The sequence below is a fragment of the Felis catus genome, chromosome C1, assembly GCF_018350175.1.
Source record: "Felis catus isolate Fca126 chromosome C1, F.catus_Fca126_mat1.0, whole genome shotgun sequence".
NCBI lineage: Eukaryota > Metazoa > Chordata > Mammalia > Carnivora > Felidae > Felis > Felis catus.
In genome coordinates, this window is record NC_058375.1 from 209,838,245 (window position 1) to 210,379,310 (window position 541,066).

At 42.4% G+C, this 541,066-nt stretch overlaps 7 protein-coding genes, 6 long non-coding RNA genes, 1 other non-coding gene and 1 pseudogene across 64 annotated transcripts; 7 read left to right on the forward strand and 8 right to left on the reverse strand.

Moving 5' to 3' along the window:
* Nucleotides 1-3,680: 3,680 nt before the first annotated feature.
* COL4A4 (collagen type IV alpha 4 chain) lies at nt 3,681-138,868 on the reverse strand. Of its 11 annotated transcripts, XM_045034565.1 has the most exons (51): nt 138,343-138,589; nt 136,466-136,628; nt 124,982-125,045; nt 124,569-124,877; nt 120,471-120,629; nt 117,239-117,281; nt 113,013-113,090; nt 92,663-92,797; nt 91,831-91,875; nt 91,071-91,187; nt 87,665-87,733; nt 84,775-84,810; nt 82,641-82,703; nt 82,204-82,239; nt 81,938-81,979; nt 79,162-79,242; nt 78,047-78,100; nt 77,720-77,779; nt 76,813-76,857; nt 76,438-76,491; nt 75,678-75,747; nt 74,807-74,911; nt 71,370-71,534; nt 68,275-68,364; nt 67,146-67,309; nt 62,355-62,427; nt 61,077-61,183; nt 58,561-58,744; nt 57,090-57,158; nt 55,764-55,871; nt 55,034-55,252; nt 52,494-52,655; nt 51,367-51,537; nt 50,750-50,893; nt 47,799-47,906; nt 46,534-46,715; nt 45,380-45,443; nt 40,882-40,956; nt 36,705-36,812; nt 35,997-36,104; nt 29,854-29,925; nt 28,334-28,462; nt 28,129-28,242; nt 26,744-26,899; nt 23,232-23,339; nt 22,117-22,125; nt 18,225-18,350; nt 12,651-12,767; nt 10,940-11,128; nt 8,933-9,219; nt 3,681-8,504 (listed from the first exon to the last, which is right to left on the reverse strand). In XM_045034565.1, exons 5-51 carry the CDS (start codon nt 120,524-120,526, stop codon nt 8,241-8,243), a joined length of 5,061 nt encoding a protein of 1,686 aa, XP_044890500.1. In that variant the 5' UTR covers nt 120,527-120,629; nt 124,569-124,877; nt 124,982-125,045; nt 136,466-136,628; nt 138,343-138,589; the 3' UTR covers nt 3,681-8,240. The 11 variants fall into 11 exon arrangements, with proteins under 11 accessions (XP_044890500.1, XP_044890496.1, XP_044890495.1 ...); XM_045034561.1 differs by lacking the exon at nt 124,982-125,045; XM_045034560.1 differs by lacking the exons at nt 124,569-124,877; nt 124,982-125,045; nt 138,343-138,589 and adding an exon at nt 138,729-138,868.
* TRNAR-CCU lies at nt 42,932-43,004 on the reverse strand. The gene has a single exon. It is a non-coding gene; the product is annotated as a tRNA-Arg (tRNA).
* Nucleotides 138,869-138,906: 38 nt separating the features above from the next.
* On the forward strand, nt 138,907-273,626 carry COL4A3 (collagen type IV alpha 3 chain). 3 transcript variants are annotated; one of them, XM_019838774.3, is made up of 52 exons: nt 138,907-139,145; nt 204,502-204,558; nt 206,655-206,744; nt 209,464-209,508; nt 210,091-210,135; nt 211,480-211,542; nt 212,218-212,271; nt 213,065-213,091; nt 213,849-213,923; nt 216,066-216,128; nt 216,260-216,295; nt 217,105-217,146; nt 217,371-217,448; nt 219,148-219,213; nt 220,134-220,193; nt 221,611-221,655; nt 221,933-221,986; nt 222,848-222,889; nt 225,453-225,537; nt 226,734-226,769; nt 228,475-228,639; nt 232,720-232,812; nt 233,563-233,658; nt 236,850-236,920; nt 237,710-237,892; nt 239,752-239,920; nt 241,865-241,957; nt 242,634-242,735; nt 244,842-244,939; nt 245,713-245,863; nt 246,203-246,316; nt 247,289-247,456; nt 249,339-249,428; nt 249,760-249,894; nt 252,322-252,420; nt 253,471-253,560; nt 253,860-253,999; nt 254,456-254,582; nt 255,879-255,959; nt 256,342-256,440; nt 256,675-256,722; nt 259,506-259,691; nt 260,858-260,988; nt 263,819-263,891; nt 266,199-266,270; nt 266,359-266,484; nt 267,274-267,372; nt 270,385-270,597; nt 271,231-271,408; nt 271,538-271,652; nt 272,665-272,837; nt 273,434-273,626. In XM_019838774.3, exons 1-52 carry the CDS (start codon nt 139,059-139,061, stop codon nt 273,516-273,518), a joined length of 5,013 nt encoding a protein of 1,670 aa, XP_019694333.1. In that variant the 5' UTR covers nt 138,907-139,058; the 3' UTR covers nt 273,519-273,626. The 3 variants fall into 3 exon arrangements, with proteins under 3 accessions (XP_019694333.1, XP_019694334.1, XP_044890506.1); XM_019838775.3 differs by having other exon boundaries at nt 219,151-219,213; XM_045034571.1 differs by lacking the exons at nt 138,907-139,145; nt 204,502-204,558; nt 206,655-206,744; nt 209,464-209,508 and adding an exon at nt 209,588-209,635.
* On the forward strand, nt 140,556-155,629 carry LOC109502904. Of its 2 annotated transcripts, none has more exons than XR_002161806.2 (4): nt 140,556-142,971; nt 147,406-147,655; nt 149,981-150,101; nt 155,124-155,629. It is a non-coding gene; the product is annotated as an uncharacterized LOC109502904 (long non-coding RNA). The 2 variants fall into 2 exon arrangements; XR_002161807.2 differs by having other exon boundaries at nt 155,163-155,629.
* LOC109502903 lies at nt 165,549-174,838 on the reverse strand. 2 transcript variants are annotated; one of them, XR_002161803.3, is made up of 3 exons: nt 174,335-174,836; nt 168,881-169,056; nt 165,549-165,712 (listed from the first exon to the last, which is right to left on the reverse strand). It is a non-coding gene; the product is annotated as an uncharacterized LOC109502903 (long non-coding RNA). The 2 variants fall into 2 exon arrangements; XR_002161804.3 differs by lacking the exon at nt 165,549-165,712 and adding an exon at nt 166,888-167,482 and having other exon boundaries at nt 174,335-174,838.
* Nucleotides 226,320-274,863, reverse strand: LOC109502905. 7 transcript variants are annotated; one of them, XR_006583585.1, is made up of 4 exons: nt 274,724-274,863; nt 272,657-272,721; nt 268,836-268,897; nt 265,689-267,473 (listed from the first exon to the last, which is right to left on the reverse strand). It is a non-coding gene; the product is annotated as an uncharacterized LOC109502905 (long non-coding RNA). The 7 variants fall into 7 exon arrangements; XR_006583584.1 differs by adding an exon at nt 272,917-272,996 and having other exon boundaries at nt 265,689-268,897; nt 274,724-274,856; XR_006583586.1 differs by lacking the exons at nt 265,689-267,473; nt 268,836-268,897 and adding an exon at nt 226,320-226,601.
* Nucleotides 258,237-259,623, reverse strand: LOC123379298. Its single transcript, XR_006583589.1, has 2 exons — nt 259,487-259,623; nt 258,237-258,379 (listed from the first exon to the last, which is right to left on the reverse strand). It is a non-coding gene; the product is annotated as an uncharacterized LOC123379298 (long non-coding RNA).
* Nucleotides 274,864-284,041: 9,178 nt separating the features above from the next.
* MFF (mitochondrial fission factor) lies at nt 284,042-315,750 on the forward strand. 15 transcript variants are annotated; one of them, XM_019838776.2, is made up of 12 exons: nt 284,042-284,157; nt 284,977-285,067; nt 285,915-286,051; nt 286,141-286,361; nt 287,197-287,366; nt 295,772-295,860; nt 299,172-299,246; nt 303,923-304,081; nt 307,461-307,493; nt 309,025-309,084; nt 312,085-312,169; nt 314,887-315,750. In XM_019838776.2, exons 3-12 carry the CDS (start codon nt 286,002-286,004, stop codon nt 315,016-315,018), a joined length of 1,074 nt encoding a protein of 357 aa, XP_019694335.1. In that variant the 5' UTR covers nt 284,042-284,157; nt 284,977-285,067; nt 285,915-286,001; the 3' UTR covers nt 315,019-315,750. The 15 variants fall into 15 exon arrangements, with proteins under 15 accessions (XP_019694335.1, XP_019694339.1, XP_019694340.1 ...); XM_019838780.2 differs by lacking the exon at nt 285,915-286,051 and having other exon boundaries at nt 284,977-285,154; XM_019838781.2 differs by lacking the exon at nt 307,461-307,493.
* LOC109502906 lies at nt 284,080-295,063 on the reverse strand. The gene is made up of 2 exons (XR_002161809.2): nt 294,304-295,063; nt 284,080-284,235 (listed from the first exon to the last, which is right to left on the reverse strand). It is a non-coding gene; the product is annotated as an uncharacterized LOC109502906 (long non-coding RNA).
* An 896-nt stretch (nt 315,751-316,646) lies between the features above and the next one.
* Nucleotides 316,647-321,768, forward strand: LOC123379299. The gene is made up of 2 exons (XR_006583591.1): nt 316,647-319,406; nt 321,227-321,768. It is a non-coding gene; the product is annotated as an uncharacterized LOC123379299 (long non-coding RNA).
* TM4SF20 (transmembrane 4 L six family member 20) lies at nt 321,360-333,603 on the reverse strand. The gene is made up of 4 exons (XM_003991222.6): nt 333,401-333,603; nt 327,426-327,491; nt 323,821-323,972; nt 321,360-321,648 (listed from the first exon to the last, which is right to left on the reverse strand). The coding sequence occupies exons 1-4, from the start codon at nt 333,581-333,583 to the stop codon at nt 321,360-321,362; spliced, it is 690 nt and encodes a 229-aa protein (XP_003991271.2). The 5' UTR covers nt 333,584-333,603.
* A 537-nt stretch (nt 333,604-334,140) lies between these two features.
* On the reverse strand, nt 334,141-334,576 carry LOC101088262 (annotated as a pseudogene).
* A 79,429-nt stretch (nt 334,577-414,005) lies between these two features.
* AGFG1 (ArfGAP with FG repeats 1) lies at nt 414,006-489,783 on the forward strand. 11 transcript variants are annotated; one of them, XM_045034573.1, is made up of 16 exons: nt 415,670-416,411; nt 432,149-432,227; nt 432,462-432,555; nt 458,146-458,261; nt 461,513-461,675; nt 462,677-462,830; nt 470,345-470,464; nt 471,142-471,213; nt 472,706-472,915; nt 474,468-474,648; nt 477,673-477,752; nt 477,962-478,054; nt 483,045-483,092; nt 484,931-485,089; nt 486,040-486,131; nt 486,712-489,783. In XM_045034573.1, the coding sequence occupies exons 2-16, from the start codon at nt 432,217-432,219 to the stop codon at nt 486,769-486,771; spliced, it is 1,653 nt and encodes a 550-aa protein (XP_044890508.1). In that variant the 5' UTR covers nt 415,670-416,411; nt 432,149-432,216; the 3' UTR covers nt 486,772-489,783. The 11 variants fall into 11 exon arrangements, with proteins under 11 accessions (XP_023115524.2, XP_023115528.2, XP_023115523.2 ...); XM_023259756.2 differs by lacking the exons at nt 415,670-416,411; nt 432,149-432,227 and adding an exon at nt 414,006-414,454 and having other exon boundaries at nt 486,046-486,131; XM_023259760.2 differs by lacking the exons at nt 415,670-416,411; nt 432,149-432,227 and adding an exon at nt 414,006-414,454 and having other exon boundaries at nt 474,531-474,648.
* Nucleotides 489,784-502,914: 13,131 nt separating this feature from the next.
* Nucleotides 502,915-537,687, forward strand: LOC109502907 (small cysteine and glycine repeat-containing protein 7-like). Of its 7 annotated transcripts, XR_006583594.1 has the most exons (5): nt 522,597-522,933; nt 528,540-528,607; nt 528,698-528,806; nt 532,764-533,056; nt 533,263-533,967. XR_006583594.1 is itself a non-coding variant. In XM_045034574.1 (4 exons), exons 1-4 carry the CDS (start codon nt 522,892-522,894, stop codon nt 532,917-532,919), a joined length of 375 nt encoding a protein of 124 aa, XP_044890509.1. In that variant the 5' UTR covers nt 522,598-522,891; the 3' UTR covers nt 532,920-533,209. The 7 variants fall into 7 exon arrangements, 5 of the variants coding, with proteins under 5 accessions (XP_044890512.1, XP_044890509.1, XP_044890511.1 ...); XM_045034574.1 differs by lacking the exon at nt 533,263-533,967 and having other exon boundaries at nt 522,598-522,933; nt 532,764-533,209; XR_002161810.3 differs by lacking the exons at nt 528,540-528,607; nt 528,698-528,806; nt 533,263-533,967 and adding exons at nt 536,233-536,273; nt 536,372-537,687 and having other exon boundaries at nt 522,609-522,933.
* On the forward strand, nt 519,529-519,864 carry LOC111561915 (small cysteine and glycine repeat-containing protein 7-like). Its single transcript, XM_045033698.1, has one exon. The coding sequence runs from the start codon at nt 519,529-519,531 to the stop codon at nt 519,862-519,864; it is 336 nt and encodes a 111-aa protein (XP_044889633.1).
* Nucleotides 537,688-541,066: the final 3,379 nt, after the last annotated feature.

The window sequence follows — 541,066 nt, forward strand, 5'->3', positions numbered from 1 at the left end:
GAAGCTCATTTATACTGTCACCGGCAGCACATTAAAAAAGATGGGGGTGTTGCTAACTGATATTGTTGTGGTTTCTTGAATCACATTAAGGGAGGAATAACGCGAAGGAAAGGATTTGCCCACGGGAAGAGTTTCAGACCTTTCCCAAGCTTCAAAAGATAGCATGCGTACTGATCAGAAGTGGGGAGGGATCGCCACCCCCGTGCATCAGTCTGAAGACACACACTTTGTCACTGCACAAAATTCGAGATCCCAGTATGTCCAAAAGATATCACTGAGGGCTGCCCGTGTAGACCACCAGATCTGGCCGTTGTACTCTTGAAGGCATGCTTTTGATGTGTCCGTGCGAACCTTTTCTCCCCCCTTCTGGGGCAGGGGGGAGTCATCTTGGCGTCTTGTTCAGACGACAGAAACGAGCTGGCAGATTTGAACATAGGATTTACGTTTTATCAAGGGAAACTGGAACAATGCTAGTAGAAGTCATTGAATTTGGTGGCGATACGTGTTGATGCTTGGGAAGAGAATGAGGTGATAAAAATTAATGGTATCGTGTGGCTTAAAGAGACTCTTGGAATCTGGGGCCCACACGAGCAAAACCTGAGAAGCAGCACTCTGCCACGTGGCTCTCCGTAAACAGAAGCCGATGCGGGTCCCTTTTCTAAGCATTGACACCAGCTGCTCACCCACCAGCCAGGCTTCCTGCCAGGAAGTTGTATCTCTCACTTTATTTCCTTTTAAATACCGTGCGTAGTGTCTGGAGGGAAGTGTTAAAAACAAGAACAAGTCAAAGAAAAGCATGTGACTTCGTAGACTCTGGGCTTTTGTTTGAGGTCCTCCAAAGTTAACTCATTTTAGCCTTGTGATGTTGTCTCTTTATAAGGTCCCTCCGCCAACAGTTGAAAATACCCTGCACATCCTTAGCAGCAGATAAGCATGAAAACCATTGAACAGGGTCTTCAGGATCTCATGAAAGGACAGCAGCCAGGGCCAACTTTCCTGCTACTCAAAGAGTGCGGGCCCTGGGCCAGCACGGCCAGCAGCAGCCAGGAGTTGCTAGAAGTTCTGACTCCTGCCCCCAGACAAAATGAATCATAATCTGCATTGTAACAGGTCCCGAGTGTGCACGAATGGCCAAATAAGATGGGACATATATACGTATATACAATGAGATACTATTCAGCCACGAGGGAGGAGGAAATCTTGCCATTTGTGACCACGTGGGTGGGCCTTGAAGACATTCTGCTAAGTGGAATAAGGACAAATACCGTAAGGTCTCATTTCTGTGTGGAGTCCTAAAAATAACAATAACAATACTAATAATCCACAGAAACAGTAGAACGGTGGTTACCAGGGGGTGGGGAGGATGGGGAGATGTTGGCCAAAGGGTACCAGCTTCCAGTTATAAGACGAATAACTCTGGGCACCTAACATAGCTCATGGTGACTCGAGTTAGTAACACTGTGTTGTATACTGAAATTTGCTAAGACACTGGATCTTAATGGCTCCTGCCACTAGGGAAACATAAAGAAGAATACGGAGGTGGAAGAGGGAAAAAAATAAAACTGGCCTCAAGTAGTTTATAGGCACCGGAATCCTGCTCAGATTCCAGTGGGCACAAATGCATTTAAGATGATCATCGGTTATCCGCCGGGATTCTGACAACCGTCCTGCCAGGGAACCAGGCCCCCCGTTTTCAGTTTGGATCCTGAGGCTCAGAGAGGTGAAGCGAGGGACACGGGGATCAGCAAGCCAGCGCCCGACAGCGCCGGCCGCCGTGACTGTCTCTTGCGGAGCAGGAAAGAGAGAGGCTGACCTCGGCAGAAAGAAGTTTGAGGAAAAGAACTCACCTGCGGCCACGGCCACGGCCACGCACCGCTTCCCTCCCGCTAACAAGGTGCCCGTCCCGAGTGCTTGTGAGTGGCAGCTGGGGGGTGGTGGGGGGGGGGGGCAGAGAAGGACCGGCCCCCGATCGCAGAATGTGGAAGGCGTCAGTTACCCTCCGTTTGTCGTGAGAGCAGAAGGGTGGGCAGATCCGCCCCGCGCACGCCGTCACGGCTGGTCATCCCCGTTTCTTGTGCGTCTTGTAAGCAGACTGCTTTGCGACCAGAAGCACCTTTCACTCCTCGTTTTAAAATGTTCTTACTTTTTTCCAAATAAATGGAAATGGGGGCGCCTGGGTGGCGCAGTCGGTTAAGCGTCCGACTTCAGCCAGGTCACGATCTCGCGGTGCGTGAGTTCAAGCCCCGCGTCGGACTCTGGGCTGATGGCTCGGAGCCTGGAGCCTGTTTCTGATTCTGTGTCTCCCTCTCTCTCTGCCCCTCCCCCGTTCATGCTCTGTCTCTCTCTGTCCCAAAAATAAATAAACGTTGAAAAAAAAATTCAAATAAATGGAAATGATTACCGGTTGAGAATGTCATATAAAATTGTACGTTTATACAATAAGCACTAGGTATTTTACCATTGGAGATGCGGGCCGCTCGCCACATTGACGCGTGACAGGAAGTGCCTTTGCTGGCAAATGGGACAACAGCGAGGTTGGCCAGTGCCCCGGTGACCGAGCCTCCGGGTAAGGGCGTCCTGATACTTCCTTGTCCGACTCAGAGCACTTCTCCTGAATGGCTGACCTTGAGCCGACATCAAGGCGCTCCAGAGACCTAGCTGATCTTCATTCAGTTGACCCTGAGATGTTTGCTCTCTGGGCTCCCCCCGCCACCCACTCTGTCCTCATGGGTTCCTGCCTTCATCTCTCCGAGAACAGTTTAAGACAGTCTCCAAATCGAGCTGGGTGGGCTGTCTGAGGACGCGTGGCCTGTGGCTTTGCAGTGACAGCAGTTCTGGGCCTCAGGGTGACATCTATATGGGACCCTCTATTATCTAGCCAACCCACAAATGGGGATGATGGTGTAACAGGTAAAAGCACAATCTTTAGTGACAGACCAGGGTCCAAGTTCCACTGGGTGCTGACCAGGACACTGAACAAGTTACTCTCCCCAAACTTCAGTCTCATCTGTAAAATAGGATAGCTCAGAGGCTGAGCGGGAACGCATCTAACAGGGTAAATACAGTTCCTGTCACTTAGTAGGTGCTCCAGAAATGCTAAATATTGTTATTTCTCTATCGGGTGAAAGGTTGGGCCAAATACTCCTACTGGAAAGGAGGAACCCCACGGAAAGTTATTGACTATCGATGCCTAACCCCTAACTTCCAGTTACCATGGTTTATCAGTAACAGTACCATTTTTTTTTTTTTTTTTTTTACCTCTTGGTAGTTGCATCTCTAATTTTTAAGCCTCAGGACAACACCGTGAAGCAGGCGGTCTCACTCTCCTTCAACTAATAGGACAACCGAGGCCCAACGGGTCTGAGCCCCATGCCTACTGCCCCTGCAACTCCTGGCCCGGCTCCATCCAACTCCATCACCTACCCCATCACCGGATGCAGGCAGTGCTTCCCCGAGCCTCAGAATCCCACCCTTTCCCTCAAAGGGGGCACCTTCCACACTCTGCCCATGTTCTTCCCACCTACAGTCCGCACCTCGACCATGCAACCCGTTCTCCCCACTAAGCTAGCTCCAAAGCGGGTCACAGTAGCAGCGAGGTGCATCAAAACAAAACAAAACAAAACAAAACCCCAACTTACTTTGACTTGAAAGAGAATAAATTCACCCGGATAAGACACAGCTGTGTTTGGAGGTCATCACAGAATTTTATATATAATGCACAATATTATGACTGGTAATACAACAAAGATTCAGGAGTCAGTAGCAGACCAGGCACCTTGCAAATGTTCCGTGTTGCAAGTCTTTAACTTTACAACCGTAGGTTAGAGAAAGGGATGCAATTTATGGGACACATCTCACATTTTGTCCTATGAATCATTAAATATTTAAGCACCATAAAATTCAAGCATTTCACGTGGATGTGGCAGCCAGCCTTCGTGGTTTAAAACGCATTATGCAGAGTCTTTGGCAGATAATAACAGTGACAATTGCAGAGTACTGATTTTTAATGTCAATTGTTTTGTTCCCTGCAGAACTTCCTGATAATGTCCCTGTAGGAAATTGTGGTTTTGAGTGTGTCTGTGTGGGGTGGGGGTGGGGGGACAGTAACTTTGAGAACTGAAATAAAATAACATTCCCAAAGACACAAAGAATTGGTCAGATACAAGTGATTCTAATCAGTAATTAATGTACCCTGTAAAAATCATAATATAATTCTATGGAAAAAAAACCCCAAGAAATGTTGTGGTTTTTTTGTATTGAATTGTGTTAAGTAGATGTGACCAGAATAAATGCACAATGATTGCTATGCACTAGACATATACTCGAACTTCATTTCCAATGCAAGAATAGGTGTTATGTCCCATTTTATAAATGAGGAAAATGGGGCACAGAGAGTAGGTGTAACTCGCCCAGGGTGACACAGTGGCAAAGTGACAGAGTCAGATTCAAACCAACTCCCAAGTCCACATTTTCCCCCTATTCTTGCAGCCAGCCCAAATAAAAGTAAAAATTATCAGAGTCATTCGGTGAGCTGACAGAAACACAAATCTAATGTAATTTCCTGGAACACACAGAATGGTTTGCTCTATTACAATCCATAAGAGGCTCAAAATAAAATCTGATAAAATCCAGTTTTAGTGGACCACTCCATTGACTATTTTCCTAAGCACCAAAAACATGTACCCAAACTTCACAGATGTGATCTTGTACTAGGAAGGTCTTGTATGATGAGGGAATACAGTTTACAGCACGAGTTGAGTCTTGTCGCATTTCAACGAAGAGCCTTCTCTCGGCCAAATCCCACGAATCTTGCCATTCCTGCCATTTCAGTTTGGAAACGTGAGCTGTATTTCAGGAGGGGATAGTGGTCAAAGGTTATCAGTTGGCTTTTCTGTCACTAACTGTGAAGAGGAGATTGTGGGTGTGCAGATATGCTGCCAAATTCAAATTTTCTGAAATAAGACATGGCTTATGCTTGTCACCATTTTGTCCAGGAGAAGTCTACGCGCGTGGGTCTAACCCCAAATGATACTGAACTGTCGCTGAAAACAGAATGATCAGTAGCGTACCCTGCTGTGTATAGGCACTGGGCAAAGTTGAGGGAAGCATGGTCCTGCCCTCGAGGGGCTTGCACTTTAGCAAGAGCATGGAGGAAGAGTGAGGAGACCTTACGGGAGTGAGGAGGGAACATGAGAGTGGCCAGGCCCATTAGTTGTACCGGGAGCAGCGGAAGGGAGCCCAAGTCTCCCTGGGGAAATGCACACACGCCCCTCCCCTCCGGCTAATTCAGTCTTTAAGGAAGCAGTTGTGTGCCAGGTAAACTCACCTGCGTGGGGATGCCACTGGGAGAAAGAGCAGGAGCAAGGTTACAGAGCTAGGCACACGCCTCTGTGATTGGGGTCCAGGTGAGCCACGGGCAGCTCCTGAGGCCTTTCACCCCATCGGAAGGCATTTGAATTTCAGAGGCACGGGAGTCATTGAATGAGTTTTGAGCCAAAGAACAACAAAATCAAGTCTGCGTCTCGAGAAAGGACTGGAATTTGACACCAGTGGCATCAGTTGTGACACGTTTACCATCAAAAGCAGGGGTGGAGGACAATGGCTGTGTTAAGGCTCCCTGAGGCTGGAGGGGAAGGTAGCGATCCACACAGGAAGTAGTGACGGAGTTTAGGTCTGGGCAATATGGGTGAAGGGATGAGCCACCGCTCAATGGCATGGAGGCCTGGGTCCCTGGACACCCGCGTGGATGGGGCTCCATTCACTGAGAATAAGAACCCAGAAGGAAACATCCCGTCCTCCTCTGCGTGACCCAGAGCCGTTCCCATTGGACCATCTAGATGCATTCCAACCCAGGTGAGGGAGGGAGGCTCCTGGGAAGGAAATGTTGATAAGGATAACCACCAGTCATGGATTAGGACCACCATAAAGCTTTGTTCATCCTTCACAGAGAAAGGATATTTCAAAGTACACTGATATATAACCAGGTGAAAAAAGCACAGTCTTCTAATCCAAGGAGTTATTTTTTCCATCGTTTTGCCCTTTAGACCAGTTAAAATAACTTTTCAAAATTGGAAGGCAGAAATGGGATGCATTTAGAAAGGGGCCCTTGCAATATCGATATTGTGAATAAGTCTCAAACACAATCCCAGGCTCACAGTGCAAGTAAATTGCCCACTGAATTCAGCCTGTTTTTTAAAGATTTACTTGGCCAGCTTATTAAGATAATATCCTAACATGTTTAAAATACTTCAGCAAGCAAGGTACGTTTCTTACATTCTTACACCCTTATCTGTTCCCAGAAAATGTTTTCAGACCAAATGCATAAAGTAGATGAAATTTTAGAAGCCCTGATGTTTGGGGACATATAATAAAACTTTGGAAACGGGAAAGGGTAATTATCAATGAGATTGAAAAGGTTGAAATTGCCTTAAATTTCAGATGCTCACAACATATTGAACACGCCGTAGCATGATTAAAAACAATCAATAAATGGGACAAAACTTTTTTTTTTTCCTTTCTACCGGAAACTATTAAATCGCCATCCTGGGAGTAGCCCGTGGCAAGACTCATTTGAAATATGTTCTACATATACGAGCTCATTGCTAATCAGTGTTTGGCAAGGAAAGCATCTCTTCTAAACAAAATCTTAATTGAGTTTTTCTTCTCTCAATTATTTTAAGTGCGTTGAAGCTAAGCACGAAAATGGGCATCCCTTTCTCATGAGAAATTTCTTCAGTTTCTTTTCTCACGTGACATGTTTTTAAATGAGGAAGGCAGATTTCCTATCATTTATTTCCCACAAGCTTTTTGATTTTTCGGATTGGACCACTGAATCCCTACAGAATAGGAAATGTATCCCTTGCTAGTCAGAAAACTACTCGTTAAAAACAGACATATCTGCTAAACTTTTACAGAAAGCATTAATGTCAAATGTCAAACTGCTGCGTTGGTATATAATACTGACATAAGATAGAAGAGTGTTTTCAAAACTGGAAAAACAGGGTGCTTCTGCAAACACCAACAACAGGAACGTGAAACGCCAATTGTAGGTTGCTTTTCGTTTCTTTCCATGTCTTCCTGGCGGGGCGACCTGTGACTTCAATGAATCTTCTCACCTAAGTTTAATTAACCCGGCCCTTCATTTTCTCCCAAGTGCATAATGAGGGCTCTGTCACTTCCCCGTGTGAAATGCCATTATGTTTGGGAGGAAAAGCGTCCATCGCGGGCTCCGCAGGTGCTCCTGGGGAGAGAGCAGGATGCTTTGTGTGAGCTGCGTGTGCCTGAGTGAGCCCCATGTGGCTTCGGTCCCATTAGTGCGCACACGCCAAAGACAAGCCGGACCCCGACTGGGGAAAATGCCCTCTGTTGGAAGTTCACGGCAATGGGGAGTCCATTTTTGTGAATCACTGCCTTAATATTCATTAATAGCTTTTAGGCTCCTCGTCCCTTATTGAATATATTTTTTTCCCATAAATGCTACTTTTCAAAAGGGCTGCCGAAGTAGGCATTTCCATTCTCTGAAAAATGCAGAGGAGAACATGTTTTATGTTCCTCTGTGATGTGTTTATGCTAATGTAGCATCTCCAGAATACAGCAACTGTGGTCCTTCCTGGCGTAATGATTCATTCCGCTTTGAAACGAACTGTTAACGCTGGCTGTGTGGATTTTTTTTTTTTTTAAACATCTCCTTGGGTCACGGTTTTACAATTATTTAAAGCACATGGGAAAACAGATTACAGAGGAAATCATTTTGAAATGTTGGAAATCTCTGCTTTCTAGTCTCATTTGTTGGCCTATTTATTTTTTTCCTACAAAATCCATCCCGAAGCCCACTGTATTACAGAGTAATTGACTTCAATTGTTGGAGGTGCTATTAACCAGTGAATGAAGTTTTCAGTAATGTCATTTGTAATCTGGTTTTTATCATCTCTTTGCCTTCCTGTGAATTAGCATAATTTTAAACAAAGCCAGCTCTTCCGTCATCCTCAAACACACAAGAATATACGGGTTTCATCTAGATTGGTAGGTCCGAACAAGTCCGTAGGGGTAGCGTTTGCTTAATCTGTCCCGAACAGAGGAGAGAATGACAGGACGGTGGGAATAACCACATCGAAACAGAAGGAACAGCTGAAGCTGGAGTCTGAAATGAGCACCATTCATCTCTTAGCACAGCCTGGGCCCCCACCCCCGGGCCCACGAGGAAGTTTCTCTTGGCGACACGGTGGCGAGTTACGGGTTCTCTAGCTGTATTTCATGCAGACCTGACATCTGCTGATTCTCTGCCGCTGGGCCTGGCTTTCTTTGAAGGTGTCTGGTGATGGCACCGAGGAAAACTGCAGGTCAGGCCTCACTGTTGTCAGCCAGAAGCTATACTCGTTTGCAAAAAAGTGGCAAGTTCCCTGGCGGCCTTGGCATTCGAGGAACGGCGCTGCTCGAAAATCTTCCAGGCAGCTGCCCGGGGACATGAGGGCCTGCCCTCCTCCTTGGTCCCCAGCCCCTGTGTGCTAGCAGGACAACAAAGACAGAGTTAAGGCTCGGACACGTGCAGACCACCCCAGACCCGGCCGGCCACACACGGAGGCCTGGACCTAACTTTACATTCTTCCCGAAATCGTCCCAAGAAGAGCACACTAAGATCTACTGGGGAAAGGAGAAGTAGAGGACGCGTTGACGTGCACACAAAATTAAACCACCCTCCTCGGAGGGCTGAAGCCAATCCAACTACCGAACCCTAGCAAAATCATAAAACACTCAGCGATAAGAAATGAAGAATGACCTCGCATCTCCACCGGCTGTGGTTTGCGGCGGGCGTCGTGACCACAAGTGCTGTTGCTGTCTGTCTGCCCGACAGAGTCCAGGGAACCACTGCCCGGTCCAGATGGAAGGGGCCGGCAAGGGGTGCCGCAAGGCGGCGGGCGTGCGAGAGACTCACCATCAGGAACGAGTACCCGATCCAGAGGCTCCTCCAGGTCCGTGGACACGGGGGGATGGACTGGTCCTGGCTGTGCAGAGCCACCACCTGAGCCGGGGCCTCGCACACGGCACAGCGGCTGATGTACGGGCGGATCTCTTCTTCCGAGAGCGGCATCATGGGCAGGGGCACGGCGCTGGCCAGCCAGTACGATCGGTCGTTTCTCCGGGCGTAGTGGCAGACTTGGTGGATGTTACAGTAGGCAAAGGGCAGTGTGCTAAACATGGGAAGGCAAGACCCCGGCAGACCTTGGGAAGGAGGACAAGGCAATGTGGTGTGTGAGCAGCCGGGCCCGGTGTGCCCGTGACCTCTCCCGCGTGTGTCATTTGCTGACGCGTGTTCTATTACACAGATGTGGTGGGTTTCTGGCACCTCCCTGGTCCTGGGGCCAGCCCTCACTCCCTCATTCACTCCTCAGTCACTCACGAGCCAAGCAATGGGCCAGCTGCTGGAGGGGTGCGGTCCCCACGTCTCTGTCCCCACAAAGATGCCCCGGCTGGGCTGATGCCCCGGCTGGGAAGATACAGCATGGCCAGCCCTACGAGTGAGAAGCACAGAGTGCAGGGACTTGCGGCGAGGATAACTGGAAGAATGCCTTTCTGCTAGGACCTGAAGTATGAAAAGGATTTGGCCAGGTCTGAAGATGGTGAGTATTCAAAGGAGAAGATACAGCAGTGGACAGGGCCAGGGGTGAGGAAGCGTGGAGCCCAAAGAACTGAAAGGAATTCCGTTGGTGAGGGGGGAAGAGACGTCTGGGTGTCTGTCTGTCTCCGGGTGTCCAGAGATAAGTCAGACCAGAGGCTGTGGGCTTTGTCTATCTTGTAGGGAGCTCAGATTTTATCCCAGGGCTTTGAAGAGCTTTGTGAGTAGGCTCTGGCTAGACCAGGGTTGGGGGGAAGCTGGTGGAACAGAAAACAGGCAGGAAGAAAAGGCTGACGGCCGAAGGGCAAGCGGGAGAGAAGTAAACAGGCCGAGATATTACCCATTACTTCTTCCTCCCCCTCCCCCACCAGGCCTTCTAATGGGAATGGCCATGGCTAAGCCCAATGGAGAATGGTCTGGAAGTAGCTGCCATTGCTAAGCCTGGTCTCCTTGCCTGCCCTTGCTGACAGCAGGGGTCATAGCCCGGGGGGGGGGGGCAGTGACAGGGCTCCCCTCTCCAGCCGCTGTCCCTGTTGTTATATCGCCCCTGCACCCATCACTCAACCAGCATGATCTGGGAAGCTTACAGATCTACTGTGGGAAATGGACAGGGGCACCCGGGTAAGCGTCCGACTTCTCAGGTCATGATCTCATGGTTTGTGGGTTCAAGCCCCGCGTCAGGCTCTGTGCTGACAGCTCAGCGCCTGGAGCCTGCTTCGGATTCCGTGTCTCCCTCGCTCTCTGCCCCTCCTCCACTCGCACTCTGTGTCTCTCTCTCAAAAATACATAAACATTTTTAAAAGAAAAAAAAAGAAAAGAAAATGGACAAGTAGCACCAAGCGATGACTCCCCAAATAAAGTTCTATCACTTAAAAACCAACTTGAGGCGGGTGAGGGACTGGTACCGGCTGATGCCACATCATATAAGCACCCAGCTGCTGTCGATGCACCATCTCACAGGTAAACACAGCAACTGACCGTGTCCTGATTAAATAACTTACCTTTGGAAATAAAAACCACATTTCACATATGAGTCAAGTTGAACTTACTCTTACACTAAAATATTCTTAGGAAGAATTATTTTAAAAAAAAATGAGTTACGTAGCCAGATGATAAGCTCTCACCGGAGAGAGCTTCTTCCCCCCCGCCCCTCATAGGACTCACACACGTTTAATAAAATCCGCTGAGAATTAGCATGGTAGTTTAAAAAGAAAAAAATCCCACAGGAGATGAGCCATCACTTAGGATGTTGATGAATCTGTAAAATTGCCCCAAAAGTTGTCCCCCTAAGCGATGGACGTGGGTGACCATGTGCTACACACATACCCAGGTCTTGGTTGTGAGCCTTCTCCTGTCCTTCCAGGTACAACAGACTGTAGCCCGTCCACAGCCTGGGCATGCCCGCTGGGCAGGTGGGTTCTCCATCTGTCTGACTGTGGAGAACCAGGAGGAAGCCACTGAGGTATCCAGGCCCAAACCCTTTGGGCCCGGGATCCCCAATGGGCCCAGGAGGGCCTGGAGGAATAAAGAAAAAATGAAGGCAGTTTAGGGGAGAAGCCTGCCGTGGCCCATGCCCAGGAAGGTGCCCGACACAATCCCAATATATACAAAACGACCCAGTCAGCAAGTATTTATCCCAAGCATCTTCCAGGTGGTCGGACCAAGTTAGCAGAAAAACAGCAAGCAGACAAAAATCCCTGCCCTCCCAGAGCTTACATTCTACTTGAACAAGAGAAATGACAAACAGTGAAAGCTGAAATGCTGAGAAGACAAAGATGGGGTGGCGTCTCCCCCCGTGTGACCTCCCAGACTGAACTAGGAGCCTAGAACTAGATACTAGATACCTTCTCAGACTGAACTAGAAGCCTGCTCATCGGAAAAGGCAATTCTCAAAGCTGGCCTTCCTTACACCTCCCGGACCCTCTCATGGCTCTGGCATATGGAGGAAAGGCAAGGGGTTGGAACCCACATGCACAACCCGGACCTTCTTTTATGAGGGAGGGAGGAGGAAGGCAGGCCTGGTGGTGGCATTCTCGCTGGCAGACGGGAAGCAGGGTCTGTCTCCTTTGGCATCTCTAAGGGGCCGACCCACTGAAGGAGGCCAATGGCTACTTCTAATTGCCAAGAGCAAAGGTGAAATTAAACGTTGTTTATTTTTTTAAAAACTCTTTCTGGAAGACTGGCGGGCTCTCCTCATTCATCCTGGAAACCAGAGGACTTGTGGACCGAATTAGGCCTGCCCACGTGTTGTGTTTGACCTGTCAAGACTGTCTGGATGGGGACCTTGAATTTGGAGAGCACAGTGTGGGTACCACTGAGCCCTCTCCCCCACCTGCAGCAATTGGCTGAAGCTGACTGCAGGCTCCATTTCGTTACAGACTTCACCGGCCCCCTTCACCCCTTCTCATTACTGGTAGATCCTCCCCGAAGATGAGACTTACCTGGGAGTCTTTGGGTCCCCAGTGCCCAACCTATCGCCTGGCGCGTTATATTTCAAATGGCTATTCTGTAATGTCTTCTCTCTCCCCTCACTCAACGCCTACTCCCCATTTTTTTGTCTTAAGAGCCTCATAGTCTATATAAATGTTTCGACACTCGTACAGTAAGAGGAAGTGAACTCAGAAAACAGAGGCCAAATGATCCAGCCAGTCGTGGAGGGTGAGAACACCCCCATCTGCAGCACGGCCTTTCAGTGGTGTTGACATGCAATGCCAGGCTTGCCTTGGCAAAGCAACCAGCTAGAAGAGCTGAGTATTATTTTATGATCATGTACAGCGGTTCGGGAAGATGCCAAACGGGGGATAGCGCCTTGCCTCATCTTTACGATGGCTGAGGATCAGCTAGACCCTCAGTGGGGGATACATCCTTGTTCTGCTCTTGCTGCTTCTGCCTCGCCCAATACCTGGTGAGTCCACATCTAAGGCAAATGCTTTTAACAAGAGCAGTTTGGAAAGCCGCGTGAGGAGCCACGGATCTTGTGCCGAGAGTCCTCAGGTCTACGGGGTCAAAGGAAAGAAGAGACGCTGAAAATGTTTACCTGGTGCTCCGGGACAGCCCGCTTCTCCCGTGTCCCCTTTGCTTCCAGGAGGCCCAGGAGACCCTGGGAGGCCATCCTCGCCCCTCCTGCCATCCGGCCCCGACTCTCCTTTGCACCCTGCGCAAGAGTTCACGATGGCCGTGGTGAAAACAGTGTGACGCCTGGTGGCCAGGTGCTGGCCCCGGGCTCCCCATTTGGACGGTTCTGCATTAGCTCATTCTGTCTTCTCAGATACATGAAGGTGGGAAGTGTTACCTCCACTTGGCAGCGGGGTAAATGAGGCTCTCAAAGGTCAAGCAACTTACATAATAAGCCAGTAGAGCTGGGATTGGAAGCCATACCAGAGAGATGTTGAGAGAGAGGTCTTCATGTGTCTTGTATATTTGACTTTTTTTTTTTACACTGAACATATATGACTTTCATAATTAAATATCATCCTTAATAACGATTTTTTTAAGAAAGATGAGAGGAAATACTGAGAACTGAGGGTTGATGGGAGGGTGGGGGAGAGGGGAAAGTGGGTGAAGGGCACTGAGGAGGGCACCTGTTGGGATGAGCGCTGGGTGTGGTATGGAAACCAATTGGACAATAAATTATATTTAATATAAAAAAAGGAATAAATAAAATTTAATAGGATTCAACTGAGAGCCAAGTTAAATTTGGAGCAAGATAAAAGCAGCAGTTATTTAAAATAATAATTGAGGGTTTACAAGGTGCAAGATACCACCCTTGACGTGGGAAACCAATTCGCTCTTCTCACCAGCCATAGGACCAGGTGAGATCTCATATGCCAGCCTCCCAGTGGGGAGGCTGAGGCTCAGGAAGGTGACACAGCTGATCATATGGGGTGGGGAACCTCACTCAGACAGGCAGGCTGAGTGAGGGCCAAGGCACAGCCGTCAGCGCCCCCCGCCCCCCACGACCAGCTGTGGGGCTCAGCTGCGCCCCCTGGAGGACGTGGCTGCATTTACACTGATACTTGAGGCGTTCTTTTAAGCCATTGCTTTTGGCCAAGGCATCAATTCATGAGCCACAATCTCCTTTCGTGGGTAGCAAATATGGTCCTTGCCTGGAGGAGTTTATTGCCATTGTCCTGAATTCCCTGAATCACCAGCCCTCCCACGGGTTCTGGTCTCTACCTATGCTTTTCTCTCCCTCTCTCCCTTTCTCACTCTCTCTGCCACACATTAGCCTAAAACCAACCATTAAGTCAGAGAGAGCTCACTTAAGCAGCTGTCGCTCTTTTTTCACTCTAGGACTTGTTCTTCAAGGGAGTGGGGAAGCCACCTGAGGGTTGAGAGCAGGGGACTGCCGTACTGGGGTGAACAGGGGGATGTCCCACTCAATTTCCTGTCTCACACAGGCCCCCCTCTTAGCACTGAGACGCATACCCTTCCAGACCTCACTGCCTTTGAAATTCTGTTCTGACCTTGCCTGCCTCAGAGTGTCCCGTACAAATGTCCTCCTTCTGTCCCTGCAGCCAGCCAGCCCCTCCCCCCACACTCCATGCTGGCAGAGCTCCTGTGGGTACCCCCCCCCCCGGCATTCCTGGCCTCCGGGGTGCTAGCATTTCACTTTCTGCTTCCTCGGGTATTAAACAAATTCTCCTGGCTGGTCACACGGTTCCTGGACTGTGTGCGGTACGTGGTCATCATTCCATAAGCGAGAAAGGAAGCCCCTCCCTCTCCCTCTCGCCATCTGGGTGAGAGATGACCTCTCCTTTCCAGTAATGGGGCAGAAACCTCTCTATGCCTGGGGCTGCTGCATGCTGGCTGGCACATCCCTTTCCACCCGCTTCAAAGAGAACATCAGCTACTTTGGAAGGAACACAGGGCCCTGATGGTGAGCTCAGAGCTTTCCTTCATCTTTCCCACCCGAGGAGAGGATCGCAACGTGTGGCCACTGCGCTGTATGCTGGAAAGGGCTGCCCAGGTGCTGACAAGCCAGCAAACGGGCTGATCACTGAAAAGGCAGCAGGTGTCTTCCCGAAATAGGGACATGCGGCGAGATCACTGTCGATTTGGGGACAGGAGTCCCCCCCCACCAGATGTTATGATATAGGCTCTTTGCTCCCTTTGGAGAAATCATCAGGCAATTTTCCAGAGATGGGGAGGAAAGCTTGTGTTAACCCGAGCTGAGTGCCCAGAGCTTTCACCGTGTGGACTTGTTCTCTACTTGGAACTTGTTTTAAGAACTAGAGGTACATCTAAAAGCTCTCCAGTATTTGATGGATTACCTCCTCTGAGCACATCACATGTTGACTTGAAGATTAAACACACTCTAACAGGATGTGGGGATGTGTCCATTAGGCAGTAAGAGTTCAAACCGATATGGAAACCACCTCTGTGTTCATCCCAGGAAGCTCCAGCCTTTGAGCCTCTCCCCATCCCCCCTCCACCGGGAAGGAAAAGTTGTAGATCAAAGAGACATGTGAGCAGAAAAACATTAGGCCTTCCATGGTGGAGGACTCTTAGCAGACATTAATTATATTTAGTGTAGCTGTTACCTACTCATACCGGGCAGGAAAGAGCCAGAACTTTGTTTGCTTCTGTATAGATCTCGGCTGTGGCACCTGGTTACAGAACCAGCTCGGCAATGGAAGAGGTTTGGAAGGAAAAACAAGAGGAAACCAACGATGCCATTTTAAGTGGACGTGGTGCTTCCTGGTCTCAGCTGAGCCTTCACAACCAACCCTGGGGGTGGTGTAGACAGCCCTCAACACTGTGCTAAAAGAAATGCATTCAGAAAGTAGAGAGGTGGCGGTGTAGACAGCCCCCAACACCGTGCTGAAAGAAATGCCTTCAGAAAATAGGCGATGATCAACATGTCCTGCACATGACCCAAGTCAGACAGGGTTAGGGTGCTTTAGACCCTCAGAAGAGACTTGTCACGTTTTAGTAACGGGACAGTGTAGCCATGTATCCAGGTGGCCAGCAGGGAGAGCTAGGGGGCAAAGACTATAGTGTAGGCAAAGAGGGATCCTTCATAACAGGATCTGGAGGCCCATGTCAGAAAAGAGGGACCCGGAAGGGGATACTGGCTTGAGAGTGGGGACACAGGAGGGTAGAAAGGAGCTCCAGGGAAGCTGAACCATGGAGCAGCACAGCCCCGCTCTGAAACCATGGAGAACAGGAAGTGCTTTGCGGGAAGGGCTGGGCATTTTTTTTTTAACATAACAGTCACATTTTGTGATACAACGGTGGCCTCAGGTGTCCCCACTGCCAGCTAGCAGGGTCAGTGACATCAATAAGGAGAGGGCACAGAAAGCCAGAGTAGACCTTTCTGAGGCCACCTGCAACCTGATGAGCCCATCTGACCCCAAGTCAGCCAGAACGAGAGATGACAGGTGATCACACCTGGGCCCATGTAGACTGTCCGCCTTCTTTCAGAAGCTCACAGTCTATGGAGAGAGAATCTTGTATGTGCCCAAGATTACTATTTGCCCATTTGATTTTTTTCTTCTCAATAACTTTCTTCGGTTCTTTGCCCAAGCTACCACAATGGGTGAGCCCAGCCACCCAACCTGTCTCCACTGGTGTTGGGGTAAGGCGCTGGGTCTCAACCCTGGCTGTCCGCTAGAGTCACCATGGGAGCTTTTTCCAAACACTGGTACTTGGGCCCTGCCTCCCTCTGCATTCCCTTGGTCTTGGGAGGGGGCCCAGGCCTCACGGTTGTTTCCTGCCCCTCCAGATGACTTTGATCTACAGCTAGGATTGAGTCACTAGGGATTGTGTGACTCTTAGCTGACTCTTTTAAGGACAGCACTCATCTAACATGGTTAGGGTTGCTCAAACTTGAAGGGATCCACAGATATTCTGGGGATCTTGTTAACATGCAGATTCTAACTTGGTAGGTCTATGGCCTGAGTGGCTACTGGTCCTCGGACCACACTTAGAGCAGCAAGGATGTGGCTGACTTAGTCACCAGGCTCTCAAGGTAAACCAACCCCTGCCGTGCCCCTGTCATCTCCCTGCTGGACAATTCTAGTTCCTCAAAGCCCAATCTTTCCATAAAGGCTCTGCTCACAGGCCAGCCCTTGCCTGAGTCTCAGCAGCCCTGCAGGCTTCCACGATAAAGTTCACCTCTCCCTGTCCCATTGTCTTCACGCCTTTGCCAGAATCTCCTTCAAAGCACAAATGATCATCTCCCATTATTTAAGAGTTACTCGTGTTCTGCCAGCTATTCCTGCCTTGAGATTGTGAGGCACTGGTGGGAGAAAAACGCATCATACCTACATCTGTACTGCCCACGATACCCAGGACCACACTATCTAAACAGTGTGGGGGATCTGGAAGTGTTTCCTGAAATATATTTGCAGAACTCCATTACCGGCCATATCTTCTACTGGAGAGTTAATTTTTTTAAAGGGGTGTGTGTGTGGTGGGCGGGGGGAGAAGTATCCCAGCCATCAATATTGCACAACATATACAACAAGGCGGTTGGTTTTAAAAATAGGTTGAGTGAGGAGTTGTTCTGACTGACTGCAAGCTCTACCCATGTAGTGAGTGCCTAAGGACTACGCTCACTTCCTAGTGCTCGTGCACTGTTAATGGAAGTTGCTCCAATGGACGCACAATTAACACGCAATTGCATAGATGCAATGCAGCAAATACAAACATGAAAACCCCCATACTAACATGAGGGAGGCTCCAGGGCTGTTCCGGACACTACCCAAGAACTATTCAGACTCCAGCCCTTAGCTGTTTGGCTTTGGGGACACACACACACACACACACACACACACACACACACACACCAGGGGGTGCAAAATTCAAGTTCTACTTCCAATTCCTTTGGACCTGAACCCAAGAAAGCCAAAGCCACACCTGGGAGAACAGGTGGGAAAACAGAAAAGAAAATGGCCTCATGTCTCCTAGGGTAATTTGCACACAGGCAGTCTAGAATCATGGGCACTGCCGATTGGTCTGAAGAGATCGGCGACCACTAGAGGACCATCCCGGACTCCCTAATCTCTTCATAAATTACCAGTGTGGTAGGGATCTGGGAAGAGAAAGTAACACATTTGGAGGATACTTTTTAAAGGGATGGTTTCCTTTAAGTACTTACATAAGGATCCTACTACCCTGAGAATGACTGAGCGATGGTCACATTAATTAAATGAACACTCCAGTTATGGCCATAATTTAGAGCGACACTTTCCCTTTCCCCTCTCCCTCCTCCAAGCAATACCTTTCCTTCCCTCCTTTCCACTGAGCCCCAGTTCAAGTGTTTGTAATGCAAAATCAAGTCAATAGCTAGTAATGACGATTAATAGAGCATCTACTCAGTTGTGTAAGAAGCTTCAAAACCTTGTGCCCCAAAGCTGCCTAAGTATGCAACATGAAAGATTCAAGTAGGAGTTCAGCAGAAAAATAGGAGGCATGTGTCACTCCAGTTAGGACACGATCAAAGCTTCGGATAAATGTAGAGAAATGCACAAGAGGAAGGGGACTGCCTTGCTGCCTCCTCACAAATTATTCAGGCTGCATGCTAAAAACTACACAGCAAGACACTTAGATTCTCATTCCAGCAGCACAGGACGCAGATAATGAACAGTCAGCGTGAGGCTCATACCTGCTCCTGGGGGGCCTCTCATTCCGGGGGGGCCCATGCCTCCTTCTGGTCCTCTTGGGCCTGGCACCCCAGGAAGCCCGGGGATTCGGGGGCAGGAATCCACGTCTGCAGGTGGCCCCGGTTCACCTGAAATGGGAACCCCCACTTGTGTGACGGACTCAAATCTTACACACAAGCTCCTTCCGTGTTCTCAAGTTAGTCAGGCTTTGGTCTCTACACTGAAGAACCAAAGAATGTTCAACCACCCAATATAGGCTCTGTGAAGGCAGGACTGCTGTTCACTGTGGGCTGCGTGAAGAATTTCCAGAGCATTTTGTTAAATAAACTAATGACGGGCTGACTGAATGAATGGCATCTCAGAGGAAGCAAAAAAAGTATGGAATGGAGAAAGTTGATTGGGGCAGCAACAGTTTGGGAAATCCCCTGGATTTCTAATCTTTGGGCAACTTTTTACAAAATGGCAGCCACACTTAGCAGTGGGAGAGCTACCGTGGGTTCCTGTGCTCAACTGAACGCGTCTCTAATCCATTCGTTGTACGGTTCGGCCACGCGGGCTTCCATATAGTCCATGACTCAGATAGAATTTCAAGGTCGCCAGGGGCACCACAGCAGCAACTTTCAACCTTGAGTGCGTGTTGGTTGCAATTTTCCAGGGAACTATACACGACTCTGCTGATGCTGGGGTCCCACTCCAGAAACACTGATTTAACTGTAGAGCACGTGGCCTGGGCAGTGCCCTCAAGCTTGATCGTATAATAAACCCAGCCTGGGAGCTTTTCAAAAGTACCAGTGCTGGGACCCCACCTAGACTTATCAAGTAGGAATTTCCGGGGGTGGGAGCTAGGCATCAGCAGTTTTTTAAACTCCCCAGATGACTCCGATGCCGGCCGAGGCTTCAGCACAGTTTAGCACTAAGGAGTTGTAGTGCTGATGTTTGCACATCAGAATCATCTGGCCACTTAGCCAAAGCCCAGAGTTTCTGAGCACGTAGGTCTGGAATAGACCCCAACGTCTGCACATCTAACATGTTTCCAGGTGAGGCTAATGGGGCCGATATGGGGATCTCACTTGGAAAACCACTGCTCTGAAGGCGTGAATGTTTTTCCTCCTTGGTGATGTTCACATCTTTTAAGATATTTTTTTTCTTTTTTCCCTTTTCTTTTCTTTTTTTCTTAAGTTTATTTTTGAGGGGCACCTGGGTGGCTCAGTGGGTTAAGCGACCGACCTCAGCTAAGGTCATGATCTCATGGGTTTTGAGCCCTGCGTAGGGCTCTGTGCTGATGGCTCCGAGCCTTGAGTCTGCTTTGGATTCTGTGTCTCCCTCTCTGTCTCTGTCCTACTCCCCTACTCGCTTTCTGTCCCTCTCTGTTGAAAACAAATAACATTAAAAAAAATTAAAGTTTATTTTTGAGAGGGAGAGAGCAAACAGGAGAGGGGCAGAGAGAGGTTGGGGGGGACAGAGGATCCGAAGTGGTGCTCGAACTTATGAACTAGGAGATCATGACTTGAGCCAAAGTCAGCCACTTAACCCACTGAGCCACCCGGGTGTCCCAAGATATTTTTTTCTAAAGTTTCATTCAGTCACCCTACAAATAATCCACAGGGGGAGAGAAATAATCATAACACTAACCAATAATAATAACAGCTAATATGAACTGCTTGTCATGCACTGGGCTCTGTGCTAATTGCTTTGTGATTAAAGGCTCCAAACAAGCCCGTGTGTGTGTGTGCTGCTATTACTAGAACATTACAGGTGAGAAAACCCAGGTTCAGGTATGTAAGTGACATATCTAAGGTCACACAGCTTACACATGGCAGAGTTTAGATCAAAATCCAAGATGGCCTGGCTCCAAACCTGTGCTCTTAACCACAACACCATACTGCCTACAGAACTCTTCACATTAGCGTGATAAATTCCAAGAAATACAACATATTTTACTTCTAATTTTTTTTTATTTTGTCAATGTTTATTTATTTTTGAGAGACAGAGAGACAGAGTGTGAGTGGGGAGGGGCAGAGAGAGAGAGAGGGAGACACAGAATCCGAAGCAGGCTCCCGACGCAGGGCTTGAACTCACGAACCATGAGATCATGACCTGAGCCGAAGCTGGACGCTTAACCGACTGAGCCATTCAGGCACCCCGAAATACACTGTATTTGAAAACCCACTGCTCACCAGTTATGGGTTTCTTAAAATTCATACAAATGTGCAAAAAAAATTTAAGAATATCAGTGACTAGGGGCGCCGGGGTGGCTCAGTCGGTTAATTAAGCATTTGACGCTGGCTTAGGCCAATTCATAGGTTTGAGCCCCACGTCGGGCTCTGTGCTGACAGCTCAGAGCCTGGAGCCTACTTCAGATTCTGTGTCTCCCTCTCTCTCTGCCCCTCCCCCGCTCATGCTCTGTCTCTCAAATATAAATAAACATTTTTTAAAAATAGCAGTAATTAGGCAGCAAGAAAATTGTAGAAAATGTGGCCATAGTGACATCATAGGCTGCATTTTAGTTAATATGTCTGTGCAAAATGTACTTGAACCCTGTAAGCTGTTTGGAATTTAATCTCTCCTAAAATATTGTATGAAACCACAACCAACACTGAGTTGCATGTATATTTACAGTACATACAGTTTAATGTAAAACATAGCTTTTCCATTCTGGGTGACTTGAGAGAGATGTATATGAATAATTTCTATTTTCCCTGGATAACCTTGCGAATTCTGACGGAGTGAAGGAAGCAAGTAAGGGAACAGGGGGTACGTATTTGGCTCGTGCTTCATATTTAGGATTCTGATGTTATCTTCAAATGAGTTTATACATACAGACCCAGAGAGACACTAAAAGGATGGATGGAGGTGGAAACATTAAATATGAAATTACAAATTTTAATTTTTTTAAGTTTACTTATTTTATTTTGAGAGAGAGAGCACACAAGCGGGGGGAGGGGCAGAGGGGGTGGGTAGAGAATCCCAAGTAGGCTCCACACTGTCAGCGCAGAGCCTGACGTGGGGCTCAAACCCACGGACAGGGAGATCATGACCTGAGTGGAAATCAAGAGTCGGATGCTTAACCGACTGAACGACCCTGACACCCCAAAAGTGAAACTTTTAAATATAAACATTTAAAATAGCAGCCTTTTTAAAAAAAAATCTGATTTTGCTTTTCTTTACTTTGTAATAAACCAGAAGCTGAGTGGGAGGGGCCAGAGCGTCTCTTGTGTAGGGACCCCGCATTCCGGACCAATTTTCATTGGGGTTAATAACAAAGGCCTGGAAAAGAGCAAATGCATGCACTCACTGTGTTTCTTTGCTTTTTTTGAGAAACTCTTTTTAGTCTGTTTGAAGACCCCAGACACGAAATAATATGCTGCTTCTGCCTCTGGAGGGGTAAGTGAACATTTAGTTGAAAAGAATCATGGCATTTTTATTGTAACGCACAAGGAAATTTGCTCCTTGAAAATGGGCCTCGATGTTATGGAAAAACCTTGCCACAGCCCCTTACTGGGTATGAAGGATCCGTCTTTTCATATTGTTGTTGCTACTTATTTTAGGGATGTTCTATGTGTTTATATGGTAGAATTCATAAAGAAACTTGCATTGGTATGTACTAGCCCTTGACAGACAAAGCTCACACTCTGGGCCTGAGTTGAAATTCTGTAAGCTGAGCGTCTTCCCTGCTTTGACAACCTTATAATGAGACTTGGCTTTAGGATGCTCTAATATGGGGTTACTGTATCCGTAATGAGGAAGTGAACACACTGAAACCTCATATAATTACAGCACCCCATCTACAAAAATGTAACAAAGTTTAACTCACAAATAGAGTAGAAAAGGCAAGTACAGAAATAAACAGAAGCCAGATTTAGAGGAAATGACTAATTTTATAGCAATGCTTACCTCTGGCACCTGGAGAGATCCAAAGCCAAAAATCCAAGCGCCACGTAATGATTTTCATGTGGGAGAAAGAGATTTTAAACGTGTGAATTAGGAAAAAAGTGAAATAGGTTATTCGAGGATACACATAATAATTTGAGGATGGCATCAGTAATGAGCAGAATGATAGCATCTTATTTACATGACAAGTCTACATCGATGTTACTGACAAGAACGGCTATGATTTCATAATGGGATGTTCGTATCTAGAAAAAACTGAAATAGAGCTCTCTTGCACAATATAAAATTCGAGCTGATTTCATATGGCGAATATGCTCCAATCTAACATATACAGAATTCCGTTCACGGGCAGGCTTCTGAAAATTTCATATTATTTATGTGCTTTAGCTCAGTGTTACAGGTTATGCACAGAAATGGAACATGAGAGGAATCCAAGTATAAGCTCTAGTCGTGTTGCTCTATGATCCATCAGAAAGCAGTGCGGTTTATATTTATTCTCTGGACTGCAGTGCTAATTGAGGACACTGCAAACTATTCTGAACTGACACCACATTATCGTCATATTGATTAAGGATCTCCAAAGATATTACTTCTGCCAATCTCAAGTATGCATGTCTGTTTGCCCTTCCAACTCTTCCTTGGCTGGTTTTGACCCGAAGTTGGAAACGTGTGGGCTACTGAGCTTAAACTGAGTAGCCTTTTCACCTTCACAGGAACTAGTATACTTTACAGAAAAAGTTAAATAAAGCATCTAAGAAAATCAATGGGAATTCGGGGACAGAAATGAATAGACAGTCCTCACATACAATAATCAAATCAGTCTTTGCCTCTTGTGTGAGGGAACACGGATTTAGCTACCTTAGAGATGCTGCACATAAAATCAACTCCTAATTTGCAAACTTACTCATTCTAATGATAAACATTGGTTTACCAAGCATAAGACTCTGTAGTGAGGCCTGAAATAAATATAATCTTTATATCGGAAACAGACTAACCCAGAAGAAACTGTGGGCAATTTCAGAATAATTACTTTCTGAAAGTGGACCATCACAATTAATACTTTTAAAAAGGCTGCATGTAGGCTTGGTGGGTGAGATAATTAGGCACTAGGGGCTTACCTGGAGGCCCAGGGGGCCCTTGTCTGCCTGGAAAGCCAGGTAAACCCTTCTCCCCAGGAGATCCCGGAAGTCCAGGTGGCCCCTGCAGTCCCGGGAATCCAATCGGTCCTACAAAGAACATAAAAATAGGGGCCTGGAACAGAGCAATATCAAGACAATGCAGGTCTGATGGGCCGAACTCAGAGATTCACTTCAGCAAAATTCAGGGCCGATTCGGTCTTAGAATCCAGGCGAGTTTCTCACTTTTTTCTGTAAAGCTGAGAAGAGCTGCCTCCGTCTGAAGGAAACACAACAGTCTATCAAAGGACTAAGGAAAATGGTTTCACGATTAAGACAAAACTAAAGCAGAAGGAAAAAGCCTGTAATCCTGAACTTTCTCGGCAGACAGTGGATGGGAAGGGAAAACAAGGAAGGGCGCTTGGCCATCTGGGAAAACGTGTCCCCTGGCCTGAGCTCCCACCTCTCTTCCTCACAATCTTCCTTTCAGCCCCACCGGCCATCCAGTGCCTCGCATATGCGGTTCCTTCTCTTCCGTGCCCACCGAGGTCTCATTCTGTACAGTGCTCAGCAAGTCTCACTTCCTCAGGAAAGCCATCTCCAGAGCCCCAGCCCAAGTCCCTAGAATTGTGTTTCCTTTACTCAGAGCGCCTGCCTCCATTTACATGGATGACCCTTTAATGTGAATGTTTATCTTCCCCCATGAAACTCTATGCTGAATAAGAACGGGGACTCTGTTTAAACTTGTTCACTGTTATGTTCCTGTAGGTACCTAATAAATGTTTGTGGGAAAGATCAAATACAACAAAACCTTGGATTGTGAATAACTTGTTCTGCGAGTGTTCCACAAGATGAGCAAACATCTCGAATAAATTTTAACTTGATAAACGAGCGATGTCTTGTAATACCAGTGGTAAGTGACACCGAGCGTCACATGATCCCAGCTGAGCCAATGGTTCTTCTTTCTCTTGCTCACTGCGGGATTGTGGGTAATAGTCTCCCATGCTCAGATGCTCGATCTCAGGCCACAGAAATTAGTGATTTTTCAGAACTCTGGAAGGTGCCCACAATTGACAATAGTGTATTTTTTGTCACTTCAAAGCACCTCTGGACAGTCCTTTGCTTTTCCAGACAAGAGTGAGCTTAGGGATGTTTTGCTTCATTCTAGGTCAGGCTGCCTGCAGAGAGAGACCCCTTCCTCTGCCGCCGTATTGCCAGTTACATTAAATACAGTATAGGATGAGTTTATTAATACTGTACTGTAGTCAATATCTGTGTGAGTGTATACAGTGGACCCCATGCAGAAAAAGGTCCCGTTGAGCCAACAGCAGTGATTCTGTTGGTGATAGTGAAAGTCATCCTGCACAATAACCCTCCTATCTCCTGTACCCCTCACACCAGCCACAAAGGTTTTCAAAAGTAAAGTGCAGGTTAATTTGTTTACTTTTCTTTTTACTTTGTATTTTCTTTATTATTTTTTGTTATATTACAGTACTGTGATCCCTTTTATATGAATATTTTGCGTTATGGAACGAATCATCTGAGTTTCCATTATTTCTTATGGGGAAATTCACTTTGATATACAAGTGCTTTGGATTACAAGCATGTTTCCAGAATGAATTATGCTCACAAACCAAGGTTTTACTGTATTTCCCAATAAGTTTGAAAACATAAATTGAAGAAACTCCCTCCTCTCTTCCACAGTTAAACACTCTTTGGGCCATGTGCCTGCTGGGATGGGAGTTAAGAAGCATGTTTGGGGGGGTGGGGGTGCCTGGGTGGCTCAGTCAATTGGGCGTCCGACTTCGGCCCAGGTCATGATCTTGCGATTTCTGAGTTCAAGCCCCACATATCGGGCTCTGTGCTGACAGCTCGGAGCCTGGAGCCTGCTTTGGATTCTGTGTCTCCCCCTCTCTCTGTAACCTCCCCTGCTTATGCTCTCTCTCTGTCTCTCAATAATAAATAAACGTTAAAAAAAATTTTAAGAAGCACACTTAGGGGTCTCATCAATATTTCTAACTCTTTGTATGTCCTTTGCTTACCTCTACTGCATGCTATTTCCCCAATCCTGAAGAATATTTCCAGGTGGAGGTTCATTCTCCAGAGCAGCAAATGGGAAGGAGGAGGGTCTTATTTGGGAAAGGGACAAGGTTGTATAGCTAACCTCCTCCTCCCTTTGGTGACTTGGCTTGTAGCATGTTTGTCCAATTCTGGGGTTCAATAACTGGAAGCCCACATACCTGCAGATATAAGCCACATTCTCCAAAATTGATTTTACTGCCAGTAAAGTTGAAGATGCTTGTTGTGTATTGTTGTGCAGGTTGTGCACTGCACCATTACAGGGATGCTATTTGCACTGTAGTCATGTCATTTTGATCCCCTTTTTTCCCTAAACTTTGGCTTTATTTTGCGCTTGGCTCAGACGTTAGGCAGGTTGCCAATTATTGGGAAGACTTTGACAGTTACTTACCTACGACATTAAGGGAGCTCAAATGAGTAACCATTATTGGTCCCTTTCAACAAAAAAGTTCTATGAACTGAATAGTCCTCTGAAATCCTGGTGACCAAAAACTAATATCCTCAAATACTAGCAGTTAGGTAAAAATGAATTAAAACAAATATTTTAGCTTTAAATGGTGGGGGAATTCAGTAATGGAGACTCTTTCAGGACTATAAAAAAGCCAGGTCAGCAGCCTCAAACCAAACTGTCCAGTATAGAAGCCACTAACCACATGTAGCTACTGAGCCCTTGAAATGGACACATCCAAACTGGGCTGTGCTGTAAGTTTAAAACACACACCAGACTTCAAAGGTGAGGGGGAGTGTCTCATCTGGAGAGGAACTAGGTTTGTACATATGGCCCTAGTGGCCGCATGGATGATACCAATGATGATATGCTAAGGTAACATTTGACTATATTAGGTTAAAGAAAATATGAAAGTTCATTTCACTTGTTTCTTTTTACTTCTTAAAATGTGGCTACTACATCTTTTAATTACATGTGTAACTTGCATTATATTTCTTTAAATATATATATATATATATATATATATATATATATATATATATATACACACACATATTTTGAGAGAGGGAGAGAAAGAGAGGCAGAGAATTCCAAGAAGGTTCTACACTGTCAGTGCAGAGCCCAACGTGGGGCTTCAACTCACAAACGGCGAGCTCATGACCTGAGCCGGAATCCAGAGATGGACACTTAACTGACTGAGCCACCCAGGCGCCTGTCCCCTGTTTTATTTCTATTGCTCAGTTCTGGTCTAGGATATTATCAAGTACGTTGTTAGGGGCTGAAGGTGAACTTGTGTTTCTTCTTCTTACTTACCCAAATGTCACCCAAACGTTAAGACTCTTTGGGAAAGTCAGGGCATTTTTGAAAATGCAGTCACTATTTGCATAGGAAATGAGAATTACCTCACCGTGGTGCAGAACCCCAGACCCTGAAGGGCAAGATCACAAAAGTCTTCACGCACTACTTCAGAAATAACTTGCATTCCTACCTTTCTGGCCATCTTTTCCATCACATCCTGGGAAGCCTTTGCGTCCTGGAGGGCCTGGGGGGCCCGGGGGGCCCGGGGGACCCGGCAGACCCCGGTCTCCTGGTTCCCCTTTCGGAAGGTCAACACTCCCAGGGGGGCCCGGGGGCCCGGGTGCTCCTGACCACAAGGAAGAAACAAAAAGCATCCTTCAGTCAAAGACAAATACGAGTGCTGGCTGCCTGAGAGCTTCTTAAGGAAAGTAACTGAATACAAGCAAAAGATGGGGGGAGGGGGGACCAGAAGAAGAAAAAAAAATGAACAATATCAGAAGTGAAACAGTGAGTGTCCCCTGGAGGTGAAGCTGGGAGATGGTGTAAGTGGCCCGTCAGCAGCCGTTAGACAAATGGACCTACGGAAAGCCTTCCTTCCCTTCCAAGCCATTCCTTCTGGAAGCATGGTTTTATGGCTTTTCTTTGCATGCCATCCCACTGCTTTGATATGACAGGTAGAAGGACAGATGGATGGACAGAAGGACAGATGGGCGAACAGAGAGATGGATGACAGGCTTTTGAGAAAACCTGGCTGATGAAAAAGAAATATTCACTCAACTACATGTACAATTCTATCTGAAAACAGGTGTCGACGCACAGGAAGTGAGCCCAAATCCTATTCTCCTTAGCTACCTAGAATATTTTGGAGCGTTTTCACTTTTCTCAGGGTAAAATAGAATCACATAATATTTTATCCTGCCCCGACTAAAATCCCAAAGATTTAAAGGCAGTGGGTTGGGTCTCTCTGAAAGAGCTCCGTGAGCTATTAGGAACAGGACTGTGTGCACTTTGCAAAACCCCACGGCACCACGCTGTCTCCCCCACGCCCCAGCCGGCTCCGGTCAGCCCCTACTCTGAAATACTGCCTTGCTGGGCTTTGTCCCCGCCAAGGGCTGAGAGGAACAATGTGTTCTGTTAGCAGCACTTGAACAGACTGCTTCTGTGTGTGCCAGGCCTGGGCGTGGTCGTGCTGGCCCATGGCGGTGCACGTGGCAGGTGCTAGAAACCAACAGGCAGAGTGAGATCCCCCCCCCACACACACACACCCCCGCCAGCCACTTCCGACCCCTTGTGCTCAGCATCCCCCTGGCGCTGGCGATGAGAAAGGTCTGCTGGGAGTCAGTGTCCCCAGACGGAGATGCTTGGTAGAGCTGGACAGAAGACTGAGCTCTGAGCTCTGGCTCTGGGGGTGGTCCTGGCAGCCGGGCACTGCCCACACTCCACCTCTCCCCTCCGCCAAACTGTCGGGGCTGCTGAGGGCCTGCGACTCCGCCATTCCCTGGTCCTATAATCCTCCGGAGCTGGCAGCATCTAAGGAAAGGAGTGCCAACATCCTCTGCCAGGATTTTATCATACCTCTTGGACCATCGGGGCCGGGAGGTCCCTGATCGCCGGGGGGACCTGGGTCAGGAATGTCACCTTCAGGAGCTCTTCCTGTGGCACCTGCGGGACCAGGTGATCCAGGTCTCCCTGAGGAGGGACGTGTTCGGAGATCAGCCTTATCACATTTGGAAGGTTTTGACTGAGTTATTGACAGAGGAAAAAGCATGCTGCTTCTTACCTGGGGGCCCGGGGGGACCTTTTTCTCCAGGAAGGCCTGGGGGAGAAATTCCTGGGCTCCCGGGGTCTCCTGTCTCCCCTTTCGGCCCAGGTATGCCCACTGGGCCAGGTGGGCCCACTTCATGCAAACCTTAACGAGGGAAACAGCATTAGTTCTCCCTGTTTGTTCCTCTTGTGGCTCCTGGAAAAGAACCGCTTCCAAAGGGGGTGACAGGGACACAGCGGGTTGCGCTGAGAACAACCGCCTGCCCAGTGGTGACCCGAAAGGCTGCGGACGCCCCCTGGGTCGCCATGTACCCTCTTGCGCCCTATCACACGGTCAGGCACAGGTTGGGTTTATTTTATGGTTATTTCCCAGACTAAAAACAACAACAACAACACAACAGCTGATCAACGCTCCAATGAGATCCAGCAATAAGTCACTATGAACAAACTGGTTTGAAATTTAAGGTGGAAATTCACATATAAACGGAAGCATCATGGAACTTCCCACGGAAAAGGGGGAAGGAACATCACTGGTTTCTTGGGGGAGGCACACATATAATCAGACTATTTGGAAGAGCCCCTAAAATGAATCCTACGTGACCTACATTAATTCTTGACCTTCTGAACTGTACAAAGATTCTGTCTGTCTTCAGCAACGGGGCCCGACCTAGGAGCACAACAACCCAACTCTCCACTGGAGACCCTCAGACCTCCGTGTCTGATTCCAGCTGCCTTGTCTGATTACGAGCTTAGTTTCCTGAGACACTAAAGCAGCAAACGGGCCCTATACTCAAACGCCAGAACAAATCTCAAATGCAGCTGTTAATGATGAGCCTATTCGTGATAACAAAAATACCAGCAATTTGCTCAGGTAATTTGTTTTAGCAGCAGCCTGTGGAGGGGTGCTAAAACTAGTAATTAGGCCCACGGGGTCGTACTTGGCATCACAACACTTAAAACAAGACCACAACAAGACCTCCCAACCATTTCTTTGTTATTTGTCACATTTTGAAATCTGGCCCCACCTAAAGCAATTACTCTGGGGCGCCTGGGTGGCTCAGTCGGTTAGGCCTCAGACTTCGGCTCAGGTCACAATCTCTCGGTCTGTTAGTTGGAGCCCCGCGTCGGGCTCTGTGCTAACTGCTCAGAGCCTGGAGCCTATTTCGGATTCTGTGTCTCCCTCTCTCTCTGACCCTCCCCCGTTCATGCTCTGTCTCTCTCTGTCTCAAAAATAAATAAACGTTAAAAAAAATAAATAAATAAAGCAATTACTCAGAGTATTTTTAGCAGGGAGAAAGCCCCAAGTAACATCAACAGAAGTCACTGTTAACCAGCCACTCCTTCTTAAATTGGGTTTTCTCAAAGGTCCTTCTTACGTAAGTCCATCTTCAGTGCGAGAAATAGTTCAATAGTGTGCCTCTAAACTAAGCCAGTTTCTTAGTTTCTCGCCCCAAGTTGTGTGCAGTAAAGGCACGCCAGCGGTATCTCACGGTCTCCTGACTGCAGTTTAATCGCTCACAAAGGGTTTTCTCTTACCTGAAGCGCCTTTGGCTCCTTTCTGACCCTTTAAACCATGTAAGCCGTTCAGACCGGGCAACCCGGAGGGACCTGAAACACATCACGGGCCTGTGATCCACCGGGGAAGACCGGATGTTGAAGTCCACCGGTCACCCAGCACAGGCACCACCCAAGGGAGATGATTCACTGACGGCAGCCCGACAGCTTCTCCAGGAGGGAGCCATGAGATCCTACCCTCTAGATGTCATTATCAAGGCTAAGTCTGTGCCAGTGGTTATTACTTAACACATTCATCTGATGGATACTTTCTGCAAGGCAGCTTAATGCATTTCTTTGGTTTTAACACACTGCTCTTGGTCTCTGACCATATCATGGATGTCTCTCTCTATCCAGATATAGTCTAGAATTACTGACTGTTAGTGCAGCAAGGGACCTTAGATTCTATGACAATGAGCTCATCCTAGAAAAGAGAAAAGAGATTGGAATGGAGCAAACCGAGACCTCCTTCCTCCCAGGCTCAGGATCTGTCCACTCCATCACAGTGTGTGGATACTAATTTTTTTGGGATGTAGTCAGGTAAAGATAGTAAGACAGTAAGGACAGGTGGGGCCTGTGGCATACTGGGGAATACATGACACATTTAACTTTTCTTTAAGCACCGTACTACTCAGAAAGAAGAGGCCTACAGGTCAAGTTTGTTGATGCTATTTCTTTGCAACTACTTCTTTCAAAAAGAACCACTCTGATGCCTCTTTACTGAAACTAAATTTATTTCATAACGATCAATGAAAACTCCAGTCTCCATAATTAGGTATGATCTCATCGATGTCTGCATCTCTAGAACCTTCTGCCAGGCATCAGTATAGTCCTCTAAGGAGACATCTACCAACCTGACTTTACTTAAGTTGTCACTGAACACTGAACACCTATAAATCTAAAAATTTACAAATATATCACTATTTAAAATATGTATTTACAAATATACAACTATTTAAAATACATATAATACATTTATATAATATATAGTATACTTGTACTTATACAGTACAAGTATACAGATTTATAGGGACGGAGTAGAGAAAGAAAACAAGGGACGGACGGAGGGAAGGAGGGAGAGAGGAAGGGGAAAAAGGCAGACAACTGATACGTACAGAATGTTTCTCCGGGAGCTGAGCCCTCCACCACATGATTCATACATGTCTTGTCTTACTGACTGATTTGGAGGAAAGAATCTTCTCCTCAGCCCCTGTCCAAACCTTGTGACCTTCCAAATTCATTGGTGGATCTTCATCCAAGGCTGAGAGCCAGCCAGCCATTCCTTGTTTAGGGCCACATCCCTCTCATTTACAATAGTAACACCCTAGCACACAGAAGGTGCCCTCGCCTACCCCACGACACCTACACAGAGCTCTCTTGATGCCCGTGTCCTGGTGCCTGCCCCACGCTGTGCAACAAGCGTGTCTTTGGGTGAGTGGGTTACTTTGGGTAAACTAAGTACAAGATCGGGTCTTCTTAGTCTTCCCAAGCCCCCACTTGGCACGTCTCCTGACACGCAGTTGGTGTTCAGCAGGTGTTTGTTGAATGAGTGAGTGGATGCATGAATGAATGAGTGAATGAGAAATTGTGCAATAGGGAGGTCCAGCGAATGGGTGGAAAGAAAGCTTCAGGAAGGAGGGAGTCCAACTTCTCTTTGCATGTTACACGTTCTTTGATAGATTTATGGGAGGAATAAGAGTTGGTGAAGTTACAGGCATCCATTTGTGTATAAATAATTTATGTGCTAATTATTATCTCTTCATTAATATGCAAGTCCTCTGTGGGCTTCTTATTTAAAGATGGAACACTTAGCTGGTTCCATTCGATTTATTATCTGTACTTGAAATGGACACTTAGTCTATTTTTAAACTCTAAACTTCAGATCAGTGCAAATGAGCCGTATTCTCTGACACCAAAAAAAAAGGGGGGGGGACGCACCCTTATTTTTCCTAAAGCTCTTATTTCCTAACCACTTTTAACAGCTCTGGCTGAGTTTATTTTTCAATCCTTTTTCCTATTAATGAGCCAACGTTTCAAGTTTGCACCAAAAGAACACACAGACCTTCATCTGCCAGATCTGGATATTTATTGCCATCTATCTGAAATGATAATAGATTTTTTGAGAACACTTTGCTATTTCAATGTGTTTTGATCTCCAGCGTAAGCCACCAAGATTGATGGCTTGGGGGACTTCGCTGGGGTGGAATGTCTCAGCTTCTGCCAACTCTGCATTGTCCCATCAACGCGTCCAGATCCCGGGCTGTCACAGGCCCAGCCCCTCACCATTGTTGAACTGGCCGACCCTTATCTGACCCAATGTTATCTTTCTAAATTGAATGCAGCTACATCTGGGTAGGATTTTAAGGACAATTTTTCCTTTTTACTGAAAGCTTTTTATCAATCCCATCTCTAAATCAGAAAGTTGTTCATGCATAAAATATATACAGCGCAGATGAGAGGCAATTAGGCTAACAAAGCACATTCCTTGGTAATGAGGATTTTTTTATTCACCTCTCTGGCCATCCTCTGGCTTACCAACCATCATTTAAGGCTGCATCTCGCTGCACTCACGGGCCGGGGCACTCTACCCCCACTCAGAGAATCGAACCTTCTGCTCCAGCCCTCATGGGAATCACAGCCTCCATCCGGGTTAGCCAGCCCACTCTGAGACTGGTTTTCCACTGGGGTTTTCTTTTGTTCTAAAGCCTGAAAATGCTACTCTATCCCCAGTAGCCTTTATACAGGTTTATACTTTTAATGGGATGACTGCCTCATCCCTGTTTGTGAGGGATTTTCCCGAGGCACCCGGTTTCCCAGGCAAACCGGGACAGCTGGTCACCCAAAGGTGAAAGCCGATGGGAAAGAGACCTACGTAACTACAGGTTAATGGCCGAACGAAGTTGAAAGCTTATCAAAACAGATTCTGAATTTATTTGTAATCCAGAAAATACGGGAGTGCTTACTAAGGACAAGCCGGAGCATAAAGACATGGTCTCCTAACCCCTGGAGCTTCAGTCCCCAAATGTACTTAGTGACAGCTGCTGACAAGACAACGCAGAGCAAGAGAGAAACAATCCCTGACCCCATAGAACAAATAGGCAATTACATCGAGAGTGATAAGAGCTGTGTGGGGGCAGGGCCGGAAGGGACGCTCCCTTCGGTGTAGAAGCAGGAGAACATTTCCATGACTTTCTCCGCTGTGAGAGGCATGGCATTTCTTTCTGGCTACAAGACATTTCGAGGTGCCTTTTCTCTGACGTGACAGCGTGCTTGCCACCAGCCAAAATAACCCACGGCACCCCTTTACACTTGTCATGGTGCAAACAGCTGTCTTTAGGTTTTCGTTATCGCGATCTCAGAACGCCCAACAAGGAGCTGAGTGTCTTCCTTTCAGAAGAGGGCAAATGGTATCCAGCCATTTTTAGCAGATGTTTAAGTTCAAGTTTAAATCTGACTGAACTCAAGCAGGACTGGGAATCCATGTGGCCAGTTCCAGCAGGGCAAACAACTTTGAGTTCAACAGCTGGTTTGTTCAAACAAGATAATCAGTCCCCTTGACTTATTTAGAACATACTTCAAATATTTAGTTTCTCAGATCAAAGTGTTTCTGCTGGAGCGCGGTTCATTTTTATATCAGCAGGATAAACGGCAACAATGGATTTATGTTGTGGCCGTTTTAATTTTTAGGAATGTAGCGCACGGTTTTGTTTTGTTGTTTTAAAGCCCGGTCGTTTGTTGGGCTGTTTGCAGCGAAACAGTGTCACTGCATGGTCAGGAAGCACCATTGCAACATCCGTCTGTATCGTTCCGATGGGTACTCGGGCTGACATGTTCATTTTCTCCCCTTCTCCCAACAAACTCATTATTTCATACCACGGAACTATGATGTCAGGGGAGACTGAATTTTCGAGTAATTCTGTTCCTCAGTCAACGTCATTAGCTACTGGTATTTTAATAACCTACCATAGTGAAATGATGTGATAAACGCAAACTAAACCGAGAGACAGACAAACCCACAATAGTGACATGAGCCTGGTCACTTCAGTCAAACTGAGTGTATATTGTTTTCAAACCAAGAGGTTTGAAAATCCTTGCTATTTTTATTAAACTAGGAGGGTGAGAAGAAAGGGAAATGCAGAAGTGGTTAATAATGGAAATAAATGAAAAAAATATTTTTTTAACCGATTTCATCTTCCAACACTCAAAACAGTGTCCAAGAACACCCCACCAGGGTAACAGGGATTTCCAGTGGCAGCAAGTGGCCACAATCACTAGATAAACTTTTAACATAAAAAATGATCACTTGGCAGGGGTGCCTGGGTGGCTCAGTCAGTTAAGCATCCAACTCTTCACTTTGGCTCAGGCCATGAGCTCACAGTTTGTGAGCTCAAGCCCTGCGTTGAGCTCTGCATTGACAGTATGGGGCATGCTCGGGATCCTCTCTGTCCTTCTTTCTCTGCCCCTCCCACACATGCTCTTTCTCCATTTCTCAAAATAAAGAGAAACTTTGAAAGAAGTGATCATTTTGCCTGAGACCCTAAATTTATCACAAATCACCGCACTTCACATTCAGTGCCAGTGAAGAGGGAGAAGAACGATGCAAAGACATCTTGTTCGGTGATGGGAAGCAGAAGCCAAATATTTGGCCGCATGGAAATACCTAAGTGTACCAACTCTCCAAAATAAAGGGTTCCCTTCTCTGCAGAGTTGTTCCAAGTACTTGCTGGAAAACAGGAATTATCTGAAAACTACTCGATGAGGGAAGAGATGAAAGTGTGGAAAGTTTTCATTTGGATTTTCAAAACAACAAGGCAACTAAGAACCCAAAGGAGGGGTTTCCAGCTCTTCTGAGAGGAAGTAATTTTCATTTGACCGGAGTTTAGTACATGGATGAGTCACCTAGCAGAAGGAAACTGAGAAGAAAGGGGAGGGGAGCTTGATTACAGGAATCCACCAACCAGGGCTTGAGCTTTCATCTGCTTATTCAAGTGAAGACCCTCATCTTCATCACTACTAGCTCAGTTGTTCATTCTCGATTTGTCCATGCCTCTATTTCTTAATTTACTCACAAATTTAAAAAATATAGGGGCACCTGGGTGGCTCCGTCGGTTAAGCGTCTGACTTCGGCTCAGGTCATGATCTCGCGGTCCGTGAGTTCGAGCCCCGCGTCGGGCTCTGGGCTGATGGCTCAGAGCCTGGAGCCTGCCTCGGATTCTGTGTCTCCCTCTCTCTCTGCCCCTCCCCCGCTCGCACTCTGTCTCCCTCTCAAAAATAAACATCAAAAAATTGAAAAAAATATTTACAGTAGCCCTCCAAAAGACTTACTGGGTATCCACTGGATGCCAAGGATATAAAATCACCTTCTACTTGGTAAGAAAGACTTCTCAACAATATACAATATAGGTGCTGTGCTAGAAGTATACACAAAGTGGCCATGAAAAGCTTTTTTTCTCTAAAATGGAAGAAATGGATGAGAGAAGAATAAGTAGTACCATGGAGGGATGGAGGGGCATGAAGATTTGTTAATAACAAATAAACATGGCAGGTGATATGATATATGATATTACCGTAACCACACTTATAGCCGGTGCACCATTACCCATAAAGACCAAAAATGCAACCAGGAAAAAAATGTTTCTTTATCTAACAAAGTTCACGAATACGAGTAACTTTCTCCATGGCATTTTATTCTTTTCCTTCCACTTAACACAATCGGTAAATATATATTTATTTACGTATATGTTTTTAATAGGTCTCCCTTGCTACATCCACTGTGAGCTCCATGAAGTCAGTAACCATGTCTATTTTCCTCAAAATTGTGTGCCTAGCGTCTAACGCACAATCTAGAACGTAACAGACACCTCACTATCTAAGGGAAGAACAAATGAAGAGGCCTGAACTCTACAGGAAACACTGGGGGGAATGCCCAGAAAAAATGGCAGCACCACCATTTTGGTAGAAGGCAGGTCAAGAGACTAGATGCACGGCTTGAAGCTGTGAGGGAGGGAGAAGAAGATGCTAACAGGCATCCGTGGGAAAGGGGAAGGAGCCATGAGCAAGATCAGTGTCACTCAGGGCAGGAAAAGCACCACAATTTGCCCTCATGGGGGGGGCTTCCTTTTTACCTTTTATTCCAGGAAGACCTGGTGTCCCCGGGTCCCCCATCATGCCTCTTGGCCCAGGATCCCCCATGTCTCCTGGATGTCCCTTCAGCCCAGGTACTCCTGGATCACCTGAGGATAAGAAGGAGGTTCTGCAGACACCCAGTTGATATATGAGTTACCTTAATGGGGAAGGTAGGTCATCTGTATTCTTAATACCTGGGAACATTGTCTTTTTTTTTTAATTTTTTTAAATTTTTTTGTCCTAGACCTCCTAACTCTAGAGAGAAAAAAATATACTTAGCCTCAGATGGAGCAAATACACTTTGGAGTGATTAAAGTTGCCAACTGCAATTTCAACCTTTCATTATATTCTGAATGTGTGACATTTGCCTTAAGTCTAAAGGAGAAAAGAAAACCAGCATCTGAATGGCAGGTCGATTAAGGAAGGATGGAAAGGGGCTTTTATCTGTCAGCCCATCACTTCGTACCTGGATCCTTGCCAGGCTCTTAACAGGTGTTGTCTTCGTTTACTTCCAGACCACCCCAATGAGACTGGACTAGCTCAAACTTACAAGACAAGAATGGGTAAGTTCAGTCATCTGTCCAAAGTCACAGGTCTGGGAAATGGCAGAGTCACATCTGAAACTAGGTCTAAGTGAAAGCTGGCCTCTTCCGTTACACCAGAAGATAGATGAGTGCCTGGAAGTTTCCAGGCTCCTTTCAAGGTACCTGGACAGCCTGGTGGTCCGGAGGAGCCAGGTAGTCCTGGCCTTCCAGGTGGTCCTCTGGGCCCTTGAACACCCGGCAAGCCCCGCTCTCCAGGTGCTCCAAGATGTCCTACAGAAAGAAAGATCAGGGGCGCCTGGGTGGCGCAGTCGGTTAGGCGTCCGACTTCAGCCAGGTCACGATCTCGCGGTCCGTGAGTTCGAGCCCCGCGTCGGGCTCTGGGCTGATGGCTCAGAGCCTGGAGCCTGTTTCTGATTCTGTGTCTCCCTCTCTCTCTGCCCTTCCCCCGTTCATGCTCTGTCTCTCTCTGTCCCAAAAATAAATAAACGTTGAAAAAAAAAAAAAAAAAAGAAAGATCAAACACCTGAATAATTGGACACTGGTCTTTGAGGTGGTGAATCTATAATTATCTCCAACTACAGCCCCTGCCATCCTTTTCTATTATTACTTGTTTATATTTATAATTTCTCTATTGAAAAGATAACATTAAGGAAAAAATGAAAACAAAACACTTCGAATCCTCCCACCTTAATACAATTTTTCATATGTGTAACAATGTGCAAACAAGACCCACCATGTTATATTTTGATGTTTTAAATTAGCATCGTATTATAAGCAATGGCCAAGTTTGCCATTATTTTTCTAATTACTGTTTTTAAATGACTAGCTGATAGCTTAGGGAGTTAACCTTAATTAATCTAATTTTCTCTTACTATTGGCCACTCACGGTATTTCTCTTTGCTGTTATGCATAATGATCTTTATACATTTTTAATCAATTTTTGTCGTATCAAATCATTTCCTTAGGAAAAATTCCTAGGAGTAGAACATTTCTAGGTAACATTATGTGATATTTTGGGGTTTTAAAAATGCATTAAAATGCTGAACTATTTCAAAGTAAATGACAGACATCAAGGAATTCCATTCCTAAATACTTTAAGAGGCATGCCTGAAAAAAAAAAACACCATTCTCCTACATGGCCAAAATAACATCATCACAGCCAAGAAGCTTCAGAACAACCGTTAACATCATCTAGTACTCCTTCCATACTTGAATTGCCCCAAGTGTGCCCTTAATTGTCCTTTACAGCTCGTGTGTCATCACTGGGTCCCATTCCAGAAGCACACGTTGCTTCTGGTGGCTCCTTCCCTTAAGTTAAAGAAAAAAATCTACTAGAGTCTCTTTCTCGGGACAGAGACTTGCTGAAGAGAACATTTCATGTTGCCTTTTTGGTCTTTTAGAAGAGACCATTCTGTTCTTGACAGAGGCTGTTAAATGGTTTATTTAACAGTTCAGGGCCGCACCTCTCACACCACCCCGTGTAGCCCCCCGAGATCTCGTGTGCTCCCTGAGGACCTGATGGTTTGTTGGCTCCTTTTCCTGCTAATTCAGTCAAAGGAAATAATATCTCACATTTATTTTAATTATATTTATTTGATTACTAGGGAAGATGACTATTTCTGCACGTGTTTATGTATATTGTATCACTTTAATACAATTTAGACGTCTAGGATACGCCGATAGTCTGTGCTGAAATCAGCCAGTTGAATCAGCAAATAGGTGTAGAGTTCTGTGTTTACAAACCCATGGTGGGGCATAGTCCTTATTTATTACAACACACATGAAACAAGCCTGTGTTAATCGATACCTGTTCCCTGATCAAATTTAAGATCTATGGGCCTCACTGTGTGTTATTTTGTTTACCCTGAAAACATTCTTGCAGGAAAGGGAAGGTGGTATTATTCTCCTCTCCAAATGAAAAAAATGAAGGGTTGCCTCTCTAGTCACACCTGTATTAAGAACAGGCCTCCTGAGTTAATTTATGCTGTGTTTTCTCTCTGAATGGAAAGGGGGAGGTGAAACTGAAGCCAGTACGCTCAGGTAAAATCCCCTGAGACAGATGTGAGCTCTATGCCTTCTCACTGGACTCGATCAAATTCAACCCATGCAGCCTTTCTCCAGTCAATGGAAATTGTGTATTTAGGTAAACTCTGTGCCAGTGAATAAACATATGATGTAATTTAGAAATTTTAGGCTAAAGTTACGGTGTATGAGAAAAAGAACAATTTAAATGGTGAACACCACAGGACACCAGGGAAATTACACTAAGGCAAATTTTCTTTAAAAGGTCAGCTTGGGGTGCCTGGGCGGCTCAGTCGGTAAGTGTCCCGCTCTTGACGGCTCAGGTCACAATCTCACGGTTTGCTGAGTTTGAGCCCCACATCGGGCTCTGCACCGGCAGCATGGAGCCTGCTCGGGATTCTCTTTCTCCCTCTCTCTGCACCTCCCCTGCTCATGCTCTCATTCTCTCTCTCTCTCTCTCAAAAGAAATAAATTTAAAAAAATTTAAAAAAAAGCTAGCCTCAGTGTAAAATAACTCAGATTGATAATTTTTAACTTAAAATATTAGGTAATATTAAAGGCCTCCAGTTGGAGACCAGTTGCAGCTTATAAAATCTTACTATCTTCATGGTTTACATGAAAATACCAGTAAATGTGGAATTTTCAGTTAACAAACTGCTATCAAGGAATCTTATTTGATCCTCAAAACAATCCTATAATTATGCCAGTTTATAAGTAAGAAACTGAGCTCACAAATGATGAGCAACTTATTCAAGATCCCACGGACAGTAATGATGGAGGCTGACTTTGAACCACTGGCTTTCTTTCTTACGGCTTCTCCTTCTGGTATTTATTAGGAACCTCCATGATGTTAAGCTCCCCTCAAATGTACATTTACGCTGTACATTTTGGTTAAACTATTATGTTATCTAAATCTATTTGACCAGGTCAGAGGTAAAAGACGGATATGAAAGACAATGGAGGGGCGCCTGGGTGGCGCAGTCGGTTAAGCGTCCGACTTCAGCCAGGTCACGATCTCGCGGTCCGGGAGTTCGAGCCCCGCATCAGGCTCTGGGCTGATGGCTCAGAGCCTGGAGCCTGTTTCCGATTCTGTGTCTCCCTCTCTCTCTGCCCCTCCCCCGTTCATGCTCTGTCTCTCTCTGTCCCAAAGGTAAATAAACGTTGAAAGAAAAAAATTAATTAAAAAAAAAAAAAAAAGAAAGACAGTGGAAAGTTCTTGCCATTATAATAGCTTGCTTTTCTGTGAACTCCATTTTAGCAATCTTGTGGTATAAAAACAAAACAAAACGAAATTCTGATAAAACTTCTGCTCAGATATTCCTTCTGATGTAGGTAATGAAACATGACTATTGTCAAAGAGAATTTTAAGATAAAACACAAAACTAGTGATATGAGATATTTTAATTTACAAGGGGCCCATCTAAAAACAAACCTATTTCTAACCTGCCCATTACTGGCTGAATGGGATTCTGCACACTTCTTTAACCAATCGTTTGTGGATGACATTTGCTCCTTCCATGCAATGCATGCCTCTGTGCGTGCATCTTTGTACACTTGTCTGATAATCGAATTCAGATAAATTCCTACAAGTAAAATCACTAAGTTAAAAGGCATGTATATTTCATCAACGGTGGGTCACGTACTGAAGCAAGCCTAAGCCTCAAGTGGAGGGCAAGAACTCACAAGTACATCCCAATCCATTCTGAGGGACTACATGTCAATTGTCAAAATACTATTTTGAACAATTTAGATTCATTGTTGGTGATGAAGTTTAATTTTTTTTTTTTTTTTGGTTTGGTTCTTAGCAAATGACATACTCGGTAAACGAGATATTCGATGAGATCTCAACAATGGCACTCCCCGCTGCCATTCACATATGATTTTCTGAGTAAGAAAGAAAGGGCTGGAATGACAACCTGAAGCTGGGGTCAGTGGGAGTGGTTATTGCTAATGTATCATTTATACTTCTAGAGATTGGGACATGGTCTGGCTTTTAATTGCTTGCAATAATCACTTTTGACCAAAATGTCAAAATCTGGGCATGCCAAGGGGAGTGGATTGTTATGTCAACCTCATAGGTCATGGGGGCCATGGTGGAAAAAGACTGAGAACCCCTGGTGTATAATCTGATGTCCTTCTAGGCCAACGATGCGGTGGCAGTGTTGAGACATAATCCTTCTGAGATATATCTTAACGGGCAAAGGGGGAAGAAAATACTGATATAATCATTGCTGGGTAGGAGTATAAAGTAATTGTTCAATTTCTCAAACCAAATTTTTTTTTTGTTGTTTTAATAAGAAAAAATACGTAGCTATACCTGGACATCCAGGGCTACCTGGTTCTCCCTCGGGACCAGGTGGGCCAAACTGACTAGCAGGGTCCCCTTTGTTTCCTGTAAGTGATAAAATGCACATAATATTACTTATGAGAATTTAATTTTGTTTCATACAAGTGACTTAATAATGGTCATATTTATCTTTAGAGTTTATCTTCAAATGTTCCAGAGGAATTTTTGGAAAAATAGGGGGTTTTCCTATATAAGAACAATTGGAAACACAGTTGCAAGATGTGATTTACACACACACGCACACACACACACGCACACACACACACACACATTTCTATAGTTCATAACAATCATAAGAAACTATAGATATTAATGTTTGAATTTTTAAATTCCCTAAAATAGTTTCAAATTTAGGTATCTAAGAAATTACTTGGCATTGAGTGACTATATTTTTGTATTGTGCTTTAGAAACAAAAAGCAGAAACTGCCCTTGTTTTTACTGATGCAATCACATGTCAAGCTCATAAGGAAGCTCAACTCGACGTCCTTGTGAAAACAAAATTACAGGGGTGCCTGGGAGGCTCAGCTGGTTAAGCACCTGACTCTTGGTTTCGGCTCAGGTCATGATCTCATGGCTCGTGGGTTTGAGACCCACATCAGGCCCTGCGCTGACGGCATGGAGCTAGCTTAGGATTCTCTCTCTTCCTCTCCCCCTGCCCCTCCCCCACTCATGTTCTACCTTTCTCTCTCTCTCTAAAAGTAAACTTAAAAAAAAATTACAAAGGCACATTTTATTGATAACTTCACAAGAGACCACACATTCAAAGGCCACTCTAGGCAATGGCTCCCACTGTACCACGGAGCTGTCCCACATCATTGCTGAATCCTTCCCAATACAGGACTTACAGCTGGGAGCTGGTTACAAATGGGGACTCAAAATAGTTGGGATCGGGAAGGGCAAGACAATAGATGCAGTTATAAGAGAGAATAAGAGAGTTAATCAGGCATGATTTATAGTTCCCACTCACACCCCTTTCTAAGGGGTACCAACCACATCTTGTGGAAATTTCTCTTCCATCTGACCTTACTTCTAATTGTGGCTGATCGTTTGAGGGGTAGGAATCTGTTCTATCCCAGGTCAGTCAGTCTTTCCTTGAGAAGCTGGAGTACAAACTGAGAATTTGAGGTCCTTGGTTACTGAGGCAGCAACCAAAAGGATTATCATGATGTAGTTATCATGATGCTTTGATGTACAGAGTGAGTGTTTGCAATCCAAACATATCCAGAAAGGTCCAAGTATCTTGAATAGAGAATGATGAAACCACTTGGCAGATAAGTAAGAACCAGCCGAGGGGTGCATGGGTGACTCAGTCGGGTAAGCGTCTGACTCTTGATTTCAGCTCAGGTCATGATCTCATGGTTCGTGAGATTGAGCCCCTCATCAGGCTCTGTGCTGACAGTGCAGAGCCTGCTTGAGATTCTTTCTTTCTCTCTGCCTCTCCTCTACTTGCGCTCTCTGTCTCAAAAATAAATAAACATTTATAAAAAAAGAAAGATAGAAAAAGAAACAGCCCATAAAGAAAAGCGCAAAAGTCTCAAAAGAGAAACCATGGGTTGCCTAAAGTATGGGCTTCATTCATTACCTTTATATGGGCTTCATGAGAGACCTTTGACTCCAGGTACCATGCATGCATTTCGGTTCCTTGCAAACATGGCCAAAAGCAAGTATGAAGAAAATAACAAGTAGGTTTGTATTTTGAGAGAGGTGAGGGGACTATAATAAATGCATAGGTAAGCAGAAGAAGAGTGAGTTTTAAACCATGAAGCTATAAAGTGTCAACTCAAATATGAAAACTTCTCTACTTGTAACTATTTCTGAAGAAGATATCTACGTTATTCCTTCTGGATAAATAAGTGTGCACACTTCTTTTTTTCCTATAGCAATTATCCTATTATTTACGGAGTCTCTCAACATGCACAACATGTCTCATGGGTGGTAAGGGAGGTTTTTTAGTGGTTTATTATGCTTTAATATTTTACTTTACTTTTTTAAAGATTATATTTTTCAGTAATCTGTCAACACCCAACATGGGGCTTGAACTCACAACCCCGAGATCAGGAGTCACATGCTCTTCCGACTGAGCCAGCCAGGTGTGCCCACTCTTTTATATTTTAAAGTTATTCATTTTAATCTGTGATAAAGTAACATATAACTGCTTACCAAACGTGTGAATTCACAGATAGTGAAGTTAAGGTTAAGGTTAAGAAGGTAAATCATAATTAAGAGTCAGGGGCGCCTGGGTGGCGCAGTCGGTTAAGCGTCCGACTTCAGCCAGGTCACGATCTCGCGGTCCGTGAGTTCGAGCCCCGCGTCAGGCTCTGGGCTGATGGCTCAGAGCCTGGAGCCTGTTTCCAATTCTGTGTCTCCCTCTCTCTCTGCCCCTCCCCCATTCATGCTCTGTCTCTCTCTGTCCCAAAAATAAATAAACATTGAAGAGTCAAAGAAAAATATTAACCCAATGGTATGCAAGGATGGTTACAATGTTAAAGATTTTACGCAAATATCGCAATTTAAGATACCCTGATTTTTGTTTGCTTGTGTGTCTGAATAAAGGGTTAATGAAATCTTTCTTTCTCTAAGAACATTAAAAGAAAATTTTTTTTTATGTTTACTTATTTTGGAGAGAGAGAGAGAGAGACAGAACAAGCAGGGGAGGGGCAGAGAGAGATGGAAACAGAATCTGAAGCAGGCCCCAGGCTCTGAGCTGTCAGCACTTGCAGGGCTTGAACTCAACAACCACGAGATCATGACCTGAGCTGAAATTGGACACTTAACTGACTGAGCCACCCAGGCACCCCTCTCTAAGAACATTTTTAACCACAGGTAACTTTGTTTCTGTTTCCCTGGAAATCTGATTAAGGTAGAATGTCAGTTGTGTTATGAGACAACATGGCTATGGTACAAGTTAAACCAAGGCCTATGGGGCCAAATCTAACCTGTGGCTTGTTGTAAATACATTTTTACTGGAACACAGCCACACCTCTTGTTTGCATATTGTCTGGCTGTTTTCATGCTATAGGTGTTCTCATGCACAGCTGACTAGTTTTAACAGGGAACATATCGCTGAAAATATCTGTGGTCTGACCCCTTGAAAAAGCACACTTGCTGACCCCTGGCTTACGGTAAACATGACCCAACTATGAGTTATATGCCGCCCAGAAATTCTTAAGTGAAATATTAACACCTGGTAGGAAGTCATGGCCTTGGCCTTCTCTGTGCACTGTGACTCGTCTCAGTACCCTAAAAGTCGTATCTATGGAGTCCTTAGAAGAGATATTGGGTCTTATGGTACAGAAGGCTTATAAGCCAAGGTGGACCCTGCCCACCAACGTGGATCTGGTCTTCATGCACCTGAGCTGTCATTTACGCAGCTGCAATCACTACAAAGACCACTGAACGACCCCCACTGAAGAGAAAGACCGGTGTGCTCTACAGGCATACTGTTCTCTCTCCGGTACCCTTGGATCCGAATGACAAATGTGGATGATTTGTGTTTCGAGTGCTTGACTATCTAGCAGTCTAAAAAGAACCGCTGGGTTAGTGTCTAAAATTTATAAAGAACTTATATAACCCAAAACTCCCCAAAATGAAAAATCCAATTAAAAAATGGGCAGAAGACATGAATAGACCTTGTTCCAAAGAAGACCTCCAGAGGGCCAACAGATACATGAAAAGATGCTCAACATCACTTATCACCAGGGAAATGAAATTCAAAACTTCAATGAGCTATCACCTCACTCCTGTCAGAATGGCTACCATTAACAACACAAGAAACAACAGGTGTTGGAGAGTATGCAGAGAAAGGGGAAGTCTCTTGCACTGTTGGTGGGAAGGCAAACTGTTGCAGCCACTGTGGAAAACAGTATGGAGGTTCCTCGAAAAGTTAAAAATTGAACTACCCTACGACTCAGTAATCATACTACTAGGTATTTACCCAAAGAATACAAAAATACCAATTCGAAAGGATACGTGCACCCCAATATTTATAGCAGCATTATCCACAATAACCAAATTATGGAAACAGTCCAAGCATTCATCATTTGATGTATGGATAAAGAAGATGTGGGGTGTGTGTGTTGTGTATATACATATAAATATACATATACTTATATTTATATTTATGAAATGGTATATTATATTACTCAGCCATCAGAAAGAATGAAATATTGCCATCTGCAACAATATGGATGGAGCTCGAGAACATTATGCTAAGAGAAATAAGTCAGAGAAAGATAAGTACCATATGATTTCATGCATATGTGGAATTTAAGAAACAAATGAGCAAAAGGGCAAAAAAGAGCTGGAATTTAAATAATAATTTAAAAAAATAATCAAAAGAAGCCCTTGGATATTGCAGTTTGTTTGATGGATTTAACTTTTCATTTGTGCCAAATGTGCGTGCCCATGGTGTTACGAACACCCGGGACCATAAGCCTGGTGGACGGCTGCTGTATTTCCGAAGCATACCTTTAGGGCCTCTCAGTCCATCGCTTCCTGAAATTCCAGGGGACCCTGGAGAACCTGGTTCACCCTGAGAGTTTAAAACAAAAGACCTTGTTTGGTTTCACATACAAATGGCATATTCACAACATGATCCCGTTATAATCTTCCATAACCATTGTCCATATATTTGCAATGGTAAAGAAAATTGGAAATGCATTACAGGCAATGCTACTCCATGTGCCTAGCTTTTAAAAGTTGCTAAAAGCCCAGAATTGGAGGTACCAACGGGTAGCGTCCAATTCTCTATTCCTGACTGCATAACAGTAATTGCATCACGTGACTTGTATTTTAAGTTTTGAATGAGCAAACTGATACCAAATAAAACATTGTCAGAAGATATTTTTTTTCTTTTACCAAAAACTTTTAAAAAATCTATCTGATTCCAAATGATGGGTAGCAAATTATATACATCTTCTGGAAGTTATGATGTAGGCTCCTACATGTTAGGTACCTCCTGGCTTCCCAAGGGAGTATTTCACTCATGGTTATGAAGACCAAATGTATCTACAGAAAAATCTGTGATATCTGCAACTCGATAGGAAGGCTTAGAAACCAGAATTTGGGTTATATTTCAGATGATTCTTGACTCCGATAAACCATCAGTCATGAGATAAATTTCGGTAGAGCTGTTTAAACTAGGCTGGGGGGGGGGGGGCGCCTGGGTGGCACAGTCGGTTAAGCGTCTGACTTCAGCCAGGTCACGATCTCGCGGTCCGGGAGTTCGAGCCCCGCGTCGGGCTCTGGGCTGATGGCTCAGAGCCTGGAGCCTGCTTCCGATTCTGTGTCTCCCTCTCTCTCTGCCCCTCCCCCATTCATGCTCTGTCTCTCTCTGTCCCAAAAATAACGTTGAAAAAAAAAAATTTAAACTAGGCTGGGGGTACAGTACGTGGAGTAAGTGACCGGGTCATCTGTTACGAGAAACAGGCATGAACACTGGCCAAAAACTATAATTACCTCATAGCCTGCCAGAAGGCTCCATCCTTCCTTTGGCATATCCCTTCTATTCCACAACCCGGTAAAACGACAATGATATATACTGGCAAATTATGACTCCTTATCGGCATCCCGAGAGCAAAAGGGTTTTATTATTTCTTTCCTCCCCAACAGCAGCCACTTACCTGGTCACCTGGAAATCCTGGAAAACCAATAATGCCTCTCAGCCCGGGTGAGCCTGGAGGGCCTGGGGCTCCAGGGAGCCCCGGGTGCCCGGTTCTACCAGGCTCCCCTCTGTGAAATCCAGGTGGTCCGTATCTTCCCGGCTCTCCTCTCCTCCCCTGCATCCCCGGATTGCCTTTATCACCTGATGGGGTTGGAAGTGTTAACAAACCTCTTTGAGGAAATCCCGGGCTGGGCAATAGTTAGGCTTGAGGGTGTGGGTCCTACATTTAGGAGATGAAGCCAAGGGTTTTGGAAATCCGAATTCCTGCCCTCAGCCACATCGTGATGGTTTTTGGCTTCAGTGGAAGAAGCGTCCGCGAAGAGAGCTGGGGACACCCGAGGTAGGAATGGGCAGGCAGGGTGGTTCGCTTTCACACCCTCATTTTACAAATGAGGAAGAACCTCGGACCAGTTAAAAGACATTCGCCCCCTAACAACTAGCTCAGGAGAGAGCCAAGACAAGAGCCGGGCTTCGTGCAGACTAAATCTGAACTTGGGAAAGAGAACACAAATGTGGTGGTCAAAATCCTTGCCACACAGTGTTTCTGAGGGGCAGCAGCACGGCCATCGGGGTGATTGTTAGAAAGGCAGAGTTGGGCTGCCCCAGATCCGCTGACTGAGGATCTGCGTTTTCACAAGAGCCCCCGGGGTTCATCTGCCCACTGAAGACTGAGAAGAACGGTCAAATGACCTAGACAATCAATTTTAATAATTAAAATTATTCGGGGCGCCCAGTGGCTCAGGTGGTTAAGCATCCAACCCTTGAATTCGACTTGGGTCACGATCTCATGGTTGGTGAGTTTGAGCCCCTCATCAGGCTCTGCACTGACAGCACGGAGCCTGCTTGGGATTTGCTCTCTCCTTCTCTCTCTGCCTCTCCCCTACTATATAAATAAATAAACTTTAAAAAAATTATTCATTTTAATACCAGTCACCAAAAACAGGGGTACTTTAAACCTGGAACTGGTACTATAGGTATAATCTTAGGATTGGTCTTAGTTTGGAATGTTCAAACCTATACATACCTACGAATTTGAAGTTCTGGCACGGAAAAGCAAAAGAAAAATATAGCACGAGGTTAATCTGGGTATAGTTATATCTTAAAAAGATGACCTTTCCTAATCTCAGCATTATTAGGAAAGCTGTCTGATACGCACGCTTGTTTGAACGATCCAAAAAGAAGTCTACTCATTTGATTCAGTCTTAAAAAAATCTAAGTGCTTACCTTCTGCCCCTGGGAATCCACTATCTCCAGGAGGTCCAGGTTCCCCGGTTTTCCCCTTTAGGGAAATTACAGCCATCTCTCCTTCATCTCCTGGGGGTCCCCTTGCTCCTTGAGATATTAATGATGCAAGAGAAGACAAACAGAAGGACCACACATGTGATTCTTCTGTTACAGCATTTTACGTCCGGTTTGCAAATCCACATTTCAGTTACTAAACCGCACTTATGTTTACAGCTTGCACGATGTCCATACCATCAACTTATTTTTCTAAAGGAAGGGCCGTGCCTTTTACATTTCTCTCCCCACTTGTCCGGCAACAGGGTCTGGTGTACAGGGAGTGATCAGTGAATGTGTGCTAAATACAACCAAATGGGTCTCGGAGGTTTAAGTGTCAAAAGACAGGCTTGAAAAGTCCTAGATCTAAAATATGTCTGTTTATCCTGTTAAATGTGAATTGCCCATTGCATATGTTTCAGTTCCCCGTCCTCTCCTTCCTGGCCACACTCTATTATTTTCCTTACACTAAAAGAACACTTATTTCAACTTGCTGCTCCACACAGAGAATTCTGAAAGGTAGGAAAAATGTATGATGTTTCCATCTGATTTTTGTAAACACTGTCCAGTTGGAGAAGTGTGTTCAAGTGGGCTCATCCCAGCAAGGTGAAAGCCAATTATTAACAATACAAGAATTTTGTAAGCCAGTTGTTAAACCGTTGGCAGCTTTAAAAAAAAAAAAAAAAAAAAAAAGAGCCATGGTGGGAATATTTACACCATGGGAGCAAACACAAATCAGGGCATTTAAAAAGTTTACTTATTTATTTAAATTCCAGTTAGTTAAAACACAGTGTAATATTACTTTCTTAATTTTTGTTTTTTATTTTGGAGACCATAGTAGCATAGCAAATATCACTCAGTCTACGCTAGCAAAGAGTGACTGTGATTCCTTGATTCTATGTAATAAATTTACAGGCTAGTAAAACAAAAACATAATAGTAGAATCAATCAACTAAGAAGTAAAAGTAATTAGAAGGTGGCATCTGGGTGGTTCAGTCGGTTAAGCGTCTGAGTCTTGATTTTGGCTCAGGTCATGATCTCACCGTTTGTGGGATCGAGCCCCTCGTCAGGCTCCATACTGATAGTGCAGAGCCTCCTTGAAATGTTCTCTCTCCCTCTCTTTTTCTCTCTGCCCCTCCCCCTCTTGTTCTCTCTCTCTCTCCCTCTCTCTCTCTGTCTGTGTCTCTCAAAATAAATAAATAAACTTAAAAAAAAAAAAGAAGTAAAAGCTATTTGAACTTTATAGGAGGCTATTTACCCCAAAAGCTTTAAGGACAAAAAACTTGTTTCTCAAAATTGTCAAGCATTCATTCTCAACCCTGGAAATGAAAAGTTACCTTCACTCACTGCAGCCTCATGGCTAATTGGTAAAAGTAAATATTTAATAGGGACGGACACAGAAGATTTAAACCAGTGGTCTTGCAATTTTTATTTTTTAATAGCAATGACAACTCCTTCTTTAAATGAAGCTTGGGGGAGGCATAACTCATGGCTCAGATGAAAATGGACTTCTTACAGTTCAGAGGTCTGCAAATTACAACTGGAGAGCCAAATCTCACTTGCAGCCTGTTTATGTATAATCTGTGAGCTATGAATGATTTTTACGCTTCTAAACTGTTAGGGGGAAAACTCAAAACGAGAATAATATTTTATGACATGTGACAATTAAATGAAGTTCAAATTCAGTGTCCATGAACAAAATTTGATTGGAACATAGCTATGTTAGTGTGTTTCACTGCTGTCTCTGGATGCTTTCATGCTGCCAAAGCTGACCTGAATGGTTTCAACAGAGAACATACAGCCTGCAACGCCTAAAATCTTTACTATCTGGCTCTTTATTAAAAAAAAAAAAAATTATGTTTAAGTTCGAAAGAAAGAAAGAAAGAGGGGTGCCTGGGTGGCTCAGTCGGTTGAGCATCCGACTTCGGCTCAGGTCATGATCTTGTGGTTCATGAGTTTGAGCCCCGCGTCGGGCTCTGTGCTGACAGCTCAGAGCCTGAAGCCTGCTTCAGATTCTGTGTCCCCCTCTCTCTCCGCCCCACCCCTGCTTGTCTCTGTCTCTCTCTCTGTCTTTCAAAAATGAATAAACATAAAAAAATTTGTTTTTTAAAAATAAAGAAAGAGAAAGAAAAAGAGAAAGAAAGAAAGAAAGAAAGAAAGAAAGAAAGAAAGAAAAAGAAAGAAAGAAAAAAGAAAGGAAGGAAGGAAGAGAAAGAAAGAAAAAGAAAGAAAGAAAGAAAGAAAAGAAAAGAAAAGAAAAGAAAAGAAAAGAAAAGAAAAGAAAAGAAAAGAAAAGAAAAGAGAAAAGAAGGAAGGAAGAAAGAAAGAAATTGAAAGAGGTTGGGGGCCAGGGGCCCTACCTGTACTCCCTTCCCAATAGGTGAGAAGGTCCTCTCAAACTCAAAGCTATAAATCAAAGCATCTGTTATTCTTTTTTTCCTATTAATAGAGCAATTCATTTATCAGCTATATGCGCGACATGATAGAGAGGTAAGGAAAATGAAGTGGTTTAAAATTCTAAAACAAACACCTGCAATCTAAAAGGAAGAGGAATCCAAGCTTCAGGATAGTCCCGTTTCTTTTTCCTTTTTTTTAAATTGTTTTAAATGTTTACTTATTTTGAGAGAGAAAACGAGAGAGAGAGCACACGTGTGGTGGGGGGTGGGGTGGCAAGAGAGAGGGAGAGACAGAATGCCAAGCAGGTTCCTTGTCATCAGCATAGAGCCCGACTCAAGGCTTGAACTCATGAACTGAAATCAAGAGTCAGACACTCAACCAACTGGGCCACCCAGGCATCCCAAGTCCCATTTATTTTTCAAAGACCATATTTACCCATTCTGATCAAACACCAGACACAAGACATGTTGCATCATCATCGTGCTGTTAACCGCATTTACCTTTGGCGCCTTTCACCCCCTTGTCTCCGAGGAAGCCAGGCCGACCCCTCTCTCCTGGTTCCCCTTTATGGCCAGGGTGCCCCTCCAGGCCAGGCTTTCCTCTCTCCCCTGGGAAACCTGGGAAGCCAGGCAGCCCCTGGGATCCTGATGAAATGAGAACATGAATTTTTAGAAAAGCCATTTTAAAAGCTACTTTGCTTCCTAGATTCGTGGGGCTTGCTGTCAGCGTGGAGGTGTGCCCGCCCGCGTACCTCAGCTTGTCCTGAAGGTGAACCACCGCCGTCAGCCTCACGGCGTGTGATGGCCGTGCTCGCCTACTCAGCTCTCCGCCCCACAGAGCTGAAGTGAAGCCTTTATGTCTTCTGAGCCCTGACCCCACAATGCTTTAAGGGGACCAGGAGCCAGGGACACGGGGCTGGAGGGTGGGGGCTCATCCAAAACAGAAGTACATTGGCTCTGACCCTACACCTTATCGGCTCTACCCTGTCGAGCAGAAGTGTTTACGGGTTCTGTGGACCTAACACCCCCACCCACCTTCTCCCATCTACCTACCTCTTTACTTAGCAGTGGACTTGAGGTTTATAAAAAGGGAGAAATAATGGAAAAGCACTACCCACCCTTTGGGCCTGGAAGACCAGGCAGTCCATCATCGCCTATGGGGCCTGGGAGCCCTGGGGGTCCGGGGGGTCCATCTACCCCTGGCCGTCCTGGGACTCCAGGGAGACCCTTCATTCCAGCCGGACCAGGAGGCCCCACATCCCCTCGCTGTCCTTTCCAACCTGGGGCGCCTGAGACAAACCACAATGACAATAACATATGAAGACTGAAGACTGGCTTCACACACAGGGCAGGAAAGAAAAGAATTCATGATAACTTAAATTGTGTCTCTGTGCCTATGAAACACTGGTTATCGGCTCAAATCACAATGGCAAGCCTCCATCAGCCTAAGAACCTATTTCTCTGGCTGCTAGAAAAAGAAAGGCAGGTGTCTTGAAAAACTACCTTCCAGTAGAGAGACACGAGTACTATGAAGGGCATTTGAAAAATGGAAAATGGATACGGATGAAGAACGAAATTATTATTATTAGCATTTACTCTTGAGACGAATAGAAGAAAACTTTCCAGGTGTTTCCTGAAGCTATGGCCGAGTGAACTTTGGTCGTGTTCACCACAGAGGATTATAGAAGTCACAGCAATGTCATCTAGGAGTATGGGTACCAGGAAGAAAGCCGTGGTGGCAGGGATGGCCCCAACCTCGCTTTGATGCACTGAGAGGGCAGATCCCTCCATCTGGATGCATCTTACAGGATTTGCACAACAGGTGACAAAGCACATGGTGAAGTGGAGATCACACTGGAAATAGCCCTCCAGCACCTTGTGTTGAAAGATGCCTCTTCCTGGGTCTCCCCAGCCCCTACAACAGTGCTGGCTGTTCTGCAGGCTGCTAGAAAGCACCAGTTCCCCAGGCACAGCGCTCCTCTCAGATGCTGCACCCCACTGCATGTGTAACACCCATCTAACCCCGCTTCTGTTGCCCCCATGGCACTAGGGGGACAAGGGGAAATGACACGAGCCACCAGGAAGCTCATGCTACTTGCCGTTCTGTGAATAGTACAGTCCTTGGTCTCTGCCCCAAGAGTCTTGGTTCTGTCCTTCGGTAAAAAAGCAGCAGGCGATCCTATTCCTTGGTGAGAAGAGTCAAGCTGCAGACCCTACAGAGGTCTTGACATGTGCCGACACTTACCTGGACTGCCCGGAGCCCCGGGGAGTCCGGGTTGCCCTGGTGTTCCTGGGGCGCCTCTTTCACAGGAATGGCCAGGTGGACCTGGGATCCCTGGAAACCCAGCACTTCCCTCTCTGCCTCTGGGGCCTTTGAGACCTGGGAATCCGGGCAAACCAGCCGGCCCTGAAATGATACAACGCACTCCTGACACTCCGGGCACAAAACTGTATAGAGTCAGCCTGCAACAAAAGGTTCACACATATCGATCCCAGAAATAAAGGTTTTGATCCTGGCTCAGTGCTCACAGGAGTTAAGTCTCGCACAGGATTTTCTTATCACAGATGGTAGCGAGCTCCAAATGAATGGGAAAAACCACGCATTACTCAGAGAGTTCCTTGATAAGGTTGTGTAGACAACAAAAAAGCTGCTTATGCAAATTTAAAAACTACACAGTTCTTCCTGATTCTAATTAACCTCTAACATGGTGGCGGGCTTCACACCAAATCGCCACAGCGCTCGCCCACCCAGTTTACACTGTATGGACGTGCTTTTTGTAAGCTATTTCGTCACTTGAACTCTTAAATTTCTACTGACTGGAGAGGCAGTGTCATAATTTTCAGAAAAAAAAAAATCCCCCATCATTCCAAGCCCTAACCTAAATTTTGCTTTATTTTTCCCAGTTTTCATCATACTTTTGTTCATATGTTTATATTTTTAAGGCAGTGATCACAGTACACACTCGATTGTTGGATTATTTCACATTGCATATGAATCTGCAAATTTCTTCTATTTTGTTGTAATCTTTATAAATATAATTTTAATTGCTAATAGCTGAATAGTGTTCCTTTGAGAGACTGAGAGAGTGTGTGTGTGTGTGTGTGTATTACTTAACTCTATTGTTCCCATCCTCTCATCCTCTAATGTGGATGATATAAGAGTACTTTTTTTAATGTTTATGTATTTATTTTGAGAGAGAGGGAGAGAGACAGCATGTTCAGGAGCTGGGGAGGGGCAGAGAGAGAGGAAGAGAGAGGAAGAGAGAGGGAGAGAGTGTATGTATTACTTAACTCTATTGTTCCCATCCTCTAATGTGGATGATATAAGAGTATTTTTTTTATGTTTATGTATTTATTTTGAGAGAGAGAGAGAGAGAGAGCATGGTGCATGAGCTAGGAAGGGGCAGAGAGAGAGGGAGACAGAGGGAAAGAGAGGGAGACAGCATGTTCAGGAGCTGGGGAGGGGCAGAGAGAGGGAGACAGAGAGAGACAGAGGGAGAGAGGGAGAGAGCATGTTCAGGAGCTGGGGAGGGGCAGAAAGAGAGAGGGAGAGAGAGAATCCCAAGCAGGCTCCAGGCCACCAGCACATCCTGACTCAGGGCCACATGAACCGTGAGATCATGACCTGAGCCAAAATCAAGAGTCAGATGGTCAACTGACTCAGCTACCCAGGTGCCCCCAAGAGTATTTTCATAATAACCTTCATCTTCTGCTGAACATTTCCCTTAGATACATCTTCACAAGTGAAATAGCAAATTACTAAGTCAAAATTATTTTTACTGACTCAGGTAATACATTATCTTGTTACTTTCCAACTAATTGGGGTTTTGCATATGAATATTTTGACTTACAAACTACAGAACAAGTAAGCTCCCTGGTGACACAGAATGTGGCTTAGTCTCTTGTCCTCCACATGTCCTGTACTATGATACTACTGTGGACACCTAATAAATGCTGGCCCATCCACTGTCAGAAAAGACCCAGAACAGTGTTTGTAAAACTCTAGTCTGGGGTCCACTCTTGGTCCCCATCACCCAAAAGGCTAAGTAAGTTCAGATGGAATTTCTGGCCCCCATCCAATTTTGATGTAATGAATCAAAATTTCTGAGATTGGGGCCCAGAAGATGATTTTCATGGCCCTGACCCAGGCTTATTTTTAAGCACATTAAATCTAAAGACCTCTGCTGAGGATCCTGAAGAATCCTTGGTGAATTTGGAAATGGATGAAAATCAGTGCCAGGGCCATCCTCCCACCTTCCCTGCCTGCTGCCCCTGCTGGGACGAAAGTCTCTCCACCCTGTCACCTGTTCAAATGACACAGCTTGTGTGCCAGGGCCCAGCCCACCCTCAGCTCCTCCATGGGGCTTCCCTAAACAGCATCTCACCCTGTTCCGCCTCCCTGAGCTGCCCCTCCTCTTACAGGTGGTCCTTCAACCTGGCTTTGGCAGTGGGCATGTTCCCCGGGCCCTGCTCCTTGGGCGTTTACAGAGCTAACATACTGTCCTGAGTCCGAAGCAGGCAGATGTCCAGTAGCTGCTGAATCAAACTGAACTGACGGAGTCACAGTGAGCTGCCCTGGATTCGAAAGGAACCAGTAAAATGCAAAGGCAACACTAAGGACTCAGGTTACTTGAAATGTGACCAGTGCTCATTTATGAGGGAAGACGCCTGGGGGGACATTTTGCATTCTAGACTTCTAAGGCTAGATAGTCTAAATAGTCTTCAGTGACCTGTTGCAGACCTGAGCCAGCTTTATGGACCACAGGGACAGGACAGCCCTCATACCTGCAAAGCCTGGAGGTCCTGGATCACCTCTGTGTCCTTTTGACCCCGGCACCCCTGCAAGACCTCTCTCTCCCGGGGGACCTGGGTGGCCGTAGGCAGTGTCTCCCATGATTCCTTTCTGCCCATTTGCTCCACGAGAACCGGGAGAGCCTGGGGGCCCGGGAAGGGAGGACCCCTTTGCACCTCCAAAACCTGGATCTCCTACGTCACCACGAAAACCTATCGAAAAATATTGTTTCAATTGTTAAAGGTACAAATATAGAACCAATACAAATGTAACACTACTACTTTGATAAAAACACATTAAAAAAAAAAAAACACAGGGATACGTAACTAAAATTCAGAGTAACTTAATAGGCAACGTTGCTTTGCCACCTTTCACAGGAAAATACGTTGTGAGTTTGTGTTTTCTAGAAGCCAACAATGTTTCCCTAATCGCTTTCATCATGGCAGTCTGTCTGTACTGAGCAGTTTCTACCAAATAACAGACCAACAGTAGTCTATAACTCATGCTTTCAGGTGGAAGAAGCCCTGAGCATTTACAAAATTACCAGAACCTAAAAATTATCAAAACATAGCTAAGAGCTTAGTGTTTCAAGAAAAAACATCCCCCACGATCTAGGGATCCGTGGGCCATTTGCTTACTAATGAGTTACTTAGTAATGACTTACTAAGGAGTCATCGAGTTTCGAGGTCTCTACACATTCTTAACTGAAAACCACTTACTTACCAGGTGGACCAGGTATTTCTGATATTCCTGGTTTGCCACGCTGACCCTTTGGCCCATCTAAACACCTCAACCCTGGAGCGCCCGGAGGGCCCGGAAGTCCCTTTGGTCCTAAACAATAACAACCAAACCCAGACTCAGTAAAACACAAATGAAATGAGAACAAACTAAGGTGATTTAAAAAAAAAAAAAAACCAAAGAACCTCTATGCGGTCTTTTTCAGAGGACTTCTACTTTATGGAAGATGTTGCCTCGCCTGGTTTACATAATCATTTTATGAATCATGTGCTCCAAATAAGTGTTTCAAAGAATAATTTGTTCATGTACTTCATTTTTTTTTAAGAAATTAATGTTTATTTATTTTTGAGAGAGAGAGAGAGAGAGAGAGAGAGAGAGAGAGAGAGAGAGAGAGAGACTGTGAGCGGGGGAGGGGCAGAGAGAGAGGGAGACACAGAATCTGAAGCAGGTTCCAGGCTCTGAGCTGTCAGCACAGAGCCCGACGTGGGGCTCGAACTCACGAACCATAAGATCATGACCTGAGCTGAAGCCAGACAGTTAACTGACTGAGACATCCAGGTGCCCCTTGTTAGTATACTTTAAGTCATACATAAAGGATTCTTCCTGAAAGCCTTTGAGACATACACCAGCACTCAGATGAACCTTTTGGTTCCTCTGCTCTGTGTCAACACAAATATTAGAGCATAGCCCCTTCTGTAGGAAGAAAGATATGTGGCCTGCTGGGTGAAGGCCAAAATCTATTTCCCTGCACCTTACTGAATTTGCCCTCAAATGAAGTATAGGCAAAAAGCACCTGCAAAAGGAACTGAGATTTAAAAAAAAAAATTTTTTAGTTAAAGATAAAAACCATTCTGACATTTCCTACTGTAAGTGATCTCAGCTAAAATAACTTTAAAGGAGGTGCACCTGCCAACTTCGAGTGTTCATGTCCCTTGAGATTTGGAAAACAGAAGCGAGTAAAATGTAATCAGTAAGCAAATTATCATTATTCACTCTTGGGGCATAGGAAATACAGTTTTTAAATTCTCAAAGAGCAGACATTTTTACTGATTTGTGATCAAATCAAGGTAAATTTTGTTACACAGAGATCTAAAAAAAATTAAAAACCCACCTAGAGGGTGCCCAAACCAGTAGACTAGAGTCCCAATGAGAATTACCACTCATACTGGCTTCCCATAGTCCCTCAAAACCCGGCAAGAGTTTTAGAAATATCCTCATTAGTTGCCTGATGATGAACTATTGGTTCATCTGTCTTACTAGTTCTTTTACTCTGTGGTATGTGTAAAACAGTTAACTTCTCATTGATCATACCTGGAGCTCCATCAAAACCTGGAGGTCCTGGCCTCCCAGGGTAGGTTACGTTACAAGAAATTGTATCGCCTGGAATGAAAAAAAAAAAAAAAAAAAAGTGGCATTCACACAACTGATAGCCCCATGTAACATGAATCCCAAAGACAACTCAATCAAGATATTCTTTTCATGTAGTATATGTGGCATCCAAGGAATAAGAGGACCCCAAGTATCGTTAGATCACTTAAACTACCTTTGTTCTGAATTTCTAGAAGCTGGGTCCTGAAATCTGAACTTCAACGGTCAGACAGCTATAAACATAGGGGGAATAGGAAAAATTCCAAGAAGTATCAGTTTTACTAGCCTAGAAGAAAACAATGCATTTATAGGCTCAATGATATCCAATACAATGGAATCAGAAGATTTGGTAAAGCAGGAAATCACAGCAACATCTGACACTGAGTTCAGAAGATCTGACTCCCAGGTTGGCTGTGGGAGTGTGTAGATGACGGGGGGCGGGGGCGCTGAGATATTAATACCAGCTGCCATTCAGGGAGGGGCTACCATGAGTCAGTGGCCTCAAATGTATTGTCTCTTGAATTTTTTTAATGACTCCGCAACGTGATGGTTGTCACCCGCCATTTTCATGGTCAAGACAGTAAGACTCCGAAGCTTGTGCCTCTCAGTTTCCTTCCCCTTTAAAATAGAACATTTCTCTTTTCTCAAAGAAATAATTATAATGTATTACTTCATATGCTCTCAAATCAAAAATGTACCAAATGAATAAAAATACTGTTGTATTTTGATGGGTCCAGAACCATAATCTTAAACCTTATTGAGGGCCAAAATAGTGCCTTTCTATGTTGTCAAAGCAAGAACCAAAGATATTATTTCATTCTAAAACTTTGCAGTTAATAACGTAGTCCAAGCTATATGTACATATTGCAAAAGAAAAAAATCTAAATTCTTTCTCCAGCCTTTTCAAAAGTTTTCAGCTATAATACTGCAAGTCATTTATTGTTTAAATTCAAATAACTGTCAAATATATTTGAAATCCCTTTCTTTTTTCTTTCTTTCTAGAATGCCTACAAATGGGTTTTCAAGGACAGTGATGTATTTTTTAAATGAAGTACTGGTGTTTTTTATTAAGATACACTGCATTGTCTCAAAAGACTATAAACAAATAGATATTTTGAATATATATGTAAATTTAATGCAGATTGCATAAGTTGGGATTGAGAAATGAATGAAGACAATTTCGGCATGCTAGACAAACAATGCAACAAAGACATTTTAGTATTTTAAGAATGTGTTGTAAATATTGATTGTGCTGTAATGCTTTTATTTGTCTGGCAATATTCAAGGTTTGAACAGCAGCCTGAAGGAATTTTATTTAGTGATTCTGCTACAATAGTTTAGCTCCAAAGAGGGGATCGCTTTAGCTTCCACTATTTTCCCCCGACATTCTGTAACACAAAACCTTCAAAATTACCTTTCTGACCCTTCAAGCCCTCAAGGCCCCTCTCGCCGGGACGGCCTGGAGCTCCTGGTGGCCCTCTTTCTCCTGGTGGCCCGGGAAATCCTAGTCCTGGTTGTCCCTTAGGTCCTGTTCTTCCCGGGGGCCCCGGCAATCCAGGAGACCCTTTTGCACCTGGGGCTGCGTCTTCATGATCCCCCTGGAAATATTTGCATCGTGAGTCAACTATCAATCTTTGCAAGTCCATAAACCCAAAGCAGCCATTGTCATAGTCTATAGAAGCATGTGGAAAAACTTCATATTTCCAGTAGACAGTTCCTCAATAGCAAACTATGAAATCACCAATAGATGAGTAACTTAGTTTCTTCTTCATTCTTTACATAAAAATTTACAAACATATGATACTATGGCTGGGGGGTCCACCTCAAATACAGAAAGCCGTGTTATGTATTCAATACAAAATTTAGAAATTTTTTGTTAGAACAACTCTCTAATACCAAATATAACGAAATACAGAAATACGTCAATTGAGGGAGGTAAGAAAGAAGGCTTACAAGCTGAATAAATAAATTCTTAGGTCCTTGAAACTGTTTTCCTGCATTCTTATGAGAAGACACAGGATAGACTCAATCACCCTCCACGCCTGCAAGGAGAGGGCGGACCAACACTTCCTTCTCCTGCTTTAAGAATTTGATCTTTGGTTAACCGTCTAGTTCTGTTCCTCTGGAAACTTCCTAAAAATTGGATGTCAAATATATTATAAGGCAACATTGCTTATGGTAACGTCAATCCCTGGCGGCAAAACTTGCATCTGGTCTGGAAAACTATGAAGACCTGTGCGGAGTCCTTGCCGGGGCTCCCTTGAGCGGTGGTTCCCTGTGGGGTCTCCACAGGCCGTGTCCCTGTGGGGCAGGAGGCTCTCAGTCAACGCTGCTGGCACATGTGCTGCGTGTGGATCTCGTTTCACTCTCTCCCGCCGAATGAACAGCTACCAGGGGTCTTGCATACGAGCGACGCACGTCTGATGCTACCCTGCTGGCAAGCTGAGGGCTGTGTCTTCTGTCTTCCCGAGTAGCCTGGTCTCACATGTGGGTGATGACAGTCTTGTGAATCTGGATTGGTTCAACGAATCTAGGAGGACCGCTCTAGACCATTATAGAAACCCCTCACCTAATGCGACCTAGGGTACGTTTTGGTTTTTCACAATTAGATCGGAACCCGAGGACCATTGCCACTCAGTGACGTTGGCTTCTAGATAGTTCCTGAAGCGGGAGAGTAAACAAAACAGGGATTGCCAAATCTAAGGCAGACTTCGTTCATGATTATCGTGATACTTGATATCAGCTGAAAGACGAGAGAGACTTCTGACCATCTACCCTGGTTTGACTTCCAGGCTTCTCTTACTCACATACCATCTGTCTGAAGGAGCGCCTATAAATCAGAAGTTAGTCCTTCTCTATTACGACACTGTTGATGGCAGGCAGCACAGGCTGGTGAAAGCAGCACATGCTTTGGCATAAGACAGACTGGGGTTCTCCCTGCGGTGTAGTCTACTTGACAGATAGGTGACCTTGAGTAACACACCCTCGGCCTCCATCTCCTAGGATAAAATGTGAAAGTGGATCGCTCTTCGGAAAATTGACGATGTGGGGGCGCCTGGGTGGCTCATCCGGTTAAGTGTCTGACTCTTGGCTTCGGCTCAGGTCATGATCTCATGGTTCGTGGGTTTGAGCCCTGCATCGGGCTCCGCAGCTGGTAGCATGGAGCCTGCTTAGGATTCTCTCTCTCTCCTCCCTCTCTCTCTGCCCCTCCCCAGCTCTCTCTGTCTCTGCCTCTATCAGAATAAATAAACTTAAAAAAAAAAAAAAGAAAATTAATGATGTGAATAAAACATAATGTAGGCATCCAAACATGCCTCATGTACCCGTGATACTTTAAGTTCCTAAGCCCAGGATCATGTCTCATTGTCTTCTCTTATGACCTCCATTACCTCCACATGGTCTCCACCCAAATCATGTTTGAAAAATGCAAAACATATCATTTGTCGGTGGGGTTTTCCATCAACTAACATGTCAGTTCAGATTTGCACAAATTCACCCTCTCTTGTTTGCCACTTCCCCTCACGTGCTTCTTCACCTGGGGACAGAACTGAAGGTCATCATCAGGACCTGTGTTCTATGCTCCTCCCTACAGAGTTAACTGAACAGGCCTGCAGCCACTGGGGGCTTTGTAGCTAGATACAAGGGCCCCAGAAATAGATAAACACCATGATAATGATACAAAGACCAAAGACGGGACAGAAAGTCATGCCGTGACTCAACTGTCACTCAGGATTTCAGACCATCTGCAACTATGCCACACCTTTTGTAACAGTCATCTTTTTCTGGCAGTCAGTGGAAGGTGACTCTGATTCACAGCACATGACAATGACACTTTACTGAAATACAGTTTTAAATTGAGAAGGGGAAAACAGATGCTTTGTGACCATATAAGGAAATGAAACTCTACAGCCAAAGAAGAATTATACGTACCGGGGGTCCCGGATCCCCCCTTTCTCCAGGAAGTCCATCCCGGCCATGTTGTCCCTGTTGCCCTGGAAATCCTGGGAGCCCATCAGGACCCCTTTCTCCTTTCTGCCCTGGGAATAAAGGCCAAAAGATATTCAAGCCCTTCTGAGCAGCTGGGTGAAGTAGAAGGAAACAAAGGACAAAAGGTAAAAGCAAAGACCTTGCCTCCAGGTGGGCCGGTAGAGACTCCCCTGAGTGTCTCCATTGACTAAAGTCACATAAAGACAACCACACAAAAGTCATAGGGAGGAAAGACAACTGCCAAACCCACGGGATCTCTTATCTGGGGAGCACTCTGCCGAGGAGGTTGTGTAAGGAGGCACCAATCACATGGCCGCTGTGTGTGTGGTGCCCAACATGGTACTCCATCCCCTAGCAGTGGTGAATGGGGAGTAGTCCATGGCTGCACGCTTGCCCCAGTCTGGGCCAATCTTTCCAGAATTGTTTTGTTTTTCAAACTGGAGCTGAGAAGGTAGAGCTAGTTCTCTTCCTTTTTGTAAGAACTTAGAGCTTCTGCTAGGAAGGGCAGTCTACCCACACAGCCCAGGGAAAGCTAGTCTCGGGGAGAAAGGCAGATGGTGCAGTCCCCTGGACGCAGCTGTCCTGGGAGACTACGTCTAACATTTCAAATTTTGTTTGGCTGAGTCAATAATGTTTTCTAAAACTACTTCAAGCTGGGTTTCTGTCATGACCAAAATAGTCTTGATGAACACAGGATGCCATAACGCACTGAAAAACTGGTAGGCATGTCAAAGGAGGTCTTGTGTCAAATCCAAGTTCACAGTAATGAAAATTTAAATAGGTGGCTAAAGAAGCATCTATATTTTCAAATCAGAGATAGAGGATTTGAGGTTCCACATTCTCACCACTCTGTGAAGGTCAAGGAATATTATTTTTTTATTTTAGAGAGAGACAGAGAGCATGAGAGTACACAAGTGGGGTAGAGGGGCACAGGGAGAGAGAGACAGAGAATCTTAAGCAGGTTCCACGCTCAGTGCGGAGCCTGACATGAGGCTCGATCCCATGATCCTGGGATCGTGACCTGAGCCAAAATCAAGAGTTAGTCACTCAACCAACTGAGCCACCCAGGAGCCCCGGGCCAGGAATATTTTTTTAAGCAATCTGAACAATCCTGTGTCTTGTTATAGAATTGATCTGTGGTCACAGGGAAATGAATACAAGATGAAAGTTCATCTATCATTCATAAAAATGGCAGGGAGCTAAGTGATTGACTAGACTCACCTTTCACTCTTGACACAACCATGTCTCCCTTTTCTCCTTTACTGCCAAGTGGTCCTGCAGCACCGGGTTTTCCCTTGGTGAGAAATAAGAGGAATGAATCAGTTTAATTATGATGGGTCAAAAGTCATTTACCTACATCTAATCTCTCTCTTCTTTCCTTCTAAATCAACTGTTCCAGATTCTGGTGTGGTACCCTTGGTATCACTCTCTTCCTTACCTTCTAAGGTGGGTCCCACCTTACAAAACTGAAGGTCTTGACCTGCATTTAGAAGCTTGTGGAATCTGGATAAGGTCTGTACCAGATTCAACAGAAGCATCTATCATTATCAATTTCCTGGTTTTGGCAACGTACTATGGTTATGTATGCTATCATCGGGGATGCCGGGCGAAGGGTCCATGGGAACTCTCTGCGTGATTGTGTAACTTCTTTGAGTCATAACATAAAATTTATCTCAACATAAAAATTTATAATCAAATTTTTAAATTATTTTTTAACGTTTATTTATTTTTGAGACAGAGACAGAGCATGAATGGGGGAGGGTCAGAGAGAGAGGGAGACACAGAATCCGAAACAGGCTCCAGGCTCTGAGCGGTCAGCACAGAGCCCGACGCGGGGCTTGAACTCATGGACCGCGAGATCACGACCTGAGCTGAAGTTGGACCTGAGCTTAACCGACTGAGCCACCCAGGCGCCCCCTATAATCAAAGTTTTTAACTATCTTGAGCATTTTAATAGAATGAGGAGTAAAGAAGAAGGTGGGTTAACCACAAGAGCTGCCACTAAAGCCGAAGGCAGAGGTTTAGGGATAAGCTTGTGATATTGAGGGAAACTGATGGGCAAGAGGAGGGGAAAATAAGAACCACGGTTACACGGTTGATATATTTCCTCTATATAGCAAGTAAACAGCTGATTTTCACTGATGGGCTCATCATCTTTTGACCTTAACATTGCTCTGAGACTCACTGTTTGGGTCACGGTTTTATAAGTGTTACATATTACTGAATATTAAGCCATGTCAACAATCTGGAAACCTACCATCAGCATATTAGAGTGGCCAAGCATCGTAGTAAATACAGCTACAGAAACACCATACATAACTTAAGGTTACTTATCAGATGACCTTGAAAGTCAAGAAACACAGATAAGAATTTAGACGGAGGTAAAAATGACTGAGAAGACCGTTTACTTTTCCCACACAGATGCCACCTTGCCTTATTTTCATACAATCTAACAAGTTCATGCAAACTTAACCTGCTTAACTGGCACTTTATAAGCAGTTAACTACTAAGAGGAGAAGAAGGTAACAGTGGAGATCAGTATGATGGCAGCATTAAGTAGTAAGAATGAAGAGGAAGCCAAAACCGTACGCAACAGGCATAAAAACCCAAATGGCAAAAATGCTTGGGAGCCATCTGATGTAGAAAAAAACAGTTCCACACACCCACTCAACTACCCCCCCACACCCCCACCAGAGGTGTCACTGTAGTACAGCATCCCAGGTAATGATGTCTATGTGATATCAAAAAGGCAGGTGGAACAAATTTTTCAGTAGGAAGAGCTGGAATAGACAGAAAAGGAACTTTAGAAATCACAAAGTGCTAATATGAGTTGAGTGTTGCTTAAATGCTTATTTTTCCTGTATAGACTAAGTCATAAGTGACAACACGACAGGTCCAAAGTATATGAGACACAGTGTTCAGCCCAAGAGGCAGATAATGAAAACGTCCTTCTGATGGATAAACTATCAACACATAAAACCATTCATTTAGCACATGAACCAGTTTCTCTCCAGAAGGAGAATGCCAGTGGAATGCTTAATAAATGAGACCTTGGTGTCCCGGGAGTCTGAGCCGCTCCTTAGTTAGCCATTGAAGACTTAGAATGTACTGTAAATTTCTCTAATGCTGCGCAGATATAGAATATTCAGCACTAGAGTCAGATCTCGGACTTATTTGAGCTAGTGAGAAAAAAAAAAATAGATAACCAGCACTGGTTTTGGATTTCACTAGAGAGACATTCACTGACAATCTACAAAGGGCCAGGGAGTACTGAGAGTAGCAAGGACACAACAGTTAACAGCAGACCGTCTTGCCTTCATGGCACTTAGACTTAGATTCTTAGTGAAACAAATGTTGAATCCAAGAGATTCTTGGGGCAAAGGTTCCCAGCAGCTTTGGGATCAAGGCGGCTTGTCATTATTCCAAGACCTGAGATCATTAAATACATGTGTTAATACAACAACAAAGTCTCAACAGCAACAAAACAAATTCCTCTCTGCCAGCCGTGTAACAGTTGTTTAAAACATGGTCTAGATCAGGGATTTGAGCCACAGATGCCCACAGGGGCCGTGCCTAGCAAGGGAAGCAGATGGATGGACAGCGCGGAGCCAGGAGCACCCAGCCCTTCTACATGCATGGTCACCTCTCAGCTCCTGGCAACTGTGGGAATGCACTGACCCTGTGTTAATGAACTTCCAATTTCTCAAGGGCCGCCATAAATCTTATTAATAATACAAAATAAAACACCATGAAGACAAAACCAAACAAGCCAGTAGGTCAGATTTAGCCCATGTCAAGTCCATGACCTTTGGTTTGCTCTACAACTCATCAGGGGCAGTGACCGTGCTTGATCACTGGTGTATCCCTTACAGCCGTCAGAACATGTTGCTGAACTGAATTCTTACCCGGTTGTTATGTCCATTTTATAAATGAGGCACTGAGGCTCAGGAAGACCGTAGAGCTTGCCAGTGTCAGAGCTGGGATTTGAAAGTGGATCCACGTGCCTCCCAGTCCCCATGCTTAACATGACAGCATCTTGGTAGGAAACCCCCAACCTCAGACTATGGCAATAAATACAAAGCTTTGTTCTAACCATAAAAAAAAAAAAATGTAAAGAACCTAAACGCACTTTTCTGTTTTCTATTTGCCTACCAATCTGTGGCTTCTGAGGCCAGGGACCAGCTGCTGAGAGAGGACATGTCCGATGAAGTGAGAGCACCCACAGTGATCGTCTGTGGTTCCTCTGTGCTCTCTCTTTGTATCCATTCTTTTCCCCCAAACACTTTCCTTTCACGGTGCCTCGTGGTATAAGGATCTAGCCCCCAGCTGTAACCACACTGTGATGAACTTAATGCAGAGAAGTCATATGGACAGGATCATGTACAGAAAAAAAGACATCAGAAACATTACCTGTCCTAAGGGTAAGCTGTACAGCAGCCGAATGACATAAAGCTCAGCCAGGACAACCCTGGGCAAACTAGCAATTCACACTCAAAGAGGCTAGCCCTGAGAAGCAACTCAAGAGAAAGCCATAAAAATATTTTAGAACCAGTGTCATCTTCTTAATGAAGGTACCACTATAAAAAATGACTGTGCTCAAATGCCGAATGGAAAAAGCAGACTATAAAATGCAAAGTGCTTAACAGCTGCGGCCGTGTTCATTCAACATACACGTATTAAGGAGTTAGCTTCTTGTCAAGCAGACTTTGTGAGTGTGTTTTGCAAGCGTATTGAGGGTGGTACCGAGAGAGGGCCTAATTGTCACCCTCACTTAAGGCTCTCAGACTGGAACCTTATTGTCATGGCATGTCCCAGGGAAAATGGAAAAGAGGACATTCAAGCTGATGGGTAGGCTCCAGGTCACCCCAGGATTAAGGCTCTTTGATAAAGAGGGGACAGGCAGGCTGTGTCCAGCCTCCAGAGTAATGCCCTTAGGGCCAGTGAGTTTCTTCTGAGGAGTCAAGTTGCTGAAAGGCTGTGCCTCAACTCGAGTCACTCGTAATGGTCAGCAGATGAGAACCATTTCAAAATAGATCTACTCTGTGGCACGAAATATCACATAAACGCTGACAAAGCCAATGTCTGTATCTCCACCTTGGACCTTGCATCAGAATCTCTTACTTGAATACCATCTCACTACCCTTCAACACCTCGACCTGCTTGTCTGATTGGCACCTCAAATTTAAGATGGCCCCAGTGATACTTCCTTTCCCCACTCCACACCTACTCCTCACATTGGCTTCCCCATTTGGGTCTTATCCTTAACTTTGCTCCTTCTCATATCCCATGTCCAGCCCAACAGCCAATCTATTAGCACCGATCTCAAAACATATCGAGAATCTGATCATTTCTCGTCACACCCAGCACCAACATGCTAATTTGTCCACCATCATGTTTCACCAGGACTATGCAGCAGTCCTCCAGCCCATCTCCCTCCTTCCCTCGCCCCCTGTTATCTGTTCTTACCAGAACTACCATAGTGAGCCATTCGAAGCTAATGTCAGCCATAGAGCATTATGTCTGTCTCTTCTTAAAACTTTCCACCGGCTGTTCCCTGTCATCCAGAATAAAAGCCCAAACCCAACGCACCCACCAAGCCCCGTGCTCCGCAACCCCACATAACCTCCAGTCACTTCTCTGTCTTCATTTCCTCCAGCTTTTCCCCTTAAGCTACATTAGATGGTGATGGCCTTTATCATCATCAGCCATACGTACTCATCTATTTGCTACACAGCATGCGTCCCTCCCAACCCCAGGAGTCCCCAGGAGGGTACAGACTGTGCTCTGCTCCCTACTGCACCCCCAGCACCTAGAATGACACATGGAACATAGCAGGTGCTCAATAAATATTAGTTGAATGAATGAATGAACATAGATGATTTTTTTGGGTCATTAATATTTGTATAGGTTCAAAACATAAAATATATATCATACTATAAGTCAGAAAGAGCTACAGTTGAATTTTATCTCTGTCTCTTTTAACTAGAAAGATTATTGGTAAGAGCTACTCACTGGTGGTCCTGGAGATCCTTCAGCACCCGGAGGGCCTGGATGACCTTTCTCTCCAAGCCACCCAGGGAGCCCCAAGTCTCCCTTACTACCCTGCCTCCCAGGAAGTCCCGGAGGGCCTGGTGGGCCCATGGGACCAGGCTCACAGGCACAGAGCCCCGCGTTTCCTAGACAGAGGATAAAAGGCAGCTTTGTCAGATTTCCTGCGCAAAATCCCAAAAAGCCTTTACTAAACAAAACCAAGAATGAAAATAAGAACAAAAAGGGTGTGACGTACATGGTTCTTATCTCCCATAACTGATAACATGTGACGTAGCAGGGGAGGGGCACTGTGTAGGGGTACCTAGGCATGGTCTACGTGGGGCAGGTGTATCATTTCTGGACAAATGGGGTCTCTTGGGTCTTTAAATAAACTCATTCTGATAAACTGATACCCAATTTTACTGAAGGAACTTTAAAATAAGAAATCATATTTTTAAAAGTTTGAAAGTCTTTTATCTGGTTCCTGCTGAAGAAACAACAAAAAAAATTGGGTTAGAGCATAAACTCTAAACAAATAAAGAAACAAAATAATATGTGAAAAAGGATTACTGACTGCATTGCCTATTACAACTGATAATTCACTACAATGCCTTTTCTAATCATCAGGACTTTTAGTCGAAAAAAAAGCCTTTCGGATGGTCAAACTCAGCTGTGTTTATGCTCTCATATCCACCTGTTCCAGATGGTCAAAAAGGCACCAAACAATTTACAGTGGAGAAACACTGAGACACAAACACTTGATGACACGGGGAAGTATGGACCCACAGAGAGAAAGTGAAATAAAAGATCAGTACTTTCTCATCTCTGCTTCTTTCAAGGAACAAAAAGCACCTCATGAAAAAAGTCACCACTCTGAGGCAAATTTCACAGCAGGCAAGGGTCTTCTTTAGACTCTCAGATACAAAGACTTGACTTTGGCTAAGTTCTAACCACATCATAAGCACATGATGAAAAGGGGCACTCAAGGGGGTAACTAAGGTGCGTATCGCATCGAAGTGAAATGTTCCATTGCCCACTTCATAAATGCCTCCAACCCCCCCCCCCCATAAGCTATTGTCTTCAGGAAATCCTACCTTTGCTGCATACTTGCCTTTTTCTCCTTTCGAGCCTCTTCTTCCTGGAGGACCTGCTTTGCCTTTTATTCCTTGTGGTCCAGGGTGCCCGACACTACAATATATAACTTTACAGTGGGAAAGGGGGATGGGGCATAAGAGAAGCACTCAGTTTTTGTGAATGTCTTCCAAAGAACAAGTGCAAATGTCTCTTGCACTCTTATTTTCCCCTGAAGCCCACTTTCTTCCATTCCTTTTCCAAATTTCTTTCTCTCTAATATAAGAATATATAAACAAATAGACCATACAATTGTCACAGCATGCTTCTGCTCCCACAACCATTGATAAAGCCATCCTAATCTCAACCCCAACTTAGTGGGTTGTAGAGAAAGGTGGACAAAAAAACAAAGACAATGAATAAACAACAAACAAACAAAAATAACTGTGCAGCAAACATCCTTTTCCCCTTCCATTATGAACAATTACCAAATTAAGAAAGCTCATAAAAGCAAAAATTCAGAGATATTCGATTAAGTGTGACAGATAAAACAAACAATAAGTTCTTTATTCTCCCTGAATCCCAGTAAAACAGCAAACAGTAAAATAATATTATAAAAAGGTATAAGCTCACAAGACAAAAAAGCGGGGGGGGGAGGTAAGGAAACAAAGCAAAAAGTGTAAAAGAACCTAGCAGACCCTGAAAAGCTGAATTCTAAGCAGGCAGTGGGGAAAGGGAACAAAGAACACAATTTACATGAGAAATCTCTCCCAAAGTTCAGGAATTGGTACCTTGAAGTAGAATGACAATGCCCCAGACAGGAGGACTGGTTAAAGAAACAATTTAATCATAAGATCCCCTTCTCAAGAATTACAGCAGCAACTATGGCCCCTCAGAATTGGAGGAAAGAGACAACGTAGCAAGAAGAAAACTTTGAAATAAAGCATATGATTTAAAAAGTAGATGAAGGAAAGCATTTCACCTCTAAAACATGAACAGACTGCTAGAAAAGAAAACATTGAGGGGCTTCCCGGGTGGCTCCGTTGGTTAAGCATCCAGCTCTTGGTTTCTTCTGCTCAGGTCATGGTCTCATGAGTTCATCAGTTTGAGCCCCACACCAGGCTCTGTGCTGACAGCATGCAGCCTACTTGGGATTCTGTCTCCCTCTCTCTCTCTGCCCTCCCCTACTCACTCTGTCTCTTTCTCAAAATAAATAAACCTAGAAAACTTTTTAAAAAACATTAAAACAGAACAATAGCAACAACAAAATCCTTAGAAACGAAAGGAAAACTACCATGAAAGTAGAAATTGAAAAATTCTGGAGCAGAGATGTAAAGTGGAGTTGAGGGAGTCTACGAGAAAGTGTTACAGAAAAATAAGAAGGTGAAAAGTAATAAAGAAACATATATGGTGGATTCACTAATAGGCAAATATGTAGAATTCAGAAGGAGAAAACAGGGGGGAAATGGAGGAGAAAGTATCTTCAGGGAAGCACTTCAAGAAATTTTTCCAGAAATGGAGGATCTGTGTTGGCTAGAACTTGCTCACTGAGCGCCTACGAATAAATGCAGATGTGCCCACACAGAGGCAAGTCGTTGTGAAATTGAAGGTCATTGGAGAAAAAAGAAAAATTCTGTAAGATTTCAGAGCAGAAAACAGATTTCAAACAAAGGATCAAGAATCTAAATGTCATTGGACTTCTTCAACTCTAGAAAACAATGGACAATGCCTAGAAAAATGTATTTCCAATCTAGAATTTTATATTCAGCCAAATTATCAACCAAATTCCACAGCAGAATAAAGGCATTTTCAGACAGATAAAGTATACTTTTTTCAGGACGTATGATGATGGATATATGAGATAGAAGTATGATAGAAATATGTGAGTTGTAGGTAACAAGGGGACCCAGAGAGAGGGAGAAACAGAGACAGAGGGAAACATAAAGAGACACAGACAAAGAGAAAAAGAATTCCTGGTAAAGGAAGATTTCGAGACAGTGTCTGAGATGGCTTAAAATTGCAACCTGACCTAATTTGAACAGGTTAAAAAGCTCCAGGAGAGATTTATTCAAAGAGATAATACTGATAAAATATTTCATGAGTTAGAATGGAAATTTATACAATTCTAGATGGTTTGAGGTTAAATTCACAGTAGGCATATTGAAAAGCAAGCAAACACACACAAAAAACCAAGACTACTCTTAACAAAATGGTACACTAGAAAAGTAATGACATACATTATTGGATGGCAGACCTGGTGAACAGCATTTATGTAACCATTCAGTGTAAATACTGAATATTTTTATGTAGTCAAAACTAAGAGAATAACTACATTGAATAGGCTTTGGGAGTAGAAAATGTGCATATGTGCGGTGGGAAGGGACTGAACGAGAGCTAATTTCATCCTCTATGGAAGGAAGTGAAAAGATAAGTCTCAAAGTCAAGAATCAAGAAATTGCAATACAAGGTGGTGCCTGGGTGGTTCAGCCAGTTAAGCCTCCACTATGGCTCCGGTCACGATCCGCCCTTGGGCTCTGTACTGATGGGTGGAAGCCTGGAGCCTGATTCAGATTCTGTGTCTCCCTCTCTCTTTGCCCCTCATCTCCCCAAAAAAATAAACAGAAAGAAAGAAAGAAAGAAAGAAAGAAAGAAAGAAAGAAAGAAAGAAAGAAAGAAAGAAAGAAAGAAAGAAAGAAAGACAAGCACATTGAAGGGCACTAGAAAGGCAAATAAAAAAAGATTCCAATGACTTGTGCGAAGATAATTGCCCCTGGGGAGGAAGGAACAGAAGAAGGGGTTGGCTAGGATGGCAATTCTTCACAACAGGCTTCATAGAACTGTCTCTTACACCACCTCTATTTATATAACTCTGATAAAAATTAAAACGACATTGAAAAAATAGAAACTGTAGTAATTTACAAAACTCTATCATTCACACTTAAATCCTCAACCGTATGCTCTAGCTGATGTGATCTCCAACATCAGTCTACTCTTTTGTATTATTAATAATACTAACTTGGCTCATGACATAATGGATAATGTTAAAAAATATTTAGAAAGTCACATTTTCTGAATGACACTGCAGATATCACGTGCAACATAAATGCCAGTGAACGTGAATGAGGAGCACTTTACCATCTGATCCTGGAGGGCCCTGCAGTCCTGGAGCTCCAGGCAACCCAGGTGGTCCCGGGCTCCCTGGTTTCCCTGGAGTGGAATCAGCTCTCCCGGGGATACCGGCTGCCCCTGGAAATCCCGGATGACCAGGAAACCCTCCTGGCCCAGGGGGTCCCATAATGCCTCCAAGAGAAATTGAGAATGAAAACCACATGTATCTCTCAGAGTAAACAAACTTTTTTTTTTTTAAGAAGAAATCAAAATCCGTTCATTCTTCCTTAGACTGTAAAAATTTTTAAAGGAAAAAAAGACGTATTTCAAAATTAACTTGATTTCCCAGCCATAAGAATACCTCACCTTCTTTGAAATAAGCCCACAAGCGGAAATTTTGAGGAATCGGATTTTCTTACTTTTTCCCTATTATTTAGGGTTATTGGAGAAAAAAACACATATTATTTAATTAAAATTATTATTTTTTCAATCTTTCCACTTTGATATTGGTTAAAAATAATCTGGATGAACATATTAGCACATGTAGCAAATAAAAATATGGACTCACATATCATCTCCGTAAGATACAGAATACCATAACTTTCATAGCAAGGTAGGTTGGGGAGAGGCATAGAGGTGCTGTATTAGAACCCTATCTCTCTCTCTCCAGCCACACGTAATTACACACGCTCCATGAATGTTGAAATGTTCGGTGTGTTCAGGGGTCAAAGTGAGTAAAAGCTAAATCCTGCTTTCTTGTGACATCTGACCCTCTTACTGGGGGCTTTGGCTAAAGACAGCAGGAAGCCTTCCTGTGAGAAGCATCTTCTTTCTGAGCATGAATCTCTCTGTGGAAGATTATAGTTTCCAATGATGGCTGCCATGGTAGCTCTCATCCCTCACACTCTTGTTCCCCTCTCCTTGAATGTGATGGGATTTTGTGATTATTTGGACTAACAAAGTACAGCAGGAGTGATGCCATGTACAAAGACGATGGCTACGTCATTAAAGATGATTCAGCTTCTGCCTTGTGAGCTGAAATGCTTGGGATATGGAGCCACCATAGAAGCAATATCACTGCTCTGAAGCCACCATGCTCTACGGAAGCCTAAATAAGTACAGAGCCAGACAGAGAGGCCATGAGACTAAACAAAAGAAAGAGGACAGAGATGCCCAGCCAGTCCTCATGTGTCTGTTGCAGCCACATAATGGTGATGAACATCCCAATCTAGAATTGCTCAGCTTAGCCCTTCCTGAATTCTTGAACCACAGCGAGGGGTAATATGATGATTGTTGTTTTAAGCCACTAGGTTTTGGGTAATTCATTCAGTAATAGACAACAGAAACCCTGTCAGTAATCAGTAAGTAGCATGCTAACTAAATTAATGGCATTCATTACAGTGCGCATATATGCTGGGGCTTTGCATATATTTTCAAACATTAGCCTTACTCTTGAAACAATCTTGCAAAGTTTGTACCTTATAGATAAGGCACAGAAATTTAGACCAATAATAAATAACATGGCTAACGGCATTCTAAGAACTGTTTACATATTGCTTCCTTCAACCCTAACAAGAACTGCACTCTAAAGAGGAGAAAACTGAGGCACAGAGAGGTTTCGTAAATGCTTAAGACCACACCACTTGTATGTGGTAAAACCTGGAATGTTTTTAGTCCGTAGTGTAGACACGTAACTAGTTCAGCATACTACACTGAGTGGCACGGCTGGGATTCAGTCACAGGTATCTGACTCCAAAACCCTACTTATCTCATGGTAAATATTTTAGATGATTGTAAAATAAGCATAGCAAAGGCTATGAATATTGGTGCACTTAAATGAAAGGTGTTCCTGTTGACTTGGCTGTCACCTTGTCTTCATGTCATTCCTAAGACTTGTCTCCAAACCTCCACAGTCACTGGATGCACCTGGATGCTACCTGGTGTCTTGCCCCAGTCTATGGAAAATGCTCGACCACTTTCCAACAGGGAAAATGGGCTATGGTGTATGGAATATAGCACCTTGAGCACCCATGAAATCAATTCAGTTGTGGCCAGCATTAAAAATTTTTTTTCAAAACAAAAGAGTGGCATAGAAAATAGAATACATCGTACCCCAAAAGGTATTCTTTTATGAAATTTGTGTTTCAATCATATGTATATGTGGATACATATATGTGTGCAATGTAATGCAAATGCAATGTAATACTAAATATATTTTTTATAATAGATTGTAGTCAAGACTTGAAAGCCATTGGGTTAATTCTTAAAAAAAAAATCTTGTGGAATTAAGAGGCTTTCTGTTATATTCAGCTTTCAATCTGCTAGAGATATGTGTTGCTTACTCCCACTGGGTTTTGATTTCAATCTGCTAGAGCCACTATTTTATTATAAATATGCCCAAAAGAAGAAATCTAATACCAGAGGCTAATGATTCCTGACCAACTGAGTACTGTCTACACAACTTAGATAGCCCTGGGTCAATGAAGCCAAGGCTACGGTATCTACAGATTAAATAAACTAAACTTTGCCACCTTTGTGGTCAGTTATCAGATCCTACAAAGCAGAAGCTAGATTCATAGAAAATTAAAGAACTTTGTAGTTAACAGATGAATGTCAGGAAATTTTTCACTCCTCAGTAAATAGAACAAGAGACACGGACTGGATAAAATTACGTCTATTCAAGACTTTCTCCTCGTACATTTAATGAGTTCTCCTGAGTTCCCAGAATGCAAATCTCCTCTACACTTCTATTCCTAATCTTACTTGGGAATATTAACCAGCACAGCACTTGAAGGAATTCAAAGTCCTATATCAATAGGATTCTTTCCCAGGCACTTCTGCAACTTGATTACCATGAGCTATAAGGTTTTGTTTTCTTTTGTTTTGTTTTGGAGGGGGTACTGATTTTGGGGGGAGGTGAGGACTGTTGTTTTGGTTTTGTTTTTTAAATGAAGGCTGAATCACAGTTTTATCTTTTAATTCATAATTTGTGTTTCCACCTTTCACGAAGAGGAACTCAATTTTCACGAATAGATGTCAACAGGGAGAGCCTTTCCAAGAGGATGGAAAGACCTGAAAAAACACTCTGAGCCTGGCACCAGTTTCCAAATCTTATCTGCCTCTGACAACTTGCCTCTTATACCCACAGATTCCTCACCACACCCCCAAGATGCTGACTCAGTATTTCCGAGGTACAGCTGAGGGATCTGGATTTCTTCCAAGTAAGCCATTAATTGGCTTGAGTTCAGTGGTTCTTAAACCGTGCTGTACACATAGAAGTAAGAGGCACTTTGGTAGCAGCAGATGTCTAGGTCCATGCTCCAGAATGCCCAACATTCTTGATCTGGGTGGGGTCAGCCACCAGTTGAAACGCTCCTAGTTGACATCAGTATCAGCTAGAGTTGAGAACCTCCAGGGAGGAGGAAGATGTAGGAAATCTGGCATAGAGGCCAGTGGATTTCTACCTGCACAGGTTTCCCCTGGTGGTCCTGGGGGACCAGGGGGACCAGGCGGTCCAACAGACCCCGTTTCTCCATAGCGGCCAGGGCGCCCCGGATCCCCTGGAGGGCCTGCCCAAAACAACAACCCGTGTCAGTGTAATAAATGTATACATACATCTTAAAATTCACACACAATTACTTCTTGTGAGGCTTGGTTGAGTACAACTAAGAGATCGTTCTTGCAGTTTCTCGCCACAGTTAGAAATGCAGGATCTTAAGGGGCGCTTGAGGGGCTCAGTCGGTTGAGCATCCGACTCTTGATTTTGGTTCAGGTCATGATCTCACCATTCATGAGATCGAGCCCTGCTTTGGGCTCCATGCTGATCGTGTCAGCCTGCTTGGGATTCTCTCCCTCCATCTCTCTCTGCCCCTCCCCCACTCGCGCTTGTGCCCAAGCTCTCTCTGTCTCTCAAAATAAATAAATAAACTTTTTTAAAAAATGCAGGATCTTAGATCCCTTCTCTGCAGACACATGAACCTTGAGCGGCACTGTCTTTCACACTGACTTGGGTCACTTTCTTGGAGGCAGCATCTTGGTAGGTCTTAGATGGTTTGGAAACATTTTTTAGCAATTAAAATTAGAAGGGTGACATAACAAAAATCTCTGCATACAGCTTACATGCTAAAAAAAAATAATATTTGGAGTCTTATGCCAACAGAGATGGTCCAGATGCACTTATCGACCTGCACTTGTAAATTATATATTCTTGCTAAAATCAATGTATTTAGCATGCCAAGCATGCAAAATACACAAATACTGGGCCAGACTCTTCCGTCAGGGCCACCCAAGTCCCATTTCCTAATAATTTATGGCGGAACCAAGCTAGACACAAACCTTTGAGCGGAAGAGATGGAGTTACCAAAACACCCGGTGGTCCTGGGTACCCGCGATCTCCAGGGTCCCCCTGAAATCATTCATTCAGATACTTTTCTTAGAAATATTAATATTTTTCTCATGTTGCCTGTAATTAAATATTAGAAGGACCAAGGGTGCATTCATTTGAGAAATAAACATTATAGGCTGACCAGAAAAAAGAATGGTTCATAGAGATCTGGGAATAACAAAAGCATCCGACCTCCACCTACAAGCAGAAGTAAAGGATCACCTGGCAAAATTCTCACGAAAGAAAAAAAAAAAACTTCAAAAAGTTTTTTCATGCCCATAAACTAGATACTTCTGAAACCAGGAAGTTTCTTAGAAATACTATGAGCATTCACGTTGAACTTGGCAGTCCGGTATAAATAGTCTATTCACCTACAAAATCTGAATCTACACCTTATTTTAGGTGGCCTTATTTAGGTGGCCCCACAGAGAGCTCTCCACAACTTCCTCTGATTTTAATTGGGATACTAGCTGATCCCCATGGAATTTTTGAAGCTTTCATTATTATTCACGTTCAAAAGGTTGATTTCTCAAATGTAAAATATAAACATTTACAACACGCATTGAGATAATATGTACAAAATTAACTCTGTTGCTTTCCAAACTTCTGTTTCTCAAGGATTCTTTCAAATATTTTTAAAAATAAATTAGTTAACATAAGGGATATAGAATTTTATCAGGCTATACTCAAATAAGCCTTTTATTTTTTTACCTTTGGGCCAAGAAATCCAAACGATCCAGGATCTCCAAACAGTCCTGGTTCCCCCTACAAAGAAACACGAACATTCCTTTTTAAAAAAAAAAATGTGACTGGGTGACAAACTGTCTCACTCTTGTTTAATTTGAACGACACATGCTCACTGAGATTCTGTGCAAAGTCTTAACACTATTTTTGGATTGCTTCAGACAGTTTTGTGTGTTAGTTTTTTTGCACTTACAGCTAGATCATGCAATTCGTAAAATAAACGTGTCTCCTTTTCCACTCACTGTGTGCATACTTGCATGCCCTAGTACGACTTCTGAATGACACTGAATTGTACTTATGAATGAAAATATACTTATCATCTTTATAATCGTGTACATTTACCTTTAATCCTGGAAAGCCTGGCAACCCATAGGAACCAGGATCACCCTAATAAATTCACAAAAATCAACATAAGCAGAATTAAATCAAAGTGCTCGAACCAGTTCAATGCATCATTTTTCACCTTAGGAAACTGCCTTCTGGATATTGAATCTTGGCTCTAAAGGCAGCTGAATAAAAGGAAATATGTATAAAACGGACTGCTTCTTTATAACATCGGCTATTTTAACTGATTTTTTAGTTTACTTTAAAAATGCATGTCCTTGCCAGTGTTTTAAATTAAGAACATACTTTTGTTGTGTTGTTCTTGTGTTTTCACTCACTTAGTCTAATGATTGCACTGGGCTAAATATTTTTGGAATCGTTGCAATATAATTTGTCTGGAGATTAATAGGTCCTCTGTGCATTATCAGCAATAAAAATTATCATGGAAGCCAACGTTGCCCCTTAACTATGGAATCTGGAGCCAGATAAACTCAATGCCCCTGCCCATAGGGGGTCTGGCCTCTATAGTGACTCTATCAGTGATGATCCATCCCATTGGTGGCATGTTTGAGGCCTGATGCTGTATTTTTTTGTAGCTACTGCCCATAGATCAGTACCCTCTTTTGTCAAATAGGCTTAAATGAACGATTCCAAGCTGCTGACCCACGCAGGAAATGTCACAATCCTGTTCCTACCCACCAATTCTACCTTCTGCTCGCCTGGTTTATCCAAATGATGCCAACAGAAGGGACGTTTTGTTGAACATGTCGCTATTACATCATTTGTATCCAAAATATATTGCTCCTGTTTGAGAAAACCTCCACTTTGAGTTCTTAGAAATGCTGGTCTAGTTTTGTAAAAATAGGAGAGAGAAAGCCAACTCGCTGACGTTAGGGGCAGCAGGGATGGCATGAACCAGCCTTACCCGCGGTCCTGAGAACCCAGGAACACCCTTCTCTCCTTTGGCCCCAAATCCAGGTTTTCCCTTAAAGAGATGACAACATTCAGAGGCATTGGAGCAGCAATATCTCAGCAACATGGCATTCAGAAACAAAATGAGATTTAAAAATTACTGCCGGCAGCTTAAAGGAAACAAGTACTTTAGATGCCCCATGGGATTATGATAAAATAGTGAAAACTTCTATTAACATACATTAGCATTTAAAGCAATGATAAAGATCCATGCAAAACATTGTTTTTCATGAATATAGCATACCATACAAATAAAAAAAAAGGTATTTCAATAAATTACCTTGGGTCCTGGTGGTCCTGGAGGTCCAGTTACACCAGGCATTCCTTTTATGCCCTAAAAATCACAATGAATATTTATCTGGTTTACTCTTATTATTTAACATACTGAATTCCATCTTTTTCAGAACTTACCCCTTTCAACAATCATTTTACTAATTTTCAAAATAAAGGATTATTCTTCAACTGTTGCTCAATAGCAATTAAGGTCCAGGAGCGTTCCTAAACCCGACACTATTCAGACCAGCTCTGTGTGAGAGGTGTCATGTCGTGGGGCACAGGGGACGTGACCACCATGGAACCAGAGCAGCAGGTGCAAGCTGGGAGTGGAGCCATTGAGAGGAGTGGCTCATTTTGAGCAAGTTAGTGAAAGTTAACCCAGTAATTGAAAACTGACAACAGAATCTGGGTGTGGCGAGTGTAACATCAGTAAGTATCGCAGGCTGACAGGGGAAGTGATGTTTGCCAAACTTCTATTACGTGTCCACTTCTACATACCTGTTACCTTCTCAATGATCAAAACGTCAAGCCCTGGGGCGCCTGGGTGGCGCAGTCGGTTAAGTGTCCGACTTCAGCCAGGTCACGATCTCCCGGTCCGGGAGTTCGAGCCCCGCATCAGGCTCTGGGCTGATGGCTCAGAGCCTGGAGCCTGTTTCCGATTCTGTGTCTCCCTCTCTCTGCCCCTCCCCCGTTCAAGCTCTGTCTCTCTCTGTCCCAAAAATAAATAAACGTTGAAAAAAAAAATTAAAAAAAAAAAAAAAAACGTCAAGCCCATATGTAACATCTCAAGCACAACTGGACTTCCAGTGGCCCCTTCGGCCCATATACCAAAGACAGCATCAATGGGGCACTATATTCTGGAGGACATGTCACAATTTAGCAGCCCACACTAGGTCTGTGATGCAGCAATTGAATAAACTTGAGAACATGGGTAACTTTCCCAAGCCTCATTTTCCAAGTCTGTACAATGGGGCTAATGACAGTACTCATCTGCTAAGGTTGCTCTGGGATTGATGCCCTGATTCCTGGAGGCACTCAGCACTTTGTTGGCACAGGTATATGTTCAGAAAATGCTGGCTGTGACTACTTTATCAAGGCAACATATGGATTGGGAATTACCTTTTCTCCTTTATACAGACAAGAATCAGGTGGCTGTACCAATAAGGTGGGTCCAGGAGAACCTTGTTGGCCAACTTCACCCTTTAAAAGAAAAGGAAGATAATAGGAATTTCATATTAACTTTATTTTGAAATATAATTTGAAACAAAGAAGAATTTCACCCATGTATTGTCATCTAATGCATACAGTCCTGTGTGTCATGAGTTTAAAACAAAAATCATGGCAAATACATCATGCAACTTAAAGTATTTATTGTTTTTCACCAGTAATAATACTGATCGTTAGAAATAAAATTAAAAAACAGAAACAAAAACAAAAACAAACTAGGGGCACCTGGGGGGCTCAGTCAACTGAGCGTCCAACTCTTGATCTCAGCCCAGGTCTTGATCTCAGGTTCGTGAGTTCAAGCCCTACATTGGGCTCCATGCTAGGCATGGAACCTACTTAAAATAAAAAGAAAACTTAGAATTAAAATTAAAATTAAAAAAATTAAATTTAAAAATATAAGCGATTCATAATCCTATCATCAGAGATCTCTATGAAAACTTTGGTATAGTTCTTTGTGGTGTGTGTGCTTATGAGTCTGTATCTGTACACATACCTTGGATAATGTACCTATGTACCCACATGTAGGTGATCAAATGATGTGTTAAATACAATTTAAAAGATAATCAGAATACTATACAGAATATATAAACATAATTTAAAATACACACAATGGTTTATATTTTTATATTTTGTTACAGTTTCAAGTTTTAAAAGAGTTTTGTATTTTTCTCTTATAATAATATTTTTTGCACATTTTCCAATTATACTACAAATTCTTCAAAAACCTGATTTTTAGTGCATACACAATAATCTACCATAAGACTATACTATCATTTATTAAGCCATCCTACTCTAGTTAGATTTAGGTTATTTCTAATTTGTTTTCGATATGTTTAAGCTCTCTGTATAGAATAGTTAACCAAAAGTTGTCATTTATGTCATTAGAAATGTTATTCTCTTGGGAATAAAATGTCCCCTGAACTGGGTTTGCCATGATACAACCAAAAATTCTCACCCTTAATTAGCAGATAATTGGTTTTTTTTTTTTTACTTATCTGAATATTTCTACTCATTCTGCACTTAGATATAGTTAAGACCAGATGATAGAGCTGGTCACCTGTGTTTGCAAACTAGGCCCATACTGACTGTCATTTTGGACAAGTTCCTTAAAAATCTCTCCTAGCTAGCCTTTGTTTCCTTGATTCCTCTGAATCTCACCTTCCTTCTCTGTGAACTGAGGGTTAGTTATAACACTGTCTACTTCAAAGTATTATTACTTTATTAAACAGACAATGCACATAAAATGCTTAGTACTTACTACACCGAGTGGAACAAAGATTCTCAAATATATAATTTTTGAGCCATTAATGTTTTTGTTAAGTGGGATTTGGGGAAGAAGAATACTATTTCCAATTTAAATGAAATAATAGAGCCAATAATTCAATCCCTACCTATAACTGGAAACTACAGAAGAACCAGGTTAGGGACCTAGGCTTATTTTTTTTTGATGTACCCTAACATTTGATGGTGTTGTTACAGCCGCTGCTCTGAAGCATTTATGTTATGTGCATAAATGATTAAACGAATGCAAAAATGATACATAAGCAAGGGAGTAACATGTTTTGGTAAATATAACCATGCTTATTCTTGCAATGTTTATTTATTTTTGAGACAGAGAGAGAGAGAGAAAGACACAGAGTGTGAGTCCAGGAGGGGCAGAGAGAGAGGGAGACAAAGAATCCGAAGCAGTTTCCAGGCTCCGAACTGTCAGCACAGAGCCCGACGCGGGGCTGGAACCCACGATCTGTGAGATCATGACTTGAGCCAAAGTCGGACGCTTGACTGAGCCACCCAGGTGCCCCTGTTGTGTTGTTTTAATTGACCTTATACTTTAGTAACCTGTACTTTCTGATCCACATTATGTCATAGGCATGTCTGCACATCATGAAGTCTTCCAGTGTATTTTGGGCAATAGAGTCGTTTTGCTAAATGCCTGCACCATTACTTACCCAACACACTGGGACTCCATGAGAGTGGGGATCAAGTCGGTCTTGCTAAAAATCCCCATATCCATCACTGATCTTAGCCTGGCAGAGTAGACGCTCAATATCTACTTGCCCACAGTTGTGGCACGAGCCACTTACCAACTGTTAGACATTCAGATTGTTTCCAGATGAGCTGCCGTCTTAAAATACCTTTCTAAAGCTTATCTTTGCTGAGTTTCATGCTTCAGGAGAAAGGACTGTGGATGTGAGGGAGGCAGGGGTGAGGGACAGTGAGCATAGGTGTGAGGCAGGAGAGAGTGGGAGACTGTGTCGCTAAATGCTTTTGGTTCCAGGTGTTTATGTTTTTATTTATGTGTAGAGTTTAGGATTCTGAGGAAATTTGTGAAATTAAGCCAAGCAATACAGTAATTAAACAAACCATTACGCTGGATATACTAAATTATCAGAAATGTTCAATCTCTTTTTGCTGGGGTAAAATGTGTCATATACATTAACTTGAATTTAGTGGTAAATTTTCCCAGGACTGTCATTTTACAGTCAAGGGTAACAGTGCCATAATAACTCAGCAAAAACAGCATCTCAGCCATAAAACTGGGCAGTGAACACGATAACCGGATAATGAACACGATGTAAGTGACAATCAGAAAAGCCTCCCCCGCCCCGCCGCCCCGGCAGCACATACATTTTAACGTCTGCTCCTCCGCGCAAAAGGGGATTCTTACCGGTTCTCCCATTTGCCCCTTCACTCCCACGCCAGGATTACCCTGGGAAAGAAAAGGGGGAAAAAAAAAAAAAAGGTAATTGCTTTTGAATATTTAAAAGGTAATTACAAGCAAGTAAGATTTCTGGTTAAGCAATTAAGTGAAGTTTATTAAATATTTGGGGAAGTCTAATAAGGGAAAGACATAATTCTGACAAATCTCGCGGTCACTAATCTCGTTATACACGGACAGTCTCCATTTGTAGCATCTTACTCATGACCACCCACCTTCAAGCCTGGTCTCCCAGGATGGCCCGGAGCACCCTAAATCAAGGGCAAAAAGGCACAAATCAAGTATCAGTCACAGAAATCACAACGGGTCCGCGTTGGGTTGTCTCAAGATCCTCTTGAGGAAACCCTGAACTTTAAAACATGCTGCTGGTCTCCCCCTCCTGGCTGTTTCCTCCCATGGCTTGTTTCCCTGGAGGACCCTTGCTTCAAGGCTTCAAGACAAACTCACACTTGGTGGGCTTTGGGGGGGGGGGGGCAGCGTATGCAGATTAATCAAGTGGTAACTTCTCAAACAAACAACCCACCTGTGCCTACCCACCCACCCCGAGGTTTCAATTTGCTTCTTTTTTTTTTTTTTTTTTTTTTGGCTTTTGCTTAATTTAAACATACTGGCTGGGTTTTCGAAGGGCCAGAATGAGCAATGCTGTACTTACTGGTAACCCAGGCTCTCCTGGATGTCCCACTGGGCCCGCTGGTCCTCTTGCACCCCTAGATCCCTAAACACGAGAACAATCAGTGCATTAGTTACTCAAATTCAAAATCATGGGTCACAGCAAGAGCTGCATGTAATCCAAGGTGGATTAAAAACCTCCAAAGAAATCACAGTCCCGGACACATCTGCCCTATAGCAGGAGCATCTTCACAGCAGCTGACATGCCATTAAAAGGGCGCAGAGTGGGGCGCCTGGGGGGCTCAGTCGGTTAAGTGTCGGACTTTGGCTCAGGTCATGATCTCGTGGCTTGTGAGCTCAAGCCCCGCATCAGGCTCTGTGCTGACAGCTCGGAGCCTGGAGCCTGGAGCCTGCTTCGGATTCTGTGTCTCCCTCTATCTCTGCCCCTCCCCTGCTCACGCTCTGTCTCTATCTCTGTCTCTGTCTCTCCCTCTATCCCAAAAAGAAATAAACGTTAAAAAAAAAAAAAAGGGCACAGAGCTACATGACAGCAATAGTCTGGCAGGTGTGACCAACTCTTACATTTAGGATTAAATTAAGACCCAGAGATCAATCTACTTGTTTATAAATAAATCTTGCAATAGCAAAAGTAAAGAAGAAAACTTATTACCAGCTACTCCTAAATTCTATATATGTTATAAAACTGATATATGTCAAGATGCTTTTTAAAACATTCATATTGGGGCGCCTGGGTGGCGCAGTCGGTTAAGCGTCCGACTTCAGCCAGGTCACGATCTCTCGGTCTGTGAGTTCGAGCCCCGTGTCAGGCTCTGGGCTGATGGCTCGGAGCCTGGAGCCTGTTTCCGATTCTGTGTCTCCCTCTCTCTCTGCCCCTCCCCCGTTCATGCTCTGTCTCTCTCTGTCCCAAAAATAAATAAAAAATGTTGAAAAAAAATTAAAAAAAAAACATTCATATTAGCTAATAACAATGAATATTACACTATGACTGTATTTATACTCTTTAATATATTTTTAAGACATACCCTATCAGATCAATGTGAATAGAAATGCCCCTGATTCAAGATTAAGGTGATTCAGTCACAATTTTCTGCACCATGTACGTGATAGCATAATTCCACACAAATTCACAAGGAAGGGTTACAGCTGTGCATTCCTAGAAGTGTGGGGAGAGGTTCTATTCTCCCACCAACTCTGCCCATGTCAAATTATTTGCGAGCATTCAAGAAATCCCTGTCTCCAGGAGGATGAACTGGTATTTATGTTAACGGCAACATGAAGGTATCTCATTGATTACCTCGAACTGAGCCTGAAGGGTTATGAGGAAAGTAATGTGGGAAAGCAAGCCCGCCTACAGCCGAAAGTTGCCAAACAAAATAAGAGGTTAATCCTTCAGAGGCATAATTGCTGTCAATCTTAATCTTGTGAACACTGATTGATTAACTGCAAAAAACTAATACAATCATTGATTTACAACTTCAGGAAGATAGGGGCGCCTGGGTGGCTCGGTTAAGCGTCTGACTTCAGCTTAGGTCATGATCTTACGATCTGTGAGTTCAAGCCCCACATCGGGCTATGTGCCGACAGCTCGGAGCCTGGAGCCCGTTTCGGATTCTGTGTCTCCTTCTCTCTCTGCCCCTCCCCTGCTCATGCTCTGTCTCTCTCTGTCTCAAAAATAAATAAAAACATTTTGAAAAATTAAAAAAAAAAACAACTTCAGGAAGATAAAGATGGGGCAAAAAATTAAATGCAATACACAGTTACTGATTCAGCAGGCAGAATGGTATAAAGCAAAGTCGTTTCCACCAACATGTATTATTTGGGTAGTCTAGAGGGACATGTACCTTCCCAAATATTAAGTGAGTGTATGCACCTGAGTAAGGCCAAATGACCACTAAAAAACAGAAGACGAAGGTAAGCAGCAGCTTGTGGAGACTCCAGGACCGTTAGTTCACGGGCCTGGGACCTGCATGGTCACACAGGGGCACATGCCTGATATAACACTCTGCTGTCACCACCATGAAATTCTTAATAATTTTTGAACAGGGGATCAAAGCTCTCATTTTGCCCGGTGGGTTCTGCAAATTTTGCAGCCGGTCCTGCTAGGATACAAACAGTGTGGAAGCAATAGAAGCAAACGGCCTGCTAGGGAGACTTACCGGCAAGCCAGGAGGTCCTGGGTCCCCTCTGTCACCCTGCAATAGTAACGATGCATTGCTTTAGAAGAGAGGCACCATTTTCCCCAAACACATGTGATGCAAAGGGAGGAGAACACACAGGAATTATTTGGACTTTCTGTGCAGCCTGTTCAATTTTTCAGCGTGGACAAGACAACCGTGGAGGGCTCCACCCAGGGAACTTTCTGTGTCCATTCCTAGGCCTGGAATCGTGCTTCGATTCAGCCAAAACCAGACAAAGACTGCTGGAGTCATTATGACACAGAGTCAAATGAGATTTTCATCTTTCCATTTACAATCTTAATTCTCAACTCAATGGTCCCATTTCATCACAGTTTAACAGTCTCTGGTCTAACTGCCAGAACTTGCCTCTTATAATGGACACCCTGCTCCTTTTTATCACCCTATAGGGATGGAAAGGGAATTCATGTGGAAATTCTCTCACACCTGCCTCTTGGTGGATCAACAGCTTAGTGGCTCTGCCCTGAGACTACACACTTTAAAAATGCAAAGAGTATATTTTATTGAATATAGCTTTTTTAATGCAAAATATATTATAAAGTATACATAAGATAACAGTTAACATTTTGGCCAATTTTAAGGGTACAGTTCTGTGCCATTAAGTATATTCACACTGTTGTGTAATCGTCTCTAGAACTTTTCATCTTGCCCGATGGAAACTATAGCTGTTCAATATATTCCCCTCCCCCGGCTCCTGGCAGGCACCATTCATTCTACCCTTGGTCTCTGTGAATCTGACTACTCTAGGAACCTCATCATAAGTGGAACCATACATTGTTTGTCCTTTTATGACTGGCTTTTTCACTTAGCCTAATGACCTCAGGGTTCATTCCCCCTTGTAGCATGTGTCAGAATTCCTGTCCTTTTTAAGGCTGAATAATACTGCATTGTATGTAGAGATCACATTCCGTTTATCCATTCATCCAACGATGGGCCATTGGATTGCTTCCACCTTTTGGCTGTCATGAGTAATGCTGCTAGGGTGGGTGTGCAAGTATCTGCTTGAGTCCCTGCTTTCATTTCGTTTGGGTATATACCTGGAAATGCAATTGCTGGATCATAAGGTAATTCTACATTTCAATTTTTTGAGGAGCCCTCGTACTATTTTCCAGAGCAGCTACACATTTTCCATTCCCACCAGCCATACAGAAGAGTTCCACTTCTCCCCATAATCGTCAACACTTAAGATTTTCTGGGTTTTTTTAATGTTTTATTTATTTTCAAGAGTGAGAGAAGGACGGGGGGAAGGGGGGGGACAGAGGATCCAAAGCAGCTCTGCGTTGACAGCAGAGAGCCCGATGTGGGGCTTGAACTCATGAACCATAAGCTCATGACCAAAGCCGAGGTTGGATGCTTCATCAACTGAGCCACCCAGGCACTTCAGGGTTTCTTTTTGTTTTTGTTCTTATTTTTTAAACAACCATCCAAATGGCTGTGAAGTGGCTATGGGCTCTTAAAAGTATTGTTTTGGGGCGCCTGGGAGGCTCAGTCGGTTAAGAGTCCGACTTCGGCTTGGGTCATGATCTCACAGTTCGTGGGTTCCAGCCCCGCGTCGGGGTGTGTGCTGACAGCGCAGAGCCTGGAGCCTGCTTTGGATTCTGTGTCTCCCTCTGTCTCTCTCTGCCCTTCCCCTGCTCTCTCTCTCTCTCTGTTAATAAATAAACATTAATGTTTATAAATAAACATTAAAAATGTTTATAAATTTATAAACATTGCATTATAATGTTTATAAATTATAATTAAAAATTTTTTTAATTATTACAATAGATCATCAGTGCTGAGAAGACAGCAGGGCAGACAGTAATTTCATTTACCTTCACAAAGAAAAAGAAAATGAGGCTCAGAGAGTTTGAGGGGTTGCTCAAGATCACAGTGGTAGGAAAGGAAAAGTTTATTCCTTCCTGGTGCCTAGAGTGACCCTCCTCTTGCTGCTAAGTTTCTTAACATATCATTTAAGCTATAAACAAAAGCATAGTTGTTGCCATGTATAGGCTCAGAGGCTACAAATGAATAATGTGACCTCACTAAAGGAATCAGCATTCAGGTGTTGCCCATCCTGGGTGGCATGAAACTCAGGGTCTAACAGAAGAAATTTAAGTTTTACCTAAATGTCGTAGAATATTCTGAAGAGAAATGACCATGTCTTGGAAATGAACTATATTTTCCTTCTTGACTTATATCTACTGATCTGCTTAACTCATGCATGGTACTCATATTAGAGATATAGATGGTCATTCAAGAGTTTATTTCTGAAAGTTTGTATATCATTGTGTATGGAAACACAAAAGCATTTAATTTACCAAGGATAGTGATGTAAAGTTTCCATAATTTTCAAGTTCAAGAGCAGTGATTCCTTTTATACCAGATAGCAGGTATTAACATTACAATATTTTCACTACAAATAAATCAGTGCTTCTCAACTAGGGTGACCTTTCCTCCCAGGGCACACTTGGTAATATCTGGAGATATTATTTAGTTGGAGGGATGCTACTGGCATCTAATGGGTAGAGGCCAGAGATGCCGTTCAGCATCTTAGAATGCACGCAGTCAACACCCACAAGGAATGGTTATGTGGCCCCAGATGCCAGCAGTGCTAAGATTGAGAAACCCGGAAATAAGTGTCTCTGCTGCACTTTGCAAGAACGATTGGGAGGTACTGGAATTTTATAGCCTGAGCAATTAAAGCTAAGTGTCTTCACACAAGAAGTATGATGCCATCTACAGAGTCAGGGTAATGATTAAAAACAGTGTGCTTGGGCACATTTCAAAAGAGATATGTCCATGTGTTTCCTGGATGGGTTTACTTAGCGGAAAAATAATATTTTAAACTCACTATGATCATAAAACTTACCGGAATTCCTTTAATGGCACCTAAAATGAACACAGAATTTCCTTTTTCTCCATTTTCCCCAGGAAGGCCCTGAAAATAAAATATTCACTTAGGAGGGGGAAAAATCATATTACCGTTGTAGTATTTTCTTTTGTTATGAAATATTACTCACCAGTAAAATACCATTATGGTCATGTTTCACTAGAGGACATTTCTTCATTATTGCTATCATCCTAAGGTTCTCATACATATTTATTCAAAATTCAGTTAAGATCTATTAAAGAATCTCCAAAGAGAGTATCTATTAATATATTTATATTATACATATATCTTATAAATATATAATATATATAGGCTACGTATTATATAATAATATACATAGCCATTTACTAATTATTCAGCAGGAAAATTTCATTTTCCCTCAGACATAATAATGCAAATATATACTTCTTACAAGTAAACAATTTTGCAATTGTCAGTTAATAATTTAGGCCTTAGAAATAGTTTCTTAACAACTGATTTTATCCATTTTAGTTGTTATATTCAAAATAGGGCCTCTGTAACTTTGTAAGATTAACTTTTAAAAACAGAACATCTTCCTTTTAGAAGGTTTCTGTAGGTAGCTGCAAGTTTATGTAGAGTAGTTTTAAAAAGTGAATGAAAAAATTCAATGTATTCTCTTTTCCCAAAGTTTTCCTACTGAATATCTTGATATATCTTAATTTGGTAAACACATAAGAATTATATCATTTATCAAGCTCCTACAAAGGACATGCAGATTTCAAAGTTAATCCCTCCTAGAAAAGTCCTGACCTCGCTTCCAGTGGGAGAAACTTCAGGCTTTTGGGGTAAGTTACAGCAACCGTCTTCCCTGAGCATCCGATTGGCCTATACAGACAGTCCCTGCTTCACACAGTTTCAACAGGCACGAATTTTAGCTCCACAGTTAAGTGCAACAGCACCAGTCCTCCAATGAAAGGGTTCAAATTTCAGTTACCACCTCATATTGACTGACTAACTGCATGTTGACCGAGTAGCAGCAAATTGCAGCTACCTCATTGGTCCACAAATAGCTATAAGTAACAGGTGCGAATCATGATCCCTGGTCCCATCGTCCCTTTCAGTCTGTCAGTGATTGGTCACTGTACACGTGTTAGCATGCACGGGCATGTGCTCTTGTGCACACACGCGCACACACACACACACACACACACACACACACACACCAGCCAAGTGTGTATTTGTGATGCCTCCCTATCTTCCAGTGATGAACCCAAATGACATTTCATGAAAACAGACCGTTGGAAGAGGCCATTGGCCATCAAAGATGAAAGTGAAGTGAGCAAATGAAAAATGATAAAGCTACAGAGAAATTCCAACAGAACATAAGTGGAGTTAGAGAAGAAACAACTGAACGATCGTGGGAATGTGGACACTCTTGAGCCAGAGGGACTCCATGAAGACACAGGGATCAACACTAAAAAGGGAAATGGCTGAGACCAAAAGGTTGAAGATTTCCCGAGGAAATGGCACAGGCAGAAGACCCTGGTGGTGACAGGACTCTTCAATACAGTTCACAGCATCAGAAGCTGATCCAAATGCAGGAGAGAGTAGGACAACTCACCAAAGCACAGAAAATGTATTCACTTTATATCATAGGTTACATAAGGAGAGGAAGGCCCCGTTCAAAATACTCTTGGTAGTTTTTACAAAGAACCGAAACACTTCCATTTCCAATGTGTACATTTTAAATGACAATATACTAAATCAGTATTTGTTTTTTAAAATTTTCCTTGTGTACTCGTAACTAACATTAAGAGAGTTTTTAGTATCTTAACAAGACATACTGAAAGCCAGAGAACAACTGTCATTTTTCCCCCTTGGATGTTAAGGTTGCTTTATGTGGTGTCAGCGTGCACAGCCATTCTTAACATCTCACACCACTGGGCCAAGTGAGGACGGACTACAAATGAAATGGGTCAAAGGTAAGAAAGTTGCTTTGCAAAACCACTATTATGACATGCTTCTGTACTGTGGTCACTACACATGCTCTGTGAAAGCCAAAATCAAAAATTCCTTTTCTGAACGTTCATGGACACTCAACAAAATGGGGTTTGACCCATCTGAAGATCTTAAACATGCATTCACAAGATTGAACTTACACCTTTGAAAACAAAGGGTGATTGAGAAGCGTAACTATGGAAGACGGTTGTTGTTCCCACTTGGCACAACACAAAGAAGGATGTGAATATGGAAATTGGTTATGAGTTCTGTATTCTACTCAGTTCCCCTAGAATTGGGAGGAAATGGAAAACTCATGAACAGAAAGCAGGATGACTACAGTGGTGATAAGAAAACTTTTAAGAAGGAATCTTGGGAAATGGTATTTATAGGGAAGTGGAAATGCTGAAAAAGTCACAGAAAAATCAGTTTTGAAAGGCCAAATCATCTCCTATCTTTATGTGAGAAGAAGGAAAAGAGAGAGAAAGAGAATATCAGGGGGATAAGAGGAAAGAGCAGTGCTTGCTAAAGTTATGTTTAAATAAAAGTCCAAATTTTAAAAATAAAAAAAGAATACCTAAAAGCAGTAAAGTTCTCTCAAGTGCTGGATATTGTCAACTGTTTCTGAACATCCATTCCAAACACCTTCCATTTATCTTATCGCATTATGGGGATGAGAAAGCTAAAACTACATTTCCCAGACTGCTTTGCAGCTGGGATGTGACTTAGGGTCCATCCAGGCAATGTACTTATGAGATATGAAAGGCAGAAGTGAAGAAGACATCCTCTTCCTGGTACTGTTGTTACTGCCAAGCAGGAAAGGTTAGACGCTTGAGTGTTTGTTTGCTGGTGTCTCGACATGGGGTGGGAGGCAGTGGTTATGTCCAGGAGCAGCCTCCTGTCTCGTGGATCTCAGCTACGTGTGAGCCTTTGAAATCATAGTCTTGCAGTGGCCCCTGCGTTCCACTCCTCCAGTCTTTCCAATACATGCCAAATTCCCTATATTGAATTCCTTCCTGTTGGAAACACCTAGAGGGTTTATGAACCGGCAGTGGACCCTGAAGGATAAACAATACAAGTTTTGCTAACTGACCTCCCTGCTCCTTCCCTTACTATCCATTCTCTGTCCAGCAGCCTGCAGCATCTTAGCGGAACATCAATCAGCTCATACTGCTTCCTTCCTTATAATCCTCCAGTGCCTTCCCATGGCATGGAAAAGAAAATCCAGCCTCCCCTCGCAGTCCTCTAGGCCCAAGAGCTCTACGTCCTGCACACCTTTCCGTGCTCATCCTCCATTAACCCCCATCTGTTCGCCATGCTCCGGGCACACTTGTACTAATTCTGTTTCTTGAGCACATCAAGCATGTGCCCACTGTAGAGCCCTTCACTTAAGATTCCCTTTAGGATGAGCTGTGGGAAGTCTTACTGGGGGGCCTCTTGGGCCAGGAACTCCTCTTTCTCCTGGAAGCCCTGGATCACCTCTTGAGCCATTGTACCCATGCACGCCAGGCTTGCCTCTGGATCCAGGAGGCCCCGGGTGCCCCTGTAAAAAAACAAGATTGTAAGTGAAGTGTTTCTGCAAGAATACTGCAACACAAAGTTTACACAATGTGGGTACCCAAATTAAGGCATTTGTGACTCACGTGTTATTTAATTTGTAAAAACTTCCTTCCCACCCACAAGTACTGTGTAGCAGAGTAAAAATATATAGATACATTTTAATACAGCCCAGTTGAAATTAATTTAGTTTAGAATATTCTAAGAAATTTAGGAGAGCACCTTCCTTAAAATCTTTGCAAATACTCTCTAATGGATTATAAAGCTTCTGAAATAACTTCCTTCTTTCATTTCATTTCCATATTAGAAATGAAAGTTTTAAGCCCACTTCTACTGTCAAAACTAACCAGCAAGTAAAAACTCGCATTGTGAGTATACATTTATTTCCAGAATATGGCAGGTATATATAGCTTATATCGTGGAATGTTTTTCTCGAATCTGTTTGAAAACCTTACTTTTCAAGTAAAGTCTTTTAGTCCCAAAGTTATTACACAAAACTGGAATGCAAGCGCCTTTCCTTGTACTATCAAAAGAAAATAAAGAAGAGTTTGCCATATAAATATATGTGATTTTAAGGGTTTTGATAAGCTCTTTTTTTAAAAAAATGGAGAAAATTTAGGGATACGTACAGGTATGCCATCCAAACCTGGAAATCCAGGAACACCAGTTGGACCCTAAAATCCCAGAAAACAAAACAAAGCTATAAGAGGTATCAAAGCATTAGATTAACATATGGATTTACTTGAAAACATAAATAATGACATAATTTTTTAAAAGACTCTTAGCAGTCATTGTCACTTATTTTTTTGCATTAATGAATTTAAATGCCAACAATTAAAAAACCAACCTTTTGTACTTTTCTTTTTGTACTTAGGAAGCCAACTTAGCACCATCAATTCAAAGAAAATGTTCAATACCCTATAAGCCGGAAATTCAACTTCCCGGAGTCTGTCTATCCTAGAGAAATAAACTATTAAATGCAAGTGCAGGCGATTTACAGGATTGTTTCTGCACGCTAGCATGACATAAAGTTGGGACAGGACCTCAAATTTACATCAACCGGGAATAAACCATAGTTTTATCTATATTAAGACATACTGTGCAGTATTTTTAAGAAAATAAGTTTGATCTACACAAATTGATAAGGAATGACCTGTAAGCCATATGGCTGAGTACAAAAAAGAAAATCTTAGCACAACAAATATGTCATTTACGTTTTTAAAAAGCCATGGAAGAATACAACCCTTCATTGGGTGCACTCGGGTATTTAAGTGCATAGAGAAGCCTAGAAAGGCATGCTCCTCTGGAAAGGAGTCAGGGAATGAGGGCTGATTATGGAAGAGGAGTTCAAACTTAATTTATTATTAGGTGCTAGTAGGCAGTACTTTTGATTATAAAAAACCTGGCACAGTAGTGCTAGTAAGTGGTTAGTAAGAGTCCCTCACTTAAGAGAAGGCTTACCTTATCACCTTTGTCACCGGCTGCTCCAGGAGGGCCGCTGTCACCTCTCATCCCTTTCTCTCCTGGAATTCCAATGGGTCCTGGCAGTCCCAGGGGTCCAATAGGACCCTGTGGCCCTGGGAGTCCTGGTTGACCCTAAGAAGGAAGGTTTAAAAGGCAGAGGGATGGTTGATTTTTAAGTAGCATTTTCCAACACAAACACATGTTCACGTGAGCTAACAGAAGACTGGAATATTAGAGTTTGAGCAAATTCTACAATAAAAGCACAAATGATTGATTAATTACAAAAATAAGAAAGAGGAACATTGCCTTTTTCTATCTGAATTTAAGCCATACAATACATTTTAATTATTCCATGTGTACACACACACACACACACACACACACACACAAACTAATCATAGTTCTTGTACTATTTTTATTCTGTCAGTGACAGTTATAAAACCTGAGCTTTTTAGCAAAGCAAGCAACTTGCAAAACAAAGCAAGAAAAGAAATCAAAGTCTCATTACCATTGTGTTAGTGGCACAAATTAAGAGTGGAGAAATCTGCCAGATCTTTTAAAAAATTTCATATGGTGAATGATTGTTTTGCCCCTTTAGTGAAAAACCTTTCTTCTTTTAGCCTCTTTTACCTAATATCTATTCTTAATTTGGAAGGAGGCTGTCCATGTCAACTTATATTTATGCAATCTGACTTTCCATGAATGAAAAGGTCGCCTCTTATTTTAGGTGAAGATGTTTCGTGATCTCAGCTCTTCCCCCTGAACCCACAGTGGGAACATTTCCAGTACAAAGATGAGAAACCTTCTCCCTTGTTGCCTGTTCCCCCATTGCATTTAGATGACCTGATGCACTGAATGGACATTGAGTCACCGCCGACTAGAAGCAGTTGTGAGGCTCACAGCTCTTTGATCTGGAGTAGGAAGACTGACCTTGGAGGACCGCATGCGCTGCCCCCCACCCCCATGATATTGCTCCCTTCTCTGTCCCAGGCCCCCTTGTCTCTCTCCATAGTCCCTACACCCATGGTTCTCCCTAGGACTGAAATTGTAAATATCATGGGTTCGAATAGCCCCACTTATATGTCTCAGCACAGACTTTTCTAACTTTAACTTCCAGATGGACGAGCATATCCAGATGCCTCCTTGTCACCTTCTTGGATATAATGGTACCTCCGGCTTAAAAGAACAAAAAAAATCTGAAATGGAATTCTTGCCTTTCCCCCAAAATGCAATCCTCTTTCCACCTTCCCCAACTACCTTATTAAATCCCAGCCAGAATCCTGGAGTCATCCTTGACAGTCTTATTTCTGTCACACCTACACTGAATCGATGATTAACGGTTATCATTTCACTTCCAAAACAGATCTGGAACTCACTTCTTCACCGTCCCGCTGTCTGCCACCAGAGAGCTCCTAAATTGCTCTCTTGCTTCCTCTTCCCTTGCCCCATGCCTCTCTCCACAGCACAACCAGAGTGACACGGAAACAGAAATCAGACCGTGGCACTGCCCCACTTTTTACAAACCTTCCTTGCCTTCCCACTGCCTGTAAAGTAAACCTTGGACTCCCTCCAGACTTTCTAGGGTATGGCCCTACTTACCTGACACCCCACACTCATGACTTCCCAGCCAGCCCTGCAGCTCTTCCTTGGCTTGGCTTTCCCTCTGGACTGCTCCTTCTCCACATTTCCACAGGACTTGGATCTCCCCTAAACTACCACCTCCTTAGCAGCCTTCCTTGACCCCCTAGCCCTCCCCCCCCCAACCTAGCCCAGTCGAGGAGGATCTCCAGTCCACTGCCGCCCTCATTAGCCTGTCCATTTCATTCTTGGCCTCTTAGCATTTCATATTTTTCAACTCTTTGCCCCTCCATTTATTGTTCACCTTTCCAGTTAGACATTAACGCTATGAGGGCAGGGATATTTGCTCACCAGTTAAATCTCCCATCCACCATCTACCACAGCCTTTGGCTTAGGAAATCCCTTCACCAAGCTCCCAGCCTGACCACCCAGCCGCTTTGGACACATTCTACCTGGGCCCTGTACGGTTAGGAAAGTGACCTTTGGACTCTGAAAAAGGCAATTCTATCAACTACATCTTTATGACATATAAAATGATTTTCTATATGCAAACTTATTTACTTTTTATAAAATAGCCAATGTACAAGAACAGTGAGGCTATTTGAACTTGAGAATCTGAAATCAGAATTTCTAAGTGACACTTCTAGCCTCATCATTCAATCTCTGTCTATAATTTGATGTGGGCAGAGAATATCTTAGATTCATATTTTTTTAATTTTTATTATTTATTTTGAGAGAGAGAGAGTGCAAGCAGGGGAGGGACAGAGAGGGGGGTGGGGGGAGAGAGAATCCCAAGCAGGCTCCTCACTGTCAGTGCAGAGCCCGACATGGGGCTTGAACTCATCAAACTCATGAACCATGAGCTCACGACCTGAGCCAAAGTCAGACACTTAATCGACTGAGCCACCCAGGCACTGCATTTTTTTTTTATTGGTGCAGAAAGGTGATTTTATTAAAGCACGGGGACAGAACCCGTGACAGGAAGAGCGGCCCATGTGGTTTTTTAAAAAACTGACTTTACAATCTGAAGACAATACCCTTACATTAGGTAAAAAGAAGCTTTATAATGAGAAGTTTACAACAAGGTTTTCACTGATGCAAGATGATCTGCCTGTACAACACCACGCACTGTGGTGTCCAAGGCGTTCAGCCATGTTGTCTAACATTTTAGAGCCCATGCTGTATTTTGTTAGTTTGGAAACACTCTCAGTATTCACTTGAAGTCAGGATTTTCACCTGCAATTTCTTGTGCTTCTTAAAATTTTTCCACAGGTTTAAGGAAAATCATGTTGTGGCCCCTTGCCCCACCAAACATGCTCATGCTTTCAATGAGCAAGAAAGTCTTGATATGCAGAGAGAAAAGCTGAATGGATTTCAGGAGATATCTGCTCAGATCAGATCTCAAACCTCTGGACAATTCTGAATTATTGCTGCTGAACTCCAAGCGTGAGTAGGGCCACATACAAGAATATAGGACTTCCCCTCGGATGTGTGGGGACCAGGAGAAAATATATTTTAGAGAGCCTCATCTATTTAAAAATTGAGTCACCTGAAATCTGTGTCAGCACTATTCTGCTGACCCTGCGATCCCATGAACGGAATCCCACAAGCTGGCAAGGCTGGACCAGGGTCCAGCCATGTGGTCCCAGACCAGCCCATAAGCATGAACCCCTGAGCTCCTCATGAGGTAAGCCCCACAGGGGATAAAGGATCCAAGCGCACCCTGTTGGAACAACTTTCGAGGCCCAAGATGGGGCCCCTCCCCCTGCCCGGGTTCCACGTCAGCAAAAGGAAGCAGATAACTTTTGGGTCCCTGTAAATGCTCATGTGGACCAGACACCCACTACCTCAGTCAGCCAATCCCCACACCCCAAGCCAACTCCAGGGTCTCTACTTATTTCCCTGCTTTCTATTCTTTTTCCATTGTTCTTCCTTTTCCTTATTCTTTATCCCATAAAAGCTTCCTGTCTTCTGCCCCATTTTGCAGTTCTCTGGATCCTTGGGAGGGAAGACTGCCCGCTTCATGAAGTGTTAAATAAAGTTTGTTTCTATCACCTAAACTGGCTTCTTTAATCATTTTTAACAACCTCAAAGGGAGAAACACACTGTGGGACCCAGCCAGTCCTGGTCTACACGTGGGGTACCACCTTGGACGATGCTGCTGGCCTTGGCCCGGCCCAGACACAGGACCGATGGGTGAGGTCTTGGAGGCAGGAGCCCCGTGTGCCCTGATCTAAAGACAATAATGCCAGAATATTCACAACAATATTATTTACAATAGTAAGAAAAACTGGAAGTCCTATAAAAATCCGCCCATCTGAGATCGATAGAATAGACTTTGGTACCTTCAAAAAAGGAACATTATGCAGCCTGTCTTGGCCTGGGTGCTTCAGAATCAAAGCATAGGGCAAGAAGTCAATGCAAACCGTTTGTTTGAGATTTGAAGGAGATAGGGTAAGGAAGCAGGGACGTGACACAGAGAAGGGAAGACGGGAAGACAGGGTGTGGAATCAAGCCAGTCATTGAGACAGTTAGGGACCATCGGAACAAGTCCCAGGTGAAAACCATGCACCTGGGGCACTTTCTGTTAGTTGTTATTTATTTATTTATTTATTTATTTATTTATTTATTTATAGTTTTTATTTATTTATTTATAGTTTTTATTTATTTTTTAAGTTTTTACTTATTTATTTAATTTATTTAAGAAAGCACCAGTCGGTGAGGGGCAGAGAGAAAAACCCGTGCAGAGCCCAATACAGGGCTCGAACTCACAAGCCCTGAGATCATGACCTGAGCGGAAGTAGGAAGCTTAACCGACTGAGCCATCCCGGTGCTCCAATTAGCAGTTACTGGTAAACCACTTCTCTTACCGAGCAGAACCAGGACGCAGCCCTGCACCCAACCTGGATTTACCACAGAGACTCCGCGAACCTGAAGACTCTGCTCCAAAAGCACTGAGCGGCCTGAGTTGCCTGCCAATAGCGACCAATCAGGATGAGCTCCTTCCAACCAATCAGAATGAAGCCCTTCCAACCAATCAGGGCGAGGCACCCCCCCCCCCCCGCGCTCCCTCATTAGCATCCTGGAGTGGGAACCCAAGCCAGAACTTTCTCCCTGCAGGCAGGGTCTTCTCTTTGCTCGCAGAGGCCGGCCCAGCCAGTCTCTGTTGGTGCTTTGTGTCCCTTTCACTCAAGCTGCAGCCCCAAGAGAGCTTTGGCTGTGCCTTTGGTTTTGGGGTCCAGCCTCGCTTCTACTGTTGGGCCCAACAACCCGACTCCGGTAACATGACCAGTGGGTCACGAGCTCTCCCCAGAGCGGGCACTCCCGGAGTCAGGGTAGAGCTCACACCTCAGAGCGACCCCACTCAAGAGCGAGGAAGCAGCGGTGTTCACCTCCTCGCTGGGGGACCACGGTGCCGGGTGCCTGCTGCCAGGCGGGTACCTGGGGCTCTCCCAGAGCCCGCAACGAGTGCAGAGACCGGCGGCTGGAACAGGCCCGCGGGGAACGTGTAAGGCCTGCACATTAAAGACAGCGAGCAGGGCTTTGTGAGCGGACACAGATCACCCTCATGATGCTCCTGAGGAAGGCACAGTGACTGAACATCCAAGCTCTGCAGTCAGCCTCCTGTGTTGTAAGCCCAGGCCCACACTAGCTGTGTGACCTAGGGCACATTTCTTAGCCTCTCTGTTCCTCAGCTTCTTTATCCGTCAATGGCCAGTGGACATAAAAAGAATACTGCACGGCAAGTGTTTATAGCATTTGCCTGGAACCATAATGCAAACTACTGTGATTACTCTGATTATACATAGTTCATTGTTCAAAGGGGGAAAAACAAGCTGTATGTCATAAGATCCCACCTGTAGAGAAACAAATGGGCATTTTCTCGAAATATATGTTTATAAAGGAACATTTCTTGAAGGATATACAAAATAGCATTCTGTCATGTCTCAGCAGGGAAAATGCAAGCCAGGGCAATATGTTCTTTACCAACAGCGAATGTGACCTTTATAATAAAGATGAGTTACCATTTCTCTTTCATCATTAAGTCACGGACTCAACAAACATTATCAACAACCTTTACCATCTGCCTAACCTTAACAAATCAAAATCCTACTTCATTTGAACTTTCCCTTCTCTTCATGCTTTTTCATCATCATAACAACTATTTATTGAGTATCCGTAAAAATACTAATAAAGCTTAGGATTTTCAAGGAAGCTTGAATGTATAAATCTGTGTTATTAAAAAGACAACAATAAAATATAAAATGTAATTATATAGGCACAAATCATTTGGGGGTATTTTGTGGGCATATCAATTTAAATATTGCACAAATTGTAAACAACAATCTAAAAGATAAACAATGACTTCAGCTACCTCTTTCCCTTTCCTTTTCTTTCTTTCTTTCTTTTTTCTTTCTTTTCTTTCACCTGTGTTAATTACTTTTACTTGGCAAGATTTCCTAAATATAAGACTCAGAAATTAACTGCCTTTTCATGAAGTTTGGGAATTATCTTTTCATCTGATAGGTAATTTACAGAAAACCTGCTAAATTATCTTTTGTGAATGCTGTACTTTACCATAATGTAACGTTTAGAAACAAAAAAAAAAAAAAGGTATGTTTAAACATTAACTGAGAAGGAGACAGCCAATTAACTGCCTATAAATCTCTTTAATGTGCTTCATTCTGGACACGCAAGGCCAGATCCAGTGAGTTAATGGAACTTTGCGGAGAAAAAAAAAAAAAAAAAGAAAGAGTAGAAGTGTTTCACATGGCCGTAAGAATGATAAAACTCCATTCAGTACAGAAATGGGTCCTGATGTGAGAAGGTGTCATCCCAAATGCTTTTAAAATAAAACAAGGAATGGTTATTTACATTATTAAAACTCTGGACCCCGTGCCCCCCCTCCACCCTCACCCATCTGTTACACTGATTTCCTCACCATTTCTGAATAAGCTCTGTTCTTTCACAGACTTGGTATCCTGTCTCAGAACCGTCCCTCCCACTCCCAAGGTCATCTTTTAGTGCTCTCGTGGAAGGACTTCCCAACCTCCTGCCCTCCCCCAACCCGCCCTTCAGAACTAGATGCCTCTCGAGATGCTCCTATAATAGCATCCCTCCCCTGCTATAGTGACCATCTCTTTATCCCCCTAACCCCGTATCTGCTAGACCATGAGCTTCTGGGGGGCACAGTCTATGTGCCCAAGACTATGATGGTAGGAAAGGCAATAAATAATAAACTAATTTGAACAGTGATACAGTCAATGTTTCCACACTGAGGTGAGCAAAACACAACCCCACACCGTGAGCAATGGCCCTAAACACAGCGATGTTCACATCTTCTTGTTGAGATAGAACACGGGTTTTGCTGTGCCTTCATTTCAACGGCAAAATAACCTCTACTTTGCAGGTGGAAAAGCTAGCATAAAATATTAAATGCCTACTTATTTACAGATGCTGGGGAAAGCTGTGGTTTGTTTTTATATGGAGTGCTGTGTTTTTTGTTCTCATATTAACAGGTAATTCCTTACAGGATAAATTTTTTAAAGAAATACACCAAACCTTGTATCACAGTATTAAACCTATCAGAAAGCTACTCATGAAATTTTTCCAAACCCCAATCTCTGAAATAGTCATTGCTAGTTCATCCAATTTGAGTAAATTATTTATCCACAGCAACATAGAGAATAACTCCAATATCCTTAAACTGTTTCATATAAAAGAAGGGGTCAGTTAAAAAAAAACTATGTTTACAAGTAAATATTTGGGCTTACTTATTTATAAGGCTATAACGGAATTAACTTCAGGATCAACAGACTTAAATAACAAACCCATAAGAGACACTTCTATAACAAGAGATTCATTAAATAATCAAAAGAATTTGGCATCTTTAAAAAAAATTTTTAAAGAAATATTTTCTTCCTAACTATGCACCCTCCAACCATGAACAATAACATGATATACAGTGGATTCAGGGTAGTAAAAAAAAAAAAAAAAAAAAAAAAAAAAAAAAAAAAAAAAAAAACCCAGTGGAATGAATGCCTTATTTTCAGATGTAGTTTTCTCTGATCTATCTACTGATCTTTCTTTCTTTCTTTCTTTCTTTCTTTCTTTCTTTCTTTCTTTCTCTTTCTTTCTTTCTTTCTTTCTTTCTTTCTTTCTTTCTTTTTTTCTTTCCTCTTTTCTCTTCCCTTTCCTTTCCTATCCCTTTCTTTCTTCCTTCCTTCCTACCTTCCTTCCTTCCCTCCTTCCTTCCTCCCCCCTTCCTTCCTTCCTTCCTTCCTTCCTTCCTTCCTTCCCTCCTTCCTTCCTCCCTACCTTCCTTCCTTCCCTCCTTCCTTCCTCCCCCCTTCCTTCCTTCCTTCCTTCCTTCCTACCTTCCTTCCTTCCCTCCTTCCTTCCTCCCCCTTCCTTCCTTCCTTCCTTCCTTCCTTCCTTCCTTCCTTCCCTCCTTCCTTCCTCCCCCCTTCCTTCCTTCCTTCCTTCCTTCCTTCCTACCTTCCTTCCTTCCCTCCTTCCTTCCTCCCCCTTCCTTCCCTCCTTCCTTCCTCCTTCCTTCCTTCCTTCCTCCTTCCTTCCTTCTTTCCTTCCTTCCTTCCTTCCTTCCTCCCTCCCTCCCTTCCTTCCTTCCTTCCTTCCTTCCCTCCTTCCTTCCTTCCCTCCTTCCTTCCTCCCCCCTTCCTTCCTTCCTTCCTTCCTCCCTCCCTCCCTCCCTCCCTCCCTTCCTTCCTTTCTTCTACGTACACAGAACTGCCTCTGTGTTTCACAACTTTCAGCCAGAGACCGTGAAATCAGAAAAGATGCACCAAATCCAGAAATGACAATCATCTTGCCAGCTGAGGAAACTCTGGCACGCTGTGTGATGCCACAAGCCATCCCCTTCTTCCTCCTCAAAGCCCAGGCTGACACCGTGTCATCAGACGTGCTATGCGTGCTCCGACTGAGGCCACAGAACAGTAGGCTCCCGGGCCAGCTGTACAAATAGAGGATGAAGGTGATCACAGTGGACAGTCACCCCACCCTCTGGAGCTGGGGCATTCCTTCAGCATTCTGTCACTTGTTAATCATCTGTATCAGGCACGGCTCTTGAGCAGGGCTCAGATCAAATTACTTTTATTTCACAACTTGGTAGAACCGCACCAACAGACGGGAGAATATGTACACGGCCAATACCAAGATCTTCAACTCAGCCTTTTGGGCTGCCCCGGATGTGTTCGCTGCCAGGGACCAGACCCTTTAGGGAATGACAAAAAGCTAAGAAACCCTCTGTCATGTTAGCAGTATGAGAATTGGGAGAAGTAAGTTCAGAGAGATGACTGCAAATACATATCCTGTCACATTTTCCCTGCGACAGCTTCCTGCTCCTGCCTAACCAGAAGTTCAATCAGTGCAAAGAAGTATAAATAAATGTTTGTTCCTTTCCTCCTTCATTAATGAATAAATGAATATGAAAGGTGCTTTTATTATACTAATGACACATACATTTCCAAATCACCCTTGGTCTCTAAGACCGTGAAGGTGATCATCAAAGTGCCCAGTGACCATCATGTGATCATTGTGTGCCCACCACTCTCCATACCTTGCTTCATTTAATCCAGCCACCAACACTGAGAAACGTGAATTATTATCCCCCGTATAGATGAGAAAAGCCTATTCAGGGGTATAACTTGCTCAGACTCACATACCTAGTGAGCTTGCATTCAAACCTGCATCAGTCAGGGGCTCTCCCAAACCTCTCCTCTTCCCACTGCCTCAGCCTGGCAGAGTGGAGGACCCATGCGCTAAACCATCCCCACACCGTGCCTGCTGCGACACGTCCATTGCTTCAGGCCTTGTCTTGTTTTTAAACTTCATATCTTAATGTATTCTGTGATCTTTTATAAAGTTTCTTCAGGAAATAATAGTATTCATCAAATTAAGTAAAGACCTCTATTTCTGTCGTTCTCAAGTCCAATTTTCTAGTCCTACCCTATACGCCCAACCATTTTCTAGACACCTTCTTGAACCTTCCTCCTCTGCTAATTCGCACTCATCATGTCAGAACTCAGCTCATCATTCCCATCATTTCCCCGCGCTCCACTCCTGTCCCCAGACCCATCAGGTGGCAACTTTGTTCCTTCATGTGAGCTCACCATGCGGCTCTCCACGTCCACCCCTGGCCAAGGCTGTCATACCTCCCTTAACTTGAATCTCACGTGTCTGTCTTACTGTCATCTCCCTGCAGAGGAATCCGTCCGCTGTCGTGGTCTTGTCATCTCATGTGGGTCACCCAAGCACCAGCCTCCCTCTCTTCCTTCATTCCAGGCTTCTACCCACATCCACATACAACTGTCAACTCCCCTGCGATCTTCTCTTGCCTGTGTCACTGCTTTCATCACCCTCTGCAATGCGGACAGTCAGCCTTCCTCTACCCCAGCCAACCCTACTCCCTGTAATTTCCACACCTCCTCCTTCTGCTCCAATCACACGTGTGCCTCCTATTTGCCTGAAGCAATGGCAGCCTTTCTCCATCGGTAGTTCCTATTCTACCTTCTCAAAACCATGATGGTGGTGATGGTACCAATGGCGGCAGCTACCATTCCCTGAGCAGTTGTTCTAGGCACTGACTCCTGGGATCCTTACATCCATAAGGTCACCCGTGGGGGGCGCCTGGGTGACTCAGTTGGTGAAGCATCCATCCGACTCAGTTTCAGCTCAGGTCATGATCTCGCGGTTTCGTGGGTTCAAGCCCCGCGTGGGGCTCTGTGCTGACAGTGCAGAACCTGCTTGGGATTCACGGTCTCCCTCTCTCTGCCCCTCCCCTCACAAGCACGGTCTCTGTGTCTCTCTAAATAAACTAAAAACAAATTTTTTTAAAGAAAAAAAAGTAACCCTGTTTCTACTTTTCTGTTTCCCAAACAAGGAAGCTGAGGCTCAGAGAGATGAAGCCAGTGACCAGAGGCCACTGACTATCACCTGGGGAAACAGAGATTCGAACCCAGGTCCCCTGACTTCAATTGCTGCTTCTCTTTTACCCCAGTCCTGATCAATCTCACTGTCGGAAGAATTCTCCTGTCCACCCTAAAATACCACCTAAATAGACTCTTCACCTATTTTTCATTATTGTTTCACGCATGTTACTTTAATTAATATCTGCTTGGGGTGATGTCTTCTGGTAAGCTTTTTGGGGTCAGGGATCCGTGCACACTTTATTACTACCCAGGACCTTGGCTACCGCCTTGTGTGGTATATATTCTAAACATGAACTCGGAGAGTACTGAATGGATTAAGACTTTTATAATTAAAATGAACAGTTCAGCGTCGCCCTTCCTGCCTTTTTAACGCTTGGCTGTAATTCAAAGATTCATCCACTAGGCGACACCATAACATTACTTAAACCCTCCAAGAGGACTACGCAGGTAGCATAAAATCCTTTAACTGAGTGCCTCCAAGGTCTTTCCCTACCTATAACGGGAAAAACTAATGGATAACATGAAGGGTTATTAAAATAAATAACAAAAAAGTGTTACTCAAGGAGTAGAAAGTCCAAGGAGACCAGACCGTTGGTATTTTCTTGTACCTTAAGATCACCTCACCTGTCAATGAGAGCACCCGCTGGCCCATGTAGCCTGGAGTGACACTGACTCTGGATTTGCAGCTGTGTTCCCAAGAGGCTGCATGGCACAGTGGAAAGAACACAGCTCTGAGAACCGGAAGATAGGGCTTTGCCTTTGAGCAATAAATAAAGCCACGTCTTGAACCTGGTCATCACAGAGTGGTTTTCCCATTTAAAAAAAAAAAAAAAAATTTTTTTTAATGTTTATTTATTTTTGAGACAGAGAGAGACAGAGCATGAATGGGGGAGGGGCAGAGAGAGAGGGAGACACAGAATCGGAAGCAGGCTCCAGGCTCTGAGCCATCAGCCCAGAGCCTGACGCGGGGCTTGAACTCACGAACCGTGAGATCACGACCTGAGCTGAAGTCGGACGCTCAACCGACTGAGCCACCCAGGCGCCCCGGTTTTGCCATTTTTAAAAATGGTGTAAGAGCAGCCCAACATCACACATCTGCCGTGGGAACTGAACGAGGCAGCGTGGAGAGGTCTGGGTAGGCTCCCGGTGGAGCCAAAACCAGCTGGACCTTGCTTCCTCTTCCTGGCTCTGTTCTCCTGGTGTCCCTGCCCCTTGCCCTCTCTGTGTCTTTCTCCTGTGTCTTCCGTGCCGGCCCCCTTCCTCCTGGTTGGGGAGGGGGGGGGCGATTCCCCACAGGGTTGCCCTGGCCCTCTTCTCACTTTCTCTTGGGCAAACTTGACCTTTTCCATGGAGTTAATGGCATCCAACGCTGAACAACCAACCCCTCCACTTTCCTCCCTAGCCCAGACTTCTCTTTGGAGCCCTGACCATATTCAGTTGACCTGTGGCTCTACAAACTCAAAATGGGACTCGTAGACACACGATCATCCCCCCCGTGTGCTCCTCGGCCTGAGACCACTGCCCACACAGCTGTACACACTATGCCCGCCTTCCTCCACTGTCACCCTCGCTCCTATCAACCCTGCCTCCCAAACATTCCCCCACCTCTTCACGCACCTGCTTCCCCCCACCTCTTCACGTACCCCTCCCCCACCACGAAGCAATCTCACCTCCCACCTGAGCGACTGCAGCAGCCCCGACGGGTTTTCCCTACCACTGCCCCCGAACGTACACACACCATGTTCTCCAAACAGCAGCCAGAATGATCTTTTTATACCATAAATCCAACCTGCTTCCACCCTTCTTAAGATCCTTCAGAGCCTTCCTTCTTAGACTGAAGGACCTGTGTCTGATTTTCCAACTGCACCTCATGTCACCTGCCCCCTCACCTACTCCAACCAAATCTTTCTGGCCACGTTCCAGTCCCTCAGACACGCCACCTGCCTCCTTCTCACTTCAGGGTCCGAATGGAGGCTCTCCTCCCAGGGTCTGCATGGAGGCTGTTCTCTCTGCCCAGACATTTGCAGTAGGTCGAATGGTGGCCACAAAAAGACGTGTCCCCATCCTAACCCCTGGGATTCATGGACATTGCCTGAGATGGCAAAAGAGGTGCTAAAGTTAAGGCCCTTGAGAGGAGAGGGTTATCTCGGGTTATCGGCATGGGCCCTAAATGCCATTACATGTACCCTTGTGAGAGGGACGCAGAGGAAGATGTGACACAGAGGAGAAGGCGGTGCAAAGACAGAGGCGGGGACTGGAGTGACAGGGCCGTCAGTCAAGGAAAGCTGGTGGCCACCAAAAGCTGGGAGAGGCAGAGAAGGAGCCTCTGCTGGAGCAGAAGTACAGTAAAAGTGACACCTTGCTTGTGCATTTCTGGCTCTAGAACGTGCAAGAAAAATATTTTCTGTGGTTTTAAGCCACTGAGCACATGGCACTTCATTATGGCAGCCGAGGCACTGACACAACAGGCTTTCAGGCCATCACTAGGTGGCCTCTGATTCCACTGCTGTCTCTGCCCTGCCCCCCACCCCCAGGCTCCCATATGAAACCGAGTTAGGGGACCACATTATCCCTGGGACAGAGCAAGGACGCAAGCTCCTAACAGTGCCCGGCACTCCTCAGGCACCCAGAAATAATGACCAGAAGGTGAATCTCCTGCTGGACACTGAGCTCCAGGCCACAAGGACTTCATTCTGGATCACCGGGGCCTCACAATGCCAGGCACATGGCAAATGCTCAATGGCCATTTGCTGAATGGAGGGAATGAATGAAGGGGCATTTGCTGAAAGAACTGCAGATAAGCTTATATGACAGAGGAGTGAAAAACTTAGCACCTCTGAGACCTGGTTGTTCCCTGTGGATTTCGTGGCAACTTATTGAACATGGTGTTTGAAAGAAAAAAAATCTACTTTGACTTTCTTTGTAAATCAGCATTTTAATTAATGTAGTCTGTCAGGTGTTGACCTTGCACTAGAGAGGTTTTCTAGAGCTATGAATACTGTTTCCCATTTTCCTGTGGGCCATAGGCCCTGCTTCGGGATGCACCTGCATTGCTAGCCCTGAGTTCTCACCAACAACAAGACTGTCTCCCCTTTGGTAATGACCTTGATCCACTCAAGTTCAGCGTAGTCCCACATTTGCTGAGCTCTGCGGCCGCCTGGCCTCAGTTCATGCTGGGTCGCAGAGTTCAGCAATCGTCGTTGCCATGGAGTTGAACTCCACGTGAGGAGGCCAAAGGCTGTGCTGCAAATCACTGGCAATTTAATGAGATGACTGATCAGGGCAGATACCCCAAAACCTACCAGACCCAAACTGTCACCAGGATTCCCTGGTGAGGCTCGGGACACCTGGCCTGGTTGCAAAAACAACACGTTCTACAACACAGTAGGCAAATAGAGCTTGTTTTCCCTCCTTCCTTCCGAAGCACAAATGCTAGGTTTAGAGCGAGAGCTCTGTCAGCCTACTGAAAGCCCTGTTAGCGGCTGGAGTCATCCTTCCATACCAATACGAGCTACCACTGGTTAGTTCTACGACTATGATTATTAATAGGCCAGATAGTAGAGAGTGATAGGCACGTCCAGGTTTCCCACACCCTGTTTGGAACTACTTCCTCAAGCACCTACCATGGAAGATCCATTCTTTTAACGTGTGCAAGTTTTTCATTCTTCAGAACCCGAGGTTAATATTCCTGACCGGGGAACGCTTTAACAAGCAAAGCCCAAGTTGGAAACCGGCAGCTGGTGGGCTAAATTCTACTGGGAGATTTGTCGGTAGGCACTGTGTTTTCTCCAACTCTGGATTCGGATGCCTTTGCATGACAAATGCCCTGTCCAGCTCCCCACAGTCCCCAAGGTGGACGTCCCGTCCCAGGGCCCCTCGCTGGGGTGTCCTTGGAAAGCACCTGAGTCTCAGGCAGGGCTTCATTACTCAGAGAACTCTCCAGCAGAGACAAAATGAGCTGGGGAGTTTGTTTTTAGAGGAGAAAGATGTGGGAGAAAAATAAAGCAGAACCAAAACTCTAAGGGGGTGGATGACAGATCAAATTTGTCACTTGTCATTGGACTCTGCTTCTACCAAAATACAACATCATTGACTTATGTGTGCTTTGGGACCTCAGAAGAATTGCTCTGTACCATTTATCAGTTATAGACTCTTTCACAGTTATAGACTATACTAGAATACAGCTGTGTGAGGGATAAAGAGATCGGGTTCTGGAACTTTGTGTGCAAATAATTTAATGGTTAAAAATGTTAATAATTAAAATCTCCCAAGTAAATTCCATTTTTATCATGGAACACAGGCTCTTAGGAGCATGAGGGACAAATGAATGAGATTGTGGGGGAAAATACTTGTGCATTTTTTTTAGTGACTTAAACTTCCCCAAGGAAACACTGATTTGCTAATGTGTGATTTCAGCTTTCAAACCAGGAAGAAAAAAAAAACAAACAAACAGGTCTTGAGTTTTACACTATTTGGCTTCTTTGCATAAAAGTCAAATTATACAGTTCTTAATAGAACAGTTAACAGTTTAATAGTTGGTAGACTCCATTCAATGAAAAATATGGACATTTTCTATTTGATTCTGGAAAATGCTACAGAACGTGTCTTTATCATCATGCTAGTTACTACAATGGAGCTTGTAAAAAGTCCTATCTAGTCTATAAAGACACATAATTCTCCCTGCAAGGAGACAACCATCAAAAACCTGAAGATTCCTTCACTGAAACTGGCAAAGAAAATCTTAAAATCTCAGCCAGTGCCAACCTCATTCATATCCTCAAAGAGGGACTATTAGGAGGTTAGGGGAAATGTCAGGGCATAGCTGCAAAATATTTTGGAAGGCAACTGAATAGCTGCTGTATGCAAACGGCCATGCCTACCTCACAGAACCGGAGGCTGTTAGAGCCTGGAGGAACAGAACCAGCCAGATAGGATAAACCCTTATTTCTCACCTGAGGCTCTCAACCAGAAAGAAGGCACAGGGGTTCCAGTCTCCCACCCTGGACTGGAGCTCTTTCGAGGATGCTCGTGGACTGTTTAATGGCACTGTTCAAAATACTTCTCTCTGGCCCTACTTGAAACCACATGGGAATTTGAGCTTATGTGAGATTGCACATTTAATAACAGGTTTCAACAATGCGTGTGCGGGTGAGGGTGGGGAGGACTGAGGTGGGAGACTCCCTAACCCTGCTCCCCGCTTCTCTTAGATGTGGCAGGTATCCCCGGAAGGACACTACAGGCCAGCGTGGCCACCCACTCAGGCTCCCAGTCCTGCCCAGGCTGGAGACTTAGTTTTCACGTATTGATTTATGTGCACTAACCGCCTGCTATGTTTCCACTGCGGACCAGGAGCCAGCAGAAGCATTTTCCAGGTGTCCACGTGATGACCTTGAAGGGTGTGTGCTCGTAATCTCATGAAGAGGGTCATGTGCACCGACGCTCACACCCAAACAGAGACACAGGCCGGGGTGCAAGCAGTAAAGGGAAGGGGCCGAGGGTCCTGCCAGGGGCCTCAGCACTGGCTGGGAGGAGCTGCGGCAGGGAGGGGAATGCTTTGGGAGAGCTGGAGTCTCCACCGAGCTCCTTGGGGAGGGCAGGAGAAACAGAGGCAGAGCGGAAGTGGGAAGACAGCCCGGAAAAGGGGAGGCAAGCGAGAATATTCGGATTACGCTCCAGGGAGAGCCGATGGCCCACGTGATGCAGCAGGAGAGGCGCAAAGGGGAAGCGTGTTGATCGCCGGTGGAAACACATGGTTCGGCCAGACTGCAGGCCTCCGGGGTGCACTGATGAGGCTGAACTTCACTCCGTCAGAAGTGAAGGACCCCCCCCTTGGCTCCCTGCCTCAGACGCACCCCAGCTGTACCTCAGGCTCCAGCCTGAGTCTAGAGTTCCAAGCCCAACCCCATCGTTCCACTGCACGGGGCCAGCGTCGATCCAGAGACAGCAGTTTTGATTTGGGGCTTAAACGACTCACTCAGGCATGAACCCCTAAAGGGGGAATCGTTTCCTTCTTAGGAATGCCTGGCTGGGCCACTAGCAGGCTGCACCGTCTCAGGCAGATCCTCGACCCTCCGAGACTGCGTGGATTCCTGTCTCTCTAGACCCCCTCGAGCTGTCACTGCAGCTCCCGAGATGGTATGTGAGTTGGCTGCTTGCTGAGTACTTGGGAGCACCCACCTCCCACGCCACCTGGCAGTTATGCGCAAGCCAAGCTCCCAAACTCCCAGCCGGATGTCGCTGCCAGCAACTTGCAGCCTTCATGTGGGAGCCATCTGTCTCGGAAAGGGCAAGGGTTGACCAGTGCTCTGCGTTCTGTTCTGCCCAGCCACCCAGCAACAGGGACCCAGACCGCAGAGTGCAGTCTATCCCCTGAGCCCTCGTCACCCCCGGCACTGGAGACTGTGTTAGGGTGCATTGCTCGTGATTGCGGAACACCTGAGGAAACAGAAGAGAAAGCACTCGTGGTGTAAATACCAGGAAACGAATGCTTGGGCAGCTCGAAGCACCCGCCCGAGTTCACAAGGTTATGACGACGGTCTGGTGTTTGAATGTGAGTGTGCAGATACCGATGTTCTTGATCACGGGCCAAATGCTAAAACTGAAGTCAGACACCGGGGTGGGGCTTCCACCTCTTCCACATACGAGTGAGTTATTAAAACTCGTGGAAATCCAGGCTCCTTGTATTGAAAGATGAAAATATTAACCCCATCAGCCTCACAGAGCTGTTGTGGGAGGAGAGCAGGGTTTGTCCACTCAGCACAGGTAAGTTTTTGGTATGGGGGGCTGTTCTGTGCATTGGGGGTGCCGAACCGCATCCCTGGCCCGTACCCATGAGATACTGTAGCACCCCTCCCCCATCCAGTTGTGACAACCAACAGATGTCTCTAGACCTCGCCAGATGTCCCGACCAAAACAATTCTCGGGCTTATTTACATCAGAGCCTTATCCAAGCAACTGTTCCCATTTGTTTTGTGATGCCCCCATTAGCATCCTCTCAAGAAGCTGATCCATTTTTCTTGGGTCTCAAACTCAAAGGGTCTTAAAATTTAGATGCACTGATTTCTTTCTCATTTATACAATCTTGGTATGTTTATATTAAAAATCACAGGAGGGGCACCTGAGCGGCTCAGTCAGTTAAGCATCTGACTTTGGCTCAAGTCATGATCTCACGGTTTGTGGGTTCGACCCCGTCTGGTTCTGTGCTGATAGCTCAGAGCCTGGAGCCTGTTTCAGATTCTGCATCTCCCTCTCTCTCTGCCCCTCCCCTGCTCATGTTCTGTCTGTCTGTCCTCTCTCTCAAAAATAAATAAACATTAAAATAAATTTTTTTAAATCACAGGAAAGCCAGGCTTTCCCCCCCACCCCCAAATAAGGCATACACATACGTAAAAAAGGCACTTCTTAGATTGCTAGCTTCCAGTGTCTTTACTTTTTAAAAGAATTTTTATTGAGATGTAACTGACATACAAACGTAATATTAGTTTCATAATTTGATATGTGTATAGATTGCAAAGTGATCACCACGATAAGTTTAGTTAGCATCTGTCCTCACACAGTAACTTTCTTTCCCCCTTGTGATGATAACTCTTAAGATCTACTCACAATAACCTTCAAATAGACCAGATAGTATTATGTACTATATTCATCATGCTGTAGAGTATATTCCCGGGACTTATTTATTTTATAACTAGAAGTTTGCATCTCTTTTTTTGAATCATGTCATGAAAGCAGCTTGACAAATCTCAAGATAGGGGCGCCTGGGTGCCTCAGTTGGTTAAGCGTCTGCCTTTGGCTCAGGTCATGATCTCAAGGTTCGTGAATCTGAGCCCCGCATCAGGCTCTGTCCTGATCGTGCAGAGCCTGCTTGGGATCCTTATTCTCCTCTCTCTCTTTCCTCAGCCTCTGCCCTGCTTGCACTCTCTCTCTCAAAATAAGTAAACTTAAAAAGCAGTTTAAAAAAAATTTTTTAAAGGAAAAGAAAAACCTTAAGATAAATTCTGAGCTCCAAAGTTTTTGAAGTATTAAAGAAACAATGCAGTTTAAGCAGGAGTGGATTTGCCATAATTCATGCTCTGAAAGTTAGCTGGTTTCAGGAAGAGAGCTCAACACAGGAGCCCCTTACATACTGCACACGTATCATGCAGAGAGAAAGCAAAGCTATGGGAGAAATATATGGCCCCTTCCCTCAGGAGAGGTCTCGCCTCCTTGTAGACTGGTCATCCCTGAACTGTGCTTTTTGAGCGTTACTCCCTATAGAATCGATGGGAACATGTTGCAACTGATTCACTGATCTGACTCAAAAACTGTCCAAAGTTTCTAAAGCAAGTTTCTCTTCTTGTAAGATGGCGGGAGTATTTTTAATCCAAAGAATTGTTTGATCTACTACGCCAGCACAAATGAGCGGGTGGGCCGCCAGCTGCTGCTATCAGAATATAAGGGAGACAGAGGTCCATAAATGTTCAAGTGACCCGCCTACAGTAGCCAAGAGGGCTCTTGTGCCTTGCGGGGACAGAGAACGTAGTGTAGTCACCCAGAGCCCCGTCCTGGGTGGACTTGAGTAACAGGCTACACCTCTCTGAGCTTTGATCTTCTGCCTTGCAAAGTCGGCACGCTGAGATAGTAAGAGAGTAGTCATGAGGAGTCAGGGACCTAAAGCGTTTGGAGAACACAGATGGTGTGCGGCACATAAGAAGCACACAAGAAATGCAGCCATGCACAATAGATGCATACAGAACACTATGCCCATGTGACTTCAACAGGTGCTATCCAAAAAAGAGTCTTGTAGTCCAATGTCTGGATATACCACTTTAGATAAGTTTAAACCAGGTTTCCCCCGCCTCACTACACTACTTCTCAGAGCCTTTAAAATGCTTATATGTTGGGGCACCTGACTCATGACTTTGGCTCAGGTCATGATTTCACGGTTTGTGGGTTCAAGCCCTGTGTTGGGCTCTGTGCTGACAGCTCACAGCCTGAAGCCTTCTTAGGATTCCCTCTCTCTCTCTCTCTGTCCCTTCCCTGCTTCACTCTGTGTCTTGCTCTCTCTCAAAAATAAATAAACATTAAAAAACAATGCTGATATGCAACCTGAGTTTCAAGATGGCGACCTAGCACGTACCATTTGGCACAGGACCCTTTTTGCATAAGGCAGTTCACAAGATTAGTGTGGTATGAAACATTGGGTAAATCACAGCTTGCACTTCTAAGCTTGATGCCTAGTGTAATAAAACTGGGATGGCTTATCAGAATGTACAGAACTTTGACTGTAAAACAGAAACATTGACAATTATCAGAACATGCTAAGAATCTGGGACTACTTAACGTTAAGTATTCACAATGGCTCAAATTTCAACATGCTGCCCATGTTGACTTTTTTCCTAACATTTTACTGTGGTAAGGACACTTAATATGAGATCTGCTCTCCCAACCAATTTTTTAAAATATGTTTTAATATTTGTTTTTGAGAGAGAGAGAGAGAGAGAGAGAGAGCGCGGGTGAGGGGCAGAGAGAGAGGGGGACACAGAATCCGAAGCAGGCTCCAGACTCTGAGCTGTCAGCACAGAGCCAGACACGGGGCTTGAACTCATGAACTGTGAGATCATGACCTGACCGAAGTTGGGTGCTTAACCGACTGAGCCACCCAGGTGCCCCTGCTCCCAACCAATGTTTCAGTGAACATGACATTATTGTTGACTCTAGGTAGACATCCTACAGCAGATCTCTAGAGCTAACCCATCTTGCATAACCAAAACTTTATGCCCATTGATGAGTAACTCCCCATTTCTTCCTCCCATTGCCCATACTTTTACATCACTTACCCGAGACCCTTTTTCAGGAAAGCACTGGCAAACTGAGCAATCTCTTCCTCCGCAAGGCCCAATAAACTTCTTTCCACTCTGGAAAGTGAAGCATCTGGTTTAGTAAACTGGTATTCCTTGCTTAGCTGGGTACATGATATTTAACTTATAACAAGCATCTCGGTTTACCTAACTGATGGGAATTCCACAGTATACCTTTACCTTGGAAACCTCGAAAAGAAAACACTCAGGTGGATACATAAAAAGGCAAAGAACTTCCATTGTGGCTCGATAAGAGTGTGAGAAAAATAAAAGTTTACGTGAGCTGGCATTGAAAAAAGCTCCCTTCTGAGGCCACTTTTTTTTTTTTTTAGCAAGAATCTTCTGTGATGTCCTTCTCCTGGCAAGACCTCATTTACTAAGTTGTGAACGATCTTAGAGTGTAAACTATATGATTAGGAAAACTGTAAGGACACAATGGTGTCTCACTTCAATTATAAACTTGGCTGCTTTTCAGGACGCTCTTGCTTCCCCTCCAGCACCATCAAGTCCTTCCTGGTCACTGCTCCCGTCACAGCCTTGGATTTTCACACGAAAACTGTTTCCTGCAAACTGCTAAAACTCCAAGATGGTTCCTCTAATGTGTCTCTCAACCAGAAAGCTCCTGAACTTGAATAAGGTGAGCCCTTCCCCACTTCTCGCTAACCTCTCTCCAACATTCTCTTTAGAGAGTTTCTCCACACTCACATGTTTTCTTAACTTTCATGCTTCTTCCAAACACACACACACACACACACACACACACACACACACACACACACATGCACACACACACACGCTCTTTAGGAAGAATCAGGCCCTTGTTCTCACAAATCCTCATTGTCTATATCCAGAGTCATCTGTCACATCAATACAAAAGCATAATCCCAGAATAACTGTTTCCATAAGTAGATCCCTTAACAACAAAACAGCCACCATGATGCACCTGCAGTGACAATGACAATGAACACTGACCATTCCTTCAGAGCCTGGGGCGGTGGGTTGGGAAGAACTAGTGGCAAAAACAGCTCTAGATGCTACGAGCTGAGAGTGTGGACAGGAATATCAGAAAGGCACCAGGGATATACTTCGCCTAGTTCATGATCTCGCCTGGCCCAGCCCTCACTGTAACACTTATATATTACCCACACATTTCTATGACTGATAGATCTTTTACATTCAAGGCTATAAACATGAGTCTTCGCACCAAAGCATAATGGGGAAACATGTAACATTTGAACCAACACTCACAGTTCAGTTGGAAAACAAATATGTATACCTACACACCAATGTACATAAGTATGCATGGAAGGACATACAAGCAGGTGTACTTATGAATACACACATGTGTAATCATACACATATATATGAGTATGTGTATGGGAGGAAAAAGGATCTATCCCGAATGTATTTATTTTTCAGTCACACAACTTAGACCTCTTTTTTCTAGAAAAAAAAAATATGCTCAGACACATCCCAAAAGAAAAATCTTTAAATTAAGCATTAATAAAAAAAGACATTTTTATAAACAAAATTCTTTAGAGTCATTGAAAGTATATAAGAATGTGAACCTTTACAAGAGTTAAGTTAAAAAAAAAAACTGTATTTGAAGTTTCCAAAATAGATGCCTCTTGAGTTTTGAGTCACATTGTTATCTATGAATGCAGAACCATCAAGTTCAAAACTCCGATAAGGTGAAGAAAAAAAAAAAAAAAAAGGTTAAATGCCCAGGTCCAGGACATCATGAAAACACTTTAAAGCAACTGGTCTGAATACTTGGGTTCATTTAAGGCTGGGACTCATTACTATGTGTTCAGTGAAATATCAAAACAACCAGAGAAAGAAGGTCAGTTGATTAGCTGGCTTGATAATAGAGACAAGTTTGTTCTTTTATTGTTTTTTTTTTCTTAATTGTGCCAACCATCACAGAGATGTTTGTAGCATCTGAAAATTACATTTCAGGAAAGAATTGGTGTAAAATAAATTAACAGATTCTAGTTAAAAAAAAAACAGAAATAGTCACATATAAAGCTTTGGTACTGATAAAAGAAAAAAGCAAGAGGTAATTTTAGGCTCTAAGAAGTTTTTGTACGTTAGACATAGCCCAATAAATACCACTTTAGGGGAGGCATTCATGGAAAATATGTGCCACAAAAACAGACTGTATGAACCCATTTGAAAAAGATAAATACTATGGCTCACACCAAGGCAACATTCAACGTATAAACCATATTCACCGGAATACACTGACGTTCTCCAAAACTAATGTCATTCTTCAAAGAGGAAAAAAAAGAAAAGTTCCTGTTTTAGCCCAGATATTTTTTAAACAAACGTATGTTGAATAAAATGTTTATGAGGTACGTTATTAATTTCTAGATTAATAACTGGTCCTACATTCATACCTCTATTTTCTTTTTTGAAAAACAACATTTGCATATGATAAAAAATTCAAACAGGGCAAAAGAGTATAATGGGGAAAGAAATTTTCTTTTCCAGCCCAGGCCCTCCCATTCCCTCACCTAGAGGCAATCACTCTCCTCAATCTGTTTCTGGGTAGTTATGAGCACTTTCACACCAGGAACACATATGCACACACTCACATACACACACGCGCACGCACACCCACACACACACACACACACACTTTTGGTGATTTGAATCTTGTTTTATTTTTACCCAAATGGTATATTTCTCTGTACCTTGCTGCCTTCACTTAGATGCCTTCAAAGTCATTCCAAGTTAATAGAATCGCTCTTCCTCACATGAAGTACTTGTTTAATCTGTCCTTCTTGATGGGCCGTTAGCTACCTCCCTTCGTTACTAAACACTACAATATTTTTGTGCGTTTTCTTTATGCGCAAGTCAGTATAAACATATATAATAAATTCCCAAAAGGAAACTTCCTGGGTCAACAGGATTACGCACTTGAAATTCTGAAGGATAATGCCAAATTGCCTCCCATAACTTTTGCACCAACTTATATCACTATCTTTAAAAGACAACTATAGTTCACTATCTTTAAAAGGCAACTATAGTATCACAACTTTGGTGTGAAATCTCTAATATCTCCGCACAGCACAACCTGATAGGAGGGTCCAGGCTAGACGAGTCTTTGGTTCAAGAATTTTTTTTCCCATGTATGGAACATAAGAAACAAAGGAAGTGAAATTTAAGACTCTGTAGGCTCTTCTAATGAGGCGGGGGGGTGGGGGGGGAGAATATAATACAAAAATAAACTTAGACAAATCAAGTAAAAAGAAATCCAGACACATATATCTCAGTGTGTTTCCATTCTTACTTCAGATGATGCTCTCAAATGCATGGGACTAAGTGGTACACAGAGTATCATCCTACTTGGGGAGAGCTTCTGATTCCTCTCTGGTCCTGACCAGTAGGAAAAGGAGAACAGAAAGCAACTTTCTATTTTGATTTGCCTTGAAAAGACCCATGTTAACTGAAATCACAGAAACCGGATTGGGTAAATCCAAGCCAGAGAGGATGGCAGATGGGGACGTGCTCACTAGGGTGACTTAACCCGTTCAGTTATCTCAAGATCTGAGTTACTGGCAGTCCATAGTGTGATTTCCCAGAAATGTCTGGGGTTGGGTTTAATAACTCAGATTCCTCAGTGGGAAGCAGAAGAAAGAGATCTTATTACAGAATATTCTAGGTTTATCCTTCTCCAGAGTTAAAATGTTCACATGTAGGGGCGCCTGGGTGGCGCAGTCGGTTAAGCGTCCGACTTCAGCCAGGTCACGATCTCGCGGTCCGTGAGTTCGAGCCCCGCGTCAGGCTCTGGGCTGATGGCTCAGAGCCTGGAGCCTGTTTCCGATTCTGTGTCTCCCTCTCTCTCTGCCCCTCCCCCGTTCATGCTCTGTCTCTCTCTGTCTCAAAAATGAATAAACGTTGAAAAAAAAAATTAAAAAAAAAATGTTCACATGTAATCTTGTATTTCTTGATTTAATCTTGAAGTAGGCCAACCGCTTCCAGCCCCCCTTCAAAAAAAGATTTTAACACAGGGTAATGTTATAAAATGAAGAAATCCCCAATACCTGGGCAATTTGGTAAGCAGTTTTGAGTGTGGAAAAGAAACCTTAGAGTTCACCTAGTCCAGCCTTTCATTTTACAGATGAGAAAACTGAGTCCCACGGACAAAAAGGCTTATAACAAGAATAATGCATGCAATCAGAGCTAATTAATGTACTTACCGCATATACGTGTCGTACAGAAAACAGGATAAGTATAAGCAACCTACGAAACAGCAAAAATGCAGATTAACATAAACTGTTCATTTTCATGCAAAACAAACTAAAAAGAGAAAGAACAAAAGAAGAAATTCCAGAAGGCTTTTTTTCTAATAGGCCACTGTCATCAGTGACAAGATAAATGTTACTCTCTCTCTGCTTGTCATCATTATCTTCCCTCTTGCTATTCAGTCAAGAAGTACTCACACCCCTTTAGTGGGGTCCTCACTGGGCTGGGTACCCTGGGGACACTCTGAAGGTGAGACTGGATGGGTAGATGAGGGAATGGAGACGACTCTCTGAATGAAATGTAGACGAGTGAAGGAAGGAGGCAGCTCAGTGCATCCTGGATGCCATTAAGTGGAACCAACTGGAAGGAGGGAGGAGGGAAGAAAATCTAATGGACTGGGGAGATGATTTGGAAAGGAAGGAAAATAATATGAATCAGCTAGGGAAGGGTTAAGTGGTTCAGGGTCTTGTAAGCGAGGCAGAAATCCACTGGGGATAACATCATAAGTATAAACAAATTTTAACAGAGAAGAGATACAACCATAAAAGACCATTGTTATGGACCAAATGTTTGTAGCATCTCTCTGCCCCCCACTGCCCACAAATTTATGAGTTGAAATCCTCACCCTTTATAATGGTACTAGAAGGTAATGCCTTTGGGAGGTGATTAGGTCACAAGAGTGGAGTCCTTATGAATGGGATTAGTGCCCTTTATACAGGGACCCCAGAGAGCGCTCTCTCCCCCTCTTTCCACCATGTGAGGACAAACCAAGATGTCGGCAGTCTGCAACCTGGAAGACACTCTCACCAGAACCCACTGCACTGGCACCCTGATCTCAGACTTCCAGCCTCCAGAACTGGGAGAAATAAATTTCTGTTCTTTGTAAACCCCCTGGTATGGTATTATTCCAGAAACCCAGTCTGACTGTGACAACCACTAAATATTCACATACATCTGCCTTGGGCTTATATTGGTCAAAGAGCTTTCATATTCATCATGTCATTTAATTCTTAAACAGCTCTGATGGATTTGGGGACTCAGGTCACATCATTCCCAGGGATGAGAGGAGAGCTGCGGTCCAGCCAGACTCAGGCTGTGATTTCCCTGCCAGCTCTGTCCTTTTTTCTAAGTAGAGTCTTCTGTCTGAAACCCACGTCCTAAGTGAGCCTTCTTTCTCCACACTGTCCCCCTCTCATGCTGAAATGCTGAGAAACATTATAGAAAGCTGCAGAGTCGTGCCTCTGGACGAGACCCAGACTAGGAGATTGGGGACTGGGGCAGGCCGAGCCCATGCTTACTGGCTACCCCACTGAGGTCTTCCTTCTCCCCAACCCTGCTGTTGGAGTTCATGACAATGCCAACAAAGGTAAGTTTGGCATTTCAGTGAAGCATCTAAGTAATTAAGAGAATAAAAAGTTGGAAGATGTGTTAAACATGGGATAAAATGTTTTAAGTCAAGTATTTATAACTACCGTTTGCTAATTGGGCCCTTATCACTTTGGACATTTGTAAATAAGTACATGTTACATCCCATACTGGTTTTGGCCATCCCCATATATATAGTCTCATTAAAACTGTAGTTAGGGATGGGGATGCCTGGGTGGCTCAGTTGGTTAAGCATCCGACTTCGGCTCAGGTCATGATCTCACAGTTCATGGGTTTGAGGCCCACATCAAGCTCTGTGCTGACAGCTCAGAGCCTGGAGCCTGCTTCGGATTCTGTGTTTCCCTCTCTCTACTCCTCCCCCCACCCCTCAAAAATAAATACACTTAAAAAAAAAAAAACTAGGGGCGCCTGGGTGGCTCAGTCGGTTAAGCGTCCGACTTCGGCCCAGGTCATGATCTCACAGTTCGTGAGTTTGAGCCCCGCGTTGGCCTTTGTGCTGACAGTTTAGAGCCTGGAGCCTGCTTCGGATTCTCTGTCTCCCTCTCTCTCTCTGCCCCTCCCCAACTCATGCTCACACTCTGTCTCTGTCAAAAATAAAGAAACTTAAAAAAAAACTGTAGTCGGGGCATGTTTTTTCCACATTTTGCACAAAAGCAAACTGACCCAGAAATGTTGGGCAATGTCCTCAAAAGCTTGCTGGAAGGGGGCAAGGACGGATGCCGTTCGGGTCAGTGCTCAACCTCTCTTATCCTTCCTTCGCCCTGTCCTCTGATAGTTCCTCCTGCTGCTGTGTGTATTGAAAAAAAGGCAATTCTTTTTTTCTTTTAAAAAACCATTAAAATTAAGACTATTTTGCAGTTTCCTCCCCATCCACTCCAAATAAGTTAGATTCTCCTGTAGTCCTGAAACAAATCCATTCTTCCTACCACTCTCTCATGCATACATATTCATCGGCCTCAAAATTTTTCTTATTTTTCACTATTTAAGACGTTGCTGTCTTAACTCCCACCATCTTTTTTGGTCCCTTCTGACAACAGCATGTTAGTTTCCATGCTATTCCATGCTATACCAGCCCCATAACACATTACCAAGAACTTGGTGGCTTAAAACCAACAGGAATTTGCTATGTCATGATTCTCCAACATGGGTCTCACTGTTGAAAATCAAAGTGGGGGCAGGGCTGTGTTCCTTCTGGAGGCTCTGGGGGAGATTCAGTGTCCTTGTGTTTTCCAGATTCTGGAGGCTGCCTGCATTCCTTGGCCCCTGGTCTCCTTTCCGTCTTCAGAGCCAGCAATGGCTGGTCACGTCCGTCCCATCCCTGTGACCTGTTTCCATTGTCACATCTCCTTTGCCCCTCACCCTCCTGCTTCCCTCTTTCACTTCTAAGGACCCTTGTGATTACACTGGACCCACCCAGATAATCCAGAATAAGCTCCCTAAGGTCAGCTGATTAGCAAATTTAATGTTATCTACAAACATAAATCCCCATCACCTGTAACAGACCGTATTATCAGGATCCAGGGATTAGGATGTGGATACCTAAAACCTAGTAAGAGGACAAGAATCTGCAGCCTTTAGATGAATGTCTTTCCCATTGGCGATGATGTGGGTGTAATTCAGGGAGAGTAGAGAGAACTGGTGTTTAATAAAAATGAATCACAAAATAGCAGGCATAATGGATAGGTTTCTGGAACACTTTGGCCTCTTGACACATGAAACATTCAGACAATTCATAACTGTAAAACCAAATTTAGGAGAAATTATTAAATATAAGCAAGTTATCACACAGAAGACACTCACCAGGGATCTGTGGCCAATGGCTTGATCCACCTGAATGAGCACCTTATTGACGCCATGTGCCTGGATTACTTCACAGTCAAGTCTTGGTACTTAAAAAAAATTCTGTCAGGTTTCTCTTCTCTTCCAGAAGACTCTCACTTGTAAGTGGGGTGCTATGTCCTAGGTTTAAAGTTTGTATATGTTAAATATAGATACATCTCTTAAAACACAATATGCTTTATAATGTTGAAAATAATTACTTTCATTATTCACAGCAATGGAAATATTTTCTAAGGGGGGAGTTCAACTTTTTTTGACAAAACAATCTTAGTGGTAATAAAACTGAATAAATACCAATTTTTATTCTTAGAAATAAAAACACTCTCCAGTTATTTGTGTCATAAATATATTTTTGAGAAATGAAATATAGATGTATATAATGCTTGTATAAAAATTATTGCTTCATTTTGTTAAGTGGCATTTTCTCCTATTTAACATTTGCCCTTGAAAATCCAAGTTAAAATTCACTTAAGTGCATTTTTTTTTTTACTTTTTGAAACTAGGAAGGGGACCCTTTAGTATAGAAACATATACTTTTCACGCACACAGCAAACACATATGAAAATATTTTTATGTCAAATGGTTTCCACAGTTGTGGAAAACACTTTGATGGTTCCTCAAAAAGTTAAATGCAGAATTACCATAAGACCTAGCAATTCCACTCCCAGTTATAACCAAGAGAATTGACACTATATTCATGCACAAACTTGTACATAAATATTCATAATAGCCAAAAAGTGCAAACAAGCAAAATGCCCATCAACTGATGAATGGATAAGCAAAATGTGCTACTTCCACACAAGAGATTTGGCCGTAAAAAGGAATGAAGGACTGATACATAAATGAACCTTGAAAACATCATGTTACGGGAAAGACACATATGGTATGATTTCATGTCTATGAAATAACCAGAATAGGCAACTCCACAGAGACAAAAGTAGAGTAGTAATTGTCAGGGGTTGGAGAAGAGAATTGGGAAGTTTCTTCTTGAGACTATGGAATGTTCTGGAATTAGATAGTGGTGCTGGTTGCACATGAATATACTAAAAAACACTGAATTATGAACTTTAAAATAATTCAGTGACTTTATTTTGTGAATTTTATCTCAAAAAAAAGAGAAAACATATGATTCAAAAAATTCTATATCTTTGATTTAAAAAGGTATAGATATTATATAAAAAGACCTGGCCTAAAGGAATGTCTTGATATTGAAATGTCTTCAAATGGAAATTTTTTGATTTCTGGATAAAATCTGGATAAACTAATTCAATGCTGTGTTTATGGAATACTAGTTCCCCATGTAAGTGGTAGAACAACATTCCTTGATACAGTTTGAAAGTCAGGTAGAAAAAGAATCACTTTGAGAGACCGGATCATTTCCCATCCTCAAATCCACCATTCAAAACAATGGTTTTTTTTTATTTTTTTTGTTTATTTATTTTTGAAAGTGAGAGAGACAGAGCATGAGTTGGGGAGGGACAGAGAGAGAGACACACAGAATCTGAAATAGGCTCCAGGCTCCAAGCTGTCAGCACAGAGCCCGACACAAGCCTTGAACTCACAGACCTCGAGATCATGATCTGAACTGAAATAAGATGCTTAACCAACTGAGTCACCCAGGCACCCCTCCACATTCATCATTTTAAATGTGTTTTTTTAGCTGCATACTGGAAGAAAATCTCAATAAAACAAATTATTGATTTAGAAGGAATACACAAATTGGTTGGAATCATTCAAAAGGTACTCAATTGGGGCACCTGGGTGGCTCAGTTGGTCAAGCATCTGACTTTGGCTCAGGTCATGAACTCACGGTTCATGAGTGGGAGTCCCGCATCAGGCTCTGTGCTGACAGCTCCAAGCCTGGAGCCTGCTTCAGATTCTGTGTCTCCCTCTCTCTGCCCCTCCCCCGCCCATGCTCGCTCGCTCGCTCTCTCTCTCTCTCTCTCTCAAAAATGAATAAACATTAAAAAAAAAAAAGGTACACATTATTTTAAACAGGTAAGAAATAGTCAAAAAATTAAAGAAAACCAGGGATATTTACATTTAACCACAAAATAGATACATCATGCATTAATCTCTACGCATATTGTGATAAAGGGCGTACAAACAGGGATTTTATTAAAATAGAGTGTTTTTGCAGTCACTTTCAGACAAGAATGCCTGATCATGGTCCTAACACTCAGGAGTTTCTCAATACATTTTGTAACTGAATGACCAGATGGCTGGCTGGTTGGCTGGATGGACAGATGGGCCAATCCGCAGAAATCCAACTGGTCTCCCACTAGTGAAAGGACATCGCTAATTGGGAGCAGCCAATGCACCCTCATCACCATGCACTTAGTAAGCTCTGTGACAATAGGGATTTTGTCTCTTAATTCACAGTTATCCCCAGGGCCATAATCGTGCCTGGAATAGAGTTGGCGCTTAATATATATTCATTGGATGAATGAATTTACAGAATGTACTTTGGCTAATCAAATGTATTTAACAGAGAATGTAAGATAAGGCCAACTTTGAATACACATGAGGTGATGGAGAAAGGAAGAAAGAGGGCCATGGAAAGAGGGATCGTTACAGCCTTGGGAAAAGTGGAGAGGCATGGACACTAATTACACCTTGGACCTTCTGCTAAGAGTGCTGGGCACATCAAATCACTTCCTTCACCACAATTCAGTAAGGAAAGTATTAGTTCAGTTGTGAAGGAAAACCAGCTTGGGTCAGTTTAAGTAACTGGTGCAAATTCACAGGGCTAATAAATGGTAGACCTGGGGGGTTTTGACTCCAGTACGGATCCCTTCTGCCATTTGACACCTAAGCATAGCAGTCTGCAGATGTCTGCTCTGACACTCCCCCTAAGAATGTTTTTTAAGTTACACACACCCCCTTTCCATTTTTTACGAGTTAATATCTAAACACTTTCATCTTCTCTTTAAAGGTGCTAAGAGTATAATTTGGAACATTGTACGTGGTGACTCATAAAACAAAACGAGTTACAGCCCTACTCTGACATAGCCAATGGACCATCGTAATCATTCTAAGGATGGTTCTTGCCACCATCAGCTTAAAATATGTGCACAACAAGTTCTCAACCAGCTAGAAATTCTACCTCATTTTCATTCTTGAACTAATATTTCCATTTCATCCCCCACGTATATCATAGTGCAGCATATTTTTATACTTGGAAATTCTTATATAGGTTACCTTACTATGCTTCTCTGTGACAAAAATATGTATATAAATTATTTTTTTTATTCCCTATGATCACAAATCTCTAAGTCGTAAATGTTTTTGCCTCAATGTGTTTATCATTATGATGATAAGTGGTATATAATCCACCAAAACCAAATAAATTAAAATTTTGATAAACAATTATTGAACACGTTACAGATGAAATTTTACTGGAAATGTACTCGGCAATGAATGAATTGGGGATTTCGGTTTCTCAAATAGTTTATTTAACCCAGATCAACAAATGGGATCTGGTCAAGAAATGAGGTGGCTCAAGCAACAGTACTCCTTCCATTATAATTTCTAAAAACTGTAAATTCTAATAAATCTATTCACAGAAACAAGACTTTGTGAATGGAAGGAATTTCTTCTATAAATGTCATGCAGTTCTTTGAACTTCTCCTAAATTGTGTGCCAAAAGCAATATAGAATTTATCATCAAGAATCATTTTGAGTGACCTACCACATGATAAGTCTTACTAGAAACCACCTGGCCCAGGGATGTGGAACCCAAAAGGTGGAATGTTCTCTGTTCTCAGCACCTGCATTTACGCTGCCCAGCGTCTGCCTCACAAACAGATCTTGCCTTCGGGGGGGGCAAAGCAGGATGGGTGGGGGCAGAGAGGTATGCTTCTCTGGTGAAAACCAGCAAAAGGAAAAATTGTAAAAGGCGGTGGTGAGAACATGAAGCAAAGACCCATCTTCAGACAGGACAATTCTAAGAAAGAATATGATAGCAGTTGAGAATCTGCAAGTTGATTCCTTGACTTCATCTTCCAAGCTGACTGCACAACTCTTAGGAATCATTCTGTCTCCCAAGGGCGTATGTACCTCAGCTTGAAGACCTCTGCTCTCCAGGAGCTGCCAGTGGTAAAAAACTGCCTTGTTCACTGTTTGACCTGGAGCAAGCCTTGGATGAGCACGTGCTGAATCCCACACGTCTGTCGAGCCCAAAACTAACCATGAACAAGTCGTGGAGAATTTATAACTGTTCTCCTAACTAAGTCGCCACAACAGCTGAGCACGTGATGCTCAGGGCCCATGTGACGATCAGCTTGCGCCGTGAGCATCGGTGTTCTCAAAACGCAGTCACACAGGTAATCCACAGCAATCCGAGAGGAGTTTCTTCGTTGCGACTGCCTGTGTTAAGAGCATAAAAACTTTTGTCTCAACCGAGCTTCTGACTGCACCAGACAACAAAACAAAAATACTCTCTCGCTCAGAACAGTGTCCTTCTAACTTACCTTCTCAAAAATACATGGCTGTCATCACATAGGACTGGCCAAGGCAGGGAGTTTCCAATGGAGTCTATCATTATTAAAAAAAAAAAAAAAAAAAAAAAAAAAAAAAAAAAAAAAAAAAAAAAGCTTTGCAACCCAAAGCGCTACGCCTATGTCACCAAGACATATGCAAACAATGCAAACAGCTGCTTTGGGAGATTGCCTACCTAGGAAACTTCTGCCAAGGTTCTGCACCTTTCAAAGGACATGCTTTAGTTTGTCAACTGTTATTCTCAGGAAGGGAGCATTCTCCAGGGGCTGCTGTGTCAGGGCCCACTCACAGGGCCTTCGGCCCAGCTAAGTGAGGGTGTGGCCAGATTTCCAGATTTTCATCAGCCAGCCACGTGGTGGAGGAAGATAACCACCTGACCTAGAGGCAGCCTAACCCAGAGCTTGACCTAGAGCTCTGGCTCAGGGCCGGGGGATACTGCAAACTGGATGGCTCCTCTCAGAGACAGGACTTAGGAAAGAGAAGAAAGGGACTGGGGGAGGAAGACACCCCGAAGGAGAGTCAGACATTCGAAGGCTGAAACAGGTCTAGGAGAAGCACAAGCCTGAATTTAGAGGAAACAGATATCCTCAGTAATCATAAAAAAAATTGGGTTTTTAAGAAAGGAAAATGTGAAAAGAGAAAGACTGATGGTCCATCAGAGAATGAAAGACTAGCTCATTCCCAAGAGCTGCCCCATTTCTGATGCAGGCTTATAGTCTATTCCCTTTATCTGAGCAAACTGACCTGTCCAGCCAAGTCTGATGAAAAGCATTGCTCTGCACCCATAGCTGGTCCCAAGGCTGGACACCCCAACAGGAAGCTCTCTTGGAGATTCCCCCAGAGGATCCCCCAGAAGATCTCCCCCAAAGATCCTGGATCTCTGAACATCAGCCTCGTTCAACAACCAAAGTAAGGTCCACAGGCTCTTTCCCAGCCTGTATTTATTTCAGTAAGCTCTAGCTTATACAGCAAATATCATTAGCTTCTCTTTTTCCAACTCCCTGGGCTGATTTTTTTTTTTTTCACTCCTTTATGAACGTTCCTGGACTCCAATTCCCCTGGGACTCCTCATGAGTCTTTGCTCGATGTTTTCCAAATGCTATGTCTGGGAACAAGATCTGAGACCTTCTAAATCATTATTTCTACTACGGGGAATTTGTTTTCTCTGCAACCCAATCTTGAAAAGAAATACACCCTGCTTGGGTTCTCATCAACCGGGGGATGGGAGCAGGGAATGGTCAAGATTACAGGACCGGATAGCAGGAGACTGAGTATCAGAATCTTCCAGTCGCAAAAAGGTAATATAAGTATGATGTCTTTTCTTTTCCAAAGTAACATTAAGTCTTTGAGCTTTTTAAAATAATAATATTTTTGTTCTTTCAGTGAAATGAATTCCTATTAACTTAATATCTACACGTTCTTTCTTTTGACCTTCTGACACTGAACTATCTGAAGACTCTCCAAGGTGAAATTTTTCTGATAGTCTGAACACCTATTTGTATATACCTTTATCTTTCCAAAATAGAATTCCTAAAGGCTCATCTTTGCAAACAAGTAAGAAAAAGGCCTCGAAGGATAGAAAAGTGCTCCCAGAAAAAGAATGACAATGTTGTGTCCACCTCAGTGGCCGGACATCTCCTTTCGAGGCTTACACTTCCCATGTTAAGAGATGACTCAACCTTTCCCCAACATATAAACTGCTTATTTGGTTTTGGTATTTAGAAAATCCCATATTCTTGGGTTGACTCTACCTGCAGATGTTGAAAGAGTTCAGGTTGGTTTGAGCTTTTTAGCAAAAACAATCCATCTCAACAAGTAAGTATCACAAGGCTTATAAAGCAGGTCATGAATCTGTGTGGTCCATGAACCACTGGAATGTGGTTGGAGCTTCATGTTCTCTGAGAAGCAACACGGAAAAACTTTGAGAACTACTCAAGTAAATTCTTGAGAATGACTCTGAGTTCCAACCTGACCAGCATGCTGCTGGATTACGGCCAATCCCGCCCCCACCTTGCCTTCCCTGCAGGTTCAGTTGAATTGTTTAAGAGTGCTATGGAGTCCTCAGTTGACCTTGGAGTTGAATTTGCTAGTCCAAAGCCAACTGGAATACATCTCAGCTAACCTACTATTCTGCCAACATAGGTTTTTATTATCATTTTCTCCTTGAGGACTCCTCCCAATATCAACAGAAAAGTTGACAACAACCATAATAATGTCACTGCTTGGGAACCACATGGAGGTGATATATGCTCTAAAAATACACAATGGATTTTCAAAACCAGATGGGCCCTTCACCTCCAAGCTAAGAATGACATTCTTGATTCAAAATGCTGTATGTCTCTTGTCAAAAACACTAATCTCCCAGGTTTCTCTAGGTCTGTGATTTTCCCCTCTGGGCAGGGCCGGGTGACTCTATCTGGTTTCTCTGGACCTTTCAGACCTCTGGGAACTGCCTTTGTGTTGAGCTCTGGCAGTAACACCCCATAATCCCAACAGGCAGGGCCCACCCATACTGTGAGGCTGACGTGTGCCTTTGGTGACTTCTCCCCTCCTCCACAGAGACAATCTGCCTTCTTCTCCTGGTCCATGCATCTCACGGTTAGGGATAACAGCAGGTTCTGGAGTTAGAAAGCCTTGTGCTCAGATCTTGACCACTTAGCCTTGTAACCCTGAGCAAGTACATAACTCCTCTGAGCTTCTGACTTCTCAGCATGTGAAATTAATCCCTGAGAGAATTACATGAGTCTACACTAGTGCCTATCACAGTGCCTGACATGTGGTAGTGGCTCAAAAAATGTTTGTTTCCTTCCTTCCTAATACCCTGTAGGAGCAAAAGAGCTCCCATGCACAACATATTAGAGAAGGGTTAGAAAATTGGGAACTGGAAGCCCGGGCAAAACTCAGGAAGAGGCCAAGATTGGTCTGGAGAGGCAAGAAGATCTGGGGGAAAGAAAAGAGGAATAAGCTATGACAGTCCCTCCCAAAGTACCTATTAAACATAAGGACAGGGGCGCCTGGGTGGCTCAGTTGGTTGAGTGTCCGACTCTAGATCTCGGCTCAGGTCACGATCTCACGGCTCGTGAGCTTGAGCCCCACATCTGGCTCTGCGCTGATGGCGTGACAGAGGGATCCTGCCTCCCTCTCTCTCTGCCCTTCCCCCACTCTCTTGCTGTCATTCTCTCTCTCTCAAAATAAATAAATAAAAATTTAAAAAAAAACATGGAGAGAGAAATTATGGAGGGAGATGAAGAATCTTCAGTTAGTGGAGAATCACAGAGTTAACATAAGTTGGAGAAGACCTTAGGAAAAGGCTGGCATTGGGGTTTATCAACCAGAAAGACAGGTCCTTCTGCTATCACTGTTGCTGCAGTTCCCTCTAACCCCTGCCCCACTACACACACACACACACACACACACACACACACACACACGCACACACACACTTCTTAGCCCTCCTTCTCCTCTTCTGCTTTCCTTTCTCCTCCTCTTCTCCATCACCACAATAGTCACCAACACCACGACCATAAGAAAGTATAGGGGCACTTGGGTGGCTCCATCAGTTGAGCATCTGACTTCGGCTCAGGTCATAATCTCACAGTTCATGGGTTCAAGCCCTGCATCAGGCTCCGTGCTGACATCTCAGAGCCTGGAGCCTGCTTCGGATTCTGTGTCTCCCTCTCTCTCTGCCCCTCCCCAGTCTGCACTCTTCTCTCTCTCTCTCTCAAAAATAAATAACCATAATTTTTTTTTTTTTAGAAATTATAATGAGCAGCATTGCCAGAGGACCACCTATATGCTAAGCACTGCTAAGGGCTTAACACAGAGCTGCAACCTTCACAGTAACCCTGAGTTAAATATTATGATTACTTCTTTTACAAGTAAGTCACACACGCAGTAAGTGGCATACCCAGGATTCAAACTCCAAAGACCTCCTTACTAGCCATGACACGACACAGCTTCAAAATTCATGAAAATTCATGGATGAGTTTCAGGAATTCATCTCTAAGAACAACTTTAGCCTTCAATAATAGCAGCAGCAGGGAGAGTCATTTCTGAATGTAATGGGAACACTATGATACAAAGACATTCAGCTTCCCATGAAACACCAAAACTTGAATTTTTCTTGTGTGAAGGTCTGTATGTTTGGGATCGCAAATCTAGAAACTTCTATAGGACAGTTGGAAATCTTAAAGGGCATCGTTTCTCACTAAAACGTAGGAAAGTTGAATATTCAAACATTTAAGGTAGCTATGTAGGCGAAAGAAAGAAAGAAAGAAAGAAAGAAAGAAAGAAAGAAAGAAAGAAAGAAAGAAAGAAAGAAAGAAAGAAAGAAAGGTTTCACAAAATGTGTCCAAATGAACTTTAAAGGTAAACAAAGTAGGGTGAGTGTGCAGTTGGTTCCAAGACAGGAGGAAAGCTTTGTCTTGGTGAGAAGGAGCACAGTAGTCATGTGAGTCTTGTACCTTTTCTGAGGAGAGCTTAACTATCTCCTTTTCCTCTGGCTGCATTTCTGTCTTCTACCCAGTGTCCATCTGTCTTGTGTCTGGCAGGAGCTGGCTCCTAGAAACTCAGAATCTCCTGCTGGGTCTCTCCTTTGGGGAAAGACCTGGAACTAGACTCCTCTTGGGATGCTTCTGACCTCTGGAACCTAATAAACGTTTCAAGGGCATCCCTCAAACCTGGGCTTCAAAGCTAGTCCATCCCACAGGCTGCTGCAGACCATAAAACACATTCAGTGTTTCTGTGTGGACATTATGCACCAGTAAATAACTGCTCAAAGCCAAGACAGCACGCTAGGTATGGGAAGAGGATGTCATGTGGGCAGAGTGGCCGAGATGACTAACAGCTGGAAGTTTCACAAAAACATAAAGAATTCTATTATTAAAGTAACATTGTCTCCGTGTTCTAAAATTGGAAAGTGAGATTTTTTTTTCCAAACTTCAGAAATTAAGGATGAGAAGAGGTCTATATTAATTTTTTACAACAAAAGTATTAAGCATGTGTAAAAAATAAAATAATACACAGAATTTTGACTATACATGAAAATTATAAGATTTGTAAATTCAAGTCAACTAAAAATGTAATAATGTTTAAAATTTGAAGTGAATTTCAGTTAACTTGCCTGGCATTCGCCTGAAAGTTTTTTTCTGAAATCAACTCCATATACTTTTGGTACAACGTAAATAAATACCTATGATTTTGTTCATTCAAGAAATATCTATCCATCTACCATTTTGTATCAAATACCATGCTAGGCCCTGTAGATACTAAAATGAATTTTCTTTACCTGAAGTAATCAATATTACTTTTAAGTAGATCGGGGAAAGTTAAAGATGTGTATTGTAATCACTAAAGTAACCACTAAAAACAATTCAGAAAGATATAAGTAGAAGCCAATGAAAAATTAAAATGGAATACTAAAAAAATTGAATAACATAAAAGAATCCCCAAAAAAGGAACTGAGACAGAAAATAAATGGAGAAATGGCAGACCTAACTATAATCCTATCAACTAGTTTATATGAAAATATACTAAAAATTCCTACTAAAAGGCAAAGACTGCCATACTTGATTTAAAAAAGAAAAAGCCAACTATATGCCATAAAATACACACTTTAAATAAAAAGACACAAATATATTGAAAGCAAAGGCCAGGAAAACATCTCCCACACAAATAGTACATACAAGAAAGGCAGACTGGCTATGCCAATGGCACATAAGAGATTTGAAAATAGGAAGCAACACGATATGGATCAGAAAGTTAATATACCAGAAAGCAACACATATCATAAATATAGGGACTTAGTAGCAGAACTTCAAAATACGGGAAGCAAAAATTGAAAAACTAAAAAAAGAAATAGATAATTTTTCAAACATACTTGGGACACTAACTCTTCTCTTGGTATTTGATAGAACAAGGTAGAAAGTATCAGTCAAGACACAGAAGATCTGAACAACACCGTCAACCACCCTGCCCTAATTTATATATATAAAAGACTACACCCAACAACTACTGAATATATATTCTTTCCGCCACGTGGATGTAGTGTGTTTACCAAGATAGACCATACACTGGAACATGAAACAATCTCAATAGATTCCAAAAGATTGAAATCTTGTGGAGAATTGAATTCAGACTCAAATTCATAAACCACCTAGGAAATTTCCAAATATTTGGAAATTAACACACTCCAAATAACCCATGAGTCAAAGAAAATATTTTGAACTGAGTGATAATGAAAACAACACATCAAAATTTATGGGATATAACTTACCCAACACAGGCAAAGAAAATATACCTATAAATGTTCATATTAGGAAAGAAGAAAAGTCTAAATCAATTATCTAAGCTCCTATTCTGGAAAATGAGGAAAAGAAGAACAAATTAATCGAAGCTAAGAAATAATAAAGGTAGAACAGGAACTCAACAGAAGAAAAAGCACTCAAGCAATAGAGAACAATGAATGAAACTCTAACCTTGGCTCTTCAGTTTTTAAAAAGGTAAATAAAATTGATCAACTTGATAAATTACCATTGTCAAAAATGACAAAGGGGAAAACATGACAGATCTACAGGTATTAAAAAGATCAGGGGGGCCTGGGTGGCTCAAGTTGGTTAAGAGTCCGACTTCAGCTTAGGTCATGATTTCACAGTCCATGGGTTCAAGCCCTGTGACAGGCTCTGTGCTGACAGCTCAGAGCCTGGAGCCTGTTTCTGATTCTATGTTTCCCTCACTCTCTGCCCCTCCCCCGCTTGTGTGTGTGTGTGTTCTCTCTCTCTCTTTCTCAAAAATAAACATTAAAAATTTTTTTAAAAAGATCAGAATCTTCTGAACAATTATATACTAATACATTTGATAATGTATAAAAAATGAACACATTCCAAGAAAGATGAAAATTATCAAAACTGACACAGGAAGCAATAGAAAATCTGCATAGCCCTATAGCAATTAAATTCACGATAATTAAATGAAATTCAAAACCTTCTGCAAAGAAAACTCCAGGGTCAGCTGGCTTCACCGGTGAATTCTATCAAATATTTAAGGAAGAAATGACATCAATTCTTCAAATACTCTTACAGAAAATAGAAGATAGAATGCTAGGCAACTCATTTTATGAGGTAAGTATTACTCAGATACCAACTAGATGAGGGTATTACAAGAAAACTACAGATCAATATCCCTCATGAATGTAGACACCACTGTCCTTAACACAATGTGAGCTGATCAAATACACATATATGTAAGTTCAAATTATCTAGGACAGCATAAGCTATTTTTTAAAAAACCAACAACAAAGTTGGAGAACTTGCATACCCTGATTTCAAGAACCTGCTCGAAAGCTATAGTACTAAGGAAATGTAACATTGGTGAAAGAAGAGACAGGTATATGAGAGGAACAAATAAAAGACCCAAATATAGACAATTAATTGATTTTCTATTAAAATCAAGACAATTCAGTGGGGAAAGAGAAGTCTTTTCAACAAATGGTGCTGGGACAGCTGGATATCCGTATAAGAAAAGCAAATTTAAAACAGATCCTGGGGCGCCTGGGTGGCTCAGTCGGTTAAGCATCCAACTTCGGCTCAGGTCATGATCTCTTGGCTCATGGGCTCGAGCCCTGCGTTGGGCTCAGTGCTGACAGCTCAGACCCTGGAGCCTGCTTCAGATTTTGTCTCTCTCTCTCTCTCTCTCTCTCTCTCTCTCTCTCTCTGCTCCTCCCCTGTTTGCGCTCTGTCTCTGTCTCTCAAAAATGAGCAAACATTGAAAAAAAAATTGTTTTAATAATAAAATTATATATATATATATAAACAACTAATATAACTCAACAGTAAGAAGAGGAACATTTTTTTTTATTTTTTATTCTTAAGCTTGTTTATTTACTTAAGAGAGAGCTCAAGCTCGAGAGAGAGTTCGAGAGAGAGCAGGGGAGGAACAGAGAGAGAGGGAGAGAGAAATCCAAGCAGGCTCCACAGTGTCAGTGCAGAGCCCAACACAGGGGCTCGATCTCATGAACCATGAGATCATGACCTGAGCCGAAATCAAGAGATGGACACTTAACCGACTGAGCCACCCAGGCACCCCAAACAATCAATGTTTTTAAAATGGGGAATAGATTTGAACAGACACCTCACAAAAGAAGTTCTACGAATGGTTAAGAAGTACATGAAAAGAGGTTGAGCATCATGAGTTATCAGGCAAATGAAAAAAAAAAAACACATTGACACACCACTGTATAACCATCAGAATAAAACTAAGAAGACAGGGGCGCCTGGGTGACTCAGTCGGTTGAGCGTCCAGACTCTTGATTCCAGCTGAGGTCATGATCTCACAGTCATGGGATCCAGCCTCACATCGGGCTCCGTGCTGACAGCATGGAGCCTGCTTAGGATTCTCTCTCTCCCTTTCTCTCTGCCCTTCCTCTGCTCATGCTCTCTCTCTCTCAAAATAAAGTTAAAAAAAAAAAAAGAATAAAATTAAAAAGATTGAGGATACCAAAAGAATGTGTCAGAAATATATGCGGGAGCTAGAGCTCTCACACGTTGCAGAGGAGAACAGAGAATGTGGGGGAGAACACGGAATGCGGGTGAGAACACAGAATCCAGGTGAGAACACAGAATGATACAACTACTTTGGAAAACAGCTTCTTTTGTAATTAAACATACACCTACCCTGTGGTCTAGCCATGTCACTTCTAGGCATTTATTCAAGAGCACCGGAAGCACACGGGCACACAAGCCTTGCGCACAAGTATCCACAGCCGCTTTATTTGTAACAGCCCCCTAACTGGAGACAAATCAAATGTCCAACCGCTGGTAAACGGCGTTTGAAAAGCTGATACGCATCCGGTGGAAGCAACAGGAACAAACTGCTGTTACACACGGCACGGAGGGATCTCACCAGCATTCCGCTGAGTCAAAGAAGCCAGACACAAAGGGGACGCACTGTTTGATTCCATTTGTATAAAATTCCAGAAAATGCCAAGCAATCTACAGTGACAGAAAGCAGATCGATGTTTGCCTGGGGACGGGAGTGGCGAGAGATGGGCTGCAAAGGGGCAGCAAGCGAGAGAAAAGCTCTGCGTCGTGACTGTGGTGTGGGTGGCACGGGATGAATGCACCTGTGAAGCTCCTCGCGTTGTGTACTTTAGATAGGTACTGACTGTTTCTTGTACAAAAATCACAACTCAGTAAATTAATTTTGCATCTGTTATGTTAAAAAAAACATCACCTTCTGTACCCGCCCTCAAAGGCCTTGTAATCCAGAAAAGTAAAATGCAGTACAACAAGTTGATTTTAGACCACCCTGTTCTATTCTAAGAAGCGTGGAATCAGCTGCAAAGCAGACAAAGAAGGGTTTCTGGAGGCTTTAAAGTAAGCAAGTGCTACGATGTAGATGATGGGCATTACTAACATTCACCAAATATTTCCAGCCCTCTTTGCAGGCGTGTGGTAGTCTTTCCCCATCCCTTACAAAATGAAGTGTGGTCAAGTGACCACTTTGGCCAATGAAACGCCAGTTTAGTATAATGAGTATGAGCCACATCCCCGTGGAAGCTTTCAGAGCAGTTTCTTCCTTGACACATCCTCTCCCCCTTCTGAGATGAGAGAACATGTTGCATGGGAATTTCCAGGAGGTTCCTGAGTGGCTATCATAAGCAAAGCATCCTCCCCTCTCTCGCCTCCCCACACTCTGGGGTGAATATGTAATGTAAACAGAGAGGGAAAATCTTGTTACTGGAAGCCTCTGAAATCTGGGGACTGTTTCTAACTGCTCCAAAAGCGATCGGTCTTTTCCCATACGACGTGCAATTTTAAGTGGAACTCCGACAGTGTCTTAGAAGATGGGTTTCAGAGGGAACTTGCAAGGCACTGGCTAGAAGGCTACCGTAATCCATAGATGGTAAGTGCAGGAACTGGGCAGGAGTTTAGAAAAGCAGTGAAGGAATCCAGAGATTTAAAATGGAAAAGAGCTGACAGGAGTTGATAATGACTCTGAGACTCGAAAACAACCTAAACGTCTGTTTTCGAGGTGCTGCAAAGAGAAGGTTTTTGAAAGAAAAGGGATGGCTAAATGGGGAGATGAAGCAAAAAAAAAAAAAAGATTAAGGAAAGGAGGAGCTACGGCCACCTCGTCGAAAGCAGAGGCACATCCCTGTACAATAAAGGCTATAGAAAGATCAGGAACTTTGGAAGAAAACAGACCTGGGTGTGAATCCTGAAACAACTGGTTACATCACTTAAGTCGTTCATTTACCAACAGTAAAGAACGCCAAAAGGACCCCTACCCTCATGGGGCTTACACTCAAAGGGAAGGAAGCGACCACTATATATTTAAGTACCGTGTAGAAAACCCACATGATGTTGTCATTATGGAAAAGGGGCAAAATAATAAATATAAGGCTTGTCAAAGGCAACGACCACTTCATTTTGTTCAAAACCCTCATCTGCCGTCAACATCAAAAGTAGAGATCTCTGTGTCCTTTGTACTCACATAAAGAGCCATCCCCCCCTTTCCTTCTACTTTACCACATTTTAAGAACCAACGGTGAAAAATCAAGTCTCTTCACCCCAAGAATTCTGGTTTACTGACACTACCTAGTGAGTGTACCAAACATTTTGTGTGTCTATGTGTGTCTGGGTGTGACTTTTTTTTTTAATTGAAGTATAGTTGACACAGAATATTACATTAGTTTCAGGTATACAACACTGTACCAAAGGAGAGTGTATGTATGTGGTGGGGAGGTGAGGGATGGGTGGTGAAATCTGGCTTTTAGACAAGCCACTTCTCAAAGTTTAATGTGAGGAGGAATCAGTGGGAGACCTTGGTGAATGCAGGCTCTGATTCAATGGGTCTGGGGTAGGGCCTAGGATTCTGCATTTTTTTTTTTTTTTTTTTGAGTAGGGTCCATGCCCAACACGGGGCTCGAACTCCCAACGCTGAGATCTAGAGTCACGTGTTCTGCTGACTGAGCCAGCCAGGTGCCCTAAGACTCTGCATTTGTAACCAGCTCTCCAGAATGCCGAAGCTACTGCTCTCAGGATGCCAAGTAACATTGTTCTAGATGTCTTAGTAGTGGGTTGACCTCAAGGGAGCTAGTGGGGCGTGTTTGACCCTTGCCCTTTCCTACTGAGGAACTCCTACTCCTACTGAGTTGAGAAGAGCATCTCTATCTTGTGCCGCCATTTCTAATCGCGTTCACCCTACTTTCCTTTATGCACCTGGAGAATCAGATCCCGAAATGTGTTTGTTTGGGGAAGACCCTGGACAAAGAGCTTCTAATGCCTTGCTGCACTGGATTCCTACAGCTCCTTGAGGTGGGGACCATGATTACGCCCATTTTACAGAAGAGAAGACGCCATCCTAGATAGTTTAGCTCACACTAGCAGGTATGGAAAGGACTCAAAATCCAGAGTCTACCCCAGAGACCAAGCTCTTAACAACTGCTTCCTCCTCACCGTGTTTACATCACAGGTTTCTTTCCTGCTCTGTTGCAGCATCAGAAGCGACTTGCAGTTGATGGCTGCCTCCCATTTCAAAGTCGACAAAGCCAAGTCTGATCTTCTTGCAAAATGACTTGGTTTCAGGAAAAGGAATTGAAATCCAAAATGGAGAAATCTTCTGGAATTAAAAGAGAGGGGATTCAGCACTAGCATTGAGGGTTTTTTGTTTTGTTTTGATTTTTTTTTTTTTTTTTTTTTGTCTACGAAGTAATGTGAGTTCATAGAATATTATCATACATCTTTTGGAATTCTTGGACACTCATATTTCATCAACTGAGCACCTGATGTCCTACCTAACAAGGGTGCCGGGAGAAGGTTCCTTAAGAGCCTTCCCTGTCAATAGGGAGAAGCTACTCTGTACCACAATGCAACATTATGTGTGCTAAAGAGTTTAATATATGTCCTTTTGATTTTTCTACAAAGAAGAGACCCTAATTCAATTCAGCTAACCAAAGTTTGCATGTAATACGGTAGCTCTCAAACACAGTTGCACACGGGAATTTCCAGGGAATTTTACAGCACACCTGAGTCCTACCCCTGAAAGGTCTGGTGTGACTGGTTTGGGATGCACTGGGTAACAGGATTTTTAGAACTTCTTAGGAGCTTCTAATGCGCAGCCACAGTTGACAATCGCCGGCATGAAAAACAGAGGGAAGACGATAAAATTCGCTCTCCAGCCAAAAAAAAAAAAAAAAAAGGGTGGGGGGAGAGGAGATGTCTTCATCCATCCGCTGTTAGGGTTTTGCCTACATACATGGCTACATAGGTCTAACACAATAATCAACCCTATTCTAAGTGCCAGCAAGTGGTTCCCCACAATCACTGACCAAACCACACATTTCACACTTGGCGTTTGATGGCCACCTACTGCAGATGTCAGCAACACTGCCCCAAAGCAGGGGCGCTTAACATGGAGACGGAATTCAGGTGGCCTGTGAACGTATGGCAACAAAAAGCCCATGTCCCTTTTCTCTAACCTTTCCTGGAAGTTCCCCGTTTCCGGCAGTGATGAATACAGGCTACAAAGCACAATAGCATGGGCACTTCTTGGGAGTTTGCATCCGCTAATACTTTCACATCTTAGTTTTGCCGTCACCACTACTGGAGATTACAGTTGTTGAACGGATCTGCCGTTAGACAGAGGGGTCTTCGGTGCAACGATAAGGTTGCACCTCTGCGGCTGTATCACCACTTTGATGCTCTGATTTGTACTCCAGTAGAAGTGATTCTGATTTAATTGTATTTTTCTGTATGTAATGACATGATTCCCAGAAGGGATCTAAATGCACCCCCCCCCCACCCCCACCCCGGAACCAACGTGGTGAGTGGCACGTCGGTTCACTGATCTGAAGACAGGGCCCGAAGAAGCAAGACCCTGCGCGTTTGTATCCGCGTTCACGAAAGGCCCTCTCAGGAGCTCGACACCCAGGACGAAGTTGGCTCTTGGTTTTCCCCTGCGTTTCCGCAGATAAGATTTACCCTGAAAAGCCAGTTCAACGTAGCAGAGAATAGGATGGGCTTTCTCTTTCCCCTCAGCTGCCTCCTGCTCTTGGCATTCCCGAGTGCCCAGACTGCCAGGCTGGTAACTCGAGCCTCCAAATTAATCAACACACAGCGCCCAGTTCAAGCCCAGGCAGACAAGCCCGGGAGCCAGACAAGCTCTCCTCTGGTGACCCCGGGGCCCCAACCCCGCAGCCGCTCCCGCCACCCTCACAGGCCACGCTTCCTCCACTGCCCGCCCCCGCCCCGCACTCCCCAGGGCAGGTGCCCGGGGCCTGGTGGGGGGTGGGGGGCGGGCTGCGGTGGCCCCGACTGGGCGGTGGGCGTCTTACCTCGCGGGGGGACGCTCGCCGCGCCGGAAGCCGCCCGGTCGCAGCCCGCGCGGCGCGCACGTCCCGGTTCCGCCGCGTCCGAACCCACGCGCGACCCGGCGGCCTGGTCCCTGCGCTTTCACCGCCCGGCGCGGCGGCTGCACGTTGGCGGCGGGTGGAGAAGCGGCGAGAGGGCACCGCCGCGGGAGCCGAGAGCAGGCAGGGCCGCCCGAGTGCCGACGCCCGGCGCGCCTCCCGCTTAATCTGGGCACGGCCGCTGGCCACTCCCCCCACCCCGCTCCGCCGCCTCCCCAGCGCACACCCCCAAATTCCCCACCTCCGACCCGCGCCCCCCAGGCCCCGCCCCGGCCCCAGGACCTCGGGAGCATCCTCTCCGAACCCCTTACCCTGGATCCGCGCCCACCTGCCCCGCAGCGCGCGGCCTCCGCTGCGCTCCCGGGCACGGTGCCCGGCTCGGAGGGACATTGCCTGGTGAGTGGAAGGGGAGGGGGGACGAGGGCGGGACCTGCGCCACTTCTTCCCTCCCTTGGAGCCGCAGTCAAAAGCCTCAGTGGGGAGGGACGGACGGCGCGGCTGAGCCCTGCAAAACCCGCCCCGGGCGGGCTGGCGAGGCGAGCTTCACAGCCGGGCTCCCCAACCCGCGCCGCGCGAGGGACGCGGTGGCCGCAGAGCCTGCGGGTCACTGGACACGCCGGGGCTCTGAGCCGGCGTCCACCATGCGCCCCGGGACGGCGCAGAGGCCGCCCGCGCTGCTGCTGCAGCTCCTGCTGGTGCTCCTGGCGGCGGCGCCCACGACAGGCAAGGTGAGTGCGGGGCGGCGCGACCCCCCAGCCCCGCGTTCCGGGGACGCGCGGGCCCCAGCCGCGGGGCGCAGTCTTGGGAGTCCCTGCCCGGTGCGCGCGTGCCTGGGCGGGCAGCGTGGGGATGCGAGCGAGCCGGGATGCCGGGGGAAACAGGTGGAATACGCTGGAAGAAGGCTGGTTGGGAAAGGCGGGGAGCAAGCTGGTCTGGTTCCCTAGGAGCCAGGGATACTGGGGAAAGTCTCCAGAGGTAGATGATAGATAGGTAGGTAGGTAGGTAGGTAGGTAGGTAGGTAGATAGATAGATAGATAGATAGATAGATAGATAGATAGATAGATAGACAGACGTGGGTAGATAATGGCCAGGGATGAGAACACCGGATATAGAGACATGCGATGTCACACTGGTGAATCACAGCAGGCAGCATGGCCTGGCAGAGAGCACAGAGGGCCCCAGCCCTGACATTTCTTAGTTGTCACCTCACACTGAACTCTGACCTCTCTGGGGCTCGGTTTCCCCCTCGTTCGAACTCCCACTCCAGTGTTCTGTCAGCACTGTTGGGAAAAGCTAATGCCATCACTGAAAAGTTAGTAGCATCTTAGAAATAAAACTCATGTTAGGATGAATTAAGCAGTCTGTCACTTTGATTTTGACTCATAACTTGAGAGATCCCAGATTCACTTAAAAGCACTCCATACTTCTTATTCTTTGCAATTAAAGATGAACTGGGTGTCCTCCAAAGTGTTTTGATTCCTAGTTTGACTTGATTTGAACTCGGTGGAAGTGAAATTTAACTTCTCAGATGACTTCTGTTATTTTTACACGTAAAAAGTTAATTTGGGTGTTAAGGCAGCGTCAGTGTCATTCCCAAGGATGAGCTGTTTTACAATTTCATGATTGAGATTGTAATTGGAGGTCAGTAGTCACATAAATAAATGTTACCTATAAAGATCATTAGAGTCTATGACCACATGTTACCTATTTTTTCTTTTAAATTAAGACACGAGAGATGAAGCTAAAACTCTCTTAGGCATCTTCATACCTCTTTCCCTCCCTGTCCAAACAAAGGTCATCCACTGACCACTTCGTGTTTCTTTGTGGACATTTTCTGTGCATTTACATACTAAACAGACTCACAAACAACATGTAATTTTATTGGTGGTTTTTAACATAACTGATACCATGCTATATGTATCCTTTTGCAACCTACAGATCTGTCCATGTTAGTATTTAGTTAATTTATTTGTTTATTTTAAGTTTATTTTGTGTGAGAGAGAGAGAGCATGAGAGGGGAAAGGGAGAGGGGTGCAGAGAGGGAGAGATAGAATCTCAAGCAGGCTCCATGCTGCCAGCACAGAGCCTGACAGGGGCTCGATCTCACTAACTATGAGATCATGATCTGAGCTGAAATCAAGAGTTGGGAGCTTAACCAACTGAGCCACCCAGGCGCCCCTGTCCATGTTAGTATTTAAGATAGATTTACTTCTTTTTCTTTTTGCCCTGTTGCATGCCTTTCCACGATATATGAATAGGCCAAAGTTAATTGAATCATCCCCCTATTAATTTACACTTAGGTGACTTAGTGTTTTACATTCTAAAGGATTTTGTGAGCCATGTAATCTCTTCATGTAGCTGGTTCTAACAAAAATGCACTTTGCATAGACTAGGAATGCCCAACCCAATACTTCAGAGCATGCTATAGTAATCTCATTTAAGTCAATGTAGATTGTCTACCAACTTTAATCCAGGAGCAAATAAGTCCAACAAGCAAGAAACCTAAAGGGAGTATATGTTGTGGGAAGTGTATGTTGAGGCAGAGGTCCAGAGCAGGGTTTGCACATCCTTCCAGACTCCAAAGAAGAGGTGAGGTTGGGGAAGGATGGAGAAAGAGGGGTATGTAACAGTCAGCCTGAAAAAGTGATGCTCTATGATCATGCAACCTCTAATTATACCAATTTCTAATTATGTTGTCATATTCCCTTATTCTTTTTTTTACATGTAAAATTTCTGTCTTGAATTTGGCCAAATCTCGGTGATTTTCTTGCTGATACTACAATTAATTCATTTGTATTATTTTTATCATCACTTGAAGCAAGTCTTTGTTACTATTTATAAGAATTATCCTTTCCATTGCACTTGCTGAATTACATAAAAAGTGTCATTAGAAACCATGAAATGTCTGTAGAGAAAAGGAATCATAAGTTAACCAGTAACTTGTCCAAAGAGTGCCAGCCAGCAAGGCTCCCTCCACAGGGTAACTCTGGCATTGGGCAGGGCACTTGACCTCTCTGAACCTCAGTTTTCTCATCTGTAAAATGAGGCTAAAACCCCTGGTGAGGCCAGCAGGTGAGATAATGAGTCAGGCCATGGAGTAGGGGCCAGTCTTCAGGGCCAACCATTTGTGGGCATTCTAGACTCCAAGATCAATAATGCCAGAATCCCTGCTTTTCTCAGCGGAGAAGCAGGGGCAGTTGGGGGGGGGGGCGTGGTAGTGTCCAATTTCCATTAGAAATCTCTCAAAGTCTAGATGTTAGCAAATAAGACAAAACTTTACAAAACACACCATATTTTTTGTAAAGGGCTAAATAAACTTGGGGCCAAATAATGTGTAAGTTCCGGCTAAATTGAGCCTTTGGGCCACGGTATTTATCATCTTGGTGCTGCACTAGTTACAAACATCATTTTGCTCTAAATTTCTGCAATTTGATTTTAGCAGTTTCTCAAAACAGGGAGAGAGTAGCGATGTTGAGCCCACATTCTGAGTTCAGACTGGGTGGAACTGTCCACCCACACAGTTTGTTCTGAAGTGCCCTGAGTGAAAACCAGTCCCTGGCCTGTCTGTTCAGCTCATCCTCTGGTTCTACCGCCATGGCCAGGCCCAGCTCAGCAACTTGAACCTGGGAGGTACATTGCTGTTGCCTCAGGCAATAAATAGATTTAGGAGATGGGCTGGAGACAGCTCCTCCTTTGATATCTGCGGAAGGTGAGGTTCATGGTTTGAGGTATGGTTTATCGTTCTTTTTGCCTTAAAGTTCCAGACAGAGCAGAAATACAGCCAGCAAATATCAGGAGCTGAATACCAGCTGCATTTAGGGAAGATGCTTTCTCAACTGGTTTCATGTTTAAATTTTAAGAATGAAGTTGAAACAAACGGAAAGTGTAACAGACACCAATTTATTCGTCCCTGAGATTAGGCAAGTATTAATAGGCTTTGACCCGTTTGTTCTCAGGTCTCTCCCTTTAGGGAAAACAACATGTATATATATAAAAAGTCATCCACATGTTCTTTGCCCCCTCTTTTGTGCACAGTTCTGTATTTATCCATTTTGTGTGTGTGTGTGTGTGTGTGTGTGTGTGTGTGTGTGTGTGTGTTAGTCACTATGAAAAATAAATGTTTTCGTTTTGTGGTCCTTCAAATGCAATAAATGGTTTCACATTCATAAGCTTGCTCCCCTCACTCCATATTATGGTTTTGGATTTTATCCATGTTGATACATATAGATGTGATTCATGTATACACATATGGATGTGATGGTTGATGCATAGTATACAGTTATACAAATAAAGCACAGTCTATTTTTCCATTCCCCCCGAGCACAGGAAGTTGGTTTCCATGGTTTTGTTTTACAAAGTCGCGACAACATAACTGCTCCATGTAGGTACCATTGTGACAACTAGATTTGGAATTCCTAGGTAGAATTCAAAGGGAAAGCATACTTTAAGTTGCATGAGGAATTGCCAAACAGACTCCAAAATGGTGGAGCCAATAATGTGCCAGAGTATCTGCTTCCCTACATCCTCAGCAAAACTTGATGTGTTTCGATGTTAGTGAGTATGAATAGGATCTTGTTTTGACCAGGGAGCTCGTGTATCTTTTCATGTTTTCATTGGTGGTTTTTATGTACCTCGGGGTGAACTGCATGGACAGCTCTTTGCCTACTGATCTGTTGTGGCCTTGCGCTTTTTCCTCGCTAATAACTAGGAGTCATTTCTATATTTTGGATGCCACACTTTTGCCATTTAAATGTGCAGCAAGTATGTTATTCCAGTGTCTGATTTATCTTAAATTTAGCTACTGGTGGCTGAACATAGAACTTTTTTTTTTCCTCTACAGTCTCGAACTTCCCATTTTTCCTTGATGTTTTGTGTTTTGCGTCTCATTAAAGTAATCCTTTTCTTCCCTGGGATTATTAAAATGTTCTCTTATGTCAAGAAAAAGTTTTGTAATGTAACTCCTTTGTATTTAGGACTCTTAATCCTGGAATTGTTTTTCTACTTGAGGAACATGATTTTATCTTTTTCCATATATATGATAAATTGTGCCAACATTATTTATTGAACAGTCCGTTCTTCCCCCCCCCCCCCACCCCTGCTTTGCAGTGTTACATCTGCAAACGTGTACCAAGCACTCATTCATATAGGAGTCTGTTTATATTCATTCATTGGTCTGTTTTTTCAGGGCTTTAACTTCTCACTATGTTTTCAAGTTTTCTGTTTCTATAATTTCTAAGTATTTGATATTTTTAGTGCTATTGTCAATGTGTTTTTCCCCAAAATTTAATAGCCTAACTATCAAAGATACAGCAAACATGGTTGAATTTTTATTTTGACTTTATTTTTATTTTTTTTTAACATTTATTTATTACTGAGAGACAGAGAGACACAGAGCATGAGCAGGGGAGGGGCCAAGAGATGGAGAGACACAGAATCTGAAGCAGGCTTAAGGCTCTGAGCAGTCAGCACAGAGCCCAGTACGGGGCTCGAACTCACAAACTGCGAGATCATGACCCGAGCCAAAGTCGGACACTCAACTGACTGAGCCACCCAGCTGCCCCTGTATTTTGACTTTAATCAAGCAACTCTGAATAGTCCAAATGCATTTAAGGCTAATGACCTTCCCCCCAAATACTGCTTTTACTGCATCACACACATTTTAGTAAGTGGTATTTCAATATAACTAAATTCAGAATCCTTTCTAATTGATTTATTTGTCCTATGGGTTATTTAAATCCTTATTTCTTAATTTCTAAACAGAGGGAGATTTTCTAGTTAATCTTATTTTTTAATTAAATTGTGATGGAAATGATATTCTGACTTAAAGATATATATATATATATACACACACACACACACACACACACACACACACACACACATATATTTACCAATTAGGTCAAGATTTTTTAGTCATGTTATTAAACTTGTATGTGCACATTTGTTTCTTATGTATCCTACTCAGTGCATATTTAATCTGAGAGTCTATAGTTTTCATCAAATCTCAGATATTCCTGGTTTACATTTCTCCTTCCCCACTCTCTCTATTCCTGGCATTCGTAGGATGCATCCTGGACCTTCTCATCTTTTTTCCATTCTTCCTAACTCCTTATAAGACATACCTTTCATATGCCACTTGGGTCCTCTGGGTCCCACCTTGCTCCTGGTCTGTGGGCACTGACTTTCCCCAGTTGCCAGCTTGGCCACAGACTTTGTACCTGGAACAGCCTAATGGTTCCTCTAGACTCTACTCATGGCTCCCTGTTGGACCTTAGAGGTATAGGGTATTAACACCTGTGGGCAAATCTTTGACCAGTGGGTGATGGGAGCCATTGGATAAATTCTCTTCCCCACCCCACCCCCCCACAGAAGAACTGTTCTGAACTGCGGAGGTTACCCCAGACTGTCCACGAGACCAGTCATCAGCTGGACTTGAGACTAACTTGGAACATTCTCAGCTTCTGCCTCAGGGGCTTCGTCCCCTGCGCTGCCCCCTGTGAACCCTCCCCACACCTCTTTCAATTTTTAATTCTCTCTTCTGCTGTTTGGAAATTTCAGTAGATTGATTTTTCAATCTATTGTAATTTTCAGTGATGAAAAAAAAAAAAACAACCTCTGGATGGAACCGTTTGACATGGTTTATAACCCCAGATCTATTAATTATCAGCTTTTAAATTTTTGTCTCAACTTCTTTATTTTAAAATGGAAGTAAGAGACTCACTTCAGGATTTTATGAGGATTCAGTGATTTAATACTCATGATACATACTTCACTATATCTGTCACATAGTAATCGTTCAATAAACGTTAACCATGACTATGTTCATTCGTTAAATTTTAATTTCAGTGATGGTTCCAGAAGTCCTTTCTGAAGTCTAAATCTATTTGGGCTTTGGGATTTTTTTTTGTCTTTTCTTGTAGATTTTCCCCCATTTTTATGCCTTCATTCATTTTACACATACTCATTTCATACTCAATACTTTCTGATTCTTTTTCAATGATTTCATTGAAATCAGGTCTGGGCCTGTCCTGTTTCTTCTGTGTCTATCGGTGATCACCCATGGGGAGACAATGTGAATGAGAAGTTTGGGGGAAATAAAAGCTTCCTCTGTCATCATTCAGCCCACACCACCCCCTCCATTTCACCTCATTGCTCACAGATTGGAGCTGTTCTGTCCTGGGATTAAAAAAACAACAAAGTAGTTCTGTGGCTCCCAGCAGAATTGTTTCCCATTAGAATAGACTTATTTAGTAATGGTTTGGGAGGATGGGGGCACCAAACATGTTTCCTTTCGTGTTCTCAGGGCCACCCTCCTCTAGGCCCTCCCACTGCCTGCTTCCTCCATACATTCTGACTTCCACTAGATGAGTGGGGGTCAAGGCCAACAACAGCAAAGCCACCAGCTTCCTCTCTCAGCTGCCTCTCCCTCTCTGAGGAGAGTTTTCCTTCTTGAGCTTTTCTCTGGGGTTGTAGTAGCTAGTTTCTTTTCAGGCATGATCCCTAGTAAAACTGTGAATTAAATGAAATCTGTCTTTGCCTTTCCCTTATAATTTCTGCCCTGTTACGGAGAGCACAGTAATAACTGCCTTGTGTTAACTCTGAGCAAAGTTAACCTTGTTAAATATTGCAATTGATGAAAAAACCCTCAAACCTCTCAGTGTACGATTCCAACAGGGCCGTCTGGTTTGCAAATGCCCTGTGGTCCTTCATCATGTGCATTTAACCATGGAGTAAAAGAGTTTTTCCAAGATCAGTAAAAACACATGGTGCTCAGAGCATTTTTGTTCTACAAAGTTTGTATCTGGTCTCAGCCTAAACTTTTTAATCATAACAGCCTTGCACTATAGATTATTTGTTTCACCGCCATTTTCAGTTTCCAAAAATAAGAAAACTGAGATCATATCAGCTTTTTAACAGAGTAGACATCTTCCCTATCAGCCCAACCACCATGGCCTTGGCCAGTTGCTTAATCCCTCTGAGTTATCTTCATCTCTAAAAATCAGATGAGAAAGACTCTTACTCCAAGTTCTGTGTTTATCTCACAAGATCCCATTGCTGGCTCTTCTTGAAACTCCCATGGCCGTCTTTCCATCCCTCTTGGGGTTCCTTCTTCAACTGCCAGTTAAGGCCTCTGGCTTCGGAAGTATTTTCTAGCAAAGAGTGAATTAAAGTATATTGGCTGTATAGTTGTCCACTTTACATGCTTTCCTAAGCTCAGATAAGTAAGCATCAGTGTCCGTATCATGCAATAGAAATGTGACGTGAGCCACAGCTATGAGCCACATACGTTATTTTAAGTTTTTTAGTAGCCACATTAAAAAAGTAAGAAGAAACAGATTAAATTAATTTCAGTATATTTCACATCTCCCCATGCATTCATAATTTTATAATTTCAACATGTAATCACTGTTAGAAACACTAGTACATGTTTTACGGTCTTTTTTTTCATATTAAGTTTTCAAAACCTAGTGTCTGTTTTGCATTTCTAGAACATCTTAATTCAGAGTATCTATGTTACATTTCAAATGTCCATAGCCACATGCGGCCACCATCTTCGACAGCACAGATCCACATACGTGGTGTCCAGATACGAGAGGGAGAGCCAGTCCATAAGGTCATATCTCTGAATGGAGCACATTTTGTATGCTTGTTTGCCATAAGAAATAAGCACACGGCAAGGGGTGCTTGGGTGGCTCAGATGGTTGAGCATCCAACTCTTGATTTCGGCTCAGGTCATGATCTTCTGGTTCGTGAGTTCAAGCCCGTGGCAGGCTCTGCAGTGACAGCATGGAGCCTGCTTGCAATTCTCACTCTCCCTCTCTTTCTCTGCCCCTAGCCCACTTGTGCTCGCCCTCTCTCTCTCTCTCTCAGATTAAATAAATAAACTTAAAAAAAAAGAAGCCAACACACATTAAAATGACAAACTTCAATTAAAGACAGTAGGTCAGCATGGATTGTACCTAACTATCTGTACAACTTTTTCTCCAGAAAATCAAGGTAGTCGACCTTGGCTGTCACGCTTAAAGCTGCACAAATTACCACTTGTACATATTTGATGATATTGTGCCATTATCAAAATATGAGTAAGGTGTGTACATGAAGAGTTGAAAACACATCAAAAAACAGTGAACATTTGGCAACAGGAAAGGAGAAAAGGAGACATACATTGGAAACCAACATGCCACACCTTGCCTATCAGCTTAAGCTCTAAACTAACTTGCCGCTACAACTTAGCCAAGTAAGAGGTTTAGTGTTCCCTTAAACCAGTCACTTCCAAAAGGATCTCTGTTTTTCTTATCTAAAAATGGTGGTACTATATCTCTTGCAAATAAAGTATTCAACACGATGCCCAGCTTTTATAGTCTAGCTACGATTATATTATTATTATTATTATTATTATTATTATTATTATTATTATTATTAAAATCAGGAACAAGATAATAGGACAGAGACATAGGCATGTGACCCAGGTCCTGGCAACTCAATGATAAACAAATTGCATTCCTGGCCACGGTGGGATAGAGTGTCCAGGGGAACAGGGGAGAGAGACAACAGGCCTATAAACAAACATATAGCTCTAGATTGTGGTACCTGCTAGGAGAGAATAGGATGTGGTGATGGAGAAGGAGAGCATTTACCTTAGCTAGGGGTCAATGGGGAAAACCTTTCCAGCTCACGTAACCCATGAGCCTTCCATGGGGACTTGGGAATGTGGGAAGTGCTGGGGAATGTGGTCCAGGCCAGGGCTCTCAACAGTGGAGAGAGGCGAGATGCTTCTAATTGTATGGCTCCTGGGCTGTCAAAGAATAAAACCAAGACTAAAGGAACTTCTACTAAAAGAAGAAGAAAATCCCTGAGTTAATTTACTCACCATGATGGAATACAGATGCTGGGTATTTTGCTAGAGATGAGGCAAGGGATGGGAAACAGGGAGTTAGAGGGGCAGGGGCAGGATGGTTGTGCTAATTAAGGATGGGAGATTGCTCCCTAGATAAGGTGGAATAAGTCCACAGGACTATAATTTTAATGTTTGCACTTAACCAATATAATTATAATAATAATTATAATAACATTATTATTATTTTATAATAATTATTATATAATATAATTATATTATAATATATTATATTATATTATAATATGATTATATTATAATTATATTATAATATAATCATATTATAATATAATATATTATATTATAATATTATATTATATTATTATATATAATTATAATAATATATAATAATTATAATAATAATGTTTGCACTTAACCAATTCATATGTTAACAAAGAGGCCATGTAGTATGTTTATGCTATTCACAAGACAGTCGTTGCATTAGTAATGGATGAGTAATGAATTCACACTGCAACTTGGTGATGGGCCCACGTGTAAAGTGAGGTGCTGAAAATGTTCTTTCATTCCTGTTGACGTGTCTGTGTCATCCTCTCTCCTCTGCCTCCCTGGGACACGTTTGAATTTGCCAAATGTGGCTGTGAGGCCCAGGGCGAGAAGGTAAAGCTAGGCCAAAGAGCCCTTGTCCCAGCTGACATAGGTTCGGGCCAGAGAGGGCTCTAGCCAGGGAAGAATGAAACCCAGGTTAAGGACCTGCCAGCCTGAGGTGAAGACCCCCAGGTCACTCACAGGACCCACAGCACCAGCTTCCCCCCCTGGTGGCTAGAAAGGCAGAAGGTCATGTCGGCCCCTCCCCCACCCACCCCAACTGAAATCTGCATATTAATCAGCTCCACAAGGGATTCCTGGGTCCGGTATTGTCTGGGAACTGTGCCAGCCTTGGTAAGGACCCTGGATGGTCCCTCAAGATGCGATGGGATGGTACTGGAGAGTTTCAAAAGAACTGTGACACGATCTCTATTTTAAAGACTTGTATGACTGTCATATGGAAGAGGTTGACTGTTCTCTTGGGAACCTAGCCTACATAAAGAAGAGGTGACAAAGCAGGAAGCAAGTCTTGTTGTTGGTACTTTTTCTCTGGATTCTGGTACCTTGGCAGTCAGAAAGAGACTGGAGAACCAGTCTAGATCGACAGAGCAGTTGTTTAATCCATCCCTGTTAATTGATTCAGTGCAAGTAATTTGATACTCATTTATGTGCACAGAGAGGAAGGTTAAAAATCCAGTCTGATGTCCTGTACATACAATATCAGGCTATCAAAACAATATTTCCACATATCATTGTAGGTAGCATATATGTGTGTGTGCATACGCACATATAAAGTATACATTTAAAGAGTATTTGACATTCTCAGTGTTTTGGTATTATTGCAATGAGATTACAGTTTTTAAAAAGTATAAGCCTCAGACCTATTTAAAAATGTAGTGGTATAAAGATCTGTTATTTTTCTGACAGTAGTTTTGGGGTAAGTTAGGAATTTTCCATTTTTAATCTTTAAGATTGATGTTGGTTAATTAGATTGTATCTCCAAATTCGTTTCTTAGAGAAGTGATCCCAGTGTTTAAAAATGAGTTCAAGTGTATTGAGAAAACTTGGGAAGATTTGTCATTATGTAGACAAAACAGGTCACTGGATTTTTTTTCCCGCCAGGATATTTTGTTGTTACATGAACTTCTCAAGGAAAATTTCTACAAGCGGAAGTTGAGAAATTTGCAGTATTTTCCCTCAAATCAAATGTCAAAGCATATCTGGAGAGACCCAAAACAACAAGGTTAATATTAATTCTCTTTGTTTAACCAGATGATAGGATAATTTTATTGTTTATTTGTGTATAATATCAGGAAAGCTGAAGCATTCACATGCTGGCTTTTAAAAAATTTTATGTGTTGTTCAAAATTTGGCCAGTGTTTAAAAGTACCAAAAGAAATGTAAAAATGAAAATTACCCATAATCATATTAGCCACAGATGATTACTGATAACATTTTGGTCTTTCTCTACCAGATTATTTTTTTATTCTACTCTTTTCACCCAACAACGGGCTGGTGAAAATTTTATGAGTTATTAATTATTACAAGTATCATCTCTAGATGTCTACAGAGCACTTCATTGTAGGTTGGCACCAATAACTTACTTAGGTAATATCTTTCTATTGAATTTTTGTGATTATTTCCAGTTGTTTAGACATAAAGCTGCCATGGAAACTCCTTGAAGACAAACATTTTCTAAGATCATACTTTAAATAATTTTCTGTGTAGATACTTTCTTATCAAAGTTCTGGTTTTGTGCATTTCTGAGTAAGATGGAAGGGTAGTATCATTCATGATTTACAGGTAAGGGTCTGACCCAAGAGAACTCATCAAATGAATGAAGGAAGTAGGTTTAGACTTGGGACCAGTCAGTTAAGCGTCCAACTCTTGATCTAGGCTCAGGTCACGATCTCACGGTTTGTGCGTTTGAGTCCGGCATCAGGCTCTGCACTGACAGCATGGAGCCGGCTTAGGATTCTCTGTCTCCTGTCTCCCTCTCTGTCTCTGCCCCCACCCCATTTGTGGCATCTCTCTCTCTCTCTCTCTCTCTCTCTCTCTCTCTCTCTCTCTCTCTGTTTCTCAAAAATAAATAAATCAACTTGGAAAAAATATAGCTTTAGAATTGGGAGTTCTGGTTATTTGGGTTCTTTAGTAGGACTCTTTCTTGCCCAAAGCGTCTCAGATGATTGAAAAGGAGTGTCAGATGTCACTTTATTCATTATTTAAATGACAAAGCACTATTTGCGATAAGATGATTTTTAAAATGCTTCAGTTATTCGGAAAGAACTGAATTCAGAAACTATACCCTTTTACAATCAAAACATCAATGAAATACTTTTACTTACTGAGATATTCTTCATCTCTGCAATCTGGAAAGAGCTCTACCTATTTCCATGTTGCTTCCCCTACTGATCTCCTGGAAGACATGTGTTATGTCTTATTTATAACACAGACAGCCCCAACTCTTGGCAGGACCTTTGGTATAAGTAGTCCCCAGTGAATGTTTTTGGAACGGGGCCAACATTGTATTTTAAACACTAAAACTAAAAAGGCAATAAAGAATTAGTAGATTCTTAAATCCTTTGACACAAGAATAAAAACAAAGCATTTATTTTCCAGGTGAAATGTTGAATGCACCATTCATTAATTCAGCTGGATGCTGGGACCAAAGGTAGATAAAACCCACATGGTCCCTCCTGCCCTCATGGAGTATGCCACCAAATGAGGGCTTTAGATAAGGACACAGACGATAACAAGAAAATTAGATATGCTCTCACAGGGCAAATACGGAAAAGCAAAATTTGAGTGGAGTTGAGAGGAAGAATAAAGATCAGTTAAATGTACGAAAAAGTGAACACGTGGGCTTTATGGTGTAACAGCAATAAATTGTGGAACGACAATGGGGCCAGGAAGTGGTAAGTTTCCAGTGGCTTGAAAACACAGCTTATCTTCAAAGTAAAGTACTTATGGAGCGCCTGGGTGGCTCAGTTGGTTAAGCGACCAACTTCAGCTCAGGTCATGATCTCACAGTTTGTGAGTTCAAGCCCCTCATTGGGCTCTGTGCTGATGACAGCTCAGAGCCTGGAGCCTGTTTCCGATTCTGTGTCTCCCTCTCTCTCTGCCCCTCCTCCGCTCACGCCCTTGTCTCTCTGTCTCAAAAATAAATAAAACATTTTTAAAAACAACAACAACAACAACAAAAACAAAGTAAAGTACTTAAAACTGTTGGGAGTGCGGAAAGCAGCACGTATAGTTACTGATAATACTTCAGTCAGCTTCCAGCCTCCACCCCTTCTGGAGCCCACATCAGCATTTAGATAGTGGTGCTCCATACGATACACACATGAACAGGATTTCTCTTCTTTTGCCATGTTCGGCAAAAGCATTCCTGCAAACCCTTTCCAGTTGTGAAAAAAAAAAACCCTAAGAACAGTCCTGTATCTGAAATCTCATCAGGTAAGTTTCCTACTGATTGCAAGCCAACATACAGGCCCATGCAGGCGTCAACACTCTCTAAGGTCGCACATACGCTGGAGAAGACCAACGGGTAGATTTATCGAGCTCTGCGGGTGCCTGTGCTGTGCCCATGGACCTTCAGAGCTTCTACCCGCTGTGACCTGTTCAGGCCTTTCAGAGACAGAGCGTTCAGAGCCCACGTGACCTGAAGGAGCAGCATCCCCAGCCCCCAGGAGAGCAGTCATAGAGGCAAGGACATCTTGGGACACCCTGCCATCCTAGAGAGATCGCGCAAGACAGCAGTATGCCCTTCCCCCCATCCTGTGTCGGAAAAAAGTCACTGTTGCGACAGTTTGGGGCAAGCCACTTGCATTCCAAGACTCTCCATTTCCTCAATCATAAAATGTGGTAGATAAAACCTATCCCTCCTCTCTCCAGAAATAATATAATTGAACACATTTTGCATTGTACAAGTGCCAAGTAGTATTGAGACAGGAATGAGCTTCAATATCAGCAAAGCAATAGTCCAAATGTTTCTGATACTCATTTAATTCTCCTGTTATTTTGTGACTCAGTATCAACTTCCTGGAATGTATTAAGGAGTTTCTTCTTTTCAAAAATATTATTCAGTGCATTCTTTGCTGCTGGTATTTTCTAATAACATTATTTGGAAACATCAGCAGAAATGGCATCCTCCCTCAGCACTGTCCCCATTAAAAAATGAACAGTTTGTTTCCCTTACGCCGCCCCATGTAAATACTGATGCAAAACTCATCCAATGATTTCATCGCTTTTACGGTCACCTGCCAAATACCTCACCTAAAATACCTGTTAATTAGAGAGAGAGTTCTGGGCAACACTTAATAGTAATCATTTGGTCCTTTCTTTTCTTTCAAATATAGGCTTTTTGGCATGTGTTTTTAAGAGAAGCCATGAGCCAGCTCTGGCACACAGATTCCTCCCTCAGATTCCACTAATGTGTAATCGGCAGCAACAGGGTCGGAAGTGCAAATTCGCTTGGTGCACATTCACTGAGCACCTACCTTAAGGACAGTACACTATGCGGAAGATACTCTCGGAATATCCTTTATTTTTTGTATTTAAAAAAAAAATTTGTTTTAATGTTCATGTATTTTTGAGAGAGAGAGAGACAGTGCAAACAGGGAGGGGGCAGAGAGAGAGAGGGAGATACAGAATCTGAAGTAGGCTCCAGGCTCTGAGCTGTCAGCACAGAGCCAGACGCAGGGCCCGAACCCACGAGCCAGGAGGTCGTGACCTGAACCAAAGTTGGATGCTTAACCACTGAGCCACCCGGGCGCCCTTCCAAATTTCCTTTAAACAGGAAGGCTCCTTGGGAAGTTTATGATAATGAAGCCACTGGAACTAATGATTGGACTACGTGAACAAAAATATTTTTTCTACGCTCATCTTTTTTTCCTAACAATAAAAGTAATACATGCTCATTTGTGAACATTCAAGATATATAGAAAAGTATATATATATATTTTTTTAATGTTTATTTTTGACAGAGAGAGCGCGCGCGCGCGCGCATGAGCAGGGAAGGGGCACAGAGAGAGGGAGACACAGAATCCAAAGCAGGCTCCAGGCTCTGAGCTGTCACCACAGAGCCTGACGCGGGGCTTGAACTCACAGACCGCAAGATCATGACCTGAGCTGAAGTCGGACGCCCAACCGACTGAGCCACCCAGGCGCCCCTAGAGAAGTATGTTTTTAAAAAGCACTCGTAGTAAAAGAACCTAAGGGGACCCAGTGTTAATATTGTGTCATATTTGTGTACAAATGAGATCATATGGTACAAGGCATTTTGTATCTTGCTTTTTTGACATTATATTATTTCATTTAACATCTTTTGAAAACAATTACATACTGTTACATCATGTTTATATACCAAGTTTAGGTTTATTTAACCTAAATTTTTGATATAATAAACAAAGCTATGATGAATTCTTGCCCTCATATCTTTTTGTAATAGACTTATATAGTAAAATTATTAATTAGCTCAGCTGGTATTTTTTTCTTTTCTTTTCTTTTCTTTTCTTTTCTTTTCTTTTCTTTTCTTTTCTTTTTTTTTACCACAGATTCTACTTGTCAAATGACAGACACGGTTTTAATACCAGTAAGCAAAAAGAAAGCAAAATCATGCCAAATCCTATCATGGAAATATAACTAGAGATAAAATTTCAATATATATTCTATTGTCTTTTTTTTTTTTTTACTTAATCCAGAATATGATTTGATGTATGATATGAGCCAAGGAGCTAATTTTTTTTTAATTTCTCGAATTAGTTAATTTTGCCAACATTATGTTTATGATAATCTACCCATTCCCACATTGACTTCTAGTGATCTCACCTCTGGTCAAAAATGAACCAAAAGAGTATCTTGGCTAGAGCCAGGGGTTTCTTGGGACACAGAGCTGAAGATGGGATGCATGGCTCCTGGCCACAAATAAAATATGGGTTTTGCCAGTTATTTTTTTTGTTATAGACCTAGAGTCAGTCTTGCATTAGATAGATTTAAAGACTCTTGCCTCAACCCGCTCACCATTTCACAGTGCCCCTTCATCCCTCACCCTTAGCTCTAAATCTGGAAGGAGATAGGCTCAAAGACCCCCGCTAGTCATTACCATAGGGCATCCCATTGGTTTTAGACGATTCCAGGCATTTGGAGAAAACGAGCCATTTCCAATCCATTGGCCAAAGAGCCAGATTCTCTCTCTCTCCAAATACCACTCCTTCTACCTCATCTCCTCTTGCTTCCCTCACCCATTTTTATGACCTTCCCACAGGTGACAGTTGGGCTTAGGATCTCTTGGACTTTTCTCTAGGTTTCTTGAAGGCCAATCTGCCTTGAACCACGCATCGGAATGAAACTAAATTGATTTCCTTATATCAAGTTGACCAGTAGCTTGGTAAGCACGATAGTACAACCTCAGTAGATTGTATAATGACTGCATTCTAATCTCAGAAGCAAATACAGTTGCAAGGGAAAAAATCAAATGGAGATAAAGAAAAGACCTTAAGACTCCACGATTTTGTAAAGGAGGAAAATGCTGGAGATTTTGACCTACACCCGTTGAAACAAAATATCACCTGGACCTGTTTTGAACCTCATCATACATATGACTCCTAAACTTTTTATGTAATCAGGTTAGCACGAATGCAAAGCGTTTAACATGTTCCGATGCAAAACCAGAAGACGAATTCCAATTATTCTTAACATCCGCCCACTAACATGCCGTAAATGATTTACTTGGGAATCTATTGCAATAAAGTTCACCTTCAGAAAGTGGCAGTCAGAAAAGCTTCACGAAAACCAGGCTTGTTTTCACGTCGAAACTGCTGTGCTTTTTCATTTGGAGAAATCACTGACTTGCTCTAAATAGAGTGGGCTCTTTGTTGTTGTTATTATAAGCTTTCCTTGGCCTAGAATTTTCCTGTTTATTCACGATGAGGAAGAGCGTGCTTGGTGTTTCTAACATTGGAGTGGTGGTTCCTAACTCTGTAGGCGTATTGAAGGTAGTGATGTTCATCATAATCACCACAATGAGCTGTGACCCCCGAAGAGGTGATCTCCAGTGGTCTGTATCTGGGGCTTTCCGGAGAAGTACAACTGGGCACAGCTGTGCATTAGAATAAATTAAGGGCTTCTTAATTACATTCATATTTTCTCCCTGAACTCTTAAGTCCATCATTTCTCACCATTTTTGCCATGAGGACCCTTTGCCCCTGCAAAACTTTTTAACAGAGACAAACATATTTGAGAGGATAGTTAGAAAGTCAGTCTTTACGTAACTCATGCCACCCACAGCCAGCTGCGTGGCCCTGGCTGAGTTGTGAACTTTGTTTCCCTTATTTGTAAAAGGGGGACAACAGGATAGACCTCTAGGTTTATATATATGATAATGATTACGTACAATGGTGTCTCTAAATGCTTAGCAGTGTGCCTAGCACGTTAGGCGCTCAGTAGGTATTCGTGGTGGTGAAGGGTGATATTTGGCAGCCGTTTGACCAAACCTTCATCTGGCTCCTACCTACCGGAACCCACCAGTCAAAAGTCTTTACCCTTTGCTTTACAGTCTCTTGCTGTACAACTGAGAGATCAGTCGGGCTATTCATTTTTTAATATGAGACTCTGATGATATCACAAAGTCTTTGCTTTAATTTTTTATTCCAGTTTAACAACAGGAACAAACATAAATGACATTGTATTCGCAGACATTGGATTTTTGAAAGATTTGACTTTTGAACGTACGTGAAGTAATTTCTGTGTAAATAGATTCTTGAGTGTTATGCATTTTCCGAAGGAAATAGAGTGGTTCTGTTTGTTTGCTTACTTGCTTTGCCATTTTTTAAAAAGATTTGGAAGTACATATATAAACATCTTGAATTGTGCTGCTTAAAATAAGCATTTGGGGCCAAAGAGCCCGGGATAACAGTGACCAGCCTAAGAACAGGGTGAATCTGGGGAATTTCTGAGAACCTGGTGGCCCAGGAACATCTGAATGTTCCAAGCAGAGACCAGACCAAAGTAGTGGGTGGGAACGAGGGCAACACAGATCAGAAGGCTCATTGGAATTCATCTGACTTCAGAGTTTAGGTCAAGCCAGGTAGAGGATTGACTCGAACTTGGTGGTTATCAGACTTGGCCAGAAGAACCTAAACAAAGAGGAGACAGTATGTCTAAGGTCAGTGGGGGGGGGGGGGGGGGGGGGGCAGATGGAAACCAGGTGACACGAGAAATCAGAGTGTAGTGACATCTGCTCTTTTTTCCTGACCTCTCTCCTGTCCCCCTCTGGTGGTGGCATGTCGATTTTACTTGAGGGAGCTATCATCCCCTCATTGCCAAGGGCGTGGGCACATGACCTCAGCTGAGCCAGTAAGTGCCCTCCCCCAGGAATTCGGATCTTCAACTGAAAACGCAAGGAGCTTATTCATCCTGACAGCAGTGCCCTGAAAAACTTTCTGTTCGTTTTTGTACCTTGATCCCCACAACGGCCCTGAGGCTGGTCTTTTCTGAGGCCTGTTTATTTAACTTTTCTTCAACTTCTGTGTGCTGCCCCATGTCATTCCAACAAATTCCTCTTTTATCATTGAGTTAGCCTAAATAATTTCTGTTGCTTGCCACCAAAGAACCCTGGCAAGGGTTCAGGAATCCAGACAACAGTCTGGCCAGCAGAACTGGTGGGTCAGCAACCTTCTCCCCTGGCCAAGAAGCCTCTTATATTAACATGTGAGGAGAGAGTTACCCTCAGGAGCAACAAATGCAGGCCAGCAAGTGCACACGGGTGAACTCTTGCTAGGAAACTGATCTGGCAGTTGCCCAAGATGGACGGGGGGAATGTGAGAACTGAGTTACTGGTTAATCATTGCTTATCACCAAATTATGAGGCACTTTCTGTTTTGAATGCATCTAGTATGAGTGCCAGCCCAGGTAAAATCAATGTTGACTCAATCAATCTATTAAAAAAAGTGGAAACTATTGAAATGTCTCTTCCCAGAAGATGTCACTTGGAATAACACCTTGACTTAGACCCTCATCAAAGTAACCTTCCTTGCCAGCTTGGTTTCAGCCCTCTGCCTTGCTGATCCAGGCCCCTTGAGCAGTTATGGTCCTTGCCTTTTGTACCAAGAAGGATCCGGTCAAAATTTTTGCTGCACGCTGTCCTTTGGTATTCATTTCTAAGTCTATTGTCATGAAATATGTCTTTGCACTTTGCAAGGCATGCCTTTTCTTCCCCAGCGAATTATTTTCTTTAGCTGCTTCAAATAATTTAATCTGAACACGTTTGGAGGTCATACACAGAACCAAACAAACCAAATAAAGCGTTTGAAGTATATGAAAAAAACCTAACCCCGTTTTTTTCATCACGCACATTTTGGAAAAATTCTCTACACATGGGCGTACACATTCTTGACCCTTAAGCCGCCTGGCTGTTCCATTGGACTTTTGACATTAGGTTGAATTTGTTTTTTAGAAGTGGATTCGGCCAACCAAATTGTAAAAAAAAAAAAAAAATCAAAAGCTTCTGGCCAAGTGCAAGGTTTAGTTGATTACTGATTGAATGGAGAATGGGTAGCTCGAGGTGAATTGCCCCAGGGCTCTCAGCGATTAGCCCAGGTGGTTAGCACTTGGTACTACTAGTCAGTGTACAAAGATCACGTAACATCTCCATATGGCCTGGTTGACCTCTGGCTGTCTGAGAAAAAGTGGTGTTTGCTCTTGTGCGTATGGCGAAACGGTCACTGCTGCTCGGGGAGGAATATAACTGTAACTCGAAGATGGTGTGTTCACCTTCGAACATAAAAAGGATGTATTGTATTTCATTCGTCGGACGGTGCACCCGTTTTCCCCCATTCCCATCATCATATTACTGTCTTTACCTTTTATGCGTATTTGGCCCTCTTGAGACCAGAGGGTGAGGCCCTGCTCCATGGGTACTTACAGTCCCCACAGAAGAGGCTGAATATTCCCCATCACTAGCCAGGGAAGAAGTACAAAGAAAAGTGAAATTCAGAAAGAAAGCCTTAGGCCAGTTCTCATCATTTAGTCTGTGCAATAGTCCTCTGTGGCGCTTATTTTAAAGGGCAGGTTTCCTGGCAGAATCCTCATGCTGTGGCCTGGGAATCTGCACTCGTCACATCTCAGATGATTCCTGGTTTTATTAGGGAGCAAGCAGGTTCCCCGATTTGTAGATTTTAATATAATTGATATACCATGCGGGGAGTGTAGACCATCCATTTTTGAGAGGTATTCTTTGAGATAAAATGTCCTCGCTTCAAGACACAAATGAACAACCATAAAGCTTCCCTTCCTAATTGTTTGTCCTACCTCAACTTTGAGAATCATATTAATATTTGCCTTACAGATTCACTTTGCCACACACTCATGTTAATTATTCAGTTATGTTTTGGACAATGTGAAATATACGTGAATCTATGTAACAAGTTGTGTAATAATTAGACTTAATTGTGTGAAGGTTGAATAAAAATACAATTAATTTCATTGGAAATAAAAGCTAGTGTTTGGTCATCAGTATAATTCACTATAGGAAACATGCATCTTAGAAAAGGCCCTAGGCAAGCATTTTTTCAAAAATCAAACTGTAGGTAACTTACATCTTCAAAGAAATTTTGAACCCATCAAGAAATAAGCGTTTAAGAATCAGCCCTAGGGGCGCCTGGGTGGCGCAGTCGGTTAAGCGTCCGACTTCAGCCAGGTCACGATCTCGCGGTCCGTGAGTTCGAGCCCCGCGTCGGGCTCTGGGCTGATGATGGCTCAGAGCCTGGAGCCTGTTTCCGATTCTGTGTCTCCCTCTCTCTCTGCCCCTCCCCCGTTCATGCTCTGTCTCTCTCTGTCCCAAAAATAAATAAACGTTGAAAAAAAAAATTAAAAAAAAAAAAAAAAGAATCAGCCCTATATTTAGTACTTACTGTAAACACACTTGGCAGGAAAATTAAATAATAGTACATCGGTACTATCAATGCAGAGCCAAAATGTAGAGAGAATGAAGAAAATTAATTTTTTGTGGTTGTCGATAGGACAGACAATTCCACCTGGAACTGCTAGTTAGAAACTACTTGGAACAGCTGCCCTCATTGAAGGTCTTCTCACTTTTTAGATAGACACTTTCCAGATATTTTCAGTACACATGGTGAAACTGCAGGTACCTCACCGTGCATCTCCCCCATCCTGTAATCGTGACGGTGCATTGTCTTTAAAAGTTCGGTACACCGGGGCGCCTGGGTGGCGCAGTCGGTTAAGCGTCCGACTTCAGCCAGGTCACGATCTCGCGGTCCGGGAGTTCGAGCCCCGCGTCGGGCTCTGGGCTGATGATGGCTCAGAGCCTGGAGCCTGTTTCCGATTCTGTGTCTCCCTCTCTCTGCTGCCCCTCCCCTGTTCATGCTCTGTCTCTCTCTGTCCCAAAAATAAATAAACGTTGAAAAAAAAAATTTTTTTTTAAATAAAAAAATAAAAAAAAAAAAGTTCGGTACACCATCCTCAGGATAACAGTGATTCCCCAGCTTCTTCATGCGGCGGGGATCCCAACAACTGTTCAGATATCGAGCCACCAAGATGCCAAATGGGTTCTTCCGCCAACTCGGAGGAGGGATGGGAGTGAGGACGGAGAATGATGGAGGTCACCCTGCTCTAACTGGATGAGACTGGTGAATCTGGCAGTGCTTTCACAAAACTGGGCTTCGAATGGTGTGGCCATGCCAAGGGGGAAGTATGGCAGTGGGGAGTTGCGGTACAAGCCACGTGAGTCTGTGTGCCGTTTTGGATATACACATCTGGATGAGGCTTTTTTTTTTTTTAACGTTTATTTATTATTGAGAGACAGAGAGTGAGCAGGGGAGGGGCAGAGGAAGAGGGAGACACAGAATCTGAAGCAGGTTCCAGGCTCTTAGCTGTCAGCACAGAGCCCGACACAGGGCTCGAACGCACAAACTGCGAGATCATGACCTGAGCCGAAGTCGGACGCTTAACCGACTGAGCCACCCAGGCGCCCCTGGGTGAGGCTTTTTTTGATGGGGAACAGAGATTCTCCTGCTATCTCAAGAAACAGGGGTGTGTTTTTTTGTAGATATACATTCTAATCAATAAGAGAAATGGGAATCTAAAGTGTGAGGCAGGTCTCGTGGATGACGGAAGTTACTTTAAGAATATGCAGGTTTAAGGGCACCTGGGTGGCTCAGTCGGTTAAGCGGCCAACTTCAGCTCGGGTCATGATCTCACAGTCCGTGAGTTCGAGCCCCGCGTCGGGCTCTGTGCTGACAACTCAGAGCCTGGAGCCGGTTTCAGATTCTGTGTCTCCCTCTCTCTGACCCTCCGCTGTTCATGCTGTCTCTCCCTGTCTCAAAAATAAATAAAACATTAAAAAAAATTTTTTAAGAATATGCAGGTTTAGTGACCATGTTACCTCATGGCCCCATCAACAGCAGGAATTGCAGAATCTCGGTAGAAGTTTCTGTTGCTGTCATTCCTGCCCCAGCTAACCAACCACATCATCCTCTACCTTGCATGTGTCCTCTCTTGTGGTTTCTGCTCATTCACATCATCTGCCAGGGCGGCTCCCTTCTGCCTTCTCTCTGTTGGTCTGGGCCTCTCTCACTCCCAAGCACCTAATTCCCCACTGCAAAGAGAACCTGATTCGTCCAGCTAATCATTCTATCTTTGCCTGAATATAGCTTTTGCGTTAGGGCATATCATAAACTCCTTAACCATGACCCTATACAATGGAGTCCTACCCACCCCTGGACCACTGTGGTCCAATCAGCTGTGCCCAAGGATTCAGTCCATAATAAACTCTCAAACAACAAATCCCTACCATTTTGCTTTTATGGAATCTTAATGAGAACAATGTCCCCAAATTACATCTTTTTTTAAAACTAAAATAAATATTTAATCATGCCAGATACTATCAGATTGTTCTGCTCTAATAGAAAAGTATTTTAAGCCCAAATCTAACAACATTTCTTTATAAGAATCCTGGCTTCTTTCTCACTAGGTTGTTAAGGGACCTTGTTATTTTTTTAAAATCACTTTCAAAAAAAAAATCACTTTCAGTACTAACATTGGAATTTTTTGAGTACCTGCAGTTAAAAAGTGATAACTATTTGGACATTGTACCCTTTCTCTAGGAGATTTTCAGTCCGATTCTGTTTATAAGCAGATATTTAACACTGAAAAAAGGATCCCAAACAGCCTTTTCAAAGCTCAGTGATCCATTGTGAGACATTGGCTTAACACAAAATACTTTTACATAACCCAAGCCACCAAGAGGGATATCCGGTCAGCTATTTTTAAAGCCTTCTCCCCCACATCATCTCACGTAACAGAGTTACAGCAGTTTGCTTAGAAAATTGGCACAGGTTCTGTGATTCATGAAATGAAAACCCAAATGAAATGTTTTTAACTTCTTTAAAACTGGAACCATTTTCACTTAATGTGTTACAATACCAAAATAATAGTAATAACTTCCAGGATCACATACACATATATGGATGCACAATATAGTTTTTTGCGTTGATATATATATTTATGGTATTGCGTATTGGGTTTATCAGATGAATAATTTTCTAATTAACTCATTCAACAAGTGCTTACAGAGCTTTTATGGTGTGCCAAGAGCTGTGCTACAGGTGGGGCCTGAGGGAGAGGAAAGTAGACCTGACCTCACGGAGCTTCCAGTCTAGTAATAGCTGGGCAACTGCAATATCATACACTAGGCCTGTGATGTGATGGGAGAGAATGCTTGCCAAAAAGGGAAACGGAGAAGCATGGAGAAGGCTTCCCAAAGAAAGTGATATCCACACTGAGACCTGAAAGATGAGGAAAGGCCAACCAGGAAGGATGGGCGGGAAGAATCTTCCAGTAGAGGGAACAGTCCACGCTGGACTGGGGCTTCTTATTTGAGGGCCAGAGGGAGAGGGCCAACGTGCCTAGATGTGGAGAGATGGGAGGAAGGAGAAGGGAGGTTGGAGAGGTGGGTAGGACCCCATTGTACAGGGTCATGGTTAAGGAGTTGGAACTTGATGCTAAGATGGGAAACACAAGAAGGTCTTGAACAGGACAGAGAGATGATCAGATTTATCCTTTGGAAACAGCAAGAATGGGCAATAGATTGGAGGCAGGGAGAAACTGAGGCATGGTGGTGATCCAGGTGCAAGACAGAGGTGGTCTGAAAGAGGGTAAGAGTCAAGAGGGTGGAAAGAAGCAAGTAGACTTGTGAGGTTGTTTAGGTCTAATCAATATAACTTGATGACTGTAAATGGATGGCTGTGCATCTACCCAAACTTAGCATCAAAGTACTGCCCTCAACTAAAGACATTCATTTTATAAGCATTCCTTTTATCAAGTAAGAATTAAATAACACACAGCTCCAATTAGCAGCCTTGTGATTGTAAGTAACCTAAAACTCTATTCCCAATGGCCCAGACAGAGGCTCCTGGCTGGCTCGGTCAGAGAGCATGTGACCCTTGATCTTGGAGTGGTGAGTTTGAGCCCCACATTGGATATAGAGATTACTAAACACAGACACACACACACGCGCACGCGCGCGCGTGCGAACGGTCTATGTTTTAAAAGAGGGCGTAAACAATAAAAATATTTTTTGTTCTCATGACTTAAAAATCCAGTGGTCAGGAGGGTTTCAGGTGAGGCTAGATCCACTGTTTCACTGACATCATCAAAGACCTGGTTTCTTTTGCCTTTGCTGTTCTTGTGTCTGGTTCATCCTAAGGTTGCCTTCCTTCATGGACTCAACGGTATACTTCCGCGTTTGTGTCGTGACAACCACGAGGAAAAACCACCTCCTCCGGTTATTCCCTCCCAAAACAACGAGTTTCATTTCTCAAAAATACTTAGGAAAATATTTTTGAGTCCCACTGTGAAGCAATCACAGTGGCCAGAGAAACGATGTGCTCTAACCAAGAAGAAGAAGAATGTCAAATGGAGGGGGAAGGAAAGCAAACATCTACTACATTCAGCTAATTTCTCTTAGCATCTTAACTGAAGTTCACCGTTGAAAATGAGTTGAAATGTTCACCCAACAAGGGTATTTTTGAAATAATTTTTCATCTTTCGGCGCAAGGCGTGCATGTCCCCGCAGAGCTGGAGGCGTACTCAAAAGAGCAGTGTTCCCCCCTCACTGCTGCTCTGGCTGGCCTGCTGCGACTCTCTTACTTTCTCTGCTGGTTCGACAGACACACCTTGAATCTCATCTTTTGCAAATCCTGATGCTCTTTTAAAACTTGGACATAAAATGATGCTCATCTTAGAAGTCTGTATCCATTCCTGAATAACTAAAATTGAAATACTGTTGGAGTCTCAACCAAACACACAAGTATTTACATGTATTTTATGTATCATCTAGAAACATACATAATTTTATTATTTCAGATCCAAGTATGTAACGGATGAGGGACTTTCTGTAATCTCTGTAATAAGGCTAAGGTATACAGTGATTAGTTAAAAAGAAAATGTGCAGTGATTTTCAATGATGAAAGTGATGTGTGCTTAATGAAAGAAAATGTGCAAAATTCTGAAAATTTGAACGGAAAATGTCAGTCATAGTTTCAGTACTTAATGACAAGATCATTAATGTTTTTCTTATTTTCCACTAGTGTGTTTATTATGTGTAGGATACTTAAAAATAGAGATGTAAAGATACTGGGTTTACAATTCTACAGTCGTTTTTCTTATAAAAATAGACTCTGTAAATAATATTTATGTGGCCTTGGAAACATTTTTTAACATTCAGTCTTTCTTGGCTACTTCTCTCTTAGTGGATCCTAAGGATAGTACAAATCTTTCATTACTGTAAATAATAGTGCTGTAATCACATTTGTATATGGCACTCTGCTTCGGATTGGATTCTATTCTCCGTATAAATTCGAGAAATGGAATTGCTATGTCAAAGGGTGTAAACGTGTAAGATTCTTGATACATACAAAAGACTCATTTTTTGAATTTGAATGTCATGGGGAAAAAAAGTGAGGAAGCAGGAGATGCAATCAGCTTTATGAAAGTGTTTTGAAAAATAGTCCACGGGCACGCCTGGGTGGCTCAGTTGGTTAAGTGTTTGACTTCGGCTCAGGTCATGATCTCGCGGTTTGTGAGTTCGAGCCCCGCATTGGGCTCTGTGAAGACAGCTTGGAGCCTGGAACCTGCTTCAGATTCTGTGTCTCCCTCTCTGTTCCTCCCCTGCTCACACTCTGTCTCTCTCAAAAATAAATAAACATTAAAAAAAATTTTTTTAAAGAAAGAAAAACAGTCACAAAATCACTCTGCCTCAGCAGTCTAAAAAGTGTCGAATGGCTCCATCCAAGAAGCGTTTACGGAGCGCCCGTGGTGGCCAGGCCCCATATCAAGGATTCAAAGCAAAATGTGCCAATGGGCCACAATAGATTACAGTGACTCAGCAAAACAGAGTTATCATATTTCAAAGTCAGCCTAATAACTCATCTTGGAGACAGATGTGGCTAAAACTTTACACCGTTGGCTTCAACTTCAAGAAATTTCAGTGTAATTCTAATAGAAACCCACTGTGAAATCTCACATAACTTTTCATGGAAACCACTTTCTTATTTTAGTAATTGCAAAAGGCTAAAAATAAAGATTTTTTCCCCGTAATTCATTTGTGAAACACTAATAACAGTAAGAACTTAAAATAATGCTAATGTTCTCACAAAGCACAAAGTCGCTGGAATGAGTTTGATGATTTCTTCAAGGGCAGCGCCCTTATCCAAAACAGACTAATGAGAGTCGTGGAGCTTGAGTTTCTCTAACGGTGACTGCATAATTTCTTCAATTTCCGAAGCACACCCTTTAGAAGAAAGTAGTTTGCTCTAAATTCCAGTACTCAATTTTTCCCTGGTTACAGGATAGAAAGCGAGACATGCTTTTAGAACAGAGTATAAGTACCATTCAGATGCAAAATGTATCTGAAAAAGAGACGGTTCATTAATTCCCGTATTCCGGGTGCTGACCACCTAGTTCATCTCGAACAGCTTCTCCAAGCCTGGCTACAGGACTGGAAAGCAGGCTAGGTTGGCGTTCGGCTATCATTTTGTGGAATTTCTTCATGTGCGTATAACGTTGTGAAATGTTGAAGTGGTGTGGCATATGCTGCCACATTCAACTTGGTCGTTTCGTTTTCCCCACAACCTCACAGGGGAGAGATGAAGTCAGAAGCCCAGGACGAACACCCATCCCAGGCTCGAGTTTTCTGATCTCCTCAACTTTTTGTGGGGATGAACTGATGTAGCAGATATGAGTGTGTCCCTCTTGTCCTGGGGTTGACGTTGGGACTGTGAAGCCCTCAAAAGTAGCGGCACCTGTCATTGGAGAGAGACTGAGTGACGGCCCTCTTCTGTGACCCAAACCCTCAGTCTTTGAAAGCGCCCCTTTTTCCGGGACTTTCTCTGTATGTGTGGTGGAGGAAGGGATGGGGAGAAGTGGATACAGATGTGTCCTCTGTGTGGGCGAGAGTGAAGAGTGCGTAAAAGATCTTTGATAAATCAAATTGGCCAAAATAAGAGTTTGGAGCAACGTTTCTCAAACTTCCTGCCGTGAAGGGACCGTTTGGCTTTGTGGTTTACTTTCCATTTTATCTTGGACCATTAGTGTTGTAAAATGTGATGAAAATGACTTGTAAGAAAGTAGAATAAGAAAGATATAAAATATAAGCCCAAATCTCTTGTTTTAGATTCAGCCAGCATTGTTAGCTCTGTCAAATCGCTCTCCCCTTTCCAAATCCTTACGGTCAAGCTCTATATTTATTTAATCATGGACAGGTTAAGAAACGAAGACCCATGCTTTGAATGGCACTGGGGCCTGAATAGCGCAATTGACAATTGACCTGATATGTCAGACAATCTCCTGAATATAGAAATCCTTCTTTTCCAGTGCCCCTAAAATATTTATAAAAACTGGCCATAATTTATCACAAAGAAATGCTGATGGCATCCCAAGAATTCCACAAATAAAGCAAGAATCAAAACCTGCTCACCATGCAATAAAATTACAAATAGAAACAAACATGAACAAAAAAAGCCTACCTATACATTTTGAATCTTCCTCCTAAATAACTCTTAGCTTAAAGAAGTCAAGATCACAATGGCATGATAGTTAAATAAATATTGCGAATGAGAAGATGAGGAATAAAATCCTGTGGGATGTATTGAAACGTCCTCTGAGGAAAATACATAGCTGTGGTGTCAGTCAGTGTCCCAACAAGACACACGTGGCACGTTCACGATCAGATGATTTGAGCAGAGTTTATTTATGGATACGCTGTTTACAAAGGTGAGGCCCAGGGAAACCATTAGAATAGCAGAGAAGCCTGACTAGTTCCACCTCTCCTTCCTTTCCTGGGAGCCGGGAATACAGTGGTACTGAGTTGGCCATCCAACTGGGGGGTGCAGAGAACACAGACAGAGGGGCCCAGGAGTTCAAGGCCCTGAGGCAGGGAGGGAGTCAGGATGATGAAGATCCTGACCCCTCTCCCCCTCCCTCCATCTCTGTCTGGAAGTCTGACATCTCAGAAGTCCCTTGAAATGGAGCCCCAGTTGAGGACGTCACAGTGAGCCTCCCAGGACAGGAAGCAGGCCTGGAGAGAGGTCCGGGGGTTACCTGCCAGTGCTGTAAATCACATTCTTAACAAAATAACGAAGACAAATATAGTAAGCAATCTACTCAAAAGGTTTCTTTAAAAATTCACATATAGAAAATGAAATCGGAAGGGGAAAAATCAAGTGAGTGTCAGTGAAAATAGAAAACTATAAAATACAATAGCTAGGTCTTTGGCAAATAGTTGGAAGTAAGACAACACAGGCTCAGCTAATTAAAAAGAAAAAAGAAAGAAAGAGAAAGAAAGAAAGAAAGAAAGAGAAAGAAAGAAAGAAAGAAAGAAAGAAAGAAAGAAAGAAAGAAAGGAAAAAAGAAAGATCGCTGAGACACAAAATGAAAATGTGGAAATAATGACATGTACCCGTGTAAGTAAAAATAGTTTGCATGCTCTATGCTAATAAATTTGAAACATAGATGAATTGCAATGATTTTAAATTAGAATATATATTATCAAAGCTAAGAGAACTATTAAGAGAATAAGAAAAAGAATTAATAGAATAAGCCAATAATCTTGGGAGAAATAATAAAGTTCTCTAATAATTGCCCCTTAAGGAAGCTCTTATCCCAGAGTTGTCACCAGTGAAGTTTTCTCCATTTCAGGAAAGCTTAATATTTAATAACCCGCAACTTAACTCCTAGTACATAAACTAAAATTATAGGTGTCCTAATTTTTTGTTTCCGTGTTATTTTACAAGTCACTATAAACCACCTCCAGACTGGAGCGAGATATTGCAGAAAAACTGCCATCTTGTAAGTGTCCTGATGAAAAAGACCTGAATAAAACATTGGCAGAATAAAATGAAGGAATAAAATAAAAACACAGGATAGTATATTTTAAAAAAATAATAAAACACCATAAAGTTATAGCTCTAGAGAGATGCAATACTGTTTAATACTTTTATTTATAAATTGAATCAAAAAGGTAAAAAAAAGAAAACATAACCTTTTCCCTAGAGATGCTAGAAAGCATTTGAAAATCTTCTAGTCATTTCTCACAACACACACACACACACACACACACACACGCACGCACGCACACAACTTGGAAGAGTAGATATAAGTGGATGATTACAATAGCTAATACTTGCTGAGCCCGCCTACTGTGTGCCAGGCATGGTGGTAAACATTCCATATGTGGTAATTAGAATCCCCTGTACTCCCATGAGGTAGGTTACAATTTTTCTATTTTACTGATGAGGAAATGGCAGAGGGAGGTGAAGTGAAGTAAGTCGTAAGAGTGGTGAGTAGTAAAGCTGGCATGTTAGCCTGGCGGTCTGACTCTAGAGCTCTGGGTGTGACCACTCCATGCCTCTTCCATGCCCTTTGTAAATAGGGAAATCATTTTTAAGCCCAGGCGAAGAGCAGTCAAACTGCCAAATGTCTTGGAAATAGCCCCTGTTTCACTCTTACCTGTGTATTAGTGAGGCTCAGCTTGTTGGCTTGTCTTTCTAAGGATTGTTGCATTTTTCCCTTGGTCAGAATAGATTTGATTCAGTTCTTAGCCATCTATGTGGGTCATCTTCTGTAAGCGATAGCGGGGACGGCCATCTTCGTTTGCTAACCCCTCATGGCATTGAAACCCAAGCCTGGAACGGAGATGGGTATTTCCGGAATCAGGGTTTAATGAAGCAAACTTGGATTTGTGAATGGCCATCAGAGTCTGATTAGAAGTAGGTTCTTAACCTCAAATGTTGATTTTTTAAAAAATTATCACAATGCTTGTTTAAAAATTTAACTGTAATCTATCACTGGACCTAGAGGGTATTATGCTCAGTGAAGTAAGTCAAACATAAGACAAATTCCGTATGATTTCACTTACGTGTGGAATCTAAAACACAAAACACACAGAAATAGACATAAATACAGAGAATTGGTGATTGCCAGTTGGGGGGGGGCGGGGGAAGTTGCAGGATGGGTGAAATAGGTGAAAGGGATTAAGAGGTAAAATTTTCCAGTTTAGAGGGGCACCTGCGTGGCTCAGTCTGTTAAGCATCCAGTTTTGGCTCAGGTCATGATCTCTCGGTTCATGAGTTTGAGCCTCTTGTGTCAGGCTCTGTGCTGACAATATCCTCTGCCTGTCCCTTCTCTCTCTCTCTCTCTCTCTCTCTCTCTCTCTCTCTCTCTCTCGTTCCCTCTCTGCCCCTCCCTCCCTCGCGCCGTCTCTGTCTCTCTCAAAGTAAATAAATACACTTAAAAGCAATTTTCCAGTTAGAAAATAAATAACTCATGGGAATGAAAACTACAGCATCAGGAACACAGTCGATAATATTGTAATAGCCTTGTAAGGTGATGATGGTAACTACACTTACCATGGTGGGCATTTCGTCCCTTATGTAAATGTCGAATCACTATGTTGTACACCTGAAACTAATATTATATGTCAACTATACTTCAATTAAAAATTGTTTAAATAAATAAAAAGTAGTCTATGAAAACAGAAAAATATTTATATAATGTATCACTTAGGAAGAACACGTACTGTGATGTCAATTAAATACTAAACTCTTTCAGATGAGCTGAGTAAAAGTGAATATTATTATAAATATATTATTTGTTATGACTTTCAATGAAGCACATGAGATATATACATCAGTTGTTGAGACAAATCATTCGTTCATTCTTTAAAAAATATATTTATTTGACAAAAACTCCAGGCCATGTGCCAGTGCTGGGGATATGAGCAGGGATGAACTCAAGGAATTCCCATCCCAGTGGTAGAGTAGAAAAGTTTCCAAACTGCTTGTAAAACTGCTCTGGCGAGGTAAGCATCAAAAGTTAGGAAGGAGGAGTTCTGGCAACCTGGTGGAAGGTCAGGGTTCTTACTGGGAGGTGGGGGGAGAGAAAGAAAAGGTGGGGAGCAGGAGGGGGAGAAACATTCCATATTTATGAAAGCCCCCCCTCAGTTTTTTCCATTTTAGAAGCATTTCAATTTTATATTGAAGGCAGTGTAAGGTGTTTAACAGGGAATCAACCCATCTACATTCTAGAGACAGTATAAAGGGTGGCTGGGGAGGGGGTGCCTGGGTGGCTCAGTCGGTAGAACATCCAGTTTGGCTCAGGTCATGATCTCATGATTCACGAGATTGAGCCCCGCGTCGGGCTCTGTGCTGTCAGCTCAGAGCCTGGAGCCTGCCTCAGATTTTGTCTCCGTCTCTCTCTGCTTCTCCCCTGCTTGCACTCTGTCTCTCTCTCTCAAAAAAAACCGAATAAATGTTAAAAAAAAATTTTTTTTTTTTAAAGGAGGCTGGAAAGAAAATTGACTGAAAATCATCAGAATTGGGGTGGTCCTACTGAACCCAAGGAATCAAAGCGAGGGCCTGAGACATTAGACCCCACCCTGTCCTATACCATCATTGCACGCAGCCTGGCCCACAGCGGGGCTGTGACTTTGGACCAATGACTTCCCTCTCTGAAAATGTAAGCATGTTCAGTGAAGACCCAAATTAGCACTCACCACACTTGACAATAAGATGAGTAAACCGAGGGACTGTTTTAATATTTTCCTTATATATAGAAGTGTTTCTGTTTATTGGTTTGTTTCACAGTGGAGAGTACCAGTCGTTTTTACTCTTAGCTAAGGAACATGAGTGAAGGAGTAACAAATTCAGGCCGGGCACGGAGAAGCACAGTACCAGTAAGTGAAGACCCTTCAGCATGGCAATAGGGCATCTCAAAATAAGTATCTTGAGACGGTTATCACAAGAAAAAGTCCATGTTCCTCTGGAGGGTTTACCTTGGTCACTGCAAACTCAGTAGTTGCGTAGCAGAGTCAGTTGCTAATTTCTTTGTCTGTCCTCTCCCCGCTGCCCCCTTTTGTATTGTTTCGATCACTGACACAACTTGGAAAACTTTGGCCTGTGGATTTAACTATAACCAGATAATCAGTGCCCTGTTGTAGTTCATTTTGGTTCAGCCTGTAACCACGACTGGATCAAAACAGATCTAAGGGGTTTATCTCTAATCTGAAACATTCCAAAGAGATTGATTTGAAACTTCCCTAAAGTCTCTGAAAGTACTCAGCTGGAGAAATGGCTCAGGGTCAGGCTTAATCCCCTGCTTCAGTGTTCCTGAATTGTTGCCCACAACCCAGGACAACAATCCACAAACCAGGGCATCAGAATCACCTGGGGGAACTTAAATATGCAAATCCCTGGGCCCAGCCCAGACTCCCTGAATCAGAACCAGGACTGGTTGTCAGGGAGCAGAAGTTCAGAAGGGCTTGCACTTCAGCCGTGTTCCCTGGGTAATTCTTCTGCACATAAAAAATGTTAAAAAGAAAACGAAGGATGAAAGATGGGTCATGCCTTCAATGATTTGTAGGATAGAAAATTTGAAGCAAGGGCTTATCTTTACATATTGTATGTAAATTAATGAGTTACATTGCATGTTTATGCATAGCCTTGAAGGCACCCCATTCGGTAGGCAGAGCAGAGCTTGACCTTGTCCTAGAAGTAGGTGCTTGTACAGGTGGCCTCGACCAGTCTAAGGAAGCTGAGGCTCAGGAGAGAAGCCTTTTCCAGGTGCACACGGCTGAATGCTGGGAGAGACCCCAACTGTGGGCTAAATCCTATCACCCTACCATCTAAAGGTATTTCTTGGTGTGCCTGGGTGGCTCGGTGGCTCGGTCGGTTGAGCGTCTGACTTCAGCTCAGGTCATGATCTCATGGTTTGTGGGTCCGAGCCCCCCATTAGGCTCTGTGCTGACAGCTCAGAGCCTGGAGCCTGCTTGGGATTCTGTGTCTCCCTCTCTCTCTGCCCCTCCCCCGCTCACACTCTGTCTCTGTCTCTCAAAAATGAATAAATGTTAAATAAATAAATAAAAAGAATATTGGATTCAAGCATCATGAAGTCCTTCCCGGGTGCCAGCAGCCACCCCAGGCACCTTGCTTTTCTCCATCGTCTCAAATAACCCTGGGTCCACATGGGGTTTCCACTGTTGCTTGTTCTCTCATCGGTTGTCTTTTCTGTTCTGCATCCTTGGTTCTTTTGAGGCTGGCCCGCGTGGCATTTTTTTCAAGGTTCCAAACACAGCTATGGCACACCGCAGGTGCTTAAAGAACGCGTGTAGATTTAATCGTTGCCCGTTATGTTTCCACTGCACACGGGTGCTAGGACTTATACAACTGCTCAGACTCACAAAACCGTTTGTAGCAGGCCCTTTGGCAGTGTAGGGGAGGAAAATCTTTTCCTCTACTCTTTTAGGTTCTATGCCAGAGGCTTGTGAATTAAACTGACAGAAGATAGGCTAACAGAAGAATAGCATACAACTTTTATTTGACGTCAATATTTTTACAGGCACAGGGACCTCACAGAAAAGAAGTGAAAAACTCAAAGAAGTGGTGAGACTTGGGGCTTACGTAGTATTTTAACAGGAGGCAACAAATTATAGAGAAGTGACTGCCAGAGAAAAGGAGGTTTGGGCTTCTAAGAGTGGTAAATAGGTTGCAGAAGCTAATGGTAGATAAGACTTCTTTATTAAGGTTTATTTACGCAGATTCATCCTCTGTACTGTCTCTGTCTCTGGTGCAAAGGGTTGTTCTAGACTCCCCGATATGGGAGAGGGGAGAACACTCTCACAGGGGTGCACGTGCCTTGCTCTGAGGCCAACTGGGGGAGGGTAGAGTGCCCATCCTGTATCCTGTATCCCTTTGGTTCTCAGTTGCCTTCACCTGCAACTGAGCATCATACCAAAGTGGCATATTTTGAGGTGGCATATTCTGTTCCCCTCCAGGAACACGAATAGAGCTGAAATGTTTATGGTCTGGACTGTTAATTCTAGAAACCTGTGCACACCCCAAAAGCAGGGTTCTCTAAGAACTAAGAGAACACCTTAGGTCTCTGTGCTTTGCACTTGTAAGTTTGTCTCTTTAATCAACTTCGTGATGTTAATTCCCAATGCCGGTTCTGACTTCAGTTTTCAACCGCAAAGGTAAAACCTCTGCTTGTTTTTTACTTGGTTTTGTTTTGCATTTTTTTCCCAAAAATGTTATTATGGAAATTTTCCACCTTGCAGGAAATTGGAAAGGATTTTTCCTTTAAGTTTACTTAAACTTAGGTTAGAAATGGTATTTTTCACATTTAATTTTAATGAGTAAAACATGAGGTGTCTTGATTGTTTTTAAAAATAGTTTACTTGCCCACCCGCCACCCCCCCCCGCCCCCCCTCCCCGGGTGACTCAGTTGGTTAAGCATCCAACTGTTGATTTTGGCTCAGGTCATGATCTCATGGATTGTGAGATCGAGCCCAGTGTTGGGCTCAGTGCTGACAGCCAGAACCTGCTTGGGATTCTCTCTCCCTCTCTCTCTCTGCCCCTCCCCCACTCATGTACGTGTGCTCTATCGCTCTGTCAAAATAAACATTAAACAAATAAGTAAATAAATAAATGAATAAAAATAGTTTTGTTTGAACAATTGAACAAATACATTTTTTTAAAGTTAGATCAAGTTGCTACCTCGATGAGTCTGTATTCTAGAGCCAATCAGCTCCCCAAAGAAAGAACAAAGAGAGTAAAAGTAAAGTCAAACAAATTTGACTTAGCATCCTTGTAAAGACCGAGGGAATATTTTCTGTGGAAAAAAAATCTTCCTATTTATAAGTTCATGAATAGTTTTAAGACATGAAATGTTTCCACTGAGAAGCAATAAAAAATTTTCCTTGTTGGTAAAATGTTAACAGTAGTCTAATAGTTAAGCAAGATAGTTAAGTAGGATCAAAAAGCAAAATAGAAAATGAGAGAAAAGAAAGGAAAGGAGGAATAAAGGAAAGTAAAGGAAAAGGAAAGAAAAAGAGAAAGAGAAAGGAAGGAAGAAAGAAATCCCAACATATTTTGGCTTGGAAAGCAAATCGTCACATCCCAGACTTACATGGTATTTGAGGCTATCCTCTCTCAGTGGTTTCGGTTGAAGTCTGAAGGCACAAAATGAATGGAAGCAGAGTATTAGTTTCCAGTTGACCTTGATTTCAATAGACTGTGAAATCCAAGGTGTGGGGTCCTGTGTTTAAAGAAACAAATAGTTCATTCTAAAAACTGAGAAATACCTGATGTTACTACAGGCAACAGTGAGAAACACCAGTAAAATAGAAACAATTCTAAATGGAACAAGAGATTTAAAAACATCTATGAGACTCAAGCATTCCAGTTCTATAGATCTCTCCTAAGGAAATTAATGACTCCTGTCTATTGGAAACGGATAACCAGATTCATTTTGTCCAAGGCAGCCTCGAGTCCAAATGAAGCATTGGTCTAGTTTGCCATTATTTGTTTTGACAGATTCTTCAGAACCCATGGGATGATGTATTATTAACTAAAAGAAACTGCAGTATACTTTAAATACCAACCCTTAACCATTAACCTGAACACTGGTATAAAAAAAAAAAAAAAAAAAAAAAAAAGACTTCAAGATTTGCCAGTGCACTAAGCCCTATTTAGCAGTTTGATTTCAAGGTTGGTTAGCAGCATGAAAGTCCCCAGGTGCAGAATTCCTTTCCAGAATTATTGTATTACCATGTACTATTAAACAAAGGTTCGTTGGAACTTGATGTTTCGAATTTAGTGTAACATTGTAGGGTGTCAATATCAGAACATACACATTCTAGCGAGCCTGCACTATGTAGTTCACCTAGATTCAGACAACTGTGTAGTTTGTATTTTCTTTGTGGCTGTTCCCATGTTTTTGCACGTTTCATTGTCCTATCTGTCCAATGCTACAACGTTTGCTATATGTATTTTATGTTTTTTGCTATATGGCTTTTTTGTTTGTTGGTGTTGGTTTTGGTTTTTTGTTTTGTTTGCTTGTTCTTGTTTGTTTGTTTGGCACCGGAAGCTTGCTGTCTGTATTGACTGATGATGTTGGTTTGTTGGTATTAAAAGAAAAAAAGAAAAGAAAAAGAACCCCATATGACAGGAGCAAAGTCTGCTTTTATCTCCTAGTTCATTTTATTTTCAGGATAATCCTGCACACATATTTTCCATATATCAAGTACTTTCCCCTAGAATATAAGCTTCTTGAGTGTGTGTGGAATGTTCGCTGCTGGATCTCCAGCACTTAGACCAGTTCCACAGTAGGGACTAAACAAATATTCACTAACTCACATCCACTCTCAAATGGTACTGAGGACGCAGTACTGAAAAAATAAGATCCTCGGCAGCATGGAGCTTGCCTTTTTCCTGACGGCAGCAATTTACAGCACAAATATCATCGGGTGTCATCTTGATAGCATACAGTAAATCTAGACTACCTGAATTCAAACGCACATTCTATTATTTACTAGCTCGGTGACCTTTGGAAAATTAATCTCTCGGGGCCTCAGTTTTCTTTTATCTGAAATGTGTTGTAAACATTAAATGAGATTATAGAAATAGCACACTTAGAGCAATGCCCGTCCACGTGAATGTTCAGTAAATCTAAGGTGTTATTTTTAGATCCTGCCTTCATTGCTCTCTTTTCTTCTCTCCCTTCCATTTCTCCATCTTTCCTCCTACCTCACTTTTTTTTTCTTCCTCCTTTATTCCCCCTGCCCCCTTCTCCTTCACTAGAATCCTGCTAGAGACTCTCACAAACATTACTGAATTCACTATATATATGGGGCCTATGCAAATGATGGCTCAAGAATACAGAATTTTTTAGTTTCTAGAGGCAGGCTAACAGAATTCCTCATTTGTATTTTCCTTATGAATGCCTCTTTCTTAGCTTAATCCAGTTACCCAACAATTGCCCAGCTGGACACAGGACCAAGAATCAGGGATTTTCCAGTTTCATCCCAGACTTGCCTCCACCACACATTATCTCTTACGTTATGCGTAGCTTCCCTGTTTAATCAGAGAAATGTTTAGGGGCGCCTGGGTGGCTCAGTCGGTTAAGCGTCCGACTTCAGCTCAGGTCATGATCTGACAGTCTGTGAGTTCGAGCCCCGTGTCGGGCTCTGTGTTGACAGCTCAGAGCCTGGAGGCTGCTTTGGATTCTGTGTCTCCCTCTCTCTCTGCCCCTCTCCTGCTCACACTCTGTCTCAAAAATAAATGAAAACATTAAAAAAAAATTTTTTTTAATCAGGGAAATGTTTAATGAAGGAACCTAAGATGTTCCCTCTCTACGTCTGGATCCTCAGAACAAAAAGGAACATTCACTGGACACATGTAGTGTCCCGTGTGTTTGTGAATGTGTGTTCACACGTGAACACAAATCTTAAAAATCAAGACCGTTTTTAATCTTTCTGGTATACTTGGCTAGTCACGGGTTGCATACACAGGCACACAGCGCATGAAGTGTGTCGTGTACAACAGCAGTGAGGAACAATAGGATTCACATGTCCTTTTGGTTCACCTTTAAAATGCGTAAATGAAAATTATGGAAAGATTCAATTATATCCCAAATCGGAAACAAAAGTTTCTTCTGGCAGAAATGTAGATTCAGCTATTTTACTGAATTTACATTTACAGCTATATTTACATTTACAATATGACAATATGGATATTGTATAAAACTTCACGTGTATTTTGAAATATTTTTAAATTTTTTGGATGTTTATTTATTTTTGAAAGAGAGAGAGACAGCACGCGAGCAGGGTCGGGGCAGAGAGAGGGAGACACAGAATCCAAAGCAGGCTCCAGTCTCCGAGCTGTCAGCACAGAGCCCAACGCAGGGCTCCAACTCACAAACCGTGAGATCATGACCTGACTCAAAGTCAGAAGCTTTCTGACTGAGCCACCTAGGCGCCCCTGTGTCTTGAAATTTAAAGGTTCGATGTATTTTCTTTTATTTCACAATTTTAAACAATCAAATCCATATATTAAAGCTAACGCTTCACAACAAAATTCTGTTGTTCTATATTAGCAATCTCTGCACTAGCACAAACATTTTGAGATTCCTTATAACAGAGAATTTATTTTCAGTGTCTCAGGTCCTACAATACTTTCATCATACTCTATAATTACAGAATTGATATTTTATATTGGAAATGATTTTGTTGTTGTAAATAATCCCAGAGATGTGCACATTTTTTGAGAATATTAACGGATACCTGAGATTGTCTTCAACTGAAATCAAAAATAACATGGGAGGGGCGCCTGGATGGCTCGGTCGGTTGAGCGTCCGACTTCGGCTCAGGTCATGATCTCACGGTCCATGAGTTCGAGCCCCGCGTCGGGCTCTGTGCTGACCGCTCAGAGCCTGGAGCCTGTTTCAGATTCTGTGTCTCCCTCTCTCTCTGCCCCTCCCCTGTTCATGCTCTGTCTCTCTCTGTCTCAAAAATAAATAAACGTTAAAAAAAATTTTTAAAAAAAAGATAACATGGGAGCGAGGTGCCTGGGTGGCTATCAGTTAGGCGTCTCACTTCGGCTCAGGTCATGATCTCACAGTTCATGGGTTTGGAGCCCCACATTGGGCTCTGTGCTGACAGCTCAGAGCCTGGAGCCTGCTTCAGATTCTGTGTCTCCCTCTCTCTCTCTGTCCCTCTCCCGCCCTGCCCTGCTTGTGCTCTCAGTCTCTCTCTCAAAAATAAACACTGAAATTTTTTTAATTAAAAAAATAACTTGGGAGCAAGGATATTACTCTAAAAATATTTATCAATGATAGCACCATCGTCCATTTCATACAATCAAAACTCATGCTAGTTAGTATACAACTCAATACAAGAAATATATTTTGAAATCTCATTCAAAATGTTCTCTTGTGATTTTCATGAGTTTTCAATATTACTAGGACACATCTCGATTTTCAGGAAACTTTCATTTGATTAAGTAGCATAGGACAAGAACCTTTGTAATGAAATAAAACAGCAAGATGCCAAATGTTCTAAGAGAGGTGTCCTGGTGAGTCACCCCATCGTATGTGGATGGCCTGTTGCTCAGTCGAGGCCCTTGGGCAGAAGTTCTCTCCTTGGCTTCCAATGGAAATCATCGGGCAGCTTTACAAAATATGACAACTGAGTACAGCCTTCAGAAATCCTGAATCAGTTGGTCTGGAGTGTAGTCTGGGATTTCACAGGTTTTTAAGAGCTCCCCAAGCAATTCTAGTGTGCAACCAATTAGATTTTTAGGTTTGAAGAATGGTAGGGTTTTGATAGATTGGGATGGGGACCAGGCACAGGGCAAGAAGAATGAGAGAATTTGAGAGAGCAGAAAAAAAGGGAACTAGGAAGGCAGAAAAAGGGAGTTGCTGTGGGAACAATAGGAGTAGAAAGAATCGTCTGGTTCCTTCTGCTTACCTCGTGAGTTTCACCTGGGAACTTGCCAGAAATGCACACTCTCAGGCCCCACCCCACCCTTACTAAACCAAAATCTGCGTTTTAACATCCCTCCCCCCCCCCCGCCATGATTTGTATGCACAAATCAAGGTCAAGTTAGATCACGGGGTGATAATATTCATGAGAACCACTGACAAGCACTGGCGGTCAATGTTACGGGTTCTCATCTCCACTATGCTTCCTAACAACCCACGGGGAAGTGTTCTTTACCCAGTTTTGCAAATGAAGAAACGGAAAGCTCAGAAAGTTTTGGTGCTTTGTTCAGCTAGAAAGCAGTGGAGCAGGGATTCAAACGCTAGACTCCTAACTCAGTGTAAAGAGTACAAAATACTCTCTGGTGTGTGCATGCCTTAAGTTGGAGGACGTTATCAGTGCCTTTGATACCCGCGTGATCTACCACAGCTGTGTTCCCTTCCCACAGTCTCCTAGCCACCAAAGGTGGTTTGGAATTCCATGCTACTTTTTAATTTTTCTTTACAGTTTAACCATATGTATATATGGTGAATATATATATATATGGTCATATAGTTATGTATTTATTTGTTTAGGAATACGTATATGTTTATATATACTGCATATTCCATGAATATATTTCCATATCCTTGAAGCATGTGTGGAGACTTTCCATTTTTACTGTTACAAACAATACTGTGCTGAACTTGCTTGTACATCTGTCCTGGTGCACTTGTGTCAGAGCTTCTCTAGTGAATATACTAGAAGGCTAGAATATACTAGAAGGCCCATATGTGTCTCCATTAGAAAATGCTACGTTCAGGGTGGAACACAGTTTACAGTGTCTCCTGCAGGATATGAGAGTTTCAGTTTCTCTTCATCTTCAGTTGGTGCCATAGGACCTAATTTTTGCCATTCTGGAACCCACTTCTAATTTTTGCGAAAATGGTTTGCATGAAGTCATAACCTGAGTTTGAGTTAAGCATGCAGTTTTTCTGATCACTAAAGGTGTTGAGCATGTGTGTGTGTATTTACGGTCTGTTTGTGTTCCCCCTTCTGCAAAATGACTGGTCGTATCTGTTGTCCGTTGGTTTGCTTCGCTTATTGATTCCTAAGAGACTAAGTCTTTGTTGGTCATATGTGTTGCACATATCCTGTCACGGTTTATGACTTACCTCTTCATTCTCTTTATGTGATCTTTAGAAAAACAAAAGTTTTTCTGCTTTAATATGCATCAACTTTTTCATTGATGGCCTGTGCTTTTGCGTCATGTTTAAGACACCCTTCCCTCCCCTGAGGTCGTAAAGAAATACTCTTAAATTTTCTTCAAAAGGTTTAAAAATTTTATCTTTTCCATTTCAGTCCTTAGTCCATTTGGCATTGACCCTTTGTAAAGTATGAGTTGGAAAAACTTTGCGTTGTTTTCCAGATGGATGACCAATCGACTGAGCACCATTTATTACACCTCTATCCTTTGCCCAGGGATCGGCTTCACTGGCTCAGTCATATGTAAAGTTTCAATATATGGCAGGCCTATTTCTAGGTTCTCTGTGTTGTTCCATCTGTACACCAACACCATAGTGTCTTCATTACCAAAGCTTTGTAAAACAAGTCTTGAAATCTAGAACGGCATACACCCTCCCTGGTTCTTTTATTAAGTTATGTTTGGATATTATGGGCCCACTGTGCTTCCAAATACATTTTGGAATGGTGTTTCCAACTTTTTGTGGTTCTCAGTCATCCCCAATGCATATGGCTCCCATCATTATGCTAGAACATTCTCAGTTCTCACTGAAGGGTGTCAGATGTCAGGCCACAGCATGAGGGAACATCCATGATTTGTAAGGTCTTGGTGAAAGTAGTTGAGAGGTTTCAGAGACAAGACGCAACATTGCCCTTATTGTCTGCTTGGAGACTAGAAGCCTTATAACCTATAAACATTTAAAGTAAAACCTAAGACCCTTGCCCTAGAGATGGTTCTTGACCCAATCAGAATAGGGACAGTCATTCATAAACCAATCGGTTCTGGTCAAACTTTGGGGTTTGACCTTTAGAAAGTTGTAAACACCATAATGACTTCCTTTCATCCTGACCCAGATTGGCTTCTTCCAAACCAAACCAAGGTCACAGTGCTATTCTCTGAAAGCTGTGCAAATTAAATTAGGTTTGTTAGGATTTCTCAAACAGCTACAGGGTAGCCTGAAACACAAACTAGGATTCAATGTCAAAGAGACCGTATGTATAAGAGTGTGGAGACCCAGAGAGGGTCCTCATCCGGCCTGAGGTCATACAGTCTGAAAAATAACTCAAGTATTTTTGCTTTCTGTCCAGTTCCAAATCTTTCTCCTCTATATCAGGGGTCAGCACACTTTTTCTGGAGAGTCAGATAGTAAATATTTAGGCTTGTGGGCCAAGAGGCAATGTCCTTGGCATTCTGAGCAACTGTTCTCCTAGAAAGGCGAATGATAGTGTTTTCACATCTCAAGATGTAAAACCATTCTTAGCTTGGGGTCCAAACAAAAATAGGCAGTGAACCAGATGTGCTCGGTGGGCTTTCTTTCCACCCCTGCTCTAATCCGTACCTAAGAGATGTAAATTCTTGTCTCTGCCCTTTCAGTGACAAGAAGCACCTGAAAACAAAGTCAAAGCCGCCATGTAACAAAGATTCTGACTGTTAGAAGCAACCACAGGTGGAACTCTGTTCCCAGACAGAAACTTAATTCTCTACTGTATGTATTTGAGCATCCCTTCTCAAGATGGTTTAAGTCACTTGGACTCTGGTTCATCCTATCTTCCACATATCGAGAAGGCTGTGTGCCTCCGGAACTCTTTGGTACCAAACCACGAAATTAGGAATGGAAATTGATGTGAGAATTCTTGATAAGCTGGTAAAATACCATTCATGTGTATTATAATCCCTTAACTAGACACCCCGGGGAAACAAGATTATTAATATGTATCATACTTTTCTTCGGTTTAAAGATTAAAAGGTTGTATTGAATTATTCTTAGAGCTTCTTCAAACCCAAGTATATTATAACTAGGAGCATATAGACATGCCAATAATATCTCTAGTGTTCTATTACAGAAGTCTTCCTTGAGCGGGATTTTGTTGTTTGTATTTTCTCTGGCTTAAACAAAAGTTGTTTGTCTCTCACACGTTTTAAAGGAACTTGGGTTTTCCCAACAGCTTAGCAACAGAACCTTTTCTCTGTTTCTTGCTGTAAATCCAGCTCCCTGTAGAATGTGTCCTAGGTTCTGTCTTTTTTCATTTTTTATTCCTTAAGCCAGAATCTATAAAAACACTTCACAATCCTATCTCTAGGCATACAACTGGCTTTCCATTCTTCAAATACCTGTTCCTTATTGTAGGCACTAGTGTGTAAAGTGAAAACATTTCAGAGATGTGTGTGTGGAGAACTGGAGACTCACAGCCCAGTCCTTTGAAATATGGTTGCCGGGTATGTTCACTTTCTTCCCTTTTATTCATATTCTGAAGAGGCTTTTTGTAAACTCATAGGGCTCTGTAGTCTGGGCGTCTGCTTTAAGAACGTTCTTATCACATCATTACCTACAAAGGGCGCTATTTATCAACTCCGCAAAAATGAAAAGGGTACCTGAAAACATTTTTCAGACAGACTCATTCTTGAATGTCTGAAACTTATAATGGGTTTTTGTTTGTTTGTTTCTTTAATTGGCTTAGAATGTAGGATGGAAAGGAGAAAGTAACATAAACTAAACCTAAAATAGACTTGTCTTAGCAAAGCATTTTTGTTTTTCATTTTTGTGGATAGGTCAATGGCCTTCCATTCCCTCATTATTATTATTTCCTTTTTTTAAAAAACATGAAAATGTTATTGTTTTTAATTCCTGATTGCGAAGTAATGGAGATGCCAAAGTTGTAAAACCATTCAAGAAAGTAAAAAGTCAAATTTGAAAGATACCTTAGTCCCACCACCGAAAGTAACCATTTTTAACTATTCTATGTACATACTTCCAGACCTACTGCTATGCATATACGTATGTGTGTCATACAAAAATATGATCACGCTGTTTAGCTGTGTATTTTCTTTACCTAATGTCGTATCTTCTCTCCAAGGTAAAGCATCTGGATCTGCCTCACCTTTTTGTAAATCTCCATAATATTCCACAGAACTGATAGGCCATAATGTATGCAACTGAGTCCTTGGAGATCTTGTCTATCTCGTGGGCACATTTACACTCTTTTCCTAGCATCACATGTGTAGGTATGCATCTCATGACTGTGGCTTTCAATCACAGATGTCTTGGTATTAAAAATTTAATTCTGATAAAACAAACAAGAGGGTGTTTACATGCTGCATCATGAATGAGCCTGGAGGGTGTTATACTAAATGAAATACGCAAAAGGACAAATAATGCATGATTCCACTTCTATGGGGTACCTAGAGCAGTCATATTCATAGAGATAGACCGGTGGTTGTTACGGGATGGTGGGGAAAGGAAAATGGGGAGCTGTTTAATGGGACCAGAATATCAGTTTTGCAAAATGAAAAGAATCCTGGAGATCAGTGGCACAACAGTGTGGATGTACTTACCAATACTGAACTGTACACTCAAAAATGGTTAAGATGGGGGCGCCTGGGTGGCTCAGTCGGTTGAACGTCCGACTTCGGCTCAGGTCACAATCTCTCAGTCCGTGAGTTCGAGCCCCGCGTCAGGCTCTGTGCTGACAGCTCGGAGCCTGGAGCCTATTTCGGATTCTGTGTCTCCCTCTCTCTGACCTTCCCCCATTCATGCTCTGTCTGTCTCTGTCTCAAAAATAAATAAGCATTAAAAAAATTTTTTTTAAAAATGGTTAAGATGAGGGGTGCCAAGGTGGCTCAGTCGGTTAAGCGTCCAACTCTTGATTTCTTAGTTATGGTTCATGAGATCAAGCCCCGCTGATAGAGTAGAGCCTGCTTGGGATCCTCTCTGTCTCTCTCTTTCTGCCCCTCTCCTGCTCACGTGCACACACGCGTGCACTCTCTCTCTGTCTCTCCTTGTCTCTCCAAATAAATAACTACACATTTTTTAATGTGAAAAAAATGGTTAAGATGATAAACATTATGTTATATATATTTACCACAAAAAAAGTTTTTTAAATAAGTTGTTTAAATGACTGTCTATATTTTATTGTACTATTTGCTCATTCAGTATATAATCACATTCTTCCTAGTGATTTCAATTATCTAGAAGGTAGTAAAAAAAAAAAAAGCAGAATAATTCTGCAAAGTTTCTGAACTTTGTTTATAGTTGAGGCCCTCAAAACTTACCCAGGGTCTCTTTGTTCTGAATTTGTAAGCAATTCTACCAAGCTTTAGTTACCTGATTTCTTAAATAATAGCATGTATGAAACAGTAAGAAATGTGGGGAGAGGTACAGACAGGTACAGGCAGGAAGTCACCAGTAGAAAGAAGGTAAAGCAGAATGCCTAATCCCATGAAAAGAGCTTCCCTCAAAAGAAAAAAACAAAGCATATTTAGCAATTGAAACCACATACCATCCTGCAATCAAATGATATAGATGCAAATATCTCAATACGTGCAATAGCATCACTCAAAAAATATTTCTTCGTCATCAGTTGTGTGCCAAGAATCCACTGGGGCACAAATGTGTTGACAGTGACAGCAATCGTGTTTAGAAAGGGAGGATTATGTCACTTACAGTCTATTTACAAAGGCAAAAGACCATGTAACACAATGACCGTTGATCAAAGATTGGTACTTGTAGGGGTGAACTTTAGTTATCTAGAAATTGTACTTCTTAAAATGTTTCATGTTTCCCAGCAACCCTGGTTCCAAATGAGGTTCTTGTTTAGCAATCATATATAGATTAGTGACTTTATCTGTTTTCACAGACTTCAATCAAGTTTTGTAAACTTGCATGGAATACACCAAGCAACAGGCATGCAGATTATGAAGGCACATTTGCTGGTTTTAAACATTTGCAATAACTTGATTTTAGCCACCATATTTTCTTGGCTATAGCTCTGTGGTATTTGGGCATTTGTGCCCATAGCCACAGTTCAGAGATGTGGGCTATTGAAAAAGCTGACGCAGTACAGAAAAAATAATGCTTAGTATACCATCGCTACACGATGGTTAATTTGGAGTTCTTCCTCCTCTTTCCTGGGGAAGTTGTAAATTGTGGAAATTATCTGTATGCCATCTAGGAGTTTATTTACCGCATGAAGAATCAGAAATGAAATGTATGGTTTCAGCGACTGAATTCAGTAGCAGAGATAATTGCTCAAGAAGAATGTGCATACAGAATCCTTGGTTGCCATAGTCTCTGTGGTGGGACCTAAGTATTTTTCTTTGGAGATAAAGTATTAAAATTTGGAAGCTCGCAGCAATTTGGTACTTGACACATCCCAAAGGCAAGGGAATTAAAAGCAAAAATGAACTATTGGGACCTCATGAAGATAACAAGATTCTGCCCTGCAAAGGAAACAAGCAACAAAACTAAAGGTAACCAACAGAATGGGAAAAGATTTTTGCAAATGACATATCAGACAAAGGGTATCCAAAATCTATAAAGAGCTCACCAAACTCCACACCCGAAAAACAAATAATCCAGTGAAGAAATGGGCAGAAAACATGAATAGACACTTCTCTAAAGAAGACATCCAGGTGGCCAACATGCACATGAAAAGATGCTCAATGTCGCTCCTCATCAGGGAAATACAAATCAAAACCACACTCAGATACCACCTCACGCCAGTCAGAGTGGCTAAAATGAACACATGAGGAGACCATAGATGCTGGCAAGGATGTGGAGAAACGAGAACCCTCTTGCACTGTTGGTGGGAATGCAAACTGGTGCAACTGCTCTGGAAAACAGTATGGAGGTTCCTCAAAAAATTAAAAATAGATCTACCCTATGACCCAGCAAAAGCACTGCTAGGAATTTACCCAAGGGATACAGGAGTGCTGATGCATTGGGGCACTTGTACCCCAATGTCTATAGAAGCACTTTCAACAATAGCCAAATTACAGAAAGAGCCTAAATGTCCATCAACTGATGAATGGATAAAGAAATTGTGGATTATATACTACTATTATATATAATACTAGTATTATATATATATAATAAGCTATATATAATATATAGTACTAATATACTAGTATTATATATAATACTACGTGGCAATGAGAAAGAATGAAATAATGGCCTTTTGTAGCAACGTGGATGGAACTGGAGAGTGTTATGCTAAGTGAAGTAAGTCATACAGAGAAAGACAAATACCATATGTTTTCACTCTTATGTGAATCCTGAGAAACTTAACAGAAGACCATGGGGGAGGGGAAGGAAAAAAAAAAGAGGTTAGAGAGGGAGGGAGCCAAAATATAAGAGACTCTTAAAAACTGAGAACAAACTGAGGGTTGATGGGGGGTGGGAGGAAGAGGAAGGTGGGTGATGGGCATCCAGGAGGGCACCTGTTGGAATGAGCACTGGCTATTATATGGAAACCAGTTTGACAATAAATTTCATATGTAAAAAAATAAATAAATAAATAAATAAAATTTGGAAGCTTGACAGTTACACATTATTTGGGACATTACTGGCTTTGTTCCACGGAGCAGGATGTTTCTGCAAACAAGATCATGCTTGCTGGAGGGCAGATGATATTTTCAGCACTGCTGTGATAATTCATATTCATCCATTAAAACACACATTCAAATTCCCAGAGTTAATGACTTTTGAAATACCTGAATGTGACTGACTACCGACATTGTATAAAGACTACACGCTGCACACATCACTGCTGCTACCATGAGCCTTAGCTACCAAAGTCGTCTTATAGGGCAACGGCACCATCGTATAGGTGTGTGTATGCCCTTGTGCATGTGTGCGTGTGTGTGTGTGTGTGTAATTCTTTTGAATTTGCCAGAATAGCTATGCCTTTTTTTTTTTAGGGTTTTCTAAATGCAATTGCACAGTTGGAAAGATGTCATCCAAAGCAAAAACACTGCATTGTTAAAAATCAGGATATGATACCGATGACATGTGTGTCTTAAGAAAACTAATTTAAATAAGCTTTTGCTGTTCTTTCTGTAGTCTTCTTTCCAAAACTCACAGTGAAGCAAGCTATCTAGATGCCTGCTCTGTCGGCCCAAGTTGAACAATCAAAGTCTATTTTAGCAAAACAAACAATATTTTAATTTTTTTCATGTTTTATTTTATTTTTGAGAGATAGAGACAGAGAGACAAAGTGCGAATGGGGGAGGGGCAGAGAGAGAGGAAGACACAGAATCTGAAGCAGGCTCCAGGCTCTGAGCTGTCAGCACAGAGCCCGACGAGGGGCTCGAACTCACAAACCGTGAGATCATCACCTGAACTGAAGTTGGTGCTTAACCGACTGAGCCACCTAGGCTCCCTACAGTATTTTTAATATCCAGAGCAAAGCGAAGCAAATATTAGGCAAGTGTGAAAATACAATCATGTCAGAGAGCTCCAAAAGATATCTGATGCTTAACATTTAAAAATTTAGTGACCTGGGGGTACCTGGGTGGCTCAGTTGGTTGAGCATCCAACTTTGGCTCAGGTCATGATCTCACGCTCATGAGTTCAAAATAAAATAAATGAACCTTAAAAAAAATTTAATAAATAAATAAAAGAGATATAGTGACTTGGATTTCAATTGCTTCAAATTCTGAATTGTCATTTTGCCCACTTTTCCTTTTTATTCTAAAGCACGGAATTAATAAAAACTCAGTTTTCATGTACTTTTGTATTCCCCCCAAAGGGATGTCACCATGGTGCAGAATTTCCCTCCTTCCGATCTAAAATAAGAAAGCATGGAATGAAATCTCTGTCCACTGACCCATCATTTCTTTTTTCTTCTTCTTCTTTTTTTTTTTTTAAATTTTAGTTGGTCAACATACAGTGCAGTATTGGTTTCAGTAGCATTCAGTGACCCATCATTCCTACCTCATCTTTGTCTTTCCCACTCACTGTGCTTTCCAGCTGGTGCATTTACCTTCTCTTAGTCCCTCCCATTTGTAATACTCTACTATGCCAACTAGTCCATTTCTTTTTCCCGGTGCCCATCCTAAGGACTCTGGTTAATTCTCCCCTGGCTTTTTCATCTACCTGCTCCCTATGATTTTTATTTACTTGGCATTAGTCATCTGGAAGAGACGAAGAAAATCAGCCATCAAAATGTCTAAAATATCCAAATGTTTGTTTTTCCAGAGACGCAGCTTACACTCTCTTATTTATTTTTGTATGATGTCTCGCTCCAGCTGTCATCACCATATTTATAGGTTTCTCTCTCCATAGTCTGTTTCCAGGGCCGTGAAGCACTGTGTTACTCTTGACATGTGCCCAGTTTCATCTTTAACCTTCTTTTGTCGCTTTAACAATACATACGTATCTTATATGGTTATATAAATTATGCCTACCAACTTTATGTATCTAGTGCCCTATCATCTACCTTCCCATATAGTCCCTATTTATTGAACATCTACTACTTACAGTTGTAGCCCCGTGCTATCTAGGAGTGGCCTGTCCTTTGAGATTTAAAACTACTTGGAATTCTTGGAATAGCATCTCAAATCCACGGGAAATCCAAATTCTGCCCAAGATTTCTGCAAACTCCCTGGGGCCCACATTGTCTCTAGCTTCTTCTGATCTCCTGTACTTGCTGAAGACAGAGTCTCAGGAGCATGTCAGCTTCCACAATTATTCTTCCATTCATGGACCAGAGCAGGAGAGAGTGCTGCCTGTTCACTTTTCCCAGGATAAGGCAGTTTTATAGAACAAACTTGATTGTAGAGACAACACAGGGCACTTCACCCATATTTGTAATGTGCTATTTCATACGCTGGGTGGTAGGTGAAGGGGTATTTGTTACACGTCTCTTTATACCTTTCCATATATATGGACACCCACCCTCCCCCCCGAGGTATGTCTTGAGGGCCTCGTTGTATAATCAAATAAGCCCAGATGTCATGTTCTCCCCCCTCCCCTGGGAGAATAACTCCTTTCTACCCCTGCCCTGTAAACTGTGCCCTCTACTAGGAACACAGAGATGAGTAAAATGTGACTTCCTAAGAGAAGCTTTGTTAGGTGGTGGAGAAACAAACAATTACAATGCAATTAGATATGTGTTATAAGAGCAGTTATGCACAAAACAGATGAGAGAGCAAGTAACTACCTAGAGGATTTAGGGAGGTAGTCTTCCGGAAGAGGTAACCTTTGAACTGCTCCAGAATGAGCACGACTTAGCCAAGCAGAGTAAGGGGTATTGAGAAGTGGGCATTCAGGCCAAAGAAGGACCATGTGGAAAATCACAGGAATGCAAAAGAGAGCTCGGGGTGACCAATGGCCTCCGAGGCTGGGGAAATAGGGGGAACCAGAATACAAAGAGCCTCGTACGTCATGCTGATGAGTTTGGACTCAGCACTGCCGGCCGTGAGGAATGAACAAACAATTCTAATCAAGGAAGTGACATAATACAATTGGGAAATTTATTTATGGTGGATAATTAATCCTCACCTCTATTTTTAAAACTAAATACTGTTTTATTCCATAAATACCACAGAAATCAGTGTAATAGTTTTCCAGATGAGTGTCAGTTTCTTTTTTTTTTTTGACAATATTATTATTGTCAAGTTGGCTAACATACAGTGTATACAGTGTGCCATTGGCTTTGGGAGTAGATCCCCATGATTCATTGCTTACATACAACCCCCAGTGCTCATCCCAACAAGTGCCCTCCTCAATGCCCACCCCCCATTTGCCCCTCTCCCCCATCCATCCCCATCAACCCTCAGTTTGTTCTCTGTATTTAAGAGTCTCTTATGGTTTACCCCCATCTCTCCTTGAAACTATTTTTTTCCTCTTCCCTTCCCCCACGGTCTTCTGTTAAGTTTCTCAAATTCCACATATGAGTGAAAACATGTGCTGTTTAAGGCTCAAGATGTAAAGGAGATTCTCAAAGTGTGGTCTGGGGAACCCCTGCAAACCAATCTCCTGGGCTGTTTGTTTTAAATGCAGATTCCAGGCACTCAGAACTATTCTCTAGGCTTGGGATTCTGGAAAAATCCAGACTGCTAAGGGATCCAGGTAATTTATGTACACTAAAAGTTGAGAACCACAATCCTAACTTTCCATTGGAATACCATGAAACTAAACAGAGAGGTTTTTTTTTTTATCACAATTTGATTTGAACTGGTGCTATCAAAGAAACACATTAATCACAACAAATGCAACAAAAACATTCCAAACATTTCTATAGTTTATTTTGAAAAGCAAATTCAGGATACCAGATTCTCTCCTTATCCTTTATAGAGAGTTCTATATGTGATTTGTTGGCTTATGTCCTGCCCCAGTCAAAGGGTTAACTGGAGAGCCTTCACTGCCCTCCACTTTTAGGAAGAAAATATTTTCACAAAAGTGGCCAATGCGAGCCAGGAATCGAGCCCAGCCCAATTCAGCCATGATGAGTTAGTCTTCTCTAAGGGGACCACACCTGAAACAAAACCCCACCTCTCCAATCCAGCCCCAGCCATGGGCAAGTGAACTAGCAAGTATGATGGCCCCTATGCTTTAAGTCTCCCCCAAATGGAGTCAGCTCCTCTGCCCAAGTGAAAAGGAGAAATTCTGGGCTCCAAATAAAATCTGGACCAACCTTGAACTCAGTGTTGGACAGATGGCCTCTTGCGGTCTTCATAGTCTATGATTTAGAATAACAGAGAGCATCTGTCCCCCTCCCCCACCACTAGCACAGGGGAGGTCAGACAACCTCCAGGATTGACCTTCATAGGCAGAGAATTGTCAGCCAAAGTTTTCTTCATCAAATATCTGAATCTTTTTTCTTTAAAATTTTCCTATGTTTATTCTTACTGTATTTTTTTCTACCAGGAAGTCAGAGCTAGATTGGTGATTTTCCAAATTGGAGAAAAAACATCACTTAAGATGAACTTAGAATGCCTTTTAGGTTGAGAAGACAATAAATTTAAATGTAAAGTTAACAGGAAATTTTTCTGGTTTTGAGATGAACTTTCTTTTCTATTGTTAATTTTTAGTAAAGTAAAAAAAAATACAGATAGTAGATGATAATAATAAAAAAAAATTGTAATATTCAAGACTTGGAACAAAAACAAAATCCCCCTCCAGCCTACCTTCTCCCAAGTTCTCCTCCAAAGAGGCAACTACTTTAAAAAATTTTTAATGTTTATTTATTTTTGAGGAAGAGTGGGGGGAGGGGCAGAGAGCGAGGGAGACACAGAATCTGAAGCAGGATCCAGGCTCTGAGTCTCAGCACAGAGCCCAATGTGGGGCTCGAACCCCAGACTGCAAGATCATGACCTGAGCCCAAGTGAGACGCTTAACTGACTGAGCCACCCAGGCGCCCCAGGGCAACTACTTTTGAACCCTCCAGCTATTTCTTCCACTTATTTATCTCCATAATTCTGAAAAACCGGCTTCTAGAGTTATTTTAACACTGTCTATTGACTTGCAGCTCAGTAGGTGAGGACCTATCTGTGACCTACAACCCTCCTTCGTCAAATCTTCCCAATATGCTTATGTCAAAACTTCTGGCTAAATCAGTAGTGTAGGATTTCAGAAACTGTTTTCATTGCGAAGCCACTGCTTTTCATGTTTGTAAACTTTCTTGGACAAACTTTTGTTTTTCCTGAAGTTTTTAAATGTTCTACTGTCACACTTGTCAGACAGTTTTCTTGGTGTCCCCCCAAGGGCTGCCACCCTCTGGCTCCAATTTATTTATTTATACCATGGTCATCCTGAGACAATCAATCCAAGTTTGATCCTCTCTCGTAGATCCCAGGTCTCTCCCTTTCTTGACCTAATTCCTTTGCTTTTGTGACTGTTGCTTCTTCTTGTTTCCTTTTAGAATCTCATTGTCCCCAGTGTTCTGGAATGTTTTGATAATGTGCCTCAGATGGGTGTGTTTGTCAGAAGGGGACATTTAGTGGGCCTTATCAATCTAAATATTTATTTTCTTCACTTAAAAAGTTGTTTCTTACATTATTTCTGTGATAATTTCCTCCAACGTTCTCTCTTTGGTCTTTTTGAAACTGCCATCTGGTAAGATACTGGACATCCTGGATTGACCCTCAAAACTTGTGAGCTTGTTTTCTTCTTGTTCACTTTTCCTTTTGTCCTATTTTTTGGGAAAATTTCTGAGTTTCTCTTTTATCATTTCCATCAAACTTTTCAGTTGGACTCCTGTATTATTTATTACTGCCTAACATATTATCCCCTAATGATTCACTTTAAAATAGCAAGCATTTGTCACCTCATATGTTTTTTTGAAGGTCAGGAGTCTGGGAGCAGCTTAGTTGGGTGGTGCTGTCTCAAGGTCCCTCACTGGGTTCAGAAGCTGTAGGCTGGGGCAATAGTCATCTAAGTCTTGACAGAGTTGGAAGACTGGCTTGCAAGAAAGCTCATTCACAGGATTGTTGCCAGAGACCTCAGTTCCTCAATACATGGGCCTCTTCATAAGACTCCTTGACTTGACATGGCAGCTGGCTCCCCTCAAAGCAATTAACCCAAGACAGAGCAGATGTCACAATGTCATCTTATGACTTAGTCTCAGAAGTGACGTGCATCACGCTTGTCCTATTCTCTTGGTCGTACAGACCAACTCTGGTTCAATATGGGAGGAGACTACGAAAGAGCCTGAATGCCAGGAGGAGAGATCACTGGGGGCCATCTTGGAAACTGGCTGCCACAGCTCTCTATTCCAATTTTCGTCTTTTCTTTTTTCTTTCTCCTCTGTGTGTGCCCACCCTTTTGGAATGGCCCCTTTTGGGACTCCTTCATGACCCCAATCCAAATCATGTTAAGATGGTGTTTCTTGGCTAATGTTCCCTGCTATGCATAGGAGCCAAACCCCAAAGCACCACAGTTGGCTTCTAGACTCAGTCCAGCCTCTAACGCATCAGTCCGTCCCACTGCTTTGTGTTTCCATTGCGTTTTGATCACCAGAAACATTTATCTTGTTTTTGAGTTTGTCTTTTTTATTTTCTGCTTTTGTGTCTTACCTTTTATGGGAACAGAGGATATGTGCCAGCGTATTTACAAATGTACTGGTCCAGTTGACTCAAAGCTTTCCCGGGCTATCCAGCTTCCAACAATTGACAATTTCATCGGTTTTGGTCTTTTCACCTGTTTTTCTTATCTGGTGGGTTGTTACTATTTTTTGTTCTTTATCCATCATCTTATTCTGGTTTTTCACACACACATACACAAGAAGACACATATGAAAGTATTTAAACAACTATCTTCCTGGATTAACTTTTACATACACAAGTGAGCCTGTTTTTCTCCTTATTATTCAGAATAATATTGCTACCCAAGTAGTGTCCGTACTTTCAGATAGTGTCACATCACAGTCTTACTGAGAATCCAAAGAAGGCTTCCACTTGGAAAACTGGCCTAGTCTTATGGGTGGGTGACTTTCAGCTTGTTATGTTCCTTTTAGGTGCCTTTCAGGTTTCGCAGATAGAAAGCGAATATTTCCTTGAAATGTCTGGTATTTATGCGATTAAGTGCAAAGTGTCTAAAAACTTCTCATTGGGGCACGTGGGTAGCTTAGTTGGTTAAGTGTCGGACTCTTGATTTCGGCTCAGGTTGCCATCACATGGTTTATGATAAGTTCAAGTCCCAGATCAGGCTCCACGCTGACAATGTGAAGCCTGGTTGGGATTCTCTCTCTCCTCTCTCTCTGCCTCTCCCCCATGCTCTCTCTCTCCCTCTCTCTCTCAAAAATAAATACCCTTAAAAAAAAAAAAAACCAAAACTTCTAGCAACTCTCCCAGAACCCAAAGCTGAAAAACGCAAAACTTTTAAATTCACTTTAGATTTGCTATCAACAGTTGGTATAATGAGCCAGGTGACAGCTTGTGGGAGTACTGAAAGGCACATGATCATCCTCCACACAGACAAGAGCTAAGGGCGGCTTCTCCAGGGAGACTGTCTCCCCTCACAGGTAGCATCCCTGGAGAGATGAGCGAGAACTCAGACCTGCCGTGTTCGACTGTGCCTTTTCCCCGATTGTCAAACAAAAAAGGAGGAGACGAGTTGCATGCGCAAGCTACTCTTTTAAACCAATAATAGCATCAAAGATACCTTCTGGAAGATGTGGGCCTACATGGCAAACCAGGCATGCGCACTGAGGGGCCCCATCTGCCCCAACATGTGTCTCACCTCTCGGTCTGGAGTTTGAATTTTCTACCAGTTGTGGCATTTATGGGAGGGATGTGTGTGTGTGTGTGCGTGTGTGTGTGTGTGTGTGTGTGTGTGTGTGTGAAGAGGCATTTATTGGTAAAAAAAAATGTGTTAGTTACAAGGCATATAAAAAATTAATTAGCATGCAGTACACTGTGTGAGATTAGCTTGCTGATGCCCTCAGAGAGACACCCAGGCAGCGGTGGGTCTCTGAGCAGATAGTGGCTGACCAGAAGACAGGTGGGTGAAAGAGAGGAGACAGCTGTGACGAGGCTAGGGCTTCCAAAGTCGTGCCTGTGTTGGACAGTGTAGACTTTCACCAGACCGAGTAAATGAGAAACATAAGAAGAGTGTGGATACTGTTTATGAAGTAAACGTCACTTACTTTGACTTTAAAGGAGCACCTCGTGGGGCGCCTCTGGGTGGCTCAGTGGGTTAAGCGTCCCACTTCGGCTCAGGTCATGAGCTCGCGGTTTGTGAGTTCGAGCCCCGCGTCGGGCTCTGTGCTGACAGCTCAGAGCCTGGAGCCTGCTTCGGATTCTGTGTCTCCTTCTCTCTCTCTGCCCCTCCCCTGATCATGCTCTTTCTCTGTCTCTCTCTCAAGAATAAATAAGCATTAGGGGCGCCTGGGTGGCTCAGTCGGTTCAGCGGCCGACTTCGGCTCAGGTCATGATCTCTCGGTCCGTGAGTTCGAGCCCCGTGTCGGGTGCTGACGGCTCAGAGCCTGGAGCCCGCTTCTGTTTCTGTGTCTCCCTCTCTCTCTGCCCCTCCCCCGTTCTCACTCTGTCTCTCTCTGCCTTTCAAAAATGAATAAATGTTAAAAAAAATTTTTTTTAAAAAGAAAAAATAAACATTAAAAAATAAAGGAGCATCTTGTATTCTGTGAGCATTTACTTGCCTCCTTTACAGCATTTTAATTTGTTGTTTTCTAACGGAATGATGGGAGTAGATGACCGATTTACTGTTGGCTCAGGCACAGCTACCGAAGGTAGTTGTCATGCTTACATAGCAAATTATGAATAAGACAATCTGATGTTGGTCTCCATTAATTTTTTTTTCCTGCTCTGTGAAGTCCAAATATAAGGAACTTCTGGATTAGATGATCTTCTGGATTCTTCCAACCCCCAAATTGCATTACTTATGCTCTCCTGCCCTACAACCAACCCTTGGACCAAAGTGTGGTGGCAGGAAGGGGAAGCAAAGAAGGGAGGGAAGGGGGAAGAGACTCCTGTCTGCTGTTCTTACGTGCCAGACCCTGTCTCTCAATGGAGCTCAGAACTCATCTCTTCTTCCGTTTCTATTTTTTTACTAAAAAAAAAAAATGTTTATTTATTTTTGAGAGAGAGAGACACACACAGCATGAATGGGGAGGAGCAGAGAGAGAGGGAGACACAGAATCCAAAGCAGGCTCCAGGCTCCGAGCCGTCAGCACAGAGCCCTACGTGGGGCTCGAACTCACGAACCACGAGATCATGACAAAAGCTGAAGTTGAATTCTTAACCGACTGAGCCACCCAGGGGTCCCTTCTTCCATTTCATTCTTAATTTTTTACTCTAACTTTTATATGGTCACAGAAAAAAATGTAGTTAAGATAAATTACACCAGGGTTTAACAAGCTTTCTCTGTAAAGGGTCAGTTAGCAACTATTTTAGGCTTTGTGGGCTAAGAGGCAACATTAAGGATACTATGCAGATGCCTGTAGAACAAGGGAGAAAACACATACAAGTATGTTTATTTTTTTTATTAAAAAAAATTTTTTTAATGTTTATGTATTTTTGAGAGACAGAGAGACAGAGTGCAAGTGGGGGAGGGGCAGAGAGAGAAGGAGACACAGAATCCGAAGCGGGCTCCAGGCTCTGAGCTGTCAGCACAGAGCCCGATATGGGGCTCGAACTCACGAACTGCGAGATCATGACCTGAGCCGAAGTCAGACACTTAACCGACTGAGCCACCCAGGCGCCCCAAACACATACAAGAGTTTTTATTAACAAAATATAAAACTTTGTTTATAGATACTGAAATTTGAAGTTCATATAATTTTCACGTTACAAAAGATTATTTTTCATTTTTTTTAACTATTTGAAAATTTAAAAAAATATATATAAAAACCATTCTTAGCTCAGAAGCAGTATAGAAACAGATGGCTGGCTGGATTTGGCCTGTGGAGTGCAGTGTGCCAATTCCTGATTTATACTGCAAATGTCATGAACTACCATGTTATGTTTGTCATTGTTATTTTACATCCCATCGTTGGGGGCACAGCGGCAGGGTGAGGGGAAGAACTACATCTGAGTCCCTCCGCCAACGCCTCAGTGGCCCGAAAAGCCAGCTGATCATTAAATATAGCATAATGGTTGAGAATATGGCTCTGGGTCAGACCTGGATGCAGATCCCCCCAGCTCCATTCGTAACTACCTGTCGCTTCTGACAGCCCAGTTTTCTTCGCTACAAGGGGGAGGCGGCTAATACTAGGACCCACCTCACAGAATTGTTCCCAGATGTAAATGAGGTCATGCACGAAGCAGAGAGCCTGAGCAGTGCCATCTGCTCAAAACACTGCTCAAAACACGTTAACTACTGAAATCATTATAGGACCGATCAAAGTTCATTTCCTCTCCAGCATCCTTATCATGGGACCCTTCGGAGTCCATCAATCTCCCGTCAATGGCGAAGGCCTCTGGGTCCTACTGGATTCGACACCTTTTAGGGCAAGCAAAAAGAAAAATACCTAGAGTTAATGACGAGAGGTGGGAATCCCACTCACTGCCTTACACGAGGTGGACGCAACTTTCTTACTGGACTCGTTCCCCAGTGTACCAGAGACCTCTGACTGCCACTTTCTTTGTCAGAGCCAGCAATCTGCCTGCCCGCTGCCGTCCAGAAAATCAGAAACGGGTGGCTGATTTAGATGTCTAGACTAGCGATGTGTCTCCGGACAGGGGTTGAAAGATAGCAAGTGGCAGCTCCAGTGAGATTTCTGTGACACCCAAGTGTGGTGGCAGCGGCTCCTGGGTGGGGAGAAGGGGCCACCGAGAGAGCGGGGCACGGGCGTCTTTCTCCTTCACTGGAGGGCACACTGCCAAGGCTCATGGTCCGTTGCTTGAGGCAGACGCGGGACGGAGGGGCCCTGCAAAGCCCAGCTCATGGAGCCTGTCTGGCCCAGTCAGCCACACTTGGTCAGCTCTTTTCACGCACAAAAACGTTCGCCTCAGGCCATTGGCTGGGCAAAGGATCAATAATCATAATGCAGAATCAACAGACCTGCTCAGTAGAGTGTTAACCAGCTTTGACCGTTGCCAACTTCCCCTTACACTAAACCGGGCTAGGCTGGGCGTGGGGGAGGCGAGGCTGGGGGCGGGGGTTGGGGGGCAGGCAGGGAAGGCCACTTGTGTTCCACGGGAATGCACGTACGATGGGCATACGGGGTTTTAAGGGTAGAGAGAGGCAACACCCGAGATTATTTGGAAAGTATCTCCCGGCCTGTTAATGACTAATACAAATGCATGTGCAGAGTTACCGTCTTTATTTGTTTTAAGAGTAAAAGGAGTTCATAAATGTCTGCCGCCTGCCAGCGCTGGGGAGACAGAAGGAATTGTGACACATCGTTTCTACTTGCAGTCTGGAAAACATAGTAAGCCCTCAACGCATGGGCATTTAAGTAGCGGTATTAAATTAATACTAATTGCCCACACTGTTGATAGCCCAAGTAAGAGCTGTAGGGGAGGAAAAAGTTCTCCTTGACCCTCTTTTATTTTTTTAATTTTTTTTTAATGTTTATTTTTGAGTGAGACAGAGACAGAGTGCGAGCAGAAGAGGGGCAGAGAGAGACAGACACAGAATCCGAGCTGTCGGCACAGAGTCCGATGTGGGGCTCAAACTCACAAGCGGTGAGATCATGGCTTGAGCCAAAGTCGGACGCCTAACCAACTGAGCCCCTCAGGCACCCCTCTCCTTGACCCTCTTAGGGCCCCTGGCTGGGTCTAAAAACTAAACTGACAAAGACAGGTTAACAGGAGAAAATCACACACATTTCATTAAAATTTTACATGTGCATGGGAGCCCTCACAAGGGAGTGAGGAACCAAAGAGGTGAACAGAGCAGGAAGCTTTTATACCTTTTAGACAAAGAAGTAATAAATTTGTGAAGAATTAACAAGACAAAGGGGTTTTGGGGAGAGCTAGTAAATGGTGCAGGAGTAACTAGGAGGATAAGGTTTATTTTCAGATTCCTCTGATGCTGCCTCTGGACCGGTAAGAATTCATCTCCAGTCAAATGAGAGTTTATTTCTTGCCTTTGCACAGAAAAGGGGGAGCCTTCTCTGCACTCACTGCTTGTTAATTGCTTACAATTCAAAGTAATTTTTTATGTCATAGAGGCATATTTGGGCTGACACATTCTGGTTTCCTTCACAGCCTTCAGTAAGCATGCCACATACTCATCCAGGTGCTTTACCGATATTCACCCATTTGACCCCATTTTACAGATGTGGAAACTGAGGCACTAGAGATCACCTAAAACTATACGAGTGACTTGGCAGAGCTGGGATGTAGACTCAGGAAGTGTGTCCTCGAACCAGTGCCCTTAATCCTTCTGCCACAATGCCAGGAAGAGAAGGCAATGTGCGGGCGATCCATGGGTGATCCAAGGGCAGACAGGAGCTGAGACAAAAAGAGGAGTGTGAGAGCAGCTGAGATCAGCCTTCCAGGAAGTGCCTGCTGCCTTTGTATAATACACTTGACTTGGCACCTGTCATGTAGAAGCATCAAGTGTCATTGGGGTTTCCAACCAATATTTTACTAAACGAGTAAAATAAATTATATCTGCGCTCATGGACAAATGATGTCAACTAATATATTCGGTATACTCTGAGAGTACTAGTAACAAATACTACTTAATTCATTTGCAGCTTAACAACAGTTGGCTTTTCAATCTCTCTTACTCTTGCTGTCGGAATCGGGACCAATTCTTTGGCATTGGACAAACAACTTCGGGAGGAAATGTCAGACAAGATGGCGGCTAGACGGGATGATGGTAGGAAGGATTAGACAATAGCGTGTGTGTCGTTTGGCCTAGAGTATTGCAGCAAGAAAGGAGAAGGAGAAAGAGGGGGGTCCGCCTTTGACTGAGTCTTTTACTGAATACAGGGCATTCTGCAAGCTCTGTATTGACAGCATCTCAAATCGTCCTCACAAAAACACTGCAGGATAGATGTTAATGTCTTCCATCTTCAAAGAGGTAACTTGGAAGGATTAAGTAATTTTTCCAAAGCTCCAGTTCATAGCTGGCAAATCGAGGAATAGATCCTATGTAGATCTGGCCTAAGAACTGTGATTTCTGGACTTCTAAACCTTTTAAGATTCTCTACTATCGAAGTTTATTTTGCCTTTTAAGTGAGGTTGTAAAAAGTGCATGTGACCTTTATATGAATTATTCTCACAAGTTTAACTATTTAATAGGCAAAAGCGCTGAGCCGTCATGTAATCTTGGATCACTTCCTGATGTGTTAATGGTTAGCAGGGTGAGAAAACCCATAAAATACTTATTAAGAGCTTTCCACTCATGAGAAATGATTTCTTACTTGATTAAGGTATATGGAAACTAAGAGGTACTTGACTATTGGAAGAGGAAAAATCATAAAGATGTTACTTAAGAAATATCCATCAGTTACGCTTTCTTAATGGTTAGTAGCATTTGGCCACTCTTGCTTTTAAGTGCTATAGCATTTGAATAGAAAGTAATGGGTCATATTCTATTCTACCATAGAACAACATTCCATGGTGTTTCAAAGGTGAGTCCAAAAAAGTGGATCAAACTCAATGAAAATGAAAATATAGCCCCTCTATCTTTTAGCTAAATAATCTATTTGAATTATTCAAATACATTTGCAAATTTAAAAATTAATTGAGGAAAAACAGTTTAATTGAGAGAAATGACTCTCTTGGGGCTCCTGGGTGGCTCGGTCAGTTAAGCATCTGACTTCGGCTCGGGTCATGATCTCACAGTTTGAGAGTTCAAGCCCTGCATTGGGCTCTGTGCTGACAGCTCAGAGCCTGGAGCCTGCTTCAGATTCCCTCTCTCTCTCTCTCTCTCTCTCTCTCTCTCAATCTCTGTTCCTCCCCCACTCATGCTCTGTCTCTGTCTCTCTCTGAAAAATAAATAAACATTAAAAAAAAAAGATTCTGAAAAAGAGAAATGACTCTCTTGAGTCTGGGGTTACTGTCATTGTCCTCCAGAAAGCGAAGTGCCTAATTTCCATGGCCCTGTCCAGGGCTCTCCACTGTATCACACGGGCAGTACTTGCTTCTAAAGCAGCAGTTGAACAGCTGCCAGAGAGTGGCCCTGACTACAATTTTGAGCTTATTTAATCAGGTGGAGCATCCACATGTCAGCATAATTGTCACATTCTCTGAAGTCCTAGTCAGTCCAATTTTGCAGATATATAGGCAGGCCATGCCTTGCCACTTTAACTGCAAATTAAAGCTGGAACAGTTTGGGAACATCTCTGCTAACCCAGGCATAGAAATAGCCCTGGACCTGGCTCTGGAGTCTTGGCAACAGTAATGACCACCTGCATGTGGGTGACATGACGGATGAATAGAGAGTATAGTAGATCCTCTCTCAATGACTCTGCTTTTGAGTGACTCCTGGACTGACCAGAACTCTCCATGCCTGCTCCATAACAGACCAGTCGATGCCCACTGGCACTGCCCACCTGAGACCCATCCCTTAGGCTTCTCCCTCACACTAGCATATGCTTATATGCTATTCCATATGCTTATTCCATTGGTGGAGTTTTATGATTGCCAAGAGTTAGTGGTTTCTGCCAGTTGTACATATTATTATAACAAAGGAATTTCATGAAATATTAAATGCCAAATTGGTTAAATACAAATGCATAACACTTGGATTGCTGTGACAACTAGGTTGAAAGGTTTAATCAGATGATAGAAAAACTGCTATCCAATTAAGTGTGGCTGAGAAAACATTTAAGAAGTTAGAGAAGAACCTCGTTTGATATCTAGAAGAACTCTACTCAGATTGCTCCATAAGCATCTTTCAGCAATTGGTCTGTTTCAAAGAAAGCAAAAGTTGACATTGTCAGTGGTGCATTATGGGTGTGACTTAGCAAGAATGACGTCACAGAATTCCAACAGCGGACCCATTCCCAAGGAAAAGACCTAGACCGTCTTTCATAAGACTGAAGAATTGGTGTAGACATATATGTTGTAAGTTATAAAATGTCTAACATGTTCATGGACCTGTTTGTTCATTTGTTTCTGCTTTCTCGCTTTAACGAACTTTTTCAGTTAACCAGATGTTTTTGAACCATCAAACAGGGCTTTTACCCTAATGTAAAGACAATGAAACCAAATGCAAACAAAAGCTAAATATGTTGCCCCCAATGTTTCAAGATCCAAACTGAAGGATAATCATGTAAAAACTCAGGAACTGTGGTTTTGATGATCAGAAAAGGGGAGCAGAGTCACTATGGGTGATGATAAGAAGCCAGACCCCAGGCAAGAGGGAACTCAAAGGAACAGAATGGTCAGACACAGAGAGCTCCACACCCAACCCCTGAATAATACCACCCGTGTGAGTCCTAAGGATTCTTCCTTAGAACTGTGACAGTCACTGGTTGGGATACGACTTCATGTATTGGTTATAGGTAAAAGTATTGATCGAGACCAAATCTATGGTATGAAATGAAAGATTTGCTACAATTAAACAGCTTCCCATTTTCTAATGGTCATCAAGAATCGTGTATAAGGTCTAACTTTAAAACTAGTAGCCTGAAGTTACTGCATTAGTCTTGATTTTGTAGGTTCAGGAATGATGTTTCAACTGGATAAGAACATACTCTTGTTTGGGGGAGTTGCACGCAGAAACATTAGTGGCGAAGTACCATGGTGTCTGTAGTCTACTTTTGAATGGTTTGGCAAAAAGAGCATGTGTGCATGTGAGTGTGTGAGGGAGAGAGAGAGAGAGAGAGAGAGAGAGAGAGAGAGATGGTAACAGTTGCCACACCTAGATGAGAAGATACATAAGGGTTCATTGCACTATTTTTTGATTCTTCCCAGGGTTTTAAATTTTTAAAAAATATTTTTAAGTGCAAGCAACTGACAACTAATTAGCCTTTGTTAATTTTAACATGTAGTAAAATAGCCAAACCTTCTATTTCATTTTTTGCCACTTCAACCATAGTTTTGCCTAATTCATGCGCAGAGAAAATGTCTTAGTCATGGCAGCGTGACAATAGTCATATGATTCAAATACCTTGAAATTCCAGGTCCAGATAGGATACAAACAAATTACCAGTTTTCCATCAACCCATTGACCCATTCAATTAGTCCACAAGCGTTTATCCAGGATTTATTAAACACCACGGCTACTAGTGTGAAGAAGACTCTAATTCCTTCCCTTTTAGGGCCTAGGAGCATTAGGGGAGATGTACATTAAACATATAACTACAAGTGGTCCATGGGAGCAAACAAGAAGGAGGACCTGATTGCATTTGAGGGAGTTCGGCAAACACTTCTTTGTTCAAACTGACATTGACAGATTTCCAGTAATGTATGGCAAATATGGCTTTTACTTTGAGAAATAAAATTAATTTGGCCTATCTCATGGCTTCCATGCACCTTCTCAGAGGTTAGAGGATTACCTGTGGTTCAGAGATTCTCAGAACGTGCTGTGTTGTGTCTGGGAGGCGGAAGAATCAGAGATGCTCAATGTCCATTGGAAAACAGTGGCCTGCCATCACCATGTGAAATAGAGCATTGGGTCCTTGGGAGGGTTGAGCTTTCTTGCCCAATGCCTGGTGCTCTCCCTGGATGTGGGACTCAGAGTCCTTATTGAGGCCCTGCTGCCCCCTCCAGAGGCTGTGTGGGAGCTGCTTGCGTGACCCTCCACTCTTGGGACCAACTGTCAGCAGGTATTTAAAACAGAAACAAAAGCCAGAAGGACTCTTGTCTTCAGGAAGCTTTTGCTTTCACCCAAGTGACAAAAGCATCCCTGAAGTAAGGGACACAAAGTCCTGACTACTTGCTTGGAATGACAGGAAGAAAGACATGGCAAACAAAAAAAACAGATGTGCAAATTCGTGTCTCACATGATCTAGTGTTCAGAAACAGAGAATGAGCTCTAGCTTGCAGACTCAGATTTTAGATGCTAATTTAGAGCTGTGGTATCAGAATCGAGAGTTTATTAAAACAGAATAGTGAGACGCACCCCCAGGGTTTCTGATTCAGCGGGTCTGGGGTGGGGCCAATAATTTGCATTTCTGACAAGTTCACAGGTGATGCGGATGCTGCTGGTCTGGGGATCCACACTTTGAAACTATTGCTTTCATAGAGTGTGCTTAAGTATGTGACTGAAATGAGCCTAAAAGCTTAAAACTCCAGAAAGACAAGATTGAACAATTCAGTCAGGGTATGACTTGACCCCAAACATCTGGGAAGAAAGAAAAATGCAGCCTTCTAAAAAATACCAAATATCCAACCCTTGGGGAGAATATAGATTTTCCTTTTCAATCAGTCACTCTCCATTCATATAAATTGTGAGGTATATAAATGTGGCATCTGAAAATTACTATACACTTCCTTTCCTTGAAGGGCACCATAGCCTACTGCCCTAGTCTCAGGAAATATATTTAACTGAGGATGTTTTCGCTTGTGTATCTTATTTTAATTGCGTAAATAGGATCTTCCACTTTGGAAATATCTGAGGCGATCTCTCTTTTATTTTTCCTACCAACCAGCCAGCACATGCCCTAGACTTGCCCTGCCTTTTGCTGTCGATTAATATCCTTTTCCTGTGGAAAGCAAACTAGTTCTCAGTTAATATTAACCCGAAGGAAAAAAAAACTGAAAAAGATAAATATATAAACATAGAACATGTATCAAAACACATTGCAAATCCAGTATTCTAAACTACTTTTTTGTCCCTCTGCTGGCAGAGCAATTTTTAAAAATTGACCTTTATTAGAGTTGGCAGGTGCATAGGTTTTAAACTGTGTCCCAATGACCGCTTAGACAGGATAAGCGGTCCCAAGCTCCCAGCTAAATTTTTGGTTTTGTTTTAAAGTAAGAACATTTTGATACCAACATTAGTGAGTTAGATTTTTCCCCTTAAAGACACATGGTGGATACTGATCAACTTTTCTCAGTGTTAAACATCATTTCAGGAAAAGAAACCATTCGAGTCACCTATGGAAGATATGACCAGTTCATATACGCATATGCATATATGTACATTATGTTAAACCTAAGAAATTTGCCAACATTAGACCACTTTCTGCTTACAATTATGTCAATTTCATGTGGTTCAATGATACATTATCCTGAAAAAAAGGATAGATGACTTTTGTATTTTGCATAGCTTAAAATTCCTACATTTGATAAAAATGGTGTACACTCACCCAAGAGTTCTCCTACATGCAACATCTCACTTTTCGACTCTATTTCTGTTGATAATGTTGCCCCAGTATCACATGGCTCCTAACGAATAGTGTTTAATGCTCAAAGAACAGAAAAATATGTTTGCTTTTGCCCTGTCAGTCAGGATTTATTAAGTTGTTGTTAAACAAAACTCATTCTTTTTTCCCTTTTTCCTAGGGCTGTGTCTGTAAAGACAAAGGCCAGTGCTTCTGTGATGGGATCAAAGGAGAGAAGGTAAAAACAAAATCTTAAATATTGCTTTTTTTCCTCTGCAGAGCTCATCCAAGAATTCACTCTTCTTTGCCTAATAGCAGAAAGACCCACAATGTGTTATTCCATTCCCCAAATCAAATTTTAAAGAAATCATATATAAACATTAACAGAAAGAAAGAAAGAAAGAAAAGAAAAGAGGAAAGGAAAGGAAAGGAAAGGAAAAAGGAAAGGAAAAAGGAAAGGAAAAAGAAAAAAGGAAAAAGGAAAAAAAGAAAAGAAAGCCTTCTAGAAAGTTTCAGACAACTGGTGTGAATACCGTCAGTTAAACTCTAACTCTTTTGGTCTGTTAGCAAAAAAGAAAGATTTATAAGAATGCATCTATATGTATAACCCTATTTACAATGTTGATAAACACGAAAGAACAACTGGAAACAGCTCCGTTCACTCACTTTGATCCAGACATTGACATCCGCAGACTTCGAGCCCTGCAGCACTGGTGCAGGCGCGCCCCCTAGTGAACGAATCCTGCAGCAGCACTATGGTTGAGGCCAAAATTCAGCACGAGGAAGTACAGGTGCCCCCCGCTTTCTGAAAGCTCGCCTGGCGCCAATTCGTTTTTTAGGAAAGACCGACCTTGACCTTTGTTTCTGCCAAGCAAGAGATCTCCAAAGAGGATTTTTGCCTCTGTGAAAAAAAATTACCATACTAATGTAAGTTTTTCACAAAAGCGAAATGGTGTAATTCGAACTTTTAGAAAGCGGGGATACTCTTTGTACCATTTCAGTTTGAGAAAAGTTTCGTAGGAACTCTGTGCTTTCGGATAGCGGGGGGGAAACCTGTAGCTCCATTGCAGACTTCAAGAAAAAAAAGAATGCCATGAAATCTCATTAATTCGCTCCATTAACTTGCAATTTGTGATAATTAAGACAGAGGCAGAACTAAAGTTTTTTCTTTGTTTACAAAACCCTTTCCTCCGGGATGCTAATGAATTGCTTAACAATAGTGAAGGGTGACTAAAAATATTTTAGAACATGCTTCTAGCTCTTTAGATAAAATGATTTACATATAATTTATATACTAACTATAATAATTATTACATTTATTTCCAGTTATTCTATAATTGATGTGTAGTTTGAGTTAGGTTTTTCCCTGCAGCTATGAATGTATATACTCAGATCCGTGTTGGAGAGCTGGGATTTATTCTTGCATTCAAGAATTTATTGAGTCCCTGCTCTGTGCAAGCTGCTACTCTAGAATGTGTGTGGGTAACTGGGTTTGGGGAGGGGTGTAGCAAATTCTTTTGTTTCTTTTTATGGGATGTGGCTGTGTACACACAACAATATGCAATAGCCAACTTGATCTCTCTTTTTTTTTTTTTAATTTAATTTGCCAGTGGTGTAATTAAATTGACTGAATCAGCCAGCGACCTTTACTATTAGAGTGAAATCCCAGGATCCACGTCGGGAAAATTATTTGTTGGTAGAACCACGTGATGCACTGGGCCTAAATTATTTTCGCTAGTTACTAAGGGCTTTGTCATAATAGCATCTAACTCTTTCTAAAAAAAACTATTCCGCTCACCCTTTTGGTTATGCCACTCTTGATATCTCCTGCATCTCCTACACAAATAGATTGGATTACTAATTCCTGTGTAATCAAGAAAGGACTAAAACTGATAGCCTGCACATTGTTCTTTTCAAGCTACCACAGCAATTATGCACACTCCCCAAACACATTCTTGAGCCTTAGCCTCACTCTCTCGCCATCTCCCAGCAAACGCACTGCGCTAATCTCAGCTTTCTATTTGGGCTTCCCACCCCCGGTTCCCGATTCCCTTTCTCTTAATCTCTGCTCTGGGTAGCCCCACCTTTTGGGGAAAAGTAGTTCCTACCAGACCAAAGGCAATCGCTTGCAAGACTGCAGACAAATGCTAACAGCTGGTAGCCTTCCACTTACGGTTACGCTGACTGCTGAGTGCGAATTTTATTGAGCCAAGGAAAAAATACGTGTCCAATGTTATCATTAAGTTGTAAAGAAAAGAAAGCAACGGTTGTAGGTGTGTTTGTTGCTGGGCGGTGCTATTCTGTGTGTTTCTTATCTTGTTCTGGTTTTCACAGGGGGAGAAAGGCTTTCCTGGACCCGCTGGTTCTCCTGGCCAGAAGGGGTTCCCAGGTCCCGAAGGCTTGCCTGGGCCGCAGGGACCCAAGGTATGTCAGTTTATAAGCTCTCTTGGCCATCCCTTTCTTTTTGATGTTAGCTTTTCTCTTTCAGTCCTTAGGCATGCAGATGTTCCCCATACAAATATGAAATTTCCCCTAGATCTTTCAAGTCCTGTAAGCAAAGGATTGCCATCCCTCCCCCTGTCTTTCCTTTCTCTGTCAGGATTTAAAAAAACAAACTAACCCCACTTACTATTCACTCTCCAGCCGGCAATAATTTGCCTCTGGTCCTCCTGCCCTGAAAACATTCCTGCAGAAATCACCCATGACTTTTGTGTCCTTATCTGACCCGCACCCTTCTGCTTTGTTTCACACCCTGCCGATCTCTCTCTTCTTGAAACACTTGTCTTTCCCTGTTTCTGGAATTCTCCTTCCTCGGATACTCTTCTTTTTGCCACACCCTTCTCTTTTTTCATGGGTCCCTCTTTCTCAACTCATCACACATTTTTATCCTAAAGTCTGTGATACAACAAAGGGCTTTGTTTAAATAAATACCCTAGAGGATTTGCTAAATAACTACATAACCACTAGATTTGCTGATGGCTCTTTCCTGCTGTGGACATTAGCTAAACTTAAGCCTGGGCTCTCCTGCACTCACGTGGTTGTTCCCCTGACTGCTGGCCTCCAGCAAGCTATGCACTAACTAATAAGCTCTGAAAGATAATTGTCACTGATCCCTGCAGAGTCTTTTTAAATTTCCCAAATGTGTGGTATACTTAAGTGGTAATCACAGGCAACATTTACTGCGACTCTATTCCATGTGAAGCATTGGGACGTTTACTCTGCCCTGTATCTCGTTTACTCTTCACATCGGTCCCAGAAATCCTGACTATGGTGACTCATATTCTCATCTCCATTCTAGGGATGAGGAAACTGACACTCGGAGCCCATAATTAACTCATCCTGGACTCCACAGTGAAAGGTGGCAAGATCAGAGTTCAAATCTGGTTTTATATGATGCCAGAATCAAATTCCTGTAACCAAAGAAACTAAACCCACATCTGTATGTTCGAAGAAACATGCAAAATTTTGTGGTTTTTCCGTGAATTCTTCCGCTTCATGTCTCTCCAATTCATTTATGTGCTTTTTCTCCATTTCTCTTTCTTCTGACCCTAATTTTGAAAAAAGTCATCCAGATGCTGGACATTTAGTGTCTGAATTCAGACCCATTCGGTCTCTGACCATCCCTCTGCCTTCCTCCAGGGTGTGGCCTAGTATATTCATCCATTTCACTAATAAAATGAATTTGCTTCAATTCTGGACTTGGGTCAACCCCAAGCCAACTCTTTCCTTTTTGTTTTGTTCTCTGCACCCACTCTGCTTGTTACCTTGGCGTTTCTTTAGAGAAGCCTGCAATCAGTTAAAATAATAACTGTAGGGGCTCCTGGGTGACTCCGTTGGTTAAGCATCCGACTTTGGTTCAGGTCACGATCTCACGGTTCTTGAGATCAAACCCTGCATCTGGCTCCGTGCTGACGGCCTGCTTCAGATCCTCTGTCTCTCTCTCTCTCTCTCTCTCTCTCTCTCTCTGCCCCTCCCCCTCCTCCACTCTCTCAAAAATAAATAAAACATATAAAAAAGAAAAGAAAAGAAAAGAATATCTGTGTATCATGTTGTCATGGAGTTCGTATAGGACGACAGTGTGCTTTATCAATGTAGCCACACAAAAGATCATTTGATCCAAGGCAAACAATTAGAGCCTATTAAACCTGACCAAATGGAGTTTTCAGGTTAAAAAATTTCCACTCTTAATTTTAAGTATTTTATGCATGAAGAACATTTCTAATGGGGACACAAAACCTAGTCACTCTTGAGTCTTCTGCATCATAACACAGAGCATCCAGCAGGGGAGGCGAACATAGACAAGCAAAATTCCACCTCCTCGGTGAAGGCCCACTTTAGCCTTGACCATCCAATCTCAGAAGGCTCTGTAACAACCCCTTTCTCAAAATAAAAAATAAAAAAAATACCAAAACGTACTGAAACTCCCAGGAATGATCAAAACAGCTTTTGGACAATGGAACTTTCCCACCAAGTGGCCTGGTTCAGACAGTCTCCATTTAAGGTAATTCCCTAAGAAACAAGGCCTCTAAACTGTATTTATTAGATGCCCGAAGCTAGTTTATCTCTGGTTCAGGCAGTTCTTGCTTTGCTATTTATTTATTTGTGCGTGCCAGGCACATTTTGCTAATAAAGTGTTTTTCATGCACAGAAATATTGGCTGCCGTTCTCATCCCCCATTGTAACTGTATCATTATCCTTATCAGACTTCAGCAGCTGTCTGGCTAACGTGGGGCTTTCACAGCAGCTCTTCATAGGCGTCAGTGCGAACACGAATCATTTTCTAACCTTGTGAAAATGTAGATTCTGAGTCAACCCGTCTGAGAGGTGGGGGAGACCTGAGAGCCTGCTTTGCTAACAAGCTTCCAGGTGATGCTAATGCTACGGGCCCCCCTGACCGCCCCCCCCCCCACATGGAGTAGCAGGGGTTTGTCTGAATTTTTGTTTGTCCTTTCCGGTAAATATTTTAGCTCCAATTAAACAAACAAGCAATTTACTGTGTTGACACTGAAATAATCACAAGAGCAAAACAGGCTGGTGTATGAATAAAACGGCGACTTTTAATTTATGGGTTTCTTAGTGCCACATGATTTCCAGTGTTTGCCTTTTGGGTTTGTTTTTGTTTTTTTTTTTATGTTGGTTCTAGGGCTCACCAGGACTTCCAGGACTCACCGGTCCCAAAGGTGGAAGGGTTAGTAGTCCAACCGGTCCGTCTTCTTCTTTATAAAAAATAAGAACTCTGCACTGTAAAAGTTATACAGATGTCACAAAGGAGTACATTCTGTATGCTACACTCTATAGTTGAAGGTCAAGAACAGGTAAAAGTGATCTGGAGTGGCAGAAAACAGTGGTCACTATGTTGGGGGTGGGTACTGATGGACTGGGAAAAGTGTGAGAGAACCGGCTGGAGGGGGTAGGGATGTTCACTGTCTGGATGGGGTGGCGGCAATAACAATATGTACGTGCAGACATCTGTAAACGTTCCTCAAGCTGTTTGCAGAAGCTTAGGGCACTCTACTGTATGCAAGTTATGCCTTAAAAATCTATCCAAAAAGGCAAAAAAAAGATCTTAATCATCTCTTTTAAAAAGTTTTATAAATGTAAGATTTAGAAAAGTTTGTCAAAACTTGCTTGTTTGTTTTTCAAATAGATTTTAGCCGTTCCTGATTACAGTTGCAGGATGGGGTTATTAGAATGCAAATAAGTTTCTGTTTTCAGGTTGAACGTTTTAAAAGTGTTTTTCTTGCCACCTTCCCCTTTTCTATGTCTTTAGGGAATAACTGGATTGCCAGGATTCTCAGGTCCTCCTGGACTTCCAGTAAGTAGTGGGGAAAATATGTAAAGTTAAAAAATAAAAAGAAAGCTCATTTTAATAAAGAGGTTAAAGCAATAGTGCATGGAAATGGGTACTGAGACATATGCTACCTGATGAAAATGTCACAGTAGAATCACATAATATATTACAGTGTGAATTTGTAGGACATACAAGCCAAACTGTATTTCCTGAAATCCAAGCAGAATAGAATGGTACAAAGTGGAACAAGACAGGATGGGGCTTGACAGTATGAGATGGTATAGCGTGGAGTGAGTTGGGATGGTATGGGATGGGTTAGAATGGAATGGGATGGGATGCAGTGGAATAGGATGGGATGGGATAGAATGGAATGAGATGGGATGGGATGGGATGGGATGGGATGGGATGGGATGGGATGGGATGGGACGGGACGGGACGGGATGGGATGGGATGGAATGGGATGGGATGGGATGAGATAGAATGGGATGGGATGGGAAGGAATGAGACAGAATGGGATAGAATGGGATGGGATAGGATGGAATGAGATGAGATAGAATGGAATGGGATGGGATAGGATGGGATGGGATGGAATGGGATGGGATGGGATGGGATGGAATGGGACAGAATGGGATGGGATGGGATGAGATAGAATGGGATGGGATGGGAAGGAATGAGACAGAATGGGATGGGATGGGATAGGATGGGATGGAATGAGATGAGATAGAATGGAATGGGATGGGATGGGATGAGATAGAATGGGATGGGATGAGATAGAATGGGATGGGATAGAATGGACTAGAATAGATGAGATAGGATAGGATAGGATAGGATAGGATAGGATAGGATAGGATAGGATAGATGGAATAAAATGGAATGGAGTGTAGTGTGGAATAGAGTGGAATACAACAGGATAGGATAGGATAGGATAGGATAGGATAGGATAGGATAGATCAGAATAGAGTAGAATAGAATAGATGGAATAAGATAGATTATCTCTGTTGAATAGTGTAGAATAGTAAAATAATAGTTACTTCATGCACATATCCCTCTTCTTTTTCCTTTCTTTTCTTCCAGCTTAAAACAGCACGTTAAGGGACTTCATTTTGTATAGAAAGGTCTCTTGTTATATCTAAAATATCTGTATCTCACTTGGTAATTTTTGGTTTTGTTAGCCCATTTTATTTGCTATATTTTTATTTAAGTGATCTAAAATAACTGTATATACTACTTAACTATTAATAGCCATTTGTATTTAAATAACTCTCTAAATTAGCCCATCTTTTTCCTCACCTTGGGTTCCTCACTCTTGTCGCTTGTTCCCGGGGTCTGGTGCTCATGTCTCCTTTCTGAGACTTGCTGTGTTTCCAGGGCACCCCGGGCCATCCTGGACCATATGGACCTGCTGGTGTACCAGGGTGCAATGGTTCTAAGGTATGTGCTCCTCACACAGGAGCTGGTCGGGAAACATTCTGCCAAATGAGTCAATCAAGGTGAAGGAGGAATGAGACGGCACAGGCTTTCCTTGAAAGATCCTTTTAGCCAAAACCAATAGTGTGCATACAGAAACGTAACGGTTTTCTTTCCTCCTCTGGTTTGATTTCTGACTGTCTTTTGGGGACGTTCTGTCATGTTCTCCCACAGAAGGATGGGGGGACCTCACCTGGTTACTTTCGCCTGAGGTTGTGAGTGTATGCAAATCAGAAACCAAAAGCATGGAATGCAAAATTGGTCTTTGGCAAGGAACGACTGAACTTTGCAGTGTTCACTCATCCTCTTTGTTTCCTGACCGCACTCTCCTTTTCCCAGAATGGTGGCCATGAAAGAACTAATTAGTAAAGTTTCAAGGAAACAGCAATTAAAAAGTTCTTGGCACAATTAGACTTTTGCCATTTATGCACAATTTGAGAAATAGTAGATTCTAATCCTGTTTTCAATTAAGATAATGGTTTTCTGGCCTTCAGCCTCATGACCCAGCAGCCATAAGGAATTTGGGTTACTTTGTCTAGATTTACCACTGCAGGGTTGGAAGACAGAAACAGGGAAAAGATCTCAATAGGCTGTTCTAGAACAACTAAGAAAGAATGACAAGCTTTGTATGTCTTCCAGGGTGAGCAAGGGTTTCCAGGCCTTCCGGGGATACCAGGCTACCCGGGGATCCCGGTAGGTGTCCATTTCTAACTCTGTATAAAGTGTAAACACAAGCCATTTACTCCAGAATGGCCGTATGCTGAAATCCGTCAAGACTGTGGGAAAGTCTAGAGCAGCTGAGAGGAGACATTCAACTAATGGGTGGCGAATGAATGAATAAATGCGTTGAGTTCAGGTTTGCACTTTGAGGCTTCATTTTGCATTTGAGACATCTAAGCGGAGATGGCTGATAGGCAGCTAGATCTGCTCAGAGAGGCCCTGGATGGTGGTGACTCAAGGAGCAAGAATAAGGAGAAAAGAGCCTTGGACATGACTTAGAAAGCTCTAGCAAGGGATGTCCGGGTCAAGGAGGATAAGCCCGTAAAGAGGAGGGGCCCCTGGTGGTAGAAAACCAGAAGGAGTAGATGATGGGAGCCTAGGAAAGATGTATTTCCGTAGAGGGGAGTGGCAGACAGCTGCCCAATGCTGCCGAGAAGTCCACGAAGATCTGACAACTTGTCATTGACTTTAACAACATCACCATCATTGCAGGACTTAGCAAAGGATACTTTGATCATGGATGGGGCATGAGGCAGGTGTGGGACTGAGGAGTGAATGGGATCTGAACAGAATGGGAAGGTTGCAGATGACATGAAGAAGAGATCCGGGCAGTACTGGCTGGGGGAGATTAAGGGGAGGTTTTGTTTCTTTAAATGAAAGAAAGTTGAACATATTTAAAAGCCAGCGGGAAGTATACAGCGAGAGAGGGGTTGAATAGCAGTGAGGACAAAGCAATGATTCTGTGTATTTGGTTTCCTTTTCTTAGGGTGCTGTTGGCTTGAAAGGAGAAAAGGTAAGTCATGTGCGGCATATTAGTATTGAAAATCTCCGAGGCGCCTGCATGGCTCAGTGAGTTAAATGTCCAACTTGACTTCCATTCAGGTCTTGATCTCAAGACGGTTTGTGAGTTGGAGCCCCACATGGGCTCTGCGCTGACAGCGTGGAGGCTGCTTGAGATTCTCCCTCTTTCTCTGCCCCTCCCCTGCTCATGCTTTCTCTGTCTCTCAAAATAAACAGATAAAAAAAAAGAAGAAGAAGAAAGAAAGGAAATCTCTAATGGTACATCTGAAAGGGGTTCCATTAAATGATGAGATATAAGTGATTCCAAATCAGGTTTCATAATTAATTCAGAAACCAGTTAATAATTGGACCATGATATTTGTTCCTATCGGACAACTTCTTTTAGCTCTTTCTGTATTTCTGAAGAAATACAAGTTTTGGAAAATCCTTGAAGGAAATAGAGTCTAGGAGGAAAGAACTGACGTCAGGCTCAGGGTCCCAACTTCCAGATCAGGAGCTGCCACTAATTCTGGAATCTTGAGAAATGCTCTGTCATTCTTATGTCTTTCTTGCTTGCCCAGGAAATTGTCTATCTTAGGATATATGAAAATCTAGATCTCTTCCCAACTGAGTACTCTTAAATCTTTTCTCTACGTGTATGCCCTGAAAAGCACTTTTATCCTTGAAGCAGTAGAAGTTTGAATAAGCAATTTAAAGGAGCTTTGCAAATATAACATTGGTTACAGTTGATGAAGTTCTTTATTTTCAAGGGAGCTCCTGCTGCAGAAGGTATAGAACTTGATGGAAGAGGTGACCCCGGGTTGCCAGGAGCCCCAGGATTACAGGTATAGCACTTCAGGGATGGTCTTCTCATTCTCATTTCTCTGGTTCTGGCTCTCTTTCTCTGTCTCTGTCTGTCCATCTCTCCCTCTTTCTCCCTTCTCTGTGTCTCTGCATCTCTGTCTTTGTCTCTGCCCCTCCTCTCTCTCTCTTCCCCTAGATCTTTTCCTCCCCCTCTTAGGAACATTTTAATTGTTTGTTTTCCATTTTCTTCTTTGTTTTATTTTCTTTTTTCATGGAGATACTATTGACATATGACATATTCGGTGTAGAGGGTAGTGATCAGAGATTTGTACATATTGTGAAATGATCCCACAATAAGTCTAGTTAACATCCATCACCACCGTGACAAATATTTTTTTTTCTTATGATGAGAACTTTACTCTCTTAGCAGCTTTCAAATCTGGAATACGACGTTATTGACTATAGTCACTATGCTGTACCTTACATCCCCAAGACTCATTTATTTATAACTGGACATTTGTACATTCCACCTATGCTCCACCCCCACCTCTGACAACTGCAAGAACATTTGCAGTAGACATTCACATGTCTTCTGTTTACATATCGGCTTCATTTCACTCTAGAATATTCACTTTATGAGAAACTCCATGAAACTAACATAAAGGGATGATTTTGTTCATAAGTCTTTTAATCTCTTCTTAAATCTCAATTACCCAGGCTTTTCTACACCTAAGAAGGAATGTTCAAGGAATAATTATGTTCCACTTACTCTGTATTTGTTGAAATCAAGCATAGGTTTGTATCATACATTGAATATCATTTAAAACTATAATGTTAAGTAATAGCCCTATCACAAAATTTGCAGGAGTAAGTGGGTCTTATTTAAATGTGCCTTTTTCCTGTAGAGTGGTTTACTTTCTTATCCATATGTATGTAGATCTGAGTGTGATCCCAGATGGATACAAAGAGACACAGCCATTTGGGGGACTGTGTATGCTTTACTTTGTGATCCAAAAGGATTTTTTGGTAGACCTCAGGCACAGGTACTAACTTCCAGGTTAAAACCAGAAATATTTTAACTTAGTTCAGAAGTATATGTGGAAATTTCTGGAAATTTGTCTAAGTGAATCCAAGAGTTTGAGTTTAGGTTGTTGAGCTCCTGGATGATGACCCCTGCCAACCAATGGTGAGCCACAAAATGGCAGAATGACATGCTTAGGAGGCTTTACCGACCTTTGAGGAAAGATACAGAACATGATGCCTCTTGATTTTTCTTGTTTAAGAAACATTTAAGGGGCTTGATGCTGAAAGAAAGGGATCCAGTAAGAAGAGATCGCAGCCATCTGGGACGTTGATGTGTCCTTTAAGTGTGCATTGAGTGTCGGCTAGGTACTACAGGGTTCTACTGATGAAGATCTAACAGTGGGACATTCATGTATACAAGAAACATGAATTACATGCCAGTTATATGCCAGGAGCTATTCTAGGCTGTAGAGATACCACAGTGCACAAATCAGCACCCCCCCCCCCCAAAAAAAAAAATTCTTGCCATCATGGAGCTTACATTCTAGTAGGGGAAAATAGAAAAAAAAAAGTAAATTAATAAGTGTTGGTTAGATAGTAAAAAATGCCAAGGAGGGAAAGACTGCAGGGCCAGGGGATAAAGGAGTGTCCAGGTTGGAAGGAGGGTTGTGGCTTTACATTGGGCGGGCTGGGAAAGGATGACATTTGAGTGAAAATAAGAAAAGGGAAAGGAAGTCGGTCCTCTAGATGTCTGGGGGAAGAGGATTCTAGACAGAAGGAGAGCAGATGGAAAGCCCTATGGGAGGAGTATGCCTGGCTGAGAGACAGGCAGACAGAGAGACAGACACACAGACAAAAGCAAAATTTCAAAGATTTAAAAACCCTTCTAAAGTAAAGCAACGGCTCTGGTCATGCTCCTGGAAATGTTACCATCCAGGTATCCCTGGCAACCTGTCCTACATGGCAACGCGCTTTTAGGCACCTTTTTTTTTTCCTTTCCCCACCCCCCCCCCTTTTTTTTTGTAATTAACTGCAGCCATAAACGAGAGCCATCATGCTCCTCAACTTTCATTAAAATATGTTAATAGATTTAATTAATGGACATCGTTCTTAGGTAAGAAGTAAACTTAAACTTACCCTCCTCTTCTCTTAATTTACAGGGCTTACCAGGCCTTCCAGGTTTTCCTGGACCCGTTGGTCCACCTGGCCCTCCAGGGCTCTTTGTGAGTATGAAGCCATCACAGCTATAGACACTGTAAACTAATAAATTCATTATAGCTAAAAGCTTTACACAGAGTTTTCGGCTTGGTACACATTTCCTGCTGTAATTTTCACTTCTTCTGGATTTTTCTAGGGCTTTCCAGGAACCATGGGACCTCCGGGACCTAAGGTAGATTATAGTTCGTGTGTCACAACAGCCAGAACCCCTAAGCAAGCTAAAAGCCAAACCTGGCCTGATTGGACATGTGGTCACTGCCCAGACCCTCTCTGGAAGCCACAGGATTATTCCCTGGAATAATCCATGGAAAGGAATGGGGCAGACAGCTCTGCACCCCTCACTCCCTTCTCCCTGCACTTAGTAACTTGATCCCTGATAATTCAGTTATAAGGAGCTCCGTATCAGGAAAGGGCGAGTCCGTAGGTTTCCCATTTCTGATAATCCTACTGATCACCCAATACTTTATCCTATAAACTTTTGCAGCGGACTGTTCCCCAAACCAACCTGATCTTAAGCCAGTACATGAAGGGCCCTGCATGTCTTTCTCTTCTCTCACGTCACTAAATTACTACTGAAGACTGAATTGCATTCTTAGCCTCTCTAGGAATTTCAGGATCCCGAAGTTCAGCTACCCTTGCTGCTTCTTTTTAAGATGAGAAAACCAGGGCATCAGTAAGTTAGGTAACCAGCTAGTGGCTCAGCCAGATAAATGTCCTCTGAGCTGGTTTCCTTTCCCCATGCCACATCATGCCTTCATTTGCCCTATTAAGTATATCCCGTAAGCTTTCTGCATTCCACGATCTCTACTTTTGAAAGAAACATAGTGCCTCTCTCCTCCAAGAAATAGCTAAAATAATTTTGACAATACTAACATTATAACTAAAATGTAAATGGTCAGTTACAAACATTGGCACTTCAGTGGGTTTAGACCATTCATAGTCATTTTTTTTTAAATAATTTTGTTTTGTCTTTTCTTACAGGGTCACATGGGCGATAATGTGATAGGACAAAAAGGAGAGCGGGTAATTCAAATACTGGGGTTTATTTGTGGGCAAGACATTGTAAGTCTCAGAGCAACCAACCTATACATCTCAGTCACTGAGTGACCCTGAAATAAACATGTGTGTTTGCTCTATCATTGGCTCTATCTTCTCACCGAAGAACCAACAGGGAAGGAGCATCTGTCTTTCAAAAAAGCAAAGGTGATGTTGTTCAGCTTTGCATTCCTGAGTGTATTTGTGTTTAGGGTGTGAAAGGATTGACAGGACCCCCTGGACCACCAGGAACGGTTATTGTGACGCTAACCGGCCCAGATAACAGAACGGTAACTCTTCCACTTTATTACTAGGGTTGTGTCTTCTCACTTCTGGGGGGAGGTCCTTGCGATCTTTTTTACCTCTTTTATAAGTTCCGTCTAAGCCCAGTTCAGCCCTGCCTGAACCTCTGGATTATATTTTATCCCCATCTTTTACTGGAGAACCAGAAAGCAATGAGACAGGGATGTGAGGCAAGATCAGAGGCAAGCAGCTTCCAAGATTCTAGAAGGTGGAGCCTGGATCTAATTTTGCTCACCTCTTATCCCTATCCCTTCTCACTGTTCCCAACTCAGATGGGGATTCAGTGAGTATGTTTGAATAAATGATAACAAAATGGTTATATGGCTCTGATCCAACTGGATAGTAATGACCTAAAGATATGGGTGGACTGGTATTGTAACCAACTGAGACATTTTTATCTGCCATTATAACCCCAGGGGCCATTTGGCCCTAATTTCTCTCCCAGGACACTGTGACCCTGTTTTTTGACATTAACATTTGCATTTTGTTCCTACCATGGGGTAGCTGGAAAGACCAGGATCTAGAACTGAATTGAATGCTCACAAAAAGTGAATCACAATATAATACCCCAAACCTAGACACTAGGTTGATCCTGGAATGCCTGGGATGGGGGGAGGGAAGTGAGGGGTTAACTAACAATTTTCTTGTGGAAGAAATAAACACAAATCATCCTTCTTTTTAAGACTTGTGATTATTTTCAATAATAGCTTGATTGAAATATAATTCACATATCATAATTCACACATCCATTTTAAAGAATAAAATTCATGGGTTTTAGTTATAATTAATTTTAACAACATTATTGAAATATAATTTACATACCATGAAATTTGCTCTCTAATGTACAATTCAGTGGCTTTCAGTGCATTCATGTGGTTTACAAGTATTACCACCTGCAATTTTAGAACACTTTCATCACCTCAAAAATAAACTAAAAATAAAATAATTATTAGCGATAGAAATTATCAAAACAAAACTGAAAAGAGTTAAAGCAAAACACGGCAAAATTTGGTATAATCAAAATAATAACTCTCATAGAAGATTGGAGAAAAATTTACCTGAGGAAAATAACCACTTTTAAGAGGTAATTGACAAAAATAAAATTAATAAAGTCTAAAATTGTATTGGCTAGAAATTGACAGGAAAAAAAATCTGATTTTGACAAAATCTAGATCTGGAAGATTTGATCAAGGGGGAAAAAATCAAGTTTGAAAAAAACCAAAAAAACTGATGCCCCAAGAGATGATTCACAAGAGGGAAAATACAATCAATAAAATGCAATCAGGGGGCAAACAAACCTGATTAATGGAAATCAAATTCTCATCATAACATATACTCAGAAGATGATCCCAATGAAAGTAATTTCTGTATATTAAAATGAAAATAAGATACATTAAAAATGATTTGAATGTGCTTATTGAAAACTGATGCAGGAATTAAATTGGTTGAACACAGTTTGATCCAAAAGATAACTTTCTTTAAAAAAAAGAAAAAAAAAAGTCTGTGTTTAGTTTCAGTGGGTTCACAAGTATAACATTTGAAATGTGAAAAACAATAATGTGTCGTGTTAACAAGAGGTACATAAGTACTTTGTAAAAATCCAGTACGTTGAACAGACAGAGAAATCTGTAAAAGCAGTAAAATCTTATTTGATCTGTGCGTAATGACCTGAAATTGTTTTTGTAGCAGGACCTCAAGGGAGAGAAAGGGGACAAGGGAGCCATGGGCAAATCCGGACCTCCTGGACCCTCAGTAGGTCATTTACACTCATGCTGTTCCCTTGAAACATAAAGTAGAGCCTTAGTGCCTATTTTGATATACGATCTACTTTTACATCTTAATATTTGCTAAAGCATGATAGTATTTTACTGCAGAGGTCATGAGTATACTAGAACTATTTTACACCTACTTCTAGCTGAAATCCCTACGCTGTGGTATATGTGCCCAATGTCACCCATCTTACGATTCATCTTCAACATCTGTTTTTTTTTTTTATTATTATTATATAATTTATTGTCAAGTTAGCTAACATACAGTGTGCTCTTTGCTTCAGGGGTAGATTCCCATGATACATCACTTACATACAACACCCAGTGCTCATCCCAACTAGTGCCTTCCTCAATGCCCACCACCCATTTTCCCCACCCCCTTCCCTCCCACCCACATCAACCCTCAGTTGGGTCTCTGTATTTGAGAGTCTCTTATGGTTTGCCTCTCTCTCTGTTTGTAACTATTTTTTTTCCCTTCCCTTCCCCTGTGGTCTTCTGTTAAGTTTCTCAAATTCCACATATGAGTAAAAACATGATATCTGTCTTTGACTGACTTATTTTACTTAGCATAGTACCCTCCAGTTCCAGCCATGTTGTTGCAAATGGCAAGATTTCATTCTTTTTTCATTGCCAAGTAGTATTCCATTATGCCTATATATGCCACAGCTTCTTTATCCATCCATCAGTTGATGGGCATTTGGGCTCTTTCCATATAGCAACTTGTATTTTAGCATTTATTTTTAAACGAATACTTATAAATAAGATTTCCCTCTTAGATGAACCATGATTTTAACATTTTTAAAATATAACAGAATAATCAGAAGGAAAAAGTTAATGGCAATCAAGATAAGTAAAAAAAAAATCAATAATATGTACAATTTGATATAACTCTCATTAATACAGGGACCGCCTGGGGAATCTTATGGAGCTGAAAAAGGTGCTCCTGGAGAACCTGGCCCGCAGGTAAATTGGGAAATTCAGCGTCATGTGCAGCCTGTATTAGTAAATACTCAGGACTATTTAGGAAGCAAGTGTAAGATACCCATCTCAAACTAGCTTAGATTTTTATAAGTTTTTTAAAGATTTAGGAAATATGGGGTGCCTGGGTGGTTTAGTCGGTTAAGCGTCTGACTCTGGCTCAGGTCATGATTTTGTAGTTTGTGAGTTTGAGCCCTGGGTCCAGCTCTATGCTGACAGCTTGAAGCCTGGAGCCTGCTTCCTATCTGTGTCTTCCTCTCTCTCCACCTCTCTCCTGCTCATCATGCTCTGTCTCTTTCTCTCAAAAATAAGTAAATATTTTAAAAAATTTAAGAAATGAGACTTATTTGTTCAAGTAGCTGAGAAGTTTAAGGCTGAAACAGCCTTCAAGGACTTCAGAGCCTGAAACAATATGGTGGGAGACAGGGCCCTCCATACCATTTCTCCCCCTCTGTGTGCATTGATTGGCCTCATGCTCTCCTTTGACAATGACCTTCTTCCTTGTAGGTGGCAATAGAGAGAAAAGGTGAGAAGTTCAGATTAATGGCATCCAAGGAGATGGTGTGTTTCCCTGTGGCCATTAATAAAACCCCAGAGAATCTCTCTAATTGACCCAACTTGGTTCTATGCCTCCCTCTGGAAAGCGAACTGTGGCCAGGAAGAAGTTTCCAGGGTTGGCCAGACCAGCGGGGTCAGGGTTATTGTGACTGAGAACCCCATCAGAATTACACAGAGTGAGGGAACGGCCGCTCCCCAAAGAAAATGGGACGTGCTGTGACATGGGTAGTGGGGACACTGAAGTCGCCAGGGCCCACTCACCCGGCCAGCTCTATTTTTAGAAGTATTTAACCACATATATTGTGTTTAAATTCTAAAAATTTTACATTGAGAAAAGTGTATATTTTTCTAAGAAAAAATAGTATGGTTTTTATTCTGTCATGGAGAGTAGACTTCATAATAGGTCATCCAAAAGCCCTGTCTGTTTAGAACACTGCACCATATTTTTATAAGTATGTTCAAATACAGGCATACCTGCAGTTCGGGGAATTGCCAACATTTCGAATAGTTTGTGAACACCTCCGTCTTTCTAAGCTTTTTTGTCCACTCCTCTGCTTTTTCAAGTTTTCTTCCAAGCTTGGGTGGATAGTATTAGATCTCACTGAAGCTTAGCTCTTAATTTCCAATCTTCCTTCCACTGACCACCCCTGATTTCCCCTTCTGACTGGCTCTGCCTTTCCCACCAAGAGAAGGTCATACGTGTTCCATGATTAGTAGTGTTTTTTTTTTTTCTTCTAACAAATAGGTGGGGAGTCTCAGTCAGGCTCTCTTGCCCAAGGTCGAGAGAAGACGATCGTATCATTTAGGTTTTCCATATTTATTAAATGATGTGTTTTTGTTTTAGGGAAAACCTGGAAAAGATGGAACCCCTGGTTTCCCTGGCACTGAGGTAAAGACATGATTTGGCCCATCGATGTTATTGAAATGTCAGTTCCATTCGGTGAAGAAGCACTCTAGGGAGTCATCAGTAGTTACTAATCTAGAAAAAGCATGTGGCCTTTTAAACCTACATTTGAGAATCAGAGTGCAACACCCTCACTGTGAAGAGAGACCATCTGAGCCATCCTAATTTTTCTTTGCAAAAAGGAGTTCCAACTGCTCTTGCTTCCCACGGAAGAAATTGACCCGTGGGCCTTCTGACCCATTCTCTCTGCCCTTTTCCACAGGGAGCCAAAGGCAACAGGGGCTTCCCTGGGTTACCAGGTGAAGACGGCATTAAGGTAATGCCCTCTCTAACATCCTCTTCTCCAGGCTCTTTTAACTGGTTGGCTTTTGCCCGCCCTTTCCCCACCATGCGCTGGAAATAGGTACAAGGAATTGCGACCAGTGTTCATTAAAATACCTTAGTTATATTTGTTAAGAGGAAGTGAGGGATGTGAAGTTTGCATGGACACCTGAAGGGCAGTTTTGTGGGAAAGATATAAAACTCGCTCTGTGTGGCAGAAGCTGGCTGACACAGTGACCAGTGAGATTTAGTTTCCTCATGAGGAAGGAGCTGGAGAAGTCCTGCAGGCGAGGGTTTCAGGTCATCGGAGGGCAAGTGTAGGCTGAACCCCGTGAGTCTCAGCCTGAGTCATGACATGCTGAAAGGTCACGATTAATGAATTGTGCGCTGTAGTCCGTTTCATGCGTTGCCGACAACATGTTACAGACATTTTCAAATAATTGTTATGTGTAAGGATATGTGCAGATTCAAGATGTACCCTATAATAAATAATATCACTTCCTGTCCAATTCTGAAATTGCCCTCTTGAGTAGGTAAGGAAGGGGGTGGGTTACAGGTGAGTTGGGACAGTGGGAACTGCATATAACTCACAGCCTCGTTTTGCCGTGCCTGAGATCTGGGCGAGAACGTGGGAATGTGTGATGCATAGAAACACCCTCTGAAGGTACTGGCACGGAGGGAATCTGGAAATCACTAGAACCACAGCTGCTTCTCAGGACCTTATTGACAGGATTCTTGCCCCAGATGTGGCCCTCCAGGGAAATAACCCAAAGTCAGTTTATTACTTAGCTGTGCATTACTTGTATAGATATTTTGGATTAATGTACTCACAATTTGTAACTGTCTTTCAACACAGGGGTGGAAAGGGGACATTGGCCCTCCAGGATTCCGTGGTCCAGTAAGTGTAACTGAAGACAATGTCCGGTTGTCATGGGTGATCAAGTCCTCCAAAGCATCAAGGAAATTTTGAATCAGCGTCTCTCATTAACTGTTAAGAGATGATAGTATTTACTTTTTTATCAAACCAAGGAGGAAAATAGCTGTTGTCATTATTTGTCCATTTGACAATGGATAAATATTTCTATTTGGTCCTATGTGGTCTCTGGAAGGCACTAGCAATGCCCACCCTCGGCGGTGGGAAAGAAGAAAACCTTTGTTCAATCACACATGGCCCCAGGTGACCTGTGGCCTTGAGCAGAGCAGGAGGGGTGCCGTGGAGGTCAGCTGGGGTACCCAGGGCAGAGGGAGCGAGCCCCACGCACTCCGTCTGGGCATGGGTATATGACATCCTGCACTTCTGGGCAGCACGAGCCCAACCAGGGCCAGCAGAAGCCACCGACCCCAAGCCCAAGCTCCGTCTCAGCAGGCTGTCTCCTCTCTGCAGTGTGGATGTGGATTGCACTGATGTCTGTCAGCTCCTGACTGCAGAGATAGAGCACATTCTCTATTTTGTGACCCTGTCGCTTAAGGAGATGAGTAAAAGAGATCTGGGCTCTGACTTCCAGTATCCCTTCGTCTCCTGCCTTAAAGGACAGTGGTTCTCACGTTCGATGCGCCGAGTGGAGCTGCCATTCAGAAAGGACGGTGGTAGGGGCGCCTGGGTGGCTCAGTCGGTTAAGCGTCCGACTTCAGCCAGGTCACGATCTCACGGTCCGTGAGTTCGAGCCCCGCATCAGGCTCTGGGCTGACAGCTCAGAGCCTGGAGCCCATTTCAGATTCTGTGTCTCCCTCTCTCTCTGCCCCTCCCCTGTTCATGCTCTGTCTCTCTCTGTCTCAAAAATAAATAAACGTTAAAAAATTTAAAAAAAAAAAAAAAAGAAAAAAGAAAGGACGGTGGTAGTAGGAGAGTCAGGGGGTGGGGGGGAGGGGGGTTCCATTCCTAACACCGTTCTCAGACCCCTTAGCCTAAGTAATTTAAGTAAATTTAACTAAGTAATTTAACTAAGTAAAGTAACTGGAGGAAGGTCCTGGAAATTCTCACCTTCACACAACAAGTAAGTGATTCAGATGCAAATAGCCCCAAAATACTTTTATGGAGTTGCTGGGAAGAATAATTGGGCCTTAGGGTGAAAGCACTTAGCCAACCCTTGGCAGGTGCACATGTGCCATTATGGATTTTTTTTTTAATTTTTTTTTTCAACATTTATTTATTTTTGGGACAGAGAGAGACAGAGCATGAACGGGGGAGGGGCAGAGAGAGAGGGAGACACAGAATCGGAAACAGGCTCCAGGCTCTGAGCCATCAGCCCAGAGCCTGACACGGGGCTCGAACTCACAGACCGAGAGATCGTGACCTGGCTGAAGTCGGACGCTTAACCGACTGCGCCATCCAGGCGCCCCAAGATGGAGATTATTATATTATCATTACTGTTATTATTGTGAGTTATTTTTTGTGACTGTGTACATAGTGTTTAACCACAATACTCTTGTTACCTCTTTTTTAAACAAGCCAGCAAAGTCATGGGCCCCGTGCAGCATACAGGAAAACAAAACAAAAAAACAAACCTTTTCTTTTCCCCTCTTCTTTCATTTAAGATAAATGTACCAAGTTCTAAATGAAATCTCCTTGCCAGTTGCGCTGGAGAGGAATTAGCATTCCCAGTTTGCTGTGTGTATGTGTTTTAATTCCGGTTTCTATTATCGTCCTTGGAAATTCTGCTTACGAAGTAGATGGTTAAAGACCAACAGTAGGTCCACTGAGCATGTCAGAAACAAGAGTCCTCAATTATTGCAAGTCATTGGTATCCTGAAATTTAAAGAAACAATCAGAGTATTTTTTGATGTGTGGGTCCCAACAGACTCTGAAATAAAGTTAGCCCATGAGGACAAGTGTTTTTAAAAAGTGAAATAGAATAGGGCCACCTGGGTGGCTCAGTCAGTTGAGCGTCCGACTTCAGCTCAGGTCATGATCCTACGATTCGATTTGTGGGTTTGAGCCCCGCATCGGGCTCTGTGCTGTCAGCCCAAGAGCCTGGAGCCTACTCCTGATTCTGTGTCTCCCACTCTGTCTGCTCCTCCTCTCTCTCTCTCTCAAAAATAAATAGACATTAAAAAAAATTAAGTGAGATAGAATATACTGAAAAATCAGCATTGATCAAATGTCAAAATGGTAAGTCACTGTGAAACTTCAATTTCTGCATACATATTCACACATATCTAGATATGTATGTATGTATATTTATAACTATGAGTATGTGAGCTGGGTCACATCATAAAATGTATTTCTAGTTGAAAGCCCATGAAGTATATGATACCATGATACCAGAAACATCAACTTTTATCTTTACATGTATCCATTATGTATATATGACTACCGTATTTCTGCTAACACATAAACCTATGAATTCAGGAAGATAAGGAAAATATCATTTGGGCCAAATAAAAGACATTGGAATATGGCATTTGGTGAGCTCTCCATAAATAGCTATCTTTTCTCTTTATTTGTTCCTTTTTCCTTTAAGACAGAATATTATGATGCATACCAGGAAAAGGGGGATGTAGGAATTCCAGGCCCACCAGGCCCCAAAGGAGCTCGTGGCCCACAGGGTGAGGATAAATTTCTTCCTAAAGCGTTTGCTGCCTATTTCCATGTGTTTCTCTCCAGGCAACATGTAACATATGCTTATAGACCTAGAATTTGCAGGGAGCAGGGGGGAGGGGGGGTGGTGGGGAAGGGGGAAGAGAGGTCTCCCAATTTTCATGGCCTCCTAATTCTCATACTTTTATATGAATATTCCATAAGTGCTATACCACAGAAGGTAGTTAAATTCTTTGTGTGTGCAAGCATGAAGTTCAAGTCGGACAAGAAAACACTAATAATGGCCAGAGGGCAGGAGGAGGGAACGTAAAGAATCAGCAATCTTAGTGGGATACAAAAGAAAAAATGGAGACCCTGAAAAACTGTAATTTGAGCAAATCCATATAATAGTGACAAGAAGGGACTGAAACCTGGGGTTTCCCAACTCCTGGCACCATGAAGCAGAGTCACATTTATTAGATTCTGTCCCTTTGGGTAGATACATTGGAAAGGTCTAGGCCAAGAGCTCTCCTCTCTGGTTACACATCAGAATCCCTGGGAACTTCTAAAAACACGCCAAGTCCCATCCCTGTGATTCTGATGCAACTGTCTGGAGGTGAGGGCGGGGAGAGGGGGAAGGCTGAGCACTGGTAGATTGCAAAAGCTCTCCAGATTATTCTAGTATGTAGCCGGGATCGAGAACCACTGATCTGAGGCAAATTATTGATACACATAAGATTTCAAAGGAGAATTTCGCTCAAAAGAGTAAAAATACCTAGCATTCTTAAATAAACGGACAGAGAAGTATAGCTACAGACACAGATTTTTTTTAATCTGATATATGGTCACTACAAATCCCTTCCATGTGTCCAAGAATTAGAACCCCGTGCGATGTTATTGGAGATGGAACACCATCTTCTAGCACCTGAACCGTTCCAACAAAGTGTCACATACACAGCAGGCTTCTCGTAGATCTCTGCGGAATTGTTTGAAGGTGCAGAGGTGGCATGATTCACTTTTGAATGTTAGGCATCTAAGACTAGTTCCTTCTCTGCGGTTTGTCTCAATCAGCGAAGTTTTCCTTTATCTCTCTCTGTGGGAGTAGAGAAAAAGTATGAAAATATTTATTATTGATTATTATGATATTGTCACCCAAGATTTCAAAAATGGGGGAGGGGAGTGTTTATATCCTTGCCAGCGATTAATTACTGTTACGGATTTATAGGTCCCAGTGGTCCTCCTGGAGTTCCTGGAAGTGCTGGTAGGTACCTGCGTCTCAGGGCATCAACAGAAATGCTCTTAAAAGGAAAATCACCTTTGCACTGCTTGCATAGGACAGATGTTTCACTAACGGGGCCAAAGTGTTTCCAGCTTCCTAATTGTTAACTTTGTGATTTACAGCCGAAATGGGGGTGGGGGGAGTGAAAATGGACACAAAGTAACTTACAAATGCTTTTTTTTTTTTTTTTTTTTTTTTTTTTTTTTTTTTTTTTTTTTTTTTTACTTCTCGGCGGTTGTAACTAAGTGTAAGACAATAACTGAAGCCTCCAAGCTCAGAGGAGGCACAGAGGTAGAAAACAGTAATTTGCAGTCATTAGGCTGGCTAAAAAAAGAGAGTTTTCATAGTGTATCCCATGTTGCATAAGATGCATAGATTATACTATGTATATATATGTATATACATAGATATACATATATACATAGAATATATATATATTCATGTGAAGTTTTAAATTTCACAGTACATTATTTACAGACATGCAGACAATTCCATAAAGTATAAAAACATCCATGAGTCACTGGAGTGGTTGCCTCTTGAGAGAGGAAGACGAGGATCAAGGGCGTTTAATCAAGGATTAACCTCAGTGGCTTTAATTATAACTGTAATGCCATCACGTGTCACTTTGTAGAGGAAACGAAACCATGAAAAAAGCAGCAAAGATTTGATAAGCCCTGCTGTCGATTATAATTTTCTCTACACCATGTTGTGTATTAAACTATTACGTAATTTTGAAAATGAATTAAAATTAAGCAGATTGCAGAACTATATGTATCTTATAATCCCATTGTTAAAAAACATAGATAAGCGGATGAATATTATGTGTATTTGCATGTGCATGGAAAAATACACCAAGTTGGAATACAAAAGGATGTATCAGAGGTCTGGCCAAAGATTAGGGAGGACTTTTTTCTCCACTCCCGACCCCCCAAGTAATGAATCAGCCCCTTTAGGAAGCAGCAAGTAAAAGTTACAAAGCTCTAAAACGGATATCAAACAGATGGGTTTGCTTTTATGGCAAAATCTTTATGGTCAGTAATCAGAAATAATCAGTCATTATCCCCTGCTGGTTTCATAGCCCTTTGGTGGTGAGGTCTCTCTTCTTCACAGTTAAACTGCTTGCAAGGCAGAGATTCGAGACTTATCCCCTCTTCATGTCCTTGTCACGTTATGAGGGACAGATGAGCTTTGTGTCACCTGGCTTGGCTTCTCTCCCAGGAGATGCCTGCCTCCCCCCATCACGCCCTTTTATAACTAAGACAATGGCTGTGGGAATAAGGTCCAGTGACAGTGGTCTCTCTTTCTCATTTGGGACACTGAAAGATTGGTATCTTCTAGTCTTCAATGAAAAAACATCCACAAAACCACATATACTGAAGAATTTATCATGAGGTTCTTTTAAAGAAAAAGACGACAGTGCACCCCTAACTCGGTCCCAGTCCCTTGTAATACATTATATAAATTACCTCATGGAACTGGAGCATTCTGAGCTTTGCTGACCTGTGATCATTTAGCAAAGCCACAAATGAAGGAAGGAAGATATTCTCTCTTTGTTTTATATGTTTTATATACCTCTTGATGGGGCAACTTTTATTAATAAGGACATATTATATTTTGCAATTGAAAGATAACATGGGTGAATCGGGGAAAAAATTTAAAATATGCTAAAATGATTCTTTTCTCCAAGGGTCGTCGAGGCCTGGCCTCAGAGGAGCCCCTGGATTCCCAGGCGTGAAAGGAAGGAAAGGGGAACGAGGACCCCCGGGAAAGAATGCAGTGGGGCCTCCTGGGTCCCCGGGTTGTCCTGGGGCACCAGGCCCCATAGGGTCGCCGGGATACCCAGGACCACCAGGTAGGTACCTAACGGGGCCCCTTTTGTGGCCATGGCCCAAGCGACAGATGTGTGCAGATCAGTGGCGATGGAGAAGCTTACTTGCAGCTCGGCCATCCGTCCGTGTGGGTCTTAAGAGCCATCTTCCTGCGGGTGTTTCGTCGCATTAACTGTGAAAACAGCTCTGGTGGAATGGTGGCTTTGCAGGTGCAGCAAAGCTTTAGGCTGAGTTCCCACGGAGGGCACAGTGGGAGGCAGGAGCAAGGGGGAGCGAAGCAGAGAAGGGGGTGACCAAGTTTGCCACCGCTTGTTCAGTCCCTGGAGAATATCCTCCAAGAAGCTGTGTTAACTTTGTTTCAGGACAGTCTGTCCCAGAGGAAACAGAGGCAAGAATTTATCCACCTGTTCCTATTAATCATGGGTCAAGAATATATCCCACGGGACCAGACTAACCAACCCCCCTCCCGCGCACACACACACACTTCCAGGCTGTGTTGGCATGGCTCCCAGGGCATCCTATGCCCTGGCATCAGCGTGTGGGCTGGAGGTGTGCAGCAAGGGCACGAGGCAAGATCCTGCCAGGTCAAGTTGGGGCAGAGACCACAGAGCTGCCGCCTGGAGGATGTGAAGTTCTGGAAGTTCTGATGCCCGGGGGTGTCCTCTCCTCTGCATCAACCTGTAAAGGCACCTAGCACTCTGTGTTGGCCGGTAGGCACACACAACCTCGGAACATGTGGGTCACTCTTTGTGTCCCAAACACCTCTCTGGAAGCTGCCTTGTAGGTCTTGTGTTTTGTACTCAACCCTCCTAATAGCCTTAAGAATTTTCTACCTGTCAAGGATTTTCTTTTGTTTGTTTGTTTGTTTGTTTACCCATTTTGAGAGAGAGGGGGAGAGGCTGCATGAGTGAGGGAGGGGCAGAGAGAGAGGGAGAGAGACAGCCCCAAGCAGGTTGTGCACAGTCAGCAATGGAGCCCACTCAGGGCTCGATCTCACGAACCAACTGTGAGACCATGACCTGAGCCAAAATCGAGTCGGATTGCTTAACCGACTGAGCCACCCAGGGGCTCCAGGAATTTTGTTTTTAAGAAAGGAAGGATGTATTATTTACAGATAGTACGATTATAAACTTGGAAAATCCAAAAGAATAATCCGGAAAACTCTTAGTGTTAATAAGACAATTCAGGTAAATGTCTGGCTATCTGAGCAATATTTGAGAAAGAACAGAAGCTTCCCTTTGGGCCAATAGCTATTTAAGAAACTATCCCATTAATAAAAAGATACAATATCCAAGAACAAAAGCTGTTAAGCTATGGCGTGAACCAACGTGGAAAACAAAGCAAAACTAAACTGAAACGTTTCACCGTGTTGAGGATTTGAACAATTTCTAGTCCTCGGAGTCTTTTTCAGGATGTGGGTTTGGATGCTCATGTTGCGGAAGATGAACCTGATGAACCTGTTCTTGGATATTGTATCTTTTTATTAATGGGATAATTTCTTACATAGCTATTGGCCTAAAGGGAAGCTTCTATTCTTTCTCAAATATTGCTCAAATAGCCAGACATTTACCTGAATTAACACTAACATCTTGTAGCTAATGAGTGCCACAGTCGGGGTGTTGTGGTAATACAGCCCCTTCCCTGGCACACCATGCATCCTCTCCCCTCCAAGACAACGCTGGCTTCCTATCTTTTGCCAAACAACACCCATCTGCCCTTCGAGTGGCACCTTCAAGTTCAAGCCCAACAGGGAGTGTTCACTGAGCCCACATCCTGTAACACCCGAGCTTATCCAGTAGGAGAGTTTTTCACGTTACTTGTCATTGTCAGTTTCCCCTACAAGACTCAAAGCTCTTGGAGGTCAGAGACAGTGTCTAGTTTGCTGTTTTAAGCCGAGAACGTAGCACAGGGGGCTGGAACGTTGTAAGTACTCAAGTATTTGTTGAAATGAGTATGACAGGAGTATGAAAATGTTTAAGTAAATACAAATGTATCAATGTGTAAATACACATATGACTACATTAAGTATAAAACTGCCGTTAGATTTTATTGTTTAAAGAGAACTATCCAGTCATTCTAAAGACATAGAAAACTGGATCACAAAACGAACCTTCCTTTCCAAGTCAAACAGACATTACATGGACCACATTCCATCTCAGTTAAATGTTTCCACTGGTACCTTGTTGCTCTGAAATTTGGGGCAGCTATACGTACCATTTTCAAATATTTAGTTTCATCAGTATTGCCTTGTGCCTACATTTGAAATGGCAAGACCAAAAATTTGCTCATAGAACAGAAAAGCCGAAGAGAATGAGCTGTTTGTTGTCGCATTATAGTAGCATCTGCTTGTGGAAGGACTGGAAAGAGCCTTCTTGAAGACCCACATTAGGAATGAAAGGCTCAGGGGCACCTGGGTGGCTCAGTCAGTGAAGTGTCTGACCCTTGATTTTTTTTTTAACTTGTTTTACTTTTTATTTTTTTAAATTTACATCCAAATTAGTTAGCATATAATGCAACAATGATTTCAGGAGTAGATTCTTTAGTGCCCTTCCCCCATTTAGCCCATCCCTCCTCCCACGACCCCTCCAGTAACCCTCAGTTTGTTCTCCATATTTATGAGCCTCTTCTGTTTTGCCCCCTCCCTGTTTTTATATTATTTTTGTTTCCCTTCCCTTATGTTCATCTGTTTTGTCTCTTAAAGCCCTCATAGGAGTGAAGTCATATGATTTTTGTCTTTCTCTGACTAATTTCACTTAGCATAATACCCTCCAGTTCCATCCACGTAGTCGCCAATGGCAAGATTTCATTCTTTTTGAGTGCTGAGTAATACTCCATTGTGTATCTCTACCACATCTTCTTTATCCATTCATCCATCGATGGCCATTTGGGCTCTTTCCATACTTTGGCTGTTGTTGATAGTGCTGCTATAAACATGAGGGTGCATGTGTCCCTTCGAAACAGGACACCTGTATGCCTTGGATAAATGACTCTTGATTTCTTCGGCTCAGGTCATAATCTCACAGTTCGTGAGACTGAGTCTCAAGTAGGGCTCTGTGCTGACAGCGTGGAGCCTGCTTGGGATTATCTCTCTCTCTCTCTCTCTCTCTCTCTCTCTCTCTCTCTCTCTCTTTCTCTCTCTCTCAGAACGAATAAATAAACTTTTTTAAAAAATGATGAACTTGGGGCGCCTGGGTGGCTCTGTTGGTTAAGCGTCCAACTTCAGCTCAGGTCACGATCTCGTGGTCCGTGAGTTCAAGCCCTGCGTCGGGCTCTGGGCTGATGGCTCAGAGCCTGGAGCCTGCTTCCAATTCTGTGTCTCCCTCTCTCTCTGACCCTCCCCCGTTCATGCTCTGTCTCTCTCTGTCTCAAAAATAAATTTAAAAAAGTTAAAAAAAAAAAGTTAAAAAAAAATGACGAACTTGATAGATGTGAATAAGCAATACAGAGAAAACAGATGATATTCTGTCAGAACTTTTTCACTCAGTCTGTATGAGGCATCTACTACGTATCAGGAAGATTCAAGGTATCCAAGATATATAGAAAAATGAGATTTGACCCTTTGCCTAAAAATGTTAAAAGAATAGTCTGGAAATAATTAGAAGTAACTGAATAAAATAACACGAGTTGATTATATGATGAGAAATAACCATATAACGAGCTTTCAAAGAATCACTGCACCAGTATTAAAAAATATCACTTGTGTGGGCCCCTGGGTAGCTCAGTCTTAAGCATCCAGCTCAGGTAATGATCTCACAGTTGTGAGATCAAGCCCTGCATCCGGCCCCATACTGAGCATTGGGATTCTCTCTCTCTCCCTCTCTCTCTCTGCCCCTCCCCTACTCACACACACGCACACACGCACACACACACATGCTCTCTCTCTCTCTCAAAATAAATAAACTTAAAAAAATCACATGTGTAATGAGAAAGGAAAAGCTGGTCAACATGCTTCAGTCTTCAGTGTAGACGAACCTTCAAAAGACTCAGCTTCTAAAACAAATATGGGGGAGTGCGTATAAAATAATGCATAGTGCAGAAACGTGCTAATTGAACAAAAACACATAAAGAGATAAAAATCAAGTTCTGGTGTTGTCTTTTTGCAGGTGACATCATTTTTCGTAAAGGTCCACCTGGAGATAGTGGACTTCCAGGCCCTATAGGGTTTCCAGGAATCCCAGGAGTCGATGGGCCCAAAGGTTGGTTCAATCAATGGTTGTTCTATTCATGTAAGCCATGCTTGTCATCATAACTGTCCCCATTTGATTCCTCCCCCACCAAAACAACAATGATCCCAAACTGCAGACAGTCAAGGCTGGCCTCTTTTCCAGAAGAATTACCTCAGAGTTTTCATTTATCTATAAATCAATCATTTATTTAGCACCCATGCAATAAATTGTTGGATGTTCCTGGAAAATGAGTATTATCCTGCACTGAAGGAGAGAGGTGGCTGTAATACAGGATGTTTTATGCTTGACTCAGGATTTCCTCTGAGAACATTAAGAAGGTCAGATGGATAAACTAAGCAGTTCTGATAGATGAATGACTTTTTATTAATATGTACAATGTCTGGGGCCCTTGGGTGGCTCATTTGGTTAAGCACCCGACTCTTAATTTCGGCTCTGTCATCATCTCATGTTTTGTGAGATCAAGCCCCCGAGTCGGGCACCATGCTGGCAGCGAGGAGCCTGCTTGGGATTCTCTCTCTCTTCTCTCTGCCTCTCCCCACCCTCAAAAATAAATAAACTTAAATATATATATATAATAAAATAAAAATCAACAACATAAAAAAATGCAGTGTCCTAGATGATTTTCACTACACACACACACACGCACACACACACACACACACAAATCTTAATGTAATAAATGATTGTGTGGTTAGGAAGTATCTGTCCTTTCTGAGGACTAGATGTGGGTTTATGAGTAACAAGCTGCTATCATTGCAGGGGAACCAGGCCTCCTGTGCATCCAGTGTCCTTGTGTCCCAGGGCCTCCGGGCCTCCCAGGATTGCCGGGGTTAGACGGCGTGAAAGGAATCCCAGGTACAAAAGGGTCAGCTCCCTGGGTGGTTAAAAAAGAAGGTATCAGACTTCTGAATGTCAGTGATGGGGTTTCCCTGAATTTGGAGATTTTCAAACGTATACTCAGTTAACATAAAGTAAGCTGAAATAACACAGAAACTGGCCTTTTCCCCTTTTCCGTTTTAGTTGCCGAATTCTAGCAAACCATGGTATTCCCCAGGAATTGTAGACTGGGGTTCCTACAGGGATCCAGCAGGTAACTTGGAGGAGTGAGGCAGCCATACCAAACACACACCACTTTTTTCTTCCATAAAGAAATAAGCTCTCTCTCTCTCTCTCTCTCTCTCTCTCTCTCTCTCTCTCTCTTTTTTTCTTAAAAGACACAATTCTCTTCAGTCTGTTTAGGGTTTTTTTGTTTGTTTGTTTGTTTTAAATCCCCGCTTTTGGTAGAGTCATGGTCATAGGCACTGTTTCATTCAGGACACAAGTACAAGGGCGCCTGGGTGGCTCAGTCGGTTGAGGGTCTGGCTCTTGATTTTGGCTCAGGTCTTGATCTCATGGTTCTTGAGATCTATCCCTACATCGGGCTCCACGCTGACATCGCAGAACCTGCTTGGGATTCTCTCCCTGTCTCTCTGCCCCACCCCGCTCACACTCTCTCTCAAAATAAATAAATAAGCTTAAAAAAAAAAGGATACAAATGCAATAAAAAAAAAAGCACACCAGTGGGGCACAGTAGGGAGTGGAGAGGACTGTGGTAAACTGGAAGGCACATTGGAAGGGGCCATCGTGCACCAGCTCCGGTCTGTTGTTACTGGCAGCACTTTAGGCCCGTGTTGATAAATCTTCCAATTTTTCATGAGAAGAAAGAAACTCGGGTTTTTAGCTGAAATCTCATTTTTTTTTTTCAAAATTTGCTAACTCCATTTTTGAAAGAAAAAGACCATCCGCTAGGCCAATATTCTGCGAGCTAAACAGAGCCTGTGTTGCTTCTCTTCTGGACGTCCGTGCCAGACCAGGACTCCCCACCCCACAGGGTTGCTTCAGATTGTCCACTGTCTCTGCTGTCCCACCTTCCCTTTCTCGGTCACAGAACTGGCCATGGACAAAAATCTCGAGGTAGAGAAAGTCTCTACTCATTAGTTGGGTTCCTGTGCCGCTGGTACCTCTCCCCTGGCTACTCAGGGCCTCTGTCACACGGTTTCACGTGCAGTCCTGGTTTTGCCATGACCACCTTGGTCTGCTAGGTGTCGTATGGACCTCCATGCCTATTCCTCACCTCAGTCCTACAGGTAAGTGCTGTCATTGACCCCATTTGACAGATGAGGAAGCTGAGGCATAAGGTGGCATAGCTCATAAGTGGTAAAGCCTGGACTGAAATCCACTCTCCTCCTGAGCCATGCTCCTGCTCTCTACGCTGGCATCCTTCAATCGCTGTGCCAGGGGCTTCCCTTTGAAGCAAGTGAATCCAAAGGTCTACCTGGCAACATCGATCAGGGAATATTTGTATGTTACCCCCATCGGGTAGACATTTGCATTGGCACAGGGGCTTCGGGAAGTGGGGTCACCGTCCAAAGAAGAAATGCTAATGGTGGCAGATGCAGGCACTGTGGCCAGCTGAGGGAGGACACGCATTCAGCCAGGGTCCTTTGCCACGCTCACATCATTCCTGTTCCTTTATAAATGCCTTCGTTACTTTGCCATCTCTGCCCCCTGACTCTCTGAGACAGGCTTGAGAGGGGAGAAGCGGGGGAGGCAAAGAGGGGGTGAAGGGTGGGTATAACGGGCCCTCTGTCCCTCATGCTGTTCCTATTCGGTGCCTAAGACTCTAGGTGAAATGTTCTATTAAAATAAAAACTGGGGGCGCCTGGGTGGCGCAGTCGGTTAAGTGTCCGACTTCAGCCAGGTCACGATCTCGCGGTCCGTGAGTTCGAGCCCCACGTCGGGCTCTGGGCTGATGGCTCAGAGCCTGGAGCCTGTTTCCGATTCTGTGTCTCCCTCTCTCTCTGCCCCTCCCCTGTTCATGCTCTGTCTCTCTCTCTCCCAAAAATAAATAAACGTTGAAAAAAAAATAAAAATAAAATAAAATAAAAACTGACAGAAAGGGAAGGAGCAAGGGAGACAGGGAGGGAAAGAATGGAAGGAAAGCAATGATTATTTTTCTACATTCCCCTTGAGTGACCCAAGGGTAGAATGTGGGTGGGCAGCTCGCTGCTGTTGACCCAGTAGTTGTGTTGTATTTTCCTTGATTTCTCTATACTTGACATACTACAGGTACAGCTCAAAGAAGATACATAAACAGTGAAAGCATCTGGATTACTATCAAAAAACATACCCTGACTCGAATCTTGCAAAACATAAAATCGGAATATCCATTTATTAATACATTGGCTTGAGATCCGCCCAAAAGACCCTCTAAAGGGTTAGGGTTAGGGTTAGGGTCTTTATAGTATATCCTTACGGATACACTTACATGCATATAGGAAGCGTAAAATTGTACAGCAAAATGCAATTTGGCAACGGATGCCTAGAGCCTCAGAAAAGTTTGTGTCCATTTTGTCTTGTGCTTACGCTTTTAGAAATGTATTTAAATTATTAGAAAAATCTGGAGCACTAACTATCTAGAGATATTTACTATGACATTGTTTACTACAATGTTGAAAAGTTGAAAAATGATCCAAATTCTAAAATAGCAGCTGGCTGAATAAATGTTGGTTGATCCACACATTAGGCTACTCTGCGGCCATTTAAAGCAAAGCTATAAATCTGTATTTATTGACATATGTATAGATTCCAAAATGCCATGTATACATTCAGCACGTTATGGATATAAAATTTAAGAGTGCCATACATCAAAATGTTAGCAAATATTGTCCTCTGGTGGTAGATCTATAAGTGATTTTTATTCTCTTCTTTCTGAATCTGTTTTTCACAAGGAGCATATATTGCTTTTTTGATCAAAAAATAAACCTGTCTCCTTAAAACTATAAAGACAAGAATTTTAGGGAGGCAAGCATTTTTTAAATGCTTTTTTTTTACATCATCTCTTATTCCAGTTATTTACTCTCATCCTCTCCCTGCCCTCTGTGTTTTCAGATAGAAATTGTCTTTCTTTCCTCAGAAGAAAGCAGCCTATTTCCTGCAACTCCTGCATTACCTGGGCTACTCAGAGTTGGTATTCAACAAATATTTAATAATTCACTGCTTTGCAGGCGGACAAGGGCCAGCTGGCAGTAAAGGAAGCCCAGGGTCCCCAGGAAGTGCGGGTCTTCCCGGATATCCAGTAAGATTTCATGCTTTGGGAGCTTTCGTTTCAATTTGGATAACAGCATGTTCTGGAAGTACAGTAGCACCACACATAAGTTATCAGTTTGGTGCCTGGCAAAGAGTACTTAATATTAGAGCATTTAATAGAGACTTGGTTAAATGAATAACTGCATGATGTGTGAATAAGTGAATGAATTAATGAACTTTGAATCATTTAAAATGGATCAGAACTAGAAGCAGATCTCTGGTTGCCTGGGCTGCGGTTGGGACAGGGCATGACTACAAATGGATCTGAAGGAATCCGAGGGAGTACCGGAAATGTTTTAACACTGCATTATGGCGATCGTAGCATAAATGTACAAATGTACTAAAAATCATTGAACTGTATTCGTATAAAGATATATCTTATGATATGTAAATTACACCTTGATAAACTATTAGAAATTAAAGTTTTGACTATGACGGTGAGTCAGAGAGTTATACAGAGATATATATATTTCAATTAAATTATCCACAGATGCATGTTAAAATTTCCAATATTCTAATGGAATCTAAGTTACGATGATATCTGTGTCATATTGACCAATATTATTGTGTTGCATTGAATTGTGCTAACTGAATTCCAGTTTTGAAAGCAAATAGAGAGGGGAAAAAAGCTTGAAATTATACTTGTAGGCTAAAGAAAGTGTCTGAAAAATATCCATGTTCACTACACTTGAAAAATTCTGGTTGACTTTTTTTTTAAGATTGGCACAAGAACAGCTGTACCCAATTGCAATGCAGACTCGTTTCTGTACCGCCCTAGGGGTTCCCGGGTGCTCAGGGGGATCCAGGACTTAAAGGAGAAAAAGGGGAAGCACCTCAACCTGATGGACAAGTGGGTGCCCCAGGGGACCCTGGGCTCAGAGGGCATCCTGGAAGAAGAGGCTTGGATGGGATTCCTGGAACCCCCGGGGTAAAAGGATCACCAGGACCTAAAGGGGAACCGGTTGGTATCTAGCAACTTTTTTCGAATTACCCTCCCTACAACTGATATGCTCTGAAGTTACCACATTGGGTACTTTCCATTCATAAAATCCTTGGCCATTCAGCACAGTGCGTCCCTCTAACCGCACAATGAGGCATCTTCAAATGAGCAGTACTAACCCCAACACATGTGTGTAGTATTTTGACACATAGGTAGCACTCAATGGTGCTTTTAGCCCAAATAAAATTCTACATCGATAATGACCTTGTCTCCTACGCAAGTTACAATTCCACATTTATCTCCAATGAGTTTATAGACAAGTTTAGAAAATGATAAACAAGGGAACGTTTTGATCAATATCTTGAAGGCAATATTCATTCTTTGAAGTAAAAATAAATGAATAAAGCACAATTTTAGGAGGAGGTTAGTCAAATAAACAGATCAGATGTTTTGTCCTTTAAAATAGTTAAGCTTAGGTAAGTTCTCTCTTTTCATGGGATAGGGATAGAATGTCTCACATGTGCACTTGAGAGATTCCTACGGGGATCTATTTGAAGATGTCAGGGGGCAGAGGCTGAGCACCTCCCCCGGTATATCTGGGAGAAGTTTGCCAGCCATGCTTCCCAGCCTGCCCCAGGAAATACCAGTGTCTCCCAGAGTTCATCGGTGTTATCCAATTAAAAGAGTCCCACCTCGGACAGGAAAACTTGGCAAATAAATTTAAACATTTGTTTACAGACCCATTAATATCAGAATAAAGTGTGGCTCCCCAAGATCTAGATGTGGCCTATAATCTTCGTTATACCTTTTTGACTACAAAATACTTTTGGGCTGAGAGCAGCTGGCAGGGCCAGTGCTTCTCAGACTCTGGGAAACAGCCAGGCTGTCCCCCCACCCCGGGTGGTAGTGATGCTTATAGAGGGACAGAGTCTAGAATTCTTTTGGTTTAGCACTAGTACAGTTCACATGATGCTTCCATTTGCATCTTGCTAATTCTTTATTAAGTTCCAGTAAAAGTAATGTAAGAAAAAACTCAAGGAGGTAATGTGTTGAGTCTTATGCCCTGTCATTATGGAAGAAGGAAAAACGAACAAACAAAAAAAACATAAAAACACCGAGTCACCCAATGATCCTGAACAATGAAAAATCCAGTCAAATCTATTATTTGAGGCCATATTGGGATGGAAGAAGAACTCAATTATTATGTCATATTTAACTTGTTTAAAATACGCAAATCATCTCCAGAGTTACGGCCCTATGCAATTACAAAAAGATATTTTTTTACAATTATATTATTTTATTCAATTTAAGCTATATAATCATGGAAAGTCAGTATTTTTACAGTTGGTATAAAACATACCTCTTATATATGTATGCTTTCACCATTATCATTAAATCTTAAGACATAATCTAGCAAAAGACATTTCATAAGGAAAAAAAATGAATACAGTCTATCTGGACCTGAATCTCCTTTGTAATGAAAACACCCGGTAAAAAACAAACAAATAAAAAGTTTGCTGTGCTGGTTCTAGTTGAGAAATACGCTATTCACACGAATGTTAGCTCTAAAGCTATTTGAACTGTTGGCTGATTTGAACAGAGTCTTAGGGGCTGTTCTACATATGACATCCCACCAGAAGACACAAGTGTGTGTCTCGAGAGACTTCTGAGTGAATGAAATGTTGCTGAAATCAAAGAGCACAGAACAGCAGAAACCATAAAGCGGTCTCATTTTAGTAACAATTCCCTTCAAATACCTGCTTTTTGATTTAAAATTTTCTCATTGGCTGCTTATCTGGTACTCATATTCATGGTAAGATTAACCCGTGGAAGGAGATACTGGAATGAAGCACCATCCAAACATATTCCTGTTGTCACAGGCCCTGACTGGTGAGAAGGGGGACCAGGGTCCTCCAGGGGATCCCGGCACCCCTGGGCCCCCGGGACCTGCAGGACCACCTGGACCACCAGACTATGGACCGCAGGGAGAGCCTGGTCCAAAGGGTACCCAAGGAATTCCTGGAGCCCCCGGACCACCTGGAGAAGCCGGTTGGTTAGTTTTCTTTCCAGTCCTGTTTTCCTATGGAGTGGGTCTATGGTTCCTAGAGCAACTAAAGCTCCCTCAAGACTAAAATGATGTATAGAAATTTACTTCTAATAAGTAGAATATGTCAACTCATAGACACTCAGAAAGAATATGTAGGATATGTCAGAGAAAACATATTTTCTCTGTTACTGAGAAGTTCAGTTGAAATTTCCTAAGATAGTCTATCTCCATATGCTAAACAGAAATAGATGGAATGAGTGGCAATCAGTTATGATAAACAAAGGGGGGGGGCGGAAATCTATGAAATTGATCCTGAGAAGCCCCTTCTGAGTCTCAAGGGTCCACTAATGTTGTTGCAAATTTATTCTTTTGACCCATAATCCAATAGACTGTTTACAAATAAAACTTCAAAATATCTAAGATAAACGAAGAATAGTTTTCTGACAATAGTCCTAAAGCCTCAGTAACTTTTGGGATCCACGTGTACTGAACATAGTTCGTGGATTCAGGAGAGATCTGATCCCGAATGTTTGTCCGTGGCAGAGAACATGGCGGAAGATAAGAATTGCACATTGCTGACAGTTTTCAACAAATAATGCCACCATGTCATTTCTTACTTCGAATACCACTTTAAAGGGTGAGACTCAATAAACTAATGGCCTCCAAATTGTTTTATAGTATCCCTTATCAGTAAAAAAATGTGTAAGTGCCTCTCCCCAAGCATTTCTGTATATTTTTTACATTGTATGCGTGCATTTCTGTCCACACATGTGCGTAAAGCTTTTTTTTGTGGCTATATATATATATATATACACATATATATGTATGTATATATGTATATACATATGTATATGTGTATATATATATATATATATATGTGTGTGTGTTTCTTCGGCACCTTACTTTTGAGGCTGCTATTCTAATCCAGGGATTGGCAAACCATGGCAGCCCATAGTCTAAATCCAGCCTACCGCATATTTATGTATGATCCACAAGCTAAAAGTGGTTTTTATATTTTCAAATGATTAGGGAAAAAAAATCTTTTGAATAATACTTTGTGGTACATGAAAATTATATGAAATTCAAGTTTTAGTGTCCATAAATAACGTTTTCCTAGCACGTAGCCACCCTCATTCATATCCATATTGTTCCTGGCTGTTCTCATGCTGCGATGGCAGCGTTGAGTTATGGTATAGAGACCATTTGGACCACAAAGCCCAGATTATTTACTATCTGGCTCGTTGCAGAAAAAGTTTTCCTGATCTCTCTTCTAATCCATCTTCAAATCTTCTGTTCTTTCTACATGTGAATTTCTAGTGAAGGACTCCATTGTCGTAAAATACATATCATGAAGTTTTTCCCATCAAACTACTATAAACTTATTTTTTCCATAAATATACGGATAATTCAAATCACTAACATGTTTTTAATGTTGGCCAGCATAGCCACATTATCTCGAATTTTTGTGGACTGGGTAGGCATTATTTCCCCAATGACACATGAAGAAATTACCACAGAGGTTAAGATATGTGCCCAAGCCACACTTGATCTTTTGTTCAGCATGCCATACTTTCTTCCTGTGAAAACTAGTCACCCAATAAATAAAGAACCTACCAAATAAATATTCACTAACATTTACGCTGAATTCCATATCATTGATTTTTTTTTTTTTTAGAATAGCTTCCCTTTCAATAGAACGGCATTGAGTTGGGCTATAATTGAAGCTTAGACAATAGTAAATGCTTATAAATATTCATCAATTGAATAAGAAAGTTTCAATGGGTTGGTCATCTTTAAGCCAGTTTTAAAGCCTATGGAAACAGAAACTATTTTTTATATTCCTTGGGATATGTTTATAAACCCCTTATAATTACATTTGCTCCCCCTGAACCAAAAAAAAAAGCTTCAAAATGCACACCAGTCTTATGATCACAAACTTTCTTAAGGTCCTAAGGGAGAATTCAGTGTTTCGACACCAGTCCCAGGGCCCCCAGGACCTCCAGGGCTCCCTGGCCGTGCTGGCCCCCAAGGTCCGCCTGGTGAGTATCCCCTTTGTCACGTCTGGTGCACGACATCAAATGGCATCCTGATTGTCCTAGAAAAATATTGTCCCCTTTGTAAGGAAAAAATATATTTATTGGCTCTAAAAGAATGTAGAGGCCGGAGTCTGGTCAGATAACAAGCCAACAGACGGGGGACTTGTTGTTGTTCTTTGAGATTAGCCAAATTATTCCCCATTGGTACTTCTGATTTAAAAAAAAAAAAAAAAAAAAAAAAAAAAAAAAAAAAAAGGACTTGATATAATTACTTAAAAGGAACCCAAGAGCAGAACAGTCTTCATGGGTTTTTGGTGGGGGAATAAGTGACGTTTGCCAGTGGCTAATCAGGATAGTCCCCATTGCTTCTTCATTTGAAAATGTAACTGCTTTGCCAATTTGATCTAAAACTTAATTTTGCATGCATGGAGGGAGACGTATGTAGTCCAAGATAGTTAGAATATTTCTTTTTAGGAATTAAGCTCTATCTTAAACATTATCTGTAGCTCCTAATGGAGCTACACTGGATAAGAATGGAGAGGAAGAGCATATAGTTGGGGTTATATTAAAATTATTTCTTAATTTCCAGAAAGGCCTAGGATGACACAGAAACTTAGACTTTTTGTCTCAAGGCAAGATGAAGGAAAGTACCTTATGTGGATGTGTGTGTGTTTTTAAGGTATCCCTGGATCCATAGGAAAATGTTATCCGGGTCTTCCTGGGCCTGATGGTGAACCAGGGATTCCAGGAATTGGCTTCCCTGGGCCCCCAGGACCTAAGGGTAGGTTTACAAATTTTAAAACATAGGGATCATTGTGGATGTTTGGAAAATATAAATGCAAGGGTGCCTGGGTTGCTCAGTCAGTTAAGCCTCCGACTCTTGATTTCAGCTCAGGTATTGATCTCACGGTTTGTGAGTTTGAGCCCTGTGTCCAGCTCTGTGCTGATGGTGCAGCGTCTGCTTGGGATTCTCTGTCTCTCCTTCCCTCTCTCTGTCTCTCTCTCTGCCCTGCACGCTCCCTCTTTCTCTCAAAATAAATAAACTTAACAAAAAGAAAATATAAATACGTATCATGAATAACATGGAAAAGATCCATAATGTGGTATTTAAAATAATGTTTTTCATCCATCTTAAATGAGAAAAAAAAATCTTACTATGATGTTAGGCAAAGAGGCAGAATTCATACAGATTTATACATCTCATCTCAATTAAAAATATTTAAATATGTAGAAAATATCTGGAAAGCAATTTACAAAAATGGTAAAAGTGATTCTTCTTGAGTGTGGAACTGTGAGGATTTTTTTCCTTACTTCTTAATAAATGTACTTTCTTTACATTTATGCATGTTTTAACTTTATACGTTTCTTTTATAATTAAAAAAAGAACTATTAAATCACAAGTAACTGGTTGTCCTATACACTCCCATATAAACTACAGAAATTATTTTCCTTTGGGAACAAATGCTGTTTCCCATCAAAGGGAAAACACTCCAAAGAAATCCAGATACAGAGAAGACAGTCACCTAATAAATACATCAGAGTCTTGCCCAGGATGGCGTATGAGTTCTCATGGTCCCTGGGTTGTGGCATAGATTTTCAGATTTTATAATCACTTTATGTTTGTTTCAATATTATTTAAAGTGTCAACATATAATCCATTTTTGGTTCTTGTTCTCTTTGAGATGTCATCAGTGTCTGGAGTGCATTAGTTCTGCCCAAATGTGGAAATATTGATCTCAGTTTATGAATATTTGAAATGGAAGATGTAATAGTTTCAAGGATGTCCTAGACTCCAATTTCTTGGATGTCTTCCCAATGATCTTTGAAGTAACGCAGCCTGGCCCATATTTTGCCTAGTTCTTTTTGGACCCTGCATTGAGAAATTGCATCCTAGTTTGTAACCCCATGGATTTACCCTCTGGAAGGAGACTCAACCATGGGGATGGGGACAAGAAATAGCCTAAGAAAATCCTTTAAAGTACAGATTCAAAATTCAAAATTGAACCTAATGCATGAACTAATGACGAATTAAAAATTGGTCATATTAGGGGCACAAAAGAACTCTCTGACCGCAGCCTTGCCCCACCAGGGTTTCCTCTTCTGAACCACAGAACAGAGAAAATGATCTGTGTGACTCCTTCCTCAGTTCTCCTATTAGAAATATATAAGAAAAAAGTTAATTCATTACATTCATGGCATTAGGAAGTAATTCTCTTGAACCACCCATGTTGAGACAGGCTACCCAGGGCGCTGGAAAGCCTTTCTACCTTGATCTGGGTCATGCTTCAAGGATATCTACACCTGCAAAAATTCATTTGGCTGTACGCTTTATGTAAAATACAACTTGAAAAGATAAAGTCTGCCAAATTGACAACCAGTATCAGTGGTTTAAAGAACTACCAAATCAAAATTGTAGCCATCCTAAACAACAAAATGGAGAAAGTCATTTTTTAAATTGAGGATCTGATTTGAAACAGAAATTTTTTAACTGCTAATTTAGCAGTTGACTTTTTCTTTTTTAAGTTTATTTATTTATTTATTTATTTATTTATTTGTTTATTTATTTCAAGACAGTGTGAGTGGGGGAGGGGCAGAGGAAAGGTAGAGAGAGAGAATATCCCAAGCAGGCTCCACACTGTCAGCACAAAGCCCAATGCAGGGCTTGAATTCATGAACTGTGAGATCATGACCCAAGCCAAAATCAAGTAACAGACTGAGCCACCTGGGGCCCCCCAGCAGTTGGCTTTTTCATCATTCAAACTTTCATAAAAACATTTCTAGCAACTTGCCCCATAAAAACATCAGATAAAATCAGATAAAACAGAGACACTGCTCAGAATCTTTTCCTAAGCCTAATCCTACAACCTTTATTGTTTTTTCTCTGTAGGAGACCAAGGTTTTCCAGGAGCAAAAGGATCACCAGGTTGTCCAGGAGAAATGGGAAAGCCTGGGTCACCTGGAGAACCAGGTCTCCCCGGAGCCAAGGTTCTTCAAGAATTAAAACTCAGACTGATGGTGGTGGGGGGCAGGGGGGCATGATGAGGGAGGTGGGCAATTACAATCAGCCAGGTAGGATGCTCTGGGTGTAGAAATTATCTATATATTTGTAGATGGTAAAGGAATTAAATACTTTTTAATGTTCTTCTGAACCATCCCTCCCTTTTAGAAAGGAAAATAGAAGGGGTTAGAAGATAAGTTTGCCTCTCTATTTCTTCCTTAATCTTCAGAAGCATTCAGAGTATTTAAAATGGAAGGACTCTAAGAGGAAGTGTGGATAACTAGGAGAAAAGCGATCAAAAGGACAGACATCTAGACTGTTTCCAGACAATTTCACCCTTCTAAAAGAGTTATATAGCCTCAAGAATACTTAAGCATAATTGAATAGAAAACTCAGCAACTAGAGTTGAAATAGGAGAGTTGATAGCATGGTGGTGACTGTGCAGAATGGATTTTTTTTTCTTTTTTTAATGTTTATTTATTTTGAGAAAGAGAGCGTGCATGCACATGAGTGGGGGGGGGGCAGAGAGAGAGGGGGACAGAGGATCCAAAGGAGGCTCTGCACAGACAGCCCAATGTGAGGCTCGAACTCACGAACCGTGAGATCATAACCTGAGCTGAAGTTGGACGCTCAACTGACTGAGCCAGCCAGGTGCCCCAGAACAGATTATTTTCCATTTAATAGCCCTAAAGACCAGTCGGTAGTCAAGAAGGATTTGGAAGCATTATATAGTAAAATTAACACGACTTCTATGGAACAGGGAGAGCCGGGACTAGCCTTGCCTGGAGAACCAGGAACACCAGGTTTTCCGGGAGAAAGAGGCAATTCTGGGAAAAATGGAGAAATTGGACTCCCTGGACATCCAGGTCTCCCAGGAATTCCAGGAACCAGAGGGCTTGATGGACCACAAGGTACAGTGGCGCGTGTGATTATTTTTCTCCACTGTGATCTCTGCTAAAAGGCAGCAAATTGAAAGTGTGCTAGGATGAAGAGTTCTTCTCAAACTTCTAGTTCAACAGACAGAATCTGCGGGTCCTAATTATTTTTCCATTCAACATCACTGCCCTACCTTTATTTTTTTCTTTCCTTCCTCCTTCCTTCCTTCTGTCCTTTATAGTGAGTTTCCTCTGTAAAAAGGCATATCCACTGTATTAAATATAGGTTCAATTTGGGGGGGAAAGTTACAAGAGAATGATTTTACTAGGACCTTGGGTTTTGGCATCTGAATATATTCTGGGACCGTTTTGTAGGGGATCCAGGGAAGGCTGGACCACCTGGAGAAAAAGGACCCCCAGGAAGGTGCATGGAGGGTCCGAGGGGAGCCCAGGGACTTCCAGGATTAAATGGATTGAAAGGTCAACAAGGTAAGAGGAGGGCCTTGAAACTAGTCATTAGGCAGATAGGTGACTTGAGACTCCAGCTCTGCGCTTTGCTGCTTAACATGGGAACTGTCCAGCAGCAAGTGCTGACCACTGTTCAGCGGGGAATGTTACTTTAGCCATCTAAACCTTGTCATGGATTTGTTGCAGTGAGTACCATCTATAGAGTAAGAGACCTCAGGTTAGTATAGTAAAATTGGTTTCTGCCTTGTACACATGACTGAGTATATATACATATTGAGGATATATACATATATATGTATATTTACATGTATATTTATGTGCATATAAACTCTCAGAAAAAAGTTTTATCATTACCTTCATTAGTATATAAAGTGGTAAATTTTGATATGTAGTTAATTGCTTCCCAAGCAACATAAAATAAGCTTATGAAATAAATCTAAATTATGCAGGCTAGATGGCCCAGATTGTGTGAAACTTATTCTATTTTGTTGGCTCTTCTCAATCAGATCTGTGAACTGAGAAAAATCGTTTAGAGCTCAGCTAATGCCTATGAGCTATCATCCTGCTTTTATGTTCACAATCCAACGTTGGGCTAAGAGATTAATGGTTGTCGTAGTGCTGTTGTTGTTTCCACAAGTATCTGGTGGCTCGCCTCCACGTGGGTGGCTCTGTATGTATTATTCTGCAGGTTAAAGACTGAGCTACAGTCATAAAGTGCAGTCCCAGGATATGTCTGCAGGACTAGAAAATAGATCTAAACTCTATACTTTTATTACTGCATGAATCACTGAAACAGAATGTTAAAGGTAGAAGTGATCTTAGAAATTTTACAGAAGGGGATGAAATCAGCCAGTCAATCAAATGAGTGTGTGGTTTGCCCATAATCACACAGCTAAATATTTATAGTCATAAAAAACATTTCTGGAGTTGGTAGGGAAAGCAGTTTTGCGTTCATTTGTTCATTCATTCATTCATTCATTCATTCATATCTAGGCAGAAGAGGTGAAACGGGGCCAAAGGGAGACCCAGGTATTCCAGGCTTGGATAGGTCAGGCTTTCCTGGAGAACCCGGACCACCAGGGATGCCAGGTCATCGAGGTGAGGTGGGACCACCTGGTCAAAAAGGATATCCAGGAAATCCAGGATTTTTAGGACCACCAGGTATCCTTTTTTATGCTTTTATTTTTCTTCTGTCTTCTTCCTTTTAAGGTGGCTGTAAAAATTGGACATAGACCTAGGCTTTTGACTCTACACTTCTCTTTGAGTTAGTATAAGTGTTTCCTACTGAATTATTTGTAAGGGGTCAGTGTTGGTGGTGGGATGGTCACGTTTCACAATTACCCAGAGTATGACAACTTTGGCTGTGCAATCCTTTCTATATGCCACTGCTAAAATACATTTGATAGTATTTTCTTAAGAATTTTTGCATCTATATGTATAATGGATATTAGTCATTTTCTTTTCTTGTGATATCTTTGTCTGGTTTTGGTGTCTGTGTAACACTGGCCTCCTAGAACAAGATGGAAAGTATTCCCTCCTTTTGTATTTTCTGGAAGAGTTAGTGAAGAATTGATATTCCTTAAACGTTTGGTTGAATTCACCAGTGAAGTCATCTGAGTCTGGGCTTTCTTTTTTGGGAAGTTTTTACATTACCAAATCAATTCCTTGTTATAGGTCTACTCGGATTTTCTATTTCTTCTTGAGTCAGTTTCAGTAATCTGTGCCTCAGTAGGAATTTGTGCGAATGCCCCCAAGTTACCTGATTTGCTGACATAGAGTTGTTTCTAGTATTCCCTTATCATTCTTTTTATTTCATCACTGTTTTTATAGTTTGTATGTTTGGGAAGAATATTCTAATAGTCACAGCATAAGGACCTCATTCATCTCATTCCTCCAGAGAAGAACCCAGAAAAACAACTTAATCTACAAATCATTCTTTCATTTATATTATTAAGCTTCTCCCACATGCCAGCACTAGAAACATGTCAGTGGACAAGATTCCACCTCTGACAATGGGAGAGACAATAACAAATCCATTTAAAAGCTAAGTTCAGGGTGCCCGGGTGGCTCAGTTAGTTAACCGTCTGACTCTTCATTTCAGCTCAGGTCATGATTCCAGCATCATAGGAATGAGTCCCACATTGGGCTCTGTGCTGAGCATGGAGCCTGATTAAGATTCTCTCTCTCTCTCTCTCTCTCTCTCTCTCTCTCTCTCTCTCTCTCCCCCCCCCAAAATAAATAAAAATAAAAATAAATAACTAAAAAATAAAAACTAAGTTCAATAGTCAACAGCTGCTGTGAGGAAAATAAAATAAGGGAACACAATAGAAAGCCACACGGGGTTTGGGAGGAGGGAGCACTCCATCACTTCACCATGTTCTACTTTCTTTTTTTTTTTTTTAATGTTTTTATTTATTTTTGAGACAGAGAGAGACCAAACATGAGCAGGGGAGGAGCAGGGAGAGGGGGAAATACAGAATCTGAAGGGGGCTCCAGGCTCTGAGCTGTCAGCACAGAGCCCGACGCGGGGCTCGAACTCATGGAGTGTGAGATCATGACCTGAGCTGAAGTCGGACGCTCAACCGACTGAGCCACCCAGGCGCCCCCCCATTTTCTACTTTCATCTGCAAATGTGATTTGCTACCCATGACCGCCACAACCCTAATAAAGAATGTTTACTGGTCAATCACCTAGATAAATATGGTTATTTTTCTGTTTACAGAAATCATTTCTTCAACTCTCTTTAGAATTATAACTTATTTTAGGGGCACGTGGTTGGCTCAGTTAGTTAAGCGTGTGACTTCATCTCAGGTCATGATCTCACGGTTTGCGAGTTCGAGCCCCCAATAGGGCTCTCTGTTGTCAGCATGGAGCCCACTCCGGGCCCCTCCGTGCCCCTTTCTCTCTGGCCCTCCCCTGCTTGTGCCTCTCTCTCTCAAAAGTAAATAACATTAAAAAAAAGTGTAACATTTTATTTTATGGAATTTTTCACTTCTGCCATTCTGCACAATCTGAGCTATCTTGAGTTAACATGTTTCCACAGGTGAAAAAGGAACGATTGGCATGATGGGCTATCCAGGACACATTGGTCCTCCGGGGCCTCCCGGAAACCCAGGAACCCCAGGACAGAGGGGTAAGTGATGGAGTATCTTCCCAAGAACAGGACGAAGGAGCAATGTTCACTTACATAACAGAAAAATAAATTATGTTTTACCCTTTGAGGGCAATATAATTCTGAGAGAACCACGTATTCGATTTTGCTATTCTTTGTATTCCTTTTTCCATTTGAATGGAGTCGAATTTTCTCCTTGCAATCTTATGCCACTGCTTTTAAATGACTGCCTGTTTTGGTTTATCTGTCTTGTTTTGTTTTGTTTTGTTTTATGGTAAGCACTGTTAACTTTCGAATCCTTACAAACAAGTTCAAGAAGTAAGGAACTGACATTGTTACTCCTGTTTTTTAGGTGACTTTGGAATCCCAGGAGCAAAGGGTGAGAAAGGGCCCCCAGGAGCCCAGGGTGAAGAAGGAGACAAAGGACCCCAGGGGCCTTCTGGAATATCCCACCTACTGGGAGACAAAGGAGAACCAGGCCTCAAAGGTACAGCCTTCCTTTTGTGTAGAACCAGAACATCACAGCTGGTTCTGAGACTAAGAATGATCCAAGAAAATTCCTGTAGTTGACAAATGAAGACCGTGAGAACCATTCCTCAACATCCTGCTCAGTCACAAAGCCAGTTGGTGGCCCAATCCTGGATTAGAACTGGGTCTTGGGACGTGTTGTCTCCTTAATGTGTGACTTTTCACTTCTTTTTAAAAACTTTTTTAATGTTTATTTTTGAGAGAGACAGAGACAGAGTGGGAGTGGGAGAGGGGCAGAGAGGAAGGGAGACACAGAATCCGAAACAGGCTCCAGGCTGTGAGCTGTCAGCACAGAGCCTGATGCCGGGCTCAAACTCACGGACCATGAGATCATGACCCGAACCAAAGTCAGACGCTTAACCAACTGAGCCACCCAGGCGCCCATGACTTTTTATTTCTAAGTTAATTCTGCATTTGGGTCTGCTGTATTTAAACTGCCCCTAGTCAATTTTAAATCATAAGCCTCAAAACCACCTTTTTGCCAAGAATGGTAAAAAGTAATCTTAGATTGGCATACAAAGTTTCTTTATCACTTGCCCTTTGCGTACTTCACCAGCCACATAACAGATAATTTTTCTTTTTTTTTTTTTTTAATTTTTTTTAATGTTTTATTTATTTTTGAGACAGGGAGAGACAGAGCATGAATAGGGGAGGGTCAGAGAGAGGGAGACACAGAATCTGAAACAGGCTCCAGGCTCCAAGCTGTCAGCACAGAGCCCGACGTGGGGCTCGAACTCACGGACTGGACCGCGAGATCATGACCTGAGCCGAAGTCGGCCGCTTAACCGACTGAGCCACCCAGGCGCCCCAACAGATAATTTTTTAACAATTATTTTTTAGGACCTTTTGACTAGGTATTTTATTATGTCCTAAAGACATAGAGGTGAGCAAAGCAAAGGTAGTGTCCTGATCATGAGGAAACTTACAGTTCAGTGGGGGAAAAGGGGGGGAAGAGACATCAATGGATCTGTAGACAGTTTATGTATAGGGCCAGGCAGTAAACATCTCAGGGGTTCTGGCCCCAGATATGGTCCCTGTTGCATAGTCATTTTTAGAGTTTAGTGTAAAAATGTAAAAAAAAACATTTTTAGCCCTCCAGCCATACCACACCAAACCAGATTTGGCCTGCTAACCCCCTGCAAGCCCAAAGCAGGAACATGCTAAATAATATATTTTTTTAGATTGTAATAAATGACATCGATAGAAAAAAAATGTTACAAAAGAAAATAATCTAACCCCCTGCTCCTCGTCATTCCTTTGTATGTGCTATTTTCTTGCCTGGGCATCTTGTCCTGTTTCATGGTTTTTCCACCCAACTGGCGCCTCTTCAGTCTTTAACACACACACACACACACACACACACACACACACACACACACACACACAGTCCCCTCTTACAGAAATTCTTCCCTGTAGCATATTGTACCCAGCTCTGTTACAGAACTTATCACACTGGGTGGTAATTGTGTATTTACCTGGCTGACTCCCCAATTAAACACTAAAAACTTGGGAAAAGGGAACATGATTTATGTTTCCAGTGCTTGGCACAACACCTGTCTATTAACTAGATACTCAGCGCTTATGTGAATGAATAAGGATATGGGCAGGAAAACTGCCCAAGGAAGGGAATCTTGAGAAAGGGCACAAAGCCGGGCCACAGACATGTCAGAAAGTGCTTCGGATACCATGGAAGGAGTTTGTAATTTGCCCCGCATCAAAGGTATCACAGATTCAAGGACCATTTTGAGCCAGAAAGTAAAGCGATCAAAGCCATGTGTTATGGAAAGTAGGACAGTTTTGTGGGAAATTTGCAAGCATCGCAGACTGCACAGCTGGGTTCAGATCCCAGCATGATCACTCATTGATTGTGACTCTAGATTAGTCCGTTGACTTCACAGAGGCTCAGTTTGGTCGTCTCTACACCCATTCTAGAAAGGCTCAAAGACAGACTGACATTGCCTGCAGATTAAATAAGATAAATAAAGAAAATGATGTCTGTCATGTACTAATTAATAAATGGTCACTGTAATCAATGGATTTGAGAAAGGGATGCTCTGGACAAGAATTGTGTAATAAATGGTCCTCTGTCGTTACTAAAAGAAAAAAAAATTTTAAGAAGCTATATTTAGGCCACTCATTCTTAAAATGAAGCGTAAATATCATCATTGCTAGTGTCACTGAAGAACTAACTCATGCCAAGCACAATGCTAATACTTTACGTATATTATCTCATTTAATCCTCTTTGAAAAGAGCCCACATCTGCCTGTGCTCTTAATAAAAATGCTATGGATGTATTACAATAATGTCTCATCAATTTTAGCCAGGATTGAACTAAGTCTGATAAAATTCTAACCTGTGTTTTTAATCCATGGTTTTTAACTTTAGGATTTGCAGGGAAGCCGGGTGAGAAAGGAAACCGTGGTGTTCCAGGGTTACCAGGTTTAAAAGGACTCCAAGGGCCACCTGGACCACCAGGACCACCAGGTAGAGCAGATTCTCTGATAGAAATATCAGGAGTTAAGTTTCCCTACGTCTGAACATAACAAAAATGTATTTCTTGACTTACTGGGTTGAATATGAATTTTTCTCCCATAGTGTTCCAGCAGAAATTTGCTTCACAATTAAATCAGAATGAAGCTGTTTATAGTCAGCCTATATTAACTAAAAAATATTAACTTACACAGAGTTCCATTTTTGAACATTTGTTTTTAGAGAGAGAGAGTACAAGTGGGGGTGAGGGGCAGGGGGAAAGAGAGAAAGAAAGACAGAGAGAGAGAGTACAAGTGGGGGATAGGGGCAGAGAGAGGGAGGGACAGAGAGAGAGAAAGAGAGGGAGAGAGAGAAAGAGAGAGGGAATCTCAAGCAGGCTTTATGCTCAGTGTGGAGACCGACGCAGGGCTCGATCCCACAACTCTGGGAACATGACCTGAGCCGAAATCAAGAGTCAGATGCTCAATGGACTGAGCCACCCAGGCACCCCCAACGTTCCATATTTGCACCAAAAATGTTATTTTGACATTGCTGATATGTATTATAAACTATAATTTATCACAGTATCATATATTATAGAAGAAAATCACGTAATGATTTAGAGGTTTCCGGATTTGCCTTTCTTTTTTTTTAAACATTCTATTGAGTTTGCAAAGTAAAATTTTAAACAATTACAGTAGCCCCCTATTCTCTATGACATCAGTGACAAAATATGTTACATGGCAGTAAAACTTCAGTATTGCATTTGGAAATTTATTGCGATATGGTGGCAGGAACCCCCTCTTTTCTGCTGGCATTGGTCCTAGAATGGTTTTGATGTTTGAACTCCAGGCCTGCTGACAAGAATCTAAAGTTCTCTAATTTTACCTTTTCTGGGTACTCAGTCCCCTCCTCATCTGAAGGCAGAAAGGTAGCTACACAAGGACATAACCTAGCTGATCTGGCTGCTTAGAATTCATTTATTCATACAAGCAACAAATATTTACTGACACCTACTATGTCCAGGAACTGTGCAGGACATGTGACTATTTATTTCTTCTCCAGGCCCCAGAGGAGATCCAGGCAACATTGGGAATCCCGGGGCACCAGGACCACGTGGCGTGCCAGGAAGCATGGGGATCATGGGGGTGCCAGGTAAGGTATAAGTTCCTGTCCGTGAGCCGAAAGCCCAATTCTATTCTAGATTTTCTGTATGGTTTGTTGTTTCGGTTTCCCATTTGGTAGAAAGTTGGTGTAAAACTAGATTTACTTTTAGACAAACATACTGTGTGCAATTAGAACACAGAAGAGAACTAAACAAATATTCATATTGTGTAAAGATCACCCATGATAACTAGTCAACATATCAGTGATTCTAAAAAGCCAGAAAGGTGGTTTATACAAAAGTGAGAAGCAGAATGTTTCATTTTCCCTGACCTCTTTCCTAATTGCAGGTCCTAAAGGACACAGGGGAGCTTTGGGACTACCAGGTTTAACTGGAAGGCCAGGCCTCCCAGGTGTTCACGGTCTCCAAGGAGAGAAGGGAGAGCCGGGTTATTCAGCAGGTGCAAGGCCAGGATCACCGGGACCAAAGGTATACCGGCCACTGAAGTCGTTATGCTTTAGCGAGGGGGCTGAGTCTCTAAGTATCAGCAAGTGTCTAGATTCAGTGTGGGCAAAAAGCATTGAAAATACAGCTGTGTTTTCAGGTGATGATTTGGGTTTTTTTAATCCTGTTTCCACAGCTCAGAATGCCTATCACACAGCTATTGGCTTATGAGTTTATCCCTCCAATTTCAATACCCAAGGAATTGCTTATCCCTGTTCCTGCCATTTAAGCGTCCTGCCTTTGCATTTTGCACTGGTTCCAGCAAATCCCATAGCCGTCCTGTCCCCGGCCCCTGTCACAGTGCCTGCATCAGCAGACATTTAATAGGAATCGTTAACTCAGTAACTAAATCACTAACTAAATGCTAGCAGAGTCGATACTCAATTCTGATCACATATCTTGCTTATATGAGAATTCTAAAGGTGTTTGGCTGACTTTAAGGGAGATCCAGGATTTCCAGGTGACATGGGAAGGAAAGGAGAAAGAGGGGTACCTGGAGCACCTGGACATTCGGGGCCTGCTGGACCTGAGGGAGCCCCTGGAAACCCCGGAAGTCCTGGTCACCCAGGTGAGCGTTGGCTTTACAATTCAGAAAGCCGGAAGCGGGACACTCAGCATAGCCCTCACCTCCTAGAATCAGCTGCGTAAATTGAAAGCTATTTAGGTGTTTGTACTATGATTGCTTTTATTCAACTTTGATCATCAAATTCTTAGACTCTGAGGAACGGGAAATCAATCAGGAGGAGCCCCAATCAGCCAGTTGGATGGACTGACATCTAAAAACCTGATCCTGTCCATAAAACTTAAGTTCTGTCTCAAAGAATTCAGCCTAGAGACACAAAATGTTAGTTCATTGGGACGCATGGGTGGCTTAGTAGTTTAAGCGTCCCCCTTTGGCTCAAGTCGTGATCTCGTCGTTTGTGGGTCCGAGCCCCGCGTCCTGCTCTGCGCTGACAGCTCAGAGCCTGGAGCCTGCTTCGGATTCTGTGTCTCCCTCTCTCTCTGTCCCTCCCCCACTCTCTCTCTCATAAATAAACTTGAAAAAAATTTTTTTAAATGTTAGTTCATTGCCCAACTGCATATTCGTATTACTTTTCTAGGGCTTCCATAACAAAACACATACAGGGCACTTAAACAGCAGAAATGTATTTTTTCACAGTCCTGGAGTCTGGAGTCTGAGCTCAGGATGTCAGCACGGATGGTTTTTTCTTCTGAGGCCTCTCTCCTGAGTTGGGCAACTTCCTGCCGTGTCTTCACATGATCTTCCTTCCCTGCGTGTCTGTGTCCTAATCAATGCCTCTTGTGAGGACACCGGTCATATTGGATCAGGCCCCACCCTAGTGACCTTGTTTTAACTTAATAGCTTTTTTTAAAGACCCAGTCTCCAAATACAGTGATCTCCGGAGGTTCTGGGGTTAAGGACTTCAACGTGAATTTGGGGGCAAACACTGTTGTGATTTTTTTTTTCTGGCATGGTTTCAGGTTGAGCATTGGCTTTCTTTCTCATTTGCCTATAAATTTGAGTTTAAGTTTGTTTTATTTTATTAAAAACAACCACCAGGCTACTGGGTTGCAGCTTACTGAAAGATAACATTTAAACCGTCTTTTCAAATACGGAAAGGTTCAGTGGATTTGCTGTTAACTCCCAGTTAAAGTCATAAATCAGATGCTGAGTGGCCCGTGTGGCTGGTGCACAAACACGTTTGAAAGTGATTCGACACATCTCTGCTCTGCTTCTCTGGCGAAGGGCCTGAAGGCCAGTGTGAGGCACTGGTGACTATAAAAAAGGACCATTTCTGCCATTGTTGTAACCATTTACCTTGTGCTATTCTTTTTTTCCCTTCTCTTCTCTCTTTATTTATAGGAAAGCCGGGCCCTGATGGTGATTTGGGGTTAAAAGGCATGAAAGGCTTCCCCGGTCCTCCAGGAGTGAAAGGCCCTCCAGGTTCCATTTTTGTACTTTGTCTATTTCCCCTTCAGGATGGAGGCATATTTTCTCCTCAGGCTGGAATCTTTGCATACCTATCTGCTGCTCCTTAGAAATCAGCTCCCAGTTACTCAGTCCCCAGACCAAAAAAAAAAAAAAAATGAGGTTAGGTATTGATACCTATCTAATTCAAAGATCTGCCAGCCTCCACCTTCTGAAGTGATGATCTTCATGGTAGTATAAATCTGTCATAGTTTTCACTGTGAAGGGAGCATCACATAACTACAGTTCTGGGGGCGGGGGGAAGGAGCACCTTTAATAGAATTCTACATATCCAGTGTTCACATCAGGCCATTGCCAGGAAGTATGCCCTCTCTTCGAATGGCATTTCTTTTCTCAGGACCTCCAGGATTTCCAGGACCTCCCGGACCAATGGGGATGAGAGGCAACCAGGGACGTGATGGAATCCCTGGCCCAGCAGGAGAAAAGGGAGAAACAGGTACACGTTGCTCATGAGCTTGGGTCCACTGGTTTCATTGTGCATTGAATGGTCAGTGCCATTGTAATCCTTTGCTGCTCTAGAGATACTTCTCCAATGGAATCGATGATCTTTAATGTGTTCTGGGTGTGTGGTGATTAAACTTCCTTCTGTTGCCACAGTGAAACTGACCAAGCAGAATATATGAAATTAACCACATATAAAACACTCAGGTACCAAACTCCTCTCTTTCAGGTTTGCTGAAAGCAGTTCCAGGCCCCAGAGGGAGCCCTGGAGTTCCAGGTAAGAAGTGCTTCACCCACCCCCCACCCCCTGACCCTGGTGATCTAGATTTCAAGGACAGAATCTAATCAAAATCACCTGGTATATAAAATAAACTTAACATAGTGAATTAAAGAAGTCCCAGTGGTAATATAAGATGTTTACATTCTTAGTATTCAAGATGCTTAAAAATTATGACCACCATTGCAAAGTGAACGAATCAGCAACTGTGATCCAACTTTGGAATTTCTTTCCATCGAAAGTCTTTAAAAAATCACAAGACTTCCTATGCAGTCCTTGGTTGTGGCTGTTGGCATGGTTTAAATGTATCACCTCCTAAAAGGGTGTAGGGGGAATTGCTGGCTTGTCCATGAGCACCCCTGTCTCTGTGAGCACCCCCTCTCTGTGAGCACCCCTCTCTGCAGGGGCGGCGGGGTGGGAATAACATGCAGTGATGACACGAATTCTTTCCCACCTTGTTACCTTCATGGGTCTGACTCCCACCCCCAGGGCCAGCTTGTGGTTCAGACTATTTTTTATGAAGGGCTGGCTACCAGTAACTCTCTCAATGCCAAACATGGCAGTTTGCAGAACATGTCATTCAAAGTATATACAAGATTTTAGGTTGACAGACTCTGAGTCCGGATTTCTCATGGCAGTGTTTTACAAGATTAGCAGCTTCTTCAAACTTCTTCCATTTTGTGGAGAAATTTGCCAGAAGAAATATTAGATCATTTGCATCTTCTATGGACCCTTCACAGATGTGGGTCCTGCGGACAGGAGTATTTTATTAGCAAAAAGCATTCTTCCTATTGAGGACCCCTGGGTAGCGATGATGCTCGCAGGAACCAGCAGGGAGTAGCTGGGTCCTACTGAGAAGCTCAGAGGGGCAGGAACTGCCTCTCCACCTGTGAGCTCAACTGTGAAAGTCTACAAGAGCTGCACTTTTCCATTTGTTTCTTGGTGGTGTCACGGTCTCTTTGGTTGAGCTCAGTGTCCTCACACTTCCTGGACCCCACCTTCCTCCACGAGCAGGGAGGCTTCTCCAGGTCTCGTTCACAGATCAGGTTTTAGAATTATGGCCAAAGGGAGAGTTTCCGTTCATTTTCCTAGGCTAAGCTCAAAGTTTAACCATTTGGAGTGAGAATACTTTGGCATGTGTTTGGAAATAAAATTTAATATAAAATAATCATACCTTAAGTCAAAAAGCCTTAAAAAAATAACAACTAGCCCAATTATGTAAGTAGATGATTATGTGCCTCAGTCCCTCTAGGATAAGTAAATATGGAGAAGACTTCATTGAGACTCCCAAATGCTAAAATGAAATCATACTGTGAAACAAGGAAGCATCTTTATGGGCATGGACCATACAACCTAAGACCACATCTTGGGGTCTCTGACCACTGCCAGACTCTGTTGTACAAATACCCAGCATTTCAGAGCTTCAAGTGAGCTGAAGCCATCTAACCGCTTTCTTTGAAAAACGTAAATTACAAGTATAAAACAAAAAGCTAAAGAACATGATAGACAAAGGCTAGATATTCAATATTTTAATATTCATCCATTTTATTTTCATCATCACTCTGCCTTCCTGCACGATAACGTCCCAAGCCCTTCCCTGTGCTAGCAGCCTCATCCTTCTTCTTCCTGTCCCCTACTTGTGTGCCATTCACTATTTCTGGAATAACACAGAGAGAAAAAATAGGAGGGAGTGATTATTTGCAGTTCATACATTTCCCATTCATGAACGTCAAAGCCCAGTTTTCTTGAAGGTTCTCCAAGGTGAAGAATATTAGTAATTAAGTGGTGACTTTTTGGGAATCCTCATTGGGAATTCCAAACCCCCAGCCACCGCCTTCCCTTCCAGACTAGTGTTTGTTTGTGTTATGGGGGAGAAGAAAGGAGAGAAGAGGGATTGCAACTTTGTTGTTCCTTTGTCTGGGTTTAGCTGTGTGACTCTTCAGATGCACACATCAATGCCAGGAAGTTTAGCTCTAAACGTTCTCTCTATTCAATGTCATTGTAATTAAAGTTCATCAGATAATATTAATTGAAGCAGATAGTGACACAAAACTTCAGAGTTACACTACACTTTTCCATCTGTATATTATCTCACTTGATCTTTAAAGACTGAGCTACATTAGGTGTTTAAAGTAAGAAAAACTGGGGCACCTGGGTGGCTCAGTCAGTTAGGTCTCTGACTCTTGATTTTGGCTCAGGTCATGATCCCCAGGTCACGAGATCGAGCTCCACATCAGTCTCCTTGCTGGGCATGGAGACAGCTTAAAATTCTTTCCCTCTCTCTCTCAAAAAAAAGAACAAAAGTGGGGCGCCTGGGTGGCGCAGTCGATTAGGCGTCTGACTTCAGCCAGGTCACGATCTCGCGGTCCGTGAGTTCGAGCCCCGCGTCGGGCTCTGGGCTGATGGCTCAGAGCCTGGAGCCTGTTTCCGATTCTGTGTCTCCCTCTCTCTCTGCCCCTCCCCCATTCATACTCTGTCTCTCTCTGTCCCAAAAATAAATAAATGTTAAAAAAAAAAAAATTTAAAAAAAAAAGAACAAAAGAGAAACTGACACATATAATAGTGAGGTGACTTTGACAAAATCAAAAGACTGAACTAAGGCAGAAATTAGTCCCGACTCAGTTTCTTATAGACCTGTATTTCTTTTACCAGCCTCTCTCAAAAACTATATTGCGAATCTTAACGCCTTTTAAGTACAGCATCTGCGTTACTAGAGGTAACCCCAAACTGCAACTCCAAGTAGAAGGCCATTATGGAAACTTACCAAACCTTTTTCTTTGCAGGAGCCAAAGGAGACAGGGGAGCCCCAGGCTTACCCGGCCTCCCCGGCAGGAAAGGGATAGTGGGAGATGCCGGGCCGTGGGGACCCACTGGCATGACAGGACTCCCAGGACCACCGGGTTTTCCTGGCGCAGTCATTCCTGGCCAGAAAGGAAATCGAGGCCCACCAGGCTTCAGAGGAAACCCAGGTAGAGGGTCTACTTTTAAATAAGATAGAAGAATGAAAATAACGTTTGACAACAGCAGCTTTCAACCTTCCCCTGGTGTGACCTCTTTGCTTCTTTTTCCCTCTGGTCTTTACCTGCTTGCTCTAGCGGAGTGCAGCAAAGCTGCTGGAGTTTTTCTTTCTTTCTTTTTTTTTTTTTTAACTTTTTATTTAAATTCCAGTTAGCTAGGGTGCCTGACTTTGGCTCAGGTCATGATCTCACGGTTCATGATTTGAGCCCCGCATCAGGCTCTCTGCTATCAGCTTGGAACCTGCTTCAGATCCTCTGTCCTCCTCTCTCTCTGCCCCTCCTCTGCTTGCACAGGCTCTCTCTTTCTCTAAAAAACAAATAAACATTAAAAAAAATTCCAGTTAGTGAACATACAGTGTAATCTTAGTTTCAAGGGTACAATATAGTGAGTCAACGCTCTCGTACATCACCTGGTGCTCACCATGGCTATTGGTGTGATGGGGACAGAGGGGATCTGTTTGAAAATTAGTAATTACCAAATAAATAAGCCCATTTTTAGTATACGTGCTGCTGAAGCGAGCACACCAAATTAATAAGCCTGAAAGAGAGAGAGATGCATCCCATCACCAAGATTTACTGAGTTGTTCTTATGGATCGAGTACCAGGCTAGGCACAGACCCTGTCTGGCAGACCTTCACCAAGGACAAACAGCCCCTGCCTTCGGCCAGCACTTCCCTGGCCTTATCTCATTCTGTCTTAACCACAAGCCCATCAACACCCCACAACAGAAAGCATGTGCAGGGTCACACTGGGTGCAGGCTGTGCCCGTCGTCCAAAAACCTGCCAACAGCGGGGCGCCTGGGTGGCCCAGTCGGTTAGGCTTCCGACTTCCACTCAGGTCATGATCTCACGGTTCGTGAGTTCGAGCCCCGCATCAAGTTCTGTGCTGACAGCTTGGAGTCTGGAGCCTGCTTCGGATTCTATGTCTCCCTCTCTCTCTGCCCCTCCCCTGCTCACACTCTGTCTCTCTCTCTGTCTCTCTCTCTGTCTCTTTCTCTCTCTCTCAAAAATAAATAAACATCAAAAAAAATTTTTTTTAATTAAAAAAAAAAAACCTGCCGACAGAACCTGCCAGGTGCCCCCACTGCCCAATACTGACCAGCTCTCTGTAAATGCAGGTGACCCTGGTCCTCCGGGACCTCCAGGGAGTCACGTGAAAGGCTTGAAAGGAGACAAGGGGCTTCTGGGCAAGCCTGGCCCTAGAGGTCCACCTGGAACTGTAGGAGATGAGGGGCCACCGGGTCAGCCGGTAAGTGTGGGAAATTATTTTGACTTCTTATATTCTTCTACATTAATTGCCAGGATCAGATGTCCCCAGAGGCAATAAAAAAAATGCCCATGTGTGATGCTTCTGAGCACCCAAGGGCAGAGTCCAGGAGGTTCAAAGAATCCTAAGAGTTGGACAGATTTTGCCTCTAGAAGTTTGGTTTGTAGGGGACCCTTTTCCATGTCATTCCTGACCTTTTCTTGTTTAGACTCTGAACAATTTCAGTAACGGACTCTTAAAACACCTAACAGTTTGGGATCACTCTAGAGGACAATATCATTTTTCTCTATTAATATACTTTGAAAGTTATCAGTGCTATCCCCTGAATGTCTATTTACTTTTTCCCCTTGATGGAACTTCCAGGGTTTCTAAATAGCTGCCATTTCCTTCTCAGTATTTTCTCCCCTGATAAATACCTGCGTTTTGCAAATTCAGTTTAACCCTTTGTCAACCCTGCCTCTATTCTGAATATATCACAGTTGGTCAACATCTCCCTTAAAAACACAGCCCCTGAGGGGCACCTGGGTGGCTTAGTTGGTTAAGCATCCAACCTCAGCTCAGGTCACGAGCTCACCGCTTATGAGTTCGAGCCCCGCGTCACAGCCTGGAGCCTGCTTTGGATTCTGTGTCCTCCTCTCTGCCCCTCCCCCGGTCATTCTCTCCCTCTCTCTCTGTCTCTGTCTCAAAAATAAATAAGGATTAAAAAAATTTTTTTAGAACACAGCCCCTGAGACAAACACCCACTGGGAGTAAGAACTAAGACTCTCACCATCTGGAACACCACCATTTTATAATCCAACCTTGGGCTATCTGGCTGCTACATCACCACATTGTCACTGCACCGTCAGCTTCTGGTCAACCAGAGCGTGTGTGTGTGTGTGTGTGTGTGTGTATGCACACGCTTTTCCTTATGAAGGACTTCCAAGTTTTCTCCATTACTTCCAGCTCTTGTCTGTTTGTGACTTAAATGCAGAACTTTCAAATTTCTTTTTCATAACTGTCATTGTGTTCATCTAGGCTCATGCTCCCAGACTATGAAGTTCTCTAAATTCAGTCTCTCACCCAACACCTGGGCCATCTTCCCTCACTTTCTTCTTGGCAGCATATTCGAGAAACCTGTCTTCCCCCTGTTTACGTCAAATTCTTGGAGATTGATGAGGAATTCAGAGTTATGTCATAGCTGCTCTGTGTTTTCATCAGTGATGGGCAATGAGGTACTTTATTTAGCATGATGGCATGTGAGGAATCATGGGAAGTTCTCTTAAGTTCTCTTGGTATTCGGTTTCCAGCGTCTACCTTTTTAAAACTTTTTTTTTGAAAAAAATGAGATTGGCTCGGAGCGTGGAGCCTACTTAAGGTTCTCTCTCTCCCTCTCTCTCTCTCTGTCTCCCACCCTGCCCCTCTGCTCCTCTCCCCTGCTTACACAAGTACTCTCTAAAATAAAATTTAAAAAAAAAAAAACTAAAAAAAAGAAAGAAAGATAATTCTTCTCGATGGCTGCCTAAACTGGCTCTGTGCCCTTAACAATCCTCTCCTTGCATGGAGCTGCACCCTCCTCACCCAAGGGCGGGGCCTGGCATCTGCCCCTCCTCCCCGATTACCTCTGCTTCTGGACAACAGGCCAGACCTCAGGAGCCTGAGAGTCCTTGACCAGGTGGTTCCATTTTCTCTCCCGCCTTTTTGCACCTGACACCACCCGATCCAAGGTACAGGATTTTTCCTTCTTTGGTCTTCTTGCTCTAAAGACATTTGGTTTAGAGGCCAGTTTTGTTATTCTTGGCATTTTTAATGACCTTCAGTTCCTTGTTTTCAAGTAATAGTATTGTTTCCATTCATGTGGACAGTGTAATAGTAGATTTCACTTACGTTCTGACATGTAGCTCCTTTCTGAAGCTCTGATCCCTTGCCCCTTCTCCTGTGGCCTTGCTTGAGCATTCCATGGCTACAAGGGCAAGTATGAGCCCAAGGAGGGAGCGTCTCCTGGTCAGATCACTTGCATCCTTGCCAAAAGTGCATGTCAAAGTGCCCCGAATAACCCTTTCATGTTCCCAATCCCTGGACACCTTACTTCCACCACCACTCGGGCCGGGAGTAATTTATAACTCTGCCAACTTAGTTTCAATGATGGTGGGTGCTACAATTCAATATGGGCTCTGTTGTCTTTGCACAAATTACAAACAAAAATTATAATTTTCATTCTGGCAATCCAGTGCCTGCTCTTCCCGGAAGGTCTCCAGATACTGGTCAGGTCCATGTAGGATACAGAATATTAAGTTGTATTCCACACTCCTACAACAGACATTAACACCCAGAAGTTGTGTTTGCTCTTGACCGTGAGGGCAGTTTTTGCTTCTGTGTTATTGAAAATGATAGTCCCGGGGCGCCTGGGTGACTCAGTCGGTTAAGCGTCCAACTCGGTTTTGGCTCAGGTCATGATGTCATGGTTCATGAGATTAAGCCCCACACTGAACTGACAGTGCAGAGCCTGCTTGGGATTCTCTCTGTCTCTGTCTCTGTCTCTCTCTCCCCCTCCCCAACTTGTGTGCATGCTCTCCCCCTCTCTCAAATAAATAATAAACTTAAAAATTAAAAAAAAAAAAAAAAGAAAATGATAGTCCTCAGGAGAGATCTATGTGGCAGAGGAACTATAGGAGGATTGGATTGGAAGGTAAAAATGGTATCTGTGGACCTCAGTTCATTCTGACCCAACGTATTATATCCTGTTTGCTTAAAAAGAAAAAAAGGACTACAGTGACAATTGTGATTTTTAAAATTTTGTCTTTGGTACTGCTCCCTTTTATCTGAACTATAGGGAGCACCAGGTGCCCCAGGTCTGCCAGGGCTCAGAGGTGATCCGGGATTCCATGGATTTCCAGGTGTAAAAGGTACTGTTTTTGTGCACTACTCTTTGGATACAAAGACGATGATTGTGATTTATATTTTAGGGCACACAAATGTTTACGGAACTCCTCCAGTCATCACAGACAGGGTGCAAATAGGACCTTGGTTATGAGTAAAGAAGGAAGACCACCAGAACCCAGCCCCAGGGGTCTTAAACACTAAATTCAGGCCTTAAGGATGGAAACTGTAGAAAAACTAAAAAATAAACAGTTTCAAGTGGTGACCGCTGAAATACTGATGTATGTTGGGGAGAATATGTGTGTTGGGTTGGGGATGGGGAACTACATCAATATCAACACTATTGCTTTGAAGTTGCTTATTTTCACTTGTGTGTGTGTTATAATGTTAAAAAGCTGAAAATCTAAGCAAATATTTACCAAACTGTTAATGGGGGAGGGTAAGTAAAGTTTTCTGCATGAGATTTAAGTATTTGGTTTTTTGGCACATGTATTATAATCAGAAGAGAAATATAATTCGGGGGGTCGTAAGTGTAAAATTTTCATGCACAAAAATCTAAATGTCAGGTTTCAGAAAATATTTCTCAAATCTTCCATAAGGATGCTATGACCTTAAATAAGGCTTTGAGGGGCGCCTGGGTGGCGCAGTCGGTTAAGCGTCTGACTTCAGCCAGGTCACGATCTCGCGGTCCGTGAGTTCGAGCCCCGCGTCGGGCTCTGGGCTGATGGCTCGGAGCCTGGAGCCTGTTTCCGATTCTGTGTCTCCCTCTCTCTCTGCCCCTCCCCCATTCATGCTCTGTCTCTCTCTGTCCCAAAAATAAATAAACGTTGAAAAAAAATTTTAAATAAGGCTTTGAATATTAAATTTGTTATCTTCACTGATTAAATCCTTTGTCACTGCTTCTGTACAGTAGGGAATCTATTATCACAGACTATACAGTGTTAAGTAGTGAGTGTAGCCAAAAGGAACAAAGCCACACTTTCACAAAGGTAAACCCTTTCCGGGTCCAAGAGAGGACAAGGTGGAGTTCAAAGAGAGCCTAGCCTGTTCGGTACTTTCAACCACTGACTCTCCAAGGAGCAAATTCGTTAAGAATAAATCAAAGCAGATGATTCCAAGGAGTCCCAGTAGACATGGTGGGGGAGGGTGAACACAGGGGAGGGGGGGGACGAACAGGGCAGCCTGGGCACCATGTGTCCCACCTGTCACTCCCCACCTCCCAGAACAGGAATATCTAAGATTGGAAAAATTATACAAGGGCCCCACTAAAGAAAGAAACATCCTGGTGAAATATTTAGAGCTATTTAGAGGGGAGAGTCAAAAAACCCGTTCTTTTGAAATGTGTTCCATGAAACATATTCCATTTTTCTCTTAGATTTCGGAACATGAAAATTTTTAATCCTCAAAAGGAAAAACAGTTAGGCTTCTTCTTCTGATGTGTATAAATAAATATGGACATCTTCCTGAAGTTCTGATACCAAGTGGATAATTTAGAGTGTAGTTTCCAGTTAACTTTTGATAATATATTTGATTGTATTGCTTCCATAAGTACCATATTTAGTATTAAAGTCTAAGAAATCAGATGTAACGCCTATATTATTTCAAGATTTTTAAGAGTATTTCCCCAGGAGCACCAAGCATCCGACTTCGGCTCAGGTCATGATCTCACGGTTCATGGGTTCGAGCCCCGCCTCAGGCTCTGTGCTGACAGCTCGGAGCCTGGAGCCTGTGTCTCCCCCTCTCTCTGCTCCTCCCCTGCTTGCACTCTGTCTGTCTCTCAAAAATAAATAAAGATTAAAAAAAAAGAGTATTTCTCCAAATCGGTGATTCTTGGTAAACTTTTATTCATGTCAAAGACTGGGAGAGAAATCATACCATTTTGATGGTTTACATGAAAGCAAATATTCCGTATGTGTTCATGAGAATCCCTAATATAACTAATGGGCTCTTAATAAAGCTAGAGAAATAAGCTAAGAAAGTAGGTAACTATGACAACTGATGTAAGCACTAAAATAGGTTTAATGTCACTTCATACTTTACCTTAAATATTAAATTCGTTTCTGAATGGAAACAGTGAACTTTATGAACTCTTCCTCTTCAATACTAAAATACAAAATCTTAATGCCTACTTCTAGAATATATTTTTAGATAAACATTAAGCATGATTGATTGGGTCCAAATGAAATGCCAGAAGTTGTAGCCATTGTCACAGAGCCCCATCACCTCCAGTCCTAACTCCCAGTGTCTGTCCTTACAGTTGATCATAAACCTCAAGAGCTGGGAAACCCACTGTTCTACATGGAATCACATTGCTTTTTTTTTTTTTTTATAAGGGGAGAAGGGTAATCCAGGATTTCTGGGACCAGTCGGACCTCCAGGGCAAATTGGGCCAAAAGGACCACCCGGTAAATATTATTCTCCTTAGTATTGCTCTTCATGAAGAAAGGGTAGCCCATCAGTGAACCCATCGTTTTCCTCTGCTCATGTCAATAGGTATACGTGGAGACCCTGGCACAGTTAAGATCATCTCCCTCCCAGGAAGCCCAGGGCCACCTGGACCTGTTGGAGAACCAGGGATGCAAGGAGAGCCTGGGCCACCGGGGCCACCAGGAATCCTAGGTGTGGAACTGACTGTATTGACGTGGATTACAAGCAAGTGGTTGAACCAAAATACCTACAAAGTGCTTTGGAAGCAACCACTATAGAGTCTATTGAAAATATTGACTCTATTGAAACCTGTTGTGCAGTGTATAAGCTTGAGCAAATACACTTTAGGCACTTACGGTTGTTTTTTTTTTTTTTTTTTCATTAAGATCAAGTATTAATTCTATCTTCTGTGACAACCATTGGTTTTAGAGCTCTTATTTGAAAACAATTACCTGAATAAACCTGAGTTCTATGTGTGTGTAGTTTTCTCACACTTTGGAGAGCACTTGGAAGAGTAGTAAATGCAAATATATGCTTAATCTTATGAAATCTTATCAAAGTACTGGTGTATGGAAATTGAACTAACCCCTCTGTATAGGGTAAGCATACTGTAATAGACTTCTGAATGGAATTGTTGTGTTCTAAGTTTGCCTGAATTGCTTCTGTGATATAAAAGAGCCATGACTTATTATGTTGTTCAATACAAGGGCATAGCAAATTCTGGAAGAGGGTGAAGCAAAATGGCAGCACAATTTTAAACCATTGTTGTCTCATATGTTTCTAGTCCATTCTTGAGGGTTCTTTTTCCCCTGGAGAAGTAGGATGTAACAAGTTGGATGACCCACTGTCCGAGTTTGTCCGTGGCTCAGTTTGTAAGACTTTCGTTGCCGAAACTGGAGAAGTCCCACATATCTGGGATGACTGGCCACCCCTGTTTTCTCCTGTATGAACCATTCAACACAGTGTTGGTTTTTTGCCTAGGACCCTGTGGGCCAAGAGGTAAACCAGGCAAGGATGGAAGGCCGGGAACTCCTGGGCCAGTTGGAGAAAAAGGCAACAAAGGCTGTAAAGGAGAGCAAGGTAAACGAACGGCTGGCTTCTTCTATTCCCTTCTCTTCACTGACTGTTTCAATATCCAGAGAAGTCGCCTTTAAATATGTGACTGTAAGAGTCATCCACGTCTTTCAGTTTTGTCGTTTGCATTAAAAGCCAGGGACAAAACGTTCATTTGGAAGAAGATGAAAAACCAAGAATTATTGGAATACACCATCCTTCCTATCTCTCAACTGGGCAAATGTCCACCAAATTTTTAGTCTGAGGACAAACAGACCTCATAAAGCACTAATTCTATTTTTGGAAAGGCCAATACTGTTTTTAATTATTTATAGGAGTACTATTTAATAGTATCTAGAGAAGTAGCATATAAGTACATAGTTAGAAAAAATACTATCTTGATATGAATAGAAGAGCAACTTAGTATCTTTATCTAGGAAAGCCATCTTTCTTTTTTTTAATTTTTTTAATGTTTATTTATTTTTGAGAGAGAGAGTATGTGTGTGAGCAGGGGAGGGGCAGAGAGAGAGGGAGACACAGAATCCGAAGCAGGCTCCAGGCTCCGAGCTGTCAGCACAGAGCCCGACGCGGGGCTCAAACTCCCGAACCATGAGATGATGACCTGAGCCAAAGTCAGAAGCCTACCTGACTGAGCCACCCAGGCGCCCCTACGAAAAGTCATCTTTAAACTATACCATTCTTGAATACCACATGGCTGAACAATTCATGTGTATCCTGAAGAAGGCCCTCTCCAATTAGTCTAGTGGAGGTGAAGGAAGGTCCTGCTGCTGAACTTAAAGGGCAAATAAGTGGGGCCTGCTGGTAACAGGACTCCGAAAATGACAAATAGGTCTGGAAGGCTGTGGTCCAAGGCCATTTTTGCTGGCTGTAAGCAGGGTCTCTGGAACCAGAGGGAGCACACGGTTCTTAAAATTGAAGGTGTTTATGCTGGAGACGCGACTGAATGCTATCAGGGCAAGAGACGTGCTTATGTGCACAAAGCAAAGCACAGTGACTCCTGGTGGCAAACCCAATAAAACCAGAGGCATCCTGGAAACAGTGGCATGGCTTATGCCAAATTCCAAAGCAACCTTCCTGCTAAAGCCACTGGCCACAGAACCTGTGTGATGCTATACCCCTCAAGGATTTAAACTTGCTGACAAGTAAGGGCATCTGGGTGGCTCAGTCAGTTAAGTGTCTGACTCTTGATTTCAGCTCAGGTCATGATCTCACATTTGAGTTCAAGACTCACGCCGGGCTCTGCACTTACAGTGCAGGGCCTGCTTGAGATTCTCTCTCTCTCTGCCCCTTTCCTGTTCATGCTCTCACTCTCACTCTCAAAATAAATAAACATTTAAAAGAAGGATAAGGATCTAAGAGTTAAGTAACACAGGTATAAGTCGAGAGCTCGGCCTCTCGCTCAGAAATGCAGAATATCGTTGATCGTGCATAGTTGTACAGCAGCTCACCTTAATTTCTGTCATACTCACCTAATCAAAATTCCTGTGCAGGGACCTCAAGGCATCGTTTGCTTGTGGCCAATTATAGCTCTCTGGGAATGAGGACAGATGTGGGGAAAAGTAAAGAATGTGTATCTTCTCTATCTGGATATATTAAAAACATATGCTTTTGGACTACTCCAGTAAAACATGAGACATAGACAGATTTAGATATGGCTTGTTTTTAACTTCAAAGAACAAACCAAGGCTCCCGGACAAGACAGGGATGGTGGGGAGACTGGAAAAAAATATAATCTTGGGCTTTAACCAATCCTCATGAGAAGCATGGACTTCCGAGCAGAGACTATACTGGGGTGCTGCCTGGCACCATTGCATGGTTGTTTGTGGGAAACAACAATCCTCCCTTGACTCATGGGCCCCAAATCCAACCCTCTCTGTATTTCTTTAGGACCCAAGGTGGGTTGGATAGAGCTTAGGGTACAGTGGAAATGGATCAGGGGCCAAGGGGGGATGGAAGCAGGTGCCAGTATCATCATTAATAGCTATTTGATGAAGAAAGGGAGAGTAAAGAACACGACGATGGAGAGAAAGGATATTTCTCCGGTACTTATTTAGAAAGTGACAAGTTGGGGCACCTAGCTGGCTCAGTCAGAAGAGCATGCGACTCTTGATCTCGAGGTCCTGAGTTTGATCCCCACAATGGGTGGAGAGATTACCAAAAAAATAATAATAGAAAGTGACAAATGTGCCTTACTCTAAGTGCAGAGGGGAAAAAAAGTATACAAATTACTTACTTTGCCTTAAGCTCATATAAATTTTAAAAACTAACCCTTACCACAGTCTTTTCCATTCTATTTGCCTTACTAATTAAAAACTTCCTTGAAGTTTGCAGCTTTAAAAAGAACTTTCAATATTGTCCCTGAATGTTTAGTGACTTTATCAAAAGTATCTCCTTGAATAGACTTCCAAAATATAGATATTAGATTTAACTTATTTACCCACATTGTAGAATACATTCATTGGTACCAAAAAAAAAAAAAAATGTACCTAAGACCTATCAGATGCAGGCCACCGTGCTGGACACCGCAGAATGCAAAGATAAAAAAGACCTGATCTTGGGACGCCCGGTAGCTCAGTTGGTTGAGCGTCCAACTTTGGCTCAGGTCATGATCTCACGGTTCATGGGTTTGAGCCCTACGTCGGGCTCTGTGCTGACAGCTCAGAGCCTGGAGGCTGCTTGTGATTCTGTGTCTCCCTCTCTCTCTGCCCCTGCTCCACTTGTTCTCTCTCTCTCTGTCTCTCTCTCTCAAAAATAAATGAACATTAAAAAAAATTGGGGGAGGGGGAAAAAAAGACCTGATCTCAAAAACTCATCATGTGATATACACAAATATTTATAAGGCATCGTGTGATAAACTAGTGGACATTTAATACTGTTTGGCCATTTTGTAAGCCCCTCTTTTTTAGGACTCCTTTACAGAGGGGCTTAACAATATACATAAACATTTAAATCAGTACTTCCGGAAAATGAGTTCGAGGTTTTGTTTATATTGCAACATGTATACCATGTTTGTTAAAGGACCCCCTGGTTTGGATGGACTGCCAGGCTTGAAGGGCAAACCTGGAGACATTGGACCACCCACAACTGCAACAGCCATGAGAGGCTTCATCTTCACCAGGCACAGTCAGACCACAGCCATCCCGTCCTGCCCAGAAGGCACACAGCCGCTCTATAGTGGGTTCTCTCTTCTTTTTGTACAAGGAAATGAACAAGCCCACGGACAAGACCTGGGTAATGTCCCAGTCCTTGTTTTCAGTCATTTTCTTCCATATACAGATGGTCAATTTTCATAGCATGGGGTACTTCTCTCTGAAGCTAAGTGTAAACAACCCTGAGTGCCTTCAAGCACTCCTTGAAGACCGTGAATAAGACAACACAGGCCTAACGTCTAATTTTCATTCTGGAAACGTGAAGCCCTGGAAGGAGCCTTGCTTGTGAAATGTTGATCTAGCTCGTCCTGTTGAATGCAAACAATTTTCACTGAAATCACGTTTGCTTCTGAGTCTTACAAGTAGCATCTTTTCTCAAGCTTTGTCTAGTTATTAGCTATTATACGCATAGGAAGAACTGGGAATATTTTGAAGTAAAAGACATTTTTCCAACAGACCTCTACCAGTCCTCAAGTGCTAGGCTCATTAGAAAGGGTCCCAGGAAGTTTTAAGGGTGGGAGACGGAAGATGTGTTTGCTTATTGGATCTTTGATTTCTGTCACTGTTAAAACTCTGCAAATAACACATTCTGCAAGTAACTCTTTTGTGTTGCCTTTCTCATTTTTGCCATAGGTTGTTTTAATCAGCCTCTAGCTAGCAAGGATACTCAAAATGATTTTTACTGACAGTGATACTCAGTCTAATGTTTCATTAGGAACCCTTGGCAGCTGCCTGCAGCGATTTACCACAATGCCATTCTTGTTCTGTAACATCAATGACGTATGCAATTTTGCATCTCGAAATGATTATTCATACTGGCTGTCAACACCAGCTCTGATGCCAATGGACATGGCTCCAATTACTGGCAGGGCCCTGGAGCCTTATATTAGCAGGTAAAAATCTAATCCCTTAGCTTTGTGATGGGACCAGGTCAGTCACTTCATTTGTAACGGAACGTAGGGCAGCAAGTACATCGCAGTGCGCGAGAGCGGGGATGCCACATTCTTCATTTCGTGTTACAGATGCACCGTCTGTGAAGGTCCTGCGATGGCCATAGCTATCCACAGCCAAACCACTGACATTCCCTCCTGTCCTCACGGCTGGATTTCTCTCTGGAAAGGATTCTCTTTTATCATGGTAAGGAGGAAAGAACAGCAAAGTCATAGTAAAGATTGCCCCTAGAATCTTACGTTGGACTGGGTGAAAGGCGGCCACCGGGGAATGAAGCCGCCTGATGTCAATGCACACAGCGTGCCATGGACATTTGCTTGAAAATCTAGAAAGATACTTTTTTTAAAGCAAGTTGGGGTTTTTTTGTAAATAAAGGAGCATTAAAAAAAATGACTTCATCCACAAATTCTAAATAAGACATTTAGGTGAAGAGTAATACCATATTAGTAATGGAATGCCTATATTTTTACCTGGCAGCTGTTTTATATAGTTAGATCTTCTGTAATCCTTATGGAAACCCTAAAGGTAGTTTCTATTATCTGCAGTGGTATGCTAGTAAGTGGTAAAGCTAGGATTTGAACCTCAGTCTGTCTGCTCCAAAATCTTATTGCCTTACACTGTGCCCCTTTGACATTCCTACGAAGACGGGAACTAAGAGAAAAAGACTTTTAAAGAGATTCCCCAGATCTAAGTGCTAAATGAAGAAATCTATGGACTGACCATCAGTGATTGTGCTAGCTGCACCTATGTGGTGGGTGGTTATTCATATTTTGCGTAGCATCATTTAGGATACATTATCCCCCCTTCTTTACTGAAAACATAGTGATAAGTTCAGAGGGTGATCAGTACTATAAGGGAAATAAGGAAAGATAAGGAGAGAGATTGTGAAAGGGACAATGTCAAGGAAAGCCTTCTTCAGATTATATTTAAGCAGATCCCTAAACTCTGAGAACAAGCTAGCTGAGGAAAAGGTGCATTCCAGGCAGAATAAATAGCTTTTGCTTTCTTTTTGATGACTATCCCTCAACTTGGAAGGTAGCTAGAGTATTAGCAAATCTGGGTAACGAAGCATAAGAAGTTTAGTTCATGCTATTTTCTTTTCTTATTGTCTATTACCCGCCCCCCCCACCAAGTGTAGAGCATTGAAAACTTGAATGCCATGCACAGAATTCTTATTCAGAGATTTTTACTTTGACAGTTCACAAGTGCAGGTTCTGAGGGCGCAGGTCAGGCTCTGGCATCCCCCGGGTCCTGTCTGGAAGAATTCCGAGCCAGTCCATTTATAGAATGTCATGGAAGAGGAACGTGCAACTACTATTCAAATTCCTACAGTTTCTGGTTGGCTTCATTAAACCCCAAAAGAATGTTCAGGTAACTATTCAAAGTCAAGTTTAACCTGATGACTCAATCACAGACTTATTCAGAGGTTGCCCTGTTAGCTTTTCGTTACCTGGGTGTTGATGATGAACATCGGAAAGATCTCATGCCAACAAAATCCAGTTTAGCTTGGCACTCGCAGTGACAAGTGTCCTACAGTGAACAAATAGCCATGGCTTTGTACTACTGCACCAATAAAGACCCCCAAAATGTGATTTCTGTCACCACCAAACATATTTAACATTTGTATATAAACTTCTAGCAAGTGACGAACAAAACCACTAACCGATCTGCTACTCTTAATTTACTGCACTGGCAGACTTGTGAGTAATATAGACTATTTAAATGGTAAGCGTGGTTTTTATTACAAAACAGGATTTGTGAGTTTACATCACAGCCTATGTTTCCTTACTGCTGCTGAAACACAACTAAATTATAAAATGTCAACAACATTATAAAATGTTGCAACAATATACCTCCTGTAATAGAATTTGATGAGCTCCAATAGTTACTAACAAACCTCAAAGCCAGCAAATATTCCCTTTTTATCTATATTGATGATTTTTTTTTGTTTTTTGCTTTTATTTCAGAAAACCTATTCCATCAACTATGAAAGCTGGGGAGTTAGAAAAGATAATAAGTCGCTGTCGGGTGTGCATGAAGAGAAGACAATGAAGAAAACAGAACTGTTCTTTTTTGTCCTAAATAACCAAGTAATGGTGCAGAATATGCATTTATTTGGGAAGTTTTCTCTAACCAAACAATATGGTTCTGTGATGACTTACTACAAAGTTTCTATTTGTTTCCCCACACAACAAAGCATTTCTTCTACGTCAGTTCTGCCATCCGGGTATCTAAATATGCGATCTTGCCGAGCTTCCCGTGGCAAGGCAGACTTGGCCAAAAATACCACTGAGATCATCTTCCATTCGTATCCGGGGAGCTAGCTCCATGGCGAGTGTATAAAGTTTGATGCCACAAGTTAACTGGATTTGCCCCCTTCTAGCCCAGTCTTTGAGACTCAGGGAGGCTAAATCGCTTTGAGATTGTGCCACCAACCCCTCCCTAAAACTTTAGCCCCTGGGACAGGAAGGAGATGGGGGCAGGTGGAGTAATAGAGCCTCATGAATTGTACTGTACTTTCAGACCCGTTCAGTAACCGAAGGCCTAAGGAAGCCAGAACCGAACTAAGGTTCGTGGATATTCTAGGGCTCTTTCAAAGGTACCCAAGACTAAGGCCAAAAGGGGGTTTCCCTAAGGCCAAAAGGGGGTTTCATATTTTTTTAAAGCGTTGTTTTTCCATTGAATTCATTTCACCGCAGCAGTACGACCTGCTTGTGTTCCCATGGTTACCCTTACTGAATTAATTTTAATAGGCTGATGTTATACACATACTCTGCGATGTATCTCACTTCCGTTTTACCAGCTCACCCATACAAATAACAAGGACACTACTTCTTCAATGTGCACTTTAACCCCATCCCTATAGATGGTCAGAAAACTTAAGACATTTGTTGGCTAATCGGGCTCCAGGTATTATTCCCTTGCTGTGATCCATTCATATTCCATTTAACCTGGGCATTTCCAGATTAATTCCCTGGCTATTTCTCTAATTCTTTTTTTTTTTTTGTAAAAAAAAAAAATGTGTTTTATATTACATATTCTTACCAACCGTGTGGAAAGAGTTGTGTAAAAATCTTAATGTACAAATTGTATAGTTTGGCAGATATAGGTCTTAAAATTTGCTTTTCAGTGTGTTGATACATTCCCAAGGTTACTTAATTCAACTGAACAAGCATTTCATTCAGCACCAAGCCATGTCCCAGGCATGGTGCTAAATTATAGCTAGTAAGGGGGAGAAAAAGAGACTTGCTTTTGACCTGATAATCCAGAAGAGGTGATGAATTTACTGCTGCCGTTAAGACTCCCACATATCCGAGCTGGCGTTTTTTTTCCCCCTTTTCTTCCTTTGTCACTGTCCTTCACTGTTGTTATATGCCATCAGCATAATTCAGTAGATCTCTGTAAAGGTTTACAAATAAGATCTTTGCCCAGGGAAAGCCCAGGATATCTAGCTTCTCTTAGGCATTGCAGAAGCCAGGTAGGAACAATGTTAAGAAAACAAAGGTCTGCAAAACTCTAGAAACCACTTGTACTTGATGGTGACACTCTCTGATGGATCTGAGGCCAGGTATCCTGAGGCAAAGTTCTGAAGATGCTTCTTGATCCCCCCAGGTGGCCTCGGTGGTGCTGATATTCAAATTCAGGTCACTGCTTCTGTCTCAGTTGCCAAGTGAAGGTGTGACCACACAGGACAGCACACACTGTGACTGTGGTTCCCATCCTTCGCTGCTCACATGACTGCCATCAAGACATTTGTACATTTGAACGTTATAAAGTGCATTTTACTTAGTTTACGTAGACTCACCTCATATTAAGACTTCTTTGCTCTACAAATACCCTACGGTCCCAGTCGTACAATAATGGCATAGACGGCTAACTGACGTCCACAAACCCTCTGTAAGCCAGTAGTTCTCAAAGTGTGGTCCCTGGACCAGCTGCATCAGCAGCATCTGGGAACTTGCTACGAATGCCCATTTTAGGGCATCGCAGACCTACAGAATCAGAAACTCTAGGGGGTAAGGCCCAGAAATGTGAATTTTCACAAGCACTCCAGGCGATTGCCAAAGCACTCCATGTTAGAACAAGTGCTGAAGGCAAACAGCCAAGAGAAGATTCTGTGGGCAGTTACCTGGCACCGCTGGCTGCTATAGCTCCATCAGTCCCTCTCTTTGAAGTCCCAGGTCACAAACGCCCTGAAGGTCAGGTAATTTTACTAATCCGGGAAAGCCCTAGATTGGTGCTACAGCCAAAGGACTGGCCTCCGCTTAGCCAAGCCTCCTCTCCTCTGGCCGCTTATCAGTGTTTAACTTCTGACAAAGACAGGCTGTGCGAAAGCCTTACATTCCAGTGAAGCCATTAACAGCTGCTCTGCCATATGTCACACGTCTGAGACTGACCACTGAAACGCAGCTCCCCTGCCTCGATTTCCAGACGCCTAGGAGTAGCTTATAGTGTTATGCAGACTTACCTTTGTAGATAAAATGTAAATACCTTGTTTCTTTTAAAATTGGGGCTTCAACTTTGGAATTTCACAGTGTGCTAAAATAATGGATTTCTCAGAGGTCTCTCTTTTTGCAAGGTAAACATTATTAACTTATTTATGAAAGTATTACAATAATGCTAAATTTGAATTTCAGTGCTAATTTAACTTACAAAGATTTTTCTATGCAGCAAATGTAACTTACTGCAACTAAACTTAATTTAATGTTTACTCTATAACCAAATGAAATATATTTAAAGTATATTGAATATTTTATATTATTATATCCTGACAACATTACAATGTTGTAATGTACTAATATTTCTGTAATTATAGTTAAAAATTATTTTATTGTATTGTCTAAAAATAAAATTGAAAAAATGACATCTGGTCTTATTTTTTTCAAAATGGAGATAATTTTCTGAGTTGTAAAAATAATATATATTCACTGTTAAAACAACACATGATGCAAACTTAGGAAGAATATAAAAATTGCCATGATCTAACCCGTCACGCTCACCCAAGATAAATAAGGTACATGCCCTTCCAGAGTTTTTCCCTGTAAATATGTTTTTAAACAAACTTGGGATAAAAACATGCTATTTTGTTACCAAATTTTTTTTAACTTAATACTTTATGGACATATTTTCACATCAATAGACAAGAAGTAATCATTATTTACACCAGCCCATTGCATGGGTTTACTACATAAGTCGATGAATCCCCAATTGGTGGACACTTGATTTAGTTTTATTATGAATATATTGTACATATTTCTTTTTTTTCTTTAATTTTTATTTTTTTATTTTTTTTATTTTTTTTTTTATTAAAAAAAAATTTTTTTTAACGTTTATTTATTTTTGAGACAGAGAGAGACAGAGCATGAACGGGGAAGGTCAGAGAGAGGGAGACACAGAATCTGAAACAGGCTCCAGGCTCTGAGCGGTCAGCACAGAGCCCGACACGGGGCTCGAACTCACAGACCGCGAGATCATGACCTGAGCCGAAGTCGGCCGCTTAACCGACTGAGCCACCCAGGCACCCCTTTTCTTTAATTTTTAGAGAGAGAGTGAATGAGAGCACACAAGCAGGGGAGAGGGGCAGAAGGAGGGAGAGGGGGAAAAGGAGAGAGGGAGAGAGACAGAGAGAGAGAATCGCAAGCAGGTTCCATGCTCAGTGTGGAGTCCAACGTGGGGCTCGATCCCATGACCTTGGGATCATGACCTGAGCTGAAATCAAGAGTTGGACACTCAACTGACTGAGCCACCCAGGCACCCCCTATTGTAAGTATTTCATTTCAATTTTACTGTTACTTCCTCAGGATCAATCTCTAGAAGGAAAATTATAGCATCAAAGGACTCCCACAATCTTGGCCTTTGATATACATACAAAATGTTCTCCAGGAAGGTTGTGAGAATTTCAAGCTCTATCAACAATGTAAACACCCATCTCCTTATACTTTTATCAATTCTGGTTATTACTGTTACTTTACAATTCTGCCGATCCCATCTTAATTTATATTCTTCTCACTACCAGTGATTTGTCACATTTAATGAATATTTGCTTTGTTATTAGTATTTTTTACTAGTGCTTGTTTTTGTTTTCCTATGAAGGGCCTGATCATATCTTTGCTCGTTTTCTATTAGGGTGTTTAAAAAATTTTTACAAATCAGTTAAGAAAATGTATAGATTACCGAAATTATGGGTCATACGTTTTGATGTTTCCCATTGATAATACAAAAACTCCTCATTCGAGGAAACATATTCGTAAAATTTTAAATGTAAAGAAGCAGTAAAGAGGAATGCTTTTCACATCCAAAATATGAAATTTTGTAAGTAAGGAACTTTCAGGCTGTGTTAAATGGCAATCAATAATCAAAGGAAGAAGGTGAATGAACAGGAATCCTGAGTAATAGTTCCAAGACAAAGAAAATTCTTGCTCAAATACATATTTTAGAAGTATTCTCTTAACTGGACCCAAAATCTAAATTGAAAACATTTTGAGCCAAAAAAAAAATGTTTATTTAAATGAACTTATTTTTACTGCTGGCAAGTAGAGGATTGAATGACAGTGGCCGTTCTCTCTCTACTTACAAGCCTGTTTGGAAGGAAAATAGTGATCAGTCTCTAACGGATTCTTAGCAACCTACTGACAGGGCACTCGCAGAGTATTAACAGTGCCTAGGTCACCTCACCCTATTCCCAGCTCTGCCTACTGAAAAGTGAGAAACAACCAAACACGGAGTAAAAAGTAAATGATGTTGTATAAGCAGACTAAATCTTAAACATTCACATAAATATGACCTTCTCTCTCGGGGTGTTTGCAGACTCTAAGGTAAAAATGCTGACATTGCTCAAAGACTTTGTAGAACTGTTGCTTTGGGATTATCATGAATTACAGTTTGTCAGCCAAACCAGGAAATGGGTCTTATCACGTTATACCCAAGACCTACACGATGCTCAAGATATTTGGCTCCACAGAAGACATCCAGATGAGTGAGACACAGACCTTGGTCTCAAACACAGAACTTCATCTGTGGTCTCAACACAGAACAAAAAATAAGGCGAATACATAGATTAATTATAATACTGGACAGAATGTGATAAGTGTTACAAGAAACAACAAATAGTGATTCAAAAATTGGAGGCTTCAGGAAATAATTACAAAACAAGGAATATTTTAGGTGGTCCTTTAAGGCTAGTTAAGCTTCCAAGAAGCAAAAGGTCGTCAAAGGCACGATAGCATTCCAGGTGTCAGGAACAGCATGGATAAGGGTAGGCAGTTAGGAAAGCATGGAGCTATCTCAGAGAATAATTCGTGGTCAAGAATACATAGAATATAAGAATATACATGGAATACATAACATATGGAATATATGTATTCTCTGTATATGGAAACATCACATACGCATACATACACAAACAGTGATAAATAAAGTGGAGTAGTAGGAGTTAGGGCCATATTAGGTAGACTTTCAAATACCAGGTTGAACTTGTACTTCATTAGCTGGTATAAGAGCCAGTGAAGATTCTGACAAAAGAAAATGATCATATAAATGGTAACCTAGAAGGTCTAGTGTCTTATATACTGCCCTTGCCAGGCTATTTCATAATTTCAAGTGTTTTTAAAAATTACTGGATTGCTGTTATGGACTCCTGAATTGTAGAGAACTATAAATCATCAATTTCTTTTAAACCTAGGGCTTCAAATTTGGGATGTCACAGTTTGTAAAATGAGGTTCTTTGCCAGCCTCTAGTAAGAATTAGAGGGGAAAAAATGATTGTAGAGATGGGGAGGCCAGTTAAAAGGTCATCAGCCCAGATGATGGGTAATGGTCTAGCAGGGGGAAAAGAATGGACAGAGAAAGTGGACAGTTGGTATTAAGATGAGGGAATCTGAAGTGGGGGGGGGCGGGCGCTTGAGAGACAGTGAAAGATGACTTCAGAGCTTCAGAGTTTTAAAACTTGGTGACTGGAGTGCTCGCTTCGGCAGCACATATACTAAAACTTGGTGACTGGAAAGATAATCTTGCCATGAACTAAAAAAAAAAAAAAAAAAAAAAAAAAATTCAGGAGAAGGTATCTGAACTGGGAAGAGGGAGAAAATTTGAGTTTGAAACTCTGTTGGGATCAAAACTCCAAAAAGGACACTTATGAAGAATTGGCTAGAACTAGTGCGACAGGATGAGACTAAACAGATGTGTTATTTACATTTATATCTATTCTTACGGAAGGATGATTTGCCAGTATTGTGAAGGGGTCCCAAGAACATTAATTCTCAAAGTGCTTTCCAAATTATTTTGAAGAATGGTAACATCTCTGGAATATCTTTAGATTCTACAGTAGTCCCTACTCATGTGTATGTCCTTGTTGGGCTGTTTGTTAAAACACAGGCATATAAAACATTCCGTGATTTGCTGCAGTCCGTACCAATGTCGGTGAGTATGGTACTGAATTTCCCGAAGTTACTAGTTAGGGGTTTAGATCCAGAGAGGGCTCTCCGAAAGCTAAACAAGGCTGCTAACTACTTTGAGTCCTAACTTCTCTTTTAACAGCATTCTCATCTTGAAGGATTGGAGGAGCCACTCGGGGCAGGGGCCACTGTTTTTCAAGAAAGACATCTAACAATTAGAGGGCTCGACTAGAAATCAAAATTGGAGCGTGGATCACCACCAGAATTGGCGAAATATACAGATTATTACGCCTCACACCACAGAGATTTGGGTGCAGATAGTTCTGAAAAGTAGTCATATTAAGTGGCTACCGAAGATTTACCTTGTAAACACGTGGGTCTTGAAGATCACCAACTCCAATAAAGTTTAAGCGTGAAGCCAATTTGCACCGCCCTTGCTTTGTTGCCTGCGGTTGGCGCTCTTTGCCCTCAACAAAGATGTCCCCGTATCGCCGTCGCACTGCCCCCGTTCCTGTGCGTGAGCCTCACGTCCGCCCTTCCCCGTGTCACATGACCACGAAGCTGCCTCAGCTACGGTTCCTGGCAAGGGCCAGCCCCGGCCGTTCTCGCGTCGCTGCCGGCCCGCTGTGGGCCGCTCCGGCCGGTGCTTTGACCGGGCGCCTCCGTGCGCTCGGCCAACGGCCTTTGGGAGCGCCCACCCGAACGCCCCGGGAGCCGGCGGGCGGCGGCCCTCGCCCGAGACACTCCAGCGGGCCCAGGGGTGAGTGTTGATGCCTTCCCGACCCGGGACCCGCGGCCCGAGCCGGCTTCTCGGCCTGGCGCCGCGGCCGTGACCATCTGGCCGGCGGAGGGACCCTCGGTGACCCCGGCCCGTTCATGGTGTCGCCCCGAGTCCCGACTTCCGAGCTCTGGCCTTTCCTCCTCCTCCTCGGGGCCTTGCCGCCTCCTCGGTCCCCGAGGAGCTCAAGGGAGAGCAGCACACTGCTCCCCCTTGAGCTTTTTCGGGCTCCTGCGAGCTTTTTCGGGCTAACCTCTCCCCGCCTTTCTAGCTCGGGGTCTCATTTTGACCACAAATGTGGACTTTCCTGGCTAGAAAATAGTTTGGGGGAGGGCGTTGAGAAACCTTGGGGGCGTCCCGAGAGCTTGAACGCGGAGCTTTGCTGTGGTCTTCCCTTATCCTTCCCGGCCAAGGCCCCCGAGGCATCTTTCGGTATGACCTTGAACCAGCCGCCTACGGACTTGACAGTTTTGGGTTCTGGTTTGTACTTTGTGGAAAATGACGTGTTCGCAAAGGAAGGCCTGGTTGGAAGCTGGTCGGCCGCGGGAGGCCCCTTGGTCGGGTCCGTCTTGTAAGCTGCCTTCTCCCAGGTGTGGATGGTGGGAGTTGCTTCTCGGATTCCCTTCCGGGAGCCGGGAAGCCGGAGGAAAACTCGAGCGCCTGTTCCTCGGAGCCTCTGACCTTGGTCTGCAGGGCGAGGCCCCTTGGATGGTGCAGGAACACCCCGGGCCGCGTCCTGCGTCGTTAGAGCGAGGGGCGCTGTGTAAGGGATGAGGACCCTTTCAAAGTGGTGGCATCTTTTGGTTGCAGCAGATAAGAAAAGCCCCAGGGCCCTTGTTCCCAAATGTACAACCAGTTGTATTCAAGCCTCGCATCCACTGAGAGACTTGATCGGAAGGACCTTAAATGTTTTCTCTGCTTAGATTAAAATTTTTAAAAAAACGAAACAGACAAACAAAATTGTTTCTGTGTCGATTTGACACAGAATGAGATCCCAAAGGAAAAAACCCTCAGGAAAATGGATTTGGAAAGAATTAGAACGATTTGGTGGTACTCAGTAGTCTTTCCCCATATAATTAAATTATGTGTAGGAGCTGCTATCTTTTGGGTTTCAAACGCATGCGAATTGCTTTTTGCTGTTCTTTCCAAAAGGAAATTGTGTGTTCTGTCCCTTCCTGTCTGATAGGGCTGCCCCATTGTAGGATTGCACAGTTTAGCTCTTGCTTTCCTCCCTTCTGGTGTTGAAACTTGTTTTCTGTGGATGCACAGCCTTACTTTAAAATTTGATAATTTATGTTTTTCTTAAGTTTTCAGTGACATTTCTTTAAACACTGCAGTTAATCCTGGATCGCTACACCCTGATTTGCTAATACACCCATTTGTTTAGTTGCTTGAAAAGAGAACTGAAACAGGGTGACCTATATAAAAACCTTAAACTAGGTCCACACAATAAGTGATAAAGAACCAGACACTTTTTTTTTTTAATAATTGGAGCATTTTATAAAGCTTTGCAACCACAATCAATTTGACCCAAGCTGTTTCCGTGACTTCCTGGGCTGTTTCTCTGGGTTCCAGTGTTCTGATACAGAGATTAAAGTCAAGTTTGAATCATTGTGTCCCAAAACTGGGACACTTTCCATGAGTGGGGTCTGACTTGATTCTAGATAGTATATGGATGAGGATTGTTTCAAATAGTTATGTTTTTGTTACATGTGTGTACAGATACATCAGATTCGTGGTTTGAAGGAGTTATGTAAAATTTCCTTTCAAAACACATTTATTCAGTATTTTTTAAAGTTGAGATAAAGGAAGAATGAAGTGTGGATAAGAGAAAAGGTATAGTTTGAATGTGGAAAACAACTATGAAATCGGTAAGTTACTTGTGTTTGTGAAGTACTAGGCTTAGAAATTAGAGGTCTAAGATCATCGATGATTCTAAGAGCGATTTGGTCTCCTTAGTTATACAGTGGAGAATTTTGGACCGGTTGCCTAGTAGATTCTAATTACAGAACCTCAGGAATTAGTGTCTTAGCTCCAAATGAGAAGTTTATTTTATGTATTGCCAAAACATAATACCAAACATGCTATAGTCTAATGAATGAGGTGGGGGGGGGAAATAGATTCTTATCTAATTAGGACAGTGCAGTGTTAAATCTTAGAAAAGCTCCATTTACTTTTTTTTTTTTTTTAATGTTTATTTTTGAGAGAGAGAGAGAGAGAGACAGAGTGTGAGCAGGGGAGGGACAGAGACAGAGGGAGACACAGAAGGGAGCCAAAGACACAGAGGGAGCCAAAGCAGGCTCCAGGCTCCGAGCAGTCAGCACAGAGCCCATCGCGGGGCTTGAAATCATGGACTGTGAGATCATGACCTGAGCTGAAGTCGGAGTGTTAATCCACTGAGCCACCCCGGCACCCCAGACCATTTACTTTTTAAATTTAGGTAGCTCAGATAGGCTGCAGGAGAATGTGGCTTTTTCCAGAAGTTGTCTTTTCAGTGTCTACCTTTATGGTCTAAGTCTGTGATATTTTACAAACTGAGAGATTCTCCTAAGACCAGATGTTGCTATAGAATGAAATGTTGAGGCTCAGTGGGATGTACCAGTGGAAAGCCAGTAAGAAGACTGAAATGCAGTAAACGGAGGGGGGGGGGGTGTGGAATAGCACATTTCAGGGATATAATGTTGTCTGGTGATCTTTGGCCCTTGCATATTATTATAAAACTTCAATTTATAATGTCACAGTACTATAATCCTTTTGAGATACATCTTTTCTGTGTCATAGTTGAAGATAAGCTTTTACTGTGTTTCAGATGCACCCAAGAATTGCAAGAGGTTCTCTTCTAGAAAGATGCACAAAAATTGATAATAGAGGTTGCCCGTGGGGACCTGGGTGGTTATAGGATAGGATCTGGTGGGACACTGTATTTTCTCTGTGTGTTCTTGTGTGTTCTCTACCATGTGCCTGTATTGCTGGTTCAAATTCAAACACTGAAGGAAAGTTGTGAATGAAATTAAATAAATAGGAAATTAAATTACGTATTGAATGAAAATAGCCGAATGAAAACTTAGCCAATACATTTGTTCCTTCTTTGTATGTGTATATGCATTTACACATAATTGTTAAGATTCTTTTATATTTAAATGCTTTTCATCTGCCACATCTTTCTAAATTCAGATCAGAAATGATGACGGTTCTTTATTTTATCTTGCACTAACTGATGAATGGTTGTAGGGCCCTGGCTGTGGGACTAAACTTGGTGGTGAGCTTGTTAATTTTTTCTTTCATTATTGGCTTCTTAATGTAAGGTTGTATATCTTTGGTGACTTATCACTTAGAGGATTTCCAGCAATGCGTCCCTAACGTTGGTATCATGTCGCTTCTCAATTAACTCCTGTTTTTCTCCCTTAGGGACAAAAGTGGCTCTAAATCCAGCATAGGCACCTTGAAGGAAGTTAAAGGATTTAATATGAACCACAGAAGCAGATAGTGCCGAACAGCAAGCAGCCACTGGTACACATTTGTGAGTAAAAATTTTGTCTTTTGCCTCTATTTTCTTAGTCTTTAAGCCATCTGCATGCCAGATCCTCAAAGTTCACACCTTTGGGTAAAGAATAAAGGAAGCAGTTTAGCAGTCGTAATTACTAATTAACAGCTTGTCCCTAAGTAACTTTTTGCTCCCTAAGCAACCTCCAAGAACTGTCCTCAGCATCTCATTGAGTGAGGTTAGTCAAGGGTAGTAACATATCTCTGACACGCAGGTTAGGAGATACCCCAGGTGTGACTGGCCTTTAATTACCCCAGGTATAACGGTCTTTAATTGTTATTGCCCTTGATTTGTATATAATACTTTTTGCTGAAAATTCAGTATAATTTGGCTTTTGAAGTCATTTCCTTTTAAAGAAACCATTACTTCTACATCGGTATTTTAGGCCACGTCAAGTACATTTACTTCTGACCTTTACATTCTCTTCGTGATTTCTTCATTTGTGTTGTGCTTGTCTTAAAAAAGAAAAGGACTTTTATTCCCCTTCAGAATATAACGATTAAAGGAGTTTTATGGCAAGATGTTTGTTTTTAATCTGACTTCACATTCTTCTATATATTTGATTAGCTTTATCCCGTTTGCAAAATCATAAAATAGTGACTGTGCATAAAACCATCTTCATGATTTTTCAGATGTAGAATAACTGTTTAGTAGAAATGTGAAAAGTGGTTTTGCGGATCAGGTCTTAGTAGATCATTTTAAGTGGATATTTACTTTTATTCATGGTTTTTTTTTTTTTTTTTTGTAATAAAATGAATTGTGGAAATACTGATCTTTATTCTTTCTTTTTTACAGCTGGAAAAGCAGTCTTGGTGTTGTTATGTTCACCTCCAAAAAAGTTCAGATCTGTAGGGGAATTGTTGCATAAAGTAAACTGAACCACAGGGTAGCAATATTTTAATAGCTGTTCTAGATGTGTATGTACTGTGTTGCAAATGAGTGAAAGAACAAGCAGTGATACACCAGTAGGAAGGTCAGTGACGCTTTATTCAGTTGAGCTGCTATTATAGGCTTGAGAGATTGTGGCTTGAAAGCTGATCGCCATAGGCTGATCTTTTATACTTTCACCAGCACTTTGTGTATGGGGGGAGCTTTCTTCGGCATTTCCCCGAAGCATGGGTCCTTCTCTAATTTAGAAGGTTATTCCATGCGTCGGTACTGTCTCTCCCCTTAAAGGCATGTTGTGCTTTTTAAAAATATACATGTAAATACAGTATTAACTGCACATAAATGTGAAGCTTCTGATTCCCCCAAAATGAACGCGTCCGTTAAGGATTTATTACTACAGAGTCTATATTTGACGTTCATTGCATCTCGGTCACTATACATCACTGTACAGTGATGTACATCACTATACATTTAGTAAGAGAAGTTTTAGTGTGTATTTTGTGCTTTTTCAGGGGACTACGTTTTTTCAAGTAAATTGAGAATTAGCCTTATTTACTTTATGAATCTGATTTTCATCATTAAAAGGTTTTATTTTTTTCATGCATGACAGCAATTTCTCATTTCATTTTTGGAAAATCCTAGCAGCTTTCCATCAAATGATTGATTAGGAGATTTTAATTTAAACTTTCTTTCAGACATTTTTGAATTATAAGCAGCATGCATATCTGTGCAGAGAGAAAGAGAGGAAGTGTGTGTGTGTGCATGTGTGTGTGTGTGTGTGTGTGTGTGTGCACGCGCATTTGTTTTGTGGTTATACAGTGATTTAAAAACTTGCTCCTAAGCAGTGTCTTCAAGGTGCAAATTCAGCTGATAAAGTGAGAAGGCATTCTGTTGAGGAAACCGTTTTCTTCGCTCTTTTGTTTTTGCTTTGTATGTGTTTGGTACTCGCAAAAGAGAAGGCCCCTTCTGCTCTTCCCACAAGGTACTGTCTTCTAACTTGGCCGTGTTAGGAAGACTGGCATGGTAACATGTGGTCACACACACCCCCCATCTTTAAATTCTTGCCCACAGAGTGAGTGGGGCAGCATTTCCTTCTCCCTGCGCTGCTGAGATGGCGGAAATTAGTCGAATTCAGTATGAAATGGAATACACCGAAGGTATTAGTCAGCAGATGAGGGTCCCGGAAAGATTAAAGGTAGCGCCACCAAATGCTGATCTGGAGCAAGGATTCCAAGAAGGAGCTCCGAATGCTAGCGTCGTTATGCAGGTTCCAGAGAGGATCGTTGTGGCAGGTACCTGACGTTGTGTTTGTAAAGTTGCCGGATAAAGCTTTGTTTTTTGGGTTTTTATGAAAACTTCTGGGTCTTTCAAACTATTGTTTAGGAAAGGGGCTGGGAAATACAACTTGGCAGTATTTGCAAAATTTCTGTCCTAATAGGCTGAAATTTCACACAATATTTTTTAATAATGCAACCAGTTGACATATAATTTACATACATAAAATACGTGTGACTTTTAAGCATACGGCTCGATGAGTTTTGGCCAACGTATATGCTCCTGTAACTGTCCACCACAGTCTAGCTATGGCACATGTTCATTACCCTGAAAGGTACCCTTGTGCCCCATCTCATTTAGTTCCTCCCCCTCAGTTCCAGGCTTTTTGAAACTCTTTCAAGTTCTTGCATGCATCAGTTGTTCATTCCGTTTTACTCCTGGGTAGCATTCCACTATGTGAATACACCCCAGTTTGTTCATCCGGTCACCTACGGATGGAGATTTGGGTTGTTTCCTGTTTGGGACTGTTAGGATTAAAGCTGCTGTGAGTGTTGACATACAAGTCCCTGTGAGGACGTGGGTTTTCGTATTCCTAGGAGTGGAATTGTTAGGTCATATTGTAAATTGTGTTTAACTTTATGGAAAACTGTCATGCTGTTTGTGAAACTGATTGTACCCTGTGATATTCCCATCAGTGATGCATGAAAGTTTTCACTGCTCCACACCCTTGCCAACACTTTGTACCATCAGTCTTCTCATTTTAGACATTCTAGGGGGTCTTTAATAAAGATAGTCTTTAATAAAACCACTCTCTTTTTAAAACCTCCTTCCCTTCTATTTCGTTACTCCTAGGAAATAATGAAGACATTCCATTTTCAAGACCAGCGGATCTTGACCTTATACAGTCAACTCCCTTTAAACCTCTGGCACTGAAAACCCCGCCTCGTGTACTAACACTAAGTGAAAGACCGCTAGATTTTCTGGATTTAGAAAGGCCTCCTGCAACCCCGCAAAATGAAGAAGTAAGTAGAGTTTTAATGTGAACTGAATTTGAAATAATCTAGACAAAAGCAAATGGTAAAGAGGATTAAAGGCTATAAATCCTATCATTAGCAATATGTAATGAAAGCCTTCCACATGGACCATGAAGTAGTATAGATTGTGGTTTATAGACAACCCAAGTAAGACATTATGCTATTTTTTTTAGATTTAAATGTTATGTTTCAGGAGAATGGAAATTTTTTAGAAATCATTAACGTTCATATGGTCTAAAGGAAGAGGGTTTTTTTTTTTTTAGTTTATTTATTTATTTTGAGAGAGAGAAAGAGAGAGAGTGCACAAGCAAGGGAGGGGCAGAGAGAGAATCCCAAGCATGTTCCGTGTTGTCAGCTCAGAGCCCAACCCAGGGCTCGAGCTCACAAACCATGAGATCATGACCTGAACTGAATTCAAGAGTCAGATGCTCGACCCACTGGGCCATCCAGGCGCCTCTAGAAGGAAGAGGTTTTATGGCTAGGTGCTGCACCTTTAGCAATATAGAAAAAGATGAGAAGACTAGCATAGGAAATGAACGTATCGCTTTGTTACAAAAGAAGTCTGGCAAATAGGGAAAGAAAGCTCTTTTTTTCCCTGGCATTACCTGTTCTCCCAGCTTGCTAAGACGTCTCCACTCAGCTGGTGTACCTGTGACAGTAATAGCCCTGCTGACCTGAATATGGCAGGAGGGACTTAATAAGCTGTTAGGAGCAAAGTTTAGATCTTGCCTCTCCCATTGATTCAGGGCCAATCTTGTAAAATTTCTTCTCTGTGATGATATTTATAGTTGTAGCTTTTATATTGTAGCTTCTGAACTTTCGTGTTGTGCATTGCCTATGGTCATTTTTCATATTAGTCCTTTCCAATGAGGGTGAAGTATCCATGTGACCCAGGGGAGGGAGTACAGTTTCCTAGTACTAAGTGTGGCCTTTTCTTAGGTTGGAAATTTCTCCTAAGGTAACTGAGATTATTATACTCATAAGTGCCGGTTTGGACATTCTAGATTTGTGCTTGGTGCAAAGCACTACATTTGAGTGTTCCCACAGTGGAAAGACGTTAAGATACTTGTAGAATTATATGTAACAAACATTCTTTGAGCTTTTGTGTAAGACCCTTTTCAAAGAGATACAGTTCCTGCATAGTGGCATGAGTGCAGGGAAAGACCCCAACGTTCTCAGAAGATACAAAGTTCTTTTTTTTTTTTTTTTAATTTATTCGTTATTGAGAGATGGAGACAGAGTGTGAGTGGGGGAGGGGTAGAGAGAAGAAGGAGACACAGAATCCCAAGCAGGCTCCAGGCTCTGAGCTCTCAGCACAGAGCCCGATGCGGGGGTTGAATTCACGGACCATGAGATCATGACCTGAGCTGAAGTCAGAGGTTTAACCAACTGAGCCACCCAGGCTCCCCAATACAAAGTTCTTAATAGCAAAGAATAATGAAAGGTATGAATATCAAGTGAGACAAAAGATATCAGTTAGAGAGAGGCCCTGCTTCCTGGCCCCCCAAAAGTGCCCAGTGGAAATTACTGCCTGGATAATAGCGTCGTGGAGTGAGGATTCTACCAGGGGGAAACGTTCCCTTTACTACTCTCAAGTTTTGTTTTCCTTTTGATCTTTCTGTTCTCACTATTTTAGATACTTACTGTGCACTTGGTGAGAATAACTGATTGAAAACAAGTCAGGCACTTTCCTGAGTGATTACTCTTTTTTTTTAAGCTTATTTATATACTTTGAGAGAGAGGAAAAGAGCACACACAAGCAGAGGAATGGCAGAGAGAGAGGGAGAGGCAGAGATGGGGAAAGAGAGAAGAATCCCATGCAGGCTCCATGCTGTCATTGCAGGGCCCAGCGTGGGGCTCAAACCCACAAACCGTGAGACCATGACCTGAGCTGAAACCAAGAGTCAGATGCTTAACTGACCGGGTCACCCAGGCACCCCTGAGTGATTGCTTTTATATTGAGTGAGGAAACAAAGTTTACCAGAATTGCCCTCAGTAGACCTAGGTTTTAAGCGTAGGTGATGTTTACTCCTGCAATAATTGTGATATTAAGGAACATGTGATAAGTGTCCAAAGTGTATAGCATTGGAGTGAAAACTTCAGCTGAGAATTAGACCTGATTTTGAAGGCTGACTTTGCTACTTATTAATGACATAACCTTGGATAAATTATTAAACAATCCAAGGCTCATCTCTAAAAGAAAGATCAGAATAATGCCAAGTGCTTAAGATTATGAGAATTGAGCATAATAATGCACGTAGTGTGTTTAGCACATGTTCTAACAACGTTTAAATATTATTGCTGTAAAATTAAAATCGTGTGGCAGGTGCCAAATCCTGAGGTGTGAGAGAGGAGTTTCTGAGACAGTATCAGCTGCCTGTTGAAAGGAGAGCAAAGGTAATGATGTGTACTTTGAGTCCGTAGAAAGGTCAGGCAGCTCTCATGACCGTCAACCTCTTGACCAGAGGGAAAGGAGAAAGGACCAGAGTTCTAGTTACTTCTAGAAGATGGATTGAAAGAGGAGGGCTTTAAAGCCCTGAGTGCTCATCACGTTGATGATTCCTTCGGATGCCAGTCAGAATCTATCAAGTGAGATCCCCTGAATCATTTACTCTGTAGTAGTCATTTTATAGCACGTGCCAAGGTTTCTCAACCTCGGCACTGTTGACGTTTGCACTGGATGATTCTTTGTTGTGATGAAGGCTATCCTCTTGCACTATAGAATGTTACCAGCATTCTTGATCTTTGTCTGCTAGATACCAGTGGAATCCTCCATTAGAGAGCAGTGTATCTGATAGCCAAAAAGGTGGAAACAACCCAAATGTCCATCAAATGATGAATACATACACCAAGTGTATATCCGTATAGTGGAATATTATTCAGCTGTAATAAGGAATGAAATACTTACACATTGTGTAACATGGTTGAACCGTGAAAACATCATGCTTCATCAAAGAAGCCAGACAGCAAAGGCCACATATTTTATGAATTCCACTTTCATGGAATTTTATGAGTCCCCTTATATGAAGTATCCAGGAGAGGCAAATCCACAGAGAGAGCAGATCAGTGGTTGCCAGGGGATTGGGGCGGGGGGGGGGGGGGGGGGGGGGGGGCGGGGAAGGAATTGGGAATGACTGCTTAATCACTGTAGGGTTTCCTTCTGGGAATATGATAAAAATCATAAATGATTTTTATTATGACAGTAAACGATAAAAATATTCTGTGACTGGGTAGAGGTGATGGTTGCACATTGTGAGCCCATTAAATATACTGTCTTGTAGTTTCAAATGGCGAATTTTATGTTATGTGTGCTTTATCACAATAAAAAGAAGGGAAAAATTCTAGTCATTGCCAAATGTCCCCTTGGGGGCAGAATCACCCCCAGTTGAGAACTACTGGCCTATGGCAAGAAAGGAGACTATGAGAAGGTGGCTTATATAGAAGGCTATAGAAATTGTCTAAAATGTATCTGACACGAGGGATAAGTTTGCAGAAAGTAACCACTTGAATTCTTAAACTGGCTTGAAGAATCCAAGGGAACCCATGCAAGAGGGCTTCAAGCGTGAAGCCGATAATCCCCCAGCACAGACAGGGTTTATAAAACCTGGGGGCTTGGCTGATAGAGAGGAAATTGATGAACCCTTTCAATATGCCTGATCGGTCCCAGTACTTAGGAAGCAACTGTGGGACAGACCACTGCTTTGATGATTCTTCCTGTAAGAAACTAATAAAGGAACTGAGCAGTAAACTGATCTGGGTAGCAAACTGCAAAATACCCAAGTCAAGGCAGTCCTCTGTGTTCTTAGCATTGATCAGGCAGTGTGAGTGAGGAGGGAGGGGGCTTTGACCCAACAGCATCCCTCCTCAAAACGGGGTCCAGGGGCGCCTGGGTGGCGCAGTCGGTTAAGCGTCCGACTTCAGCCAGGTCACGATCTCGCAGTCTGTGAGTTTGAGCCCCGCGTCGGGCTCTGGGCTGATGGCTCAGAGCCTGGAGCCTGTTTCCGATTCTGTGTCTCCCTCTCTCTCTGCCCCTCCCCCGTTCATGCTCTGTCTCTCTCTGTCGCAAAAAATAAATAAACGTTGAAAAAAAAAATTAAAAAAAAAAAAAAAACAAAAAAAAAAAAACAGGGTCCAAATGGGAGACAGCGAGAGGAGATCTTCCAGAGAACAAACAGAAAGACATATGAAGAAAAAGCGTTGGAAAATTAAGAAGGCTTGACGCTGCCTTGAAGAGGCGTAACCCCGTCACAGATATGGATTCTGTCAACATATCCTATCAGTCACAACAACATTCTTTGAAAAGATCAACTGTGGGGGCACCTGGGTGGCTCAGTCGGTTAAGAATCTGACGTCAGCTCAGGTCATGATCTCACAGTTGGTGAGTTGGAGCCCATCAGGCTCTGTGCTGTCAGTGCAAAGCCCACTTGGGATCCTGGGTCTCCCTCTGTCTCTGCCCCTCCCCTGTTTGCGCATGTGCATGCGTGTGCGCGCTCTCTGTCTCTCAAAAATAAACATTTTTTTAAAAAAAGAAAAGGTCAAATGTAATAATTGCAAGAGCTTTGTGAGAAGGCCATTGAAGTAGAAAGAGGAAACAGATTGGACTAATGACAAGTAGTAAGAGTTTTTGCCTGAATTGGCAACTCCTACTTCCAGAAAGACAAGTAGAAGAATGCCATCCATTTTTGCAGTAAATCTTTGCAAAAGCACTAAACCCCAACATACCCAAGAAATGTCAAGAGTCAGAGAAGCCCTGTGAGGGGAAAATCAGTTGGCCTGTATAAACTCTGGCCTGGTCTTAGAAAAGAAGAACGAAGACAATGAATGTTTTCAGAAAAGGAACTACGTCCAAGCCGTCATCAGATGGCATCCGCAGGATGCCGCATTTGATAGCAGCCACATACAACGTGTACAGCTGGAGCTCAGGGACTAGGAAAGGCACATCCAGCCAGAACAAACCTCATCCAGGATTACACTTGGAAAGCATCCGCCCAAGAAGCTTTCGTGAGGGTTAACACAAAAGCCCTAGGTCTGTTAAAATCGCAGGTGGCTGTCAGTGCTACATGATGGTCCAGTTCAACTGATAGGACAACCTTGAGGCTGGGAAGTGAAAGAACATAGTTGACCTGAAGTGTACTGAGTAACCCAGTCAAATGGCGCATCCTAAAACAAATGGAGAAGGACTCCTAGGCGCTCAGTGAATACTTAAAAGGGTCCTGTATTAGCTCGGAAGCTGTCGAGTGTGGGACTGATCACCATTCAGTGACGGTTTGCTTAGCTTCCTTTTCTTTTCCCTCCTGTGGAAAGAGGCCTGGGCCTGAGCAGAATGGAGCAAAAGGGAGAGAAGGGGGAAAAAGTGAGAATAACCTAATTGTATACACGTATACATATTCATCCGTGGACAGTTCAGAGATGTGCACTCAGATCCTTTGTGTGGCCACTGTTCTTGGCCCTCTTAGCCCAGGCCTGAGCCGTTCACTGTGGACACATGTTCCACGTTCCCTCCCATGACCTTCAGTCGCCATCTCAGCTCTTCTCTCCAAACCTGGTTATTTTACATTTTGCACAGTGAACATGTTTGGGAGCGAGGGATGTTCAGCCCATCTCACGAAGTATTTGCACCTTCTTCCAGTAAAAATCCCATGACGATTCACAGATTCATGTCTCTGAGCTGTTATTTTAGAACAGAGATCAGTACCAGGGAAAATACTAAGGCCTCTGAGCCGGTTCTTAAAAGGGCAGTCAGCTCTAAATGGACTAAAAGAACCAGCAAACAAAGGCCTAGAGGACATTCATTTATTCATTTGTTCAGAATTTATAAGCACATTAGAGGGGAATTTGAAGCCTTACTACCAGGCACAGAAGATCCTATGACCTAACCTCTCCAGGAAGTTACCTGAAGCTAGGAAACTACTTCTCAGCTCCAGGAGTGAATACAAGTTTTTAAATGGGTAATCCGTGCTGGTTGGTTCTGAATGAGGTTTAAGAGCCCTGAGTTGTCAACTAGATCTCCATAAAGCTGGGGGAAAAAACCCTAAGTTTTAAAAATAAAAGCCTTAGATTGAAGAAACAACCGCCATGACTGAACTAAATGTGGAAATTGTTCAAAGATAGTGTTCCTTATCACCTCAGGCAGTGTCTACGCACTTTGGTTAAAGTTACAGCATACAATTTGGTCACATCCGAAGGCATAACAGATACATGCTTTTGTGAGAAGTTGCTTTTCTTCCCGATATGGCAGTAATATCAAGCTTAGGGTTCCTGTGAAGTTATATTTAAATCATATTTCAAATGGTGAAAATAACAGACTTAGGATCTTCTCGTTTCCAGGCTGTGTTGAAATTATAGACATAATGTTTGTCTTCTGTCGTTTCCTGTCCTGCTTAATCTTAGTTCTTATAGCACAGCAGCAGGAATGATTCTGATTTAGTAGGAAATTCACCTTGATCACTGTAACCTGGAAGGGCTGTTCTCTAGGGAAGGCAGGTGCAACCGTGCCATGGGCAGGAAGGCAGGTTTCAGGGGGATCCTCGCCAATCAACCCGGTACTGCTCTCTGTGAATGAAGTGTGCTTAGTGTACTTGGTTGTGGAGGTGTGTGTGGGAGGGAGATAGAGGTGTACCATGTGTGTATATGATATGTAGCTCTAAAGCAATTCTCATTTTTCAGGGCCCCTGGGTGGCTCAGTTGTTGAGGATCCGACTTCCACTCAGGTCATGATCTTGCTGTTCAGGAGTTCGAGCCCCCCGTCAGGCTCTATGCTGACAGCTTGAAGCCTGCTTTGGATCCTCTGTCCCCCTCTCTCTCTGCTTCTCCCCCTGCTTGCATTTCCTCTCTCTCTCTCTCCCTCTCTCTCCCTCTCTCTCCCTCTCTATCAAAAATGAATAAACATCTTAAAAATATATTTTAAAAATAACATAATACTTACTTTTGGTTCAACTTTCTTATTTTTGGTTCAATTTTCTTCCAGTAGGCTCCACCCTGACCCCTTTTCTGTTGTTAGAAGTGTTTTTTTTTTCCTTTGTTTGAGTGGGTCGATGGTTCATAACAATAACCAGATCTAAACCATTCTCTGAAATTATACACTGCGTATTGTGGTTTTCAGTTTTGTTGGCATGAAATGAGGATTTATTCTCCATTGAAGGTGCTTGTAACCTGATTATCTACTCCCAAGATTTTTTTACAAGCATCACTAGATACTGATTTGTATTTTTTAAAATCTTAACTTTCAAGTCCATTGCTTCACATACCAATTGTCCTTTACAGTAAAGTTTACTTTTTTTTTTTTTAAACCATGAAGTTGCCATAGCTGTTTCTAGTTTTAAAAAAAAAGATCCTAAACAAACAGGAAAGTTAGTGATTACCATTGTTCTATTGCTGTGTAATAAACCACCCTGACTTAAAACAAAACAAAAATTTCATTTTGCTCACAGGTTCTGTGCGTTAAGAAGGTGCAGCAGGCATCGTGGGGAGAGCTTGTTTCTGTTTTACCATATCTGGGTCTAAGCGAGGAAGTCTCAAAGCTAGGGACGACTCCACAGCTGGAGTCTACAGCCCTCTGCCGGCTTACTCACACGTCTGTCCATACAGCCTGTTGTCTGGGACTCAGCCCAGCCAAGGTCACTGACTGGTGCACCTACCCACGGCCTCTCTGTGGGACTCCTGGACCCCTTCACGTCATGGTGCCATGGTTCCAAACTTGAACAGCCTAGAGCAGAAAGTCAGAAGCCTTATTGTTTATGACCTAGTCTCAGAAGCCACATTGCATCATCTCTATAGCAGTCACCAGCCCACCCAATTTAAAGGAAGGGAACATAAATCCTACCCCTTAATGGAAAAGGTCAGTGATACATTTTGTCAGAAGAGTGTGTGGGGTGGGAGACTGTGGAGGTCTCTGGAATGCCAGAACCTTTAAGCTAGTGTTAGCTTTTTTTTCAGTCTAGTTTTTACATATCCAACCAAATCTGAATTTGTTTTAGCCCCAGAAGCCTGGAACATTTGTTTGTAACACAAGTACATCCCATTTCCTATAAAATACGTGCCTTTAAAAACTGTTGTAAAGTGTTCTTAATTAATGGAAGTGTATTATTTAAATTATAATAAATGGACATATAATCTTACCAAGTAATGTGGATACTTAAATAGAAAGCAGAAGTACCTTTTCATGAGGTAAATAAGCATTCCTAAGTTTATCCGCATGATAATAAGTAGGGTTGGGTTTTTTTTAACCTGTTTTCAATACTCCTGTTTAGCAACAATTCTTGGTTCTGTGTTCTTTGTAAATTGTAAGTTTTGTGGATAGCCTTGGACTGAGGTTCTTTGGATGGTAAGTAGCTCTGCTAGGCTGCTGACAGTCTTTTCTGTTCCTTTCCCCGTCTTTGTGCCGAACTGAACAGATCCGTGCGGTTGGCAGGCTAAAAAGAGAGCGCTCCATGAGCGAGAATGCCGTTCGCCCAAACGGACAGCTGCTCAGAGCTGACTCAATGTGAGTACAACACGGGGAAGCGTGTCTCCTGCATAAGTTTTCAACATCCAGTGTCCTGTCATTTTCTACATAAGTTACTTCTTTTTTTCTTAACTCTCAAATAGTTTTTTAAAGAGGAAGAAGTGTGCATTTTGTGCCTAAGAACCTGAGAAAAAAGTAAATAATTTGCTTTTACGTGTTTGAAATCTGTTTGACATTTACATCAGTTTTCCATTTTTTGCAGTTATTTTTAGAGCCTTAAAATACGTCATGGGAGTTTTCCAGTAGCATTCCCCACTTCTACACATATGACAGAATTCTAAAAGTCTGATTTACTTATTTTGGGAATTGCCTATAAAGTATACTTAGGAAAAGTTGATAAATATTAGCGCTCAGTTCTGTGCAGCCTTCGGGAATGTTTACCTAGGGTGTAGATCGGAACAAAAAAAAACAAAAGGAAACACTTGAAGCAAATGTCTTTGTTTTCAAGTTACTCCGTTGGTCATAAGATTGTGAACTAGCCCTTCCAGCTCGGCTACTGAAAAAAAATTTTTTAATGTTTGTTTATTTTTGAGAGAGAGACAGAGCATGAGTGGGGGAGGGGCAGGGAGAGAGGGAGACAGAATCAGAAGCAGGCTCCAGGGTCTGAGCTGTCAGCACAGAGCCTGACACGGGGCTCGAACTCACCAGCCGTGAGATCATGACCTGAGCCCAAGTCAGACGCCCAACCGACTGAGCCCCCCAGGCGCCCCATTCTGCTTCTACTGAGCCATGGTAACCAGTGTAAGCACAGGCAAGCGAATTGCTTTACTTCCCAGGATTATTGTTTAGCTCTCTGCCTACTGAGTCATCGAATTGTTAGATCCATTTCATTTTCCAAAAATACGAGTCTGTTGTTTCAAAGGCCACATAAACTTGTCTTTCTCATTTGGTTATGTTACTGTCTTCTGATCAAAGCTACCCCACTATGAGATGTTTTAGATCAGGCACATGGTTTTTTGTTGTTGTTGTTTCATTAAAATTAGTGGGTTTTTACACATACAATATCCCCTTACAATCTGGTCAGAATTTTAAGTCTCACATCCATTGGTGATTGTGGCATTTTTAAATAGATGATTTAGGTTGCTTGTGTAAATTAAGGTATCTTCTTCTTTACATTTTCAGTCAGTTTTCATGAACTCCTTGTTCACAAACCACATCTGATGCCAGGCATCATGTTAGCCTCTCCGGGAACTGCAACAGGATCAGGAGATGGGGCGTCTCTCTCGGAGTTTGCCAATCTGGACAAAAGCAAAGCACTTAAACGTGTATTTAAGAGCACTAGAGCTCAGTACCGTACTGGAGTACTCAATACTGTGAACTGGAGCACAGTATGATATCCATTGGTGTCAGACCACATCAAGTGCTAGTTTGGCGCTGACTGAAGAATACAGAGATGCCGAAGGGGCTTTGATAGGGTAGGAACTTTCTTCTTTAGTGTTAGGCATGGAGGAGAACTAGACGTGCTTTCGTTTCGTGGGGAATCTTGAAATGTGTCCTTAAGTAGCTATAGTTACTCTGGAGGGTTATGTAAGTAGACAGTAGGTTAAAATGAATATATATCTCCCTCTGAAAATACTTACCTGACAAGTTCAACCATTAATATAAAAATTTTTATGGTAATTATGTGTTTTCCTGGAGATGCCTGGCTGGCAGTGATGGCAGCCGGCCCGTGAAATCCCTTTTCCTAGTACATTTCCCAGTATATTACCCAAATGGTAAAAAAGACGACGTAGTTTATGGCTAAGATGGCTTCTTGAGATTTAGCACCTGTCAGAATGATCAAGGGCTTTGGTTATTTTCTATTTGTAATCTTTTTCAAGGCAGCAAAGGTTTCTCATCAACTTTTCCGTTCTTCATATAAGCCACATATCTTCATATAAGATGTGGCTGATTATTTAGGTCTTTTTTTTTTTTAAGAATTTTTTTTAATATTTATTTATTTTTGAGAAAGAGAGAGCACAAACAGGGGAGGGACAGAGAGAGAGACACACACACACAGAATCTGAAGCCGGCTCCAGGCTCTGAGCTGTCAGCACAGAGACTGACGTGGGGCTGGAACTCGTGAACCGCAAGATCATGACCTGACCCGAAGTAGGACACTTAACCGACTGAGCCACCCAGGCTCTCAGGTCTTTAATTACTTTGAAATTTCATATTAGATAAAAACAGGTCTATTTTAGTATAGCATTATTTTTTTCTTTTTTTTTCACAAAATGTGTAATTATTGGTAGCTGAGTTTGGTTGAAGAGAAAGGAAACCGTTGTATTATGTATGAAAACCAGCCTAAAGAGGCTACTATTAGAGTAGATAATTTGTTCATAGGAATTTTTGCAGTTACCTAAGTTCCTCAGAGAAGATTAGCAGAGTCAACTAATCCTTGCTTTTGTATTTAAGTCGCCTTAATGGCGCTTTCTAGATGTTTAATAAAACAAAAAATGTTTTAATGTTTGGTAGTAAAGATAGAATGAATATTTAACTCTGCATTTTCATAGTGAAATTCTTAGATTACATAACGATACTTTTTTGTATGGTAATTATGTATATTACCATATTATGGTAAGATACTTAAGCATTTCTCTTAAAGAGAATCTTTTTTAAAAAATATATTTATTTATTTTGAGAGAGAGAGAACTCCAAGCATGCTCCGTGCTGTCAGCACAGAGCCCCATGCAAGGCTCGATCTCATGAACCATTAGATCATGACCTGAACTGCAGTCAGGAGTCAGATGCTTCACCAACTGAGCCACCCAGGCACCCCTACTTAAGCATCTTTTTGTTAATAATGTAACCTGGCTTTTTCTTCCCCTTCCATTATTAATTTCAAAAATTTGCAGTTGAATTCATCTTTAAGAATCTACATTTAATTAACATTAGGAATTTTATACAATGAGCACTATCATATATTTGGTGTTAGTGATGCAGTAAGGACGAAATTGTTAATTTATTATAAAACAGCAATATTTTACTTCCACTAAAGTAATTATTAAATTCTTGCTGTCTTCACCTATTTTGGTCTCTTCTTTGTAATGTACAATTAATTATGTGTCATGGTCCGTGAACCTTTGCCTGCCTCCACTTTAGTTTATTCTTTGGCTTTAAGAGTAAAAGCGCATGTAGACATGGGAGCAGAAACACTGGCCTTCGTTTTCTTAATCGCTTTCCAGAGACAGTAGAATCGATTATTGTCAGCTATTCACACAAAAATGAATTCTGACCAGTAGACTTGTATCTCGCTTTTTCTTTGTGTTATGAAAGCCGAATATGTAAAAGAAGCATAATTATTATTTAAGGTGGCACAGATCATATTCTGCCCCAAGAAATAAAATGTCAAGGTTCCAGGCACCGATTTCTGCACCGGAGTACACGTAAGAATTTCTCTGCTCTGCTTTTCACAGCTAGGAGTTGTTTTAATTTTGCAGGCTTATGTTGTACTAACATTTCACCAAGTAATTATCATATAATACCCTAATGCTCGTACTGTTTGGGCTTCTCAGTTCCTTGGTGTTGGGATTTCTCAAATTGTCCTTACACATTTTGTTAAGGAAAAAAAAAAAAAAAAACTAGACCAATTAAGGAAGTTAGGTATGATTTGGAGTGTAATAGTGAAAATAAAATGGAATAATTTGCACATAAGGACCAAGCATCATTTTTTATTTTATTTACCTTGCTTTTTGGTGGGCATATTAGTTCTGTACAGAGTCAACTTAACCAGCTTCAGTGATCCCAACCTTTTTTCAGTTTTAGCACCCATCTTTTCTTGCTTTCTTATTTTGATCCAGAAGGAGGAGTCTCAGAGTGGTTTGTCATTTAGGGTTTTGTTTTTGTTTTTGTTTTTCTTAATTCCATAGATTAAAATTATGCTTGGAAGAATGTTTTGGGATCATTTAAACCTACTCTTTCTGCCAAAAGAAGGTGCAGGAGTGACTGGCCTGTTGTGGGGATATTTTAGTGCATAGTACAGGAACTCAGCAGCTGATGCGGTTCTTAAGCAACAGAAATCACTCTGGCAACCAGTGATGTTTTTCTTCTGCTGGTTCTTTTATTGTGCTTCTTGGAACCAGTAAATTGCCTTAGACAATGGCAACAAGTTAAGGTTTTCTATTTAAAATTTCAAGAGAAGGGGTACAAAATTTGTGTTTCCATGAACATTTTTTTCTCACTCTTTTCACAATTTTACCTTTTACTGTCTTCTGGAAGAGGTTGGAGCCTCACCAAAGACGTTACCCTCACAGTTTGAGAAACATTATTCCTGTGAAAATCCATGGGAAAGAGGTACTTGACTTTGGACTTACCTCTTAATAATGACAAGTAAATTTTCGTTTAAATTTTGGTTCTGACATTGGCTAGTGTTGTTTACTTCCCATTCATGAGTAGGATTTCATATAGGCATCAGGCAGAGCTATTCCTGGTGAAATTATATGGTAAATATCAGAGCTGTCCTCAGAATTTCCTAATCTTTTACAAAAGAGGAAGTTGAGGCTTTGCCGTTTTATAACATTAGTAGGAATCAATTTATTGTCAAAGTGCAATTTTATTAGATTACTAATCAGATAACATTTGCTTAAATAATCCCAGTGCCTTGGCAGTATGTTGACTTTTTTGCTTTTCACAGTAGTTCCCTTGTCAAAACAAAAAGTCACTGCACCTTGTTTGGGTGGATGAGTGGACAGAGATGAAAATCCTAAAAGCACCGTTTCCCTCCACAGCTGATGCCAGTGGTGGACATTCTAGCCAGCATCAGGCTGATTGCTAAAATGGGCTTACTCTTTCCTGTTCTTAAATTTGTCTGTTTGTAAACCAAAACCAAAGGCTGCTTTGAAGGCTTGCTTTGCAAGGCTGCTTGAATCTTTAAAAAGAAAAATGGCTGAAGTATCCATTGCTTCTAATTAGGGTAACTTTGGTCATTTGTGATTTAATCGTTTGGTGCAACTATAGATGGAAATAAAAGTTAACAATCAAGGGCATTGCATCTATACATATACTGCCCAAAGTGTTCAACAGTTTTAAAAATAGTTTCTGTTCTGTTTTTGGTGTTTATGTGAAGGATTACCATATAAATACTGAAAAGTTAAATTTCTTACTAATCTTTAAAACTTTTGAGAAACCGCCAAAAGTCCAAATATGCTTTTGATGTTGGTCTTTGATAAAATAAATATCTTTACTAGTATTGATAAAGGCTTAATTTCATCTTTTTCTACATAAAATATTTTTTCTTAAGGTACAATTAAGGATCATGTAAGTTTTTTTTTCATTTTTTATCATATTCCAATTTTCACATGATCATGCATAGAATCTTAGAATTAGAGATCTTAGAGACTTTTTCATTAAATTTTTAAAATATTGTCATTATTTACTTATTTTGAGAGAGAGCATGTGCACATGTGCGTGCAAACGGGGTTGGGGGCAGAGAGAGAATCCCAAGCAGGCTCTGCAGTGTCTGCACAAAGCCCAATGCAGGGCTTGATCCCAGGAATCATGAGATCATGACCAGAGCCACAATTGAGTAGATGCTTAACTGCCTGAGCCACCCAGGTGCCCCTAGACAGTTTTAAAACTCAACCTTCTGTGCATTCCCTCCCAAGAATTCTTTGCAGTTATTCTGAAATTAGTTTATGCTTGACTACTTTATAAATTACCAACTGATCTCCTGTATATGGACAGGAAGTACTTGCACTTTGAGAACTTTAAACAAACAGTACCTACTGTTCTTGACAAAATCTTTTCTCTCAAAGGAAGTAACCCTTCTTTAATTTTTAGTGGACAAAAAAATCCATCATACTTCTGTCCTGGATTTGGATTTAGTTTATTGCCATTATTGCTCTAGGATTATAATTCTAAATGGTGATTGTTAGAGATTTTAACACATTAGTGTGTAGCTGATTTATTTACTAATACGGAATGATATTCAAAGTGTTTGATTTAAGCCCCAAAATGCTAAGATAAAAATTTTAATTACATCAAAATACTGTACTGATTAGTCTTTTACAATTTTCCTAAGTAAATTTAGCCAGGTTTGTTGGAGCTCTGTCAGGAAGAGTATAAGTTGGATTGTTTGTTTATGGTAATGCATAACTAGTACATTTTCATTCCTGCCTCTGGTGACATTTTTCTGACATGAATTCAGTCTGCTGTCTCACAGAGAGCAAGAACGTGAGATTTTCCCTCTGCTCCCTAAAGAACTCTGAGTACAAGGCTAGTACCTAGACTTTGTATCCCAGATAACACTGATTTTTTTTTTTTTTTATTCTTCTTGGATGCTCAGCATGGGTTTTGCCAAGTACCATGGGTCGGTAAGTTGGCTTATGTATATTCCAGAATCTCTGGACAGATGTTTAGGGTAATCATCCATGAGCCTGTACCTGAAAATTTGCTCTTATGTTGGCAGCATTAGGCCAAATTCCTGTAGGGAATCAGCCCTGATAAATTAATTTCTCAATATGCGTAGACATGGCTTAGATCTTTCTCCTCTAAGTAGTCTGGAAAACAGGGTTTTCATATTTATAATACTTCTTGCTTTGGGTCACTAAGACATTCACAGTTATTCACAAAATTGTGGATTTTCTTTTTTTTTTTTTTAAGTTTATTTTGAAAGAAAGGGAACAAGCAGGGCTGGAGGGGGGTTGGGGGGTGGGAGGAGAGGGAGAGAGGAAAGGAATCCCAAGCAGGCTCACGCTGCCAGCACAGAGCCTGATGTGGGCCTCAGACTCCCGAACCTGTGAGATCATGACCTGAGCCAAGATCAAGAGTCAGATGCTTAACTGACGGAACCACCCAGGCACCCCTGTTTTTAATGTTCTAGGGACTCTGGGTATAATATCACATGTTAGTCCTTTCAACAGTTATCCCACTTATGTTGTGATTTCCAAACAAAATGCATGTTAAGTTAGAAAAGTTTACGTAAATCAAAAGAAAAGATTTTTCTCTTTTCAGCTGTTCACTGCTCCACCTTTCATTCTTTTGGGTGAAATACACAAGAGTGAGGTTTAACCCAAGGTAGTTTTGCCCTGACATTGAGAAAAAGTTTTGAGCCCACATCCCAGGGTCACAGTCCTTTTGTTGCAACAAAGCCTCTTCATGTAACAAACCAGATGCCAAGCAAGTCCTGGTATCACTTAAATACCTCACACAGCTGACATTAAACAGCTCTCCGAAAATACACCAAGCTCAAGAGTGGATGTTCGAACGATAAAATTGTTTCATTCAAATATGTTCAGCTTTTAAGAAGCCTTGGCAGTGGAGCCAAAGAAATTGTGACTCTAGCTTACATCTGAAAGAGTGATTAAGGTTACTGTCACCCGGAAGCCCAGAAATGCTGCCTTAACATCCATCTGGGTAATCTAAGAACTGTCTTGCCTCTCTGTTCACTCTCTGCACAGAATCAGGAGTGGTTTTATGTTTCAGTCATTTAGCTAGAGAACATGTGCTTTAATATAATGAAGCTATCAAAATGCTTTTGTCGCAACCTTCTGAAACTTGAATTCGGTTGAAATTTACGCATCATACCCTCAGCTCGCTTCATTGTCTCTGTGAAAGATTGGAAATGGCGTTTTCGTGGGATCACTCTTGATTCGTGTGTTTGAACCCTGACACCTGTGTCCCAGAACTCTCTGTCCTAATCTCCTCACCACCCGTAGGTCACAGGGCAGTGCTGGTTGCTAGACGTGTGACTTGCTATATGGGAAGACACGCGGCGACTAAAGAATGCCGCTTCTCCGGAGCTCGGCGTTGAACACACTGTTCACTGTGGTTCTCTTCCCGCTGCAAAGTTGCGTCTCGTATTCAGTTTGTTCAATTTGATGTGTAAGGCTGCACGGTCACGGGCGTTGCATTGTAGCTGGTTTTTTTTTAAAACAATTGAATATGTTGATGAACTTGCTTGCTTTGACTGTTTTCCTGGGGGAGAGGGAAGGGTGGGAAAAGGGGCAAGACAACGACGGTAATTTTTTAAAGGACGAAGTGTTTGGGGAAACTGCTCCGCTGAGGTTTCATAAGAGTCTGACTTGCGTGTTTTTCTCTTCGCTTGCTGTGCTCCCGGAAACAGTGTGACACCGGCGCCCCAACAGGTCCGAGCCTGTCTTCCCCAAACATTACCTGAAGGTGGAGCTAATCTTCCCTCCGCTCGAGGCATTTTGTCGCTTATCCAGTCTTCCACTCGTAGGGCTTACCAGCAGATCTTGGATGTGCTGGATGAAAATCGCAGGTGACTGGCCATCAGTGACTCTCGCTGGCTGTGTTGCTTTTTTTTTGTTTTTTTGTTTGTCTCCTTGTTAGTGGACTGTGGTGTCTTCCTTTTGTGTTCGCACCTTCGTCTCTTCCTAAGATGCAGTGGCTTAAAACAACCTGCTTTGCTTTCTTTTAAATCGAAATTATTGTCCAAAATTCACATTTCACAAGATGCTCTTAGCTTCTCTTTAGTCAGGGAGAGTATTCAGTTAGTAACTAGAAACAGGAGGTATAATGATTTTTTTTCCCCCCAAGGCTCTGTTGACCTAAGTACTTGACTCCACTGGAATATGCTGAGGCATACTGTCGGATGGAGTGTAGGCTGTTGGACTGAAGCGTACTGATTTTCTTTAGTGAGTCTTTTGGTTTCATCGTTGCGATACGAAGATGGTTGGGCTACCGAAGCCAAACTGACAAGACAATATCAGTGTAGGTGCTAGGACACTTGTTTACTTTCCTTCTAGCTAGGGATTTCTGGGCCTGTACTGAAAACCCCAAATGCTGTTGTCTTTCTGATAATACTGATATTTTTCAGGATTGATAAGGTATCTCACTTTTGGACATCTCCCAGTAAAATCGTCAGTAGTACACTTGGGCTTGATTTTTCCTTGCCGTTATTTCAGATATTTTGTGCCCTTGCTTCTTTACTGCATAGTATTTTTTAAAAGATAAAATTGGGGGAGCTTTTTGGCATAGTGTGGGAAAGGCAGAGTCCGTTTCATTTCAACTCCAAACATTTTATCTAGTGACTCTGTGCGTCACCATTTGAATTTTTATGGACAGTTTAGCAGACTGTTAACTTTTGAAGAATTCCCCCATAAGTTAAGCTGGCCCTGCCAGTAAACCTTGTTTCTTACCTTAGGAACTGACATGTCTTATGGCTCAGTCCAAACAGACTTTCTTGTTGAATGCTTTTGATCGTCACGCAAGCCTCAGAGATTTTACTGTACTTCGTGAGCACTTGTCCATACCATCGACTGGTGTTTCTAAGCCTGCCCCGCGTTAATGTAGTGGTATACATTTGGGCCCAGCGACTTAAAGCCGCACCAGAAAGAGCTTAAAAGAGGAAGCTCATAGCAGGGGAAAATGATACATACATGTATATTCATGTATATGTGTGTGTGTTTGCATATACACATACATCCCTCTCCCCAAAGGTTTAGAACTGCCTCAGAATATTTGGAGCCTGTACGAAGCAGCATGGAATCGGGGAGCCAGCCAGATTCAGTGTTGACCCACCCCACTGAATAGCTAGCTGCACAATGACCTTGGGCAAGTTGTTTAGCTTCTCTGGACCTCATTTTCTTCATCTGTTAAAAAAGAAAAAAAAAAAAAACCAGGCAATAATAATATTACCTAGTTTATAATAGTATTACCTATAATCTAGTTTTATAGATTCCCACCACCATCTTTATTTAAGATCTAGGTAATAATAGCCTCAAATTCTTTATTTAGGACCCTGGTAAGTCCTTCAAAAGGCATTGAATATAAAGTACCTGGCATTTAAGAACTGATACTCCCAAAGGCCTCTTTTCTCCTCCCTCCTTAAAATAGCTTTCTTCTTCACCAGGTGTCGTCTTTCACTTTTTAATTACAGTAGGTCCTTAGAAGAGACCAGATTATTAGGTCGAATTATATCATATCAAATGCTATTAACAGTGAAAATAGCTGAGTGAGGAAGATATTTATAAATTCTATATAGATTAAATAATTGTGACTTCACAAAGCAGTCCTTGCCCATTAATGGAAAATAATTTTGCCTCAACTTCAAAAATAGAAAATCAGAAATCTTACTAATGTAGAATTTACTTTGTATTCTTTTATTACAAAAAACTGTATTGAGCCCTAAGTGAAGTTTTTAGTTATTAATTTTTTAATTATCATAAATTGGTAGCTTTAAAATCCGTTTTTTTTCTGGAAAGGAATTATCTTACTTAAATGAGATTTTAAAAATTCATAAAGTAATTGTATTAATAATTTTTTGCTCCTGGATACATACCATTAGTTATGTTACCTTGGAGCCTGGAGGGTTAGATTCTTATTAGTCTTATTGGATGCTTCCATTATTCAAAGGGTTTTTTTTTTTCTTGCCTTTTTTTTTTTTAAATTACATTTCAATCTCTTACGATCTAAATGTTGAACAAGATTTAATCAGAATTGTAAGTACCAAATCATTTTTTATTTCTACAAGAGAACTGTCTGGCATGACTTTGCAGATACAAGGAGTAGGAATGTGAAATTTGGATAATGTTCTACCTGCATGATTATTACAGTAATACTGCTTATAAAGTTTTAAGTGCTTTTATGTTCCTTGCTGTGTACATCATTTTTTCCTTTCTATTTTATTACTCTTTGGTGGTTATGCTCATGTAATATCCTATCTTTGGTCTTATGCCTTTACCTTAGGTACAGTTACATTAAGCTAGAACTAATCAGCAGAAAGAAAAAAAGGAACTTGCTGTCTGCCTTATTATTAAAAAATGCAGATTCACAGTTACTTCATGGAAGAACAATTTTCAGTTTACACTTTAAGGAACACTGTGGGAAAGTTTATGTACTACATTTTTGTTCTCTCATCTGATGAGAACTTACTTGATTTAAAACCAAGCTCAACATGAAGACAAAATCAAATCCTTGATACACGTGGGTCAGTGCTGTGCATTTGGAAAATTGAGGAATCAGAAATGTACCCAAACACCTCAGATAGGTGTGTTCTTTGAATTTAAAATTTTGCTGTGATTTAGTCCTTGGCTGGTCAGGAAACACTTGTGTCTCCTGACATCTGCCAGACCTCCGTGTTTCATTCTCCAACGCAAAATATTCACATTTAAAAAAAGAAACTTAATTCCCATGTTAAGAACATTATTTAAATATCAACAGATTAGTCATGCTTAGCATGCTTAAGTTTTATTTTTAGAAGGGGCTTGATTTTTTTTTATATAGTTTTTCATGAGCAGATTATATTGGCTTTGAATGAATAGAATATGAAACCATGGTGTTTTAATTTGTATTTGTATTTTTGCAAGTATGCATATAAATATGTTACTGTTTATTTACTGTAGCAGTTTCCTTTTTTATTTTTCTACTAAAGAAACACATATTTTATTAAGTCAGACCATTTATTTACTCAAAAATGTCAATATACAAGTTAATGCTAGAACTTGGAGAGCCATGGCTCTCCTTCCCTTTTGCCTCTTTAGTTACAAAATTATTGTTGAACGTATTACCGGACTTAGAAAAGATTTCTTTTAATGTATTAAATCATACTTATGGTAGAAACTGGTACTTGAATGAAGTTTCTAACTTTGCGAAATACCTGTCTAATTTACTTTTATATTATATGTGTCAATTGCCAGTGTGAGAAGACAAAATGAAATACGTTGTGAAAGGTAACTGTACTATTTTCTGGCTCTGCATTATAGGAGGGAAATCTCTGTGGTGGCATATGTTGACTATGGCAGATCCATATTGAACATATTAGCGTGCATTCTTTAATAAAAGCTTTAAGTAGCACCCAGCAGCGGCTTCATTTACTTAAGCATTCTCAGACGAGCGTGCTATAAGATTGCAGTGAAGCAAGTTTTCCTAATGCCACAGAGTAATTAATTATAGGAGCAGAACGGGATGATTTAAAACCTGTTTCAGGCTTATGTGCTTTCTCACTGTTCTTTAGCCAGCACAATAGAAGTCTAACGTCTCCCCCACAGCCTCAGAATTCCTTATCCTGTAGGCTCCCGAAATTTCTTTAAGCACCAGTTGTGCCTCCAGGAAACGTACAAGCTAAACATGAAAATTGTCTTATATAAATTAACTTGGGAGGAAATAGTGATTCGTATTGTAGCCAAAGTTTTACAGCTGTACCAACTTAACGGAAAAAAATTAGTTCATTTGATATTAAACGTTGACTATAATTAAGCATTGCCTTGATACTTCAATGCAGGCAACACACGACCAGTACTGAGAAAATGAGACACTTGAAATACAATGTAATAATTCTTAAAATCCTTCTATGGCCCCTGTAGCTCAGCCTCCTTTCTCTGGTCGCCAATGACTGCTGATTGCTTTTTGGGCAATTGACCAGAAACCACAGAGAGTTTTTGTCTTCCGATTTTTAAAAGTGAAAGGTATTGGAAGGGTTACTGCTCACCTCGGTGGAGCACTCACTGCCCTCTAGAAGAACCAGCGTATGTCCTGAGGCTGGTGACCATCCCCACAAAGTGTTCCAGTTTAGCGCAGTCTTTTATTCCCAGCTGCCCAGTGTGCCGCTGCTGGGGGGTCTCTCCAGAAGAGACGCGCAGTTTGGCTGTGCTTCTGTGCCGCACCCTAGACGTCCTCTGACGGCCTCAGCTCCAGAACCCAGGCTTGCAGGTTTGCTTCTGGGAGCCAAGGTTTGAATGAGATGCAGCTACAGTAGGATACGAGGCGTGATTCCAACGAGTGAGGCGGGAGGGAAGGAGCCGTGGGAAATGGAACTTAACCTGGGCCGCTGACACCAGATGGGCAGCCGTGATCGTGCAGGTGCTACCCACCAGTTCCTGACACGCTTCCAGGGTTGCGGGTGATCTTTTCTTTCCGACGAGAAAAGGGAAATTACACTTTTTAGACAGAGTTGTCCTCTCTCTTGAATTTCATAAATTAAAATATAAGCACCAAAGGGAAAAAAAAGTTTTACGGGGGTGCTGTCTTGTCACACGAGTTTCCTCTTGGTTCTTGACCTGCGGTAAAACCTTAAATTTATGAAAATCAAAAGGGAGGGCCTGTCCTGCAACGATCTTTAAAGTATTTGACAGATATTATATTGTATCACAACATACAATATAATCCTATTTGACATGTTTTTGTCTTGTTTTTGCTTTTATTTTATCACTTCTCTGTTTCCTGATTCTGTCTTGTGCCTTCTCCCGCAAAAACCTGCCTTAGACCCGTGTTGCGGGGTGGGTCTGCTGCCGCCACTTCTAATCCTCATCATGACAACGTCAGGTAAATTTTGAGACTTTGTACTTATCAGGCTAAACAGTTGACTGCCTTTGTATTTTGCATGTAGTAGCCTTGCCTTTGTGTTCTAGCTTGAACCGCTCACAGTTTTCCTCTCTGAGTACATCCTGGCTTTTCTCTGAGAACCCTGAGTCTCATCATTCAGGACGTTTGCCAACCACAGTATGAAGAAAAATCCTTGGTGGTGAAGGTACCATGTGCACATCTGAGATATTTCATGTAAATACCGTTTTGGTAGCTTATCGAGGATCACGCTGAAACACAGAAAAGGCCGTCTTAAATCTTGTTTTATGTGCATCATTTTAATTGTTGCCCGAGGTTCTGTCTACCATTTCCTTTCTTGTTAATTGCCTGGGGTGGCATTCGCCACGTGTAGATAAACGTGTGTATAAGGCATCGTCTTAAATTGGGGGAAATCGGCATCGACAGTCTAGACAGTTAAACGTTTAGAAAAGGAATTTAGTTCAAAGAGTTTTCATCATCTGTTGATTTAAGCTTTTCCCTCTTGTTTTCATTCCTTCAGACATGCTTAGCCTCAGTAATTATACCTTCCTGGCATGCACCAGGACAGATAGACTGGCACATACGGATGCTTAAGGTTCCGAGGTGCCAAAATTCCCATTTCCTATCATCTGGGGAAGAGAAAATTGCTTGGTATTCGCAGATACCATTAACTGTAACTTTTTCAGAGCTAATTTTGTTCATTTTAAGCAGAAATGTATTACCCACGGCAGTAGACTTAAAACTGTCAGCATTATTTCTATGATGAGAGGAATCTGACACGTTGATTTTTAGGCAGGAGAAGAGGGAAACATCAGTTTCTTAAGAATACTGCATTCAGGTTAGAGGAGTTGAAGAGCGTGTCCTTAGTGGTGCCTTACCCTCTCCTCTGCTCACCAGTTTCTTTCACGGTGTCAGTTCAGGCCATTGTAAGTTTACTACCTTTGTATATTTCCCAGAAGTTGGAACTGGAAGTTCGTGATCCTTTTCTCTTTCCCTCAAAGAACTTTCAGGCAGTGAGCTGACTTAACATTTCTTACAGAGATTTTGGTTCTGACAAATACAGCTTTTTATATCTGATATATAGCTATTTTAATGTTTTTTTTTTCTATCGTAAGTTGAATTATATACGTAAGGCCTTTTGCCATATCCTTAGATTTCTTTGCAAATGAAGATTTCCTTCACAGGTGTTTAACACCTTATTTAATTCAGGATTTAAAGTGAGTAATTCCCATCACTTATATTTCATTCTCTGTGTTCAGTCTGGGGTTCCTTTACCTTTGAAGCCATTGCTTCTTTTTTCCCCCCCAGTTTAAATTTTTTTTTAATGTTTATGTATTTTTGAGAGAGAGAGAGAGGGTGCGCGAGAGCAGGGGAAGGGCAGAGAGAGGGAGACACAGACTCTGAAGCAGGCTCCAGGCTGTGAGCTGTTAGGACAGAGCCCGACACGAGGCTCAAACCCACCAACTGTGAGATTATGACCTGAGCTGAAGTCAGATACTTAACCGAGCCACCCAGGTGCCCCGAAAAGTTTTATTTTGAGATAAAGTGTAGAGAAAAGGAATCTTCAACCCGTGTTTTTTCCTCCAGTCATGTAATAATTCGGTCTGAATCTTCAAAAGAATTATTATCTCAGATATTTATAAACTCATAGTTCTACTCACATAGAAACTTACTTCTCAGATGCAGTTAGTCTCAGTATTCGAGGATATTTCCTCTTGCGATGAAGAAAGGAGTGGTGAAATGTGAAAGCCAGTTCATTTAGTGATAAAGGGAACACGTAGACATTGTTGTAGAGTCAGGACGCACCGTCAGCCATTGAAACTGCAACACGTACGGTCATCATCTGTTCAGAATGACGACCCTGGCTGGGAACACAGTGAATGATTATAAAATAAATCCTGTTCCACATACTTTATTAAACTATTTTTGGATTATTTTCAACAGCATATGAAACAGGATTTTCTGAGTAGACTTGTCTTGAACGTGCCTGGATGAAAACTATAATTTGCTTCATACGCCTTCGTGTGGTTGTGTGCTTTTTGTAACGGGGACTTGCTTGAAAGATTAGAATGATGTAATCCATGTGCCAACTCTCTCTGGATGACAAAGGAGTGACCTTTTAATTCAGTTGATTTAGATTCTGCTTATTCAGGAAAGTTACTATGCCATTTTAGGGAAATAACCATACAGGATTAAAATAGCGAGGATATAAACATGTGAGGTGAACTGTATGGTATGCAAATTATATCTCAATTAAGCTGTTAATTAAAATAAGCTTAAGAAGTGGAAATCCAGGCAAAGGGGAAGCATAGCATTTGTGTGTATTTGTTTCTCAGAGGTTTATTGCCAGGCATTTAAAAGTCAGTGCTCGTTTAGAAGTAACTGTATTCGAAAAAGAAGTATTTTTTAATGTGCTTTCCCTGGGGTGGTTCTTTGTGGCTTTCCAGTATTATTTTATACACAGCCCCTTAATGATTAATCTTTGAGCCAATTCTGGATCTGAATGCAGTGACAAGATGTCCTCAGGTGATTTTATCATTGTTTCTGTGGGAGACACAGTAGAGAACAGGTAATTAGAAATAAGTAGAGAGTAGAAATGGTAAGAGGCAATGAGAAGAGGAGGAGAAATTTAAAAAAAAAAATCTATGTTATTTTTTTTAGCTAAAGTTAGTGTTCCCGGCCAGTGAGTCTCGACAGGGACTCCTGTGGAGCTCCATACGGACGGAAGTTTGTGGAAGAATTATGCGTTGTTCTGTTTCAGAGTGGCAGCTCTTAAATCATTGCTCAAAATACTTTTTGCTTCTTCCTCTGCTTTCCTTTGTTAGTACCAATTCAGATGGTAAAATATGTTAGTAATTCCTGTTGTTAAATATCAGTCTTCTGAACAGTTCTTTGAGCATTGCCCAGCACATGATGTGACTTACCCGGGTACTCTTAGTTCTGTTGTAATATTAAATTGCATTTTTGTGTCTCATCTGCTAGGCATGGCATGTCGCATATAGATGCAACAATTGAAGGAACTTCGGACGACATGACTGTTGTAGATGCGGCTTCATTAAGACGGCAGGTATTTAATGTACTAGACAAGAGAGAATCCTAAATTATATTCATATAGTATGTTACTGATAATTTTTAACATGTTATCATTTTCTCTCCTGTGGAACCCATGAATTATTTTATTTCTCAAACTGTTTTTATTTTTTATTTTTTATTTTTTTTATTTTTTTTTTTCAACGTTTATTTATTTTTGGGACAGAGAGAGACAGAGCATGAACGGGGGAGGGGCAGAGAGAGGGAGACACAGAATCGGAAACAGGCTCCAGGCTCCGAGCCATCAGCCCAGAGCCTGACGCGGGGCTCGAACTCACGGACCGCGAGATCGTGACCTGGCTGAAGTCGGACGCTTAACCGACTGCGCCACCCAGGCGCCCCATTCTCAAGCTGTTTTTAATAAGCCATAATTGACTTTTCCATTTTGATTAAAGGTGTGTTAAGCCACCATTTACACATTTTAATCAGCGTAAAATGGTATTACCAAAATGGATTGGTACAATTCTGGCCACGTCAAGACTCTCGGCATTTTAGCCAACCAGCATAGCCACTAGACTGCTTGTTTGACTTCTTGAAATGTGGAAGTCACCTTGGGGACCTGTGGTACGATGTTGGAGAGTTCCGCTTTGGAAGTCACTGCTTCCAGTTTGCGCAGCGCCTCTATGAACATATTTCTTGTGTTCTGTAATAAGTCCTGCCTTGGAAGTGCAGTTGCATATGCACATTTTTAATATGCGGTCCCACGGCCTCTAGAATCACACAGACACACACACGTGGAGAAGGCGCAGCCAGTGTTGTAATTGTGTCTGTGCCGAATAGGCGTAGAGGAGACGTGAATGAAAGAAAGTATTTCTAAGATCAAGAAACTAAATATCTTAGCATTATAATCAGTCAGTATCGTTTTAAAGATTCAACATAACGATAATATGAAACAAATACTGCTTTTTTTATCGTGAGTCTCGTTTATTTACTAAATGGATGCTGTGTCAGAAGGTCTCACGCATATTTATTTATACCTCGCCTGCTGAAGAAAGGGAGTTTCTCTGGCATTTGTCGTAGAATTCACAGTCAGACCAACAACCTTGCTTTCTGAGAGTATAGCAGGAGCTTCGGGGTTGTAACAACATCCATTCGATCCTTAGCTTAGAGGCTGAACTAGTAGCAGACAAAGATCGAGTCATTGTAAACAGGTCACACACGTCCTGTGACAAGTAGTAGAAAGCCAGGTGGGAAACCGAGCTCCCAAGACCAGGCGCAAGCACCGCATCGCGAGAAGGTTCTACAGAGTTCACGTCTGTGACCCCGGCGGCAGGGGAAGCTCCCTTGGTCCGTTGCCAATTTGGAAACCCACCAGCCTGTACTCCATTCATCCAGGGATGGGGAACCCGTGGGCCGCCTGGCCTCAAGAGAGAAAATGTAATCCACTCTCCATATTAAAAAGCAGCCTTGGTGTTGCTGCTGCCCAGATAAAAATATCGTAACGACTCACGATCAATGTCCCGTTTTTTTCATTGACGATAAGATGGATCGTTTAGTGTAAGAACATAGCATCCCGTGGCACCAAATAAGCCCCTCTCGTTGCGAGTGGTTGGGAAAAGGTGATCAACTCTAAGCACTTTATTTATTTATGTTTTTTTTACTGGCCCTAAGAGAAAAATGGCTCCTCAGCACTGATTAAAAAGTGACGTACCTTTCCGGGTTGTGAAAATGGTTATCTCTGCATCACTGTCCGTAGACTCCCATTCCCACCGCCCCCGCCCCCCACCCCTCCAGGTTGGAGTTCTCGGTCCTCAAAATGCTAAGGATTCCACATTCTGTGAAAATCTCTTCCTTCAACTTCTCTAACATAATGATAGTAATCCCATAGAGCATTCATAGTGCTCTACAGAGCTCATTGTGTTTTTACACAGAAAGCAGATTGTGGGTTGCAGGTTGGCATGAAAGCCTGCCCCGGGAGTGCTCCCGCAGTTACACCTGCAGGGGAAGGAGAGGAAGCAGGATCGGGCACGAGGGGAGTGTTGGGCTGCAGTGTCTGCACGTGGCCAGCCTCACGAGGGGCCTGAGGCTGGGTGGAGTGGGGGGCCTGGGCCTTGAACCCCATTGTGAACCAGTTACTGGACGCACGCAGCTGCCCCAGGAAGGGAGCATATGCTTGGGCAGGGCAGTCGTTCGGCCCAGGGCTGTCCGTGGTAGGGATCAGCAGCCAAGGGCAGTGCTGTCAACGAGAGAATTCCTGGCCTTTAAGCCCTTGAAGGGTGCGGGTGACAGAGCACAGGGCCCACCACAATAGGCTGTTACGAGATCCCATCAGGAGCTCAGTGGACAGGGAAGGCAGTTAACGCAGGTTAAAGATGAGCAACTGAGGCCGAGGAACAGAAGCTTGTAGAAGGAGCAGAGACAGGAGCTCATCCTGCTGTGCTGCACCTGCCTCGGTGTGTGCTTGGTCCCCGCTGTCGGAATTAGCTGTTGGCGTGCAACGGTTTCCTCACCTCACACTTAATCGAGGAAGGACGGAAAATACACTCTTTTCTGACTCAGAAATTTGGAAAAGGGAAAGGGAGATTATCTTGGAATTGAAGCTGTCTCGGGTGACATTTTTTCTATATAGGGTTCATTTTGCTCCAAGTGTTTATCAGAATTCTTTTGACAAGTCCTGCTACTTCCTGAGACTCTAATTCCTCCTTGCACTAAAGCTTCTATTTGGTTTGTTGTCGTTGTTTGTTTTTCATTTAGATAATCAAGCTAAATAGACGTCTACAACTTCTAGAAGAGGAGAACAAAGAGCGCGCGAAGAGAGAAATGGTCATGTATTCGATTACTGTAGCGTTCTGGCTGCTTAACAGCTGGCTCTGGTTTCGCCGCTAGAGGTAACCTCGGCTCTGGAAAATTCTGTCTCAACAGCTGGAAACATAAAGAACTTGCAAACTTCTCTGTTTCTGTGTTTGCATTGTATGCCGTTTTATAGTCCGTGCCCTGCCCATGTATTTCTTCCAGAAAGGAGGGGGGAAGGGCTGATAACTTGGGGAAGTAAAGGCCCATTCTCTCCCTCCGCTGTGGTCACTGTCGAGCAGTTCTGCAGTAACACGTGCACACTTCACATTCTCCCTTTGCATGTTTTGTAAATAGGCTCTAGTTTGTTTTTCTTTAAGGGAAATGATTTTTGCCTCGTCAGTCCGCACAATTAATTCTCTGAACGAGAAAGAGAGTGCATAGTGAGTGGATTTAGAAAAGTATCTGTAAAAGAAGACTAGTCCTTTATTTTGTCCTGTTTCTCAAACGCGATTAAGTGAAACAGTTCCGTCAGTAGACATTTTTGCATCCACACTTCAGCGTTCGCGCTTCCATAGTCATGGTCTGGTGTCAGGTTTAATGAAGTCAAGGCACCTCATGTTTTACAGTCACCTTCGTTAAAATAATTCCTGACATTTCCAGCAGTTTATCTAATACATGTGTAAAATGTGCATTCTTATTTTTATTTTAATTTTGCAGATGGTTTTCTATAAAGTATGTTTTTACTAAGCCCCGTGTGAATGATTTAAAAAAACCACAGAATAAGGTACAAATGTAGTGTATTTAATAAACTGTCAACGAAAGCAACGGTTGTCTGTCAAAAAGTTTTATTTCATCATGCTGTGCCGTGAGCGATGTCTTCTATCATATTACCGGTAATGAACATAACTCTTCCCGCCTCAGGAGCAGGAAATGCAAGTAATGACTTTGCAGGTAGCAAGGACCTCCCGTGCTTCCTTTCGGGTCTCCATCCCGGCAGCGGGAGGCGCTGGTCGCATTACAGGTGGTTATGTAAGTCGCAGGATCTGTAAAGTGGTTCAGATGAAAACAACTTGAGTTGTGTCTGCTTTTTCTGTTGTAGTTTTTAGCCAAGATGCACGATCTCAGGGGATTTAAATGCACCAGTGAAACTAAATCCTGAGACCCTTTAGCTCTCCCAGTTTTTCATCCCTGTTTTGCATTCAGAAACAGATAGGATTTTAATTAGACGTGGGGCTCTCCACATGTCTTCAATATCTTTCTACCCAGGCCATCAATTTCAGGAACGGCAGTTGAAGGAAATTCCTTAGATAGATGTATTTAATGTTTGTGTTCTTGTTTCTCCCCCGTCCTTCCAAAATAAAATACCTGGGGGGGGGAGGGGGGGGTTGGCGGGATGGCTCAGTCATCTAAGTATCCAACTCTTGATTTCGGCTCTGGTCATCATCTTGCAGTTCGTGAGTTTGAGCTCCACATCGGGCTCTGCGCTGACAGTGTGGAGCCTGCTTGGGATTCTCTGTCTGTCTGTCTCTGTCTCTCTCTCTCACTCAAAAACAAATAAACATTTATTTAAAAAAAATTTTTTTTAACGTTTTTTATTTATTTTTGGGACAGAGAGAGAGCATGAACAGGGGAGGGGCAGAGAGAGAGGGAGACACAGAATCGGAAGCAGGCTCCAGGCTCTGAGCCGTCAGCCCAGAGCCCGATGCGGGGCTCGAACTCACGGACCGCGAGATCGTGACCTGAGCTGAAGTCGGACACTTAACCGACTGAGCCACCCAGGCGCCCCAACAAATAAACATTTAAAACAAAAAACAAAAAGATACTTGGAGGAAGCATTCTTCTCTTCCTAGAATTTATCATGAGTTTGATGACAAATTTTTTTTTAACCTATGAAAATCTTCTGACTTTTATAATAGCCTAATGATGTGATTATATTAATTCTAGCTCTGTGTGTGTGTGTGTGTGTGTGTGTGTGTGTGTGTGTATGTCACAGGTAATTTCTGAGTGATCCAGTTGAAACCACAAAAATGATAAAAACGATGGATAAAATTAGTACTTCTTTTGCTGGACAGGCATGAAAAGGATTCTGCTTGGGCCAAAAATGAAATACAAGGAGGCATTCCAGGAGATCAACACAAAAGCTGGGTTTTTTTTCCCCTGTTGATTTTTACCAAATCCTGGAGACCTAGAACTTCCTCCTTTAGTGGCTGTGCAGGGGGCAGGAGATAACAGTTCCATGTCTTGGACACAGGATTCCTGCATGAAGCTGGGACCTCAAAAGACAACCCCCCCCCCCCCCAGGGAAAGGGAAGATGGGAAATCAACTTACCATCCAGCTTTCGCCTTGTCACAGATCTAAAAACTATAGAAGCACTTGAATCATCACTCCAAAGCCAAGCTCCATTATGCCAGCCTCCCTCGCCTGGAGGTTGCTCACCACTGTAAGAAGGTGGATTTGGAGTTGAGAGGAACAAATTCATTCCTGGTCAGGAGGGTCAAGAAACACTTCTTAGATATTTGAGCTGAGCCTCGAAATGCATGCATATACACGTAGTGATTTCAACAAGCAGAGAATGAGGAAAGGATTCCTGGTGCAGGGAAAGTGGCAGGAGTGTAGTCAGGGCCAGGCGTATAGAGGGTCAGCCCCATGCTCTAGTACAGTGAGCAGGTTCCACTGCCTTCAGAGCATTGTTCAGAGGTGGGTGGTAGGTTGTTGTTGGGGTTTTTTTTCCTACTTCTGGGAATCCTTGCCGATGCAGTAGCAGGTTATTTACACTTTGAGGGGTAATTTTATGAAAATGTGTTCGCCAGAGAGCTCTCCTTCCTTTCTTGAATGAATGTCTGTTTTCTAGAGTCTCAATTACAGTGATACTGAAATTGCACTGTCTTTCCTGGGCCTCAAACTCAAACAAGGTTTAATTCACCATAACTGCTATTTACTTACAACGTGTTACTGTGTCACGAAGTAGACACTCTCCTGTGCACGCCCTGACCCCTGCGGTAAGCAGGTACAGCAGGAAGGCTGCAGGCTCTGACCGTCTGTAAGGAGTTGACCGTCCCATGGAGAAGGAGGGGGTAAGCCTCTTTAAACAATTAGAGGATTATAAAATGATCTTCTGGAGGGGTGCCTGGGTGGCTCAGTTGGTTAAGCATCTGACTCTTGATTTCCTCTCAGGTCATGATCTCACTGTTTGGGAGTTTGAGGCCCACACCTGGCCCTGCCGTGGCAGCACAGAACCTGCTTGGGATTCTGTCTCCCACTCTCTGCCCCTCCCCTATTTGCTCGCTCTCTCTCTCTCTCTCTCTCTCAAAATATATTAAAAATAAGTAAAAAATAAAATTTTATTGAAGAGGAACTTGGGATATACGCTGAAGGATAAGGGAGAGGAGAGTGTTTTGCTGTGGATACAGCCAAAAAAAAGTTTAAAGACTCCAAAACAAGATTGAACATGGGATGAAGTGAAAAAGAATGGGTGAGCGTTGTGAGTGACTACGTGTGTGTGTTACATACATGCATGTGTAAGTGTAGATACCAGAACAGAGATGGCATGGTCCCCAAAAGATGCTTAACCTCAGGTGGTCTTTGCTGTAGGCATGTAATCCAAGGGAGTCGTTCCCACAAGACTCAAATAGCCACGAGTACTGCCAACCATGCTTTCTTTTGCTCTCAAATGAGAGGCTTAAGTCTCTGTCTTCGTGACCCTGTGGAGAACTGGGGTCATCCCACCCATCTCCGGGGTGATGAGAAGATTCTGCGCACCACCGCTGACCCTTGTACTGCCCGGTCCGGTGAGCGGTCACATTCGTTTTACTTGTGTCCTAATTTTATGGCAGTTAGCAGGTTGACGCTCATTCAGTCAGCATTGACTCTCCCTGAAAGCTGAGTACGAAAGGTAAGATCCACTTGTTCACTCAACAAAATATTTACAACGGCCCCACCTTGTATCAGGCACTGTACTTGCTACTGAGGATACCAGGAGTGAATAAAAGAGACGTATCTTGGTACCCATGGAGCATATGGTGTTGGGGGATGGGGGGGTGGGGAGGGAAACGTAAGAAGCCACAAATAAAAGTGCTGTTGCCATCGTGATGAGTAGTATCGGTGACCGAATGCTAAAAGGGAGAGTCAAGGGAAATCTTCGTTAGGTGGTGAGGGAAGGCCCCTGAGAACAAGTTGATGGTTGTGCGGAAATCTTTTCTTTTTTTTCAAGTACAGTGATATTTTTTATTATTTTTATTTTTATTTTATTTATTTATCTATTTATTTGTTTGTTTGTTTGTTTTTGGTTGTGCTGCAATCTTAAGAATGAAGAGGGTGCAGCCGGAGAATATATGAGTGGGGGCCAGGGGCTGGGCAGAGGACCGGCCCTGCTAAGGCTCCGAAGCGAGAAGGAGCTAAGTGGTTGAGAACGACACAGTTCCTGTTCTCTTACATTTTCCGGCGGACACAGACACACAACATTTACATTCCGTTGTGACAGGTATGATGACCGTGGTTTGATAAGTGCTACCTTGGTTGGAATCCTGCGCCCTGGGAAGGCTTTCTGGTGTAGGAGATACTAAAGCCAGACCTTAAGGATAAATAAGCGTATGTGGGGCGTGGGGAGAGGGTCTTTATGCAGCAGACAGAACCAGAAAGAAATGCCTGTGTGTTCTTGATGTTACCAGTTGGGGATGGGGACGGCTATAATATAGGTATTGAAAATTATTTCTAGAACCTGAAGCCCAGTAAACATACATAATTGAAATCAAATGCAGGAATGATCACATTCAGAAAATGGGATTTTTAGTTTTATCTGTCTTACAACATTTTAATATGGTACATGCATGGTTTTGTTATCGTGTCTCTTAAAGACTGGCGTATATAGAAAGCCGCTTTCGAAAGACTGGTTTTTTCTAGGCATTTATTTTCAAGCGTGGAAGAATGCAAACGGGAAAAGAGAAGAATGTAATGGATTGCGATACACCTGTCACCTAAATATAACAATTAACATTTTTCCATTGCTTCATTTCTTGGCTGAAGTATTTTAAAAACATGACATTTCCCCCCAAACATGTACATATACATTTTTAAAAAAATAAGAACATTCACGGGGGTACCTGGGTGGCTCAGTCAGTTACGCGTCCAACTTTGGCTCAGGTCGTGATCTTGCGGTTTATGGGTTCAAGCCCTATATTGGATTCTGTGCTGACAGCTCAGAGCCCGAAGCCTGCTTCAGATTCTGTGTCTCCCTCTCTCTGCCCCTCCCCTGCTTGTGCTCTCTCTCTCTCTCAAAAATGAATAAGCATTTTAAAAAATAATAAAAATAAGAACACTCGTAAATCTACATTTCTTCAAAAACAAGAACATTTTCTGTATAACCGTTAAACCATTGTCACGCCTAAAAATATTAGCAATAATTGTTTAAGAACATCACTGAAACCAATTCTTATTTCTTTATCCATCCATCTACGTATCTATTAATGTTTATTTTGAGAGACAGCATGAGTAGGGGAGGGGTGGGGTCAAGAGAGAGAGAATCCCAAGCAGCCTGTCCGCGCAGAGCCTGGCATGGGGCTCACTCTCAAGAACCGTGTGATCATGACCTGAGCTGAAATCAAGAGTAGGAGGCTTAACCGACTGCACCACCCAGGTGCCCCCTATTTATTTTTTTAAGTAATCTCTACGCCCAACGTGGGTCTCAAACTCACAACTCCCAGATCAAGAGTCACACACTCACCGACTGAGCCCTCCGGGCATCGCCCCCCAAACCAATCCTTGTACACGTCTCCCCAGTTATCCCTGATAGAGTCCGCAAGATGCATTTCATTGAAATCTTAATCTAGAGTAGCACCCTCTGCCCATCATGCCTTTTATTCTCCTGTATATTTTCTTGTTGAAAACGGGGCTGTTGTCTGTTCAATGCCCTACCTTTGGGGTTTGTCTTAGTGTGTCCTCTTCCCCATATTGTGAGCTAGAAATTAGGTCTAAAAACATTCAGGTTATCTGTTTATTCTTTTTTTTTTTTTTTATTTCAAGTATAAAGAAATACAGTAAAACAAGTTCTATATTTTCACCTCCAGGACAACTGTTCCTTCCTGTCCTCCCTCCCTCCCCATCCCCTTTTCCTTCCCCCTCGCTCCCTTCTCCCTCCACACACAAGAATATAGTCCTTAAAAATTCAAATAGTACAGAAGTACCGAAAGCTACAAAACAAACTGAAAACTTCTCTCCGCCTTTCCTCCAAGTCAACCACTGATGATTGCTCTTGCTTGATACGTGAAAGGCTGATTTTTTTTTCTTTTTTTAACCACCTCAAAGGTGACTTTTGGCCTAAAAAGACTCCTGTAGCTTCCTAGACAGCATTCCACTATTGAACTTCTGAAAGAGTGTCTTTTAAACGCGATCCTCAGATGATTCAAACTGCTAATATTCCCACCTGATTGCCACAAAACTACACAATCCTACTTCTCCGCTTAGTGACTCCACACAGACAGCCGAGAAGACCGATGGCCATCTGACTGAGCCCACACATGAGCTCGAGAATCCCCACAAGCAGCAGGCCCAAGAACACTGAAAAATGGATCGTCCTGTGTTTGTTTTCTTTAGAACTGAAGTTCAAGCTATAGCGTCCACCATCACTGGCCCTGGTACCACTGAGGGTGGGATCAGTGACCTCAGCAGGAGCCATGCAGGACTCTCTGAAGAACCACTGTAGATTGAAGGATTCTGGATGGATGTTGCTGAAACGCAAGAAATGAGAGAAGATATTCAGGAATATCACCATGAAGAAAGAATGCAGCATTGTGCTGTTTCTTACACTCACAGAAAAGGACGAGTATAATAAAACACAAGTACCTCGAGGGGCGCCTGGGTGGCTCGGTCGGTTAACCGTCAACTTTGGCTGAGGTCGTGATCTCACGGTTTGTGAGTTCGAGCCCCACGTTGGGCTCTGTGCTGACAGCTCAGAGCCTGGAGCCTGCTTCGGATTCTGTCTCCCTCTCTCTCTGCCCCTCCCATGCTAATACTCTGTCTCTCTCTCTCAATAATAAATAAACATTAAAACACACACACAACACAACTACTTTGAAATACTGTGCCCAAAAACTATAGCTAAGTTCGAGGTTTCTGGTCATGTGTCCGTGTACTCTGATAGCTACAAAACTTTCGTTGATTATATAGCCCATCATTCTATAGCGCCTGCTCTTAGGTTGAACCATATGAAATTTGCTATGTCAGAAATGGTTGAATATTCATCTCCTGTGGTTCAACCTAATTATACAGGCGTTCTACTTGCTAAAGACATGCAAATCAAGGAGGCACCTCTTTCGTGGAGCTCAGTCCTTCGTGCAAAACTGAAATGATGTATCTGCTCTTAAACGAGATGTGCAACTTCTGCTGACAAAAGGCATGTTCAGTATGTCTGATTACGATCCATCCGTGCCCACTGTAACCAGGTCTGGAAAATGAGAGCTTCTAGCCCTAACACGAACCGTCCTGAGATGATGTTTCCTCAGTTTACTATGGAGTAAGGCTAAGTGTTCTTGGAAAGTTTGCATTTCTGGATCCCAAAGCTGACATTTATCCGGGGAAGATGACAGTATTTTCAGCGCATAGAATAGGCGTGTGCTTTCTGCGGTTTGCCAGCGAGTGTAGGATCGCTCTTGTAACTGTTTACTCTCTGTAACTGTCTGTGTCCCCAACTAGAGTGACTCTTATCTGCAGAGCTTAGCCTGGTGCATGCTGACTTGTCCTCTCCGAAGGACTAAATGTGCACAGCACCTGTGCTTACAATCTCTGATTTTAAACTTCGGATCTGTTAGGAAACGGAATTTTTTTGAATTTTGATTCACGGCAACTGCAGTCTGCAAATTTTGAGAGATTTTTGTTTTTTATTTAAAAAAAATTTTAATGTTTATTTTGGAGAGAGAGACAGAGGGCAAGCAGGGGAGGGGCAAAGAGAGAGGGAGACACAAAATCTGAAGCAGGCTCCAGGCTCTGAGCTGTCAGCACGGAGCCTGATGTGGGGCTTGGAACTCATGAACTGTGAGATCATGACCTGAGCCGAAGTTGGAGGCTCAACCGACTAAGCCACCCAGGTGCCCCCAAGAGATCTTTATTTTTTAATGTAGCAAGATAAGAGGAAATGAGGGGGAAATTTTTTTTCACATAATTCCAAAAGTGAATTCTGATTATTTTCCAAACTGAGGAACATACAGGTAACTGATGGATTAGGTTGTTCTGTTCTTCCAGTTTTACAAATTCAGTGCTTAGATTCAGGCACAGAACCATCTTACAAGACTGAAATGAGCCATTTACAAGTAACTTCAGTGTTGTGGCTGTAGGCGTTAAAGTGGATTCATTCCGGTGCCTACGGTATATTTATAGTAAGTGCATGAATCTTTTGACTGCTTTGTTTCTTTTAGGGCTTATAAGGAAGGTTCTAGATTTTATGTATTGTGTTTTTAGTCAACTTTTTTAAATTATAAAGGTAACATACGCTTAGGACTTAAGACATTTAGTTAGCTCAGAAGTGTAGAAAGTCAGTGCTCCCTTCACTTCCCCAGGGCATCTTCCGTTACCATTCTCCAAAGATCAAAGCTAAATTTCTGGCGTATATTTCTCGGAATTCTTGATACACATACACCTATGCAACCACAGATTTTTAAAAGACCAGGATGAGCCACCTGAGGCAACTACTCCTTTTAGACAAGATCACCCCCAAAGCATTCTGAACGTAGTGGTTCCTCCGTTTCTGTGAGATTGTGCCAATCGGGGAAAACGTGCTAAGTCCCTAAGAGTGTGTGTCCCAGCCACGCCATCAAAGAACAGCGTGGGCCCCATGTCAACACCACACTCTTTTCGTGTAACTAGCTGCAGCATGTAAGACAGTTCGTGAAAATCAGGTGACTCACCTTAAGTTGTTGAATGAAAATTCACAGCTGGAAGTGCTGTTCACTTGAGAGTTACAAATGAGAGGGCCTTCCGAGAGAGCCCGGAGAGATACTAACATGCAGTACACAGCACCAATGACTGTGATCACATTCAGAAGTGATGACAGAAGCATCTGAAAAACAAAGGAGGCGCCGACCGGCATATGTTCTTACACGTTTGCTCCCGGTCTGTTTCAAGTCTCAGCATCACGCACACGCTTCGGTTCAACTGCTGTTCCCCGGCCACCCCGCAGCCCCAGGTCTTAAGATCTCGGTTTGCTTAGGTCGGAATTATAGAAGAACAAAGAGGGTGACGTCCCTGCCATTTGATTAGACTCACGAAAAGGTTGTGGGGCTTGCCACTGTCTCTGGGAACTCTGCGCTTTTGTATACTGGAGCCTTTTCCGTTTCAAGGGACCACTGAAATCTGGTACCTTCTCCCCGTTCTGTGTACTTTCTACTTCACAGAGCCTTGACTACATCTTAAGCACACACATTTTGGTGTCTGGTCTCCTGACTCCCAAATCTTTCATCCAGATTTGGTCCTGATGCTGTGAGTGGCCCTGCATTGTGCAGGGATCAGTCAACAGTGTAGTGTTCGAACAGGGTTTAGATACTAGTAGCATTCCTCTCCCCCCCACCGCCCCCTACCTCCCACCAACACCAACCCGGCTCCAAATTGTTGACAACCAAAAGTGTCCTGGACATTGCTGAAGGTCACCTTGGCGGGGGCAGAACTGCCCCCCCCCCTTGGAGAACCGTACTGTGTTCGAGACAAAGATTATAAGCCTTTAAGCATCTTTCATTTCATGAACGAGAGCCAGAGAAAGGAGAAAAAAGTGTGAAATTTGCCCATAGGAAATGTTATGGCCCAAGTGAAAGTTTGTATAGGTCTACCTTTTCCAAAAAGAAGCTCCATATTGTTTCAGTGAAGTTGTTAGTCAATGATAATCACGACTTAAAGTCTACAGAAATGAAGGGAAGGAGTACATGTCCTTTTCCTTTGATGTGATAATATTGCCACTCCTAGAGGGTTTAGGAGACCTAATGCGTAAGCAGAATAAGTGGTTACCTACATAGTGTACGTTGTGGGATGTTGGGCTTTACATATATCATTTAGCCCTTTCAATAACCCCCCAAGAGATAGATACTATTATTCCCACTTCATGGATGAGAAAACTATAACTCAGGGAGGTTGGTGAACTTGTCAGGATCTCACGGAAATGCTAGTGCTCGGGTTTTAATCACGACACCAAAATCCTTCCAGCCGAAAGCGAAGAATGATGGATTTGGAGTCAATTCCAATCCGGATTCTTCTGTACTACTGTGGCCTGTGCAAGATGCTTCACTTGCTCATCAAGAAGTGCGCTGTTGATGTTTTAGGTCATGTATTATTTCTGACTTCTCATCGCTACAAAGGGGCCTGGCTTTAGAAAAGTGACTCTGAGGATCTGAATTTGCCTGAGTCGGGGTTCATTTAAATGACTCAGCAAAACCAAAGCATTTGGAAACAAAATCAAGAAGCGACAAAGGGAAGGAGCAAGGAACAGTTGAATTGGGGGAGATAGTAGGAACAGTTAATACAGAAGCCAAGCCTTGGTGACCCCATCTCCCACCCCAAGATCCAGCCTTTCTCACTTTTATGATGCTTTGGTCTTTTCTAGACTTGGAAGATGCCTGGTCTGACTTAAACACGGGCTTCCCATAGCTGCCACCAAGTGAGAAAAGTGCTTAGGAACACTTTATTGCATCTAGTCAATGTAAGCTGGAAATTTTAATTAAGTAGCCAGCCTCACTATTATTGATAGAACATGAGCAGTATTATTCAACACGCCCCTCCTCCACCACCGCCTTGGCGCTCCAGAGTTCCTGCAGCTCGTTGGCACGTAATAATCTGTAATGTTGCTGAAGCATGACTTCCAGTGATCTTCAAGCACGGTGTGGGGGAGCAAAGCCCGGTGTGTTAAGCCCAACACCTGCGTGAAAGGCGTCTTGGTTATTCTGAACTCACTGCCCTCCAAGGACAAAGAAAAATGATCGTTGAAAAGATGACTAATTTGCCATTAAAGGATATGTGGGGGAACAAAAGATTCCTAATGGAAATATGATTGGAGAGAAAAATCTAGATAAGTGTTCTGACATTTTGGCGTTCAGGGATTTAGAAATATCTCAAGTGTCTTTCTTAAGAATGTAAGTACAATAGGGGCGCCTGGGTGGCGCAGTCGGTTAAGCGTCCGACTTCAGCCAGGTCATGATCTCGCGGTCCGTGAGTTCGAGCCCCGCGTCAGGCTCTGGGCTGATGGCTCGGAGCCTGGAGCCTGTTTCCAATTCTGTGTCTCCCTCTCTCTCTCTGCCCCTCCCCCATTCATGCTCTGTCTCTCTCTGTCCCAAAAATAAATAAACGTTGAAAAAAAATTTTTAAAAAAAGAAAAAAAAAAAAGAATGTAAGTACAATAGAGAGGTAATACAAAGTCAAACTGCAAATTATGATTTAAAAAGTACCAGAGAGGGGAAATTGAAAACTAATATATACTGAATACCTATAGTGTATCAGGAACAAAGATGGACTATAAACAATTAGAAAGTAATCATAAGCCTAGATAAATATCAAATGTCAAAAGGTAAATTTTACAAATATAAATTTTCTGTTATGGATATAAGTATGTAATACAGATATAGATATGTATGCTTTTAAAAACTGGTTCTCACCCCTGGGATCACAATTAGAATCACCTAGGGTATTTTTGAAAAATACTGAATCTCTGGGAGCCAGCTCAGCCAGGAATATTTACTGTGACTGCTTGTTTATTAATTGACCCCCTTCCTTAGAGATTATTGAAAGCCCTCGGTGTTACTTAATAGCAATGGTCACGGCATAAATAGTGTAGAGATTGTGAATTTTGGAGTCTGATGGATTTGGATGCAAATTCACCTACTGGCTACGCTGGCAAATTATTTGCTTTCTCTGAGGATCAATTTCTCGGTCAATGAAAGAGAGATCATCATACTTCCCAGTTACTGCCTTTGAGAGCATTAAATAAGATTGTCGAGTTGGAAGTGTTCTGAGCGTAGTAACAGAAGGTTAATAAGTATTAACTTCCTTTACTTTTAACTTACCTACAATTTTGTATATAATAGGTACATACTACATGTTTGAGAAAATAACCCATTATCTTCTTTATACTGGATAAGGACAATTCTCCCGATCGTAGCAAGCCAGTCTTTAACAGAATTGAGGATACACTTTCCCAAAGTATTTTATATGCGCCACAAAAAATAACAAATATTTGAGAATTATGAAATCGATTGGGGCTCTGGGTATGACTTACAAATCCCCTTTCTTTGAAAACTTTTAGTGACATCTGAAGATTGAGGAAAGGCCTGAAGACCAGACCTCAAAGGTAAATTTTTGTGGGGAGAAAAAAAAAGAAACAGAAAAAGAAAAACTTCACACTTTCCATATTATCATGTAATCGTTGCAAACGGCACGTCGCTAAGCCTGTGGTCCTGCCACTGACGGTTTGGGAAGCTTTGCTGCTGCATCAGCAACTGCTCATGCGCTTTGGCCCCGACGGGACTGTACTCACTCCAATTCTGTTGTTGCAACACGCTCTCTTTCTTGCTGCCAAGGACATTGTTGTTGCCGGAATGACCTGGAAATCACATCAGCAGGCAGGATGAGCATTATGTCTTCTCATCAGATGAAAAAGCAGTAATCCCCACTCCCGCCAAGTTGTGGGAAATCAAGTCTCAAGAGAACCAACGGGGAAATTTGGCAACATCTCCTGATATTGGGGTCCCCGTTTCAACCACAAAGATGAGGGAGTTCAGGATAACGGCTTCAAACCCTCCCATCTACATTCTGGCTCTACTCTCATCTTTAGAGAGACTCGGATTTTAAATGGAATAGAATGAGTTATTTATCCATTATTTTGGAAAGAACGCTCCTGGAAGAATTGTTTGCACCATCCAAAATTCCCTTTTCTTCTCTTTTTTTTTTCTTCTTCTTGTTTTAAGTTACTATAATCTACAGCCACTTATCCAATTTCCCCAAAATCGCATGAGTTAATCTGGGAAGCGCCCAGAACGGAAATTGTGGGGCTGGCAGTTGGGAACTAAGAATTCTGTCACCACCCTCTCCCGTTTCCTAAGTTTCCTCATACCCCCCGAGGTCACCACTGTCTAGCTAGTTACCAAGCTTATGATCCGAGCATTCTTTCTGGTTCCACATTCTCCTTTCTGCTCGTGTGTCCATGATGGGTAATGATCTCACTTTACACTGATGTTCAGGAATCCTGTCTATAATGCATTCTGTGTCGAGGGAGATACACAATGCTGAGGAAAGCTGTAAGAAATGATGCCGCATTTTCGGGATGAGGCTTAAATTTTTAGGACTACCTAGTCAGCAGCTCTGACTAGAAATTCCTCCCGGAAACAGTGTCGTATCATTGAAGAGCGACATGTGAATTACTTCCTTCTACTTAAGAAATGTTAGCCATGAGGTTTTTCTGCCTTCTCAGCATAGCTGCCCTGAAAGTAGTTCTCTCTTTTTTCCTTCCACTCTTGCTTTCTAATGTTTTATTGAGTTCTAACAAGGGGCCAGGTACCGTTGTAGGTGCTGAACATGTTTTAGTTCATGCCAGCCTCATAACAATCCTCTGAGGTAGGAACTATTATTACTCCCATTCTACCCGTGAAAAAACTGAGACACAGAAAGTTCGAGTGACTTGCCTAAGAGAGTGGACGAGTTGGGAGCCAAAGCTGGACATTTGGGTTCCAGAGCCCAGACTCTTTATTTATTCTCTTATTCTGAGAGAGGCAGAGAGAGGGAGGGGTGGGCAGAGAGAGAGAGAGAGAGAGAGAGAGAGAGAGAGAGAATCTCAAGCAGGCTTTGTGCTATCAATGCTGAAATCAAGAGTCGGACACTCAACCAACTGAGCCACCCAGATGCCCCCAGAGCCCAGACTCCACCACGATTCCACCCTGGCCAATCCTGACAATTCTCCTCTCTTCCTACAGAGAATCTGTCCATTCACCTTCTTCCCCCACCCCCGTCCCACTTCATCCTTCCTCCCACACACCCCCTTGGCTCCTCCCACCCTCCTCTTCTAACTGTTCCTTCCCTGATGCTTCTTTTTAAGCCCCCATCCACCTTTGTCCTTTTAGAACAGGTTTAAGATTTACTTACAACTTACAAGGCAGCCTTCCTGACGAACTTCACCCCACCCTGACCAGGTGCTGACTCCACGTCACTTGTGGGGAATGCTGTATTGTTATCAAGCTTTGCTTGCCTATTGCCTTGAACACCAACAGCCTTGTAATTCAGGAGGCACGTAGGTATGACAGCCAAGCCACTCAGGGGCATAGCTGAGAACACCCAAAGGGAAAAGAAACTTCAGCCCCCAAATAGGTGTCAGCATTGATAGACTAAGCTTCTTTTGTTGTATTCATAAGCTATACTGTCTTCTGAACTTCAGGACAAATCATTTAGGACACAACCGGCACTGTGCCCCCCCCACCTTTTTTTTTTATAAATAAAGTTTTATCAGAATACAGCCATGCCCATTCACTGACATATTTTGTGTGGCTGCTTTCACACATCAATGGTACAGTTGAGTAATTGTGAGAGACTGTCTGGCTCACAAAGCTTAAAATACTGTCTGGCTCCTTATAGAACAAAATTCCCAGCCCCTGATTTAGAAATGTAATGAATATGTTAAAGTTGGAACAACATTAAGTTACAACTTAAATGGATAAATCATTCCATTTTCCCTATCGGTGTAAATTAAACTAACTTTCTTGAGGATTAATTTATTTCAGAGCTGCTGAACATCTTTCGTAATTCTTTTCCCTTGCAAACGTGTTTTATAACATAACAATGATTGACAGTCTGAATTCTCACCCAGTTGACTTCATGACATCTTTTTTTTTTTTTTTTTTTTTTTTTTTTTGAGAGGGAGAGCACAAGAGAGCATGAGACAGGGAGGGACAGAGAGAGAGGGAGAGAGAAAATCCCAAGCAGGCTCTTCACTGTCAGCAGAGCCTGATGCAAAACTCCATCTCACAACCCTGGGATCATGACCTGAGCCAAAATCGAGTCAGGGGCTCAACCGACTGAGCCACCCAGGCCCCCCCAGCTTCATGACATCTTAACACATCTTTGTTACGTGATTATGGGTAACTTAATAACTCACTGTATTTCAACCATTTTGCCCAGTCAGAGTTTGGGGAGTTGGAGGGACTCTTTATGAAATGGACAGTAAAATGTGATTTGATTTGATTTTTGTTTAAGTAATGTCTACATCCCATGTCAGGCTTGAACCCACAACCCTGAGATCAAGAGTTGCACGCTCCACCAGCTGAGCCAGCCAGGTGCCCATGGACAGTAAAATGTGAAAGTATATGTGCACATAGGTGACTGAATTATAAATCTTCCAGATAATCTCTTGTGATCATTAGTAATTATGAGAATACTCTTTCTCTTCAATTCCTAAGCATGAGTTTGTGTGAAATTAAAAATCTCTATAGATTTTTTTTAAATTTTTTAAAATGTTTATTTTTGAGAGAGACAGAGCATGAGGAGGGGAGGGGCAAAGAGAAAGGAAGACACAGAAACTGAAGCAGCTCCAGGCTCCGAGCTGTCAGCACAGAGCCTGATGCAGGGCTTAAACTCACGAACCGCAAGATCATGACCTGAGTTGAAGTCAGACACTTAACCGACGGAGCTACCCAGGCACCACAATAGATTTTGTTTTTAGAAAGAAGTAGTATTGTTCATTTTTTTCTTACAGAAACACATACTTTTATCCAGTTTTAGAAGTAAGGTAGTATATGATTTGGTAAATGAAGTACAAGAGAGCTTTTAGATCATTGAAACTCTGATAAAATGCAAACTTTGGGCATTTTTCTATGTACTTGAATATGAGAATAACACACAAAGCCATAGTTCAGCATAAATACAAAAATTATATTTTGAAAACTCTTGTTATATGTAATATTTTCTAATGTGTTTAGCATTCAACAACTTGTTCTCTGTTAAGACTTGTTCTGTGTTAATTAATGATATTTAATATATTACCATTATGTAATAAGTACACTCAATGAGTAAGCATGATTAAGATGAGACTTCCAACTAACTCATATAAAATAAAATGACCTTTCTATTTTTAGAGGATGGACTTCAAGTCTTTTTTTTAGTACCTGAAAAAAATAACACGTATTGATTTTTCCACTTAGGAGATAATGGTTGAAAATAATTATGCAACATCTTTACTCTTGATTATGGTTTCAAAAGATGAAAAAGTTCGCCTCTCTTTTGAGTAAATCATAAAACCATAAAATGAGTGTGTATTTTATGAAATAATCAATAATGAATTCCACAGTTTTTATTATTAGCTACTTCCTGCAAAATCCCATTTTTGAAAAAAGTTTAAAATACCTTAGCAATTTTAGAAAGATTTCAAGAACTAGGACAAAAGTGCTATCACGGGCAGTGAATTCTTCCTTATTAACGTTTCTTTGTATTTACAAGTGTAGTAAGAGATCCACATTTTGAACGATTCCCTTTGAAAAAGATATTCTTCCAGGTCCTATATATAGCCAAGGATCAGGAAAATGTACCTGCATTCTGAGCCTTTCTATCATCCACCAGTTTGCTTGTGAGCCTAGCCTAGAGTTTGAAGCTCAGTCTGTGAGAGACATGTTGAAATTTTCAAGGAGCTGTTTGCTGCTTTGATGACCTTCTACAATGCTGCGCAACAGAGATAACCTTGTGTGATTCTGGTAGCTCATTAATGTTTATTAAGGATGATAAAGCAAGTGCAGTCGTAGAACCAGGAAGTCCAGATCCTCTGGAACTGGTTCACAGATTTTGTCACCTCTGTATGCTTCAGTTTCCTGGCCACTTAAATGTGTGAATTACGTTCTGGATTTCATCTTTCCCCTTTGTCAGTTGGAGACAGTCGTTGAGAATGATGGTGCTAATACTGGTGGAAAACAAACCTTTGGAATCAGATACATCTGGAATTGAGTTTCACCCCTACTATGTGACCTTGTTAACATTCCTAACCTTCTGTGTGCTGATCTGTCAAAATACAAGTAATAATATCTACTTGGCCAGATCATTAGATGAAATGAACTAGTGTAAAGCGTGACCCCCCCAGTAGCTGGCGCTTAACGGTACTCTGTGCGTCTTTCATTCTGTCTTCATCCCCTTTCTTCTTCCTCTCCCTCTCCCCCCACCAAAATAAGCATACATAGAACATAGCTGTGCACTATCACCACCTGAGGCTCCATTAATGCTAGCAAGAAATTCTTTTCAATGGGGATGGGGTTTATAGTAGAACCAATATATATTTAAAGTTACATGAGTTATCCTAATGGATTAGGAACTTTTAGGGTTTTCATGGAAATTGCCATCATTGATTAAACTTGGCCTGCTGTGGGCGCCTGCGTGGTTGGTTAAGTGTCCGACTTCAGCTCAGGTCACGATCTCATGGTTTGTGAGTTCGAGCCCCACGTCGGGCTCTGCGCTGACAGCAAGGAATCTGCTTGGGATGCCCTGTCTCTCTCTCTGTCTCTCTGTCTCTCTGTCTCTCTCTGCCCTTGGCGCATGTTCTCTCACACACTCTCTCTCAAAGTAAATAAAGAAGCTTAAAACAAACAAACAAACCACACTTGACCAGCTAGCTGCTCCTGGCTGCTGATCTAAGCAGATGCAAGGAAGTTCATGCCATTCAAGTGGAGAGAAACTTCTAGAAGGGCAGAAACCAGACACAAGGATTGGCAGTTGCATCGCGGATGAGCGCTATTGATCACTTTCTCTCAGCCTGGAAGAGAAGTCTCATGGTGGTTGGAAGAAATAGCCCTTTGAGTAACTTTTTCTACCTAGAACAAGGTGAACAGATTGCTCACGATGTTAAAGGAAAAGAAACCATCAACTTTGGGCGGAATGCTTCCTAAAATGGCTTTCTGGTGCCAGAGTAGTCTCAAATCCAGCGTGCCAGCCAAAGGAGGATTTTTTATCTAAAGCTTAATATCTAATGACCCACGAGTGTTTTCATATAAGTCTGGGATAAGACCAGAAGCAGTAACATGATCATTATCATTGACACACACACACACACACACACACACACACACACACATATCCAAACAAAAGCTCATTTCTCTGGCTTTAACCAGAGTCCCTTTATGGGTAGCATTTCCCACCCCATATTCCTGTGAATACTTAGAGACTAGCATTGGCAAAGGAAAGCTGAGGGAATGGATTCAAAACATCTTGAACACAATAAAGAACAGCATTACATGTGAAGAAATATGATCAGTACGAACCCAACCAACTTTTATCAAATTATTTTTTTTTTGCCCGAGCCCCCTGGCCTGTACTCCAGTTTACTTAGATTGTCGGTCTTCACTTAATGCCAGTATACATTAATACCATTCCACTCCTCCTGACAGCATCCCCAGCTAAGACGTAGCCCACCATCAGGCTAAAAGTCTTTAGAAGTTGGGTAAAATAGACAGGCCTTTCTCGAAATCAGGCCAAGTAAACGTTACTCACCATCAGCCCTGCTCCTATAATTCCTGGGAACCACCACTCAAAGCAAGAGATGGGGTTTTGAAGAAACTGGCCTTCATCAACTAAGTTGACAATTAGAGGGATTGCGTTGAGGGTTATTCCCAGTAGAAGTAGAACCAGCAAGGTGAATCCATTACAGGATGTCCATCCTTCACAGCAGGTCATGGTCAGTCCCTGGTTCAACGAGAAACCCTGTCAAAGTGGCTGTTTGGGTGGCGCTGCCTTGCCTTTTATCCTGAGCCTTCTAGTTAAAGTTTAGAATATATGAAAAATAATTGCGGGAAGTAGTTCAGAGTCCAGTAGGGCAGGACATTATTAAGAACTGTTAAGGAAGTAAATTGGGGTTTATTTGCACTTCGTTATGTATTTGTTAAAAACAAGCTTTTATAGTTTATAATAAAATGTTTCCCTGATAGACACAGAAATTTCCTGATAATGATTAAAAACAGCTACTCCCACCCACCCCACACACAAACTTGTGTCCACCCCAGTATCCAATCTACACTGGCTTAATCTTTTTTAAAAGTTTATTTATTTAAAGAGCGAGAGCAAGTATCAGTAGGGGAGGGGAAGAGAGAAAGGGAGAGAGAGAAGCCCAAGCAGGCTCCTCGCTGTTAGCACAGATCTCGACGTCGGGCTCAATATCACAACCTTGACTGAAATCATGACCTGAGCCTAAATCAAGAGTCAGACGATTAACTGACTGAGCCACCCAGATGCCCCTACACTGGCTTAATCTTGAAGTGTCATCCAGTAAGACTGAAGACAAAACACTTCAGGTCCTGGGACAGTAAAGCACCAGGACGCCTTCTGAATCCTTGGATTGAATGACATCAATGAGAGCCCATCTTTGATGTGGTCAAAGAAACGTGTTCATTTGCAATGACAATTTCAAGCTCCTGCCAGTGCACCCTGTCAGCAGGAGGCCACAAAGCGTCGTCCTCTCAGGCTTTTTCATTGTCATTAATTATTCTCCTCAGTTGCCGTATCACACATTTATGTACATAAGCCTCTTTTTCTGATTGTAACATCATTTGTATAATTGCTGTTGTTGGCACACCTCAATTTCCTGTCAGGTAGGAACCACAACTGCAGAAACTCTTGGTCGAACTTGCCCTTGTGACCCACGTAATAACACAGATAAAGGTCACTCTCCATGACTCCATAGGACAAGGAAAGTGGGGGGGGGGGAGGGAATCTGTAGTATGTGTTAGATACATTTATGCAAGAAAATAAAGAGATGAAAACTAAAAAAAAAAAAAAGATGGGTTTAAGATCTGCTTCTCTAATATATTTGACTAGTATGCCTTATAAAAAATAAAAACAAGAATATCCATTTTACATGATTTTTTTCTGTTGTATTGATATTATTACCACCTATGGAAGTTCCTTATTTGGAAAACGTTCAATAATAAAATGAACATATATGGGATGCCTGGGTGGCTCAGTCGGTTAAGTGTCCGATTTTAGCTCAGGTCATGATTTCACAGTTTGTGAGTTCCAGCCCCGTGTCAGGCTCTGTGCTGACAGCTCAGAGCCTGGAACCTGCCTTGGATTCTCCCTCTCTCCCTCTCTCTCTGCTCCTCCCCTGCTCATGCTCTCTCTCTCTCTCTCTCTCTCTCTGTCTCTCAAATAAACATTAAAAAAATAATAATATGGATGGAACTGGAGTGTGTTATGCTAAGAGAAATTAGAGAAAGACAAATATCATATGACTTCACTCATGTGGAATTTAAGATACGAAACAGATGAACATAAGGGAAGGGAAGCAAAACTAATATAAAAACAGGGAGGGGGACAAAACACCAGAGACTCTTAAATATAGAGAACAAACTGAGGGTTGCTGGTGGATGGGGGGATGGGCTAAATGGTCAAGGAGCATTAAGGAGGACACTCGTTGGGATGAGCACTGGGCGTTATATGTAGGGGACGAATCACTGGATTCTACCCTGAAATCACTATTGCGCTATATGCTACCTAACTTGGATGCAAATTTAAATTTTTTAAAAAATATTAAAAAATAATAATAATAAATAAAATGAAATACAAAAGTTCTCATGCTAATTGGCCATCCGTGGGTCAACAAGAGGGCTCTGCTTGTGGTAATGACTGAGAGATTCAGGCTGACAGAGGCACAGCCATCTCTACCCCGGCTCTCACAACTATAGAGGCAGAGTAAAAAGATGCGAGGAGCCACATACGAGGTCTTAAGGTTTTTGTCCAGAAGAGATCCACATCACCTCTTGCCACATTTGCTTGGCCAAAGGATCACTCAGTTATGCTTGAGTTCAAGTGGGTGATGAGATACAAACCAATGTGTGTCCAGAAGAGATTCAAACATTAGGCGGCTCTAATGCCTCCCATGCCTTCCTTCTGCCCCGAGTGGTCCCCATTCCGGCCCGGAACAGGCATGCAGCGGATGCTGTTGGGAATGATGAATGGCTGAGTGCAGAAGTGGAGTCGGTGTCATCCACAAGCTCAGGCGTCATGGTCTCAGAGAGTGGCACCCCAACCTGCAGAAGCAGGAGGGCATGGGGCATGTGTTACACTGGGCGTGTCTGGTAAGGGACACTGAAGCGTTAGTTCCATGTTGGGATCCAAACAGAAAATGACTCTTCGTACCAAATGGATTAAGCATCCCCCACCCATCACCATAGCACACAAACCTCTGAAAATGACGGAAGGAACACCAGTACAGAGCACTACCCTTCAGTGGCGCTGTGAGAAGGGGGATAGTCCCGTTGAATGGTTTGTATACTTCTGCATGGTTGAGGTTATCTAGAATAATTTCATATTTATTTTATCAAAGTTCACTGTTAGAAACTACCATGCCGCTGAGTTATATAGATTATATGGCTACAGAATTATAATAATATATAAGTAAATTATGTATTTATTACTGAGATAACTGCATGGGAAGAGGTAGTTACTTATTTTAGCAGGTGGACTTGGCAATTTCACATGCTTTCCCATCCCCATAAGGAGTTGAATTACAGAACTCTTTAGGTATTGGGGTGTTCAAAGGGACCTGAACTTGTTGGACTCTACCTAACTTCTAGAGTCTTTGCCAGAGGACCAAAACTAAGTAGCATGATTTGGTAGTGGCCATAACAAAGCCTACTTCCACTTGGCTTTGGTAGTCTCTCCACTTGTAGCTAAGAGTAAGTACCTGAAAAATTGTGTAAAAATGTAGAAATATAATCTGTATTATCAAGGGAAAGATATTTAGGGATAAAGCAGGAAAGGGAATCCACTTACAAATGAAGAGAAGGAATATAGCAGACAACATTTTTAAATTTTATTTTTTATTTTTTATTTATTTTTTAACGTTTATTCATTTTTGAGAGACAGAGAGAGACAGAGTATGAGCAGGGAAGGGGCAGAGAGAGAGAGGGAAACACAGAATCTGAAGCAGGCTCTAGGCTCTGAGCTGTCAGCACAGAGCCTGATGCGGGGCTCGAACTCACAAACTGTGAGATCATGGACCTGAGCTGAAGTTGGACGCTCAACCGACTGAGCCACCCAGGCGCCCCTATTTTTTATTTTTTAAAATTTACATCCAAATTAGTTAGCATATAGTGAAACAATAATTTCAGGAGTAGATTCCTTAATGCCCCTTCCCCATTTATCCCATCCCCCCTCCCACAACCCCTCCAGCAACCCTCAGTTTGTTCTCCATATTTATGAGTCTCTTCTGTTTTGCCCCTTCCCTGTTTTTATATTATTTTTGTTTCCCTTCCCTTATGTTCATCTGTTTGGTCTCTTAAAGTCCTCATAGGAGTGAAGTCATATGATTTTTGTCTTTCTCTGACTGACTAATTTCGCTTAGCATAATACCCTCCAGTTCCATCCATGTAGTTGCAAATGGCAAGATTTCATTCTTTTTGATTGCCGAGTAATACTCCATTGTATATATATACCACATCTTCTTTATCCATTCATCCATCGATGGACATTTGAGCTCTTTCCATACTTTGGCTGTTGTTGATAGTGCTGCTATAAACATGGGGGTGCATGTGTCCCTTCAAAACAGCACACCTGTATCCCTTGGATAAATGCCTAGTAGTGCAATTGCTGGGTTGTAGGGTAGATCTATTTTTAGTTTTTTGAGGACCCTCCATCCTGTTTTCCAGAGTGGCTGCACCAGCTTGCATTGCCACCAGCAATGCAAAAGAGATCCTCTTTCTCCGCATCATCGCTAACATCTGTTGTTGCTTGAGTTGTTAATGTTAGCCATTCTGACAGGTGTAAGGTGGTATCTCATTGTGGTTTTGATTTGTATTTCCTTGATGATGAGTGATGTTGAGCAATTGTTCATGTGTCGGTTGGCCATCTGGGTGTCTTCCTTGGAGAAGTGTCTATTCATGTCTTTTGCCCATTTCTTCACTGGATTATTTGTTTTTTGGGGTGGTGAGTTTGATAAGTTCTTTATAGATTTTGGATACTAACCCTTTATCTAATATGTCATTTGAAAATATCTTCTCCCATTCCTTTGGTTGCCTTTTAGTTTTGCTGATGTTTCCTTCACTGTGCAGCTTTTTATTTTGATGAGGTCCCAGGAGCTCATTTTTGCTTTTGTTTTCCTTGCCTCCAGAGACGTGTTGAGTAAAAAGTTGCTGCGGCAAGATCAAAGAGGTTTTTGCTTGCTTTCTCCTTGAGGATTTTGATGGCTTCCTGTCTTACATTGAGGTCTTTCATCCATGTTGAGTTTATTTTTGTGTATGGTGTAAGAAAGTGGTCCAGGTTCATTCTTCTGCATGCCATAGTCCAGTTTTCCCAGCACCACTTGCTGAAGAGACTGTCTTTATTCCATTGGATATTCTTTCCTGCTTTGTAAAAGATTAGTTGGCCATACATTTGTGGGTCCATTTCTGGGTTCTCTATTCTGTTCCATTGATCTGAGTGTCTCTTCTTGTGCCAGTACCATACCGTGTTGATGATTACAGCTTTGTAGTATAGCTTAAAGTCTGGGATTGTGATGCCTCCTGCTTTGGTTTTCTTTTTCAAGATTGCTTTGGCTATTCGGGGTCTTTTCTGGTTCCGTACAAATGTTAGGATTATTTGTTCTAGCTCTGTGGAGAATGCTGGTGTTATTTTGATAGGCATTGCATTGGATATGTAGATTGCTTTGGGTAGTATCGACGTTTTAGCAATATTTGTTCTTCCTATCCAGGAGCATGGAATCTTTTTCCATTTTTTTGTGTCTTCTTCAATTTCTTTCATAGGCTTTCTATAGTTTTCAGTGTATAGATTTTTTATCTCTTTGGTTAGATTTATTCCTAGGTATTTTATGGTTTTTGGTGCAACTGTAAATGGGATCAATTTCTTGATTTCTCTTTTTGTCACTTCATTGCTGGTGTATAGGAATACAACCTATTTCTGTGCGTTGATTTTATATCCTGCAACTTTGCTGAATTCATGAATCAATTCTAGCAGTTTTTTGGTGGAATCTTTTGGGTTTTCCATATAGAGTATCATGTCATCTGCAAAGAGTGAAAGTTTGACCTCCTCCTGGCCGATTTGGATGTCTTTTACTTCTTTGTGTTGTCTGATTGCAGAGACTAAGACTTCCAATACTATGTTGAATAACAACAGCGAGAGTGGACATCCCTGTCTTGTTCCTGACCTTAGGGGGAAAGCTCTCAGTTTTTCCACATTGAGAATATTAGCGTTGGGTTGTTCATATATGGCTTTTATGATCTCGAGGTATGCTGCTTCTATCCCCACTTTCTTGAGGGTTTTTATCAAGAAAGGATGCTGTATTTTGTCAAATGCTTTCTCTGCATCTATTGAGAGGATCATATGGTTCTTATCCTTTCTTTTGTTGATGTGATAAATCACGTTAATTGTTTTGCGGATATTGAACCAGCCCTGCGTCCCAGGTATAAATTCCACTTGGTCATGGTAAATAATTTTTTTAATGTACTGTTGGATCTGGTTGGCTAATATCTTGTTGAGGATTTTTGAATTCATGTTCATCAGCGAAATTGGTCTATAGTTCTCCTTTTTAATGGGGTCTCTGTCTGGTTTTGGAATCAAGGTAATGCTGGCTTCATAGAAAGTGTTTGGAAGTTTTCCTTCCATTTCTATTTTTTGGAACAGTTTCAAGAGAATAGGTGTTAACTCTTCCTGAAATGTTTGGTAGAATTCCCCTGGAAAGCCATCTGGCCCTGGACTCTTGTTTTTTGGCAGATTTTTGATTACTAATTCAGTTCCCTTACTGGTTATGGGTCTGTTCAAATTTTCTCTTTCTTCCTGTTTCAGTTTTGGTAGTGTCTATGTTTCTAGGAATTTGTCCATTTCTTCCAGATTACCCATTTTATTGGCATATAATTGCTCATAATAGTCTCTTATTATTGTTTTTATTTCTGTTGTGTTGGTTGTGATCTCTCCTCTTTCATTCTTGATTTTATTTATTTGGGTCCTTTCCTTTTTCTTCTTGATCAAACGGGCTAGTGGTTTATCAATTTTGTTAATTCTTTCAAAGAATCAGCTTCTGGTTTCATTGATCTGTTCTATTTTTTTTTTTGGTTTCGATAGCATTAGTTTCTGCTCTAATCTTTCTTATTTCCTGTATTCTGCTGGTTTGGGGTTTTATTTGCTGTTCTTATTCCAGCTTCTTAAGGTGTAAGGTTAGGTTGTGTATCTGAGATATTTCTTCCTTCTTTAGGAAGGCCTGGATTGCTATATACTTTCCTCTTGTGACTGCCTCTGCTGTGTCCCAGAGATTTGGGGTTGTGGTGTTATCATTTTCATTAACTTCCATATACTTTTTAAATTCCTCTTTAAATGCTTGGTTACCCCATTCAGTCTCCAAGTATTTGTTACCTCTCCAAGTATTTTCTTGTGGTTGATTTCAAGTTTCATAGCGTTGTGGTCTGAAAATATGCACGGTATGATCTCAATCTTTTTGCACTTACTTAGGGCTGATTTGTGTCCCAGTATATGGTCTATTCTGGAGAACATTCCATGTGCACTGGAGAAGAATGTATATTCTGCTGCTTTAGGATGAATTGTTCTGAATATATCTGTTAAGTCCACCTGGTCCAATGTGTCATTCAAAGCCATTGTTTCCTTGTTGATTTTTTGATTAGATGATCTGTCCATTGCTGTGAGTGGGGTGTTGAAGTCTCCTACTCTTACGGTATTACTATTGATGAGTTTCTTTATGTTTTTGATTAATTGATTTATATATTTGGGTGCTGCCACATTTGGCGCATAAATTTTTACAACTGTTAGGTCTTCTTGGTCGATAGACCCCTTGATTATGATATAATGCCCTTCTGCATCTCTTCATACAGTCTTTATTTTAAAGTCTAGATTGTCTGATATAAGTATGGCTACTCCGGCTTTCTTTTGTTGACCATTAGCATGATAGATGGTTCTCCATCCCCTTACTTTCAATCCGAAGGTGTCTTTAGGTTTAAAGTGGGTCTCTTGTAAACAGCACATAGATGGATCTTGCTTTCTTATCCATTCTGTTACCCTATGTCTTTTGATTGGAACATTGAGTCCATTGACGTTTAGAGTGAGTACTGACAGATAAGAATTTATTGCCATTTTGATGCTTGTAGAGTTGGAGTTTCTGGTAATGTTCTCTGATCCTTTCTAATCTTGTGTTGCTTTTGGTATATATGCATATATATATATTTTTTCATCTTTTCTCCCCTCAGAAAGTCCCCCTTAAAATTTCTTGCAGGGCTGGTTTAGTGGTCACAAACTCCTTTAATTTTTGTTTGTCTGGGAAACGTTTTATTTCTCCTTCTATTTTGAATGACAGCCTTGCTGGATAAAGAATTCTTGGCTGCATATGTTTCTAATTCAGCACACTGAATATATCCTGCCACTCCTTTCTGGCCTGCCAAGTTTGTGTGGATAGGTCTGCTGCAAACCTGATCTGTCTTCCCTTGTAGGTTAGGGACTTTTTTTCCCTTGCTGCTTTCATGATTCTCTCCTTGCCTGAGTATTTTGGGCATTTGACTATGATATGCCTTGTTGATGGCCGGTTTTTGTTGAATCTAATGGGGGTCCTCTGTGCTTCCTGGATTTTGATGTCTGTGTCTTTCCCCAGGTTAGGAAAGTTTTCTGCTATGATTTGCTCACATAACCCTTCTACCCCTATTTCTCTCTGTTCCTCTTCTGGGACCCCTATGATTCTGATGTTATTCCTTTTTAATGAGTCACTGATTTCTCTAATTCTTAAATCGTGCTCTTTTGCCTTAATCTCCCTCTTTTTTTCTGCTTCATTATTCTCTATAAGTTTGTCCTCTATGTTGCTGATTCTCTGTTCTGCCTCGTCCACCCTTGCCGCCTCTGCATCCATCCATGATTGCAGCTCAGTTATAGCATTTTTAATTTTATTCTGGCTATTTTTTACTTCTTTTATCTCTCCAGAAAGGGATTCTAATCTATTTTCGACTCCAGCTAGTATTCTTATTATTGCGATTCTAAATTCTGGTTCAGAAACCTTGTTGTATCTGTGTTGGCTAAATCCCAGGCTGTCATTTCTTCATGCTCTTTTCGTGGGGTGAATTCCTTCATTTTGTCATTTTGAAGGGAGAAAAGGAATTAATGAGGTGGAAAAATTGAAATTAAACAATTAAAATTAAAAAATATTAAAATTAAAAATTAAAAACACACACGCACAAATCGAATAGATGATGCTAGATCCCAGGTGTGTTTTGGTCTGGGTGTTGAAAGTCGTTCGACAGATTAGAGGGGGAAAAAGGGGGGGGGGAGAGAAAAAAAAAGGGAAATCGTTTGGGAATTTGAAAAAATGAATACACTGGAGTAGACTAAAATGAGATGATGGGGATAAAATAGAATTTGGAAAAAATATACACAAAAGTAAAGAATATAGTAGAAAAAAATTAAAGAGAAACATTTTTAATAATAATTAAAAATAAATATGAATTTTTCCATTTTCTGTACTTAAGAAAAAAGAAAAGAAATGAAAAAGAAAAAAGAGAGAAAAAGAAAAGAAAAAAAAGAAATCATTTGAAAATTTGAAAAAGTGAATACACTGTAGTAGACTAAATTAAATGATGGAAGTAAAATAGAATTGGAAAAAATTAACATAAAAGCAAAAAATATAGTAATAAAATTAAATAAAAATATTTTTAATGGAAATTGAAAGTAAAAATGAAGTTTTTCTCTTTCTGCATTCAAGAAAAAGAAAAGAAACAAAAAAGAGAAAAAAAGAAAAAGAAAGAAAAAAAGAGGAAATTGTTTGAAAATTTGAAAAGGTGAGTACACGGAAGTAGACTAAAATAAAATGATGGAAATAAAGTAGAATTTGAAAAAAATTTACACAAAAGTAAAAAATATAGTAATAAAACTTAAAGAAAGATATTTTTAATAAAACTTGAAAATAAAAATGAATTTTTCTCTTTCTGTATTCAAGAAATAGAATTGTAAAAGAGAAAAAGGAAAAAAAAAGAAAGAAAGAAAATTGAATAGATGAACCTACTAACAGATTGAAGTAAGACTGAAATTGCTTCGTTTTCCCCTAGAAGTCAGTCTATGTAGCTCTTTATAGTCCATAAATTAAGCCGGCAGTGAGACTTGTGTTCTTGAAGAGCGAAGTTGGCCCAGTTGGGTGGGGCTCAGTGTAACAGCTCCGTTCTCCACTAGATGGCGCTGCTAGCCTACTGGGGTGGATTGTTGCGGTGGTCGTAGGTGCATATGCGCATGTGCGGGAGCGGTGAAAATGCGCAACCCGGCTACCCAGTCTGTCCTCCGTCTTCAGCTGTCGTCCACTCCCTGCTCTTTGACTCCCCGCGACCAGGCCACAGGCAGTACCTCTCTCTTTTCCCCTGGCTGTTTTCCCGGACCCTTACTTCCGAAGGACTGCGGCTTTGACCCGTTCCGTCCCTCTGCGGGAGGGTCTCACCCAGCAATGGCCGAATGAGCAGTGGCCAAATGTTGGCTGCACCCAGGAACACCCGCTGGACCCTGCTGCTGCCGGTGCCCCGAGACTGCCGCCAGGTGCCAGCCCTCCCCAGAAAAAGTTCGCAAGACCGTGTACCAGCAGTGTTTCAGGGATTATGGAAAATCACCACACACATCTGGCACCAGGCTTCACCCTTAACGACCTTGTTCCAGCACCAGTGAATGTGGCCGTTTTCGGGGGTCTGCTGGGACTGGGTGGCTTCAACCGTCTCCACCAAACGTCCTTCCAGCAGTGGAGCCGCTTTTCCCCTTGTGGCCCGAGAACCTCCCGGACCCCACTCTGCTCCTGGGGATTCGCCCTTCCCACCAGAGCACCGCCAGGTAGGGAGCTGTGGAGTTGCAGCCTTTGCGCTCCCCGTGTTTACAGTCTTAATGGAATTTAAACCCTCTCCTTTCTTCTTTCTCCCTTTTTAGTTTAGTCCCTGCGGCTGTTTCCAATTTTCCACTTTCTCTCCAGCTGCGTTTGGGGAGGATTGCTTTTCCCGTATTCTCCCCCCCTCCCCAGTCTCCATCCTCTCTCCGCCTGCAAAGGTGGCTCCCTGCCCACCGCTGGCTTCTCTCTCCCCAAGTTCACCTCTGCGTGCCGCATACCTGCTGAATTCTGTGGTTCCGGTTGTGCAGATTGTTGTGTTAATCCTCCAATCAGTTTTCTAGGTGTGTAGGATGGTTTCATGTTGGTCTGGGTATATTTCATGGACGCGAGGCACACAAAAAGCTTCCATGCTGTTCCGCCATCTTGGCTCCTCCCAGCAGACAACTTTGAAGGTACCTTTCTGACCCATATACCTCCTTCTGTAAAAACAATCCCCACAGTTAACATGAGTAGACCTTCTGTACCTCATTTGTATTCTAGAACTTGGCTCCCACCAGTCATTGCTAATTGGAATACAAGTAGATACAGAAGCTAAGCTCTTCTAATCTCTCCCGAGATCTTAGAATTGAAAAAGACACTAGTGCGGAGCCTGGATAACTCAGTTGGTTAAGCATCCAACCCTCAGTTTTGGCTCAGGTCACAATCTCACGGGTTCGTGAGTTCGAGTCCCTCATTGGGCTCTGTGCTGACGGTGCAGAGCCTGCTTGGGATTCTCTCTCTCTTTCTCTCTCTCTCTCTTTCTCTCTGCTCCTCCTCTACTCACTCTGTCTCTCTCTCTCTCAAAATAAATAAGTAAATTTTTTTTAAAAATTTAAAAAAAGAAAAGGAAAAGACCGTAGTTATTGTCTGTTATGCATGAAATGGGGAGGACACACATCTATCAATTAAGATTAGGCTTTAGGTGCACGTAAAAAGAAATTCAAGATAACAATGGCTTACATAAGACAGAAACTAGTTCTTCATAAGAAGTCTGGAGGTAAGTACTCAAGAGCCTGAATGATAGCTCCACTTCCTCAGAGACCCTTCCACCTTCTGGACCCCACCATGTCTTTGATCCCTTCATTATCATGATGGAAATATGGCGGCCATAGCTCTAACCATCATATGTATTCTCCACTCAGAAGGATAAAGGAAGAGAAAGGCCCACCTTCTTTCTTTTAAAGAGCCGTCTCGTTGGGTAGAATGGAGCCATGTGACAACATTTAGCTGCAAGGGGGTCTGGGGATTACATAATATTTGTTATATGTATTATTATTATTATTATTATTTTTATATTATTTCAACTGATTTGTACCCAGGTAAAATGGCAGGGGGCAGAGCGAGTAGGAAACAGAGGGTACTGGGAGGGCAACTCACAGTTTCTACCAGGTCATATAAATTCATGAGTCATACCCCGGGGAAATAGAGAAACCAGTCGGTACAAAAGAAGGAAGTGGAGGAGGAGAAAATGCAGATGTGCAGAAAGAAGTGACAGACCATGTGGCTTTAGAGTGAGTCAGAGAAAGAGTAGCCATCTGGCTTCTCAAAGGTTTTCTTCTTCTTGATTCCTACCACATGAAGACTGACTGTAGGTTCTGTCTTTGTTTTCTGTCAGATGCCTCTATATTATAATCAGTCACCCCTTTGACACTGTTTTCAATGGATTTCTATCTTTTTACAACTAAAAAAACCCCGAAAAAGGAATGTTACAAAAACCAAGGATAGAAAAGACAGAAGTGACTTCTCACATGCCATGCTGAAGCAGCAAGTGTTCGGGAAAAGGAAGGATTCTATCGAGACAGGCAGGGAGCTGCGATTCCTCCCCGCTTTGGAGGGTGGCTGCAGTTTGACATAGAACGATGGTCGAGGGGCATTTCGCCTACCAGTGTCGACTGCAGAAACTCCAAAGTCTCAGAGAGGTAATTGTGGAATTATGGGTACAAAATTGCTGGGGGCCTTGGTGACGGGGACGGGGGCAGGTTCCAGGCCGGCCTCCAGAGATGCTCCCTAGGACCTAACTGCTGAATGGGCTGCTGGGGTGCTGCTGCACCTGCCGTAGTTAGAAGTCACGGAAATCAAGAAGCCCCACGTGGAATAACTGAGTTCAAGCAGGTACCACTCCAGCTGTGGTTCCAGGAAGCCACCCCCAGTGTTGCTGTCACTGACCCTCCACAAACTCGAGGCTGGTGACTGGACCCTGGATCACTGAATTTGCCTTCTGCAGTTTTATTTTTAAAAATATGTTTGGGTAAAGTCAGTTAAGCATCCGACTTTGGGTCAGGCCATGATCTCCCGGTTCATGAGTTCGAGCCCCACTTCCAGCTCTGTGCTGACAGCTCAGAGCCTGGAGCCTGCTTTGGATTCTGTCTCCTCTCTCTGCCCTTCCCCCCCTTTCTCCCCCCCTCTCTCTCTCTCTCACTCTCAAAAATAAATAAACATTTAAAAAAATTAGGGGTGCCTGGGTGGCTCAGTTGGTTAAACGTCTGACTCTTGGTTTCGGCTCAGGTCATGATCTCACCATTCGTGAGTTCAAGCCCCATGTCAGGCTCTGTACTGACAGCTCAGAACCTGGAACCTACTTCAGATTCTGTGTCTCCCTCTCTCTCTCTCTGCCCCTCCCCCATTCACACTCCATCTCTCTCTCTCTCTCTCTCTCTTTCAAAAATAAATAAACGTTAAAAAAATGTTTTTTGAATATTTTAGGAATTAGGAAAATTTGAGAACACTAGAAATTGTAAGAAATATAGAGTACATAACCATTAGTTTAAGTAGGAATACAAGTTCAGCAGAAGTTTCACAGGCAGAAAAGTAAATATTTCAAAAGAAGAAAAATATGAAAAAGCAGTGAGTTCATTAATGTGAGGTTTTGTACCCTCAGGAGTGAGCTGTGGCCTTTTTTCTTTTTCTTTTTCTTTTCTTCTTCTTTTTTTTTTTTTTTTTTTTTTGCAGTGTGGATTTTGATTGCTAGATCATATTGGATTGAGAGTTTTTATATTTATATGCTGATACATATGTTTATATTATGTGTGTGCATATATATATGTGCTGATACATGTGTTTTTATATGTGTGTATGTTTATATTTGTGTATGTGTATATATATATGCACAAACTTTAAGGTCCACCATAGCCAAGGTAAATAAGGGAATCTGTGAGGTGGGGACATGGTGAATTTAGTTTTCAGAATTAATGGAGTCGTACGCTGCTAAAGCTGTAAAGGTCCTCAGAAATTCTTAGTTCAACCTTATTATTTTATAGACGAGTGAGGAAGACAGTACGACTCAGGGAGGCTAAGATGATGTGTTTGTCGTCAGGTTGCTGTGGCAGAGCGTGAACTTGAATTTGGGACTTCTGACTTCTAGTCGGCTATCTCTTCAATTCCAAGCTTGATATTTAGGTGGCCCAGAAGAGATGAAAGTTCAAAATGGCTCAAGATCTCGGCACGGGACCGAGCCCGTCCCCCGCAGCACCTGCCCAGAGGTTGGGCCGCTGGCCGCCAGGCGGGGCACTGCTTCTTCCAGCTCTTCTGCTGGCCGCTGCCCTTCCGCAGCCACAGCCACCGCGGCCAGCACAGCCACAGCACCCCATGGTGTCAGTAGAGAGGACTCAGGAGAGGGGAGGAGGGAGACTCAGGCGGCGAGGGGGGCCTTCCGCTGGGGGAGGCCCTTCTCTGCCATCTTTGGCTTTGGCTGGACCCAAGCACCTGACTACCTCCCTGTTGTCTATTTCCATTTCCCTGGGCACATTTTGCAGGGCCTCTGGTTTACTTCCTTGAGAAAATTTGGCCTCATAACATAGCTTACTTCAGTTCCGAATTTATGTGTTCTAAAGACATCTTTACAAGAAGACGATGAGGGTCTGAAACATTTTACTGTCATCTTTCTTGTCCACACAGCCAATGCCAGTCTGACTCTGAAGTCTTGATCTGAATTATAGACCTTGACTAGAATTACGACATCTGATCTTTTCCATTTTTATTCCATGTCCTCTCTAATAACCTTTCCCTTAAGAGAAAGGAAACACCTTCTGAGGCTGACGTGTTGACCAGTTAGAAGCACCCAAACCTCCCACGTCCCGGATTCAAGGAGAAAATCCTGTGGGGCCTTTGCCACCCTTTGTCATGCTTCCTGCCAATAAACTAAGAGATATGAGGAGAGTCTCTCAAAAGTCAGTGAAAAGAAGTTAGGCAAAAGAAGACCAGATTGCAAGACTTTGGGCCATGGAGTCAAGCGTTGGAGCCTCTGGTGTTCCTCAAGCCATGGGCAGGGTCATAAGTGTGAGTGAGTAAATGTAGACAGGCCCACCCTAGGGGCTGCGCAGCCCAGGAATGTGGGCCATGAGCGTGGTGGCTCTCCCCAGAGCAAGGTGGGTTTCCTTAGAGCATGGTGGCTTTTCCTAGAGCATGGTGGCTTTCCACCAAGGCATATAAACAGGATAATAGTAGTATTTGGAAAAACTTACTCAAAATAATTTTGTATTTGGCAAATGCAACACGTACTGCCTTCAAAATACGACAGAGTGAAGTACAAGCAAGTCTTGTTTGTAGGCTACAGGCCCTCAGGCAGCTGAGTGGGAGCACATGTACACACAAGTCACTTCAGTGCGACGTGCTGAGCCTGGCTGTAAAGGCCCGGGGGATAGGCCCTCCTTCACAGAGGAGGTCTGGGGGTGGGGGGTGGGAGGGTTCCTCAGGAATCACAGCAGCCTTCCACGCACCAGGGGCAGCCTTAGATATGGGCAGGAGGCTCTCTGGGCCCCGCACGTTAGGGTCTCATGTGCCACCAGCACACGACAAGACATCTACTGAAGAACACAAGGGTCCCTCTGCCGCTTAGGGTCCAGAGCTCAGCCTGTGAGCCTAAGCTTGCGCTGCACGAGGTGACTAACCCTCTCAGGCCCCGGGACAGTGGGGTCCTCAGCCCTGCCCGGTGTCCCCGAAATGGGAGCTTGGGTGCCTCTGTCACGGAGGTCTGTGGGCCGATTGCTTCAGAGCGTGTGGAAGGAGGGTTTGTGCGACAGAAATACTTAGGCAAGAGGAAAGACAGATTTAGTTGCTAAATCTTTCTCGGCACAAATACAAAACAATCTCATCCAGTAAAGCTTCACTTTAGGAGTGAGGAGCATCCATTGTCTGGCTTCCCCGAAGTTCTAATTAGTTGCTCCCGGGGTGCTCCCGGTTGCTCCCGGGGTGCTCCTGTGGTAGTGTGGTGTTCGCAAGAGTTGCAGGAAGTTGCCAAGCAATGTTTACAATATTGCACAATTCATATTCCTCTTAGATCTGTTTACATGCAGTTCTAGACGTAATGCACATGAAACAGGCTATTGATTCTTTCCTTGGGCAACGAATGGACGTTAAACACACCCTCTGCGTATATTTGCGAAAATTTAATGACACTAAAACATTTTCAGCTTTATTTAAATAATTTTGATTTAGGGGCACCTGGGTGGCTCAGTCAGTTAAGCATCGGACTCTTGATTTCAGCTCAGGTCATGATCTCATGGTTTGTGAGTTTGAGCCCTGTGTCAGGCTCTGCACTGACAGTGTGGAGCCGGCTTGAGATCTCTCTCTGTCTCCCTCTCTCTCTGCCCCCCCTCCCCGCTTGCTCTTTCTCTCTCTCTCTCTCTCAAAATAAATAAAAATAAACTTTAAAAAATAAATACATAATTTTTATTTAAAATGTGGATGTTCGGGGTGCCTGGGTGGCTCAGTCAGTTGGGTGTTTGACTTCAGCTCAGGTCATGGTCTCGCGGTTTGTGAGCTCGAGCCCCACATCGGGCTGTGTGCTGACAGCTGAGAGCCTGGAGCCTGCTTTGGATTCTGTGTCTCCCTCTCTCTCTGCCCCTCCCCCACTTGTGCTCTGTCTCTTTCTATCAAAAATAAAGTATAAAAAAAATTTTTTAATGCGGATATTCATTAATTATAATTTGTTTTTGTCTTTTAGTTTTGTAGGTGATTTTGCAGAATTTTTTTTCAAGAAAGTTAACTTGTAAGCATGTGAAAAATACTTCAAAAATGTTTTACCTTTACAATTCCTATATTTTGTCCTGTTGGTGAGATAGATCCAAATTTTGTATAGTTGAAACACTATTACATTTCATTTTTAATTCTTTAGACCATTCTGGAATGGTCTGGAAGGAAAACATTCTGGAATAAAGATATAATAATGTACGAATTATGAGTATCTCTATTTTACTACTCATCCAAACAGCCTGACCCATCAGCAGAATACCCAGACATAATGCAATAGTGATTAACTTCAGAGGCTTTTGGTATTTTGCCAAAAATCACAGATTTACACATATTTTTTCATTTGGTTGTTATGAAGGTATATTTGGCAAGGCAGAAGGACAGAGCATATTTTAACAATCTGCTGGTGGGACTTACCGCTTTTTAATACTGAGACAGGCAGCACGCAGACTTTCATTTGCACTCAAATCTTGGCCCTGCAAATTGAAGGGCTGGGCTTGCACACAAAGAGAAGTGGAGGGCATCCACCAGCCCTGAGAGCAGGGTGTGCGCGGGGGACAGCCCTGGTATGATTGGAACACGGGGGCAGGGAGGAGCTGGGATGGAGGAGATCAGTTAGGAATGTAGGGGCCATACTCCAGAGAGGCTTGAAAACCACTCTGGGCCCTTTGTGTTCATCCTTGGGGTGCTAGCAGCACTGGAAGGTGAGACAAGGGAGGAAGAAGTCACAGTAGCCCAGGGAACAGGTGAGTTGTTCTTCCCACTGGGCAGTCAGTTACGATGCTCCGAACCATATCTTCTGGAAGGGTATTCCTCTTCGGTCAAAAGATGGGAGGCAGGGTTTGAATGGATCCATTTCAGATCTTGCTTTCATATGGAGTTACCCTCTTTTGGAAAGTGGGGCCTGGCCATTGTTCTTCCCGAAATAACCTGAGGTAAAAAATACCAAAAGAAACAAGAGCACCGTCTATAACATGGAATATCTGGTCATTCACTGTTCATGGGATTCTTTAGGAGTGAGGAACTTTGGGGAGGAATGTTGTTGCAAGTGAAATTAGAAGGGGGCCATGACGTATTAGGAAAATGCACTGGGGTGTGAGGTAGCCCGTACCAGACATTTGGTTTGTACGGGTCCTTCCGGCTTCGTGGATCCCCACAGATAGTCTCTTCCCGTCTAATGTTGCCATTATGTGGTCATTTCCCTGACGCATCACATTCCGCACTTCACTGAGAACATTACTCTGAAGATAAACATCTTAACGATGTTGTTAACTTAATGGGATCCTGATTTTAGTCCACATTCAACATAATGTGAACCTTGGCATTCGTCTTCCTAAAATGCTCAGCTCTGCATTGGCTCAAAAAGTAGCCTCAAAAAAAGGCTCAACGCAGAGCAATGAAACAGGAAATAGACAAGAGCACGCTTTGTCTATCTTCTTGGTCCAGAGGGAAGAGAATACCCATCTGAGGGAAGGACATGGATTAGGGTGAAAGGGAAAGTGGGAACAAACACATGGTTCCTATGGAGTCTTGCATGTTCATTGGGGCAGAGCAATGATAAAAGCCTCCAGGAAAAGTTTGGAGTAGCAATTTTAATAGATTCATTTATTAGGTATCAACAGGAAATGATCATGAGTGAAATGACACTGAGTTGTCTTGCCCATGGAGGTCGCTTTCCATACACTTGCTAATCCAATGACCATCATTGTTTAGATGTAGAGTGTTTGACCTTGTAATTTGTAATGTGCCCATAGAAGCACATACATCGATGTTTGCAGCATTGTTTAGAGTCATGAAAACTTATAAGTCATTGGGGGGTTGGTTAAAGGAGAGCTCATTAATTTGATTCTTTCAGCAAATATTTACTGAGAATCTACCGTGTAGGCTCTGTTTCTAAGCAAATGGGATAAACCAGTTAACAAACACAACACATATCCCTGCCCTACGAAGCTTCCACACTCATAGAGAGAAACAAAACATAAATATCATGGATAAATATTGAGTACATTAGTGGTAGGTTCAATAGAAAAAGAAAACAAAATAAGAAAAATTAGAAGTGTGGGGTCGTTTTGTACTTTCAAATTAAATAATATCTATAATATGCATTTATGCAGCTGTTTAAAAATGAGATAAATACAGGGGCGCCTGGGTGGCTCAGTCAGTTAAGCATCTGACTCTTGATCTCAGTTCAGGTCATGATCTCACAGTTGTGGGATTGAGCCCCACATCAGGCTCTACTCTGACAGTGCTTGGGATACTCTCTCTCCCTCTCTCTCTCTCTGCCCCTCCCCTGTGCTCATGCTATCTCTCTCTCAAAAAAATTTTTTTTAAAAAATTATACTTTTAAAAAATGAGATGGATGCATAGAGTACACATTGAAAAATCTCTAAGACAAATTAAGAGGGAAAAAGCAAGTTACAGAACAATGTGGACTCATTTAGACAAGTACGTGTGTGTGTGTGTGCTGAAAATAACTGAAAGACACACAATGAAACATACTTCTGCAAATCTCCCATTTCCCCACCACCCAAACTACAGCAGACACGCTACATGTGTCACTTTGTCCCAGGAGGGTTTTTCCCAAACCCTCCTTTCTTTGACAGGCACCCTCTGAGGGTCCACACTTCAGATCTCCCCTCACCCACTCAGTGTGCAGTCCTATTCCATTTCTTCCCATGTTCTAAGCGTTTTGTGGGGAGGGGAGACTTTTCAGCGTGTCTAGTCGACCGTAATGCCAGAAATGGAAATGATCTGTAGAAATTTTTAGAAAGGTATATAAAGTTAACATTAAAGTGAAAAACAATGAGACTTGCTCGTTTCCTATCTGCTCTTGAAAGGAATGTATTGACAACTGGATACCACATCATGGGGAAAGAATTCTTTGCCTATCGAGATGTTAGGAGAAACCCTCAGAAAAACTGACAGAGCCCTCCGGCATGGAGAATGTTGTCTCGGGAAAACATGCCAGAAACCCTGCAATCACATCTGAGTCATTCATTGTTCTAGAAATTAGCACCTAGTTGGAATTATAACCTATGCTTCATTAACTCTAAAATAAAATAACTTACATGCATAATTTTTCGTTTCTTTTTTGTAGCCTAGCGATAATTATTTTTTTCATTTTTATTTTAATTCCAGTGTATTTACCATGCAGGGTTACATTAGTTTCAGGCATGCAATACAGCGATTCAACAATTCTATATCTCAGTCAGTGCTCACCATGAGAAGTGTGCCCTTAATCCCCATCACCTCTTTCCCCCGTGCCCCCACTCCCTCCCCTCTGGTAACCATCAGTTTGTTCCCTACAGTTAAGAGTCTACTTCTTGGTTTGTCTCCCTTTTTCTTTGGTTGCTTATTTTGTTTCTTCTTCTTTGTTTTTAGTTGCATTTTTAAAGACAAGGTTGTAATCAAACTTGTGACTCAATTATTGCTGTGCAACTTTGGTGCCTATTTAAATTGATTCACTTTGAGCTATATCTGCCTTCTGTACTAATTACTTCTGGATAATGAAGACTCCAGTCTTCCAATTTCAAGGTGAAATATTGAGACTCAAAGAGGTCGCGTACTTTGCCCAAGGTCCCCCAAGTGGTGACGTCAAGCTGGGATTCTGAGCCAGGTGCCGGTGACCTCAGCTAACAGGCTCTGTCCATTCCATGCACATGTGGCCTGTACCGGAGTCCTCACTCCAGCCCGCCTCTCCTCTTGCCTATTCCCTGCTTGTTTCTCAGTCCTCTCTCCCATATCTGAGCCTCCTGCTGCATTCAGCCCCAGGAAAGGGGGTCCAGTTTTAGGTTTCCTTTCCTGGCTTCCGCCTTCAGGGCAAAAGCTCTCTGTCTTTTCGAGACCCTACCCCTCAAATTTCCAGGTAAGAGACCTATAGTCCGGTGGAACATGATTCGAATGGACCAATCTCCCTCTGAGCCCGGAGCTGCTGACAGATGAGGGGTGTTAGAGATCACGTCTCATGTCCTGTTCCTGAGACATTCTCATGATTAGCTGGAGCTGAAACCTTGACCTGGCCAGCTGGGTGCCTGGGTCAGTGGGAGAGCTGAGTCACTAATGGCCTGTTCCCTTTTATCATTCCCTGCCTATGGGTCCATTACCTGGGTTCCTGCCGCGGACCTATCACATGTTCCGTAAATAATTTATAATATGAATGACTGGTGACTCCTTATCCCTGTTGACATAGTTGATAACATACTCACGACAATGTTATGAGGTATATTATTTCCAAATTATTCCTTAATGTGCACATGGTGTATTCTTCCCCTCCAGGAGCCTAGACTTTCTGAACACACAAAGGGTAATCAATACACAGCATTAAAATTGAATCCCAGTTTTCATGGACTGGATGTACATACACATGAGATCAAATAACCAATAATCGTGTGGATCCAATTGCTAGGGACACTCAAACACTGGTTTAAACTAGATTTCTTCCATCCAAAAATCATTAGTTGTCTGCCTTATCCTTATAGATTCTTAGGAAAAGAGGTTATTTAACCACTCTCTGCAGTCAAGGATCTTTCCCCCCATGTAACTAACCTGAATGCTTGTGTAGCTTGAGGCTGGTCCTCCGTCCACAGAATCATCTGGCAAAAATAAGATTTCTTATTGCCAGAAATCATCTGGCAAAAATGAAAAATCAAAGAGTCCTTCAGGTGTTAGCTAATAGTTGCCAGATTACCTTTTAGCCACTTTTTTCTTTACCAGAATATGTTATTCTAAGTTTCACTATTTTTATTATCATTATTATTATTACTACTATTATTATTATTTATACTTCCTTAGCTCTTTCTGTTTCTTCAGTCTGGTCCTGCCCATTTCTCCTCTTTCCTGTTCAATTCCCTCTCCTTCCTTAAACTTCCAGTCCTGCCCCAAACCTTCCAGGATAAAATCCAGACTTGTTAGGGTACCTTACAAGGTCTTTCCTGGTTTGGGTGTGGATTGCCCAGTACCCCCGTCCTTCACCACTTTCTTCCTGAGAGGAGGAAGAGGGCCTTGTCGGCCTGCAGAACATGGTTCCCAGCGGCCAGCGCCCGGTTGGCAGTGGAAAGGACCAACGGAGGGGCGCCTGGGTGGCCCAGTTGGCTGAGCGGTTGAGCGTCTGACTTCAGCTCAGATCATGATCTCACGGTTCATGGGTTCAAGCCCCGTGTTTGGCTCTGTGCTGACAGCTCGGAGCCTGGAGCCTGTTTCAGATTCTGTGTCTCCCTCTCTCTCTCTGCACCTCCCCTGCTCATACTCTGTCTCTCTCTGTCTCAAACATTAAAAAATTAAAAAAAAAAAAAAAAAAAAAAGACCAACGTACAGAACTGCTCCTTCTGCTTCAACCCTCCGGCCCCTCGTCTTCCAGAGACTCTCTGTTCTCATCAAGAGCCACTCTTTCTAAAGATCTTAGCCACTCCCCGCTGCGATGCTCTCACTCAGGTGACCTTCCTTCTTCAGGCACTTATTAGTACCTGGAATATGTTGTCTGTTTACTTGCTCATTGTCTGTCTTCCACTGCTGTAAGGTAATTACAGTGAGAGCAAACACCTCACAGCTGTAGACCCTACCCTCAGAGCTGGAGACCCTGAACTCACAGGGCCAACCCTGGACTCACACGTTGACTCTGCATTCACAGTATAGACCTTGTACTCACAACGTACACCCTGCACTCAGTGTAGACCCAACACTCAGAGCTGAAGACCCTGAACCCACAAGGGAGGCCTTGCACTCACACAGTGCCTTGGCACCTAGTAGAAACGTAATAAACATTGTGTCTCTCCCCAGCCCCTCCCTTACTCCCAACCAAAGCTAGAAGGAGAGCTTTCTCTGGATTCTATAGGCAATAAGGGGCGCCTGGGTGGCTCAGTGGGTTTGGCATCCAACCTCAGCTCCGGTCATGATCTCCTGATTCGTGAGTTTGAGCCTTGTGTCGGGCTCTGTGCTGACAGCTCAGAGCCTGGAGCCTGCTTCGATTTCTGTGTCTCCCTCTCTCTCTGCCCCTCTCCCACTTGTGTTCTGTCTCTCAAAAATGAATAAACGTTAAAAAAAATTATAAGCAATAAAAATAATTATGAGCGACTTTACAAATGTGGGGAAAGCACCGTGCACCCACCGCGAGAAAAGCACAGATTTTTGAGTCCTTCCCTCCTGGTTCTCAGGAGTCCTTTGGATGATGGCTCACGTGTGAACCTTTTGCCTGTGCTACAGCGGTTGAGAGTCCCACTGGGCTGCCCTTTAAGTCTGCTGGCATGCATCCCACAAAGAGTGGACCATCGTAAAGTCCACCCGACTATATCTCTTGGCACAGAGATTTAGAACATGGTTCTGGAGTCGAGTGGCCAAGTTTGAATCTGGGCTCTGCATTTTCTTGTTCTGGAGTTGGGGGAGTTACTTAACCTCTCTGACCACCGCCCTCTATCTGATGCCTCCCCCTAAGGCCCCTAATGAGCACTCAGAAAGTGTCATCGAGTGTTCTCATTACTACTTCTCCTTACCTAAAGCAAGGGTCAGCTTGTCATCAGATCTGATATTGGTCTGGTTTTGTACCGTCCCCAAGCTCAGGATGGTTTTTACATTGTTAAAGTGTTGTCAAAATAAGAAAGAAAAGAATAAATTATGGGGCAGGGACAGCAGGTGGCCCTATTCAAAGGCAGAACTTCCTTTTGACTTCCTTTATTTGATTGATAAGAAAGAAACGTTTTTTCTTTTTTTTTTTTTCAAGCTGATTTATTTATTTTGAGGGGGAGGAGCAGAGCCAGGAGAGAGAGAATCCCAAGCAGGCTCTGTGCTACCAGTGCAGGGCCCTACCCGGGGCTCGAAGCTACGAACCATGAGATCTTGACCTGAGCCAAAATCAAGAGTCAGACACTCGTCCAACTGAGTCACCAAGGTGCCCCAAGAAACATTTTTCTTAATTAAGAAAATACTTACTATTATTCTGGGGAAATTTAAAAAAAAATGATAAAAACAAAAACAAAAAAAACCAAGGGTGCCTAGGCCAGTCGATAGCTGCAGACCTTGAGGAACTGATGCCCAACTGGGTCTCACTGCACAGGTGCTGGATCGGCCTCTGTCTTGTCCTAGGATTTATTCCCACCCACGTGTGACTGGGAATACACAGATTAGCTATAAATGTGCCTTAATGTCACCTCTTTGGAAACACTGAATGGATTACCAGCTAACGACTGACCTTGGGGAATTTCCAAGGTGACATTTGTAGCTTCTGCTGTCTGCCTGGGGGGCCAGCTCATTCTGAGAGAAGAGGAGGACGGGACAGAGGCTGCCCGCCTCCGCCCGCACTGCCTCCACATCATCCCCTGCCTTCCTGAGTTCTGCCTCCTCCTGGAATCTGAGCCTAGACCCTTGCAGGTCAGGGTCCAGGTGTGGTGATGTCCAACGTGCCAGAGTCTGGCTTGACCCTGTCCACTCCTATAGACAGTTCTCTTACAGACAGCTCTCTGGCCATATGTGTCCTTGTTACTTGGAAGAGAAATTCTTCGTGAACTCATGTTCAATAGGAGCTGAGTCATCGAAGTGTTTTACATAGACAGGTGCATCCGCTCATAGAGTCCTGGGTAAACACAATGGTTTATTGTAAATGCTAACTCGGTTCTTCCACAAGGCTTTTTCCAGTCACTGCATTGGGTCCCTCTCCATAGCGTTTGCTCCCCCAGCACTCACCCACTGCCCACCTTTGCTCACGTTTCTGGGATTGCTAGAGAAACCCAATCTTGTTACTTCCTACCATTGTGTTCAGTAGAACATTTTATTTCTCCCATAGACATTCACAGGCAGATTCCTTAAGACGTTCAGCAGCCACTAGGTCCTTTGATTTCGTTGGAAAGCAGCGATTACAAAGAACTAAGGATATGTTCTGGTTACAGTGGTGAGGGGTGTTATGAAGGAGGGATGTATAGAAGAGGGCTCTTAACCCAGCTTGTGGGTCAGGGAAGGTGCCCCTGGAGAAAATCGCTGATGTCTGACGTCTGACCAGGACGTGGCCACAAACGTGGAGGAACGAGTGCAATCCAGGGAAAGGCAAGAACACGTTCAGAGAGTCCCGGGTAGGAAGGTTCTGGACTTAGAGGAGCCGAAAGAAAGCTAGAGCTTGCGGCTGTGGACAAAGGAAGTGGGGAATGGCTTGCAATGCGACGTCAGGGTTTGGGGAGAACACTGTGGGACCTGTGGAATCCTGGACTCTCTCCTGAGAGCAGGGGGTACGCTCAGGGCAGAGGTAGGGGGTCCACCAGCCGCAGTGTGGAGACGGCTTGGGAAAGGCACGGAGATGGAAAAGGAGAGACGGTGAGGGCGATGTTGTGACCGGAGGAGAGTGGGACAGGCTGGATGTAGGCAGGGCAACGGCGGGGGAAAGAGGTCGAGGGGTTGAGCGTGTTCTTAGCAGGGACTTCCAGGTCGGTGAGGGAGGGGTGACAGCAAGACCTGCTCCCAGTTCTGAGTGACCCGGTGTGGGAGGAGCCGTTTTGCTGCTGGGTTGTTTTGGATGAAGACAAGATCGGGGCTCCGTCGTGAAGGATGGGAAATACCTGTGCAGCGTGTCACGGAGATGCCGCGTAGGCTGTGGATGTGCCCAAGACCCAGAGAAGGACCAGGTCAGGGGAGCCCCCGCAGGACCTGTGGTAGCAGAGGCAGAGCTCTGGTAGGAAAGCCAGGGAAGGTGCCAAGAAGAGAGAACGTTTCCGGAGAGAACGAGCAGCTCTGAGAAGGCAGGTCCTACAAAGAGCTCGCGGATGAGGAGGGCTGGACACGGTGCCCTGGCTTTAGCCACGTGGGGACCCGAAAGAACCTTCTGGATGGTGTGATGGGCTCGGTTAGAACAAGGCTTGGGTGATAGCAGTTACATTGAGACTTCTCCTAGATTTTCCACCCGCGAACAGACCCCCCTCAGGTCTCAGAAAGAGGAAGGTGTCTTCAGGAATCACTTTGAAATGCTAATTGACTCATCCGGTTGGGCATCTTACACCTTAGAAACTGGCCTGGAGAGGACGGAGTCGTTGTTAGGTTTTACAGTAGAAAACCGTGAACCCCAGAGTCCTGCCCTCCACCCTTAGCTTCTATTTACTTTAAAGAGAAGTCAGAAAAAAATTTCCCGGCAGAATTTAGTGCAGAACAAATCATACTTCTCCTGTGCCCATTACACAGATGTAATCAAGGCTGCCTGTCAGAGACCCTTGAGGCAAAGGTCAGATTTACGCTGTCACTGGGGCCAAGTGTCCTTTGGTCAGTGAGTCTGGGATAAGAAATAAAAAGAGAGAGGGTGTGGAGGGGGGCACCTGGGTGACTCAGTCGGTTAAGCATCCGACTCTTGATATCAGCTCCAGTCATGATCTCACAGTTCATGAGTTCGAGCCCTGAGTCAGGTTCTGCACTGACAGCGTGGAACCTGCTTGGGATTCTCTGTCTCCTTCTCTCTCTGCCCCTCCCCTGCTGGCTCTCTCTCTCTCTCTCTCTCTCTCACTCAAAATAAATAAACATTAAAAAAATAAGCATTTAAAAGAGAGAGAGAGACTTCTTTTCACAGAGATAACAAAGACAGACATAGGAAGTGTGCTTAAAGGGATATCAGAGATGTGCTACTCCAATATCTCCCTTATCTGCTGGTCACGAACATGGCCTGTGAGTTTGCCAGTAGAGCTCTGTTCCTCTGAGGCAGGGGATTTTGTCCCATTAAAAACAGGGTGCACCTCAAAGCACCTTCTCCTCAAAGGTGGAAGAGCGTACAGGTGAGTAGGAAGGATGCATGGTACTGATTGAATGGGAATCAAAAGGGGACGTAGGGAAGGCAAGCCTGACTTCTCGAATTTGCTGAGTGGCAGCCAAAATGGGGTTTCTAAAGGCATAGTCTGAGCATTCATGCTCTTTTGTCAATAAGGTATTTTACCGGGACTGCTTCAAAAGGATGTTCAGGTTGTGCACTGCACACGTACAGGAGCATTGTTTATACTGCATCCAGGGCCTCCTGCAGAGATTCTAATTGCAGTTTTCTGCCATTTTTGCACCTATATGAGGTGACCTGTAAAAATTATGCTCCTTCAATGCAAAGTGTGTCTTTATTCTTTCTTTATCTATAGTATGTAACCCAGGACAACACATGATTGAGTGTTCAGAAGATGGTTTGTATAATGTTGATGGTGAAAGTGTCTTTGTTCTCGTGTCTTAAAAAAACCCAAAACAATAGAACAGAAGTTTTGGGCCACCAGTCTCATCCAGGCCACGCTTGGGCCAGCGAATATGAGACTTTCAGCTTCTGGTGCTTGTCAGGCTCTGCCAGAAACCCACCTTGCACCTGCTTAAAGGAGTGGAGAGGAGGGGACGTCAGGGTTAGAGGTCCAAGGTCCTTCTCCCTCCATGAGAAGGTATGTGAGAAAGACAAGCCGTCTTAACATTGCGATTGAGAGTAACCCAGCGGATGGGTTTATTTCTGTGTATGTGTGAGTGTGTGTGTATGCGGTGTGTGAATGAATGAACAACACAAAGAAGGATATGAAAGGTGATTCAAAAGGCAATACCTTGAGCATGAAAAAGCTGGAGGGACATCCTCATGCTTCTACTTCATAGTCTAAAGTTCAGTTTATGGAGGGGCGCCGGGTGGCTCGGTCGGTTAAGCGTCTGGCTTCAGCTCAGGTCGTATCACGGTTTGTGAATTCAAACTCTGCATCGGGCTCTGTGCTGACAGCTCAGAGCCTGGAGCCTGCTTGGGATTCTGTGTCTCCCTCTCTCTGCCCCTCCCCCACTTGTGCTCGCGCGCGCGCGCGCTCTCTCTCTCTCTCTCAAAAGTATATAAACATTAAAAACATTTTAATTTCAGTTTACGGAAAATGTCCAACTCCATTACAAAGTAGAACTTTCTGTCTGGGAACCCTTGAATGTGGATTCTAACAAGGCTGCTTTTATGTTATTTCTTTTAATTTTCAAAGCTCTGGGTTGGATAGTCAGTGCCATCTTCACAGCATTCTGGACTATTCTGGGCAGACTGGCATGTTTGTTCTCCCTCCCCCACGAATGCTGAGATCTTTGTGCCCGCGAGCTGTTAGAAGACTTCACTTTCACGGGGCTTTAGCGGATGTTGGAAAGGATTTTGTCAAATGCGTAGCAAACGCTAGAGGGCGGTATGTGCTCAGACGTCAGCCGGGGCCAGGAAAAGGACTCCGCCTCCTCCTGGAATTCTTGGCTCACCTCCCCGAGCTAAAAGGAATGAATAAAATATGCTTGGGAGGGGCAAGCCTGGCCCTGAAGTCTAATCGAAGAGGCTGGATGTGAAGTCAGACTCTACAGGCAGCCTATCAGGAGCCGGGAGGAATTCTTGTCCTTGAGTTCAGGGCAGTAGGGAAGTCTGTGCCGCAATCCTTGACTGTCATCAAGACGTGTCCTCTGTTGGGACATTCACACACAAAAAACAGACTTCAAGACTGCAGAGAATCAGCAGCTGTATCCATCACAGGTCACAAAACTCTATTCTGAGAAAGCCCCTCATGCATTCGAGGAAAACGTACCGTGTGTTTATTCGCCATGTGCCAGACGTCCAAGTCTAGGGGCTCGGCTGCAGTCCTGGGTCACCTCACCCCAGCCCCCGCCCTCCCGAAGTTCACTTTCTAGTAGGAGGGAAGGATGAATAAATAAGGACACAAATCAATAACCTCAGGCACATATTTTCATCTATTAGCTTCTTTGCTCTCGGAGCCAGGCCAACCAGCGCTGTCTTACATGATCTATTCTCACTCTGAAAGAGAATGCAAGTCACATATTCGACTCTCCGATCGTGGCCACAGGCCACATTTTTAGAGAGACCATCTGGCTCCGGTGGATCCGACTGCACAGTGAAGAGCCGGGATGCCGCGACCTTTTACCAAACGCAAGGGGATGCAGGGAATGCGTGTGGTCTTGGCCCCCGAGATGATTTCTGGCTCGGCCTGCTTGCACTTCACTGATTTGGGGTTTATTCGACAAAGTGAACAATGCAAGCCCCTCTTTGCGGAACCTTCCCTAATCCCTTTAGCCAGAAGCCCACTCTGACTCCTCTAAATGCCATGTAACACAGCACTTCTGTGGGAGACCATGGCTACCTCAGATTCCTACCTGTAGCACCATGATTTGGCTCACTGCCAGCGTTTTTAAGTATTCTAGAAGCTGTTCTAGAAGCTTCTAGTATTCTGGAAGCCTTGTAGTATTCTAGAAGCTTTGAAGTATTCTAGAAGCCATTCTAGAAGTTGTTCTGCCACAAATTGTTTTTTTCTAAAGTGGGTTTTGAGGAAACAGGAACAGAAAGGCTAGATCTGTTACGTAAACTGTGGCCACCCCTCCCCATACACATGTACCACTCATTAGATGGCAAGGCCCATAAACCTTCCCCAGAAAAGACTCCTTTATTATTTATTATTATTATTATTATTGATGTTTATTTATTTTTGAGAGAGAGACAGAGAGACAGAGAGTGAGCAGGGCTGGGGGCAGCGGGGGTGGGGTGCGACAGAGAGAGAGGAAGACACAGAATCCGAAGCCGGCTCCAGGCTCTGAGCTGCCAGCACAGAGCCTGACGTGGGGTTCGGACTTGGGAACGGCGAGATCACCTGAGCCGAAGCTGGACGCTCAACCAACTGAGCCCCCCAGGAGCCCCAAGACCTCTTTCGTCTTACAGTGAATGATGTCGTGACAAACTCTGTATCCAGCCCCTCGGTATCCCTTTTGAGTCAGGGCCGCAGGTGAACGTTTGGGACACATCCCTGGAAGCACGCAGCTCGCCTTCCCCAAAAGGTCAAAGGGCATGACAAAAAGGGCTCTTTGGCCACGTCCCCGCACATAAACCTCGGCACACTTCTGTCAAACAGCCGGATGGAGGCACACCTCTCCCCTCTCTCCACGCGTTGACTGGGCTGTGTTGCCGCTAATCCTTTCCTATAATCCCGGTTGCATCGCTCAGTCTTACAATCTCCAGGCCCAGAGGCGTCCCCAGGTCACCGCCGGGCCACAGGGAGCCATCGTACAGCGGAAAATGCACACAGCCAGCGACGCGTGCCGAACCAGCAGCGGGTCTCTCAACTGTCGTGTCATTTCAGAAGAAACGAGAAAGACTCCACGGTTAGCTGAGTGAGGATGGAGAGGGGATGAGAAAGTACACCGATTGGCTGAATACACTGACAGAAGCACGGAAGCTATTCTAAACACATCTTTTTCCTTGTTCTATCTTGGTTTTGGTGTGAAGTCCGAATCCTATCAGATGCGCACGCCTTCACCTGTCAGCACCATGTCCCTTGCCAGGACTCTTCATCGCATCCGTCAGGCATGATTTTCAGACCTCGTCAATCCTGTCAGAAAAAGTTTGATTCGTCACTCTCCCCAGGCCTCGAGAGAATTTCTGACTCCGGAGAAGTGTCGGAGGGAGTGACTTCATGACAAAAATAAATAAGCGTTACAGCTCTTTCTCTGTATGTAATAAAAAAAATCACTTAACATGTAATAAAAACTGACTTAGGTTTGAGTAGGTAGTGCATACACACGGCACAAAATGCAGAAAGTTCAAAGGTGAGTGCAGGGCAGAAACCACTACAGGCCCACCTCCTCCCCGGGGCACCTGCTTCCTCCAAACAGAGGCAGCCACGGGCACTGGGGGCTTACATCTTCCTGAAGACAGTCTCTGTATAAATGATCAGAGATGAGTCTTTACGTCACTTTTGAGAACATCTTTTTCTAATTTCTAAATTCAGATGGGTTCCGGCAGCATTATATTAAATACACGTTGCAGTATACTAAACGCACTACCGTTTGTCCAATTAAAACTTTGATGGCGGGGGCGCCGGGGTGGCTCCAGCCAGTTGGGCACTGGACTCTGGATTTCGGCTCAGGTCGTCAGCTCCCGGTTCGTGAGTTCGAGCCCTGCCTTGGGCTCCCGCACTATCAGTGCAGAGTTTCCTTGTGGTTCTCTCTCTCCTTCTCTCTCTGCCCCATCCTCCATTTGTGCTCTCTGTTCCTCAAAATAAATAAATAAGCTTTAAAGAAAAAAAAATAATAAAAGCTCTGCTGATGACTACCAATGACTACGTAATTGGTAATTTGTTTGGTTTTCGTTACACTGCTGTAACAGAAATGTGACTGAACTTGTGAATCAGTCTGGACACATCTTAGGTAACTTGGAGCCTGCTACAGCATGTTTCTTGTCCCCTAATACCCAGGTCATCATTCCTGACTTTTTATTAGTCATTTTCCCCTTGAAATGAAGAGAGGGGCCTCAGCCTTGAAAATGAGAGAACAGAGATTTTAAGATGAGGTCTTTCGTTATTAAAACCAAGGGGGGCACAGTCACTTGAACATCTGACTTCGGCTCAGGTCATGATCACACAGTTTGTGAGTTCAAGCCCCACATCGGGCTCGCTGCTGTGAGCACAGAGCCCACTTCAGATCCTCTGTCCCCCTCCCTCAGTCCCTCCCCCACTGTGCTCCCCCCATCCCCACCAAAATAAACCCCCAAAATGAACAAACAAACAAAAACAAGGATAAAGCTAGCTGGGATCCAGATGGCCATACTCCAAGGGGGGACACTTGGTCATTGGGAGCACATCGGGGGGTCCAGGAATTGGCTGGGTCTGGGAGGACAGACCGGTTATGCTCCCAAAACTTAGACTCGAATGGAACCACGGCAGTTGGTCAAGTGTTGTGATCTTAAGTTAATAGGTCGTAGACACAAGAAGTCCCAAGAGGTCCGGTGCGTATCTCTTTTTCTATTCTCTGCTCCACCTCATACCATCCCCAAGGGAAAGCTCTCCAGTCCCAAGAGGGGGTCAAATTCATCTGTTTCTTCTTCTATAGCATCTGGAAGAGTGTCCTGTACAAAGTAGGCCCCCATAAATTTTGGCCTAAATGAGAAAATGGGAAGAACCAAATTTCTTCTGCAGGATATACCCTTATTTTATTGATGTATCATTTTTGAATTAAAGTAGGCATCTATCAACTTTTGAATCTCCCACCTCGGCACTTTGAGAGGGGTGGTTCTTGGGTGTGTGCTCTCCCCCACTGTGTTGGAGCTATGTTTATTTATTTTGAGAGACAGAGAGAGAGAGAGAGAGCGCGCGTACGTGCGCGTGCGAGTGGGGAGGGGCAGAGAGAGCAAGGGAGGCACAGAATCCCAAGCAGGCTCTAGGCTCTGAGCTGTCAGTGCAGATCCCAATGCAAGGCTTGAACCCACAAGCCATGAGATCATGACCTGAGCCAAAGTCAGATGCTTAACGGACTGAGCCACCCAGGCACCCCTCAGCTTCTTCAATCTTAATGTATCAACACCTTCTCTAATTTCTCAGCTGCCTCTGTGGTCCAACTGTTTATCTGACTGAAATGTCTTATTTACAAGTTGACAATTATTGGTCCCCCTAGAAGGCAAATTTATCTCTCACGTAATAAGGACTCACCTCCTCGTGGCTACAAGCTGGCTGGCTGGAAAGGGATTCTAGAGATGGGAAGGAAGTCCTTTTATTCAAGTTTATTAAGGCTACAAAATAGAGCTAGGTTCTTCGTGGGAGACAGGGTTCTTTGTCCCTCCTTGCCTCACATTGACCAGACAGGAGAAAATATATGGAGCCTGGCGGGGAGAAATTATTGAGTACAAAGATCTGAAGTCTTTCAAATGTTCTGTAAGTCCAACAGGCTGATGCAATAACTCAGCCAAGGGTTCCTGCTCTTGCAGGAGTAGGCAGCGTGGAAAGACAGGCAACCACACCGGGACATGGCCGACTCGGCCTCCTTAGACCCTGGGGCCCCAGGAATCCTTGAGAGCTACCAGGGCAGTCTTAAGTTTCTTAAGCTTCAAGTTATTCCATTCTGGCTGTGTTTTGACTCATTTGGTTTTCTGTTCAGAGGCAAGCAAAGGCAAAAAACAAACTGCCCACTCCTACCTCGAACCCAACTGAAAGAGACGTGGGATTTCTTCAAGTTTTATTTTCATTTTCACCTATCGTTCTCCAAGCAGAAGTTCCATTACACAGAAGCACTTCTCTGTGCCTAATCTGGTTTGCATATCAACTCTTCTGGAGTGTGGAAACCAAGCCCAAGACCTTGACTTTTAACCCCCAGCTGGATGGAACAATCTGTGCCTATAGCAGCCCAGGGCCCCCTGAATGCCACCTCCTATTGCTGTCGGCACTGCTCCCACCCAAACGGACATGAGTGGGGGGGAGGCATTCTCCCTGGTGACCAGGTGGCATGGGAATTCTGCCTTCAAGGAAGCAAAAGGGGAGAAGAATGAACATGTGTGGATCCTTGTTTCATTCTGGTGTCTACTTTTTACCTGCTTCCATTCCGCTCACCAGGAAGGCTTTCCCTGATCCCCACAGCTAAAATGCTCCCCTCCTGCCCCCTCACTGTCAACCTCTATACCCTTGCCTGGCTTTGTCTTTCTTTTTTAAGTTTAGTTATTATTTTGAGAAAGAGAGAGACAGAGAGAGAGAGACAGAGAGAGAGAGAGGAAATGAATAAGTGGGGGAGGGGCAGAGAGAAGGAGACACAGAATCCCAAGCAGACTCCGCACCATCAGCACAGAGCCTGATGCGGGGCTCGAACGCATGAACCGCGAGGTCATGAGCTGAACTAAGACCAAGAGTCGGACACTTAACCCACTGTGCCACCCAGGCACCCCTGGCTTTGTCTTTAGTGCCTGTCTCCCAGCCAGAACGTGAGCCCCCGAGCATAGGATTACCCTGACTCACTACAGTGTGCCTCCTCCCCGCCCCCGCCGCCACCTGAAACAGTACCTGTCCCATTTGTAGGCACATAAGTATTTGTGAAACAAATACAATTAGCAAATTTGTGAAACAAATACAATTAGCAAACAAACCTTTGCTAATGCCAGCACTGTGTCAGTCCCTGTCCGTATGCCATATATTTAACACAGGTGTTAGCATCATCATTTTACAGGTGAAAAAAACTGAGGAGTAAGGAGATTAAGCAAGTTACTTAAGGTCACACACCTTTAGCGAGTAGTGGGCTTGGAATGTGCACCAAGAGTGTCTGCCCCCAGGGTTCTAGCCCTTCTTTTATGCACAAAACTAAAGAAATATGTAGAGCCCAGGATGTTCATTCTTCGAATGACCTCAACTTTCCACACAGGCAGAATTTAGGAAAATAGAAAGAATGGAAATATACATGGAAAACCTTCCGGAGGGTCACATCTTAAACTAACCAAGCACAGGGGCACCTGGGTGGCTCAGTCGGTTAAATGTCCGACTCTTGCTTTCGGCTCAGGTCGCGATCTCACGGTTAGTGAGTTCAAGCCCTGCGTCAAGCTCTGAGCTGACAGTGTTGAGCCTGCTTGGGGTTCTCTCTCTCTCCCTCTCTCTCTGCCCCTCCCCTACGCACACTCTCTCTCTTTCTCCCAAAATAAATAAAATAAGCAAAATGGTAAACTAACCAAGCACAGCCTAATACAAAATATTCTGAGCTGAAGTCAACTCATTCTCCTGTATCTCAGAGAATTTAATTATTTTACTTAGAGTTCTTTGATTGTCTCATGTGTATTGATTGAGACTCCAGAGTATGCCAGACTCTGGGCTCAGTGCTCAGATACCAAGAGAACAAAAGACAAGATCCTTGCTTCTCTTGGGTGTCCTGTCCTCCAAAGTAGACAGACCTCAATCAAACACACACATTCGTGATTATAAATGAAGAAGATACATACAGTGTGCTCAGGGAACAAGGGAAAGAGGGCTCCAACCTCAACTGTGGGGCAGCGGGGCAAGTCAGAGCAGATGAGCCGTGGAAATGGTTTCAGGATGGAACTAAATTTACCCCGGGGATTATCGTAGTTAAAGAAAAGCAAATAGCAAATAGCCAGGATGCACCACACGAAATTACAGAAACAATGACAAGAGGATATACGCAGGAAGGGTTAGATGTACGGCCTCCAGCTGTATATTTGGGAGTCCTCAGGTTAGAGAGGGCAATTGACATTGGAAGTGATGAGATCACCGGGGAAGAAATTACACAGCAAGAGAGGAAGAGAGCCCCTTAGAGCACTGGGCTTTAAGGCAGTAGAATCCATTTAGTGGTTTCGAGAAGGAGGTGCCAGCAAAGAATCAGGAGAGGGGAGGGCCAGAAAGGTAGAAAATCGAAGGAGTGTGGCCTCACTAGAGTCCAGGGAGGAGAGGCTCACTAAGGAGTCACCTGTGCTGAGCCAGCACTGCTGGGGGCAAGAGAGATGAGGCCACTGGTGACCTGAGGGAGGGGCTTTTAGGTGGAAGGATGTGAGTGAGGATAAGGAGAGGGAGGGACCGGAGGAAGGGGGCAGTAGAGACCAAGCGCACGCAAACCTGAGTCTACAGGCGAAATGTGGCCACAAGCCTGGTTGTGCAAAGATTCATCGAAACACAGCGAGACTGCTTACCTAACATGCTATCTGCTAGGGGCTGAATTATGTCCCCCCAGAACCCGTATGTTGAAGTCTTAACCCTGAGGACCTGAGAATATGACTGGGTTTGGAGATGGGGCCTTCAAAGAGGTGATTCAGTTAGAATGAACCGATTAGGGTGGGTCCCCATCCGATATGAATGATGTCCTTAGATAGAGAAAGAGATTAGGACACAGACAACACAGAAATGAAACACCGCATGAGGACAGAGAGATGAAGGCCCTCCATGAGCCAAGGAGGGAAGCCTTGGAAGAAACCAGCCCTGCCCACACCTTGATCTTGGACTCCTGGCCTCCAGAACCCTGAGAGAATGAACTTCTGGTGTTGAGGCCGCACAGTCTGTGGTGCTTCATTCTGGCAGCCCTGGGGGACGAATACACTGTGTTCAGCTGGTTTTGTGCTACAGTAGTCACTAACAGTTGGGTGATTGTGCCGGGGACTATATGCAGAGCAAGGCGGAAAATATTCGCGAGCTGGCCCTTTAGAAAAATTGTTTGCTGACCCCTGTTGCAGACAATAGCTTCAAGGTCACATAGCTGGTACATTCCAGAGGCAGGATCTGAACCCAACGTGGCCCCAGGGAAGCCCGTGCCTCCTGTAGCCGCCGCCTCTCCTCAGCCAGGAGGGCCAACGCGGACAGGGTGAAGTCACCGCAGTCCTTTTCTTCTCTTCAGTTCATGCTCTGTCCTGTGGGCAGCTGTCGTGGGGAAATGCTGAGTCATAAATAATTCTTACATTAATGCCGAGGCAGCCGGAAGGGAAATGTCAGTAGGAAATGGTGTTTCAAATAAGTGCAAATTTCATAATTCAGCCAATTTTTTTAGACTGCTTCTCGTTCAGCGGTTTCTCCTTAATTTGAGTTATGGTGAAATGTTAAATGTGGAAGAAACATGCTTTCATTTGGACATTTGGCCCAGATACATACATGACATAAACATGAAGGCATTCTCCTGCCATTTAAAATGGGCCACGTGGACCAGAGCAAGGACAGGAACAATTGGTCCTATTTACAAAACCTGATCCTTGGATCTTTAAATCACCCGATACAATTACAGTACAGTGACATCCTCTGTCGGAGCTTGTGCTTGAAAGTCTCCAGGAAGCTTTGATTCCTCCTAAACAGAAGGGCTCATTAGTGGAATGTCATCCTTTCAGGAGTATGTCATACAAATCTGCCCTCGCCATCAGCTTCATCCCCATGAAGGCCCTTTCTGGGCGGTGTCCAGAGAAACGGGGGGTGTACGTGTCAGCGGCCACAGGGCCAGGCCGGTGGGTTAAAGAGAGAGAGGCCAGTCAGGTGAAGTAGGCTGCCCTTCTCCCCCGCCCCCAGCACATCGTGGCTACCAGGAAACAGGCCAGCTGTTCCCAGATCTGCTTTTTCACCAGAAGCCGGAAATCCAGATTTGATCTGCAATTTCTCAATTTCTAGATCTTGGCAATGCATTAAAACTAAAGACAAGACAAAACAAAACAACAACAAAAAACACCTATGCCAGACATTTTTTTGTCCGTGGGCGGGATCTGGCCTGGGTCCCCCGTCTATGACTCCTGCCCCGGTCAGCCCATACTGCAAAATTGAGGGTCAAAATTGCCCTGAGCTCATGTGTGTTCATTTTTATGAATTTCAAAACCTTGCTTCAATGAGAGTCTGCACATGTGTATTTGTGTGGCTGTATCGGACCCAGCCAGGCTCGTGACCAATTTCTCTCTTCCCTATATTTCTGGATACTGAAATTCGTGGGGCTCTCTAAGCCACTGCTTTGGAAATGTCAGCTTCTGAACTGTGTGTTCCCAAGCAAGGAGTCAGGCTGAGCGAAGGCCAACAGGAAGGATGGGACTGGATTCTTCTGTCACCCCGACAATGTTTTCTAAACCTGGAGTGAGGCTTCCTGACTCAGTCTGCCTCTCTTCATACAAGAGTTGCCAAGGAACAGGAGAAGGGGTACTAAAAATACAAGCTTTGTCACCTCTCTGTTCTTTTTTCTTCAAGTCTTTTCTCCACTAAACGCCTCTGCCCAACTCCTGAATCTCCATTTGTTTTTCTCGTTTGTTCGTTTATTCATTGACTCGGTAAACATTTATTAAGCAAATGATATGTGCCAGGCACTATGTTACATTCTGGAAAAGCCAAGATAAGTCAGACTTGGCCCCTGCCATTGAAAGGTTTATGGTGACGTGGGTTCTTGGGTGATCCAGACCTGAGGCTCGAGTATGTCTGGTGACCACAACCCCTACCTACGTAATTCCTCCCCCTCACCACCCCTCCCAGGTATGGGGAATTTGGCCTGGGAGGCTGGAAGTGGACCATAGACACCAAACTGAAAGGGAATCCTGAGGTTCCTTAGGAGAATACTGTATATCATGGAAGATGCCTTTAAGCCAAATAATGATTTTGGCAAAGGCATTATTATACTTTATTGTTTTTTTTTAACTTTTCTTAATAGACTTTCTTTTTCAGAGAAGTTTTATATTCACAGCAAAAGTGAGCCGAAGGTAGAGAGGCTTCCCATATATTCCTGCCCCTGCATGCACACGGCTATCAACATCCCCCACAGCAGAGTAGTTCGTTTGCTGCAATCCATGAACTCCATCGATAAATTCTCACCCGGAGTCCATAGTTTACATTAGGGGTCGCTCTCGGGGTTGTACATTCTGTGGCTTTTGATAAATGCATGATGACACGTGACTACCATTATGGGGTCATACAGAACAGCTTCGCTGCCCTAAACAGTCTCTGTGCTCTCCCTATTGGCATTATTTTTGAAACTTTGAAATGCTTAAGAAGAGGCTCAGTAAAATGTCCGTAACCCAAGTGGAGGATGATTTGGTCAAGTTTAAGGAGCGAGTCAGTTTTATCCTATCAGAGTTCAGGGGAAAGAAAGCTCCAGTTTCTCCTATAGGAACATGAGCGACTCACCCAGAATAAGTTAAAGTCATTGAACATCATCAGGCAGTTGACTCTGATGAAACAGCAGCAAGGCATTAGTGAAGCCACCACGAAGCCACTACCCCCTTTTTGTCCCTTCTGTCACATTCACCATCCAAGGCATTTGGAAGCCTCAGTGCTTAACACGTTAACAATACCACTTAGTTGTTCAAGAAAGACGATCCTGACTGTTAATTTGATTTGAAATTCCTTATGGCAATGAGGAACAGCTATATGTGCTAAGCAGATTTGCCAGAAAAGGAAGGCATCTTCAGGCCAAACGCTACTGGACTTATATTTTTGGAAACCTTAATGAGGAAAGATCTCAATGAAACATTTGCAAAACTGCTTTTATACTAAATGTTTGGATTCTCGTCCTTAACTGCTTAGAACTGCATCAAGTTTTATTTTATTATCAAAATAAGTGTCTGTAGATTCACGGTCGACATGGTTCTAGAATTGGGGTAGACAGGAGAAATTGAGGTAGCAAATGCTGCGTTAACAATCCCTGTGACCGTAGCTAACAGACACAAGAAGAGATGCTCAACGTCCCTCATCGTCGGGGAAATGCAAATCAAAACCACAATGGGACACCACCTCACACCTGTCAGAATGGCTAAAACTCAGGAAACAATAGATGTTGGGGAAGATGTGGAGAGAAGGGGAACAGTTTTGCACCATCGGCGGGAATGCAAACTGGTGCAGCCGCTCTGGAAAACAGTGTGGAGGGTCCTGAAAAAATAAAAAATAGAACAACCCCATGACCCAGCAATTACACCACTAGGTATATATCCGAGAGATACAAAAATGCTGATTTGAAGGGGCACGGGCACCCCCATGTTTATAGCAGCACTATCGACGATAGCCAAAGTATGGAAAGAGCCCGAATGCCCATCAACTGAAGAATGGAGAAAGAAGATACGGCACATATGTACAGTGGAACATTACTCGGCGATCAAAAAGAATGAAACTTTGCCATTTGCAACAACATGAATGCAACTAGAGGATATTATGGCCAAGCAAAACAAGCCAGTCAGAGAGACAAATATCATATGAATCCACTCATATGTGGAATCTAAGAAACTCAACAGATGACCATAGGGGAAAGGAAAGAAAAATAAGACAAAAACAGAGAGAGAGGCAACCCATAAGAGACTCTTAAGTACAGAGAACAAACTGAGGGTTGCAGGAGGGGAGGTGGGTGGGGGGATGGGCTAGAGGGGGGGTGGGCACTAAGGAGGGCACTTGCTGGGATGAGCACTGGGTGTCACGTGTAAGTGATGAACCACTGGGTTCTACTCCTGAAACCAAGACTACATTGGATGTTAAGTAACTTGAATGAGAATACATAAATTTCTCAAAAAGCTACAATTACTGTGACCTAATTTGTACCTGAGCAGTCAGTGAGCTATCTTCTCCCTGCTCCAAACCCAGCCTTCCACACCCTGCCCTGTGATTCTGCTGTCGGAGCACCGCAGACTACATTTTTGCTCTGGAGTTGGCTTCCTGGGGGGCTCTGCCCAGAAGACGCCAGAGGGGGACTGCAAGGTTGTCCTGGGTTTCAACTCAGCCCCCTTGGGGGGGGGGGGCTCTTCCTCCAAACCTCCCAGAGGCCAGAGTTGCAGCCTCTTCTCTTTGCTTCCAAGCCCTGGCGGGGGGGGGGGGGGGGGGGGGGGGGTGACAGCTGCTTCCTACAGTTACTGCTTCCAAGATAATTTATTGCTACCTTTATGCCATTTCTGTTATCTAGTCAACAACTCTGCACTTAGTTAAGAATGAAGTTCTCTCTGTTCAGATATCTCCTGCTGGACCCTGACCGACATAACACCTAAGGTTTGCTCTGGGCCTGTGTTCATTCGACAAGCACGTAATGAGTTCCCGCCGTGTGCTGAGCACTGTGTTAAGTGCCGGGGACTCAGTGATGAAGATGTCAGACCGGCTCCCTGCACTCATGGGGGAGGAGGGAAACAGACCCTGTCAGGCTGATGGTTGTGCTCCTAAATCCCCAGCTCCCACCAGGCGACAGCCACACTTGTCCAGCCCCATTGTGTTCTTCTATTTATGTTTCTGATTACATTATCCAATGAAATAGTATATAACTCAACAAAATGTAGTGCTCAAAGGATGGGAATTCTTTTTATAAAAAGTAAATTATTGGGGGTGCCTGGGTGGCTCAGTTGGTTAAGCGTCTGACTTTGGCTCAGGTCACGATCTCACAGTTTGTGGGTTCGAGCCCCGCGTCGGGCTCTGTGCTGACAGCTCGGAGCCTGGAGCCTGCTTCAGATTCTGTGTCTCCCTCTCTCTCTGCCCCTCCCAGCTCATGCTCTGTCTCTCAAAAGTAAATATATGTTAAAATTTTTTAAGAAGAAAAAGTAAATTATGTGAAGGTTTCTATCAACAGGGATGCAGGTGGACAGATATTACGTGCCTGCGATGGGCATCTCACCTCTGTGTGTCCTTTCCCCAATCCACAACTCCAATCTCCTGAAAAAACCATCAGATATCGGAAGACATTATACTGACACCTGGCCGGTACTTTTCAAGACTGTCAAGATCATGAAAAGCGAGAGAAGATGGAGAAACTCTCAAAGACCAGAGGAATCTAAGAGATGTGATAACGAAATGCAATGCGGCACAGGGGGCTCGACCCTGGGAGAGAAAGGGACAATGGACAAGTTGGTAAAATCCCAATAAAGCCTGGAGTTATTATTAGTTACTAATAATACATCGTGTCATTTTCTTAGTTTTGACAAATGCAGATGTTAATGACTGGGAGAAGTGGGGCCAGGGGTACTCAGGAGCCCTCTGTACTGTCTTTGCACCTTCCTTATAAATCTAAAATTACTCCAAAACAAAATGTCTGTTTAAAAAAAAAAAAAAAACTAAATTGCATGCTTTGGAAGATTTGATAATTGTGGGTTGCTTTCAAACAATGCTGTTAAATTAGACGTGGGCAACGCCTAATTGTAAAAGATAAGGAAAATATTTTAAAGCTTGCTTCCCAAGTTCCTTTATGTTCCTGCTCTGCTTTAAAGAAACTGGAACCGAAAATAATAGATGATGTTCTATGGCTCTAGCTTATGCAAGAAAGACGATGCTGAACCTGAATCAACAAACTCCTAAATCAGGATGATGACCTTGCCTCTAGGTTAAAACTGCAGCAAATGAACGTGCATTTATTGATATTTTCGCGAAAATATTTAATATAAATATACCTCATTTTTTATGATTCCCCAATTTTTGTCCTACCGACTACTGGTCTCAACTACATTAAATAAGACTGCCTCTACTAAAAACTAAAGCAAGATAATTGCAGGGTGGAGATGTCTAAAGAAATAGGCCTGGCGTAATGGAGAGGGACCAGGCAGAGACGGGAGGGTTTCTCCGGGAGGTCAGGGAAACTCCCTGAGGAAATGACATTTGAGTTGAGGTCCGAATATGGCGTAGGGAACTCTGGTTGTTGGAATTTAATGACGGAGAAAGTCACAACAAAAAATACATGCAGCAGTGTCTTGAGATGGATGTGCTGACACGGGGCAGCGGGGACAAGGAGGGTGCTCCTTTCTAACTGGGGACGTCAGAGGAGGCTTCATAAGAGATGCTGCCAGTGCTTTGAAATGAAGTCATTTCCCAGGCGGGTGCAGGAGGGAGCAGGGTGATTTTAAGCAGTGGGGGCAATATTAATAAAGTACAAGGGTGTGAAACAACCTGTGGTATTTAGGAATCAGGGAGTAACAAGGTCAGATTTACATTTTATTTTATTTTATTGAGAGAGCAAGAGTGAGGGGGGGGGAGAGGGGCAGGGAGAGAGAATCTTAAGCAGGCTCCACGCCCAGGAGAGCCCGACCCAGGGCTCGGTCTCACAACCGTGAGATCATAACCTGAGCTGAAGTCAAGAGTCAGATGCTCAACAGACTGAGCCACACAGACACCCCAGATTTACACTTTAAAAAGAGCGTTTAGGGGCGCCTGGGTGGCTCAGTCAGTTAAGCGTCCGACTTCGGCTCAGGTCATGATCTCACGGTCCGTTCGAGCCCCGCATCGGGCTCTGTGCTGACAGCTCAGAGCCTGGAGCCTGTTTCAGATTCTGTGTCTCCCTCTCTCTTTGCTCTTCCCCTATTCATGCTCTGTCTCTCTCTGTCTCAAAAATAAATAAACGTTAAAAAAAAAATTAAAAAAATAAAAAAATAAAAAGTGTTTAGGGGCGCCTGGGTGGCTCAGTTGGTTAAGCATCTGACTTCAGCTCAGGTTATGATCTCACAGTTCATGGGCTCAAGCCCCATGTCAGGCTCTATACTGACAGCTCAGAGCCTGGAACCTGCTTTGGATTCTGTGTCTCCCCCTCTCTCTGCTTCTCCCCTGCTTGCGCTCTGTGTCTCTGTCTCTCAAAAATAAGTAAAATGTTAAAAAAAAATTTTTTTTTTTTAGAGAGCATTTAGCAGCAGTCCCGCTTTGCTACCTAAAGTGTGGCCCCAGGACCAACCAGCATCAGCACTGTCTGAGAGCTTGTTAGAGATGCAGGATTTCAAGACCTCCCCAAACCTACTGAATGGACATCTATCTTCATTGTAATAAGAATCCCAGATGATTTGGATACAGCATTATAGTTTAAGAAGCATTGTCTAGAAGATGGAACAGAGGGATGTGTTCAGAAGTTAAGAGACAATTTGAAGAGATTATAACAATCTGGTCAAGAAATGGAGATGTCCAGAGCTAAAGAACTAACCCTAAGGAAGGAGAAGAATAGATTGTTATACAGGTTCGAACGATGGAATTATAGGACTCGAAAACTGATGTAGCTGGCGTGAGGGAAGTGGGGAGCTCACATGACCTTCAAAGGGTGGCATGCCAGAACCAGGGGGTGATCCCATTGTATGCACACATAACAATTACTAAAACTTAAATCACACACACTGACAATAAAATGAATTATATTAAATATAAAGGTAATAAATTTGTGAAAGTCATCACTCTCTATTTTACTGCGTTTTTCCATTGTCTAAGCTCTGAGGTTATTTGCATCTACTCTCTATGTTTGCTGGAAACGCCACTTAATGATGTGCTCCTGTGCACCTCTTCCTCACGTCACAATCGGTGATGCCACATTAACTGCTTGAAACCTGCCACAGTGGGAACATTTTACACCGCGGAAATGGGAAAAAGCTACAAATCGGGACTTAACCTCGTTGCTTTGTTCATTTTCTAGATCAGGGAGACAACTAGACCAGAAAACTTTTACTGTAAAGGGCCAGATGGTAAATATTTCAGGTTCTCTGGGTCATACAGTTCCCATCCAAACATTCAGCTCTGCCATTGGAGTGCAAAAGTAGCCGTGGACAATATGTGAATGAGTGGGCTTGTGTCCCAGTAGAATTTTACTGACAAAAACAGTAAGAAGCCTGATATTTTGTTTTTGCTTTTGTTTTTTGCCCAGCAGGCATAGTTTGCCAACTCCTGGTCTAGACTTAAGAAAGTGATGGAGATATTGTTAATGGAGTAAGTCAAACAGGAGAGAGTTTCATGTCTGTAGCCATTACACTGTGAGTAACATACAACCTTGAAACTTCTGATTCAGCTAAAAGTCATCCACATCATTGATGAATGAGTGAGCTTCCAATATATGTCTTCCTGGCTTCATATTAACTGTTATAAATAAAAATGCTAATGTTACCCAGCATTCATTGTTGGGGCCATTTTCTTCCATCTGTGCCACCACAGAATGGCTGTGCTTACGAGAGGTCAGTGAAATTCAACAGAAGCATTCGGTAAGAATTTACAGTAAGGATTATTATATGTTTTATTACATTTGTAAATTTTGTGGCACACATTCTTTATAGCAGTAAAAGTTTTCATGCACGCATGTGCGTGAAGATTCCCTCTATTTTCTGGAGAGCTAGTTGCTATGCATCTGTCAGCACACCCCTACTCAGGTTTCTGGTTTAGGTGAGAAGGTTGGTGGGGTCGCGGGACACAGAAGGAGCAGTTTTGCAAAGAAAGTGAAGTTCTGTTTTAGACATATTTCCCAGTTCCAATATGCTACTTTCAAAAGGGTAAGAGCAGGGCCGCCTGGGTGGCTCAGTTGGTTAAGCATCTGACTTTGGCTCAGGTCATGATCTTGCGGTTTGTGGGTTCAAGCCCCTCTTTGGGCTCTGTGCTGACAGCTCAGAGCTGGAGCCTGCTTCAGACTCTGTGTCTCCCCCTCTCTCTGCCCCTCCCATGCTCATGCTCTGTCTCTCTCTGCCTCTCAATAATAAATAAACATTAAAAAATTTTTTTTGAGGGTAAGAGCAGAGCCCGCTTAGTCCCCAACCCCACATTCCATGAACAACCCTAATTTCTTACCAAATCTTGAGTGGAATCAAGAAATTTTCTAAAGCCATTTAGTATCTGCTCACATCACCTTCCCCTACTGATATATATGGGGCCACTGAGCAGGCTGAAGATGTCAACTCTCCTATAGACCTCGTGAAAACAAGATACTGATCCAACTCATTTCTCTCTCTCTCTCTTTTTCTTTTTGTTTAAAAAAAACATAACCGGGGCGCCTGGGTGGCGCAGTCGGTTAAGCGTCCGACTTCAGCCAGGTCACGATCTCGCGGTCCGTGAGTTCGAGCCCCGCATCAGGCTCTGGGCTGATGGCTCAGAGCCTGGAGCCTGTTTCCGATTCTGTGTCTCCCTCTCTCTCTGCCCCTCCCCCGTTCATGCTCTGTCTCTCTCTGTCCCAAAAATAAATAAACGTTGAAAAAAAATTTTTTAAAAAATAAAAAATAAAAAATAAAAAAACATAACCTTCTTAACTATTTTAAGTGTACAGTTCACTAATGTTAGGCATGTTTACATTGTTGTGCAACAGATCTCCAGCACTTTTCATCTTGCAAAACTGAAACTCTGTATCCATTAAACAACTGATTGAATTTTTAAAAATAAAATTAAACAAGTATTACAATTCCTAGAATTAGATTCAGAGGTAATTCCCAGAAACAGACTCAGAGATACAATGAGGCGCAAGATTCACAAAAAAAACCAAAAAACAAAAAACAAAATACCTCAGCAAAGTGTATATATATTTTATCATCTACATCTACCTGTTCAGGCACTGTTTAATTAAGTTCATGGCTTTCTTTCCTGAGTTACTTCACTTTTAAGGCAAAGAGCTTGGGTCCTAATCAAAGATTCTCACCAATACCTAAGGTACTCTTGCTACTCAGGTTTTGTAGCTCTCTGTTGGCTGACTTTTTTTCTTTTTTTAAGTTATGTTTATTTTGAGAGGGAGAGAGAGAGCACGAGTGGGAGAGTGGCACAGAGGGGGAGAGAGGGAGAATCCTAAACAGGCTCCATGCTGATGGCTTAGAGCCTGACTTAGGTCTTGAACCCATGATGAGATGAACCCATGAACCCATGATGAGAATATCACCTGAGCTGAAATCAAGAGTCGGACCCTTAACTGACTGAGCCACCCAGGTGCCCCGGCTGACTTTTTTTTTTTTTATTTTTTTTTTTAATGTTTATTTATTTTTGAGACAGAGAGAGAGAGAGAGAGAGAGCTCGAGCAGGGGAGGGGCAGAGAGAGAGGGAGACACAGAATCTGAAACGGGCTCCAGGCTCCAGGCTCTGAGCTGGCAGCACAGAACCTGATGCAGGGCTCGAACCCACAAACCGTGAGATCATGACCAGAGCCAAAGACAGACGCTCAACCGACTGAACCACCCAGGCGCCCCCCCCCCCCACTCCAGCTGACTTTTTGTAACTGTTAGCTGGTATTTATGAACTTATTTTGTAACTGTATTTTTACCTTTGACATAAGACAATATCTAACTTTATTTCGAGTACATAATTTATGGCAGATACTGGGCTAAGTCTTTTCCCTGTAACATTTCATTTAATCCTCACGGCAAGCTACAGAAATACTGTTTTATTCACTACTTTAAAATGAGGAAACAAAAGCATAGAATGCTTACTGCCAAGGGTCACATGACCAGCAAGGGGCTGAGCCAAACTTGGACCAAATTTGGAGCCTGAGATCTTCATCGTGAAAGTACAGATTGTCTTTTCTGTGCTCCCAGATCAGATTTCCAGATACAAGCACCGACATTGACTTTCATCTTGAGGTTTAGCAATCTGGGGATTGCTGGTCCTAAGAAAGAATGGGGACCTTTTCTTCCCCTTCATCATTACCCCGTTCATCCCCACAACCATCTCCTAAGGCAGGGACTCAGACAAGTTGCTCAATCCTTTTCCTCTGCCACTCCTGTGTGTGCTCCCAGGGTGATTGCTACCCGGTGTCCTGCACCCTGAGGTAGACTCTGTCCTGCCAAGGAAGCTTGGGGGTGGATGGGTATTGAAATGACTGGCTTAGAAATTATTCTGGACTCTTTGCTGGGAAAAATGAGAGCCACCGCTGGGTTTCCCAAAAGGTGGTCTGCAGAACGAGAAGAGTTTATGTGGAAAAAGTGTTCTGAGTCATTTATTTGGAATGCTACAAGTGAAAGTTAATCGTAAAGTTAAATGCATTTTAATGAATGCAGAATATCTTAGGGCCTCGAATGGGCCAGTGTAAATTGTGACTCTCCCAGGAAGGGTAGAACATCGATCTCAGAATTTGGCTTTCTATGCACATCGATCCCTCATGACTACTGTTCTCAGGAAGACCCCTGACACACAGTTCCCAAGGATGACCCCAAAGGGGATGAAAAATAGCTTCTTTCATAAGTCTGACACATTTCTCTTCTTTAAGGTAAGAATGTTTATTCTAATATTTTAGTCCAGGTACAGCACTGTAGGGAAGGGAGAGAAATCTCTTCCTCTATCCTCTTAGTTTCTCCAGCTGGGGTTCTATAAATCTGGCTGTAGACAGATTAACAAGAGAAAATAAACAGAAGTTAATTAACCTGTGCCTCATGCATATGTACATGGGAGCACTCAGTAACAAGCAACCCAAAGGGGATGTTGGAACTCTGGCTTCTATACGTAGGCTGGACAAAGGAAAAGGGGTCTTGGCTTCTGAGAGGGGAGAAAAGTTATGGCAAGGCAATAAGGAAAAGTACTGAACAATAAGGATTGTTCAGTAACATTTATTATGGTGCTTCTCCATTAATAGTTCTTAAGAGTCCTTCTCTTGTGGGCACAGGAGATTTACACTTTTAGTGTAAATTTCCTTTACAAAAGGGAAACTTGTGCCCTGTTTTTAAAGCTTTTCCTTCTTCTGATGGTTCTCAAAATGATCCATATGCCAAAGAGGCAATATTTTAGGGTGGTAGATCCTGGTGCCTTCTAGCACTTTCCAGCTTCCAATCCTAGGCCAACTTTAAACCAGTCATTTTCACCATAAGGTAAAGCTGGGTGAGGTTCTAAGCTGAAGCTTAAACTGGCCTCATACACTGTCGCAAATGTCAAATCCAGAATTTGTAATCTGTTCATTTGTAAATGATGATAAAAGAATCTACAGGTTCATTCACACAGATGTTATTACTACCTGCGAGATAGAGTTATCCATTTACTCAGAAATCCCTAGGTACTTAAACAAACAGAAAGTATTTCTATCTATTAGCTGTATCTGTACCCTGTTACTGTGTGTACATGCTGGGGAGAGTTTTATGGATAGTCCCAGGAATTAGTTGGGGGTGGGGGGAAGGAAACATTTTCTATCTCCCAGTAAGCAAAAACCACAATGGAAATAATTGTAAATGTTTCCTCTTATGCAAAGAATGCCCCACGTAGCACTGTAGAAAATAAATATGAGGGGCTCCTGGGTGGCGCAGTCGGTTAAGCGTCCGACTTCAGCCAGGTCACGATCTCTCGGTCCGTGAGTTCGAGCCCTGCGTCGGGCTCTGGGCTGATGGCTCAGAGCCTGGAGCCTGTTTCCGATTCTGTGTCTCCCTCTCTCTCTGCCCCTCCCCCGTTCATGCTCTGTCTCTCTCTGTCCCAAAAATAAATAAACGTTGAAAAAAAAATTAAAAAAAAAAAAGAAAGAAAATAAATATGACAATATTGTCAGTTTGGGGAACAAGAGGGAGAGAAATGACAAAAAAATTAGGGGGTAGAAAAGCCTCCGTGCTGCATACCAAAGATGCTGAGATTCAGAATCATGGGATATAAGATTACTCCGTGCAACTCTTCATCTTGTGGATAGGGAAACTGAGCCATGGAGAAGCATGTACAAGGACACCTGGTTATTTTGGTAGAACCAGAAGGAAGGAAAGCCATCACATTTCCAGCTTACTTTTCTGTTAAGCTCTGGCCGCCGGAGGCAGCCTGCATCCACGTCCTGCCTGGCGAATGTGGGTCAGGTCCAAATCCACATGCCAATCAGGAATGTTTCTACCTGTACTAACAGCCTTTCGCTCCTGAGGTTTGAGAGCCAATTTCTATGGTACATGCTGACCTGGCGGCTCACCTTTCTTCAAGCCTTTGGTAGTGCGATGTAAAGGCATCCGAATCTCCTTCACAACAGGAGACAGTCCATTTTGCAATCCCTTTCCTAGGTTGAGTTAATAGCTGAGCTCCTGTGGGATGTGGAGCAACTGAAATCCTATTATTTAGTGATCAGAAATGGCCCTAGTCCTAGTTTTTCATTTCCTTTGAAGGAGCCAACATGCTTTTCCTCTTTTTTCTCTTTTCATTTTTATATAATACAACATATAGGGATTGTTTTATGTTGGAGATATCTTTCGTTGGCAAAAAAAAAAGGTTTTTGCAGGTAGAAAATATTTGCAGCTGTTTAAAAAGCAAGCAAGATTTGAATGGGAACCTATGTGCCTATTTGCAAACTACTTAAAATAGATGAGATGAAAAGACATAACTTGCAACAATTTAGTAGCTATTGGATTTCATGTATCAGGTTAGGCAATCAATCAATCAACATAAAATAACACACATAAAAACCGTAAGGGTAGTTCATATGACTTACTATCTGAGTAATAATAAGTCACAACAAATACCATACAATATCAAAATGAACAGCATTTTGTTTTAAGTTTATTTATTTTGAGAGAGAGAGAGAGAAAGCAGGGGAGGGGCAGAGAGAGAGTCCCAAGCATACTCCACACTGACAGCACAGAGCCCAACGTAGGGCTTGAACTCATGAACTGCAGTATCTTGACCTAAGCTAAAATCAAGAGTCAGATGTTTAACCAACTGAGCCTCCCAGGTGCCCCCAAAATGAACAACATTTTGAAAACAAATCAGCTCTATTGATTGAGTTATAGTTACAAACAATGAAGTTCATGCATTTACGTTTGATGAACTTTGACAAATCATTTGTGTAATCATTGTAACCACCATGACAGTTAAGATATGAAACATTTATAGCCTATAGGTTCTCTCATTTCCATCTAAGAGTAAGTTGCAGACACAATGATTTTTTAAAACTATTTTATAATGTTTATTTATTTTTGGGAGAGAGAGAGTGTGTGTGTGTGAGCAGGGGAGAGGCAGAGAGAGAGAGGGAGACACAGAATCCCAAGCAGGCTCCAGGCTCTGAGCTGTCAGCACAGAGCTCAACTTGGGGCTTGAACTCATGAACCATGAGATCATGGCTTGAGCCAAAGTTGGATGCTTAATTGACTGAGCCACCCAGACACCTCTGATGATCTTTTATTTCCTAAATATTTGTTTACATTTCCTTAAAACATGAATTCTCTTGCATGACCATAGGACAATGATCAAAATCAGGGAATTAACACTGAATCAATGTTATTATCTTATCTACAGACCTTATTAACTTTGTCAGTTGTCCCCACAATGTCTTATTTTATAGCAAAACAATGTGAAATTTGAATACAGTCATCTTCCTGTTTGGGGGAGGGGAGGGCAAAGGGAGGGGGAGAGAGAGAATCTAAAGTAGTCTCCATGCCCAGCACAGAGCCTAATGGAGGTCTTGATCTCAGGACTGTGAGATCATGACCTGAGCTGATGCTTAACCAACTGAGCCACCCAGGCATCCCTGCATCCAGTCGTCTTGTCTCTTCCGTCTCCTGTGATCTGAGACATTTCCCCGAGCCTTTCTTTCTCATGACATTGGTATTTTTGAAGAGTGCAGGTCAGTTATTTTGCAGACTGCCCCTTCACTCAGGTGGTTTGGTGTTTCCTCACGACTAGATTCAGGTTACATACTCTGGGGGGGAATACCACAGGAGTGACGCCAGGTTCTCAGACCATCCTAGCAGGAGCACGTGCTGTTGATTCGCCCCATTGTTGCAACGTTAATTCGGGTCATTTGGTGAAGGTGGGGTCTGCCACATTTGTCCACTGTAAAGTAACTGGTTTGCCCTTCATAATTCAAAAATACTTGAGGAGGAATATTCCTTGAGGTCCACCATATGATTCAGCACCGTATCCTCATGAACACTCTTCTCTGAAAACAGTATAATCTCAGCTGGGCAGAGTCCATGCAATGGAAGTTGTTCTTTGCTAAACTGTTGGTTGCTCCCTACCACCTGGGGAAAGGAGACGATTTAAACAATGTTTTAAAGCTGGCATCAGGAATTTATCTTTGCAAAAAAATATTCTAGGGTCTACCTGGGGTTCTGAGGACTGGTCTTCAACCTTAGCACCCACTGCAGTTGGCCGTTAGCATGGATGTTTTGATAACTCAGTCTTCAAGGGTTAACTCAACCACGATGATACTTGTGCTTAGAAAGTCAGGAAAGCTTGGGGTGCCTGCTGGCTCAGTTGGTTGGGTGTCCAACTTCGACTCAGGTCATGATTTCACAGTTTGTGAGTTCGAGCCCCGCGTCGGGTTCTGTGCTGACAGTGCGGAGCCTGGAGCCTGCTTCGGATTCTGTCTCTCCCTCTCTCTCTGCCCCTCCCCCACTCACACTCTGTCTCTTTCTCTCAAGAATAAATAAACATTAAAAAAAAAAGTCAGGAAAGCTTATATATTTTAGTAGGAATTTCAGCAATTGATGTTAAAAGTGCTGAAAAAAATTCCCATTTCCTATTTAAACTTGAATAAAAACTTTCCACTCAATCAAGATTCTCTAGCATGTAAGAAACTGTTTCATCTTTGACAAATATATTCCTAATACATAGTATTTGTTCCACACTTAAGTTTTTTATGCCTTTTCACATATATGTGAGACTGCATTAATGAACCATTAGATTTTTAACCACAATGATTTCCCTTGTCATTTAACCTTCGGGGTTGACTGTTTTTATTTTTATTTTTATTTTTTTATGTTTATTTATTTTTGAGAGAGAGGGAGAGAGAGTGTGTGTGAGCAGGGGAGGGGCAGAGAGAGAGGGAGACACAGAATCCGAAGCAGGCTCCAGGCTCTGAGCTGTCAGCACAGAGCCCCACGCGGGGCTCGAACTCACAAACCGCGAGATCATGACCCGAGCTGAAGTTGGACACTCAGCCGAGTGAGCCACCCAGGCGCCCCTGGGTTAACTGTTTTTAAATGAACATTCCTGGCATCAAATCATGTGGTAATTAATGGGCAGGAATTATGTTCATTCTCTAAAATCATCTTCTACAACATTTATTTTGTTATTTCTTTATAAGAAGTGTGGGAAAATGTGCTACACATGCTTCTCAAAGCTAGGCTGTTACCACTTTAACAAAAAACAAAACGTCCCGATTCTAAATGCTTACTCATCGCCCGCCCCGCGAAGGCTTTTACAGCTTTACATTAACAGAAGCGCTGCTCCCCCCCCCCCCCCCCCCCCAGTTTCAGATGCCTTCATTTTGTTTTGTTAAATAAGAAATGAAGACTTGACAGGATATCCGTCTGAGCATTAAGCATGACTGAGAGTCTATAGCTTCCTGTTCGTTTACATCCACTGACAGATTAGGAGAAGGAGAGAAAAATTTTCTTTCTCGAACAAAATCAGGTGTGGAGAACAGAGAAGCAGCAGTGAATTTGGTGGGGGAAGGGCGTGTCTGGATGCTTATTTGGTATTCTCACCCTTCATGCCCTTCCCTGACTCCCACATTGGCTATGAATTACTCTGCCCTTGGCACTTCCCCACGGCCTTGACCAACCCACCACTGTCCTATGACCATATTTAGCCCCCACTACATGGAGAACTCTAATTCTTATTTGTGCGTAGGACCCCTAGATAGGTTCCTGAGACATGTCAGACAGTTGAGTGGAAGACTGACTGCTTCAGAGGTTGGATTAATATCATATAATATTTTAGAAGCAGAAAGAGAGTTAAAATCATTTAGCACAATGCAATTTTTAATGGGAGAAGAAAGCAACTCCATGTATTTAAATGACCTGCCAATGTCACCAACTATTTATTATTTTTTTTAATTTTTTAAAAATGGGGCGCCTGGGTGGCGCAGTCGGTTAAGCGTCCGACTTCAGCCAGGTCACGATCTCGCGATCCGGGAGTTCGAGCCCTGCGTCAGGCTCTGGGCTGACGGCTCGGAGCCTGGAGCCTGTTTCCGATTCTGTGTCTCCCTCTCTCTCTGCCCCTCCCCCGTTCATGCTCTGTCTCTCTCTGTCCCAAAAATAAATAAATGTTGAAAAAAAATTTAAAAAAAAATGTTTTTTATTATTTACTTTTGAGAGCAGAGAGAGTGAGAGTAAGAGGGAGAGGGGGGGAGAGAGAGGGAGACACAGAATCCAAAGCAGCTCCAGGGGCTCGAACTCACAAGCTGTGAGATCATGACCTGAGCCGAAGTCAGACACTTAACCAACCAACTGAGCCACCCAGGTGCCCCGCGTCACCAACTGTTTAGATGATAAAACACCATTAGGACTCATTTGGTACTTCTTCTTTCTCTTTTTCTTTTTTTAAAGTTCATTTTTATTTATTTTGAGAGAGAGATAGAGAGCAAGTGGGGGAGGGGCAGAGAGAGAGGGAGACAAACTCCACACTGTCAGTCCAGAGCCTGACGGCAGAGCTCCAACTCAAGAACCATGAGACCTTGACCTGAGTCAAAATCGAGTCGGACACTTAATTGACTGAGCCACCCAGGTGCCCCAACATCTGGTACTTTTTCCCAAGCAGTATGCATAAGTAAATTTGATTCTTACAGGACTGAACAAAAACAAATTAGAGAGATTGTAGAGACTAGTCTCCCCATGTTCTTTACCTAGTGGTGATATAGCTAAGGTCCCTGGAAAAATTCACCTTTTGAGAATAACAGCCCTGAAGGTGACAGATAACCTCTGTCAACCTTGGTGTCCAAGCACTGTTTTCCTCGGGGTCATCTGGAACCTGCTTCATCTGAATGACATTTTCCATTTTAGAATCTAATGCATAGATGACTCCCCGGCCATGTTGTTTCTGAATCTTTGTTCTCAATAATGTCTCCACTTGGAATGCATTCTACCTATCGATAATTTTCTGAGACATGGATACATCTGAAAATTTTTAAATGTTGAGTAAATAAGAAAGTTGTAGAAGGATGGAGTATAGTATACAACAGCACTCAAATAACTTTTTTCTCTACTTTTTAGTTACGTACAATAAAATACACGCTTTTGGGTGTACTGTTCTGTGGGTTTTGACAAATTCATACAGTTATGTTACTTCTACTACAATCAAGACACAGAAGAATTTCATCTCACAGCCTCTCTAAATTTGCTTCTGCTCCCTCTTGGTAGTCAAATCTCACCCTACTCCCCCCAGATCCCTCCACGCTCTGGCAACCACTGACATATAAGTTGTCACTATAGCCTTCTCCAGAATGTCCTATCAATGGAATCATAGAGAATGTAACCTATTAAGACTGGCTTTCCTCACTCAACATAATGCCCTTGAGATGCTCCAAGTTGGTGCACGTATCAAGTTATTTTTTCATTGCTAGGTAGTGTTCCACCACGTGGATAGATATTGTTCTGTTTACCCATTCCCCAGTTGAGAGGCTTTTAGGCTATTTTCAGTTTTTGACAAGTATAAGTAAAGCTGGGGTTAGACATTTGCACACAAGTTTTTGTGTGAACATAGATTTTCATTTCTCTTAGGCAACAGCACAGAAGAAGGATTACTGGGCCGTATAGTAAGTATATATTTAACTTTATAGGAAACTGTTACAGCAGTTTCCCTGTCTAGGGAGTTCTAGTGGTGCCACATCCTCGCCAGCACATGGCATTGTGAGGCTTTGAATTCTAGTCGTTTGAATAGCTATAGTAATATTTCACTGTGGCTTAATTAGAGGTTTTTTCTTTTTTTCTTTTTTTTTAATTTTTTTTAACGTTTATTTATTTTTGAGACAGAGAGAGACAGAGCATGAACGGGGGAGGGGCAGAGAGAGAGGGAGACACAGAATCAGAAGCAGGCTTCAGGCTCTGAGCCATCAGCTCAGAGCCCGACGCGGGGCTCGAACTCACAGACCGTGAGATCATGACCTGAGCTGAAGTCGGACGCTTAACCGACTGAGCCTCAGGCGCCCCAATTAGAGATTTTTTCTAATTACTAACAATTTGAACATCTTTTCAAGTGATTATTTGCCATTAGTATATCTTCTCTTGTGAAGTATTTTCCCAATATTTTGCCCATTAAAAAAAAAAACTAGATTGTTTTCTTACTGTTGAATTTTGAGAGTTCTTTATATAGTCTATATAAAAATCCTTGTCAGATGTGCAACTTGCAAACACTTTCTCCTTTTTCCTTTTTTTTTTTTTTCATTCTCTTAAAGGTATCTTCTGCAGAGTAAAAACTTTTAACATTGATGAAGTCTAATTGATCACTTTTTTCTTCTATGGATCACTACTATTTGCATCATATCTAAGAACACTCTGACTAACCTATATTGTTCTCAAAAAGTCTTATAGCTTTATATGTTATATTTAGATCTATGACCCATTTTGGATTTGTTTTTGTAGAAGATGGGACATGTAAATTTTTAAACCACAAAAATACCACTAGGTAAACAAAAAATAAATGTGATAGATAGACAGGGTAGGAGAGAAGACCACAGAACTGAGTAGAATTTACAAAGAAGTGTTCAACATGAACCATAACATTTTATTTCCATAAAAATAATGAATCTTGGAGTTACAGGTACATGTGATTTTCCCTATTTCTTTAGCCTAAGTACAATTATAATACCTGGGCATTATATGTAAAACAAACGTAAGACTCTGGGGGTGCCTGGGTGGCTCAGTTGCTTGAGCATCTGACTCTTGGTTTTGGCTCAGGTCATGATCTCACTTTTGGTGAGTTCAAGCCCTTCATCAGGCTCACTGCTGTCAGCATAGAGTTGGCTTCAGATCCTCTATCCCCCTCTCTCTCTGCCCCTCCATTGCTCAGGCTCTCTCTCTCAAAACTAAATAAACATTAAAACAAATTTCTAAAAATTAAAGCAAAACAAAACACAAAATTAAGACTCTGAAAGTTTGGAGAGAAGGCAGACTGGCTAGGAGCCTTAGGTCTCCAAGAATGACATAGTGCTAAATCTCTGGGTTTTCTTTCTGTCCCATATATATTCCAGAGAAATCCACAATTGTATCTGGAGACTTCAACACTCTGCTCAACTATTGTTAGCACAACTTAATAGAAAATTGGCAATGGGGGGAAGCCTGGGTGGCTCAGTTAAGCATCCAACTCTTGATTTTGGCTCAGGTCAGAATCTTGTGGTTCATGAGTTAGAGCTTCAGGTATGGTGTGGAACCTGCTTGGGATTCTCTTTCCCTCTCTCTCTGCCCCTCCCCTGCTTGAGTGTGTGCGTGCTCTCTCTCTCTCTCTCTCTCTCTCAAAATAAATAAATAAATGTTTTAAAAATTGAACTGTTTAAAAAAGAAAGAAAGAAAGAAAGAAAGAAAGAAAGAAAGAAAGAAAGAAAGAAAGAAAGAATCAGCAGTGGTATAGAATTCAACACTAATAACCAACAAGATTTCACTGGTATTTATAGAACCCTCCACCTAATAACTTCAGAATACACATTTTTTCCCCAAGTACCAATGGAACATATACCAAAATAGATCAGATCCTGGGCCACAAAAGAGAGCTCAAAACAGTTAAGAGAATTGAAATCGTACAGTGTGTTTTCCAACCACAGTGGAATCAAACTAGAAATCAAACATGGAAAGATAACATGAAAATCTCTAAATATTTGTAAATGAAACCACTGTGAAATGTCTTAAAGGAAATAAAAAGTTACATTGGCCTTAATGAAAATAGAAATAATATAACATAAGAACATTTGTCCTGGTGAAGATTATATGATTTTCTATGTAGAAAATCCCAAGAGAAAAACAAATCAATCATCAATCTATCAATCATTTTCTAGAAGTAATAAGTGTATTTAGCAAGGTCATAGGATACAAGGCAAACTTACCACAATCAATTGCATTTCTATATAGTAACAATGAGCATGTGGATACTGAGATTAAAAATATAATACCATTCACAATTGCTTTAAAAAATGAATTACTCAGGTGTAAATCTAACAAAACATGTATAGGACTTGTATGTGGAAAATTACACGATGTCGATGAAAGAAATCAGAGACGATCTACTTCTTTGAGAGTCACAGTGTGTGTGTGGATTGAATACTTGACATAATCATGATGTCAATTATCCCCAAATTTACATACAGTTTTAACATAATTCCTATCAAAATCCCAGCAAGAGTTTTTGAAGATTTAGGGAAGATTTATATTAAGATGTATACAGAAATGTGGCCCCTGGGTGGCTCAGTTGGTTAAGTGTTTGACCACTCAGCTCAGGTCACGATCTCACGGTTTGTGGGTTTGAGCCTTGCACAGGGCTCTGTGCTGACAGCTCGGAGCCTGGAGCCTGCTTCGGATTCTGTGTCTCCCTTTCTCTCTGCCCCTCCCCTGCTTGTGCTCTGTTTCTGTCTCTCAAAAATAAACAAACGTTCAAATTTTTGTTTACACGGAAAGGGGAAGGAAGCAGAATAGCTGAAACGATTTTGAAAAAAAAAAGAATAAAGTGGGAGTAAGTAGCCTACCTGATTTAAAAACTTACGGTACAGCTACAGTCATCAAGATCATGCGGTGTTGGTGGAAGGGTACACTTGTAGATCAATGGAACAGAATAAAGAACCCAGAGATATGCCCACTTTATGTTCGATAAGAGTGCCAAACAGTTCAATGGAAGAAATACAGCCTTTTCAACACATGGTGCTGAAACACTGAGACATCCACAGGCAACAATATGAATGCCAACCTAAGTCTCAAGCCTTATAAAAATTAATCCAAAGTTGGGGCCCCTGGGTGGTTCAGTCGGTTGAACATCTGACTTTTGATTTGGGCTCAGGTTGTGTTCCCAGGGTTGTGGGATTAAGCCTCACGTTGGGCTCCATGCTGAGCATGGAGCCTGCTTGGGATTCTCTCTCTCTCTCTCTCTCTCTCTCTCTCTCTCTCTCCCGATGCTTAACCCTTTCCCCCCGCTCACACTTTCTCTCCTTCTCTAAAATTAAAATTAAAAAAAAAATTAACCCAAAGTGGATCATGGATGTAGTTTAAAATGTAAAGCCAAAGAACTTTTTGAAGAAAACATAGGAGACACTCTAAAGGACCTAGAGTTAGGCAAAGAGTGCTTAAACTTGACGATAAAAACTCAGTCCCTAAAAGAAAAAATTAATAGATTGGACTTTGTAAAATGAAAAATTCTTTCTCTGCAAAAGAACCTGTTGAAAGGAAGAAAAGAAAATCTACAGAGTGGGAGAAAATCTTTTCAAACCTCATACCGGACAAAGAACTAGCACATAGTAGGGGTACCTGGATCAGTCGGCTAAGCGGCCGACTCTTGATTTCAGCTCAGGTCATGATCTCCTGCTCCGTGAGTTCAACCCCACTGCACTGTCAGTGCAGAGCCCGCCTGGGATTCTCTCTCTCTCCCTCTCTCTCTGCTCCTCCCCCTACTTGTGCTCTCTATCTCTAAAAATAAATGAATAAACAACAACAACAACAAAAAAAGAACTAGCATATTGTATATATAAAGAGGTCTCAAAACTCAACAGTGAAGCAAACATAAAACAAGCCAATTAAGGAAAAAGCAAATGACATGAAGGGACATTTCACCGAAGAGGATATACAGATGGCAAATAAGCATATAAAAAGATATTCAACATCAGCAGTCATTGGTGCAATGCAAATCAAAACCCCAAGGAGGTATCATTAAATACCCGCCAGACTAGCTAAACTACAAAGTAGTGGCAACATCAGATGCTGGCAAGGATGCAGAGTAACTTGAGCACTCATCAAACTACTGGTGGAAATCTCAGATGGCACAGACTTTCGGGAATAGAGTTTGGCAGTTTCTTAAAAAATTATAAGTGCAACTATTACAACCCAGTGACTGCACTCCTGTGCCTTCATCCCAAAGAAATAAAGGCTTACATTCACACAAAAACCTGCACAGGAATGTTTGTAGCAATAATAATGATAATGGTTATTAATGATGGCCCAGAACTGGAAACAATCCAGATGTCCGTCGATGGATAACAAGCTGAGAAATCTGTGTACCACGGAAGACTATTCAGCAACAATGACAAAAGAACTACTAGCACACAGAACGGCTTGGATGAATCTCCTGGGAGTTAAGCCGAGTGAAAAGCAAATCCGGAAAGGTCACGTAGGTATGGTTCCATTTATATAACGTTCGGGACACGAGGAAAGTATGGAAATGGAGAACAGATTAGTGGTTTCCAGGTTTTCAGGAGAGGTCATAACGGGAAAGATGTTTAGTGTGGTCGTAACAGGGCACCATCAGGGATCTTTGGGGCGATGGAAACGTTCTGTGTCTTGACTATATCAATGTCAGCGTCTTAGCTGTGACATTGTAGTATAGTTTTGCAAGATGTCGTCATTGGGTGAAACTGGGTAAAGATTACATTTCTCATGTTTTTCAGAACTGCGTGTGAATCTACAATTATCTCAAGATAAAAAGTTTCATTAGAAAAGTGGGTCTGAAGCAAAAGTGGCAACATGTTAGTATTTATTAAAATAGCACATGAATGCGTATTATATAATTTCCCGTATTTTTCATGTTCAAAGCTCCTTTATTTGAAAAAAAACAACAACACTTCAAGACTCAGGTCAAATGTCACCTCTACTCAAGGCTACTGTCAGTTAGAATTACATTAATTGCTCTTTCTCCAAGGCTCTATGGGGATAGAATCAGAATGAGAGCATCTTATGTCTAGCCCTGGTGATTCATCTTTCTTTACACCCCTTCTTAGCCCTGGATTTAGTCCAGTGCCTTGAATATAATTGTTATTCTTACTGATACTGTTGTTATTATTATGCATTTAGCTGTGTTCCAGGGTTCTGGATTAGTAGGAAAGAAAAAAAAAAAACCCACATAGTTTGAGTCTTCATTCGATAAAGAAAACAAAACAGGCCAAAACAAATCCAATAGAAGTTGTACACAAATTCAAAGGAACCGTAAGGTACTGCAGAGTACTCGCAGTGTGCTTTGTTTTTCACAGCAGCTACTTTGCCCGAGAGGACAAAATATGGTTTGTGGGATGGAAATTCTGTTTTTGTTCCTTTGCTGCTGGCTTCTCTATCTTTGTATCATTCCGAATGCTTTCGGTGTCAAGCAGCAGACGTTGAACTTAACGGGCTTAAACAGCAAGTAGCTGTCTTGGCCCACAGGACTGGGGCACTGGTGCGGTGTGGTCAAGGTGGCCGAATCTACAACTGTAGTTCTAGTTCCCCAGGCTGTGCCATCTTTGTGGGCTGCCTTCATTTGTAGGCCAACACTGAGGAGTTCTGGGTCTTGTATTCACCGTGATGATGACTGGAGAGAGAGGAGAAAGATCTTGTTGTCTTCTCAGACAGAGGAGCCTTAAGGGGGGCTCTCCCCTCACCTGGGTTGCTCACTGGCCCTTTGCCGAACCAGCTGCTGACAGCAGGGTTGAGATTCTGAACATATCAACCAGGCTCTCTGCCCATGCCGGGCTCCTGAGGACCTAAGTATTGTCTTGAGCAACACTGGGGTTTAGGAGGGGCGATGGAAGCTATTTCCCTATCAACCCTCACTCAGGTGGCATTTATGCCTCTCTCTTTCTGCAGATTTACTGTTTTATTTATTTTTTAATGTTTATTCATTTCTGAGAGAAAGAGGTGAGGGAGGGGCAGAGAGAGAGAGGGACAGAGGATCCGAAGCAGACTCTGGGCTGACAGCAGCGAGCCAGATGTGGGGCTCGAGCTCATGAACTGTGAGATCATGACCTGAGCTGAAGTCAGATGTTCAACCGACTGAGCCACCCAGGTGCCTTAACTTGGTTTTATTTCTATTGGTGCCAACGGTTCTGGACTGATTTGAATTTAAGAGAAGGGAGGAGCTTTCTTCCACATGTGTTCTGTCCATGAGGATATATGTTCAAAGGCCCCAGGCTAGGGCCAGATGGGGCAGGTCACCCACTAACCATTCCAAGGAGGGATTCCCCAGGCTTGGGGAGAGATGACTCAGGCGGACCCAGGTAGAGCTCTGATTCCACGTGAATAGACAGCCAGAGAATGCCTGGCAGGTGACAGGCAGCCAGGAATCTGTCACCAGGTGGCAGTCCCTTAGTGGCCTGGGTGAAGTTGGTGAGTTTCCCTAAGACCAGACTGGAGGCCAGAATGACTGTACGAAGAGCCTTGGGGGCAGGCTCAGATACAGTAGTGTGTTTCTGGTATGTGTTTAAAAGCACAAAGGTTCAAGGTATGTCCGGGGGGAACAGGAAACTAGCCAGGAAGATGGCTGGGAAAACGATGCATTCCTGCTTTAGGATTTAAAGGGAATAGTTAGGGTCCTGCCTCTTGAAGTAACAAGATACTCAAGGTCTATGTGTCCGCTAATGAACATCCCAGTTCCACACGGTCTCCTTCGATTAGCAGGATGATGTTACTTTCAGGCTCCACTGCGTTTCACTACATGAAGCCCTTTTTGTAATTAAAGAAAAACAGCTACAACATTCCAAGTCAACTTGGGAACTTGGGTTAAGAGCAGATAGAGACAGAACTCACTGAAGGCTGGAGACAATGTTATTTAAAGCCTTCCATTAATATTAAGAGATTATTTTCTCTAATTATCTCTCTCACTTATTTGAAGTAGCTTGAGTTATATATCCCAGGGACTGGCCTGGTAAAGGCTTAGTGGCGATATAAAACACTGTGAGTTCTGGAAATTAAAACAAACAAACAAAAACAGAGAGAGAGAGGGAGAGAGAGAAAAGGAGTTGGGACACAGAAAAAAAATCATTTTTTCTCTCTTCTCTCTGAAAATTTCTAGGAGAACACACGAGGAACTGTTCAGTGCCTCTTTCTGAGCAGTGGGGCTGGAGGTGGGGCAGGTAGGGAAGGGCAGGGTAGGGGCAGGTTGCTTTCACTACCGCTTTGTGAGATAGGCATTTTTTTCATTCACCATGAGCTGAAATGACTATTGCAATTTGTAGAAAATAAGCAAATCAGAAAGAAAGGAACAGAGCTTATTAAGAGTATTCTGAGTTTATGGAGAAAGTTAGGACTGGATTTTTCAATTCTTAGTTCTGTTACGACCCTCCTATTGTCTTCCCTGTAAAGAATTCGTGTTTGAAGTATCCTGGGCGGCCTCATTCAGTAGAGGAGGAATGTAAGCAACTGATTTTAATAACAATAAAGGGCTAAGATTCTAGACTGTATCCTTTGTAAAGATGCTTCACGCACTAAATATCACCAGGATGTCTCCGCTAAGCCTTAGCTGCACGATTGTCATAAATACCCCAGGAAATGCCCAAGGATCAGACACAGTTCATTAGGAAATGTAACAGAGTTGTAACTGAACACTAGTGACAGATTTTAATTCAGTTTAGCCCAATAGTGCAGAAAAGTCCACCCTTGATTCTGTTTGGGGCAGGGGAGGGGACAGAATGTCATAACCAAGGCACAATTTCAAGGAAAGAATGACTCCTTAATGGGTTACTGAGTAAATGTCTTTAATGTCTCCCATGGGCACATACTATTCTGCTACCGGCATCAAAGAGTTAAACAAAATTCCCTGTATTTCACAAGGATTTGCAGGGGATCTGGCTTGCTTCTCACACTTCCAAAACATCTGAGCTAACCTGGAATTTGTAACAGCTCTTTGGTCTTTGAAAATATAAACTCAAATTAGATTCCCCAGACCAGAAACTCAAAGCAAGCAAAAATATTATGACAAGCTAATGTATTTCTAATACTGCTTACCTTTTTGATGCTAGTGTTTTAGTAACTGTTCATAAGGTAAATTGTTTTACCTGTTATTTCCCCCTTTACAATGTCACTGACATCTACATTACATTGAAATCTACACTGCAGATGAGAACAAGGCCAGGGCTAAATTCCACAGAAAGCTGGAGACCCAAGAGCCAACCAGGAACCTTTGGGCAGCCAACGTCCTTTCGAACCTGGAGACACCAAACTTTTAGTTATCTTTCTACTTTCCTTTTATTTCATCTTTCCTTCCCTTATTCTACCGCTCCCTTCTCTCTTCTCTTCTCTTTTCCTTTCTTTACTTCCTAAAAAAGAATGAAGGCTGGATATGATTTGGGGTGAGGGCGGGTGATACAGTGTCTGTGGAATACTCTTGATATTTGTTTGCTACCGAAGGGTTTTCACTTAAGGTTTGACTTTGAAGATCTACCCTGCCTGTCAAAACTTCTATCTGAAGAATACATAGAAACAAAAATATAAGTTTCTGATTAACAATAGGACTCTAATGATTTAGGCAACTATGAGGGTTTCTTTTTCTTTACATCTCTTTAATGTTAGTTACTTGATCTGGAGTCCTATGAAATTCAATTTGTCTACTGCTAGAAACAGTCTACCTCTTGAAATAACTAAAAAAGGTGCCTTTGTTTCTCTGTATGATTTTTCATACTTGCTGAGGTTGGGACTAAGAACCAGAGTTAGTAGGAAACTAAATAGTTTATTTCAGAATTAGTTTATTTCAGAATAACGTGTGCTCCTTGGAGCCATGTAACCAAGGAATTGGCTTTGCTTGGGGCTGAGTGAACAGTTAGACAACAGGCAAAAAAGCTTAGGAAAAAAGCCTAAACCAGTTTTCAACCTCGGCAATAATGACATTTGAGGCCAGATAATCCTTTGTCGTGGTGTTGGGGCGGTAGAGGACGGCCCATGCAATGTAGGATGGATGTTTAGCAACATTCCTGGCCTCTACCCAATAGATGGCCGAAGCGCCTTCCCCTCCCCCAAGATGCGACAACGGGGAAAAAAAATTTCTCTAAATATTGCCAAATGTCTCCTGGGGGACACAATCGCTCCCCCCACCCCAAGAACCACTAACCTAATTCAGCAGTGGAACTGTTTTATGGACAATTTCTGGGAGTCATTTTGGAAATTTAAAATAATTAAAAACTGTAGCAGAGTAAAACTGTACATGCCTCTTCATTTTCCTTGGTCATTTGCCTAAGGTGACCTGTCACAGCCTCTCCCAGGGGACACAGACCCGCGCCAGGAATGGGTTTTGATGACCTAATAGATCTTTTCCTGTCTCGGTATTCTGGCTAATGACAGCATAATCAATGTGCTGATGCTGAAAACATGCTGAAGAAACAATGGGAACAGAGTCAAATTCCCCTGAAGAAAGATTTTTCTTTTTTGTCTTTTTTTTTTTTTTTTTTTTTTTTTAGTAGCCTGGGCCAAACACAACATTGCATGGTACATTTTTCAGAAGGCAGAAATCATCAGACATTCGAGGCAAAGTGAAAAGTCGGCCCTTTTATTGTGGTTCTGTCCAGCCCATATCTGTACGTAGATGGAGCTAAGATATAGTGGCAAAAGCAGAAATCTTGAAATATGTAACCAGGTGGCTTAAAATTCACAGCCAAATCTATATATTCAATTTGGCAGGAAAACACCTTCTTTCCTTTTTTGGGAGAGATATCACACTATGCCTCCCAGATTCTGCTGAATTATGAAATGCAGAAATTGAGACGCAGGGACAAAAAAGAAACCACTTTTCCCCTACTTTTCTTCTTTCCTTTTTTTTTTTTTTTCCATTATAGTGTTCACAGATATAAGAAAAGTTGATTCAACACATCTGGATTGTGAAATCAAGCACGAGGCATGGATGTGTCAGTCCAAGTATTGCGTACTTTAATGTTCGATTGAACACTGAAAATCAAGCAGCTGTCTTCCTTAGCAAGCTCTGAGAAGGGAGCGTGGGTTTTGCTATCTTCTCTGTAGCTTGCAGAACTTTTCATGTTGTACAAACCAAGGACAGGTCTTTTGTTGTAAAAGTTAAACATGATTCCATGAAATGTTTCCTAGGGGGGTGCCTGGCCAACTGGCTACACCACTCATGTAGCTTGAAGTGCCTGGAAACTTCTTCTGCTAGGAGAGGTAAGGGGGTGGTCAGACAAGGGACTGGCTAACTGATGAGAATTTCACTTCATTGAAAATCGTTTTTTTTTTTGTTTTGTTTTTGTTTTTTTTTTGAGAGAGAGAGAGGGCACAAGTGAGAGAGGGGCAGAGAGAGGGAGAGAATCCGACAAGGGGATAGAGAGAGAGAGAGAAAGAGAGAGAGAGAGAGAGAGGGAGAAAAGTGGGGCTTACCTGATGTGGGACTCGAACCCACAAACCATGAGATCATGACCTGGAATGAAGTCAGATGGTTAACAACTGAGCCACCCAGGCACCCTCAATTCATTGAAAATTATTAATGTTTTCCAAATCTCAGTAACAGAATTTGCCATTAAAAGCCTGACCTTCAAGCATCCTACACTATGAACAGATGAGATTCTCCATTCTCTGTCTGCCTCCTGCGTTTTCCCACTTCTAGCTTTAACCCTGGTTGTTTCCTTTGTCTAGGATGGTCTTTCTTCCCGGGGCCAAGTGCCCTCCAAACCCTGCCCATCTCAACCGCCACCTCCTCCGTGGAGTGTTCTGTCCCTCATCCTTTGAGACCAAGGAAGTCACGCCTTCCTTTGAGCTGCCTTAGCACATTATCTCCCTACTTCTGTGACACTTTGCCCTTCCAGCAAAAGATCTGTCTCTGGTTCCTTGCTCTATTTCTCATACCATGTGGCTTAGGGCACTGTATTCGGGAGATAACATGTTAAATATATGACCCTTTAGATACCTATCCATGTCTGATATTTGTTCGATTCTAAGTGTGTCTGTCTAGAGGTCAAGATAATGGGGTCAGGCTCCCCTGTAACACCATCGGTTGAAGAAACACAAATATGGGTTTTAGTTCAACTTGCTGGACTCATGTTGCAATTGTTCCCTGTGCAAACATGTGTAAGCGTTTTTGCTACCATTCTGTCTACAGATCTGTGATGAACAAACTCCCTAGTAAACACGGGCTGCTTCTTGAAATGGGGCATGTTCCTGAACACACACCATTCTTTTTCTTTCTCTGTTGTATAACACGCCAACGTGCTCATTCATAGTTAGAAATAGAAAAACAATTATGTCACCTAATCCAATCCCTTTTCAGGGATGCCACTGTAGGACAGAGGTTGAAATGATCTCATGCCTGACCTTTCTGAAAGATGAGAAGGAATGTTCTAGAAGTGAATTCTTACGAATGAGGAAGGACGATGTTTAGAGTTCCTAAACCCATTGGCTTGTTATTTATATAAATCGATATTTGGATTAAAGGAACTATTTGAGCTGAATAGTTCTAACCACGGAGTGAGAATTAGATTTCTTTAACTTGGCCTGGCTCTGAGTTTCTCTGTCTTCCTCCTTTGGAAGAACTGAACGCTGGCAAAACAGTTTCACGTTTTCTGCCAATTTGTGGTCATTGACACTTTTGCAGTATTTGAGATTCGCACAAAATTTATTCTGTCTCCGAATATTGTGCGGTTGGTTGGGTCTCAGATGGTACTGGGGACAAGGTAATGGTGTTCTGGTGGGCAAAGTCCTGGTTCTGCCACTATTGGCGACTGGTTTGGGGAAAGGCAGTTAACCTCTCCTACCTCCAGTCCCCCGTTTGGGAAGGGACAACAATAACAATGCAAGCGAGCGTGCGTCGTAAAGTTGTTCAGTGCTCTGTGAGTGCCAATTCGGGTATCACCAGACTCTGCTTTCCACACATACATCCATCCCAACACCTTCTCCCCATGCGCAGCAGGCAAAGCGAGCGAGAGGTCCTGACCTTGCCTTTGGAGGGCATTTAATCTAAAACTGAAGTTGAGGAGACAGGTGAGTTTGGTCACGTTTGCTTTGTGAAGCTGGAAAAGCAGCTTATCTTTTGTGAGTCATGGTTTCTTCCACGGAAAAGAAAAGTAGTAACACCGACTTTTCGAAAATAAATTAAGACCCTACACACGAAGTATCGATTGAACCCAGTCCCTGACACATGTAGGCGCTCAGTAAACGGTACCTTTCCGAGGGGATGAGAAAAACACCAACCCAGTATTCAAGGCTTCAAATTAATAAACAAGAACCAAGAACCATTCCATCAGTTGAAACCAACAAACAAAAATCTAGTAGGCTTCACGTAAGATCGAAATCTGGCCCGAGGCTTCAAGGATAGATGCGTTTCTTCATTTGAAGATAACGGTGGCAATGGGTAATGCGTGCCTCCGTTGTTGGGAGCGCTTTACGTGTGCTGTCTCGTTTAATACGCGCCAGACACGGTCAGTATTCTCATCCACTTTGCAAATGAGAAGGTCAAGACACAGAGAGTTGAGGTGGCTGACCCAAAGTCCCATACTCGGTTGGGGAAAACGAGGCCTAAGGGGCCTGGTTCCTCAACTTCATGCAGCACACACCGTTGGCACAGAACAGGGCAGGGGGCAGGTGGGAGGTCAGAGGGCTGTAAGAGGGAAGTAAGAGGCAGGGCGCAGGAAACGTTACAGGACCAGAGAGGGTGAATGGAGAACTCAGGATCTTCCTCTCCTGGGAAGAAGCCCTGTAAAGAGGAGAAAGAGGCACGGTCAGAAAGAAATGGTGTGTGATGAAAAAACTTAGGGATGAAAGGGCCAGAGGGACAAGGGTTGGCACAGTGGCTACAGACAGGTCTCAGAGAATGGCCTGGCATTGAGCCTGTTGACACCTGCTGACTTTGAAGGCAGCAAGAAGGAGGCCTCCAGGTTTTCCAGATTCAGGCCAGACTTAAACACAGGGCCTGGGTTTTCTTAGGAGGCTATCTTGGCTAAGAAACCAGGGTTACCCCCTTCTCTGTCCATGAAATGTTGCTAACCTTGGATTTACACCAGAGATTCACCTAAAAAGCTTTCTTTAGTCACCTCTCGTCAAGTCTTAGCAATTACGTGTACTTTTTTAAAAGGTTAGGCTTGCAATTTTGTTAGGCCCGCACAGTAGGATGCCGTTGGGTTCGGGCTGAAGTAGTCACGTCGGCATCTAGATTGTGAAAAGTACTTTGGCAAAGTACATTGAAGGAAACAAGGAAGGCCTGTCAAACTTTAAAACCCAAACTGCTACAAAAATGTACATTTTCCTTAAGAAGCATAAAATCTCTGAGTAAATCTAGTTTGTAACGCGATTTTGTATGAGATTACCCCCCCCCCCCCCAATTCAGAGCTTTATGGACACGATCTCATTGGGCCTCGAGTGTCAGGCTTTCTTTTAAATAGAATCATGATGTCTTTATATACCCCAATATTGCTGGCATATAGATTCAAGGTTGCTTCCTCCGCAGAAGTTAATTGGATGGGACGATGGTTATTCACTGGTAATCCATTACCCAGCCTTAGTGTTACCCTTGGGCCTGGCGTTTCATTAACAGTCCAGAGAGCATGTCTCACTAAGGCTTTTTGGCTCATCACATGAGCTCACCTCTGCAAACTTAGAGACACTGAAAGGTAGTTCGCATAAATTATTCCATCATTCAACCACAAAAGCAGGTTCCTTCGGGCAAAATATTTATGACTTTTAAGTCACTTCCTTGTATGCACATTTCTGCTTCCCATCCAACCTGACGTTCTGTTAGAGTGATCTAGGCAACACTTTGTTTTTTGCCCCAAAGACCCAAAGATCGGCTGGGAACATCTTTGGTTAAAATAAATAAATAAATAAATAAACAAATAAATAAATAAATAAGATAAAATAAAATAAAATAAAATAAAATAAAAAATAATAAAATAAAATAATAATACTGTAAAAACAACTTTCTGGAAATCGTATGTTTTTCTTCCTATCAAGATATGTAAATACCACCAGTGAGTAATATGCGAAGGACAGTAATAAACGCCATCATTTGCATTCAGCCTTTCTACCATGTTGATTTTTTTTTTAATTTTTTTTTTTTAACATTTATTTATTTTTGAGACAGAGAGAGAGAGAGCATGAACAGGGGAGGGTCAGAGGAAGAGGGAGACATAGAATCTGAAACAGGCTCCAGGCTCTGAGCTGTCAGCACAGAGCCTGATGCGGGGCTTGAACCCACAGACTGCGAGATCATGACCTGAGCCGAAGTCAGACGCTTAACCGACTGAGCCACCCAGGCGCCCCTACCATGTTGATTTTTCCCTCTGTTTCCTTACTTCAACAACTGGTGGGGATGTTTTTGCAACTAATCAATACTCATCCCAGAACAAAGGCCTTATTCACTCATTTGTTTATTCATTCAACCCTTTATGCATCAAATATATATATATATATGCACATAAATATATTTAAAGTTTATTTATTTATTTTGAAAGAGAGAGACAGAGAGCAGGGGAGGGCTCGAGAGAGGGAGAGACAAAATCCCAAGCAGGCTCTGTGCAGTCAGTGAAGAGCCTGAGGCGGGGCTCGAACTCAAAACTCACAAACTGTGAGATCATGACCTGAGACGAGATTAAGAGTCAGATGCTGGGGCGTCTGGGTGGCTCACTCGGTTAAGCGTCCGACTTCTGCTCAGGTCAGGAACTCGCGGTTCGTGAGTTTGAGCCCTGCATCAGGCTCTGTGCCAACAGCTCAGAGCCTAGAACCTGCTTTGGATTCTGTGTCTCCCTGTCTCTCTGTTCCTCTCTCTCTCTCTCTCTCTCTCTCTCTCTCTCTCTCTCTCTCTCTCTCAAAAATAAACATGAAAAACACCCAGGTGCTCCTATGCATCAAATATTAATTGAGAACTTCTTAAGTGCCTAGCACTGTTTAGGGCACTTGAAATACATTCGTGAAAAAGAAAATTAGTAAAAAAGATGCCCGCCCTCTTGGAGCGTACATTCTCATGGGAGATCGTTGCATAGTAAACAGTAAACAGAGTAGTAAGAAGTGCTCTGGGAAAAGTAAAATTAAAAATAAAAACAAAAAGGAGAGGAGGGAGGGGAGGGCTAATGCGGATGGTGTGCAGGTTAAACTGGGCTATCAGGAGAGGCCCCGTAGAGAAGCGTGGGAGACGGGCAAGCAGTATCCAGTCTAAAGCAGAGTGAGGGCCCCAGGGAGGAGCCTGGTGTCTTTCTGACGTAGGCAAGAAGGTCAGAGAGGCTGGGGCAGAGAAGACAGAGAGGAGAGGAGGAACCTTGGGGACAGGAGGACAGAGCTGGGAATGGGGGGCAGGCAATACGGGATTTTGAGTGGCAAGGGGACATGATCTGGCTTAAAGCTTAAAAAGACCCCTCTAGCATTTGATTGAAAATGGACAGTGGACGAAGGTGAACATAGAAGCAGGAAGACCAAACCATTTGTTAAACAGAAATCCCAACAGACAGCATGAAAACCTCTTCGATTTGCATCTTTGATTTGATTTTAAACCAGATTTTGAACTAGAAGGCAAAAGACACAGCACCCCTTCCGGCTCGGCCCCTCTCTTGCCCACCCGTCTCTTACAGGAAAACGTGGCCGCCCTCCTCAACACGGGCTGCAGCGTTCCTAGCACGTGGCTTCTTCCACTGTGGCGAGCACTACATTTAGGCTAACCTGGTAGCTCCCTTCGGGGGCAGTACAGTTATGCCACAGAAGACAAATCATCAGTCAAGGGGCACTCAGGCAAACATAGGGTTGGAAAGTTCCAGAAATAGTTCTGGAATGCTTGGTGATGCAAGCAAAGAACAGAATCAAGAAGGGGAGGGGGGGCCTCCCCTGGGCTGTACCGTCAACATTATCTAAGCTGTTAGTGGGTTAGATTGCTGGTTTTCTTTGATATTTCGAGTGGCAAGACGTAAAATACCATACCGTTCCTCACTCTGTCATTGCTTTTGAATTTCGTGAGGCAACTCAGACTTGTGTCAGTCTATTTTTTTCTTTTTATTTATTTTAAAAATAATTTATTCATTTTAGTAATCTCTACACCCAGCGTGGGACTCATGACCCTGAATTCAAGAGTCATATGATCTTCTGAGCCAGCCAGGAACCCCTATTTTTTAAAATATCTAACATTAGGGATGTCATCCAGATTGGCAAGGGGTGGAGGGGAATCATTGTTACAAAAGAAGGTATCAAAAATTAAGACACAAGACTTAGGAGCAATAATGACGTTGGACGTGAAACTTCTGAAGAACTGTCTTCGTAACCTACGTAAACATAAGGAAGTCAGCAAGAATTCTTAGGGCTCTCTTCACTGTTTCACATGACTGAGAATGTAGGAGCACAGCTATTAGAAGAAGTCCCAGGAGAGATCACTGCCCTAGAAAGGGAGGTCTCTGGGCCTCTGCTGAACTGGGTAAAGCCATCAGGAAGTTTAAATGGGACCACAGGGAAATATCTACTCGCGAGGGATGGGAAACCGTGTCGGAAGGTCATTTAGCCATAGAATGGCAAATAGGTTGCAGACCTCATTGCCTCCTGGGAGTAGCTTCTGGAGTGCTGAGTGGTGAAGGATTCTGAGGCCACCCCTGGTATTGATTTGGACATGGTACCGCATGGACCAACGATGCCTGCCCCAGGCAAAGGGAGTGGGAATGGTGTACATGGACCACGTGTTTATCATTCCTGACTCACTAGTCCTCTTGCCTTCATATTTGTCTACACTTTAATCATCTTAGGGGCGCCTTGGTGGCCCAGTCAGTTAAGCATCCCGCTCTTGATTTCGGCTTGGGTTGTGATCTCACGACTCATGGGGATTGAGCCCCTTGTCAGGCTCCACACGGGGCATGGAGCCTTCTTGGGCTTCTCTCTCTCCCTCCCTCTGCCCCTCTCCTGCTCATGCTCTCTCTCTCTCTCTCTCTCTCTCTCTCTCTCCCAAAATAAATAAATAAATATGAAAAAATTGAAAAGAATAAATCAGCTTAGAAAGATGAGGTGCTATTCTATTTTTAAGAGGTTTGCAGAGGACATTATATAAACTTCTTTCAGAAATGGAAATGCAGAGATTGTTACTTAAAATAAATTCTCCTCGCGTTATCCAGGCTTTTGTTGCTCTGATGTCAAGTTCTTTTCCTTTGTTTTGGCCTTGGTGGACAGTGGAAAAGTGCCCTGTCCTGGGAACCCACCGTGGTGTCCCGGTCTCCACGTGCACCTTTGGTGGAGACCTTGGACTCTCCCGCTGCTCTACCCATCGGCCACCTTCAGTCCAGGGTTTCCCTTCTCTCGGTGCCCTCTTTCCCACCTTTGTCACCCCTGCTGGCAAACTGGGGTCTTCAGACCGAGACAGAGAGAGCCTCAGGGAGACGGCATGTCATGGAGAATCTGCACTCTTTGACTGGCTCTGCCCACAGATCCCTTTCAGGCCTTTTTTGCTTTATCTCTCAGAGGCTGCTCTTCCCTGTCTGTAAAACAAGGCAGATTTCAACCTAGGCACAAGGACCGACCTGAGATTATAGTTTATATGTTCGGTGCACAGTTCGGGGATGGCGTCTTCTATCAGATTCTCAAAAGGAACTGTCACTCCCACAGTGTTAAGAGTCACATGCATAGGCGATTTCTAACATTCTTTCCATCTGAAACTTGGCATGTGAAAATCCCTTTTCCTGTATGGATCACTGTGTCTCATGCTCACAGCTGCAGGATGGGGCAAAGCACTCTCCCATTTCTTACAGAGAATGGACCCATCTTAATACTAAAGGACCTATATTAATCAAATTTGCAGAAAATGACTAAGGTAGACCAAAAATGTAGCCTGTGTGAGAAAGAGGAACTAACGTTGTTAAAAATGACCCTGACAGCCCATAAGTTATGAAAAAGGACACATTGTTCTAGAGGATTCCAGTGTCTTCTAAAGGTCATCAACCAGAGGCAACGTTCACGGGAGACAGGGGATGGTCCTTGAAGGACCCGGCAAGAGGCAGCGGCCGCCGATCCTCTCCTGGCCGTGGTCCGGGGGAACTTTGGTTTTACTGACTGTGTTTGTTTTTAGGGCTGTTAGTTTCACACACTCGGTAGCTGAAAACAACTAGAATTTATTCGCTCACAGTTCTGGAGGCTCGGAGCCCAAAATCAAGGTGTCAGCAGGGCCACGCCCCCTCCGCAGGCTCTAGGGAAGGATCCCTTCTTGCTTCGTGCAGTTTCTGGCCGTCCTGACAGCATCACTCTGATCTCTGCCTCCTCTGTCACATGGCCTCCTCCCTGTGCGTCTTCGTGTGTCCTCTCGTCTTCTTATAAGGGCACCAGTCACTGGCTTTAGGGTCCACTCTAAATCAGGATGATTTCATCTTGACCTCCTCAACTAATCGCGTCTTCTTAGATCCTACTTCTAAATAGGATCACGCCTGAGGTTCCAGGTGCATGGAGGATGCGATTTAACCGCCCACGCCAGCATTGTTGGAAATTTTTCTACAAACTGAGCTTGTACTCGTGGGGTACTTAGGATAGAAAAAACCAAAATGAAACAACAACAAAAAAGAGTGCATATGTGTACACACACACATGATAGTTGCTCTCTTACTCTGGCTGAATTGCAGGTGAGGTGGTTGATGGGAAGAGAGGAGAATAGAATAATAATAATACCTAACACTTGTAGAGTGCTTACTATTGGCCAGATACTGTTTTAAGTGCTTTTGCATATTATATCACTTAATCTTCATAGCGATCTTGTACAGCGGGGGAGAGTATCATTCCCAATTTACAGGTGGGAAAACTGAGGCACAGAAAAGTTAAGTTACTTGCTCAAGCTCCAGGGGAAAATCCAGGATTGGAACCCAGAAAGTCTGACTCGGAAACTGTGCTTACAGCTGCCCCCCTGTACTGTTTCGTGGTGTGTGCAAGGCACATATAGGAAATGTAGGTCTGATTCAAGAAGCTCCTCACCACTTCCTAAACACATGCAGACGCACATACTCTCCCTCCCCCTCCAAAGAGAACAGTAATAAATGAGCACGTAGCTTCTCTGGTTAGATGTGTTTGCAGCATTTAAACTGCAGAATCCATTGAATCAGGGGCAGTCAGACACATACTCGGGACAGATGAAGGCTAGTATGGACTGGGTAAAATACAGCTGTTCCTGCACATCACCGATGGCCTGGCAGGTTCCTCAGACCACAGGTGGTTTCAACCAACCAGAATGTGACATCGCACTGGTCAAACAGTAGCCACACATCCAGGGCAGGGTTCACTTTTAGCAGCTTCTAGCAAATTGCTGCTACTCTGCACTTGTGGTCGACCTGGTGCCTCACAAGCCAACACACACAGAGGGAAGAAAAGGGAGTCGAGGGAAGAAAAGGGAAAAGGGGAGTCGGTAGGCCTATTTAAAATAAGAATGACTGCAGTGCTTATATAAATGCCAGGTGCTGTGCGGAGTATCTTGCCTCCTGCAATCCTTACCACAACCTTCTGAATCATCCATAGCCCCAGGGCTGGGACGGTGACTAATAATAAAGTGGTAGGTTATCCTGATGATAAAAATGGCTATGGGCTTGTTCCTGTAAACTTCCTCCAGGGGCTGTCCCACCTCCAAAGTGGACTCAGCTCTATGGTGCTGTGCTCATTCAGTGAGGACAAATCTGTCCGGCAACAATTACCCAAATGAAGACTAAGGACGTTTTCACTGTCGCCGTCGGAGTTCGTGTGTGTGTGTGTGTGTGTGTGTGTGTGGCTTTTCAGGTAATTTTTCTTATCTAAATAACTTCTTGAGAGGAAACAGGTCCTTCAAGTGTGCAGCCTGGAGCTCTGGGCAAAGGAGGCAGCCTCGGAAAGCAGAAACCTCAGGCTAAACCAGCCCAGTTATGGCCCCTGGGTGCTCGTACCCTCAGAGGCTAAAGCAAGACCAGGAAAGCATACGTACAGCCTGACTTCTGCTCTCCTGTGGGATCGTGCTTGGTTGATCAGAGCATCCCACAGACAGTGCAGCGCTGACCGTGGAGGGTATTAAATCATGGGCTCTGGAAGCAAACGCCAAGCTGCAAATCTCAATCTCACTCAGCTCCATCACTTTCCAGCCGTGTGACCTTGGCAAAGTCCTCAACTCAGGAGCCTTAGTTTCTTCATCTGTAAAATGGGCACAGGAATAAAACATACCACCAAAGGCTGGTGTGAGGACGAATGGGGTTACCCTGCAGCATGTGCCCTGCAAGGGGCTTGGGGCTCAGGGCCAGGAAATGTTAGTCATCGTTACTGGGATATCAGCAGCGGAGTTCTGTGCGTTGCTTCCCTTCTGCAGATGAGGTGTAGTGGTGACATGGTTCCACTGGGCTCCGTTCACCTCCTGTTGTATAAGGAGCCATTACCCACCTGCCAGCATTAGGTGAGAAAAAGAAAAGGAAGAGGAGTCTTTGCAGAGACCCACCTTTTTTTTTTTTTAAGCTTATTCATTTATTATTTCTGAGAGAGAGGGAGAGAAAGAGAGTGAGTGGGGGAGGGGCAGAGAGACAGGGAGACACAGAATCCGAAACAGGCTCCAGGGTCCGAGCTGTCAGCACAGAGCCCGAGGCGGGGCTCGAACTCACGGACCGCGAGATCATGACCTGAGCCGAAGTCGGGCGTTTAACCGACTGAGCCACCCAGGCGCCCCCAGCAAGACCCACTTTTAAAAATGTCTGCGTCTGACCCCTTCAAAACAGAGGGCGGATGGGGAGGGTCTATCTTCCTTTTCTGTAAGTCCCACAGGCCTTGCTGGTATTTCTTTCCTGACAACAAGAGCAGGTTTCTCTCCCCACAGGGGCCCCTTTCTTTCCCCTGAACCAGAAGGGAAGGTCCCCTTTCTCTCCCCAGTACCGGGCAAGAACAACGTCCCATTGACAACGTGAATGGAGCGTTTCTTACCCTGAGACTCTTCCTGCTGCAGAGGCAGGGACCTTTTCTCTCTGGCTTGGCTTCCCAAGACCATGATTCCAGTTCTCTGGAGGCGACCAGGGCAGGGCAGTTCAGGATGTCTGATTCCGGCACGATCCGACCAAGGAAGGGAAACTGCCCAGTTGCCCAGTCTCCACAACAGGCCATTTTACAGGCATGCCATGACTTCCGATGCGTGCAAGTTCTAGAAATTTCCCTGTGACACCTGCCTCTGGGCCGGCCTGCCCTGACCACCCAGTAACATCCCCTCCTTCCACACCACCTTCCCTTGCCCTGCTTCATTTTCTATCAGAGCGCTTAGCGTCACCCGGTCCATTTCCACGAACATGTTTATGGTTTGTTCTCCCTCCTGTGTGTAACACAAGTTCCAGGCGAGTAGGGACTCTGTCTCGTTCATTGCCGAATCCCTAGTGTCCGGCAGAGAGTAGGTGCTCGGTGGATATTTATTGAATGAACGGATGAATGAAGTCCGAAAGGTATTTTTGCATTCCCTCTCCAATCCAGTAAATGCCTGATAAATGGGTAACTGAAGTCTAGTTGCAATTGTCCTGGGCTTCCAGAACGGCCTGGGCTTGGAGCGGTCAACCACCTGGCATGATCCTTTTATGGCCTGGCAAACTAGAGACGCAGCTTATGACCCGATCCCTGCTCTCTGAGCAGACAGAATTCAGCTGCTGAGACCAAACTCACAAAGGACAGAGTAAAGTGAACCCCAGCAGAAGGGAAGGTCTTCAACAGCTGGGACAGCTGCTGGGGGTGGCGAGGGGGGGCAGGTCTGCCGCCTGTTTATCCTGGCACCTGTAGGGAGGAGGAAGCCAGGTGACTGCCTAGTACTGAGGGACTAGGGTCCTTCGGCTGTCTAGTTTCTCGCTGCTCTCCGCAGTCTACCCAGAAACCACACCAATGTTTCCAGGAAGTATGCACTACGTGTCGTCTATAGGTTCCAACGCCCCGCCTGCTGTCTTCTTTTTCTCTCTCACTGCTTCTTGCAAATTAAAAAGTGAATCAGAAAGCAATGTTAAAAATAATCAAACCACAGCTAAAGGAAGGTGCTATCAACAGAAGAAAGGCGGGAAAAAAACCCCGAGGTGAGTATTATTCCGCTGTGCTTTGAACACGGGCCCTGTGATTATTCATTCTGTGAAACCCCTCCGCAGCGGGGGCCCAGGGGAATTAATGGGGCCGCAATTACTTGCCTTTTGCATTACTTAAACGGGCCATAAAAATTAACATTGGTTTCTGTGGCCACTAGCTGGAAAAAGTCAAGAGGAGACAAGCTGTCAATAAAAAGGAAAAACCCACTGCTCCAGTTTTCCCAGATTGTAGGCGCTCACTGTCATCAGGTAACTCCTCTTATAGTGAAAGTCAGCTTGGAGCATCAGGAGGTCCTGAAGGAAAGATAGGAGGACCCTAAGGATGTAGAATCGAGGCTCTCCAGCCCGAAACTGGGTGCCAGAGGGAGGACAAGGAGCTTCTGAAAGGTCAGCTCTCCAAGTTGGGGGCTGGGCAGAGACCTTGGCACTCACCTCGGAGAGGGTTCCTGCCACATCCACGTTTTCAAGGCTCCCCGTAGATTAAAACATGACAAGCCATCAAAATGGGGCCACGAAGACTGTGGTGTGTTTAAAAATAATTACACTTAACAAATCAGGCCTTTTAATACGCAAGCAAACCAAGGAAACAAGATGGCGGTGCTATTCGCAAGGCGAATCCAGGACTCACTCCAAACAGGAATTCGGGGTGTGCCGCAGGGGGCCAGGATGGGCATGGGACACGCGTGTGCGTCTGGCAAGAACTTCTTTCTATTCTGTCGCTGGGTCACCTTGACCCCGGGGCTAATTCAGTTAGAGGTTATTGTCAAGTCTAAATCTGAGTTCTTCCTGAATGGGAATCCCTCTCCTCTCCTCACTCAGATGCTCTGGGCCACGAATCCACTGTCTGTTCTCCCACGTATCTGCCACTGCTTGTCCTGCTTTGTGTCAGGGAGGGCCGTTGAGGGGCCTCCTCTCTGGGTCTCGCTTGCAGGTGCTGAGGGTGGGGTGGCCTGGCTCCTTGGGGCCTCTCCAGGACATTTTCTCTGAGTCACCCTTGGGGATAAGATAGGCTTGAGCCGGTTTTAGGTTCCTCCCCTCCGAGGTTTGATTTCGGAAATTTGCAAGTTCTTTAACAACACTGTGGTAGCTTTGACAGAACTGGAATCATTCCGGGAGCCAACGCAGCGGACAACAATGAACAGAACCCTGCACCCGTGGCGTAGGATTGAAGGAAGCTTTCTTCTCTGCCTCCTCACTGCTGCGTTGATTTATTCACTCAACCAGTATTTACTGAGTCCCTTCCAAGACCAGGCTCCATATTCAGGAGGAGTGATTGTGAGGAAACACAGACCTAGCCCCTTCCTGGGTGAAGCTCACCACGTAGTGCGGGTCTAGGGACCCTAATTGAAAATCACAAAGCATTGTAAATAGCCACGACAACAAGTGCTCTAAAGCAGAGGCATGTGTTACTATGAGCAGCTATTACGGGGTCTAGCTTAGTTAGGCAGGACAGGGAAGGATCTCTGAAAACCCAGACATTGAGCTGGATCTGAGGGATGAGAAGGGAAAGAGAAGGAAGTCCCTTTTTGGAAGCAGCAGTGCATGTGCAAAGGTCCTGAGGTGGGACAGAAGAGAATATAAGGCCCCGAGAAGGAAGTGGGGCTGGAGCAGTGTGGCAGAGACTTAAGGTGGTTCCCCGGGGCACACTGGAGCTGTGGCAGGGTGTGGAGACCTAGCGTGGCCTGCAGGAAGGAGGCCCCTTTCGAGGAGCTCCTGGGCCTCCCAGATTTTCTTTCAGCCTTAGAGCAATGGGACGTCACTGAAAGGTTTTAAGCAGGGGGAGGAGGCTGGGGAGGCCTGAATCGCATTAGCATTTTGAAAAATCACTCTGGCTGCAGCTTTAACATCTCTGAAGGTAATTTCTGCTTCAGAAGCAGGGTCAGTATTCAGTTACGGGAAGCAGAAGCTGGTGTGGCGTAGCCCAATCTGGGTTTGAATCCCAGCTTCTTGCTTCATTTCCAGCGTGGCCTTGGGCAGGCCAGCATTTCAGAGCCTCAATTTCCTCAATAAAATGGAGATAATAATACCTCCTTCCGCGTTGTTATGAGGGATAAGGAAATTTAAGTAAATAGTCTGGCCTGACATGCGGCAAACTTCCCTTGGGATCTTTTAAAAGTGGAAACCTGCGTGGATGTGACACAGAATACGAAAAGGCCAAAATCCAGCCCATCATATGGACTTGCAACTTTACTTGGAGAAAATACCTCGGACTTCAACTTCACCTTCCATCCAGATGGATGGTCTGGAAACACCTTCTCCTGCTCCTTTGAACAATGCGATAGCGAAACAACCACTTATTAAACTGTTTGTAGAAAGGTGCTGCAGCCACGCCTGGTGACTCTGACATTTATCGGATGATAAACCATAGAAAGATGAAGCAAGCCATTGGCTGTGGGTTAAGTGCGTTTGTTGGTGATGAATAACAGTCTGCTGGGTGTCATATTTGGCCAAAGTGACGCTGGTAAGTAAGCCTCTGTTTTGATCAATCCACGCTTGGGCATTCTGGTGCTCTCATCTCCCAACCAGCCCAGGCCCTGCCGTGATGGCACTCCAGATGACCTTACGTCAACAGTCTTGGTCGGAAACACTCAAGGGCCAACTTTCAGAGGCTCTTGCCGGCCGGTGATGAGACTACGTGAACACCCAGGATATGAACTATATCAACTGTGCTCCAATTCTCGAGTTGGTAATGACATTGACAAAAATACCAATCGCACACAAAAATATTGATCACCGTTGCAAGGTGACAGGAAACCAATATATTATTTTGAACATCTGTGTATAAAGGACAGGAATCAAACATTGATCCTTTGTGACGTAAACTGTGCCACATACTAGCTGAAATCTTCCAGCCGACACACGGAGAAGGAATGACAGAGTTAGATTATCACCACTGTGTAACCCTTAACATATGAATGAATCTAGACATCAATCATCAGTGGCTGCTAACGTCATAAAAAGATAGAAAGGACAGCCCTCCCTCCCTCCCTGCATTATGTGCCTCCTGATGGAAGAACACAAACAAAACTTTGCCAACAATAACAAAAAAACAGAACTGGAAACAAGTGAACTAGACCCAACCATAAATTTTTAGGAAATAGAGAAGGTAGAGGTGTTAAATAACAAAGCTTATTAGAAAGGATGCGACAAAGGGCCCAGTTCCTAAAAAAAAAAGGAATTACAAGGAAAAAAGGAGATAGAGGGGAAACCCACAGGCCATGCAACCCATATATGACCCAATGGCAATGTGGGGATTAAAATAAACTACAAAAATCTTTTAAAAATATCAGTGAGAACCTTGAACACCTGACGGGCTATTGCATGATTTTAAGAAATTATCATTAACTTTTTAGGTGTGCTAATGCTATTGTGGTTAGGTTTAAAAAAAAGAAAGTTGCTATTTTGTTTTTTAGCAACCCAAATTAAAATACGTGCAGATGAATAGTGTATGTCTGGAATTTGCTTCAAAATAACAGGAGGAGAGAATGGGAAGATGAGGGCAGAAAGCACATTAGCCATGAGCTCGTGATTACTGAAGGTGGGCCCCAGACTCATGGGACTTTGATATTTTCCTTAACAGAAAGTTAAAAAAAAAATCCATTGACCGATCCAAAATCTGTTGATCACTTTAATATTTAGCTATTATTAACAGTATTATATTAACATGAAGTCTCACCTGTGCGATGCATCCAGGCACTTTCATGGGAGGTCTGGGGGCTGGTGGGTTCTAGTCTTACTCTCCCATTCAGGAGCTGAGTGATTTTGGAACTTCAGTTCTCTGGGTCTCCCTGTACTCCTTCAGGAACCGAGCAGCAGGGGTGATTTCTAACATCCTGCGGGCTGTGTGCTTAGAGGGACAAAGAGATTTGGGTCCTACAGTCTGACTGTCTGGGTTGGAATCCCAGTTTCCCATTTGTATCCTACGGTAAATTCGCTTAATGCCCCAGAGCTTTAAAGATGGAAAGAACAATAATGCTTACCCCAAAGGGATCTTGTGAAGATTAAATGAGATACTGAATGCATTCATTCCATGAACGTTGGGCACTTTGCTCCCAGCTCTGGGAAGGGGGGTGGGTGGAGTAGTGAAGAAAAGGCTGGGGCCAGGCTGTTTGGAGCCCAATGGGAGGTCCCAGACGACACCCAGTAAACACTAAAGAAGAAGCAGGACTTCAAACAGCTACAACTATGAAGAAAACCCAACACAGCGATTTCATGCAAGGCTGCTTTCAGGGAGGTGGGTGGCAACATTAAACGGGTAGGTTGGGCTGAGGAAGGCTGCCTGCCTTACAGGCATAAATCAATTGATTACATCTCTCTCGACCACGGTTCCACATTTGGCGATGTCTGAGGATTTTTGGTGGCCGCAACTGGGGGTGGGGTTGAGGGGGCGTTCTGACATCTAATGGATAAAAGGCTAGGGGACGCTGTTCAATATTCTCCAATGCAATAAGACCGCCGCCTCACCAAAACATTATCAAATGCAAAATGTGAATAGTGACAAGGCCGAGAAACCCGAATATAGAGCGGACAGCAGGGTAAGGGTCCTGGGTCAGAAGGCAGCTTGCGGTGTCTGGGGTACAAACGGAAAGCCAGCGTGGTGGAGGAAACCAGGATGGGGAGAGAGGCAGGTTGGGGTAGGTGAGGGAGCACCTTTTGGAGCACGATGAGGAAGCTGGAATTATCCCCAAAGCAGTCGGCAGCCCCTGGGAGAGTTTTGAGCGGGGGAGGAAGTTAACTCAGGTAATAATGCGCTTAGCACATACAAGCTCTCTAATAACCACAGTCCATCGCTACCATCACCTGCGTATCTTTGCTACTTTGCCCCGGCCCAACTCCAGGCCTCAGCGCGGCCGCAGTAACTAACTCCTCCTGGCCAGCAGAGGGCGCCGGCCGCCACTTGGCCTCCGGCCGCCCGGGGCGGGCCTCCTCTTGCCGTCCCCCTTCCTCCTCTTTTCCCCTCAGGAGAAGTCGGGAAGGTGGCGGCGGCGGCGGCGGCGACGGCGGTTGTCCCGGCCGGGCCGGTTGGTGTGGCCCGTCAGCCCGCGCTCCGCAGCGTCCGCGCCGCGCCCAGCGCAGTCGAGTCGAACCGAGGCGGCCAGGTCCGGCGCGGGCGGCGCGCGCTGACGGAGGGCGGCGGCCGCGGCCAGGGCGGCCCGAGGGACCGCGGGCCCCCGGCGCAGCGCCGCCCGGCTCCCGCTCCCGGCCCTGCCGGCCTCCTCCCTCGGCGCCGCGGCCATGGCGGCCAGCGCGAAGCGGAAGCAGGAGGAGAAGCACCTGAAGATGCTGCGGGACATGACCGGCCTCCCGCACAACCGAAAGTGCTTCGACTGCGACCAGCGCGGCCCCACCTACGTGAACATGACGGTCGGCTCCTTCGTCTGTACCTCCTGCTCCGGCAGCCTGTGAGTGCCGGGCCGCCGGGCCGCCGGGCGGGGGTGGGCCCTTCCCCGGGGCTGGGGGCGGGGGGAGCGGGGGCGCCGGGCGGCGCGGGAGGCCGGCGGGGGCGCCCGCTTGGGCCGGCGGTTGGGGCGCGGGGCTGGCGGGGAGGGGCGCGGCGGAGGCCGTGGGGCGGGATGCGCTCGGCCCCGGCCGCCGGGCTGGGGATGCGCGCTTTCGGTTTCTCGGGCCGAGGGTCCCGGCCCGGGGCAGCCTTCGTGGGTGGGGCGTGGGCGAAGGTGGGGTCAGGAGGGGGCGCCCGGGGCGAGCATCTCTGCGCCCCGCGGAGCCGGCGCCGTCTCCCTCGGGCCTCTGCTCTCCGGGGCGCTGACCCGATGGGGCTGAAGGGGGAAGACCGGAGGAGGCTGGGGAGGGCCGTGCGGGTCTTTTGTGTGGCCCGCTTGGCGGCGGCCGGGGCGCGGAGATCCCCGGCGAGGCACCTGCCGGGCGCCCGCAGAGAGGGGGTGGGGGGGGGGGGAGAAGCTAGGGTGGGAAAGAGCCGGGACGCTTAGGCTGGGCTTCCTCCCTCCTCCCCCCGGGTCGAGAGAACCTAGGTCACTGGGAGAAAGCAGGCACTTAGGAGGAGTAGCAGGATTAAAACGTCTTGGTGGCAGAGATGTGAATCCCAAGGGAAGAAGTTCGAGAGGCTTAATTGCGAGAGAGGGAGGCAGAGAAGCAGATGGGAGGTGGTGGGGTTTTAGTTTTATGGTCCAAAGAGAGTCTTGAGTTTGGGGGAAGTTTGAATGCAAATAAGGTACCGACTAGAAGCTGTGTCATGGTATCTGGAAGACTTGTCTGTCAGTGTCAGTATCTGGCTGTATACAGACAGGGGAGAGGGGACGACAGCATTTTGTTGGAAAAACGGAGACTACCTCTTGAATTGTTTGGGGTGGTTTGTATTTGTTCTTCTTCGCTTCATTAAGGTTTATTTTGGTAAGGTTTTTGTCATTGTGAAATTTCCTTTGGAAAGTTTGCAGATGATTGTGGAACTGCCGAGCTGCTTTTGGGTACTAATTATCTTGGCAAAGTGGTGGTCACTAAATACTCTTAAAACCTTTGTTGTACCAAAACATTCACTTGAGTTCTTCATTGGTAGCATTCCTTCAAGTAGAGTAATTTGGACCCCATCCCCCCCCCCCCCCCCCCAGAAAAAAACACCTTGTAAGATTAATACTGAGGCAAAGTGTATAATAGATTAGAAAACTCATGTTTAGAAAATGCAGGACGTGCCTAGCAGCCCACAATTCGCTTTTTTTCCCCCTTGGGCAACAAGATGTTATTAGCCTTCCATGATGTTAATTCTTCAACAGACATTTATTGGGTGCCTACTGTGTTTTGTGTGAAGCCTTGGGGTGTGCTGATGAATACAGCAAAACCACTGTGGTTTTGGTGCTTACACTGTAGGGGAGATGGTAATATAAGTAAATGAGAGAAATGTCAGGGGTAAGTATGCTAAAATGTATGTGATAGGAGAGACCTTGTTTGAAACGTTACTATTTATTTTTAATTTTTGTTTTAAAAAAATTTTTAATGTTTGTTTATTTTGAGAGAGAGACAGAGTGTGAGCAGGGGAGGGGCAGAGAGAGAGAGAGAGAGAGAGAGGGAGGCCCAGAATCTGAGAACCCGTGTATCGGAAGATCTTGAACTGAGCTGAAGTCAGATGCTTAACCAACTGAGCCACCCAGGTGCCCCGAAAGGTTACTCTTAGATTGTAGTCAGAGAAGCACTCTAAGAAGTTGGTAAACAGTAATATTATTGAATTACACAGAATTGTAGAGCTGGGTGGTATCTAGAAGAAAGTCTGGTTCACACTTCGCGTTTACAGATGAAGCTAAGTGACCTGTATTGGGCAACTTTGGTTCTAAAATGAAGGCCCACAGTCTGGTGATTTAAATGTATTTGGCTTCTCTTATGTGCATAATGGTAAGTATGTTCTGCTTTTGCTAAGCACGAGATCGTTTGGTACATGGGAAATACTTGGTTTGGAAAAAAAATGTCTATATTTACTGTTTTGAATTTCTGACGTTTCTCTGTAGTCCTTCATAAGTATAGCAGGGCAACATTTAGTCTAGGCAGCAAATGTTTAAGATCAACAAATATTTACAAATTTCTTCCTAAAAGCCCGCATTTCAGAAACATTGTATGTAGAAGGATATCTCACTATGCTGACAATTGCTTATTTTAAGGAATTTAATCTGTGATAGATAGGACTTTATATCTCCATTCGCAGGTGATTCTGCATGTATTTATTGCTCACTTGGTCTGTGTCACATACATTATGGGAGGCAGTGGTGTTACTTGGTTCCTACTGTCTTTAAGGAGCTTGTATTCTAACTGTGTAAATGTAGTGATGATACGTTGTAATATTTCCTTTTTCTAAAAACTATTCATGAAATATGTAAATGGATAAAGCTTCACAGAAGATTTGATTTCTGAACAAAGACTCTTAAAGGCAAGATCCATGTGGCTGGCTGCTTCATGGTGTTGAAAGAACAAGTACTTGTGAGCTAGATAAACCTGATCTTGAATCCTGGCGCCATTTATTACCTGTGTGGTATTGAGAATGTCACTCAGTCTCCTTGAGTTTGAATTTTCTCATCTGTGAATAGTGAGGGTAAAGTTTACCTTGTAGATTTTGGATGTAGATTAGTCTTCAGTGTTAGAGATAACCTGTTTAACATCTCACTTGATGCCTGGTACATAGTAGCTGCCTGGTAGATGGGAGGGATTAACGTGGGGGAAAAGCCATTCCATGAGTGGCAAACAGTATGTGAAAGACATTCAAATGAGAAGCACCCTTATAAAAATCTATCAGTTTGGATTCTTCAGATGTGACTCAAAACCTTTGTTCTGAAGGGAGACTTTTTCCAGGGGCTCGATGATGTTGCCTAGATTTCTCTCAACCAAAGTTGGCTGCTCCCAGCCCCTGCAGCTGGGTACTGCCTTAATTCCCGTCAGTGCCCCAGCTTTTCCAGAAGTTCTGCCATTCACTCGGGCATGTAGCTACCTTGAACTGGTGCCCTCATTGGACTCACTATCCACAGTGACTTCACTGGGACAACAAGGGTCCCCAAATAGAGTCCTCACATCAGAAATCTGGGATTCTTGGGAAGGAAAGAAGAGATGCGGGATCTGATGGCTACTGCAGAAATATTGAAGGGACAGGAGCTCCTAAGGATCTCTGTCCTTGAAAAGCAATGATAAAGGAAAATAATTTGAGGAGAATAAAATAACTATTGAGTTTAATAATTATTATATGTTTGCTATGTAGGTGACATGGTATATTTGGAAGAATACGAATTTTGAAATCAGATTCCGACACTGCCACTAGCTTTGTGACTTAGGGCAAGGTATTAAGCAAGGCCACTGTGTGCACGTTGTCCTGGATCCTTTGGGAAACCTTGATGTGCCTAGAAAATGCTGATACGCAGTAAATGGTATCTACTGTCATGAATTCTAAATTTTAGAGGTTAGTCACATACCCTTTATTATTCATTTAGTGGCATCTTTGTTTACACAAATTGAATAAGCATCTTACTGTTTATATTGCTAGACCCTCAGAATCTTTTCTTTCCTGATGATTGTCATTTACCTGTTTGATGCTCATTCAGAGTATATGACAATTCAAATTGTGAAACTTTAAATGTAGATGGTTATACTATTTATTACTGAGCTAGAATGGGGGTATTGTAACATTGATTTGTCACTTTCTTTCTGGTCCTACCTACAGAAATACTTAAAATTATGAATGGACACTCCATTACAGCCAACAGTCAAACATTGCCTTCATGTTAAGGAACTTTTAGTTGATTTAAAGACTAGTTTTAGGGGCGCCTGGGTGGCGCAGTCGGTTAAGCGTCCGACTTCAGCCAGGTCACGATCTCGCAGTCTGTGAGTTCGAGCCCCGCGTCGGGCTCTGGGCTGATGGCTCAGAGCCTGGAGCCTGTTTCTGATTCTGTGTCTCCCTCTCTCTCTGCCCCTTCCCCGTTCATGCTCTGTCTCTCTCTGTCCCAAAAATAAATAAACGTTGAAAAAAAAAATTTTTTTTAATTAAAAAAAAAAAAAAAAGACTAGTTTTAGACCAAATTGGGGTGGCTGGGTAGCTTAGTTTAGCGTCCGGCTTCAGCCCAGGTCAGGCATGATCTCAAGGCTTGTGAGTTCAAGCCCCACATCAGGCTCTTTGCGGTCAGCACAGAGCCTGCTTCGGATCCTCTCTCTCCCTCTGCCCCTTCCCTGCTCATGAGCTTTCTCTCTCTCAAAAAAAAAAATAAAATAAAATAAAATAAAAAATTTGGGGGTGCCTGGGTGCCTCAGTTGGTTAAGCAACTTGAGCTCAGGTCATGATCTCACGGTTTGTGAGTTTGAGCCCTGCACCAGGCTCTGTGCTGACAGCTAGGAGCCTGGAGCCTACTTCAGATTCTGTGTCTCCCTCTCTTCTTTGCCCCTCCCCTGCTCATGTGCGCGTGCGCTCTCTCTCTCTCTCTAATATAAAATAAAACAAAAATTAAAAAGACTAGTTTTAGACCAAATTATTTAATATTGGCATAATCAGTAAATAAGAATTGTTAGTCTTTAAAAAGTAATTCATGTTTTTCAAAAGGGTTTAGATAAGATAAAAAATAACATTTGAGAAATACTTTGTCCCTTCTAATACCAGCTATTTTATGTGGACAGTGTATTTAAAATGGGAATTTCAATAGGTGTATAAATGTAGCCTGATACTAACTTACACTTTATTAATTTTGTGTGCATTTTGACTCACGGTGAATATTTTAAAGTTAGATGAAAAGGCATCTAGTTTGTGTTTATACAATTATTAGCATTAGAGTGGATTGCAATCAAATAGTCTTTTGGAGCTCTGTTTATAATAGTCAGGATCTTACGAGATTACAGTGGGCAGTGATTTATATCTTTAATTCCTTTTCCATTTTTTTAGTACTCTAATGTGGCTGTATTCAATGAGATGTTTTGAAAATTTAGGACAATTTCAAATTGGTGTAAGTGGGAAGACCATGAGATACTTCGATTAGGAAGGACACGATGTTTTTAAGCAAATATTCATTAGGTTCCCAGCACTAGTACATGTGTTGGGGATACAATTCAAGTATTTGTTGAAATAGAAAATGTAATAATAATAATAATAATTAGTAACATTTATGGAGTGCTAGCTGTGTGTCAGGCAGGATTCTAGTAACAACATGAGGAAAGTACTGTTACGTTTATCATTTATCGAGAGCTGTTTAATATAATAACTTGGTAATCCAGTTGGCATGGTATTTGGTAAATACATAGTTTAATTGAAGATTATGTAAATAATGAGACGTGAATTGTTTTGACTACAAATTGTAAAATTAGCATACATTCTTTTTTTTCTAAAATATTTTAATGTTTATTTTTGAGAGAGAGAGAGAGACACACACAGAGCATGAGTGGAGGAGGGGCAGAGAGAGAGGGAGACACAGAATCCAAAGCAGGCTCCAGGCTCTGAGCTGTCAGCACAGAGCCTGACGTGGGACTCGAACTCACAAACTGCGAGATCATGACCTGAGCCGAAGTTGGAAGCTTAACCAACGGAGACACTCAGGCATCCCTAGCATACATTCTTAGTGCTTTGTTGTGATACTTTGGTTGATGTTGGGATCCAGAACTAATGCTGAGTCCACCGCTAGCAAATGTATAAAGGTTTCCCATGGATTATTGTAAACTGTTTTGAACTCTATATTTTGGGGATTTAAATGGTAGATTTTAACTTCGTTGGATTTTAAAAGCAGGACAGACAGTTTATGGATGTATCATGCATTTTTACTTCATAGCTATGCTTTTCAAAAAAATTTAAAGGAACTTAGTTGCAAATGTGTTTTCCTAACTTTGAATTTTGTTCAGAAACTGCTGTTGTGTATTGTGAGTGTAATGGGAATATGGTGCTATTTTGAATTTGGCCTATCTACACTGCCATGAATGAATTCTCTTACTATTTTCTATACCTGAATTGTAATGAAAACCTCCTATCCTATGCATTTAGGATTGATAGTGATTAGGTTCATTAAAAATCAATTATGTATGTATGTATGCATATGTATATATGTTTTTATATACTTAGTTTTTTTTTAATGTATAATTGTTAATTTGTCAGAGTTTTTTGTAACACCTAGACTTTTCTTTGAATGTGGTTCCACTGACTAGATTCTTTGTCCCTTTGCTATAACCCAGACTCACATTGTGTGTTGTTTACAGTATTTAGAATTTTTTTTTTTTAATGTTTACTTTTGAGAGAGAACACAAGCGGGGAAGGGGCAGAGAGAAGGAGACACAGAATCTGAGGCAGGCTCCAGGCTCTGAGCTGTCAGCACAGAGCCCCACGCGGGGCTTGAACCCACGAACCGTGAGATCATGACCTGAGCCAAAGTCAGACGCTTAACCGACTGAGCCACCCAGGCGCCCCACAATACTTAGAATTTTAAGTTGCTTTTAAAGCAAGTTGAGTGCGGGATTGTTCTCAATCTTCTCTTCAGTCTTTTACAATTCTTGTCTACAGTTAAACAACAAGTTTTCATAGTGACTCAATTAAGTCTCCAAAATACTTCGTTTTTATGGAAACAGTTCTCATGTGTCGTTATTGTACATAATCTTTAATTAAACTGTATATTTACCAAATACTGTGCCAACTGTATTACCAAGTTGTTAGATTAAACGGCTCTTGATAAACATGAAACTCAGTTGGAAGGAGCAGGAGAGAGCCGGCCTCCTAGCTGGGAATGTTTGTTGTGCAATAGGCATTTGCTGTAGGTAGGTTGTTCAGCAGGGAGGAGAAACATGGATTCCTCCAACAAATTGATGAAGGGGGGCTGTGCTGTAGTTTTGTGAGCATCTTCTGTCCTGGGAAAACTCATAAGCATGTATGGTGTGGTGGCATCCTATTTTCACCCTTTTCTAGACGACGTGCATAATGCTCATATTCTTGAGAAAGTCCTGTGGAGATCATCAGAACTAGGTGCCGTTACTCTTCCCGCTGATCCCCCTGACTTCTTAATGTATTTCCCACTTTACACAGTCAGAGTGGTAATTGGTTAGGAATACCCACCGTGGATTCCTCTAAGGTGTATAAAAAAAAGGTAAATCACTCATAACCTGGAGTAATTAGTAGCAGGTTCTTTGTGACATCCTTTACAGGCCCACACCTGAGAACTCTTGTCTTAAGAGTTGGATGATTGGATGTGATTAGAAGGAAATTCGTAACTTGCTTTACGGTAGCGATGGGAAGCTTGTTTGAGTTGTTCGAAATATGAGGAATGACAGTTTTTTTTAAGTTGGAACATATTTTTTCAGACTCCTGAGTAAGATGTAGTCTCCTTTTGATTGGAACCATACCGTTTCAGAGAGAGGGAAGTCATAAATACACCTTGCTTTTATTCTGGTTGCTTCTTTTAAGAGGTACATTAACTGCAGCATGCTCTAAGGAATTTTACCAGGATGATAAGCAGGTTTAAAACTGCAGGAACCAGAAGTAAAGACGGGTGGGTTGGGGAGCTGTATATATGGTCACTGTCTTTGGGTAATTTTAAGGCCTGTATGTGGAAGAGGTAATAAATTTATTCTCTGGGAGGAAATGGGAGACGTGTATGGAAGTTATAGAGAAGCATACATGTTTACAAAAGGAAGAGAGAAGTTTTTTGTAATCGTCAGATTCTAAGAATTCTGTTCTTCCCCCATGTTTTGTTAAACTGTGCTAGCTCTTTGATGGGGAGAGTATTAAAATCACTGCAACTAATAATGTGGGAAAACATGAGAACTCTTCCTCGTTTCTGTCTTCAAAGCTTTCTCTCCTACACAGTGAATTTTGGTAGTTCTAAAACAGTTGTGTTCAGTAGGTACGTCTATAAAAAGATCGCTAGTGTCTAGTAGAGAGACTTGATACCTTTGAAATTTAAAAAATTCCTCAAACTTTTTCATCAAAGAAAACAACCTGTAAATTGTATGTCAGTTAAACTTGGCTTTGAAGAGCAAGGGCTCTTTGTATTGATTCTTTTTTTATGTTTCATTTTTAATTCGGTTTTAATGTTTATCTAAAGAAAACGTGCACATAATGTAAAAAGGGAAAGGCTTATAACGAACAACAGTCACCTGTTCCCTTCCTCCATTTCAGGTTGTCCTAGACCGTGACTGTGAACTCTTGTCTCTGCCCTTCTTCTGTGTTTACCTTAGTATTTCTAACTAACATAGTTACAGCTATTGGAAGTTTTTTTTTTTTTTTTTCCAGTGTTGGCTTTATATATTCACTTCTCTGCTGTACAAAGAGGAAATAAGGATTTGGTCCTCAACACTTCTCTCTCCCTTTACATCTGCTGTTTCTACCTCTTCCATGTAATGTTATCACCATTGTTGGTTAAATCATTATTTAGTGTTTGCCTTGTTGCAAGTATGTACGTATTCTCAGCTGAGACTTATAGTGTATTACTACTGTTATTTTCTTGCTTATACAAACTTTTCCCTGAAGTTTGTAATTGTTTAGTTCTCTTCATTTGTTTTCCATGTATGTATCATTAATATATCCCTAGATAAATAATCTCTGGCTGAGGCATAAAACTTCTTTCAATATGATCAGACGCATCAGGTACCTTTTTTTTTTTTTTATTGATAAATCTTTTCTGGGCACTTCTGTCATCTTCTGGCCTGGTCATGCTTCTCTCTAGACCTACTATGCAGTGGTCATCCTGGGACTTTTCTTCTGCCTTCATTTTGGAAATTTCTTTTTCATGTTTAACCTGTGTTAGACCCTCTCTTTCCAGGAGCGCATATCTTCATTAGCCTCCTGATAAAGATCAGTGGGAGATAGTTTTGAGAGCTGTATGACTGTAAATGTCTTATTCTGCTATCATTTTTAAATTAATCGTTTGTCCCCATTCATAAGGGTGGAAATACTTTATCCTTGCAGTTTTAAGGCATTGCTTAATTGTTCAGATCCTCAGTATTGATGTTAGGAATTAGGAAGTCTGATGGTATTCTTCGTATTCATCGGTAGACTGATGCAGCCTGCTGATTCTTCGTGTCCCATTTTCCCCCCTCCCTCTTTGGGAGTATATGTGATCTTTTTTTCTCTTTTCTTCTTCTTTTTTTAATCCCTGCTGTTCTGAACCGTACATTGAAGTATTTTGGTTAGGTCTTTTGTTCATTATTTTAGCCATTCTTTTGGACTCGTTGGTTTGGAAATCATGCTTTTTTAGTTCAGAGGTATTTTCTCCAAAATTGTTGTTGGTGACTGAAAAAGAGCCTGGCTGCCATTTTTCTAGGATCCAAGTTGAGGAAGAAGACTAGAGGCACATAATCTATGATTCAGTTTGTAGAAATTCCCAGTTTAGTCCCTGGTTTTTAGCATGGTACCTAATAACAGTCCTTAGTCTATTTGGATAGTCTCTGCAGATTAAATTTTCCTTCAGACTTCTGCCTAGGGCCTGGTAGGGGTAGTCTTGTGGCTGTAGTGGAACTGGGAGTTTATTTTTGACCCTATGTAATCCCCAGCCCCACCCCCGCCAGCCTGCCTGCGATTCCTTTTGTGAATCTTTAAGGGGTTCTATAGTGGGAATGAGCTTCTAGTTGGCTCCTCTCTGAAGGAGATTCTGTTTTGCTTTTCTTGATTCTGCAAAGTCAGTTACTGCTGTTATATTCACTTTTTATCTTCCAAATTCTGTTATTAGAGAACTATCGTATACTTTTGGCCTCCTTTATTCTCTGTTCCTCTCTTTGTGAGTTAATACCATTTTATTCCTTTGCTTTCATTTCAGTGAGGTTTGGAGAGGTTTGTGAAGACATTCTTGGGTTTTGTCCACTTTTAACTGGATACCTTAATTAGGTTTAAATTGTTACTTGAGTATTATTTTTTTTAGATGTTTTGCATAAGTGTTACAAGTACCTTTTACAGACCGTATTTGTGACTTTCAACCCTCCCCCGCCTCCCCCCGGTAAAAAAAAAAAAAAAAAAAACAGGTGTGGTTTACATCGTGTGTGTGTGTGTGTGTGTGTGTGTGTGTGTGTGTGTGTGTGTGTGTGTTTTCAGTATTTTTAAGTTGGGTTCTGGATAGACTAATATTTTGGAATATCCAGTACATGTTAGTGCCTTGGCATCCACAGTTTGTAGAATCTTGATAACCTGTTAAAGTTGTCTTCCATCTGCTGTAGATTTTAAAGGTATAATTTTTTTGATATGAAACATTATTTATATGTAATATTTTTACTACATAACTAGGATTGGGATAGATCTAAATGTCATATTAACTTTATTACTTTATATCAATATTAGCAACTGCATAAGTTTCCACAGGCTATTAAAATATTTTAACCAGCTTTTCCCCCAGGGGGAGAAAAACAATTAATAAAACTGAATAAGTGTTCCTATTCACCCAGCACACATTGTTATTTGAGTTGAACAAATGGCAATTTGCAAGATTGTTTGAGGCATAGTTAAGAGCAGCATACTGGTGGACATACGGAATGAGTCACACCATCTGGTTACAGTCATACCTGGGTGGTGGTCGTTAAAACTAAAGCTCCTGGGATCTGCATATGACTTAATTATACTGTGAAAACATATTGGGCTCCACCAGTAGGTGACTGGAACTTCTTGAAACCAATTAACTGGCAAACATGCTTTCAAAATATCAATACTGCTGTTATTAAATGAGTCATTACCTAATTTTTTTTTTTTGCACTAAATTGGAGACTTAAAATGTGTATTTTAGGATTTGCAATGGGTGGTACTTCAATATTGGCACTATAAAAATAATGTGGCTTACTTGCTCAACACTTTCATCCAGTAGTTATGACTAATATCATTACAGTAAAATGTTTTATAAACACTGAATTCACATGACAGCTAGACTGGGCTTAGCAAAAAAGGGAAGTGGCAGCAGCTTTCACAAATCCACCTTTAAAGTGACTAGATAAATAATTCAGTTTTGATCAGATTTCATTCATTTAAATGATCAAACTTGGTAAGTAGAGAAGAAGGTAGGTCCACTAATGAGAAAAAATTTATTTTAATTAGTGTAAAAGTTGTGGTTACCGTGAAGAGTAACACGGAATTAGGACTATGGTGTTTTATTTAAGTTAGTGCACATCACTGTTAACGCTTTTGGTGTGAGTCTTAACGTAAGGGTAGATTCCTGTCACTACTGCCACAATCAGCACACGGGGCTGTTCCACCATCCCCAAGACTCTTCTTAACCCTTCTCTGTTCCTAACCCCTGCCAGCTGCCTGTAGTTCTCCCAACACTGATTTTTCTTTCCGATAATGTCAGGTAAATTCTATCATAAGTACGTAACTTTGTCAGATTGTCTTGTCTTCGTCACTCAGCATCGTACCTTTAAGATTAATCCAAGGTAGTTACATATTCCAGTAGTTCGTTTCTCCTGATTGCTGGTTAGTATTCCATTGCTGGGTAAATAAAAGTGGGATTGCTAGGTCATTTGGAAAGTGTATGTTTAATTTTTTTTTTTTTTTAAATGACGGTTTTTCTTTTGATTTTCCCTTTAAAAAAAAAATGTTTATTTTGAGAGAAAGAATGCCAGTGTGAGTTGGGGAGAGGGACAGGGGGAGAGAGAGTCTTAAGCGAGCTCCATGCTAAGTGTGGATCCCGAGGTGGGGCTCGATCCTATGACCCTGGGATCATGACCTGAGCAGAAATCATGTGTCGGACACTCAACTGAACCACCCAGGGGCCCCCAATTTTCCCTTTATACTATTTGGGAAGCTGTGAATTCCATGTACTTTTATGGTCATCATTGAAATTTTGTTCTCCATACTGACATTCTAGAGTTAATTTTAACCTTCCCCTAATAACAAGGTCTTTGAAAATACAAAGTACCCTCACATAAGGGGTATTGTTGATGAGATGTTAAAGTTGTCTCTGTTCCACCTCATAAATCAGGTGTGGTTTTTGTGTTTTTGGTTTTTTTTTTTTTTTTTTTTTTGAGATTTACCTACGTGTTTACCAGTATCTTTACATCTCAGGATCTTCCTGGCGTCATTCTTCTTTTTAAAGTGTATGCAATATGCATTTCTTCAGTGAGAATCTCCTGGGGGGTAAACTCTTGGTTTTTGTTTATGTGAAAATACTATTATTTTGATCTTATACTTCAGAGATAGTTTTACTGGGTTCACAACTTATTTTTTCTCACTACTTAAAGATAATGTTTGTTGTCTTTGGTTTCCATTGAGAGGTCTACTTTCAGCCAGATTTTATCTTGACCTTTTCTTTCAGACTGCTTTTAAGATTTTCTATTTTTGAAATTTAAACAAAATGTTTCTAAGTGTGTATTTTATTTATCTTGTTTCTGATGAGCTGTAATTCCTATATCTGTAGATGCATGCCTTTTACTGGATCTGAAAAATCTCAGCCATTATCTCTTCTAATATCCCTTCTCCTTATTTTTTCGATGTTCTCTTTCAAAAGTTAAGAGTATTGATTAGATATGTTAGACCTCCTCGTATCCCTTTTTTTCCTTTTTGTCTTTTTTTCTGTCTCCCTGTATGTCTGTGCTGCTTTCTGGGTGGTTTGTTTCCTGTCTTCTAATTCACCAGTTTTATTCTTTGGTGTATCTCATCTCTCTACCTGCTTTGTTGAGTTTTTAGTTTCTACATTTATAATTTTTCATTTCTAAAAGTTCTGACTTTTAAGTTGCTTGGTTATTCTGGTAACTACACATATCTTGTTTATTTTTATGCCATCTTTTATTTATTTTGATGTTTCTTATATACTGTATTTATTTTCTGTTTTGTATTTGATCACTCCAGTATCTAAAGTCTTCGGGAGAGGTAGGTATAAACATGTCGTTTCTACCGACAAGCTTAGTGGTATGTTTTGTTGTGTGATGATTTTTATTGTAACCTCATAGTTTACTGAGCTTAATATTTCCACATACCGATAGTATAAATTGGAAGTGCATTGCTCCTGAGAGGATTTGCATATTCTTCTGCTGGGAACCTGGGATACGACACCTGGAAACAGTTTTATTTCTCTTCTAGGGTCTTGAGTTTAACAGGTCTGTCTCCGTTTCAGCTCTCTCATCTGGCCATAGCTCTTGTTGATTGGTGCTTGCCTTCTGAGCAACACTGCATTTTGTGTATGACATGGGTCACTTTTCTGGTTTCAGCTCAATTTTTAATTTTTTTTTTGCCTTTTTTTGCCTTTTGGAAGGAATTCTTAGAGATTTTCTTTCCTTTCTAGAAAGCTCAACAATAGGTTAACAGTTAGGGTTTTGTTTGTTTGTTTGTTTTTGTTTTGTAACTTATAGAGTATCTATCATGTTTTAGCAGAGGAGACTTTTTAGAATATCCGGTCTGCCATACTATTAGAAGTAGAAATTGGATGAGATTAAATATGCAAAGTGTCAGTATAGGTACTTTATAAATATTAATTTCACTGTGCCTTATTTAACTTTTATTTTACCACCAATTTTGTCAGCATGCTTGGCATAATAAAGTTGTTTTTTTTGTTTTTTTGGTTTATTATTTTTTTGTTTTTTTTTAAATTTTTTTTGGTGGATACTTTCCACAGTCTTTTCTAATTTAAATTTAATATATAATATACAAATTTTAAACTGCTATATTTATTTTGTTACTTATCACTTCATAGGAAAAAGTATTCATTTCTATTTTCTGTTTTTCTGAAAATATGATGTTAAGGGAAGATTTAACTTTGTTGTTGTATATGGGGGAGAATGTCTTATGGAAGATTAAACCTGTAGGGGTGCCTGGGTGGCTCAGCTGGCTAAGCGTCCAACTTCAGCTTAGGTCATGATCTCACAGCTCGTGAGTTCAAGGCCCGTGTTGGGCTCTGTGCTGATAGCTTGGAGCCTGGAGCCTGCTTCAGATTGTGTCTCCCTCTCTCTGCTCCTCCCACACTCGTGCCATGTCTCTGTCTGTCAAAAGTAAATAAACATTAAAAAAAAAAAAAAGATTAAACCTGTAGAAATTGATACTCAATAAAGATCCAAAGAAATTCCAGTAATTTCTTTTGCTTGGTAATTAACATTTGGCATATGTAGAGCAGTGATTCTCAACTGGAGGCATTTTGTGCATTAGGGGAGTTTTGGCAATGTCTGGAAACATTTTTCATTGTCCCTTGTGGTTTGAGGATGTACTGATATTCAGTGGGTAGAGGTTGGAGATGCTGCAATCCTACAATGCACAGAACAGCCCCCTCACAATAGTTACCTGGCCCCAAATGTCAATAGTGCGAAAGTCGAGAAAACTTGGACTTAGAGAAATAAAGTGAAGACAAGGTGTTAATGCTGGTGGTATATTTGGGAGGAAAGATTTCCAGGCTTTTTTTTCTTTTTTCTTTTTTTAGAAAAACTGAAAGAAAGCCTTAGGAACACTGTTTTCTCCTTCCCATATTTTCTTTCTCTAATTCTTAAGCACTGGCATTCACATCTATACAGCAAGGACTCAGAGTCCAAACTTTTTGACTACTGCTACTAATCAGTTGGACTCTCTCATTATTTCTTGCTGTTTTTTTCCCCTATTATAGAATAATACATATTCATCGTGGAAAACTTGGAGAGAATAGGAAATTATAAATAGAAAAAAAATCATCCTATCATTTATATGCAAGGACTGTTAACATTTGGGGGTATTTGGTTTGTCTGTTTTCTTTGTAGATAGATTTTATGTAGTTCTGAGAATACTATGTAAGTTTCATCTTAAAAAATTAAAACATAACCATAAGTATGAATAATGTTCAGTGTTATTGTCATTTATGTAACCACTTCCCTTTGATACTGTAGTGTTTCTGATGTTTTCTTATTATGAATAATGTTTGATGAACATCTTGTATGTAATTAGTTAGCTGTGTTTCAAATTCCTTCTTTAGAATAGATACTTAAAGGGTACTTATGGGTCAAAAGGTGTGAGTGAGGTTCTTGCTAACAAATTGGTGAATTTATCCTACCATAGTGTATGAGACCACCTATTTTCATTTTGGACTTAATCACTTTTTTTAACCAAACTATTACATTAAAAACATTGTTTTTAATGTTTATTCTTTTTTTTTTTTTTTTTTTTTTTTTTGAGAGAAAGAGAGACAGAGTGTAAGTGGAGGAGGGTCAGAGAGGGAGGAAGACACAGAATCTGAAGTAGGCTCCAGGTTCTGAGCTGTCAGCACAGAACCCCTCACGGAGCTTGAACTCATGAACCGCGAGATTACGACTTGAGCCCATGTCAGACGCTTAACTGCCTCAGCCACCTAGGCACCGCTAACCAAACTATTTTATAAGCCTTTAATACCTATACGAAGCTTTTGGAGGCCAAAAGGGGAAAATCATTGTATATCCTTGCATTGAGACTAGAGTTAATCTGCCTGAGTCAATGGAATATAAAAGAGCAATTAGAGAAATCAACATGAACACATGTAAAGTTTCCTTGGAGCGACTCAATTTATGTAATTATTGTGGCCTCGCAAAATTGTATCTTCTAGTTGTGCAAATTGACTCCTATTTTAAATGCACTGAGTCAGCTCACTTAAAGAAGTCCTAGAGTAAGTGTTGTTAAGTAGGAAAAAAATGTCCTTTCATAGTTTGGTTATGAGTTCATTGTGGTTGTATTTGTTTCATAAGTTCAAAATTTTGTCACTTATTTAAGTAAAATGAATGCCTTCTTCATGCATAAACCGACCCTGTGATACCATAGGGTCTTGAGATCTGGGAATGAATTAGCTATACACTGTACTGTCATGAGATTACGTCTGTAAAATAGAACTAAAAACGAGCTTTAGAAAGAAAAAAGAATCGGGTTTCCTCATTTAATGAGTTGAGAAATACAGGAGTATAATTCTTTGCTTGAAAATTTTCTTATCCAAAGCATACCCCCTGGTAAGCAGTGTTTGACACTTCCTCATTAGGAAATTATTCCTTTGCCTTTTCCTTTTTTAAAAAGGATACTGTAAGGGAGGTGGAAAGGTGAAGGGTTGACTGGAGCAAGGACGGAGGTATTAGCAAATAGGGGGAGACCAAGTTGCTAAGTGAGAGGGAAGGAGTTGTGGAACTTAAGAGAACAGTAAGTTAATTTGTTCTTAAATTATTTTGAACAAGGAGCACCTGGGTGGCGCAGTCGGTTAAGCGTCCGACTTCAGCCAGGTCACGATCTCGTGGTCCGTGAGTTCGAGCCCCACATCAGGCTCTGGGCTGATGGCTCAGAGCCTGGAGCCTGTTTCCGATTCTGTGTCTCCCTCTCTCTCTGCCCCTCCCCCGTTCTTGCTCTGTCTCTCTCTGTCCCAAAAATAAATAAAAACGTTGAAAAAAAAATTAAAAAAAAAATTATTTTGAACAAGGTGGGATGTAAATACACATCGTAAGTTAACACGCTTCCCTGAAAATGGTGAATCTAGTCTTGTTCTCATAATACAGATGAATCGAAAAACAAAGCGTATTGCTTTACATGAATAATGACTTTTCTACATTTTCACTTTTGGAAATTTAGGAGATGTTTTTAAACCCTTAATTTGTGATTACACATTTACTTGAAACTAATTCATACTGTAGTTGTTTCTTCATTAGTTAAGTTTGAAAGTTTTACAAGGATGAAATTGCTGTGTTCAATTTCTCCTACAGTGCAGTCCTTATTTCTGTATCTTATGACTTAACCAAGAGCTAGAAGTAAACGAATTAGTTTAAAACTTAAAAACAGCAACAAAACCCAACTTAACGTTTCCCCAACTTCAAAACATGAAACCTAAAGTGCTCTGTCATAATTCAAAGCATGATTTGAAAGATGTGCCATCTATCTCTGACTGTTCTGTCAGGGAGCGAGAAGGAGCAGGATGTGAAAATTGAGGAGCGTCTGTTATTTCTGAGTTCCTTATTGTTTTGGCTTATAATATTGTGAATTTGTAGGGTTATTGTGTAATATTTAATTATTCAGAATGTTTCCAGGTTACTTTTGAAAGACTTCTGGCTCATATATTATTTTACATCTTTGCTAAATCTCTCAGCATAGGAGTCTGCAAGATGACTGTGATAAATTATGTAAAAATATTAATAATCTGCTCTAGACCCTGGGTTCCAAATGAGGCCTTTACCAGAGGACATGACTCAAACGGAATTAGATGAAACTTTGTATAGATTACTTGTTACTTTGCATAGATTATTTAACCCTTATTTTTGTGGGTTGAGTAGGTCACTTCGGGCAAAATGTAAATAGTTTTTATTCTTCTTTGAGTGCATTTCTATTCAGTTTTTTATGTGCATTGTAAACATCAAGAAGCGCAGAGATAAAGTCCTTTTAAGGCCACCTATACAGAAAAGACTTTAAGGTTGTAAAAGAACTTAACAGGCATTTTTAATCTTGAGTCCAGGCATTTCTTGAGTCCCTTTATGTCTCTTCGGTTTCGTCTTGAATGCTTACTGCCTTCTGAGATGATTGAAAATATCCTTTTATTATAAATTTTTGTTTGAATTGATGGGAGAGGTGGGACTTCATTCTTACACGTTAATCATTTCCAGTTTTCTTGGGTTAGTTTTCAGTTTTCAAATCAGCCTCAAGCTTAAAGGTAGTAGCTATTTGATTAGAATATTTGTATAGCTCCAGACCTCTAACAAACCATTGTCATTTTCTTAGGAAATGTGAAAATATTTAAATGATTAATTGCTTTTTGAATTCTTTACCATAGAGCTCTTACGTAGTCCTGTCCTTCCATTAGAAACACACTAAAGCAACTTTTGTATTTCCAAGAAGCTCATGTATTACAGGTACTATGTATTCCTAATTAGATAGTTACCTGAATTTATCTTTAAATATATTATTTAGTGTGAATCTGACTTATCTTGACATATCTATTGTGGAGATTAATAATAAAATAATTTTTAAATACTTTTAGTTTATGGAGTGAACTGTTCTACGTTTAAATGCACTAATTAAAAATGTTTTACATTGATGTGTAATTTTTAAGATATAGTAACTTTGTAAAATATTTTATCTTCTAGGAGAGGGTTAAATCCACCACACAGAGTGAAATCTATCTCCATGACAACATTCACACAACAGGAAATTGAATTTCTGCAGAAACATGGAAATGAAGTAAGTGTTTTTACAATTTTTAACTTTCTTGTTGGCAGTCGTTTTAATAAGGTTTAATAAGTTGTTTAGAATGGGGGATTTCACTGTGGAGGGGTGCCTGAGTGGTTCTTGTTGGTTAAGTGTCCGACTTTGGCTCAGGTCATGATCAGGGTTCGTGAGTTTGAGCCCCACATCGGGCTCTCTGCTGTCAGCAGACACCCTGCTTCAGATTATTTGTTCCCCTCTCTCTCTGACCGTCCCCCGTGCTCGCTCGCTCTCTTTCTCTCCAAAATAAACAAACATTAAAAAATAAAAGATGGTGGATTTCACTGTTTAAAAAGTTATTTTCACACAAAAATAACTTTTAGTAATGTACTCATTTAGTACTCATTTAGTAATGTACTTAGAATTAATATCTACTGCAAAAATACCTTTATCCTGAGGTGAAACATGTATCTAAAGTTCATCAGTGTTGAATGTAAAAGCCATTTTTGGAAGACATCTAGTATGGGAGTAATTGTTAGTGTTTACTTTAAAAGACCAAAAGAGTAAACTTTTGTTAGGCCATTGTGTAATCAGCTTTTGCTTGAGGTCCCCTCCTACCTTTTTATTATATGTTGAACTTTGTGTTGAGCAGGTGCTGGGTAGGGAGGAGGCTGGCAGTGCTGGGGGAGAGCCCAGCATGAAGGGGAGCCCAAGAAGAACTTGGAGAGGAGCTGTTTCGTTCTAACTCTGTTTTAATGGGCTTCCAGCAATGCCATTCTGTTTTGTTTGCTTTCTTGTTTTTAGTTCTATGTTTTTACCATGTGTTCATGAAAGTGGTGATCTGGCATTGAAAAAACTATAAAATTGACCCAGAAAATTATTTCATTACTTCATGGAAAGGAAATAATTACTTTAGTTATACTATTCTGTTTGCATATTTTTGATATAAGAGAAAGAAAAAAGTTGTTTTAGTATTTTATTCATTTTAATTGTTCACCCTCGGAATATATGTAGGCATTTTTACTTGCCTCTCTTTCTTCCTTAAGCAAGTAATATCTTAAACTTGCTTGCCTACTTGTTTCGCACATCTGATTTTGGCTCTAAAACAGCAAAGAGGTATAAATTCAAGATTATGAGATATTTTTAAACGCATGATTCAGAGAAGTGAGCACACTTTGAAGTCTCCCAAATTTTGCTGATAAAAAATTATTTTGTGGAATCAAGTTTCAGACTGACGTGGGAAAATCTAAAGCTAGGAGAAAGGGCAGAAGATTTGTAATGACAGTACAGAATAATATATTTACTGATTAAAATATAATTTGAATTGTTTATATAAAGTTTGGGATTAAACTAGCAGTGCAAACTTTTAATTACACTCTTAGAATGTTGGCCTAGTATGGAAAAGTTTGGATATCTGAAATAGGGAGTCAGAAATAAAATATTATTGTTCTTAGATGAAAAATCTAATGACCATAGGTAACGTCAGAGAAATAGAACTAAAAAGGTGACAGTCTATTGGAGAGGCTAGGTAAAAACATCTGCACCTGTCAGTAAGTAGCTAAGGTTAGGTGAAGATCGGCCTCAAAATACAAGACTGATTGTGATAAGAACATTCAACATACGATCTCCTCTCTGAAAACAATTTTAAGTGTCAATACAGTATTCTCACCTGTAGGCATAGTGTTGTACATTAGATCTCTGGAACTTACTCATCTTGTATGAATGAACTTTATACCCACTGCGTAGCAGCTCCCCGTTTCCCTTCCCAGCCCCTGTCAACTGCCATTCTACTTTTTGCTTCAGTGAGTTTGACTGTTTTAGATGCCTCATGTGAGTGGAATCATACGGTATTTGTCCTTCTGTGACTGGCTTATTTCACTTAGCATAGTGTCCTCAAAGTTCACCCATGTTGTTGAATATGGCAGTTTTTAAGATGGACATCAAAATAAATTCAGAACATAGGCAAGGAAACAATTTTAGGCAACTCATATCAAAAAGTGGAAACAGGGATGCCTTGGTGGTTCAGTTGGTTAAGTGTCCAACTTCAGCTCAGGTCGTGATCTCGCGGTTCGTTGAGTTTGAGCCCCACGTCGGGCTCTGTGCGTACAGCTCAGAGCCTGCTTCGGATTCTGTGTCTCCCTCTCTCTCTGCCCCTCCCCCACTCACAATCTGACCCTCTCTGTCTCAAAAAAAAAAAATTGAAGAAAAAAGTAGAAACAAAATACGAATGTTAGAGATGACTGGAATGGGTTCATGGATTTTAAATCCCGAAAAGAGCCATGCAGACTGATAGGCCACTTGAAGCCCTTGCCAGGGCAGTCACTGTGCGAGGTGCTGTGGGTGTGCGAGGTACTGTGGGTGTGCGAGGTACTGTGGGTGCAGTTATGGGTGTGTCTCAGAGGCTTAGCTGACATAGAGCTTACAGTGTAGTTGGAGAGGCAGATATGTAACAGTTATAGCATATGTTAGATAACTAATGACAAGAATAAGAAGTATCAGAAATAATCTGGAAGGACAGATTCAAACTGTGGGTGAAAAGGAAAGAATTGGGAAGATCTCATAGAGGTAAAACATTTAGGACCTGAGCTGGCAGGAAAAGAGATTTGTTCATTTTTAAGTTTATTTCTTTCTTTATTTTTAAGTGATCTTGACACCCGATGTGGGGCTTGAACTTATGACTCTAAGATCAGAAGTTGCATGCTCTTTTGACTGAGCAAACCAGGCGCCCTGTGGCAGGAAAAGATATTGAAGGCAGAGCAAACACATTGCACAAAGAGAAAGGGAAATTTACTATAGTTCGTACTGTTAGAAAATATACCAACCTTTTAAATACTTGTTAAGGAAGACACACATAGTTTCTTGTGTCCCTAAGAACATCTTGGAATCAAAGTCTTGGGCTAGGTATATTTAATTCTTACTAATATTAACAGTATCTGTGTTCTTAAAAACTTAAGAGGTGCTTACTTAGAAGGTAAGGATTGATACTATAAAGTGCAGGATGGTCAGCACAGCCTAGCAAAAACTTGATAGACTTCCAAGCGCAGGTGCTCTGTTATCACTTTATCTTATGTAAACATTTAAATATTAAGTTTAACATGCATAGAGAAAGCATGCAAATGTTAATTTTTCATTTTAAAACATGTTGCCATATTCCAACTGTGTGTCACTGTGTTTGAGGACCATCCTCAATCACATATATTTTGGATTAAAAAGGCCCTGCCCGTCTTACGTAATGTGCATGAAGGGGTCATACCTGAGGATGAGTGTTTCATCAGTTAAAAGAGAGTATATTGACTGGCGGCGGTCTGGGGTCTCCTCCCTCCCGGGGTTAGTGTTCTGAGGGTCAGTTAGCTGGTCCTGATTGGAGGGTGCAGGCTTACGCAGGTAAGCGCGGTGGTTGCTGAATGACTCAGCAACCCGTGTGTTGAACAGAATTCACCTACATTGCACATGCTTTCAGTGTTCCTCCAGACATTTCTATGTGGGAAAACCTGTTTACAGTCATCTGAGTGTATAACTTCAGTCTGTTGTAATGCTTGCATTACAGTTGTGAACAGCTTGCCAAAGGAAGTCACGCTGCCAAATTCAGGATAAAGAGTAGGAGGGGACCGCCAAGTTACAGGGCAAAGGGCACGGATTCAGGGAATCCGTTTTATTCACCATCAGCGCAGTGGCCTAGCACACGTGCATCTCTAGGGAAGATTTCGCTTTTCATTCAGACCCGTGTTAAGAATTGTTCATTGGTTTTGGAAAATCACAGAACTGATGGCAGCACCACTTATGGTATTTGAGTGATTAATAAAGTTCATCTGTCTTGGTCTGCGAGCTGTGGTAAGCAAATACTGTTATTACCGTTTATAAATGTGTATCAAGGACATGCTTAATATTTATTACATTATATCATTAGCTTCTACGGATGTGGTTTACGAAGTACTTGAACATTACTTTAGTGTTCTGAGACTCCTGCGGAGCAGATGTGTATGTTATTATCTTATAGAACATAATGTGCCAGATGTCAGTACAATATTTTTCAGCAAAGCACCTTGTATTTATTATTTGCAGAAATACTTTTGACATTTTTTTCAGAAGTAAAGTGTTTTACAAAAAATTTCTATATACTGTATTTACCTAGTAGCACTTTCTATCATGATGTTAACTTAAAAAAAAAAATCTTTAGTTGTTTCCTCCATATATCCTCTTTTGTGATATTGTGGGTAATTTATGGTCCTCTAGCCCAGGGAATTTCACTACTGGGTTAAATCCTGATTATCAAAGTAAATGGAAGCAGGGCTGGTGATCAGTGCTCTAGAAATTCAATAAAAAGAAAATGTATTAGTAATTTTATTTTGAAACATCAGTTTTTCTTTTCTAGGAGCAAATTAACTCTCCTTAATTTTGTTTTAGGCCTGAGAATAAAAGAGTCACTATTGATGCTCCACAGGCACATACAGTCTACATGTAGAAATAAAATCATTTAATAGACAATATTTGATTATTTTTATGCTAGATTATAAAAATAACCCCCAAAACAAACTACTGCTTTAAGAAAGAAAAAAAAAAAAAACTTTCTAAAACAATTGGCCCATAAAGTAAGGTGCTCTTTTTCTCTCTGTTCACATTTATGATGGATTCGTGTTTCATTTTTAAGAGAGATATATTAATCACCTGCTGTGTACCAAGGACTGTCCCTGGGTGCTAGAGATAGAGTGACAAGCAAAAGCAGACAGGACTTGCCCTCATGTAAAGCTTGGAGTTTAGTGGGGGGAGACAGACAACAAAAATCATTTTTTGCCAATTCCATTTTGGTTTAAGACAGAGAGGGCTTCAGTGGTAGTTGTAGATGCTTTGGGACTGTGGAGATGAGGATTTTTCAGGATGTTATACTTACGATTAAATAGGCCTTAGTTTATGAGATAAGCTATTGAGAGTTTTTGGGCAATTAACTTGCATCTTTGGGAGAGATTGGGGCCATTTATAACAGGAAACAAACACTGTCACACAAAAAATATTTTTGTTTCTAAAAATATTTTAAATTCCAAATTCACATGCTCGGACAGTTTTTCTGGAATATCCAGTTATCATTTTATGATACGTTGTGTGTACTCAGTCTACTATGGGTTAAACAGGACACCTTGTGTCCTGTGAACTAAATAAGTGATGGTGATTCTCCACACAGACTCGTGGACTCTGAAAAGTGGAAAGCCAATATCAGAAAGAGTTTATGGGACATTATCAGAGTAAAGACCGTGAACTTTTTTTTTTTAATTTTTTTTTCAACGTTTATTTATTTTTGAGACAGATAGAGACAGAGCACGAACAGGGGAGGGGCAGAGAGAGAGAGAGACACAGAATCTGAAACAGGCTCCAGGCTCTGAGCTGTCAGCACAGAGCCCGACGTGGGGCTCGAACTCACGGACTGCAAGCTTGTGACCTGAGCCGAAGTCGGCCGCTTAACCAACTGAGCCACCCAGGCGCCCCAAGACCGTGAACTTTTGAATGAATCGTGAATCAGTGTGTGAAGATACCATGTCGTTTCAAAGTGTTGTAGTCATTTCTTTAAAGTTTTGCTAAACGCTAAGCGGTCTTAACCCAAACTGTAACTCTCTAGGGAAATAGATAAAATTTGAGCTGGATTTGTTAAATACTTCTTGAAGTGCAGTGGTCTTGTGCAGAAAGAATGGGCTTTGGACTCGGCAGGCTGAGAACATTGGACAGGATGCCTCTGAGACTCCATTTCTACCAACTATAAAATAGTGACAGTAAAATCTTTATATAGAAAGGCTAAAATACTTTGAACTTGAGCAATCTGCGAAAGTTCCAAGTGTAGTTCTTGTTGGATAATGTAGGTATTCAGATGTTTATTGAATCAGAATCTAAGGTAGTAGAAGTTACAAGGGAAGGATTATCAATATGTATTTTTGTTCCTTATTAGAGGGATTTTTTTAGTTTTCATAATGTACAAAAGTGTCATTTACATTAATGTTTGGGTTATGTATTTAAATTCTTGGGACATTTTAATTTTTATGCTGATCTTAAATAGCAGCAACAATTGGCTGTGATTTTAATAACAGCATATTAAATGTCATGATTGAGTAGAGCTAAGTTACAAACTCAGTACTCCAGGATCTAGAATTACCTTGTTGCTTTTAGCAAGGTTGGCAAACTGTTTCTGTAAAGGACCAGTAAATACTGTAGGCTTTGTGGGCCACCTACATACAGTCTCTGTTGCATATCCTTGTTTGAATAGAGCATTTTTAAAATAATCCTTTAAACAGCTGTAAAAACCATTGTTAGAGCAGGGGCAGTGCAAGAACAGGCCAGTGGCCCAATTTGATCTGCAGGTGGTTGGTTGAAGACCCCTGGTCTGTGGCATTCCAGAGTTTTCAGTTCTCAATATAAATCCTTTTATAACCTTCCTAGTTAATCTTTTTCTTGCTTCATTTCCAGCAGAAATGTTTAAACTGTAGTGATCTCTGTTTTGTTTTCCATATATGCTGTCCGTATTCCAGTTTTCTTGCCATTTTGCTCATGATGTTGTATTTATTGTGAATCTTTTTTTAAGATTCACATTTTTACTCTCCTATCAAATTTTTACTCTCCTATGAAGTCTTCCAGGAGTATTGGAGCTGACAGGGACTATATAAACCCCCCCACTCATACTTCAAAAAAAAATGTATATTTATATTTAATTTATATGTATGTGTGTGCGTATGTGTATATATATGTGTATATGTACATATATATACACACACGCACCATGGCATTCACTCTAAGATATTGCACTATATATATATATATATATATATATATATATATATTTATTTCATAGTTTCTTCTGTATTGGTTTTACTATCCTCAAAACATTGTAGACATTTCTATATCGTATCTTACATACTTTTTCATTACACTTATAGCAGTGAGAGTGTACAAGAATATATATCCAAGGGAGTTTGAAACTTTGGATCCATGTGAATTTCATCCAGATTACTTTTAGTAGTTGTTAAAATTTTTTCTTATTTATTTATTTATTTATTTATTTATTTATTTATTTATTTAGTGTGTGTGTGTGTGTGTGTGTGTGTGTGTGTGTGTGTGTGTGTGTGAGAGAGAGAGAGAGAGAGAGAGAGAGAGAGAGAGAGAGAGAGAGAAAGAGAGAACTCTCCAGAGATTCTGACTGTGAATGTATGGTAAGTATGGTGAGGTGAAGGGGTGTCTGTTTGCATTTTTAGCCAGAACCCTATTGTGATTCTGAAGCTGAGGGCTACAGGCTACCATTTGAGAAAACCACTATAGCAGCTAAAGGCTCCAGACTAAGACTCAAAATAATTTGTGGTCTTGTCACTTTGGGCAAACTACTTTTCCCTGAGTTTCATTTTCCTTTGTAATCTGTGAGAAGTACCTGTCTTGTGCCTTTGATGTGAACATATTGTAGCATGGTCTTTTTGAATGGTGACTGAAAACCCAGATTATTGTAAAGGAGCTAGTTGCTAATTTGTAACGGATGCTCTGAGCGTTTAACTTTTTCTTTTGCACTGGTATCTTAGGTCACGTTATTTACTTCCTTCTAGCTTATTTGCCTCAGCCATTGTAGCTTCCTCTCACCTCTCAGCTATTTTGTTTCTTTTTTCCTGTTAGTGAGTTACCATTTTAAAAACTTACTTGGATCTAATTGAAAATAGAAATTGTCAGTCTTTTTTGTTCCTTTTAAAACTTCTTCTTATGGAGGTATTCATATATCTATACAAGCACATGGAATAATATAACAAACTTCCACCCATTCATGGTCTTCTTGTCCCTTCTTTATACATACCTATATAGATATTTTAAGTGTATTTATTTTGAGAGAGACATTGTGAGTGTGGGAGGTGGAGAGAGAGGGAGAGAAAGAGAGAGAGAATCCCAAGCAGGCTCCACACTGTCCATGCAAAGCCCAGTGTGGAGCTCAAACCCACAAAGCCATGAGATCATGACCTGAGCCAAAACCAAGAGTCGAACGCTTAACCAACTGAGCCATCCAGGCACTACCCCCGCTTTATTTTTTGAAGCAAATCTTAAGACATATAATTTTATCTGTAAATTCATCAACTAATGTTATCTCTGAAAAACAAGGGCTTTAAAAAATACATAATCGCAATACAATTTTCATGTCCATAAAAATTAGTAATCTAGTTAGCAATGTTCAGTTTTCTTTCATTTCCTGAGTTTCATTTCTTTTCCTTAATGCTTTGTTTGAATCAAGATGCAAGTAAGCTCCACTTACTTGCTGTGAGTGGTTAATACGGGTTTTGAAACTGTACCTGCTGATAAACGGTCAGAAGCTAGATGATCACAGTCTTACCAGGCAACTTCTCTTACCAGGCAAGAGATACCAGGTATCTCTTGGATTGTGGGATAGAGCCAGGTTTGCATCAGGAGAGTTGGGGCTTCAGATCATTGGGGCTGGATGCCCTGTAATCCGGGGTAAGTCCTGGCCATCTTAAGTCTCTGGGAAGCCTAACAGCTCAGATGACTTTAGACCTAGCAGTCAAACATGCTGCACAAGTGCCCTGTGGTGCACATCTGAGTTCTAGTCCTCCACCTGTGTCTCTTGTGCTTCAGCATCAGCTGCTACTCAGGCTCCTCACGATTGACGTTCTTACCAGAGCAGGAAGTCTGCTTGGCTTCTAGGACAGCACCTGGCATTCATCTTGGCAACAGAGGATGCCATCTGGTTGTGGGGTGCTTTATGAACTGGTAAGAAGAAAGTTGAAACAGGCTCTGGGCCCATAGATTTTTGAGGAATTGGTGATGACATCGAAGAGTTCTTGGTTCTCTTTCCGGAAATTAAAGTCATCCTGCACAGGCAGTATCAGCTTTGGGTAGGAGTAAGCAAAGGCCACACCCAGCAAGAACTTCTTACAGATTTAGATAATGTCTTGTCAGTCTTCTGCTGGACCATGGGCTCCACCAGCTCCCCAAGGAAAACCTCATACCAGTCTGTGATTCTGGGGTCTTTGCAAGGATGGGGTGGTGGTGAGCAGTTACCTTCTGTTGCAGCTGCTGCTGTAGGTCTCACTGCAGGCAAGGGGGGTCTCTGGCAGTGTGAGTGGCTTGCAGGTTGACCTACATGCTGCACTGTCTCTCAGAACCCCTTTTCGTGGATGCCCATGGCAGCATCGTCTCAAAGCCACGGCACAACGGCCAGATCTGCCTGTCTTCTGCCCCCTCCACCTCCCAACTTATTTATTTGTTTATGTATTTATGTATGTATGTATTTATTTTTGAGAGAGAGAGAGACGGCGAGATAGAGTACGAGTGGGGGAGGAACAGAGAGAGAGGGAGACACAGAGTCCGAAGCGGGATCCAAGCTCTGAGCTGTCAGCATAGAGCCCAACGCGGGGCTTGAACTCACAGGCTGTGAGATCATGACCTGAGCCGAAGTCGGACGTTTAACCGACTGAGCCACCCAGGCGCCCCCCAACTTTCTATTATGAAACATTCAAATATACATAAAAGTTGAAAAATTGTGCAGGTATGGTAAACATTGTGCTGTGTTTGCTTTCACACATGTCTGTGTATCCATCCATTAGTTAATTCCACTTAACATTTGCTTCAAAGTAAGCCACAAACATTAGTTCACATCACCCCTTAAATCCTCAGGAGATCATTAATTGGAATTCAATATTTGTTAAAAATTGAAGTATAATTGACATAGACGGAAATGTAACAATCTTACCTTGGGAAGAGTTTTGATAAATGCATCCCCTTTGGTAACCCAAAGCTCTGCAAAGATAAAGCACATTGACATTTCTTCTTACTTAATGTCTCCCCTCTCCAGAGGCAACCACTGTTTTGATTTTTATTTGTATTTAATAAAGTGTGCTTTTTGCATAAGACTTCTTGTGAGAGTTATGCATGTGGATACATGTAGTTTGTTCCTTTTTTATTACCTAGGACTGTTCTATGAATATATCAGAATTTGTTCATTTTTCTTCGTAAGACTGGTTTAGTGAGTATTTTCTTTCAGTCTGTGGCTTTCTCATTTATTTTCTTAGTGGTTTTTTTTTTTTTTGACAAGCCAAAATTTGTCTTTTTTGATGAATTTTATCAGTTTTTAGTTTTATAGTTTCTTCTTTCTCGGCTCTAAAGAAATCTCTGCCTACTGTCATCATCACAACCTCATTTTATTTTAGAAGCTTTGAAAGCTTTAGCTTTTACATCTACATCTATGATCAGTCTCAAATTAATTTTAGTATATGGTGTGCTGGAGGTTGAGGTTTGTATTTTTCTGTGAATATATACAGTTGTTCCAGCTCCATTTGGTAAAAACACTTTCCTCAATGGATTACTTTGGAACCGTTGTCAAATACGAAATGACCATGTAAGTACGAGTATGTTTCAGGGCTCTTTGTTCAGTTTCATTCATTCATTCATTGCCCTTTATGCCAGTAGCATGCCGTCTTGAAGTCAGTCTTGAGGTCAGGGAGTGCAAGTCCTCCAATTTCCCTTCTCTTTGAAGATTCCTCTCCATATTGTATATCAGGAGTTGGCAAACTGTGTACCTGCTCCCTGCCCGCCCCTTTCACTCCCCGCGCCAGCCAGATTTGGCCTGTTGCCTGTTTCTAAAAGTCCCACTTGGTGATGTACTGTTGTTTGACATGGAGACCCCTTCCCCTGTTGGCAGCTTCTGCTACCAAGTGTTAGAATCTTATGTGGGAGTTGATGACTCAGTCATCTTTGGCCAGCTGCTTTAGTTGAGATGACTGGGCGCTTTAGAAGGACAGAAAGAGGAACACTGGGATCTGAGTGTCACTGGGGCAGAGAGTGAAAGTGATCACTGGTTATTAAGATTATCTGTTTCTTGTATCCGTTTTGATGAATTGTATTTTTCAAGGAATTTGCCTAAGTTGTCATATTTATTGACAAAGTTAACGAGAGCCTCCTTTTAAATGTGTTTAGTAGCTTCTATAATTTTGGTCTTTGTTTTTTCTTCTATTTACTCTGGGTTATTTGCTCTTTCTTTGCTTAAGATAGAACCTACGATCACTAATTGGAGAGCTTTCTTTTCTAATCTTTTAAAGCAATAAATTTCTCTCTAACCTCTGTTTTAACTGCTTTGCACAAATTTTGATATGTTGTATTTTATCATTCGGTTTAAAATGTTTTCTAGTTTCCCTTATGATTTCTTCTTTGATCCATGGATTATATAGAAATGATTAATTTCCACATATTTGGAGTTTTTCTAGATCTCTTACTGTATAATCAATTTCTAATTCTGTTTTTGTCAGTGAACATTCTCTATATGTTTTCTCAACCCTTTCTTATTTTTTGAGTCCTATTTTATGTCCAGCACATGGTCTCTCTTGGTGAACATACTATGTGCACTTGAAAAGAATATATTTCTGAAGTTATTGGGTATAGTGTCCTATAAATGTCAGTTATAGGTTGTGATTGATAGTGCTGTTCAGATCTGACAGGTGGTCTGCTTTACTGATTTCGTGTAGGTAATTTATCAGTTAGAGCACTTAACAAATGATTGTGGATTTGTATATTTTTCCCTGTTTTATTGTTTGCTTTATTTATTTTGAAACTTGTTAGGGGCCAATATTTATTATTACTATGTCCTCCTCACAAAGGTGACATTCTGTCATATACAGTCTCTCTCTCTCTCTCTCTGGTAATACTTTTTTCTTCTTTGAAAAGAGCATTATCTGATCTTTATATTGTTCTTGCTCTATGGCAGTAGGCCATCTTGAAGCTCTTTTTTTTTCTAGATATAACTATGACGTACCCATGTGTGTTTTATGAGCGTGTGTGTGTGTGTGTTTATCCTTCCTGGCATTTGCTAAACTTCATTAATCTGTGAATTTGTCTTCATCAAAATTATTTTAACATTTTGACCATTTTTTCTTTAGACACTTTTCCGGTTCTAGGATTTACATTTGATTCTTTTCTGTAATTGTTCCCTTTGCTGAGATTTCATAGTTTTATTCATCATAAGCTCTTGCACACGGAGATACAAGTTGCTTTAAATCATTATCTACCAATTCCAAAGTCTTTGTCACATCAGGTGTGTCACTACTGATTGCTTTTTCTTTTGATTGTGGGTCACACTTTGCTGTTTCTGTGTATATCTAGTGATTTTGGATTATATCCAGAAGGCTGGAAATGGTACATAGTAGAGCCTCTGGATTCTGTTTTGTTCCTTCCAAAAGTGTTGGTTTTGTTTGTTTCTTTTGTTTCCTTTTTACTGTAGCAAATTCTGCTTCTCATGGAAGATACCAGTTAAAATCTCCACTTAGTTCTTTTAGTCTTTAATTGAGTTGGTTTAGAGTCAGCCCCGCACATGCCTAGGTCAAGGGTGAGCCAGAGACCTGGGCAGAGTTTTGTGGCTCCTACTCTCTGATTCTCTCCTTCCTTGGATTTGCTGCTCACTTTCCAGTTTTTGTAGTTGCTGCAACTACTCTGATTGTTATTGACCACGTCTTTAAAAAAAAAACAGCAAATGCTTAATTTCCTTTCCAACATTCTGTTTGCTTTGGTTGTTCCCTAGTGTCCTCTGGTAGTTTGTATAATGTACATAGAGATTATAGTTATCTGTTGGAGAGTTGGGTTTTAATGTGAGCTATTCTGACATTACTAGAAGTGGTACCTGCTTTGCTTGCCTGTTAAATCTTTGTTTTCTAGGAATTTCCCCTCCGGTTGTTTACTCCGGTTCTCTCTCTCTTCCTCTTTCCACCTCCCCTGCCCTCCCCCACTCCCCTTTTCTCCCTTCTCCAGCCCAGTCATTTGTTCAGTAGTTTCCCACTGTTTGGATTTTGCTGATTCGATCCGAATAGTAGTGTAGTAGTATAGTAGTGTCGGTGTTCCTCAGTCATCGTAGTTACCAGTATATTGGTAGTTGGATCTAGTAGCTTCTTAAGATTTGTGTTTAGTTTGGAAAAAGAGGAAGACCTGGTGTTTCACGGGTTGGGTATTGTGTTCTTTCATGGAGAGATATTTTGGTGGCACGGTTATGTTAGGGGCTGTTCTTGTAGTTCTCTGTTCCTATATCCATTAATTTGGGGTTGTAAAGTGGTGATTTTTAACTAAGTGATTTTCCAGGTGCACTCTGGGGATCTACTGGAGATCCTGGAGACCTTTTCAGGGATTCTGTAAAATCAAACATTTTTAATAGTAGTTTGAAGACTTGATTGGCTATTTTTACTTTGATTCTCATGAGTGTATGGTGGAGTTTTTCAGAAGTTACATAACATAAAAATGCAGAGGCAGATGAGAAATCAGTTATCTTCTATTTAATCAAGTATTCATGAAATTTGCAAAGATGTAAAACTTTTTCACTAATATTTTTGGTTTTAGAAAATACAGCTATTTTAATAAAATTTACATTAATGTGCAGTACTTTTATCATTCTTTTTTAAGTACATTAAAACTAGTCACGAATATCAGGTATATAGTGCACATAAAGCTATATGTGGTTCTCAATATTTAACTATTTTCAAAATGAGTTCCAAAACATCTTCCAACAATGACCAGTTACATGTGTTTTTTTTTTTTTTTTTAATATTATGAAATTATTTGATGTGTTTCAGTCTGTTGTAGTTATTCTTATTGGTGGTCAAATTGTTCCCTTTGGACATTGAGATAATCTGTTTTGGAAACCTACTTAAAACTCCCCTCTTCTGCACATCTCATTTTTACTGACAAGAGCTTTGCCTGAATATTCCTTTTCCTTTTTTTCTTTTCTTTTTGATTAACCTGTGGGCCACCCATGTACTCACAAATGTTCAAAGAAAACGAAATGTTTTTTTCTTTTCCTCATGATTACTTCACATAGACTGTGGTATGGATCAGGTTTACTTCCGAGGCTTGTTCTGCACTTGGGCCGCTTAGTCTCTCTGTTCCTCAGCCAGAGGCTACATTCCCAGCCTCAGTCAGCTGCCTGGCAAATGCAGGCTTTGAGTCACCAGGACAACCAGACAATCGAGTGTCAGTACAAATCCATTACTATCCTTAAGCTTTCGGCTGAGTGAAACAATGAGTAGTGTTCCTGTTAGAGGTGATTCACTGGTATTGGTGCTATCCTTAAGCCATCGATAATCCACAGACAGTTCTTATTGCATATTGTGACGAGTAACTACAGTTGTACTTCATATTCAGTTCTGAAGGAAATGTGATTAGGTCACCTTTCCCATTCTGCTCTCTTGCTCAGTACCTTGTTTGTTCTTGTTAATATTCTGGAAAATGTCAAAATTGAAAACTTACTCTGTAGAGAGAAAGAAACGTAAACCTTTGGTTAATCTTTCCTTTTCGGCAGGCTTGCTTATAATATTCATAACTGTCTTTGGGAATGAGAACGCTGTGCTTTAAGATTTATGAAGGCTTCACAATTTAAGTGTAGAACAATTGGAACCAAGACACTGGTAGGAGTTTTCTACTCCTTTTTAGATAATGATTCTAAAACAAAGAAGTAAAATTATCTGGGAAGAATTTGTAAACTAAGGGGTAATAAATAGGATTGGCTCCACTTAGACACTAAAAATACATCTCTGTGTTTATAGGCAATAATTTGCAATATAAACTTGGAGTAATTACAACAGTCCGAAACTAGAATAGGCACAGATCTACAGACTAGATCCTTAGACGTGCTATAATCTTTATCTATATTAAGTGTATAAAGTTACTATAAAATAAACACATTTTAGCAGTTAAGTATGGAAGGAATTGGTTATTCAGTAAATGGAAAGTCTGAGTGTTAACTGATGTGGTAGACCAAAATTAATTTCAGAAGTATTTTAGGCTTAAAATTTTAAAGCACAAAGAAAGCAGCAAAAATATAGAAAATGTCTCATAGGATCTCCCTCCAAGATACTTAATCCCAAAGAGAAAAATAGTGACTTTAGTATGAAGAAATCTGGCACATGTCCGTTAACATCACCTAGGAATGGGACTGATTGACATCATGTGTCTCCTGATACAATTCACGGAAAAGGATACAACATCACTTAGGTTGTATTCCTTGCCAAAATGTATAACATAAGTTTAGTCATGAGAAAACCTAAATAAAGGAGCATACTACAAAGTAATTGGCCTATACTCTTCAAAGATGTCAAGGTCATGAAAGACAAAGACGCTTGTAGGAAGTGTTCCAGATTAAAGGCAACAGGACAGTTCAGATTCTCTACCCGGTGAACCTTTTTTCTTTTTGTTCTAAAGGACACTATTAAGATAATTGGCTAGTCTGTGGATTAGAGAATAATAAAATGTAAATTTCCTGATTTAGATAGTTTTGCTTACATTTATACAAAAGAATGTCTTTGTTTTTAGGAGGTAGACATTAGGAAGAGAAGGTTCTAAACCATTTAAAGCTTAGAAAAAATTTTATCTAAAGAGCATGATAAAGTAAATGTTAACATTAGAGACTGGGTAAAGGGTATATGGGAGTTCTTTTTTACTATACTTGCAACTTTGCTGTAAAATAAATTATTTTATAACTAAAAAACAAACTAAATTGTAGTGTTTAAGGATGTAAGCTTGAGGGTAGGTAGTAAAAAACCTTAAGTGATTACTGTAAAATTTAATAGAAAATATAGCTGACTGCTTAACATTTGAACGTGTAAGGACTTTATATGCTAAAAGCAATGGAAAACCACAAAGTAAATATTGATAAATTTAACTGTCTAAAACTGGGAAGCTTATTAAAGGCAGCATACAAAATTGAAAGAACAATTGTTTTGTTACCCATACAGGGTAACTTACATAGTCATACTAGTTTGAGAAAGGAGGACAATTGATAATCTTACTTGAAACCAATGTGACTTCACTAATACAATAAATTTTATATTTATAAAGCTTTTTATAATTTGCAAAGCGTATTCATGAATAACATGTGTGTTTAGGTTTGGGGAGTGCTTACCAAAGTTCTCATGCTTTGCTGAAGGAACAAAGGGGGAAGACTCCCTCCCTGCCTTGGAAAAACCACAAAAGAAAGACAGAAAACACATAGCTTATTGGACCAGGAATGGACAGCTAACCCTGGGGGCCAGTGACTAATCTGATCCTCCCTCTTATAAGAAACTGAATTAAGGTTCACAGAGGCTAGATTCAAATGATGAATCACTTAAACCAAGAAGACAGGATGTACTTGGGCCATGTGCAGTCTTAACAAGTTAAACAGAAAAAAAAAAAAAAAAAGTGTACTAAGATAAGCAAGAGCAGGGATTTAGACATAGTCTGAGAAGCAAAAGTGATCAACTGTGTGTTTGGGGGGGTGGGGAGGAGAGGGGCTTAGGAAACAGATTCTCAGACTACCTAGGTCCCAAATGGCTTTTTCTGTTTGCAGCTCAGTTTCCCCTAAAGTTTTTGTTTTCTTGGTGTTGCTGTATGCTTCCTTGTTTTATCTGAACGAGCGTGGCTGGGTTTTTGTTCTTGGCAACCTCTCTGGAACACGATTTGATGTTAGAGATGTTAAGTGAAATCAGGCATGGGAGTGTGCTGTGCATTGCGTATACTGCCCTTTACTAAGTTGCACGGTAAGTTTCTGAATTACAGCTACTGGTCTCCTGCACAAACTGCAGATTCTTGCAAGTAGGTTTTACTGCTCTTACCACTGCATTTAATTTCTCTCTAGTGTTTGAGTATTTGCTGCTTTTATCTCTTCTATTTGTTTGTACTTGTCAGTTATGTAGAAAACAAGTGTCAAATACATTAATCCTTACCTGAAACTTAACTCTGGTACTTTTTCTCCTTTATTCACTAGTGAATGGGTCCATAGAATAAACTGGCCCTTACATAGCCCTCATTCTTGGAAAGTACTTCCTCCAGGGAAAGGCTTCTTTCCTGTTAGTTTCATCTCTGTTACTCCCCATACACATTATAAAACCTGCCTCAAAAGCAGGCTTTTATTTATTATCCTGTTTAAATCGTTATTACTTTTGGGTGCTGGGATGGTATCATAGAACGTCCATGGTTGCAGTTAAAGTCAGGGGTTGGCAGACCTTTTTGGTAAAGGGTCAGATAGTAAATGTTAGGTTCTGTGGACTGTACTGTCCTTGTTGTAACTACCCAACAAAGCAGCATAGACAGTAGGTAAACGAGTGGGCGGGACTGTGTCCCAGTGAAACTTCAGCTGCTAACACACACCAAAGGCCAGGTTTTAGCTTGTGAGGTGTGTTTTGCTAACAGCCTCTGGTCTAGACAGAATGTGAGAATTCGCATGAGTGAATTTATTACTTCTGCATAGATAAGTTAGTATGCTAAGTGTTCTAGGTCAGCCTGTATATTTCAGATGGAACTAAGGGAAAAAAGAATTTCTTAAGTACCCATATTTCAACACTGTTAAGAAGTTGCTTTCGTTCATGTGCTAGGTTATTTTTTTAGTGTCTGCTATGTGTCAGGCTCCGAGAATACAAATAGTGGTGAATCAGAGAAGGTTCCTGCCTCGTGAGTTTTACATTTAGAAGCTGTGAGATAAAGGGCATGAAAATAATATGTTGTAGTAACGTACAGGTGAGGTTTGGTGTGGGAGATGTTGCCCCCCACCATGGGATTGGCTTTTGAGGGAAGACTTTCTGAGGAGGCCTGTGTGGCCTGGAAAGAGTAATGATAGTAAAGGAGTCTGGAGAGGTAATCAGGGGTTGGCTCATTTGGGGCCTGAATAGGTGAAGGATTTGATTTTTATGTTAAGGAAGCCATTGTAAGGTAGTTTATGCTTAGATTAAAAACAAAACCCCTAAGATTAAATAAATTGGATTTGATGGAAGTCTCGCTCCCTCATGTATCCATTTATATGTCTGGTTCACAAAGGCTCTGGTGCCTTACTGATGTGCACATAAAGCTTGTGTGTGCCCGTTTTCAGTGAATCAGTTGCATAGGTTCTAATTCTTGCACATTTTTTAAAACCAAATTTTAAGATGGACTATAACATACAGTCTGAAAAAGATACATACATGGAGAACTGTTTCTTTTGCATAAGGTGTATGGATAGTGTCTTTTTTTCCCTAAGCGTTATTGATACACATCCTTCAGATAGGCTATAACTGGGAAATACCAATCAGTCTAGAAATATGAGCACAGTCATGCTAATGGAGGCTGGATGAATGTAGGAAATGCTAATAATGTACTTTTCAGTATTTAACTTGGGTCATGACATATATTTGGGATATTTTTCTGGTTTTGGATGTTTAGGGCAAATTAAGGCAAAAACCTGATTGTTTTTTCTTTTAGCGCTAAATAATATGTTGCTGTTACATGGTATCTCCCTAGAGAGCTTTTAATTGTATTTCCTGTTCGTATTTTTTTCTGTGTAGTTTTTCTTTGTGCTTTCAAAGAGTGGATGTTTGTTACTTGTTCATGAATTTTTCAATTCTGAGGCCTCCGGTTATTTGTTTCTGTATTGTCTGGGCAGTACTAGCAAGTGCTGCAATTGTATCTTAGGGAGTCAGTAACCCTCCACGTGTCCACTAAGGAGTGAGGGCAAAATAGTCTGAAATCTGGCTGGGTATATGTAGATGGATTTAATGAAAAAAAGTTCTTTAATTCCAGAGCATCTTTCTGTCATTTCCTTCTTTTATTAACTATATATTTATTTTGAGAGAGAAGAGAGGCAGAAAGAGCGGGAAAGAGAGAAATCCCAAGCAGGCTCTAGGCTCGAACTCAGAAGCCATGAGATCATGACCTGAGCCAAAATCAAGAGTTGGATGCCCAGCTGACTGAGCCACCCAGGCACCCCTCCTTTTCTTATTTTTTATCTTTTTACCTAGAGGTTGCAAACAGAGTCCAGTCACAATGTTTATTCTTTATCCTTTTTATGAAAAGAAGGGTTTGTCAGAATAAAGGTAAATTGCCACTCACACAAATTTCTGCTCTGTTTTGCTGTCCCTGAGAGGATTAGGAAGCTGTAATCTCTGCCCTTATCTATTTTCCTTCTCAAGCCTGGTGCAGCACCGTTTCCTTATCCTTCCTTTTTTTATATGAGCAATTGAGAATTAGTATGGATGTTTCCTATCTTTGGCGTCCGTAATTGAGTTTGTGAAATTGCTTGCACCACATGTATTTATTATCGTGATTTAGGTGCTGTGCTGGATGGCTTCCATCTGCCCTTCTAGCTCTGGTCTTTACCCTGCTCTGGCTCCAGGCTGCTCATTTGTCTGGATACACAGATGTGCTTTCTTGACTCTTGGCTTCCATTTGGGTTTAGCTGATGGGGGAACATTGTCAAAGCAAGAAAGGAAGGAGGGAGAGGTTAAAATATTTACTTTCTTCTTCCATGTGGGATTTCTTGTCTCCTTTCTGCATCCTTCCATTGAAGGTCAGACTCCCATCAATTAGCCCTCTTCGTCTTAAGGTTACCTCTTCCTCTCCTCCTTCCCCTGCCAGTGGGTGGGGTTGAGCTGTTACGAATGAGGGGGAACCGTATTCTCACGTGTGAGTTCCTTACAGCCTGCCTGTGCTTTGTAAATAGTCTATTAAACTTTCTTTCAAATTTTTTGAATTGAGCATGCCACCTGTTTTCTATGGCAACCCTGACTGATACTTCAAAGTATTTTAGATTATGTCAGTGGCTATTATGATTACAATTCTAAAGTGGATTAGCACTAGAATAAGGAAAAAACTATTCTGAAAATTTCACAGGCTTATTCTTGTTGGCTGATGTGTAATTTTAAAATAAATAAATGATAGGGGCGCCTGGGTGGCTCAGTTGGTTGAGCGTCCGACTTCAGTTCAGGTCATGATCTCACTGTTCGTGAGTTTGAGCCCTGCGTCGGGCTCTGTGCTGACAGCCCAGAGCCTGGACCCTGCTTTGGATTCTGTGTCTTCCTCTCTCTCTACCCCTCCCCTGCTCACACTCTGTCTCTTCTCTCTCTTTCTCAAAAATAAATATTAAAAAATTGTTTTAAAAAAATAATAAATGAAGTGTGTTTTTCAGCATTATTGGTATATTTATTGAACACTTAATGTGGCACAACCCATTATTTTAAGCAATGTGGGGAATTCAAAAGTAAATGAGACACATGTGCAGTAATTCAGATATGAGGCAATTGGTAATGGTAAAGCCTCATGTAAGACATGCTATAGAAGTGCTATAGAAGTTTGGAGGAGGGAGTTGTGTGTTGTTGTTTTTTTTTATCAAGACCACTTTGATTCTGTCTGCAGCAGGATAGAAGGGAGACCCATAGTTTCCTGTGTTCCTGAGGAGACCTACTTCCCAATGCTTGCTTACCTCATTATTCCATAACCCACCTCTGAGAGTAATAATAACTGGTACTAGTTAAAGTTCATTATGTACCCCTGTTCCGGAATGGAAACTGCCCCCCCCCCCCCCCCCACTAACTCCTTTAACCCTTCCACCATCCCTGTGAAGCAGGTTCCATTACTAAACAGAATTGGGATTCAAATTCAGGCTGTCTGGTTCCCCTTGTCCAGGCTCTGAACTACCCCAACCATCACATTATTCTATAATCAGAACTGATTATCCACCTCCCTAAAAGAGATTATCAAAACCAATTCCGTCATGAGTGCAGTTCTTTCAGATGATGGCTTTTAGGTATCATTCTTGCTCCTCAGTGGTATTTCTGGTCCCCCAGCACCATGTTTCTCGTGCCAGTAGATTTTGTCACCTGCTGTGGCTTCTTATTGCAGTCATACCCCTCGTTCATTTTAGATTTTAGCCCCTTATGTAATGTCTTCTTTCTCCTAGTGTTAATCATTTCTTCTAGTCTCACTGTCCGCATAGATAATCCACATGATTATCATAATAATAGATAATTTGGCCTCCTGAATTCCTCGACCTCCTACCTCCAATAATCCTTCATCTTATTTTAGACTTTTTATTTATCGATAACTGAATCACCTCTCAGAGTTCAAGTTGAAGCATCCTGGTCTCTGGCCACCTCCACTTCTCTCTTCCCAGCTCATTCCCTCTTAATTTCTAAATCCCACCAATTGTGGCACAGCCATCAGGACTGCAGCCCACTGAGGCTAAACTTCTTGGCCATCATCCTCACCATATCTTTGTTTTTCTTACCTTAGATTTCACGGTCTGTTATAACCATTCCTTTTTTTTTTTTTTTTTAATTTTTTTTTTTCAACGTTTATTTATTTTTGGGACAGAGAGAGACAGAGCATGAACGGGGGAGGGGCAGAGAGAGAGGGAGACACAGAATTGGAAACGGGCTCCAGGCTCTGAGCCATCAGGCCAGAGCCCGACGCGGGGCTCGAACTCACGGGCCGCGAGATCGTGACCTGGCTGAAGTCGGACGCTTAACTGACTGCGCCACCCAGGCGCCCCTAACCATTCCTTTTTAACTTGTCGTCGCATTTTACCTTGAAAGCCATCACTCAACTACTTTGTACCTAAATAGCCAGATGAGGCTGGAGGCAAACACAACTATTAAGACTAATTTCACTTTACTACTCCTCTCCATGAGTCCTCAGTGCTGCTTGCTGTGTTAGTAATTCACTCTCCCACTCTCCTTCAGCTTTGAAAAACTGTTCCTTTTCAGGTGATCCTGTTTATTATTTTACTAACGGAACAAAAGGAACAAAAAGAACTGTATACTTTTCTTTCAGCAAATCTAGAAACCTGAAAGAGCAATTTTAGTAGAATGGTTGAAACAGAAGCCAGCTTTTCAGGGATGAAAATATGAATCGGTCTCAAAGAGATGGACATTGTGTTTTCCCGGATGTGTCCTTGGAACACTGTCTCTGTTAAATGAATCTTGCCCGATACCAGGATTAGTGATTTCATAATTTTGAGAAATAACTGGAAACCGTATGTAGTATATGTATGGAAAGAAAGTTTCCATTTGCTGGCCTAGATTTTACTAACGCACCAGTTTGCAAACTTTGACCAATTTCACAGTCCCCCAAAGGGTTTGCTGAAACACACATTGCTGGGCACCACCTCTTGAGGTTCTGAGTTCGTAGATCTTGAGTGGGTCCTGAAAGTTTGCATTACAAGTTCTTAGGTCACCTTGATGCTGCGGATCCAGGGACTTGGGAAATCCATTTTGAGAGCCGCTTGGCTTAGGTACAACTTAAGCTGACATGAGTGGCAGGTATGGCTAGGATCTTGAGCAATAATAGGAAATAGCTATTATGGGGTAACATAGTGAGAAGTAAGAACTAAACATTTTTCCTGTCAGAGAGCAGGGACAGAACTGCAACAGTACAGAAGTTTGAGTGATACCCACTGGCTGCTGCTGTCAGATGCCTGTAAAGGCTACCGCCAAGCACTTCATCTTTGCTTCGCATTCCCATGATGAATGAGTGCCAAGACAGTAACTCAGGGATGTGTCTTCAGCCCATCTCCTTTTTGTTTGTATGTTTATTTGTTCACTGTTTGTCTTCAGTTAAAAAAAGTTACATATGGGTGGCTCAGTCGGTTGAGCGTCCGACTTGATTTTGGCTTGAGTCATGATCTTGTGATTTGTGAGTTCCGAGCCCCACTTCAGGCCCTGTGCTCACTGCACAGAGCCTGCTTGGGGTTCGTTCTCTCTCTCTCTCTCTCTCTCTCTCTCTCTCTCTCTCTTTCTCTCTCTCTCTCCTTTCTCTGCCCCTGCCCTGTGCTTGCGTGCGCTCTCTTTCTCTCTCTCAAAATAAATGAACTTAAAAAAAAAAAGTTGCTGGGGCGCCTGGGTGGCGCAGTCGGTTAAGCATCCGACTTCAGCCAGGTCACGATCTCGCGGTCCGTGAGTTCGAGCCCCGCGTCAGGCTCTGGGCTGATGGCTCGGAGCCTGGAGCCTGTTTCCGATTCTGTGTCTCCCTCTCTCTGCCCCTCCCCCCGTTCATGCTCTGTCTCTCTCTGTCCCAAAAATAAATAAACGTTGAAAAAAAAAAATTAAAAAAAAAAAAGTTGTATATGGATAGTTCTTAGGAATTTTTAGCACGCAAAGACTAAATGTCATGAAGTGTCCTGAACTAATTGTGTCAGTTACGGTTAATAATTCTTTGGCTTTGGGCAAATAATTACCATGTCTCTTGTTTTCTCATTTGGGACTTTTTGAGAGAAAAAAACTAGAAACTTCCAATCCCCCCTTTATAAATGTAATTGCAAAGCCACAGAATCTTTCAAAATTAAATTTTCAGAGAATCATCAGTCAGGTTTCTAAGGAGAGTCCCATGTGGTTCTTTTTAAGTTGCTAAATAGTCAGTGGGGAAACTGGCCCTGTACAGGGTTGACAGCATTTCTGGCAGTAAGTTGCATTACCATTTCTGGGTGTACTTCTTGGGCTTTGCCACTGTACTGCTTTGTGCCTTAGCCTGGGGCTCATGTGTGTCACCTACACTGCCTTAATGATGTTACAGTATCTGCACTGAGCCTGGAGTAGGAGGGAAAACAAGAAAACAAGAAAAATTGTTTTGAAGCATGATTGGGGTACGGAGAGAGGAAGAGGGCAAGTCCTTCTTCTGGTTCTTTCTCTCTTTGCCATTTCAGCGAGCAGGTACGATTGAGAGGAATGCTGCTTTTTATGTATTCTCTGATTCCTCGAGTTTTGGGGGGCTTTTTGAAGCTGGATACTGTGTGCTTTTCACAGTGTCATAATTGGTTAGTGTTTAAAATGATACAAGTTTGGAAGCTTGTGGACTGGTTTCTTATAGCTTTACTGAGGAATAATTAATTACAATAATTTGGATATATTCAGAGTGTACAATTTTGATGAGTTTTGACCTATGTGAAACCATCACTATAGTAATAAGACAGCATACATTTTCATTATCCCGAAGAATTTTTTTGTGCCCGTTTGTAATGTTTGCACTAATCTGCTTTCTGTCACTATAGATAAAGTTGTACTTTGTAAAAGTTAAATGGGGGGGGGGGTTCATACAGTATGTACTTTGGAGGGGAATCTGACGTCTCCACATGTAGTTGCTTGTATCAATAGTTTATTCCTTTTCATTGCTGAAGAGTATCCTATTTGGATATTCTAAAATTGATCCATTCAACCTGTTGATGAACTCATTTGGGTTGTTTTCACTTTGGAGTTATTATCAGTAAAGCTGCTGTGAACATTGGTGTACAAATCTGAGTGTAGACAGGTTTTTTCTTTTTGTTGGGTAAATAACTTAGAAGGCATGGCTGGGTTATATGGTAGGTGTATATTTAACTTTTAAGTAACTGTAAACTGTCTTCCAGAGTGATTGTACCTTTTTAACCTTCTTGAGAGTTCCAGTTGTTCCAAACACATGATATGGCCTGTCTTTTTGTTTTGGGCCTTTTAGTGGTATCTGTGGGTGCCTGTGTAGTAGGTCTCGGTGCTGATACATCTTTCATGAGGTGTCTGTTCATCTTCCCTTCCCACTCTTACTGGTTTTTTATAGTTGAGTTTTAAGAATTTTTAAATGTATTTTGGATTCAAGTTCCTTTAAGTTCCTATCACATTAGATCACAAAATCTTAACACATTTTGCAAATAATTTTTATCAGTTGGCTTCCCTTTTCATTTTTTCTTTTTAAGTCTTTTGAAGAGCAATAGTTTTGGGTTTGTTTGTTTTTTTTTTTTAAGATTTTTAAGTAATCTCTACACGTGACACGGGACTCGAACTCACAACCCCAAGATCGAGAGTCATATGCTCTACTGACTGAGCCATTGAGATGCCCTGAAGAGCAAGTTTTATTTTTATTTATTTATTTTAACTTATTTTTATTTTTTATTTTAGAGTGTGAGTGGGGTAGAGGGAGGGAGGGGGGAGGGAGGGAGAGAGAGAGAGAGAGGGAGAGGGAGAGAGAGAGAGAATATCTTAAGCATTAAGAATATCTAAGCACAGAGCCAGACTTGGGGCTTGATCCCAGGACCCTGGGATCATGGCCTGAGCCGAAATTGAGTTAGACACTCAACCGACTGAGCTACCCAGGCCACCCCCAAGAAGAGTAGCTTTAAATTTTGAAGTCCATGTTATTAATTTTTTTCTTTATGGTTCTCTGCTCTTTGTGTTCTGTTTGAGTTCTGCATCATTTCATTTCTTTGATTTTTTCTAAAATGTTAGATATCTTAGATTCTTATTTTTTAGCCATTAGTGGGAAAAAGCATGGGAGGTACTTATAAAGCTAGAGTTGTATCTGCCTTGTGTTTTTGTTATTATTATTATTGTACTTTAAGCTCAAATTGTTTATGATTCTAGTACTTTTTATTTGTTTTTGTTGTTGTTGTTGTAGATTTTTGTTTTGTTTTTTTGAGTAACCTCTTTATCCAACATGGGGCTCAAACTCACAACCCCAAGATCAAGAGTCACATGCTCTACCAACTGAGCCAGTCAAAGCACCCCTATTTTGGTTGATTTTTAAATTTGTCAAAGATCCATGAAATTGATTCCTCTGTTTTATGGGGTGAGGGAACTGAGGTTTATCAAGGTAACACAACTTTGCTCATGGCTTACAGTTTAAAATCATTCCAAGACCAAAAAGGCCCAGATCCATTCAAATCCCATTTCCCTATGCGGTGTTATTCTTTATGATGCTGTTGCTAAGATTTTACTGCATACTGGAATGTATTAAAATAAATTTAGTTCATTCTTTGTGGTAATATTCTCATTGAAAGCAGTGGTATTAAGTAGGTTAGCTTTTTGAAAGAATCATAATTTTCCCTTAAAATTTCATTAAGTGAAGATGTTGAATTTAACGCTTTTGTTTTTTTAATTCTTTCCAAAGGTCTGTAAACAGATTTGGCTAGGATTATTTGATGATAGATCTTCAGCAATTCCAGACTTCAGGGATCCACAAAAAGTGAAAGAGTTCCTACAAGAAAAGTATGAAAAGAAAAGATGGTGAGTGAATAGTTTGTATTTAGAACAAAGGCTCCCAAAAATCACATTAATTATGGGTAAGATTAATCTGACATAAGGAAGGAAGAAAGGATGGAAAGAGATAGTTATATAGGAAATAAGGAAATAGGTATGTAGGTAGATAGATACTCCTTATATTTGGGCATTTTATTGGATTTGGTTTCGAAAAGCCTTGACTCTACTTAAGTCATCTGTGCCCAGCGGCAGCCGGTTCCTCATTCCCAGGCCTCCTACCCTTTTTGGAAAGCGAAGGATCCTTCCTTCTAATCCTTCTCTAGCCCTGCTAGCTTCTCAAGACATTCTAGTTTCATATAGCCTCTTTTCTTAAAATCTTCATTCATTTTGCAAGTATTTATTTAGTATCTTTTATATACTAAGCAGTATGCTAAAGCTCTTGTGTAGTAATCCATCCACATAATTGCATTTTGTGGTAGGTCTTTGCCCAAAATATCCTCACTTCTCACCCAAGAAATGATTTTACTCCCTGGTTAAGAAGAGAGCGTTTATGCTCCCCTAACTAAATCCATCAGATGTTAATTTTTAAAAAGAAGTTAAAACAGGTTGGACATATGGCTAGTACAGCCCTTTAAAAAGCATAGCAGGAAATGTGTCTGTAAAGCTACTGTTCAACTACCTTGGACTCTTCATGTTCAGTTATATGAGCACAATTTAATTCAATTTATTGAGACCTATTATTCAGTAGTGTATATTTCCTTCCTGGGGGCTTAAGAAAATAAAGGAGAGAGTCACAATAGAAGGAATAGATAAGGTGGAAGTGAATGGCTTAACCCCGGGAATACTGAAGGACTGCCTGGCTGTGGGTTATAGGTGAGATATCTCCGCCTTCATTCAGTGAGCAATAGAGAGAAGTTGCTTTAATTCGTTTCCTCTGCAAACTCTGTATTCTTAACTGTTCTCGAAAGGAGACTTCTTTTTGCCAGGCAGGATCAGCTGTAGCGCAGGCTACATTTAGCAGCACTAGGTAGTGTTAGGTACGAATGCAGATAAAAGCATGCTCGTAAAATTTTAGTTCAAGAAAGAAGAAAATCTTTGAGGGTGGGGTGATAGTAGAAACATGGTGGCATAAAGGATTCTCTTAAAATGAAGTATATAATTAACTTTCTGTCCTTTCAGTTCTTAATTTCCAAGACCTTGTATCCTATACTAAGACCTTTCTCCATACATAGCTATAGCCTAATTTTTTATTTTTCCAACAGTTTTACCAACTCTGCAAGTTAGTTTGAATAGAACTTAGCTAAGATTTTACATAGTTTATCTTCATTTAGCAAAAGAAAGTGTGTTTGAGTAAGAGTTGTTAGATTTAAAACCATAAATTTCCATCCCTTGCATTTATAATGATGATGATGGTCGTGATGATGATAAATTATTAATTCAAACTATAACTCAAATAACTGTAAACCTCAAATAATTACAATTTGTGTTATTTTTCTGTCCTGAGAAACAGGATAGTAATAGCAAGAAGAATAAGTTACACACTTGAATGCTCGGCATGTAGAGGGAGTGACCAGCATTCAGGTGGACCAGGTTCTGTGCATTTTAAGCACTTGCACATACCTGTGACATGTAACGAGAGAGCAGTGCAGTGGGTTTTTAACATGATATAAGCACTGTCCAAATGCAGTCTCCCTGCAAATCCTCAGTTCAGGCAACTGTATTTAAAACATTGAGACTATTGTTGTCGTAGATCTAAAGGGGTTTTGAGATTGTATGACCAGTTTTCAAACTCACTTCCTGTGCAATACAAGCTTCACTTCTTTACTTTTAGTCAAGTGAGTGTTTTGAACTAAATACAATTATCTGGTTTTATCCTTTGGTAAGACTTGACTGTGCTCAAAAATTGATCCCATCAGTGAATATACCAAGTTACGGCAAAGCAGTTGTATTGTTTGTCACTGTCATATAATTGAAAATAGCTAACACTTGTGTAGCTAATGCATGTGTACCAGGAACTGTTGTAAGTACTTGAAAAATAAATGTTAACTCAGTTATACCTCATAGCAACCATGTCTCCATTTTATAGATGAAAACTCCGAGGCACAAAGGGTTGGGGTAGTTTGCCCTAGGTTTCATAGCTAGGTTTCCAGGGGTAGAGCTGGAACTTTAACTCTATCTCTAGAACACGTAGGTGCTCCTTAACCACTTTGTTTTCCTGTGTCCCCTAAGTGATCTCGGGGTGGTGTTGGGGAGAAGGGCAGGGTGGGACAAAACCCAGAAATAGAACAAAAACTCTTACGTGATCCTAGCTCTAGAGATTAGTGTTGTCAGTGTTTGGGCATTATGTTCTTATTGCCTCTCTTTAGTTTTCTTCACTCTCTTCCTCCGGTAAATCCTGTACTTACGTGAATGAGATCAAACCTGAAAGATCCTAAAAGTCTTAGGGACTTCTTTCCTTGTCCAAACAGAGTGGCTATGCAGTATTCTGTTATACAGATGTTAGCATAATCTGCTGAATCTGTTGAATATTTCTCTCCTGATGAATGTTTGATATGTGGCCAGTTTTCTTTGAAATTATAAAGAGTGCTGTGATAACATGCATGTACATGTATCTGTGTGCACCTATCCAATTAATCCCTAAGGATGAGTTTCTGGAAGTTGTACTTCTGAGATACAGCCTACCTATTTCTGTATTTTAGCGGGCAGTAACAAAATTTAAAAATTCATGCTCAGAGCAAATGTGAATGATATATTAATTTGCACTTTTATTAGGTTGCAAGTGTTTTCATTTCTGTGTCCCCATTTGTGAATTGTTTCTGCTTATTTAGAAATTGACTTGTTGATCTTATTCTTCTAGATTTGTAATATAGACCTTTGTATTTTAGACTACTAACTGTAATGTAATAGATGTTTTCTCTTTGTTTTGCTCTCTTCCCAAATGTTATTCATGATCTTATACTTTGGTTTTTAAAAAGTAGAGTTTTAACTCTTCATCATGATTAACTATAGGCCCTCTGTTGTTAAGAAAGTTATTTATGATATATATATTTTTAGAAAAATTATAAGTAAATAATTGAAACAAGTTTTGCACATAGTCTGTATCAGCCTTTCTGAGTACTTCAGTTAAGTGCAGTCTTAACCTGTCAATTCTAAGAGGGTTTTGAAATAAGAGTAATGTCGACATAGTCTGACAAGAAATTAAAATTAAGTTTATCATTTTTTAGTATTCCCTACAGTTTTCTCGGTTAAGTGCCTGTTGAATTTTTCATATGTTTTAGGTATGTCCCTCCAGAACAAGCCAAGGTGGTGGCATCAGTTCATGCGTCTATTTCAGGGTCGTCTGCCAGTAGCACGAGCAGCACGCCAGAGGTCAAACCCCTGAAGTCTCTTTTAGGAGACTCAGCACCAGCACTGCACTTAAACAAGGGCACACCTAGTCAGGTGAGTGGTCTTCCATCTTTGCAGAGACTTCTGTTCCAGGAGGACTGAGTATCACGGACCTGAGAATTCTTTAGGACAGTAGCTTTATGTCCAAGTGGTCATATACAGTAAGCTAGTGGTTCCGATAGTGCATCCAGAGAGTCTTGGGTAAGTGGTTGGGATGTGCATATTTTTGCTCTTTTTGCTCTTGAGTTTCTTTGAACGCTCCACAGGTTTGCAAAGGTACACAGGAACACTGTTAATAGCTGTCTGTCCTGTAGCTACATTTAGTGAAACAGGACTCTGGGGACCATCAGAGTTAGAACAGCATAGGCTCTGTGATGTCCTTTTACAAGAAAGGATTTAAGTAGTAGAATTTTTCCCCTGCCTCATTGTGAAGCATGCTTATCATCGAAACACAGGTGGCTTTGCATTACATACCTTATTTTAAAAAACTAAACAAGCTGAAGGCTTTTTAGAAGTTGGTGAAAGAGCTTGTGCTTCTGCACTTTGTGACAGTTTTCTGAGCTGTGACCGGTTTGTTGATCTGGCACGACAGCGTTTGTCCTACACAAGAATGGTTCTGAGGCACATACTGTTGGAATTAAAGTCCACCCCTTTTACTAATGCATACGAGGACATCTGGATAAAATTGCTCAGTTGTCACAAGAGGTTTGAGTGAAAGCTGAAGAGAAAGGCACTGTCCCCACATAGAAAGGATGTGTTCTGTGAAAGTCTTATTATTGCTCTCCTAGCAGGACGTCTTGCTTGTGTTCTGAGGTGTAACAGCTGTTACAATACAGCATTTCTTTGTCTTTGGCTCTGTATTTAAAATTGAGAGATGATTTGGGAATAGATGTGGAAAATTTGTGCTTTTCAGAAAGTACCAAGGTATTCAAAACTACAAATAAAAGATTATGTAATCTTTCAACTGCCTTTTAAGCTTGGTGAATTGGAAAGAGTGTTACAAAAATGTGGCAGATCTGACTGGAAGCTCTTTATCGTTAATGTGTGGTGTGCAGTCCCCTGTTGTAGGTCGCTCTCAAGGGCAGCAGCAGGAAAAGAAGCAGTTTGACCTTTTAAGTGATCTTGGCTCAGACATCTTTGCTGCTCCAGCGCCTCAGTCAACGGCCACAGCCAATTTTGCTAACTTTGCACATTTCAACAGTCATGCCGGTAAGTGTTTGTTCTCGACAGCTTTTTGCCAGGCACGTGTATTTAGCACCAAGAGACATCCATTCTTTTGAAAACTGAAATATCGGTAAATGTGTTGCGTTGAGGGTGTGGGCCCTCATGGCTGTCGAGCTGTCATATGTGACCGTGTAGCCGCGGCCTTTTTAATCCCAGAAGAGATTATACTTAATGCCACATACTGACATGACCTCTTTCCAAAGAAAAATGAAAAGACTTCTCAATATTTTTTTTTTACCCTTTTAATGTGGAGAATTGCAAATATTCAAACATGACAATATAACCCTCGTGTATTCATTGCTCATGGCTAATCTGGTTTCATTTCTCATTCTTCTCATTTCCTCCTCTTATACTATTTCGAAGCAATTTTAGGCATAAGAGTTTATCCCTAAATATTTTGTATTTATAAAACAGAAGAACTTTGTTAAACATCACCATTGTAGTGATATCACTCCCTTAAATAATAGCAGTAACAATAATTATTCATTAGTCACTACTTAGACTTTCTATTCCACTTCAGACGGACGGACACACACACACACACACACACACACACACACACACACACACACATAGTTTACTCAAATCAGGTCTACATGCTACAGTTGTGAGCTACATCACTTACTCTGTGGGTACTTCCTCCATCCCATTTTTCTCCTCTGCAATTTATTTGTTAAGAAATCTGGTTATTTGTCCTGTGGAGTTTTTAGCAGTCTGAATTTGTTGATTGCACCACTGTGGGGTCCCTTAACAGGTTCCTCTGTCCTCCGTATTTTCTGTAAATTGATAGTTGGATCTAAATGCATCATCCATCACAGGTTCTTTTCTTGAAGGGGGCAAGCCTGCCACTTAAGGTTTAAGCACGTAATACCAATCGTTTCTGTCTCTATAATGTGAGCTGTTGATGCTCAGTGCCTGGATCCATTATGCAAAATGTTGATATTCTGAATTTATCATCCCTTCATTTATGAGTTGAAATATTTCTTTAAAACTCTTTGATTACCCAATGGTATAGTTAGTATAATATGTGTTAGTATAATATGTTAGTATAATAGAAAGTTAATATGTGATTGATTCTGGCCACATATCAGAATGAGTTGATTCCCTACCACATTTTAATGGTGATCTGTTTTTTTTTTTTCTTTCATATCATTATGAATTCATAGATTTAACATTTGCTACATCTCAAATCTGTTGTCATTATCTTTATTTTTTAAATGTTTATTTATTGATTTTTGAGAGAGCACAGTGGGGGAGGGGCAGACAGAGAGATGGGGGGAGACACAGAATCTGAAGCAGGCTCCAGGCTCCAAGCTGTCAGCACAGAGCCTGATGTGGGGCTTGAACTCACGAACCATTAGATCATGACCTGAGCTGAAGTTGGGTGATAAACCTACTGAGCCACTCAGGTGCCTGCCCCCATTATTATCTTTATTAATTCTCAAACTATCTCATCTTTAGAGTAGCAATATCTTTAGGTTGGCTGTAGCAGATATAACTTCTTTTTTACTCTCAGATTTAACATGTTTGTTACAGGGGCGCCTGGGTGGCTCAGTCGGTTAAGCGTCCGACTTCGGCTCAGGTCATGATCTCGCGGTCCGTGAGTTCAAGCTCCACGTTGGGCTCTGTGCTGACAGCTCAGAACCTGGAGCCTGTTTCAGATTCTGTGTCTCCCTCTCTCTCTGACCCTCCCCTGTTTATGCTCGGTCTCTCTCTCTCTCAAAAATAAAAAACGTTAAAAAAATTTTTTTAACATGTTTGTTACAAAGAGCTTAATGCATTTCACCAGAAATTAGAAATTATGGAGTTTTTATTTTATGAATGAATGTAAAAACCTTGCAATTACCTAGGTAATATTTAAAAATTATTATTTAAGTATAGATGTAGTCATTGGTGTCTCTAATTGTAATAGTAACTAATTGTAATGGACAGAGAAATGGCATAATGTAGTGAAAAGAATGGGCTTTGGAGTTAGAATGAGTCCTTATAGTTGTTTGTTTATGCTTTGTTCTACTTTTTTATAAGGTCTGGTGTAAATGATCTAAAAGCCTACATTGTATTTATATCAGAGATATGTATGAAATACCTTTTGGATGCCAGTAAGCTTTGATGTGTATGTCATAGAAAGTTTATCTAGTATGCATTTGTGAATGGTTGAGTAAGCATCAAACCAAATGTAGAGAGCACTAAAATTAAGAATTAGGTCACTTCGTAGCCATTTTATTTGACCATTTGAAACTTTGCTTTATATTTTTGCATGTATGTATAGGGGTATTGGCTAATGTTTATTATTTCTTTGTCGCTGATTTTCTTAACTTTAATTATATAATCAAGAAAAACTCAAGACTATCTTTCTAAAACATGTATTTCACTATTTAATGCATATAGCAGAAACCAGTGCTTACAGAATTGATTTCCTATTTGTATTTTTGAACTTATTTTACCTTCTTTTACTCACCTGTGAGATTGTGATGCTGTCCCTTCTTTTTCTTTCAATTTGAGGACTTGGTTTATAGTTGGATCATGATGATATAAAGTGAATCATATATATATATATATATATATATATATATATATATATATATATATGTATACTCACACACACACACACACACAAAATGTACTGTTTAAGATAGTTTGAAAAATTATGGAAAAGCTGCTCTTCGGCCACATTTCTTTCTAGCAAGCATTAAAGGAACTTTTTCTTTTAAATATTCGAGTATTTTGTAAGGGCGTACTGTGGAAGAAAACTACAGTGTAATTTATATATGTTTGTATGTTGCATGTGTTTGATTTAAAAGGGGATTGTAGGGTGGAGAGGATCTCTTTCTTAGCAAAGATTATGCTGAGGAGGGTAAGAAGTCAGGAAGCTGAAGTTGTTGGGCCTGTGGTAGGTTTCCCTTCTCCTGTGTTAGCCGAGCAGCGAAACATCCAGGAAACCTGGAGAGACTCTTTCCCTTCACCTTCCAGGTGGGCAGCCAGGCTCCTCTGACCACACAGGAGTCTCAGCTCTCTGTTCCCACCTGTTGTGTTTGAATGCTGGCAAAAGGAGCTGGAGAACCAATGAATGTAGAGGGGACCTTCTGTAATTCATGAATAGTTTTCATTTATCTCAGTTTTACACTTGCTGAAATAGGATTTGAAATGACTGATAAGTAAGTACCAAGCTCTTTTGTACATTTTCAGCTTATTTCATGTTTCCCTTGTGTGTTTTTTTGTCTTTAAATGCAATTTGCGAATATTCACCATTCAGGGAATTAATGCTGTACTCTTCCTTGTAGACTTGTTAGCCAGGCGTGTTTATACGCGTCTACACTGCAGCTGCACGGACTACTTTGTACCATGATGGCACGCGTCCTTATCAGTAACTCCCTTGGAATTCTCTTTGAAAACAATAGCCATTATTTAATTGTAGAATATGTTAAAAAAGGAAAGAAAAGAAACCTATAATTTTATCAGATTGATACAGGAAGTAGATCTTAACAATTTTGTCTCTTTTCCACATGTGGTGGGTGGAGATGGTAGGAAAGATGAGTCTGTGAGGCTTTTACTAGTCCTGTCGATCAGATCAGGTTGCCTAAGAGGAGTTAGTTTTTTCAGCCTGAAGTTCTAATTTACGAATGCACACTCAAGTCAGCTTTTTTTTTTTTTTAAACTTCATTGGATTCAAGAAGAATAAAATATATACACATACTGCAAGAAGAAGCTAATAGAGTTAGTCACTTATCTCCTCTTTTTCCATTCTTTGTCTTTTTCTCCAGCCTTTGCAAGAACCCTGAATCTTTATTTTTCCGTGTATGGTTCACAAATACAAAGTCATTGACAGCTCAGTTCTCACCCTGAAATTTTCATGTTTTTTTTTTAAGAAGTTTTTAAGTGAGAATATTCTCCTGTACAGATTGATACGACAAATGGAACCTTTAATTTCAAATGATAATTATTTAGAAATGCCAATCTGGTTAGCATTATTTTGTAGGGAAACCTGTTATTTTGCAGATCATTTAATGGCTTAAAAGCCAGAAGTCTTCACCCTTCATCTGAACATTCTCGCTGAGATGGTATGTGAGGATATGTATCAGTGGTGAGGTTATTACTGTGTTCAGGAAAAGTCATCTTCTACAGAAATATTTGTGCAGTTAGAAACATGATTAACCTACAGAATTTAATAGTTATTTTGCTTGGTAATAAACTCCACAGCCCTATGAACTGTAAACTGTAATTGATTTTTGTCACACCTTACTGGGGATCTCAAACTTTTAATTGTCTTGCCATCCAGTCAACACAAATGAGTAATATAACGCAGTGTGGAAGGAACCGTGTGCACGGGAAGGTGTTCTAATCTCCTGTTGCCACATGGTCCGTCAGGCTTAGGATTACTAGATTCACTGATTTTCTTTTAAGAAAAGCAGGAAATCTTGTTTATTTAATGTGAGATGTTGTCTTTTTAAATGTTGGGTTGATGAAAAAGAATTTAAACATGTAGGTGAAACGAAGTGTATTTGTCAGCTGAATTCATGATGAAGGCAGTCAGTTTCTATCTCTCATCCCTACGTTTATCTCCCTTTCTCAGGAGTACCTGTTTCTCACTGAAGAGGAAAGACAGTTCGCAGCTAGATTCAGGCTGATTAACTTGGTGCCTTAAATTCTAAACTGAGGTTACTTCTTTGTACTTTAAAAAAAAATTTTTTTTTAAATGTTTATTTTTGAGAGAGAGAGACAGCATGCAAGCGGGGGAGGGGCAGAGAGAGAGAGGGAGACACAGAATCCCAAGCAGGCTCCAGGCTCTGAGCTGTCAGCACCGAGTCCTACCCGGGGCTCCAACTCAAGAGCCATGAGATCATGACCTGAGATGAAGTCAGATGCTTAACTGACTGAGCCACCCAGGAGCCCCACTTCTTTGTACTTTTTGAGATAAGATTATTTAAAAGGCATCTATTATTTTGTCACATTCCATTTAGTTGATCTTTCTTTGTATGGTAGTTGCTTGAGGTGGTTCCAGACAGTAATTTTCACATTATTGAATTTATTAGTGTTTAATTTCCAAAGTTGTGGTTACTAAAGTTTCATTCCACGGTACTTAGAGATTTTAAAATTTACCATAACGAGTTGTTGAAGACACTGAATAGATTTAGTGTCTCCATATAAAGACTGAAAGAGGTATTACAAAGTCCTGTTTTGCTGTAATGAATAGATATTTGATTAATGGGTTTGGTGCTCTGGTTGGAAACACCAGTGTTTATAAATTTGATAAAAATAGACTTGACTAACAAAATGGATTACATTGACCTGATTTCTTAATGATGATGTTTGAAACACGTTAATTGTGTATTTCTCCTGTAGTGTTCTAAATATGTTAAAAGTAGAATATGTATTATTATAGGCTACTTATTCACTATATTTGAGATTATAAGTGATAAAGCAGCTTAGGGACCCAACTCCTGTTTCTCCAAGGGATAGATGTATTTCATTTGTTCAAGTAAAATTTCAGCCTGTAAGGAAATTGAATTTTATCATGGTAATAAGTAAAAACAATAACAAAAGATTTCAGAGTATCCAGAAAATACAGAATTTTTTGTGTTAAGCAGTAAGCAGCCTTTTAATTTAGATACGTCTGTGTGATGTTTGAGAGAGAGGACAAACGTCTTTAGAAAAGGTTTTCAACACTGCGAGCAGTGATAGGTGTATGGATAGCACTCCACCTGTCACAAGTGCTGGGTGTGAGGACGACACAGGGAGGGAGGTGTCACAGGTGTCTAGTAAAAGGAGGACTATCTAGTTCAGGTGCATTTCCCCCTATAGTCATATACCCTTTCGGATATACACAACATAGTAATTACATAAAATGCTGTTAGGTTTTTTGATCATTTCCCGAGAGTAATGTTTTACTTCATTAGTGGAAAATTTGTTTAGTAACTTTTTTTTCGTTGATGTACAGTTAGAATACATATTCATTGCAAAAGCTTGGTAAACTATAACAAACTGAACTATAACAATAACAATAAACTATAACTATAGTAAACTATAACAATCTGAAAACTCACCACTACAAGTTAATGAAAATGCAGATTTTCTGTGCACATGATACCATGCTGACAAAATCGGCAGATGAAAATGTATTTGGCACTTTTTGGCCTGTTTATCTTGATATACTTCATCATAGGTATTTTTGAATAGGACTGTATCTTCCATGTGATTTTTTAAATGGCCGCATTATATTTGTTTGTATGATGTTTCATAATTTAAGCGATCCCTCATTGCTGGCCATTTGAGTTTTAAATTTGTTTTATTATTTTAAAACAAATCATTTAGCTATTAGATGCAGCCATACTCATTTGCAAGATTATTTCTTTATGAAAGCTTTGTGAAGTAGAATTGCCTGCAAAGGATTTAAAGTAGCTGACTTGTACTATGTTGATGGCATTTAACCTTTATCTTTTGGGCATGCTTTTCATTCTTACCACTTAGCATTCTCTTTCTTACATACCAACCACTTCTTATTATATTCTCTCTAAAAATCTTAATTCAGCATCTATTGTAGCCTTTAAAAAAAACAACCTTTTGAATTGTTGTATTTAGTTACATATTTTAAGTTTAGGGAAGCCTAAAAAATTGTTCTTAGGTTAATGACAAGTGGGAAATACCAGTTGGTCTTTTTCACTGAGTCTGAAGTACACTAATGTCACAAATTTTGCTATTTTCATTTCTCAGATTTTAATATGTATTAAAAAGAGCAGGCTTCCCCCCCGCCTTAAGACAGCATGAGCAGGAGGGGGCAAAGGGAGAGGGAGAGAGAGAATCTTAAGCAGGCTCCATGTCTGACTCGGGAGACCGACTCGGGGCTTGATCTCACAACTATGAGATCGTGGCCTGAGGTGAAATCAGGAGTCAGATGTCACCCAGACTCCCCAGAACAGCAGCCTTCGAAGAGAATGTGACTATCTGTGATTTATTTGGCAGTCATGTCCTTGTTAAACATTTAAGTTTTTTCATTTTTACATGCCATGATGTGAGATGGTTGTAAACTTAGGAAAAAAAAAAACCAAAAAGAATATTAATGAAATTTAAACTTCTTTGTATCATTATTTTAGATTCACAAAGCTGATGAATCACTCACCACCATTTTAAATCTGAGTTTCCCAGAATGTAATCTATATCCTACATCTCAGTTTGCTTTACTGTAACTCATATATTTCATGCTCCTAGAGTTTCCTTTAGTAGAATCACTTTTGCAGTACTATTCCGGAGGTCACTCAAAGGGTATTGTGTACAAATTTATTGTTGTACAAAGTGTTTTGGGAAATTTTTGGCTACCCTTTAATGAATTGTTTGGCATTGGGTTAAATCAGCACTGGCAGGATTTCAAATTGGATTCTGAATGAATTCTCTTTAAAGTGAGTTGTGAAATGGAAACTTCTCATAAGATTCTTAAATTCATTTGTCATATTTTTCATTTATAATTTTCATATTCATTAACATATATTGTTCCTTACCATTTACAGCTCAGAACTCTGCAAATGCAGATTTTGCAAACTTTGGTGCATTTGGACAGTCTAGTGGCTCGAGTGATTTTGGAGGTTTCCCCACAGCAAGTCGCTCTCCTTTTCAGCCCCAAACTCCAGGTAGAGCTTCTCCGCGTCACGCGTAAACGTTTTGACATACAAAACTCTCTACACGTAGTTTAAAAAATTATTCTAAACTTAAATTCTATAATTATTTGATTTAAAAATAGTTCTATCTTACAAAGCTCTGGGGAAACCTGAAATCTTTATTTTTTTCTGTGTTCATCTGGTTTTTTGAACTCCTTGGTGTGTTGTCTAATTCACGGTGTCTGTTCTCTTCCTTTTCCTGCATATGAATCTTACTTAAATTTCTTAGGCACAGGAGCGTTACAGTCCTCAAAATTTGTTAGGTTCACAGAACACATTGGTTTAGGCTTTGAGTAAAGGAAGCTAATTGATTGCTTCCATAGAAATAAAAACGTAAGTAATTTCCAGGGCAGCAAGCTTGAGACAATAAATATTGTCAGTCTATTAGTCAGGAGTAGATTATTTCACAGTCACTTTAATCAGACTTGGAAGTAGTTTTCTGTGCAGGAATTGGGCTTTGGACAGTGAGTACTCTCCCCTGAACTAAGTATTGTTTCCAGAATCCCGTTGAACCCTTGTTGAGATCTTTGGCTGATGACTTTTCTTTCAACTTTTAACTCTGTGTATTGTCTTATAAAGCCTTTTCTTTCACTTTTCTTTTTTTTTTTCTTCTTTAAATTCCATCATTTACATAATTTCTGGCTGTCCAGCATTTAGAATGCTTTCATCTAGCTGCAGTTTTGGTGAATTTACTTCAGCTTTTCCTCTCCAGGCTTCCAACAGTAAGTTGTGCTGTCAAGTAGGCATCTTTTACTGATTTGTATGTTTTATGCTTTTCCATGGATTTTTCGATTATAGAATGTTACTCATCTTTTAATAGTAATCATTCTGAAACTCTCATTTCTGTGTCTTTTTCACTGTTACTAAGCTCAGACTTAGCACAATAGTGTACAGTAAAAGAGTTGATTTAATAATTCAGTTTTTAATAATTTGAAATAAATTTCATCATAAAAATTGTGAAAGATTAGTATTGTGTACTATGTTCACCAGCTACTTGTAACAGACCACAGTCTTAAAATACCAGCACATACTACTTTTAATTGCAAAGGACTGGAGTTTATTCCTGGAAGAAATTTTATCCATATTTATTTTAGAGTGTCTGTAATCCACTGATTGATGGGAAAGTGTTTGTGTTCTCTTTTTTAAAATAGGGCTGTATTCTTTCTGCTTTTAAAATATCTGTTAATTGTGCTTTGCTGTTACTTTAATACATAGCTGTAATGTACATACTGTTTTCATTGCTGAAACTAATGTGTAGGTGTAAAGAACTAATACCAACAGTATAGCATCAAAAGCATAAAATGAAATATCCTGGCTTTAGTCTTTTGGTAGTGCTTTAGGAAAGTCTCTGGTAACCAGAACAGTCTTCAAAATCTTAGCAGGATGTACAATAGGCCATTAGATGAATTATGATCTTATAAGTCTCAAAAGATTATATATTGTATGCTATAATATTTATTCCTTGAACTATATAATAGAGTATGATTTTACTGATACTGTATATATATTACAATATTATTATGTGGAATTAAATATTAACTCTTCAAGTAAAATAAGTTCCAGAGCTCAAAGACCACTTTTTAAGAAATTGTGGATCAAAACAGCACATCTTAAACGTTTTAAATCTCTGCTCTGGGATTTGTTGCCACCAGGTCTCCATTGGAGCTGTAAGAGCTTATAGCATAAAATACTTTGCATCTTGTCGATGGAAATCCGTTTAGGGAGAACTAGTAAAAGGTCATAGTAATATATATGTGTGTGTGAGAGAGAGAGAGAGAGAGAGAGTGTGTGTGTGTGTGTGTGTACACGTATATATGAATATTAACATATATACGTGTAGTGTGTATATATATGTATAATGTATTAACATATATATATACATATATATACATATATATGAATATTAAGGTAACTAAGTCTGAAACCCAGCAAGCATGGAGTTACTCCTCTGTGAATTATAGTCTTCACTTCAGGGTAGATAATTACACATAGAAATTTGTTACGCTCCATGTTGCCAGGATCTTTGAAAATCTAGTTCCCCAAATTACAGTCATACGTAAATAGAAGATTAAAGTTGAATACCATTTGCCAGTTGTTAATTCTAAGAATGTAAGATTGCTTATAGAACACTTAAGGAAGAAATGATCATATAATCTATCAAAGGATTTTGGGAAAAGTCTAGAAATTTCAAGTGTTCTGTTTATTCTGTTACAGGTGGAAGTGCTGGATCAGTAAATGCTAATTTTGCTCATTTTGATAACTTCCCCAAATCCTCCAGTGCTGATTTTGGAACCTTCAATACTTCCCAGAGTCATCAAACAGCATCAGCTGTTAGTAAAGTTTCAACGAACAAAGCTGGTCTGCAGACTACAGACAAATACGCAGCACTTGCTAATTTAGACAATATCTTTAGTGCTGGGCAAGGTATTAAGCTTTACACAAAATAAATACAAATTTGTAATAACATAGTCCTCTGAATTTGGTTGTGTTTATTGCAATTTAAGGTTGTTATGCTTTTTTTAGTTGTAAAGAAATTCTGTGTACACTAAATGTTCATGACCATTCGGCACATTTTTGATGTGAAATAATAATAGGCCTTTTGGAAGGCCTAGAAAACTAGGAACTATTTGTAAACTTCTAATTCTAAAAGAAAATAATTGACAAAATTTAATTTTGTCTTAGAAAGCATGCTTCACTGTTCTGAGGCTATAGAGGGCCAGCAAATCCAATTAATAATGCTGACTGGAGCGTTATTTGGTTGTTTTTTATAATATATTCATTTTGAGCTATTTTTACTATTAATATTTTGGTATTAGAAGCCATTCGTTTTACAGGATATTTTTATACCTGGTTTTGATCTTAACGCCAGTATTTTGCCTCTCAGAATGCATAGTGTGGTAGGGAACAGTAGAGGTCTGCTTTTGGACTGGATTCTGCATCCGAATCTCTGTAGCTGTTTTCTCATCTCCAGTAGTAATAGGGCAGTAATAGCATTGAGCTCATATGTATTATCACATCTAAGTCATTTAGAACGTGCCTGGCACATAATAAGTGCTGTGTAAATGTTTCCTTGTACTACTGTCTCTAATTTTTTTCATGGAAAACCCTGGGAAGATGGTATTATTAATGGATTGTTCTCATTAGGTCTGGGATTTTAGAATTTTTTATGTTCACTTGAATAACACGCACCTGTTTTGGAGATGTTAATGTAGCACTTTGAGAATTTGCTCCTTATGCATAATTTAGACAATGGTACAGATTCTTTGCTTTTTGTTTTTAAGTTTATTTATTTTGAAAGAGAGTGCATGCAAGTGGGGAGCGGGGTAGAGAGAGAGGGAGATGGAGAATCCCCTAAGCAGGCTCCGCATTGTCAGTGTGGAGCCCAACGCAGGACGCAGGGCTTGAACTCATGAACTGTGAGGTCATAACCTGAACTGAAATCAGCAGTTGGATGCTTAACTGACTGAGCCACCCAGGTGCCCCACCTTAGTTTTTGTTACAGAAACTGTATCCTGTCTTTACCACAGTGGTGTGTATAGCAATTAATCTTGTCTAATAGTTTGTAGATAGTTTATTAGATAAGACTACAGAATTCTTGTCTATTTATTCGCTTAGCATTAAAGTAGTTTTAAATTTACATGTTTCAGGGCACCTTGGTGGCTCAGTCGGTTGAATATCCCGACTCTTGATTGCGACTCAGGTCATGATCCCAGAGTCGTGGGATCCATGTGCAGCATGGAGCCTGCTTGAGATTCATTCATTCATTCATTCTCTCTCTCTCTCTCTCTCTCTCTCTCTCTCTCTCTCTCTCTCCCCCCCCTCTGCCCCTCTCCCCCTCTCCCCTGCTCATGTGCTCTCTCTCTAAAATTAAAAAATTTGAAAAATTAAATTTGCATGTGTTTCATGGCACATGTGGTTGGTAAATTGAAAGCATAATAACTAAGTTTTCGGTGTAATTGTTTTTGTTTGTTTATAGGTGGTGATCAGGGGAGTGGTTTTGGGACCACAGGTAAACCTCCTGTTGGTTCTGTGGTTTCAGTTCCCAGTCAGTCAAGTGCATCTTCAGACAAATACGCAGCCCTGGCAGAACTCGACAGCGTTTTCAGCTCCGCGGCCACGTCCAGTAACGCGTATACTTCCACAAGTAACGCTAGCAGGTACCTTGTCTTTGTCCGTGTTCCTGCTTCGTGTCTTCTCTTTTTTGTTTTTTAATTCAACGCTGAATAATGATGTTAAATAATGGCTGTTTGGGGACACATTTTTAAAATTCTTGAATATTTTTGTAAGTTTGCAGAAATGGAGTTTAATCTGCTAATTAACGTGTAATCCTTGAGTGATTGCCATTTTATCTTACTTACTCAAAGGCTTTGTTACTTCTCTTCCTTGAACACGGAAGTGTAATTGAGAGTATGTACACATCTCAAAATGGAGAGTTATATACGGATTTAATTATACTGAGCAGAGAATCCATTTAGCAAATTATATACTTTTAAGGTACAGTTTTCAGTCATGAAGACTAAACACTGGAAGTAACATGTAGCTTTAGTTGTAAATAAACATTTTTAGATATGTTTGCAAGAGAACTCAAGACCCCATTCTATATCTCTTCAGTGTCCTGCTGGTACACATAGCGTATCCATTACTGTGCTCAGATTCGTGTGGAATGAAGGAATTCTAGGCAGCAGGAAGTCTAACGCATTTTAACAGCAATAGATCTTTAAAAACACTTCTAATTGTAACTTCTTCATTTTATAGTAAGGAAACAGACCCAGAAGTATAGGTGACTTAGCTGTGCATTGTTTTATCCAAATGTTTTCTGTCCTGTAGATTGTCTCTTCTTTATTTTGTTATCTGAGGTGGTTTTTTTTGTTGTTTTTTTTTTTTAATTTTCTTTTAGCATCTTTTCTAGGGAGAAGTGGGAGGATTGTAACGCTAATGACTTGGACTCTCTAGTAATTAATTTTACAGCCAGATGGGAAAAATTGAATCCAAAGAACAGTTTAGAGTATTTATTATTTTTCTTTCGTTAAGATTGTCTATGTTAGATAACAGTTGTGACCTATTACAAGGTAACCATAGAGTCTGGAAACAGAGAGGTATATTTAACAGATGGTTTATTGGTATTATATTACAGTATCTTAGTGGTCCACAGTGTGGTCCATGGAACATTTGGGGTACCTGAGACACTTCCAAGGGGTCTGTGAAGTTCAAACTCTATTCATAATAATTCTGAGGGGTTAGTTGTGTTCCCAGTATTTGACATTTGTATTGATGGCACAAAAACAATGGCAAGTAAAAACTTGGTAGCGCCATAGCACAGACTAAGGCCATGACACCAACTGTCCTAATCATGTTATAGTCACTATATTTCTTATACCACTTTCAGTTTTACTTGTGAATAGTCTTGGTTGTTTTTCTTCTGAATATTCTTTTTCTAATTTTTTTTATTGAGGTATAATTGATATTTAACATTGATTTCAGGTGTACAACATAATGCTTTGATACTTGTATGCACTGGGAAATGATCATAGTAAATGTAGTTCGTGTCCATCCCCACACAAAGCTAACTTGTAGGATTTACTCTCTTGATAACTTTGAAGTACGAACTACAATATTATTGACAGTAGTCACCATACTGTACCTTATGTCCCCATGACTTATGTATATATTCTTACAAATATTCTTGATGAAACAGTAAAGAAATTTAACTTTATTAAATCTTGACCCTTACATAATGTTTTCTTAACTTGCTGTGTATTCAGATAAGGTATACATCACGTGGTTCTGATGCATATTGAAGTATGGTAGGTAGCTTCCGGAAAATCAGCTTGTGTGGTTAAATTGTGGAATGAACCAGCCACTTGTTTTATGGAATGCCATTTTTCCTTAAGACTGATAAACCATGGTTATTCAGATTTGGATATTTGGCACACATTTTCTCAAAAATGAAATAATTGAAGTCTGTCACTTTAAGGAAAATAACTGATAAAATTCACACTTCCAAAGCAAATATTAGAATTTTGGAAAATTTATTGACTCCATCATGAACTCGACAGCTTTACATTACTTTTTGATACGATGAGCAGTGATAGTTTTTGATTTTGTGTAAGGAAATTGTTAACATTTGGAAGATTTGTATCAGATATTTTCCCAAATGATACAAAAATGGTAAAAGATTCATTTAAAGTGCAAGATAGATTAGTAGATGTTACTTCAGAGAGCACAAAGGAGTTCATTGATAGGATTTCAAATTCCATTTTGTAGCTGATCTTTAGGAAATTATCACTGTCGTTTTGGCTGTGATGTCAAGGAAAATATTCACAAGTATCTGAAGAAACTATTCAGATTCTCCTAGTTTGTTTAGCTAGGTGTCTATGAGAGCAGTTTTTTTCATACACTTTTACATAAATGACATATTACAGGAGATTGATCTTCTGTTAAGCCCAGCCATTGAAGGGATTTGCAAAAATGTTGTGACTCTTAAGTTCCTTTCGTTTTGGAAAATATAGTTCTTTATCCTAAAAATGCTACTTACGTTAGTGTATACTGGCTTTATAGTTAATTTTAAAAGTATGAGATTTAAAAATTTTTCCATTTTGGGGCGCCTGGGTGGCGCAGTCGGTTAAGCGTCCGACTTCAGCCAGGTCACGATCTCACGGTCCGTGAGTTTGAGCCCCGCATCGGGCTCTGGGCTGATGGCTCAGAGCCTGGAGCCTGTTTCCGATTCTGTGTCTCCCTCTCTCTCTGCCCCTCCCCCGTTCATGCTCTGTCTCTCTCTGTCCCAAAAATAAATAAACGTTGAAAAAAAAAATTTAAAAATTTTTCCATTTTAATTTCTGTATATACGTATTGTTAATATAGCACATTTAAACAAAGACTCTTTGGAGTTCTCGGTAACATTTCAGAGCGTAAATGAGTCCTGGACCTCCTGGCTGGCTCAGTCAGAAGAGCACGCGGTTCTTGATCTCAGGGTCCTTAGTTCAAGCCCCATGTTGGGCGGGGAGCCTAGTTTAAAAAAAAAAAAAAGAATGTAAATGAGACCGGACTCCAGAGTTTAAGAACAGCTGTGATACATGATGTGTTCAGTATTACCTGTTTCCACATTTTATGGCCACCCTATAGATAGATTAGCCTTGCTTTAAAAAATAAATAAAAAGAACTCTTTCTGTATTTATTTTCAGCAATGTTTTTGGAACAGTGCCCGTGGGTGCTTCTGCACAGACACAGCCTGCTTCTTCGAGTGTGCCTGCTCCATTTGGAGGTATGTGTTTCTGGTGTATATACCGGATTTTCTAAAGAGCCTGTGTAGACTGTAGAACATTTTCTTACGGGTACTGGAAGGCAGTCAGAGCAGCAGTTTATTATCCAAAAGCTCTAGTTTTCTGATCTTATAAATGTATGAACAAATATTTTAAATGACTGAATACAAATATGTTAGGATTTCATAGCATATTTTCTAATTTTTTAAAGCTACGCCTTCCACAAATCCATTTGTTGCTGCTGCTGGTCCTTCTGTGGCATCTTCTACAAATCCATTTCAGACCAATGCCAGAGGAGCAACAGGTAAGAAATAAATATAGATTATAGAACAGAAAGCTTTGGAAAAGGTATTTATTACAAAGACATCATGGGAAGAACATCAGAAAATAAAGCTCTTCTTTGTTACTGTAGTGAATGGGAAGTGGATGGAAGAGTTTGTCCATAAAGACATACACTAGCTGGGGGCGCCTGGGTGGCTCAGTCGGTTGAGCGTCTGACTTCGGCCCAGGTCATGATCTCGCGGTTTGCGGGTTCGAGTCCCGCATCGGGCTCTGTGCTGACAGCTCAGAGCCTGGAGCCTGCTTCGGATTCTATGTCTTCCTCTCTCTCTGCCGCTCCCTCACTCACGTTGTCTCTCTCTGTCTCTCAAAAATAAATAAATGTGAAAACATTAAAAAAAAAAAAAAAAGACCTACGCTAGCTGAAAGTTTATAAAATCCTGGACTTCTAATATTTGGGAGGAACCCTAGAAATTCTCTAGCGCCCCCTGGTCCCCATTCCCTGCTTTCATTCTTCAGGTGAGGAAACCCAAGTGTGGAGGCGAGGCCTCCTTAGAGCCCTGCACCCTGCAGCCACTTTGTGACCAAGGTGGGACTTTGAACACCGAAATTCTGACTTACTTGGTGATCGGGTTTTGGAATTACTGGTTACTACTCATTCAGTCTTAATAGAAAAAACTTACGAGAAGTTTTTTTGTTTCTTATTTTCCTCTCCATGAGATGGCAAGGAAGGAATGAGCTTTGTTACATGAGGTCTTAAAAATCACGTCTTTTCCAGTGCTTATCTCTTTTAGAGTGTTCACGTTTTTTAACTTACACAAACCTGATTTGATTTAGGGAATGGTATTTTAATATTTTCTCTTGATAATTTTTTAATCCTCTTTATTCCTTCCCTTTTTTTTTTTTGTTTTTGGTTCATACTGCAAGCCAGCCACATATTTTTTTGTATTGAGCCTCTTTGATTTTTGTCTTATCAATCTGAACACCAGAACTGTTTGCCAGTACCTTGGAGCGTCAGCAAGTGTGTGTGGAGTTGCTGGATACCCAGTAAACCTCAAGTTGGCCAGCTCTGTTTTTGTGTATGTGTCCCGGTACATTTAGAACTAAAGCTTTCAGCGTATGGCATATATTGGTGTGGAATCTGGAAAGAGTAAGGTGCTTGTAACATGACTTGTGCCGTAAGAATTGGTATTTACTAGTAAATCTCTGTCATAGGCAAAAGTAAGAATTGTGGTATTAATGGAGTTTGAACTATAACTTTCCTTTTACATAAATGTCTTTAGTCATAATTTGTTGGTATCTCGCATGATCGATGTTTAATAAGTATTTTCACAGATAATTTTTAAAAAATGGTTTGTGTTTGTTAGAATTCAAGTATACCTAATCAGTGATTGTTTTCGTTTCTATGTGTTTCAGACAAAAATATTTATCAGTTATGATACATGTAACATTTCCATTTCTTAGCATGCTATTTTGACTTGGTGGAATGAATTTGTAAAATGTCTCACGTCACATAGGGATTTGTGCATTGTGTCGTTTAATCCTTTTAGCTCTGATCAAATAAATGTTTTAATCACTCCTTGACAGCTGAGGGAACTGAGGCTCAGAAAAGTTAAGTGTGGATATGTTTTGGGTACAGCCAGACTTGTGTTCAAATCCTGATTTAGTATTTACTTGCTGGGTGATCTTAAGATACTTTTTATATATTAGTTGTGTGATGAATAAAGATGATAGAAAGATGCACTAACATTTGTTGAGTGTTTAAAATTATTGACAAGATACAGTTGAAACATTTATAGCTATCATAACCCCATTTGACAACAGAAAGATGGAAATTCAAATTGTGCCTTGGCTAAAACTTGTATTGATCTAATAACTTCTCTGAGCCCTATTGTTGGCCTTCTCTATAGAATGTGAATAATATTCTCCTATTGGCAGGGTTTTTGTGAGAATTTAGATGATACAAATCATCTTTGCATGGTGTTTGCATTGTCCTATATGGTAAATGGTTCCTATTATTTTCCTTTCATGACTACCTTGAACTTAGTTATGTCATTAGAATTAAGGGCTTTTTATTTTTTATTTTTTTGCTTATTTTATGTAGAGTATGAAAGTCCTTTAAAGTTAAGGTTCTATATAGGATGTACATTAATAGAAAACATACAGTATATGTTCAGATAATGTAAGGTAATTTTAGTATTAGGCTAAGAAAAATTTATTGAAAGGTAAATCTGTGTCCATAAATTTTTATTTCAAGGTTAAAAAATTTCTCTTTATAAACTGCTTTGATTTATCACATTGGTCACCTTCATTAAATTGTTATAGAATTGATGAAGAGTAAATGTTAGCTATATATGTTTCTATTGAAGTTGAAATATGAGCAACATTTTGACAAATACACTATGCTCACTATGCTCAGGAATTTCCAGTGTCAAAATTAATATTCTTTAGGGAATATTTCTTGTTGCTTTTAAATATATTGTTGAATTCCATTTGAAGTAGCTTTTGAAAGACGGATTGAATAATAAAAGGTAAAACACTTTACTGATAACATTTCTTTCTTAAAATATATATTTTAATAATTTTTCTTCTGCATCTATAAAGCTTTGAGGCTTTAATTTTCTTCTGCCATGTTACATAGAAACTTTCATTAGGATATCAGCCAGTATGGCCTAAGACCTTTTTTATTTTAGGATTCTGTAATAGCATTTTTTTTAAAAAAGAGGGCTCTTGAGACCTTAAATCTAACAGATTGAATACAGTTTTTAATTATTATGAAATTCTGTTAAAACTCTTCAATCTCTCCTTTGCTGTGGAATGAAAAGTCTTTATTATTTCCCTAACTTCATTTTAATGAATGATTTTTTTAAAAAATAATTTTAGAGAGAGTGAGGGGAGAGGGGCAGAAGGAGAGAGAGAACCTTTACACAGGCTCTACATGCAGCTCCAGAGCCCGACACAGGGCTCGATCCCATTATTCTGGGGTCATGACCTGGGCCAAAATCAAGAGTCAGATGCTCAACTGACTGAGCCACATGAATGAATGAACAAAGATTTTAAAGATTTTTACTCCCCAGGAGATGAACTTAATAGAGATGTAGAGCTGAAAATCACAGTAGCATCTAGGCTAGTGTCCTTGTTTTATTATCTAGGGGGAGACTGGTTTGATGGGTTTGCCTTAAGGGTTCAAAATTAATTAACGGCACAAATATTTGTACCTAGAACTCTTCTAAACTAGCATAGTTTCCACTGGTTCCACCCATTCCACTCATTAAGAATATACCTAAGAGAAATGAAAATGTACATCCACATAGAAACTGGTGCACAGATGTTCCGTTGCAGCATTATTCATAATAGCCAAAGGGAGGAAACAACTCAAAATGTCCATCAACTGATGAAGGGGTAGACCAGATGTGTTATAATCATACAATGGAATTTGCTTGATAATAAAAAGTAATGAAATACTGACGAAAAATAATGAAGCAGACATGCTGCAACATCAGGCTAAAATAAAGGAAGCTAGTCACAAAATAATGGGTAACTTGTGATTCCTTATACATGGTGGTGCATCCAGAATGGGCATTACAGCATTCCAGGGCTAGAACTTGAGAGGGCATCGTTGTTGCAGGCTGAGGCAACAGCAGTTAATATTGGTTCACAGTCACTGTTGACTAAAGGTCAGTTTTTATCAGAGTGTATTTTGTACAGCATGTCTCTCGAGATGTTATCAAATACTTCATGGGAAAGGGTTCTATGCTCAGATATACATGGGAAATGCTGGTATAAACAATTTAACCTGCATTTTATTGTAGAACTTCTCAAGAGACTTAACGTGCTGTAAGAAAGGAGATAAACATAAAGTGACCTACCTTATTTATTATAGAATCCTTTCCCCGAATTACCTCTTTGTTGAATTCATAACACAGTACTGGTGTATCTTTTAAGTACACATCTTTTAAAGTGATTTGCAAGTAAAATACATTCATTGAATATTTACATCATTTTAAAAATTTTATTGTTAAATTTATTTTTACTGCAGCTTTGTAAATAAAGTAGGTATTGTTATCCCTATACCTGTACCCTCTATTTGCAAATGAGGAAACTGAAGCCTGTAGAGGTTACATAATCTCTTGTAGTTAGAAAATGACAGAACCAAGACTCACAACCACTCTTCTCTCCCAATTGTTCTGTTTCCCCAAATTTAATTGGTAAAGTTTGCTAATGTAAAAAGCATACATAGATGGACCTGTATTTTAGAAACAATTCCACTCCAGAAGGTTAAAACAAACAAAAAGTTTCTAGTACTTAACAACCTAAGCTTGTTTTCTGTTCATTCCGTTTATTTGTATGTAACCTCTCTGGCCTCAGTTATGCCAGGTAAGATTTGCAGAAGATGCACTTCTCTCATCTCTCTTTTCAGCCATTAACATTTTCAATTGAAAGTTGCACTTACCTTTCTAATGAACTGCATTGAATAATTTCTCCTTTTCATAATACGTAGTTCGCTTGAGTTATCTTTATGTATTTTTAGTTAGTGTACAGAGTTGTAAAGAAAACAGTCAAACATCATCCAGGTGCTGTCTGCAAGATCCGACTTTCTAGAGGCAAAAGGTAGATTCTAGATCATTTTAGATGATCCTGCGAATAGCAATTTGGGGTGTAATTCATGAGACCTACAAAGCCTTGTTATGGACACAGTTGTATCTTGATACAAAAAATACGTTAGCATTTATTTAAAAGTGGATTTCATAAATGTTTTTTTCATTTGATATTTATTTTTCTGATATTTATTATTGGCGATCTCCCTTTTACTTCAAACAGGTTAAATATTACAGTGTCGTGAATATAGTTGAAATTAAAAAAACTCTTGGTGGATATGTTTTTATATGTATTCTTATGCTACCTACTTTGTAACAGTGTATTCTAATTTTAAAAGTTTTTAATGAAACAGATTTGTTTTGACAGTAGTTAACCATAAGTTAATTGACATTGGTCTCTCTATGGCTTTCCGTAAGGCCTTTCTGGAGCAATGCATTCTCAAGTGTTCCCTCACGCTCATTTTGGTAGGTGGCCACAACTAATACCTAGATTTGTGTGGCAATCTGTCTACCTGCTTGTGGAAGCTTCTGCTAGTGTTCTGGATCCCTGCATGTGGAATTGAGTTTTTTCCATGTTTTAAAATGGAGTGGGCATGGATGTGTGGCATCGGGGTTACATTATATTTAAAGTTACATGAAAATTGTGGTGATTTGTTTTTAACGCTGAAAAGCATTGTTGCTTACCTCCATGGTCACATTAGAATGTTAATAGCTTTTTTGATTATTTTTCTTGAGTTTGATTTCATAGTACTTTGACACCTTTTCGACACACCAAACCATTTTACCACATTATTCCATGGAGTTTGGTTTTGCTTAACTGTATACAAGTTGCGCTTTTTAGTGCTTTCTTAAAAGTGATTTGTCAAAGTTCGTCAGTGCGTTGTTGTCTGTTATGAAACCCTTCTGTTTCCCTTGCAGTGTGCTTATTATTCTTTAGTTCACTTGCTTCCTAGTGGCTTGTTTTTCCTTTTTGTCATCAATAGTAATTTCAAGAAATTTGGCATTCTAATTAGGTTCATTGAGAAAAATTGCCTTGATATAAACAATAGGATTATGAAGATTACTTTGGGCAGTATCTGTAACATGACTCTCAGGATTTTTTCAATAAAATATAAGTCTATGTGACATTTTTAGTTATTAATTCCTATGCCTTAAATCAGAGGTCAAATTGGTAAAATTTTTTATATCAGGAAATTCAGTGAATTGCCACGTTTTTGATAGCATCTTGCCAACACTATTTCACTGTTGTAATTACTAATATTCCGTATTAAAAGCACCATTATTGGCTCTTACTTTACTGAGACTTTTTCTAGGACATTATTCAGAAGGTTCTGTTTTTAATCTTCACTAGTAGTAAGTAATAAATTGTTTTACTACTACATGTGTTTCTGTGATGCAGATTCGATTATAAGTAATTTATAAGTGGGGGAAGGATGGCAGCATTACCACATATGTACTGGTTGTTCACACATGGATTTCCCAGTGCGGTATTGATCACAGTGCTCATTCACCCTACATCCATCTTTTCTAAGAATGCTTATTTCACTTCCTTTTCAAAGTCTTTGTGCATTTTGCCCCAATTTCTTTAACTCAGCAGTCCTAACCTTAAACCCCGTATCCAGAGCAGTCTGTTTATCTTCCAAACAAGAAATGGGTATCCATATATATTTCTTTTGGAATTGATGTATTGGGAACCTCACATATTCTTTTAATTTTGTGGGTAGTTTTATTAGAGAAACCCCTCCCCCTCCTACCCGTTTTGGGCTCTGGTTACAAAGCTGCATAGGTTTTGAGTGGCCTGCTTCTAACCCCATTTCTCCTATAAGTCTTGTTAATTTTGGTGAACTATTTTTTAGAGGTCTAAAAAAATTTTTTTCAGAACATACTTTATTACATTATAGTAGACAGTTCAGTGGACAAAACTAAATTTTGGGCCATTTTACATATATAGCAAAATGAAACTAAAAAATGTATGTTAGGATACATGTGAATTGCATGATGATTAAAAGTTGACTGCTGTTTATTTAGACTTGAACTTTCTATAATTATTTTGAGAAGTTTTCTTGTGATTTCAAATGATAGTTTTATTCTTCGTTGGGTTTCAGGAGAACAAAATGTTATAGATTGTGTTCAACTGTAGAGTGCTAAAGCTTACTGCTAACTTTGTCAAGAGTTTTGGAATTTAAAATGCCTTTAATGTGCATCCTAATATTTTTCGAGGCAAATTATTCTGTAATATGTGGTATGAGAAACAAAGCCTGCTCTGTTGTGTGGAAATGATCAGCCCTTGTTTTCTCTGTCAGCTGCGACCTTTGGCACCGCGTCCATGAGCATGCCTGCGGGGTTCGGGACTCCTGCGCCCTACAGTCTTCCCACCAGCTTCAGTGGCAGCTTCCAGCAGCCTGCCTTCCCGGCCCAAGCAGCTTTCCCTCAGCAGACAGCGTTTTCTCAGCAGCCCAATGGTAAGATCCAGCACTCGACTAGCTGTAAGTCCACCTCAGATGTCCTCCGTGTATCGTGACGTTGTATGTTGGGACAAAGAGGCTCGTCTAAAGAATGCCGTGGTATTGGCATTGTCTGCTAACGTTTACTACGCGAATATAGACGCCCTTGGTGATTTGGGCCTTGGAAAGTGGAGTGATTTGGTGAGATCTTGTAACCAGGTTATAGATTTAGGAGAAATCAGAGACTCTCTAAAGACTACCCCTTCTCAGAATCCCCAGTGTCTGTCTTAATAGTGTATCTATGTTCTGGTGTTCCTCTTGATTTTAAAAGACCTTGAGTGTTTTTGTTTTGCGTGTGTATTTTTTGTATAAATTATTTATTCTGGTGGTGTAGACCAAATTTCCAATTAGGTAACTATAGAGTTTGTTACTTGTTTTCAGGAACTTTCAGTAGAGACCAGGGTTGGTTTTTTTTACCCATTAAGTTCATTTGCTAAAGTTTGAAAGTCCGTAGATTTGAAGATTATTCTTAAATTATAACTGTGTGTTTTCTTTTTTGAAGTCAGGTAAAAATTGGGTCCGGGTCCATGGCAGAGCCATAATGATAAAATATTTCCTAAGGAATACTGCGCTGTTCACACGAAACCATTGTGTTGCACTCAGAGCCCGTCTCAGATAGTCCGTCCCAGGCTCATCTATTAACTCCATCCTTTGAAATGCCAGCAGTTGACGTAGCTGAGAAAGATTAGAATTAACCATTTCTGAGGAGCTGTGTGAAAGCTCTTTTGAGATGTGCCACAGGAAGTTCTGTCTCTGGTATTTGAAAGAGCATGAGACTCAACAATTTCATATTGGTACTTCACTATTGCCCTGGTGGGAATTCCTCTGAAACTCCTTCTGAAGTTTTACAAGTTATCAGATTGTCTCTTAAAGGTATGGCTGATAATTGGTGGTTCTGTTTTAACAAGGTGCAGGTTTTGCAGCATTTGGACAAAGCAAGCCAGTGGTAACCCCTTTTGGTCAAGTTGCAGCTGCTGGAGTATCTAGTAATCCTTTTATGGTAAGTGAGACACAGTTTTAAGCACTTGCATAAGTTGTTGTGTATTATTTGCAGATTAGGAAAAGCAGGATGTGACTCTGCTAGATGCTGTTATTCTATTGATGTCATGTGATGAGACGGCTGTCATGCACGATCCTTTTGTGATTTAAAAGCCACACATTAATCAGTTGCAGATCAAAACATGGACAGTAAATAAGCTATTTTAGAACTTGAGACTTGTCTGCTTTCTTGTCAACTTAACATTTTATGAGTGGCTGTAGGTTTAGTGAACAGTATGAAAAGGGCTTGAAGTCGGAGGTTTGGTTTGAATCATAAATGTATTTTCTTAAGGGTCAAGTCCTTTCTGAGAATCTGTTATGAGAGTTATATGAAGTAATGGGTATTAAAGACCACCTAATAGTTTTATTATAATATGTTGCTGATAACAATAATGAATAAATGTAATTGCCAGTAGTTATAAAGGAATTTCTAATGTAAATACTGTTTAATTAAATCAGAGTTAATCAAATAAAGTTTATTTTCCTGTTTTCCCCACATACACCACTCTTACATGTCTGTTTCGTCTTATGTTTTCCTTTAGACTGGTGCACCAACAGGACAGTTTCCAACGGGAAGCTCATCAACCAATCCTTTCTTATAGCCTTATATAGACACTTTACTGGAACGAACTTTTACGTGGTCACATTACATCTCTCCGCCTCTTGCACTGTTGTCTTGTTTCACTGATCTTAGCTTTAAACACAAGAGAAGTCTTTAAAAAGCCTGCATTGTGTATTAAACACCAGGTAATATGTGCAAAACAGAGGGCTCCAGTAACAACTTTTAACCTGTGAATTGGCAGAAAAAGGTAGCGGTATCATGTATATTAAAAATTGGCTAATATTAAGTTATTGCAGATACCACATTCATTATGCTGCAGTACTGTACATATTTTTCTTAGAAATTAGCTATTTGTGCATATCAGTATTTGTAACTTTAACACATTGTTATGTGAGAAATGTTACTGGGGAAATAGATCAGCCACTTTTAAGGTGCTGTCATATATCTTGGAATGAATGACCTAAAATCATTTTAACCATTGCTACTGGAAAGTTACAAAGTCAAAATTGGAAGGTTTTATTCATTCTTGAATTTTTCCTTTCTAAGAGCTCTTCTATTTATACATACCTAAATTCTTTAAAAATGTAGAGGGATACCTGTCTGCATAATAAAGCTGATCATGTTTTGCTACAGTTTGCAGGTGAAAAAAATAAATATTAGAAAATATGCTATCGTTTTTGTGTTCTTGCTGCAATGCCTTTACCAAAGTGGCCTTAAAATATGAGTAGTGAATTGAGAACATCTTGAATTCTTAAATTAGAATTTCAGAAGACTTCTAGTGACTAACTTTTATGTCTAAAAGAGAAAATTTTATAAAAAGGCCATGTAGAAAATTTATTAAAACTACTATGACTGCTATATTCAGGAATATGTCAGTGGTAAAGCATTTAAATGTAGCTTGTCAGATTCACCGTAATCCTTCTAATTTCTTTGCAACTTCTTAATTTTGTGAAAATTTGTATATATGAAGAATTTGCATGTATGTGTATTTACAAATTTTTTTAAGTATCTTGAATTCTCAGACTGCAGAAGTCCTATTTTAACTATTGATTTTTAAACAAAAATATTGTCTTTGAATGTATTGGAAGCAGACATGCATTAACTGTGACATGATTGCACCTCATTTTTTTTCCTTTGTTTGGATAAACTGATATTGTTAAAATAGGACATTTATTTATGTTCATTTCTGGGGGGAAACAACCTGGAACCCAGTGTTACCTTAAAGTTATAGAATACTTTGTTTAAAAAGGCAACAATACTAATGTTAGGTTATATCTTTTTGTTAATACTCAAGACATGAACTTGTTTAAATATTTATGTACAGTGATGCCTCATTCATCAGGCCATAATCTAGAAGCCGCCTCAAAACCGAACACAGCTGAGAAACTTGGAATTTTAATTTTTCTTAAATGCCTTTGAGCAACGCACGAGAGTCACAGAGTCTCTACGTGTTAGAGCTCATGCATTTGTTTTTATGCGAAAGTTTGATCATTTGATTTACCAGCCCATAGCATATTTAAGTTCAGAAGTGGTGGTTTGGAAGGATACAGAAAAGCTGTGGAAAACTGTTGACCATTTAGTATAAGGACAGCTAGGCCAGCCTAGAGGATGTCGCCGTATGACATCATCATCTGACAGTGGTCTGTCACTAGGACTCTGTGTCATCAAGAAAAGGTAACATCACATATACAAATATGTAATACGTGTTTGAAAAATTTCATCTTACAATGAGTGAACGTTTCGGAAAAAGCTTTAGTATTAAAAGAAGTGAACGTCGGTTTCTTCAGACAATTTATTTGTGTCGAATACCTTTTCCAGTGGTGACTACATGAGTTGTTGCACTATCTTAAAGTCTGTGTGGTGTTTCAGACTTGCCACAGCATTGCTGTCCGTTGTGTCTCCAACCGAACGTGTGGTTGATGAGCAAGAAGGCTGGGAAATCCCGGCCCCTTTTTGAACAGTATGCCTCTTCTCTTAGAATCGAGTGAATGTGGCAGAGTCTAGATGTGTGCGTGGGGGTGTATACTTGGAATACCTACAGTTCGGGGTCTCCCTCCAGCCCCCCTTTCATGGAGGGAATACTTAGGAAATGTCTTTGAATTTCTATGCTTTAGATTGTATTGGGTCCCAGGCAATTCATATGTACGAAGTTATGCTATATAATTGTAGGCCATTACCGAAATAACCTACCAGGCTTTCCATCTGAGAAATAAGTAAATTAAACAGTTGTTATTAAAATAATTTTAAAGACTGTTTTTTTTTTTTTTTTCTGGATAAATCTTGAAGTTTGTGATGAAATGAGAACTCTCAGTTACTGACTTACTACTTTAAATGAGTGCTTATAAAACCCAAATGCTTAGCTTAAAAAGTGATCCAGCTTTAATGTGGATTTAAATCCACTTCTGTTAAACCTTCATATTCAGATTTGCTTTTGGTTTTTTGTAGACCATCAGAATTGTGTTGAGTGCTAAAGAGGAGAAAATCCTCGAAAGCGGCGAGGCTGAAGACCTACACGTTTTCTGGCTTACTGGTTGAATCAGATCTTCTCTCCTGTCTTTGCTCTGGGAAGAACATTTTCTTTTAGGGTGCAAACATTGTCGATACAGTTTAAAGGCATATTTTATGCTCGTTTTTGTGACCACAGAGATGAGGCAATCACTTTGTTCCTTAAAACCATTCCTTTTGGCAGTTTGGAGAAGCGTGTCAGTGCTCTCCGCCTGTGGGTTGCCCTTGCTGCCAGGACATACCGTCTTCGGCACCGGTCCTAGAAGTTGGCACAATGGAGAGAAGAGGAACGGGCTGCCCCACCCTGGCAGGACTTAACAGTTCCCAGACATTTTGGTCTCGGGACCATAACTCGTACAGTTTTCAGGACGCCCAAAGAGCTTTTGTTTATATAGCTTGTACTGATCAGAAATTACCGACCGTATTAGAAGTTAATGTTGAGGCACCTAACAGACGTGTTCGTTCATTTAAATATAACGATGATAAACCCATTGCATGTCAACATAAATGCCCTTTTTTAATAAAACATTGTTGTCTTCCAACAACAGTTAATGAATGAGAAGAACATTGTTTTATGTTTTGCCTATCTCTAATGCCTGGCTTAAGAAACCGTGAGATTCTCCTACTACTTGGCATTCCAGCTGTTTCTGTATCACGTGGCATGCGGGCGCTGGGAAACACCACTGTGCACTTGGGAAGTCATGAGTGAAACAGACCTAGAACGTCTTCGTATTGTTAGCAAAATAGTTTTGACACTTGGCTCTTGGGGACTTTGCACAAGTCCTCCAACCACACTTGGAAAACCGCTGCGCTACACTTTTAAATTTCTGTAAGCATACCACTCCTTAAACTTCGAAGTGTTTTTCTTTGCGTGGTGGGAAAAATGGAAATTTGAGGTCAAACTGCAAACATTTTTAGTGTTGTTTTCTGGATTTTCTCCTATTTTTATTTGAAATCGTTTTAATAATGATGAAATTGGTGAATATTTCCTTGAAGGATATTACAAATTCAGATATTACAAGTTATGGATGTTTATGTTGGAATCATTTACTATTCTGACCACTTTGAAACTGGGTAATTGCTTTGGGGGACTATCAAATAGCTATTTAAAAAATGTTTTAAATACTTTGCTGAAGAAAAATTCAAAGTGAATAGTTTTTTATCTCTTATGTTTATAGTTAATAATTTAGCTATAGTTAAAGAATTTTTTTAATGAAAAGTAGATTCCTCTCACTACCCTCCAGGAAGTGCACTGTTACAATTAAAGGAATATGTTTACTGATTAAGAAAGAGGTTTGCTATGGTTTTCCCACCGGTGGCTTTTTATACCTTGTTCATTTTTAAAGAGAGCACTGGCTGTTGCTTCTCATTTAAACAAAATGTTTTAAAATTCGTTTGAAGTGACTTTTTAAAAGATGGTTTACAGTAATTAGTCACCACCAACTCTGGCTTTGTTGCTGCTGCTGTTGGCATGCTCTAAAACATGCTTTTTAAAAAAAAAATTTTTTAATGTTTATTTATTTTATTTTTGAGAGAGAAAGAGAGAGAGAGAGCGTGAGCAGGGGAGCAGCAGAGAGAGAGAGGGAGACACAGAATCTGAAGCAGCTCCAGGCTCCGAGCTGTCGGCACAGAGCCCGACGCAGGGCTCAAACTCACGAACCGTGAGATCATGACCTGAGCTGAAGTCGGACACTTAACCGACTGAGCCACCCGGGCGCCCCTAAAACATGCTTTTTTGAGATAATACCCCATTTCCATTCCCAAGCAGGCCCTGTGCCTTGCTTCTTGCGCCCTCTTCGTCCACACGTTTATGCTCCTTCTCTGAACTGGTGTTCAGAATGACTCGCCTCATCTTTGGCCTCCACTGACAGTTTCAGACTCCTATCAAAAAATCAATCCCTAGGAGAGCGTTGTGAAGAAGATCCGTTTTTAAAACTGTAATGACTTCAAAGTAATGTGATTTATTGAGCCCTTTCAATGTATGAGATGCTCGCTGAGTGCTCTTCACGTGTTACACGATCCTGGAAGTGGATGCGAGGAGCAGGGCACAGGGAGGGTAAGCTGATGACAGGGCTGTTGCTCTGGGGAGCAAATACTTCGTTGCTGGGTTGAAAGGCTGTCATATTTGTGTGTAAGTAGCCTTTAAAAAATTCTTTTGGAATTCCAAGAGCATGCGTTTCTACATCCCATATACCTAACACAGCTTCTTAATTTGGGTTGCGTTCAGAATTTGATGAAATCAGCATACTTTACTCTCCAGGCTTTTTGGTAAATTTCACAAGTAAATTAATGAGCTTGTTTTAAACTGGAGAGGCATCCGAAGTATCACAGTGATTCCTATTTTGTGAAGCATTCCAACTTGGATGGCTAAAGTTTGTGCCCTGGACAGTTTTAACATTTCCTGTCTAAAGGATGCTGTTACTAAAATTTGTGTAAGATTAGCCTATCATACCGGATTCATCCTCGTTAGTTAATTTTTTCTCTGTGTATTTTAGCACATTATAATATCCTCAGTTAAAATTTTGCAGTGTGTATTTGAGCAAGTGAATATGTGACCAAGATGGAATCCCTAGTGTTGTGCTGGTGAGACTTTTTCAAATCTCGTGAAAAAGGGCCCTGTTTTGTCCTGTTCACTGATATTTTTGGTGGAAATGGTCTCGCTGTGGCTGCTGTCGCCTCTCCATCCGACGTCATAAGCTTGGAGTTGGGAGGCACACGGCCGGCGCCCAGGCCTTTGCGAGCCGGCTCCAGCTCGCCTCTCGCAGCCCACAGCCCGTCTGGTAAATTTGCTGGTGATTGTAGCCAATATTTAAAGAGGCTTTTGCTTTCTATTGTTAATTCAGCAAGCATACGGACACTCGCCCTCGTGTAGAAATGTTCGGGGCACTGACACATTTAATCTGGAAAGACCCAAGTACTGTGAAGCCTGGTATTGAAAAGTCCAGTCACTGTGCTGGTGGTAGGGCTGGTACGTTCATGGCGAAAGTCTGAATTCTGTCTGCAGTCCTGTTTTGTTTGACCAGCACAGTGTCCTAAAAACTTGGGTTTTGAGTAGTTTTAAAGGGCATCCGTTCTTCCGGTCGTCACTAGCCTGCCCGCCCAATTTCCTTAGCCTCAAACGTTCAGATGTGTTTGAAGACCTTTAAAGCGACGCATCTGTGTCTGCGTGAGAGGTGCTCATGACGCCGCTGCACCGGTCGGATTTTGGAGTCCCGTAGGCTTTGAATCGATGGTGTTATTTTCCAGGCAAGACTTTCACCAACAGCGCGTTTCTTTTCAAACTTGTGGCCTCTCTATGTACTCTGCTGATTTTATGCCCCTGGATCAGAATTCAACGTGTGTTTGAATGTACTTTTGAAATCTGTGCTTGTCCAACTCAAAGGGCTGTGTGTGGAGTTTAATGAAGAGAATGTTGTGACTCAGGCTTTTTGTAAAAAGGAAACATGATCCCGGATAAAATATTCAATGAAGTGATTAAAATGCCCATATTTTCGTTGGTTCCTTGGAATCTTGAGTAGGTGTCATCCTGGCTACAGCTCAAGCAATGAGAGTTAAGATTTAAACTCTAAATTCTCAACATTTTCCCTCAACCTTGAGTGGAGAGCTAGAGGAGGCACACACCCAAGGAGCCTTCTGATTTTGACGAAATGACCATTAAGTGAAAGGCATTGAGGGAAACGACCGTTAAGTAAAAGGACTGTAAACTGATTCTGTATAGTCAATGTTTCATAGAATGCTGTGGGTACAATCAGGTTTTTTAAAGACTTTATCTTTTTTTATACGTTATGATACATGCTTGTGATTTTTAAAAATTATGCAATATATAAAGGGTATAAAGTGAGAAATTACGTCTCGTCTCCTTCCTCTGACTTCATTCCCACACCACAGGGGAATATAGTTTCTTGTATTTCTTGTATAGTCTTTGAGAAATGTTATTTACTTCATACGCCTCTATTTCCATATATACTCCTCTCGCTGTCCTCCCTTATTTTAAATGTACAATTTTGTAACTTGGCTCTTTTTATTTAACTTGGTTATCTTTACATATTAGCACCTCCAGCTCTAACTCATTATTTCGATGGCTTCAGGGTTTCATTATATGGATATCCCTTTTGAAGAGTATTTGTATAGATTTTTCTACTAAAAAATATTATTAAATTGAGACTATCCTTGTGCATATATGAAGATAAGTCTTGACTCTGCCTGACTGGAAACTCAATAAAACAGACCTCATTCAATGTTGAGGCTCGCCAGCTGTTTATTATCTTCTGCTTCCATTTAGGAAATTCTTCCATTTAAGGGGGTGTGGGCGGGGGAGAATCCTTCGGATTGACTATGTACAGATATTTGAAAAATCCTACGCTTTCTAACTGAACTTTGAAGGTTTTCTTTCAGTCAGTTCTTTCAGAGGTTGTGCAAGTTCATTCCCATTTTGCACCTTAAGTTTTCCATTGTCCCCACCCACGACCCTGAAAGTTTCTAAAAGTGTGCCTTGGGGCTATTTTCTGTTACTACTTGTTGGTATTGTACCTGTCCTTACGCATTGGCTTAGAATGTACTTTATATTTAAGAAGAAATGGTGTGGGTTTACTATAGCAAAATCTATTTTGGTACAACCACATATGTATTCTTCAAAATTAGTTCCCCTTTGCCTTAGAGAAGACTTGGGAAATAACTGAAGGTTCTGATTCTTACTCCTCAAAAGATTCGATTCCAGAGAATTTCTTAACGTCCACTTACCATTAGTCAAGACAGGACTTGCTTCCTGGAGTCATTTGTTTATGAGGAATGATATCAGCCCTGCTAACTGATGGTGAAGGGTACCGTAGCACCTTCAGGCTAAGCCTACGGAGGGGAGAGGACTCCGTGAGACCTCTGAAAGACGGGAGACCCTTAACGCCAGCCAGCCAGGCCTTGGAAGGGGTGTGAATATGCTGACATTTATGAAGAGCAGTGCAGGAGATGATTTTAGGAGTTGGACGAAAACTCACAGGCTGATTTCGTCCCCATCTCTAAAACCCTTTGGTAGGTGAATTTGGTTAATAAGTTTCTGTTCATTGTGAAATACTGTTGGAAGAATTTTTTCAAAATAAAGACTCCTCAATTTGTGTACCATTTGAGAGTAGCCTCTTTAATTGCTGCATAGCATGAATTGTCTGCAAAGCAGCTCCTGCATCTACTTCCAGCTTAATCTTTTTATTAATGACACATTAGTGTTTCTCACTTTGTCTACACATTGCGAAACTTTTTTTTTTTTATGTTAGCTCACTTTTTTAAAGTTTATTTATTTTTGAGAGAGAATCCCAAGCAGGCTCTGCATTGCCAGCATGGAGCCCCATGTGGGGCTCGAACCCACAGAGCGTGAGATCATGACCTGAGCCGAAACCCGAGTCAGACGCTTAACCGACTGAGCCACCCGATGCTTAACTGACGGAGGCCTGCGAAACATCTTTTTAAAAGCACGTGTTTTTTACTGAGTTTCCAATACTGATTTTTCCCTCCCAAAAGACATTTTTTTTCTTGAGTCACGTGTTGATCTAGCTTCGTTTTAAGACGGTAGGTATTGTAATTAGGTTTTACCGACTCTATTACCTATGGAAATATAACAGGTAAAATCGTGAACTGCCTCCCAGCTCTTTACGCCCCAATCCTCCTGGTAGTTAGTCATTATTATTTGCTCTGTATCCATCCTGACTATTGTATACATTTCTGTTGTTTAAATTGTTGTCAACCATCACCAGAACCCAGAAGAAAATTTCTTTCCCTTAGAGTCGGTATTTCCACCCTGACCACCAGTATCCCCTCCCTTCCTCCTGGGGGAAAACTAATGTTTATTTTAGTCTCACTTAATGGGAAGAGATTAGAATTCTTTGGTCCTTTTTTTTTTTTTTTTTTAATGGTATGTTAACAGTCTTTACTGAACTTGACTTGGGATCTTCGAAAAGAAATCCCCTAGAGCCCTTTCCTCTGTTCAGATCTTAGGTTCTGCCATTAACTGACTTCTGGGCCTGTGATTTAGACCCTTCAGTTCCTCAACTTTAAAATGAGTTCTCTTCCAAATGGTGACGTAGGATTCCCTCAGCCCTGGAATACATGGTTAAATTAGTAATTAGCCTTGGGAACTGGAATTCAATGTTTCGGAATAATAGCTGTTGAAACTGGTATTTTCATAGATTCAAAATACCAGGTGTCAGCATCATACAGTTTAATATGGCCACTATTTGTTAATTACTATTAATTTTGTGACATGCATCTCATAGAATTGGTCTCACTTACTGGTCACAGCAACTGTTTCCAGGCAGTATTTGTGACCAAGAAGTGGACATTTCAGGTGTTTACTTTGCCAAGACTGTATTTAGTAAGCGGCAGGAATACACTTCTGATTTTAAAATTCATCCTCTCTCCTATATTCATACTTTGAAGCTTCTATTCCAGAAGTTTTAATAGGAGTGTGAGTATTTTAAAAACCTATTTCACAAACATTAATGGAAATGAAAAAAAAAAAAAAAAGTCTTACCCAGTTTTGGATTTTTTTCCCTTCCATATTTGCTTCTTGCCCATAGCAGATCTTGCATTGTGATCATGGCCAGTTAATTTTTAAGATCCTTTTCTCACAATTGTTTTCTTCCAAACTGGAAATATATTTACTATTTTTTTCTACTTGTCAAAATAATAACACCTATTGTAAAAAATCTGAAAATGTAGAAAATTATTCTTTTTAAAAACCCTCTAATCTTGTGTAGATACATTGTAAGTACTTCTGGGTTCCATTCCATATGGAAGTAAATACAGAGACCTCTTCCAGAATGGAATCGGGCTGTGTTCACTATTTTATAATCTGCCTCAATATATCATGGCTTTCTTTCAACTTCAAGTATAGATCTACGTTCTCTGCCAACGATTTTTCGTTGTGTGCGGTGCTCATCCCTATGGTGAACATTGAGATAGTTTCTAATTTTTCAACATCAGAAATTTTACCTACACTTTTACACACTTAGGGTTTGACGTCATCATGGTTTCTTAGAAATGGAATTAGTGAACAATGTATATCTTGGTCATTTATCATTTTTCACAATGTTAATTAAATATCTTGCTGTGTGTGATGTTTCGTTTGTGCTATTTTTTGGAATAAGTTCTTCTAAAATCACACGCGTGGCTTAGAAGGATTAACATTTTATCCTCTCAACTAAATTGCTATTTAAAGGGATTGATTTAATTTTTACAAATACCAAAAAGGCACGTGGTCCATTTTTACTTCAGTATCCAGTTGCCACAGGGAATTCCAATTTTTAATGATTGCCAATTTAGGGAATATGAAATAACGCCTCATTTTCCTTTCTTTGATTACTGGTGAAGTTGATTTTCCTCGTGATTTCCTAGTTGCATTTTCTCATGTATGGATTGTTTTAAAAGTTAATCTAAAAATATGAATTAGGTCACCTAAATTTATATTTTTATTTCATCACATTATATATTTGGGGATTACAGAGACACAGAGGAGAACCTTCCTAATGCTAATGATGTCATTTAGTTTAGGATGAATAACCTTGTCCATGATGGGATTTCGAATCTAGATAACTGCCAAGGTTCCTTCTAGTTCCCTATTTTTTTTTTTTTTTTTTTTAATCAGAGAAGAGCATTACTTCTTTAGATCCTCTAATGGAACCGCTCATCATTATTCAGGCTCACAAGTGCATCTTTTCTCCTTTCCCTGTATTTGGTACATGCAGACATGGCTCTTTTGTGGGTGCATTAGTTTCACTGTGATGTGGCTGGATGTAGGTGTTTATTTTGTGCCTGGAATTTGATGGGCCTCGAGTCTGGATTGCTGTTTTCACTAGTTCTGCAAGTTTCTCGATCATTAGGTCTTTAAATGTTACCTCTGCCATATGGTCTTCTGCAGTAACTTTTAAGGTTTTTAAGATTTTGAAAGAAGCTACTATGACTTTGTCATAAAGCATCACTTATTTTAGTTCTCAAACCTCACTTAAAAAGTCAAAATTGTTGGGGCACTAAATAAAATTCTGTGTAATCCTAGAAGAATTTTAAACATTAAAATTTTTATGATTCTAAATACCAATTCAGACTATATTTCCAGGAAATTATCACAGAAGAATGTTGTGTGCTTATAGAATATATTAGTTATGATTTTAGGACAATACAGTTCCTTTCAAGGCTTATTTTCAGTTAGTTACTTAAACATATTTGGGTAGCTCTCTCAGAGAGAGAAGTGAAGAAATAACCACATCTTCCAGGGAAATCCAACATCCTAAACTATGGGGATTTTACAATAGAGAAACTTGCAAATTTAGGGCCATTCAGAAACTCAATATTTTGAACTTTTATTTAGACATAATACCTTCAAAATACGTAACAATTTTGACTTAAATTGCTTTGAGGTTTATTGTTTTTTTTATTTTTTTTTTAATGTTTATTTATTTTTGAGACAGAGAGAGACAGAGTATGAACAGGGGAGGGTCGGAGAGGGGGAGACACAGAATCCGAAGCAGGCTCCAGGCTCCAAGCCGTCAGCACAGAGCCTGACGCGGGGCTCGAACCCACGGACCGTGAGATCGTGACCTGAGCCGAAGTCGGCCGCTTAACCGACTGAGCCACCCAGGCGCCCCGTTTTTGAGGTTTATTTTAAGAGAGAGTGTGAGTGGGGGGAGGGCAGAGAGAGAGACAGAGAGAGAGAATCCCAAGCAGGCTCCACGATGTTGCAGGGCTCGAACTCACGAAACCACGAGATCATGACCTGAGCCGAAACCAAGAGTCTGATGCTTAACTGACTGAGCCCCTCAGGTGCCCCAACAATTTTGACTTTTTAAGTGATGTTTGAGAACTAAAAGAAGTGATGCTTTATGACAAAGTCATAGTAGCTTCCGTTTAGCGTTATTTTGGTGTCACTTCGCTAAATGATTTTTAAACATTATTTTCTATAGTCCTCACAACCTTGTATGTAGGGCTGACTTCTGTTTTACCAGACAAAACTGGCTTAGAGACGGCAGTTCACTTGCTCAAGTAAGGGGAGTGGCAGAACTGAGCTTTGAACCCAGCTCTGACTCGAAGTGTGCTCAGAACCACTTTACAATGCACAGAAGGAACCCATCGTCCAGACCCAGGAGGGAGGAGGGAGGCTGATGGGATAATAATCTGTGCAAGGACAAGGGGCTCTGGAGAGTAGGAAAGATCTCAACCCTTCCCAGTGGAGACTTAACAAAGGAGTAGCAGCCTTGACAACAGAATTTAAGACCGAGGGGCAAGGATGAGCGGAAGCTGAAGGAAGCCAGAGGAAGAGGGGTTTGTGTTGTGGATACTCTGTAATGATGAGAAAGCAGCTTGGCCAGTCCCCCCCCCCCCCCCAGAGTATCAGAGCATTTTTAAGGGACGGGGTGTGTGGGGAGAGAGGAGTGTAGAGATACTTTCCTTTGCAGAGTAGTAGTAATTTGGACTTCCCTCAAGCATGCATATTGCACCTCTTCATTAAAGATGGCTACGGGGGCGCCTGGGTGGCTCAGTCCGTTGGGTGACCGACTTCGGCTCAGGTCATGATCTCGCGGCCTGTGAGTTCGAGCCCCGCGTCGGGCTCTGTGCTGACAGCTCAGAGCCTGGAGTCTCCTTCGGATTCTGTGTCTCCCTCTCTCTGTCCCTCCCCTGCTCACCTTTCTCTCTCTCTCTTTCTAAAAAATAAACATTAAAAAAAAATTTTTTTAAAAAGCTGATCACGGTCATTTGCTCCTCAGAGTGCCGTCTGGGGACCCAGGCCAGATGCCGCCTGGGAGCTGGCTAGGCCTGCAGAATCTTATCCCTTGGTGGTCAGTCAGCATCTGCCTTTTAACAAATCTCAGGCGATTCGTACACATATTGAAGACATCAAACAAAGTGCACTGACTGAGGCCCTACCTACGTTAGGTAAATAATTTTTGTATCTAGCTTTTTAAGTCCATACACATTTCTTGGGCTAAAATTGCTCTAGAGAATCTTCAAACGGTAGATTTAAGAAAAACTCCTCAAAAGAAATGATGTAAAAGCGCCTGGGAATGAAATTTCCTCTGAAACATGTTCCGTGTTCAGTATGTTTCTAGCAATGAGGAATCAGGGCAGAAGGTATCTCACCTCTTGACAAAGGAATTAGTAAAGACATGTGCCAGCGTTGAGCTCCGAACACATAAGGGCGTTCGTTAGGCAATGCTGTAAAATGTAGGTGTGTGTGAGCGAGGGTGTTTGTGGAGGAGGGTGATTTGAAGGACCCGGGTTTCACTGTCCCCTGACGCCAGACAGTGGAAGGGGAAGGAGGCCTGCAGATGACAGAACACAACACGGGAGGACACCGCAGTGTTTCCTGGTGGTGGCAGTTGAACCACGTCGGAGCAGCTGGCTCAGAACAGCGGCGGAGAGGACGGTGAGGCTGTGCGTGTCACTTCCCCCGCTGGCCAAGGTCTGGCCGAGGTTTGGCCCCGGGCTGGCTGGCGAGGCAGTGGTTCCCGTGATGACTTTAAAGAAATGATTTTACTTTTTGTTTTTTCTTGTACCCCAGCCATTTACCTTTGCAAATTTACAAGGAGTCACATCACAGATCTATTGTTTACATTGTTTACAAAAGTAAAATCTGTTCATTAAAACAAACCTTACAAGAGCCCCTCCCCGTCCAAAAAGTAACCTCATCACCCTGAGATCACCAATAGCAACATTTTGGCGTCCAGTTTTCCCAATTATAGCCGTGGGGTTTTTTGGGATACAATGTATATAAATATTTTATCATCTACTCTGACGTTTTAACAATTGGCAAATACTTTTCCCCATCATTGATGGTATATAAAATCATTAAAAAAAATTTTTTTTACATTTATTTATTTTTGAGAGAGAGAGAGAGAGCGCGCGCGCGCGCGCGCGCACACAAGTGGGGGAGGGGCAGAGAGAGAGAGAGACACAGCAGGTTCCAGGCTCCAAGCTGTCAGCCCAGAGCCCGATGCGGGGCTCAAACTCACAGACCATGAGCTGAAGTCGGACGCCCAATTCGACTGAGCCACCCAGGCGCCCCCCTATAAAGTCATTTTAATGGTGGTAGTATCTGTCTCTCTAGTCAGACCATAAATTTCTTTTTATGCTGTAGGTTGAGGGTCCGCACACTTTACTTAAAATGGCCAGAGAGTACATACGTATTTAGACGTTGCAGCCCATGTGGTCTCTGTCCCAACTAGTGGGTGTTGCCCCAGGAAAGCAAGAGCAGTCTTAGATCAATGGATGAGCTGGGCTGTGTCCTGGTGAAACGTGACTTGCAAAGCCAGACCGGCAGGCTACAGGTTGCCCACCGCCCTAGTTGAACCTTTAGGCTGGTAGTGTTCCCTAATCACCAACCAAATTTCGGCATCTTTGCTCAGCTGCATTTTCCATAAATTAATCTCTGCAATGGATATTGGGGATGCGTACATTCCAAGTAGGGAGAACATTCCTTTACTAAACAGTCAAGAAACATGCTAAGGATGTGAATAGACAAATCCCCTCGCCCCCCCCCCCAAAAGGAACTAGAACCAGGAAATAAGACTTGGGAAAATAGCTTTTCTAGCAGTTTAAATACAGTTTGGGCAATGAGATATCATCTTCTGCTTATAATAATACTAAAGACTACTTAAAAATCCCCCATCAACAAGGATCAAGCAAAATGAACATTCACATCCTGATGGTAAGAGTATAAACTTGGTAAAAATCTCTTGGGGCGCCTGGGTGGCGCAGTCGGTTAAGCATCCGACTTCAGCCAGGTCATGATCTCGCGGTCCGTGAGTTCGAGCCCCGCGTCGGGCTCTGGGCTGATGGCTCAGAGCCTGGAGTCTGTTTCCGATTCTGTGTCTCCCTCTCTCTCTGACCCTCCCCCGTTCATGCTCTGTCTCTCTCTGTCCCAAAAATAAATAAACGTTGAAAAAAAAATTAAAAAAAAGAATCTCTTGAAAGGCAGGCAATAATTCAGTTGAATCTTGATCAATCAGTTGAATCTTGATCAATCCCAGTAAGCCTACTCCTGGAAATCTTTCCAAAGGTAACACCATATATACACACAGATTTATGTATAAGGATATTTATTAAAATATGTATAACTAACACAAACTGGAAACACACTAGGGAAATGTTTAGTAAATTATTGTGTATCTACGTTATGGAATACATGCTAAGTATTTAAAATCTTGTTTTCCCAATATTTAGTGACATGTGGTTCAATATATGTAGATAGCCTGTCTGAGTTCAGGCTGCTATTAAAAGTATTTTTTCTAATTGTTTATCAGTTGAAAAAGTCATGTGGCCAGTTCACAAATGAAGCACTTCACTGGTGCCTGGATTTATGGCAGTTGAGAAATTATTTATTTTCCTGTAATAAAGTGTAAATGTATTTGCACTTTTTTTGTTACTATCTTATCTAAGAGTTGTTCAAGCTTTTAACAAACACCTTATCTTTTTATGATAACTGCAGCTAGAATTTAATTTCCTAAATATCAATGCATAAAAAATTACTGAACTTGAAAGACAAAAATATGCTTCTATATGAGCTCTAAACATGTATTTCAAACTTCGTAGAACATAGTGTGTAAAACATTTCTTTTGTACTTTAAACCATTTGGAGCGACTCTTAAAACTCAACAATAAGAAAGACAACCCAACTAAAACATGAGCCAAAGATCTGAGCAAACATTTCTCCACTGAAGATATACAAATGGCCAATAAACACATGGAAAAAAAGTTCAACATCATCAGTCATTAGGGATATACAAACCACAATGAGACACCGTTTCATACCTACTGGATTGGCTATAATAAGAACGATGAACAATAGTGAGTGTTGACGAGGATGTGGAGAAACTGGAACCCTCATATACTGCTGGTGGGAAGTCAAAGTGATGCAGTGGCTTTGGACAATGCGTTAGCGGCTCCTCCGTAAAGTTCGGCATGGTTTCCATACGACCCAGCAATTCCACAGCTAGGTGTACGTACGCCCAAGAGAAACAAAAACATGTCTACACAAAAACTTGTATACGAATGTTCATAGCAGCGAGCGTTATTCAGAATAGCTAAAAAGTAGATACCACCCACATGCCCATCAACTGATAAATGGAGAAATAAAATGGTATAACCAGACAATGGAATATTTTTCAGTCGTAGGAAGGAGGTACTGATTCATGCCATCACACGGATGAACTGTGGAAATATGCTAAGTGAAAAAAGGCAGACACAAACCCTGTTTATGATTCATTTAGATGAAGTGTTCAGAGTAGGCAAATCCGTAAAGAACAGAGAGTAGCATAGAGTTACCAGGGCTGGAAGGAGGGAAGAATGGGAACAGGAAATGATCACTAATGGATGTAGTTTTCTTTTTGGAGTAATAAAAAATATTCTGACATTAAGTGAATTTTGTGAATATACTAAAACCCATTGAATTACATACTTTATTGTTTTTTAATTTTTTTTAAAAGTTTATCTTTGGAAAGAGAGAGAGCATGAGCAGGGGAGATGCAAAGAGAAAGGAAACACAGAATATGAAGCAGGCTTCAGGCTGCGAGGTGTCAGCACAGAGCCCAACATGGGACTTGAACTCATGCACTGTGAGATCATGACCTGAGCCAAAATTGGACCCTTAACTGACTGAGCCACCCAGGTACCCCTGAATTATATACTTTAAAAGGTAAATTTTATGGTATGTGAATTATATCTCAATTAAAAATTGAAAAAACCCACAACAATCCTACGTATGGATAAGTTATTCAAATACTTAACCTCCCTAATGGACTAGAAGACTTCATCTGAATCCATAGCGCCAAGCCAGCACCTACTAGGCACTCATTTTTTTCTTTGAGTGATTAAACAAGTGAGCTAAATACATACATTATCCTAAATTGAATTCCTTGGACTCATTTCCCAGGGGTGATAAAATTGGGTCCCTGTGACTCATCTCTTTGTGATGATGTGGTTGCTTTCTCTGCTGGTGATTCCACTGCTTTCCTTTCTGGCTTTAGCTATCAGCCACTTACCAAATAATATCCACTAGCTCAAGTGATGTTGTATGAGCAGTCTGGTCCTAATGGATTACGTGCCGGCACTTTGTTAACGATCGTTCGAAGATTTCACATAAGATGCCATGGTTGCCTGGATGAAGAGACTAGATGGGATATTTCTGCAGTGAAAGCATCTATCACCATGTCAGGTAATAAGGGTTGAGATGTTGTGGGAGGAGGAAGAGAAGAGACAAGTGGCAATGAGAAAGGAAGGGGTGACTAGCATAGGTATAAACAGAAAATGGGTCCTTGCCCCAAGTGTAGAAGGAAACTGATAGGTACTTTTCTCTGCTTTTATTTATTTTTTTAATTTTGTTTAATGTTTGTTTATTTTTGAGAGAGAGACAGAGAGACAGAGAGAGACAGAGCACGAGCGGGGGAGGGGCAGAGAGAGAGGGAGACACAGAATCTGAAGCAGGCTCCAGGCTCTGAGCTGTCAGCACAGAGCCCGACTCGGGGCTCGAACCCACAAACCGTGAGTTCATGACCTGAGCCGAAGTCAGATACTCAACCAACTGAGCCACCCAGATGTCCCTCTCTGCTATTTTTAAAGTGATAGAGCACTGACATTGCTCAAGTCAAGAAACAGTTGAGTTCTCCTTCAAATAAATCCTGATAAATTGGTTTTCCTCATCCAGAAAGAATGAACAATGCTAATAGTTACTGCTAAAATATGCAAACACATCTAGGCATCATCAGCCACCATTTGACCTTGGGTGTCCAGCCATTCACCATTCCCGTCTCTCTGCTGGTGTTTACAGCGAGGGAACTAAAAGCATGGGCTGTAGAATCCCTCAAACCTGGATTATAGTTCCAGCTCCACACCTCAGCAGGCCCTGCCTCTTTGGCAGCTTACTTAATTTCCCCGGATGTTTCTCCATTTGTAAAACGTGGATCGTGATATCCATCTTTTAGGATTGTCATCAGAATTAAGTTACTTGGATGTCTGTGTGTGCTCCATAGGTGTTAACTATTATTATGTCTTCATTATTAGCATCGTGGTTCTAGTTTCAAGTTTTTACTTGTTTAGAGTCCAAATTTCTGGTAGGTCCAGCCTAATTTTTAAGAATAAAATTTGGGTCTATATGCTCATATTGATTTAAATTGCAATTTTAGCATTACCTGCTTAAGCTCTTATCATGAAAATAAACAATATATTCACACATTAATTGTATACATCCAATTAATAGGAATGAGTCTTCAGAACAAATAAAAATAACGCGTTTTCCACTCTTCAGACAGGTGAGTCATTCCCTAAATAAGTATATATCGGGGAAGTACTTTCGAGATAAAATGATCCATTCTGCACCGTCGCTGAACTCACCGACGAATTGAACAGCTGCCGGGACCCTTGGGAGAGTGTGAGCCAATGTTTACAAGGGAAAGAAGGGCTGCTTAGAGAGGTTCGGTGACTCATCGAGAGGCAGACAACTGCCCAGTGATACGGACAAAACCAGATCACACGGTCCCCCCTTCCCACTCAATGCTCACTCATCCCAAGGCACCAATTCTCATGTTAAGGAAAAGAGTGATACTGGTCACTTGCCCTTAAGGTTTTCTCTTACTGTTTGTTGTCTTCAGTTCCCTGTTCGGGCTCCCCAGTGTACATCTTCCCCCTCTCACGCTGTCCTGACCCCATTCTAGTTCAGCAGCCTTACAGCCCCCAGGGTCCTTTCTGACCTCCAGTTCAAAAGGTTTTGTAGAGCCTCCAGTGCGAATGACAGCCTCCCACACTGTATCCCTACAGTCTGGTGAGCAATTTCAGAGCTGCTCATTCCTGGGTAAAAATACTCAGCCCCATAGCCTATGGCCGGCATGGAGAAGTGTTTGATGAGAATTTGGTCTTACCTGCTGGCTCCTGGTGGGTTAGCGATGTTCCCCTGACACCTGTTTCATGTCCCCTTCAATGGCTCTTAGTTTCTAGTTCTTTATTCTGTTCGGTGGCAGAATAACTCAAAGGGAAAAGAATAGTCACTAACATCCTCCTTGAAAAATAGTTAAAAGCCAGTTTGAAGACACTGGGTCCCAGGGGATTAGGTGTGTTGCTTTGTTCTTGGTCCTGCGGGCCAAACTTTGTACCCCAGGATCGAGAGGCTGATGAATGAACTGAACAAGGGCCCTGGGCCCCGGGGGTTGTGTGGCTGGGTGCAGCGTGGCCTGCAGATGTGGATGGGTGAGAAGCAGCCGGGAGAAAGTCTTCTTTCTGGAGGCTGAGTTTCCAGCCTGTTGAAAACTAGCCACGACACGTGGATAGAGGGTGTTACGCAATCTCCACTAGGACTAGTTTAGGTACCACATTCCAAAGGTTTCCTTTTTATTGCCTATTTGGCTTGGGTTTGTTTTGTTGTTTTTTTGTTTTTTGGTAGCTCAGTTTTGCTTGTTAACTAATTACACATTTTTGTAACAAGCAATAAAAGCCACAATAACAATAAAACTCTAGATGAATTGCGGGATCATTTTAATGTGTTTTCAAAAGAGTATTAGCATGATCTCATAATAGCACAGATGAAAAAAAGGCATGTCTGCTTTTAAGATGACTTTTTTCTGTGAGTTGCCATCCCCTACTCTGGGTACCTCCCAGAAGCTTGGCAAACCCCAGAGGCCACTTGAACATCCCTTTTGAAAACCATGGATTTTAATTTGAATGAAATCTGTTGTATTATTATGGGGCTTTTCCTTACTCTGCTCTTTTAGATGACGTGCCTTTTAGAAAAGTGTTTCAATTTAAAATATCCCTAGACGAGAGCATCGTGCTTTAGGCTTTCTGGTTTTGCCCTTTTTTGGTGAGTTTCCTGGGAAGCGTGTCTTTGGCCAGAAGCTTAATGACACGGCCCCATTGTGCACTTTAATGAGAAGGGAAATGTCAGGTCTCCCGTGCCTGACCCCCACACCTCACACAAGACACGTTCAATATCCATCACCACTGGCCTTGTAAATGGCTTTAAGTGGATCGTTGGTGACGCGACCACCTGGTGTCAAACCCTGGAAAGAGGGTGAAGTCATTCAGTCATCAAATATTAATTGATGCCTTACACAGTGAAGGAGCCTGGGAAGGCAGCACCAAGCACGAGGGTTCCTGCCCTCAAGAACTTCAAGGGCTTGTAAACAGGCACGTGCATGACCGCACGAAGGTACCAGTAAGATCACGTAGAAGGCAGGTGCTCGGACAGGTGAGGGAGTAACTGACTCTGACCCAGGAAGAGGAGAGAGGCTCAGAGAAAGCCCACAGAGCTTCCTTTTATTAACACAGTGGGTCTTTCCTGAGGACGTGCCAGGCACTACCATGAGCAGCGGGAACACGGCCCTGAGAGTGTAGATAATGCAGCCAGAGTTCAACTCTCTTGGAGAGAGAGAAAAAAAATAAAGAAGGGCCAAGTGACACGCAACAGTTGGGTGTTGACAAACAACCTAAGAGCTGCTTCCGAGCCACTGACCAGGGAAGATCACTCTGAGAGGGGTGAGGTTTGATTTCAGAACCTCAAAGCAAAATGGAAGGCTTTCTCTGACAAGGCGAATATCCAATTCTGAGCTACCTGATCCAGACAGCGTTCCAAGTGACCTCAGCAGGAAGAGGTAAAGGCTTTCCTGCACAACCCGGAGCACAGCTGTGGTCTACCTCCGAGGTCTTACCCACCCCCCCTCCCAACTTCTGCAGGCAGAGGAGAGGCCCTCTGGTCCTCTCACTGGTCATTGGCTGACCAGTGCATGCTGGGAAGTGCCTCTTCTCCAGGGCTTTCCGACTCCAGTCCAGGCCCCTTGCTTGCTGGGTCATATTCAGTCCTGAAGCACGGACCATGTGATTGAAAGCCAAGTCTCAAAGACCAGAAAGGAGTCAGTCACAGTCTTGGGTGTCGTGAAGGAGGCAGTAGGGCGTTCAAACAAAAGATTCAGAAAACAGTATCTGCACAGTTCATGGCAAGGATTAAAGATGAAAATCGAAATTTCAACCATGAAAGGGGTTCTCCAACAGCCAGGGACCGGGCTGGTTGCTTGGAATGGAGACTGACATAAAAATCCAATTCTTTTGAGGGTCTGTACGTGGCCATTGGCAGAAAACATGATAGAACAAAATGTGTCAACTTCTTTCTTTTGAAGATAGCTCTTAAGGCAAATCTTGAGGTTAGCGTCCATTGTCCATGGCCCTGCTTGTTCAGCTCCCCCAGAGCTTGAGGGGCCCTGCGATTGGCCCGCAACGCATCTCAGTGCAACTATGACCGTAAGGGACACGACTCTGACAATCGGGGACATTTTTCCCAACAAGCGTTTCTTTATTTAGCTTGCATGAATTTACGGAGCACAAAAGATCCTTTCATAGCAAGACAACAAATGAAAGTAAAAAAAAGAAATGTTAACCATCAATGTATGGTCCATTATCCTATCTGTGCACTTGATTTTCAGCAGGACAGAACTGCTGGGCATGAGAACATAGTGGAATTGGCACGTAATGTGAGGGCATGATACAAGCAAGGCACTGAAGTTGTGGGAAAGTATTTCAGAAAAACAAAAATAAGTGAGTAGCCATGATTCCACTTTCAGTCTGTTCCACATGTGAATTGACTCCAGCAGCTGGGCTGACTCTTGTTTTCCTAGTTCTTGTTCACATCACTAGCAGGGTCCATTGAAGTGATCAATTTGTAATGTGACAGAGAGGAGAGTCTCAACTTCCAGCTCCGAGTGCCCACGACTGACTTCCAGGTTGTGGGAAGAGAAATGGGGAGACTTGGAGGAAAGTCTGACCTACAGGCAAGCGCCGTCTGGGCGCATTCTACCAGAGGGGGCCGGATGCCCAGTAGGGCACTGCTTCTTCCAGCTGCCCTTCCCGCAGCCGCAGCCACAGCAGCCACGGCAGCCACCACAACTTCCACAGCCACCGCACCCCATGGTGTCAGTAGAGAGGACTTGGGAGAGGTGAGGAGAAGAGGGAGACTCGGGGCGAGGGAGGTCTGATGTTTGCCTCTTCCCTGGGGGCCCTTAAATACTGTATCTGGGGGTTTCACACAAGATACTGCTCACTCTCCCTCCTTGTTTTGACCAGAGGGATGTTTATTTCCTGTTACTTCCTCAGGAGCAGACACACTTAATTCTCCTTCAATTTCAGATAAATTACCTTTGCTTTCAAAGGAATCAGAACTGAAATAGATAATAAAACACTGCTTTCCCCCCCAATACATCTGCCTGTGAGTGCAATTCTTTTTTGTTGTTTGTTTTTTGCTTTTTTTTTTTTTTTGAAAGAGAGACAAGTGAGGGAGGGGCAGAGAGTGAGTGAGAGAGAGAGAGAAAGAGAGAATGGATCCCACGAAGGCTTCATTGTAAGAATTTCTTACATATTCTTGGCACAGAGCCTAATGAGGGGCTTGATCCCATGACTGTGAGACCATTACCAGAGCTAAAATCAAGAGTAAGATGCTTTATCTACTCAGCCACCCAGACCCCCCTCAAGTAAAATTCCTTTGGTTAGTATCAGATGATCTAAACCATGGAGATTCATCTTTCTCTCTTCTTTGGCAGATCTTAGCCTCTCAGGGAGAGATACCCGACTGGCATTTTTTATTACCTTTTGTCTTACCCTAACTATATGTATTTTATGTACATTATCTCGTCTAATCGCTCTTTAAAAGCCCATGAATTTGGTATATAAAGTCTCTATTCAAATGGGCTTTATATTCAAATAATCTAGGGTGTGCTGTCCTATGTGTCTCCATTTGGGAAATTGGCACTAACATAGCAGAGGTAATTAGAAGTCCTGGAGGGGAAAAAAAGTTTGAAAAGAAAGCAAATCAATTTTCAGCAATGGAAGAATTTCTTACATATCAAATAGAAAATGTAATTTGAAAAATCCATTCAAGGGCTCCTGGGTGGCTTCGTCGGTTAAGTGTCCAACTCTTGACTTGGGCTCAGGTCATGATCTCAGTCATGAGATTGACCCCTGTGTCGGGCTCTGCGCCGACAGTGTGGAGCCTGCTTGGGATTTTCTCTCTCTCTCTCTGCCCCTTCCCTGCTCACGTGCTTTCTCTTTCTCTCAAAACAAACAAACAAATATTTCAAAAAGACCCATGCAAAATAGCAATAAAATTATGACAGTGCTTAACCCCAAAGACGTGCAAGATATTTAGAAAGAAAATTATTAAATTGTGTTGAAGGACATAAAAGAGGAAATAAATGGAGAAACGTCCTAGGTTTATGGATGGGAATTCTCAATATCTAAACAATGTTGTGATGGTCAGTTTCCTGTATCTCCTTGCTTGGGCTAAGGGATGCCCAGATATCTGATAAGACATCTTTTTCTGAGTGTGTTTAGCATTGAGATTAGCATTGAGAGCAGTGGACTGAGTGAAGAAGACAGCTTCATCAGTGGGTGTGGGCATCATGCAATCCACTGAGGATTTGGCTGGGATGCAAAGGCAGAAGAAGGGTGTGGGGAATGAGCTTAGGAATTCCCTGAGCTTGCACCGATGGGTTAACAAGGCAGAAAGTAAGAGAAAGCCACAGGATGTACGCATCCAAGATTAGGTAAGCAAGATTAGGTAAACAGGACAAAGGGCCCCAGTATAAGACAAAGGTATAGGAATAGGAAATCTCAGGGTGAAAACATCCAAGATGAGGTCAACAAGATTAGAGATTCAGGGCAGAAGTGCCCCCCAATTTGGTACAATAGCAGAAATCTGCTTTCACAGGAAGGAAGGACCAAATTAGGTGAACTGGTAAACAGGGCTATAGACCCCTGCGGGGCGAAGTTGCCCAGAGCGGAGCTAATTAGCAAAACAAAGGTGCCTTGTTGACCCAGGGGTAGCATGTTCTGTCTGTCTTGTCCCCTAGGCAAGTTTAGGTAAACAGAGGTGGCGCCTCACGTCTGCTGTTAACAACCATCTGCCCGGCACCAGGACTTTGTTGTGTATTGACCCAAACCCCTAACACCATATCTTCAACACCCCCTTTCCCTCACACCCGTGAGGTAATGTTCACAGTTTCATTGTCTCTTTGCACATGTCCATCGCACTTGTAAGCCTTCTGATCCTAATAAACACAAAGCAAGGACCCTTACTCGGGGCTCTTGTCTCCTCTCGGACATTAGCCTCTCTCGCATTTCTACCCTGCGTTCGCTCTCTTGCTGGACAAGAGAGAACCCCAGACCCAGAGTCTGCGACAGAAGGGCAAATTTTCTCTTTGCTTGAGCTGGGACATCCATCGTCCCCTGCCCTCGGACTTCAGACTCAGACCAAATGACATGAGTGGCTCTTCTGATTCGCCAGCTTGAGGGTGACAGATGGTGGAACTTCTCAGCCCCATGTGACGTGATCCAATTCCTATAGTAAATCTATGTGCCTGTACCTACACCCAGCTATCCTATTGGTCCTGTTTCTCTGCAGAACATTGATGAATACAGATGTTACTCCTTCCCAAAGTAAGTAACAAATTCATTGCGATTCTGCTAAAAACCCTAAGATATTTTTTAACAGACCGAGCCACCCAGGCGCCCCTCCTAAGAGATTTTTTAAAACATGGTCTCTTTTCACCGTTTCTTTATTCACTGTTTTTATTCAAAAAAAATTTTTAGTTTATTTATTTTGAGAGACAGCACACGCGGGAGAGGGGGGCAGAGAGAAGGAGAGACAGAATTCCAAATAGGCTGTGCACAATAAGCACAGGGCCCGATGCAGGGCTTGAACCCATGAACCTTGAGATCCTGACCTGAGCCAAGATCAAAAGTCAGATGCTTAACTGACTGAACCACCCAAGTGCTCCTCATTGTTCACTTTTTAAAAAAAAAATGTAACAGCTTCTCCTAAAATCTGTTTTACAAAACAAAAGGCAAAGAATGTCAAATATGGTTTGTTTGTTTGTTTTTAAGAAGAATGAGGAGAGAAGTTCATCTATTAGATATTGGGACTAATTCTAAAGCTATGATCATTAAAACAGTATGATATTCTGTTACTGAGACAGAGAGACTAGTGGACAGGAACTGAGAGCCCCGAGATGAAATCACACAAATTTTGGAATTTGGTATATGGCAGAAACATTACAAATCAGGAGAAGATCCCAGCCATTCAATATTGGTACTGAAATATTAGGCTATCCACGTGGATACAAATAATATGAGGGTCCTTCATACTATACATTAAAATAAATTCCAGATCTGGGGCCCCTGGGTGGCTCAACTGGGTAAGCCTCCAGCTTCGTCGGCTCAGGTTATGATCTCGAGGTCTGTGAATTTATGCCCCACGTTGGTCTTGGTGCTGACAGCTCGGAGCCTGGAGCCTGCTTCGATTCTGGGTCGCCCCCTCTCTCTGCCCCCCCACCGCTCGCTCTCTTGCTCTCTCTCCCAAAAATAAATCAACATTAAAGAAAGAAGTTCCAGATGATTTTAAGATCAAAAAGTGAAAAGCAAAACTTGACATTTTCGGAAGATGTGGAAAATTCTCTTTATGACTTCAAATTAGTAAAGTATTTCTTAAAATATAAAAGGAATAGATTAAGGACAAAATACATGAAAAAGAAGAAAACGTCTTTACAAAATGATGCTGAAAACAAAAGTCAAAACCAGTCACAGGCTAAGGAGAAAATCAGTTTTAAAAAGGGAAACAACAGAAAATGCGTAAAGGATATTAACTGAGGAGTCACAGAAGACACAGCTTGACATGTGATAAGAAGCTCAATGCTACTAATGATCAGAAAGGTAGAAATGAAGGCCACACTGCGGTACCTTTTGTGTCCACCTGGTTATCAAAGTGTTCAAGTCTGATAATAGCAGATATCAGTGAGGATGCTGGAATTTTCATACAACATTGGGTGGGAATATAATTCACTACAACCAATTTGCAGAGCAGTTCAGCAGCATCTGGTCAGGGTAAAGATGTACGTTACCCGTTTATTCATTTACATCAGTGTGATTTCATGGAAAGAATGATCCTATTCTATTCAATGAGGTATCATCTGTTCCTGTCATCGTTCTGATGCTCAAGTTGTCCTACATTTTTTTCCAGTAGCCACACCTTCAAGCTGGCTCTTGTACCTTTTAAAAATATCTCTGTCGTTTTCTGAGTATCAACTTAGATTCTGGTACAAGATGTTCACGGCCCATTTCATCCTTTCCCAGCCCCAGACCCGGAATCAGCCTTTCTTCCAAAGAGTCTGGTTCCTTTTATTGGAGAATGGTGTTGAGAATCCAAGATCGGGGCGCAGGTATGACCATTGCTAAGATATTTTTCTAGACCTACAGTCATTTCTGCTATAACACAACATGTGTGTTCCACCAAATTGTAGAGCTGTACAAAATCACACGATTAAAAACCACAGGGCTTATGGGGTTGGGGACTAGCACTCAAAAAACTTAATCAGTGACTTATTTTCAAAATAAAAATTGTACATGATTTTACACATATGTTTAAAGTATATAAATCCTGGGACACCTGGGTGGCTCAGTCGGTTAATTGTCCAACTTCAGCTCAGGTCATGATCTCACGGTTCGTGAGTTTGAGCCCTGCGTCGGGCTCTGTGCTGACAGCTCGGAGCCTGGACCCTACTTCGGATTCTTTGTCTCCCTCTCTCTCTGCCCTTCCCTGCTCACACTCTGTTTCTCTCAAAAATAAACAAACAAAAAAAATCTATAAATCCTATCAGAAATGTGGCACTCTACCTTGAAAAAGATGCGAAATTTGTTTGTGGAAGGGAGGTCTGAGAAGGATTGCGGCTTGTATTATTGTCAAGGGATGGAAGGGGGAAGATCTGAAATGGGAGGGAGAGTTGGGACTACAAGTGTGGATGAGGGTAGCTCAGGATATAGGGCACCCAGGAGGCTGGTCATTAGTTGTCTGAAGTGTGTGTGTGTGTGTGTGTGTGTGTGTGTGTGTGTTAGCTGGATGCAGCCTTCTATATTTACTTGGCGTTTCTTATGGGCAAAGCCCTGCAGAGGCAAAGAATTTGCATTCTGCTCAAATTATTCCCTCACGTATCAATCTCCTTGGAATAAACTTCTTCCAGCCCTATTGAGGTATAATTGACAAATACAAAATTATGTATTTAAGGTGTACAATGTGATGATGTGATATATGTACATTGTAAAAAGATCACCATAACCCAGTTAATTAACACATACATCGTCTCACTTAGGTACCTTTTTTTTTCTTTTTGCGTTGAGAACAGTTGAGACGAACTCTTTTAAGCAAATTTCAAGGACGCAATACAGTCTTATTAACTATGGTCACCATGTTGTGCATGAGATCCCCAGACCTTACTCATCTAACTGAAACTTTGCACCCTTTGACGAACATCTCCCCTTCGGCCCCTTCCCTCGGCCCCTGGAAACCACCTTTCTATTCCCTGCTTCCATGAGTTTGACTTTTCTAGATTCCGTACTTAAGCGAGAACATGCAGTATTTGTCTTTCTATGTCTGGCTTATTTCACTTAGCATAATGTCCTCCTTGGAACAAATCTGCATTTTTAAAACAAGTGTTATAGCAGAACTGACTGTATTATATACCAGGACTGATGCTAGGTGTTGGGAATTTAATGAACTGATCTTCTGTATGTTTTCCGCTTGGCCTTCTGTTCTAGAGCTTTTCATATTACATTATTATGGGTGACTTCTGTCTCTTTTTGATGGCCTTGACAGGCTCCGTTAAGAGCAGTTTTCCCTCTTATTCACCTCACTCCCCCTGACAGCTACACAACGTCTGGAATGTAGGAGACAATTACTACACTTTTGGCGAACTGACCCAAAGAAGGATGAAGGGTGGGCCTTTCTTTTGTGGTGCTGTCCATTTAGAGCGGGCTCTTCACTGAAGTGGCTGTTTACCATGTACGGCAATTTAAATTTAGATTAATCGAAATTAAGTAAGTCAAGAAGGTTTGTTCTTCGGCCTCATTAGTCGTATTTTAAGTACTCAGTAGCCACATATGGTAAGTGGCTACCATATTGGCCAGCCTCAGAACAGAACACTTCCTTCGTTGCCAAAAGTCTGTTGGTCAGTGTTGGTCTCGACTCCGATGGATAAAGAGTTGTAGCTCCCTAATTATCCAGATCACTGTCAGAAGACCTGGTGATGCCCTCCACCTTCCCATGAAAGTGAGGAAAAGATGATCCTACATTTGGGAAAATATTACTGAAAACGTTTCCGACTGGGGGTGCCTGGATGGCTCAGTCGGTTAAGTGTCCGACTCCGGCTCAGGTCATGATCACAGGGGTCGTGAGTTTGAGCTCTGCATTGGGCTCTCTGCTGTCAGTGCAGACCCCACTTCGGATCCTCTGTCTGTCTGTCTGTCTCTCGCTCTCTCTCTCTGCCCCTCCCCCGCTCTGTCTCTCAAAAATAAACATGTAAAAAATAAAATAAATAAAATAAGAACTATAAAAATATCTGATTTTTCTGAAGAAGACTTGTAGCCTGAAATGTTTTCTCTTTTTTAAAAAATGTTTATTTTTGAGATAGAGAGAGAGGGAGGGAGGGAGTGGGGGAGGAGCGGAGAGAGGGGTGGGGACAGAGGATCCAAAGTGGGCTGTGTGCTGACAGCAGAGAGCTCAGTGCGGGGCTGGAACTCGTAAACCGTGAGATCATGACCTGAGCTGAAGTCAGGCACTTAACCGACTGAGCCACCCAGGTGCCTCGGAAAAATCAGACTTTATTTTTCTTCATTTTGATTTTTTTTTAATGTTTATTTTATTTTGAGGGAGAGAGAGACAGAGAGGGAGGGGGGAAGGGGGAGGGGCAGAGAGAGAGGGAGAGAGGATCCCCAGCAGGCTCGTGCTGTCAGCGCAGAGCCTGAGGCAGGGCTCAATCTCATGAACCGTGAGATCATGACTTGAGCAGAAATCAGGAGCCAGAGACACTCAACCGACTGAGCCACCCAGGTGCCCCCAAAAATCAAATTTTGAAAGAAGGTTGATCTATGTAATAAAACGTACCGCATTCAACCAAGGAGTCAATAACCTATAAAGGAAGTGACCTTTTCTGGAAGAGACGGCACCAAGGAAGTCTATACGCCGACTCTCAAGCCTCTCGAACAGTCATGTTTTGCAAAGTAGACTTGGAGGACGAGTGGCAAAATGACTAGGAGAGAAACAGAACCTTGCCTCACCGATGCCAAGAGAGAAGGGCGTGTCAAGAAAGAGTGATTTGCCAACTGCCCAACGCTGACAAATGACCTTGTAAATTGCCTGGAGAACATACCTTGGACTTAACCACATGGAGACCATCCAGGACTTGAGTTAGAGCGTTCCCAGTGAAGCTGTCCTCTAGGGAGGAGTGGAGAATTTCTGGAGTCCTCAGTGGTGGTATTTATTGATTATAGTAAGCGAACACACCGTAACACCCAGGATACATCCTATCATCCCCAATTATGTTTTTGAATAATGCATATGCGTATGCACAAAGTTCTGGAAGAAAATTAGAGTGAACAGTAGTTATTCCAGTAAGGTGTGACGGTGGGTAATATTTATTTTCTTTGTATTTCTGCGCATTTTCCAAACTTTATACAATGAACATGTATAGCTTTCATGATCAGAAAAAGCAAAAATTATATTAAATATGCATACATGTGTTATTAAGTTATCAGTAATTATGTTTAGCGAAATCATGGGTAATATTTTGTTTCTACATATTTTATGATTTATATATTAAAAAATATATAAATCTCTTATGTATTAAAAGATTGCCAATGCATTTTACTATATATACTCTTATGCATGCTGTGCTGACTGTCCTTTCCCACGTTCTTGATCCCCACTGAATCCCTATTTTATTTCATTTGTCCCCAGCTTTATTGAGGTAAAATTGACAAAATTAGAAGATATTTAAGTTTACAGGATGATGATTTGATATAGGTACACAGTGTCAAAGGTCAATCCTTATTTTCTAATGTCACTGCGCTCAAGCCTGTCATCTAGAGGGTATTGGGATGACGCTTTCTGCAAGTGTGGGTGTCAAGGACAGGAGAGACAAGAGGCAGGAGCAGGAGGCAGACTGGGCCTAACAGAGGTGTTTCCTTGCTTGAGGGTGGGAGAGATGCCATCCTAAAGGATGTGATGCTTGGGGTGCCTGGGTAGCTCCACAGGTTAAGCATCCGACTCTTGGTTTCGGCTCAGGTCATGATCTCATGGTTTTGTGGGTTCCAGTCCCGCATCGGGCTCTGCACTGACAGTACAGAGCCTGCTTGGGACTCTCTCTCTCTCTCCCTCTCTCTCTCCCCTTTCCCCTTCCCCTTGTGCTGTCCCTGTCTCTCTCAAAATAATTTTTTTTTAAAAATCCTTAAAAAAAGGGGCGCCTGGCTGGCGCAGTCGGTTAAGCGTCCGACTTCAGCCAGGTCACGATCTCGCGGTCCGTGAGTTCGAGCCCCACGTCAGGCTCTGGGCTGATGGCTCAGAGCCTGGAGCCTGTTTCTGATTCTGTGTCTCCCTTTCTCTCTGCCCCTCCCCCGTTCATGCTCTGTCTCTCTCTGTCCCAAAAATAAATAAACGTTGAAAAATTAAAATTAAAAAAAATCCTTAAAAAAAAAACAAAGGTTTTGATGCTGATGAGAAGGGTCTAGAAAGCAGAAGGGGTTCATTGCTATGTCTGTAGTGCCTACAGTAGGTGGGCACTTAGTAGGTGCTGAACAAAGGAGATTTGTGGAGGTAGAAGGTGCATGAAAAAGGAGATTCAAAAGGCCAGAAGGGTGGTCTTCAGAGCACAGATGGAGGGGCCGGCCAGTGACAGGAGGAGTAGGGGGAGCACCACCGTGGTTATAAGTCAAGGTAAGAAGGAGAGAGACGGCACTGAGTCAGGCAACTTTATAGATTCTATGGGAGGAAGTGCCTTCTCAGAGTGAAGGAGGAGGCATCTGGCATCTGAAGAAAGGGGACAAGATTGGAAGTGGTCATTGCCGGAGGAAGAAGGGGAGCCGAGCTGATGAGAGAAGAGAGGTGAGTGCAGAGGAGGATGGGATGGAGGGTCCCACTAGTTCCCAGAATGCCTTCCAAGGGGTGCTACCAGATCTCAGCCCCCGCCTGCGTCGCCATTGTCCTCCTACTCAACACCATTTCTGCCTGTTTTCCTTGTCTTGTTCTCTCCTTCCTTTGTTGTGATGGAATGAAGACACAGCCCAAGGTTGGAAAAAAGAAAGATCAGTTTCATTTGGAGGGATTGCGCAAGGCTAACACTTGAACTGTGTCTTTAAAAATGAACAGAATTTCAAGGGTGGAACTTCGGCTAACGACACGGTCACAAGGGACGTTTGGAAGGCTACAAGTTCAAGTAATGATTGTACGGCTGCTGTATTTCCTTAGTAAAAGCAAAAAGGTCTGAGTCACAGGAGGGATCTAGGGTGTGCTCTGTGTTGCCACCTTCATCCCACGGGGCTTTTGCTCTGTGGATATGGTTCCTTCTTCTGCAGGGTGTTCCCTGCTGAGTCTTGCCTATTTCATTGCTCTTGTCTCTGTCTTAATTTCTAAGTGCTTCACACACCATGCAGCACATAGTGCCTGCACCATAAAGATTAACTACTGGTCCTAATGGTATTAATTCCCAAGCTCTCCCTTCTCGTGTAGGCTTGGGTTACTCTAGAGCCCCCGACAGACGATTAGGCTGCAAAGCAAATTGGAGTCAGATTGTTACTGGTGAGTCTGGACTTTAGTTTAAAGACAATCAGCCGAGGACTGTTGAGTAACAACAAAATGTGCACCACTAGAAAATATAGCAGCAGAAGGTAGGATTTTTTTTTTTTTTAATATAGAAACAATAAAGTTTTATTAAATGGCATTGAGCCATTGTTGTACCATATACTAACCATGTGTAGGGATTTATTATACCTGATGAGGCTAAAGTCAATAGTTGGGTGCATTTTTAAGTGGTTTCTTTCCTCAGGGGCCCAAATTTTCCAAAGCTCTGTTCTGGCGGTCTTCAGTGTGTGGCTCAAGGACCCAGGCGGGGCCCTGAGGCTGATAAGAGCATCCTTTTCAATTGCGCATCTGCGTGAGGCTGGGTTTTCTTTATGCATTTTGATCAAAACCACACCGTAGAACAGTTTCAACACAGAAGGTAGATAATGAGAATCCAGGCGTCTTTGACTAAGTCAGACATTAAAGAGGTTTGCAGAAGTGTAAAACAATGTCACTGTGTTCACTAAATTTTGGGGAAAATGTAGTTATTTCTCCCCCCCCCCCAAAAGTGCTATTTATGTGAGCAAGTCATGGGCTGTTAGTGTTATTTTTAGATTAATGCAAACACTCTGAGGTCAGCCAATCAGAGGCGGGAGTCTCTGGGGACAGAGGAACTTCCCTCTGAAAGCTCACCTCCTCGTCTGTCACCTTATGGTCTGGTCTGTGACTGGGACTAAATGTACACACGTGACTCATGCACAGAGAATTAATCACAAGGCAGGGCGCTAAGGTCCTGAAGATGAATCCAGAACCGTGGGCTTCTCCACTGAGAATGATTTTTGTAATTGTAGTCAGGCTGCCCTATCCCAGGTAGGAGAGGTAGAAGTATCTTCTAGTCTAGATGTATGTAGCCTCTTTGATCTGTGACATGCAGACCAGGGGTAGAAAGAGTGGATGTTGCAAGTTTTTTTTTTTTTTTTAACATTTATTTATTTTTGAGAGACAGAGAGAGGCAGAGCACAAGTGGGGGAGGGGCAGAGAGAGAGAGAGAGAGAGAGAGAGAGAGACGCAGCATCCGAATCAGGCTCCAGGCTCTAGGCTCTGAACTGTCAGCACAGAACCGGACCTGGAACTCAAACCCATGAACCGTGAGATTGTGACCTGAGCCAAGTGGGCCGCTTAACCGACTGGGCCACCCAGGTGCCCCAGCAACTTACCTCCTTTATTTAAGGTTCTATGTTCTCTTCCTCCCGCTGAAAGGACCCCTAAGAATTTTCCTGAAAGAGGTGTCAAGGGAAATAACAATTCCCTTGCGGAGATACTAGCGAGCAAGGCGAACAGTGGCCAGATGGGTCTCCTCCGGCTCATCTATTCCAAGACCAGCTATATTTGAAAACGGGCTAGCTGGGTTCTTTGCTAAATATTCCCACAGGGTGAAACAGAGATAAATTTACTTAAACGGAAAATATGTGACTTAATGGGACTAAAGGTGTCAGGAAATAAACAGGAAGGGCCTGAAGTTTTCCTATAGGAACTGAAATAAACAACAGGGAAGTGGTCACATGTCTTCCCCCGCCCACCTCCAGGGTTGGTATATAAGCCCCTCCCCCAGCAGGAGGCAGCACCAGACCTCCCTCACCTCCTGAGTCTCCCTCCTCCCTCTCCTGAATCCTCTCTGCCGACACCATGGGGTGCTGTGGCTGCGGAAGTTGCGGTGGCTGCGGCGGCTGCGGCGGTGGCTGCGGCGGCTGCAGTAGTGGCTGCGGTGGCTGCGGCGGTGGCTGTGGCGGCTGCGGCGGCGGCTGCGGCAGCTGCACCACCTGCCGGTGCTACCGGGTGGGCTGCTGCTCCAGCTGCTGTCCCTGCTGCTGCGGCTGCTGCGGGGGCTGCTGCAGCGTCCCCGTGGTCTGCTGCTGCCGCCGCTCGTGTGGCTGCGGCTCGTGTGGCTGCGGGAAGGGCTGCTGCCAGCAGAAGTGCTGTTGTCAGCAGAAGTGCTGTTGCAAGAAGCAGTGCTGCAGCTAGGGGGGCGGGCGGCTTCACTCCTGCCCAGGAGCTGCGGGAGCCCCCCTGCCCTGCAGGTAAGACTTGGCCCACCCTCCTCCGTCTCCTTTCCCTCGGCCTGTCACCAGCTTTCCCCCTCCTCCTGCTTTGTCCTTCCGAGAACCTCCTGTGCCCACACTGGCACAAATCCTCCCTCCCCGCCACCGTGCAGCACGGAACCACGATGCAACCAAAGAGCTTGTGAGAAGACATCGGGGCAAAGTCCCAGCCTCCTGGAAGCCCCAAGGATTTATTTGTGTGTCATGTTCCATCTCTGATAAATATTCGGGCCTGGCTTCTGGCCATTTTGGGGGTTTCTGCCCGCGTGCTGGCTCTTCTGTGGCTCTGTCTACATCTGCTGTTTTAAACTTCCTAATAAAGTGACTTGATGCACGATCACATCTCTTCGTTGGTCCCATTTTCCGTCCATTCTTGTGTCGGCCACTCGGGCCGCTGAGCAGCAGATGGGGCTCTGGCTCTGGCTCTGGTGCCCCGGCAGGGTCCTGTGGCCACCCCTGGACCCGACCCTGCACCCACAGCCCTTCGTCAGAGAGCCACACGGCCCCCTCTGCTGCTGCCCCGAAATGACGGTTCACCTGACAGGCTTCTGTGCTCAGATTTACAGGGGGGATTTTCCAGGTGGGGCGAGGGCGGTGGGGATTGGTGGTGGTGAGGGGGTGCTTTGTGTCCTGAAACGGATTTGGGAAATGAAGAGGGTCCCAAAGGGAGGAAGAAGGTACGTAGGCCCTACCCTGCGGTGCCAAGCGGTTTCTGGGGAGTTTGGGGAGCATTGGCCCCGCCGGGGAACTTGAGTGCTCTGGACGGCTCTGGAAGGCTCTTGTTCTTGCTGGCATCCTTGGCTGTGCCTCCAACAGCCGTGTATTTCCTCTGCTTCTGCGGATTTCGGGCAGCAGTAAACTCACCCAGCAGGCCCTCGGGGAGGGAAGACCTTGCCTGAGCTGATTCCACTTACGGTGTTGACGTCAGGGCCCACCTCGTTGCCAGCCCAGCTTCGGCAGCAGGGCAACGGAGGGGTCCCCTTACTCAGCTCACGCTCCACCCCCATGTCCGTTCAGAAAAGAAAGGATGGGTGGTGAGTTGCTGTGGACCCCCCTCTACATGCATGGTTGCTTCTATTCCTCCCCGTAACCCTTCGAGGTGGGTTGTATTAGACCCATTTCATCGATGAAAGGACTGAGCTTGAGGCAGTTAAGAAATTCACCGAAAGAAATGCAGCTGATAAATCCTGACTTAATCCCAGGTTCTTCTGACGTCGAACCTGGCAATCCTATTTCTCTACCTTATTGATTCTCAGAGTTTACACGCGTGTCCTTGTTCATTTATTTCCTTCCCTTCTTTGTCTTCCCAAGCTCATGCATGCACCTGCTGTTATCTGGCTGTTCCTCACACCGCCAGGTGGTCCTTGAACCTTGCTGCCTGGGTGAGAGCCACATTCCAGCAGGTTCCTTCTCAGCACTCCTCAGAGGTATTTCTGGACCACACAAGGTCTCTGCTCATCCAGGTGACAGCTACTTAACTCACTACTGGGGGGTGGGGGCGGGATGTATCTGTCCACCAATGCTTACCGAGGGAAGGAAGAGGAGTCTCGGTCTCCAGAAGCGGTCTCGGAGTTGGTGGATTTGCTCCGGGTTTCTTGACAAATGCTGTGGGAGGTATACGTTTACCATCGTTACCTAGGAGACATGGGGCTGGGGCTGGCAGGACTTTAGCTATTTTTTAAGTCTTACTGCTTACTCGTCTTGAACCCACCTAAGGTCATGTACAGATGGCATGGTTTCAGCTTAAATCGCATCTTCCCCACTTGCCCACCCCTAGCCTAGGAAGTTCTTTGCCTCTGAGCTCCCATAATGCTTCCTTGTTTTTATAGTATCGGATAACGTATTTTGTGTCTTACTATTGTTACTTGTAAACAGGAGATGATGGTAGATCGATAGATAGATAAAATTGTATTTATAATTATATATATATATATTGTTCTAATTATCTGTGTAACTTTTTAAATGTTTATTTATTTTTGAGAGAGAGAGGGTGTGAGCAGAAGAGGGCAGAAAGAGAGGGACAGAGGATCTGAAGCCGGTTCTGCGTTGACAGCTCGATGCGGGGCTCGAACTCACAAATTGTGAGATCATGACCTGAGCCGAAGTCGGAAGCGCAACCCCCTGAGCCGCCCAGGGGCCCCTGTATACATAATTTTTGAGGAACCTATCTATCTATAGATATAACTTTTTCAGTTCTGTCCACTGATGTAACTGTCCAGTCAGGCTCCAGAATGGTGCTCACTCACTGTGCCTTGTGCTGTCCGGATACTGGGGCTAGGAGACGGTGAACGACGGCTCCTGGCTTGGGGCTACTCACGTGATGAGGGACACAAACAAGTACATGGGAAATACTGTGTAATGTGACAAGTGCTATGGCTGGGAGCAGCGTGCGGTGTCATAGAGATGCAAGAAGACCTAACCCAGGCTTCGGGTGGGGTGCCAGGGTCATAGAAAAGCTCATGGACGAAGTGACACTTAGACCAAGTCCAGAAAGGTTAAGGCAACCTCTGGGAAGAGGGCGTGTCAGGGGACAGGGCGGGGCTGGGGTCTATTTCAGGCAGAGGCACCTAACTGTGTGCAAAGGTCAGAGGTGAGAGGCAGCGTGACCAACGGGGGCAGCCCGAGTTCGGTGTGGCTGCAGAGTCGAGGGTGACGGTGTCACGTGAGGAGTCGGGGCTGGAGAGGTGAGCAAAGTCCGGACCAGGAAAAACATTGCACAAATGGGCAGACGTTGTGTTCCACACTGTGCAAGATTCTTTGGAGGATTTCAGTGGAGGAGTGATATACTTTGGAGAAAATACCAGTCTGGCAGCACAGGGAGAACGGGCGGAGGGAGAGGGAGAAACCCAGACAAGAAGCTGCTGTGGTGATCTGGGCATTGATGATGGCGGCTGGACCTGCCATACAATGGGACATTCGAGAAACATTTCGAGGTTGAGTGGAGAAGCAAATGGACTCAAGAATCCAAGAGTGGGGGCTCCAGCCTGCACAGGTGGGTGGATACTAGATACGGCAGGTGAACTAACCAGGGCAGGTGGGGGAGCCGGGGGAACGGGTCGTTGCGTCACCCATGGAGCCAACGATATCGATGGTGGCCGCTGACATTTCTAGCAAGCCTCCTCCCGTGTGGTCCACACGACAATCTAAGAGGCAGGTATGAAAATCATCCCCACTGTGTACGTAGGAAATCAGGGTCGTGAGGGGGAGTCTCTCAGCCTCTGTGTGGCGGAGCCTGGATCAAATCCAGTCAGCTGGCTGCCACACTGGTTTCCTCAGCTCCCAGATGGTGCTGTAGAGCAGGTGTGCAGGTGGGAACCAGCTTTGCTCATCTTGGTGGCCTTGTAGAACGTGGCATGGCGTTCATGGTGGAGGCCTTTCTCCTGGAGTGATTAGAATTGAAAAGCTGCTCCAGGGGCAATGGGGTCTTAAGTCGTTTGTACTCGTCTGACCACACGTATCTTCCCTCCTGCCACAGTCTTTAATAGGGGAGGCTACGCCATGTTTGTGTTGGTAGGTTTGTGGAGGCATTGAAAGAACGAGTCGGTACTAAACCGTGTTAAATGCTTGTGTAGTAAGCTGTGGGGTTGGGACGAGGGGAGGCCGAGTCGGGCAAGTGCGGTGCCCAGCCCTCTGTTTTGGTAAAATGTCGTCATGGTTTTCATCAGGGACTTCTTGCACCTACTTTGATTTTTTTTTTTAAATATTGCATTAAAAATATCGCGATGAGTTCAGGTTTAAATTTTCACCCCAGGTGGGTGCCTCATTCACCCCACATTAGCCTTGGGAAGGAGCGTTACACGGATCCAAATATTCCCCACTTACTCTACCGCTGTTATTTCTATGCAGATACAAAAATAGATGTTCTACATGGAATAGTATTCATTTGTTGGAAAGAAATACCACTTTAAATTGGTTATTCGCAGACTGTGACTAGGCGCCCGTGATCCCAAAGACTGGTAAATAAACAGGAAAGCCATCCCAGTTCTGGCGATGGGAACAAAACAGGTTCCACGGAGGAGGGAAGTCAGTTGCTAAAGCTCAGAGAAGGGTGTGGCTTATTTGAGCGGGAGAGAGAGCGAATGAGGCCACCCTCGTACCCCAGTGCAGCTCGTCGGGGTATCAGGTCAAAAACAGTTTGCCTGTACTCAGAATTCCTTTTGGACTGAGCACGCTGCATCATCCAGACCAGGGTTTGGCAAACTTTTCCGTCAAGGACCCGATGAATGTCACATGATCTCTGTCGCAATGACTCAATTTAGCCACTGTGACTGGAAACTACCATAGACAACACTTAAATGTGTGAGTGGCTTTGTTCCAATAAAACCTCGTTTACAAAGATAGGTGGCAGACCAAAAGTGGGCCTTAGCGTGTTGACCCCTGATCTAGACACTGAACTTTGAAGACAGGAAGTACAGGGTTGCGGCGTGGTTGAGAGGGCTGGCTCTGGGATCAGGCTGCCTGTGCCGCTGTCCTGACTCCAGTTTCTTTGTGGCCTTAAGACAATTAATGTTCCAGTGTCTTACTTTTTCTTCATCTGTAAACTGGGAGCATGGACAGTATATTCTTTGGAAGGTTATTGCAAGAATCAAGGCAGATAAAATACTTAGAATTATTTCTGGAATATTAAAAGCTGAAAAAAAAAATAGGGGTGGGTGGGTGGCTCAGTCGGTTAAACGACCGACTGTTGATTTTGGCTCAGGTCATGGTCTCACGGTTCATGGGATCAAGCCCCGCATCGGGTTCCACGCTGAGCGTGGAGCCTGCTTCAGATTCTCTCTCTCTTTCTCTCTCTGCCCTTCCCCTGCTCATGCACATACACACACCCTCTGTCTCTCTCTCAAAATAAACACACATTTTATTTAAAAAATTTTTTAATGTTTATTTATTATTGAGAGACAGAGAGACAGTGCATGAGCGGGGGGGGGGGGGGGGGTGCGGGGCAGAGAGGAGGAGACACAGAATCCGAAGCAGGCTCCAGGCTCTGAGCTGCCAGCATAGAGCCCGACGCGGGGCTTGAACTCACGGAGTGTGAGATCATGACCTGAGCTGAATGAAGTCAGACGCTCAACCGACTGAGCCACCCAGGCGCCCCGAACTGTAGTCGCTTCTAAGACATAAGCCCATTGTGTTCATTAGTGAATGTATTATGACGAACAAGAATTTTAATAAGACATTTGCATTTGAGATCCTTGAATTTTTAACGCGGATGGAATTTCCTACCTAGAGTCATCTCATTGGTCTCTCTATGGGTTTTCGTCTTTAATTTATCCTACAAGCTGCTGCCAGGTACGTGCTCCTAAAATACCATTTCTACATGCCACATAATTCGCTTGCAAAAGAAACATCGAAGGCTCTCTGACCTACAGTTCAGACTTAGTTTCAACTTGTATTTGCAGCCTGAATACCTACTAATTCTCTGGAATAAACTTTCCACTATAGGCACATGTGCTTTCTTTTCTGCCTCCTGGAGAAGTCTTGTATTTTCCCTTACGACGTGCAGCCTACCTCGAAATACTCACGTTGGCTAACATTTATGAGGTCTGTCCCAAGCTCTATTCTAAGCGTTTCTGTGTATGATCATATTTACAGTCCTATGGTATAGGGATTATTATTTTCATCAGGAAATTGAGGTATAGAAAAATCAGGTCCCACCGCTGGAGGTGGAGGGAGGAAGCAGCTCACGCAGGATGACCCCAGACTGTACCCCCACCCACTGCTCCTTCCTCCTCTCTACCTGTTCCCATCTGGTTTCCCATTCAAGACTCAGTTTGAGCTCTGCCTGCTTCATAAAGCTTTCCTACTTTCTCTATGTGATTGGATTTAATTAGCCCCTCCTTGGAACTCTTGCAAGGCTTAATATTCCCTTGGAACTTAATCAGCCCATACTCGGAGTCAACTCTTATTAGGCTATTATTTAAATCTTCTTTGTTCCTCAGTTTACCCAGTTATTTCTTCTCATCTCTCTGATCAGCTGGAGTTACTTAGAAGTACATTTCCTGGTGCTGCCCACGTGGCCTGGCACGTAAAAGGGGTTCAACAAATGTTTGTTAACTTGGCTTGCTTTTGCTCAAGGGTTTATCATCCCAGGTAGAACTATAAGCAGGAAGTTAATTGATAGATGCGCTGAATGGTACCCTCTGTTTACAACAGCCACGCCTGGTTATTTTTAACTGGCATGCTTATGCATTTGAGCCAGGCTTTAGGCAAGAATTTGTGCTAGTGACTAATGGGTCACACATTTGAATGCTCTCTGGTTTCCAATGACCAGGCTGTACTGCTGGGGAGTTGGGATTATTGTATCTGCCAACAGGATGAAGCTGAGCGGACGTTCCCATATCTAAGTTAATCTGAATGCGGTCACACTTTGAGATCTGATCATTGTCCAATGTTATTTTTTCCAGCTTTGGTACAAATTCAAGAGAAGCAAAGAACCCATTCGATGGTATCTGTGTAGGAGTCTAGTCTTTGGCTAACTGTAGGGATTCCTGCACTCTTTTACAATGGAAAGCATTGTTAAGGTTAAATATTATGGTGATCTTGGTGTGCTCTGAGTCCTTATTTCTTTAGTCTCTGTCTTTTCCCAGCTTAACTAATTTTTTCCATCATCCCTTGGGCCCTGTGGAGTATCCCTAAAAGACATCCCCTTGCCACATCCAGTGACATCCATTCTTAACTCTAGAGTGGCAGGCGCAACTTTTCTGTCCTTTAGGAGGGAAAGAGGAACACCTTTTTACATAATGTAAAGGTCTCCTATCCTTTCACTAACAAAAAATAATGGAAACACAGTTAAATGTTCAAGATAAAAACAAATGATTCAATTTCCTTTGTAGACCCTAAGTAACGTCGTGTGGTGCTAATCCCTCCCATGTCAGCCCATTTAAGAGCAGAGCTTCTGAATGACAATTTCAACTCCATCATGATCCTGTCAATATCTTCTTTATTATTTGGATATCGTGTTTGAAAGATGGCCTGGAGAGCGGGTGATGGGGGCCCCAATGAAGAATTTCTCTAAAGTTTTTCACCTTGACGTTCCACAAATACACTTGGAGCACATGTACCATATGCAGAAACTTACATATTTACCTAATGGTGGGGAGAATTGATACCAAAACAGGGAGCAAGAGCAAGTATATGAAGGGGAAGGAATAGAGTTGACGAGCTCGTTAAGCTAGAAGAAGTAGTTGGAAAGCCATATGGGTCACCACAAATATTTATCAGTTCTGCTTCCATGATGTCACGTACATTTAGGCAATGACAGTCCCATCTGAGCCTCAGCTCTACTGGTCTGGGGATTCTGACATGTCTGATTAGGTCTTGAGAAATGGGAGGTGGGTCTGCCAGGGGTCACTTGGGATGAAGACTGAGGCACATCCTAACAAAAACAAAAGCAAGTAAAGTCGTTTTAAGGGACAAGAGCCAGGCGATGGGGTTAATTCCTGTGACCAATGACCCAATTACTAAAGGTCTTTTGAGTGGTTCATGTCGTGGACCTATAGAAGTTGAATCTCATGATGGACTTCGGCAATGAGAAACACTTTCTGTGAGGCCCGGTGGGTCCAGGGTGTGGTACAAGGTGGGGGAAGACATTTTCTCCATTACAGCAGAGGGACATCAGGGCAAGATGATGTTGGTACAGATGTGGCCAGGAAGGTTGGCCGTGGTAGTTACTACGAGACAGTGTGATGGCTGGTGGCAGTGTGGGCTCCATCATGGTATGGCTTTGGCTTAGGACCTTCACCCCTCAAGCAGTACCTGCAAGCAGGTGGGATCCACCATGTGCCTTCGTGGTTTTTCCTGCCCCCCAGGCCTCGGACTTGCATCACTGCAGGCCCTGGGGGACTGGCCAGGGGAGAAAAGGGCCCCCTCCCAGGGCCGCTGAGTGTGCTACATTCTTGAGCCCACTGATACCTTGTGGGGATCCCAGGATGATGGTTGTTGGGGCAGGATGTTGCTGGACTCTGAAGAGGGGTGAGAGGACCTACGTAATACGTAATGATGAGCAAAATTCAGTTAATCAACTGATCAGTACATTCAACAATATTTACTGACCACTTACTGAGCGACTAAGTAGCAAATCTAGTAAAACACCGTGTGCTACTGTTAATGTGATGCTGTTTTCTCTACTGTAATGGGGCTCCTCTCGGGAATGTTCCATGCCCTGCTTACCATCTGTTCCTTCCCTCTCTTCCCCAGTCTCTAGACCTCTGAGGCTCTCAGGCTCAGACTGTTGCAAAAGCCTTTTGCCTCATCCCTATTTTTTTTAATTAAAAAAAAAAATTTTTTTTTTTAAGTTTACTTATTTATTTTGAGAAAGAGCACAAGCAGGGGAGGGGCAGAGAGAAGGAGAGGCAGAATCCCCAACAGGCTCTGCACCATCAGCACAGAACCCGGCGTGGGGCTCAAACTCACAAACTGTGAGATCACGACCTGAGCTGAGATCAAGAGTCAGAGGCTTAACTGACTGCACCACCCAAGTGCCCCTAACTGGTCTCTATTTTTGGTCTCACCTTCCCACATCCTGGTTCTGTCGTCAGTCCCCTTCCAGAACCCGGAATCCTAGTTCTCACTGACTCCACACCTCTCATGCTTCTTTACCAGAGCACAGGTGTCCCCTGGTCTCTGGAAGCGGAGCGTTCACACTTGGAAAACCAAAGTGGCAGAAAGTGGTGAGTCAATTACCAGTAACTTACACGGAGCAAATGCTGAGCGTTCCCAGAACCCCAAATCACCTCTCTTTGGCTTTTTTGCAACCTTAGGACACAGCTTGCCGACAGATGCACAAAATCAATGGAGACAAATCACAGATACTCAGAGACGCAGTTCAAAGCTCTGGAGGCCGGAGGCAGAGACGCGGAGTTGCTGAGGGTGCGTCCCTAGAAGGAGCTGGGTGGGGGCGGGAGAGGGGGCTGCTCTTCTGCTCAGGGGCAGTGCTGCCTCTACAAATGCTGAACGCTACTTCGGCCTTTATTGTAAAAGTGAACAACCTCTTGAGATTTCTTTCCGTTAGCAAAAACAGCAGGTCCTAACGTAGGTCTTTGTAAAAGCAAAGTAGCCTAACTACTGAAGGCCTGAGCTTTCGAAACGCGGGGGACACCTGAACCCAAGGATTTCTACCCTTACCTCTACCTATGTTCCCAGGCTCGGCTCTCAGTGTCCTCAGCCCTCCCTGCTCCCCCTGGGTCCCCCCTTGTAAGTGCCAGCTTCAGGCCTATGGTGGGTGCTGCCTGGATCACCCCTCACATTTTCCCATCTCCCATCCTTACTGAAGGTCTTATATGGGAAGGAAGACTTTCCCGCGATAGAGGGTCCCTATCAGTCTTCCCAATTCCCTTTCTCCTACATAAACTCAGAATCAACTTCTTCTTTTAAACAGATGTTTATTCATTTTGACAAAAAATGAGAGAGAGTGTGCGCATGAGAGCAGGAGGGGCAGAGAGAGAGAGAGACAGAATCCCAAGCTATCAGCGCAGAGCCCAGCATGGAGCTCGAGCCCACAAACTGCGGGATCATGACCTGAGCCGAAATCAAGAGTCAAACACTTAACCGACTGAGCCACCCAGGCGCCCCCCGAATCCACTCCTTTTTTTCTATAGCTCTGAGAAAGTCAATGCACAGGGTCATTCTGGTTCTTGTCCATGTATTGGAATTCTTTGCGTGGATTCATCTTGCAGATGTCAGAGTTACTTCGTTGTAAGACAAGGATAATTCAACAACTATTTATTAAATTGTGTATGCTGCTTCCCCCCAAGTTTACTCGATGGAAAATCTTAATGTGCCTGAAAACAGAAGTTCAGGGGCCCTTTCAGATAAAAACAGATGAACCTTGAAGGTCAGAGCACTGGGGAGAAATGTGTGTGAGCTGAAGGCACAGAGGAAATGCTTGCTCACTGGGTGTTTTCCAGGATAGTTATTTAAGCAATTGCATTGCTCTGTCTTTATCCTGTCACAAGAAAGAACAACTACTAAAAATCCACAGGGCATGATCACATTCCAACAAAAAAGTAGCAGCCAGATGAATCAGCTATTTTATACAGCGGTTATCTTAGGACTGTAGTGACTGAAGTCAGGTAGGTGCAGGCATGATTTACAGGTCTGTGCAACGGAGACTTAGCCCCAAACCACTTCCCTGCCTTTCTGTTCTGAAAAGCAGGACACAGTTGCATTTACAAAGAAGTCATCTTTAAGACTTAAAAAAAATTCAACTGTAATTAACCTACGGTGTGACGTTAGTTTCAGGTGTACAATGTAGGGATTCCACACTTCCTTACCTTACTCAGCGCTCATCATGGGTGAACTCTTAATCCCCTTCACCCGTTTCACCCAATCGTCCACCCACCTCCCCTCTTGGTAACCATCTGCTTGTTCTGTGTAGTTAAGAGTCTGGGTTTTTTTGCTTGTCTCTTTTTTTAATTTGTTTGTTTGCTGTGCTTGTGCTTCTTAAATTCCACATATGAGTGAGATCACATGGTATTCGTCTTTCCCTGACTTCTTTCACTTCGCATTTCACCCTCTCAATCCATCCATGTTGTTGCAGACGGCAAGATTTCATTCTTTTCTATGGCTGAATAATATTCCATTGTAGATAGATGCCACATCTTCTTTATCCGTTCATCTATCGATGGACCCTTGGGTGGCTTCTCTTGGCTATTGTAAGTAATGCTGCAGTAGCCATAGGACGGCATGTATCTTTCTGAATTGGTGTTTTTGTAACTTCTTGGGGAAATACCCAGGAGTGGGATTACTGAGTCATATGGTAAATTCTATTTTTAATTTTTTAAGGAATGTCCAATCTGTTTTCCACAGTGGCTGCACCAGTTTGCATTCCCACCAGTAGTGCACTAGGATTCCTTTTGCTCCGTATCCTTGCCAACACCCGTCATTTCTTGTGTTTTTTATTTTAGCCATTCTGACCAGTGTGAGGTGATTGCCCCTTGTAATTTTGAGTTTCATTTCCCTGATGATGAGTGATGTTGAGCATCTTTTCATGTGTCTGCTGGCCATCTCTACATCTTCTTTGGAAAATTGTCTGTTCATGTCCACTGACCATATATTAATTGCATCATTGTCTTTTGGGTGTTGACTTGTATAAGTTCTTTATATATTTTGCGTATTAACCTCTTACTGGATGCATCATTTGCAAATAACCTCTCCTATTCATCTTTTGGTTTTGTTGATGCTTGTTGTCACCGTGCAAAAGCTTTTTACTTTGATATAGTTGCAATAATTAATTTTGCTTTTGTTTTCTTTGCCAAAAGAGACATATCTGGAAAAATATTTCTTTTTTAAAAAATGCTTATTTATTTATTTTTGAGAGAGAGAGAGAGTGAGTGAGTATGGGGAAGGGCAGAGAGAGAAGGAGGGAGAGAGAATCCCAAGCAGGCTCCACATTATCAGTGCAGAGCCTGACCCAGGACTTGATCCCATGAACTGTGAGATCATGACTTTAGCTGAAATCAAGAGTTGGTCACTTAACCAACTGAGCCACCCAGTCACTTCTGGAAAAATATTTCTGTGGCTGATGTCAAAGAGATTACTGCCTATGTTTTTGTTTTGTTTTTGTTTTTTGTTTGTTTGTTTTTTTCCTAGGACTTTTATGGTTTCAGGTCTCACATTTAGGTCTTTCATTTTGAGTTTACTTTTGTATATGGTGTAAGAAAGTGGTCCAATTTCATTCTTTTTTTTTTTTTTAATTTTTTTTTTTTCAACGTTTATTTATTTTTGGGACAGAGAGAGAGACAGAGCATGAACAGGCAAGGGGCAGAGAGAGAGGGAGACACAGAATCAGAAACAGGCTCCAGGCTCTGAGCCAGCAGCCCAGAGCCCGACACGGGGCTCGAACTCACGGACCGCGAGATCGTGACCTGGCTGAAGTCGGACGCTTAACCGACTGCGCCACCCAGGCGCCCCCAATTTCATTCTTTTGCATGTAACTGCCCAGTTTTCCCAACACGATTTGCTGAAGAGACTGCTTCCTATTGTATAGTCTTGCCTCTTTTGTTATAGACTAATTGACCATAAAAGCTTGGGTTTATTTCTGGACTCTTCATTTTGTTCTATTGATCTATGTACTTCTTTTTGGCCAGTACCATACTGTTTTGATTACTATAGCTTTGTAGTACACCTTGAAAACTGGGATTGTGATACATCAAGTCTTGCTCTTTTTTTTTTTTTTTCAAAATTGCTTTGGCTATTCAGGGTCTTTTTCGGTTGCGTAGAAATTTAGGATTATTTGTGCTAGTTCTGTGAAAAATGCTGTTGGTATTTTGATAGGGATTGCACTGCATGTGCAGATTGCTTTGGGTAGCATTTTACTTTATTTTAACAATGTTGGTTCTTCCAACTCATGAACATAGACTATCTTTCCATATACTTGTGTCGTCTTTAATTTCTTTCACCAAAGTTTTATAGTTTTCAGAGTACAGGTCATTTACCTCCTTAGTTAAGTTTTAAGGCTTCTTTAACAGCAACTAAAAAGTAACCTGAAGTGTGTCCTGTGTTAAAGGCCCGGTTCATAACATTATTCCAAGCTCCTTTGACTCAGGCTCATTCAGGGGGCTGACAGGACACCTGGGCTTGCCTCATTTGTGTGCCACTCGGACTGTCCCAGGATGGCCGGTAAAAGCAGTTTCCTATTCCGCAATAGTCGATAGAACCTGACCTGCAGACTGTGCCGACTGCCTTCACTATTTACCCTTAACTGGAAAGAGTGATCTGAATACGGATGGCCGAATGGAAGCAACCAGTTCAAGGAAGCAGTCCATGGCGGGCTGGTCCACGATCACTAGGAACTGAGCCTAGAGGTTTGTTTTTCTCTTTTAATAGGCGGATGATAGCAGAAGGCTGCTCGAGTCTGGCACATGGCTTGGGAATGTTGTGCTCAGGATGTGCTTCTATCGTCTGGCAGAATGTGAAGGACGCTCTGTAATGACCCCTGATAACACTGGATCCCTTCTCCTTGGAACCACAGTCCCCTCCTAACTGATGTTACAGGATGAAGAAACACCCAAGGAACTCGGCCTTGGGAGGACGAAATAATATGACCTGGGATCACCTTTCCCTTTGAATCTCAAGACGTCCTCTTCTGTCTAAAAGGATGCTTCACCACTTCGCAAATGGTAATAAATGGTGCAAGAATGAAAAAAAAAATCTTTGACCTGGGCTGATAGGACCAAGAAATGTGAAACATACCCAAGGGAAACTCTGACCCACTTAGATTTCTACCAGAAAAAAAATTGCCCCAAATCCTCCAAACCCCCCCCCCCCCAGCAAACAAACAAAAAACCCAGGATTTCATAGTTACTTCCTGTCCTATTTTAAACAGGGCCTTAAAAAGACAAGTAAAAGATAAATTTAGCAAGGTTTACAAGTCAGAAGGACCCATTAAGGAAGTGCACAAAAGGCCATGTGAGGTTCTGCTATGGATATTTGCATCAACAACAACAACAACAACAACAGGGAAGTAGCCTTGAGTCCTGGGTCAGGACTCTCCCCCAGGGTTGGTATATAAGCCCCTCCCCCAGCAGGAGGCGGCACCAGACCTCCCTCACCTCCTGAGTCTCCCTCTTCCTCTCTCCCGAGTCCTCTTTACCGACACCATGGGGTGCTGTGGCTGTGGAAGTTGCGGTGGCTGCGGCGGCTGCAGTAGTGGCTGCGGTGGCTGCGGTGGCTGCGGCGGTGGCTGCGGTGGCTGCGGCGGCGGCTGCGGCAGCTGCACCACCTGCCGGTGCTACCGGGTGGGCTGCTGCTCCAGCTGCTGTCCCTGCTGCTGCGGCTGCTGCGGGGGCTGCTGCAGCGTCCCCGTGGTCTGCTGCTGCCGCCGCTCGTGTGGCTGCAGCTCGTGTGGCTGCGGCTCGTGTGGCTGCGGGAAGGGCTGCTGCCAGCAGAAGTGCTGTTGTCAGCAGAAGTGCTGTTGCAAGAAGCAGTGCTGCAGCTAGGCGGGCCACCTGGCCTCTGTCCCTGCTCAGGAGAACCTGGAACGTTCCTCTGCTCCATTCGCCTAACCCCCCCCCCCCCCCCCCCCCCCCCCCCCCCCGTCTTCATCTGCTGTTCTGAGACTGACCCTCTTTGCTCCTGCATTGAGGTTCCTGTTTTTCTTTTTTTTTTTTCTGCTTTGGGTGTTTTCAGGTTTCCCATCTGAAAAGTTTCTAATCAAATAGCCAACAGTGAAAACAAGGACGCGAGCACAACATGCTCGCTCTGAATGAAGAGCTGACCTCATGGGGCTCCGTGAGATAGGATCGCAATTAACGTTCTTTAGACCTACGTGATTATTTCCTTCCCATGTCTGTGCTTTTACCTCTGCTCCTTTTTTAATCTTGTATTCCTATTTGTCGACAGCGTTTTTCTAAATGTCCTAATAAATACAAACTTTTAGCATGAAAAGTGTGTTTTTGCCTTTGTTTTGATTTTACCGTATCCCTCCTCCCGGAACATCTTAATCTCACTTAAAAGTCACTTGGGGGGCGCCTGGGTGGCGCAGTCGGTTAAGCGTCCGACTTCAGCCAGGTCACGATCTCGCGGTCCGTGAGTTCGAGCCCCGCGTCGGGCTCTGGGCTGATGGCTGGGAGCCTGGAGCCTGTTTCCGATTCTGTGTCTCCCTCTCTCTCTGCCCCTCCCCCGTTCATGCTCTGTCTTTCTCTGTCCCAAAAATAAATAAACGTTGAAAAAAAAAAAAAGTCACTTGGAAGATGGGCAGTGAGAGCAGAGCAAGGCAAGGAACCATGAGAACAGCCTTCCTGCCCCCGCTGCCCATGCATTTCAGCTACTGACACCAACAGAGCACTGGGAAGTGCTTCACCTACAACTGGAATTGTTTTGAGATGACGGTTTCAGTTACAGGGAAACAAGGGTCTCTAATTGATTAAAAATGCTGTTTTATTCACAAAGAGCCATTTCAAACAAACGTTCAGAAATACATCCACTACCAAGATATGGAGGGCTGCATTTGCCTTAGATTCCCATCTACTGGGGCCACTTATTCTTTGCATCAGGGGCACAGCCCCACCCCTGCAGAGCAGGCCCCGTCACTTTCCCCTATGAATTTAGCGAGCAGTACACATTTAGACTTTCGGTATTATTAGTTTAGCTTTCCATCTCCCTAACTACAAAAAGTAATGCCATCAGGCTGTGCTAAGTGGGTCAGCTTTGGTGGATGTGGGATTTCTCTTCGTTCTTTTCTGTTTATATTAATTTAACCTTGGTTGGGGTATTGCGAAGGCTCAGGCTTACTTTTGGCTTCATTTCAGATCTTAGTAACTTGAACTTTGATGGATGTTTTTAAGTTTTATTTTTGAGACTCATGAGCTTAGAGGGGCTCTGACTAGTCCTCTAATCTGGGTCCTTTTGCCAGACTGTGGTAGTCCATTCTGTTTTATTTATTTATTCTTAAATTTATTTTTAAAGTTTATTTATTTTGAGACAGAGAGCGTGAGAGGGGGAGGGGCAGAGAGAGAGAGAGAGAGAATCCCAGGTAGGATTCGCACTGTCAGTGCAGAGCCCGACTCAGGGCTCAAACTCACAAAACTGTGAGATCATGACCTGAGCTGAACTCAAGAGTTGGATGCATAACTGACTGACCCACCCAATGGCCCTGGTAGTCCATTCTTTTTTTTTTTTAATGTTTATTTAATTTTGAGAAAAAGATAGAGGCAGAGCATGAGCAGGGGAGGGGCAGAGAGAGAGGGAGATGCAGAATCCAAAGCAGGCTCCAGGCTCTGAGCCATCAGGACAGAGCCCGATGTGGGGCTTGAACTCATGCACCGTGAGATCATGACCTGAGCCGAAATCGAAAGGAAACTACAGTTCAGTTGGTCTTCAATAGCCTCATTCCCTTGGAAGATTCAAATCGAAATACAAATGACATTTTATGATTCAGATTATGAGTAGTATTTAGAAGGATTTAAATATTTTGGAAGAATGTGCTTTCCGTTGACAAATGTTCCCTGAGAAACCCCTAGCTATAAAGGCAGGTTTGAAGCCAGTTCAAAGATGGAGTAGATCCTGCCTTGGAGGGTCATTGGGTGGGGTGGGTTGTGTACAAAGAATTATAATCCAAGGCCAAGTGTGATAATGGCTGTAGGCATCTCCATCAGAGGTGCAGAGGTAGTTCTTGAAAACATCCAGAGTGGTTTCCATAGCGCTGAATCTCATGGCTTCTTGTTCCCTGTGGACTCCTCTCTGTCACGTTTGCTCTGGTTTGGACCAGAGCCGGAGAGTGGCAGAGCCTATCGTCACTGCAACGTGAGGGTCGGCCCTTGTCTTTGCAATAACTGTCCTCATCTTTTGCCCCGAGGCACACATTTCCCAGACGGACGGAGTGCTGAAAAGAAAGAGGTGGGTCGCAATTTAAGGGAAATATTTCTGTAGTTCAACTGAACTCAGCAAATGTCTTCATTTTCCAATCTGATATTATTCTCACTTTGTTTTCCCAGTGATTCAGACAGCCTAAATGAAGACCCATATTTGCGATTGGATCACAGACAGGCACGTTCAAGCAACTGACACGAGACGTGGGATATGCACTCACACGGAGTGCTCTTCCCGTGATTTCCAGCCCTCGCCACCAAGCCCCGATACATGGATCCTGTCTGATTGCCTTGTGAATTTTGTCATAGCTTCATATAGTGGGAATGAGTGTGGACCCTGCTCGGGAGGAAGAAGCGAGAGCTGAGTGTATGCAGGCAAAGTAGGAACCACACTGCACACACATGCCACATTGTGGGTACAACAGCCCCACATTTCCTCCTTCTTTTTTTCAACTTGATTATTTAAAGTTTATTTATTTATTTTTGAGAGAGGTGGGCGTGGGGCTAGGGACAGAGGGAGATTGGGAATCCACAGCGGTGCAGAGCCCAACGTGGGACTTCATCCCATGAGCCATGAGATCACGATCTGAGCTGAAATCAAGAGTTGGATGCTTAACCAACTGAGTCACCCAGATGCCCCATGCTTCTTTCTTTTAAGTATCAGGGACAGCTTGTCACACAGATTCAGCTAAGCCACAGCATCAGTTTAGGCTTGTGACTCAGGACCCCCATAAACACACGTATTGTTGACAGTCATCAGGCGTGTCCCAAAAGCAGTATTGTTTTGTCAGGGTGGCCCTAACAAAATACCATACATGGGGTGGCTTAACCGCCAGGAATTTACTTTCTCACAGTTCTGGAGGCGGGAAGTCCAAGATCAAGTCCAAGTTCCGTAGCTCAAGGCCCGAGATGAAGCTGGCAGTGGGTTTGGTCTGCAGCCTTTCTCCTCAGCTGCAAGATGGCTGCCTTCTTGCTCTGTCATCGCACGGTCTTCTTTCTGCACACGTCTGTGTCCCAATTTTCCCGTCTTCTAAGAACACCAGTCATATTTGTTTAGAACCCACCTTAAGGACCTTCTTTGGACTTAATCACCTCTTTAAAGAGCCCATTTCCAAACACAGTCACATTCTGAGATGTTGGGAGTAAGGGCTTCGACACACAGATTTTGGGGGGATGCAATTCAGCCCATAACAAAAGAGTAACAAAACATACAGAAGTCTAATGCTTTGTCCTTCATTTACATGGTTTTGTTAGTGACCTTTGTTTAATATAATATGGACTTTGCTTTTTTTTTTTCTGCCAATAGCCATTACAGATTTACCCTTACTTTCTTTTCTATATCAGATTGTCAGCTAACTAACAAAGGAATTGCGTCTTGGTGTCCCTCCCAGGACCCAGCACGATGTTTGACAAATAAACGTTCAAGAACGGTCGCCGGTTCACCCTGCTGCCTGGATCCTTTCTTCACCCGTTGATGTCAATACTGAGTGATGGCAACTTAGCCAATCCTGACAGCCCCCATCTCCTACTTTTACTGCCTGAAAATAAGCTCACATCTCTAGTAAGCGGGACGGGGAGAGCAGAAGCTGAAGACGCGCTACATCTTTGATGCTCGGAGGGCCGCGTGTCCCAGGATTCGGCCGGTCAACCTTACTTTGTGGGAAAACTGCCACAAGGAGTCCCCAGTGGGGAAAGGCTGGGGGAGAGATGGATGGGACTCTCTCTTGCTGAGAATAGTTATGTGACAGGAGGTGGTTCTAAAGGCGGAGGCTGGGGGTGGCTCAGTTGGTTGAGCATCTGATTTCAGCTCAGGTCATGATCTCGCAGTCCAGAGTTCGAGCCCCGCGTCAGGCTCTGTGCTGACAGCTCAGAGCCTGGAGTCGGCTTCAGATTCTGTGTCTCCCTCTCTCTCTGCTCCTCCCCTTGCTCGTGCTTTGTCTCTCTGTCTCTCACTCTCAAAAATAAAATGAAATAGAAATTAAAAAAAAAATAAAGATGGAGCCAGGCAGAAGTGTGAGTCAGAGGATGGGGACCATGGGATAAACTCTAGAGACTGAGAGTAACTACAGAGTGCCGAGTAGTCAGAGGGCACTAAATAAAAGCTCAGGGCTCTTGGATGTGGAAAAGAAACCAGAAATAGAGATGGGTGGGTGTCAACTTAGAGTCTGAGGAAGCTCATGTCAGACCCCCTTCTCAAACCCTATCTTCTGAATTCCCAGGGGGAAGGAAGACTATCTTTTCAGGGGCTCCCTTTGGGGGTCTTACTTTACATGGTTACTCAATTCCTGTTTCCTTTTGTGATTTCATTGCATTTGGTCACTTCAGCCTATTTAAGCATCTGTCTTTGTCAGGCTCTACTTAGAATGGCAAGGAAATACCCCACGTGGACTTGTGGTGTTGGAGCAAGAATGTCCTTCTCCTGGGAGACAGACCCCAGGAGCTTGGCTTCCCTCAGCCCCAGCCCCACCGCCAGACCCAGCCGGGAGTCCCCTGCCTCCTTTCTCTCTCAGCCCACTGCTAAACCAACCACGATGGATCAAGAATCTGATCTTTTCCACACAGAAAAGAACCAGGAGGGAGCATTATGGGAAATTAACAGAAGGGGGTTTGCGGGACACATTTTATTGTGTGTGTGGTGCGGACTCCTTCGGACAGAGCTGGAGGTGTGGGATGGAAGTTGCCCATTTTGATTATGTTGAATCTAAACCTCCTCTTCTGACCTTACATCTGAAGGCTGACTTTGTAGTTTGCGGTGGCTGACAGACAGCCTTCCGTGGCGTCTGCCTTGGATCCGGCAGAAACTTCTGGAAGGGATGCACAGGAGGGTATGGATGCTTAGCTGGGCGATGGCTGAACGGGAAGCACTCACGGACCACAGAGCTAACGGGCAAAGAGATGCAAAAAACCCGAGGCTTCCATTTATGTTGCCTTTTGGGGTAATTCTCAGCAACGAGGCCATAACAATCAGGATGGACGTGCAGCAGAAGAAGACTCTAGGAGCAAAAAGTGACCATCATAAGTGATAAGCCTCAAAAGTTTTGACCATGCCCCTAAGTGATCGGACGATTATGGAAGTTGTGTATGGATGTCCATGCAGTCCGTCTTCTGTTGCTAAGACTCTATCAAGGGAGAGATTTGGGAAGAGTTTCCTCTATGACATTCAGCTGTTAAGACAGAGGATGTGTCCCTGAGTTCCCTGCTTCTTGATAAACCCACAGTGGGTTGACCATTCACTAATCCATCTATATGTGTTGCAAACAATTTAGCTTTGGTTCATCGCTGTCTTCACATAGGTACTATCTGCCTCATCTGTTGAGATTGAAATGCATTTTCCCCCAGGGATCGACGGTTTAGAGGCTGGGAAGAAAAAAAGAAATGGGTCTTCGAGGCGGGTTCAGCCTAATTTATTAGGACGACAGTTGCTTTGCATTTACAGAGACGGCAAATGCAGTGGCAAAACTAGGACATAAATAAACACAAAGTCAAAGGCGTTTCGAGAAGGGAGGACATTAGCTATCCCGATTCATTTTTGTCGAGGACGAGATTCGAATGTGATTGACAGAGGAGACTACACATGTATTACTTTGGTTGGTGTTTATTACACGCAGATGGGATGACAGAAACTACAGGAGCAGGGGATTCCGATGGATTGGGGGTAAGGCTCCGGTCATGCTGGTGACTGAAAAGCGAGGAGCAGGCCGGGAGGGAGGGGGACGTCTTACCTACAAGCAGGGTCGCTCAAAGCACGCGCCCAGATGCCAGGCCGCCCGCCTAGCTGCAGCACTGCTTCTTGCAACAGCACTTCTGCTGACAACAGCACTTCTGCTGGCAGCAGCCCTTCCCGCAGCCACACGAGCCGCAGCCACACGAGCTGCAGCCACACGAGCGGCGGCAGCAGCAGACCACGGGGACGCTGCAGCAGCCCCCGCAGCAGCCGCAGCAGCAGGGACAGCAGCTGGAGCAGCAGCCCACCCGGTAGCACCGGCAGGTGGTGCAGCTGCCGCAGCCGCCGCCGCAGCCACCGCAGCCACCGCCGCAGCCACCGCAGCCACCGCAGCCACTACTGCAGCCGCCGCAGCCACCGCCGCAGCCGCCACAGCCACCGCAACTTCCACAGCCACAGCACCCCATGGTGTCGGTAGAGAGGACTCGGGAGAGAGGAGGAGGGAGACTCAGGAGGTGAGGGAGGTCTGGTGCCGCCTCCTGCTGGGGGAGGGGCTTATATAGCATCTTGAAGCGGGTGGGGATGGAGCCGCCCAGGACCCGTGACCCTGAGCACTTCCTCATTGCCGCAGCTTCCACGATAAGCTCATCTAGGGTTGTTCCTTGTTTACATTCTAGCCGATGACATTTGACCCAATACATTTGCTAATTTTAGCTTTTCTTCTTAAAGTCATTTTATTTTTTTAATGTTTATTTGAGGCAGAGAGAATGAGAGAATGAGCACCCACGTGCACAGGGGAGAGGCAGAGAGACAGAGAGAGAGAGAGAGGGAGAGGGAGAGACTCCCAGCAGCCTCCGTGCTGTCAGCTCAGAGCCCGACTCAGAGCTCGATCTCATGAACCGTGAGATCACGATCTGAGCCGAAATCAAGAGCTGGACGCTTAACCGACTGAGTCGTGCAGGTGCCCCTTCTTACAGTCATTTTAGAGGCAGACTAAGAGATGCTCACATTTGGGAGGTGATCTCCATTTCCACAGAAACACAGCTGAACCTTTGAGATGTTAACCTAAGAAGGCACTTGAATACTGCCGGCTCCTTTTCACCTCGGTGATTTTCTCTCCATATATTCAGTTGGAGCCCTCCGCCCCCCACCCCCCA

Bases quoted from the DNA above. Each gene is read 5' to 3' on its own strand.
- COL4A4 (XM_045034560.1), bottom strand. From the start codon at position 120,526: ATGGCGTCAATAAGGTGCTCATTCAGGTGGATCAAGCCATTGGCCACA. The intron at 46,716-47,798 runs GTAAGCACTTAG...CAACCCCATCAG, and splicing joins TGGATTCCCAGGGGCAGAAG to GTGATAAAGGCAATCCGGGG. The intron at 29,926-35,996 runs GTAAAAAGGAAG...GATGTGTTTCAG, and splicing joins AGGTCTTCCTGGAATAAAAG to GTCCCTCCGGGTTGCCCGGT.
- COL4A3 (XM_019838774.3), top strand. From the start codon at position 139,059: ATGCGCCCCGGGACGGCGCAGAGGCCGCCCGCGCTGCTGCTGCAGCTC. The intron at 217,147-217,370 runs GTAATTCAAATA...ATTTGTGTTTAG, and splicing joins TAGGACAAAAAGGAGAGCGG to GGTGTGAAAGGATTGACAGG. The intron at 252,421-253,470 runs GTAGAGCAGATT...TTTCTTCTCCAG, and splicing joins TGGACCACCAGGACCACCAG to GCCCCAGAGGAGATCCAGGC.
- MFF (XM_019838776.2), top strand. From the start codon at position 286,002: ATGTGTTTGGTACTCGCAAAAGAGAAGGCCCCTTCTGCTCTTCCCACA. The intron at 295,861-299,171 runs GTGAGTACAACA...TTATTATTTAAG, and splicing joins CTGCTCAGAGCTGACTCAAT to GTGGCACAGATCATATTCTG. The intron at 304,082-307,460 runs GTGACTGGCCAT...GTCAATTGCCAG, and splicing joins GTGCTGGATGAAAATCGCAG to TGTGAGAAGACAAAATGAAA.
- TM4SF20 (XM_003991222.6), bottom strand. From the start codon at position 333,583: ATGACCTGCTGTGAAGGATGGACATCCTGTAATGGATTCACCTTGCTG. The intron at 327,492-333,400 runs GTGAGTAACGTT...TGTGATTTCCAG, and splicing joins TTATAGGAGCAGGGCTGATG to GTCATTCCGGCAACAACAAT. The intron at 321,649-323,820 runs GTGAGTCACCTG...CTTGCGTTTCAG, and splicing joins TTTTCATTCAACAACTTAAG to CAACATCCATCCAGAATCCT.
- AGFG1 (XM_023259755.2), top strand. From the start codon at position 414,288: ATGGCGGCCAGCGCGAAGCGGAAGCAGGAGGAGAAGCACCTGAAGATG. The intron at 414,455-432,461 runs GTGAGTGCCGGG...TTTATCTTCTAG, and splicing joins ACCTCCTGCTCCGGCAGCCT to GAGAGGGTTAAATCCACCAC. The intron at 472,916-474,467 runs GTATTAAGCTTT...GTTTGTTTATAG, and splicing joins TATCTTTAGTGCTGGGCAAG to GTGGTGATCAGGGGAGTGGT.
- LOC111561915 (XM_045033698.1), top strand. From the start codon at position 519,529: ATGGGGTGCTGTGGCTGCGGAAGTTGCGGTGGCTGCGGCGGCTGCGGC.
- LOC109502907 (XM_045034574.1), top strand. From the start codon at position 522,892: ATGGACTCAAGAATCCAAGAGTGGGGGCTCCAGCCTGCACAG. The intron at 528,608-528,697 runs GTGAGTCAATTA...TTGCAACCTTAG, and splicing joins AACCAAAGTGGCAGAAAGTG to GACACAGCTTGCCGACAGAT. The intron at 528,807-532,763 runs GTGCGTCCCTAG...CTCTTTTAATAG, and splicing joins GAGACGCGGAGTTGCTGAGG to GCGGATGATAGCAGAAGGCT.